Source organism: Girardinichthys multiradiatus, chromosome 2, assembly GCF_021462225.1.
Source record: "Girardinichthys multiradiatus isolate DD_20200921_A chromosome 2, DD_fGirMul_XY1, whole genome shotgun sequence".
Lineage (NCBI taxonomy): Eukaryota > Metazoa > Chordata > Actinopteri > Cyprinodontiformes > Goodeidae > Girardinichthys > Girardinichthys multiradiatus.
Genome location: NC_061795.1, coordinates 14,673,257 through 15,249,972, shown reverse-complemented (window position 1 = coordinate 15,249,972; position 576,716 = coordinate 14,673,257). Strand labels below are relative to the sequence as shown.

General features: G+C 39.5%; 1 protein-coding gene and 1 long non-coding RNA gene across 5 annotated transcripts; both read right to left on the bottom strand.

Annotated features, from left to right (window-relative positions):
• Nucleotides 1-48,056: 48,056 nt before the first annotated feature.
• Nucleotides 48,057-48,352, bottom strand: LOC124882876. Its single transcript, XR_007042026.1, has 2 exons — nucleotides 48,218-48,352; nucleotides 48,057-48,122 (listed from the first exon to the last, which is right to left on the bottom strand). It is a non-coding gene; the product is annotated as an uncharacterized LOC124882876 (long non-coding RNA).
• Nucleotides 48,353-293,489: 245,137 nt separating this feature from the next.
• On the bottom strand, nucleotides 293,490-563,991 carry lingo1a (leucine rich repeat and Ig domain containing 1a). Of its 4 annotated transcripts, none has more exons than XM_047347224.1 (2): nucleotides 563,663-563,991; nucleotides 293,490-296,171 (listed from the first exon to the last, which is right to left on the bottom strand). In XM_047347224.1, exon 2 carries the CDS (start codon nucleotides 296,157-296,159, stop codon nucleotides 294,312-294,314), a length of 1,848 nt encoding a protein of 615 aa, XP_047203180.1. In that variant the 5' UTR covers nucleotides 296,160-296,171; nucleotides 563,663-563,991; the 3' UTR covers nucleotides 293,490-294,311. The 4 variants fall into 4 exon arrangements, with proteins under 4 accessions (XP_047203180.1, XP_047203166.1, XP_047203157.1 ...); XM_047347210.1 differs by lacking the exon at nucleotides 563,663-563,991 and adding an exon at nucleotides 402,143-402,248; XM_047347201.1 differs by lacking the exon at nucleotides 563,663-563,991 and adding an exon at nucleotides 327,826-328,438.
• Nucleotides 563,992-576,716: the final 12,725 nt, after the last annotated feature.

The window sequence follows — 576,716 nt, the reverse complement described above, 5'->3', positions numbered from 1 at the left end:
CTCTGAGAAGCTCCAAAACCAGTTCTCGGCCAACGACTCTGCGTCTGTCTGGAAAGGGCTCAGGCAGATCACCAACGACAAGACGAAAACCCCCCACTCCATCAACGACCGACGCCTCGCCAACGACCTGAACGAGTTCTACTGTGGCTTTGAAAGACAAGGGGACAGTCCTGCAACCATCCCCCACGACACCCCCCAACAGCTGCAGCCACAATCCACCACCCCCACCTCAAGAGGGGCCTTGGCACCTCCAACCCCCACTCTGAAGTTCCCCCCACCAGCCCCCTACCCACGCCGGGGATGGCACTTTCCATCCAGGAGACGGACGTCAACAAACTCTTCAGGAGACAGAACCCCTGGAAAGCTGCTGGACCGGATTTTGTCTCACCAGCCAGCCTGAAGCACTGTGCTGATCAGCTGTCTCCAGTCTTCACAGACATGTTTAACACCTCACTGGAGACATGCCATGTGCCAGCCTGCTTCAAGTCCTCCACCATCATCCCTGTTCCCAAGAAGCCAAGGACCACAGGGCTTAATGACTTCAGACCCGTCGCCCTGACCTCTGTGGTGATGAAGTCCTTTGAGCGCCTTGTGCTCTCACACCTAAAATACATCACCGAACCCCTCCTGGGGCCCCCTGTAGTTTGCCTACAGAGCCAACAGGTCTGTAGACGATGCAGTCAACATAGCCCTTGTTGGAGTTATCCCTAAACTCCTGCATGCTCGTTTGTTTGGTAAAGCTAAGACCTCCTATACTGTTATTAATAAAAAATAAAGTAATAAAAGAAACACGGAGACTGCAGTCTTTAAATGCCTGTACAGGAAGAAGATCGTCCGAATCCTTCTGAAACTTCCGAAACTTCTGATTACTTCCCCAAGAATAGCAGTCTTTATTCAAAAGTCAGGCGTATACTTGTACATGAAAAAACATACATTTTAATCGACTGTCTGATTTCATATCTGGAGCTGTCTGACACCCATTCAGCTGACTTTTTGACACTTCCTGTTTTTCTACTTTTGACCTTTATTTACATATGTAGAAATATAAAAATATCTGTTGTCACTGGGCAGAAGTCTTGCATATAAAAATATCTTGTTGTCATTGGGCAAAAGTAAGTCTTACATACAGAAATATCTTATCACTGGGCAGAAGTTATCTAAGTCAAACACATACAGGAGCCGGTTAGCAGACCTCCTCTAAATTACACAATACATTTTATTTCACACATTATTAAACATACTTAAGCGTAGCCATACCAATCCTATAAGCATAGCATGAATATTTTCCAACACCCTTCACTTCATCCTCCAGCACCTGGACTCCACAGGAACCTACGCCAGGATCCTGTTTGTGGATTTCAGCTCCGCCTTCAACACCATCGTCCCAGCTCTGCTCCAGGAGAAGCTCTCCCAGCTGAGTGTGCCCGACTCCACCTGCAGGTGGATCACTGACTTCCTGTCTGACAGGAAGCAGCGCGTGATGCTGGGGAAGCATATCTCTGACTCCCTGACCATCAGCACCGGTTCCCCCCAAGGCTGTGTTCTCTCTCCTCTGCTCTTCTCCCTGTACACCAACAGCTGCACCTCCAGTCACCAGTCTGTCAAGCTTCTGAAGTTTGCGGACGACACCACTCTGATCGGACTCATCTCTGATGTTGACGAGTCCGCGTACAGATGGGAGGTGGACCATTTGTTGGACTGGTGCAGCCAGAACAACCTTGAGCTCAACGCTCTAAAGACTGTGGAGATGGTTGTGGACTTCAGGCAGAACCCAGCCCCACGTGCCCCCATCACCCTGTGTGACTCCACAATTTACACTGTGGAATCTTTCCACTTCCTGGGAACTATCATCTCCCAGGATCTCAAGTGGGAGCCAAACATCAGCTCCCTCATCAAGAAAGCCCAGCAGAGGATGTTCTTCCTGCAGCAGCTGAAGAAATTCCACCTGCCAAAGATTATGATGGTGCACTTCTACACAGCCATCATTGAGTCCATCCTCACCTCCTCCATCACCATCTGGTACGCTGCTGCTACAGCCAAGGATAAGGGCAGGCTGCAGCGTGTCATTTGGTCTGCTGAGAAGGTGATTGGCTTCAGTCAACTGTCGCTCCAGGAACTGCACACCTCCAGGACCCTGAAGCGGGCAGTGAAGATTCTGGCTGACCCTCCCACCGCGGTCACATACTCTTTGAGACTCTCCCCTCTGGCAGGAGGCTGCGGTCCATCCGGACCAAAACCTCACGCCACAAGAACAGTTTTTCCCATCTGCCACCAGCCTTGTTAACAAAGCCCGGAAACCACCCTGACACTCTCCCTTTCCCCCACACCCCCCCCTTTTTTGCTGACAGGACACCTGTTACCTGTAACTCTATGCGTTACATTAACGCTCAGCTTGGACTCCTGCTTTCCTTGCACTGCCATACTTGCACAATGATCACCTGCACTGTTGTCCCTCTCTGGCATCTTATAGTGCTCTACATTTACTCTCAGTCACTTAAAACTGTGCACTTTTATTTATATTATATTGTAGATATGTTTATGCTGTTTAATTTGTATTGTATTGCACCGACTACGCCAGAACAAATTCCTTGTATGTCAAAAACATACATGGCAATAAAGCTTTTCTGATTCTGATTACATTCCCTTTAAGTAGCAGCCAGAATAAATGGTAAGGATGTCTATGTAGAAAGTTGAACTTTCTCTTAAGTAGCTTCTTACACCTTTTCGCTTCCACTGATTTTCAGTTTTTAAACATCTCACTAGCAAATATTCAGTCTTCTTGCAATCACAACTTCCACACCGAAGACCATAATTGTTAGTGCAGCTTGGTAGCTCCCAGAGGTGGTGCATTTTCTAATCAGACAGTGATCTGACCTTTGAGTTGTTTTACCAGCTAATCAGTTTGGTCACCAGACAATTTCTCAATGGATCTCTATAAAATATAAATGCATAAGTAATCAGTCCAACACCACAGTTATTTTTGGAGACATAACCTTCTCTTGAAATTACAGAGGATTGCTAGAGTGCTTCAACCAGAGAAGAAAATGTAGGAAACCTTTGACTGGACAAGCTTGTGAAACATATTGTGGTAAATATATCAAGCAGTATGAGTCAGAACAAAAGCTGCTTCTAGGCTTGTCTTGATGAAGCAAAAGAAAAAACAGTTCTGACACATGCTGACCTAATAACAACATGGGTGCTTAAAGAGTAACTGTTGTGACAGGACACACCACTTGTACAACTCATTTACTTAAAATGACAAGTCGCATGGAATGAGTTTTAATAAACTTGTTATATTAGATCTTCTATGTTTTTTTTGTCAAGCTTAAACTGGATACCTTTTTCCTGTAAAACAAGGTCCATGCTTAAGGTTTAAGCTGAGAACGAGGTGTTCAATTTTCTGAGTCCAATTTTTCTTCTTGCTACATTTAAGAGTCCCACACAAATAATCCCAAAAAATGTTTAGTTAAACTTTTCAGGCTTTTGGTTCTCTTAATGGTGTCTGGGCACAAATGCACAAATCTGTTCTGTTTTAATGTAAAATTACGGCTAAAGAAAGTCTCTTTACTGATTACTATACTTCTTGATCAATACCTTTGCCACCATCGAAACCTTCTGGTCTTTTTTTTGAATGGCTGTTGCGCAGCAAGTCCGTCATTGTCTTTTTTGGGGTAATCAGGTTCAATGGATAAAAAGTCCATGCAGCAGTCCATCACAATGTTGATAAACTGAGAGATCAAGGCTCTTAGGAAGAGTTTTTCTTTTTAATACATCCCAACGCTTAAAGCACAAGATTTGAAGTTATTGCAATTGACATAAATCACAGCCAGAAGAAACTATCTTTCATCAAACCATAAGTCAGAACTCAGACAGCCAGAGTCGTCATGTGCTAATTTCAAAACCATGTGCCTGCATGTTTCAGGTTTTGACAAATTAAGGCTTACCACGCAGACTCCTTGAGGAATCTTAAGAAGCTGAGAGCATGATGGATGGTTTATCTTGTCAAGAAGAATAACATCACAATATCTGAGATCGAAATGTAAATCATTAAAGCTTTTCTGGTTACTGATAAACATCAGTGTGTTATGAACTTATGCCAATTTATGAGCCACTGTTTCACAAAAACATGTAAAGTAGCGTAGCTTTACTGGAACCTGTTTGTACACACATGGCATGTTTCCTTCTGTTACCTCACCTCTTGGTATAAGACAACATTAAACATGAACAATGACACAATTCTACTGGGAAAAAAATCTATTCAATGATGATTTAAGCAACCTAAAATATACCTTTTCACAGGATTTTAGTTTTGTCCCCACAAACTTTCAATAAATAAAATAATTAAGGAATTGGTCAGCCTAAATAACTGGTATTGTCCAGGTTGATACACTGCAATGAAAAATTTGTAATAAAACAAGACTTAGTTATGAAATTCTCAGAAAACAAGGGACAGTTTAGTGACGGTTTAGACCGTTTGTGACATTTCAGCAGAATATCCTCATTACATAAAAACTGTTTAGTACACATTCATCCGGATTTTCGCTATGGTACCTACAATGATAAATCAAACAAAGCATTGCTGTTTCATAAGGAGGCTTTTTCACTCGAACTGCAGCAATTGATTGGATTTATCAAAGATAAATTTAATAATTTATCACTTAAAACATTGAGATGCAATATAAAATTTTGCTCTACGAAAAACCATTGCTTTATTAAAGACAAATCTTTAGGAAATACTAAAACTAGTGCTTAACTTTAATGATGTAGCTTAAGTCTCTTCTAATGCCCCCAAAAAGAGTCATACCCAGCAGTAGATTAAAGTATTAGGTGCACTGCCTCTAATATTAAATTCCCTTTGAACCTTTACACATTTAGTCAGATGACAACCATAAACCTCACTGCATTTTTGTGATTTTAGGGGACAAACACATCACAAGGTACTGTAAATCCTCAGATTAATCAAAAATCAGTAACTGTGTTTAAAATATGTTTACCCATTAAAACTTAATGTAACCCCTGATTTAAAATTATCTTTAAGCTGAGAGAATACCTCCACCTTTAGACCAGAGGAGTACTTGGAACTGATGGACCTTGACTTAGTCTGTGTCCAGTGATCCACACAGACTCATTTTAACTCAAGTAGAATTACTGGTTAGACGTCAGACTACATAGAAGTACCTTTGGAAAAGTTTCCCCTTGAGAATTCCTCAGTAGTTTAATCTAAAGTTATCATTTATATACAGGATTTGTGTTTGTAGACTTTGAGAGCCATAGAACAATGTGACTATAATCCGACAGGTCTGATTTTGTTTGACGTCTCAGTATCAGGTAGGTGAGCAGTAACATAACATGTATTAAATTGTGTATTTATTTCTTTATGCATTATGGGCACTCATCCAACATATTTAATTGAACCAACTACATATGTAAATATAAAAATCATAATACTCATCATCACAAGGTCATTGGCTGGAAATCTTTAATGCAAATAATACAGCTATATTTACTTCCAAACATTACTGTGTATGTCTATACATGCAAAAGAATAGGACTCCGTTATGTAAAAATATTATGTAAATCCGATTAAATTGCAAACACAAAAAAACATTCTACTATACTAAACTGAAGCATCAAATGAAATAATCTATATGGACATCTCCCAAAATGAAAAACCATTTGCTACTACAGTGTTAGTAATTTGCCTCTGTTGACAAATGAGTACCCTAACTCCTAATTAAAGCAAAAAACATGTTTACACTTACATTATTTATCAGTTAGTTATCCAATGAGGCTGAAGTCAAGCCAAACTGAGACATTTTGAAGCTCTGTGTAATTTACAAATGTATTCAATTGACACTGTTTTTATTGCATGAGCTGATATTAGTTATTAATACACTACACAGCAATTAACATCACAGTTAAAATCTGAGCCTCCACAGCAGCTCCTCTGCTACCAGACAATTAGCTGGAAAGGGATGGTAGAAACTGAACACAGGGAAGGGCGTGGGAGGGTGGATGGGGGGGAATTAAGTTTCAGAATATAAATATCCCGAAATATGTATTTGGTCATTTAAATTCTTTTATATGTGAAATCAATTAAACACTGTCTATTATGTGGAAGATGACTTTAGGGCAAAGCACTGTTAAAATAGTAAATTAATAAATAACATTAATTGAGAAAATAGTAGAATTTGTTATAAAGAAATGTAATGATCTTGTTGTGGAAAATACATTTTACTCTACTTTGTTGTCAAGGATGTTCATACAACAAACATAGACCAACATTTATTCAACAATTAATCAAGAGAAATGTTCATTTTAAAATTGTTTATGTAGGATTTGTCATGATGCCAGCCCTTCAGCTCTACCTTTACTGTGCTGATTACTCGTTGCCTTCACCTGCACTGGACTGCTCCTATTTAAACAGATGCTCGTCACCAGCTCAGTGCGAGATCGTCTGTTGCCTCAGTCACAGCTTTCAAGCCTTGATTCATGTTCTAAGAGGGTTTTTCTGGTTTTCTGATCCTGCCTGTTTTTGACCACAGATTTTTGCCAAGTCCTTCTGCTGTTTGGAAGAGTTCTGACCTCCCGTTGCTGAAACCTGCCTGCCTCTGACACTGTCTTCGGATTACTGGACTACCTTTGCCTGAAACCCTCCAGTGTTTTACCCCGGATTGTCTCACGACTTTGCATCTGGTTGGTGGAAATTGTCCCTGTCCCCTGTTTGTTCCCAGAACCCCCAAGATCTCCCGTTCTCCACTATCCCTTCCCCCCGGCTGGATTCCGGTCCCCTGTGGAACCTCCATTCCTGTTGTCCCAGGCTGACCACTTACTGTGGAACCCCATTAACCCGATTATTTTAATAACAAATCTTTTGGTGAACCGTTCTCTTGTCTGGCTGCGTTTTGGGTTCTGGCTGATTTGCTTCATCATTACAGGATTGCTTAAATAATGTTAGCAGTTGCACAGTTTATAGAGGAGACCAACAAAAGACCAGCTAAAACTACTTACATACAAGTTAGAACCGCAGAGCAGCTTTCTCTCACAGGGGCTTAGAAAAGCACCAAGTGATAACTCCTAAGAACCATTGCTTCAAAGTAAGAGACTGCGTGTTTTTTGTTTTTGACCAGCTCTCAGAATTAATTTTGACTGTAGTTAGGTGCTGACAGCCAACACCTTTCCACCCAGTCGAAAAAGGGGTGCTTCTGCTCTAAAACTTATATCCGTATGCCGCGGTGAACATCAGAGCAAACAGAAAGATATTGCTGAGCAATTAGTCACAGTGATTTCTTTGGCTTCTCTACTGCTTGAGGGTCAAGAGATGTGACTAGTGCTGGCTGATCCCTCCTAACTGCTGTTAGATCACCTACACGTGAAAGAAAACACAACTTTAATATTTTTCATACAAGAAAAACTGAATAGTCTTTTATTACATATCTCACTACATATGAAAGGACAAATTAAGTTCATGATTTCAGCCATGTTACCAAACATTTAGCAAGATAATTATTGTAGTGAATACTCTCTTAAGTTTTAATACTTGCGTTGCCGAGATCCTGAGCGACCATAATGAAAGTTTCTATGGTAATGAGTCATATGAAGCTTGTTTAAAGATAGAAAGTTTTACTTGACAGGCATTCTGAGAGTGTATGTTGCAAGTACTTACTATAAATCATGGAACAGTAAAGTAAAGTATCTACCTGCTCTTCTAGCTAGACTGCTAAATCCAAAAATGCTATTCACTTGCGTTTTTTGTCAATCTGAACATGTTCACCTTTACCCAAACACTACTATTAAAATACCTTAACCAACTGATAAATAGCATTCCTGTCTCAGTTGACTCATACTTTTAGTTTTCTTCTTTATTGGTAGATTTTTTATTTTACTTGTATTTACATAAGTTGCAGTCTATAGTTATTTAAACCAAGCGTCCCCCTCCTAAATCATGCACGGTAATGGTGGCTTAGTATGCACTCCATATTTATTGGCACCTCTGTTTATGATTTGTAAGACACCTGTGGTGATGTATTCAATGGTCCTCCGTAGTGGGATGCACTTGTGAACATGCACTGTAAGTTAGAGGCACATGTGAATAAACAGAGGGTTCTCCAAAGCAGCCAAGTCGTAGTGGTCGCCTTTTCCCAACGGAATATTATTTTTCATGACATGGTGTCAGAAGTGGCTGACAGGATGCCTACTAAGTGACATATGGCAAAGTTCGTACCACCTGAACAGTTTGACTTCACCCACCTGGCAGAATGGCAGATGTGACGCCGCCGTTTCAACCGCTTCAAAGTGGCTTCAAAGTTGGACAGAGAGAGCAGGGAAACTGCACCGACCCATCCTGAGCTAGACTACATGATAGTAATGGCGAAAACTAGCGACCACTTTGTGCCTAAAAGGAACATTGTCCATGACAGAGCTTGCTTTCACAAGAGGCTGCAGAAAGCTGGAGAATCGGTCAAAGCTTTTGTAAGAAGCCTATACGAGCTGGCACAGTATTGTGAGTTCGGAGGGACCAAAGACAAACAAATCAGAGATGTTTCTCAAAGGTTACAGCTCGAGCCGTATCTTACACTTGAAAGAGCTATTCAAATAGCACGCCAGAGTGAGCAAATCAAGCTGCAGAGCACAAGTCTGCTTGTGGAACATGCTGTGGATGGCTTGAGTCAAGGGAGATGGCAATTTCAGACTTCTGCTGATAAAAAGAGAATCAATGGACAATGGCAGAGAAAACATCAGCACGGTGAGTTCAAACAACCCATTCCATGCTCTCGCTGTAATAGGCGACATGGTGAAACACAGCCCTGCCCAGCCAAAAACAAAAAGTGCAGAAAGTGCAATAAAATGGGACATTTAAAAGTAGTCTGTAAAACTTGCTGAAAGAAGTGACATGGATGCTGACAAATTAGCAGATGGTGAAGAAATGTTTTTCCTTGGAGCAGTAACTGATACAAAGCCAGCTACTGTATTATCGAACAGTCAGATTCAGAAAATGAGTGGCTTGCTGAGTTGCCTATAAATTATGTCATGGTATCAATGCCAAAATTAAGACTATTGCGCACCCAGCAGTGGCTACTTCCTTGTTGCACGAGGCTATATCCATTCCGAAGCCAGCTACTGATCTGATTAATGATAGTCTTAATTTTGGCACTGATACTGCACCATAATAAATGGATGTAATGTTAAGTTTAAAGTCGTGCTGACATTACAGTGATGTCACAGACTATCTTTAGTAGGCTGCCAAAAAGCATGAGATAAGTCATGACGAATAAAATGCCACTTGTTACCAGCCCAGGGGGAGAAGTACAATGTGTGGGCAAATTTCTGGCTACCAGTCAGTTTAAAGGACAGAAATACTGGCTCTGGGTCACTGTTATAAAGGGACCTTATGCTCTCGACCTGCTGGGGGGGGAGTGTTGCTTTTCATTTGCCAGCACCGGCCGCTCAGTTACCGGTGCCTAAAGTTGGTTTGGTGCTGTATTATATGTCCAGAGTTCAGTAGTCTGACAGCTTGTGGATAATAACTGTCTTTAAATCTTTTTTTTGTGTGCTAGCAGGCACCTGTGCCACCTGCCAGGAGGTAGCAGATCGAAAAGTCCTTTTGCTGGGTGAATGTGGTTTTTGATGATGCTGTGTGCTTTACACAGACACTGGTTGCAGTAAATGTCCTGGATGGGAGACTGTTGCGAGTGATAACCTCTGCTGTTCGCACTACCCTCTGTAGTGCTGTGCATCTCTGACGGGTGCAGTTCCAGTACCACACTGTGATACAGCCCATCAGCAGGCTCTCAATAGTGCACCTGTAGAAGTTTGTGAGGATGCTGGTGTTCATCCAGAACTTCCTCAGCCTTCTCAGTAAGTGGAGTCTCCGTCAAGCTTTCTTGACCACAGCGTCTGCATGAACTTGAAGCTGTTGACTTGCTTCACCTCAGTGTTATTAAAATAGAAATGGGAATGCTGGCCTCCACGCTGCCTCCTAAAGTCCACATTCATCTCCTATCAGGTTCAGTGTAGCGGAGGACCCCGGAATGCAGATGAGCAGGAAGCATAGGTGGTGAGTAAACTGATTTAATAAATGAAACTCAGTTAAGCAAGTGGTGGCAGAAACAGGCATGAACAGGCAGGCAAGACAGGCTTGCCATGAATAGGACAGGCTTGGCATGAGCAGAGTGACACCAGAGTGAAGTGATCTATAATGTTTCCGCAAGGAATGAACAGAATGAGGGTGTATATGTATGGCGAGACACAGGTGAAAAACAGAAGCTGACTGCTTAACAGAGACAGAGAGTGAAAACAAAACAGGGCAGGAACTAAATACTACCCGGACATAATCAAACCTAAGAAACATAGCAATGACAGAATATAATCCAGAAAGCAATATGAACAGAATACAACAATCAGAAGAAACCAAAACATAGCAGCACCCCTAAAGCAATAAACAAATGCAGGTTCCAAAACTCAACTGTGAGAAACATAAGAGGAAAAACCAACCCCCCCCAAATCATAACATCTCCTTAGTTTTGCTAACATTCAGAGAGAGGTTATTTTCCTGACACCAACTGGTCACTGATTTCACCTTATTCTTGTAGCCACTCTCATCGTTGTCTGTAATGAGGCCCAAGATGGTTGTGTCATCAGCAAACTTGAGGATAATGTTTGAGCTGTGCCTGGTAGTACAGTCATACGTGAATATCCCACAGCAGATGGACTTTTTCAGTCCCAGAGCGGTGAGCTTGGTAACCAGCTTGGAGGGGATTATGGTGTTGAATGCTGAGCTGTAGTCAATAAAGAGGATTCTCACATAGGTGTAGGTATGGAAAAGACTCCCTGCCACTCTAACCGTGAGCCTCCCTTCCTTTCCTACCTCCAGCCCTGCAACTCTGAGATCACCTCAGGGAAACATCAAACCATTGCACACCTGCCTGTCCACCCTCCAACAGCGCATGCTCAACTGAAGCTCTACTGTTTTAGGATCACAAAGAGAGAATGTCAGCACTGTGATTCTCCATGCTACTCCTCCTGCCAAACTCCACCGCCAACGAGCCATCATCCACCAATAACAGTAAGCTACCTTTACCTTATCCTGCACTACTCGCCATAACTTCCTCAAACAACAATAACTTCTCTCCAGTCCTTCTCAGTGCCAGTCCAGATCCTTTCAGCAGCTCCAGTCCATATTCTACCTTGTTTCGTACATATTCCAAATAAACTGTTAAACTGCTGTTCAGTCTCTGTAATTGTGTCCACACTCAGAGTCGGTAAAGCCAACATTATGACAAACATTGTTTGTAACACTGGGAACATTCTGAAAGTGCAATCTCTATAATAGGTCTTTCAATAGGATAGTGATCCACAGAAAACTTCTGGAGTGAACAGAAGAGAACAGAGCAGGAAAGAGGGGTATTTAGAAGAATTCTACAAAGATCCCTGTATGTTCCGAACTTCAAGAAATGTAATTAAATACTAAGCGCTGCCTTACTGACAAAAAGGGGTTCTACAAAGTATCGTCAGCTGGATTCCAATAACTCTGCCACCAGTTATTACTGAAACATAGAGCCCCACGCCCCCACCCCATCTCACTGAATTAATCTACTGAAATTAAAGGCTGGATTTTCCTCAACATTTCCAAATGAGATTCTGCTGCTGCAATAAAAGATACATGTAGTTTAGTATTTTCACAAATCTTTACCAGGGTTCAGTGTATGTATGTACGTCTAGAGGCATCTCTCTGATTTGGGGACTTAAAATTTTTACCTATGCTGTAAACTTCATAGTTAATGTGCCAGAAGGCCAACCTGTTTTAAAAAAACATTCCACCTCCCACATATTCATCCCCATAAAGAAAATTTGTTTAGGAAAAATTTATGGAAATGACTCACAAACTTAGCACACCAATGACAAAACATTTATTTTTAGCAGAAAAAATAATTAACATGCAGATTCAACAATGCAATAATATAATAAATATTTTCTATATAAGGTTTTATTTACTGCCTCTCTGTAAATAATTTGGGCGGTCCTAAATATTTTATGGTAAAAAGGTGCCCCTTTTTATATCGAGCCAGCCCAATGAAAATATCCTGAAAAAATAAAAGTTAAACTTTCAATGTGATCTGCCATTATCAAACAGCTGTCATCAGTTTTATTTTTCAAGCCGGTTTGTGAAAGGTTACATCACTGAGGCGCTCAGTTACACTGCAAAACCGAGAGCCTTGACAGGGTCCACAGGTCTGGCTGCAACAAGTTTAATCAGAAGCTCATTATTTCTCTCACAGAGAAGCCACTCAATCACATCTATTGATTAATTAAGTGCCAAGGGCATCTGGGGACCCAGGTGACAAAATGTGCCCAGGGAAGGTCCGACAGCAGTAGTCATTATACAAATTGAACTGTGGGGTCCGTGAAATAGTCAAATGTTGGAAGCAGTGCATCTGCATAATTAAAAAAGCAAATGGTTTCCCCTGATGAATAATGCTAGTTCACCTCAAGGACACGATCCTTTGGTTTCAGGTAATATTAAATTCAGCATCATAAACCATGCAATGGAATTTCTTTATTCACTATCTGTCAGGTTCAAACAACCTAAAATACAGGTCCTTCTCAAAATATTAGCATATTGTGATAAAGTTCATTATTTTCCATAATGTAATGATGAAAATTTAACATTCATATATTTTAGATTCATTGCACACTAATTGAAATATTTCAAGTCTTTTATTGTCTTAATACGGATGATTTTGGCATACAGCTCATGAAAACCCAAAATTCCTATCTCACAAAATTAGCATATCATTAAAAGGGTCTCTAAACGAGCTATGAACCAAATCATCTGAATCAACGAGTTAACTCTAAACACCTGCAAAAGATTCCTGAGGCCTTTAAAACTCCCAGCCTGGTTCATCACTCAAAACCCCAATCATGGGTAAGACTGCCGACCTGACTGCTGTCCAGAAGGCCACTATTGACACCCTCAAGCAAGAGGGTAAGACACAGAAAGAAATTTCTGAACGAATAGGCTGTTCCCAGAGTGCTGTATCAAGGCACCTCAGTGGGAAGTCTGTGGGAAGGAAAAAGTGTGGCAGAAAACGCTGCACAACGAGAAGAGGTGACCGGACCCTGAGGAAGATTTTGGAGAAGGGCCGATTCTAGACCTTGGGAGACCTGTGGAAGCAGTGGACTGAGTCTGGAGTAGAAACATCCAGAGCCACCGTGCACAGGTGTGTGCAGGAAATGGGCTACAGGTGCCACATTCCCCAGGTCAAGCCACTTTTAAACCAGAAACAGCGGCAGAAGCGCCTGACCTTGGCTACAGAGAAGCAGCACTGGACTGTTGCTCAGTGGTCCAAAGTACTTTTTTCGGATGAAAACAAATTCTGCATGTCATTCGGAAATCAAGGTGCCAGAGTCTGGAGGAAGACTGGGGAGAAGGAAATGCCAAAATGCCAGAAGTCCAGTGTCAAGTACCCACAGTCAGTGATGGTCTGGGGTGCCGTGTCAGCTGCTGGTGTTGGTCCACTGTGTTTTATCAAGGGCAGGGTCAATGCAGCTAGCTATCAGGAGATTTTGGAGCACTTCATGCTTCCATCTGCTGAAAAGCTTTATGGAGATGAAGATTTCATTTTTCAGCACGACCTGGCACCTGCTCACAGTGCCAAAACCACTGGTAAATGGTTTACTGACCATGGTATCACTGTGCTCAATTGGCCTGCCAACTCTCCTGACCTGAACTCCATAGAGAATCTGTGGGATATTGTGAAGAGAACGTTGAGAGACTCAAGACCCAACACTCTGGATGAGCTAAAGGCCGCTATCGAAGCATCCTGGGCCTCCATAAGACCTCAGCAGTGCCACAGGCTGATTGCCTCCATGTCACGCCGCATTGAAGCAGTCATTTCTGCCAAAGGATTCCCGACCAAGTATTGAGTGCATAACCATACATGATTATTTGAAGGTTGACGTTTTTGTATTAAAAACACTTTTCTTTTATTGGTCGGATGAAATATGCTAATTGTGTGAGATAGGAATTTTGGGTTTTCATGAGCTGTATGCCACAATCATCCGTATTAAGACAATAAAAGACCTGAAATATTTCAGTTAGTGTGCAATGAATCTAAAATATATGAATGTTAATTTTTCATCATGACATTATGGAAAGTAATGAACTTTATCACAATATGCTAATATTTTGAGAAGGACCTGTACTTATAACATCACAAAAAGAAGAGAAAGACAAAGAATTAGTTTCTCTCTGCGAGGAGAACGGACAGAGATGTGCTTTCAGATACAAATCTCCTACCGCTCTCAAAACCATCTGTCCACACCTCTCTTTTTATTATCTTTGGGGGTTCCCTAGTTACAACAAAAGTTGCTGCTCTGAAGGATGGGAAAAATAGCTGCAACGTAACCAGGTCATATACATCATTATCTTGTAACAGCACACTTCCACAGTCTCCCCCATCTTAAGGTCAGTGTGTCCTTTGTTCAGCACAAACAGCCACCATCTTTATGACATCCTCAACTGTGACTGCTTCCTTTCCAGCTCCACCTTTGATTCTTGCCTGCAAACAACTCAACACATCCTTACTCACCCATACAGCATGAAAGGTTATAAAGATCAAATAGTAAAGTTAAAGAAAAGGAAAAATATAAGATGAAAGGTAAAATATAAGATAAAACTATAAACAATTATTCCAACACTATCTTATCTATTATCTTAAATAGACAATCTTGAACCAGATTCTTTGGGTTCATGCTGCTTTACAACCGAAGACGCAAATGGCACGCTTTTTGTTGCCAATGTACAAATATGGACCTTTCAATTTTAAGATTTTACAGAAATTAGCCAAGAAGACATCTCATAGTTACCTTTGTGAGTGATGAGGAAGAAATAGATTTTTAAAAGCAGAATAAATTTAAATTATACTACAAATCTTTGAGTCAGCTGTGCACTGCCCAATAAATTGGGACATTTGTATTCCCACATATTTTGCCTCAACTGTGTTAGGGCACAGCTTTATCTAGTGTGATTTCTCTTTGTTAGTGTGGTCCAGTAATTTCACAGCAATGCCATGCAGTGCAGTAATCTTCACTATGCAATTTCACAGGAAGCTTTTTGAATATGAATAATTTCTTTTTAAATATTATAAATGAATGGAATTTAGTATGTGTATTTTAAACACCACCTGAAACAGATGTTTGTGTGTTGGAAACATGTTTACGTTGTTGATGCTGCTAACTGAAAACATTGACTGGTAATACAACAACTGAACAAGTGACAATCACACCTGTGATAAAATAATTGTCATGATATTTGTTCTTTTTTATCCCCAGTTTTCATATTTCTGTTCAGTTCTCCTCGCTCTAAAGCAAAGAATATAAAGTGTGCTATGTTTGAAGCATGTGTCATAATAGAACCGATCTTCCAGACCCACAAGCAGAATCACTCTAGGACACAGGTAAGTTTCAAAAGTTTAATTATCTCAAGAGGAAAAACTGTCCTTTTAATTCTCCCAAAGGATGCGTTCTCTGGTCGTCTAGTCCAGACTCTCAGGCTTGTGATCTCCAGGTAGATGATCTAAAGGGGGGGTTCTTGGGGCACAATCTGTAGGCAGCGATCCGGAGGGTCAGAAGGTGTGCTTCCAGTAAAGTTGGAGAGCGGGCCGGCTGGAGGATAGTTGGAGCTTGCAGAGGCAGCTGGTAGCTGGGTTCCAGGGTTTTTCTGTCTGAAGGTGAAGGAAGTGAATCCGGAGTTGTGATCCACACGACCTGAGAGCAGCAAAAAACTCGAGCTTAGCTTACTGCAATGTTTGCACAAAGACTTACAAAGTTTCAACCATGAACTTGGAAACTGGTATCTCGGAGGCATGAGTTACCAGTCAACGTGGGGCATCAGGCGAAGAATGCTTGTCCTGCTACTCCTTAAAAATGCTCCAGCCAAAATTGGATTCTGGTGTTCAGATGCAGTAGTGGTGTGCAGACGCCCACCAACAAGGCCTCTGCAGGAAGACACACACACGCACACACACACACACACACACACACACACACACACAGTAGCACAACACAGATTGTGACAGCATGTGCTAATGGAAATATCAACTTTAATGTTATCTGTGTATTTTAAAAAAAAACTCATAGGAGATTGAAAGATTCAACCAATTAAAGACATGTCCAAGACATGTTTTTAAGCTTTATGATGCCACAAATTCAAATTATGAACCACAACAATATCTATGTTGATGAAATATTGATTTATATTTATGTATCACCACTTGACCATAGTCCACTACATGGACTAAGTCAGTTTATTCAAAATTGGCCAGAATTTCCTTGAACCTGAACTGAGTGAGCAAAGAACCTGGAGGTAATCATGAACTCATACCTGAATTTTAAAAATAAATAAGGTTTACTAATAAATTAGCATACTTTAAAACAGTGTCAGAATAAAGGGTTTTCAGGGCACAGACAAACCAGTGCATGCTGTTTTTCTGTAGATTACTGCGGTGATTATACAGGTCTTTGTAGAAAAAATTAAAAAGGTAGCTTGAGCTCATGTAAAATGTATTAATATTTAACTATTTCATTTATTTATAAAGTGCATTACAAACCAAAAGACAACCAAAGTGCTGTCCAGGTGAATAAGAAATAAAATAACTAAATAACCAGGTTGACAATATAAGCAAAAAAATCTGCAATAAAAGGTATAGAAGAAACGAGGTCTGGCCTAACTGTCATGCTCTCTGGAATCAAAAGCCAGTTTAAACAGATGAGTTTTTAAAAGAGATTTGAAATAATTTAAAGTTCCAGCAGACATCGCAGAAAGAGAGAGACTGTTCCAGATCCTAACAGCTGTGGCTGAAAAAACTACCCTGGTCAATAACCAAGTCCTAGGAATACCTAGGAGCTTTTGGTCTTCAGATCTTAGTGTTTCATTGGGCATGTGTGGAAAAGCTTGTTAAGGTAAAGAAGGTGCCAGACCACTTAGACAATTAAAAACTAGAAGTGAAATAAATAAAAAAAACACAAAATTGGCAGCCAGAGGAGGGAATACAAAGTCAGGGTCATATCTTCATGTCGTCTTGTCCTCGTTATCAGAGGGGTTGCTGAATTTTGAACCAGCTGAAGATGAAGGAGAGACTGGTCAATCCCACTATAAAAGGAGTTGCAGTAGTCCGGTCTAATAAAAGCATGAATAGAATTTTAAATTCTATTCTGAATTTAACAGGGAGCCAATGAAGGGAAGCTAAAGTAGGAGAAATATGATCTCTCTTTTTCATTTTCATCAGAACTCTTGCTGCAGCATTTTGAATAAGTTGAAGGCTTTTAACTGCATTTTGTGGACATCCTGATTGTAAAGAATTACAATAGTACAGCCTTGAAGCAACAAATGCATGGACTAGTTTTTCAGCGTCACTCCTGGACAGGATATTTCTAATTTTGGCAATGTTCTGGAAGTGAAAGAAGGAAATCCTAGAAACCTGTTTAATATGGGATTTAAATGACATGTCCTGGTCAAAAATAACACCAAGCTTTTTTTACTTTATTACCAGAGGTCAATTTAATGCCATCCAGGTTAAGTGACTGACTAAGCAGTTTCTTTTTTAAAGACTGTGGTCCAAAGACGACAACTTCTGTCTTGTCTGAATTTAGAAGTAGAAATGTTTAATTCATCCAGGTTTGTATGTCTTCAAGACATGCTTGTAATCTATCTAACTGGTTGGGCTCATCAGGATTTATGGATAAGTAAAGCTGAGTATCATCAGCGTAACAGTGAACATTTGTCCTATGCTGCCTGATAATTTGACCTATTGGAAGCATATATATAGTAAAGAGAATTGGCCCTAGTACTGAACTCTGTGGTACTCCACGATTAACCCTGGAGTTTAAAGATGATTTATCATTTACATGAACAAACTGGAATCTGTCAGACAGATAAGATTTAAACCAGCCTATCGGTGTTCCCCTGATCCCTACAGCATATTCCAGCCTTTCTAAGAGAATATTATGATTGACTGTATCAAATGCAGCACTGAGATCTAAGAGGACAAGTACAGACACAAGTCCATTATCTGAGGCCATAAGAATATCATTAGTGACTTTCAGCAGAGCTGTTTCTGTGCTATGATGAGCTTTGAAGCCTGACTGAAACTCTTCAAACAGGTCATTGCTGTGTAAATGCTCACACATTTGATTAGCAACTATTTTCTGAAAACTTTTAGATAAGAAAGGAAGATTGGATATAGGTCTGTAATTTTTCAAGTCATCTCGATCAAGCGAAGGTTTCTTAAGTAAAGGTTTAATTACAGCTACCTTAAAAGCCTGTGGTACATATCCATTTACAAAGGATAGGTTAATCATACCTAAAATGTTGCTGGTAATCAGAGGGAACAATTCCTTAAATAATTTGGTTGGGATTGGATCTAACATACAATTTGAAGGTTTAGATGACGCTAATATTTCTGATAACTCAGGAAGCTCCACACGATCAAAACAGTCCAAACACAAATCAGGTTCTGCAGTTATTTCCAATGTTGTCTCACTTGCTGGGGATGATGTAATCATCTTCAGGAGTATGTCAAGGATTTTATTTTTAATAGAATCAGTTTTATTGAAGAAGAATCCCATAAAGTCATGACTGCCGAGAGCTAAGGGAATGGATGGCTCAACAGAACTATGACTGTGCAAGTTTAGCAGCTGTACTAAAGAGAAATCTAGGTAAGGTAAGGTAAGGTAAGGTAAGGTAAGTTCATGTATATAGCGCTTTTCAGTAACGAGACACTCAAAGCACTGTACATACAATTACAATACAATCACAAAGAACACAGAAAAACAAACCAAATGCTAGGAAATCTAAAAATGTAAGAATCCTTCTGAGAAATCTAAAAATCTCTGGTGAATATTACAATGATACAGATAAGATTAATATTCCTTTGGGTTTTACTGGTAAGAGCTGGTTCTAAACCAATCTTTCTAAAGAGGTAATTATATCATTAAGTCCTCTATGTAGGGGAAAGAAAGAAGTCTCATCATGCCACTGAATTCTAACCAGTGAAGCTGAGTCACTGGTACAAAACAGCATTTTCAGGTGCTAATAATATATTGCTTTTACTGGTGCTGAAGTTGAACTAAGTAATCTAATTAAGAAAGCTGGGTCATTGGTGTAAGAGCAGCTAAAGTACAAGTTACTAATTATGTTTGGTTTTCGCTGGTAAAATCTATGAAAAGTAGTGAAATCACACATTTAGGTAAAGTAAGATAGGAGGGAAAAAGAAATTATATTTCCGACTCTATTCTGCTAAGAATAGAGTCTGAAACAGTACAAAAAAACCTCAGCAGGGGTAAGCAACACACACAAAAGTAAAGATTTAGCAAGAGTACGTTGGAATCTTGAGGGTGCGAATGTAAGTCTGAGTATGTTTGCAAGAATTAGACTGTCAACACTGATAGAAGGGCCATTGTCCTTGAGAAGAGAGGTGGAAGTTTTATCAATCAGCCGCATAGTCCTATCAGCACACAGCTGGTAGGGGAGTGCTGGGGAAGAGTGTCGTGTTTATAACATCCAGGAGATATTTTTTCGATAGCCAGTTAGCAGAAGTTGCCAAGGCCACATTGGGGAGCCAGATTTAGAAAAACAATAAATGTTGTGGTTCAGGCAGTTGTGAATTTCCAACCATCTTAAGAGTTTTACTGGTATGTCTCAATTGAAAATCCAAATAGCCAAATTTCTGGTATTTTCCACAGATCTGGAGCATACAACTTCTCCAAGATTATATCCTTTAACCTCTGAGTCCAACCGCTGCCAGGCTGTGTCCAGCTTGCGATTCTGCTCTCTTAACATTTCAGTCTGAGTGTTGATCGCTCTACAGATTCCATCTAACATCGCAGGCAGCTTTGAAACGCTTTGAACAGCCACCCACATTTTGCGAATCACTCGATAAGCCAGGTAACCACCAACTCCAAAAAGCAGAAATCCTGTTATCAAGGTCCAAATATGGTCACATTTTCTACGTCCACGACCGACATTGTAGTCAGGCACACAATCTTCCACTGCTGCCAAGAATCCACTGTGTTTCCAGAGAAGAACGTCCCGCCTGGACAAGAGGGTCTCCTTTACCATCTTCCCGTAGGAAAACTTTTTTTTGACCAATTACGTTGAGAGTCCAGCTGACCAAATCCATAATTTACAAGTTTGGAGGATATGCAAAGCGAGGGTCTGAGAAAAATACAGACAAAAAGCAGAAGCAGGGATCAGCAGGGAGGGAGGGAGAAAAAATGTGTGTCTTCCACCGAGAGCAAAAGGGACCTCTTCCATTAATGATGAGAAAGAAGCTGTTGTGGCTTTTTATACAGCAGTAGGCTATTAAGTAGGAATGCTGTAGGTGTGTAGAGCACCATTTTCTCTCCAATTTTCTAACATTATGCTTTAAAGTACGCAGCTCTGAATTAAACCAGGGAGCCTGCCTCCTATGACTAATTAGCTTCTTTTTCAAGGGGGCTGCATTGTCTAATGCACCACGCAATGATGAAGTAACGCTATGAACAAGAGAATCAATTTGTGAAGGGTTAGGAAACAAAATTATTGCCCTCCACTGTGTTTTTCTGTGATAATGAAGAAATTAAAAGTGGAACAGATTCTTTAAAGGTTGTTACAGCATTTTCTGATAATGATCTACTATAATGAAATTTTCTTTCAGGTGTGGAGTACTCGGTTAAATTAAACTCTAATAAGCCTAAACTGGACAACTGCACTAACCTGTTTATTCAATTTGAAATCTGAATCAATGATCATTCCAAGATTCCAGTGACCCAACAGCATCCTGTCAGCAGGTCAGATTTACCCAATTAGATTTCCTCTGTCTTTATAGCATTTAAATAGATACAATTCAACTACATCCATGCTCTTACATCTTCCAAAACCTTAAGCAGCCTCTCCTCTGGTTGGGTTCTGCTGGAAGATACACCTGAATGTCATCCACAAAAAAATGGAATTGAAAACTGTCCCAACTGGCCGGAGAAATTTCTATTAGATAAATAAGGCTTAAACCATCCTATGGCTGTGCCTTTTATACCAACAGTCTGCTCCAACCTTGATATTATAATGTCATCTTCTACTGTGTCAAAAGTAGCAGTAAAATTAAGAAACATTAAAATAGCTGAACTGCTAGAACCAGCAGTTAAAGGTAGTTCATTGCACACCCTGAGAAGTGCAGTTGCAGTGCTGTGACAATACGTAAAGCTGGACTGAAACTTCTTATGAATATTATGAAGCTGCAGGTGCTCTTGTTCTTTTCTTCTTTAAAAAGAAAGGGGAATTTGGAAATTGGCCTAAGGTTTGAGAGGTTGGACCACAGAATGATTAGAATCAAGGGACCTACAGCACTAAAAACTGCTTCCTGACAATCTCTGAAATCTGAGAAATGAACAAAGGTTCAAAATGACCTAAAAGAGCTGAGGATACAGGAGGTATATTCATCGAGCCATGGCTCAAAAGGATGCTTTGGAGCATTTAGACATAAAAGGAGCGATCCAAAATACCCGCACTGACAAAGGTAAAATAATCCTGAGCTGATTAACATCTCAATCCTTGTGACACTTCAAAAAGAGAAGCTCAGAGTCTGTAAAAGCAGCTGAAAACTGCAAATGTTTTCTGTGTGTTGACAAGGTGGCAGTGTGTTGGTCATACGCAGATGTTAAAAGATTAAATTCACATAAAGCAAGTAGACAATCAGAGATGTCAGAGTCACATATCTCTTTAACATCTCTTTGTAAACCATTAATAAAAATCAAGTCAAAGATGTGTTCTTTATTAGATTTCGGACCACCCATTACCTGAGTCAAGTTAAAAGAACTGATCAAGTTTAAAGATTCTCGTTAGCTGCACACGCTGGCACCATCTTGTCAACTGAAAAGATGGTGTCAGAACATTGAAGCTCCCAGAATCCTGACTAACACCAGGTAAATGGGTCCTATCACACCAATACCAGTGGCTGCATATTTGTTAAAGAATATAATTTACAAAACCCTGCTGATTGTATATAAAGCACTAAATGGTCTTGAGCCTAAACACATTTCAAAGTTCCTTCTCAGCTATGAACATCAAGACCGCTCAGGTCATCAGTGACCTGCTTACTCAGTGCTCCAAAGATCAGACCTAAACTAGGTGGGGCAGAATTTAGTTTCCATGCTCCTCAGCTCTGCATCAAAACTTGATTTGTGCAGAAACTGCTGGCTCCTTTAGGTGTAGACAAAAAACATTATTATTTACTGAACCTAACTCATAAATGCCATCATTACTATAATGTCTCAGCTTTTAGTGTGTGTAAATTCAGTCATAACTGTATCCACAGACAACCTGTTGGTAATGTTTATTTCTTTTATGTGATCGTGTCTCACGTTTTGATGCTTTTATGTGATGTTTCATGTGGTATAAAGCACTTTATACCCTGCACAGGAATGTTAATATACAAATAAATTTGCCTTGCCTTGCCTTATAATCAATGTGACTCTTACTCAAACGTGATCACACATGATAAATGTGCTGATGTGTTCAATGATAAGATATTTAGAACAGTTTCTTAAAGCAGCAGCTTGGAGACTTAAGAAATCAGAACCCTACCCAGGGATTTAAAAGCATTTTTTTCAGGTGGGCTCAGTGTGCCACAGCTGCAAATAACTGCTTGTGACCAAAAATATGTTTTGAAAATTGAAATTTGGCAGCATTTAGGTCGATGTTAAATATGCTCCACGTCCGACCAGAACTAGCCACTGAATGAAAGCAGCAGAAAATCTCATTTTTCTATGAACAATCAGTAAGTGGTTTACTTGTCATGGTTTCACACCACTAAAGTAATGTTGCTGTCAAACCCTTATTCCCAGGGCACAATGTTTCACACCAGTCAGGCTTAGATTCGTTATCTACAACTAGTTTTCTTACAGGTTTTTTTGATGCTAAAAGTAACTTTTTAGCAATTCTTTCAGCTGCTGACTTCGTTTATGCATTCTGTTCTGGCTGATGTAGGAACTGTCAGTATGCCTTGTCTCTTAGACTTGAGCCATTCCTCATTTTTTAATGACAATACTCACTCACTGTGTTGCCACTAAACAGATACATATTCTTTTGGTTGTTTTTTGACTACAGCAGCCTTTTTTGTAAACAAAAAAATCTGGTTTCGGATTTTCCCCTGTTGAATTCATTCACTCTCTGGTGCTCCCCAATTCGTCCATAATCACTCCCTGGTAATGGTTTCAGGTAATCTAATCAATTTAGTAACTGTGTCTGTTTGACTCTCGGTGTGTCAGAAAAGTGGGTCTGAAAATAATTGATCTGCCTTGAGAAGAGTGAAAATGACAGCTGTTTATTTGTTCATGTTAGTACAAGATTGTTATAATACAAAATTATTTCCTGATTTAAAAAAAATGGCTGGATATGTACATTGACTGAATTAACTCCAGATTTGTTCCCATATTATGCAACAATATATTTGGTTTGGTTATGAATAAGTATTAATAAGTGCCAAAAGCAATTGTTAACAAAGTTAGTAATTTTAATCGGAATGAACAAGTCAGGGCTCTCTCTACCTGATTATCAGGAATTAATAGCCAAACGGCTCTCAGTGTCTGTCACTTATTGTTTTATAAATACCTGCCTGTTGAGGTGTGGTATTAAGGAATAATAGTTAAAGGACCTAATTTGCGCACTGGCATTCTTAAACAGCAAGCCAGAATAGACACAAACAACTTCTCTCCATAATACAAGAATTCATTAGCAAAGTACTTCAAATTCAAGTTAAAATACTTTGGACAACAATCATTTTAACTAGGCTAGTAGAATTCAACTAAACTAGTAATTTTTTTAATAGAATCAGGAAATCTCATAAACTATGGCAAAAAAGAAACAAAAGCATAAGCTTAATCAATAACCAATCAATCATTGCAGTGGTATCACAGTCCTTTTTGTACCTCACCTGGCTGCATCCCACCTGCAAGGGCTCCACTGTATCCACAGATAACCTGTTGGTTTTGTTAAAAATAGCCACCTCCTAACATTAGTCTCCAGAAATTTCACCACAAAACATTGGGTTTGGACTACATATCAAGGAACATATATGATCTGACTACTGTCACATTACAGCCATTTGAGAATGTTAACTCTGGTAATTAACTTAGAATAAGAAGTTCATATCTATACAATACTCACATGTCCTCACATATGAAGCAGACACATCTTTTAACAGAAGCCTAGAAGAAACAAACCAAACACTCCATTTTAATATAAATGTACTTAGTTTCCCATATGCTATGATTATGAAGCAGATGCAATTCACTTGATCGTAATGAAGACTGCAACAAACTTACAAAAGCTGAAAAACTAGAATAGTAAAATTGTTCATGTTAATCCATCTATAGGATTGATGAAATAATTACTGATTTAATTTAAATTGTCCTTTTCTTTTACATTTTTACTAAATGTCAGTAACATTTTCCTTAGAACTAAAAAGCCATTTAATAGGCATTACATTGCCTCAATTATTCTTGAATTAACCTTTTAAAATAGTCTTAAAACAATTATTGCTCTTATAATTGGGCTGTTTGGTCAATTGGCTTAAACTATTTCCCTCAGAAATATGAGCAAATCTAAAATGGCATGTCTTTAAGATAACGACTTAGCATAGACAAGATCAATCTTTTCCTGGTGTTTAAACGCTGCCCCAGGGAAATCTGTTGACAGACAGTTCAGGTGCATTGATACTTACTTTTGCCCATAAAGCCTGAGCCCACTGTAGGTTTATTATGGATAGATTCAATTTAAAATTTAATATCTAAACTCATAATATTTCTACGCCTGTCTTCCTCAGCTGACAGGTCAGCTACATATCCATTCCCTAGTAGTGAACACCTTGGTGTGACCTTTTTTATTTAACAAACCTTTTAAAAGAACATTTAATCAATAAGTCCCAGAGTGCAGAGTTCAGTTGCAGTATAAGGCACAGTTCTGCCAGTCTTCTTACAGCTTTATTTACCAGACTCTCCCCAATACCCTCAACTTTTGAACACCGAAAGAAAGAAAGAAAGAAAGAAAGAATAGAATAGAATAGAATAGAATAGAATAGAATAGAATAGAATAGATAGATAGATAGATAGATAGATAGATAGATAGATAGATAGATAGATAGATAGATAGATAGATAGATAGATAGATAGATAGATAGATAGATAGATAGATAGATAGATAGATAGATAGATAGATAGATAGATAGATAGATAGATAGATAGATAGATAGATAGATAGATAGATAGATAGATAGATAGATAGATAGATAGATAGATAGATAGATAGATAGATAGATAGATAGATGCAACCAAACCTTGCGCCATTCACACCTCTTAAAGCCTGTCTGAAAAGACACTTTGGCTTAAAGCCAGATTAGCATGACCCAATAGTTTTTTTGTGTTCAGCTTCATCCAGGTACTTACTCTAAGATGTGTGGGTGTTAAAATGCAGCCTCATTCTCTATATAAGCACAGCGGGACAATCTGTTTGCTACTTTTAATGTCATTAAGACAAGACTTTAATGACCTGAGGAAGGTGCACTCTGTGAGATCTGAGAGAAAAAGCTTGGGTCACTTCCACAGCACAGATTTAAACTGTTATAAAGTGGCCATCAATTCATTCTCTCTCTAGTTTTTTGTAATATTTCAAAACAGAATTTGGATCGTCAGGTTAGAATTATTTATTAGTAAGAGGCACAGGTTTTTTAAACCCAATCATCCTTTAATACAGTTAACAGAGCAGCTAAGAAATAAGTAGAGCAAAATATTTGTAAAAAACTAATTATTCAAGTGAGATTCTATAAAACTAATGCTGTATTAACTTCGGGTTATGTTTGATTTACTCTAAAAACAGCTTTGACAACTATCGAATGATCCTGGATTCAGCCTTGATATTTTCCCACCAATTTCAGACAGCTACCAGAAGGCCAGCTGTTGGACACAAATTAGTTTATATACTGACAGACTGCAATAAAAAAAAAAAAAGCACCTATCAAAATGAATAATTTTTAAGGAAATAACCAAATATGGATTATTTTCAGATATGCTCAAATATTGGTTGCTGGAATAACACCATAATATGTTGTTTGACAAAGATGTGTGCTTTGTTGTTCGTTTATCTGCTGTCCAATGTTTCTTATCTTGCAATGTGCGGGGGTAGCTAAAAATAACATTTTACTTTAAAATGAAGCCCATTTTATGAAACATCTAGCCAAAGTGACATATATGAGAAATGTATATTGTTAATTGCTCTGGTGTTATATATAGTAGTTTGATTGTATCAGTGTTGGTTCTAGCCTGTATTAGTTCTAGCCCCCCTGCCGTCCCCCAACCAATTAAAATGAAAAAATGAGATTCCAGGGCAGGATAACATGTTGTGCATGTAGGTAGGGGACATCATCTCAGCACATGGGGAAGCCAACTTCCCCTTCACTGCACATGCATAAAAGCAATTATAAACTTATTTGGGGGACAACTGACATATAAATATTCTTTTTATCTAGTGCTCATGTGTCCACCATTCTAATAGCATCTTGGCCACTGCCTATATGCCCAGTTCAAAAATGTTGGATTTTGCATTGCCATTGTTTTGCATTGCATTGTCTGAATGTTGTAAAACTTACAGTGTGCTACTGGGTCAGGATGGTGGTAGTCCTTATTTAAGGATCACCTCAACATCTCTGATATTTTATTGCTTTCTACACAATCTATGTGTTCCCAAGTGTTACAATTAATTATTAACCACATTAATCAGAAAATAAGTAAGGCTGCTATCAATTGGAGCCACTTCAAGCATTCAGCATGCAGAGGAGAGGGAATCTTCATAAGCGCAGGGAGTCTGCAAAATGTAGCATTATTTAACGTTATCATAGGGTCATTGCTACAAACTTTGCTTAGGATTTACGTACATTTACAAGCAGGGAAATCTATGAATATATGTTGCGATGTTTTGAAATCTCCAAAAATTGATGGCAGACTGGCTTAGCTGAAACACAAGTCAGATATGCAGTTAAGACCTTTCACACCTATGATCCCAATACAAATGCACTAAACAAATGGGGGCACATCATAAGCATAACTCCTATAAATGACAGGACTTTCACAAAACATGCTTCATTTCTTAATTTTTAGAACCAATGCATTTTTAGATAAACCTACATAAACAGCAAGATAAGAAACAGTGACAGATTTAAGGCCTTCGGTACGTAACTATCCTTTTTTTCTTTTGAATGAATGTGAATTTCTTATAGTATCTTCATGTAGATGTCAGAGAGCTCTGCTGCATGAATCTTTTTTCATATTAGTTTTAAATTGGTTTAGGTTTGCTCGATGGAAAATGTTTTGATTATGCTGCAGTTGGGTTTCTCTGAAGTTAAATGTTTTCCATTTTACGCCTTGTCAGAAAAAAAAAAAAACAGATAAAGCCTTAATTTTCCTCCCCAGATCCTGTATATGTTGGTCCCCTTTCTTTCCCTAAACAGCCTGGGAACTGGTAAAGCCTAAAAGGAAGCATCTCCGTGGTGATTCAATCTTATCAGAAGTAAACATTATTATTTTCTGAGCTGTGTGTGAAGTGATATGTGTTTTTGAATCAATAAGAATAAAATAACATTCCACCATGGCTGACAGAGTGGTTATAGTTCTGTGAATTCTTTAATAGCTTACGTGTCATACATAATATGGATTTAATGTGGAGGCTTTATTACTGCGGAGCACAACATAATAAATTCCAGTGCATCCACAGGCCAAGATTAATTCACGCACTCATTCACATTTTGCATCCTTGAATAGCACTGACCTGCAGGGTCTGTAGCCATCTGTGGCCCTTCTCCACCCCCTTCACGGAAGCAGAAAAAACCCAGCTGGTCTTTTGGCTGTGGCACTACTCACCAGGAGGAGTATTTAAAAATTTCTAATCGATCACTCTGCTCAGCCAGGCTCATCTCCGCTGACTGGCTCGAAAACCCACAACAAGAGGGATGTCGTCACTTCTTATTTAATGTATTGCACAAAGAGCCAGCAGTTTCACACAGTGAGCAGATGAAGGCAAAGGCTCTAAGATCATCCATCATGACTTGGAAATTTACCAACATTATATGTAAAGAAGCCCTTTAGCTTCAGAAGGAGAAAGAAGATGCAGCCCCACCCCCTGGATTGCCCATGCCTTCATGATGGTTATTTTTATTTCATTACATCAGATTACTGCGGAGTAATTGGATCAGTTGCATCCTGTGCTGTAAACTGTATACTAGCTTGACATGGCACAATAGGCCTGGGAGGTAATCGGACATCCTGCAGTGATAAAAGAATTTACAATAACTGAAATGTCCATGGTGAATGTGGTATTACTGGCATATCAGTGACAGAGCAGCTTATACAAAAACAGGCTTTATTTAATCAGCCATTAGAGACGAATAGCTAAAAGAGTGTTTTCATGCTGGGGCATCATAGGAATATACTTTATGCATTTTTATTACTATAAACCGACCATTGCTTGACAGCAATATAACAAAATCACACATCTCACTCAGGTTCATTAATGCAACATTCCCAATTGTGCTTTAAAGCACTGTGGTAGTTACTCAAGGGCAACAAGTTAATCGGTAGTATATTTGTGTGCTTGGACACAATCTACATTTTCTCCTTGGATTTGGGCTTAACAGAGGCAGCTTTTGGTATGCGGCTTTTGATTCCCCAGTGAGGTAAGCTCAGCAGCGGCAGGTAGATGATTTTCACCTATCTAACATATTTCTGAGATATTTCTTTCTTAAGATTGATTGTAATTCTCAGCCATGTTTCAGAAAAATCAATGAGATCCCTTAGAGGAAGGATAGGGGTTAAGGGCACACATTCTGAATATCAGCAGTCATTCTCTTTCAACCACTATGATGCAAAATTCAGAACATATGAAGGAACTGACAATTTTCTCTGGATGTTTTCCCTGAAGTATATCCACCATATAGGAGCAAGATGTGCTGAGTTTTCGCAAGAGTGGTGCGTAAATATACAACATAGTGGCACACAAACTATCCAGCTCAGGTAAAATCAAGCCAAATATCAAATGCAATGTAATATATTAATTATTATATTTTTTTCCTCATTAATGACAACCTGGACAAGTCTTTTCATCATCAAAATGTGAAAACCACAGAAGCCAGGACACGGTCTGAACCGTGTCAGTACCGCCACCTCATCAGATAAGAGGTGCACAGATGTTTGAGATTCTATCGACTAGGAGCTTGCCAGCCTCTATGCCAGACCGGCCCTGGTAGAAGTTCTGGACAAGGAATCCCAGCCCCTGTTGGAGTCGCTAGAGTACAGCCAGAAGCAGGTAGTGACGCCAGCCACAGGAAAAAAGACGCTGAGGGAAAGTGTATAAAGAGTCACTGAAAGGATGACGCAGCTCTCCAGCAACAACAGGAAAAAAAGGAGACCATACTGGACATCCAAGTGAAGAGCATGCAGGACAACCTTGATTTCTCCAGCATTCCTTTATTTATTTTTTTATGTGTCCTGTCACAGCCTTCCAGGCATAGTATATAGAAAACCTGGTAACCTACATATACCAGGGCAGTTTTGCTCTACAAAAAGGATATCTCAACATGGAATCCTTATATGCATGATTGACTTTTTTTTATCTCAAGACTGGATCTAGCATCAACAAAGGAAGGCTACACTCATGTAATAGTAAACTGTGTTTGTATGACCTTGAACCATTTTGATTACCTGTGTGTTGGTGTGTGGGTCTGTTTGTGTGTGTGTGGGTGGCTGGATGTCTGAGTAGAAATACATGTGTTTCTGTTGAGTGGATGTATGTAAGCAAGTTTGTCACCCGGTAATCAACAGTTAGACTAGAATGGTAGAATGCCTGCAACACACGGTCAAGCGAACAACCGAACCAGCACAGGCGCTGGGGTGGGAGTAAAAGAAGAGCATGCCGTGCATTAAGATAGGAGGTGGTGTGTGAGACCCCACTGCTTGCTGACAGCACAGTCTCCCCAGCCCCAACCCCAAAGTTCTAAGTGTATTAATATTGAGTTATGGGTTGGGCTCCCCCCCAACATGCTTTCAAGGTTCATTGTCCCACACATCAAGCTCTTTACAGCATTCCTGAGCACAAGGAAGACCCAAAGGCCACAAAGCGATAGTTCTTCTAGTGGTGGCTGAAATTCCTGAATGACACTGCACAGACCATGCATTCCACTATGTGTATTATCTGAGAGTTAAGCTGCCTGACAACCGCTGGCTGAGACCCATTGTATCAAAATTTGAACATTTCAAACAGAAAGAACAACTTAAAAGCTGTGGGAGGGAACTGCGTATTACGAACTGCAGTGTGAACAATCGGTTTCCGAAGGAGATCCTTGACCGTTGATGCACTCTTTTTCCTGTACGGAAGAAGCTCCTTGCTGAGGGAACACGTGCAGTGGTGATGGTTGGTAAGCCTTATGTAAAGGGGTCAGCTCTTCAGTGACACACACACACACACACAGGAAGAGACTCACAATGCAAACTTAGTTTAAACCTCATACACAATTAGTGATATCAATTGAATACAGTTTGTCACAGGGAATTTACACTGAATTGGAAATAATATTAAATAGCAAAATCAACTAGATAAATCTAACCCAGACATTGTCTTGCTTCAGGAAACCTATATGTCCAAGTCCAGACCAAATGTGGTAACTAAACTAGAATTTCCTCATTTTTATTTAGCTAACTTTAATTCAAACTACTTAATAGAGGGATACAGTTTACATGCAAGTGTAGCATATTTGATCCAGAAAGCAGATATGTAACTATTAACATAAACAACAAAGCCTGGGATTTTGCTAATGAATATGGTCTAAATGTGGATAACACCAACTTTTTTCACAGTCTCTATTTACCCTTTCAACACAGTACTTATGGTGGGAGGAGATTTTAACCTCTCTCTGAACACAGAGTTAGACAAGCTCAGCAGATCATCTGCACTTACTTGCAGTCAGCTAACACTAAAGCAGTACATGACAGATGTTGGTCTGTGTGATGCCTGGTGCTCATGTCACCAATCAGATAATTTCACCTTTTTCTCACTGGCCCACCACTTTTTCTGTGGTAAAGACTTTTTCTCTAACCACCAACTCTATTTTGAAGAAGCGCTATTTTCTTATGTGAGCATGGACCAGTAACTATGATAATGATGACAAATACATAACACCACATGTAATACTTTGGATGTTTAACATATCATTACTCAAAAACGAAGATTTTACCAAGTACTTAGAGAAGGGGTGGATTGATTTTTTTTTAAATAAATGATCGGCCTACTATCTCTTTCTGTGTCCCCTGGGATCAGCAAAAGTTGGTATGGACTGGTAAAATTAGTTTCTTATTCATCATATAGGAAAAAAAAAAAAGAAATAAGCAACTAATTTTTAATTAGATCAAAAAATAAAAGACTTAATTGGAAACAACTCATGCTACAGCCCAAGAAAACAACCTGTTAAAATAGGAAATAAGAAAACTAAAACTAGAACTACCAGAGGCGAGAATACAATTAAAAAAACATAGGTTGTGGTTGGAGATCTTTGATCAAAGTAATAAATCTAGCAAACATCTTGCAAATCAATTGAAAAAGAAAAAAGGTAACAATTTCTTCAATAACGAACATTATATAAACTAATGATCCTGAAGAAATTTCTACAATTTTAAGATATAATTTTGCAAAAATCTATGATAAAATAATATGCATTCCTCCAATTCATAGAAGCTTTAAATGACTTAATCTTCCTAAATTAAATAACGAACAGAGAAAGGTTCTGAAGTCACCAGCAAGTGATCTCCATGAAGTAAAAGTATGTCTAATGGCAAAAGCTCCAGGGCCCGATTCCCTGCAGAATTCTTCAGAGAATTCTGCCCATTGCTGGCCCCCAGGGCCCAGCTAAACAAAAAGTTTGCTTCGCTAATCCATGTTCCGCTAACTGAAATAATAGTTGTGCTACTGCTAAACAGCTGAACAGTTAAAGAAATTAGTTGAAGGTAAGGCTAGCTGCTGAGATGGCTGTCAGTCACACATTTTCAGACAAATGATGGTGTACACACACACACACACACACACAGCGCACATGACATATCTGTGCAGTGCTGCATGCTTCAGGGGACAGTTGTTTTATTTCAGGATAAATGACAAAAAATTTAACATTTACACAACAGTGGAAGCGTTTGAGAAAAAAAACAAAAAAAAACTCAAAAACTATATCTGTATTAACTTCATCTAGTTTACCATCAACTTTAACGAGCTTCCCCGATCCTGCTTAAGAAAAGCATTTCTACAGCATGATGCTGCCACCACCATGTTTCACAGTTTAACTGAGAGGATGGTGTGTTTTGGGAGCTCTGATTAATGCACTCTTTGCACAGGCTGTCAATTTAGGTGGACAACCAGGTCTTTGTAGGTGTGCAATTTTTCTCTGCTCTTCATTCTTAATGATTGATTGATTGATTGATTAATTAATTAATGGATTGATTCATTGATTGATCAGTGCTTAATTACATGGTTAAAGCTTGGGATATTGTTTTATGACATAATCCACATTTTCAATAAAATATATACATATCAAACATCTATACATTTTATTTTATAAATCTATGTGATAAAATGTGTAGATGTTTAATATGTGGCAAATATGTGAAATACATTTTCAATGCACAGTATCTTCATTGTTTTACCACGTCAATAAATCTTTTTGGTTTTTCAGTCAGAACTTCTCATTAGGCACCTGTTTGAAAAACTGGTTGAATTCAGTATCAGATAGGTAGAAGCTCCTGTGAAGAAAAATGAATTACCTCATCATGAATACATTATGAAAACTGAGAGGGCTTGACGGGGGTTTTAGAATTGCTATCTTTGTAATTAGGCCAACTCCAAACTAAGCTGAGACACACAGCAGGGCATATTCACCCTCATAATGGTCTTCATATTTATTTCCTTTTCCCTTTTATATAAAAGATTTGGATCAAGGTGCAAAAGTTTGATTACATAAACACAGTTTGTGGGCTACAAATGGAAATCTATAGCTTGGTAGTGTTGTGACTATGAACCTGAAAATACTATTTAATATTTAATATTAATACTTTAATATTTTATCAAATAATATTTCGGTCTGTGAAGGGTTGTCCTGTGAATACCAGCCTAGTAAGGCATTGGTAATAGGACAAATTCAAAAAGGTGAGCCAAGCTCTGACATTTTGGAACAGCAAAACTCTGCACACACATGGAATGAATACACACAATTTCTTAAAATACAAGAATTTAACAAAAATAAGTAAACTCAAAGTCAAACATATTTCAATCAACAAACTCTACTATGCTAAAACAATCCAACTAAACTACCAAGCAGAATTAAAGAATAACGAAGACTAATGGACTATGTACAATATAAACAAGTTGATTAAAGTTGATTGAAAATCATGACCTAAAGAGTGATGCAACATTACCATGCAATGTTTATGTTTGAGAACCAAGGATTATCTTGAAGAATCTGGAATTGAAGTTAAGTTAGTCATGGAACCAACTTAGGCAATAATCGTTTAGACAACCATTCACAGTGCAAGATCAGATAAAATATTTTAATAAAATGTTTTAAAGAATGATCTGCTGAATAAAACCAACCTTCTGGAAGAACATTTCTCAATGGTGTCTAATTAGCTGCCTTTATTTAAAAAATAATATTTAAAGAAATATTAAGGAAATGGTCAAATATTTAAGGAAGTATTCTGGAAAAGAGCCAAATCTTTCTGGAGAAATGGGCTTAATGGTGTTTACTTAGTTATCAAATTTAGAAAAATAATGTTAGGGAAATATTTGTTACTGGATTGAAAATGAACAACCTTTCTGGGTAGATATTCTTTAGCAACAAGCACGTGTCCTTACCTGTTAGCAGTTAAAGCTAAAAATGCATCAAGATGGCACAGACGATGGCAGCCTCGGAACTTCGCTCTCTCTTTTTGAACTGAACCCTCTCAAGACTGTGGAAACGGTGGTGGACCTTCGGAGAACACCACCCCCATACACCCCCCTCACCATCCTTAACAACACTGTATCAGCCGTGGACCATTTCAGGTTCTTAGGAACCACCATCTCTGAGGACTTGAGATGGTCTTCGCACATAGACACTGTTCGAAAGAAGGCCCAGCAGAGACTGTACTTCCTGAGTGTTGGAATAATTGAATATAGATTTATCTTATATTTTCTCCTATTCTTTAACTTGACTATTTGATCTCATAACCTTTCATGATGTATGTGTGAGTAAAGGATGTGTGAGTTTGTCTGCAGGCAAAGATCATAAATAGGAGCTGAACTAGCAGAGAAGGAAGCAGTCCAGTTGAGGAGGTCATAAAGATGAAGGCTGATTACACTCAACAAAAGGCACAACTGACCCTACAAGTTGGAGGAGACTGTGGGAAATGTGTTGTTAATGTATAAAGCTGTTCATGACCTGTTTACGATGCAGTTGTTGTTTTCCCCCATCCTTTAGAGAACAATGTTTTTGTAAACTAGGGACCCCCTAAAGACAATAAAAAGAGGAGGCGGACAGATGCTGTTCAGAGCGGTGCGAGATCTGTAACTGAGCAAATCTTGACCGTTTCTCCTCGCAAAGCGAGTAAAAGAAACTAATACTTTGTCTCTCTTTTCTTTTTGTGTTGTTATAATATTGTTAAGTTGGTTAAACCTGACACTGAGGCAACTCAAGAAGTTCAACCTTCCACGGGAGCTGTTGGTCATCTTCTACCCTGCCATCATTCAGTCTGTCCTGTCTTCATCCATCTCAGTGTGGTTTGGCTCATCCACAAAACAGGACAAGTCCAGACTGCAACGAATAATCAGGAATGCAGAGAGAATAATCAGAGCTGACCTTCCCTCCATCCAGGACTTATACAGGTCTAGGGTCAAGAAAAGAGCTGCCAAAATCTTTGCAGACCCCACACACCCTGCACATAAACTGTTTAGAGTTTTACCTTCAGGCCACCGCTACAGAGCACTGTTTACTAAAACCAGCTGCCACAAAGACAGTTTCTTCCCCCAGGCTGTTTCTCTGATGAACATTCAATAGAGTACAGAACAACAGCATACAGATGTTGCAAATGCACCTTTTCTATTAGATATGTGTATATTTTACATTGTAAATTGTAAATTTGTATATTCTGTAATGCAAAAACAGAACAAAAGAGCAAAGTATACCGGAGTCAAATTCCTTCTTTGTATGTACGAAAGCTGATTCTGATAAGCTGATAGCTTAGCACCAGAATCAAACACACACCTTTAAAAAGAGATCGGACCATTAGGAAGGTCGGGATTGGGAAGGCCGTGGCATCATGGGAAGTCTGCTGTTACCACCCTTCCCCTTCTGAAGTTGTGCTGGAAGTCGGTTAAATGTAATTTATTTAGAAAGTTCCAGAAAAGTCTGTACCAGAGTTTTCATGTTGCAATCCATGGCTGTGGGTTCCAACAGTTGTAATCATTCTTAACTTTAAAAAAGGGGGAGGGAAATAAAAAAGCATCTGGAAAACAAATGGATGGTTATGTATGGCAAGAGCATTTTTATGAGCTCTGTATTTAAATATAAACGAAACTAAGAGCAAATAGTTATTTTGATACTGAGATCGGCTTACTGAGTTATGATGGTCAGGTCGCCAGGGGGAATGAGATTCAGGATCCAGGTCTTAAGCAGGTATATCCGTAGAGAGTTCACTTGGTGCTGTTCTGTGGAGCTCAGGTTACAGTAAACAAGTTCAATGTGCAGTGGCTTACTTTGGAGGGTGGACAGGGTACGCTTGTGGCTTGGCTCAGGAGACGAAGAGGACAGGAAGCTGCCAGCTTGATGTGAATCCAAACGAAGGTAGATCACAGGATAGGAATCCTCAGAACAAAGACAGGCTTGATCATCCAGAGTAACTTTCAGAAACGTAGTCGAGAAAAAAAAGTGACATAGATCCAAAGCTTCAGCTTTCAAAATCACTGTGGCAAAACACTCTCACATTGAAGTGCTGGCAGCCTCCTGCTTAAGTAGTCCTCCTGGCAATCAGTGGAATAAGTCGCACCTGTCACCCAGCACACCTGAGAGCTCCAGCACTACCTGAGAATGAGCACACGTAGCAAGCACAAAAAAACAAACACAAACCCAGATCCTGACACACACAGACTCACAAACACACAATCGTGACATTAAGTAGTTATTGAAGATGTAATGTTAGATGGTTTATGATGAAGATGAAGAAGAAGGCAGAACTCTTATTGTTAATCAAATGGTGGAGTTTCCAGGGAGGAGGTGAGTGTACCCACAGAGGCTGAGAGTGAAGGTTCTGCTGAGTGGTGCAGGTTGGTGATGTTTTCTTGTTCTTTCCTTCAGGAGAAGGTGAAGATGATGGTGGAGCATTGGAAGAGGGACAGGCAGGTGAGTTTTTGGTGGAGGATGTGGAGGAGTCCAGGAAACAAATCCAGAGGAGGAACCAGAGGAGTGGTGAGGAGATTCACAGAGCAGATCCTGAGTTGAGTTCTCCAACAAACTCTGAGAATGAGAAGGAAGATGATTGAAATCTAGGAACGGACTGTGGACTGAAAACAGGTTTTCCTGAAAGGAGATCAACAAGCAGAAAGCTACGTACATCAAAGAATCTAAGAACAAACTAGTGGAGGATGGATAACCACTGATTGAGCAAGAACAATCTGGCATCTGCCTCAGGGAATTTGCTCCTTTATAAGATCATCCTGATTGGACTTTGACAGGCTCCAGGTGTGAAGACGCACCTGCCAGTCACACCATGCAATTAGAAGAGGTACGACATACACACACACACACACACATATACACACACACACACACACACACACACATGCAAACCCTGTAGATATGACAAATATAGCATTTCACAAAAACTGGTTTGCCAGTTAGATGTAATAATAGATTTTAATGCTTTATAGTTAAACATTTATAAATGGACTTACTTTATGATGAAATAAACTTAACATTTGTAAAGAGATCTTAAGCTAAAAAAAACTGTCTTTTGTGTTTTACTTTGAAACAGCAGCAGTAACAGCTTCTGTACAGCAGCACCCTTTCAGCAAGCGTTCAGACTACATAGCAGAAGATGCAATCATAGTGGCAGATGCATTAAGCTCTTTGTAAACCGCTTTTTTTTTATCACCACTGTTGCAAGAACAAGCACTGCTGGTCATTCCTGTCTACTTTAAAATCCTTACATATTGATCTTTTAGAATCATAACTTGTCTATTCATGTTATTAGATTCTTTTTACCTCTGATGTATACAGAAATTATGAAATTTATGTGAGGATTAGTGGGGATTGTTCCATTCAACTTTAGTTTATTTTTGTTTTCCGTTCAATAAAGCACTTAAGCTTCTTCTGACACAATATTCACTGCAGCTGACAAACATTTGTTATGTTCCTGTGTACTATTTGTGAAACAGTACAGAGCTGTGCCGAGTAGATAAAATGAAATTGTGCAACTAACCAATTCCATTTCTTGTTTGAGAAATTGAGTTATCCCACTCTGATCAATAGGCCACCAGTGTTTCATGTCTAGGTCTTTGGCAGGTACTGCTGCAGAGTCAACATGAATAATGTAGGTACAGAAATAGCTTTGGAACAATATTCAGTACTGGACAAAAGGGTCAAAAGCAAAGTCTCAATTTAAACAGGCAGTTTATATTGCACTAGGGGTATGCTGATGCTTTTTCTAACATCACATCCAGTGACAGAGTGCACCTGACACACTGTTGTACAGGATTTCCGAATGTGTGAACTATTAAAGTACATCAGTTCATTATACAAACTGAAATAGGCTAATTGTTGGTATTTATGGCAAACTTCGGAGGTACAAGCTAAACCCACCTTACGTTGTTTCTATTTTAAAATCCTGCCATTGCAATTTTAGAACCAACATTATGATATGAGTTGGTTCTTTATTTCCCACTACTTTAATGGCTTTTTTGCTTGTTAAAATATTTATAGCGATTTTTAAGTCAGCATGGGCTGACTATGAGTTAGCATCAGGTACAGAGAATCACCCTGTAATGTGACATTTCTTTTAACCATTGTAATCGTGAAATTAATATTAAATTGTGATGCCGTTCTTCATAAATGGGATGCTTCCTGACATTTTCTGCATTAAATCATTTTACAACAGTCCTCTTATGAGAAGTGTTACAGGTATTTATATATAATTTCTATATAATTATAATATATTATATTATTATATATTATATTATTATAACATATATTATAATATTATTATAGATTATACATAATTTATGTTATATATTATATATAATTTGAATTGGTTTGTTTCATGGCACAAATCAAGTATTAAAACATAAGCCATACAATTTCAACAGGGTTGAGGTCGAGGTTATTTTAGTAGCTTACTGTTATTTTGCTTTATCAATCCCAAAACTGGTTCAGATGTGTGTTGGGGGTCATTTGGCCTGTTGGAACACCCAATTGTGTCTAAGTTTATTAACTTTAAATGCCTAGCCAGTGACTGCAGTTCCTTTTCACTCTATACACCTCAGACTTCCAGTACATGACAGACTCCTCTCATCTGCAGAAATATTCAGATGATTATGGGTTTACTCAAGCCAACAACAGATGTGCTGCTAATCTCAGGCAAAAGTTATTTGAAGCGCCTGTTATTCTGTGTATGTGTGCAATGCAATGATCAGAAGAAACTAGTCACAGCTTGGTTTGAGGACAACATAAAAGTAAGCAACGTAATAAAAATAATGTTTTTCTGGCTGGGATAAACACATCAGTGCTTGCCCATTCTGACTGAGCACAATTGCTGCTCTTAGTTTACAATAAATTATGCTGCAAAAGTGAGAATTTCAAGAAGGCAATTAAAGAGATAGCAACAAAATTTAGTTCTCTCTATATAAGATGGGTCATAGTTATTTTTAGTTTAAACAATTTTGTAACTCATCTTGAAGATGATTTATTTGGCTCAACTTATACCTACCCATCCTATAGTCAATACAGATGTTTGAATTTACATACAGTTGTGTTCAAAATAATAGTGCCTTATCTTCACAAACCAAGACCAGAAAAGAAAAACAAGAAACTACAATTTAAATGCATCAAAGAATAGCTAAAATGGCAAAGACTGCCAATAATCAGTTGTAGGGTGATCAAAGATGGTCTATAGTTATCCATGAGCAATGTAAAAATGAAAGGATGCCTATAAATTAAAGCAGATGAATGTAGATTTTAAGAGAAATGAGAACAAGTCAAACACTATTTCTATCATGGGAAAAGAAGAGGAGGTGGTGGAGCAGCATCAAAACCTCAGTGTGCATGTGGACAACAGACTGGCATGGAGATGCAACTGTGAAGCCGCCTTAAAGAAGGTACAGAGCAGACTGTACTTCTTGAGGAAGCTTAGGTCCTTCAGTGTTTGCAGCAAGATGCTCCATATCTTCAATAAGTCTGTTGTGGAGAGTGTGATTTCTTCTGCCGTCATCTGCTGGGATAACAGCATCATGGCCAGGGACTTAAAAAAGCTCAACAAGCTGATAAAGAAGGCTGACTCTGTTCTGGGGACTCCTCTGTAACCTCTGGAGATCATTGTGCAAAGAAGGATTCTTGCTAAAATGAAGAAAATTATGGAGAACCCTGAGCATCCTCTTCATCAGACTGCCGTCAGCATGTACAACGGCTCTTTGTGATATGAGCTGATTGAAGGTGGAGTTGAAATATTAGTTAGCAAACATCTCTCTTAATCATTCTACCCACCTTGTGCAATGTTTTAGCAATATGGAGAGCAAAACAGACCCTCAGAATAACTTCACTATCACCATGCTTGATAGTTGGTACATGTGGTCAGCTACAAATTTAACACATGGTTAAAGGGCTTGGTTTTTGAGCAGCACTGTTATGATCAGCACCCTCTCGCTCAATGTTAAAGTTAAACTAACTTGTTTGTGTTCACTGACACTTGCATTTCAGCATTTCCTTAGTGGTTCTTGGGTTGTTCATAAATAACATAACACATTATTGTTCATTTGAAAGTAACAGTTTGAATCAGATAGTTGAACCTCCGATATAGTTGGGTGTTCCAACTGGAGAAAGATCCCAAGTACACATTCAAAACTAGTTTTGGAAGGCTTTCTGAATGGCCAGAGACCTCATCCCTATTGAAAATTTATGCTTTAAATGTCGGGTCCTTGCTGGGATACCAGTCAATTTAACTGAACCATTTTCTTTGTTTTTATTTTGTGGCACTAGTGGCCTTTCTTTCATACTACACAGACAGAAAATGGACAGAGAGAGAAGGACGAAAGGCATGCAGCAAATGTCCTATGGGTTCGGAAATCAAACTGTTTTGAGGACTCAGAGCCTATGGATGTATGTATTTATTTGAGCATATCTGTAAACAGCCATATTCAGTAAATCACAATATATATTACGATGGAGATTGTTTGTCTAACTAAAAGTACCTTCGGAAAATAACCAACCATAATATTAATCAAACATACTTTTCATTTAGCCCACATTTCTGTATTAAAAATGTTTTTTTAGGTATTAATTAGTCAACTCAGAGGAAAGAAGTATGACACAGGGTCTCTGTTCTTCTTGCACAAGAGGTAGCTCACACTTTGCAGCGCAAATCTACAAAGTGTTGGCACCCCTCTTTCTTTATTTATACATGCTGGTTCACACACAGTTCAACAAACATTCAGGGAGTGTGTGTGTGTATGTGTGTATGTGCGTGGGGTAAGAAAGTTTAGGGTTCATGTGTCTTGATTATAAAGAGAGAGGGAGTGGGGACTTGGTACGAGCAGCCCCTAGATGTTGCTGATAAAAGCATAACTCACTCCTTTCCCTCATCTCCCTTTCCGTGGCAAGTGGGACGGAAAAGCACTTAGAGCACACATGAGTGATAAACAATACAAACGTTTTCAAACCCTAACAGTCCCTCCTTTTTTATCACAAATAAAGTCATGATTAGATACATGTAAAAGAAAACACTGTGTGAGCGAAAACCCACGGGCGGTAAGCAGATTATATTGTGGGAAAAATTCTCACACGCCCCTCCGCCCAAGGCGACCATCAACCATGGTAGAGTACAATAATAATATAATAAATCAAAGAAAACAAAATGTATTAAAAGTAAAATAATTCAAACAAGCCTTGTTCATGTCATCATTGTACTTTTTCTCATTTCACTTAAATAGAAACTTCTTTCGATTTTCTGCTATAAAGTCATTTTATGAAGTACAATTATGAGTGCACTCAGGCATCAAAGATATTTTCATTTACAACAGGTCATCATAGTCATCTGTCTTTGGGTTCAGTGTGGTGTCAACATTTACACACAGTATTTAAAGAGTATGTGGGTGTTATAGCTTAAAAGAGTTTGTGCTTTATGGCCCCAGACCCTCCTCGGGTCAGGGGTAACAAAGTTATCCATGAACAGGCCATCTGCTTTTCCTGAGACATCACCCAAAAGGAATGGGTTTTAACCATTAAATGTCTGATACTGGTTTTTACAGCTTCCTCCTCTAATACAGTTGTTCTGAAGAAAGAGAGATAACTTAAAGGTCATACACTTTGGAACACCTTAGAGCACTTAATACAAGAATTTCCATTACAACTCCTTTCTTCTGATTACAAGGTAATCACAATTAAAAGGAAAATTCTTCAAAACCATCACCCCTCTCAGCTAACAAATAATCCAAAGCCATTCTACTTTGCAAATTCATGTTCTAAGAGCTTGCTGCTCCTTGGTCAGAACAGTGAACCCTTCCTCTCTAATAATGGGCTGATTGAATTATAAGTTGTGACTGTAGGTAGTAAATGAGCTAGATAACATACTCTAGACCAATTAGCAGGCAGATAAAGATATGATCTATTTCCACACATCCAAACCATGTTCTTAGGACATGAGTACCCATCTGTACTAGGAAAAGTAACAAAAACCCTGGTTAATTTACCTGCCTGGCCATACAACTTACTTCCATTTGGTAAGGCTGTAAGATTAAGAGTTAACACAAAGGGATCTGGGACCAAAGATCCTGAAATGGTAGAAGCAGCAGTTCTGATAGGACATGACTCAAATTTATGTCTGTTGATTAAAGCACATGAAACAGATATGATAGTTTTGCAACCTTCCGTCTTTCCAAGGAAATAAGGTGTGTTTTCCTCCTGTGCAATACAAATATCTGGATCTCTTATTGATTCCTATCACCCCAAAATCTATAAAGAATTCCTGTAGTAGCACATATTAAATTAGTCTCACTAGAAAATCTACAAACATTTCTGCTTTGACTTACAATATAATTCCTCACCCAAGGAAAAATAACCTCCACCAGCTGTTTATGTTGCCTATCTGGAAAGAAAGTAGTATCAATAGGAACAGGTACTAAAAATGGTTGATCATTAATAGCACGTGAAATCAAACAACAAACATAGCAACTGTCATTTCTTATCTTCCTCACAGTTTGATGCATCAGTTGCCACCAGACATTATCAGCATGATCATGGTAGTCAGAAAAGTGATGAATCTCTTTTCGAATCAGCTGATGAGTACTATTGGCGTAATTACTCAGATTAGCCACACATTGTCTTTGCTGTACCTTTCCCCAAATGAACACAAGAGTAATAAAATACTTGCAATACCAATCATTAGCATCAGAACAGACCATCTTCCATATAGCTGCATCGTGACATTGAAGTGGAATGTCCTTTTTTCTGGTACTGAAATCAAACAGTTTTTTTTTTTTTTAAAGAAAAAAAATTATAAGCAAAACTCAAAAATCCTGCTGCCTCTCCTGAGTGGCTTCTGCGCTTCAAGCTGCCCTGTTACCAGTCTGGTACAGGTGGGCGGTCGTAGGAAGCTCCTCTAGAAAAATGTTTAGAAACAGGAACTCTATCTAACCTGCTGGAAGTTAGGCTTCCATAGCCCAACTAAACAACGGTGGAAATGAACACATTTCAAATTTGTACCATAATGATAGATATCAAGCAATAAACATGAAAGTTAGATAAAAGCATCCGAGATTTCCTCCTCAGAGTCAGTTTCACTGTCAAAGTGGGAGAAAAGAATTTGGCTGACCCTTGCTGACCAGGCAAAGGAGCGCCTAGCAGCCACCAAATGTTAAGAAATTAAGGAGAATAAGCATCATGGCGCATGTTTGACTGTCTCTCTGTTGCAGACATCGCCAGTCCATCATCCAGAGAAAGGTTATGTGCAATGTGTAGAGGTCTTCCTTGTATGTTTTCTATGTGTCTCTCACTGTGGTGTGTGTGCAGTGAGGCAAATGAAATGACCTTATGATTTCTAACTTTCAGGCAATGCAATGGCCTTAAATAGATTCGGAAATAACGTTACACTGCTCAAGGGATTATGCCCTTGTAAGAACAGTGTTCTTCAACCACCTCTTCAATCACTCGCCAGTGATCGGCTTACAGTTCTTTGTCTTGTGGTGGTCCGCTGTCCTCAGGCCGTGGATGATCCAGTTGGAAGATGACCTGTGTCCTGGAAGCCAGATGAAGCTGGAGGAGTTAGAGCTTTCCTGCAGCTTTCCTGGGTGACTAGTAGGATCTGATATGGGCCATTCCAGCGCCTGGACTTCCAGTGTTTTCTCCTAGATTCTCTGACCAGAATCCAGTCACCAGGAATAAAGGGTGTATGCATCAGAATTACATTAGATTTCCATTAATCTAATACTTATTGTCGGGTTCTGGGAGCCTGTCTGTTTTCTGCTTGCTGCTAACCTTATTCGTCCAGCAGAGGGTGTCGAGCTACAGGAGGAATGTGGACAGGTGTTTCCCATCTTCTGATCGCCGTGTACGCTACTTAAGCCGTGGCTGACTGCTACTAGGCGCCTGAGTGTTGAGCCTATGTGGTAACCATCTCGAGCCAGTTTTTGGGTTTTGATCTGCTCTGTTCCTTTCTGACATTTGTGTTTTTGCCTTAGGTATCAGTAACCTCGATGTGCATCGATCCTCTAACTATTCCTTGAGCGCTTGGAGCCTTTTGGATTACCTGTCTGGAATTCTACGTACACTCCTGGACTGAGCAATCTTCACCTTTTACTGGATCTGTGCTACATTACGACAAGCGTACTTGCAGACCTGTCCACCTTCCTACGTAACTTCTGCTTCACCTTCCGCTCGCTCTCCACAGAAAGCACGTTTCGCTGTGAGCTCTACTTCAGTTCTCCTAAACCCCGTCTCCCCTGGCGGATTCCGTTCACTCTCTAGTAAGAGCATTTATCATTATTCATGATATTTATATTTATATATTTATATATACATTGCCGTCCTGTTTTCTTATCAGTTCTTTTTTCTCGCACAGTTGGAGAGACCAGATCCCTGTCATCCCCGTGTAGAATTTAGAAATAATAAACTTCTTTTCACCGTTTGATGCTTTCTACTTGTGTTCTTTCTGCATGTGGGTCAGATCAGTGTCAAAAATGATGTCAGACACAAAGCACTGGTGAACACTGGCTTTACCTGAGAAACATGAAAAGTGGGGTGTATGCGAAGACTAGGAGGCAACCGAAGACGAACTGCAGTGGAACCGACTAAAGAGTCAATCACATAGGGTCCAATAAAACGAGGAGAAAGTTTCTTAGAAATAGATTTTAGAGGAATGTCACGGGTGGATAACCAGACTTGTTGGCCTGGGCGGTAAACAGGAGCTGGTCAACGTCTTCTGTCAGCAAAACGTTTGTTGAGTTCAGCAGTCCGCTGAAGGGCCCGGACAGTGGAGTTCCAAACAGCCCTGTAACGGCGAATATGGTGTTGAACAGAGGAGACGGAAACCTCACCCTGGTCGGCAGGAAAAACGGGAGGTTGATAGCCAACTGAAACCTCAAAAGGAGAAAAACCAGTAGCAGAGGACTTGTGAGCATTAATTGCATACTCAACCCAAGGTAGGTGTTTACACCAGTCAGCAGGATTAGAAAATGAAAGGCAACGGAGAGTGGATCCGAGTTGTTGGTTCATTCGTTCCACCTGGCCATTGGACTGGGGATGAAATCCAGAAGTCAAGGAGACTTTAGCTCAAAGGGCTAAAGCAAACTGTTTCCAAACTCATGAAGTTAACCGAGGACCATAGGACAGAATGTCCTGAGGAATACCATGGAGCCAGAAGACATGTTTGATCAACAGCTGGGTGGTCTGAAAAGCAGTAGGCAACTTCTTCAGTGGGATCAGATGGCAGGCCTTAGAGAAGCGGTCCACAATAGTTAGAATGGTAGTCATTCCTTGAGAGGTAGGAAGGCCAGTAACAAAGTCTAAAGCAATATGTGACCAAGGACGACCAGGAATGCGTGAAGGCTGTAAAAGGCCTGCAGGCGGTTGGTTACAATGTTTATTTCGAGCACAGATAATACAGGCGTGAACGTACTCCTTCACGTCCTTGTGGACAGTAGGCCACCAGAACCTTCTCAAAATAAGGGCCACGGTTCTACTAGTACCAGGATGAGCAGAAAACGTAGCAGAGTGGTGCCAATGGATGACACGAGAACAGGCAATGGTGGGAACAAAAATCTTGTCTTGTGGACCAGTGCCTGGATCAGGTTCCTCCCGCTGAGCGCGGGTAACAAAGTCCTCAATCTCCCACCTAAGAGAACCCACCGTCCAGCTAGAAGGCAGAATGGAGACCGGTTTAAGTTCAACCTCATCAACAGAAAACTGACGGGACAGAGCATCAGGTTTAGTATTCTTAGACCCTGGGCGATAGGAAATAGCCAGATTAAAGCGGGAGAAAAATAAGGACCAGCGAGACTGACAGGGATTGAGTCGCTTAGCAGCTTGTAAGTAGGCTAGGTTCTTATGATCAGTACACACAATGACAGGTAAACAGGCTCCCTCAAGCCAATGACGCCACTCCTCCAGAGCCAATTTAATGGCTAACAGTTCCTTGTCACCGACATCATAATTGCGCTCTGCATCACTTAGTCTGTTGGAAAAAAAAGCACAAGGATGTAATTTACCATCAGAAGCAGCAGACTGGGACAGAACAGCTCCAACCCCTAAGTCAGAAGCATCAACCTCCATGGTAAACTGTCTGGTAGTGTCAGGGTGGATAAGGATTGGTGCATGGGAAAACTTCATTTTTAGAGCTTGAAAAGCAGTATCTGCCTCCGAAGTCCAGGTGTAATGCAACTTAGTGGAGGTCGGAGCTGTCAGAGGTGCTGCGGTCTGGCTGTAGTTCTGTATAAACCTCCTGTAAAAATTAGCAAATCCCAGGAAGCGTTGAATTTGTTTTCTTGTCTCAGGAATTGGCCACTCCAGGACTGCCTTGATCTTATCAGGATCAGAACGAACCTGTCCACCCTCTAAGATGAGACCCAGGAATGTAACAGAGGACTGATGAAACTCACATTTCTCAGCCTTAATAAATAATCGGTTCTCCAGCAGCCGCTGAAGGACTAGTCGAACATGATGATGGTGTTCTTCAAGGTCTCTGGAGTAGATCAGAATATCGTCGAGGTACACAAAAACAAAGATGTTCAAAAAATCTCTTAACACATCATTAATCAGCGACTGGAAGACTGCTGGGGCGTTGCAAAGTCCAAAAGGCATGACTAAATACTCAAAATGACCCAAAGGAGTCTGAAAAGATGTCTTCCACTCGTCCCCCTTGCGGATTCTAACTAAATGATAAGCACTCCTAAGGTCAAGCTTAGCAAAAACAGTAGAACCCTGAACTGGTTCGAACGCAGAGGAAAGTAAAGGAAGTGGGTACCTATTCTTAACTGTAATCTGGTTCAAGCCCCGATAATCAATACAGGGACGAAGGGAACCATCCTTCTTTCCAACAAAAAAAAAACCCTGCACCCACTGGGGAGGAAGAGGGATGAATAATACCAGCAGCTAGAGAGTCATTAATGTAATCCTCCAAGACCTGTCGTTCAGGTCCAGAGATAGGATACAACCTACTGGTGGGTAGAGGAGCCCCAGGAAGAAGGTCAATGGCACAGTCATAGGGCCTATGGGGGGGTAGAGAGAGAGCGTTACTCTTGCTGAAGGCTAGTCCTAAATCATGGTATACTGTAGGAACCCCAGAAAGGTCGGGACAGTCATCACTAAGAGGACTAGGCACAATGGAGTTCCTAACAGGTAAGGCCGACTGAAGACAATTGGAATGACAATAATTCTAACTATTGTGGACCGCTTCTCTAAGGCCTGCCATCTGATCCCACTGAAGAAGTTGCCTACTGCTTTTCAGACCACCCAGCTGTTGATCAAACATGTCTTCCGGCTCCATGGTATTCCTCAGGACATTCTGTCCAATCGTGGTCCTCAGTTCACTTCACGAGTTTGGAAACAGTTTGCTTTAGCCCTTTGAGCTAAAGTCTCCTTGACTTCTGGATTTCATCCCCGGTCCAATGGCCAGGTGGAACGAATGAACCAACAACTCGGATCCACTCTCCGTTGCCTTTCATTCTCTAATCCTGCTGACTGGTGTAAACACCTACCTTGGGTTGAGTATGCAATTAATGCTCACAAGTCCTCTGCTACTGGTTTTTCTCCTTTTGAGGTTTCAGTTGGCTATCAACCTCCCGTTTTTTCTGCCGACCAGGGTGAGGTTTCCGTCTCCTCTGTTCAACACCTTATTCGCCGTTACAGGGCTGTTTGGAACTCCACTGTCCGGGCCCTTCAGCGGACTGCTGAACTCAACAAACGTTTTGCTGACAGAAGACGTCGACCAGCTCCTGTTTACCGCCCAGGGCAACAAGTCTGGTTATCCACCCGTGACATTCCTCTAAAATCTATTTCTAAGAAACTTTCTCCTCGTTTTATTGGACCCTATGTGATTGACTCTTTAGTCGGTTCCACTGCAGTTCGTCTTCGGTTGCCTCCTAGTCTTCGCATACACCCCACTTTTCATGTTTCTCAGGTAAAGCCAGTGTTCACCAGTGCTTTGTGTCTGACATCATTTTTGACACTGATCTGACCCACATGCAGAAAGAACACAAGTAGAAAGCATCAAACGGTGAAAAGAAGTTTATTATTTCTAAATTCTACACGGGGATGACAGGGATCTGGTCTCTCCAACTGTGCGAGAAAAAAGAACTGATAAGAAAACAGGACGGCAATGTATATATAAATATATAAATATAAATATCATGAATAGTGATAAATGCTCTTACTAGAGAGTGAACGGAATCCGCCAGGGGAGACGGGGTTTAGGAGAACTGAAGTAGAGCTCACAGCGAAACGTGCTTTCTGTGGAAAGCGAGCGGAAGGTGAAGCAGGAGTTACGTAGGAGGGTGGACAGGTCTGCAAGTACGCTTGTTGTAATGTAGCACAGATCCAGTAAAAGGTGAAGATTGCTCAGTCCAGGAGAGTACGTAGAATTCCAGACAGGTAATCCAAAAGGCTCCAAGCGCTCGAGGAATAGTTAGAGGATCGATGCACATCGAGGTTACTGATACCTAAGGTGAAAACACAAATGTCAGAAAGGAACAGAGCAGATCAAAACCCAAAAACTGGCTCGAGATGGTTACCACATAGGCTCAACACTCAGGCGACGAGTAGCAGGCAGCCACGGCTTAAGTAGCGTACACGGCGATCAGAAGATGGGAAACACCTGTCCACATTCCTCCTGTAGCTCGACACCCTCTGCTGGACGAATAAGGTTTGCAGCAAGCAGAAAACAGACAGGCTCCCAGAACCCGACAATAAGTATTAGATTAATGGAAATCTAATGTAATTCTGATGCATACACTCTACAAATTTAACCTAATAAATAATTCCCACCAAATATGAAGTCATGACTCAGATTCTTTATCAAAAATATATTCCTTACTTTTGGCATATCTTGAATTGTCAGTTAGCTTAATGGCACCAGGAAAACTTTCAATCTAATAAATCACCAATGATTCTGCATGCAAAACTAATTCTTCAAACTAGTTTAAACTATTTCATTAACCTTTTAATAGTAAAACACATAAATCTAAATGTCATGCTACATCCTTATTTATTATACAAAAAACATGTTTTTAAGGCAACAATCACTACAAGCATTTTGATTATAATGTCTCTTAAACAGTGTGAAAACTCAGGAAGGGAGGTGCTGAGCATTTCCATGAAAGTGAAGGCATGAACCAACTTGATAGGTGGGCGGAGTCAGGCAGAACTAACCTCTGATTGGCAGCCTATGGGCGGAACCCACGGTTTCTTCATTCCAACCCATCTTAGTGAACCTTAAACTGAAAAACTGTTAACATGCACCTACCTCAGAAACAAGCTGCTTCTTAATTCTCCTGAAAACTCAAAGTTTTAATCAATCTGGGATTTAGAAACATTATTCTAAACATGGATTATTTTGTCATGCAACATACAAACAAACATTCATTCCAACAAACAAAGACAAAACATCAAAGACAAACAAATGGCCAAATTTGAAGCCTCAAGTATTCAAAGAAATTTTTAACAATCTCTTTTCAGAATATGTTTTCTCAGCCATATCTTTTAATGCTGTAATTGATCAATCTTGTTATGACAATCCTTTTTAAGATGAGTGCACATAATCCAAAGAGATCTCAAACTATTTAGAAGCACAGCAACAGTTTTCTCTTAAATGAATACAAATTAACTGATGCTGAAACCTTTTGCTAATTCTTTGTACTGTAATTCTGTAATAATAATAACTACAACCCTGAGGGTTATTGTTATAGTTCTCTTTTTGTTTTGCTCAATTTGATCGCAGCTGCCTTCAAGAATTTCTCTGCTCAGGTTAAATGTAAAGAAGTATTTTAAGCCGGCGTTGACATTTTTATGGTATACCCAAACAAAACAAAAATTGCAGTGTTTGACTTAATCAGAAATTAAGATAAGAAGCTTGACTCCAAACTGGACTTTGTTCCACATAGTGTTTCAAAGGGAGAAAATTATTACTAGAACCCCTCTTTAATAATCCAAATGCTGATAAATGTTCCAATATTTTATGATATAGTAATCCAAAATTACCCTGTGTACCTTTCTACTCCTATGTATTCCTTTCATCTTTAAACCCTAAGAAATCAAACAAGGAGACTGGAGTTTGAGCCGACCATCCTCTTTAGTATTGAGAGAGCCTTTATTTCTTTTCTTTTCCTAAAATGAAGGATTTTACTTGTCTTTATTCCGTTATAAAAATTCTAACCTTGGTTCCAAAACAAAACTCTTCAACCCCAATCTGTGTTCCCCAGAGTAGAAATTTTGAGTATTATTGCATTTCAAAGCCACCAAAACTGGAACCCATCATTGGCTTAGATCTATTTTAATTTGTTTTTTTTGTGTCGTACCACTGTCCAATCAGATTCTTTCTTACCTTCAAAAATAACCCAATTTTTCCCATTCTCATTTTAAAGGTTTGTTTTACCAAGGAAAATGTGTTCAACAAAACCAATTACTCTCAAACATTTAAAATGTTTTAGCTGGTGATTTCTTAGAAAACAACAAGTGTTTTAATATTCCTATGCAGCACAGAACTGATTAGGTTTCTCTTTCCTTCTCCAAAGGGAGAAAAAAGAAACTGCAGAACCAAGCCTTTCATAGTTTTTGTCAAGACCTGATATAAGGTACAGTGTAAATCAACATGCTGCATGAATCAGAAGAGGGAAGAAAAAACCTAATATAACCTCTTCCCAGCAGCTGCTGTGAAAAACAATGAATTTGTACCTTCCGTAAGTGTAACTTAGCACTTGCGAACAAAAACTGCACCAAACTGTAAGTACTGTGTCAGAGACTGTATGAACACCATCTGCAGTAAAACTAAGCTTATTTTAATAAAGTCTCTCCCCATTAGATTTACGGGATACAAACTCTGACAACAGAAAACAATGCCTGAAGGAGAAGCCCATCAGGTGTTACGCATGCGCTGGGTTTTGAAAATGCTCCTTCATGAAATTTGTCCTGAGAATAACATAGAGACACATGGTTACTGCTGAGTTTTGGAAATGTTGTAACTTCCTCTGCTTTTTAATAACTTTTAATAACTAGAATAATTGACCCTGAATATTCCACGATGAAAGAGAACTTGCTTCTCTAAAAGAATTAACTGGAAAGTATCAGATGAGCTAAGTTATCACCCTTTTGAAGATACTTGTCTAACCCTAAAATAATATTTTAACCCGCTATATCTGTCAACGTCAAGCAAGCGTGTCACATGAGCAGCGGTTAATAAGCGTTCTTCGATGCAGTTTCTTAATTGCTCCAGAGTCAGACTGTCATAGAGTCCTCTATCAGTCCAAAAAAACAACACAGGTCCTTCCCCGGTCTGTTGGTGGGACATTCACTCCTTCCTCGTCCACTTTAACTTCTCCAGGAGAGAGAAAGAACTTTGCTCCGGCCTGTTTCTCTTCTGCCCGCATAAGATGTGCTTTCAATATAAATCCAGTTTATCGCTCTTCTGGCTCTGGCAAACAGCATGGATCGTTGTCCATCTCAGTGGGTTTGGGCCAGACTTCTTCTGAGTTTCGTTCTGGTGGAAACTCACACTGTGATTTGCAGCAGGTAGGCAGGCAGGCAGGCTCCCTCTCTTTCAGGCCATGCTGAAGAAGCATATTTAAGACAAACGAAACTTCCTGCAGGAACGTTTTAACTCTTTAACACCTTAATTGATGCACTCTGTGCATTTTAACCTTTTTCTTATGTTTTTTATTTTTCTCATCTCCATCCATCAACTATTTTACTTGAAACTATTTACACTATTTAACTTATTTAGACTCAAACTTACACTCTGTGAAAAACCAAACTTATCTTCCCAAATTAAAGCACATTTAACACAATCATCCCCATCTTTTCCTTTCATTTTTTAGGAGATGATGGTTAATGTGTAATAAAAAATATATATATATATACATTATATCATACAGAGCAACTTCTTACCCAGATATATTTGTAGACAAATAGTTCGGATCCAATCGGCCAGAAGCCGCAAGCAGGCAATAGGACTCCCCTCCGTAAAATGGAGTTGGACTGAGGACAACGTCTCAGGCTGGCCAGGCGTCCGTGTCCCCTCCTGCGGTTTCCTTTGGCACATTAGATCTTGTTCGTGACGCTAAAATTGTAATGGAAGCTTCTTATCAAAGTGGGGTAGAAATAACTCATTAAAAGAGCACCGGGCTTTGTCTTTATAAGTTTTATTCAAAGGCATTCAGCGTTTGAAGACCCTGTCACTGAGCTTAGTCAGTGAAACAGAGCCCCGATCGACAATTAATTTCATTCCCTTCCGGCGGAATGCTACCAACCAAATTATCCAGTTCCCTTACGGCGGAACTACCTAGTCGTTTCTGATCTCCTTGCAACGAAATCCTACCTAATTTTATCGCTATTTCCTTTCGGCGAAATAATACCTATCCAATTGCTGTCTCCTTACGGCGAGACACTACCAACGACTTCCAACTTTCTTTAATATTAAACAAAACGTCTCACCTCTGAGCTGACATCTAGGTGACTCTCCGGACCCCCAGAGTCACCCGGCGTCGAGCGAAGTATGACACAGGGTCTCTGTTCTTCTTGCGCAAGAGGTAGCTCACACTTTGCAGCACAAATCTACAAAGTGTTGGCACCCCTCTCTCTTTATTTATACATGCTGGTTTACACACAGTTCAACAAACATTCAGGGAGTGTGTGTGTGTGTGTGTGTATGTGCATGGGGTCAGAAAGGTTAGGGTTCATGTGTCTTGATTTTAAACAAAGAGGGAGTGGGGACTTGGTTGAGCAGCCCTTAGATGCTGCTGATAAAAGCATAACTCACTCCTGTCCCCATCTCCCTTCCTGTGGCATGTGGGAGGGAAAAGCACTTAGAGCAGACATGAGTGATAAACAATACAAAAGTTTTAAAAACACTAACAGTTTTTTATTGATCTGATGTAATATTCTAATGTACAGTCATTCCATTTTGACAGAAGAAAGTTTTAAATGCATCATTATAAGCCCCAAATTAATATTCAAATAATAAGTAAACTTCTGACTCTATCTAGCTTCACCATTTCCCTGTTATTATTTTGCAAAGAAGGACTAATTTTTGCAAACTTATGACTAAATAGGACAGATGCGAACATGATTGGCAGGTGGTGGGTTTAGGGTGAGTCCATATCACAGTACATCTAATTACCCTTTCAAATTTATAGCATTAATATTTGATTACTATGAAAGCTGGGCTGCCAACATCGGGAATGGTGAATGAAAGGTGGGATTTTTTTTCAGTCTGGCATCATTACACTGTCACATTGGTGTGTCACTGGCAGCAAAAACCAGAAAAAGGATGATCATAATGACAATGTTTTATGCAAATGCATTCTGATTTCAACAGCCTGAGTTTTACTTTTGCAACAGTGTTCTAGGAGCAGGTGTGTGGTTTTACTGTCAGTATTCTTATTCATGGATTATTTTTATGTGCGTGGTAAGCTACAAACATCAGTACACTAGATCCTTTAAAAACAGATTTGATTATCATGGGAGAACATAGTATAAGAAATAAAGAAAAGTAAACCAAATCTACATTTTAGTCAAAGATGAAGAAAGTTCTAAAATGGCTTGTCAAAATCTGTCTCACTGTCTGGTTTTACTTACGGCTAAGGCCTTGTAAGCCTATCAGATGGTCACTTGGCTGCGATGTCCAAAGCCCATGTTTCAGAGCAAATAATTTGCAGTTACACTGCTTCAAAACAAAGTAAACAATCAAACTTAAGCCTTTGTAATAAAGCTAAAACCTGCTCTCATTTTACAATCACATTGTCAAATCTGATATGATGTCCAAATGGTTAATGCATGTCATTTTATAATCAACTCCTGAAAGCAGAATAACCCATTCATGTCTCTCTAGCTCTGTGGCTTTTACTATCCCATGTGTCTTCTTCATTTCCACAACACTGGGGACACTAGGATTAAAAAGGAAAACAGGTGCACCAGCTTGTCAGCCATGAACAGTTTAGCTTTTCAAATCAAGATCAATCTATTTCCTCCTTGAAAAGACAACCTAAGATTCAATTGTTCTCCAAACCTTTTATTTAACCAGGAAAGGTCCACTGGGTAGGCATTCCTCTGCAACAGCTGCTTTCATATTCATAACACTAAACCTTGAGCATAGTTTCTTAACTAGAGAGAATTTAGGCCTTTCCTCTGGAGTAGAGGGTGACACGGGAGTGGATTTTCTCTCCTGTCCCATCCCGCTCCCACAGAAAAATGTCTTGTCCCATCCCAATCCCAGGCCAGCATAACGAAAAAAATCCTGTCCCGTCCCACTCCTGGTAAATTGACTCCCACTCCCGTCCCGCTCCCATTCAGAACGACTCCCACTCCTGTGCCACTCCCATTTTTGTTTTCTTCATTTAGTCTTTTGGCAATTTCTTTCTTTGAAGGACCAGTTAGGTCCCTGTTTTTAGCTGTAGTAAAGGCCAGTTAAAGTAAAAAGAATAATAATGAAGAAATAATAAAATATCAAACAAGGAAACAGACCATGCCTATCTTAGTTGAATAAACAAAATGTACATAGTTGTATTTTACTTATTTATTAAGTGACTGTTTCCTTTGAACAATGACATTACTTTTATGTTTCAAGTTGCTGAAACGAAAGAAAAATGCACCTAGTAAGAGAACTGTAATTGTTGAACAAAAGGGCAAAAAGGCATTACCTTCATAATTTAGAAACTGTACCTCAATGGTTCACAGCCCTGGTCCTCAGGGACCCCTTCCCTGCAAGTTTTAGATGTGTGTCTGCTCCAGAACACCTGATTCAAATTCTGACATGACCTCCTATACAGGCATCAAGAATGGAGGGTCAAACTGGACAAAATTAATACAATAAAATCATCATTAAATAAATAAATGTTGTGAATGTCCCATAAGTGAAGTAAATGTAACATGAAAGAAATGTAACATTAAATGTGCCATTAAATTAAAGGTACCATTTATTTATTTAATACATCATTAGAAACAATAAATGTACCATTATATCATGAAATGGACTATAATGCAATTAAATATGCCACTGAATAATTAAGTATAATTTTAAAGATGACATGACGTAATTAGTGGTACACTTAATATTTAATGATGTATTAAATAAATTGTACATTTAATGGTACATTCATTTTTTTTTCTATTTCACAACATATTTATTTAATATCTTCCCTTGATGAAGCCTTTCTACAAGGTCCGCGAGGGGACAAGGGGGAATTTTTTCTCTTTTGTGTCCCCACGCAATAGTCTTTGCGTTATTTTGCAATACTTTGTGGGATAGTTTCCAAACCCGATAACTGCAAAATTGAAACAAACACTACACCCGTTTTGAGATTTATTGAGTTTTATTTTGAAATCAGCATTAAATAAAATTATCTTCAATCAGACTAAAAGACAGTTTTTATCCACAAGCTGTCAAACAAACTACTGAACTCTGGACCATAAAACTGCACGAAACCACATCTGTGACACTTTATTTGCTCATTACTGCTGCATGATGTGTACTTTTTTTTGTACGCCATTAGTGTTTTTGTTTTTATCGTGATTTGAATGGTTCTTCTTATCCTAAGCATTTTATCGCATTGTTTACTGCGTGTTAACCTGCATGTGACAAATAAACCATATCAATGACATATCAGTGTTTGTTTTATGAGCAGTTTATCATCTGTGCTGTTGCTCAAAAATGCCGAACGCAAAAGTATTGCGTGGGGACGCAAAAGAAATACATTTCCCCATGTCCCCTCACGGGCTTCCGTACCTTACCTCTTAAATCTTTAGTGCACATGCAGCAATTCTGTTGGTCAGATGAGATTTGACACATGTTGGTACTTTTGGTTTGATGAATGAAGAGATGCAGGGCTGATTTAATCTAGAATCTGTCTTACAAGTGTCCCTTAATCACTGGTGAACTTGATTACAACTAAACACCTTTTACAAGCAGCAGACTGCGTGTTAAAATCGCTACATTCAACTCTCCTGAAGTTCGGTAATATTTGCGACTTTCCTGTCAGCTCTATAAGTTTAATAGATAAGTCCTTACTTCTGACTTTACGTTGCAAATCCAATTTTACCACGTCCAGTTCTCCACCCGCGTTTGTTCCCTCCATCCTGAACGCAGGTGGAAAACACCGAGCAGAAGCACTGTTGGCTTGTGGGTCGTGTAGTTCGTTTGACTCACATTATAGTATAGGCTTCTTGGAAAAAAACTACACAATGGCGGCGTCGATCCAAGTTTTTTTTTCTTATAGTTTATAACAATGTCTCAGTTTTACATTTCCAAAGACAATTGATCCTAGTTTATTTCCCTCCTATTAGTTAGCTCCTGCTCCCGTCTGCTCCCATTCATTTTTTATCCTGTACCGTCCCAATCACGGGATCTTTACTGATGCTGTCTCCCGTCCCGCGGGTTTCCCGTGGGAATCCCGTGACCCGTGGACTCCCGAAAAAATGTCAGCCTCTACTCTGGAGTACAATGATAGAAGTGGCTAAGAGAAAGGAAAATTGTTAACTTTGTGCTGCATTGCAATCCCCGAGATAAGATTGTACTTTTTTTTTTTACTACAAAGAGGAAATCTCTTCAGCCATAGACACTATGTTATAGGCACAAGAGCATGTCTAAATAAAACCTTATGGTCTTCAGTATTTAACATTTTTTTTAAAACCTTTTTAGAATTTTGTTAAACATTTAATCTGTGACCAAATAGTTGGAAAATACTTAAAATCACTTGCATTCGATTTGTTGACATAACCCAGGATTTTGAAAGCCCAAGGTCTTTCAGATTACCTTGGTCTTGTGGAGGTGCAGGGTTTTATGCTCAGCAACGATGATTGGTGGACCCTTTCTTGCAGTGTCCTGACTTCCGCTCATCCGCCATATTTAAGATGTAAGTTGTTGCTGTTTTTTACTTTATAAGACATTCATATTTAAGCATAGGTTTTGTTGTTGTGAATGGACCAAAGGAAAAGGACATATGATAGGTTGACGGACCTTGACGTCCAGGCTCTTTAGAACAGTTTTTGCTGATGAAGACTTTCAGCGGGTCTTTAAGTAAATGCAATTTATAAACATTATAATATTTTTTATAATATTATTTTAATATTATTACCTCCAACTCCATGGCTTCGAACATCATCTTTCTTTTATGGCTGGTCCACTCTCCAACACTCTCCATGGTAACAGCCACCAGCACACGCAATTCTCTCCTTTAAAGACGGAGCTCTTTTACACCTGTTATCCATTGCACACCCAATCTTTGTTGATTGTGCACAACACGGCGACTAATTGCATGTGCAATTTTTTTTTTCTCTCAAGCAATTTAGTGCTCTTTATTTGGAATCTTTAAAGATCAGGCCCTAGGTCTTTTAAAGCAAGGAGATATTATTGTTTTAAAGTTCTAGTTTTCTAACTTCCTGTAGAGTCTAGCTGTGCCTCAATGGCATTTCTATCCAGAAATGAGTAAAAATAAAGTCACAGTTGTTTTATCGGTTCTTTTCTGCTGTTTGAACAAAATTACTGTTGACTTACTGTAGAGGCCTTCATCAATGTGTGCCTCCCCCTTTGTCCCATGCTTTTCTATCCTACTTCCATTTTGTACCTGTAAAATAATTTCTAACTTAACCATTGCATATCAGTGGACCCTAGCCGTGGACCATTTCTCGGGATGAGAAATTCCCAGCCTGTTAGCTGGCTGAAGGTGATATTAAGCTTAAAGCAGCTTCAAGGACAGTTTAACAAAGCAGCCAGCTTTATTTTCTGTTAGTTGGAAGTGATTTACTTTGAAATTGTTGTTTTAGTTTTTAGTCTAGGAAAGAATACTTGCATTAATAGAATCAAACACTCAATATCCACCTTTTAGAAAAAATAAATTTTGCAGCCCTACATATGTATCACCACGGTAAACAACTCAGACCACTGAACACATCAGTATGAAGTACACAGTTGCATAAGCTGCACAAAATTAATAGTTTAGTCAGATATCAAAATGTAGGCATATGTGGGTATGTGTAGATACAGATACTACTGTTCTTCCCTTCATTGTTTGGTGAAGGTGTTAGAAAGTTGTCTTCAATAAAATTGCCTCCTGGTCATCTCAAACAGAGTGCATTAGACCTTGCTTGTTGCTATGGCTACAGCCAGGACAGATTCTTGATAGGAGTTCACTGGACTCGTCAGCAAACAGACTGGCAGGCTGAACTCTAATTTCCCTTAGTATGTTCGGTGGGCCTGAATGCGAAAATAACACCGACCCTTGCAGTCCATATGGAGGACTCCTGGAGGACCAGCTGCTTGGGGCTTTTAAGGCCATAATCTTTATTTCACTCCCTCAGTGAGCCATTTTCATTTCTGATGCAGTACAGGTTGCGTTGAAGCACTCAGTAGAAAGAGGGAAGCAACCTGCATGTATTCACAATTAGTCTGTATCCACAAACATGTACCTAGAAGTGTGTCTCATATTTTATTCCTTTTTTTCATTCTGTCATTAAGATCTATATGCACATAACAAAGTCCTTACTATAGCCACACAATGTTGTCTCTGTCTCTGGCGTTGTTACCAAGCTATGTCTTGTTAGAATAAGAAACCAATTTTGTGCATACCAAAGCCATCTCTAGGCTGAATTAGTATTGTAACAAGAGTCTGGTAATTAAATTTTGCCAATGCAAATTGGAAAATTTCAGTCAGTGATCCAGGCAGCAGAATAATTTAGAAGGAAGCCTTGGCAGAATCACACCTAACCATTGCATAAAAAAAAACTCTAAACATTCTGTTAGTGAGTGATGTTAGTGTTAGCTGTCACTGTTTATATTACTCAAGTAAATTATATGCTTTGAATACATGCCAGCTACATTGTGAACCATTGAAAATAATTTCAATATGCAACTAAATATCCCCAGACGGTCACCACTGACTGCTAAATTCCAGAGTTGATTTGACTTTGTTTTGTAATTAAAAACGATCTCGGAACAAACTGTAAGGTTAAGTACTGTAATTATGCATTATTTAACTTCCCTTTAGGTTTAGAGCCATATTTAGTTAAAGCTATAGAAACATCATGCAAAAGGTTTTGTATTTAGAATAATACATTTGGTGTTTTATGTATTGATGTTTCATTACCAACAGCTGAAACAGATTAAGGTCTGGGCTAATGGCTGGGTGAAGGAGACGGGGGATTATCCACTTAACAATGGATGAAGAATAGATATGACATCCAAATGGCATCACATGCGTGATGCAATTACTTACTTTTCACAATGGCAGTATGTTCATAGGTTGCCCATTTGAGTGGCAGATAAACCCCCTACAGTTCAATAAGGGGCAGTTCAAAGCAGACTGTGGAAGATGCGGTAGATTACGATATATCGCTGGAGCAAATGGAGAACTGGGTCGGGCTTTCTGGTACTTGACTAGTTTGAGTCTTACTTGAAGTACAGGGACTAAAGGCAACAAAATTGTGTATGAACACAAATGGAAATATATAGAAAACAAAAAGTGTGAAATAACTTTAAAAAAATTTATAAATATTTTAGATCCTTCAATATAGCCACCCTTTGCTTTGATTACTGCTTTGCTCTCTTGGTTTTCTCTCCACGAGCTTCATGAGATGGTCACCTGAAATGGTTTTCCAAAGAGTCTTGAATGAACTTCCCAAAGGTCTATTGAAAGATGGCCAAAGTTTAATATTTCAGTCATCACAGCAAAGGGTAGCTACTTTAAGGAATCTTAAAATCTATTTGCTACACAAATCCACATGTGTTCATTCACTGTAAATGCCTTCAGTGAAAATTGAAGTACAATATAAATACTCATAAACATGAAAAAAACCATTAAATGAGAAAGTGTGTCTAAAACATTTGACCAGTAGTGTAAGTTACCATAACTACAGTAATTACACACAGCTTTACAATACAATGTCAACAGGTGACTATGAATCTATTCCAGCATTAGGCAGATGGATCAACAAATCAATGTGTCATAATTTTCTTCAGTTGAATAAAAACAAGACTAAAGTAATTATTTTTGGACCAAAGGATGAGTGGTCAAGAGTAAGCTCACAGCTTCAGTTTCAACAGATAAAAAACCAAGATCAGGTCCAAAACCTCGGATTAGTGATGGGCTAAGACTTAAATCTTCAGAGGCACATAAAGACAATAACTAAGTTGGCCTTCTATTACCTGAAGAACCTGATGTCCCAGCAGGATCTCAGAAAACCCATCCATAAGGTATTCTTTTGTTGAATTGATTATTGCATCAGTGTCTTTGCAGGTCTGCCTTAAAAAAACAAGGACAGAGGAACCAGTTCAATCATTGCAACCCATAAAGAAAAGAAGAATTCAGAATTAGGTACACTGTACGTATTACATACCATTGCCTCTATTCTGTTTTAAAGTTCTATGTAACTATAATAGGATAGACTTTTTTAAATTACATATGGTCAGAGTAACAGTTATATGTTTTAAAATTATTTTCTATGTCTTATGGATGACGGCAAGATGCTGGCTTGATTACAACATATATTCTGCAATAAAGAAAACCAAAAGGCTTTTCATGGTTGCCTGTCCTTTGAAACATTATTCACATAATACGGGCCCTTAAACTCTTAAAGAAGACTTACAGACTAAACAACTATGGGTTTGTGGACATTTGTGAAGCCAAATGAGGACCTTAAATGTAACAACACCTAATGAGCTATTTGATCAATGAAGAACTGTGGTTTTATTAGTTTATATAATATAAAAAATAGCTTTGGACTTTGGACTGCACGGTGGCACAGTTGGTAGCACTGTTGCCTTGCAGCAAGAAGGTCCTGGGTTCGATTCCCAGCCTGTGGTCTTTCTGCATGGAGTTTGCATGTTCTCCCTGTGCATGCGTGGGTTTTCACCGGGTACTCCGGCTTCCTCCCACAGTCCAAAGACATGCCTGTTAGGTTAATTGGTAACTCTAAATTTCCCTTAGGTGTATGAATGAGTGTGTGCGTGGTTGTTTGTGTGTTGCCCTGTGATGGACTGGCGACCTGTCCAGGGTGTACCCCACCTCTTGCCCATAGACTGCTGGAGATAGGCACCAGCTCCCCCGCGACCCACTATGGAATAAGCAGTAGAAAATGACTGACTGACTGAGCTTTGGACTTCAAATATTATTTCTACATTTGTGACTTAATGGAGACTTGATTTCATCTTAAAAACCATCACATAAGTGCTGCTGCTATTGCTAACAAAAACTTACTTTAGATAATTGCTTTCTGTAATTGCCATCAAGATTTTAAACTGCAACAGGTGGTTATTATCTAGTTGCAGTAGCAAAATAGAAAACGAGTTTGACACTTTACCTTCATATCCATCACTACATACCCTATGAAACATCATGAAGTAGCAGGGATCTGTGATTGTGTGGGTGTTTGGTTTGAGTGTGACAGAACAGTGAGAACAAAGACAACAGCATATCTGATGAAGGTAACATGGAGTTTGAACGGAAATTCAACATGGAAGACTCACCACCCCGTCTTCTCACTGGCTGCTCCAGTCAAAGGCAGGTCCACACTCCTCCTCGGCCAATCATCTCCCATGGAATCACTTTTAAAGACCATCTGCATGGAAGACACCGCTCTTCTGCTGAACTTCGACCCTCCTCCACTCCTTCTCCACCATAGGCTCCCAACTCCTTTCATACCAAGGTCTACACCACCACCAGGATCGGATCCCAGGGGGGAAGACGTACCTAATAATAATCATAAGATGTTTATTCAAACTCATTTCATTCTCAGCGTTCTTCCTAAGGGGTCCGAGCACCAAAGAAATACAGGTCCTTCTCAAAATATTAGCATATTGTGATAAAGTTAATTATTTTCCATAATGTCATGATGAAAATTTAACATTCATATATTTTAGATTCATTGCACACTTACTGAAATATTTCAGGTCTTTTATTGTCTTAATAGGGATGATTTTGGCATACAGCTCATGAAAACCCAAAATTCCTATCTCACAAAATTAGCATATCATTAAAAGGGTCTCTAAACGAGCTATGAACCTAATCATCTGAATCAATGAGTTAACTCTAAACACCTGCAAAAGATTCCTGAGGCCTTTAAAACTCCCAGCCTGGTTCATCACTCAAAACCCCAATCATGGGTAAGACTGCCGACCTGACTGCTGTCCAGAAGGCCACTATTGACACCCTCAAGCAAGAGGGTAAGACACAGAAAGAAATTTCTCAACGAATAGGCTGTTCCCAGAGTGCTGTATCAAGGCACCTCAGTGGGAAGTCTGTGGGAAGGAAAAAGTGTGGCAGAAAACGCTGCACAACGAGAAGAGGTGACCGGACCCTGAGGAAGATTGTGGAGAAGGGCCAATTCCAGACCTTGGGGGACCTGCGGAAGCAGTGGATTGAGTCTGGAGTAGAAACATCCAGAGCCACCGTGCACAGGCGCGTGCAGGAAATGGGCTACAGGTGCCGCATTCCCCAGGTCAAGCCACTTTTGAACCAGAAACAGCGGCAGAAGTGCCTGACCTGGGCTACAGAGAAGCAGCACTGGACTGTTGTTCAGTGGTCCAAAGTACTTTTTTCGGATGAAAGCAAATTCTGCATGTCATTCAGAAATCAAGGTGCCAGAGTCTGGAGGAAGACTGGGGAGAAGGAAATGCCAAAATGCCAGAAGTCCAGTGTCAAGTACCCACAGTCAGTGATGGTCTGGGGTGCCGTGTCAGCTGCTGGTGTTGGTCCACTGTGTTTTATCAAGGGCAGGGTCAATGCAGCTAGCTATCAGGAGATTTTGGAGCACTTCATGCTTCCATCTGCTGAAAAGCTTTATGGAGATGAAGATTTCATTTTTCAGCACGACCTGGCACCTGCTCACAGTGCCAAAACCACTGGTAAATGGTTTACTGACCATGGTATCACTGTGCTCAATTGGCCTGCCAACTCTCCTGACCTGAACCCCATAGAGAATCTGTGAGATATTGTGAAGAGAACGTTGAGAGACTCAAGACCCAACACTCTGGATGAGCTAAAGGCCGCTATCGAAGCATCCTGGGCCTCCATAAACCTCAGCAGTGCCACAGGCTGATTGCCTCCATGCCACGCCGCATTGAAGCAGTCATTTCTGCCAAAGGATTCCCGACCAAGTATTGAGTGCATAACTGTACATGATTATTTGAAGGTTGATGTTTTTTGTATTAAAAACACTTTTCTTTTATTGGTCGGATGAAATATGCTAATTTTGTGAGATAGGAATTTTGGGTTTTCATGAGCTGTATGCCAAAATCATCTGTATTAAGACAATAAAAGACCTGAAATATTTCAGTTAGTGTGCAATGAATCTAAAATATATGAATGTTAAATTTTCATCATGACATTATGGAAAATAATGAACTTTATCACAATATGCTAATATTTTGAGAAGGACCTGTAATCTTTCATTAATAAACTCTTTAACCGTCTCCTTGTTGTTTCCCATTATGTGAGCCTTTCCAGGTTGAAATATGGCATCAACAGGTGATCTCAGTTTTCAAAAAGCAAACGTATTCTGTCTAACTTAAAATGTATGGGGTGGTTTGCAAAAACTGGATCCAGGTGACAACTGCATCGAGGGCCAAAGCCAATCTATAAATGGGCCGCGCGCTCTACAGCTGCACCAGCGTCACACCTTTATTTATCCTCCTTTACACTAATACCCCAAAATAAAATCTAGTGAATCTAGTCATTTACCTTTAAAATGCGTAATTAAGTACATTTAAGTTTGTCGATGTAAGAAGACAAACTCCACGAGTATCAATACTGTTATGCCCTGTATTTTACTATCAACTTATTGAAGCTGATTAATGACAAGATAGTTATTTATTTATTCTGTGTTCAATTAACAGTTTAGCTTAATATGCTAAGTGAGTAGTATGACTGTTGAACACACATGTGGTTACTTGTAGTTCCTTTAATGTTTTCCAAAAAGCAAGGTTTGTGTGACATTTATCAGTAATGCAGTAAAATTACAAAAATATAGCAGATTATTTTAATTAGAGAGACTATTTTTAATTTTCAAAGGAGTTTGCAGATACTTCCATGAAGAAGCAGCAGTGCCAAGTGGGAAGTTTAATTTCAAAACCCTTTTTATTAAAAATTCTGTTTGCATCTTGAAATGAGCACCAGCGCTCATTTCCACTTTAGAAACTGGGACTCTTGTCTTTTGTAAATGCCACAGTCTATTGTTTTTTAATGATTATTTTTTGTTAGTTTTGCTGTCACTTGCCTTTTAGGCAATAGGTTTGACTCCCAGTATTACTCCATGAAGAGATGAATAGTAAAACTAGTAGAACATTCTGTCTATTAGGTATGTTTATTTCAAAACAGCTACTAAAATTAGCAAGTATCATAATCAATATAGTACACTATGTTTGCAGTATAGAGATTTTGCATAATCTTTTTTGTTTTAATTAGAACAAGAACTCATGTTATACCATTTTATTTCCCTATGTTGTGTTTATACGATGATACTGTCAAAATAGGTACTTGTAATCAAGGTTACTATACCATAAAAATTAAATACCAGCCTATGCTGGTATTTGGATAGAACTTCATGTAGCAGTAGCACATATATTGCCAAAAGCATTTGCTCACTAAACAAAAAAAGATGCCGGTGAGTGTGGCTTTGTGCTGTCCTGCTGCAGTATTCCACAGCACATATGTGAATTTTGAGTGTGTCTATACGTGCTGTGTGTGCATGTTAGTTGGAACGGTGTGGGGTCTCTGGGATTGTGTAATGTTGTAAAATACCTTTTTATGGTTTATGGAGCTGTACTTTTATGTTATCTTTTTCTTCTTACCTGGGCACCATGTGTAGAGTGCACCTGAATCTCATTGTGTATGCTCTGTGTATGCAATGACACAAAAGGAATCTTACCATTTTTTATTTGATTACCCTCCAGAATTCAAGTGTTCCAGTCGTGTCCATGGAGATTTTACTCACAAGTGTATAAAATCTAGCAACTAGGCATGCTGACTCATACAAATATTTGTGAAATGATGGGTTGCTCTCAGGAGCTCAGTGAATTTCAGCATGGTACCAGGATAGAATCCCACCTGCGCAATGAATTCAGATCGGAAATTTTGTTGGTGTTAAATATTACACAGTCAAGCTTTGTATTAAAACAATGTGGACGTGATTGGGACCGACATCAAGTCAACAGCAAAGTGGTAAGCCACGTAAAATCACAGTGTGTCCGTAAAGAGAAGGATGAGTTAGTTTGGTGTGAAATAACTTGACTGGTCTGCAGTATCACCTTTGTAACACCTTTGTGATGAAATAGAGAGGAGCACAAGCTGGACCTTTATGGCAAACATCAGTGTCTGACCTCACAAATGTGCTAGAAGAATGGTCATAAATTCCAATAAACCCATTCGTAAACTTGTGGAAAGCCTTCCTAGATAGGTTGAAGCTGTTATTGTTGCAAAAATTAGTCTGATACCATAGTAAACATTGTAGAGTAGCAAGGGGGTGTCACTCAAGTCTGTACGTGTGTAAAGAAAGTACTTTTTATACCACACGTAGAGTGCATGTGCTGACTACAGGGGTTGGACAATGAAACTGAAACACCTGGCTTTAGACCACAATAATTTATTAGTATGGTGTAGGGCCTCCTTTTGCAGCCAATATAGCGTCAGTTCGTCTTGGGAATGACATATACAAGTCCTGCACAGTGGTCAGAGGGATTTTAAGCCATTCTTCTTGCAGGATAGTGGCCAGGTCACTAAATGATACTGGTGGAGGAAAACGTTTCCTGACTCGCTCCTCCAAAACACCCCAAAGTGGCTCAATAATATTTAGATCTGGTGACTGTGCAGGCCATGGGAGATTTTCAACTTCACTTTCATGTTCATCAAACCAATCTTTCACCAGTCTTGCTGTGTGTATTGGTGCGTTGTCATCCTGATACACGGCTCCGTCTTCAGGATACAATGTTTGAACAATTGGATGCACATGGTCCTCAAGAATGGTTCGGTAGTCCTTGGCAGTGATGAGCCCATCTAGCACAAGTATTGGGCCAAGGGAATGCCATGATATGGCAGCCCAAACAATCACTGATCCACCCCCATGCTTCACTCTGGGCATGCAACAGTCTGGGTGGTACGCTTCTTTGGGACTTCTCCACACCGTAAATATCCCGGATGTGGGAAAAACAGTAAAGGTGGACTCATCAGAGAACAATACATGTTTCACATTGTCCACAGCCCAAGATTTGCGCTCCTTGCACCATTGAAACCAATGTTTGGCATTGGCATGAGTGACCAAAGGTTTGGCTATAGCAGCCCGGCCGTGTATATTGACCCCGTGGAACTCCCGACGGACAGTTCTGGTGGAAACAGGAGAGTTGAGGTGCACATTTAATTCTGCCGTGATTTGGGCAGCCGTGGTTTTATGTTTTTTGGATACAATCTGGGTTAGCACCCGAACATCCCTTTCAGACAACTTCCTCTTGCGTCCATAGTTAATCCTGTTGGATGTGGTTCGTCCTTGGTGATATGCTGACATTACCCTGGATACCATGGCTCTTGATACATCACAAAGACTTGCTGTCTTGGTCACAGATGCGCCAACAAGACGTGCACCAACAATTTGTCCTCTTTTGAACTCTGGTATGTCACCCATAATGTTGTGTGCATTTCAATATTTTGAGCAAAACTCTGCTCTTACCCTTCTAATTGAACCTTCACACTCTGCTCTTACTGGTGCAATGTGCAATCAATGAAGACTGGCTACCAGACTGTTCCAATTTAGCCATGAAACCTCCCACACTAAAATGACAGGTGTTTCAGTTTCATTGTCCAACCCCTGTAAATGACTTATCTGACTCACGACAGTCATGCCGTGGAATTTGTGGAAAATGTGTGTGCTTCAACATCAAATGGATAGGAAGGAGGTGCTGAACCAAAGCCAACATTTTTAAATAAGGCAATGCATCTTCTTTTGCCAATGAAATATAAAGCAGATATGCAATAGTCTGATGTGGGTATTAGTATACAGCGTAAGGGTGTTGTTCTGTATTCTGTCTTCTTCCCTCCCTGTTGGTTGGAGTAAGGGGGAGTCAGGTTTAGCCTTAACCGGCTCAGTTATGGTTGAGGTGCAAACACACCCTCCATTTCTGCTACCTGTATGACCCCTTCTCTTTTCCAATGGTTATAATCAGTCTGACAGAGGGAGGTATCCCAATCATTGTGGTTTTTAGTATAACAATGACTATCAGTGGGACCCTTTATGAGGTGCCTTGAGACGACATTGTTGTAAATAAGCGCCGTTTAACTAAATAATCTGAACTCAAACTATATGTGTAGTTATGATGCTATAGGCTTAGGCTGCTGGAGGACATAACGACCACTTTCACCCTCTTCGCTACATTCTCACACTACTCTCCAATTTTGCATTGTTTGCTGTTATTTCAGCTTTTAACCTTGTTCTCTCTTTTCTCTTCCTAGAAGCTACACCTGGACTGGCTCGGTGTCTGCCTGTGACACCTTTCTGAAGAGGGGAATCGTCCGAGCTTCTGCTGGCAACAACTTAATGCTCACCCTCTACCGATGATCCACATAGCCCTGTCTTTTAGTGTTTAACCCTTTCTCTCTCCTAGACATGGAAATTGACTGAGCTTTTACTGTAACTAATTATATGTGCTCTCTTTCAGACTCTAACCTTGAAAACTGGCTCAGAGTTTATCTGTTCTTTCTTTCTAGGTGAAACGACTAAAGGAGCTACATCCATTAACATTTACTTTTCCTTCCCATAGAAAGTGCTTCTGGATCAGTGCTTCTATGTTCTTTTTGTGTCTCTGCTCTGTTCTCTCAAACCCCCAGTTGGTCGTGGCAGATGGCCGCTCACACTGAGGCTGGTTCTGCTGGAGGTTTCTTCCTGTTAAAAGGGAGTTTTTCCTCTCCGCTGTCGCTACATGCATGCTCAGTATGAGGGATTGCTGCAAAGTCAACGCCAGTGACTGTCCACTGTCTCTATATGCTCGTCCGGGAGGAGGGAATGCTGCAAGTCACTGACTGGATGCAATCTGCTGGGTTTCCTTAGACAGAAAAACTTTTTATCCAATTTGAATAAAAAGCTAACTCCGACTGCACTGTTCAATTGTTAGGATTAATTGGAATGTATGTACCTGACTGTTGTGAAGTGCCTTAAGACGTGTTATGAATTGGTGCTATATAAATAAAACTGAATTGAATTGAATAACTATTCCCTTGAATCACTCTGTGCACAGCAGAAGTCATCCATTAGGTGCTGCTTTGAAAAAAAGTCAGTTTTTTTTCAATTGGCATTGACCAACACATGTTTCTTTATATGTATTACTCTTTAGTAGTAACGTATAAATGACCCTGCCGGGTATCGATGGCATTGCAGCTTGTGGTTCAAATTTTGACATCTCATATTGAAAATGTCATATGCATTTGTCTGGATGTAATTACATGCTGAAAATATGAATATATGAATATGTGAAATTATGAATTTGTGTTTTGTTGATTGCCTGTAATTTAGGATAGATAGATAGAGAGAGAGAAAGAGAGAGAGAGATAGAAAGGTAGATCTTGTATTCCGCCTCCCCTCAGACTAATGTTGTGTCATAAGAAAACACACAAAGAGCCGATCACATCTTTTAGTAGTGGCAGGTTTTTGCTCCCTGGAGGGAAATGTTGTTTTGCTGTTAAGCCCATCTCTCTTGCCTGAGCTTATTTTTGCAGAGACAGCTCCCAATTAAACACAGTAGCCAATGACACATATCAAAATAATGCGTGCCAGGAATTGGCTGAAATGGAGAAACTTGCAGCTAAATCCTTAATTTCATCCTGTGATGTGGACAAATTGATGCAAGGTCCACAGCAACAGATGTGCATCCTTTTCTATAGATACTGTACATTGCAGGATTTAGTTTGTATTGCAAAGAAAGATTGGACTTAAAGTATTACAAAGCTGGAGCATATATGTAGTACAGATTAGCCACACATCACCTTATCACAAAAATTAGAGTAATTCAAGCTGCAGCGCCTCATCAGAAGCCTGTCAATGAGGCTCAACCATTCTTCAGATTTCCTTTTCATCCCCTGTTTCATGAGTAAATAAATTCTTAATGCCTAAATGTAGCACTGCAGTGCAGCTTTGAAACACAGCAAACAGAACTGAGCTGGCTTTGAACAGTTTGTACCAGGGAACATGAGAAACAAATGAAATGAAGCAAAAAAAAGCGGCAACAGAAAAAAAATTGTAAAACTTCCTAATATGATATTTAATCTATTTTGTTTAATGAAGAACTGATTCTTAATTCAGGAGATCTAATTGGAACCAAGATTGTTTAGTGTGGTTGCTAAGGCAGAGAAAAAAAAACATTTATTATGTAGGACAAACTTCTAGGCATAGAGCCATAGTCTAATATCGAAGTAAATTAAAAAAGGCACAACTGTTTGAATACTCACATGTAGTGAGAGTAGTATAAGTGAACAGGAAGCTAACAAGCATTTACCCTAAATATACCATGACCTTTAAATGCTTGACCTGTTCATTAACCTCTTCAGTTAAAAAAAAAAAAAAAATCCACCATGGATACAACACACAGAGCCTTGAAGGACTTTCAGCCCTACAACTCCAAAGGTAGTATTCAAATTCTGTACTCAAACTGAGCTCACCTTTTTTGTGGTAGTTTAATTCAAAGTTTATGCAAAGTCATAATACTGCTAAATTACCTCGGCAAAGCTAAGGTGCTTAAGTTGGGTACAATAGCCTGCCCATCAGGAAAGTGGAAGGAGAATCGAAATAAATCAAAAATGTTAACTTTGCACTTCTTGCCTTGATTACATTCTGAACCTTCTTGCAGGAAAAACATATTACCCTCTTGCTCTGCATGAATAATGAGAAGCTGTGAAAATAATTCAGCTTTTATTTGAATAATGTATTTCATAATCAGAAGTGGAACAAGAACACTGGAGCGACATATTATATACATCATTACAACCAATGAAATTTGGCAACTGGGGTGAACAATTGAAGATGTATTACTTGATGACCTGGACTACCAAGCAGCTTGAGCATATAACAGCAATATTGCAATTTTTACTTATGCACAATTAAAGTTTAAGTGCAATATATCACTACCTGTTGGATTATAGCATTTCATTTTTTCTCAGTTGCTAGACAATATTTATGATTTCTATGTCTTGTTGGTATAAAGCCATTCTGCAACTATGCAATCTGTATGTAAAAACATCAAACCTTATACATGCATAGTAGTTTGTCATTCATAATTATTGTCATTTTATTTGCTTCTTTGTTTTATTTGCAGACTTTTGTATATTTTCTCATGATTTGGCTTGCAGAAGGACTCAAATGCAGAGATAGGCAGAGGTGGAAGTGAATACTTTTAAAAATAAAAGCAAACTTACAAGATGGTGTTGTACTCAGGAGAATGGACATGGGAAACAGATTAGTAGTGGAGCAGGAAATCAGAGCAGCGGGAAACGTGCAAGCAGCAGATGGCAGAAATGTAGGTAAATAGACGATCCAGCAGTGAGCAAACAAAACCAGTCAGTTTAAATAGAGAGACAAGGAGAGGAATGACCAATGAATCAGAGGAGCTAATCAGACGAAATGTTGAGCAGCTGTGGCAGAGGCAGTAGAGAACAGAAGGAGACCTCAGGATAGGGCTCTGACTCAGAGTGATTAAAATATTCCTAGCGCATTATCAGGTGAAGCCACTGGCTCAAGACAATGACTCGGTGATGCCCGAAGCCAGAGCTGCCGAGGCAGTGGAGGAGCAATTCCAACTCCTTACTCTCTACAGTGGTGTTTGTCTGAGTGACATGGTTTTATCCCCGAATTCGGGGACTGAGATGTTGGCATGTACCAAGCTGTACCATTTGAACCAAAAGGAAAATTCAACTGCAGTAACCACCATTCAACCCTAATAGGTGCAGCACTAAGATGGTTTTAGGACAAATATTGGAGAATTAAACACGTTTACATGAAATTTAAAAAAATAGCACAGTAACATAAAGATAGCACACTTAAGGCCCAGTTTATACAGTTTACCTGCAAAAAAGTTGATTTGGGTCTAGTTCCTCTCTAAGTTGGAACTATGCAATGTGTTGACCCAATACAACCAGCAGAGGGTGGTGTAAGCTATTAAAAGGGACTTTGGAGATGGCAAAGAAGACCATTTGATATGGTAATATGCCAAAATGGACATTAAAACCTGGCTTAACAAAAACAAGAGCAAAGCTAGTGTAACCCAGTGAATTTTGGTATACAGTGATGTTCTGCTTGGTGTTGTAATAAGCCCCACCCCCTTTTGCTCTGCACCGTGCAAGTGCTCCAAAGCACTGGGGAGACGCAAAGATGAATGCATGGGAGACAGCTGATAACCCTCATCAGGTGAAAAAAAAGAAAACCAGACAAATTGAGAAGGTGTCTGCTCCAAAGATCTGCGTGTGCCTGGAGGAACGGATAGACTTCTTTGTGAATATTCAGCCTTGGAACAATCACGATCTGCATGGGTGCAGGTGAAGCAGAACAAGTCTCTCTCTGTGCTGAACACTTGAAGCGTTCTGACTATTTCTTTTTTTTTTTTTTGCGGGATCATTAGATAGACCTTGATTCTTTCTGCCAATGAAGATGGCGAGCCTTCCCTTTCAAACATACTGGCCGTGGAGAGCTAATTGTTCTTCACATGAACATTATACATGGGACTGAAACAAATGTGCAATCAATGAAGACTGGCTACCAGACTGGTCCAATTTAGCCATGAAACCTCCCACACTAAAATGACAGGTGTTTCAGTTTCATTGTCCAACCCCTGTAAATGACTTATCTGACTCACGACAGTCATGCCGTGGAATTTGTGGAAAATGTGTGTACTTCAACATCAAATGGATAGGAAGGAGGTGCTGAACCAAAGCCAACATTTTTAAATAAGGCAATGCATCTTCTTTTGCCAATGAAATATAAAGCAGATATGCAATAGTCTGATGTGGGTATTAGTATACAGCGTAAGGGTGTTGTTCTGTATTCTGTCTTCTTCCCTCCCTGTTGGTTGGAGTAAGGGGGAGTCAGGTTTAGCCTCAACCGGCTCAGTTATGGTTGAGGTGCAAACACACCCTCCATTTCTGCTACCTGTATGACCCCTTCTCTTTTCCAATGGTTATAATCAGTTTGACAGAGGGAGGTATCCCAATCATTGTGGTTTTTAGTATAACAATGACTATCAGTGGGACCCTTTGTGAGGTGCCTTGAGACGACATTGTTGTAAATAAGCGCCGTTTAACTAAATAATCTGAACTCAAACTATCTGTGTAGTTATGCTGCTATAGGCTTAGGCTGCTGGAGGACATAACGACCACTTTCACCCTCTTCGCTACATTCTCACACTACTCTCCAATTTTGCATTGTTTGCTGTTATTTCAGCTTTTAACCTTGTTCTCTCTTTTCTCTTCCTAGAAGCTACACCTGGACTGGCTCGGTGTCTGCCTGTGACACCTTTCTGAAGAGGGGAATCGTCCGAGCTTCTGCTGGCAACAACTTAATGCTCACCCTCTACCGATGATCCACATAGCCCTGTCTTTTAGTGTTTAACCCTTTCTCTCTCCTAGACATGGAAATTGACTGAGCTTTTACTGTAACTAATTATATATGCTCTCTTTCAGACTCTAACCTTGAAAACTGGCTCAGAGTTTATCGGTTCTTTCTTTCTAGGTGAAACGACTAAAGGACAGCATTGTTATTTCATTTTAAAGGCTACATAAATGTTTATATATTTATATTAAATAAAATATTGTTTATTCCCCCTTCCCAGCAAAATTCCTGTCTCCTCACTGGTGGGTAAGGAGGCCCTTTTGTCAACGTGTTCATAACTTTCATGGACAGGATTTCTAGTTGGAGCCAAGGGCCAGAGGGGGTCTGGTTTGGTAATCAGCAGATTTTGTTTTCCTTTTTGGCAGACGACGTGGTTCTGCTGGCTCCCTCAAGCCAAGACCTACAGCATGCACACAGCACAATGCCACAGATGTTGCAGAAGTTTTGAGGGAGCATGCAATTGGCATGCTGACTGCAGGGATATCGACCAGAGGTGTTGCCCGTGAATTGATCCCTCTTCATTCATATTCATCCCTCTATCATAAGCCGTCTCCAAAGGCATTTCAGAGAATTTGGCAGTACATCCAACCGGCCTCATAATTACAGACCACGTGTAACCACACCAGCCCAGGACCTCCACATCCAACATGTTGACCTCTATGATCGTCTGAGACCAGCCACCTGGGCAGCTACTGAAACAATCAGTTTGCACAACCAAAGAATTTCTGCCCAAACCATCAGAAACCGTCTCAGGGAAGCTCCTCCGCATGCTCATCGTCCTCAACGAGGTCTCAACCCGACTGCTGTTTGTCATTGTAACTGACTTGAGTGGGCAAATGCTAACATTCAATGGCATCTGACACAGTGGAGAGGTGTGCTCTTCACGAATGAATCCCGTTTTTCACTGTTCAGGGCAGATGGCAGACAGCATACGTGACTTGGGGTTGGTAAATGGTTTGCTGATGTCAACGTTGGAGATTGAGTGGCCAATGGTGGCGGCGGGGTTATGGTGTGGACAGGCATATGTCATGGACATCGAACACAGGTGCATTTTATCAATGGCATTTTGAATGAACAGAGATACAGTAACGAGAGCCAGAGGCCCATTGTTGTGTCATTCAAACATGACCATCACCTCTTGTTGCAGCATGATAATGCATGGCCCCATGTTGCAAGGATCTGTACCACAATTCCTGGAAGCTGAAAACATCACAGTTCTTGCATGGCCAGCATGCTCGCTGGACATGTCACCCATTTAGCTTTTTTTTGTCTGCTCTGGATCGGAGCATACAAAAGCTTGTTTCAGTTCCTGCCAATATCCATCAACTTCGAACAGCCTTTAAAGAGGAGTGGGCCAACATTCCACAGGCCACAATCAACAACCTGATCAACTCTGTACGAAGGAGATGTGCTGCATTGTGTGAGGCAAATAGTGGTCACACCAGATACTGACTGGTTTTCAGACCCCCCCTATGAACCAAAACAGCACATTTAAGAGTGGTCTTTTATTGTGGCCAGCCATAAGGCACATCTGCGCAATATTCATGTTGTCTAATCAGCATCTTGATATGCCACACCTGCGAAGTGGGATGGATTATCTATGCAAAGGAGAAGTGCTCACTGTCATAGATTTAGACAGATTTGTGAACAATATTTGACAGAAATTAATATTTTGTGTATATAGACAATGTTTTAGAATTTTGAGTTCAGCTGATGAAAACTGGGAGCAAAAACAAAAGTGTTGCGTTTATATTTTTGTTCAGTGTATGTACAGAAATGACTTTAGAAAAGAATATAATGTGAGATCAGTCCAAGTATGCATGGTGTTGTTCTGGACCATCAAGTGTTCATCAGAGAAACAACCTGGAGGAATAAACTGTCTCTGTGGCAGCTGGTTTTAGCAGACAGCACTCTGAAGCGCCTGAATGTAAAAGCCTAAACAGTTGTGTGCAGGGTCTGTGGGGTCTGCAGAGATTTTAGTTGTCCTTTTCCTGACCCTAGACCTGTATAAGTCCTGGACAGAGGGAAGGTCTGCCCTGATGATTCTTTATGCAGCCCTGATTGTTTGTTGCTGTCTGTCCTGTTTTGTGGATGAGCCAAACCACACTGAGATGGACGAAGACATGACAGACTGAATTATGGAAGCTCCTGTTAGATGCTGTACTTCTTGAGTTGTCTCAGGAAGTACAGTCTCTGCTGGGCCTTCTTCCAAACATCGTCTATGTGTGAGAACCATCTCAGGTTTTGAGAAATGGTGGCTCCTAGGAACCGGAAGTTGTCCACAGTAGATACAGAGTTGTTGAGGATGGTGAAGGGGTTGTGTGGGGGTAATGTTCTCTAAACATCCACCATCATGTCCACAGTCTTGAGTGGGTTAAGTTCCAAGTGGTTCTGACTACCAGTTGTGGTGAAGAAAGAGCTGAGCCAAAAAGCAAAGCTTTCAATTTACCAGTCTGTCTATGTTCAGATCCTTATGGTCATGAGATATGGATCATTACTGAAAGCCCAAGATCCTGGATACAAGTGACTGAAATGAGCTTCATCTGGAAGATGCCTGTACTCAGAAATAGGGTGAGGAGCTCTGTCATCTAGGGGAAGCTCAAAGTAGAGCCAGTGCTTCTACGCACCAAAAGGAGTCGACTGAGGTGGTTCTGACATCCCTCTGGGCGCCTCCCTTTGGAGGTTTTCCTGGCCCACTGGGAAGACAGCTTGTCTCCTGCGTGTGTATGTCGCGTGCGTGATGTCATTACTGAGCGGCAGCAGTTGGTTCTGGTTCGTAAAGGACAAGATAACGAGGCATATCATTGGAAAATGTCTTAAGTTGGCAAGGAGACCTAAATATACTCTGTGGGGTTTGTTAACAATGCTGTGATAAGCCTTACACTTAAAGATTTATGGTTGATTTACTCAGTAGAAACGGAGATTGCTGTAGATTGACCCCTTACGGTCAGGAAGGAGTTCCTCCTATTGAAACGTGAAGGGCTACGTGATGGCGTGGGAGTTTAACAAAGATTATATGGAAACTTTACTAAAGGTTGAGCGGTTACTATTTTGTTCTGTTTACCTACTTTTGTGCAATTGATTTGTTCAGAGGGGAGATAGACTGTCCAGGGTTCCTTGTGTAGAAATGTAGAAAACAATGTATAAACGGAATGTACTGTGGTTTTGCACAAATGTAAGTTGAATGATTGTCAGGTTTAAACAACCTACAATACTTATAACATCACAAAAAGAAGAGAAAGACAAAGAATTAGTTATTTACTCGCTGCGAGGAGAACAGACAACGATGTGTTTTTCAGTTACAAATCTCCACCGCTCTGAAAACCATCTGTCCGACCCTCTCTTTTTATTATCTTTTCAGGGGTCCCTAATTACAAAGAGCGTTACTCTCTTAGAATGGGAAAAACAGCTGCATCGTATACAGGTCATAAACACCATTATCTTTTAACAACACACTTCCACAGTCTCCTCCTATCTTAGGATCAGTGCGTCTTCATTCAGCGCAATCAGCCTTCATCCTTATGACCTCCTCAACTGTGGACTGCTTCCTCCTCAGCTTCACTTTATGACCTTTGCCTGCAGACAAACTCATCACATCCTTTACTCACACAAACATCATGAAAGGTTATAAAAATCAAATAGTCAAGTTAAAGAATAGGAGAAAATATAAGATAAATCTATATTAAATTATTCCAACAATGACTATTATTTGGTGCTTTTTTTGTTTTATTATAGTACCACTATTAGGCCACTACAGTTGTCTTTGGTAGATTTGTTTTGTCTCTTATCTGGGTTTTTATTTTTTATTTCCAAAAAAGCCTTGAATAGGTCCGTGAAGCGGTGTTAAACATGAATTTTCTGATCCTGACGAAAGAGAAACTGTAGTTTTTTATTCAAGATGAACGCACTACTTGAATGTTTTTTTTTTTTTAAATAGTTTGCAAAATGCCAAATCAAACCAAATTTAATGCTGTCCCCATTCTGAGGATGGTCGCGAAATAAAACCCACATTATATTTTGGCAGCTGTTGGTATCTGTTCCATCTTGACATAGCTAAAGATTGTCTTTCAAAACATCTGAGTAGGGAAAGTGTTTCTGATTTGGACCTCTCTGTGCACTTCAATTAGCTTCTAAAGAACCTCTCCATTTGAGTTGGAAATGCTTGATGTCCATCTCCTTGAAGAACACTTGAAACAGGCTTAAATGCATGGGTCGGGCCTGATAGTTTTAACAGAGGTGTTCAACATATATTTTAACTGTTCTGGCATCTTCTTCAGTAGATGTCACATGAGTCTATTACATTTTAGATACAACCTCACAAATTTGAACAATCATAACCTGCCTGAGCCCTAGCGTCTGCATACACTCAAACGCACTTTTTGCAGTCAAACCCATGCTCTAGGACATATTAAAAAAGATTGGATGCAGAAGTTCGATTTTTTTAAGCTCACTGGGTTTTCTCAAGAAAAAAATGCCTGTTTTGTTGTAAGGTGCCATTTAAGATGGGATGGGTTCATAGATTGCTTGCTGAGGACGTCACCACATACTGTGGTCTTGGCTCTTTCTCCATCCCACAACTAAATCCAAATTTTTGATAATTCGGATCAGATTTCCTCATGGCTTTGCACCCCTTGTTGAAAACGGTCCAAGTAAGAAGTCTGTGTTTAAGCACCTGCTGGCACTGTCGTCCATTTCAATTTTCCCTAGAGTTCTCAAACTAATATCCATTGCAGTTGTCTTTTCTGTAGTTTTCATTGCAAACAGGACAAGATGTTTAATCCACTCCTCTGTTTGCCTATTCGTGCATGTAGCTTGTCATCATGCTCATGCCTGAACAGAATAGAATGTGAAAACATAACATGCCAAACTTGTTACCAGATTTCATCTGTAGCCCTGACTTAGTATGCTTAGGGTTGTTGGTAATCTCCGCCCCAGTCTTTTGCAGGCCCTTGCAGGTATGCTCTTCCAGCACTGCCCTTTATTTGGCTATGTTCATCTATTTTTACTAGTGTTGCAATCTCTGCTGAGCATTCAGACAGCATGATGTTACCACCACTGTTTTACTGTGGAAATGGTGTGTCCAGGGTAATATGAACTGTTGGTTTTCTGTTTTTTGCCACAAATAGCATTTGTGCATGTAGGTCAATAAATTCAGCCTTGCCCTCATCTTACCTTCTTCCATAGGATTCCTGTGTCCCCTACATGTATTGGTACAGCACTGTTGGGAGGCACAGCCATAGATACATCATAAAAACTCCGGTATGGACTTTTCTGGAACTTTCAAAATAAATTGCATTTACCTACTTCCAGCACATTTGGGAAAAAAGGAGGGGGGACAGCGGACTTCCCATGATGCCACTGGCCGTATAAAACCTCCACCTTTTCAATGGTCCGATCTCTTCTACGCGGGTCACACAGGGGCCTGGACAGAGAGACCCAGCGTGCTAATGCCTCTTTGCAGGCAAACAGAAATAACTCTTCAACTGGATCCGAGAGTGTCATAAGATCACGCGATCATATCCACAAGTTAAGTACGAATTAATCACTGTTTGTGTACCCGGTATTCATTCATAAAAAGGGGTAATTAAGGTATAAGCATTGCTTGAATTTCTCTCTGAGGCCTGCAGAAGCAAACTGTGTTCCAGAGAGCTCCCTGCAGAGACGCTGTCTCTACGAAGCTGAGTGGAGCAGTTTCCCAGTCTGAAAAGAGGACAACAGGAGCTGCAACACCGTGGTTATGGTAATGTGCAGTTTGGTGGCCCGACAGAACGAGCCACTCCCCACAGCTAAGGAGGTTAGCTATAGCTAACCGTTTGTTGACTGTGGACGTTTCTTCAAACTTCGCCGCCCTGAACAGCTTTTCCTCAGCAAGGGTCAGAGGTTAGGGGTTTGGGCAGGGAAAGATTTAGAATGAAATGGTCTAAATGTTTTTCATTTTATGAATTTTGGTTTTGTTTGTGTGAAACTCAGCTATCTTAGTGCTAGCAGGCTATCTGTAGCACACGTGCTCAGTTTTGTGTTCTGTGTTTGTGTGTTTTTAAAGTTAAGACAAACTTTACTTGAAGGGTGATTTTAAACAGAAGATTGATCATAACGCGCCGTCCGCACTTATGCATTTTAACCCTTTTATTGATGGTATTTTTAAAGGTGTGTGTTTGATTCTGGTGCTAAGCTATCAGCTTCTTTTGTTAGCTTTAACTGCTAATGTAGAGGCATAAAGAGGCGTGGTTGAATAGATTAAAAGTGTAAGGAATATATGATTATTGATAAATTAATATTCATCAAGAATCATAATTTAAAATAATAGTCAGTCAGTCAGTCAGTCATTTTCTACCGCTTATTCCATAGTGGGTCACGGGGGAGCTGGTGCCTATCTCCAGCAGTCTATTTAAAATAATAATTTGAAAAATATTAATTTCTTAACCAAAAATCATCACTTACGAATAGAAATCAGAGATATCCTCTGGTGTTGTGACTATGGGCTCAAAGCTCTTTAATAATTACAAATTATTAACCAAAACCACATACTGTCACTGATTATTCAATCGCTTCACCGAAGGTGGGGGAACTTCGACCTTGTTTTGACGGATAAATCACTCTTGCACGAAATAAACACAAACGCTTCTCTTAATTATATATATGAAGATTTATTGAAGCCAAATAATCCTGATATACCATTATTCTGGTCCAAAAACCATCACCTAACTAACAAGCACCGTTCTACACAAAGGATTTAACAATGACTACCTAACAATAATAATAAAATAAATATATATATATATATATATGCATTTAGTGTCTATGAAGATCAAACCAGCAGTTTATGGACAAAATGTGTAATTTGGGTTAAATGGGAAGAAGTCCTCCTGTCGTGTTGATGTCTCGATCGCAGCAATCAGCTGATAAAACGGTGGGCCACGCCCCTTTAGCCACTATCAATTGATCGCTCCAAATCTTGACAAAGGGTCATAAACTCTTGAGGCGGGAACCCAGTGGAAAATTTCCAGCAATAAAACTGGAACAAAGAGTGGTTGGGCGAGGCCCAGACCGCAGCTGCCTTGAATGAAAAACTTTTAAAAGTCCAACTTCTAACTCCTGGCTGATTTGGGATCAGCCGGACAAACATTAACCACGCACGATTCTGCAGCAAATCAAAACACAGCTCAGCATAACATAATTCAATCAGTATTGCATGCAACAAGTTAATACCTGAGATTAACTACTGGTGATCCTACATCACCTTAACTGCCTCATCCTGCCCAGACCTCTAAATGCACCTATCCGGTTTACTATGAAAAGAACAAAATTACTTTGAAGTTGATTTCTTCTGTCCACAGGTTGAGGATGGGAGATCAGGTCTGAAGAAAAAAAAAGGGGGGGGGGGGGGGGGGGGGGGGGGGGGGGGGGGGGTTGTGCGTCCGTGATCGAATTAAGAAAAAAACGGTAACTTCTCATCCGTCCAGGACGGGAAAAGATGAAGAACCTTTAGTCGACTGCATACACAAGGAGGAAACTCATCTCCTTGGACCTTGGACATAGAACCTCTGTAGGTTTTTTACCTGCGCCGGTTGTGGCGGGGTCTTCGATCGGCAAATAAATCCTCTGATCTTCTCGTATCAGACAGATTTACAGCTTTCAAGCTCTTCCGGGAATGGCCTTGTGGAGCAAAAGTTCGCCTGCGAGCTCTTGTCTCTCCAGAAATGGGCCTCCTATATGCTGTCCTGCGACAGGCGGTAATGTCCCCAAAACTCTGCATCTCTGCCGGTTTATACTTCCAGTGATGTCAGAGCTGCGACGTCTGTTGAGCTGCACATGTCAAAATGTGTGACCAAAATGGATGGCCCCAACAAAAGTGTTATTATTGTGTTTACCATTATAAGATGAATTCTGTAAATTCTTTCTTCTGTGCATAAGGAAACAGGCCTGTCTGGAAACAGATTACATTAGGGAAAAGTTATTGGCGAGAGGTAAAGACTGATGAGTTTGTTATTGCAGAAGATCTTGTGATATTATGACTCTGCCAGGCCAGTGTGACATGGAATAATAAGAGCTTGCATTGTGTTTCAGTTGGGAAAGTTTTGATATCCCTAAAGTCCTGCCAGGTCAATTTGACCTGAGAGCTTGCAATCCAGATAAAGTCATGAGTGTTATTATAAAATGTCACATACGCCAATCTGATGTCTTCCAGATATTGGCTGAATGTGTATTCAGGGAAAAATAGAGAAAGTAATGTTGTGGATGCCAGATGTATTACGTAAATGAATATGATGTATTTCAATTGGTCAAGAGAATCCAAATACACACCAATGCTTTGTATCTGTATAAAAACTGCCCCGTAAAGACTAGAGGCAGGGTGACTTCTGGAATTTTTGATGAATATGATACTGTGCGCTTTTTGAAGAATAAAGTCCCCTCTCGTGAGGTTGTTTGAAGGGAGAATATTTCTGAGTACTGTTTTAATTATTTTGGCTCAGGGATCCGACCGCATCGCTCCCAAACTAACAGCTAAGAACATGTGCTTGCCTGCTAAGGAATATTTACTCAGAAAAGTTGTTAGTTTTTCAATCCAGTAAATAATATTTCCCTAACATTATTTTACTAAATTTGATAACTAAGTAAACACCATTAAGCCCCATTTCTCCAGAAAGATTTGGCTCTTTTCCAAAATATTTCCTTAAATATTTGACCATTTCCTTAATAATATTTCTTTAAATATTATTTTAATGAACAAAGGCAGCTAATGAGACACCGTTGAGAATTAGTCATCCAGAAGGTTGGTTTTATTCAGCAAATCATTCTTTAAAATATTATTTTATTAAAATAATATTTTATCTGATCTTGCATTATGAATGGTTGTGTAAAGGTACTCCAATCATTGCCTAAATTAGTTCGAAAACTAACTTGACTTCACTTCCAGATTCTTCAAGATAATCCTTGGTTCTCAAAAATAAACATTGCATGGTAGCATCACTCTTTCGGTCATGATTTTCAATCATCTTTAACCAACTTGTTTATATTATACATAGTCCATTAGTCTTCGTTATTCTTTAATTCTGCTTGGTAGTTTAGTTGGATTGTTTTAGCATAGTAAAGAGTTTGTTGATTGAAATATGTTTGAGTTGACTTTGAGTTCACTTATTTTTGTTAATAAATTCTTGTATTTTAAGAAATTGTGCAAATTCATTCCATGTGTGTGCAGAGTTGTGCTGTTCAATAATGTCAGAGCTTGGCTCACTCTTTTGATTTTGCCCTATTACCACCGCCTTACTAGGCTGGTATTCACAGGGCAACCCTTAACAGACGAAAATATTATTTGATAAAATATTAAGGTATTAATATTAAATATTAAATAATATTTTCAGATTCATAGTCACAACAGTACCATGGTATTGTTCTTCTTGAACAATGACTTCCGTCTTTGGCAGTTTTTGTATAATGGCCAGCTTTAACATAAGCCTTTTTACTGTTTGTCTGAATGAATGCCTTCATTGTCCAGCCGGTCTTTAGGTAGGTGGCCATGTATTTGTAGGTGATAGGTATTATTTTATAACCAAATCCTACATTAAACTTTAACTCCACTACTTTATTCCTGACCTGTCTGTTGTGTTTTTTGGTCTTCATGATGCTGTTTGTTTACTAATGTTATCTAACAAATCACTGAGAACCGCTGGATTTACACTGAGATTAAATTACAGACACGTGGACTCGATTTACTAATTACGTAATTTTCAAAGGCCAAAATTTATTTTATGTATATCAAGCTCATCTGTGAAAAATGTGCTTGTGATTAATTGTAATAAATGTTTTCACTAATCAGCTGAAACTACAGGAATTGTCATCAAAGTTCAGCATGTGACCGTACTCTGCCATAAATATTAAATTTAGCCTGTTGATCATTATACTGTTTTGATCTAATTAAAATAGTTAATACCACCATGTAGCCACAACTCAATATGCTCCCTTTTACCTACATATTTATTTTATGAATCACGTTTTGTCATATTCAGTTAAAATAACACACATGTCCACAATTTGTCTTTCCGTGTAAAGATGAACAGGTCACACAAGCTTTATCACCACTCACAGTGAATTATACAAAATAAATAAAAAAATCTCAAAATTTGCAGCATATTTTTATGACGGCTGCAGTCTTTTAACTGCAACAGGATAGAGATACAGTATATCTTTATCTAGTCAACAAATCCCATGAAAAATAAATAAATACATCTTTTTATTTTATTTCTTATACATTTATATTTAAAATGTTTTCCAGCTATGGATCCTGAAAGATGAGTATTTCGGTTCTATCTGTCTAAAAAAAGTTTCTTTATATTATATATTATAAAGTTGTGTGAGCTACTACAGCTGTTAGCACTGTTGCCTGGTGGCAAAAAGGTCCTAGATTTAAATCCCGGCAGGCAACCTTTCTGTGTGGTGTTTGCATTGCATGATCTGCTTGTGCATGTGTGGGTTCTCTCCAGGTAGTCCAGCATCCTTTCTCAAAATTAAAATATTAACAATTTGTTTTCTAGAGAACAGTTACAAATCCATTGTCAGAGACTGAAAGACTTTCTTGACTTTTCTCACTTTCAGCCATGAGATGTTAGAGAATTTAAGTGCACCCTTTCATCAAACATTTTGACAGGTGGGCGGGACTTCCGGTGAGGGCGGGACTTCCGGTGGGGGCCATGTGGGCGCCATGTGGTTGCCATGTGGGCAGGGGGGTGTGTCCAAGGGGCGTAACAGTGGATGTTGATACGTTGTCGTCATTAGGGGCGATACCTTAAATGAGTCAATTAAAAAACACACAGGGGTGTGTTTAAGGGTGTTATTAATAATCTGTATGTTTTTTCAGGCGTTAATACATCTAAAAAACAAAAAAAAAAAAAAAGACATGCATCGTTTTATATTTTTAAAGGTATAATCAACTTAATGTTGACCTATCACATGAAATCCTAATAAAGGAACTGTGTAACCTGACAGAATTGTAAGTTAATTTTGCTTTACCGCAGGACCTATTTGTTGAATATATGAGCCAGTCTAAATCCGTTCAAAATAGAAAAGACCTAAAAAAAGTAAATAAATAAAAAAAATTGTGCTTCACTACATCGATGGAACGAGAAAAACCTTCAGCTTCTGCGTCAACATACTGGAAAAGCAGCTGAAATAGGTAAGACGAATATGAGATTAACAGAAAAAAAAAAAAGAACTTCAGTATACTGTTTCCAAGTTACAAATTGACTCTAGCAATGATGTGTTTGTTTTTGAATAATGAGAGACTCCATTTTAGGAAAAAAAAAAGGAATGATAATTTTAGTTACCTGTAGCTTTTCTAAAAAACATTTTACTTTTTCATCTTAGAGTTACAGGGTTACAACTGTTAGGGGCGATGTCAGGAAGGGGCAGTTACGTCTGTTTCTTAGATAACATATCACCTTTGAACTCAAGAAGGGTTTTGGTCTTAAAAACATAGTCTTTGCAGTTGAGATAACACTGTCATGTTCTGGTATAAATACTGTGTGTAAATGTTGGGGCTCTGTTTCATTGGTTAACCTCAGTGTCAGGGTCTTCAAATGCTGAATGTCTTTGAACCATAACACTTGTTACATTGAAAAATACCAGTACTGACAAGAAAAAATGTCGGTAAATATTTCAGGAAACCCGGAAATTGTGGCTTCTTCTTCTGATAATTCACAAAAGCACAATGACATCTTAAAACGTAAGTAAGTAAGTAAGTATCATTAAATGCATGTGAATGTTCTCAAATTTTGTTTATATATATTGTTTATATATATATATATATATATATATATATATATATATATATATTTGTTTCTTTGTCATAGAACCCACCGCTGATGACCTTGATGATTTCATCTTGACACAATCAGATTATGGTAAGTAAATGTTAAATGCAATAAAATATATATATATATATATATATATATATATATATATATATTATAGTTAACCCTTGACAATGTTTCAATTTATAGATTTGATGAGAGAGGTAAACCCGAATGATCAAGTTGGAGGGTTCAGCGGCTGGAATCGACAGTCAAAATTGAGAAGGCGAATTATTTCCAAACAAGAAAAACTCGCAACAACTGAACTTTCTTTTAACACAGAAATTACGACAGATTCTTTGAATACCCCCCCGTCAATTATCATCATTTCCCCTGAAGACACACCGGATAAGTTACCGGCACCACCAGAAAGTAAGTAAGTCCTAAGAACTATCTATTTTTTCTTTGAGAGTGAATGTATTTTAAACCTCAGATAAAAAACTGTTTACAGATTCGACTGAGAGCTCTGTGGAAGACATAGTTGTCGAGCAGGAGCAAGGTAAGGAAATAAAAATTAAATAAAAACAATATATATATATATATATATATATATATATATATGTGTGTATTTTAAGCATAGTTTAATAAAATGTCATATAAACCTGTTTACAGATACATCCAAAGATGCCACATTGAATCCGCCCACCAGAAGGTCGCTTTTCAAAGATCAAGACAGCTTTCAGCAGAACGGCACAGTTTCAGTCCAACAAGAAGTGAAATCTGGAGGTTTTACCGCAAAGAATCGGAGTAAGATAAAAAAAAAAACTTGTGTATTTTAAAAACTATTTTCGTTTTATTTATGAACGCTGTGCTGTGCAGCGTAAGATAACTTTTATTGTCTTCTGTTTTTACAGAATATTTAACCCCGGCCAAAAGACAGCGACTCTTTGCGCTACAAAGCAGAGCAACGCTAGTGAGTGGTTTAATGAACGGTACGTTTTAATTCATACATACATACTGAATTAATTTGAATTCCCCTTTTTTTTTTTTTTTTTTTTTTTTTTTTTTTCAGCTTTAATGTGATTATTTCATTATTATATATTTTTATTTATTTATATTTTGTTCATTCTCCATACAGAGGTAACGTTGATGGTAGGACAGATTGGATACAGAAACGGACAACACAGGAAGACAGTCTCTACAGCCTCACGGAATCTTCGTAATAAGGCCTCATCGTTAACGCTTCTGGCAGCATGTCAGATTCTGTTAAAGAAGCATTTTGGTGACATCAAGGTGATTTTAAACTGAACTGATCACTGTGTTTTTTTTTTTTGTTTTTTTTGTTTTTTTTTTCTGTAGGTTAGTTTTATTTTTATTTTGTTTCTTATGTTCATAGAAAATGGATAACCGAATCAGACTTGCCCTGGATGAAATAAGAAATTTAGTTAATGAACTTAACGAAATTCCCATTAATGCAGAAGAAAATAGCACACCGTCTCCACACAGCATTGAGCAAAATTATCATAATCCTTCTACGTCACACTCCGCAGATCGGCACGGGGGTCATTTTAATACGGACGTAGCAGTTAGTTCTGATCAAGTAATCAGACTTGCCCTGGATGAAATAAGAAATTTAGTTAATGAACTTAACGAAATCCCCGTTAATGCAGAAGTAGCAGATAACATCGTTTTAAAGGCATCTCCTGCTAACAGTGAAAATGTAATAAATGAACATCAGCACGGTGACGTTTTAAACGTAATCAATCAGGCTCTTTCCGATTTGAACAGCGCACCGTCTCCACACAGCAGCATTGAGGAAAATGATCAGAATCTTTCTACGTCACACGCCGCAGATCGGCACGGTGACGTTTTAAACGTAATCAATCAGGCTCTTTCCGATTTGAACAGCGAACCGTCTCCACACAGCAGCATTGAGGAAAATGATTCACCTGACAGTCATCAGAATCTTTCTACGTCACACGCCGCAGATCGTCACGGGGGTCATTTTAATACGGATGTAGCAGTTAGTTCTGATCAAGTAATCAGACTTGCCCTGGATGAAATAAGAAATTTAGTTAATGAACTTAACGAAATCCCCGTTAATGCATCTCCTGCTAACAGTGAAAATTTAATAAATGAACATCAGCACGGTGACGTTTTAAACGTAATCAATCAGGCTCTTTCCGATTTGAACAGCCAACCGTCTCCACACAGCAGCATTGAGGAAAATGATCAGAATCTTTCTACGTCACACGCCGCAGATCGGCACGGTGACGTTTTAAACGTAATCAATCAGGCTCTTTCCGATTTGAACAGCGAACCGTCTCCACACAGCAGCATTGAGGAAAATGATCAGAATCTTTCTACGTCACACGCCGCAGATCGGCACGGTGACGTTTTAAACGTAATCAATCAGGCTCTTTCCGATTTGAACAGCGAACCGTCTCCACACAGCAGCATTGAGGAAAATGATTCACCTGACAGTCATCAGAATCTTTCTACGTCACACGCCGCAGATCAGCACGGGGGTCATTTCAATACGGACGTAGCAGTTAGTTCTGATCAAATAGAGCGAGATCCTCCAGCTGTGGTTGAACGTGAACATTTTAATAACCATGAAATAAGGAGACCTTTTACCATACCGCCGCCCTGTCCAAGTAACGTTCCAGATTTAGCAGCATTCTATACAGACATGCGTATTATAATTGAATTAGCCGACGCTGCGAGATCGTTAACCAGACGTAACGACGTTGTGCAGCTGGAATTAGTGGGTGAAAATCTCAATCGTCACATCACATTTACTGTTACAGATGATGGAAATATGATCCTGCCTGCTTTCGAAAACTTCCTCGACGATTTAGTACAATCGAATGCAAATATACCTGTAGATAATAACATGGAATTTGTTCTTCAGGTTGTTAATGACCCAGCAGGAGGTTCTAAGCGTAAAGCTGCAGGAACGTTAGACTGTGAACTGTTTAATAAGAAAATGCGTCATTTGTATATTATAAACAATACCGGTAATCAGTTATGTTTTGCAATCAGCCTCGCACACGTCTCTGATCCTGAGCTCACGGATCACCGTGCTGTAGAACTGGGGAGGAGATGGCAGCATCAGGCAGGCCTCGACGAGCAAACAGCAGTTACTTTTAGTGATATTGGTAAATTTGAAACCATTCTGAAGAGAAAAATTGTAGTGTTTCACAGAACCACGGGCTCTACTGCTCTGTGTAAATTTGAGACCAGTTTCCCCGATCGTTCAAACCCTCTGTTTTTGCTGTTATTTCAAGGTCATTACTATGGGATAAAAAATCTCAAAGGTTTTATGGGGTGCAGATATATTTGTAATTACTGTTACGCCAGCTATCAGAATGCCAATACACACCATTGTGAAGGTTATTGTCCAGTGTGTCGAACATATAAATGTATGCAAGAGATTAGCAATCCTGTAAGCTGTGCAGGCTGTCAAAGAATCTGTCGTAATTCTTCATGTTTCAGCAGACACAGGGAACCGCGCATCAGAAATAGTGCTGAAAGGCCTATGAGTGACTGTGAGTTGGTAAAACTGTGTAAAGTATGCAAACGGATATACGTTATTCCAATCAGTAAACCGAATAAACCACACGTGTGTAATGTAAAATGCAGTATTTGCGGTGAAAATGTACCCCCCAGCCTAGACATTACATGCGATGATCATAAGTGTTACATTCTGCCTTGCAGTGCAATTAATCAGCTTGATGATAAACTGATTTTTTATGATTTCGAATGCCTCGTCAATGAGAGCGGCGTGCATACCCCCTTTCTGGTCTGTGCTAAAACGTTGAAAGGTGATGAATGGTACGCTTATGGACTGAATTGCACCCAAAAATTTCTCCTGCATTTCAGGAGGCCAATGTACAAAGGTTACACCTTAATAGCGCACAATGCGCGGGGGTACGATGGTTACCTGATTCTCACAGCAATGCTGCAGTTAGGCATTAAACCTAATATCGTCATGGTAGGAAGTAAACTTCTCTGTTTAACCGACCCTGATTACAGGTTAAAATACATTGATAGCCTGTCCTTCATGTGCATGAAGCTTAGTGCCATGCCGAAAGCGTTAGGCTTTACCGATCAAAGCAAGGGTTTTTTTCCCCACCTATTTTCCTCTGAACAACATCTCCAGTATGTGGGGGCTTTTCCTCCTCCATCCTGCTACGCTGTAGAACGCATGAGTCTTCAAGAACAACAGGTGTTTAGCAGCTGGTACAGAGAAGCGAGCAAAGAGGTCTTTGACTTTAAGAAAGAAGCTATTCGTTATTGTAAAAATGACGTTGACATTCTTTTTCAAGGATGCTTAAAATTCAGAGACGAGTTCTTTAAGGAGACAAGTGTGGATCCGTTTAAAAGTATCACAATAGCATCAGCCTGCATGAAGGTTTTTGTAACCAATTTCCTTCCTCCTCAAACCTTAGCCATTCCATCACCTCTGGACTACAGACGTAGCAGTAAAACGTTCTCCAGCGCGTCCATTCAATGGCTCGGCTGGATTGCAGACAGCAGAGCCATATTTATCGAGCATGCATTAAATAGGGGTGAAAAGAAAATCGGGCCATATTCAGTGGATGGGTATGCAGAGATTAACGGTGTCAAAGTTGCGTTTGAATTTTATGGCTGTTTTTTCCACGGCTGTAAAAAGTGTTACATGCCTCATGACAAGTGTCCGTTGAGAGGGGTCGCATTTGAACAGTTTTACGCAGCCACTGTTGATAGAAGCAAGGTGTTACAAACTGTGTACGGCCTTCGTCTCGAAGTCATATGGGAGCATGAGTGGATTGAAATGAAAAAATCAGACCCAGGGGTGATCAGCTTTCTTGAGAAAGTTAATGCACCCGAACCGCTATCCCCCCGGGATGCGCTGTATGGTGGACGCACCTGTCCTATGAAGTTGAGGTACACAGCGGAACCGGATGAAACTGTACACTATGTGGATTACACATCTCTGTACCCTTATGTAAACGCCAACTGCGTTTTCCCCCTCGGACACCCCACCATCATTTACAAAGATTTTGATGACCCCAGCAGCTACTTCGGTATAATCAAAGCTGTGGTCTACCCACCACGTAACTTGTTGTTCCCTGTTTTACCTTACAGAACATCCCAAGGTAAACTTGTGTTCACTCTCTGCCGCACATGCGCTGAATTAAATAACCAGTCAGGTCCTTGCATGCATAATGATCAAGAAAGAGCTTTGATGGGAGTGTGGGTGAGTGCAGAACTCTGTAAAGCTTTGGAGTGTAGTTATCGTCTTGCTAAAATCACAGAGGTGTGGCATTTTGAAAAGAGAAGTGATACAATCTTTAAAGGTTACATTCATTGCTTTTTAAAGGGTAAGCAGGAGGCTTCAGGCTATCCGTCTGAAGCAGTGGATCAGGAGAGTAAGTCAAAGTATATAAGCGAGTACAAACTGCATCAGGGCATCCAATTAGACCCTGAGAAAATCGAGATGAATCCTGCCAAAAGGCAGGTTGCAAAATTGTGTTTAAACAGTTTTTGGGGGAAATTTGCGCAAAGAAGTGATCTGTCTCAGACCACAGTCATCACTAACCCTGAAGACTTTTTCAGCTTCATGTTCTCGAGTAAATACAGGGTTAACTATTTTCATTTTTTCAACCCTGAAATGTGTGTAGTGCAGTGGAACTACAGCAAACGTGTCATATATCCACCAAGTAAGACAAATAATGTGTTTATAGCAGCATTCACCACCGCTTATGCACGTTTAAAACTTCTCAGCAGCATGGAGAAGTTACAGGACAGATTGATTTATATTGACACGGACAGTTTGATTTATGTGACAAAAAGTGGTGAAACTCCTCTGGAATCGGGGAATTATCTGGGTGATCTTACTGACGAGTTAGATGGTGACAGCATTTCGGAGTTTGAATCGACAGGACCCAAGAGTTATGCATACCAGACCAAAAACCGTAAAAATGTAATGATACGTGCTAAAGGCATCACTCAGACGCATGAATGCAGCGAGAGGGTCAATTTTGACAGCATCAAAGGGCTGGTTGAGGGCTACTTACAGGGGTCAAGTGAGGGTGTCATTGAAATCCCCCAGCACACGATCAGGAGGGATAAAAAGAGATTCCGTTTGACAAACGCGACATTTCTTAAAAAGTTTCGACTGGTGTATGATAAGAGACGTCTTTTTTCTGACGGGACAACTCTGCCTTTCGGTTATTAGAGTTGAAGAAGAAATAAAATAAAAAGTCACATGGATTTACAGGAGATTGATTTTGATCCTAGATTTAGAGCCCCTTTCTCATGTATGATAGTTGGACCCAGCGGCTGCGGGAAAACTTTCTTTGTAAAAAGTATTTTACAAAACTGTAATCATGTCATGGATATTGTTCCAGAAAATATTGTATGGATTTACACATCTTTTCAACCCATGTATGCTGAATTGCAGAAGATGAATAAAAATATTACCTTTGTGGAAGGATTGCCTCATTCTTTTGAAGATGAAAACCTGTTTCTTCCTGATCAGAATCATCTGATTATTCTAGACGATGTTATTGCTCAAGCCTCAGATGATGAAAACGTGATGAAGGTCTTTACCCAGTTTCGTCACCATCGTAATATGAGTGTTATGATGTTGACTCAGAATGTTTTTCATCAGGGGAAGTTCAGTCGCACTATTAGTTTGAACTGTAATTATATGGTGTTGTTTAAGAACCCGAGAGATAAGCTGCAGCTGAATATACTGGCCCGCCAAATGTTTCCATCTCAAAAGGGTCTCTTCTTGGAGAGTTTTGAAGACGCAACGAGAGAAGCTCATGGATATTTAATCATCGATTTTACGCCTACCTGCCCAGAACATTTCAGACAGAGAACGGGGATACTTCCTCAGCAGTGGCCTGCTGTGTACGTACCCAGAACAAAGTAAGTCATCATGTCAGCGCGTATAAAAAGGAATTTACCATTATTCAGAGCTTTGTACCAGGCCTGTCCACAGAAACGTAAAGATATTCTCGCACACTGCTCTCCCGACTTTATTCAGGCTCTGTGCGAGATTGCACTGAATATCCTAAAAGGTAACATTAAACTATCACCCTCTCAACACCGACAATTGAAGAAACAAAGAAATATCATCATATTGTTGGGTGATAAAAGAACCGGGATAAAAACTAAACAGTTGGCTCTCAAAAAGCAACGAGGTGGTTTTATTCTGCCCATCTTAACGGCTCTTGCACCCTTGATCGGTGATCTAGTGGGTGGAATCATCAGGAGATAATGTCTCTCAGAACATCGCAGAAGATGTTTCTCATTTCCCCTCATCAATTCAAGCGTCTGACCCAGTCAGACACGTCCATCAGACAGACGGCGGAGGAGAATTTGGATGCTGAAATGAGAGCGATATTAAACGAGCCGGGTTTGACTTCTTATGAAAAAATCAAGAGATACGATGCTCTTCTCCAGAGGTATCTGACTTTACTTAAGCAAGGTGTCAAAGAAGAAAAACAGCGGGTCAGTTTAACGCTGCAGCGTGACACAGAGGTTCCTGAACATGAGCGGTCCCAAGAAAAACAAGGCCCAGGGCAGGACGAGGCCCCTAAGGATCAGGTTCTTACGGAAGTACTGAAAAGCCTTCCTAAACGCAATCGTAAAAATGCCGAGTACATTTTGAAGAAATTATCCGAAAGAAGTGAGAGTTGGACTTCGTGAGGTGAATTTGTATTTAACGGAAATATTATAAAGGGGCCCCACATGATTGATTTGTTGAAAAATCTCATGCTTCCGTTTAAAAAATCTGGAGCATCACAAACCCGAGGATGGTCTGATTTTCTACACTCCATGTCAGAAGTAAACATACCTATATCTTCAGTCATTAACCCTTATGCTCGTGAAGAATATAGACGTTTCAAAACAGAGGGTACATCGATTGAAAATGGGGGTACACCCCCCAGCGTTAAGCAGAGAAGAAAAAGAAGAAGAAGGCAGATAACTCATTCTCCCTACTGGTCGAGATCTGAGCTGGAAGATCCAAAAAATGCTGATGGGAGATCAAAAAGGTCTCTTCGTAAGACGACACTACCACCCCGATGGATTACATTTTCACCATAAACCGTTATAAGAAAAATGAAACATGTAGTCTATTTCTTTTATTCAATAAAATATTTATTGATTATATTTTTCAAGTCTAACTTCGTTCTCTACTTCACACACTAACATATGATATCATTACACAAATATTAAATCATAAGAAGAAAAAAAAAAAAAACAATGAAAAAAAAAATAAGACATTTTAAATTCCATAACAATCCAGAAACATCTCCAAAGAGCATGTTCCGTGAGTATAAAATGTACAACTTTGATTAATGACACATTTCTGATATTTTTTCACAAAGTTAGATACCATTAAATCATTCTTAATCACATCTCCGGTGTATTTCGACAACACTTGCTGCATTGATAATCCGCACGCTCTATGACATAGATAAAAAATGCAATGGTGACCGCACACAGTGGACAGAGTGTTTTGAAGCTGATTATTATGATACAATATTTTTGAGGATCTGTCTTCTAAAAATGTTACGATGCTTGACGGGTAGAACTCGAAATCCGGAGAGAATCCATAAGAGTCAAAAAAGCTGGATTGACCATTCTCATCCAATGTCAGAGCTAGCCAGTGTTCCCCCGGCATGTGTGAAGGATGTGTATTCACGATAAAGTAGGCCGGCCCTGGGAATTTGTCAGCTAGCAGCGGCAGCTGGTCGCACGGCCACATACCGCAAAACAAATCTCCCAGCAGATGACGCATCAGGCTCTCAATTTCATGATTATTCATGCCTGATTAGATTAATAATAATCCACCAGCACACGCCTCTTTGAATCAATCTCTAAAATAGAATCATAACAAGCGTAGATAATCAGCGTGGTGGTATATGGCAACGGGTTTCTGAAACGCATTTCCAATCTTAAATTCCCACTGGAAACTGGAGATAGAGCATCTGTGTCCTCACCCGGGTTAAGATTAAATGTGAATAGAGAGTATTCTTGATTAAATTCCTGACGTGATATACTCAGTGGAAGATCTTTTAGATGTCGTCCTGTAGCCGTAAACAAGTTGTAATACTCTCTCACTGAATGACCTTGGTTAAAATTTGGCTGGAAGGCTTTAGCAGGAATTTGTCTGCCATCCTTACACAAAGCTAAATATTCCATATCAAAATGATTAAAGTCAAACGGATTGAGATTGCGTGTTCCTGTAAAAGCGTCATGATCCAGTAACGCAATCACCACATACTTGGGAAAGATGCCTAAGAAAAGATTCTCTTGGTTGCATACCCTTGAATTTTCAGGGATGGAATATGTTTTTACATTCACACGTGAAAGTGGATACAGAGCATTTGCTTTCATTAAAGCTGAAGCGTGCCCCAGTCGTACAGCTGGAGAGACAGTAACTTTTTTGATAAAAAGAGATGCTCCTAATATCCTGAGTTTGTAAGTGGAGTCTCTTGCGGCCATGAGACAAAAGGCATCGTTGGCTCTTGTAAGTTTAATTTTAAGGTCAACAGAGTTTAAAAGAAGTCTCTCGCAGAAAAATATGTCTGCATGCAGGGGGCCTAGGAGATGTACCTCCCTGGAATTTGCCGTAAAGCCTGCTCTGCTGTTAAGACCTTGGATAGGGCCGTTAGTTGTAACAATAGAGTTCAGAGCACCTGCAGTGTCTTTATAAAAAAGACCGGAGCTAAACTGGGTTTTTAAAGAATCCTCAGAAAAGTTTAACAATGTCTCAATCATGGCTCTATATGGATGTGTAGCGCTGGATTGTGAAATCATTCGATCTCCGAGAGTGACGTCACACTGACTGAAGATGGTGTTTAACGGGTAGTTGATGAGCCCTACAGGTGCATCATCTGGCAGGTTTGTTCCATTCTCGTTAGTAATTTTCACTCTGAGATGCAACAGCGTATCGTTGAGATCCAGATACTTTTCTCCGTCTCCCGGAATGAAAAACTCGATCGGCCCTCCATCAGTGATTGCTGATAAAGGCTGGATCTCGGTGTAAATTTTATCTTCGATCGATAGCTGCGTCATCGGGGCAGAAAATAAGTCCAACTCTGCCAGCGTGCACTCTGATGATTTGTTATGTAAAAGAGCCATTATTTAAATATATCAAAACTTGCGGATGACTTCCTTCCTCTTCGTTTGTCAGCTGCGACTGATCTCCTTTTTCGCGTTTGTCGTTGTTTTTTAACCGTCCTTAAACGATCACCAGGGGGTCTTGTTCTGGGTCTTTTGGATAAAACCATAATTCCTGAACCTTCTTGACCGTCGATGTGTGTAGAACCACTCATTTTACTCACGGCTCTACCGATGACATCCGAAGTGATATTTGATGCAGCCGTTTTAAGATGGGGTTTTGCAATTGCAAATCCTTTTTTAACCAGAGGGGATACGAAGCGGAATAATTTTGAAAATAATGATCCAATTCCGCGTCCGTACATGACCGGGGCCCCATAAAACCCTGGCAGATTACCGCCTGATTGACTTACATAGTAATTTACAAAGCGATTTGGATCACGTCTCAGACTTAGATGTGCCATGTTCTCTCTTGCCTGCTTGATGCAGTGTTGAATGACCAGCGTAATATGAATGATAACCAATCAATCTTAGAGGTTATATACATATCTCTGGAATAGTTTATACAAATAAAATTTATCTCAGGCTACGTTGTGATATCACCGGTCTGAAGTGTAGTCTTATGACGGTCTTTCCATAGACGAAATTTACAGGAACGTTTTGGTCCGATTTAATTTCTATATTGATATTTTCAATATGTCTTCTGGAGACTGGAAGGTAGTGGGCGGGGTTAAACGTCTGAGTAATCATATCACTGAATGTGCCTTGTACTTTGACGGTCCGCAGTAAAGGTGCAAAAGTGTCGCCTACTATTTGTGGGCTGACCACGTCGCTGTAACAGTATAGGTGATAGAAACCAGCCTTTATATCCGCCGGAAAAGGAGCCAGTTTTGGTTCAGAAACATGAATCCATTCCCCTGGTTTCACGCCCATCATATAAGCTAGAGTGCTGAAGAAGCGTATTTCATACGGACTATTTGCTTGAAATGCAAATCTCTTTTGAACTTTGCTGAATTTAATGCGTAAACCCGATTTCAATTTTTTGAAAAACATTTCCATCTCTGTCGCGAGTTGAACAACGCTGTTATAGTAGCCACTTCTGATCCTTTGCGTATTGATCTCCACATCACCAACCTTCCTCCATTCAAAGTAGGCATCATAATCCGGTAAATTATGCCATGTATGAGGGTATGAAATCTCGGCTAATGCAACCATCCATTGGCCTTCTAAATCAATATGTTGAGCTAAATTTACACGGAAACTTGAACTGGTATTATTTTTAAACACTTCCATGCTAGCATTAGATGGAAGAGTAACGTAAAAGCCATCATCCTCTACCTGACGGTTCATGATGCTGTGTCAACTGTGAGGTTTAGTGCAAACCTTTTTTATACGTTTCGAAGTTCATCAAACTTGATCCAACTGTTGAATTTCTCAGGCCAGTTTTTCCAGCTTACAAAAACCTGTTTGACTCCCTTGACCGTACGTCGTTTTAATATTTTTTCCACTTGATACATCTTGTTGTTAAATATTTTTACTTTTTGAAGTTCCTCAGCGTAAAAGGAACCCTCGATAGGTTCTCCATCCAAATCTTTGAGTTTGTATACAGGAGGAGAACGGGGTATCCGGTCATAGACTGTAAACACTTCATCCGTAAAACTCTGTTCGTATTTTTTGTCAAACACTCCACGGACCTTGGATGTTCTGACAAGATCCCCTTGTTTAAACGTTGTCACTGAGTCCTTGCAATATCTGTTGGACTTGACATCATACAGATTCTGAAACACTTGAAAGGCATTTTCTGGGGTCACTTCCATAGGGCTCATTTTAATGCTGGAGTGGTAGGAATGGTTGTAGCTTCTAGCTAGGTTTTGCAGTACATCGACGTACCGCCGGGTATTGTTAGCTGTAAAATATCTCCACATCCTTGTTTTTAATGTGCGGTTAAATCTCTCGACCACTGAAGCTTTTGCTTCACTCGCTGTGGCAAAATGTTCAATACCGTGTTTCTCCATTAAAACTTTAAATTTCTTGTTAAAAAATTATTTACCGGCATCAGTCTGAAGTTTTTTGGGGATCTGACTTTCTGTAAAAACTGATTCAAATGCCTTTACCACCTCAGCGGCTGTTTTCCTCTTCAAAACTCGTACATATGCCCTTTTTGAAAAGATGTCAATGACTGTTAATAAATAATTATAACCATCATTTTCCATGGCCAGAGCTTGCATGTCACAGAGATCAGCCTGGAACTGCCTCAATGGTCTGGTGACAAAAACTCTGTTTCTCGGGAACTTTATTCTTGCAGGTTTATGTAGAGTATAGGGATCTTCTCCTGATAAAAAATCTTTAACTTTTTCAACCGCAACCTTCTTTCCCGTTTCATCTTGCATAACCCTCCTCAGCCTATCTACACCCCCAAAACTTCCCGGATTTGAAGGGCTATAATATACTTTCTTCATCAGCCGTCTTCCTGCCATCTCTGCCTTATGCTCACTCTGCCGATTACTTGTTAAATAATGAGAAAAAACACACAGGAGGGTAGATTTATCCTTATTTTTTATTTTATTTTTTATTTTTTATTTAATATAAACAAAAAAACAACCAGAAAACAAAATCAGATAAAATGCAGATGAATTCAAACACTAATAGCTTTTTAAACAACACTTTTGGGAAAGGTTACTATGTTCCTACTTTAATTGTATTTAATAGTAAAAAGAAAAAAAGAAGAAAAATCATATAATGCAGATTAACTAAAGTACTGAAATACTAAAAAAAAAAAAATGATACAACAACAAGTCATCAAACATGTGAGATCAGTTTGTCAGTCCATAGCACTCTGAAACAGAGTTAAGTTGTTTGAGATGTTTCTCATCGACCATGCGATCATAAACGTGCGCTATTGCACTGTGGATGCCTTGTACCGATTTCAGTTCATATGAAACCGTCTTGGCAATTGTCTTCACTCTGAAGTCATCCGCTTGTATGCTTCGAAGTACCAGAAGATTCTGAATAGCAGAAATGAGTTTGGGGGTTACGAGTCGTCGTACGATGCGTTGAAAGTTGACTTGGTAATAATCCTCCCCCAGTACCTCCAGGCAATGGTGTTGAAGCTGGCTTGGGTGGTTCGTTATACATCCATAGCAGGTTTCTCTGAGATAGTTCAAAGAGGTTATGTTGAATAAATGAAGTATCGCTGTTTTCACCGTATTGATGAGGGTGGTTGAGAACCAACCGTCAATTTCGTCCTCCTGGTTACTCTCATCCTCTGCTGAAGGCTGAGGGTCCTCCATTGGTTCCAGGGTTTGTGTAGGGGCTTCGGTAGAGGGTGAGTAGCCGGTGGCTACCTCCTCCTCCACGACCACCTTCATGTCTTCAGGCAGGACATTCGCGTCTACAGACTCAGCCATGAATAGCGGTGATGGTGAGCAGAGGTCTGGAGAAAGCGGTAGATATTTCATGTTGTATCCTGTAGGTGATGCAGGACTGTAGTGGTTCTCTGAGAATGAGGATGTTGAGGTGGATGGTGAGAAGAGGTCAGGGGAAGGCGGATGATATGGTCCAATGTTGAAGCTTTCATCGTGCTCAGGAGAGAAGTGGATCTCTGCTCGGTGGTTGTAGAGATCCCTGTATGGTGTCGGTCCACTCATTCTCATGATACGATTCTCAGTGTCTGTGAGCTTGCAGTTATCCCCCCCCCCCGTATATATATCATAGGAAGGGGCGTGTCCTCAGAAGAGGGTTCATTCTAAACGTAAAACAGGAAACGTCAGCGTTTTTTTCACTGACATGACATCGATCCAACTTCGTGACTTTTGGAAAAGGTCGGAAAGACGATGTCCAATTTCACTCATCTTCTCTGCCCAAGCTTCAAACGGCAGAGCCAGCATTGTCTTGAATACGCCGCAGTCTTGATTGAAAGCCTCCAACACAAACAGATCTGAGGGACTCGTCCGGTTGTTCCTGCGTCTGCTTGCCCGAAAAGACCAGCGGCCATTTGCTGTGGTTTTTGACCCCCACACTGCGCTAAAGAGAGGTTCTCTCTCAGCTATTTCAACATCGGATGGTATATGAAACATTCTCGCCCGTTTTACAGGTCGAGGAGACAGTTCATTTTCTTCTTCTTCTTCTTCCTCCCTCTCCTGCCTTGAGACTGTTTCAGGGCTATCATTAAGGTGCGGGATTGCAAGCTTTAACACAGCCCAGTCGCTGTGGGTGAGTGTACACAGAGCCAGTGATCCATTAAATACCTCATCTTGATCCAATTGATACAGGCAAAGCTCTCCTATTTCATACATGAAAATATAACCCCAGCTGCCAACCAGGCCATATGGCTCCAAAGACCATTCTTCCTGCAGAGTCTTGAACGGGGGTCTTTGTACCCTGCAGATGTAGTATGTTGATTTCTTAGGAGCATTCAATTCACGGGATGAATACTGGTAGACGGTCACTGGGGTTTCGCACAGAACTGACATACCTCTTGGCCGAACCGAGGTCTGATTTTCAACCATGGTTGTTGAAGTTGATTTTGGATCCTCATCATCGGTAGAGTATGTCACGACGGGAATTCCGATAGGTATCTCCGTTGAGGAAGTATATGATGCAGTTGCTTGTTCATCATCATCATCTTGGCACGCGTTGCGTTTCTCCTCCGCTTGACGATAAACTCTCTTAACTCTAGCCATTGTTGAACGGGTGTTCTTCTTTTCCAACGAATGCTGCATGTAAAGTGCAGAGTTTTATCTCTGTATTTAAAGTAAACACTGAGGCACGCCCTATTGTTTTCATTGGGTTATTCAAGGTTTAACGATGCTTACAAACACACCCCCTCTATTTTTAATTGGTGCTGATGCCAAACAGTTTCCGATAATACCATATTTGTCTTGTTCTATTTATAACAAACACACCCCTGTGTTTTAATTGACTCATTTAAGGTATTGCCCCTAATGACGACAACCAATCAGCATCCACTGTTACGCCCCCTTGGACACACCACCTGCTTGACCACGTGACCTCCTGCCCACATGGCGCCCATATGGCCCCCACCGGAAGTCCCGCCCTCACCGGAAGTCCCACCCACCTGTCAAAAAGTTTGATGAAAGGGTGTACTTAAATTCTCTGATGTTTGAGGCTTTTGTATATATAGCATGTTTTAACTCACCCCACTAGGAGAGACTGTTGTAGATTCTATGACAACATTTTAGGGCTTTTTAGGGTCTTCGTTTAGCATCTTGCAGCCCTGCCTTTGGGGTGAACTTCCTAGAGCAGCCAGATCTGGGCACAATGACCACTGTTTTAACGCTTACATACTGTTCCCACACTTTCTGATAAGGGCCAGGCTCAGGTTGTTGCACTGTCCTACCCAGAGCAGCTGAAGTTTCTGTGTTAGCAAGACACTGTTGCTTTTCCATGCAAATAGAACCTCCTTCAGATGGAGAGACTGAACTGACACAAGGTTGCAGGTCCACACAGTGTCAGCTCTAGAGTCCTGAAGGCCTGTATGCAGCAGCTCTGCGGGTTTCTGCATAACCTCTTTAGTCTTAGCCTGACCCAGGAGAAGGTGGTGGAAGATGCCCTGCCTTGTTCCGGTACCAAAGAAAACTCACCCATCAGTCCCCAATGACTATGGACCTGTTGCCCTGACATCACACATAATGAAAATTAGAGACTACTGTTGGCCCACCTGAGAAGGCAGCACATATTAGGACCCTCTGCAGTTTGCTTACAACAGTGGAGTTGAAGAGAACCCACAGATGCACGGGGAGAATGTGAAAACTCCATGCAGAAAGACCCCCGGCCAGGATTCAAACCCAGGACCTTCTTGCTGCAAGGCAACAGTGCTACCAAGCTACCAACTGCACCACTGTGCAGCCCTGTGTTTAATACATTTCATCCCAATTTACTTTGTTAGAAACTCTCGAAGACTCAGGTGGAGGCCTCAACAATCTCCTAAATCAAAGACTACCTGACAAACAGACCACAGTTTGTTAGATCAAAGGGTTTTGTGTCTAACCAGGTAGTCAGCAGCACAAGAGCACCACAGGGGACTGTACTTTCACCATTCCTTTTCACTCTGTACCCCTCACACATCCTGTACAAGATAAAGTCCTGTCATCTACATTACTTTTTCAGTTGTCGGGTGTATCAGAGATGAACAAGCAGAGAGCTCATCTTGAATGTAAACAAAACAAAAGAAATGATTGTAGATTTCAAGAGAACAGGAATAGGTCAAACACTATTTCCATCATAGGAGAAGAAGTGGAGGGGCTGAAGAAGAATGAATACCTGGACAACAGACTGGAGTGGAGATGCAACAGTGAAGTTGTCTAAAAGAAGGGACAAAGCAGACTCTACTTCTTGAAGTATCAGTACTTCAGCGTTTTCAGCAAGCTGCTGCAAATCTTCTATAAGTCTATTGTGGAGACTGTGATCTCTTCCGCCAATATCTGTTAGGGTTGCAGCTTCAGATGCAGTGACTTAAAAAAATTCTCTTCATCAGAGTGTCATACAACAGCAGAGTATTTTCTGTCAAAGGCTTTGGATCTGCTGCAGGACAGATCGCTACAGAAGATCCTTCCTGCGCACAGCCATCACCATCTACAACAACTCATTGAAGAACCTGGGATAATATGAGTTAAAAAACATTTAATTTCCCTTTGGAAATAATAAAATTATTATTATTATAGCATAATGCATGTGGATTTGAATCTGTGTAAATATAATATCCACATTTATATCGTATCATATTTTCAAATAGCATTAAATGAGGCTGAAAACAGTTATGCTTTTGTTTTCTTTGCCTTTTAGAAACAGTTTTTTTTTTTTACCTTTATAAAAAAATAACTACTGCACCTGCATACAAATATCTAAAGAGAAGAATATGACATGGACAAATTCCCTATAGTGACACAACTCACATAGATAGTTTAAAACGTGGCCTGGGCTCTTGCATGGAGTTTGCACAATCTCCCCATGCATGCATCAGTTCTCTCTGGGTACACCAGCTTTCTGCCACAGCCCTAAAACATAAATGTTAGGTTAATTGTCCTTAGGTAGTGTGTGTGCATGTTTTTGTCCTTTTTGTTTCTGTGTTACCGTGTGATGAACTGGTGACATGTGCAGGGTGTACCTTACCACTTGTTTAATCACCGCTGGAGATGGGCACTATCCCCTTCGCGACCAACCCTGCAGGGATAAGGATGGATGGATATTTAAGCAATGAGCATTGAACTGTGAGCCTAAGATTATCAGCAGTTATCTAAGAATAGCAAAAAAACAACCAACAACTAAAAAGTACTTGCTTTGTCCTCATACACAATCTGAAATGTTCATTCTTCATTCCAATAAACATCATGCATGTAATGGGGGTGCATCTTAAATGCTACACATAGGTCATATACATGAGGGACCTTTATGTTTCACAGAATGTGCTTTTTCTTTATATTTGGATCCTTATGAAAAACATATAGATAAACCACCATTTGTAGTGGGATAAAAAAGTATAAAAACAGTTTTAAAGAAAAAAGAAGAGTCAAAACAAATATGAACCTTTTGGAAAATATTTTATCTTAGTTGACAATGAAATTGAAGCGATGCATCTTGCAGCAGGTGATGGATGGTGGTATAAATAGCAGCAGATGCTGATAGAAAGCTCCAATCCTCATCGGAGAAGGGCAAGGCCTTTTCAAAGCCCGCTTGCTTGTTTGTTCCCAGTCCCTTAATTAAGAGACCCTCTGTCGCCACAAGTGTGACTCTACATGAAGTTATACTGCACAACAGAGCAGAATGGTGGTCAAATTGCTTTTGGGCCCTTATTCACTAACTGGTTTTCTTCTTCCAGTATTTTCCAGTTTTTTTCCAGAGATGTTCATTTGTAAGATTTTTGCTGACAATACTGTTTGCCATCTGAGGTCAGTTTTTCATATGGTCTTTCATGGCATTTTTCTTGTTTTTAATTATGTTCAATAGTTTCTTTAAACTATTCTCCATATCTGCCTGGTCATATGTTGTGCATTTGTATCTTTATTTCAAGATTACCATAACAGAATAACAATTAAAAAATGCTAGTGTAGTATTAAACATTAGAAATTCTGTTTAATATAAAATATTAAATTTTCATATTACAGATTTTAAACTATACACATGGTTATTAGTGAATATTTTTATTCAAATTTGTAAAACATTATGACGTTTGTCTTTAATATGTTACTAAGACCCACTATGGAATAAGCGGTAGAAAATGACTGACATTTAAATACTTTGGCTTTTGAGACCTGGAATGTCACCTCACAGGTGGGTAAGGAGCCAAAGCTGCTTTGTGAGGTTTAGTTGTACCAGATAGAAATAGGTGGACTCTCCTCTATTGATAGCTTGGGTTCTGGATTCCAACTCCTGGAGAGGGGCTGGACTCTCTCTTACTAGCTACCAAGAGACAATGGTGCTGGGTGAGTGCAGGGATGCGGGGATGCTCATAAGCTCCCGGCTGAGTGCCTCGATTTTGGAGTCCTCCCCAGTGAGAGAGAGGGTTGCCTCTTTGCGCCTTCAGGTTCCAATATTGAGGTTTCTAACTACTGTCTATGCTTATGTACTGAACATTATTTTTGAATACTGTGTCTTCTTAAAGTCTCTTTGATTGTGTCCTGAAATGCGCGTTCCCGTTGATGGGTTCAAGTGCGTAGTGTGTCCCAATTCTCCAGAGTGGTCCTTAGCCCCACATCTAAGCGGACTTCGCCGAAGTATATTACCCACATTTCACTGCTGCAGATGACGTTCTGAGCAAAAACCAATCACAACCATCAACGTAATCAACCATCAAATCAGAACAATAAGAACTGCGTAAATTTTAGACAGCAAGCCAACAAATATTGTTTTACTGGTTTTCCAGGCTCAACATTGTAAGATACCACTGGGTTCAGAGTGAGTCTGGGCAGTCATTAGGCCATAACACTGAAGTTACCTTTCAAACAAACACTGGCGCGGCGAGAGTGTGGTGTATAAGCCTCCTTCGCTTCCTGCACTTTCTTCTCCTCAAAACAATTGCTTGTTGCAGTTTTAAATGGTTTTTTTTAGCAGCAAGACTGTGGAAACAGCGCTGGTTCCCGCCCTTTTTGATGTTGCAGTTACGGTGTAGAGGTGCAAGTCGATGACGTAACCCTACTGTCCCAATTCTACAATTTTGCACGCTTGTAACCTGCGCACTTCAACCCCTACATGCACTTGTAAAAAGTACACACTTCATAGAGGGCCGTAGGGTGTAGTGTGGGAATTGGGACAGGGCCCAGGTGAAACAAGAAGACAGATTAACTAGGTGCAGGTGAACCAGATAAAGTTAATGAACAGACAGAACAAAACGTGGCTGGAGCAAAAACAGGGAGTCTTGAAAACAAACAAACAAAAACTAAAGCATGACCAGAACCAAAAACCAAACTTGACAAAACATGAACAAGACTAAAACATGACCAGAAAAATAAACAAAAACATGATACAAAACTTTAACTGTGAAAAACTTAAAGAAAAAACCCAAAACCAATAAACCAAGCAAACCCAAATCATAACACTGTTTTGATGAAAGTTTGAAAAAAAAAAAAGAAAAAAACTAACGCTGATGAGATAGAGAGATAGATAGATAGATAGATAGATAGATAGATAGATAGATAGATAGATAGATAGATAGATAGATAGATAGATAGATAGATAGATAGATAGATAGATAGATAGATAGATAGATAGATAGATAGATAGATAGACTTGTAAATGATGTACAAGGAGGTATTTTATTTTATTTTAGTAGGAAAGAGAGAGAAAACCAATTATTCTCTAAACTGAGTTTAGGGACAGACAGATGTATCAGCTATTTCAGGTATCTTCTATTACAGCAACCACCTGCATCTCACTTGGCCGATGAGTTCCACCCTGCTGTTTTACTTTGCTGCCCCCCTCAATATGGTTAAGAAAAAATGCTTGAATGTAAACTCTTAATATTTTATGATACAACTCTACTTGGAACAAAATATAAAACCTGAAAATGTATACAAAGAGCACATAATGGTATGAAATGAATTTACAGTAAATTTATTTAAAATGGCCATCCTCTTTCTTTTACCTTGTATATTCTGTAAATTTTTTCTTAGGGTGAGAGAAAGGTTATCATAGAGCACATAAGATAAAACTAAAAAATACATATTTTATTCAACTGAAAAGTTCTCTTAGAAATGAAGAATAAAAGAGATCTACTCTGACCTATCTCATTAAAATATGTTCATGTTCCAACAGTCATTTTTTAAAAATTAGATCCAGATTGAAAAACGGTGCTGTCTCAAATAACAAAAACAAAGAAAAAAATAATAAGTGTTTCGTTTTAGAGATTTTATCTTTAATTTGCACGTCTGTAATAAGCATAACCAGCGGGCTGTAACTAAGACTGGTGAGGAAGCTTCATAGCGACACAGATGATCCTTCATAGCGACACACCTGCTTCGGCTTGCATGTTGCCAGAAGTATGAATCTATGGTTCTATTTGTTTGCTGCTACAGGATGGAGAGCACATCTACTATATCCAAGCTAGTATGGGTGTTCCATTAAAATGCAGGTCATAGGCTACACTAGTGTAATTTCTAATATTAAGGGTTTGCAAAGGATGTTGCTGAAAATAGAGAAAAAAAGTTTATTGACAACTACCGGTCTGAGTAAATTATGACATTGTCAAACATACACAAGTCTTTTCAAACAATGTATCTTTCTCACAACCAAAAGCATCAATGTATTATATTGGGATTAGATGTGATACATAAAAACAGCACATAGGTTGGAAGATGGTTTTCACATCACATTTTATTATTCAGAAGAGTGCGGTGTGTGAATAGTGTTAAGCTCCCTTTGATTCGATGCCCCTAAATAAAATCCAGGTAAAACATTTGCCATCACAAGTCCCCTAATTAGTAAATAGTTCATTAAAAATTTAATTTACTGTGTGTTTGTCTAGCAAATAAAGTGAGGTCAAAGGTTATGATTGCATTTGGGAGGGGTGGAAAGCCTCATATGATTTTGCATATGTGCTTTGGCATTTATCGCTTCTTCTTTCTTTTTTAACGGTTTAAAATATTTACTTTTTTCTTTAAAATACATGCAGTAAAAGTTTTGACGAATGTGGTTTACCACCAAACGTATAATCTTGATAAGTCACAGAAATTACACATTTAAAGGTATCACTGACTTCTAAGCCTAAAGATGCAAATCAATATAAAAGTTTAAACAAATCATCAAATTCCTGACCTAAACTATTTAAGTCGTTAAGTCATTTAATCCTTTTGACATGTGTTTTGCAAAAAAGTCTGTTTTGAAATCTGCTCCTTGCACACTTATATTCATAAATTTTTCAAAGCTTTTCTGGGATTTTGCAAATGTCAGTTGTGACAGACAGTTCAGTAAACCCAGAAGGATGTATCAACAATACAGCCCACTAATGTGTGGTTAGTGTCAGTCACTCTGCAGCTCACTCAATGCCTTTCAAAACTGCTAGGTTGAATAAAATCTGAGCATAAGTATCCATCAAAGTGACAACCCTCCTGCTTATTTTGTTTGTTTTTTTTCATTATGACCTCAGCTTCTCTATTGTTTTTGATACATTAAATGTGATATAACTAAAGCTGCTGTAAGTGTGCAGCAAACAGTTTCTTTCTTAGTTTTATTTAAATATTTTTTTTAAAGCACAAAATAGCAACACAGGAAGAATGTCTACTAGGTTGAACTAAACTGTTTAGGTGATAAAATAACTGACCAAACATTTAATAAGAGGATAATGAACATTTTTATTTAGCTCTAAACAATCAACATGAGGAGCATTGAGGTGAAATTACAGCCTAACACAATATTGGTGCAGTAGACTTTTTTCCCTATAGTAAATAATTAGAACAAAACATCCCCTATCTTTATTATTTTACTTGATTGCTTTTCTCAACTAGCATTGTTCATGTTCGTCTACCCCCAGAGAACAAAAGTGTAATCAATGCTCACAAAGGAAGTGTTTAAAAACCTGTCAAATGTTTTTTTTAATAATATTGCAAGAGAAGCTCATAAAATTAAGACTCGATAATAATTCTAGGCAGATCATTTAATGTTTAAATGAGCTCTGTATCTTAATACGGTTTTCTTCACTCTCCCATCTCATTTTTACATCCCAGTCATTCCGCAGATGCACATCTTCAGTGCCATGACTGTAAAAGCTGATTAAGTCTTAGCTCCTGGATTTTCTGTTTTACAAGCATCAAACTAAACAAGATGTAGTTATAATGGGTTTACCTTGCTGCTGTGAGCTGAAAGTAATGTAGGATGTAAAACCAATTAAAATATTATAAATTGTGGGTATACCAAAAATCATACACTAAAATTTTTTTATTGAGCTGTCATGAAACTAATAATTTTTAAGTAAATTGGAAGCTGCTGCACAGAAATGGAAATCTTAGAAGTTAAAAGGCATATTTTCAGTTGTGTCCTGGCTTGTAGATCTGAAGAGCTCCATTAATTTCTATGTCCAAAGTTCAAAAATGTTAAAAAGGTGTTTAAGAAAAAAACCAAGCAGAGCAAGCAGCCGAAGGTTTCTGAAGACTGATGATGCTACTGTAATCCTGAACTTGGGCATCAATGCATAGCACATTGGTGACCCAAGAGGAAAGCATTGATACCAAAGTGATCTAATACGATTAACTCAAATTGTGCAACAAAGAGGAGGAAGTTGGAAAAGACATTGACTTGCAGACATTGACTTGCAGACATAATAGACTGTGTTGAACCACATGTTGTGCTGAATATTGGACCATTTGCACGTTGCTGGGCACTACCAGGCCTTTTGGCGTCATCAGCCGTTTTGTATCCCAGGATAGTCCGCTACTACGAATCCCAGTGGACACTGCGGCTGATATGACAGGATGTCCCTAGTCTGACGTCACAATACACTATATAGGAAGATGGCCTCTTTAAGGAGGAGCTTTTCACACTGGAAACCGGACCATCAACTGAAGCGCATCATTCTGGAGGAGAGGTCCCATGTGGATTTCAGTCATTCTCTTCGTTGGCCAACAAAAAAGAAAAATTCATGAAAGAGGTTCCTGGAATAAGAAGGCCAGAAATTTTACTTTGCCGATCGAAGACATGAGTTTAAAACATAACAGAAAAAAAAACCCTCACAGAGGTTTCAAGGAGACGGATCGCTGCCTTGTTTTGTTCCAGTCGACTGCTGACGGTCAGATCATATTTTCTCCTTTTGCTAAAGGAGGCCAGAGGACGGAGATTGACCACTCTTCGTGGAGTTTAACTGCGGACGTGCAGTAACTCCCTCGCAGTAACTCCCTCCCCCTTTTCCTCACTCGCTGCCCCAGAAGGAAGACTCCACCAAGTAACTCCGTTCTGTTTATTATTTTATTTTTAGTAAAGTAGTCTGGGCAGGGTAGAGAAAGGATTTTAGTGCGATTAGAGTTTCCACTTATAGTCTGATGTGTTCTGAATTCTATGTGCATGCCATTGTTTTGAAACATGCTGGGACTCTGAAGCCGCCGCGCTTCTCAACTTGTGTTTTTACCGTGCGAACACCTGAGCGTAGGTGCGCCATAAGACTGACTGCTATAATAACCTCAGGATGAAATTTACCATTTTCTTTGTCTCCAACTTCAGGTTTTATGAGTTGCCGGCAAAAGTTTTATAACCCTTTGTGTTCTGTAACATCCCCAGCGGTGGGGGAAGTTTTATGACTCACCGTAACTAAGCTACACGTTGGGGGAGCTACGCTCCCAAAACTCGGTTCAACACCATCTTCCTTTGTCAGATTATCACTTTCCGATAACTGCTGGTTGATTCCATACACACCCACTGGTGTTTTGTTTTATTTTGTTTGGTTAGATATTTTACCCTTCTGTGTAGAACTTTGCATGTTTGATTAAGTGAAGATTATTGAATCGAAATAGCGAGGTGGATCAGGCTGTTGATTTAATAAATATTCACGTAGATAAAGAGAAGGCGATTTGTGTTTATTTTGTGCAAGAGTGATTTGTCAGTCAAAATAAGGTTAAAGTTCCCCACGTTTCGGCAGAAACGGTTGATTCAACAGTGACATCTAGCAATAGTTATTATTTATTACTGAGTATTTAACGGTTGTAATTATCAAAGGCGTTGAGCCACAATTACAACACCAGAAGACATTTCTGGTTTCGATTCATAAATGAGGATTTTTGGTTAAGAATTTGATTTTCTCAAATTATGATTTTTAAGTATAATTCTTGATGAATATTAATTAATCAATAATCATAATCCTAACAACTGGTACATTAACCAGAAATTTATAAATGTTCTGTGCTAAACCATAATGAAAGAAAAACTGGAACTTCCAAAACAAAGATTTCTTGCAACGTTTTGACTGATGTTGTAATTCCTGTTCCAGTTATTAGTAGTACTGTGACCCTAACGCACACAGATGTTAGCACCTCTCCCTTTTCTCTGAACAACTGAGTCGCAGTAATATTTTATATTAGGGACCAATGTAGTGGTTGTGTAAATCATAGCAGTGAATAGAAGCTGTTGATAGTCTCACTTTTTCTATGCAAAATCCACATGTTACTTGTGAGGGCCTAACTGAAACATAACAGTCTACAGTTTCCACAAAGCATGTTGTTTGGCTCTAGAATGTTATTTTGTTGGGGGTGGGAAGGAAGTTAAAATACTGATATACAATCATTAAGATGTTGCAGTCAAACTGTTATTCATTTGGTTTAGGACCTGAGAAAATATTAGTCATCGGTGCAGCAAGAAATTGTGGATAAAATGCAGGAAGGGGACCTCATGAGACATTTTGTATAGACAGAGTTCACATTAAAAGTAAAAACCTCAGTAAAATAATGTATTTTAATAGCTGAAAATACTTTGCAAACGTTTTTATGTAATGTTGGTTCTGTAAGAGTTGTCACTCCATCCTGTCATGTGTTGCAAATAGTAGCTACAGATCTGTTTAGCATATCTTCATTAGAAAGGTATTTTCTGCTGTTTCTTAAAAACAAAACAAAAAAATAATCAGTTTCTATTTGAAACCATTGGTAATTACACTCTGTGATCTCAAATAAAACATTTGTATGTGGTAATGCAGATTCCATTCTCTGAAGGGCTAGACAATTACTCTTCTGTCTTTGAAAACCACAGGCCAAGTGTGACTTACATTTAGTACTTTTAAGGTTTCAAGATTTCCTGAATTTTTTCATTAGTGAAACATATTTGATGTGCCACAGATGCACAGATTTCATTTTCAACACAATTGCACCCCTTCAGTTCCTCCTTCATCAGTTCAAGGTGCAGTCCCACCGTGTAAGTCTAGCCACAGGATAGTCAGCTGTTAGCCTGTTTCATTTATTTATTTTTGTTCTGTTAATGGCCTACTTTCCAACAAGGATGAAGATTTAGGGGACCTGGGGAAAAATGGCCCATAACAGCTCAGTGCCTTGAAGTCATAATTTGTACTTTGGTGCTGCAGATGTTTTACTGTGCATGTATTTCACATGTAACGATGGTCTGAAATCCGTTGGAGAGGAGCCAGGTGGGTTTACTCAAGCCAACAACAGATGTGCTGCTGATCTCATGCAAATGTTATTTGAGGTGCCTGTTATTCTGCGTATGTGTGTAAATGGATTTAAATGCAGAGATCAGAAGAAGCTAGTTACAGCTTGGTTTGTGGATAATATAAAAGAAAGCAACATAATAAAAATAATGCTTTTCTGGCTGGGATAAACACATCAGTGCTTGCCCATTCTAACTGAGCACAATTGCTGCTGTTTGTTTACAATAAATTATGCTGCAAAAGTGTGAATTTCAAGAAGACAATTTAAGAGATAGCAATAGTATTTAGTTCTCTCTATATAAGACGGTTAATAATTACTTTTAGTTTAAACAATTTTGTAACTCATCCTGAAAATGATTTATTTACCTCAACTTAAACCTACCTATCTTATAGTAACTACAAATCTTTGACTTTACATATAGTTGTGTTCAAAATAATAGTGGCTTATCTTCACAAACCAAGACCAGAAAAGAAAAACAAGAAACTACAATTTGAATGGATCAAATAATAGCTAAAATGGCAAAGACTGCCAATAATCAGTTCTAGGGTGATCAAAGATGGTCTATAGATATCTACGTGCAATGTAAAAATTAAAGGATGCCTATAAATTAAAGCATATGACTGCAGATTTTTAAGAGAAATGGGAACAAGTCAAACACTATTTCTATCATGGGAAAAGAAGTGGAGGTGGTGGAGCAGCATCAAAACCTCAGTGTGCATGTGGACAACAGACTGGCATGGAGATGCAACTGTGAAGCTGTCTACAAGAAGGGACAGAGCAGACTGTATTTCTTGAGGAAGCTTAGGTCCTTTGGTGTTTGCAGCAAGATGCTCCATATCTTCTATAAGTCTGTTGTGGAGAGTGTACTCTCTTCTGCCATCATCTGCTGGGGTAGCAGCATCAGAGCCAGGGACTTGAAAAAGCTCAACAAGCTGATAAAGAAGGCTGACTCTGTTCTAGGGACTCCTCTGGAACCTCTGGAGATCATTGTGCAAAAAAGGATTCTTCATAAAATGTAGAACATTATGGAGAACCCTGAGCAGCCTCTTCATGAGACTGTTGTACAACAAAAGAGTGTCTTCAGTCAGAGGCTTCTTCAGATTCTCTTTTAGACAGAGCGCTACAGGAGATCCTTGCTGTCCACAGCAATCAGCATCTACAACAGCTCTTTGAAGAAACCTGCACAATATGAGCTACAACAGCATTTAATTTCCCTATGAGATTGTAAGGTATTTTGAATTGAATTGAATTGAATTGATAATGAAGCCAAGCTGTCAGTTAGATACCTTCACAACATTTTATTATTGAAAAGTAATTACATGTGCTGAAGGGGTTACAGTTTAACTGACCTAAAGAAAACTGGTGTAACATTTCATGGACAAATGAAAGTAAGATGGTTCTTTTTCAGTTTAGGGGCTGCAATAGTTAGTCAGACAACTCCTAAACTCTTAATTCAGGCTAAAATACAATGTGACGCATGGTGGCCCAGGTATCATGATATGAGAATGTGTCTCCTTGATTTTTTATGTTGTGGTTGTGAATAGACAGTGATGTCTTCCTAATGGATTTGTGTATATGGCAAAAAAAAAAAAAAACATACGAGTTTTGATCTTTACTCACTTTTTAAAGTGTTATTTTGAATACAGATGTGACTTTTCACCTTTTTATTCTTGCTCTAGGAGAATATGCTGAACAGTTTTGAGAATGCTGAACAACACTATTCCTAAACTTTAAACTGTAGATAGAAAAACCAAGTTCCTTTTACGACTAACAGATTATTTGTTAAACTACATGATTACACAGTAACAGACTTGGACATTAAATTTAAATTATTAATGTTGTGTATAGATTTACTGCCAGTCTTACCTTGCCATGCATGTTAGTAGTTAAAAAACAAAAGCTTTTTACAAGAGCTTACATGTGAAACAAATAAGCCTCTTCAAGAATCCAACATGCTGACATGAGTGAATATTCAAGAAAAATCAAGAAATCAGGTAAGATGTTAGAAAGAAAATGGTGGATTGGTAACAAAGGCTCATTAATTACTATGAAATAAGTCCTGTACAGACAATGGTCTGAAATGCCACTTAGAAAGAAAAAAGCCATTATTTGAAAAGCCATATTACAAAGCACACAGTGTCGTATTTGTTAACTGTTAGACGCTAGCACTGGCAACAATTGGCACTGAGGAGGAGAGGTAAGTGGTTCTTTTCTGAGATTGGAAATTATGAATAATGTTGTATAATGGATGGAGAGAGGTTCTTACTGTTGGAGGTGGTGATTGAGTTTTAGGGAAGGTGAGTCGTATCTACAGAGTTTGAGGTTTACAAGTGGTGGTGAATGGTGACTGGATTATTGTTTATTTTGTTGTTTCTTTTCCAGAGTAGGATATTGTGGAACGGAGGAACACTTGAGGGTGAATAGGCAGTTGAAGGAGCGAAAGTGTCAAAGGAATCCACAGCTTGCAACAGGAGGGCAACCAGAGGAGCAATGAGGAGATGTGCGGGGAGAGTCTTGAGTGGATTTCTCCAATAGTCACAAGGATCAAGGAAGTAGAGTAGAGGAAGCCAGTAACTGAAAATGAACAATGGAACTGGTTCCTACAAGGCAAAAGCAGTAAAGGTAAGAGCCAGAACTTCAAGGAGAGCATTAATACAGTGAAGGTAGACCTGAGCCCAATGGACTAATGAAATGAAAATTGAATCAGTAGGCCATAATGGCAATCGTTACATTTGGAGGAAAGTGAGGTAAGCTTGCAAGCCTCAGGACACCATCCCAACTGTGAAGCACAGGGGTGGCAGCATCATGTTTTGTGGGTGTTTATACAGTTTGAAAACAATTCTACCAAAAACCTAGATAATACATGTAAATGTTATATATAAACATTAATAAACAATAAATGAAGTAAATAAATCTCCCTAAAAACAATAGCTCTCATCATTTTGACAATAGCAAATAGAAAGATTTTGGGAATCCTAGCTAACATTAAACAAGTAAAGATTAGTCAAATTCAATGCCAGACCACGAGGAAAATATATTGTGGCTTTTAATAAACCATATGTCAATATCTGAAATCATAACCAAATAAGATACAGGTCCTTCTCAAAATATTAGCATATTGTGATAAAGTTCATTATTTTCCATAATGTCATGATGAAAATTTAACATTCATATATTTTAGATTCATTGCACACTAACTGAAATATTTCAGGTCTTTTATTGTCTTAATACGGATGATTTTGGCATACAGCTCAGGAAAACACAAAATTCCTATCTCACAAAATTAGCATATCATTAAAAGGGTCTCTAAACGAGCTATGAACCTAATCATCTGAATCAACGAGTTAACAATAAACACCTGCAAAAGATTCCTGAGGCCTTTAAAACTCCCAGCCTGGTTCATCACTCAAAACCCCAATCATGGGTAAGACTGCCGACCTGACTGCTGTCCAGAAGGCCACTATTGACACCCTCAAGCAAGAGGGTAAGACACAGAAAGAAATTTCTGAATGAATAGGCTGTTCCCAGAGTGCTGTATCAAGGCACCTCAGTGGGAAGTCTGTGGGAAGGAAAAAGTGTGGCAGAAAACGCTGCACAACGAGAAGAGGTGACCGGACCCTGAGGAAGATTGTGGAGAAGGGCCGATTCCAGACCTTGGAGGACCTGCGGAAGCAGTGGACTGAGTCTGGAGTAGAAACATCCAGAGCCACCGTGCACAGGCGTGTGCAGGAAATGGGCTACAGGTGCCGCATTTCCCAGGTCAAGCCACTTTTGAACCAGAAACAGCGGTGGAAGCGCCTGACCTGGGCTACAGAGAAGCAGCACTGGACTGTTGCTCAGTGGTCCAAAGTACTTTTTTCGGATAAAAGCAAATTCTGCATGTCATTCGGAAATCAAGGTGCCAGAGTCTGGAGGAAGACTGGGGAGAAGGAAATGCCAAAATGCCAGAAGTCCAGTGTCAAGTACCCACAGTCAGTGATGGTCTGGGGTGCCGTGTCAGCTGCTGGTGTTGGTCCACTGTGTTTTATCAAGGGCAGGGTCAATGCAGCTAGCTATCAGGAGATTTTGGAGCACTTCATGCTTCCATCTGCTGAAAAGCTTTATGGAGATGAAGATTTCATTTTTCATCACGACCTGGCACCTGCTCACAGTGCCAAAACCACTGGTAAATGGTTTACTGACCATGGTATCACTGTGCTCAATTGGCCTGCCAACTCTCCTGACCTGAACCCCATAGAGAATCTGTGGGATATTGTGAAGAGAACGTTGAGAGACTCAAGACCCAACACTCTGGATGAGCTAAAGGCCGCTATCGAAGTATCCTGGGCCTCCATAAGACCTCAGCAGTGCCACAGGCTGATTGCCTCCATGCCACGCCGCATTGAAGCAGTCATTTCTGCCAAAGGATTCCCGACCAAGTATTGAGTGCATAACTGTACATGATTATTTGAAGGTTGACGTTTTTGTATTAAAAACACTTTTCTTTTATTGGTCGGATGAAATATGCTAATTTTGTGAGATAGGAATTTTGTGTTTTCATGAGCTGTATGCCACAATCATCCGTATTAAGACAATACAAGACCTGAAATATTTCAGTTAGTGTGCAATGAATCTAAAATATATGAATGTTAAATTTTCATCATGACATTATGGAAAATAATGAACTTTATCACAATATGCTAATATTTTGAGAAGGACCTGTATTTACCACAACCCACCCTTTATTCATCATTAATTAAGATATCAGGAAAATGCTAAAATGTTTATGGGAGTGTTGATAGTCTTTTTTTCAACCAGTTTTACGTTTAAAATGCTAAGTGGGTAGCACTAAAAAATCTGGCATGTGCTAAAACATATGTGATTGCATTTCCTAGATTTAGGGATTCCTAAAAGGTTACTTAAATGCCGACAATATTGGTGGCACAAGCAGTCTGGAATGCTTCAGTCAGTTCTCTGACTGATAATTGTATGATAAAAAACTAATCAAAAGATGCTTTAAACCCCCCTACTTCTGTTGTTTGTTTTTCCCTTTTCATTCATGTAGCAGCTTAATTCCAATGCACATCATTTACAGCAGTTATTAATATATTGTTTTGTCCTTGCATGAATTTAATCTGCCATTGTAATCAACACTGAGTCCTTATTTGGAGTTTGAAATGTTTGAGCAGAGGTAAATGAGAAACTGCACTCACCCTGGAGTAATGTCTTGGTGAATCTGTTCACTTTCATTGTCTTGCTCTCACTTTAGTTCATGGTACTGCTCTTGATAAACCTACGTCAAATGAAAGAGAGCAGGGTCTGGTTGGCTTCTATCACAGAAGCAAATGAATGAATATATTTATTGAGCTGTAGGGGTGAGAAATTTAATGAGTTTAAAAAAAATGTCAGGAGATTTAATTGAACGCCTTCGACTTTTTTGCAAAGTACATACTTGGTGTCACTTGCTGGCAGAAATGCTGTCAAAAATAAAATGAGAATTATTTGAACAAATTCTTCTTATGAATTTCCTTAACAAGGCAACTTTTTTTGCTTTATTGTGGCATCGCATACAGTAATATTGAACAAAGTACTCCAATGCCTCCAGTAGTAAAAGCATCGGGATTTGGTCTGTGGTTAACGAGTTTACAGAAATAGTGTACAGCTGATATATTAAGCTGAACACTGGAAGGTCCCTGCTAAAAGACCTGGGCCCATTTTAACAAAGATTATCAGAGTCCTTCCAGAGAGCTCTTATCTTAGCCTAAAAATTATTGGCAAGGACTCCTAGCTTAAGAGTGATTCAATTCTCAGCTGAGAGCGACTCTGAGTGAGGACGACAGAAATTCCTATCTCAGTAAGGAGGTGTAGTTGACCCCATCACTAGGGTTGATGCTGTTTTCTAAGGGCTGTGATTGGTTGTTAAAAGAAACAACAAAAAACAAATGCACTTCTAGTAATCACTGGAGAGAAATAAACTGATGTTTGAATTTAGACTGGATTCTGAAATGTGTAAATCATAACGATAAAACTTAATTGTCACACAGCATCAACATGTTGGAACGTAGCTTATTCACATGCTCGTCATTGTTTTGAGTTCCTTATTATTATGTTTACTCGCCATGCAAGTCATTTTCATACTGCATCTGTGTTATATTAATTATTTTAATATTTATATTAAAATTCAACATTTTACTGTGCTTGCCTTCTTGTATATTGAGGTTTGATTTGGTACAATGACCAAAACAATACGGAGAAAAAAAGGTGGAGAAAACTGAACTGAACAGAGGAGCAGAGGCTGCTGGTGGAGGAGAGGCGAGGAGTGTTGAAAGGTAGTTTGGTCCTGGGATCATGGTGCAAACAAACAGCCATTCCCACGCAGATCAATGCATTGTTCCCTCTGCTTTCAGCTTCAGCCTGGAATGTGAGCAGTTCTGGTACCTGCTTTATTCAGACACTACAGAGGAGATTGCATCACACCACAGAACTTCTCCACAGACGGGGAGCAATGGAGATGACCATTTAGGCTTCGGCTACATCATCATGTGCAATACAGCAAATACCGATAAAATAATAATTATTCACCTCATTTACATCTTCCTTCTATGCGTACAGTGCTTAGATTATTGTTCTGTAGCTCGTCTAGAGTTTGTATTAAGGTTTTTATATATATATATATATATATATATATATATATATATATATATATAAATAAATTTTGTTTAATGATTTTACAGTCTGTAAATATTTTAATAATTCTGTACTGTATTGTTTATAATTTTGTAAACATTTTATTCATGGTTATGTAGAATATAAACTATCTATGTGTGTAACATGTGTGCAGATAGAGGAAAGGGGAGTGAAAACAGGGAGTGAGAAGCATAGAGAGTGCAAAGTCATAAATTGGTGAATGACAAGGGAGTAAGGCATAGAGAGAGGGCTAGGTCATAAATGGATGGAGGACAGGGAAGGCAGGAGACAGGGGAGGATGAGTTTGCTAGAAGAGAATAACCAGAAGCACTCCTTATTTGGGCCTAAGGAAATGTTATGCTATATGCATGAGTGACATGATATATGTATATGTTGAACACACCCTTAAAACTGAATAAAACAAGCTGGAAACAGAGGGTAGTAGAGTTGGGCTCGCAGGTTTTGACTGGAGCATCTTTCTCTCACTCTGCAGAGGCGAACATAAGCTGATTGTACTTGTGTTTATTTCACTCTTTTGAGACCTGTACCCAAATCAAGGGACCCGGGGAAGCAGAGACGGCTTCGACAGTTATTTGTTATTGTTTGTATTATTTATTCATCAGAATCAGAATCAGAATCAGAATCAGAAAAGCTTTATTGCCAAGTACGTTTTTGGACATACAAGGAATTTGTTTTGGCGTAGTCGGTGCAATACAATACAAATTAAACAGTATAAACATATCTACAATATAATATAAATATATGTGCACAGTTTTAAGTGAGTGAGAGTAAATATAGAGCAGTATAAGATGCAAGAGCAATACAACAGTGCAGGTGATCATTGTGCAAGTAAAGCAGTGCAAGTAAGCAGGAGTCCAAGCTGAGCGTTAATGTAACGCATAGAGTTACAGGTTACAGGTGTCCTGTCAGCAAAAAAAGGGGGGGTGTGGGGGAAAGGGAGAGTGTCAGTGTGGTTTCCGGGCTTTGTTAACCAGGCTGGTGGCAGATGGGAAAAAACTGTTCTTGTGGCGTGAGGTTTTGGTCCGGATGGACCGCAGCCTCCTGCCAGAGGGGAGAGTCTCAAAGAGTCTGTGACCGGGGTGGGAGGGATCAGCCAGAATCTTCCCTGCCCGCTTCAGGGTCCTGGAGGTGTACAGTTCCTGGAGCGACAGTAGACTGCAGCCAATCACCTTCTCAGCAGACCGAATGACACGCTGCAGCCTGCCCTTATCCTTGGCTGTAGCAGCGGCGTACCAGATGGTGATGGAGGAGGTGAGGATGGACTCAATGATGGCTGTGTAGAAGTGCACCATCATAGTCTTTGGCAGGTTGAATTTCTTCAGCTGCCGCAGGAAGAACATCCTCTGCTGGGCTTTCTTGATGAGGGAGCTGATGTTTGGCTCCCACTTGAGATCCTGGGAGATGATGGTTCCCAGGAAGCGGAAAGATTCCACAGTGTCAATTGTGGAGTCACAGAGGGTGATGGGGGCAGGTGGGGCTGGGTTCTGCCTGAAGTTCACAACCATCTCCACTGTCTTTAGAGCGTTGAGCTCAAGGCTGTTCTGGCTGCACCAGTCCAACAGATGGTCCACCTCCCATCTGTATGCGGACTCGTCACCATCAGAGATGAGTCCGATCAGGGTGGTGTCGTCCGCAAACTTCAGAAGCTTGACAGACTGGTGACTGGAGGTGCAGCTGTTGGTGTACAGGGAGAAGAGCAGAGGAGAGAGAACACAGCCTTTGGGGGGAACCGGTGCTGATGGTCAGGGAGTCAGAGACGTGCTTCCCCAGCCTCACGCGCTGCTTCCTGTCAGACAGGAAGTCAGTGATCCACCTGCAGGTGGAGTCGGGCACACTCAGCTGGGAGAGCTTCTGCTGAGAAGGTGATTGGCTGCAGTCTACTGTCGCTCCAGGAACTGTACACCTCCAGGACCCTGAAGCGGGCAGGGAAGATTCTAGCTGATCCCTCCCACCCCGGTCACAGACTCTTTGAGACTCTCCCCTCTGGCAGGAGGCTGCGGTCCATCCGGACCAAAACCTCACGCCACAAGAACAGTTTTTTCCCATCTGCCACCAGCCTGGTTAACAAAGCCCGGAAACCACCCTGACATTCTCCCTTTCCCCCACACCCCCCCTTTTTTTGCTGACAGGACACCTGTAACCTGTAACTCTATGAGTTACATTAACGCTCAGCTTGGACTCCTGCTTTACTTGCACTGCTTTACTTGCACAATGATCACCTGCACTGTTGTATTGCTCTTGCATCTTATACTGCTCTATATTTACTCTCACTCACTTAAAACTGTGCACTTATATTTATATTATATTGTAGATATGTTTATACTGTTTCATTTGTATTGTATTGCACCGACTACGCCAAAACAAATTCCTTGTATGTCCAAAAACGTACTTGGCAATAAAGCTTTTCTGATTCTGATTCTGATTCTGTAGCAGAACTGGGACGATGGTGTTGAAGGCAGAGCTGAAATCCACAAACAGGATCCTGGCGTAGGTTCCTGTGGAGTCCAGGTGACGGAGGATGAAGTGGGCTAGGTTGACTGCATCATCTACAGACCTGTTGGCTCTGTAGGCAAACTGCAGGGGGTCAAGGAGGGGGTCGGGGTCATCTTTCCCAATATAACCTTACTAGCTTAAAGTGCTTAAACTATTTAATTTCCCTCCAGGGAGATGATAAAGTTAATCTTATCTCTATATTAATAATTGTATGATTGTTATAGAAGGTTATGTTCTCATTTGTTCGAATTGTTTAGGGGGTTGATCACTGTTCGGAGAAAATATCTCCTTTCTCTCTGTCTTTCCGCCATCTTCTCTGCTTATGACGCTCTTAGCCTCATCTAAAGTCCTCCTCACTACTCTTAACATTTCCTCACGTTGGGAGCTCTCTTAAGGTCTATGGTGCTTTGTGCATAATGTTTATCTTAACAAGAGAAAATTCTAAGAAAAATCTCAGAATTCAAGATCAGATTTTTCTTAAAATGACGGCACTACTTTTAGTCTTAGGATTCTTTGTGAATACTGGCCTCAGAATAATCTTACAGCTAAATTCTACATGTAATTTTAAGACCTATTTTTTACTTTTTGTTAAATGTTGTAAGTTTTCAAAAGTAAATGTTTTTTTCAACTAATGTACAAATGATTACTCTGCTCTGTCACACAAAAAAATGTAAACCATTATTTATTTTTTGTAGCGCAAATTCTGTACATTCTCATGCTTTAGACCAATGTACTGTATGTGTTACACTTTTAAAAATTAAATTATACTATTTGATGGAGTTGTTCCCAGAAACTCCTGCGTGCTCGTTTGTTTTGGAAAAACTAAGTCATATGCTATACTGTTTTAGTAAAACTAAATAATAAAAGGAAGCACAGAGTCTGCACAGTTTCTTCTGCCCGGCCGGGGAGAGATGTTCCAGCTGAGTCACCAGAAACACTTCTCTGCTTCTCTCCCCAGACAGGGATTTTATTCAAAAGCAAGGCATGTACAATTACAAAGAAAAAACACATATTTTTAGCTGAGTGTCAGTTGAACTCTTACACCTGGCATTCAGCTGTCTGTTTGACCTTCACAACATTCCTGTTATTCTACTTTTGGCTGTTATTTTCAGACATGTACAGAAATATCTTCACTGGTGCTGGGCAGACCACAGCCAAGTCAGACACACACATACACAGCTGTTTTGAGCAAGCCACTATGTTACACAATACATTTTATTTCACACATTATTAAACCTAACTTGAGCAGAGCATTGCAGACCCTATTAAGTATTTTAAATATTTTCCAACATTTCCCCCTTTTGAAGTCTCAATTAAGACTTCACCCTAAAATGCCCGCAGATTATATTGTAAACAACTTTAAATCTTCAGCATGCCTTCCTGCTCTTCATCATCACCGTCTACCTCTAACAGTGGCATCATGGTGGGATGCTGAGAAGCCTTCCCTTCAATAGTGGAGGTGATAAATCTTACAACCAGAGATCGGACACATGGCACGCAGCAACACCCACACGTCACCATAATAGCTACAAACACAGCAATAGAAATGAACAAAGACATTATCAAACCCTTCCAGTGTCCAAACATGCCCGTCATCCAATCTTCAAAGGGATTATCAATTCCAGAATGTTCATGCATGGTTGCGGAGAAGGTCTTAAGTGCCTCTAAAGCCTTTGACACTGAACCATCCGGTGCAGTGTTGTTAGGAATAAAAGTGCAACACATATCTAGCAGATGTTAGATTAGGTCCTATCAGGACCAGTGGTGCCTGTAGCCTAACCATGGCACACAATCCTACCATCTTTTGTGGGATATTAGTGAGCAGTCTATGGTCTCCGCAATCATAGTAGAGTCCTGACCTTGCCCAACGTCCAATGCCCCCGCCTGAAGCGGTCCTATTACACCAATCTAAGGGGATCTGTCCCACATTGATTTTAGGGTTTTGAGCAGTAAAATTCAAACAAGTATAAGTGCCATTCTTTCTTTGAGGGGTAAATGGTCCTGTTTTGGTGTTATTGGGGATGGGAGGAAAAATGTTGGCTAGTGTGGTGCAGTTAGCTGGTGTGGCCTCCTTAGTTAGTTGTATCATACAATTGTAACCCCACGTATCCTCTGGTTACAGAGGGGCGGGATCGGTGGTAAGATGTGGTCGGGCCGAGGCACAGGCCACACACTCAGCTTTGCTTTGTTCTTTTGCTGTTTGTGTTATCCACTGAAGCCAAAGATTATCTTCGGTATACCCTGTGGCCATTCGGATTACCTCTATAGGTTTCAATGTGGAATAATCAAGTTCCATCACCTGGGGTTTATTTTTTGGCCTAACTGTCGGTGGGACGGTAATTGTGTTGTCCTGGTGCACAGACGGTGTTTGAAAATTAACTTTTATTGGTCCCCATGTGTCTGTTCCTGACTGCCATACTGCAAGAGTAAAATACTCTACAGAGGGTTGAGTGCAGTCAACGTGCATGGAGAACATAAGGGGGTTACGTCCGTTGGTAATGGCTCCACCTAGCGTGCTGCGCTGGATGCTGATACTTGTCAAATTATCGGGTACTGCCTTTTTATCAGGAGTCCATCCAGAGGCCGTCCAACTAGTCACCCCACTCCAAGAGCCACATGGTAGGGGCCTGGGCATGGAGTACCTCCGTTGTTTACAGTACTTAGACCATTTTTCGTCCATGCATAAATAAATGACATAACCTTCCCACCCGGCTCCGCCATTCCCGCAATTCACTACCAGACAGAGGTCAAAAGAAAAGGTGGTGGTGGCCCCACAAACATACTTGAGCTCTATCCCCTCGTTTTTAGCCATACACCAGTCCGCTTTTCCCTTATTGGTTGCGCGTTTGAACATTTGCTCAGTTTGGCGGCTGTCAGAGCATGTCTGGAATGGAAGTTCACAAAACAAACCCAAAATCACTGTAATAATGCAGAAAGATATGACACACAAACATCCCATGACCCAACCCTTAGAAGGTTTTGGTCCTACCCTTTGGCTCCCCATGATTATTCCTGGTAATACTTGTGAGTAATATAATCTTTGATACCTGTAAAAAAAGAAATTAATTGAGATACAAATGTTTTAGTTCAGTTTTTTTTATTTTTTATTCAGTATTTTACAAGTGGGAGGGAAAACTCTACCACTTTCAGTGAGAAGGAAACTCAATCACTGCTGCCTCTTCTCCTGATGTTCTTTCTCCTCTTCAGCTCCCAGGTGTAGACTGACCTGGAGCCTTGCGTTCTCACCCCTGGGGATTATTCTGCCCCTTCAGTGGGGTGAGAAATCTGATCTTCTTTCCCTGTGTTTCCTCTTAAGTTTTCCTGGACCTCAGCGAGGGATCTCTGCGGAGCGTCTGTCGCTGTACACTGACTCCAGTGGTACAATGGTGTTGCCTTTACCCTTGAGTCTCACCGCATGTGAGGTTCTTTCTGTGACCTGGAATGGACCGGTCCACCTGGGTTCTGACCACTTCCCTTTGATCACCTTCAGCAGGACCCACTGAGCTTCCGAGGTGGTGGTGCCGTTTCTGGTCTCTGGTTCTGCTGGGACCTGTTTAGAGAACGCTGCAACAAGACTGTGGAGAGATCTGTAATAATCACGGTGAGACATAGACTGTTCACATTCATTTAGAAAAGGTAGCCTGGTTTGGGGACCTGGAAAGGGTCTCCCTGTCTGCAGTTCACGTGGAGTCAGTGTCAGGTTTAATCAACCTAACAATATTTATAACAACACAAAAAGAAAAGAGAGACAAAGTATTAGTTCCTTTTACTCGCTTTGCGAGGAGAAACGGTCAAGATTTGCTCAGTTACAGATCCCGCACCGCTCTGAAGCCTATCCGACCGCTTCCTCTTTTTATTGTCTTTCGGGGGTCCCTAGTTTACAAAAACATTGTTCTCTAAAGGATGGGGGAAAACAACAGCTGCATCGTAAACAGGTCATAAACAGCTTTATACATTAACAACACATTTCCCACAATCTCCTCCAACTGGTAGGGTCAGCTGTGACTTTTTGTCGAGTGTAATCAGCCTTCATCTTTATGACCTCCTTCATCTTTATGACCTCCTCAACTGGACTGCTTCCTTCTCTGCTAGTTCAGCTCCATTTATGATCTTTGCCTGCAGACAAACTCACACATCCTTTCTCACACATACATCATGAAAGGTTATATAATCAAATAGTTAAGTTAAAGAATAGGAGAAAATATAAGATAAATCTATATTCAATTATTCCAACATTTCCCCCCTGTATATCTTATATCTGCTCATATTCTCATATCACTTAACAGCCACTTCTGTCAAATTTTGTAACTGTAAGTTTATCTTCATGAGTACAAAGACAAGAGGTACTTACTGACATTTAAATCACAGAATCATATAGAGATGGATCTGGGTACAGGTCAGAAAAGTGGTCAGTCACATCCTCATCATCTTCATCATCCTGATGTTTAAATAACAGATAGAGTTGTGTAACTCTGCTTTCCATAGGAGAAATAGCTGTGGTGATGAGACGGTTAACAGAGTACAAAGCAGGGCATTCAACAATATCCACACAATGTCAAAATTGAAGCAAACACTGCAAAGGAAATTATTACTCATGATACTAAAATTTTATACTTCCCAAACATATCCAGCCAGGAGTCCCACATCGAGGCGTCTACTCCATAATGCTCTTTCATTTTGCCATTTAGAGATCTCAAACCTTCTATGGCTTTCATTTGGCTGCCATCAGCCAGCAGCAGTGTTGTTAGGTATGAATGTGCAACATTTTTCTCCAAAAATAGCACAAACTTCTCCTTTTTCAGCTAACAACATGTGCAAAGCAATTATATTCTGGAATGCCATCAGGGAAGTTGAAGCCAATTGATCATGGACAGTTTCAAACCTGCTTTGTGTCCAATTTCCTAGTTTTTGTACATTGTAGTGAATATAGATAGTTGATCCTGTCTACGTTTTTGTTCAACGTACATCACCAACAGATACTTGATTCAAATCCTGCAGCTACTTGATCAGTTAATTTATCTTCATCTATAGCATCTAGACCCCTGGGGTCTTTCTGCATGGAGTTTGCATGTTCTCCCCGTGCATGCGTGGGTTCTCACATGGTACTCCGGCTTCCTCCCACAGTCCAAAGACATGCCAGTTAGGTTAATTGGTCTCTCTAAATTGCCCTTAGGTGTATGAATGAGTGTGTGCTTGGTTGTTTGTGTGTTGCCCTGCGATGGACTGGCGACCTGTCCAGGGTGTACTCTGCCTCTCGCCCATAGACTGCTGGAGATAGGCACCAGCTCCCCCGTGACCCACTATGGAATAAGCGGTAGAAAATGACTGACTGACTATAGCATCTATGTATGTAGAGTCTCCCTCAATCTGCCAAGCTGCTTCTCTGCACTTTCTGTCACACCAATCATGTGGATTTAACACTAAATAGTCCATCTGTTACTTCATCTACTAACATAGGATATAACCATAAAGTAATTAAGCACAGAGTCCTGTTACTTTTGAAGGTAATCAATCAAACAACCACCACCAAATATCTCCTCTAGAGACTAGTTTAAAACACTTATTTACTTTTAGAATTGTAATACACCATACTGCAATGAGATTTCCCAATTTATTACCTCTCTCTGTCATATTTATACAGGTATAGTGTCCAGTGGTGATTCGCTTATGGAAAACTGATTTATCCTTCTCTGCTCTAATTACAGGAAAAACAGAATCCTTGTGCTGACACATTTCATTAGGATTAGTTTGATTCATTACTTCCATCACACAGAGTTGTGGTATCACAGCTGGAATTATTTGTAATAAAAACCTGGGACCCATACATACAACACAATCTCTTTTAGTCATGTTAGCCGCTTGTTCTACCATCAATAACCAGTTATTATTTGTTCCTGATACTCCTGTAATAACCTGGAACTTAGTCATCTATGGTTAACTTTCCTAACATAATTTTCACTCTCTTCGCTTTGTAACCTGGATTACATTATCAGCTTTATGGAACTTAAACAACTTCTTTTAATAACTAGCATAAGCAGTGGTGCACCACTCTGGTGTCCAATTATTTCCTTCATCAGCTACCATCATGGACCATGAGGTGTCTCTTCTATCATTAGTTAAGTACCATTTATAACTTCTATAATCCTGCCCTTTCCTTCCTCATTTGGTCAAGCTAATGAGTGGGATCAGCACCACAGCTATGGTTTTAGATTTCACGCACACTTGAATACCATAAGTATAAGAAGTTTGTTTAGTACACATAGTTAGGTTATCTTGCCTTCCTTGATTTAGCGCTACTTGTTTCATATAACTCATAACAGATGTTGTTACATTCTAATTCATCTTGACTGGTTTCCAGAAGTACCAGAAAAATAAAAATCAATATAAGAAAAAATATATATATATAACCACCCAGCATCGGAAAGCATTGTTCATTCATCTAAAAGTCATTTTGGCTGAGATTTTCACTCCTCTAAATGGTTCCAGTGTCTTAATTGTCTTCACTGACTTTCGGGTCTCTCCAGCCTCTAAATGTCTGGGTCCACCCTATTATCAGTCTATAAATCACTTCCCCTGACGGAGCTTTCAACCGAAATGATCTTTTACAATGTGTAAGGTGAATCCAGGTTCATCTCTCAGTTATTTTACTGCCCTGGCAGTGGTTAATAATACCTAATATGGATCCTCCCACTTAGGTGAATAACAATGCTTCTTCTTTATACTCCTTATTAACACCCAGTCTCCTGGTTTCACTAGTTAGTTTTCCTGCTGGGAAATAGAACATTCCTCATTAGTTTAAATTTATTTCTGTTGCTTTCTAACATACTCCTCATATAATCAACTAGGTTAGCTTCTTCATCTAACTCCCAATTATTTTTTAACTGTGGTAATCTGTATGGTCTTCCACATAATATTTCATAGGGTGTTAACCCTGAGGTAGTTGTAATGTTTAGTTGGAAATAGTTCTATCCGTTTAGAAAATGCATCTTTAATGACTAAACAAAACTTTTTCCCTTCACTATGGTTTAACTCAATAAAATCCATATGAATTGTTCGAAAAGGGTATCTTAGTTTTGCAAATTGTCCCCTTTGTTGTCTTCAATTCCCTTGTGGATAATTTTTTACACATGCTAAACATGTTTTACAAAAAAAATTTTTTTTATAAGAATTTTAGAATTTAATCAATATGTTATATAATATTAATATATCTGTCCTACTATTCCCCCCTGTTGAGACATTATGAAAACACGATGGCTCAAATATTGCTTCCATTTATAGGTTCTTTGGTAGGACAGGTTTATTATCTGGTCATATATAGTTTTTATCTTTTAATTCAGCTCCATGTTTTTTCCACATTTCTATCTCCTGTAGTGAGCTTTGTAGTTGCATCTTTTCTAACACTATATCCATTGTCACCAATGTATATCCTGTTTGTGTCTTCTCCCTCTCATCTTTTTAGAGAAATCATTCACATAAACTATTTCGTGATCCTGCAAATCACTTCTAATTTTTTTTCTTCTTTTTTTTTTTTCCTAATTCTGCAGTATTAATGCTGAAACTGCATGGGAAACTCTTAAGGTTAAAAGGTGAAACAACACTATTGCAGCACTGCAACTGTCATTTTAGGCTGCAATTACAGCTCTCACATAATATGGTTGCACACACGCAACACTATCTAGTTTTGAAAAGAAATAGGCTATTGTTTTCATTTTATCTCCATGTTGTTGAACCAGAACTGAAGTCATAAAATGTCCCTTGCAATCTACCATCTGAACAAACGGTTTACTATAATCTGGTAATGCTAAAGCAGTACTGGAAACTAGAACTTGTTTTATGTTGGTAAATGCGTCTTCAGCTTCTACACTCCATTTCAGTTCAGACGTCATTTTGAGCTCTTCCTCATACATTAATTTGTTTAATGGAGTTACTATTTCTGCATAATTTGGCACCCAGTTTCTACAATAATTAGTTAGTCCAAGGAAGGACATCATTTGCTTTTTTGTTACTGGTTTTGAAGCTTGTAATATTGCAGTCTTTCTTTCTTCTACAATTGTGCGTCCCCCTGCGCTAAGATTATGACCTAAGTATTTAACCTCAGTTTTACACAATTGAAGTTTCTTTTTACTAACTTTGTCCTTCTTCTGCTAAATGTTTTAATAATGCTATTGTATCATTTTTACAAGTCTCCTCATCAGGAGAGGCTAGTAGCACATCATCAACATATAATCAACCCTGACTACCTCCTGGAGGGTCAAACTTGGCCATACTTGCACTCATTTCCTGAAAGTATATACAGGTCCTTTTCAAAATATTAGCATATTGTGATAAAGTTCATTATTTTCCATAATGTCATGATGAAAATTTAACATTCATATATTTTAGATTCATTGCACACTAACTGAAATATTTCAGGTCTTTTATTGTCTTAATACGGATGATTTTGGCATACAGCTCATGAAAACCCAAAATTCCTATCTCACAAAATTAGCATATCATTAAAAGGGTCTCTAAACGAGCTATGAACCTAATCATCTGAATCAACGAGTTAACTCTAAACACCAGCAAAAGATTCCTGAGGCCTTTAAAACTCCCAGCCTGGTTCATCACTCAAAACCCCAATCATGGGTAAGACTGCCGACCTGACTGCTGTCCAGAAGGCCACTATTGACACCCTCAAGCAAGAGGGTAAGACACAGAAAGAAATTTCTGAACGAATAGGCTGTTCCCAGAGTGCTGTATCAAAGCACCTCAGTGGGAAGTCTGTGGGAAGGAAAAAGTGTGGCAGAAAACGCTGCACAACGACAAGAGGTGACCGGACCCTGAGGAAGATTGTGGAGAAGGGCCGATTCCAGACCTTGGGGGACCTGCGGAAGCAGTGGACTGAGTCTGGAGTAGAAACATCCAGAGCCACCGTGCACAGGCGTGTGCAGGAAATAGGTTACAGGTGCCGCATTCCCCAGGTCAAGCCACTTTTGAACCAGAAACAGCGGCCGAAGCGCCTGACCTGGGCTACAGAGAAGCAGCACTGGACTGTTGCTCAGTGGTCCAAAGTACTTTTTTCGGATGAAAGCAAATTCTGCATGTCATTCAGAAATCAAGGTGCCAGAGTCTGGAGGAAGACTGGGGAGAAGGAAATGCCAAAATGCCAGAAGTCCAGTGTCAAGTACCCACAGTCAGTGATGGTCTGGGGTGCCGTGTCAGCTTCTGGTGTTGGTCCACTGTGTTTTATCAAGGGCAGGGTCAATGCAGCTAGCTATCAGGAGATTTTGGAGCACTTCATGCTTCCATCTGCTGAAAAGCTTTATGGAGATTAAGATTTCATTTTTCAGCACGACCTGCTCACAGTGCCAAAACCATTGGTAAATGGTTTACTGACCATGGTATCACTGTGCTCAATTGGCCTGCCAACTCTCCTGACCTGAACCCCATAGAGAATCTGTGGGATATTGTGAAGAGAACGTTGAGAGACTCAAGACCCAACACTCTGGATGAGCTAAAGGCCGCTATCGAAGCATCCTGGGCCTCCATAAGACCTCAGCAGTGCCACAGGCTGATTGCCTCCATGCCACGCCGCATTGAAGCAGTCATTTCTGCCAAAGGATTCCCGACCAAGTATTGAGTGCATAACTGTACATGATTATTTGAAGGTTGAAGTTTTTTGTATTAAAAACACTTTTCTTTTATTGGTCGGATGAAATATGCTAATTTTGTGAGATAGGAATTTTGGGTTTTCATGAGCTGTATGCCAAAATCATCCGTATTAAGACAATAAAAGACCTGAAATATTTCAGTTAGTGTGCAATGAATCTAAAATATATGAACGTTACATTTTCATCATGACATTATGGAAAATAATGAACTTTATCACAATATGCTAATATTTTGAGAAGGACCTGTAGTTGGACTTTCACAGTAACCTTGAGGTAGTCTGGTATAAGTATATCTTTGTCCCTCAAAGGTAAATGCAAACCAGAACTGACTATCTTTCCTGTTGATGGAGCTTGTTTTTTAACTGGAAAAATGGGGGTGTTACATGGTGAATCCTCACATTTTATTATCACCCCTGCAGTTATTAAATCCTTTATTACTGGTTTTATTCCTTCACGAGCATCATATTTCAAAGGGTATTATTTATTCTGGGCCTGTATTCTGTTTTTGCTCTAATTTGAACAGGTAATGCTCCTTTACTAAAACCCACATCAGTAGGGTCTGTTGACCATAATTTATCAGGGACTTCATTCAAAAACTGTTCCTCCTGTTCAGTAAGGAATAGTTCTCATTGTTGTTTTGTATGCAAATGTATCCCTTCCTGCACTGTCACTGTCCATAATAATAATTTTCTAATTAATCCTGTGGATTCACTAGGTTCTGTATTCATTATTGTTACAAACCAGTCTGTGACATCTTTTCCCCTCTGCACTATTCTCCCCATATCATGCTACTTGAGTTCTTTATCCTTGAATAAAGATATTTGTGGAGGTGACCACATGTTGCAGAGCTTCCTAGTGTCTTCCTCTAACACTACTTCAGCAACTGACGTACTCTTCCTATCTGTATAAACATAAGTTACCATGACTTTTATAGGGGTTACTTTATTTAATACTTCTTCATAAATTTTATCTTGTCCAGGAGTATTTTTATACCACATGGTAATATGTAGATCATCTGGTGTCATCTGATCTTATAGTTGAGTAATAACATTTCTTCCTTCTGTTAGTAAAGCTGTTCCTACGTCTAGGGGTGGCTTATACAGAACATCCAGTTAATAGTGGTAATAAGGTGGTCCTACTCCTTTTTTAACATCAACACCCTGATGTGTATTGTCTGTAATCTCCTCTGCTCACTCCTCTCTGACCCCTGCAGTTTTTTTGTCCTCTGCCTCTAAATTTTTTCTCTACCTCTGTTTTAATAAATCTGCTCTTCTTCTTCTTGCTGAAAAAAATTTTTTTGCCTATTTATTTATTTATGTATTTATTTATTTTTCCTTCATAACTTTTTCTGCATGGAGGGCATGATTTACATAGTTTTCTAGATTTGCTGTGGGGAACCCTATAAAATATCTCCTTACCCAGGTATTAATTGCATCCCTGGAACCAGCATGTAGTGCATTTTTTAACTGCTGTCAATAAGCTCCTTGCTTATTGTAGACCACTATGTATTTTAAACACTTTTGTCAGTCTAATCCTATATTCTTCAAAAGGTTATTCCTCATTTTGTTTCACTCTGGCTATTAAAAAGATTAAAATATTTTCTAAGGTTACACAGAAAAAACCCATGTCATGCCATGAACCTCCGTGACACGCTGTATCAACAGCCTTCAGCATCTCAAAACAATAATAATAAAAAATAAACACAAATAAAACATACATGAGGTACAGCCATGGTGGGGATGGATTTATTCACCAAAGGGACTCATTTTAGCCCATCTTATCCTGTCAAACCTCATCAGATCTTTGGCACAAAACAAAAACTTTCCACCTGCTCTTTACTCCCTTTCTTCTGTCCTGCTATTCCACTGTGCAAGTCTATCAAAAAATTACTTCTTAGCCCTCTGACCTTTTCTGCTTTCCACAAAAACGTCCATTCTTATCTCCTGCATCACATCTCTCTCTTTTTAGTTATTTTTAAGCAATAATCTACATCCTCATAACCTTCTTTTCCATTTTTCTTGGGTCATGCTTTGTTTTTTCAATTATTGCATCCTGTAGATTGACTAATTTTTTAGAGTTTAAATGACCATCTTAATGATATGTGGTTATCCATTTATCTAAATATTTTAATTTACTCGGATCTTGTGCTTCTATGAACTTCCAATCTTTGCATTGTAGTTCGTTTTTCAATTTATTTTTACTAGCCCCTTTTCCCATGTTTTGATTTAAATTTGGTCCAGCATATAAATACCTAGGGTATTCTAAATACTGGATTTTTCTCTTCAGTAGGGTGACAGAAAAATCTCCTTTTGTGGTAATTCTCACTTAAACTCTTTCGAGTGGAGAATTCTTGCCTTTGCTTCCACAAAAGTTAGTCACTAACAATCCTACTGTTTTTGGTATGAGGTAAAACCTAGTGGTTTAAATCCTCCATTTATTTCTCACATACACACATTTAAACGCGGTTTTTACTTAGTATTTTTTTGTTGTTTAAAATACTTAAACGCAGATTTTACTTAGTATTTTTTGTTGTTTAAAATACTTAAACGCAGACTCCGCCGTTCTGGAAACACGGAATTTTAGTATTACTTTCTTAATACTTAAGAGGACTCTGTCGTCCCCTATAACCTCGGAATTTTCAGTATTTTCACTAATACTTTAAGCAGAACTCCGGCGCACCGCTTTTAACCTCGGAATTTTCAGTATTTTCACTAATACTTTAAGCAGAACTCCGGCGCACTGCTGTTACCTGTCAGTGCCTAGGTTCACAGGGTTTGTTTACTTTACGCAATGACCCCCAGTCATTCGTCACACTTTTGTTTTAAATCCAGATTCAACTCACCACTTTGTCCTCTCTTCTCTCTCTCAGAGTTCCGTCAGCCGTCAGACTCCAGCGGGCGGGCCGAAATCCAGTCCCAGAAAGGGTCTGTGTGTCTTCCTGTTGAAAACAGCCGTGCGCACGGTCTTTTCCTGGAGTCTACCGACCCGCTGGAACCATCAGGCGTAGTTGGAATCCGGCTCTCGAAGGACCAAATTAATGTCAGGTTTAATCAACCTAACAATATTTATAACAACACAAAAAGAAAAGAGAGACAAAGTATTAGTTCCTTTTACTCGCTTTGCGAGGAGAAACGGTCAAGATCTGCTCAGTTACAGATCCCGCACCGCTCTGAAGCCTATCCGACCGCTTCCTCTTTTTATTGTCTTTCGGGGGTCCCTAGTTTACAAAAACATTGTTCTCTAAAGGATGGGGGAAAACAACAGCTGCATCGTAAACAGGTCATAAACAGCTTTATACATTAACAACGCATTTCCCACAGTCTCCTCCAACTGGTAGGGTCAGCTGTGACTTTTTGTCGAGTGTAATCAGCCTTCATCTTTATGACCTCCTTCATCTTTATGACCTCCTCAACTGGACTGCTTCCTTCTCTGCTAGTTCAGCTCCATTTATGATCTTTGCCTGCAGACAAACTCACACATCCTTTCTCACACATACACCATGAAAGGTTATATAATCAAATAGTTAAGTTAAAGAATAGGAGAAAATATAAGATACATCTATATTCAATTATTCCAACAGTCAGACCATGCCTCTGATTCACGGAGCTTCTTACAGACATCAAGGCTAACGGCAAGGCTGTGACCCAATTCATTTTGGTCTGTGCACAGATTTTAGCCAATTTGGTTTTGAGGGTCTGATTCATTCTTTCCACCTTTCCCTGGGACTGTGGATGGTACACTGTCCCAAAGGAATGTTTAAGTCCCACAAATTTATCCACTTCTCTGAGCTCCTCGTTTTTGAAGTGGGTGCCATTGTCTGATCTTATTTTGGCTGGAAAACCATGTCTGGGAATGTAATGATTTATTAAACACTTTACCACAGACTTGCTGTATTCTTTCTTTGTGGCCCAGGCTTCAGGCCAACCTGTAAAGCATCCACACACACACTAGCAGATATCTGAACCCATTCACTCTCTCAGTCCTATCTGTATAGTCAATGACGATTTATTTCCCTGCAATAGGATCCACTGGGAATTTCCCTGGCGCTGGCTTCAAGGTATGTTTGGTATGGAACTGTGCATATTTCACATGAGTTTATCCAATGCACTGCCATTGGTTTTAAATAAGGATGCCACCAGTGTTCGAGATTTTTTATCATTTGTGTGGTCCCTACATGCCCCATGCCATGGGCTTCCTCCAGGGCTGCTGTAGTGAGCCCTGGTGGTAGGATTGGACGTGCGTCTGGACTCCTCCAAAGTCCATTTTGGTCTTCACTGCCTCCTCTCGCCTTCCACATCGACTTTTCTTTCAGTGAGGCCCCCTTTTGTAGTTTCACTACTTCCTCCAGAGTGGGCTCTGATGTCCACCCTACCTCTGAACACAACAATATATTTTTTGGTTGATACCCAGCACACTGCTTCGCTCGCTGCTTGATCTGCCGCCTGATTTCCCAGTGTTACTCTGGTATTGCTGCTGTCATGTCCTTTGCACTTGATAACTGCCACCTCCTGTGGTAATAGCAATGCTTCAGCCAACCTTCTCATTTCCTGTTCATGCTTAATGGGTTTCTGTCCTGCTGTCCTAAACCCTGTTCTCAACCTTTGCGTTAGTTCAACATGCACTGCCCCTGTGGCATATGCTGAGTCTGTGTAAATGTTTATTTTTTGTCCTTCTCCTAATTCTGGGGCCGCTATCACTGCCAAAACGTCTGCTCTCTGTGCTGATTGTGTGTCTGTCAGCTTTTCCGCTTTCACTGTTACAAAGTCCGACCCTGAGTCCTCCACCACTGCATACGGTGCTTTAAGTCCTTGTGTGTCATGTCTGAAACAGCAACCAGCTGTATACAGATTTCTAGCATCTGTCAGAGATGTGCTTTGTAGGTCTGGTCTGATTTTTTCATTAAACTCCACTTTTTCTGCACAGACATGTGGTTCTCCTGACGTCATTCTGTCTGCCATATTTATGCCCTCATGTGTGTATGTGATGTTAGGAGCTTCCAGCACCCTGCTCAGTCTCTGTTGTCTCAATGGTGATAGTGTGAATGTCTTTGAGTTCACAAAAGCCACTATTCCATGTGATGTGAGAATGCGGAGGGAGTGTCCCATAACTACATGGGCTGTTTTCTGGATTATTTTAGCCATCCCTGCTGCATGTCTGGTGCATTCATGATGTCTTTGTTCCATGTTGTCCAACATAACACTTATGTACATAAGGACAGTTCTAGTACCCCCTTTTTTCTGGAAAAGCACCCCATTTGCTGTGTGTGCTGTTACAGAAACATCCAAATAGAATGGCAGCGTGTAGTCAGGGTGTGCCAAGTGCGCAGCTTGAGATAAGTTATTTTTGAGAGTGATAAAAGCTTCTTCAGCTTCTGTGGTCCATTCCAAGGGGGCAGTGAGATTTCTCATGCCCTGTTTTTTCACTAGGTCTCTAAGGGGAGCTGTGAGATCAGTGTAGCAGGGGACAAATGATCTAGTGTATCCTGTAAGGCCCAGAAATGACATGTCTTTCACAAAGAGTGGTTTTGGATGAGAATGCACTGCAGATTGATGCGCAGGGGACATACCGGTCCCTGGCTGGGAGATCACCCTGCCCAAGAAGTCCACCTGTCTTCTGCAGATTTGAAGTTTGGCCTTACTGACTTGTATTTTCCAACATATTAAAGTCTTTTTTTTCACCAGAACACAAATGTAAAATGCCAGGAACATTTTGTTTTGTCTAAGTATTTACCCAAAATTGTATTTTTGTTGGCTTGCTGGTTTATTTGTTTTTTTAAGCGAATATTCCAAAATGTTGTTGTGCTGCTCTTTGTGGAAGCAAGCCACTGCTTAAAAGAGGGTGTGAGTACATAAAAACCAACCAAGCATCTCCTGATGTTAAAGCAGCAGCTGATTTACTTCAGTGATGCTTTATAGGTCAATGTTGCCTCAGATACAGGTTAACATATTGAATGTAGATATAGTTTAAATATTTCTAATGGGGACACTGAAAATAAATTCAACTAGATGTTGGTGACAACCCAAAGAAATCTTGGCTCTTGGACAACTCTTTTGACTCCTTTGTCTATGTCATCTGTATGTGTTGCTAGCATACCTCCAGGTGTGACCAATCCAGAACGAACTTAAAGTAAGATGGGAGAAGTGATGAACTGATGTGGACACACATTGATAGGAAAATGTGTTGGGGTAGCTGTTCTGAGTTCTAAGCTAAACTTAATCTGCTTGGTTATCCAGTAGATTTTTTAAACTTTTTTCAGACTTTTTTGATCCAGCTAATAAACTAGTGCAACATTCAGTCTTAGCCAATTCCTATTAGATATGTAGTCATAATGGTTAGAGATTAGGCACATGCTATAAGTAACACTACTGTGAATTTCCTTTGTCAGCATCTACTATGATCATCTTGTCTTACATGGTAAACCAAATTACAATTGTTGGAAAAATGTATATAAGTTGGAAAAATGTATATAAGTTATCATTGTTTAGTTTAAACCACATTTATGTTTGAATTTCTACTCTAGCTAAGATGATTCTTATGATTTTTTAGCATGAAAAGGTGTTTGTGGAAGGTCAAGGAATGCAGTCTGGACTGGACTCACTCCCTGGACATGACAAGCTTATACCATATATGGGAACGACTACTCTTTTAGGTTGAAATCTCTGTAAGAATTGGCTGAACCAATTTCCGCTTTTTGCTTGTAGGAATGTGAGTTGTAAATAAAAGGCTGGTGCAAGGATTTTCCCTTGTGAAAAGGAAGTTGCTGTTCTGACAGAGGACTGTCTCACCCTTGCAAGTCAAACTTACTTGGTTCACTTGTGTCTTATTTTACACTTGTCTGTGTTTATCAGCTTTATAACTCTAACAACAACATACTAATCTTAGTTGCCCAAGGGATCTCTGTGCTTTGCATGTATCGGCATGCAAAGCAAAGAGACCCCTGCCTGTAATAATGTTATTTTCCTCACTCCCTGTCAAATATACCTTTTTGTGGTGTTCTAAATTACTGCCGCTGAAACACTCCTCTACGTTATCATTGTTCTGTTGTTTATGTCAAGCTAACCCCTCTCGGCAACTTTAGGCGAGTGTGTGGCTATTTCTGTCTGAGTTTCATGTTTATGTTCTTTATTTTAAAGCCAGGGCACTAACTGTTTGACAGTTGTCAGAGTCGTATACTATGGCCAAAAATACACAAGACAGTGAAAAGAGGTTCTCAGTGGTGAAATCAGTCCTTTAAGACTCAGGATCCCACTTAAGATAACTTCTGCTAAAGTGCAAAACTATTATTGAGGTAAGATAAGAAAATCTAAGTTAAGGCAATTTTCCATCTTCATCTGATTGAATTAAACATTTTTGAGCATCTGTTTAAGGATAAATCATTGAAAGGTTTTAAAGAAAATTAAGTGCTTTGCATTTAGTGTTAACAATTATTTTATTCAATGCTGCTTTGATCGTGAGTTCAACTGCTGGATGTGGGCCAGCAGCATTAAAAGGGAAAGTTGTATTCTGTCTATGATATGCAAACCTAACATTGGAATTTCTTTTTTATTTATAGAATTTCAAGACAATTTTTTATCAATTTATTATTAGTTGCCTCCTCTTACTCTGTCAAGATAGAGTAGGAGGATACATTCTGTAGCAGATGTTATACTGGTATTCATACACAACACCTTGTAAACAGCAGCACACCATTGCAAGAGCTACTTCTATTTATTGAATATACAAGAACTACAAAGCTATTAAAACTTACCATTTGAGCAACAGTACAAGGCTAGCAGAGACAATTTTAATAATATAGTTACACAAACTAGTGAAACAACAAAAACTTCAAACCCCACCCCCTTTGTTTAAGATGCTGATTATTACTCCCAGTATTTGTTGGCATATCAAATTCAAGAGTGTTGCACTGTAGGCAATGTCGAGCTGTGATCTCCTCGCAGGGGAGCAGAGAGGTCATAAAATCCAACAGCGTGAAGCCATAGTTTTGCAACGTAGATGAGCCTGTCTTTTCTCCTTTTTAAAATTAATTGAGTGTACTCCAAGAAAAATGTGCAGGAGCCGAAACTTTATGTAACTTACTGTTAAAAAGAAAAGGGAAAAACTCAGTAGTTCCTTGATCGCAAAACTAATTAATCTGCCAAAGGAATCTCAGCATTCTGCATATTTATTGACATACGGTTGCATTTCTAAGCATGGCAGCACACTCCTGGATGATCCAATCTATCTTGTGTTAATACTTGATTTTTGGTGTTCATCATTAAAGAACCCATAGCAATAAACATCTCATTGTTAACAATATTTAACAGTTAACAATATTTCTCACAGTATTGTTTTTTCCCACAACCCTTCTGAGATTAGAGTCACATCTAATGTTGCCAAATTATGTACCATTTAAACAGTTTTGCAGAGTTGTACAAAAAAAACCTATGAGATTAATGTGTGATTGTTTTGGATCGATTCCAAGGTCCTTGCTAAAGAATTCACCCCTCTTGAAACTTTTCACATTTTGTAAAAACTGAACACAAGGTAGTGCATGATAGATAAATTTAAGGAAAATGAGACCTGGTTTTAAAAAGCAAAACAAAAAATCTGAAAGGTGTGGCATGAATTTGTTTACTGCCCCCATGACACAGTGCTTGCTACCAGCTTTGCACTTTGCACATCTTGAGCTTTATTAGGGTAAATGTTCTGTTGGAAGGTTAAACTCTTCCTAGATCTCAAGTGTTTTTTTGCAGCTTCTAACATCTTTACTTTCACCTTCACTTCAACTCTGACAAGTTTTCTCTTCTGAAGATAGGCATTCCCACAGGATTATGCTGCCACCATCGTGTGTCACCATGCAGTGTGTTCAGTTTGATTTACAGCGGGGGCTTCCATACATAGCGTTTTGCATATTTTAAAACATTTCATTTGTCCAAAATTTTTAATATCGGTCCCATCTGAGCAGACCACATGTCTGCTGTGTCCCCTACATAGCTTGTGGTAAACTGCAAATGGGACTTCTTATGGTATTCCATCAACAAAGGCTTTTTTACTGACATTCTTTCCTCCTAAGCTGTGAATCTTTGTTGTCCCTCTAGAGATACCATGCATACCTGATGCAGTGATAGAAGTAGCGGAAACCCTCACCCTTCCATTAATCAGCACAGCAGTTGGTTACCATGGAGACTGAGTAATAGTTGAAGAAGAGACATGACTGACCAAAGAATTGCACAGATTGACTAAGTTACTATTTTAGATTGCTTTCCAATAGATACAGTATATTTCCATGTTTTATTAAACTTATTAAATAATATTCAGTTTTATTCACAGTACAGACCAAACGTTTGGACACACCTTCTCATTTAAAAAGTTGTCTTTATTTTCATGACTATGAATATTGTAGCTTCACAATGAAGGCATCAAAAATATGAATTAACACATGTGGAATTATATACTGAGCAAAAAAGTGTGAAACAACTGAAAATATGTCTTATATTCTAGGTTCTTCAAAGTAGCCACCTTTTGCTTTGATTACTGCTCCGCACACTCTTGGCATTCTGTAGATGAGCTTCAGGAGGTAGTCACCTGAAATGGGTTTTCACTTCATAGGTGTGTCCTGTCAGGTTTAATAAGGTGGATTTCAAGCCGTATAAATGGGGTTGGGACCATCAGTTGTGTTGTGCAGGAGCTGGATACAGTACATAGCTGATAGTCCTACTGAATAGACTGTTAGAATTTGTATTATGGCAAGAAAAAAGCAGTGAAGTAAAGAAAAACGAGTGGCCATCATTACTTTAAGAAATGAAGGTCAATCAGTCCGAATAATTGGGAAAACTTTGAAAGTGTCCCCAAGTGCAGTTGCAAAAACCATCAAGCGCTATAAAGAAACTGGCTTACATGAGGCCCGCCCCAGGAAAGGAAGACCAAGAGTCACCTCTGCTGCGGACGATAAGTTCATCCGAGTCACCAGCCTCAGAATTTGCAGGTTAACAGCAGCTCAGATTAGAGAACAGGTCATTGCCACACAGGGTTCTAGCAGCAGACACATCTCTAGAACAACTGTTAAGAGGAGACTGTGTGAATCCGGCCTTCATGGTAAATCAGCTGCTAGGAAACCACTTCTGAGGACAGGCAACAAGCAAAAAAGACTTGTTTGGGCTAAAGAACACATGGAATGGACATTAGACCAGTGGAAATCTGTGTTTTGGTCTGATGAGTCCCAGTTTGAAATATTTGGTTCCAACCACCGTGTCTTTGTGCGGCGCAGAAGATGTGAACGGATGGACTCTTCTTTTGGATTCAAAACTGAAGGCATACTGAACCAGCATGGCTACCACAGCATCTTGCAGCAGCATGCTATTCCATCCGGTTTGCGTTTAGTTGGACCATCATTTATTTTTCAACAGGACAATGACCCCAAACACACCTCCAGGCTGTGTAAGGGCTATTTGACCAAGAAGGAGAGTGATGGGGTGCTGCGCCAGATGACCTGGCCTCCACAGTCACCGGACCTGAACCCAATCCAGATGGTATGGGGTGAGCAGGACTGCAGAGTGAAGGCAAAAGGGCCAACAAAGTGCTAAGCATCTCTGGGAACTCCTTCAAGACTGTTGGAAAACCATTTCAGGTGACTACCTCTTGAAGCTCATCAACAGAATGCCAAGAGCGTGCGGAGCAGTAATCAAAGCAAAAGGTGGCTACTTTGAAGAACCTAGAATATAAGACGTATTTTCAGTTGTTTCACACTTTTTTGTTCAGTATATAATTCCACATGTGTTAATTCATAGTTTTGATGCCTTCAGTGTGAAGCTACAATATTCATAGTCATGGAAATAAAGAAAACTTTGAATGAGAAGGTGTGTCCAAACGTTTGGTCTGTACTGTATAAAGCGCCAATTCACAACACATGTCATCTCAAGGGACTTCACAAAGGGTTTGGAATGGTATAGGGCTGTTGAGGAGGTTAGATTCAACTACTGAGTGTTAGAGTTTGGCCATTTTAGAATGTGTAGGCTATGTGTAGGGGTACTAAGTAAAATAATAAACTGATAAAGTGTGTCCATATAGAGCCCACTGCTGGCCATTGTTATACTAAAAACCACAAGGATTGGGGGTATCTCTCTCTGTCAGACTGATTATAACCACTGGAAAAGAGAAGGGGTCACACAGGTAGCAGAAATGGAGGGTGTGTTTGCACCTCAGCCATAACTGAGCAAGCTTAGGCTAAACCTGACCCCCCCCCCCCTTACTCCATCCAACAGGGAGGGAGGAAGGCAGAGGTAAGAATAATTGGAGAGTGTCGTCTCCTGTTGCATTGTGTGAAAGGTGGGTAACTTTAAAATGGGCTAGTCAATTCAATCGAATCATATAGATTTCAAGTCAGGCACATGCATTCCAATTAATAAGTAACCATTGAACAGTACAGTCAGATTCATTTATTTATTCAAATTGGATAAAACGTTTTTCTATCTAAGGAAACCCAGCAGATTGCATCCAGTCGGTGACTTGTAGCAGTCACTCCTCCTAGATGAGAATGTAACAACAGTGGACAGTCACTGGCGTTGAATATGCAGCAATCCCTTATACTGAGCATGCATGTGGCGACAGTGGAGAGGAAAATCTTCCTTTTAACAGGAAGAAACCTCCAGCAGAACCAGGCTCAGTGTGAGTGGCCATCTGCCACGAACGACTGGGGGTTTAAAAGAACAGAGCAAAGAAGGAAAAAGAACACAGAAGCAGAACATAGAAGCACTGATCCAGGAGTACTTTCTATGGGAAGGAAAAGTAAATGTTAATGGATGTAGCTCCTTTAGTCATTTCATCTAGGAAGAAAGAACAGATAAACTCTGCGCCAGTTTTCAAGGCTAGAGTACAGTTAGTACAGTTAGTCACAGTAAAAGCCCAGTCAGTAGGAGAGAGACAGGGTTAAACACTGAAAGACAGGGCCAAGTGTATCATCAGTAGAAAGTGAGCATTAAGTTGTTGCCATCAGAAGCTTGGACGACGCCCCCCTCTATGAAGGTGTCACAGGTAGACACAGAGTCAGGCCAGGGGTAGCTTCTAGGAAGAGAAAAGAGAGAGAACATAAAGTTAAAAGCTGAAATAACAGCAAATAATGCAAAATTGGAGAGTAGTATGAGAATGTAGCGAAGAGAGTGAAAGTGGTCATTATGTCCTCCAGCAGCCTAAGCCTATAGCAACATAACTACAGAGATAGCTCAAGATAACCTAAGGCACTCTAACTATAAGCTTTATCGAAAAGAAAGGTTTTAAGCCTTGCCTTAAAAGTAGACAGGGTGTCTGCCTCACGGACTAAAACTGGGAGCTGGATCCACAGGAGAGGAGCATGATAACTAAAGGATCTGCCTCCCATTCTACTTCTAAAGACTCTGGGAACCACCAGTAAACCTGCAGTCTGAGAACAAAGTGCTCTGTTAGGAACATATGGAACACTCAAATGTATGATGGAGCTAGATCATTAAGGGCTTTATACTGTGAGGAGGAGAATTTTAAATTCTATTCTGGATTTAACAGGGAGCCAATGAAGGGAAGCTAAAATAGGAGAAATATGATCTCTCTTTTTAATTTTCATCAGAACTCTTGCTGCAGCATTTTGAATCAGCTGAAAGCTTTTAACTGCATTTTGTGGACATCCTGATAGTAAAGAATTACAATAGCCCAGCCTTGAAGTAACAAATGCATGGACTAGTTTTTCAGCGTCACTCCTGGATAGGATATTTCTAATTTTGGCAATGTTAAGGAGGTGAAAGAAGCAAATCCTAGAAACCTGTTTAATATGGGATTTAAATGACATGTCCTGGTCAAAATAACACCAAGGTTTTTTAATCATTAATAATAATAATATCTCTCTGTTACATTGTTTCTGTCATGGCTCCAAAGCCAATATTGACAAAGAAGGTTTGATGAGTGTAGGAGCCATTTTTTTTTTTTGCTCCATTTGGAAACAACTTTAATTGTGAGGAACCATTTTTAATTTTCAAATACGTTCCTCTGTATTTAAATTTTTTACAATTCAGATGGTAACAGTCACATCTCTGGGATGATTGATCAGTTCTGGCATTTAATGCAGCCAAATTGGTTTCTCAAATATAGAACTTGGGAAAATGCCCTTGTTCCGTTTTTGTGGAGGTATGGTTTAGAAATGTTATATTCACTGCAGCAAAACAATAATAACTTAGAAATAAAGTGTTACTGTATTACAGTCCTTGAACATTTGTTGTTTTTCAATAATAAACTTTTTTTACCGGGATTGTATGTATCAGAAAAACACAAATTGTGTTTGTGGATAATTGTGAATATGGTGATATTAATTCACAACTAAGAACCTGAAAAGTGGGGCAAGCATTTTTATTCAACAACCTTTACTATGGTACTGAAAAAAAAGCGTTGAAGAATCATATAATTCACATATAATTCCCATAAAAGTAAACAGAGTCCATCTTTGTGTAATTTAATCTCATTATAAGTGCAGCTGTTCTGTGAATATAGGTTATAAAACAACATATGTTCAATCTATCTATCATTGTTCAATCCATCACTCAGAAATTTAAAGAGAATGGTATAACTGCACAACTATTTGAAGTGCAATTCACAAATTCAAATTGACCTTCATGAAAGAATGGTAAGAAGAAAGCTGTTGTTAAAAGACAACCATAAAATGAAATTTCAGTTGAATATAGATGCTCACTATATTTTCAAATCTTTATTTGTAAAAATACATTTTTTATTTGAAAACCATGCATTTTTTTCTTCTGCTCCAAAATGTGCTAATTTGTGCCTTTCTATTACATAGAGTTCCAATAAAATGCAATACTTTTTATATACTTTCGATACAAGCAACTGCAATAATAAACAGTGCATATCAGATAAACTTAATTTATATTCTCAATTATCAGTCATTTACATCTAGGTTTGCTCCAAATTGAAGCCTCAGAGATGAACAAAGACATTGATTCCAGTGAATAGCATGCATTGCTACTATTCTGTTGCCCTATTTTTGCATTGTTGTTTCTTGTGTGTAGTTTTCTCCTTTGAGTTTCACAAAAGCCCTCTTGATTTTCTCCCTGAATTTGAATTGAAAATGAATATTAATCAATTCCGCTGGCAAGCCTCAACCAAAGTGAGAACTGTATTAAGCTGCAAGATGTCTCACTGAAGAGCAACTCCCCTGCTGCTCTTCCATCTAACATGGTTTTCCACATTTTAAAGAAAGGGAAAGAGGTGCCAGGACCTTTTAAAGACAGGCCTAACCATTACGCTTGCCAAAGCAGGAATTATATTAAATGTACTTTTACTTTATAAGGAAGTCCTCAAAACGTTTTTGGGGCCAAGTTTGCCACATTCTCAGGTTTGTTCAATATCATGATGCAATCTTTTGCCTGGAATTTTAGGGAGCAGCAGGACGCCTGGCAGGGGGTAAATCTGCTAAGGTTTTGATCAAACTGCAGAAACATCATGAAATTGCACAGCAGTGAGGAGAAGCTGCATTTTATTCATGACTGTTTAAACAACAGCTAATTACAAACTTAGCATTTCTGTTAACAAGCTTTTAATTTTCGCTGCTAAGGTGGAAAAAATTGAAATGCGAGTAAGAGAGCTGCTGAGGGTTAGGTTAGTTTCCATATTGGCCATTTAATATGCAGGATTTAATAGAGGAGGTCTGCAGGGAATTGCATGGTGTGTGGAGAGGTGCTTGCCGAGAAATGGAGGCTGCTGAGATGTCTGAAAGCTTGGGAGACCATGCGTGTTGCTGCAACCTCCGGGAAGGTAATGACCAATGCACTGAGGCTACGCAGTAAGGATCTCGAACACAGCTCTTTCTGGTTGAGGAGATTTTCTCCAATAATTGAAACTGAGAATGGGTGCACAAACAATTTAGGGGAAATATAGCTGTGGTATGCTGCTGGATGATATCTACATACTACAACATATTTAGTGGGTCTGTTGGCCGTAATGTGATGCATCAAAACTCAAGCTACATATCAAAACATTTGAAATATAATAAAAAAAAGTCATTTATTTCAGTAATTCATTTCAAAAGGTAAACATTTTAGATTATATAGATTCATACACAGTAATGTATTTCATGTTTCATATCTGTTCATTTGGATAAGTATGTCCTATAGATAAGTAAGACAAAAATTCAGTTACTCCAAACACTACATAAGACCAACTAAGAATAAATATCTGAAATACAGAAATCTTATATTATGTCACCTTATGCCATGTAATATCCTACACAAACCTGGTGATGAACACTGACTTGACAGTCAATGGCAATGCTGAGCAAGGAGGTCCCCTCCTGCTTCAAATGATCCACCATCATCCCAGTGCCCAAGAAACTCACCATCCTAGAATTAAATGACTACAGGCCTGTAGTCCTGACGTCTGTGGTCATGAAATCTTTAGAGCGGCTGGTGTTGAAGCACCTGAAAGACATCACAGGCCCCCTGCTGGACCCCCTGCAGTTTGCTTACCAAGCAAACAGGTCAGCAGATGATGCTGTCAACTTAGGTCTACACTTCATCCTGCAACACCTCAACCGTCCAGGGGCATACGCCAGGATCTTGTTTGTAGACTTCAGCTCGGCCTTCAACACCATCATACCAGACATTCTCCACCAGAAGTTCACCCAGCTCAACATTCCAGCCTCCACTTGTCAGTGGATCAACAGCTTCCTGACAGACAGACAGCAGCAGGTGAGACTGGGGAGCATCTTCTCCCGCAGAAGATCAATAAGTACCGGTGCCCCCCAGGGGTGTGTTCTATCCCCACTCCTCTTCTCCCTCTATACAAATGACTGCACCTCAGCAGACTCATCTGTGAAACTCCTGAAGTTTGCAGATGACACCACTGTCATTGGCCTGATCCAGGAGGGTGATGAGTCTGCATGACAGGAGGTGGATCGGCTGGTACACTGGTGTTGTCAGAACTACCTTGAACTCAACCCACTCAAGACTGCGAAAATGGTGGTGGACTTTCGGAGCACACCACCCCCATACACCCCCCTCACCATCCTCAACAACACCGTGTCAGCTGTGGACCACTTCAGGTTCCTAGGAACCACCATCTCTGAGGACCTGAGATGGTCCTCACACATAGACACTGTTCGGAAGAAGGCCCAGCAGAGACTGTACTTCCTGAGGCAACTCAAGAAGTACACCCTTCCACAGGAGCTGCTGGTGATCTTCTACACTGCCATCATTGAGTCTGTCCTGTCTTCATCCATCTCAGCGTGGTTTGGCTCATCCACAAAACAGGACAGGTCCAGACTGCAACAAATAATCAGGACTGCAGAGAGAATAATCAGGGCTGACCTTCCCTCCATTCAGGACTTATACAGGTCTAGGGTCAGGAAAAGAGCTGCTAAAATCTCTGCTGACCCCACACACCGTGCACACAAACTGTTTAGAGTTTTACCTTCAGGCCGTTGCTACAGAGCACTGTTTACTAAAACCAGCTGTCACAGAGACAGTTTTTCCCCCAGGCTGTTTCTCTGATGAACATTTAATAGAGTACCAAACAACTGCATACTGAAGTTGCAAATGCACCTTTGTATATATATATATTTAAGGACATAAAGATATATGAATAAATATATTTTTACAGAGTAAAGTGTGCCGGGGTCAAATTCCTTGTTTGTATGTACAAACTTGGCAATAAAGCTGATTCTGATTCTGAAGTTGGCTGTTGCTACATGCAAATGTCTTTAAGTGGAACTAAACCCGATGTAAAAGAATAACTTCGCCCCCAGACAAATTTTGAAAAATGCCACCAAAGTGGGCACTGCTAAGTGTGGGGATGAGCGGAGGAGGTTAACACAAATATCTGAGTTTTGGGGTGATATGTTGGTTTTAGTTGAAGTCCTCTAAATAAGATGACCGAGAAATTACAATGGTTACCTGAGTTTTTTTACGTCTGTACAAAGCAAAGTAAAACCATGCAGCCCCTCCCCCACATGTTGATTTGCACTGCCAGTTAGCTGGCTGATAGATGGCCTTCGAAATCATTACCTGGCCTACATGGACACATTTAGCTGTTTGGAAATAGTCTTGGTTATGAAAAACATTGACAGTCAACCTGTGGAAACCAATGAGAACCTATCCGGAAATTTCACCTTATTATAATTGTGTAATATTATGCACAGTAAAAAACTTGAAAATGACCAAATTTATGAAGTCTGTGTATCAAACTAACAATAAATACATTTTAGAGATGCCACTGTAGTAACTTCAAGAAAGTTTTATTTTAGCAACAGTGGGAATAATTGTTACTTTACAAAATAAAAGTAGATAGATCATGTTATAGTCTTTTGTGTTAAATTGTCATGTAAATTGTTATGTAAATACTCATAAAAGATACTGTAGTATCTTTACTCAAGGTTATTATATTGAGAATGTCATACTGTCCCATGTTACAACCAACTTTGCAGCTTATCCTCAGACTGCAACATTTTAAACAGTTGGTGGTTAGGATAATGTCCAACCAGGTTTTGGACGTTAACCAACCATAGTTAATCAGACAGGAACCATAATCTTTACAAAACATGTGTTGTAGTTTGTTTACCACAGTTTCAACCCTGGTCCTCAAGGCACATTGCCCTGCATGTTTTGGTGGTTTCCCTGCTTTAACACACCTGATTGAGATAAGGGCAGTTCAGCAAAAGCCTGGTAATCAACCATCAACTGAAATCAGGTGTGCTGAAGCAGGGAAACATCTAAAACATGCAGGACAGTGTGCCTTGAGGACCAGGGTTAAAAAATAATGGTTTACCATATGTAACAAAAAACATCACAATCTGCTTTTCAATTTGTTTTGCTACTTTATTGTAAATCTTAATTTGACTGGGTTCAATTTTCCCTTACAACCAATCAACCTCCACATGCTTTGTGTGTAATTTGGAGAAAAAAAGTAAAGAACAGAATGGAATATTGAGAAGCATGGCTAATGTGCTCCAAATATGAATATTTGTGTCATGGTCCTGGTGTGTGTGTGTGTGTGTGTGTGTGTGTGTGTTTCCCTACAAAAGGAGGAGATCTTGGACGGGGCCGTGGTTTCTGGTGCCTGACAGCACACCTGCCTGCTATCCCCTCGTCAGGTTGTGGGAACTATAAGGGCCAGTAAGACAGTCCATCTTCCCCTGATGCCTAACCTATCTTGTTGCTGTTTCCCGGTAAGAAGCCTTGTGCCGACTCTGGAGTCCTCCTTGGCACAAACTCTCCAAGATAGTCTTCTTTTGGACCAGCACCCACAATTGCAAGGTGCCCCTTCATTCCTTCAACTGTCTGCCTGTCTGCTATCCAACAGTCTCCTCTTGGCACCCAAAGGATCCTTCTTTGCCTTGCTCCTGCCACAAACTCTGGAGGCCACGTACCACACCTCACTCCACTGCCAGGTTCAACCTCCTCCACAAACACTATCTTTCCATCCAACCACAGTAAGCTCTATACTGTTTATCAACAGTTTGGATTCAATCATGATATTGCTCCATTTCCTTGAACTATCTGTATTCTCCATCTCCAGATCTAGTCGAACCTCAATTGCTGAAGCCCTGCAACAAATTTACTGTCTTAATTATTTGAAGTGTCATTTTAGTTGTTGCCAATTTCACTCATGCAGAAAACACTCAGAAAGAAGAAGTTTAAAGCGTTTATTTTGCCACAGGATTGGAGAGGGTGTGAACCGGGACAGGAGCTTCTCTGCTGCATGGAGAGGCAAACAGGTAAGTAGTGGATTTCAGTAAGAAAGATTTGTTATGCTTGGTCATTGTACAGTTTGCAGTAGTGGATGGTCCATCGGGAGGAATAACGTTCCGGGTCTGGTAAGCCTTTAGTGAGCCTGGGTTACGTAGATTCTGCAGATCTTCCTTTCTGGAATCAGAGCTTCGATCTGGTGCTTCTTCTTTGGGACGGATTCCGGAGGTGCTACTCGCGGGAGGGTGGACAGGGGTTGCTCGGTGGAAGCTGGAGGTAAGGAGTTCAGTTGCTGCGAGCTGGAACTTGACTTGGGATCCAAATTTGAAGTCTTGGCGTGGAAGGCGTGGTCGGGTAAGTTCTCCAAAGGAGCCTGAGCTTGGTCTAAAAACTGAATCTGAAAATAAATGAGAACCAAAATCGTTTGAGTCTTGGTTCCTCATAAACATGGAGAAAACCAATAATTTGGCCGGTGGAATGTTACCGCGAAGGCAAAACACTCAGTGTTGGCAGCATGCCCCTTTTAACCCTCCCAGCTGATGATGGTGATTAGAAACACCTATCACCTCAACCTGCAGAGCTCAAGTGGCACCTAGGGGTGAAGTACCGTTAATAGCAGGCGAAAACAAAGTCAACAACTTCCAGACCCCGAAATTAAGAATAAAAACACCCCTTTACCTTTTATTCTGAGTCCCGTCTTGGATTCTGTATGTGGGTCAGAAAAATACTTGGTTCCATGTCAATTGGTGCTTTTCTTAATTTGTGTTTTTAATGAATTTATTCTATAGTGGTTTACTTGTATTGCAAACAGCTGCATAAACACACCTCAAGCATATATTGAGAACACTCAATGGGATTCTGGACAACTTGGAAACAAAGAACAAAAAGCGGAGGACAAGGCCAGAAGAACCAGATCTGGTTTTCAAAAACCAACTATATATCTTGCTGTGACCTGCAAAACAACTGCAACATCCAACATAACTACCAGAAAGAATTGGAAAGCAGATAGAGAGAAAATGGATCTCCTCGAACCAGCAAGCCCAACAATAGGTGCACATGAAACATGATCACCGATACGTTAAAAATTACATAAAGACCAAAATGCTTAGTTACTGAACAGATGAACATTAAAATGCAGTGCATAATTTAGTTATACATATGGCACAAAATTAAGTCCATCCCTTTGTTTATACATATAGTGTTTCATGTAGAACAATGTGGATTTGTATGTTGTCTGTATGACTGCTGTGCTGGCATTTCACACAAGGAATATGAACCAGGTTGGAAGATTATCATAATCACCAACTTTTTCGGCCTCTGCATCAACACCATGGCTCGTAGATCATTAGACTCTGAACTCCCAGCAGTTGGAAACCTCCCTCTGTTGGAGCTGTATTTGTCATGGAGAAAGTTCATCTGATGGTAATTCATAATCTTCTTTAGAATTTCTTAAAAGTCGCTCAGTCAGTGTAGTGTTAACTAAAACAAATCATCCAGGAACTTAAAATGTGTCATCTCTTACTGTTTACAACTATACCAGCAACCTTCTTGTGACTCCCTTTTTACATCAGTGACCCAGATGTTCACTAAAATGAAACACTAAGGGTATCTTATGCAAACGTTTTAAAAACTTTGGTTTTTGGTGAAATCCTGCTTTGGAAATTCATACTTTGTGTACACTGCTGGTACTGTTTACAATAATTGCCTGTGTTTTTTATTGCAGGGAAGAAAAACAAAACATTCCTTAAATAGAAGAGTGCTAAAAAGGTAACCATGGTTGCCTTTTTTTTTTGTGCTACATAAATTCAATTAAAGTTACTGGCCATGCAGCATGCTTATTTTTAACCCAACGTGCAGGATATAGTGGCTGTGCTCTGAAATCATTTATTAGCTGCACATCTCTGAAGTCTCGGACTCTGAAGTTGTCTGAAGGATTCTGGCTGGTTAATGTTTTCCATTGCTGTGTTTAACTTTATTCATATTATTATGAGTCGATTTTGAGTTAAAAAACAACACAGCGAGATGCAAATAATGGAATACTTTTGACCAGGTAAAACAGCTGGAAGTCCCTGTAATGAATGAAGCAGAAGCACAATAAGACAGGCAGCCACCATCTCGGTTTCTCCAGTAATCTGGTGCATGCAAGTATTTCATGACTCCAACACACAAAACTTTTTCCTTCGGTGCTAAGAAAAGCCAACAAAAGTCTTAACTGTTTTTCGTTTCAATTTAGACTTCAAAACATGCATCCATATGTCCAAATGACAAAGGAATGTGCAATGTGAGCAAAAAAAAAAAAAAAAATGCATCTATGAGTGATACTGTTAACAAAGGGGCAGTCATTTATGCCAATAGCAATTTAAACCACTCCATTAAATCACTTCCCTGGGTGACAGATCTTTGTGAGTGTAGATTTACTGACATGTGAATCCCGAAGGCTTAACGTGCAGAGCAGCTAATGAAGTTGGGAATTTAGTTGATAGGGGAAAAAAACTGTGACTGAATAAACCCTGATAAAGTTAGCGCATAAAAAGTTAAACTGAAATTACATGGTGTATAAAAAACAATGTTTGAATGAAAAAAAATTTGTATTGTACTCATGACTTGGTTGGGGCTCCTCTTGCATGAATCATAGCATCGATGTGGCATGTTATGGAGCTGACCAACCTTTGACTTTGCTGAGTTGTTAATGAAGCCCAGGTTGTTGCAAAAGTTACTAGCAGCTCATATGCATTGTTTGATCTAGTGTCCCTCATCTTCATCTTGACAATACGTGAGATAACTACAGGGTTTAGGTCAGGCTAGTTTGCTGGCCAATCTAGAACAGTGATGGTACAGTCATTATAGCAGATAATGGTATTGTGGTGCTCAAAGCTGGTTTGGTTTCAATTTCAAGGCCAAGTCTTTCAACACCTGGCTGCATTTGAATGGAAACATGAAAGATTTTTCTTTAAAAATGTCAACACTGCCACTTGTATCCCTAGGTACTATGGTTGATGAGAAAAGTGGGCGTACAAGAAGTAGTATTCTCAATATATGCATTTTTTTCTGTCTGTAAAATATGCCGAACAAAGAACGCTAAGTGAATTCAGTCCTCCACCTCCACCTGTCTCCTCCACTCACTCTACCTGCAGCTAATGTGAGGTCAGTTAATGTTTAGCTGGATATATGCACCCTTCAGAGTTTGCTGGTTTATCTGTTCAAATTGTAATTACCTTGTCAGATTTATTGGACAAGTAGTAAGCAGTTGAGGATTTACACACAGTTTGTTTACACACAAGTTTGGGTTTGACCAAATGTTGTGGCAGTGCACCAACAGTAACTGAAAGTTACACGCACTATATCAAATAAATAATCTGCAGCCCTCATAGGTTAATTTGCTAATTAGCTGCCACAGCATGATTTTCTTAAATGTTTGCAGCAACAACTACATTATTATGATTACAGCAATCATTCCAAAATGGTCTCAGTGCTTTGGTCTGGGACTTTGTCTCGCCTTCCTCAGAGTCTTGGCCTCATCTGATCTTAACTCAGTCTTGGGTTAGATGATCTTGACTACAATAGGCATTGGTACTGCTGGCTTTGTGCATTGTAGGTACCAAGTCCTGCTGAAAAATTAAATTAGCCTCTATAAACCTTGTCAGCACAGCATGAAGTGCTATAGGAATTCCTGGTACATGGCTGTACTGACTTAACAAAACCCATTGGACCAATACCAGGAGATGCTACGGCTCAACAAATAAACACTGATTGTTAAAAGTTCAAAGTAGACCAAAAGCTTGGGTTTTGTGCCACTCCATTCCTCCTCCAGATTCTGGGACCTTAATTTCTAAATGAAATGGAAAATATACTTTCATCTTGAAATGAGAACTTTGGTCCACCGAGTAAAATGGAAAAAGTCTGCCTGATAGAAATTCATAATCTTCTTTGGATTGTGTTGAAAGTCACTTGTCCAGCATAGTGTTAAAACTGGTAAGAAAATGTCATTATCCCTGATGAAATGAGCTTTATACCGACATGGTCTGAAGGACCACTCAGACAGGAGGAAACCACTACTCCAAAAGCAACATAAAAAAACAGATTACCATTTGAAAATGTACACTGGGACAAATATTTTCATTTTTGGAGTAATACCTTGTGGTTTGATAAACTTAAACTGCAGTGTTTGGCCATGTGACCATCGATAATTTGGTGGAAAAAAGAGGAAGCTTGTAAGCCTTAGTACATCATCCCAACTATAAAGTGTGGGGGTGGATGTTGTATAATTGTTTTGCTGCAAGAGGTATTGTTATATTTCTCAAAATAGATCGGATCATAGAGAAAGGCCATTATGTGGAAAATATTGAAGCCACATCTGAAGATATCCCTTAGATGTTAAATCTTGGCCAAAAATATTTATTCCTGATGGACAATAATCTTAAACATACTACCAAATTTTTTGCAAAATGCTTAAGCACAACAAAGTAGCTCTGATCATAATCACAAAGAAAACCTGTGGGCGGAGCTGAAAAGGTCTGTCAGGGACAAAATTCCAGAAAACCTTTTCGAGCCGACCATGAAAGGATGCTTAAATAGATTTGACTGAATCATAAAGGACCTGGAGCAGTTCAATTGACAGCAATTGAAGCCAATCTCTGACTGATTCCGCTCATAATCATTTGACTGTTTGGGGACCTTTAAAGGCTGTGTATAGGGTATTAATAGGGCATTGAACTTTATTTACAAAATGGCTCAGGTGTTTATTGATACGAATAATCATGAAATGTGATCAGAGCAAAAATAACATACAGCTTCATAACAGTACAGCAGTTTGATGTTTTAGTATTAGACCCAATTAGCCAAAGGCTGGTTATCACTATCAAGGTTTTCAAAAGATGCGTTCTCAAAACCACATTTTTTCATTGTTCAGTTTCAATGGTTTAAACTCCATTTTCACTGGTCTTTTGCTTTTGTTCAAGGGTTGATACACAACAAATTTGCATCAAAACACATTAATCTCTGGGAAACAGAATCTGTATACTTCCTGAACAGCATGATAGCTGGAAATTACCATGTTTAAAAAAAAAATCTGTATACAATTGCATTAACAAATAAATGTGCCACCTTTAGACACCTGGAAATTGTACCTGAAAATGAACCAAACTCTCCTCCTGATACCTTGGCTGATTTCTTTTTGTTTCTTGATGATGTTATGCAGGGAAACAGTGTGTTGCCATAAAATTTGTCTACGGATATGCCTCCATTTGACTCAAACATTGTGAATTAACCAATAAGAAGCTTACAAAGCCATACCATAATTATTTCAGGTTTTCTAAATAGTAATGTTAGACATATTACAGCTACAATATGCAAATGTATTAAAAAAAATTAAAAAGCAATACAAAGAAAACATTTTCTCTTTTTAATTCTGGATTTAGCAAACAGAAATACTACAGGTTCCTAACTGACCTAAAACAGTACAAATTTCTTCTGATGTCAGACACCAAAATTATGTTTCCTTTTATACCTGCCACATACCCAGAATTTCACCTGTTTAAAGGTCAGGAAGGTCCATCTATAGTGGACACCAGGACTTTACCCTGCATGGGTGAGTTTTCTCTGGGTACTCTGGATACTTGCTGTGTTGGGTTAATTGTGTACTCTAAATTGGCTTTAGATGGCATTGTGTGCATGTAAAGTTGTCTATTTATTGTGCCTATGTGGTGGCCCTTTGGTCGACTTGTAGCCTGTCCAAGGTGTAACCCTGTAATCACATCTGCTTGTTGGATGCTATAAAATTGACAATTCAATTCAATGCAAAAATACTTTATTAATCCCAAAGGGAAATTAAATGTTGTTGTAGCTCATTTTATGCAGCTTTCTTCAAAGAGCCATTGTAGATGCTGATAGTGGTCAGGAAGTGTTAGGGTTTTAAAACTTTTGATTGTTTATCACTCATGTCTGCTCTAAGTGCCTTTCCCTCCTTGCATGTCACAGGAAGGGAGACGGGGACAAGAGTGAGTTATGCTTTTATGCTTTTATTAGCAGCATCTGGGGGCTATTCGTACCAGGTCCCCACTTCCCACTTCCCCTGTTTTGTTTGTAATCAAGACAAATGAACCATAACCTTTCTGACAGTGACTACTTTCTGGTAGTGTGTCGCCGTAAGGACACTGCATTGGATAGGTTTTATTTCGCAGCAAAGAAATAGCGATAAATTTAGGTAGGATCTCGCCGCAAAGAGATTAGAAACGACTAGGTGGTTCCACCGAAAAGTAAACTGGATAATTTGGTTGGTAACATTTCGCCGAAATTAAATGTTGAATAATAAGGGAGCTCATAAACTAAGCTAGGTCGACCATACATATTGCTGAAGGGACATAAATATGTTAAAATACTAACTGTGTGACTGTGTTTTGTGTGTTTGGAAGACTAAGCATTTTGGAAGAATCTTAGTAGGATTCTGCTGGTCTTGTGTTTTCTTTTGTCCAGAATAGAAAGATGTATTGGTGATTTTTGGAGATAAAGGTCAGGTTTAATCCCAGAAAATAAACATCGCTGCGGATTAGTCGTAGTAGAAGGGCGTGTTAATGTCCTCTCCTTGAATGTCATGCCAGTGAACTTCTATCTGGGACATTTATAGTATTGTGAACTAAAATTAAATATCATGGGTAAGAAACAAAGTAAACTAATTAACTTAGAAGGGGATGTAAAGTTTATGGAGAACTATGCCGAAGGTGCAGGTATGATCTGTCATAGATGGAATAAAAAACATGGTTTCTTGGGTAAAGTAAATATTAACAATATCTTAAAATTAGAAGGGGATTTAAAATTAGAAATAATGAAAACCAAGAAACCAACTAAAAAGGAACAGAGAAAGGTCAAGTATAAATTCTCAGACAAATGGCTGGAACAAAGTAGTGAAATGGAGGAAGTTGACATACAAGCAGCACTGGAACTCATAGCACTAAGAAGGATGCAAGATTTGCCATATAAAAACATAATAATAAATGGCAAAGCATATAGCTGTTTGTGTGATACAGGGGCATGTAGAACTGTGCTAACTGAACCTCCACCCAGAGTAAAATATTCTAACACTGCATTGCATGTTAGATCAGCAGCTGGCACATCAGAGGTACATTACCTAAGTGCACCAGTAACAATAACAGAGCCTGAGACAAAACTTGCTTGTCAGGCCCCCGTTCTGATAAGTCAAAAATGCCCAGTAAACCTGTTGGGAAGAGATCTTATGCAATAGTTGCATATAAATATAGTATCAACAGAAACAGGTATGAATGCTGTAGTGGAAGAAGGGGCCCTAATCCTAAATGAACTCTCACCGCCACATTATTACTGGTCCCTTGATCTAGGCCCCACACCAACAGCTCAAGAACTACTGAGGAGAACCAGTGAAAAACAAAGCTCCCAAGAGGCACAGCACATGCCAGATACTGAGTTCCATGTGACCATGAGATATAAAAATACTGCAGGGCCAGATTATCAGTATGATACTGTTTTTCACAGAGGAAATAATCAGACTGTTACCATACAGCACCTGTATGTTGACCCCAAAACAGGGAAATCTTCCACCTCAATCATACTGTCAGGAAGAGAGCTTCAACAGTTTAAAGGCAGTACACCTCATCTGTCATTAACTAAACCCGTTGGGGGTGTGGAGATATATTATGTGTGTGCATCATTATTATTATGTTCATAACCAGTGTGGGAAATAAAATGTATAACCTGTGTTAGTATAAGACATTGTGGCCTGCAGAATTGTTATTGCACAAACTTGGCCTTGAGTGTGATGAAGCAGAAAATACTTAGAGCTGAAGGAGTGTGTGAATAGTAGAGACTGACTTACTCCGTGCTTATATCAGTAGATACGAGTGCAGGTGCTGGAACAATGACTGTCTAAATATGGTAAAGCCAGAAAAAGTGTATACGTGACTACATGTGAGAAAATATTGTAATCAAGGGCGCTGTCCATTTTCATGTGTGTTTTAATAAAAGCAATGTGCCCAGTGAGAAGCTCTGAAGTCGTCTCGGTGTGTGGCCTGATAACGAGAACTTCCCTGGGTCCAGGTACTTTTGAATAACTTTTCAATAAGCTGTCTCCGTGTGATTTATTATAATGTGTGTAAATTCCTCCAGGTTATGGTGAATAAACGAACGCGCAGAAGGCCTCTTTAAAGAGGAACTTCAACAGGGGTCAGTGGAAAGAATTAGAAAACTTTATACAGCGTGCTGAAAGAGGGAGATATGAGGCATTAACAAGCTCTGACTGGAAAGTAGATACTAACACAGGAATCTGGAAACTCACTCTAGGGTGGATAGTCAAAGTCCATCCAAAGACACATTTGGATGAGGCAAAGTGACAAATACAGGGCCTAGCTGAAAGCAAAGAAAGCAACAGGCACCCTGCCCTAGCTGCTGTCCCACCTGAACTGTGGTCCCAATCATCGACTGATGTAGGGCTTATAAAGGGGTTTCCACCATATAAGGTTAAATTAATATCTGAAGAACAGCCAGTAGTTCGCCAGTACCCCTTGAAGCCAGAAGCTGAAGAAGGTATTAAGCCAGTAATACAGGACATGCTGAAATCGGGAATATTAAGAGAAGCATCTGATGCTACATGCAACACACCTATCTTTCCAGTGCAGAAAGCCAGCACAGGAAAGTGGAAGATGGTCCAGGATCTTAGACCAATAAATAAAATTGTGAAACATATGGCTCCAAACGTCCCAAATCCACATACATTACTGCATTCATTAACTCCAGATAAAAAATATTTCTCAGTGGTAGATCTTAGCAATGCTTTCTTTACAGTACCACTGCATGAAGAGTCACAGCATTTATTTGGCTTTCAGTTTAAGGGGAAAAAATACACCTACACCAGACTATCAAAAGGCTTCAGCGAAAGCCCACATGTATATACACAAGCCTTAAGATACTCTATGAGCACCTGTGAGGTGCCTGAACATAGCCAAGTCCTGTTGTATGTAGATGATATTCTTATAGCTTCAGACACTCAACAACACTGTGAGGAAGCTACCATAACAGTTCTGAAACATCTCTACCAGACGGGTGTGATGGAAATTCTTGCAGTAAGCATTCCACAGTGTATGACCTTTTTTATCTCACTCCTCTGAACATCTGTGTTAGTGGAGGAAGCTGTAAAAGCCATTATCAGAAGTTTAATGGTTCAGACCCATCTTTTAGGATGATGTCAGGAAGGGCAGTTAGGTCTGTTCCTAGATAACCTTGTCACCTTTGAACTCAAGAAGGGTTTGGGTCATAAAACACAGACTCTTTGAAGTTGAGATAACACTGTCATGTTCTGGTATAAATACTGTGTGTAAATGTTGATCGGGGCTCTGCTCAACTGACTTGCTTGGTGATAGAGTCATTCAAACGCTGAATGCCTTTGAATAAAACTTATAAAGACAAAGTCTGGATTTTTCTCTTCTTGTGAGTCAACTTCTCTCCACTTTGATAAGAAAATTCCACAACAATTTTAGCGTCACGAACAGGATCTAACGTGCCAGAGGAGACCCAGGAGGGGGACACGGACGCCTGGCCAGCCTGGAGACGTTGTCCTCAGTCCACCTCCATATTACGGGAGGGGAGTCCGGGTGCCCGCCTGCGGCTTCTGGCCGATTGGATCCGAACTAATTGTCTACAAATATATCTGGGTGAGACGTTGCTCTGTATGATATAATGTATATTATTTTTTTTATTACACATTAACCATCATCTCCTAACTAATTAATTAGGTTCCGGAGTTGCGAGAGGGAGGACATCAGCTGAGGGCCAGGTCACCTTGTAGAGGTATACAGGGAGGTTGTTATTGGTAACAATAACATAAAGCAGAACACAGGGTTTTAGCAATTTTCTACACCTCATAAAGGAGAAAAGCCAGACAGCAGACGTGCCGCTGAACAGGTAAAAAGAAAAACATGGGTTCCGGAGCCTCAAAGGCATCAGGGGTGCGTCCTTCTCCAGACTCTGCGATTTATAAAATAATGAAAGAAAAAGGTGGGGATGATTGTGTTAAATGTGCTTTAATTTGGAAGGACAAGTTTGGTTTTCCACAAGGTGGAAGTTTGAGTGTAAATCAGTTGAATAAAATAAAACAGTTGATGGATGGTGATTGGGAGAAAATAAAAAATAAAAAAAGGATTAAAAAACAAGATTTAGATCAGAGAGAAAAATGGGTAAAATGTTGGAATGAATGGATTACGGAGGCTATGCGTATGGAAAGAAAATCCGAATTGAAACAGATGGCAGGGGGAAAAGATTTGTCCGGGGACGTGGGAAACAGGTATGACAACGCTGGTCGTGCCGTTGATGACCTCACGTTTCCACCTCCATATAGACCTAGTGATGCTTCACCCTCCTGTCTATATCCATCTTTACAGATGGATTTGCGGGCCCTCCAGATGGCAGACCTCGATGTAGACTCCCGTCCTCCTCCAGCAGCGGGCCAACCAGCAGCGGGCCAACCAGCAAATCTGCCCGCAAGTCAGCCAAGACAACTCGCCAGTCCGCTTCAGCATCAGCCCGTGAGTCAACTCACACATCCACCTGCAGTGCAGGCTGACCTCACCGAGCACAGCGGCCCCAGCGGAGCGGAAGGTGTGATTATGCACCAGCATACAGATGAGCAGCGACCGGGATCATCGAAGGACCAGAAAATACCTTTCCTCTCCTCTCCTGTTAGCTTTCATGAGTTTACATGGTTACGGAGTGGAAGACAACGAGGAGAAGATAAAAAAGAGGAAGGAGAGTATCAATGCCCTATGTTGGAAGTAGCTGGAACAAATGAGCCTCAGTTGGTGTTTCGACCGTGGACTGCAGCAGACATCCAAGCCAGCGCTGCGTTACTTCCGGATCCCGTAGAAGACGAAAGAAAGTTTGCTAAGCTTTATGCCATGAAATGAGACCTACCGGCACAGAAATTTGCCGGCTCCTTGCAGCAAAAATCAAACCTGGAGATTTAGTTGGTCTGAGATTGCCAAATCCTGCAGTGCGCCTTGGAGAGACAACTGGAGGTGAAAATGGTGATTTAAATCATTGTAATGGACCATGGTATAATGCCATAGAACATTTGTGCACTGACTTGATCACAAAATTTCCACAGAGGAGTGATTGTGCCGTGCTACAACAAGTCAAACAACGTCCTGATGAGACTGTCGCTGATTTTCTTTACCGGATGGAAGAAGCGTTCAATAAACATTCAGGTATGGAGCGCCCCGCTGACTTTACTGTTTTGGGCCCCTGGGAAAAGATGCTGTGGATATATTATGGAAGGACTTCTCCCTGAGATCGCAGCACAAACTAAGACTCTTTATGTTGGTTGGAGACATGGGGTGCGTTTTGAGGAGCTGAAAAGATATGTGAGGTTTCACAAACACACACACATTTGCATGAAAATACTGATTCACATAGGTTGCTTACAGAGGCCATATTACACTTAGAAGGTGCCTCCGTAGTTTTACCAGGCACGTATCTCCATAAACAGAACCCTGCTTTTAAAAGAATGTCTATGTTTTCTATGATGGTGATGGATGAAGACATTTCTTTTGTTGTAGATTCAGGAGCGACACACTCTGTTTTATCAGCTAAATGTATCAAAGAGCAGCCAAAACTGAGTGGTCGTTATGTTCATTCTGTCTCTGCTTCAAGTGAAACAGTTAGGGAAAGTTTTTCGGTTCCTCTAAAGTGTTCCACTCCACAGGGAGTGCAGTTAAAACACTCTTTTTTGGTGTCTCCTTTGTGTCCTTTAAATTTGATGGGTAGAGATTTGATGTGCAGATTAAATATTGCTATTATTTCAAACCCTGATGGACTGACAGTTCACACTCAGAAAGACTTTGACTATGACTACACTGCAGTACATTGGGCCCCAGATCAACCCTTATATGCATATCAGTGGAAGCTTCCAGTTGGTCCTGTACCTCAACATTTTGTCACATTGGCAGTAAATGCTGTGACACCTGATAGTGAGATAATGAGTGCAGATGATCTGCATTGTACTTCAAATGTATCTGAAGGACCTGATTTTGATTATGAGGACAGTTGGTACAAAATTACAAATGAGAGAGTGCACCTCTCTGACATTTACTGGAATGATGGCACGGCAGCTTTATCTGTGACTTTGACCTCTGAACAGCTGCATTTTTTTCAAGTTTCTGGTTCGGTGCCACATGTATTATTGGCCAAGTCTGAAAATATGGAATGGAAGGATGTGGGGTTTTTTGTTAGACGTTGTCTCCTTGCCACGGATTGGAGGGAGACAGATGTCCCATATGTGTTTGCATCTCCTTCTCAAAATGCTTTTAAAAGACATAGTCCCACTGTTGTTTCCTGTAATTGTACAGTGCAACCGCAGCTTTGAGGCCTTTCTCCTCAGATGAAACTTTTCTTTCTCTGACTGATCCGCAAGCTGTCACTGTTCCTGAAATGCGATCTTTTGCTACTTCACAGGAAAAAGAAAAATGGTGAAGAGCTGGGTGCATCTTTAACAGCAGTTCTGGCTGGCATGTTTCTGATGGTAGACCATGCCTGCCTAAACATTTTTTTCCCTGGTTTGCTAAATGGACGCATGGATTGGATCATGTGTCCAAAGGGGGAATACTGGATATGGTTAAAAAATATTGGTATACAAATGGGTTTTCAGTGGTAGCTGAAAATTATTGTAAAAGATGTTTGATCTGTGCTTCTCACAACCCCTCGAGGGTTCCTGCACAATCACAGGCAGCACATCCACCTCCACGGTTCCCATTTCAGCATTTGGTGATGGATTTCATTGAGTTGACACCTGCTGAAGGGAAGAAATATTGTTTGGTGGACGTGGACATGTTTTCTAAATATGTTGAAGCGTTTCCAACAAAACACGCAGACAGCAGTGCTGTAGCGAAGTCTTTGTTGACAGAGATTCTTCCCTGCTGGGGAATCCCAGAGGTGATTTCCAGTGATAACGGGACACAGTTTGTTAACAAAGCTTTGCAAGAAATTAGTAAGCTTCTAGGTTTCCAGTTGAAGACACATTGTGCTTACCACCCACAATCAGGTGGAGCAGTAGAACGAGAAAATGGAACAATAAAGAGTAAGTTGGCTAAATGCTGTGAAGAAACAGGCTTGTCCTGGCCAAAAGCTCTCCCTCTGGTTCTTATGTATATGCGGATGAGAAATAGATCCAGAGCTAATTTGAGTCCTTTTGAAATCCTTTTTGGGAGACCTGCAAATACAGGGGGAAGACCGAGTACTAATCTAAGTACACTAACAACTGCTCATTTTGAACATTCCATGTTGGAATATTGTAAGGTTCTGTCACGTTCTCTCTCTCTCTCCCATCAGACGGTGAAAGCTGCCTTACCCCCAGTAGCTGACAGACCCCTGCACCAGTTCCAGCCAGGACAGTGGGTGCTGATTAGAGATACCAGGATACGTCACTGGAGAGACAAGCGGTGGAGAGGTCCGTTTCAAATTCTGCTGGTGACTCACACTGCCATAAAGGTCCAGGAATGTGACACCTGGTCCATTTTACGCACTGCAAGGTGTTCACTGGAACACCACCCGAGCAGCATCCTGGTTCTGAACCTCCTACCTAGAGGAGCTTCCAACAACCGCCCACCTGTACCAGACTGGTAACAGGGCAGCTTGAAGCGCAGAAGCCACTCAGGAGAGGCAGCAGGATTTTAGTTTTTTTTTAAGTTGTTTAAAATTCAAACCGTGAGGAAGATAAGGAATGATAGTTGCTATGTTTGTTGTTTGATTCCACATGCTATTAATGATCAACCATTTTTGGTACCAGTTCCTATTGATACTGCTTATACTCTAGCTACTTTTTTTCCAGATAACCGGTTGGTGGAGGTCATTTTTCCTTGGGTGAGGAATTATACTGTACGGGAAAGCAGAAATGTTAGTAAATTTTCTAGTGAGACTAATTTAACGTGTGCGTCTACAGGAACTCTTTGTAGAATTCGGGGTAATAGAAATCCAATTAAAGATCCAGATATTTGTATTGCTCAGGAGGAAAGCACACCTTATTTCCTTGGAAAGACGGAGGGTTGTAAAACTATTATACCAGTTTCATGTGCCTTGACCCACAGTAATACATCTAGACCTTGTCCTGTCAGAACTGATCCTTATACTATTTCAGAACCTTTGGCTCCAGATCTTTTTGTGTTAACTCTTAATCTTACAGCCTTACCGAATGGAAGTCAATTGTATGGCATGGCAGGTAAATTAACCAGGGTTCTTGTTACTTTTCCTAGTAACGCCGCCCATAGGATTAATGAGTTGTCAGTTGAGTTAGAAAATCTTACTGCTTTATCTGAGGAAGGTTTCACTGTTCTAACTACGGAACAGCAGGCTATAAGAACTATGAGTTTGCAAAATAGAATGGCCTTGGATTATCTGTTAGCTGAAAGGGGTGGTGTTTGTCATTTAATTGGGGAACAATGTTGCACTTTTATTCCTGATGTGTCTAATAACATGACAAGTATCCATGATAAGTTTGAGGACTTGCTGACGACCCAACGGAAGGAGAACATGAGTTCCTCTTGGAATCCTTGGTCTTGGTTCTTTGCTGGTGGATGGACATCTTGGTTAGTAAAGATTGGAGTGATTTTTTTATGTTTCTTTTTGATTTTGATGTTTCTTTCATGTTGTATTATTCCAATGGTTAGGGGAATGGTAATGAGACTGATACATTTTCCCATGTTACATGTTGATAAGGATGTGAACTTAATTTCTGTTTGTCATGATTGTGATGATTCTGCATTTGAGTGATGGATGGTATGGATACCGATGGATTTTATGTTGCTTAAGATGCTTTAATGATGTGCTAACTCTAAATTGTTTGGGGAGTTATTACTGATGTTCAGCATTTTAGTGGCATACATGGAGTTTTGGTGTTTTTTTTGTTTGTTTTTTTGCGGTGTTGTTATTCTTGTTCTTTCAATTTTGTTTTCCTGGTGATTTGCGAACCTTAGCTCTTCGTGAGAGCCATGACTATACGGCGTTTGATTTATTATCTTTTTTGTTTTGTTTTTTTTATTTTATTTTGATTATTTTTCTGGGTGTTGGTTTGCTAGAATGTTTTGTATGATTGTCTTGTAATCACAAGGGGGGAGTGTGATGGAAATTCTTGCAGTAAGCATTTCACAGTGTATGACCTTTTTTATCTCACTCCTCTGAACATCTGTGTTAGTGGAGGAAGCTGTAAAAGCCATTATCAGAAGTTTAATGGTTCAGACCCATCTTTTAGGACGATGTCAGGAAGGGCAGTTAGGTCTGTTCCTAGATAACCTTGTCACCTTTGAACTCAAGAAGGGTTTGGGTCATAAAACACAGACTCTTTGAAGTTGAGATAACACTGTCATGTTCTGGTATAAATACTGTGTGTAAATGTTGATCTGGGCTCTACTCAACTGACTTGCTCGGTGACAGAGTCATTCAAATGCTGAATGCCTTTGAATAAAACTTATAAAGACAAAGCCCGGATTTTTCTCTTCTTGTGAGTCAACTTCTCTCCACTTTGATAAGAAAATTCCACAACACGGGGCACAAAGCCTGTAGGGATAAACTGCAGTTTTGCAAGGAGAAAGTGATTTATTTGGGACATATGTTATCACAGCATGGCTGTTCCCTCCTAAGCAGCAGAAAAACAGCCATACAGGAAGCCCCAAAACCATGAACTAAACAACAAATGATGTCCTTTCTGGGACTGTGTAACTTTTGCAGAGAATGGCTACCAGACTATGCAGCCATTGTACAACCCTTGCAATCTATGATGTATGGTAAAGACATGACATTAAAAGACAAAATCACATGGACTAAGGAAGGAGAAGCAGCATTCACAGAGCTAAAAAATCTGCTTCAAACAACAGTCACCTTAGCCCGGCCGGATTATAGCCAGCCTTTCACACTTTGTGTAGATGCATGTAAGGGATATATGAAAGCTGTATTAACCCAGCCATTTGGCTTCAAAAACAGACCTTTAGCATTTTATTCTAAAAAATTGGATTCCGTGGCATCCGGATATCCAATTTGATTGCAGAGCTGCACAGCAGCGGCAGAAGCTGTGAAGCAGACAGCCAATATGTATTCAGTTCTGTTCACCATTTTGCTAAAATATGGGAGAATAGAAAGTTCAAAACATCATCTGGAACAGAATTGACACATTTTAATCTGTTAAAACGACTGCTTTAGCTATCCAGCTAACTGCAAAGATAGCGCTTTGTAAATGTAAAGCGCATCAATCTGATGAAACCATGGAAACAAAGGGGAACACCTTTGCTGATATTTCTGCTAAAATAGCTTCGAGACTTCCCCTCACTTTAAAAATGTCAGATGTCCTATTTATAGATACAAATCTGCTGAAAGATTCACAACAATCTGCACCAGCTGCAGAAGTTAAATCTTGGCTGAATAGAGGGACCATAAAGAAAGATGACATTTATCTTTTGGAAAATAAGCCAACATTACCAAAGAATTTATACAAGACGGCGGCCCATGCGACACACGGAATTACGCATGTGTCGACAGGAGGGATGGTACACTTAGTAAATCTACATTTCCACACCATAAATTTTTCTGACTATGCAAAAAACTTTTGTAGATCATGTATTATCTGCTGCAAACATAATCCACAGGAGAACATGAGACCCAAAAGAGGCCAGTTCCCAGCAGCAATTCATCCCTTTCACCCGATACACATGGATTTCATAGAGTTATCATGGTCAGGGGGAAAGAAATATTGTTTAGTGGTCATAGATGCATTTTCAAAGTGGGTTGAAATATACCCTGCAAAGCACTGTGATGCGCTCACAGTGGCAAAGAGTTGACTGACACATTTCTTCCCCACATATGGTATCCCACAAATCATAAGATCAGATAATGGGACTCATTTTGTAAATAATGTAATAGAACTGTGCTCTAAAGCATTAGGGTTTCAGTTAAAAAACCATTGTTCTTACCACCCGCAATCTGCTGGGCTGGTTGAACGAACAAATGGAACAATAAAAAATAGATTAAGGAAAACAATGGAAGAAACAGGGAGGCCATGGCCCAAATGCCTATTCCTGGTTACATTATGGATGAGAATAACTCCAAATCAAACTGGTCTCACTCCATTTGAAATAGTACATGGCAGACCTTTTCCATTGCCATCAGAAATGGATGACATAGGAAAAGCACAGCAGGAAACATGAATAGATTAATAAAATGTTACAAACAAAAGAAGTACAGTTGTCCAGTAGTCTGCCAGTAAATTCTGCTCCAATTTCACAGAACGACCTGAGGCCTGGAGACCTGGTCCTGATTAAGACATTCCACAGAAAGGATTGGAGCACCCCCTGCTGGAAAGGGCCATACCGTGTTCTCCTGACCACACCAACAGCTCTGAAAATCGCAGAAAGACCATCCTGGATCCACAAGAGCCACTGTAAGCTAATATCACAGTTACAGGAGCCAAACCAACTGACGGGGTAACAGGGGAAAGACCGGGTACAAAGGGGTTGGGAACCAATAGGGCCCAGCATCTCAAACCGGTGAAGAAAACAACTGACCTGTGCCCAACTTAGCATGGCTTTTTGTAACATGTGGACAGGACTGATAAGCCTGAGCCTAATGTTGGTAACAGGGCTCTTTCTCTGTTTAAGGCAGGATCCAGAGGATGCAACATCACACGAGAAGAGATGGACACTGGACCCAAAAGCAGATGACTATGATGACATGTTGTAAATGAATATATCTTCAATGACTGAGTGTATTCATAATTGTACTTCATAAAATGACCTTATAGCAGAAAATCGAAAGAAGTTGCTGTTTAAGTGAAATGAGAAAAAGTGCAATGATGATATGAAAAAGGCTTGCTTTAATTATTTTACGTTTATTACATTTTGTTTTCTTTGTTTTATTATATTGTTTCACTCTGCCATGATTGGTGGTTGCCTAGGGTGGAGGAACCGTGTGAGTGTTTCCCACAATATAATCTGCTTTCCGTCCGTGGGTTTGTGCTCACACAGAGTGTTTTCTTTTATTTGTATTTAATCATAATTTATTCGTGATCAAAAGAGGGGACTGTTAGGGTTTTAAAACTTTTGATTGTTTATCACTCATGTCTGCTCTAAGTGCCTTTCCCTCCTTGCATGTCACAGGAAGGGAGACGGGGACAAGAGTGAGTTATGCTTTTATGCTTTTATTAGCAGCATCTGGGGGCTATTCGTACCAGGTTCCCACTTCCCACTTCCCCTGTTTTGTTTGTAATCAAGACAAATGAACCATAACCTTTCTGACCCCCCCCCCCTCCACACACACACACACACACACCCTGAATGTTTGTTGAACTGTGTGTGAACCAGCATGTATAAATAAAGAGAGAGGGGTGCTAATACTTTGTAGTTTTGCACTGCAAAGTGTGAGCTACCCTTGCTGCAAGTACATCTGACTCTGTGTCGTTCCTTGCCTCTGAGTTGACTAATTAATACCTAACAGGAAGGATCTCCTGTAGCAGTCTAATTGCAGCAGATCTGAAGAAATCTCCGACTGAAGACACTATGTTATTGTACGACAGTTTCATAAAAAGGATGCAACAACCTCCACGACCTTTAACATGATAGAACGAGTATGTTACATTGGTACTGAAAAAGTCAATATCTTGGGTCAAATACCATCTGTCAAAACTCTGCTTTGTCAGGGTTTTGGTTTGTGTGTGTTTTTGTGTTTCCAACATTGTGTTCAGTTTCCCAGATGGTGCTGGAGGTCTCAAGTACACTGGTGGACAGGTGCGTCTTGTTCAGCTGATTGCTTGGAGGAGTATTTAAGCAGGAGGCTGCCAGCATTTCGATGCGAGAGTGTTTGCCTACAGTGGTAAAGATCTCAGCCACCTCTAGACTAAGCTTTGTTTGTTTGTGCTCCTTGTAACCTTGTTTATGCTCCTTCGCAGGCTGAGAACCTGACTCTTGGATTTACTGCCTCAGAAGACTCTGTGGCTAAAAACTACCTACAGACTTCGCTTCCTGAATTATTGTCTTCGACTGGATTTCTCTGTGGCTGGCAGCCATCCTGATTCCTTCGTTTCTCTGCATCTGGACATTAAGCGTATCCTGTCCACCCTCCTACGTAAGCCATTACAACTTGGATTACCTCACGGTTTTTTGCTCCACCTCAGAACAGCACCAGAAGAAAACAAGACGAACACTGCTTATATGGACCTAAACCCTGAATGCCTCAACCCCTGGCGACCTGACTATGTCAAACTAGTAAGCCATTCACTATCCCAGCTCAGAGTTTTTGTCACTAGTTTTTTGTCTTATTTCAGTCCCTTGTCTCACCAGTTCTCTTCCCTTTCTTTCCATACAGTTAGAGATTTACACATTCTTGTTCCTGATTAATTCAATTCAATTCAATTTATTTATATAGCGCCAATTCACAGCACATGTTGTCTCAAGGCACTTCACAACAGTCAGGTACATTCCAATTAATAATAACAATTGAACAGTGCAGTCGGAGTTAACTTTTTATTCAAATTGGATAAAAAGTTTTTCTATCTATGGAAACCCAGCAGATTGCATCCAGTCAGTGACTTGCAGCATTCCCTCCTCCCGGATGAGCATGTAGAGACAGTGGACAGTCACTGGCGTTGACTTTGCAGCAATCCCTCATACTGAGCATGCATGTAGCGACAGCGGAGAGGAAAAACTCCCTTTTAGCAGGAAGAAACCTCCAGTAGAACCAGGCTCAGTATGAGCGGCCATCTGCCACGACCGACAGGGGGTTTGAGAGAAGAGAACAGAGACACAAAAAGAACACAAAAGCACTGATCCAGGAGTCCTTTCTATGGGAAGGAAAAGTAAATGTTAATGGATGTAGCTCCTTTAATCATTTCACCTAGAAAGAAAGAACAGATAAACTCTGAGCCAATTTTCAAGGTTAGAGTCTGAAAGAGAGCACATAGAGATGTTACAGTTAAGCTCAGTCAATTGCCATGTCTAGGAGAGAGAAAGGGTTAAACACTAAAAGACAAGGCTATGTGGATCATCGGTAGAGGGTGAGCATTAAGTTGTTGCCAGCAGAAGCTCGGACGATTCCCCTCTCCAGAAAAGTGTCACAGGTAGACACAGAGCCGGGCCACGTGTAGCTTCTAGGAAGAGAATAGAGAGAACAAGGTTAAAAGCTGAAATAACAGCAAATAATGCAAAATTGGAGAGTAGTGTGAGAATGTAGCGAAGAGGGTGAAAGTGGTCGTTATGTCCTCCAGCAGCCTAAGCCTATAGCAGCATAACTATACAGATAGTTTCAGTTCAGATTATTTAGTTAAACGGCGCTTATTTACAACAATGTCGTCTCAAGGCACCCCACAAAGGGTCCCACTGATTGTCATTGTTATACTAAAATCCACAAGGATTGGGATACCTCTCTCTGTCAGACTGATCACAACCATCGGAAAAGAGAAGGGGTCACACAGGTAGCAGAAATGGAGGGTGTGTTTGCACCTCAACCATAACTGAGCCGGTTTAGGCTAAACCTGACTCCCCCTTACTCCAACCAACAGGGAGGGAGGAAGGCTCCCTCCCTGATAAACTAAGCCACTCTAACTATAAGCTTTATCAAAAAGGAAAGTTTTAAGCCTAGCCTTAAAAGTAGACAGTGTTTCTGACTCACGGACTAAAGCTGGGAGCTGGTTCCACAGGAGAAGAGCATGATAACTAAAGTATGTGCCTCCCATTCTACTTCTAGAGACTCTAGGAACCACCAGTAAACCTGCAGTCTGAGAACAAAGTGCCCTGTTAGGAACATATGGAACAATCAGATCTCTGATGTATGATGGAGTTAGATCATTAAGGGCTTTATATGTGAGGAGGATAATTTAAATTCTATTCTGGATTTAACAGGGAGCCAATGAAGGGAAGCTAAAATAGGATAAATATGATCTCTCTTTTTAATTTTCATTGGAACTCTTGCTGCAGCATTTTGAATCAGCTGAAGGCTTTTAACTGCATTTTGTGGACATCCTGATAGTAAAGAATTACAATAGTCCAGCCTTGAAGTAACAAATGCATGGACTAGTTTTTCAGCGTCACTCCTGGATAGGATATTTCTAATTTTGGCAATGTTCCGGAGGTGAAAGAAGGAAATCCTAGAAACCTGTTTAATATACACGTCCTTCTCAAAATATTAGCATATTGTGATAAAGTTCATTATTTTCCATAATGTCATGATGAAAATTTAACATTCATATATTTTAGATTCATTGCACACTAACTGAAATATTTCAGGTCTTTTATTGTCTTAATACAGATGATTTTGGCATACAGCTCATGAAAACCCAAAATTCCTATCTCACAAAATTAGCATATCATTAAAAGGGTCTCTAAACGAGCTATGAACCTAATCATCTGAATCAACGAGTTAACTCTAAACACCTGCAAAAGATTCCTGAGGCCTTTAAAACTCCCAGCCTGGTTCATCACTCAAAACCCCAATCATGGGTAAGACTGCCGACCTGACTGCTGTCCAGAAGGCCACTATTGACACCCTCAAGCAAGAGGGTAAGACACAGAAAGAAATTTCTGAACGCTGTTCCCAGAGTGCTGTATCAAGGCACCTCAGTGGGAAGTCTGTGGGAAGGAAAAAGTGTGGCAGAAAACGCTGCACAACGAGAAGAGGTGACCGGACCCTGAGGAAGATTGTGGAGAAGGGCCAATTCCAGACCTTGGGGGACCTGCGGAAGCAGTGGACTGAGTCTGGAGTAGAAACATCCAAAGCCACCGTACACAGGCTTGTGCAGGAAATGGGCTACAGGTGCCGCATTCCCCAGGTCAAGCCACTTTTGAACCAGAAACAGCGGCAGAAGCGCCTGACCTGGGCTACAGAGAAGCAGCACTGGACTGTTGCTCAGTGGTCCAAAGTACTTTTTTCAGATGAAAGCAAATTCTGCATGTCATTCGGAAATCAAGGTGCCAGAGTCTGGAGGAAGACTGGGGAGAAGGAAATGCCAAAATGCCAGAAGTCCAGTGTCAAGTACCCACAGTCAGTGATGGTCTGGGGTGCCGTGTCAGCTGCTGGTGTTGGTCCACTGTGTTTTATCAAGGGCAGGGTCAATGCAGCTAGCTATCAGGAGATTTTGGAGCACTTCATGCTTCCATCTGCTGAAAAGCTTTATGGAGATGAAGATTTCATTTTTCAGCACGACCTGGCACCTGCTCACAGTGCCAAAACCACTGGTAAATGGTTTACTGACCATGGTATCACTGTGCTCAATTGGCCTGCCAACTCTCCTGACCTGAACCCCATAGAGAATCTGTGGGATATTGTGAAGAGAACGTTGAGAGACTCAGGACCCAACACTCTGGATGAGCTAAAGGCCGCTATTGAAGCATCCTGGGCCTCCATAAGGCCTCAGCAGTGCCACAGGCTGATTGCCTCCATGCCACGCCGCATTTAAGCAGTCATTTCTGCAAAAGGATTCCCGACCAAGTATTGAGTGCATAACTGTATATGATTATTTGAAGGTTGACGTTTTTTGTATTAAAAACACTTTTCTTTTAATGGTCGGATGAAATATGCTAATTTTGTGAGATAGTAATTTTGGGTTTTCATGAGCTGTATGCCAAAATCATCCGTATTAAGACAATAAAAGACCTGAAATATTTCAGTTAGTGTGCAATGAATCTAAAATATATGAATGTTAAATTTTCATCATGACATTATGGAAAATAATGAACTTTATCACAATATGCTAATATTTTGAGAAGGACCTGTAGGATTTAAATGACATGTCCTGGTCAAAAATAACACCAAGGTTTTTTACTTTATTACTGGAGGTCAATTTAATGCCATCCAGGTTAAGTGATTGACTAAGCAGTTTCTTTTTTAAAGACTCCGGTCCACAGACGACAACTTCTGTCTTGTCTGAATTTAGAAGCAAAAAATTCATCCAAGTTTTTATATCTTCAAGATATGTTTGTAGTCTATCTAACTGGTTGGGCTCATCAGGATTTATGGATAAGTAAAGCTGAGTATCATCAGCGTAACAGTGAAAATGTATCCCATGCTGCCTGATAATTTGACCTATTGGAAGCATATATATAGTAAAGAGAATTGGCCCAAGTACTGAACCCTGTGGTACTCCACAATTAACCCTGGAGTTTAAAGATGATTTATCATTTATATGAACAAACTGGAATCTGTCAGACAGATAAGATTTAAACCAGCCTAGCGCTGTTCCCCTGATCCCTACAGCATATTCCAGCCTTTTTAAGAGAATATTATTGTCGACTGTATCAAATGCAGCACTGAGATCTAACAGAACCAGAACAGACACAAGTCCATTATCTGAGGCCATAAGAATATAATTAGTGACTTTCAGCAGAGCTGTTTCAGTGCTATGATGGGCTCTGATTATTAGTCACTCAATAATCATTTTACTGATTTTCGTTCACTGGAGTGTCCTTCTGCATGTGGGTCAGAGCTGTTTCGAGCACAATGACAGAACACTCTCGCCAACCAGACCCAGCAGAGGCACTCCGCAGAACACTTTCTGAACATGCTAATCAGATGCAATTTCTGTCCGTTCCCTTTCAGAGCAACAACGACAAACAAACCAACAGTTAGAACAGATAACCACCATGTTACAACAGACTTTAAATCCTAATTCCGCCATACAGGTAGATGGCGATGCCGCACCGCCAGAGTCTCGACAACTTCCGCATTCCCGTAACATTACCTCCCCTAACTCAGAAGTTTTCTGGTGATGTGGGTAATTGTAAAGGGTTCTTGCTACAGTGTAACCTAGTTTTCGACCGTTATCCCCATTCTTTTCCCCATGATGACGTAAAGATTTCGTATATTATTGGTTTAGTATCAGGAAAGGCTTTACAGTGGGCTGAAGCCCGTTTCTCTGATTGCAGAGATTTTGGTTGTTCTTTTGTGGATTTTGTTAAGGAGTTTAAACAGACTTTTAGAAGATAAATCAACTATTGGCCGACAGTTGAGAGCTTTAAAGCAACGTAATAGGCCACTCAATGAGTTTTCCATTGAATTGCGTACCCTATCTGTTGCCTCTGGTTGGAATAATGATGCATTAAAGACTTAGACGCCTTAGACGATGCCCTAAAGGATGAATTAGCCTTGGTGGATGAACCACCCACATTAGATGAAGTGATTACCTTGGCAACTAAAGTTGACAATAGACTAAGAGAAAGAAGAGCCAGAGCCGTGAGATCCAGACCTTTAGGGACAACAAATTTTTCACCCTGTGTTAAAACACCATCTCAGCAATCCATTTCTGATCCTGAGTCTATGTTGTTGGGATGAACCTGTCTTACGTTTGAGGAGAAACAGAGACATAAACTAACCAGACATTGTTTTTACTGTGGCTCACCAGATCATTATGTAGTTAACTGCCCCATGGTTCGCAGGTCGTCAAATGACAGGGTCCACCAACTGTAAAGGGGGGTTGGTGGACAATTCACAGATGGTTAAGGCCCCCAGATTCAGCTTACCAGCTACCATCATAGTAGATCAACATACTTTGCCCGTATCTGCTTTAATTGATTCTGGATGTGAGTAGAACTTGATAGAGCTACGAGCTCAGGCAGGGATTGAGGTAGAGTCCCTCACTTCACCATGTTCCGTCTTAGCTTTAGATGGGAGAGGACTGCAGAAAATAACTCATCGCACCAAGCCACTATAACTTCTGCTGTCAGGTAATCATAGGGAAATTATCTTTTTTTTGTACGTGTTTCCAGTATCTCAAATTGCCATTGTGCTAAGTTTTCCCTGGTTACAGGAACATAATCCTCATTAGGATTGGTCCAGTTGTCGTGTAGAGTCTTGGTCCACTAAGTGTCACTCATCTTGTCTCTAGTCAGTCTTCTCTCCGAGCTCTCCCTTGCAGGCTAATTTAGAGGATGAAGAGATTGATTTGTCTCATGTGCCATTCGAAAATCATGATCTGAAGAGAGTTTTCAGTAAGAACAGTGGCATTTCACTTCCACCTCACAGACCCTATGACTGCACGATCAATCTCCTTCCAGGTGCCCCTCTGCCTTCTAGCAGACTTTACAACATCTCCCATTCAGAACAAAAATCAATGGCTGATTACATTAATGACTCATTATCTGCAGATATTATTAGGCCTTCCTCCTCACCACTCGGGGCAGGGTTTTTTTTTGTTGGGAAGAAAGATTGTTCATTACATCCCTGTATTGGTTACAGGGGCTTAAATCAGATCACTTTAAATAATAAATACCCACTTCCACTCAATACATCTGCTTTCGAACCAGTTTATGATGCCACTAAAGCTGATAAAGAAGGCTGGCTGGCTCTGTTCTGGGGACTCCTCTGGAACCTCTGGAGATCATTGTGGAAAGACGGATTCTTCATAAAATGAAGAACATTATGGAGAACCCTGAGCATCCTCTTCATGAGACTGTCCTACAACAACAGAGTGTCTTCAGTCAGAGGCTTCTTCAGATGTGCTGTAAGACGGAGCACTACAGGAGATCCTTCCTGCCCACAGCCATCAGCATCTACAACGGCTCTTTGAAGAAACTAGGTAGAAGAGTACTTGGTCATGCCTTTTGGACTTTGTAATGCTCCTGCCGTTTTTCAGGCCTTAATCAATGACGTTCTCAGAGATCTTTTGAACTTTTTTTTCCTGGTATATTTGGATGACATTTTGATCTAGTCAAGGAATAGACAGCAGCATCAGACACACATTTGCCAAGTGCTTCAACGCCTTCTGGAAAACCGCCTGTTTGTGAAGGCCGAGAAATGCGAATTTCACCAACCGTCCATCACCTTTTTGGGATACATCCTTGAGGGTGGACAGTCAGACCCCGAGAAATCAAAGCAGTCTTGGAGTGGCCTGTGCCAGACTCTCGCAAATCTTTACAGCGCTTCTTGGGATTTGCAAACTTTTATAGACGATTTATCAAAAACTATAGCCTGACTGCCGCTCCACTCACTGCACTAACGTTTTCCAAGGTCACCTTTTCCTGGACAAGCAAAGCCGATGTGGCTTTTCAGGCTCTAAAGGAGAGGTTCTCTCAAGCCCCCATCTTAGTACACCCAGACTTTTCAAAACAGTTAATCTTGGAGGTCGATGCTTCTGACAGCGGTGTGGGTGCTGTCCTGTCCCAGAACTCTGAGGATGGGATACTACATCCGTGTGCTTTCTTTTCCCGCAGATTCAGCAGCGGCGAAATAAATTACGATGTGGGCGCAGCACTGATGGTGTAGGGGCGAAAGCACATAACCATATACAGAGGCTACAGTCCTCAAATGGCGGCTGTCCCGGGTTCGAGTCCCAGACCTGGCAACATTTACCGAATGTTTCGCCCTCTCTCTACCCCTCTATCCTGTCTACCTACTGTCAAAAAAAAAAGGAAAAATAAAGGCCACTAGTGCTGAAAAAATATCTTTAAAGAAAAAAAAAAAAAAAAGAAATTACAATGTGGGGGACTGAGAACTACTGGGCATAAAACTAGCTCTCGAGGCGTGGCGCCATTAGCTAGCTAGAGGGGGCTGAGCATCCTATCCAAGTCTGAACTGACCATAAGAACCTGGCTTACTTTCAATCTGTCAAAAGACTCAATCCACGTCAGTTACGATGGTCCTTATTCTTCTCTCATTTTGATTTATGTATTTCTTTCAGACCCAGATTGAAGAACGCTAAATCTGATGCCCTCTCTAGACAGTTTGCTGCTGATGACTCGGTGAAGGAGCCGGCTCCCATCCTGCCACCCAGCTGGACAATAGGGGCACTCAGGTGGGAGATGGAGGACACCATTCTTAGGGCTCAACAACAGGAGCCGGATCCTGGCACTGGACCCACCAACCGCATTTATGTTCCCTCCCACGTCCGTTTTAGGCTTATTGACTGGCTTCATACAGCCAGGTTTTCGGCTCATCCAGGAGTAACCAGAACAATTGCTTTTGTTCAGATGAGGTTTTTGTGGCCATACCTACATAAGGATGTAAGGGAATTTATTCAGGCGTGTACCACACGTGCTAGAAACAAGTCTAGTAACCAACCACCTGCAGGTCTTCTCCAACCCCTCAATATTCCTAGTCGGCCTTGGTCCCACATTGCACTGGAGTTTGTTACCGGACTACCACTCTCATCAGGTATGACAACCATTCTTACGACTGTAGACCAGTTTTCTAAGTCTTGTCATCTCATCCTACTCAGGAAACTCCCGTCAGCTCTGCAAACTGCCAAATTACTCACCAAGCAGGTCTTCCGTTTACATGGTATACTCCCAAGACATTTTGTCCGATCGAGGTCCACAGTTCATCTCCCAGGTTTGGAAACAGTTTTGTTCATCTCTTGGAGCAAAGGTTTCATTGACTTCTGATTACCACCCTCAGTCCAGCGGCCAAACCGAATTATTAAATCAACAACTGGAATCCACACTATGATGTCTCACATCTACAAATCCCACAGATTGGTGCTCCCATTTACCATGGGTGGAATAGGCACTCAACTCGCATGTATCTTCTGCTACGGGTCGGTCCCCATTTGAGGTTGCCTTTGTTTACCAGCCTCCCTCGTTTTCAGGTGACGAGAAGGACATCACTGTTTCCTTGGTCCATCAGCATGTCCGTCGCTGTAAATCTGTCTGGTCAACCATCCAAGCTCTAGAGCGTACTGCCGAGCAAAACAAGCGTTTCGCGGACCGGAAACGCCAACCTGCACCTGAGTACCCGCCTGGACAGAAAGTCTGGTTGTCGGCACGTGATGTTCCCCTGAAGTCCATGTCCCGACAGCTGTAGCCTCGTTTCATCAGACCCTATGAAATGGAGACTGTAGTCAGTCCCTCTGCAGTTCGCCTTCGTCCACCTGCTAGTCTTTGAGGGATTAGAAACAGCTGTTATAACTCCAGGAGTGCATGATTGTGAGCTTCTACCCATTGCTCCTAACATTATACACCACTTTATTTATTCTATTGAGAGAATAGTATTGGTCAAAGTGGTTAAGCAGTTCCTTGTGAAAATCAAAAACACCATCTGCTCATAAACTAATCATATTCTTATCATGCTTTCTAACCTGGTATCATAAAGCTCTGTTGTCTCAGACTCCTTTAGATTATGCATAATTCTGTAATGGCTGCACACCTTCTTCTGACTAGAATTTTAATGAGCTGAACGATATGAACTAGCCACCTTACATACCTCAGGCTGATTTATGATGGCACACATGGAAATCACCAACAACATAGCAAAAAAGCAGAACAAAACATCCATCCGTCCATTGTCTTCCACTTATCCGTGGTCGGGTCGCGGGGGCAGCAGCCTAAGCAGAGAGACCCAGACTTCCCTCCCCCCAGCCACATGGGCCAGCTCGTCAGGGAGAATCCCAAGGCATTCCCAGGCCACCCGAGAAACAAAGTCCCTCCAGCGTGTCCTGGGTTCTCCTCTGGGCCTCCTCCTGGCGGGAATTGCCCAGAACACCTCACCAGGGAGGAGTTCAGGAGGCATTCTAACCAGATGCCTGACCCACCTCAATTGGCTCCTCTCGATGTGGAGAAGCAGCAGCTGTACTCTGAGTCCTGGATGACTGAGCTTCTCACCCTATGCCTAAGGGAGAGCCCAGACACCCTGCGGAGGAAACTAATGTCGGCCACTTGTATCCGTGAACTCGTTCTTTTGGTCATGACCCAAAGCTCATGACCATAGATGAGGGTAGGAATGTAGATCGACCAGTAAATCAAGAGCTTTGATTTTTGACTCAGCTCTCTCTTCACCATGACAGACCGGTACAGCGCCTGGTGCTGACGCAGCACCAATCTGTCCATCGATCTCCCGCTCCATTTTTCCCTCATTCGTGAACAAGACAACAGGTTACTTGAACTCCTCCACATGAGGCAGGACTTCCCCCCGACCTGGAGAAGGCACTCTACCCTTGTCCGGCTCAAGACCATGGCCTCAGACTTGGAGGCCCTGATTCTCACCCCGGCTGCTTCACACTTGGCTGCAAACTGCTCTAGTGAGGGCTGTAGATCACGAGCTGATGAAGCCAATAGGACCACATCATCCGCAAAAAGGAGAGATGCAATCCTACCACCAAATCGGATCCCCTCAACACCTTGGCTGTGCCTAGAAATTCTGTCCATAGAAGTTATGAGCAGAATCGGTGACAAAGGGCAACCTTGGCGGAGTCCAACCCTAACTGCAATGCAGACCAAGCTCTGACATCATTTGTACAGGGACCTAACAGCCCGTTTCAAAGGGCCTGGTATCCGATACTCCCAGAGCACCGCCCACAATATTCCCAGAGGGACATGGTCGAACGCCTTCTCAAGTCCACAACACACATTCAGACTGGTTGAGCGAACTCCCATGAACCCTCCAGGAGCCTGCTGAGGGTGCAGAGCTGGTCCAGTTTTCCATGGCCAGGACAAAAACCACACTGCTCTTCCTGAATCCATGGTTTGACTATCCGACGGACCCTCCTCTCCAGAAACCCAGAATAGACCTTACCCAGGAGGCTTAAGAGTGTGACTCCCTTATAATTGGAACACACTCTACGGTCCCCCGTTTTTGTTTTAGAAGCAGTTTTTGTTGGATTTACACACCCTAACCTTTCCACAATTTGTTATTACAGCCACAAGCTTCAATATATTTAATTTGAAGTTTATGTAGTAGATCAGAAAAATAGTGCATAAGTGTGAGTGCAAGCACAAATCTAAAAGGTGTGCTGTGCATTTGAATTCAACCACCCAGAATTAATACACTAAAGAAACACCCCTGCAATTCCTTTGGGATATATTTTATGGTATGTCTCTACCTGTGTTGAGCATCTAAGGACAGAAATTCTTAACACATTCGTCTTTGCAAAAAAACTCAAGCTAAGCCAGTTTGCCTAAAAAAACACCTATTATTATCAAATTTCAAGTCATGAGATATATTCTCAATTGGAAATAGGTCTAAACCTTTACTGGGATATTCAAACACAGCAATGTCAGTCTAAATGAGAGTCCAGGGGCTTGTCTGTGGAAAATAATTTCCCCTTTGGGACAATACAATCTAAAGTCTCTTGCAACCTCTAAGAGGTTTTCTTCCAGGATTTCCCTGTCGTCCCCAAACAATAATTCTTCCACCACCACGTTTTGCCATTGGAATGGTGTTTTCATGGTAACGAGCATTGCTTTTTTGTTTTCCTCTTTGTTTCTTCCTGCATTTGTTTGTTGGTTTGCCTCTGTGGCTTTTAAAAAACTGTAATCAGGACTTCGTGTGGCTTTCGTTCAATAATCTTTTGCCTCTCTTCCAGAAAGACCAGATTTGTGGAGTGCATGGCTTATAGTTCTGTGAATTTAGTTGAATGAATTATCACTGACTCACTAGCTCAAAAACCTGGGAATTTTATTTGTTTTCCTTTTCATTATAAAATCCACGACATAAAGGGTAAAATTTTTTTATACCGGTTTTGAGGATGTTACCTCCTCTATCATGTCTTCTAACCTTGAGAAGGTCAGCTATAGGTAACAGCTTTTGAAGAGCAATATAAAGCTACTATCCCTCTTAGCTCTGTAAAAACAGTCATCTGATCCCTTCTTGTTATCCTGCTAAAGGTAAATAGGAATGGATAGAAACTCGCTGAAAACAAGGACTCAATTGTCTGTTTCTTTATCCTTTGGCATATAAACATCTCACGTCTGGCTTGCTGCTTTAGGCTGACCTCTATTCTGTGCTTTAACCACAGATAATAAGATGGGGGAGAGTGGTGCTGACTTATTAATGTTCAACCAATAAAGGGCAAATACACAGCATGTTCAATCATGTGCTAGTTGTTAAATAAATACAAACAGCGCCGGTCAAAGTAAGTTTCTGTAAAATGTTGCAATCTTGATGCAACCTCATGTTTTAGTGTAAGAAAATTGCTGTAGAAGGTTGCATGAATAAATGTGATGTATTAAGTAATGTGCAAACTGCACATTACTTAATGCAGTACATGGCAAACTGCAAACCAGACTTCTTATGGCCTTCCTTCAATAATGGCTTCCTTCTGTTATTTTCTATCCCTTTTGCACTTCATGTTGATCTATCAAATGAAAATTTAAATAAAATACACTGACACTGGTGGTTATAAGATGACAAAAAACAAACAAGTTGAATGGGTATAAGATCTTTTGGAAGGAACCTTTTATTGAGACACTAAGCTAAGTGACTGATAGAGAACATAAATTAATCAGGTTGTCAGAAAATAACCTTATGCTGTCTAAGAATGTTTTGTTCCTTGTATTTTCAAAATTTCTTAACTGAAATAGCAGGCAGTGATAATCTTTTAATTTTGCTACTCAGTTTGTTCAGGATTAAATCAAAAGCTTACAAGGTTTTTAAAAAGGAGAAGAAATGCTGCTAGTCTCAGAATTTCTCTAGGTTGATTTTGTTCTTATCAGTGTCTCAGCTGCTAATTTATTTGAATTTTGTGTCACCTCCCCACTGTTAATTTATTCTGCTATCTTGTCAATTTATCATTTGGAACATGAGAAGCTTATTAAAATATTGTTTAGTTTGTGCCAAATGTTTTGTATGGAAGTAAAGGCAACAAAACTTTTATCTTCATTTAAATTAGGAGCACAGAATCAATGATGCTAAACACAATTTCTCACAAACAGGGAAATAATGAGTGCAATTCATTGTTATTCTTAGAACAGAAAAAATGGTGATGGTAAATAAAAAAAGAGAAATCAGATTAACTTAGAAGGCTTAATTTTCTTCTGTAAAATAAGTATTTCTTTGCCTGTTCAGTCCTCAATATTCCTCAAAATCAGGATGGACATTTGTTGCACTGGATGCATGTGGGAGCTGTGATTCAGCAATCATCAGTGTGTCAAAACATCTTTGCTTATCATGTGGTCACCTTTTTAAGTATGCAAAGAAAACAGCCTTAAAGCCTGAGAAACTTACCAGCAGACAGTATCTGCCTTCTGTATTTGCATTTCGTACTCCCACCCTTATATCTGACCAATAACCAGTAAATGGACTGAACATCTCGCATAGTTTTTGTAATGACAGGCTTTGGTTCGCTTGGAAATTTCTGTGTGAAAAGAAAATGAATCACAAGTTAATAAACTTATCAACTGATTCAGACCAAATTAGATGAACTATAGGTGTGAAAATGCACTAAAAGCATTGGCAGCTACTGTTGTCATTGTCTTTAGGCTTGAGTAAATAAATTAGTCCATAGACTTTTTTTTCTTCCTGCCCGTTTCCAGACAAAATGTTTGGAAAATTGGCATTGTTATTGCAGTCGTGCTGTGTAGGACAGCAACTGTTTTTAACAATTTTCCTGTCATTAAACACACCTCTTTGTTGGGTTTGGAGGGGAGGACCGCTTCACCACCAATAGCTACATTGCTGTCATTACAGGGAAAACATAGAAAGGAGAAGCAGCACACATGTAACAGCAATATCTGAACCTTACAAGCCAAACAAAGCCAAAGGTTAGAGGCACACTGTGGGAAAATTATGCAAGGGCTACTCAGACATCATAGTGATGCACCATTAATAACATTACTTATTCTCATGCTATGATATGCAGATACTCTGTCTGTGACGATGAATATTCACTTTCCTTGGTATGCTGAAAGGATATAGTGGCTACAGAAGGGGGAAGCCAGTATATTTTCCAACTAATTGAGCTAATAATTTTTTGACCACTCATGGGCCGTATATGATGCAGTGATTATTTAGTTTTGAGAAAATAAAAAAGTAACAAGATGGTGTTGTCACAGCCTAACATCTTTATAGCTACAGGGGTTGGACAATGAAACTGAAACACCTGTCATTTTAGTGTGGGAGGTTTCATGACTAAATTGGACCAGCCTGGTAGTCAGTCTTCATTGATTGCACATTACACCAGTAAGAGCAGAGTGTGAATGTTCAATTAGCAGGGTAAGAGCACAGTTTTGCTCAAAATATTGAAATGAGCACAACATTATGGGTGACATACCAGAGTACAAATTGTTGGTGCACGTCTTGCTGGCGCATCTGTGACCAAGACAGCAAGTCTTTGTGATGTATCCAGAGTGAAGCATGGGGGTGGATCAGTGATGGTTTGGGCTGCCATATCATGGCATTCCCTTGGCCCAATACTTGTGCTAGATAGGCGCGTCACTGCTAAGGACTACCGAACCATTCTTGAGGACCATGTGCATCCAATGGTTCAAACATTGTATCCTGAAGGCGGTGCCGAGTATCAGGATGACAATGCACCAATACACACAGCAACACTGTTGAAAGATTGGTTTGATGAACATGAATGTGAAGTTGAACATCTCCCATGGCCTGCACAGTTACCAGATCTAAGCACAGTAAGTTCCAGCAGTGCCCCTTGCTTTGTATATGCTGATGGTATCACCATGTATGGGCGGAGTGAAGTGGACCTGGTGTGCTCTGGGAACTTAAGATGCCTTCCCAGATTAACTCAAGTCTTCCAGTTCCTTGTGGTTGTGAGTAGCCTCCAATGGAACATGACTGTTGTTGAGCCTTCTTCCCAGCCCTGATGAAGGTATGGTTGGGGGTTGTCTGGTTCTTACTGTTGTGATTTGCTGTGGTACTTGTGTCCACCAGGGCCCCGAGGACCTGGTTGTGGCACCATCAGTAACTGCTATACCCAAAAGCAACTGAGGATATTGTTGGAATAATTTAATATAGATTTATCTTATATTTTCTCCTATTCTTTAACTTGACTATTTGATTTTTATAACCTTTCATGATGTTTGTGTGAGTAAAGGATGTGATGAGTTTGTCTGCAGGCAAAGGTCATAAATGTAGCTGAGAAGGAAGCAGTCCGCAGTTGAGGAGGTCATAAAAGATGAAGGCTGATTGTGCTGAACGGACAACACACTGATCTTAAGATTGGAGGAGACTGTGGAAGTGTGTTGTTAAAAGATAATGGTGTTTATGACCTGTATACGATGCAGCTGTTTTTCCCATCCTAAGAGAGTAACGTTCTTTGTAATTAGGGACCCCCGAAATGATAATAAAAAGAGAGGGTTGGACAGATGTTTTTCAGAGCGGTAGAGAGATTGCAACTGAAAACATCTCGGTCCGTTCTCCTCGCAGCGAGTGAAAAAACAAATTCTTTGTCTTTCTCTTCTTTTTGTGATGTTATAAGTATTGTAGGTTGTTTAAACCTGACATTAATTTGGTCCTTCGGAGCCGGATTCCAAACACGCCTGATGATTCCAGCGGGTTGGTAGATACCAGTAAAGACCGTGCGCACGGCTGTCGTTATCAGAATCACACACCCTTTCCGGGACTGGATCTCGGCCCGCCCGCTGGGGTCTGACAGCTGATGGAACTCTGAGAGAGACGAGAAGACAAAGTGGTGAGTTGAATTTGGATTAAAAAGTGTGACGAATGACTGGGGGTCACTGCGTGAAATAATATCCTGTGAATCCTAGGCCCTAACAGGTAAAAGTAGGATGCCGGAGTCCTGGAAAAGTATTAAGAAGTAAATACTGGAAAATTCCGTGTGTGAAGGACGGCGGAGTCCTCGAAGTATTAAGAAGTAATACTGAAAATTCCGCGTTTAAAAATGGGGACGGCGGAGTCCTCGAAGTATTAATAATAATACTGAAAATTACATGTTTCCAGGACGGCGGAGTCCACGTTTAAGTATTTAAACAAAAATACGAAGAAAATTCCGCGTTTAAAATGTGTGCATGTGAGAAATGAATGGAGGATTTAAACCACTAGATTTTGCCTCATACCAAAGCAGTAGGATGGAAAGTGACTAACCTTTGTGGATGCAAAGGCAAGAATTCTCCACTCGAAAGAGTTGAAGTGAGAATTACCATAAATTGAGATTTTTCTGTCACTCTACTGAGCAGAATAATCCAGCATTTAGAATACCGTAGGTATTTATATGCTGGACCAAATAAAAATAAAAAAAATAAAAACTGGGAAAAGGGGCGAGTAAAAATAAACTAAAAATGAATAACAATGCAAAGATTGGAAATTTATAGAAGCACAGGATCAAATTAAAATATTAAAATTAAAATATTTAGATAAATGGATAACAACATATCATTATGATGGTCGTTTAAACTCTAAAAAATTAGGTGGAAAGTTTTTGTTTTGTACCAAAGATCTGATGAGGTTTGACACGATTGGATGGGCTAAAATGAGTCCCTTTGGTGAATAAATCCATCCCCACCATGGCTGTACCGCATGAATGTTTTATTTGTGTTTATTTTTTTATTATTGTTTTGAGACGCTGAAGGCAGTCGATACAGCTTGTCACGGAGGTTCATGGCATGAACCTGAGTAAACCTTAGAAAATATTTTACTCTCTTTGACAGCAGAACAAACAGAGTGAGGGGATTAATCGATAGGCTTACAGTCAAGTACAGACACTGAGCTGACTACGCAGAAATAGCCAGATGAAACAAAAAAAGGAAGAACCTTTTGAAGAATATAGGATTAGACTGACAAAAGTGTTTAAAATACATAGTGGTCTACAAGAAGATGAAAACGAGCAGGGAGCTTATCGACAGCAGTTAAAAAATGCACTATATGCTGGTTCCAGGGATGCAATTAATACCAGCAAATCTAGAAGACTATGTAAATCATGCCCTCCATGCAGGAAAAGTAATGAAGGATAAAAAACAAAAAAAAGATAGTCAACACCTTTTTTCAGCAAGAAGAAGAACAGATTTATTATCAAAACAGCAGAGGAAGAGGAGGATTTAGAGGCAGAGGACAAAACCGCAGGTGTCAGAGAGGAGGAGTGAGCAGAGGAAATTACAGACAATACACCTCAGGTTGTTGTTGTTGTGGGACAGGAGGACATCTGATCAGAGACTGTCCTGGGAGGAGAAATAATGATTCAGCATGACTAGGACAGAAAATAAGTGAAATTGTTCATAGTACTGAGAAAAAACAAACAAACAAACAAACAAACAAAAAAACACAGGGGCAGGATGTCCTCCTAAATTTCTAGGACTATCTCTCCCTAGATAGTATTAAACCTGAAGTTACCTTACTGTTGAATGGAAAATCAATTACTTTTTTTTTTGTGATACCGAAGCATGGAGGACCACCTGTAGAGAAACAATCCAAATTCCAGACTTAGTGATCAGCAAATAAAAGTAAGGTCAGCTAGTGGGAAATTGACACAAGTCTGTGAGTCTGAACCAGTTTGGATAAGAGATCCCAATGGACAGTCATGCCAGCTATCTATTCTAATGTTCCCTGAGTGTCCGGTAAATCTATTGAGACGAGATGGATTACTACATCTGGGGTTAGCATTAATTCCGACCTCAGAAGGACATATTGTAGTAAAGAGAAAAGCAGAACTCAGTGCGTCAGTTGCTGAAGTAGTGTTGGCGGAAGACACTAGGAAGCTCTGCAAAATGTGGACACCTCCACACATATCTTTATTCAAGGATAAAGAACTCAAGTGACATGATATGGGAAGAATAGTGCAGAGGGGAAAAGATGCCACAGACTGGTTTGCAACAACAATGAATACAGAAATTAGTGCATCCACAGGATTAACTAGAAAATTATTATTTTGGACAGTGACAGTGTAAAAAGAGATACATTTGCATACAAAGCAACAATGAGAAATATTCCTTACTGAACAGGAGGAACAGTTCTTGAGTGAAGTCCCTGATAAGGTATGGTCAAAAGACCCTACTGATGTGGGTTTAGTAAAAGGAGCAGTACCTGTCTAAATTAGAGCAAAAACAGAATACAGGCCCAGTGTAAAACAATACTCTTTGAAACATGATGCACATGAAGGAATAAAACCAGTAATGAAGCAAATAATGTCCTTCCTTGGACTAACTAATTATTGTAGAAACTGGGTGCCAAATTATGCAGAAATAGTAGCTCCATTAAAAAAACTAATATATGCGGAAGAGCTGAAAATTACGTCTGAACTGAAATGGAGTGTAGAAGCTGAAGATGGAAATTAACATGATTGTCAAGAATTAGCAGAAAAAAGAAGCAAAAAACTAGAAGTGATTTGCAGGATCACAAAATAGTTTATGTGAATGACTTCTCCAAAAAAGATGAGAGAGGGAAGATACAAACAGGATATGCATTGGTGACAAAAGATATAGTGTTAAAAGAAATGCAACAACAAAGCCCACTACAGGTGATAGAAATGTGGAAAAAACATGGAGCTGCATTAAAAGATGAAAACTATATTTGACCAGATAATAAACCTGTCCTACCACAGAACCTATATAAATGGGCGGCAATATTGAGCCATTGTGTTTCACAATGTCTCAACAGGGAGGAAGGGTAGGACAGATATATATTAATATTATATAACATATGGATTTAATTCTTAATTCTTATTTAAAAAAAAGTTTGTAAAACATGTTTAACATGTGCAAAACATAATCCACAAGGGAATTTAAGACCACAAAAGGAACAATTTTCAAAACCAAAATACCCCTTACAAACAATTCATATGGATTTTATTGAGTTAAATCACAGTGAAGGGAAAAAAGTTCTGTTTAGTCATTATAGATGCATTTTCTAAACGGATAGAACTATTTCCAACTAAACATTACAAGCACCTCAGGGCTAACACCCAGTGAAACGTTATTTAGAAGACCATACAGATTACCACAGTTAAAAAATAAGTGGGAGTTAGATGAAGAAGCTAACTTAGCTGATTATATGAGGAATGTTCTATTTCCCAGCTAGAAAACCAACTAGTGGAACCAGGAGACTGGGTGTTAATAAGGAGTGTAAAGAAGAAACATTGGTATTTCACCTAAGTGGGAGAATCCACATTAGGTATTATTAACCACTCCCACAGTAGTAAAAATAACTGAGAGATCAACCTGGATTCACCTTATACGTTGTAAAAAGGTCATTTCGGTTGAAAGCTCTGCCAGGGGAAGTGAATTACAGACTGATAACAGGGTGGACTCAGACATTTAGAGGCTGGAGAGACCCGAAAGTCAGTGAAGAAAATTTGGACATGTTGTTAGCTGAAAAAGGAGGAGTTTGTTTTTGGAGAAAAATGTTGCACATTTATACCTAACACTGCGGCTGATGGCAGCCTAACTAAAGCCATAGAAGGTTTGAGATCTCTAAATGGCAAAATGAAGGAGCATTCTGGAGTAGACACCTCAATGTGGGACTCCTGGCTGGATGTGTTTGGGAAGTATAAAATTTTAGTATCATCAGTAATAATTTCCTTTGCAGTGTTTGCTGCAATTTTGGCATTGTGTGGATATTGTTGTATTCCATGCCTTTGTTCTGTGCTTAACTATTTCATCACCACAGCTATTTCTCCTATGGAAGACAGAGTTATCCAACTCTATCCGTTACTTAAACAGCAGGATGATGAAGATGATGAGGATGTGACTGACCACTTTTCTGATTTGTACCCAGATCCATCTCTATGTGAATCTGTGATTTAAATGTCAGTAAGTACCTCTGAGTATAATTGTCTTTGTACTCATGAAAATAATCTTACAGTTAAAAAATCCAAAAGAAGTGGCTGTTAAGTGATATAAGAATATGAGCAAATATTTCTATAAACAGGGAGGAAATGTTGGAATAATTTAATATAGATTTATCTTATATTTTCTCCTATTCTTTAACTTGACTATTTGATTTTTATAACCTTTCATGATGTTTGTGTGAGTAAAGGATGTGATGAGTTTGTCTGCAGGCAAAGGTCATAAATGTAACTGAGAAGGAAGCAGTCCGCAGTTGAGGAGGTCATAAAGGATTAAGGCTGATTGTGCTGAACGGACAACACACTGATCTTAAGATTGGAGGAGACTGTGGAAGTGTGTTGTTAAAAGATAATGGTGTTTATGACCTGTATACGATGCAGCTGTTTTTCCCATCCTAAGAGAGTAATGTTCTTTGTAATTAGGGACCCCGAAAATAAAATAAAAAGAGAGGGTTGGACAGATGTTTTTCAGAGCGGTAGAGAGATTGTAACTGAAAACATTTCTGTCCGTTCTCCTCGCAGCGAGTGAAAAAACTAATTCTTTGTCTTTCTCTTCTTTTTGTGATGTTATAAGTATTGTAGGTTGTTTAAACCTGACAGATATGTTCCAGGGAACCTCTCTTTGGCACAGTTGACAGGCTGAAGTGTTGGCAAAAACCCACAGGTGCAAATTGGCTGGGCTTGGGAGAACATAAACGGACCTGATAAGAAACTTTCTGTGCTGTGGTTCAGTTCTCTAGAGCTCAGACCGAGGGACGCTTCCTTTTCTCTTGGCTTTGTCATAGTATGGTCTAAGGAAAGCTGCCCTGCCCAGTACTCCCAAATGTCAAATTGCCAACAACAATGTTGTGTTGCAGCCGTGCCTCTGCTCTTTCCACCACCTGTTGTGCATTCCACTTCCTTTCGGTCTTAACAAGGATTTCTACTGAGGTGACTTTAAAATCTGAGGAATTGAGGTACATCATCACCTCCCTGGCATGAGTCATCTAGATTTCCTCTAGGAAATCCTAGTCACCTCCTGGGGAACTGGCTGATGGTTCTTTCCTGTGCCTCTACAGTTGTCATGACAATATCCTAGACAAGTGGCCACAGAAGCCTTACCAGGACTCTCTGCTGGTACATCCAGGCTGTAAGGTATCCTAGGAGTCTCGACTTGTCGAATGCATTAAGCCAGGTTGTTGGGTCATTCTTAGTTTGGTGGAGTGCATTTGTGTCTCTCAATGAGCTTTTAAACATCTTCCCTAGACTCTTGACAGGTTTTCCTGTCACCGCTGAAATTTGTGTCTCTCCCAAGGCAAAGCGGAATCTATTGGTCACTGTGCCCTTCCACAGGACCAGCAACCTGGACTTGGAGGACTTGAAGCTCATCCTCGCCCAAGATTTCAATCGCTCCAACCTAGGCACGAAGGTTCTTGTCATGCTTAGTTCGTCCATAAACACGGGGATTTGCCAGGTTCCAGATCTGGTCATCGTCCCTCTACATTCCAACGCAGCTAATAATAATCATGTTCATTGCAAAGGAGAAGAGTGGTACTGGGAATGTACAGCCAGCAATTATTCCCTTCTGTAAGTGCTGCACGACAGATTTTGACAAACCTGATGGAACCCATAACTGGAAGTTGTTGTAGTAGTTCAGAATGATGTTTTCGGATTGCTTCTGACATGTGTTGGTACTTTTTCAATAATCCTGTGTGGGATTGATCCATCGGCCTTTACTTGGTCTAGCCAGACTGCTGCAAGGTCTCCTCTGCTTTCATTTGTTTCACAGATCAGCTGTGTTACCACACCTGTGTTCTCTAGGTACTCAGATACTCCCGGAACTATTCCTTTTGTAATGAGTTGTTGATGTATCAATTTTTCAGAAAGAACTCTGCTAGCTGTTGGGACACGATCCTTAGGAAGATCTTCCCTTTGACAATGAGCAGATAGATGATACGGAAATGCTTGATGGTACTAGAGTTCTCTTCTTTTGGTATCCAGGCCCCATCAGCATGCCTTCATTGTGCATCAACTTTTCATCTCTGCCAGATCCCTTTTAATATCTTTCAAAGTTGCACAAGTAGTCTTGGGCACTACTCATAGACCATCACTACTTCCTTGGCCTCCTTCAGGGTGAGCCCAGAGGTGTTAAACAGGACCATCGGCTCTGAAGGTTGACATGGACCGAGGACTTGCTCTCTTAAAGTGTTGCAGAACATAATGTTGAGATAGTGGTTGATCTACTCTGTAGAGCACTTTAGGTTGCCACTTTTCATCTGTCCCAGTAGTGTCCTGGTGAATCTAAATGGGTTGGAGATGAATGCCTTGAACTTTTGGGTGCTTTCCCACCCTCCCCTTCAGTGCAACTCAGCTTGCCTAAATCTGATGAGCCACCCTCTTAGGAATTCCCTAAAGTCTTTCAGGGCAGATCTGTCCTTCTCCCTTGCTGTTTTCAACTCAGACTTCAAAAACTTTAGTACTTGTCCCAATCAAGTAAATTTAAATCATTTTGGTCTGGTTAATCTTGAGACCCCTCAGGTTTTTGCACATGTTGCCACAGATACAGATTGTGGTCATTAATGTTTGTCCAGTTGCTTGGGTCATTGCCAGAAGGTTTGTCCTGTTGGGATTACTCATCCATCCCCCCTCTCAGGAATCACTAAGAGATGTGGTCCTTTACAGAATCTCCAGCCTGGGGTACTACCCTTGCTGCCTCAATTTCCGAGCTATGAACTGTCTCTCCACTTGTCTCCATTTGGTTCATTTATGTCATCTTTCCTGAATGCTGCTGGCTGCGGCAGATACAAAACGTTTAATACACTTTCTGGTGCTACTTGGAGACATCTTCAGTGATGAACATAACAGGAACCAATAAAAACAACAGGGAGATGAGAAATAAAGTTGTGGGGAAGTTTAAAGCATAGCTAGACTATCAAACAATATCCCAAGCTTTGAACACCTCACAGAGATCTATGGTCTAAAGATAGAGAATTACACAACTGCAAACCCCACAACACATGATAATCCACCTAAGCTACCAGGTCAGGCAAAGAGAGCATTAATTAGAGTGTAACTCTGTGGAGCTGCAGTGATCCACAATCTGGACAACTATTAAGGGTGCACTCCAAAAATACAGCTTTTATGAAATAACTCCTGTCTGCAGTGTGAGAAAGGCCATGTGTATCCCACACAGCAAACATGTGTAACAAGGGGTTTTGGTCAGCTGAGACCATAACTAAACATTTTGTCCTATATGCAAAACACATCATCCAGGACACACCATCTCAATTGTGAAACTTGGTGTTGGCAGGGTTATGCTATGGGAATGCTTTTCTTCTGCAAGGACATGGAATCTGGTCAATAAATAACAAGCCTCAAAGAAAAAAAAGTTGTTATAGACTGCAAAAGAGAGGTTCCACCGGGACAAAAACCTTCAACATACAGTTGCTCATGACAAACATACAGACAGAACTACAATGGAGTGGTTTAAGTCAAGGGGTATTAAAGTGTTAGCATGGCCCAGTCAAAGCTCTGACCTGAATCCAATGAAGAATTTGTGGCAAAGTTTAAAAATAGTTTTCTTTACAGACTCACTCTATCAAATCTGACTGTGCTTGAGCCATTCAGAGAAGAGGATAAAAATCTCAGTCTTCAGATGAAAAAAGACTTCTGGTTAAAGATGGTTGTACAAAGTATTGACTGATAGGATCTAAATACTGTCATGTCACGGAGCCGAGCACAGATTTGTGTGATGTGCTGGTGTGTTTTTCTCTCTCTCGCTCTTACTTTCCTCCTGCACTGTGCGGCAGGCAGGTGCAGCCTCACAGCTGCATATCATCAGGACTCATCAAGGCAGCCTTCTTTAGCAGATGGAACCCTGAAGGAGGCCTCAGATTGTTTACTCGCCCAGAGTGATAATCAGGCCAGCAGACATAGCTCTGTTGTCTGATTGTCTGTTGTCCCGGAGTAACTCAGTTGTAGCCTCGACCTTGTTACTCACCTGAGTTTTCTGTTCCTTGTTTTAAAGTGATTCAAACCCTGAAGACCCAGACCTGGATTTTGTCCTGTCTGATGTCTCATGCCCAAGTCTGCTGTTGGTTAAGGTACTTAACTGTGTTTTTTCTACTGAAAGCCTCCTACTGCAACCTGGAACCTGCTTGCCCAAAGAAGGTACTTACCACTTTCCCGGACCTCCTGCCTTTCGCCTCTCTGCCTGTCCACTCTCCAACATCTCACACCGCCACATGGAGAAAGGAACAACAGGGAGAAATGCACGCAACACCACCACCTCACCTGTCAACTTCAGTCTCCGTGCCATTACTTGCCTCCTCCGGACATACTCCTTCAACCCACAACAGTAAGGCATACTTAACATCAGTTCTGGCTTCTTGTTCTCCTCTGCAATCCATGCTCACCCATCTCTCTTCCTTAGTGAACCAACCCGAAAAAATCAAACCCCGAGCTACTCTGCTGTATTATCTTGTGTTTTAATAAACCTGTTAAACCATAACCCAGCCTCTGTAATTACTGCCTGGTCTGCTGCCTGGTTTTCCGTTATGGCAAATACTAGCTACACCTTTCAGCTTTTAAAACTATTTGAAAACCATATACCCTTTTAATATGTGCTGTGCAGAAATCAGTGAACAAAATTAACTGTTAGGGGGGCTACACCAAGCCTTGTTTAGGTAGGAAAGTCACGTGGATGTGAAAACAAGATCCCAAAAAATGTTGCAAACAGTTAAGATATTTATCAAATTTGTCATTTGGCTTTTTCTGTTTTTGAGGATAACATGGTGCAATGTCATTAATTATTTTTGCATCAATATATATTTTTTCAGTTTTACTTCAGTACAACTGGCTCAAATTTGTGTGTGTGTGAATTGAAGCTAAATAATACATTCCCCAGATGGTGAAATTGGTCACAGTCATACATAATAATAATTAAAAGGTGTTGACATAATGCCCTGAAATGTTTTAGCACTGCTGCAATAAAGGTCTGACCTGTTCCAGCTTATTGCCACCTAACTACCTTGCATACAGAGAAAGCCTCAGAGGCATTATAATGTCAGCACCATGGTTTAACTAGAATTGGAGAGGCGGCTGCTGAAAGTGTAGCATTTGTACCATTAAGCTCCATTCAAAGGGTGAGCTAGCAAAACTTTACTGCAAATCTGAACATCTGTAGCCAGGGACTGAGCTCCAAATCCAGTCTGATGAAATCAATAGTTGAAGAACTGATCATATTCTACCTGGTTACTTCATCTAAATTATTGACAAAGAACTGTGTTTCAGAGTAATGCAGTCAGAAACAATTTATTTAGGCAACGAGAAGGTAATTGCTTCAAGTCTCTACAGGAGCCTTACTGCAAAGAGGTTGCATGTTATCTGCATTGCTTATGGGGGGTTTGGAATTATGAAATGCATTGTTTTGCATATTTATCACTGTGTTGGTGCTGTGCTGGGCAGGTGACGAACATCTAAGGCTCTTAAACTATACTTTTTCATGCCATTCTTTTACTTCTCTCATATATTTCAAAATGTGTTTATCTCAATGCCATCTGGATAAAAATCAAAGCACATTACAAATTCAACAGGGCAATCATTTCGCTTGAACTATGCAGACAGTAGCTTCATCAAACAATTTTTTCCAGCCTACTTGTGTATGAGGGCCCATAGGTGGGATAACTTATTTGCTGAGAAAAAGTAACTTTTAGCTTCTTAAAAATATTTGAAAAATTTTAGAAGACACAAAACATAACAAACTTGAGAAGAAAAATCATGTTTAATATTCCTTTAACAAATGTTGTATTGTGCTTCATTACATTACATGACTTGCATATAAAGTGGGGAGAGGCAACAACTGTTGGCGCAATTAAAAGAAAATAGAAGAAGTTCAAGATGACGGTCAATCTCCCTCGGTCTGGGGCTCCATGCACATCTCACAGCGACATCCACGAAACCTGAAGGATCTGGAGAAGATCTGTATGGAGGAGCGGTCCAAAATCGCTACCTCTGATACGTCTGATATCTGTAAATGCAAACAAAGTTTACTGTACCAAATATTAAGTTTTGTTTTTCTGATGTACCAAATACCTATGGCATGCAATAAAATGCTAATGACTTAAAAATCACAATGTGATTTTCTGGATCTTTGTTTTATATTCCGTCACTCACATTTGAAGAGTACCTATGAAAGAAATTGAAGACCTCTACATGCTTTGCAAGTAAGAAAACCTGCAAAATCGGCAGTGTGTCAAATACTTGTTCTTCCCACTGTCATTACTAAAATGAATCAAAATAATTATTTGGTTAAGGCTAAACCCCTTCCTTGAATTGCCACCTTAACGTGGTGGAGGGGTTTGAGTGCTCAAATGATCCTAGAGGCTTTGTTGTCTGGGGCTTAAATGCCCCTGGTAGGGTCTCCCATGGCAAACAGGCTCCGGGTGACGGGTCAGACAAAGAGCGGTTTTTGGCACCTTCATGAAGACCACACAATTGAGGCACGTGACGTTGCCCGGTACACCGGAGCCAGGGTCCCACCCAGGAGCCATGTCTGAGGTCGGGACTCATCGGAGAGAGCCTGGTGGCTGGGTTGCTCCAAGTGGGACCCAGCTGGAACAAGCCCAAACGAGAGACACAAAACCATCCCCCAGTGGGCCCTCCTCCTGCAGGGAGAACCTGAGGGACCAGTGCAAAGAGGATTAGGCAGCAGACAAAGGTGGAGACCTGGGTGGCCCGATCTCCAGATGCTTGGGCTGGTTCTAGGGATGTGGAATGTCACCTCACTGGCGGGGAAGAAGCCTGAGCTTGTGCGGGAGGTAGAGAGATATTGGCTAGAAATAGTCGGGGTCACCTCCACAGCACAGCGTGGACTCTGGAATCCATCTCCTCGAGAGGGGCTGGACTCTCTTCTAATCTGAAGTGGCCCCCGGGGAGAGGCGGCGAGCTGGGATGAGTTTGCTTGTTGCCCCCCAGCTCAGCTCGTGTTGGGATTTACCCCAGTGGATGAGATTGTTGATTGATGATGCCCGTAGCTGTGGCCGTAATCCCTAAACCCGGTGGTGGACACCAGCAGTAAGGGATGCTGTCAAGCTGAAGAAGGAGTCCTATCGGCTGTAGTTGGCTTGTAGGACTCCTAAGGCTGCTAACGGGTACCGTGAGGCCAAGTGTGCTGCGGCCCGGGCTGTGGCAGAGGCAAAAACCCGGGCCTGGAAGGAGTTCGGTGAGGCCATGGAGAAGGACTACCAGTTGGCCTCGAAGGGATTCTGGCAAACCGTCCGGTGCCTCAGGAGGGGGAAGCATTGCTTCCCGGTCCTGCTGATCTCAATTGGGGACATTATCAGGCAGTGGAAGGAGTACTTCGAGGATCTCCGTAGTCCTGCCGTCACTCATTCCCTGGTGGAAGCAGAGTCTGGGAACTCGGGGTTGGACTCTTTCATCACCCAGGCTGAAGTCACCGAGGTGGTTAAAAAGCTCCCAAGTGGCAGGGCTTTGAGGGTGGATGAGATCAACCCTGAGTACCTCAAGTCTCTGGATGTTGTGGGGCTGTCATGGTTGACACGCCTTTTCAACATTGCTTGACGGTCGGGTACAGTGCCTCGGGACTGGCAGACCAGGGTGGTGGTCCCCTTTCATAAGAAGGGTGACCGGAGGGTGTGTTCCAACTATAGGGGGATCACACTCCTCAGCCTCCTGGTAAGGCTTATGCCAGGGTATTGGAGAGGAGAGTTCGGCGGATAGTCGAACCTCGGCTTCAGGAGGAGCAGTGTGGTTTCCGTCCCGGCTGTGGAACACTGGACCAGCTCTACGCCCTCTGCAGGTTACTCAAGGGTTCATGGGAGTTTGCACAACCAATCCACATTTGTTTTTTGGACCTGGAGAAGGCGTTCGATTCTGTCCCTCATGGTGCCATGTGGGGGGTGTGCCAGGAGAATGGAGTCGGGGACCTTTACTAGGAGCCATCCGGTCTCTGTACAAGCGGAGCAGAAGTTTGGTCTGCATTGCCGGCGCTAAGTCGGACCTGTTCCCAGTGCACGTTGGACTCCGGCAGGGCTGCCCTTTGTCACCGGTCCATAAACGTTATGAGCAGGATTTCTAGGAATAGCCAAGGGCCGGAGGGGATCTGGTTTGGGGACCAACGGGGTGTGAAGCAGCTGGGATGAAGATCAGCTCCTCCAAGACAGAGGCCATGGTTCTTGACTGGAAAAGGGTGACTTGTCCTCTTCAGGTTGGAGGGGAGTTTCTGCCTCAAGTGGAGGAGTTCAAGTATCTTGGGGTCTTGTTCATGAGTGAGGGGAGAATGGAGCAGGAGATTAGAGACGGATCAGTGCGGCTGCCGCAGTAATGTGGACACTGTGCCGGTCCATTGTGGTGAAAAGAGAGCTGAGCCGAAAAGCGACGCTCTCGATTTACCGGTCGGTCTGCATTCCTACCCTCACTTATGGCCATGAACTTTGGGTCATGACCGAAAGAACGAGATCCCGGATGCAAGCGCCTGAAATGAGCTTCCTCCATAGGGTGACTCAGGCATCTATACAGGACGCCTCCTGGACACCTTCCTCGGGAGGTGTTCCAAGTACGTCCCACCAGGAGGAGGCCCAGGGGGATGGCCCAGGAAACCCTGAAGGGACTATGTCTCTTGGCTGGCCTGGGAATGCCTTGTGCTCCCCCTGGAGGAGCTGGAGGAGGTGTCTGGGGAGAGAGACATCTGGGTGTCTCTACTGAGTCTGTTGTCCCCGCGGCCTGGTCCCGGATGAAGCGGAAGACGACGAGTAGGGGTTAAGGCTGAGCAATGTCAAATGCACTATTTAACAACATGATTATGTGCTTTAAATCCAAATCTAACATATTGCTCAGTAATGATTTACATACCATGTAGTTAAAAGGAAAAATAATAAAAGTTGTTCTTTTAGAGTTTTTGTTTAATAGTTTCTGTTAATTCATGAGGTGTATTGGGCTTTTGTTCAGTTTTATATCCCATTTTGACTCATGATTCTTAATTTATATAGGCATAAATTACAAGATGTCACTGTAATGACCACAGGGCTGTGTGCAGATTTGTGTGTGTGTGCTTCCCCTCATCAGATTGCAGGGTGGGTCCAGCAGGTGATTACTCTCAGCTCATCAAGTCCAATCAGAACAAGCTTAAAGAGGAGAAGGTTCCCTGTGGCAGATGCCAGATCGTGCTTACTAACTGAGTGGTAATCTGGCCTCCTATCATTTGTTGATCGTGCTTTTCTTATGTCTCTCAGATTACCTCCTTGTTGTCCTCCTTCCAGAAACCCTTGCTCCAGTCCTTGGTTTCTTCCTGGATCTCAGTCCGCTGCCTTGTCATCATCAGAGTTCATTGGATAACCTATTCCAAGATTCCCTATGTTAATCTCCTCACCTCTATCAACCAGCATCACTCAACACAACCTGCTAACCTCAGCTTCTGTAGATATACTTACCTTGCTCCTGGAACTCCACCATCTCTAAAAACAGTAAGAATCAATCTCATCTATGTCATCATTATCATTGATTGCCAAACACTACTTCGCCTAAGTACCACTTCCCTCTCTTCCTCAGTGCCATCCTGGACCCATCCATAAACCCAGCATAATAGTAAACTAGTAAATTTAAAGAATTTAAGGAAACACACCTTATCAGCCATATTGTAACCGTTATATGTATACGGGCAAAGCATTGGTGACAATGTTAATCAATCCAATTTGCATAATCTTAAAATGACTATTACAGCTCCATGAGCACAGTACTTTTGATGATCATCGATATTTCTTCATTCAAAATTAATCCATTATACCTTTGTCCTTTCATTACAACTTACCACACAGACTGGTCCTTCACTTTGCTGAGCTTTTGCTGTGGCAGCCACCACCCCATGCCACCTCTCTAGATCTGCCCACGGTTTGGTACATAAGGCGGAGTTGTGTGCCTCCAGATCTGTGCTGCCTTAGAAGGACCCTCTCAGCCTCAGCAGACATACTTTACATAAACAGCCAAGGTTTTAGTCCTGTGGAAACAACTGAAGGCCAAGTTAAAAAGAAAAGTTCTAGAATCTTCCATTCCGAAAAAAAACATTTTCGGGTTATGTGGTCATAATGCACCCAAAGACAAACTCTGTTTAGAAATATTTCCACTCACCAAAATCATGGACAGTCATGCCTTAAATCAATAACCACCCATTACTCTTATATAGATAACATACTATTAAAACTTAATCTGGCTGCATGAATGTTAAACAGACTTTATTGACTAATAAACCAGCTAATATCAGCTTGTAAAATATAAAAAAGTACATTCTGCAATTGAAAAGTTTGACAAAATGTTATGGCTGTTGATTCTATATTTATGCTGTGGCTAGTATTTTAGAATCAAAATAACACACACAAAAAAAAAAGCCTATGGATAACATTATTATAATTGAAATAATCTGTTATTCCAGAACCAGTAGGAATAAATGTTGCTTTTGTTTTAAGTTTTTGTTGAAATAAAGTGAAACTAGGGTATTTTCACTCAAGGGTAACACCAGCTCATTTGGACCACCCACCCAGATTAGACATCCAGATGGGCCTAATCAAGCACTGTTTGACTTTTAGTGAGATAACCCAGTCTATGGTGTTGATTTGTGTTGGTGTTTTTTTTTTTTTTTTTTGTAATTAAAGTAAAACCCTCTTGCATTTATTTCGTATCAAAACTAAATCATTTATTGAGTTTTCCCCAACACATCATTTCATAAAAATGAAAAATATGAAATCTAGGAAAATAATTTTCTTTCACAGTAATATACTGTTTGTGCAGTAACCTCTTTTTCTTTGTCTTTTAGAAAACCCATATGCAGGATTTCAATGTTATTGTTCATATTTTCAATGCTATTTATAGTATTAAATAAATGAGAATACTCAGCCCGTGATTTAACACAGAGATAAGCTCATCTAACAACACACATCCCAAAGAGGGTTTATAAATAATCCTAGACTCCAAAGTTGTATTTAGCTTTTAAATTCTTTCGAGGGTTTCACATTTTTACGTCACAAAGGCAACGCTCACATAAAAACATGCAAGATCAGATAGATGATTCTTATTTTAGCTCCTGAGCAGGGATGTTTTCCTGTAACTGTTGGCTCAGCTTTCGAGCTTTCCTTCATAGGAACCTAATGTTGATAAATGATGCTGCCTTGTCAGTGTAGTTTATTCATGGTTGGAGTGCAGTGCTACACCTTCACCATCTCTTACTCACTCTAACTATGCATGCCAAAAGCAACGCAAACTGCATTCAGCAACATGCCAGTGTTTTGTTTGGACCTTTGCTAAAGTAGGTACAGGAAGCATTTATTAACATTCTGCTTTCAATTTTGACTTGATTTCGCTCAAAGCATAATTAAGACAATTCATGCATCGCTACAATGAAAAGAAGTGAACTGTACATGGCAATAATTTATTTGTTGTCTCAAATTGCAGTAAGCTTTTTTCCCACCTTGAGCCCTTCCGTTACATTATTGCCTTAGTGTTTATTAAATCTTGAGGCACCAGAGTGCATTATTACATACAAGAAAAATTTAAATTCAGACCTTTCTCTCCAGTTTGGATTGTTCTCACACTCTTCTCCTCTAAAACTGATTTCACACTCAATGACTATCTGCTTGGGAAATAAAGTGCAGCATTATTAACTGGATGAAGGGGCGGGAAAAATCTCTGAGGAGGACAAGAAGCTCTGATTAAGAATATAAACCCTCGATACATGCTACCAGTCAAAATTCAAAGCCAAATTCAAAGTAGTTATTCAATCCAAATTAGCATTGTTCTGTTGAGGTTTTTCTTTTTTTCAGGGCTGAGGCATTCAGTGTTTTTTTCCCAGGCTGATTGTATACATTGGTTTTCTTCTGCTTGGTAGCCATATTGTACCAATGAGTCTGGCAGCAATATTATTTTGACAAAATAAAAAAGGTTCTTTCATGTTCTAAACATGTATTACTGCCTTTTGTTGACGTTTGTTTGGTAACTATCAAATATAGAGTGTAATAACTAGGCTATTTACATTAAAATGTGTTCATAAGTGCATAGAAAATTACACCTGATTGTAGTTATCAAAGCAAGATCGTGATTCATATTAGTAAAAAAAAAAAAAAACTAGAAAATGCATTTTCAAAGGAGCAAAGCTCAGGCGGAATTAGGCAAAGCAAGGCAAGTTTATTTGTATAGCACATTTCAGCAACAAGACAATTCGAAGTGCTTTACATGATGAAAAAAGTACATTGCAGTGGCATGATAAAGGAAAGTAAAGCAAAATTGGACAACAGACTGAAATTATTGAATGCACTCAATGCTTTTAGGCCCATATTTTCTGAACATTAAGTCAAACATTTCTCCCTGGGAAGGAGGCAACTCTTAAGAACTATTCTGACTCATTATGCGTCTCAAAAATGGGGGAATATTGCTTTTAAAACTTGTCCAAGTCAGTGAAAACTCTGGTTTGTGTGTTTTTCTTAATCATAAATACTTGCAGGCATTGAAGTCTAAACTGATACTGCTAATCTAGAGAGAATACTAGTTTTAATTATGGTTATTTGTATAAGAACTTCTGATCTTACCATACAGACGGCAGAAATTTCCATCCAGTCAAAAAATAAATAAAAATGAAGTTTGGCCTTTTAAAATAAAAACAGGTTGGAAAAAGGTAATTTTATTTTCGTTACCTCAACTATAATCTTTACCGAAACCCAATCATGTCATTCTGTTACTCTAAATAGCTGTCTGAATAGATGTCTGATTCTGTTGTCCTTACAACAACAGAAGTTCACTTACAACAGCAGGTCTGAAGTTGAAATAGGATGCCTCAATGTCCAGTAAGAAAAAAGTTAATTATTTTGCCACATGGTCTTGATCATTAAGTTCCTACTCACTTTAGGAAATATATGTATGTACATATGAAACAAAATTTGAAATCAAACAGATGCAACAGCTTTTAAATTCAACATCATAGAATAAAATAAAAAAAGCATTGAGCATTACTTTGTGCAAGTAATACTAACATTACCAAGGAATTGGTATTATCTACAGCCAGTCATTTTACACATTAAAATCCCATACCAATCTTACACAAGATTTAAGAGACTATTTATTAATTGATTTTCAGCAAATGTGGCAACCTCTAAAAAAGGAAATGCAGCTGTAGAAGCCTTTTAATCTAGGAAGGGTTATGAAGTCCGTCAGAGAGTCCAGAGAGTGAGAGTGAGTTATTCAGAAGTGGAAAACATTAAAGACAGTTGCTATTCTTCCCAGAAGTGGATGTCCCTGCAAATTCTCCCCTATGTTTCCCAGTGCAATTTAGAATACTTTCTAAATCACCCAAAAGCTACATCTCAGACTCTACAGCTCTAGCATGCTATAGTTCATTGTTTTTTAACCCTTGTCCTCAAGGCACATTGCCCTCACACTCACTATTGCATATTTTTGTGGAGAAACCTTGTATACAAAAGCGCGTCCACACCCATACTCACAGGTGTTAAGCTTCAGGTGTTGACAGATACACAGATGTTCTATATTGGGCTGCACATCTCACTAAAAAAAACACACAAAAAAAAAACAGCTGCAGTTGTATAAGCAAACAGGGTGTAATCTTGTATTCTCTTCATCCTTCTTTCTGTCCTCCACTCTTTCCTCCTTATCTCTCTCTTTTTTGAGCTTCTTTTTTCCTTTTCATTTCAGTCTCCGTGTCCGTAACAATTGAAATATTCCCAAAGAAGTTTATAATAAAGTTTCTTTTATAAATATCAAGCAGAGCTTTAAAGCATTAGCTGTGATGCTCCGCTTGTGAAAGTAAATCTGTTGGGCAATTTCTTGGCACTCAGACAACAATTCTGAGTGATAATCTGCCAGACAGGACACAGTAAAAAAAAAAAAAAAAAAAAAAAGAGGCTCTTCTGTATGTCTTGGTTGTAACGAGTGGTTATTTGAGTTACTGTTGCCTTTCTATTAGCTCGAACCAGTCTGGCTATTCTCCTCTGACCTCTGGCATCAACAAGGCATTTGCGCCCACAGAACAGCCGCTCACTGGATATTTTATCTTTTTCGGACCATTCTTTCTGTGATTGGCTGATTAGAAATTTGGGTTAACAAGCAATTGGGCAGGTGTACCTAATAAAGTGGCCAGTGAGTGTATGTATTTTTAAGGAATGTTTCGAACTAGCCAAGTACTGTAGAAATGATGGTTGAAATCCAGACACTTGAATAAGCACTCATATTGTTCCTTCTACAGTCATGGTCATCTGAGAATATTTGGGAAATTTTATGATGAAATATGGATTATGGCCATAAACAACGCTTTAAGATTTTGTTTGTTGAAAAACCATTACATCTATGGACATTCTAAACATTGCATATCATTGCCATTATTGACATGGTTAATTAGGAATATTTTGAGAATTATGAGGCATAGTGATTTTATGAAATTTGCATAAAATTCTCTGTTCACTCTCAAAGTAGGAATTAACATTTTTCTTTTGAAGACATATTTGGTCTAAGGACATAGGACTTTTATATTATACTTCTGTCATGAAATAAAGACTTTGCTTTCTCCATGATTTTTTTAAGTTTTTCTCCAGTGCTATAAATCAGCCACAATGCAATGTAATGATTAAGCATGTGAGGTCTGAGTGCTTCTGCAAGCAAGTTCTAACTTGACCCTATGGAAAATGTGGTCATGTTAAATGATGAAGTGTGGGGAGGGGCAGAGCTAGGGGGAAACTTGCTGTGAAGGGCTTGGAACCCATTCATAACTGCTTGCAGTTCTAGATTCCAGTTGTTTTTTCTGATTTCAGGATAAGCATGCACAACTTATTAATTCTTCTTTTGAGGCTGGACTGCTTTTTATTCAGTTCACATCTCTTAGTCTGTCCTGTCAAACATTGATTCACTGTTGGCTCTGACTCATTTTTCAAAACAGTGAACAGAAAATGCACAGAAACAGGGACAACATGACTCATAATTTGGATATGGTCAGCAAAATGAAAAAAAAAGAAGAAAAAACATAAAAATAAATATATAAATGGGAAATGACCACAAAACAATCAGGCTCACGATGACACAGAAAGCGCTTTTTAATCTAATAGAAAGCTTTTGAGCTGTGAACTAGAGTGTGTATTGAGTGAAGGTACTAATCCTCAGTCTGGCATAAGCTGATGCTCCAGTCCTCCTACACTGCTGCAGGGCAAGAGAGACAGTTCTCTGTATATTCTTCTCTAGTCTCTGCCATGCTGCCGATGTATGACAGTCTTTGTAAACACTACAAAGAAGACCCAGTGTCTCTGGTTAAATGTTGTATAATGTTTTCTGCACTACTTGCTACTCTTTCCTGCATTTGGCCATGTGCCACCCTCACTGTCTACATGAGACAGAAATAGTTCTCAATGCTCCATTTGCTCGTTCGTAGAATGTTTAGTGAGCTGACCTGGGAACAGCTTGGCATCTGGTGCCTTGCTCAAAGGCATTTATACATTGATGAATAATTTTGTGTACTGTCACCTATTCTGCATTCATTGACTCACATTCTGCTTGCAATACCACCACCACAGCATCATCATATCAATTTTTAAATTAGCATGCTGTCAGATGGAGTTTGCCTACTTTTCTAAATAAGGAAGTAGAATTCCATATATTGCTCTGTGCTTCTTTCACATTGTAATTTTTTAAGATGATTTCCATCACTGACAAATTCTCTCTGGCCCAGACATGTGGAAAAAAGGAAGTACTCAGGTCATAGAACTTTAAGAGGGAGGATCTGAGAGCTGTTTTAGATCACAATGAATTGGTCTCCAGGGACATCCACTGCTGACTTCAATCAGATATCTGTGTATAATTGTGGCAAAATGTTTTCAGACTGACTGAACATGTCAATCCAGAACGAGGCCATTTTGTGAGAAATGTGGTCCGAATCTTGGAATTCGACAAATAAATGTGGCCAGCTGCAGGATCTGAAAGCATCTACAAGACTCAGAAGTCATGTCCAACAAGAAAAATAAGGTGATATATAGAATTTAAATTTGGAGCATTTGCTGGCAGGATTGCTAACAAAGGTTTTTTGCCATTTTTGTTTTGGTGCCTGTCTCCAGAGATCATTGGTAGATGACGTGGTACACCCTGAACAGTCACAGACTGTTGCCATCCTCATGCATCATACATAGTTGGTCAAACTCCTTCATCAAAGCAATAAAATACCCTCTAGTTCTAGAAAATGTAAAATGACACACTATCTGACACCATTCACAGCTAATATCTCAACAGAGGTTAATTCTTGAAAATGATTAATTATTTATCTTCTATTTCATGTGAAGATAATGTATGCACACACACACACACACACACACACACACACACACACACACACACACACACACACACACACACACACACACACACATTACACTGCAAAAAAACTATTAAAACTAAATTTACCCAAAATGCAACTAGCTTGTTCAAACAGAAGTAAGCTCAGATATCGTGTGGCTTACAGATTGTGATATTACCACCTACAGACTTGTTTTGTTGTTGACTCATGCAGGAATAAGGATGTGCACTCCAGCTTCCTACATAACTAGACAAGGCCCTAATCCCCAAAAGCAGCAACAGTAGGTTGCCCATAAAGCAACTTATGCACTCATTATCACTCTTTACCATATTTCTTTTTCTTCCCCACAGCTACCACACTAAATGTACTTGTGTTGTAGCAACATCCATCCTTCTAAGCCCCTGCCAGTGTAAAAAAAAAACAGCACATTGATCTTCACAGGATGATGACAAGTGTTGTGTCAAAGATTTAATGCATTTTTTCGTACAAGAAAATTTCGGTTTTACAGGAATATTAAAATCATAGCAGAAAAGCATTTGCACCACAACATTAATTGACGCTGGAAAGTTCTATACAGATACATCTAATAAAATTTGAATATCATGAAAATGTTCAATAGTTTTTGTCACTCATTTCAGATGGTGAAACTCATATTATATAGATTTATTACACATGGAGAGAAATATTTCAAACCTTTATTTCTTGTCATTCTGATGATTATGGCTTACAGGTGTCTCCAAAAATTTTTAATTAAATTAGATTAATAAAAAATATTTTTTATTTTAAACAAAAATCCACTCTTCTTAAAAATTAGTTCATTTCTACGCACTTAATAATTGGTTGGATCTTCTTTTAAATAAATGTATGCCTCTATGTCGCATGGAATGGAGACTGTCATCCTCTATCACTGCTGAGGTTTAAAGGAGTCCCAGGTTGCTTTCATAGCGGCATACATGTCATGTAGGCAGGCCAAGTTTAATTGTAAGGCACTTTTCACTAACAGGAGTGCTTTACACAATAGAAAAGTTACATTGCTGTGGCATTATAAAGGAAAGTAAAGAAAAGTTGGACTACAGACTAAGATTAATGATGTTTTAGTTAATAATTTAAATAGAACAGTCAAAGGGAACTCTAAACAAATTAGATTAAAGTTCCTTTAAAGCAGGGGTCCCCAATTAAAATAACAGAAGGTCCGCTTCCTCCCTCATCCAAACACTTTGGGGTCTGAACATTTTAAATCAAGAGACAAAAATATTTTCTTTAATCTTTATTTAACATTTAATTAACACTAGAGTTTTTTAAACTACTGATCAATTATTCATATGACCATGAAATCATATGCTGAACAGAAAAGAGCAATCCAATTTAAGTACCAATATTAAGCACACTTTGAATGACAACAAGTCTGTAATGTATTTTGGTGCTAAGCCATTTAGTGATTTATAGACTAACAGAAGTATTTTAAAGTCTATTCTCTGAGCTACAGGGAGCCAGTGTAAGGACTTTAAAACCAGGGTGATATACTCCACTTTCTTAGTCCTAGTGAGGTCTGATCAAATTTTTAGGCAGACCTGTGAAGACACCGTTGCAGTAATCAATTCTTCTAAAGATGAACGCATGAATTCGTTTTTCAAGGACCTGCTGAGACATTAGTCCTTTAATCCTGGAAATGTTCTTTAGGTGATAGAAGGTCGACCTTGTTACTGTCTTTATGTGCCTCTGAAGGTTCAGTTCTGAGTCCATCACTACACCCAGATTTCAAGCGTGACTGGTGGTTTCTAGCTGTATTAACTGAAGCTGTGTGCTAACTTTTAAACACTCTTCCTTTGGTCCAAAGATTATTACTTCAGTTTTGTTTTGATTCAGCTGAAGAAAGTTTTGGCCCATCCAAGCATTGATTTCTTCTAAGCATTTACCCAGTGCCTGAATGGGTTCATAGTCACCTGGTGGCATCGTAACATATAGCTGTGTCATCTGCATAGTTATGATAACGTACGTTGTTGTTTATTAAAATCTGAGTTAGGGGGAGCATGTAGATATTGAATAGGAGGGGCCCTAAGATGGACCCTTGGGGAACGCCACATGTGATTTTTGTGGTCTCTCATGTGAAGTTACCTACTGACACAAAAAAGTCCCTGTCCTTCAAGTAGGATTTAAACAAATTGAGTGCTGTACCAGAAAGGCCGACCCAGTTCTCCAGGCGCTCTAATAAAATGGAGTGATCCAAAGTGTTGAATGCTGCATTAAGGTCCACTAATACCAGCACTGTGGTTCTTCCACTCTGGTTCTTCATTTATACGGATGTCATTGAACACCTTGACAAGAGCAGTCTCTGTACTGTGGTGAACAGGAAGCCTTACTGGAAGACATCGAAGTGGTTGGTCATTGTTTGGAAGTTGTTGTTGTGACTATGAATCTGAAAATATTATTTAATATTTAATATTAATAATCTATATTTTATCAAATAATATTTTGGTCTGTTAAGGGTTGTCCTTTGAATAGTGGTAATAGGACAAAATCAAATGGGTGAGCCAAGCTCTGACATTATTGAACAGCAAAAACTCTGCACACACATGGAATTCACACAATTTCTTAAAATACAAGAATTTATTAACAAAAATAAGTCAACTCAAAGTCAAACATATTTCAATCAAAAAACTCTTTACTATGCTAAAACAATCCAAATAAACTACCAAGCAGAATTAAAGAATAACGAAGACTAATATTCTATGTACAATATGAACAAGTTGATTAAAGATTATTGAAAATCATGACCGAAAGAGTGATACATTACCATGCAATGTTTATGTTTGAGAACTAAGAATTATCTTGAAGAATCTGGAAGTAAAGTTAAGTTAGTGTTGGAACTAACTTAGGCAATAATCAGCATACCTTTAGACAACCATTCACAATGCAAGATCAGATAAAATATTATTTTAATAAAATAATGTTTTAAAGAATGATCTGCTGAATAAAACCAACCTTCTGGATGACTAATTATCAACGGTGTCTCATTAGCTGCCTTTATTTATTGAGATAATATTTAAAGGAATATTATTAAGGGAATATTTTGGAAAAGAGCCAAATCTGTCTGGAGAAATGGGGCTTAATGGTGTTTCATTAGCTGTTAGCACTTAAAGGTAACAAACGAAGCTGATAGCTTAGCACCAGAATCAAACACACACCTTTATAAATACCATCAATAAAAGGCTTAAAATGCATAAGCGCAGACGGCACGTTATGATCAATCTTCTGTGTTTAAAATCACCCTTCAAGTAAAGTTTGTCTTAACTTCAAATACACACAAACACAGACCACAAACTGAGCACATGTACTGCAGATAGCCTGCTAGCACCAAGATAGCTGAGTTTCACACAAACAAAACCAAACTTCATAAAATGAAAAACGTTTAGATCATTTCAATCTAAATCTTTCTGTGCCCAAACCTAACCTCGTTTGAAACGTGTTGAGGAGGAGTGGTCCAGGTGACGACGACGTTTGAAGAAAGCTCTGTGAACAAAAGGGTTAGCTTCCAGCTAACCTCTGGAGCAGTGACTGGGCGGCCGCTCTGTCGGGCCGACCAAACTGTATGTTACCACGGTGATGCGGCTCCTGTTGTCCTCCTCTCAGACTGTGAAAACTGCTCTACTCGGCTTCGTAGAGACAGCGTCTCTACTGGGGACATCTCTGGAACACAGTTTGCTTCTGCAGGCCTCGGAGAGAAAGTAAAGCAATGCTTATACCTTAATTTCCCTTTTTTATGAATGAATACCGGATTCTTTCAACAGTACTTAACTTGTGCATATGATTGCGTGATCTTATGACACCCTTGGATCCAATTTGTAGTTCTGTAGTGATATTGTTGTGGAATTTTCTTATCAAAGTGGGTAGAAGTTGACTCATAACAAGAGAAAATCCAGACTTTGTCTTAATACGTTTTATTCAAAGGCATTCAGCGTTTGAAGACCCTGACACTGAGGTTAGTCAGTGAAACAGAGCCCCGATCAACATTTACACACAGTATTTATACCAGAACATGACAGTGTTATCTCAACTGCAAAGAGTCTGTGTTTTACGACCCTAGACCCTTCTCGGGTTCAAAGGTGACAAGGTTACCTAGGAACAACCATCTACTCTCCCAAAGGCATCACCCTAAAAAATGGCCTTAACCATTAAACTTCTGATGATGACTTTTACAGCTTTCTCCAATAACACAGAGGTTCAGGGGAGTGAGGTAACCCAAAGGTCATACATTGTGGAATGCCTACTGAAAGAATTTCCATCACAATATACAGGGGTTGGACAATGAAACTGAAACACCTGTCATTTTAGTGTGGGAGGTTTCATGGCTAAATTGGAACAGCCTGGTAGCCAGTCTTCAATGATTGCACATTGCACCAGTAAGAGCAGAGTGTGAAGGTTCAATTAACAGGGTAAGAGCACAGTTTTGCTCAAAATATTGAAATGCACACGACATTATGGGTGACATACCAGAGTTCAAAAGAGGACAAATTGTTGGTGCACGTCTTGCTGGCGCATCTGTGACCAAGTCAGCAAGTCTTTGTAATGTATCAAGAGCCACGGTATCCAGGGTAATGTCAGCATACCACCAAGAAGGACGAACCACATCCAACAGGATTAACTGTGGACGCAAGAGGAAGCTGTCTGAAAGAGATATTCGGGTGCTAACCCGGATTGTATCCAAAAAACAACTCTCCTGTTTCCACCAGAACTGTCTGTCGGGTGCTCCACAGGGTCAATATACACGGCAGCCAATATAGCCAATCCTTTGGTCACTCATGCCAATGCCAAACATCGGTTTCAATGGTGCAAGGAGCGCAAATCTTGGGCTGTGGACAATGTGAAACATGTATTGTTCTCTGATGAGTCCACCTTTACTGTTTTCCTCACATCCGGGAGAGTTACGGTGTGGAGAAGCCCCAAAGAAGCGTACCACCCAGACTGTTGCATGCCCAGAGTGAAGCATGGGGGTGGATCAGTGATGGTTTGGGCTGCCATATACACACAGCAAGACTAGTGAAAGATTGGTTTGATGAACATGAAAGTGAAGTTGAACATCTCCCATGGCCTGCACAGTCACCAGATCTAAATATTATTGAGCCACTTTGGGGTGTTTTGGAGGAGCGAGTCAGGAAACATTTTCCTCCACCAGTATCACGTAGTGACCTGGCCACTATCCTGCAAGAAGAATGGCTTAAAATCCCTCTGACCACTGTGCAGGACTTGTATATGTCATTCCCAAGACGAATTGACGCTGTATTGGCCACAAAAGGAGGCCCTACAGCATATTAATAAATTATTGTGGTCTAAAACCAGGTGTTTCAGTTTCATTGTCCAACCCCTGTATGTGTTTGTTGTAAGGGGACAGTTATGGAAGCTGTTAGTAATTGCTGGTAATTTGATGTTTCCTCACATGTTTTTGAACCACAAAACCAAAGTACTCCCAAAGACAAATCTGAAGATGAAAGGCAAGTACATTTTAGCTTTGTTCACAGAGTCAAACCTTTTTAATAAGAGGTCCTTTGTAATGGTCTATCGACCAATAGGAATCTTGCCTATATTTGTTTACATTCTTACATCACTATTGTAGGCCTGAAGAACAGTAATCATTGTGTTATTTTCATTGTGTTTTAGAGATGCACAGGGACATTCAGCAACAATTCAGCCTGAACATGTAACAGGGCACAATGTGGCAACCTGAGATTTCTTAGTATTGTAGTTTAGGTCATTTTAGTTTGATTTTCAGATTGAAATATATTTTGCTCATGATATGGATCTATCTGAAACAAATCCAGACAAGGGTTGCTACAGGTAAAAAAACATTAATAGGGAAGAAATTTGTGTTTGTGTTTTAACATGAAAATTGTTGTTTCCCAACAGTAAATACACAGATCTGTATGAACCACGTGTTGAGGAAGAGGATGAGGAGCTGGTTGCATTCAATGCGAAGAATTTCCAACACACAGTGTAAAGTTAGCTTATTTGTGGCATTCCAGTTTATTCTTTGTGCAATATAGCTGGTATTTAAATAATTGTTGTAAAACTGTGCACTGTTTGGGATATTCTTTAATTGAATCACTTTTTGTCTTTACAGGACGGAGATGCACAGTACACTACCTGACATTGTAGCAAACCTGGCTTCCGTAAATGATTGTGCTCCATGGCAAAGTCCAAGTATTCCTGCATGTTTGGGTCCCCACATGGAACTCTTGTCAGGTGAGCCTCAGGAAAGGCATCCACTGGTAAGTAGTACCGCTCATTGGACACTCCTCCTGGACATGATGCTGTTCTGGAGGGGCGTATCCTGTGATTGTTCCACAGTCTCACACACTCATCCAAGTCCCTCTGAATAACATCAGCAAAGCAATATCTCAGCAGACACTGATGCTTGTGACTCCCATTGAAGTATCCGGCATCTCTAAGATCTGCAAGTAGCTCCGTCCAGAACTGACACCTATAGCAAAATCGATAAAATAGTTATAATTTTAAGCATATCCATGTTTGAATGAAGGTTATTTGTAATTGAATTACTTTATGAAGATAACGTACCTTCCCTTTCTGAATATGGACCACCAGGACTCAATCCTCTGGTTGTTTGTGGATGAGCCATACATGTACAAAAGACTGTAATTGACTTGTTTTCAGCCCTCTAGTTCAGTGTTTTCTATTAACGTTTATTTTCATGTAGTTCTTATTTCTACCACTAGATGGATATCAGACCACATTAATGCATGCACTGTAGTTCTGTGCATTACGTTGTTCTGAGACGGATCAGCATGAAACGGATATTATTTAATCCAGTCTCTTAACTGTGTGCGTCCATTAAAAGTGAGTAATACTATTTATGCTCTACCCTTGTCTCTTAAAAGCCTTAAAGCTGTATTTGAGATAGTTTGAGATAGTTTTCTGTGTAGTTTGGGGAGCTAACTGCTAGCCGCTTAGCATTGGTAATTAAGCTCTGTTTAGTTCCATCTGATTCTGTTGGTGTTGTTGCTATCATTTTACATTTAAATGACTTATTTGTGCTGTAAGTCTTTACCTATCATTAGACTATTATTGGCAGCTGTTATTATTCATGTGCATTAATGTTGTACATTTTCATAGTTAGTTATTAGTTAATTCTTAATCTTATGAGAGACTTTAGTCACATGTTTATTCCCCCGTGTGGACAATTTTAGTTATCTTTGTTAAAGGAGTACTTACAGACTAGTACTAAGAATTGCTTATTGGTTTATTTCTCCTTGCAGAAACCACACATACACACTTACAAACTGCTGATACCTGTATGGAACAATGTTGATGCCTTATTAAAGACAACTCGAAGATTGGACCCGGATATTGTGTTATGTCATCTCAACTCGCCTGAACATATAAATTGCTGTCCTGACCCGACACCCTGAAGTGATTGCTAAACCTCCTACTAATAAGTTACAGTCCTCTTTACAATTTTGGTCCTTCGAGCCGGATCAGCAACCACTACAGTCAATATGGCCAGGCGACATGAAAGAGATGCCAGAGATGTTGATCGGCCACAAAGGTTGAGGTATCTACCATCATATCTCCAGGATTATGAGGTCAGATACACCTCAAGGCGTCACCCTCATGAGGAGGAGCAGACATCTTCATCTGAAGTACTCAGTTATCTTTGAAATATGAAAAAGGGAAATGACCAACTACGTAGAGAGGTCCAGCGTCTTACAGACATAATCCATCTCCTGGACAGACCTCACAGTCTACGTCAAAGTCCAAGCTCAGAGACGAGGACAAATCTACTACACCAGCACCTACAAGCAAGCCGACGCCATCTAGTGGTCACATAGGCCCACGTCAGACAGTAAGTGCCCCATGGGTGATCAATGATGCTCCTCCATCTCCACAAAGCTGCCGACGTGACTCCATTGAGGATCTTGATCGCTGTTTGAAGGAAGTAGGATTAATCAGCAAAGATCACATTTCTCCAGAAACATCTCGAAGCTCATCTCCATGCTCCCAAGCCAAACCTCTGGATTTTAATATTGACGATTGTCCAGAGCCAGAGTTGTCACATCACAGAAACAGTAAAGCTCATGATAAATCAAGTGACAACAAACTGCCACATTTTAAAGCAGCTTTAAGTTCTGATGCCAAGTATTATCCCAAATATGAGGATGACTACGATTGCTATGATGAGCCCTATCACCATGATAGTAGATATCCTAGAAATAGCCTCTCGTCATCTAAGTTGAGAGACTCATACCATTGTGATGGATATGGTTCGATGAAGCCACCGACCAAGTAGTCCAAAATCTCGCCATGACAGTCACTACTATGGACATGATAGGGAGCCATCTCCTGATTACAGAGGTCACCATGATGACTATTATGCACCGCACTATGGATGTGATAAAATAAGATATAAAAGAGGCAGATACCCAACTGACCGCCAATATCCTCCACGTTGTGATGTTTCTAATAGCAAATCCCTAGTTCTAGATTCTTACTGTGGTCCCAAACCTACTATCCCTTACTTTAAGTCCGAGGACCCACGTGAGTTCGCTAGACTGAAACTAGCCCTGGACAACTTACTTCCATATGATGCTCCAGAGCACTTTAAGTTTCAGATACTCACAGATCATCTCAAGTTCGAAGAGGCGCTACTTATAGCCGACTCCTACAGCAATAGTCCGCTTCCATTTACAGACACTATAAGAGCACTCACTGAGATGTATGGTCAACCACAGCAGTTAGCGCTGAAGAGGATTTCTGATCTGATGGACGGACCTAATATCCGAAATGGGGACATTAAAGCATTTAAGTCATTTGCCTTTCAAGTGCGTGCCTTAGTGGGAATGTTGCAGCAACTTGGGAGCCAAGGCTGGACAGAACCGAGATGTGCATCACACGTCTCTCGCCTTTTAGTCAAGTTGCCATACGACCTAAGAGCACATTTTCATAGATTCGTGAATCCCATTTACACTCCAGTTCCAACCCTGCTTGATCTGGCTGATTGGCTTGAGTACGAGGTACGTGTTCAAGTTAGTAATGATCAGCAGAGCGGTACCTCTACCAGAGAGAGACAAGCTACACACCAAGGTCGACGTCCAGACTACAAGTCACAAAAATCTACGGCTATTCTACTCGGCAGTCAGTCCACTCAATCAAAGGTGAAATCAGATAAGGCTCCAGCTGTGAAAGAGATCACAAAAGACAAGACAAATAAATAGTGTCCTTTCTGCAATACTGAGCAGCATTATTTTAACCAGTGCAGCAACTTCAATCTCCTGTCTGGAGAGCAGAAGACAGAGTGGATTAAAGCAAACAATCGATGCTGGCGCTGCGGTTGTGAACATCAGGCCGCTAGGTGCAACCTCAAAGCTAAGTGGAAAAAATGTGAGAGGAAGCACAAATACAGCTTTAAGCTGTATTTGAGATACTTTGAGATAGCTTTCTGTGTAGTTTGGGGAGCTAACTGCTAGCCGCTTAGCATTGGTAATTAAGCTCTGTTTAGTTCCATCTGATTCTGTTGGTGTTGTTGCTATCATTTTACATTTAAATGACTTATTTGTGCTGTAAGTCCTTACCTATCATTAGACTATTATTGGCAGCTGTTATTATTCATGTGCATTAATGTTGTACATTTTCATAGTTAGTTATTAGTCAATTCTTAATCTTATGAGAGACTTTAGTCACATGTTTATTCCCCCGTGTGGACAATTTTAGTTATCTTTGTTAAAGGAGTACTTACAGACTAGTACTAAGAATTGCTTATTGGTTTATTTCTCCTTGTAGAAACCACACATTCACACTTACAAACTGCTGATACCTGTATGGAACAATGTTGATGCCTTGTTAAAGACAACTCGAAGATTGGACCCGGATATTGTGTTATGTCATCTCAACTCGCCTGAACATATAAATTGCTGTCCTGACCCAACACCCTGAAGTGATTGCTAAACCTCCTACTAATAAGTTACAGTCCTCTTTACAATACATGTGGCTGGACGCTCCAGAGTAGTAGTCATTGTGGTGGTGGCGTAGGTGCAGTGAATTGCGTTGTCACTTCCGGGTCAGCCTCGGAGTTGGTACATTCCCTCTCCAATTGATTTTGTCAAATGTAAACTTGTTTCAGTACTTGTAAAAGTGTTTTGCATCTTGTTAAATATTTTTCTGAAATTTTAATTTGTCTTTAGGTTTGTACAAGTGTTTTAGCTTTTGTAATGTTGGTGTGCCCCCCCCCCCCCCCCCCCCCCCTCCGGCCACCATACCTTCGGCCTTAAGACTTTAAGCTCCTGCTGATGAGCTCTGATGGAATGTTGCTGCACTGCATGTTGCTGCTCAAAAACCTGCAGTTTCAGAAAAACAGGAAAAAACCCAACGTAGAACCACAGAGCAGATCTCTGACAGCTCCAGTAATATGCCATGATAGACGGTGTCAAATGAGGTCTAAAAGACCATCAATGTTGTTCTTCCACTATCTGCATTTATGCTAATGTCATTAAACACCTCGACAAGGGCAATCTCATTACCGTTACCGTGGTCAGCTCAGAAACCTGACTGGAAGATCTCACTGAAGAAAGGGAGATTTGAAATGGGTCTGTAATTTTGCGATAGCATCTTGTTCAAATTATTCTTTCTCAACAGTTCTTTAATAATAGCTGTTTTTAAGGCCTGGGGGGAAAACGCCTTACAAAAGAGGGGAGTTTATTATTTGAATCAAATCAATCTGCATTGTTGAGTCATGTTGGACTCAGCCATGCAAGGAACAAGGACTGAACTACAAACAAAAAACAAAGGCGACTGGTAAATAACTGAATTCCAGAATGCACAGCATTAAGCCATTTTCATGACAGCTCTCAGGAAGCAGGAGATCCCAGTGACATCATAGAGCTACAAATCTTAGTGTGCGGCAGTGTTCTTCCTCTTTGCCCGCAGCTCTCCACAGGCTCCATTGGGGGAGGGTATGGCCTTGAATGTCTTCTCACTAGGCAGACTGCATCTTTAAAAAAATCTTGGATCCAAAGTAAAGTGAGCTTCTGCAGAAAAGAATCTGAGCCAAAAGTTCTCCAAGAAGAAACAAGTTGTCTCTTATAATGAAGCACTTTTCCTTTCCACTGCCCTGAAGAAGATGACATTTGAAAGAGCAGCTCTGCGTGCCTCATCCTTGCATCAGTCTGAGTGAGTGCTCACCGGAGTTAAATGTGGATTGATTACCAATGTGGATTGGTTACCAAATGAAATGCAAATTTTACTTTTATGTGAAAAGAGGAGTTTGGACCATTGGGCAACAGTCCAGTCTCTGGTTCAGCAGTGTCTTGACACATGGAGTGCAGCATTTGTACGCCTATCTGGGCATTGTGGCTCTTGATGGGCTGACTCTTGTCTCACTCTACTTCTTGTGAAGGTCCTCCAAATTCTTGAATGCATTTTGCTTGATAATCCTCTCAAGGCTACGGTTATTTTCTTCCCAGCTGAAATTGTCCTTTGCGCATTTGAATTGGTGTTATTGATTGTGGTGCGGCTGCTGCTTGCACTAAAAAACTGCTTTAACAGGGTCAATGGTGACCATGCCTTAAATAAATTGTAAGTAGTAATCTTTGTGATTTTTCCAAAATGTAGTGAAATTTCAGGAAATATCCCCTTGCTAAAGATCTTATTTGATGTCATGTTTAAATTGGTTTTACATCTGCAGTTGTTGGAATCCTTGGTGATGATTTTCTTTTAATGCAGCAGCATTACTTCATACAAAAAATACGTCTAAATTCAGTGTAGGAAAATCATGTTAAGAAATAATTGTTTTTAACAAAATCACGTATGCCACACTCATTGACACCTCTAACAGTCACTAAATATAAGTATAACTGAAGCGTTTCTGTAATTCCCACTTGACTTTTTAAGTTGATAAAAGTAAAGAAAAACACACACACACACAACGCTGGATTACAAAATCCTCTTTTCCATTCAGTTTTTATGGTTTTCCATTAGAAACTGGTACTTGTTACCAGCTGCTTTTTTTAGTATTTATTCAGCAATGGTTCCAGGTGGGCTGAGTTGGGATGAAAATTAGATGTCAAAAGACTGTCGGTCTCTGATTCCCTAGGGGTTGATGTCACTGGTTGAGTCACAAGTGACTCCATTATAAGAATCAATCCCACCATTTTTTAAAACTTGCAACAGCAACTTAGAATATTCCAAGATAAAAGGAAAATGGCAACACTTGAATCTGTTATGATTCTGGTCCGTCTGCCTGCTCTGTCATCATGCAATCATCTCATCTGCTTCACCTGTTTGCTGCTGCGCTGGGGTGCAATCACAGTCATGCCACGCACCTGCTTCACTGCTGTTATATACAGCCCTCAGGCAGGCAGATGGTGCCAGATTTTCGAAAACATTTGTGAGTAGTTATCCAGCGTTCCTTCCTGACTGATCTCGTTCCATGACCTTGCCTTACGGATTATTCCCTCTGGCCTGCTTCTTGTCTGACGGATTGGATTTTGGATTTTGATTCTGTTTTCTGCCTCTGGTTTCATGCCTCTGTCTGGTCCTTGTCTGACGTCTCTAGCCCTGGATCTCGACCCGGTTTCCGTCCACGGATTTACGCCCCAGCCAAGCCCCTGGTTTATTCAACCTGAGCCGGTCCGGCTTTCAAGCCTGCCTGGATTCATTGTCAAGAGGACAATCTCAGCTCTCTGTGTTCCAGCCACAGCTTCAGCTGATTCCCCTGAGGTTCTTGATAACATCTTCTGGGTTCTGCTCCTCTTTCCTAGCCTGAGAAGGTTAGTGGCTTTACTTAACTCTGTTCTAGTCCTGAGTTTTATTCAGCCACTAACTCGTCTCTCTGTCCTCAGTGATTTGTGGAAGCTGACTGCTGGTCTCCTGTTCTCTGATTCCTGTTTTGCTGAGTAAACCTTAACTTTTTTTACATTGTGTTTGGCTGAATTTTGGGTCCTCAAGTTACTGGTCGTAATAAAATCAACACCATGCTACAATTACAAAATGCAGACATTTTTGTCCTTGATGGCTAATGAGAAAATACATAGGGAACTAGATGGAGTGAGCTGAAACAAGCAAATGTCCTCCATTATGTTGTGTTTGTCAAATACAAATTAAGTTTATGATAACCTCACCAACTTTGAGGTGGTACTCAGTTGTAATGGAAAATGACTCAAACCATGTAGAGTCAGGTATAGACCAGTCAAGTTGAACTGAGCAAGTAATAATGGAAATGAGCGAAGTCTCCTTAACAACAACCAGTAGGTATGATTTACATTCTGACCAGTTATTTGAAAGGCATTCCAAGAAAATCATTTTCTTCATCACAAATGTAAACATGTGGAGTTTGTTGAATATAATTGGCACTTTAGTTCAAACTGTGTGCTTCGGTCAGAGAAACAACACCAGGGATATACTGGGAGAAACAAAGAATGACTGTGCAGAAAACCCACTGCTAAGTATAATAGACAATCTGTGATCTTGGGTTTATATTTCTCTTCCAAAGGCCTTGTGAATTTGGTTAGAGTGCATGGCATCATATACAGGTCCTTCTCAAAATATTAGCATATTGTGATAAAGTTCATTATTTTCCATAATGTCATGATGAAAATTTAACATTCATATATTTTAGATTCATTGCACACTAACTGAAATATTTCAGGTCTTTTATTGTCTTAATATGGATTATTTTGGCATACAGCTCATGAAAACCCAAAATTCCTATCTCACAAAATTAGCATATCATTAAAAGGGTCTCTAAACGAGCTATGAACCTAATCATCTGAATCAACGAGTTAACTCTAGACACCTGCAAAAGATTCCTGAGGCCTTTAAAACTCCCAGCCTGGTTCATCACTCAAAACCCCAATCATGGGTAAGACTGCCGACCTGACTGCTGTCCAGAAGGCCACTATTGACACCCTCAAGCAAGAGGGTAAGACACAGAAAGAAATTTCTGAACGAATAGGCTGTTCCCAGAGTGCTGTATCAAGGCACCTCAGTGAGAAGTCTGTGGGATGGAAAAAGTGTGGCAGAAAACGCTGCACAACGAGAAGAGGTGACCGGACCCTGAGGAAGATTGCGGAGAAGGGCACATTCCAGACCTTGGGGACCTGCGGAAGCAGTGGACTGAGTCTGGAGTAGAAACATCCAGAGCCACCGTGCACAGGCGTGTGCAGGAAATGGGCTACAGGTGCCGCATTCCCCAGGTCAAGCCACTTTTGAACCAGAAACAGCGGCAGAAGCGCCTGACCTGGGCTACAGAGAAGCAGCACTGGACTGTTGCTCAGTGGTCCAAAGTACTTTTTTCGGATGAAAGCAAATTCTGCATGTCATTCGGAAATCAAGGTGCCAGAGTCTGGAGGAAGACTGGGGAGAAGGAAATTCCAAATTGCCAGAAGTCCAGTGTCAAGTACCCACAGTCAGTGATGGTCTGGGGTGCCGTGTCAGCTGCTGGTGTTGGTCCACTGTGTTTTATCAAGGGCAGGGTCAATGCAGCTAGCTATCAGGAGATTTTGGAGCACTTCATGCTTCCATCTGCTGAAAAGCTTTATGGAGATGAAGATTTCATTTTTCAGCACAACCTGGCACCTGCTCACAGTGCCAAAACCACTGGTAAATGGTTTACTGACCATGGTATCACTGTGCTCAATTGGCCTGCCAACTCTCCTGACCTGAACCCCATAGAGAATCTGTGGGATATTGTGAAGAGAACGTTGAGAGACTCAAGACCCAACACTCTGGATGCTATCGAAGCATCCTGGGCCTCCATAAGACCTCAGCAGTGCCACAGGCTGATTGCCTCCATGCCACACCGCATTGAAGCAGTCATTTCTGCAAAAGGATTCCCGACCACGTATTGAGTGCATAACTGTACATGATTATTTGAAGGTTGACGTTTTTTGTATTAAAAACACTTTTCTTTTATTGGTCGGATGAAATATGCTAATTTTGTGAGATAGGAATTTTGGGTTTTCATGAGCTGTATGCCACAATCATCCGTATTAAGACAATAAAATACCTGAAATATTTCAGTTAGTGTGCAATGAATCTAAAATATATGAATGTTAAATTTTCATCATTACATTATGGAAAATAATTAACTTTATCACAATATGCTAATATTTTGAGAAGGACCTGTACTATGAAATAATATTTTCCATTTTAAATTGAAACCTGGTAACAACTGCCAGAAAACTGAATATTGGTCACCACTGGATGTTTCAGAAAGATATTGGGCTAAAACATACAGCCAAATCAACACAAATATTTCAAACAAAAAAGATCTACCTTCTTCCATCATCATATCAGTCCAAGAACTAAACCTTATAGATAACCTCAGGAATGACCTAAAGAGTACTCAGAGTTACAGTAGCTAGTGTGTCAAAACAAAAGCATGCATTAGAGTTGATACAAATGTAAGTTATTGGTAAAAGATGACAAATAGGAATTTGGCAGAATATTTTTATGAACAGCTGAGGCTCACAAACATTGTTAATGACTCACTTGAATTAAAAATGAGAACATCCAAGATTCTCAGTTTTGACCATTTTTTTTTTGACCATCCAGTATCTGAATAAAATTAAGATCCAGACAGTTGCAAATCTTTAACTGTCTATATCAGATATGTAAGATCATCTTTTTTGACAGGTATATATGTGAATCATTAGCATAATGTCAGTAACAGACACTACAAAATCTTTTGTTTAAGGAACGCTAAAAGGAGCAAATGTAAAGAAAACAATACTGATTTAAATGCAGATCCCTGAGGCGTCCCCTGACCTCTGAAGTACCAAGGAACACTTTGTTTCGCCACTCATCACATAAACCTTAATCAGACGAGTAAGTCATTAACAACTGAAGAGAAACACCAGAGATAGAAATGTTATCAGACACCTCAGACAAAAATGGTAAGTTTTGTTCTGTACAGAACGTTTTGTTCTGTCATTTCTTTCCTGTACCATCTGAAATATTGCATTTTAAGTCTGTGTGAATGAGAAGAAATTAAGGGGATTCGTGGAACATAAAGGCTTGACAAATTTTTGTAGTATTTTGTCAGTTTTGATATATCCCTGTTATGTATAGGGTAAATGTATCAGGATGGATGGCATGACAGTCACAATGTTGTACCTTTGTCAGATATGGTGACATGCATTTGAGTTCATCTTCTTCAGGGCAGACTGTGTCAGAGCCTGGCTTAGCTGGTAATTAAATTTTGTATACAATCATCTCTAATGCAAAGGATTGTGACACTATGCTATTTTCTATGTCTTCCTAAGCTATTAAAACACAAAGCTGATATGCCATATTGTGATAGAAGTGTAGATAATACAAAAGTAGGTCTAGAAGAAGTTTAATGGAGGTTACCTCAAACAATTTCCACACAACACTAGTATTAAGTGTCTGATTTATTATGGACAGCAAGCTTGGACCAATTTGAACCAGGATGACCTGTTTAAAAATTATTTGCGAGACAATGTAAACAAACCCTTTTAAGAAAATATAATTTTTTTCCTTTAACTGTGCCCAGCTCCATTTTTGGAAAGCTTACAAATTCATTCTGAGCAGATTGCTAAGAGACCTGCACAATGAAGTAATTGCTTTATATAAAATATGTCTGACAACATGAAGTAGGCTAAATTATATTCAAAAGCCACACATTATGCTTTAATCTAATAAAATTCAAGAACAAATGAGAAAAAAAGTCATTAACATCTATCAGTCTGGAAAGGGTTACAAAGCCATTATTTATACTAAGGGACTCAAGTGAACCAGAATGACTGTCATGGTCCGCACCTGTTTGTATTCTGTTGATGCACTGACCTGTTTTTTTTTTTTTTTTGTACCCTGTTACATCTCAGTTGTATTTAAGTTCCTGTTTTCTGTCCCTTCGTTGTTGGGTTCTCCATTGCTGTCTCCCTGGTTCCTGTGTTTCCTTCTTTCCCGTGAGTTTATCATTCCGTTCCATTAAAATATATCCATCCACTATGCACCTGCCGATGTCCTGTTGGGAAAAATGAAGAAACTTCCCATTTCTAATAATTATAAATTTGATTTATCATGTACTTCTCATTAGTTTAGCGATCTGCAAGTGCTATAATTAAGAGTGTAAAAACACCCATAAAACACAGAAGGATTAAAAAGGAAGGAAGGATGAAATAATTAAAATCAGTTAGAAATTACTCCAAGATTAACCGGCCAGGATTCTTTCTGCATGGAGTTTGGATGTTCTCCCCATGTATGCATGGGTTCTCAACAGTTACTCCAGCTTCCTGCCACAGTCCAAAAACATGACTGTTAGGTAAACTGATCTCTCTAAATTGCCCGTAGGTGTGAATGAGAGTCTGCATGGTTGTTTCCTGTATGTCTCTGTTGCCCTGCGATGGATTGGCGAGTAGTTGAAGCACATACTAGGTACTATGGAAGCACACTTCACCATCTGGGCACCACAGATTCAAAAGCCAATCACCCATAGTTTTGAGTTTGGTCTGTGGAACTGCCAGTAAACCCTGATCAGCTGACTTCTGTGATGTACATATTTTTATGATTATGTTATTTGATATTTAATTAAATAACCATTCAGTCTGTTAAGTGTTTTCCTGTGAATACCAGCCCAATATGATGGTGGACAATAGAGAAAAGGTGAATCGAGCTCTGACATTACTGAATAGCAAAACGCTGGACACACCCAAATTTGCACAATTTCTTAAAATACAAGAATTTTATAAACAAAAATAATTAAACTCAAAGTCAAACATATTTTAATTAACAAACTCTTTACTGTAATAGAACAATTCAACTAAAACTACAGAGTAAAATGAAAGAATAAAGAAAACCAATTAACTATACAAATGAAGGAACAAGTGAATCAATTAAAAATGGTAAAAAACCCTTGATCTCATTTTCCTTTGGGTTCAGCTCAACATTTTTTCTAGAAAGTTTTAACGTGCACTCTCCTCTTGGCTCATTGCAAGTTGTAACCCTAACTGTTGACAAATCCAGAGATCCATAAGCAAAGGATAATGATGCTACACATTATTTACAGTGCGTCACAGCTACAATTCATAGAACTGAATAGAAAAAAGGTTATAAAAAATTTAAAACACCAGGTGGCATTGCAGCAGTGTAAAAGAAGCAAGAAAGACTGACAGTGGCAAGCAAACCACTGTTCTATTATGCTTTTGAGGATCTGAGAATAAGCATGCAACTGGCAGATCTGCTCCTGGTTACTGTTTTGTTTGAAGAATTTTCAATGCAATGGATATGTCAAAAAGACAAATTTCTTGGAGTTCATTAAAAGTTAATTCGTTGCTCATGCTGACACTTGCATTGCTGCACTGTAGCAACATTAATATCATGTAGCAAATGATATAAATGCACTTTGTCAGCCATAGTCAGCACATACCTCTCTCCATAAGACATGTTTGGACGCTAGATTGCTTTTCCTGTGGTTCTCTTGAAGTAGCAATATTTTGTACAAGGTTGCTGTTTGCAGGTCTCAACATTACACACATAACGCTTTGGTAAGTGTTAGACACAAATCCCAAAGTAACTCTCATACTGAACTATGGGGAGAATACTTTCTGTCACCACTTATTCAACATTTTATCCCTGATTTTACAGACATTAGTGACAGATAAGGTGCCTAAGATCACTTAGGTAGGTGAGAAACGCTCACACTCTTTTGGCACATTTAAAAGGTTTACCTGAGGCATGAATCCTTGGTGTGAAAAACACAGCAGAACATTGGAGGGCCATGAACTGTAAAATACCTTGGACACACATGGAGCATCGCAGTCCTCTGTGCACAAGCTTGTCACTGCTTTGCCCTAGGTTGAAAACATAAGCAGTGTGGAAAATTTGTAAAACAAATTAAAAAATGTGCCAAGTGTGCTGATAGTGCCCTGTTGGAAAAGCTTAAATAAATCCTATTGCAAGTGGTGCTTATTTATTTCAACCATGAGAAACTAAAAAAAAAGGTAAAAGCAAAATATTAATATATATATATATATATATATATATATATGTATATGTATATATATATATATATATGTATATATATATGTGTATATGTATATATATATGTGTATATGTATATATATATGTGTATATGTATATATATACATATGTATATGTGTATATATATGTATATGTATATATATACATATGTATATGTGTATATATATGTATATGTGTATATGTATATATATATGTATATATGTATATGTATATATATATATATATATGTATATGTATATATATATGTATATATATATGTATATATATATATATATTTGTATATGTATATATATATTCATATATGTATATATATATATATATATGTGTATATATACCGTATTTTCCGCACTATAAGGCGCACCGGATTATAAGGCGCACCTTCAATGAATGGCCTATTTTAGAACTTTTTTCATATATAGGGCGCATCGGAATATAAGGCGCATAGAATAGAAGCTACTGCAGTCAAACGTTTGACTGGGATTGCGTTATGCATCCACTAGATGGAGCTGTGCTAAAGAGAATGTCAACAAAACAGTCAGATAAGTCAGTCAGTTAAACTTTATTAATACACTACAAACCAGCGTTCTGATAACTCCATTCACTCTCATGGTAAGGTCTCCTCTACATAGAATTCTATTGAATAGAGCCAACCGCACGTTAGGAATGCATTGGAGTCTATGAAGTTGAAGTTGAAATCAAACGTTAGTTAAAACGTGAAAGGGAACTTTTCCCTGATTCAGTAAACACGTAAAAGAAACAGTTTGATGCACTAAATCAAACGTTAGTACTGTTAACCTTTCCTGTTTCTGTCCCCTGACCGTAGTCTGATGACACAGGGGAGACGCTTTCTCCAGGGCCGAAGTTTCTAGTTTCCTCGGTGTTAACTCCCTCACTCATATGTTGCTGAGTTGAGCATGAAGAAACAGCATCAAAACACTGAGTTGTTGACGAGATTCGGGGTTCTTTTTAATGACTTTGCAGCACGTAAAAACACAGGGCTTACAGACTCATACACCGCTGCTCCGGTCGCCGTCTCTACCCACCCCACACACACAATAATACCGACGTCACTCCTTCACTCTTGATTCTCAGCTACGGCAGCACACAGCGCCACCTCTGTCCGGAGGAGTAATGTCAACATCTTCCATAAACACACACGAAACATACACCCCACACACTGAGCTTCTAATCACATATAATTCAGGCAATTCCTGCAACAGTACATTCAAACGTTATACACACACAAGTGGTGTTGGACTAGGAGTAAGCACAGTACAGGTGTTTACCGCTATTACTTCGGCGACACCCCTGACTACGGTAGCCGTAATGCTGCAAGCGGTGCGGCTTTGTAGTTTACCGGTCGTACTGAAACATTTTGACAGAGCGCCGTGTACAACCAGTATGGATAAACCAATTAACCAATTGATCCATATATAAGGCGCTCCGGATTACAAGGCGCACTGTCATTTTTTGAGAAAATTAAAGGTTTTTAAGTGCGCCTTATAGTGCGGAAAATACGGTATGTGTATATATATATATGTTTTCCCCACATGTGGGAGAGTTACGGTGTGGAGAAGTCCCAAAGAAGCGTACCACCCAGACTGTTGCATGCCCAGAGTGAAGCATGGGGGTGGATCACTGATGGTTTGGGCTGCCATATCATGGCATTCCCATGGCCCAATACTTGTGCTAGATGGGCGCGTCACTGCCAAGAACTACCGAACCATTCTTGAGGACCATGTGCATCCAATGGTTCAAACATTGTATCCTGAAGGCAGTGCCGTGTATCAGGATGACAATGCACCAATACACACAGCAAGACTGGTGCCCTATATATGAAAAAAGTTCTAAAATGGGCCATTCATTGAAGGTGCGCCTTATAATCCGGTGTGCCTTTTAGTGCGGAAAATACGGTATATATACACATATATACACATATACAGGTCCTTCTCAAAATATTAGCATATTGTGATAAAGTTCATTATTTTCCATAATCTCATGATGAAAATTTAACATTCATATATTTTAGATTCATTGCACACTAACTGAAATATTTCAGGTATTTTATTGTCTTAATACGGATGATTTTGGCATACAGCTCATGAAAACCCAAAATTCCTATCTCACAAAATTAGCATATTTCATCCGACCAATAAAAGAAAGGTGTTTTTAATACAAAAAACGTCAACCTTCAAATAATCATGTACAGTTATGCACTCAATACTTGGTCGGGAATCCTTTTGCAGAAATGACTGCTTCAATGCGGCGTGGCATGGAGGCAATCAGCCTGTGGCACTGCTTAGGTCTTATAGAGGCCCAGGATGCTTCGATAGTGGCCTTTAGCTCATCCAGAGTGTTGGGTCTTGAGTCTCTCAACGTTCTCTTCACAATATCCCACAGATTCTCTATGGGGTTCAGGTCAGGAGAGTTGGCAGGCCAATTGAGCACAGTGATATCATGGTTAGTAAACCATTTACCAGTGGTTTTGGCACTGTGAGCAGGTGCCAGGTCGTGCTGAACAATGAAATCTTCACCTCCAAAAAGTTTTTCAGCAGATGGAAGCATGAAGTGCTCCAAAATCTCCTGATAGCTAGCTGCATTGACCCTGCCCTTGATAAAACACAGTGGACCAACACCAGCAGCTGACACGGCACCCCGGACCATCACTGACTGTAGGTACTTGACACTGGACTTCTGGCATTTTGGCATTTCCTTCTCCCCAGTCTTCCTCCAGACTCTGGCACCTTGATTTCCGAATGACATGCAGAATTTGTTTTCATCCGAAAAAAGTACTTTGGACCACTGAGCAACAGTCCAGTGCTGCTTCTCTGTAGCCCATGTTTGGGGAATGCGCTACCTGTAGCCCATTTCCTGCACACGCCTGTGCACGGTGGCTCTGGATGTTTCTACTCCAGACTTAGTCCACTGCTTCCGCAGGTCCCCCAAGAGTCTGGAATCGGCCCTTCTCCACAATCTTCCTCAGGGTCCGGTCACCTCTTCTCGTTGTGCAGCGTTTTCTGCCACACTTTTTCCTTCCCACAGACTTCCCACTGAGGTGCCTTGATACAGCACTCTGGGAACAGCCTATTCGTTCAGAAATTTCTTTCTGTGTCTTACCTTCTTGCTTGAGGGTGTCAATAGTGGCCTTCTGGACAGCAGTCAGGTCGGCAGTCTTACCCATGATTGAGGTTTTGAGTGATGAACCAGGCTGGGAGTTTTAAAGGCCTCAGGAATCTTTTGCAGGTGTTTAGAGTTAACTCGTTGATTCAGATGATTAGGTTCATAGCTCGTTTAGAGACCCTTTTAATGATATGCTAATTTTTGTGAGATAGGAATTTTGGGTTTTCATGAGCTGTATGCCAAAATCATCCGTATTAAGACAATAAAAGACCTGAAATATTTCAGTTAGTGTGCAATGAATCTAAAATATATGAATATTAAATTTTCATCATGACATTATGGAAAATAATGAACTTTATCACAATATGCTAATATTTTGAGAAGGACCTGTATATGTATATATATATATATATATATATATATATAATTAATCAGTTTTACCAAAAACTGAACACCCAGGGTGAAAGATAAATAACATGCTCTTAGGGATACTTTATTGCAGAAGTCTTATGCTTACATGTGTTCATTGCACATATATGGTATAAATAAAGATATGACAAATATTACTGCTTTACGTGGAAAACATTCAAAGTGATTATTTCAACAAGACTATGCTTACAATGAAAAAATAGGCCAGTTAAGAGAAATTTATACTTCCATCACAGTATTGCATGCTGGCCTCTCCTTTCACTTCCACATTAACAAATGTTGTGATGACATTGAAAATTAGCAGTCCCTGTGCATTTGGCACTGTAGCACTTACCGTCACCAGCTAAGTCAGGCTACGAAAGTTTGTTGTACATGCTGAAACATTTCACAGCATGAGAGCTGTGTGCACCACTGCTACAGTACTGACACAACTGCATCTCCAATGACACACACAGTCATAACATTACTTAATATCATGCAAATATGAAGACATGTTTTTTGTGATGATGAAGATTCGCTCATCTTGGCATGCAGGCTTAAAGCTGAAAGTGAAAGTGATGGCTTGCTGTACTCTGATTAATTTGGCTAGTCTGGGGGACATTGAAATGTCCCTCCCAAACAGCCTGTTGATCTTTAAATATGAAACAAAGATAGTGACGTCAATTCACCGGTGATGTACTATGTTCTGAAGCAGCATATTATACACATTTTTCAATACACCAGCATACATGGCAAAGTAGGAAATATCATCTTTACAAATTACATTGTTAAGGAAATACCAGTGCCACCAGGGGAGATAGGGTAAGTAATGCCTACCCTAGCCTATTTGCAAAAAGTAATTTTCATCATGTTTACTTATTTTATTCAGATCCATTGCAAAAAATTTATGACTTTAAGGCGGCACTGGAATTCTTGAGTTGAATATAAGTATAGAATCAACTCAAAACACATCTGGCTGCATAAGTGACTTAACATAGTGCTTTCACAAGAATCACAGCATAGGCAGGCACAGCTTTGTGTGTGCCTGCCACATTATTCATGGTTTGTTTGATGCTCAAAAAATCCTTAGGATAATTTACTGCATAGAGTTTAAAATGTATGCAGTAAGGCAGGTTGTTATAATGTCCTTTACTCTGACTTAGACCCTTCCATTGTTTATGTATTGGTCTGCTTTATAGTTCAGCTATGAAGCAGGCTCCCTAGTATGAGACATAGTGGGGCTCAAGTTTTTATCTCAACTTTCATTTGAAGAAAAGCAAGAGGACAGATGCATGATCTTCATTTTCAAACAACTTAATGAAATCTATACTTTTATCAAACTATTTCTTACTGAAGTATATGATTACTTTATGTTTTTTAATAGTCTGTTTGTTTTTGTATGCTGATAGCAATAGTAAAATGTCTGGATGGCTGCAGGTTGCTCTGTGTACTGTTTTCTGCTCATTATAACTGTTATCAAGAATAAAAATCTAGATGGAATCAATTAAAAGAAAAAGGTGTTGATTATGTAAATGGAGCCCTGTGGACATGGATTGACTTGGAAATGTCTTTTTCAACCCTGTGTCTTCATTTTCTCCTTTTCATGGCCACTATAGAAATACTATATTGGCTGCTGTGGCTCCCTATCTCTTTGTGTCATGGGAACCAATTAATGCAAAATACTACTAATGTTTAGATTCTTTATAGTTCGCTGTTAGAAATGGTTGGTAGATCCACAAGCTGCAGTTTACTTCAACACTATGAAGCCATGTCAGATGGGGTTTAGGAAATCACTAATTTCCTGCAGACCAGGACCATCTGAAAATTCTATACCTTTTTTAATCTGATGAATTTTTGTCAAAATGTTCATTTAGTATTTTGAAGCACTCTCTAAAATCAGCTTACATATCATTACAATCAAATATGCATTTTACATATTGAAAAGGAAGAAATATTGGTATCATTTGTTGTAATAACTGAATGAAAGCATAACAACAGTACTTATTTAGTACTTTAATACAGTTTTAGAATCACATTCTTTACATCAGAGATGACAACAGGGTAGCTACCGAACAGAATCCCAACATCTTCAGCAAAGAATAATGAAGGGGCATCTGCTGAAGCCATGGTGACACAAACATCTCCTGAAATTCTGAAGGGCCTTATTCTTTTTTTTACCAGTTTGCTGCCCAGGGAAATTACAAGTTATTGAAATCCTCCATAACTCCCTCCCTCTTCTTGGCTTATAAAACAGATTTCCACCATACCATTTAGTTCTATATTACATCCACTGTCCAGTTTCATGAAGTAGCACACACAAATCACTATAATTGTCAGGATCTGTGTCTTGTCTGTTTGTTTGGTGTTTATACTGTGCTTAGCCCCTAGATGGCGTGGAACCTGGAGGAGAGTAGAGGCTGTCATTTTTTCGGGAGTCCCACGGGTCACGGGATTCCCGCGGGACGGGAGACAGCATCAGTAAAGATCACGTGATTGGGACGGTACAGGATAAAAAATGAACGGGAGCAGACGAGAGCGGGAGCTAACCAATAGAAGGGAAAATAAACTAGGATAAATTGTCCTTGGAAATGTAAAACTGAGACTTTGTTATAAACTTTAAGAAAAAAAACTTGGATCGACGCCGCCATTGTGTAGTTTTTTTTCCAAGAAGCATATACTATAATGCGAGTCAAACGAACTACACGACCCACAAGCCAACAGTGCTTCTGCTCGATGTTTTCCACTTGCGTTCAGAATGGAGGGAGCAAACGCAGGTGGAGAACTGGACGTGGTAAAATTGGATTTGCAACGTAAAGTCAGAAGTAAGGACTTATCTATTAAACTCATAGAGCTGACAGGAAAGTCGCAAATATTACCGAACTTCAGGAGAGTTGAATGTAGCGGTGTTAACATGCAGTCTGCTGCTTGTAAAACGTGTTAAGTCGTAATCAAGTTCACCAGTGATTAAGGGACACTTGTAAGACAGATTCTGGATTAAATCAGCCCTGCATCTCTTCATTCGTCAAACCAAAAGTACCAACATGTGTCAAGTCTCATCTGACCAACAAAATTGCTGCATGTGCACTAAGGATTTAAGAGGTAAAGGTACGGAAGCCCGTGAGGGGACTTGGGGAAATTTATTTATTTTGAGTCCCCACGCAATGCTTTTGCGTTCGGCATTTTGGAGCAACAGCACAGATGACAAACTGCTCATAAAACAAAAAGCACTGATATGTCATTGATATGGTTTATTTGTCATATGCAGGTTAACACGCAGTAAACAATGCGATTAAATGCTTAAGATAAGAAGAACCGTTCAAATCACGATAAAAACAAAAACACTAATGGCGTGCAAAAAAAAGTACACATCATGCAGCAGTAATAAGGAAATAAAGTGTCACAGATGTGGTTTCGTGCAGCATTATTGTCCAGAGTTCAGTAGTTTGTTTGACAGCTTGTGGATAAAAACTGTCTTTTAGTCTGATTTGAAGATAATTTTATTTAAGGCTGATTTCAAAATAAAACTCAATAAATCTCAAAACGGGTGTAGTGTTTGTTTCACTTTTGCAGTTATCTGGTTTGGAAAGTATCCCACAAAGTATTGCGAAATAATGCAAAGACTATTGCGTGGGGACACAAAAGAGAAATAATTCCCCCATGTCCTCTCGCGGACCCTGTAGAAAGGCTTCATCAAGGGAAGATATTAAATAAATATGTTGTGAAATAGAAAAAAATTGAATGTACCATTAAATGTACAATTTATTTAATACGTCATGTCGTCTTTAAAATTATATTTAATTATTCTGCGGCACATTTAATTGCATAATAGTCCATTTCATGATATAATGGTACATTTATTGTTTCTAATGATGTATTAACTAAATAAATAAATGGTACCTTGAATTTAATGGCACATTTAATGTTACACTTCTTTCCTGTTACATTTACTTCACTTATGTCCATTCACTACATTTATTTATTTTATGATGATTTTATTGTATTAATTGTGTCCAGTTTGACCCTCCATTCTTGATGCCTGTATAGGAGGTCATGTCAGAATTTAAATCAAGTGTTCTGGAGCAGACAAACATCTAAAACTTGCAGGGAAGGTGTCCCTGAGGACCAGGGCTGAGAACCATTGAGGTACAGTTTCTAAATTATGAAGGTAATGCCTTTTTGGCCTTTTGTTCAACAAGTACAGTTCTCTTGCTAGGTGCATTTTTCTTTCTTTTCAGCAACTTGAAACATAAAAGTAATGTCATTGTTCAAAGGAAACAATCACTTAATAAATAAGTAAAATACAACTATGTACATTTTGTTTATTCAACTAAGATAGGCATGGTCTGTTTCCTTGTTTGATATTTTATTATTTCTTCATTTTATTCTTTTTACTTTAACTGGCCTTTACTACAGCTAAAAACAGGGACCTAACTGGTCCTTCAAAGAAAGAAATTGCCAAAAGACTAAATGAAGAAAACAAAAATGGGAGTAGCACAGGAATGGGAGTCGTTCTGAATGGGAGCGGGATGGGAGTGGGAGTCAATTTACCAGGAGTGGGACGGGACAGGATTTTTTTTCGTAATGCTGACCTGGGATTGGGATGGGACAAGACATTTTTCTGTGGGAGCGGGATGGGACAGGAGAGAAAATCCACTCCCGTGTCACCCTCTAGAGGAGAGGTGACAGGGGTTCTCTATTCCCTTGATTACCTGCTGAGGAGTATATAAGGAGGAGGCTGCCAGCAACTCACTGCCAGAGTGTTCCCCTTAGTGGTACAGCTCAAGCCACATTACCTTGTCTTGTCCTCGCCTTGAACTTTTAGTAATCTGAATCTGTTACCTTGGAGGATTACCTGAACCTGACCTTGCCTTCTGCGTGGAACTCTGCCTGGATTAACCACTTCTGGAAAGAAGCGATCCAGCTCCATGAACAAAGACTCAAGCCTCTCGTTACCTCGTTGGACCACACAGGTTGGCAGCCTCCTGAATTCTTCGCTCCTTGGATCTCCATTCAAGAACCCTGTCCACCCTCCTCCTTCCACTGCACCTACATCTGAAACCCCTGGTCCAACTTATCATCCTGGCACACCATTATCCACCATCATCTGTCTCACGGGTAAACAACCATTTGGTCTCTCCGCTCTCCACCCTCTGGCGGATCATTCCATCAACCCAGTAAGGCAGAATTATTGTTCATTAGTTTTGACCGTGAGTTTTCCCTGCTTACCATCCTGTTTATTTTTACAGTTGGTATCCCGGTTCCAGTTTCCCTGTTCATTACACTGCTCTGTAAATAAACACTTCACTGTAAAACTCTGTCTCCTGAATTGCTTTCTGCATGTGGGTCAACTCCGTTAAAAACATTATGACAATAATTGCCCATTTTGGTTAGGGGTTGATGCCTCCAGCTAACTGCAGACAAATTTTAGATTGAAGCTCTAGTAAGAACAGAATCAATCCAGACCCCTCACATCACTGCCCTCTCTCTACACTGCTGTGGAACTTGCCGTGTTAGAGCTTATTTGCTGCTTTTCAAGATTCAAGATAATTTATGGTATGGAAGCAAATTTGTCCCAATATTCAAATTAAAATGTATCAATAAAATGCTTTTGTCATTTTGACTCATAAATAAAATTTTAAATAAATAATTCAAATTGCATTTTCATTTTCTTCAAGACTGCTCAATTTGTAAATTAATTAAAATGATAAATAAAATTATTTAACATTTCTTTTTCAAAAGATGTCTCAGCAAAAAGTGACCAAAATTCATTTTGAAATGTCAAATTTGAAAATTAAAATGGGAAATCATGTCCAAATCTGTACCAGAGCTGCTAAGGGAAGGGCCCTGGAAGGGCAAGAAAATCTAACAGTATGTCTCTGTAGACCGGAAACCGCAGTTTCAGTCTGCACGTTCAAACATGCAGTTCTAGACCGCTTGTTTTCCTGACTGAAATAAAAATTTCCCTTTTTTTGTCACACAAATATAAAGAATTTCCCTTTGGGTATCATTAGGCTACTTTTGCAACAGCTATTAAAGCTAATTAAAGCACTGATTGGTATCGGGGTGCACTAAATCGCTAAACTATTACAAACAGTTTGAAAGTTTATTACATTAAACTACTAAATAGTAATAAATGCTTTATGCTTACAGAGAAATATGTAATAATGTATACATAAAAACATTCACATACTTCAGCTGATAGCAGGAAAGTCAAGTCCTGAGAAATTCAGCAAACGATTTTAATAATACATGTATACACATCTAATCTTGGAGAAAGTTGTTTGCTCGGATCTGGCACAAGGGACCTGAAATTTGGCTGTTTAGAGTCGCCATTGAGAAGCACCAGTGAGACTTTCAAGGCAGACGAAAAACTAAAAGTCGGCCTGACCCAAAACAATTGTTATCTGAATCTGGCTCCCCTGTATGGCTTTGGATGACCGGCTATCTTCAACTTCTCCTGGGTGTTATGTAAACAAGATGATCTGCTCCCTCCCTTCCCTGAGGATATCTGTGGATCTGCTCAGAACTGTGTGGCTGGTTGATGAAGATTCCATCGTACCATCAAGGACAATGGCCTCTGTCACAGACTTACTTGCACACACTCACATGCACCCACCCACGGGCTCAAGATAAATATATGCACCCCTTCACACCGCCTTCACCGGATCCCCCTGCATGTTGTTTCATATATATGTTGTGTCTTTGTGCTGAGGTTTTTTGCAATCTCAAATTGTATCCTGCTAAGGATAAAATGTGAATTATGTTTTTTTCCCCTCTTCTTACCTAATGTGGTCTCTTTTCTCATCTAGAAAGGTTAGCCCCTATGAGTGGGCAGCAAAGCCTCGGTGACCCATCCCCCCCATGTCTTGTGTCATGTTGTCTGTCTGGATAGGTTGTATTGGAATTCTAATTTCCCCTCGGGGATCAATAAAGTATTTTTGAATTGAACAAATGTATATATATATGTATGTCACGGTGTGACATTTTGGACTTTGTGGTTCTGTGTTTTTGTTTTGCTAGATGTTTTTGTTTGTGGTTTTGTATTCATGTTTATTGTTTTCTGTTTTCTTTTAGTTCTTGGTTATTTTAGATTTATTATGCTTCTTTGGTTATTTTATCTTGGTCTCTAGTTTGGCTTGGGTCTGTGTCTTTCTTTTGTTAATTAATCCCTTCGCCCATGTTTAGTCTATACATTAGTTTCACCTGTTCCTTCAGCCTCCCTGCCTCCTTGTCACACCTGTTCCCTATTCCTTTGATTACCTGCCTTTGTTATCCCACAGTATATTAGTTGGTTTGGTGTCTTTGTTCTTGGCTGGTTCCTTGTGTGTTTGTCACTACCCCGTTCCGTACCATGTCTATGCTTTGTCTATGTTTCATTTTGAAACTATGCTACGTTTTTGCCTTGAGTAACCTGCAGAGTTCTTGTAAGTTTGGACTGTACTCTTGCTTCGTACCTGCAGTGTGTTTTGCTACGTTTTTGCTCTCACCTAGCAACCTCTAAATAAAACGAGGATAAATTCAGATGCGCCTCCCAAGTTCTTGTCTGCACTTTGGTCCGACCCTAAACCCCATCATGACAGTAGGAACCAGCCAAAATGACCAGGCAGACAAAACGTCTGAGTTTAAAAAATGGATCAAGCAGCAAGAGGAGACGCTGCGGGCTTTATATGGGGGGGAAGTGGAACTTTCTCCCTTGCCTTTGTTGCAGGAGGAGATGGAGGAGTGCTTTAGTGATTCCGACATGGCTGCTTTGGATTATGTGCTGGATCGGAACCGTACTTCGCCAGCTCGTTCCTCCTCCAGACAACGTCGCCCCAGCTGCAGCATCTCCGGCCGAGTCCAACCTGCCCACAGCGGCTCCGCTGGAGCCACCCACGCCTATAGTGGCTCATGCTGAGCCATTCCCATTGCCTCCAACCGCAGCAGAGTTTCCGGCTGGGTTTTCCTCCTGTCCTGGACGATGTTGTCGTCAGAGGACAGTCGCCTCCATGAAGGGACGGGTGGGCGCCTCCTATTAATCCATGCAGGGTCCATCCGCCATGGCTTCTTCGCGGCTGTCTTCCCCAGAGTTTGTGGGCAATTACCCACCGCCCTCTGCTGGTCTTCGGTCGTTGGTGCGGCCTCCTACTCTGGCATGGGTTCAGGCCGGGTTGGAGCAATTGAAGAAAGGACTTATGAAGTGATGTTGCTGCAAGTTTGTGCTTCATCTTATGGACCATCCTGTAGATTTGGATTGTGTGCACTCATTGCTACAGGCCAACTTTCTTGCAGAGGGATTGCTAGACGCTCCCACTCCTGTCTCCGCTGGAGGTCCCTTCGACCTTCTTCTCGTGGCCGTTAAAGCAGCCAAGCTTCAGGACCCACAGCCGGCCGCCGCCGGGTCTACAAAGCCTCAGCTGGCCGCAGCCGGGTCTTCTGGGCCTTCTGAACCTCATCAAGTTCAGGAGGAGCCCGAGGGCGGGATGCCTCCACTTCCTCGCCTGATTCCGGAGGAGCCCGAGGGCGGGCTGCATCCATTTCCAGGTCCTGAGCACCTTCTCAGTTTTTGCCGGGAGGTGTTCACGGAACTCAAGCCTGACTCTGAACCTGACTTCAGACCACCGGACGCTACGACTGACACACACCCTAACGCACTACATGACACACACCCTGATGCACTACATGTCACACAGCCAGTCTCCAGGCCACACACACCTCAGTCAGTCTCCAGGCCAGACACACCACAGCCAGACACACCACAGCCTGATTCAGGGCCAGACACACCACAGCCTGATTCAGGGCCAGACACACCACAGCCTGATTCAGGGCCAGACACACCACAGCCTGATACAGGGCCAGACACACTACAGCCTGATTCCGGGCCTGACGCTTTGCCTGACACATTACTGATTTTCTGACTGACTTTACATCTGACTTTTCTTTTGACTATGTATCTGGCACGACTGTGATTCTAGCGGGACTGACTTTTTGCCTGTGGTGCCAGACCCGCAGCCTGACTTTGTGGTGCCTGACTATGCGCCTAACTATATGACTGATTCTGCGCCTGACTACGCGCCCGATGATACTATGGAGATAACCTGCCTTCTCAATTTTGACTTTCTGGGGGAAAGTCTATTCCAGCCGCTGAACCCTCCAACGTGATCATTCGGGTATACGCCTCATTAAATCTATAAGTAGATTTGTTCAATGTCAGCTGATTTTTTCGTTAACTATAAAATGTTGTTGCACTTAACTTTAATTACTGTATTTGGACGGTGTTAATAATTTTCTTTCTTTTCTGGTAGATAAAATCAGTAATATAAGATCTAACATCTCCCCGTCTGGTTCTTCACTGACCGTACCTGCTCCAGCTTGGCCTGATGTTATAGACAGTTTTTCTCCTATTTCTTTAATTGAGCTGGAAAAATTAGTGGACTCAACGAAAGCATCTTCTTGCTCTCTTGATATTCTACCTGCCTCTCTGTTCAAAAATGTTTTCCGCCATATCAGTCCCTGTGTGCTTTCGATAATTAACACTTCACTGGCCTGATAGATTTATACCCAAGATAATGGAAGCTCTTGGTCCTCTTGGCAAATTTGCTAAATCTTCCATCAGGAACCTTGGTGTAACCTTTGACTCTGCTTTCTCCTTAGATACCCACATCAAATCTCTGGTTCACTCTTGTTTTTATCATTTACGTAACCTTGCTAAGTTAAGTCCCATTGTGTCACGTTCTGAACTTGAGATTGCTATCCATGCATTAATTTCCTCACGTTTGGATTACTGTAATGCTTTATTTACCTGTCTTAGCAAAAACTCCCTGGAACGTCTCCAGGTTGTTCAGAATGCTGATGCTAGACTTCTGACAAAATCTTCTAAGTATTCCCACTCCACACCGTTTCTCATCCAGCTGCACTGGCTCCCCATTAAATTCAGAGCTCAGTTTAAGATTCTGGTCCTGACTTATAGAGGTCTTCATGGTCAAGCCCCAACTTATATCAGTGAACTCTTATATCCGTACAATCCCCCCAGGTCTCTGAGGTCATGCGATAAAGTCCTACTGGCTGTACATCACACAAGGCTGAAAACTAAGGGTGATAGAGCTTTTGCAACAGTAGCTCCCCGACTCTGGAACTCTATCCCCTTGTGTATAAGGACTGCGGATTTGGTGGTGTCTTTTAAAAAACAGCTAAAAACTAATCTTTTTAGGCTTGCGTTTGGTTAGTTTATTTTTGATTTTATCTTATCTTCTTCTATTTTACATATATAAATATATTATTCCAATTGTACTTTGTATTAGTGTTGTGAAGCACTTTGTGATCTGTGTCTTGAGAGGTGCTATATAAATAAAATTTTACTTACTTACTTACTTAATATGAAATCCTCTAGATCATCAGTTGTGGGTTCTAAGAAAAAGAAACAATATATATATATATATATATATATATATATATAAATTAAACAATTTTAGAGAACATTCACATGCAATTAATGATTTCTTAAAGATGAATACTTACTTCTAAAAATGGCATTGTACTTCTGAGAATCATTTGAAGCAGGTTGAAGAAGTCCAGAAACTTCCTTTCCTGAAATATGTACTGACATTTTTTTTTTCTTTCTGTACTGGTATTTTCAATGTAACAAGTTTAAACTAGAGTTCTAATAGTATTTTCAGTGTAACAAGTTTAAACCTTTTAGCGGTACCAGACACTGATGTTTCTGCTCTGGGAGTACTGTGAAAGTAACGTGTTTTTATCACCTGCACCCTGAAATGCTGAAGAGGTCCAATTACCGAATTACATATTCATTTTAACTTGTTCATGTGGACTGTCCAAGATACCTGAAGGATTTTACTGAATCTGTACATAAATCACTTAGCTCTGACATGGGAAGCTGTTTGTATAAACACTCCCTATATCCAAAACAACAATTTCATTTTAGAAGCATGTATTACCAGTAAGAAACCAGTGACCTTTGACATGCACCTGGACACTTTGACATACACCAGACCCTCACCTGTTCATGCCCCTCTGTCTTGACACTTTGGAGGGGTAAGGAGAGCTTAAATCACTTTATTGCCCATGGCACACACACACACACACACACACACACAGTATGGTGGCTGAATCAGAAGGATGAGGTTGAAGCTTGAGGTTGACACGGAGTTCAGTTGGAGAATAACAGTTTTTTCTCTAAAACCCTTGATAACTTTTGCTCTAAGTTGAAAAAAAAATGTTTTAGGAAAGTTAAAGGTAACTAAAATTATCATTTCCCCAAATGGAGTCTCTCATGATTCCAAATAAACACATCTTGATTAGAGTCAGTTTATAACTTGAAAACAGTATACTGAGGGTTTTTAAAGTTTCTGTTAATTTCATATCTGTCTTACCTCTTTCTCCTGCTTTTTCCCCAGCTCTTTACAAGTGGTTGATGCAGATTGTCTCTTGCTCAAACATTTTAGCAGAGGGCCTCGGATTGTGTTCTTTACAATGTTGATGCAGAAGTGGAAGGTTTGCTCATTCTATTGTGGTAGGGAAGCACAATCTTTTATTTACTTTATTTACTTTTAGGTCTTTCTATTTTGAACTGATTTAAACTGGCTCATATATTCAGCAAATAGGTCCTGCTGTAAAGCAAAATGAACTTACAATTCTGTCAGGTTACATGGTTTATTTTATTAGGATTTCATGTGACAGGCCAACAATAAGTTGAGTATACCTTTAAAGTATAAAGGCCGCATGTATTTTTTATATGTATTAACACCTTTAATTGGTCTTGTTCTATTTATATCATACACACGCTTGTGTTTTAATTGGTTCATTTAAGGTATCGCCCCTAATGACGACATCCAATCAGCATGCACGGTTACGCCTCTTGGCCACACCCCATTGACCCCATGACCACCTCGCCCCCATGACCCCCCGTAAGTTCACAAGTTCACCTGTCAAAAGTTTGATAAAAGGGTGTAGTGTTATCTCTCAGGACACATTTCTTCTCCCACAACGTTGTTTTAGGGTTAGCAAAGAGTTAGGAAACAACTGCATAGGTTCAACTGGCTATTCAAAATTACAGTGGCCATTATAAAATTATTGAATAGCAAAATACATGTCTGCAGCAGACATGTGTATGTGGAATTCGTTATAAATGTTTAATAAAACTTGCTGCTTAAAAAGTAAATCCAGCTTAATATATTTCACTTTTTAAAGCACTCAATGTTAGAGTACCAGATATGGACAAAAATAACAATATTTCCACTCTACTAGATTGTTCTACATTAATAGCAGAATCGTTTCGGATTTCTGAAACCTTTGTTTGATTTGTAAAAATTCCATAATTGCTTGGAAGAAAGAAAGGCGGAAAGAGAATTGGAAGACATGCAGTAAATGGTTCGCGAATTGAAGCCAGGACTGCTACATCAAGGAATAGAACTTTCCTGCTCTACTACTGAGTCACTCATTGCTTCATAACTCTGCTTTGTATTATTACCCCTGCATAATTGTCAGATTGTTCTTGTCTTTTTTTGGTTGATTTAGGTTAATCCCGGTGTCTTCTCCACTGTAAATAACTGCGCATGGTATTTATTTTTCTCTCTTTACATATTCCTGATGGCTTATAATAATTTCTTTAAATGTAATTGTTTACTATATTTTCATTTTATTCTCAGCTATTTAAAATGTTCAAAATAATGTTTGTGTTTATAGGTATAAAAATGTAACACTGTACATAAAAACACTGGCAAATACCATTTGTTGGATTTGTTTTTTTAAACAAATTAACCACTAACATATGAATTTTCTGAACAAAGTTTAAATTTTTTTTTTTGTAGCGAAAAATAATAAAAAATAAACCCAACATTAACATTACATATCATTTGACTGAATTATATCTGTGTTTAATTTCCACCCATTGGGGAACCCCAGCGGCTGTTTAAAACGATGCGCCGTAACCACCCGGTCAGCTGCAAGGTGAGCAGGCTGTTGGGACATCGGGAGCGGCCATGTCCAAACACATTGGAGCACCTTTACAATGAATCCCCATCTTGATAAGCGGATCATATTCTTCAGATTTACACAGCTACATTCTCACCTAAAAACATTGTAAAAGTTTATTTTGTTTTACAGAAAGCCCATTATATACAACTTTATTCACAGCTTTTCTGTCTCCTCCGCCATTGCTACTTCCATTTGAACAATCCGCTTCGACCCGCAATGAATCATGTCATCGGCCTACAACCCGAGTCTCCTTAGCCCTCAACATGGCGGTGCTTGTATTTCTAGTTGGCGCATACCTACTGAGTCTGGAGCAGGCAGCGCCCTCTGGTGTACGGGCATAAGAAATACCCGCAAGTTTGTTTTGCTCCACTATCAGCGCTAGGTTTGGGGCAAAAGTGAAAGCGCGCCAAGTTGTAACTTGTAAAGCAGCATTTCTGACAAACAGCAGCAGATTTGTGTAGTTGTATTCACTGATTTGTGTTTGTGTTAAAGCAAAGAAATTTGAAAAAAAAACTGTTTGTGAGAAGAAGTTAATACAGGTGTGTGAATTTATTTTGCACAATTTGTTTCAGAACAATTGGAGCAAAATTTTGAATGGAAGAGGTTTTTGATGTGTAACTCAAACAATGCAATCTGTGCACTTGTACTTAGGAAGCTGAAGAAGTGTAACTGCTGTTTTGTATTTGTGAAAGACTGAAAAAAATTCTACAGATTTAAAACTCCCCAAAATTAACTTCATAGTGGGAGATGTATGGATACTGGCACTAATCATGACATTTTACAATGTTTACAGCAAAGTGCTACATTTATTAAGCAGCAGACCAACTTCTTCTGCAAGTTTTGTCCTTACTTAATTAACTTGAAACACCATCAACTTTCTAAACCATATTGACCAGTGATAGAGCAGCCTATTAAGGTTCCGGTTGGGCAAACATATATTTGCTGTCATAACAAACAGAAAGGAGAGGCTGCAAAAGTGTAATACTTCTAAAATGTTATGTATTATGATATTCTACTTTAAAACTACAGAGGTTACAAGCATATACGTGTATATAGCATTAATTTAACTTTAATGATGTATTGTCCAGGGAATCATTGAGGACAAATAGTGATCGCGTTTTAGATGTTTCTCAGATTCAACATAGCTGACTGAAATGAACAATGATTAATTATGAATTTGATGAACTTGATAATTATCTTTACTGCTTTTATCAGAAAGACCAAAATAGAAATTCTAAATAATGAAATCTGGGTTTACAGTTTACTTAAAATATCAGACTGTTAGGATTATTAATCTGAGAATATTATTTAATATTAATATTAATATTTTAATATTTTATCAAATAATATTTCAGTCTGTTAAGGGTTGTCCTGTGAATACCAGCCCAGTAAGGCGATGGTATTAGGACAAAATAGAAAGGTGTGAGATGAGCTCTGACATTATTGAACAGCATAAAATCTGCACAGACATGGAATTAATTCACACAATTTCTTAAAATACAAGAATTTATTAACAAAAATAAGTGAACTCAAAGTCAAACATATTTCAATCAACAAACTCTTTACTATGCTAAAACAATCCAACTAACTACCAAGCAGAATTAAAGAATAGGTTAGATTAATGGGCTATGTACAATATAAACAATTTGATGAGAGATGATTGAAAATCATGACCATAAAAAGTGATGCAACATTATCATGCAATGTTTATGTTTGGGAACCAAGGATTATCTTGAAGAATCTGGAAGTGATATGAAGTTAGTCTTGGAACTAACATAGACAACTATTCACAATGAAAGATCAGATGAAATATTATTTTGATAAATTAATGTTTTAAATAATCTGCTGGATAAAACCAACCTTCTGGATGACTAATTCTCAACGGGGTTTCATTGGCTGCCTTCATTTATTAAAATAATATTTAAAGAAATATTATTAAGGGAAATGGTAAAATATTTAACAAAATATTTTGGAAAAGAGCCAAATCTGTCTGGAGAAATGGGGCTTAATGGTGTTTACTTGTTTACTAGTTGTCAAATTTAGTAAAATTACGTTAGGGACACATTATTTACTGGATTGAAAACTAAACCTTTCTGGGTAAATATTATTTGGTAGCAAGTGCTGTCCTTACCGGTTAGCAGTTGAAGCTAACAAAATGGGCTGATAGCTTAGCACCAGAATCAAACACACACCTTTAAAAATACCGTCAATAAAAGGGTTAAAATGCATGAGTGCGGGCAGCGCGTTATGGCCGATCTTCTGTGTTTAAAATCACCCTTTAAATAAAGTTTGTCTTAACTTTAAAAACACACAGACAAAGAACACAAAACTGATCATGTGTGCTGCAGATATTCTGCTAGCACCAAGATAGCTGAGTTCAACACAAACAAAACCAAACTTCATAAAATGAAAAACGTTTAGATCAATCTAAATCCTTCTATTTCTCTGCCCAAACACTTAACCTCATGAACTGTGGTGAGGAACATTGTCCAAGGCGGCGAAGTTTGAAGAAACGTCCACAGTCTTTAAACGGTTAGCTACAGCTAACCTCCGTAGCTGTGGGGAGTGGCGGCTGTTCTGTCCGCCGGCCAACCTGCACGTTACCGTAACCACGGTCATGTGGCTCCTGTTGTCCTTCTCTCAGGCAGGAAAAACCACTTCACTCAGCTTGTAGAGACAGCTTCTCTACTAGGGACTTCTCTGGGACAGTTTGCTTCTGCAGGCCTCAGAGAAAAAGTGAGCAATGCTTATACCTTAATTTACCCCTTTTTAATGAATGAATACCGGATTCTTTCAACAGTAATTCATCAGTACATCAGTACTTAACATGCATATGATCGTATGACACCCTTGGATCCAGTTGAAGAGTTTATATTTGTTTGCCAGCAAAGAGACATTAGCGGGCTGTCTCCTCCTACCCCAATGATCACCGGCATGGAAGAGAAAGACTTGTGGGAAGGTGGGGGGTTTTATGTGGGCAGTGGCATCATGGGAAGTCCACTGTTACCCCCAATTCCTAAGTTGTGCCGGAAGTAGGTTAATGCAATTTATTTTGAAAGTTCCAAAAAAGTTTGTACCGGAGATTTAATGTTGAAATCCACAGCTGTGGATCCCAACGAGACAATACCCATTTAGTCAAGGTACATCCTTCTTGGGAGTCTATACCCAAAGACTACTCTACTATTTTATAGATAAGTTATCTTTAATCCATAAACATGCCACTGCTATGTTGGTTTAAATGCAAATTTGAAACATGATAAATATTACTGACTAAACTAGAAGACAACAACAAAACTGAGAATATTATAGGTTCATACCTAGCTTTTTCTGTATGTCTGTTTTCATCTGTAAAATTAAAACTAATTTTAAAGACTTTATTAGGGGCCCTTTAATGTCTGGATGCATTAAAAAAAGGAGTCATTAAAACAGAAGTTTTACAATTTTGTAGAGATCCCTGACAGAAATCACTTGTCCATTCACTCACCCATCGCACAATGCAATCTGAAAGGTTCATCCATCCTGTGTGCAAGCAATCACCTACACACAGTCAGCCATTTCTTCATCAAGTCTGTGGATTTCTAACAATTTAAATTCTACACTGTTATTAGTGCAAGCAGCAATGCATATTTGTGAGCATAACAAGGTTAATTGCGGGTGAACTTTCTGCAAGGATTATTGATAAGTGTAGAAGCTGTAATCGTGAATGTGGGCGTGATGAGTTGTATCACAAAACCGCCAGAGTAAGCAGGCATGTCTAAAGGTTCAGCCAAGATTAACCTATCCTGTCAATCTTCAGTATGATTTATGTAACTTTATGCTTGCTATTCCTGTATATGTTCTGATAACCATGGCTGGTTTAAATCCTATTTTCTTAATTGTTTATTGTGACTTCTAATTGGCAAACAGGTAGTCTCAAGAAATGACTTAAATAGAACCGCAGAATCTGTTTGACAACATGAAGTAACCTAAAATATTTTGCAAAACATCATACCTTAATCTTAAGAAATTCAAAAACAGATGACGAATGAAGTTTGACATGTGTGGTGGTTTTTGTCTACCATGTGTTAAATTCAAGCAACTAATGTCAGCAGGACAATAATCTGAAGCACAAAAGTAAGTCAACTCGAATTGCTCAAAAAGCAGAACGAAGGTTTTGGAGTAGCTTAATCAAAGTCTGCACTTAAATCCAAGTGAGATGCTGTGTCATAACCTTCAACAGGCTGTGCTAGAAAACTTACTAAAGTGGTTGAATCAAAGTTTTTTTTCCAAAGAAGTGTAGAGCAAAATTCATGATGCAAAAGAGATTACACATTATAACAACATCTTGATGGCATTTACTGCTGCCAAGTGTGGCACAACCAGTTATTGGGTTTAGGAGCTCATTACTTTTTTTAAAATACAGCTAGGTTTATTTGGATAGTTCTTTTTTCCTTAATTAAATGAAATCAATTTGAAAATTGCTTTTTCCTTGCTTTGTTTTGTTTTAGCTTCATAAAATGATTAGATTGGGAGGGGATATAATGAGATATACTTCTAATAGTTGAACGCAATATTAAAAAGTAACGATGATACTCATCAAAATGAAATTTGTCTTATAGAGTGCTATCTAATTAGCTGTTATTGTGGTGAATGGATTAAGCTTGACACCATGCTGCCTGGTTTCTTTCTGCTCTCGGTGGAGGAGGACGTTTTTTCTCTGTCTCCCGCACCCCCTCCCATATCTGCCCTGCTTCAGCTCTGTGTCTTGTCTTCTTTTTGGAGCCTCTTCTTGCATATCTTCCAAATTGTTAGTTATGGATTTGGTCAGCTGGTCTCTCAATGCAATTGATAAAATTTTCTCGAGGAGAAGACAGGGTGAAGGAGAGCCCATCTTGTCCGGACGGGACGTTTTTCTCTGGATACACAATGGACTCCAGGCAGAAGTGGAGGATTGTGTGTTTGTCGATAATGTCAGTCGAGGATGTGGAAGATATGTATATAATTGGATGTTTGATATCAGGATTTCTGCTTTTTGGAGTCAGCGGTTACCTGGCATATCGAGAAATTCGGAGAATGTCAGCAGCAATTGTGAGGCTGCTTGGCATGTATGATGGGATCTTCAGGATGATCAGCACTCAGACTGAGATGTTACGTGAGCTGAATCGCAGACTGGATGTGATCCTTACACAGGATCGCAGGCAGGTTGCGGTTCCTGGACTCATGGGTGAAATGGGATAAATCTTGGAGAAAGTTGTTCGCTTGGATCTGGCGAAAGACCAGGAATTTGGCTGTTTGGATTCACCTTTGAGAAGCACCAGCGAGACTCTCAAGGCTGACGGCAAATTAAGAGTCAACCTAACCCAAATAATTATTGTTTTTCTGAATCTGGCTCCCCTGCACGGCCTTGATGGCTGGCTATCTTCAGCCTCTCCTGGAATTTATGTAAACATGACGCTCTGCTCTCTCTGCCCCCTCCCTTCCCTGCGGACATCTGTGGACCTGCTCAGAACTTTGTGGCCAGTTGATGAACATTCCAACGTACCATCAAGGACAATGGCCTCTGTGACAGTGCTTCATGGACTTACTTGCACACACTCACTTGCACACACACACATGCTCAAGATAAACATATGCACCCCCTCACACCACCTTCACCGTTCCCGGCATGATGTTGTTTTGTAAACTTGTTGCTTCTTTGTGCTGAGGTTTTTTGCAATCTCAAACTGTACCCTGCTAAGGATAAAGTGTGAAATATAATTTTTTCCCTCTACTTACCTAATGTGGCCTCTTTTCTCATCTAGCAAGGGCAGCGCCTGTGAGTGGGCAGCAAAGCCTCGGTGACCCGTCCCCCCTTTGTCTTGTGTCATGACGCATGTTTGGATGGGTTGTACTGGAATTCTAATTTCCCCTCGGGGATCAATAAAGTATCTTTGAATTGAATTTGAATTGAATGTATTAGACCTTTGAGGTGAGAAAGGAAAAATAGGTACAACTGAGAACTCTACCAGGAACAATAAAGATGAATATGAACGTAATATCTAATACTGTACCCAGAGTAACAGAAAAAAATTGAAAAATGGCTCAAGAAAGAGGGCTACAATTGCCTCTCTTCTTATACCAGCACAACCTGAAGGAACTGATCAAGTATAGGGATCTAGTTCACAAGGTCCCCACAAATGACACTTTTCAAAATGCATGTCTGACCTTGCATGTTTTTTTCCATAAATCAAAGTTAAGATGAAATTAAGTTACTCTAAATTGGTGCCTTTCACAATGGATAATGCAAAAAATGACAAACAGTTCATTTCTGTCATCTACTGTCCTAATGAACATAAGCCCACTTATTTGAGAGTACATATTGAGCTGCTGATCATAGAGAGAGAAATCACAAAGAGTGTTTTCTTTGTTCATCTTGGTCATATCTTGGCATTTCAGGCATACCATATAGAGATGCTGGTGGCTTAGATTTGCCAGGGCAATTTTGCTTTTCAAATTGCATATCTCAAGATGGAATCCTATTTACGTGATTGACCTTTTTAAATCAAGACTGGATCCAGCATCAAAGTAGGCAGATCACATTGCTATTATAGCATAGCATATGATCTTAAACCACTTGGATTAATTGTGTCAGTGCATGGGTGCATGAATGTGTGTGTATATGTGGTTGAGTAAATGTATGTGCAGAGGTAAGTATGTTTATATTGAATGGGTGTATGTGAGTGAGTTTGCCACCTAGAGGTACACCATTGATAGAGTGGTGAGAATGGTAGAACGCCTGCTACACTTAGCACCCAACAGTAGCACAGGTCAGGTGTCCCTGGAAGGTCCCAGCCACCGCAGGCAGACAGGCACAAGGCACCACCCTAGAGCAGCCATATGCCCCACATAGTTAGGTCATTAGACCTAAAGGTGAGACACAGGGCATAGAATCTCCCCAATTTAGCCGCCGTGCAGGCCAAGTCATGTGAAGTCCTGTCCGGTGCCCACAGCAAGACCACCGCCATAGATTCCAACACGCTGGGCAGGCACCAGCCCACCTTGGTAGCCAGGACTCAGTGGGACTGAGTAGGACAAGGAAGGTAGCGCACATTATCATCCCACCTGGTGAGCTAGCCTCAGGAAGGTCAGGAATGTCCTCCAGAGCTCAGCTTAGCCCCGAAGCCCCATGCCCAGAAGCCATAGACCGCCCATCCCCCCATGATGCCACCAGAGAAAAGTAGACCATCCCCACCATTCCAGTTCCCAGCAAACTCAAATTTAGTTCAACCTTTAAAGTTGTATGACTTTGTGATGGTTTTAGATCTACAATTAACCAGACAAACCAATTAAACTGGCTTTATTATCAGATAGAACAAGTGCCAGTCAGATGCACCATGCCCTCTTTTGTGTTCATTTAGATGTTCTAAAAAAAGATTTAAGATTTATTGAAACACATCTGAAAACATTTATTCCTCATCATGTTCATAATTATTATCCAGGTTGATTACAATTACTTTTGTTTGTCACAGTGGTAATTTTATTTGTAGCCTAATGAAAACAAAATACTGCACCAAACTTCATTATCTGCTTTTCAATAAATGACACAAGACTTGCCTTGAGCACAGACTCTTACCCAGGTCCAGCATTCTAATGAATTTATGAGGACATTATTTCTTACCAAATATGCAAGGGCTGGCTTTGGTATATAAAGATAATTAAACCTGCTCAAAGAAATGAGTTGTGGGGGGGCTGCTGGGGAAGGTCTGATTGCTTAGACTTCTTGTTATAAAACTTGAAAACTAATCCATTCAAAATAAAAATGCTGCATTTTGTTAGTATCCATACTCGTCCACAAATAAGGATCTACAGTAATACTGTGGCTAATCTAAAAGCAATGGGAGTGTAATACAAATACTTAATGTTGGGAATAGGATATCTGTATCCATTACTGTTACCACTTTCCTGTTTTATTTAATTACTTATATTTTTTAACTGATTAACTGAGTATTTTTCCAGTATTAAGACCATTTCTGAGTAGGAAAGTAGGAAGTTCAAAGAGGGAAAATGGTAAAAGGTGAGAACTCAGAACTCACTTCAAAGGATTGACCTACTATAGTTTCAGAAACAAAAGGTTTGGTTATGTTAAAGGAAGTTCAAAGGTTTGCCAAGCTAAATAAATCAAGCAATTAGTTAAGCTTACAATAGTTCTCAAGCTTTTTGTAGCAAGTAGTACTGCTGTAAATCCTTTTCTATGTACCATCAGACTGACATTTTTTACAGTATCATATAAGTACCTGGACTTCATTTTGGTTATAAAATCAAAGAAAATAATAAAAACAAACAAATATTCTTAACCATTGGCACTACATGACTGCTTGAAAAATGAATTATATGATGTGTTATATCTTTACTCAGAAATTATATTTTTAAGTCGAAACAATTAATAGATAGAGTCCCTTGAAGTCAGACCAAATCGGAAATCAGAACCAACCCTGACTTCAAAAACAATGATGGATCCTTGCACAAAACATGGTGACAGACGGAGTAAAACATAGGTCATTTTCCACAAAGGAACTGGCAGGTAACTGGTTTTGATTCATCAGGTCACATTGCCATGCTGCTGCTGGTTTTCCCTAAGCTGAATACTGATTGAGGATGATGGCTCTATGCAAAAGAGGAAACAACTCTTTAGAAATTACCTCTGTTAGATTTTCCTGAACACATGTGCATGACTAACACATCACTTTGTGAGGGCACTGGTACAGAAAGATCACAACTGGATGATCAGTAGATATTTACAGTACAGGGAGATGGACAAAGCTTTCTTCCTGCTGCTGTTCTTGATGAGCTCAGAAATGTTTCTTTGCTGCTGCTGACTGTTCGGAAACAGCTGCATTCATTACTTATTTTGGCAGTTAGTTTGAACCACAGGGAGAGTTTTTTAGCTGGTACTTAGGAGTAGTTATTTATCTATTTATTTTGAGATGAAAAAAAAAAACGGATTTTAATCTGAAAAAAAATAAATAAATTTGAAACAGAAACAAACCAAACAAATGTTTACAAACATAATGTTTAATAAAAATCTAACTGAAATCTATTCAAACTGAATGAATCTTCAGTTTCACTACTTTTTAGTTTAGATAGATTTTCTTTAAATTTTTCAGATCTCAAGATCAGAATTTGACATTCGGTTTCAACATTTATTTTTTCAGTTTCAACTAGTTTTTCATTCATAATTTTGACCCTTTTCTGACCCCATAAATCATGTGGTTATCAGGAAAACTGTATTTGGCACTTTTATTACACACAAACAAAAAATGGGTCTGTTTGAGAGAAATGTCATGGCTTTTTTTTTAGTGATAAGAACTTGATTATTCACTTGATGTGATATCAGCCAAATATAAATATCATTGTTGGAAAGAAAATTAAGCTCATATGCAAACCAAGGTGCCTGTAGCATTCAACCAGCTCCTGAATACCACAGGAGTCTTTATAGCCACATTCTATATTGTGTTGAGAGGAAGCCGTCCTTGAAAGGTGTTTCCCTGCCAGGTGGCATATTGCGTTTTAACTTGTCCACTGGATTGTCTACAGTGAAACAACTCCAAAATTATTTGAACAGATTTTATAATCTGTTTTAAAGTGGCGACAGTCTTATTGAAGATGTCCTAATTTTCTAGACCATTTTCTGGTGTCTTATTGTTGTCAATAATTGACAAAATGTGAACAAAACTCTAGTCAGTTCTATATCACCCATAATTTAAATGCTAGAAAATTTAATTGCCCTAAAATTATATTTTGTTTGATTTAATATACATTTTCACATTTTTCTCTTAATTCTAAACATACTGGATGGGTATGTGCTAAACCGTAATATTTGTACCATTACACCCCAATTAAAAATACATCCATGCTGCCAAGATGAAGTTCTTACCTTCTTCTCTAGCTCATAATATTAGCTCAGACTGATACAATATCTAGATAGAACTTTGCATATCAGTCTTCTTTTTGCAAGAAATATTGTGACATTTAATTATCGCAACATCTCTTGTCAAAAATCCCTATTTTGGCTTTTTTTTTTAATAAACAAATTATTTATTTTCAAAATTTCATGTATCTCTATTACATACTGAAGGCACGCAGGAAAACTTAGGCACTCTTTAATGAAATGTCAGGGTAACTACACATTTGCCTTTACCTGCATTCTGTTTTTTTCAGATTCTCTTTTTCTGCAGCAGCAAGATTCATAGGAGGGCCTGTCACAACCAACACTAATTTTCTCCACACAAATTCTGCCAAGTTAGCACTTTTTCCTCACATAGTCTTTCTGTTCCTATACATATATATATTGCATCTTTTGAAATTGCCGCTACACTACTCTAAAAGTATTTGATTTGTTTGTTTTTTTTTGTTGATGTACAGTGTAGCCTGGGTCTAAGTCTGCCCATTGAAGAACACACAGGTAGTGCTTGTGAGTTATCAGGGTTCTGCCTGTTGAAGTTAGGTAGACAAAGCATTTTCCTCAGTCATTCGCAATGCCCAAACAGAATGAATTTCAACACTGCGATAATATGAAAAGGCTATTTTGTACCAGTAGATTTTGATTAATAAAAACATCCTTAGCTAATACCTTGAGACACAGCGATGGATTGGGAATTGGACCATTTTTTGCTCAGATGTGAAACCGGGGACTGCTAATAAAAGGTCTGGATTTGTTTTGCCTCATCACTTGTTTCAACCCTTTGAATTAGATTTGTTCCCTTAATTTGGCGAAGAAATTCCTGAGTCTACATGAAGAATGGCACAGAGACTAACATTTTTCACACTTTATGATATCATATCATATCATATCATATGAGTGGATTACATACCACTACTTTCAAATGCGTTGTTTAGAAGAATGTTCCCATTTCACATTTCTATTTGATCAAGCTTCTAAAACTGTTAAAATATCTTCACAAGGTAGAAAATGTTGTCGGTACAATTAACACAAGCTCAGGCATGTGCCACTCCCCTTAAGGATACACGAACATGTCAGTATTGTAAGTTAATGGGCACCCTTATGCTTCTATAACATTTAGCAGTGCAATTCTTACTAGAGTGGAGCAGCAAAACATATATGTACTTGCTATGGCATACTGTTGCAGTCACAATAATGTGACATTTGGCAGATTGTATCATTACATGATTAACAGTGCTGTCCAAATGTTCTAGCTCTGTTTTTCTTGTGATGATAAGTTGCAGGCCCATGTATTTAAGCAAAACTGTGAGACAGTTTGATTTTGTAGCACCATTAGTAAAGCCACCAGTACCACTACTTTGAAACAACACATTGGGCTTATTTGGTTTATTTGAATTTGATAACACAAGAACAGTAAGGGATTATATTTTTAAAGGCAGTAACATCAGTGCTTTCAGACTTGTCCTCCTATGCACAAGAAGCAAAGATATTGCTGTTTCTTCACAAGCACTCAAACAGTTATCTAGATCATTTTGGTGACAGTATTATATATTAGGAAAATATCTGTGTTACACCTCAGCTCATCTCATGGGCATTATGCATCTTTTTCTCACATTCAAGGGCATGTTTCAATGAAGCTGGGAGGAATATTGACGTTAGTTTGACTTTTGTCTGAAAAACTCAATGTCATTGCTTTAAAACATTTACCCAAGCCATTGATATTGTGTCATCTGTGAGGGCTACAGTACAGAAAGAGAGGTTTGTGAACTGTAAAGAAGGCTTTTTCAATCTACACATTACTGTTGTTTCTCGTATGTGTGGACATAAAAATAGGTAATACACTGCTAAAACCTGATATTAACATACACGCTCTCACTCTGACATTAAATCAAATTAAACATACAGTTTTTAAGAGCAGTTAGGATTACCAAAAGTATTTCAGTTTTGTAAATGATAAATTAATGAAAGAGAGGGTGGTTTTTAGATTATCTTCTAACTTTCTTCAAATTCAGAAGTTTACATACATTCCTAGTTATTTGTTTTGCATTTGTTTTACTTGGGTCAAATGATTTGGGAAAACCTCCACAAGCTTCTAACAATAGATTGCTGGAATTTTGGCCCATTTCTCCTGACTATTGTAACTGAGATATCTTTGTAGGCCGCCTTGCTTACACACGCCTTTTCAGCTTTTCTTACATATTATCATATTAGATCAAGGCTTTGTGATCACCACTCCAAGACATTGACTTTATTGAATATTAACTAATTCAGGTCTCTATCCATTTGGAAGACCCATTTGTGCCCAAGGTTTAACTTCTTGGGAGATGCCTGGAGATCACAACCACAACCAAGTATATCTTTTTTAAGTCTCGGACAAGCAAAAGAAATATGGTAAAAAACATTTAAGTGTAAATATCTTGTAAATATTTCCACATAATATTCTTTCCTGATGATGCCATCTACTTTGTGGAGTTCACCAGACTAGAGGCTGACATTTTTTCGGGAGTCCCACGGGTCACGGGATTCCCACGGGAAACCCACGGGACGGTAGACAGCATCAGTAAAGATCACGTGATTGGGACGGTACAGGATAAAAAATTAACGGGAGAAGACGGGAGCCGGAGCTAACCAATAGGAGGGAAAATAAACTAGGATCAATTGTCTTTGGAAATGTAAAACTGAGACTTTGTTATAAACTTTAAGAAAAGAAACTTGGATCGACGCCGCCATTGTGTAGTTTTTTTCCAAGAAGCCTATACTATAATGTGAGTCAAACGAACTACACGACCCACAAGCCAACAGTGCTTCTGCTCGGTGTTTTCCACCTGCGTTCAGAATGGAGGGAGCAAACGCAGGTGGAGAACTGGACGTGGTAAAATTGGATTTGTAACGTAAAGTCAGAAATAAGGACTTATCTATTATCTCTATTAACTCATAGAGCTGACAGGAAAGTCGCAAATATTACCGAACTTCAGGAGAGTTGAATACAGCGGTGTTAACACGCAGTCTGCTGCTAGTAAAACGTGTTTAGTTGTAATCAAGTTCACCAGTGATTAAGGGACACTTGTAAGACAGATTCTGGATTAAATCAGTCCTGCATCTCTTCATTCATCAAACCAAAAGTACCATCATGTGTCAAGTCTCATCTGACCACCAAATTGCTGCATGTGCATTAAAGATTTAAGAGGTAAGGTACGGAAGCCCGTGAGGGGACATGGGGAAATTTATTTATTTTGCGTCCCCACGCAATACTTTTGCGTTCGGCATTTTGGAGCAACAGCACAGATGACAAACTGCTCATAAAACAAACACTGATATGTCATTGATATGGTTTATTTGTCATATGCAGGTTAACACGCAGCAAACAATGCGATAAAATGCTTAGGATAAGAAGAACCGTTCAAATCACGATAAAAACAAAAACAATAATGGAGTGCAAAAAAAAGTACACATCATGCAGCAGTAATAAGGAAATAAAGTGTCACAGATGTGGTTTCGTGCAGTTTTATGGTCCAGAGTTCAGTAGTTTCTTTGACAGCTTGTGGATAAAAACTGTCTTTTAGTCTGATTGAAGATAATTTTATTTAAGGCCGATTTCAAAATAAAACTCAATAAATCTCAAAACGGGTATAGTGTTTGTTTCATTTTTGCAGTTATCTGGTTTGGAAACTATCCCACAAAGTATTGCGAAATAACGCAAAGACTATTGCGTGGGAACGCCAAAGAGAAAAAATCCCCCCTTGTCCCCTCGCGGACTCCGTATAGAAATGCTTAATCAAGGGAAATATTAAATAAATATGTTTTGAAATAGAAAAAAATTGAATGTACCATTAAATGTACAATTTATTTAATACATCATAAAATATTAAGTGTACCACTAATTACGTCATGTCGTCTTTAAAATTATACTTAATTATTCAGTGGCACATTTAATTGCATAATAGTCCATTTTATGATATAATGGTACATTTATTGTTTCTAATGATGTATTAAATAAATAAATGGTACCTTTAATTTAATGTCACATTTAATGTTACATTTCTTTCATGTTACATTTACTTCACTTATGGGACATTCACAACATTTATTTATTTAATGATGATTTTATTGTATTAATTTTGTCCAGTTTGACCCTCCATTCTTGATGCCTGTATAGGAGGTCATGTCAGAATTTAAATCAAGTGTTCTGGAGAAGACAAACATCTAAAACTAGCAGGGAAGGGGTCCCTGAGGACCAGGGCTGAGAACCATTGAGGTACAGTTTCTAAATTGTGAAGGTAATGCCTTTTTGCCCTTTTGTTCAACAATTACAGTTCTCTTACTAGGTGCATTTTTCTTTCGTTTCAGCAACTTGAAACATAAAAGTAATGTCATTGTTCAAAGGAAACAGTCACTTAATAAATAAGTAAAATACAACTATGTACAATTTGTTTATTCAACTAAGATAGGCATGGTCTGTTTCCTTGTTTAATATTTTATTATTTCTTCATTATTATTCTTTTTACTTTAACTGGCCTTTACTACAGCTAAAAACAGGGACCTAACTGGTCCTTCAAAGAAAGAAATTGCCAAAAGACTAAATGAAGAAAACAAAAATGGGAGTGGCACAGGAATGGGAGTCGTTCTGAATGGGAGCGGGATGGGAGTGGGAGTCAATTTACCAGGAGTGGGATGGGACAGGATTTTTTTTGTTATGCTGGCCTGGGATTGGGATGGGACAAGACATTTTTCTGTGGGAGCGGGATGGGACAGGAGAGAAAATCCACTCCCGTGTCACCCTCTACACCAGACCCTCCTGCAGCAAAATACTCCCACAACATTATGCTCCCACCACAGTACTCCACAGCTGGGCCTATTTTTTCTTACGCTTGCAAGTTTTTTTGCTCCAAATGTATGGATGATCATGTTGGAATTATGATTATTGATTAATTAATATTTCTCAATAATCATAATTAAAAATCATAATTTGACAAAATTAATTTCTTAACCAAAAATCCTCATTTATGAATCGAGACCAGATATGTCTTCTGGTGTTGTAATTGTGGCTCAACACCTTTGATAATTACAACCGTTATTACTCAGTAATAATTAATAACTATTACCAGAGATGTCACTGTTTAATTCACCGTTTCTGGCGAAACATGTGGAACTTTAACCTTATTTTGACTGATGAATCACTCTTGCACAAAATAAACACCCACGACTTCTCTTTATCTATGTGAACATTTATTAAATCGATCAGCCTGATACACTCGCTCTTCCGATTCAATGATCTTCACCTACTCAAACACGCAAAGTTCTACACAAAAAGGGGTAAAATATCTAACTAAACAAAATAAAGCAAAACAGCAGTGGGTGTGTATGGGATCAAACCAGCAGTTATGGCAAAAATTATAATATGACAAAGGGATGTGGTGGTGAGCAGAGGTTGGGAGCATAGCCCAAACTGTAACTCGGTTATACTCAGTCATAAAACATCCCCCAACTCTGGGCGGGGGTGAGCATACAAAGAGTTATAAAAGTTTTGGCGGCAAGCTAGTAAGCAGTAAAGTTGAAGACAAAGAAAATGGTGAATTTCCCCATGAGGTTATTATAACAGTCCAGTTCCACAGCGCACCTGCGCTTGCTCTCAGGTGTTAAAGAACCCTGTTAAAGCACACCCAAAGATGGGTAGCACAGCGGCTTCCAGACATCCAACACAGCACATCAAATTTCAATAAAAGGTTGCATGCACATATAATTCAGACCACATTAGATTAAATGGCAAATCTAATCGCACTAAAAATTCTACTTTACCCTGCCCATGCTGTTCCTAATAAAGAAATAAAAATAAATAAATAAAAGGGTGAGTTTTACTTTGTTGAAGTCTTCCTTCTGAGCAGCGAGTGAAGAAAAAAAAAGGGTTGAAGAGCACCTGCGCATCCACAGTTAGACTCCAAGAAATTGGTCAATCTCTGCCCTTTGGCCTCCTTGGCGAAAATGAAAAATATGATCGTCAGCAGTTGACTAGAACCAAGCAAGGAGGGAAGGTTGCGTCTCCTTGAAACTCCGTGGTTGTGGTTACATGTTAAACTCACGTCTTCGATCGTCAAAGTGAAATTTCTGGCATTCTCATTCCAGAAACCTCTTTCATGAATTTTTTGTTGGCCAACGAAGGAGAAATTAATGAAGAATCCACGTGGGACCTCTTCATGGCTTTCTTCTTGCCACTCTTCCATAAATGTCAGATTTGTGCAGTGTACGACTGATTGTTGTCCTATGGACAGACTCTCCCACCTCAGCTGTAGATCTCTGCAGTTCCTCCAGAGTGATCATGGGCCTCTTGGCCGCATCTCTGATCAGTCCTCTCCTTGTTCGAGATGAAAGTTTAGAGGGACGGCTGGGTCTTGGTAGATTTGCAGTGGTCTGATACTCCTTCCATTTCAATATGATTGCTTGCACAGTGCTCCTTGGGATTTTTAAAGCTTGGGAAATCTTTTTTGTATCCAAATCCGGCTTTAAACTTCTCCACAACAGTATCTCGGACCTGCCTGTTGTGTTCCTTGGTCTTCATGATGCTCTCTGGGCTTTGAAGAGAACCCTCCAGAGAGAGATACTTCAGATGTTGGTCCGGTATCCAACGTGAAAGCAAATGGTGGGTCGCCTCATTCTCTGTTATATAGTTGACGGTGGCCTGAGTGTCAACGTCCTGTCTTATCAGCCGCAGTGTCCGATGGGATTTGTAGTAACAGACTGTCCTGGATACAAAATGGCCGATGACGTTGGAAGGGCATAGTGGCGTCCAGCAATGTGCAAATGGTCCAACATTCAGCAAACAAGTGGTCCAACAATCATTATGACAAAACATTCCAATCTCACCTTTATCATAACACAGGAGATGCCCTTACAAATAAAGGTCTGTGTTACTGAGGGCATTTGCAAGCTGTAATCTGGCTTTTTGTGTTGCTTTTGGAGGAATGAGTTCCTGCTCTCCAAGCAGCCATCCAGTCATGTCATTATCCACATCATACTGTTAATAATGACACCCTCTTTCTAGCTTCAGCCAGCATCTTCACACATTTTTCCCCTTTTTTGTGGTTTCTGTTTTTCTACAGTTTATTTGCACGTCACAAAAAAACGTATTCGTCTTTCGGACACAGAACCTATCTCTTTCTTGATGGTACAATGACTGAACATTACCTTGACATGTATATTGCATACAATTGTTTGAACAGATGAATGTTGCATCTTAAGTCATCTGGTAACTATACCCAAGGATTAATTAGATTGTTGAGTTCCACATTCCTCTTCCTGGTATCTTGGCTGATGTGTTTTGATTTTCCCAAGATGTCAGATAAGGAAGCTGTAAATTGAGATGTTACCTTAAAATACATACACAGGTGTTCCTCCATTTAACTCATATGTTGTAAATTAATCTCTCAAAACTTTAAAAAGCTTTGACATTTTCACCTAGGCAAATTGTTTGAAGGCATCGTGATCTTAGTATATGCTAGCTGCTGAATTTGAAGAAAACACTAAAAGCATTTTCTAAAAACTTTACTCTCATTATTTTTTTTTTTTTACATTTGTGATGCACCATGAGTAAAGTAGGAACAAGTTGGCAGAGCCCAAATGGAGAAAAAGAGAAAAAAACATCAATTTGTGAGAAAAGAATGATTTTTGTTTAATTGGTAAATGTGCAAGTTTAAGTTATACAGTAACCACTCAGTGATCTCAGTTTCAGAAGTTTTAAAACAGTAAATTGTGTGTTTAAACTCGGCCTGTTTTCAGCGTAAAACCCAGCCAGCCCACATCTGCATATCGGGGAGGGACCCCATGACCCCGGATGACGACATTGAGCACTTCCTCACTACCTTTGAGAGAATAGCCCAGTTGTGTCGATGGCCATTGGGGGAGTGGGCTGTTTGTTTGGTCCCTCTGCTTACTGGCAAAGCCTGCTTACGTTCAAATGGACATGGGAGATTCTGAAGACTATGAAAAAGTCAAAGAAGCCATCTTAAGCAGGTATGAGATCACGGAGGAAACTTACCGTCGTCAATTCAGATCCCTGAGGATTGAGCCAGATGCATGGCCACGGGAGCTGTGTGTTGGTCTGAAAGACCTCCTCATTAAATGGATCCAGCCTGGGGTATCTATGGTGAAGGTAATCTGTGATAAGCAGATCCTGGAACAGTTCCTGCAGATGGAGCTGGAGATCTGGATCCAAGAGCACAACCCCAATTCCACTGAAGAAGCAGCTCGCCTTGCAGAGGTCTTCACATCGGCTCGGAGGAGTACAAGAACCAACTACTTCGGCCAGGAACCTTTGCAAAGCCCTTCCAAGTAAGTCCTTTGGGGGTCAAAAGGGGTGTGGTCCAGGTCAGGGTAACGGCAGTAATAGGCCATCTCCATTTCATCACCAGTCTCAACAGCTAAAAAGCCCCCTAGAACCCCGGTACAAGGGATCAGGTATAACTCAATACAAGGTGTACCCTAGAATTTGTCAGTTGGTAGAGTGTATGCTCTAGGTTTTTGAATAACCTAAGAAAGAACAAACAAACTCTCCTCACTCGCTCAATTTTCACTCTAATGGCACAAATTAGGTATCAAAATGTAGGATGCTCTTTTGCGATTCAGAAAATGTCACCCTCAGTAATGTGGGACTAACAGATTTCATGCACGATGCCCGGGAGCAACGCAAAGTCAACGCAACCTGAATGGAAAACCTATATGAATTTCAGAAAAAATCTGAGCAAAAAATCCTTAAACCCACATGTTTTCGAATCGCCGCCGCTCCTAAACTGTTCAAGTTAGAGACATTAGCTTTGCACCAATTAATCTTCAGACCTTGCTGGCACTCACAGTGAAGGAATTATTTTGATACATTTATCATTTTGTCATAAAAATGGTTTGTTTAGGAGTACCAAAACTGTCCTTCCCAAAATCGCATGAAATTTCAAAATTATCCACTTTTCTACACTGTCACATCTCCTACACTGATTTATGTAGACACATGAAAATATCCAGGATTGTTCACCCGTCCCTGCTGATACCTACGGTCCAAACATTATTTGGATACCTTTTATCGTTTTCTCGTGAAGTAGGTTTGTTTGAGAGAGAAACATTCACCTTCACTCGGGTTAAAAATGGTCAAAATTATCCACTTTTTCACAGGGTCACACCTCCCAGCCAGATTTTTGTAGAAAATTGAGAAGCTCCATGATTGTTCACCAGGGCCTGCTGATTAATACAGTGCATGAATCACATTGATAGCCCTTATAGTTTCCGAGGTATTAGACGTTGTTCGAGAGCATGTTCAGGCATTTTTGTGTTTTTCTCAATTTTTCCCTTTTTTTTCACCTAGTGTTGTGCCTTTATTATTATATTTTCAACAAAAATGTGTTAATATTCTTGTTCCCCTCCAAGGAAAGACATTCTCTTTGAGAGGAGTCATCACTTTCAAGGGAAGCTTGACTAAAGATGGTCTGGGACATTACATTGCATACTGCCGAAGAGCTCCATGTGTGTGGGAGCTTTATGATGACCTGGCAAATATAGTGAAGACTGTGTCTGAAAAGAAGACAATACAACCACATGCAGAGTTATACACAGCAGACTGAATGCTGTGAATCAACACATTTTGGGGGAACATTTCTGAGAAGCCCAGATCAAAAGGCAAATACATTTTGCCATGGTTTGATATTCCTGACCAGAAATAGGTTCTATTTTAATGTTCTTTGTTACAAGTTCTTAGATGGTTAAGTATGCCATATTTTGCCTGTGGTGATTTATAACATAAAGTTAATTTTCCAAATCAGAAGTGTTTATTCTTCTTTGAAAGTATAATGTAGATTACATTTTCAAACAGTAACTTGGTTATGCGTGATCTCAGAAGTCATGGTTACCTCTCTCAATTAATTAGAATAGAAAACCTTTATTGTTCCACAATAGGAACATTTGAGTGTGTCAGCACCAAACCATAAGGCAATGAAAGTACACAGGTTCATATTTATCTAAAAAAGTAGAAAACTTACCCAAACTAAAAGCTATAAGAAACAAAGTGCAAATAACAATCACAAAAAGGCTGAAAGGGATTTACAATAAAAGAGAGGAAAAATACAATACTGTGCAGTTATCAGTAAGGTATAGGTTATATATATTAAATTAGGCATGCAGCACAATCAGGTGACAGTGGTGACAGCATTTATGTAAACACTTGATCAGATAAAAACCTGATCAGATAAAAACTTCAATATTGGCATGAAAGTGGAAAACCTATTGTTTGTTGGAAGCAGTGATGGTTAGCCTATAAAGTCTAACAGCAGCTCTGATCTGCAAAAAAGTACTTTTGTCCACTTAAGGTAAAGCTTCACTTAGGCTAAAGTACCTCTCCATGTCTTTACTAGCTTCATGCATGGGATGGGAAATACTGTCCAACTATGAATATATTGGTCATGTGCCCACCTCATGCCCTGAATAAAGTGCAAAACAATATAACAAGGCATACATTTTACAACATCGGATAAAAACACAATTTAACTTGCATGATGAAAGAAAAACATGAAATTAATAACTGCTTGCTTGGTGGTGATGATGTTCAGCGCAGGCCATAGACGTCATTGATTTAAGTCGTCAGTGATCGCCTGAAAGAAAATTATATAGCTTGTACATAAAAGCGGCACAAACAGCATTAAAAGGTAGACCACTCCGGTTCAATTCGGAGTAAAATGGGGGGATGGTGACGTCATCGGCCGAAATTAAACCTTATAATATCTCAGAAATTAAAACAGCACAAACGAAAATTTTAACGGCACAAACCTGCACAAACGAAGCACTAAAAAATGAGCCCACTCCGGTTCAATTCGGAGTAAAATGGGGGGATGGTGACGTCATCGGCCGAAATTAAACCTTATAATATCTCAGAAATTAAAACAGCACAAACGAAAATTTTAACGGCACAAACCTGCACAAACGAAGCACTAAAAAATGAGCCCACTCCGGTTCAATTCGGAGTAAAATGGGGGGATGGTGACCTCTGGATGACCTAAAAAATAATCTTTAATATCTCAGAAACCAAAACAGCACAAACAAAAATTTCAACGGCACAAACCTGCACAAACGAAGCACTAACCATTCTGTCTATTTGCTGGAATTTTTCAAGTGGGTGGGGTGTCAGCTTCACGCAGCTCAGAAGCTTCCATAAGTGATCACAAGAAGTCAGTCATAGCTGACAACCACAATAGATTTTCAAAATAAGACCTACACATAGTTTACAAAATAAAAGCCTTTTTTTACACTGAACATCAACCTTCCATATTTACAAATTATTTTTTAAAGCTGATAATAGCATACACAATGATTTCAGCCGAGCAAGTAGGTTGTATATGACTGATGGAAATAACCCAGACTTGAAAGTACAACCCTGCTGGACTTTCAAAACAACACCTAGACATACCCTACAAAATAAACGTCTTCATATTTAACACAGCGATAATTGCAGCATTGGTCTTAACACTATTGCTGGGACTCTGTGATGGAAATGGATCTACTTTATCCTTTCAAAATAAACTCACTGATATTTCCAAAATAAAAGTCTCAACATTCCTTAGTTTGGGGCCTGCCATAGTAATGAAGAGAGAACAGTGAGTGGCCTGACTCCCATGCCATTGCCTGGTGGCACCTATTACTACACATCTCTAAACTGGACTCTTTATTTATAGGCGACTGCCAAAGCAATGCAGAGAATAATTTTAAACGGCAATTTCATAGACTTTTGAATATATGCTGTAGTAAGCATTAGCATTTTAGCTCATTTTAGCTTATACATTGCGTTTTGCATGGTAGGTGGTTTAAATTAATATCAGCCTCCATGCTAGTAATAGCCAATATGCCAATGTTATCATTTTAGCTTCTCTTTCTCCTCTCTTGTCTCTTAGCTGAAGAACACTTGTGTTTTTTAGGCAATTTCTTGTTTGTTTTTGTGTTTCTTCAGAGTATTTGTTGTTAGATCCTTTTTTTCAGAAATTCATTTTATGTTTTTATGTTTTTTACCACTGACTTCAACTTCTTAGGCTATATTTTTGCTTCAGTCTACGCTTTTTCAGCTCATCTATGGCAGCTCTTTCCTGCTTTTTTAAAGTTTTTGTCAGTTCTTGCATTTCAACAACTCTTTCAACAAGTAGTTTTGAGGTAACTTTACATTGTTAAGCTGTTTTATAGCTAATAGTCTTCCTGTTCAAAGAGATCAGATGACAGTTTGTCTTTGCTGTTTCTGCTATTTCTACTAATTTATCAGATTTCAGCAGATTTTCTGCAGTCAATTTCAGCTTGTTTCTGCCAGCTTTCAGCTAAAAAAAATTCAGCTTACAGCATTCACACTGCATTTTCGCGGGAAATGCAAATTTTTCTAGTTAAAAATTGTGTTCTTTATCAATTTAAAAATAAAAATGAAGCCCTGGCCTTTCCAGAGACATTTGGAGGGCAGGTTATGGAGCTTAGTCACTCTATTCTCTGGGCAGGCCACATGGCATTTCAAAAAACATTGAGAAGGATTGCCAGCCATTTTGTTTGGCGGGGAATGTACTCTCAGGTCTCCAAATTTTTTAGTTCCTGTAAAACATACCAGCTAATTTCAGGGAACGGTATAGCGCCGGCCCGATTGCAGCCTTTTCCAATTATTGGCATCCCCTTTGAGAAAATCGGTATGGACATTGTTGGCCCCCTAGAGAGAAGCTCAACAGGCAACCACTATCTCTTTGTAGTTTGCCACTATGCTACACGCTATCGTGAAGCCTTTCCACTTTGGTCCATAAAGGCTAAGCTAGGTTTATGGGTGTTGGGGCCATCCATTTTGGTCGCACATTTTGACACACGCAGCTCAACAGACGTCGCAGCTCTGATGTCACTGCGAGTATAAACCGGCTGAGATGGAGAGTTTCGTTGCCATTTACCCCTTGTCTCAAAGGACAGCGCAACGGAGGCGCATATCTGGAGAGACAAGAGCTCGCAGGCGAACCTTTTCTCCACAAAGCCATTCCCAGAAGAGCTTGAAAGCTGGAAATCTGTCTGATACGAGAAGATCAGAAGATTTATTTACCGATCGAAGACCACGCCGACACCGGGCACAGTTGGAAACCCACAGAGGTTCTATGTCCAAGGAGATAAGTTTTCCTCCTTGTGTATGCAGTCGACTAACAGTTAATCTTTTCCCCTCTTGGACGGATGAGAAATTACCGTTTTTTGTTCTTGATTTGATCACGGACGCGTGGTCCCCCTCCCCTCATTTTTCTTCAGACCTGATCCTCAACCGGTGGAGAGCAGAAATCGACTTGAAATAATTTTGTTCTTTTCATATTAAACCGTATAGGTGCATTTAGAAGTCTGGGCAGGATGAGGCATAATGAATCACCAGTAGTTAATCTAAGGTATTAACTTGTTGCATGCAATACTGATTGAATTATGTTATGCTGAGCTGTGTTTTGATTTGGTGTGCAAGCGCTGCTAAATTGTGTGTGGTTGATGTTTTCTCAAATCAGCCAGGAGTTAGAAGTTGGACTTTTACAAGTTTTCATTCAAAGCAACTGCAGTCTGGGCCTTGCCCGACCATTCTTTGGTCCAGTTTTATTGCTGAAGATTTTCCACTGAGTTCCAACCTCAGAGTTTTATGACTCTTTGTTAAGATTTGGAGCAATCAGCTGGTTGAGCTAAAGGGGCGTGGCCCCACCGTTTTATCAGCTGATCGCTGCGATCGAGACATCAGCACGACAGGAGGATTTCTTTCCATTTAACCCAAATTACACATTTTGTCCATAAAACTACTGGTTTGATCTTCATAGACACTAAATGGGCATATTTAATATATTTTTATTTTCTTATCATTGTTAGGTAGTCATTTTTATCCCCTTTGTGTAGAATAGTGCTTGTTAGTTAGGTGAAGGTTTTTGGACCAGAATAATGGTATATCAGGATTATTTGGCTTCAATAAATCTTCATATATATAATTAAGAGAAGCGTTTGTGTTTATTTTGTGCAAGAGTGATTTATCTGTCAAAACAAGGTCGAAGTTCCCCCACCTTCGGTGAAGCGGTTGAGTAAACAGTGACAGTTTGTGGTTTGGTTAATAATTTGTAACTATTAAAGAGCTTTGAGTCCATAATCACAACACCAGAAGATATCTCTGATTTCTATTCGTAAGTAATGATTTTTGGTTAAGAAATAATTTTTTTCAAATTCTGATTTTAAATGATAATTCTTGATGAATATTAATTAATCAATAATCATAATCCTTACATGGGGTTAGTATTTGTCTTTGGTGTTGGTTTAAGGGTTTACGTATATAGCTTGTTTTTTTTATATGGTTTATGGTTGTGGTTATAGTTTATAGAGGATTCTAGTCAAGTCAAGTTTATTTATATAGCGCTTTTCAGCAACAAGGCACTCAAAGCGCTGTTCTACTTGGTTTTATGTACTTATATTGACATGCACATCCTTGGGAGAGTTTTAGTGGTTTTAGCCAGTTAGTAAAACAGTATTTAAGGCACCTGTTTCCATCACTTGTTTTGCTGCTACTGGAGAAGATGCTGCCCCTTTGCCCTCCAGTTGCGCTTGCACTTTGGCATGTGCAATTGTTTTGTAAATTGGGATTATTGCCAGATATTAAAGATTGTGGACCACGCCACTTCCTGCCTCTCTCCACCCACTGAAGGCCAGCCAACTATAGAGTGTGTGTGTGTGTGTTTTTTTTTTTTTTCCTGGAGCTGTCTCTCTTCTTGCTTTCTCTAGGCCCTCTTCCCTTACCTGCTCCTGTTCCTCCAGCCAGCCATTGTTTTTGCTTTTGTTAAATAAACTTATTCTTAAGTTATCCCATGCATTACTTCCCTTTATTTTTTGTGGTTGGAGCCAGACCATAACAAACTGGTGTGTGACAACATTTGAAGAAGACAGAGAGATCGAAATGGGGATATATAACTTTGGCTATAAATGCTACGGGAGAAGAAAGGAGAATTCCTCACTTGTGACAGTCCTCTACCTGCAAACTTTCTGCAGAGCTCATATACAACATGGAATTTTTTTTTTTTTTTAAGTTATTTTTTTCAGCACTTGTGGCCCTTATTTTTATTTATTTTTTTTGACAGCAGGCAGACAGGAAAGAGGGGCAGAGAGAGGGGGAGACAATGTTGCCGGGTCCAGGACTCGAACCCGGGACGGCTGCTTCGAGGACTGTAGCCTCTGAATATGGTCGTGCACTTAACCCCGACACCATCAGCGCCACACCCCAACATGGATTTTTTAGCAGCAGAAAGGGAGTGGCAGTACATGAGAATCATCAGACATCTTGAAACAAACCAGCGTAAAGTAGAAACCTCATCAATGACGACATCCACCAAGAAGACACCAACGAAAAGAAAACACATGCCAGGACAACGTATTTGATCAGAGGCATCGAAGTCTGCAGGAATACCTTTCAGTTTCTCATGGGCTGAGTTTGACAACTTTAAAAAACTATTATGATGCATCATATTGAAAATGAATCATGTATATTCAGCGAAGTGGACAAGTTCACTTTAACCTGACCAGTCAAATATTAAAAGCTGAGAGAAATATTTCCTTTGTTTTCCCTGTTCAGAATTTGCAAAGCCACATTGACTGACATTATCAAATACTTTGAGGAGAACGGTGCAAGACCCCGCTTGAGGAAAAAGAGCCAATGGCCACAGGATCCCCGTTTTATCAGCCGTGTAAAGCTCCACAGAGTTCCTGGGCATAAGGAATGGCATGTTAAGTTACTGCCAACACGTGTCCAATGCCTAAGTGCGGCATCTCCATATGAAGTCTTCTAAGGAGCTTGGTATGTATAAAAATATATTTTTATAGAACAGTGAAACCCTTCTAATGACCAGTAATGTAAAACATCTTTAAAAATGAATAACCCTGTGATATTCTTCTTTTCAGGTAAGCGTGCAATTTGCAAATCAAGCTTCAAGGCGCACTGGACCCAGCTACTCAACACATAAGAAGCTGTAGGCCCCTCACAGATCTCTCCTGGTAGTGCCAACAGAATAATGACCAGCTTAGAAGAAGTGCAAACCATCCAGAGAAGAGGAAGAGTGCAACAATCAAGAAGCAACAGGACCATCTTCAGCTTGTTCAAAAAGAGAGGGCTGTCTACAAAGAGATGACTGCTGCCTGCATAAAGACCTGCGACGACCATCAATTCTCCATTGGTGCCTCCTCACCTTCAAATAAGAAGATCAGGATGCACTACAGCTTTGACCTTGCACAGTAGGCATTTGACCCTCATTGCACTTTTTTTCCTTATAAACTATACACATAAGACTGCTTTAACGATACACAGCTTTTGTTTAATCTAATCCTTGTTTTTTTCGTCTGTCTTCATCAGATGCACTTCCCCTCGAACCCACTGCAGCCTGGGCCAGTGTAGTTCCTGACACTGGAATGTCCTGAAATGTGGACTTTTTGGTGTCTCTTGTGAAGGCCTGCAGAAACAGGTGAATTTCCTGATTGATGAAGGAATGTCATCTGGGAAGGGGAGGGATGAAGTCATTAGCTACATGCACCACTTATTCACTCATTTTGGAGTTGGAGAAGCTAATGTGGATCTTCATTGTGACAACGGCACTGGGCAAAACAAAAACAAATTTTGCTGTGGTATGGCGCCTGGCAGGTTGGACACAAGTTTCTCTCCACACTAAACATACACTTCCTGATTCCTGGCCACACCAAATTTGCTGCGTCCTGTGGTTTTGGGCTTATCAAACAAGCATACAAGAGGAGCAGGGTCAACACATTGCAGATATCACCAAGGTAAGTCCAGGGGTGAAAGTGAGCCAGTACGGTCAGGTACTGCGTACCACTAAATGATTCTGCGCCGGTACGCAGTACCCGCAAGAGGGAAGAACGGCTGCCTGCTATGAAGCCGTCATCCAGAACATGTTACGGCTGCAAAAATTCACGAGCACACAAAGATGTCAGATCCGCTACCAATAGGCAGTCTAAAACACGACTTAATCTGTTTATAAACATAGCTTTTTTCCCCTCATTCCACAGTGTTTCTGAAGTCTTCGTGCTATGCTGGAGCCTCAATGCTCTTGCTTTGCTTCTCTCCCCTCAGAGCTCGTGGCTTTTGTGAACGGCCAACCTTTAAAACGAGTACCGTTAGGTTTAATGTCTGTCTACTCGCTGCTAAATACCCCAGTTAAAAGCAAAGGGAGAGTAACTAGTTGTGTTTCATGTTACTTTGCTGAATTACAACAACACAGTACAGCTCGAGAACCCCGCTTACGACCAGAGATTTCACATACACTACACGAGAATGCATGCGCGCTTACCTCCAAAACAGAGCGGTTGCCATGGAGATTGATGTGTTCAACTTAATGGACTGGTTGATTTTACACAGGTGCTGCATTGTGACAGGAGGAACAATAAATCACTTACCATCTACAGACCTTTAAATAAAAACCGCGAGTACAACCGAACTGTCAAATTTTTTATTTAAATGAATTCAAAACTTGACCAAAATGCAGAGAACAATAACTTCTTTGTTCAAAAGAAAAGATGGAAACTGAAGATGAAAAGTTATGCATCAGAAAATGGTTTATCATTGTTTCATACATGGCAGTTCTTTAACAATTGAAATATATTTATATATATATATTCTACAGTGTCAAGTGATTCTAATTTCTGCCTTATACAGACAGCCTACACTAAAGTAAAATATTGATACATCTTAATTAGTTTTGAGTCGGACTTTGCTGATAGAGGGAGAGATTTTGAGCGGGCCACAGATGAGAGTAACAATTAACACACACACACATTATATATATATACAGTACAGACCAAAGGTTTGGACACACCTTCTCATTCAAAGAGTTTTCTTTATTTTCATGACTATGAATATTGTAGCTTCACACTGAAGGCATCATAACTATGAATTAACACATGTGGAATTATATATTGAACAAAAAAGTGTGAAACAACTGAAAATATGTCTTATATTCTAGGTTCATCAAAGTAGCCCCCTTTTGCTTTGATTACTGCTCCTCACACTCTTGGCATTCTGTTGATGAGCTTCAAGAGGTAGTCACCTGAAATGGTTTTCCAACAGTCTTGAAGGAGTTCCCAGAGATGCTTAGCACTTGTTGGCCCTTTTGCCTTCACTCTGCAGTCCATCTCACCCCAAACCATCTCGATTGGGTTCAGGTCCGGTGACTGTGGAGGACAGGTCATCTGGCGCAGCACCCGGTCACTCTCCTTCTTGGTCAAATAGCCCTTACACAGCCTGGAGGTGTGTTTGGGGTCATTGTCCTGTTGAAAAATAAATGATGATCCAACTAAACGCAAACCGGATGGAATAGCATGCCGCTGCAAGATGCTATGGTAGCCATGCTGGTTCAGTATGCCTTCAATTTTGAATAAATCCCCAACAGTGTCACCAGCAAAGCACCCCCACACCATCACACCTCCTCCTCCATGCTTCACCGTGGGAACCTGGCATGTAGAGTCCATCCGTTCACCTCTTCTACGCTGCACAAAGACACGGTGGTTGGAACCAAAGATCACAAACTTGGACTCAGCAGACCAAAGCACAGATTTCCACTGGTCTAATGTCCATTCCTTGTGTTCTTTAGCCCAAACAAGTCTCTTCTGCCTGTTGCCTGTCCTCAGCAGTGGTTTCCTTGCAGCTATTTTACCATGAAGGCCTGATCCACACAGTCTCCTCTTAACAGTTGTTCTAGAGATGTGTCTGCTGCTAGAACTCTGTGTGGCATTGACCTGTTCTCTAATCTGAGCTGCTGTTAACCTGCGATTTCTGAGGCTGGTGACTCGGATGAACTTATCGTCTGCAGCAGAGGTGACTCTTGGTCTTCCTTTCCTGGGGCGCTCCTCATGTGAGCCAGTTTCTTTGTAGCGCTTGATGGTTTTTGCGACTGTACTTGGGGACACTTTCAAAGTTTTCCCAATTGTTTGGACTGACTGACCTTCATTTCTTAAAGTAATAATTGCCACTCGTTTTTCTTTACTTAGCTGCTTTTTTCTTGCCATAATACAAATTCTAACAATCTATTCAGTAGGACTATCAGCTGTGTACTTTATCCACCTCCTGCACAACACAACTGATGGTCCCAACCCTATTTATAAGGCTTGAAATCCCACTTATTAAACCTGACAGGGCACACCTGTGAAGTGAAAACCATTTCAGGTGACTACCTCTTGAAGCTTATCAACAGAATGCCAAGAGTGTGCGGAGCAGTAATCAAAGGAAAAGGTGGCTACTTTAAAGAACCTAGAATATAAGACATATTTTCAGTTGTTTCACACTTTTTTGTTCAGTATATAATTCCACATGTTAATTCATAGTTTTGATTCCTTCAGTGTGAAGCTACAATATTCATAGTCATGAAAATAAAGAAAACTCTTAGTGAGAAGGTGTGTCCAAACTTTTGGTCTGTACTGTATATATATATAAATAGCGCTGCCCCTAAGTACCGGCAAGAATTCAAGAATTTAAAACTACTTTCACCACTGGGCAAGTCTATTCCATCTGACAGGAAATTGAAGAAGACAGTCAATCCGATGCATAAAACCTAATATGAGAAAAAAAATGTCATGTATCTTTTTATACACTGCATGCATACATCTAGTTTCAACTGTAAGTCTGAATTCTGAGTACAGAAAGTTTGAGTTATGGACTCTGTTCTGCATAGATTTACATAAGATAAAAATTTCAGTTCATTTCTTTAACCCCCCTATAGACACATTTTTAGTAATTCATCTCATGCCACAACAGAGCCCAGGTGTATGATGGCCGGGAGGTGCAAACCAACATTACAAACAAACCCTATCCCTAACCCTGAGACAAATTTACATTTGAGAAAGCAAATTTATTTTGTCTGATCATTTGTGACCTCTTAGCACTTGAAAAATGTTTTAAGGATGATAATATGCATCTGCCACACTTATTGCAGTCCAGTATCTAAACAACTGAAGGAGTAGTTCTGAAAACAGGGCATTCAATTGCTGTCCATCTTGGATCACCATGAACGCTCCTGTTACCACTTCCGGGTGAGCATCTAAATTGGTACATTCCCTATCTGTAAGATTTTGTCATTTGTAAATGTGTTTCTGGCTTGTAAATGTGTTTTCTGAAATGTCAATTTGTTTCCTGAAATGTAAATTTGTGTTCTGAATTGTTAATTTGTTTTCTGAAATTTAAATGTGTCTTCTGAAATGTAGAAGTGTTTTCTGAAATGTAAATTTGTTTTTTGAAAGTGAAATGTGTTTTCTCAAATGTATTTTTTTTTCTCAAATGTAAATTTGTTTTCTGAAATTTAAATGTGTTTTCTCAAATGTGAATTTGTTTCGGGACTTGTAAAAGTGTTTCAGATATTGTAATGTTAGTTTTTTACCTCCCAGCCACCATACAGGTGGCATATGTATACCAAAAAAGCCTATTGATTTATATTCAACACATACCAAGGATCATTTTGGAAGTGATCTACTGTCATCAAGTGATCTGTTATTCCAAATTATCCATAATATAAGTAATTTGTACAATTGTTTTTACATGAGCTATATTCAAATTAACAATCTCAATTTAAATTAGAGTCAATTTGAAGGCAAAAGCAAGTATTTTTTTTCTAAATTTGGTTATAAAGAAATTCAGGCATTAAGGGGTTAACTGTTAAATTCTGTCTATCTACTTCAGCACCCCACTTACTCCACCCACTGAAGGCCAGCCAACTTTACAGTGTGTGTGTGTCTGTGTGTTTTTATTTTTTTTTATTTGATATGTCATGTCATGTTTAGGCATTAAAAATGTTTGGCGCTACTCAAGAAAATACAAGTTTGTGTGAGTTACAGATTTTAAGATTCAAATGTAAGCCTACTAATTTTTGATTGCTTCACAGTACAAAAGACAGATCCATCCGTTGTCTATACCCGCTTGTCCTTGCAGTGTCGTGGGGGAGCTGGTGCCTATCTCCAGTGGTTATCAGAAGAGAGGTGGGGTGCACCCTGGAGAGGTTGCCAGTCCATCACAGGGCAACACAGCAACACACCACAGCACAAACAACCATGCACACTCACACTCATTCCTACAGGGAATTTAGAGAGACCAGTTGACCTAAGTGTCCTGTTTTTGGATTGTGGGAAGAAGCTAGAGTACCCAGAGAGAACCCTATCATGCACAGGGAGAACTTGCACACTCCATGCAAAAAGACCCCAGACCGGGATTCCAACCAAGGACCTCCTTTGTGCAAGGTAACAGCGCTAACATCTATGCCATGGTTTAACACAAGCCAAACCCAGGCCTCATTGTATTTGACCTGCAGATTTAATAAATAATTTAAATAGAACCTCTCTGATGCATGCAAGATCTCAAAAAGCAACACATCAACAAAAAAATATCTATCAGGATGGAAAGGGTTACAAATTAGACTGAAAAAGAAAACACTGAAGCAGCTCTCCCAGCTCTCCCAACTCTCCCAGTGTGTAATCACATTTCACATAAAGCTGTTATTACTGGTGTACTCTGTGTTTGTATATTGGATGTAATGGATTTGGATGGAATGGTTTGTTATCTGCTGCCCCAGTGTTTCTTTACTTCAGAGTGAACCCTTTTGCATAATTGTTTGTAGTGACTATCTGTATCTGCAGCTCACTCACTCTAACTTGCGCTTACTGTATTAAGGCATTATCACTTAGTTTTGTCTAACTCCTGATCTTAGCTGTGTGGCTGAGCTCCTGTTATAGCATTGCCAAGCTGCCCTATTGCACAATGACTTTAACTATTCCTTAAAGAGTCCCAAGCTCTCTGCTTATACACTGCTAGTATCCTTGCTCCAGAGATCATAGAATTCAAGTAGCTTGAATTGCTCTTTAGGTAGGTAGGTAGGTAAGTTTATTTATATAGCGCTTTTAAGTAACGAGACACTCAAAGCGCTGTACGTACAATTACAATACAATCACAAAGAAAATAAACACAGATACCGACACAGAAAAACACATCAAATGATGCTACAATCCTTCTAAGAAATCTAAAAATCTATGGATCCTTCTGAGAAATCTAAAAATCTCTGGCCAACATTACAATGATACAGATAACCTTAATAACCCTTTGGGTTTTACAGAACTGGTTATAAACCAATCTTTCTAAAGAGTTAATTATATCATTAAGTCCATATGTAGGGGAAAACAAGAGAGAATAATCCTTGGGTTTGCTGATATAATGCAGTTGAAGTCATTTGCATCCATTGAAATTTAACTAAGCAATCACTGAGTTCTGACTAAGGAAGCTGAGTCACTGGTGTAAAAACAGCTTTTGTTCAAATTTTTAAGAAACTAGTATTATTTTCCTTTCACTGGTAAATCTAAAAATCTATGAAAAGGAGAAGAAATGAAGAAATGAAATCCACATTTAGGTAAAAAATAAGAAGCATGGGAAAGCAACACACATAAGCAAAGATATCAGGCACCATATCGGGGCGCCTGAATTAGACAAACAATAAATGTTTTGGTTCAGGCCGGCTGTGATTATCCACCTGCCTTCAAAGTCTAACTGGCATTCTCAATTTCAAATCCAAATAGCCAAATTTCTGGTACTTTCAGTAGATCCTGAGCAAACAACTTTCTCCAAGATTAAATCATATCACCTTTGAGTCCGGGAAACGCAGCCAGCCTGCGATTCTGTTCAAGGATCGTGTCCAGCTTGCGATTCTGCTCTCTTAACATATCAGTCTGAGTGCTGAGAGCTCTAAAGATCCCTTCAAACATCCCAGGTAGCTTTGGAGTGCTTTGAACAGCTGCCGATGTTTTACAAATCTTTCGATAAGAGAGGTAACCGCCAACTCCAAAAAGCAGAAATCCTGTTATCAGAAATCCAATTATGTACAAATCTTCCACGTCCTCGACTGACTTTGTTGTCAGGCACACAATCTTCCACTGCTGCCAGGAAACCATTGCGTATCCGGAGAAGAGCGTCCTGTCTGGACAAGAGGGTTCCCCTTTACCCTGTCTTCCCGTCGAGAAAATTTGATCAATTGCATTGAGAGACCAGTTGACCAAATCCATAATGAACAAATTAGGAGGATATGCAAACAGAGGCTCTAAGAAAAACAGACAAAAAGCTGAAGCAGGGCAAAAAATGAGGGAGGATCAAGGAGAGAGTAGAAAAGGGAAGATGTGTCAAGACAGAAGTCATCATGTAAATTCACCCCAAGAGCTCTTGGTTTCAGCAGTCAGATGTGTAACAGATCTTGTCAGAACAAGGAACATGGGATAGGAACAGCTTCTTCTTGCCTGACTTCCTCTATTGTTCTGGAATGTCTAAATCCCTGCATGTCCTTGCCACTGTAGAACAGTGCTAGAAATGAAGAGAGCAAGGACAAAAACCAAACGTACATCAATAGAAATAAAGCAGCAGATAAGATTAATGATTGTGGTTTAATGTGACAAAGAAAAATAAAAGCAAAATGTATCAATATTAAAATTGGCAAAACAAAAGAAAAATTTGTTGTATCCTGAAATCTGTTTGAATTGTGGCTATCCCATAATTTCCAGGACAAATAATAGAAATAATAGAAAGATACAAGCATACTTAGATGACAGGATTCCTAGCCCAAACATTTTTGGTCTTAGAAACATATTGCTGTGATATAAGTTATTACATCCATGCAACATAAAATGTCTTGCAATAAACTTACAAAGTTCACAAAATCATAGTTGAAAGGCACATTAAGACAACTACCAAGTAAAAGGCTGAAGATGAATACCTCAGACTTTTAAGCCTGCTAACATAGTTAATAAATTAAAAGTTCTGTGCTTTGATGTTTAGCATCAGTAATCGCCTTAAGCTTTTTCAGAATATTTTGCCTCTTACAGTTTATTTTGCATATGTGCTAACACTCACTTATTAACACTTAACTGAGCAGATTCAGTTGAATAGCTGAGCCTAATGAAGTCTAAAGGAGGCTCAGCAGGAATTTAGATGTCTTAGTAGTATGAAGTAATTTGGAACAGCATGTAAACTGAGGAAAAAACAGTTTTCTACATTAGAGGAATCCATAATTTGTTAATTCACAAGTACAAACAATTATTGTTAAAGTATAGTTGAATCAATTGTAAATGCATGTATTTCTTACAGATGGCTGTCAACTCCAATTCCTTAAATTTTGATTGAATTGAACCAAAATTAATTTAATCTTTACATTTTACAGCTAGAAAACCTTAAAACTGTGAGAAATAAATCAATAACAATTGGGCTTACCACTGTTTTTCAAATAAGGTTTTGAAAAGATGCTATGGAGGCACCCAGCACCACACAGGTTTTTGTTGAATAGATCTACAACAGATTATGTTGCCTTTCATCTAAACAATGTGAAAGTGTGGTTGAAAAGTGAAAGGTGAAAAAACATCCATGTCTCTTAATACAGGTGAAAGGTAAGTGGGGTTGATGAAAAGGACTAACCAAGCATGACTTGTAAGATTTTTGTTTAGGCTAGATTTGAATGGGACCTATGGGCTAAAAAAGTCAAACATTGTTCATATTTTTTAAAGCTAAAGAAACCTATAGTTGTGCCTAAACTTATTAAACCCCTACTGCAATATCGGTATTTGGCAAATTCTGAGTTGTCTGGGTGTTTGAACAATGAACAGTTCAAATAATTGAATGCACCAAATTACTTATTAAGTATTAAAAAAATTAAGTAAATTAAGTATTTAAAAAAAAACACACAAAATCAGGCTTTCAATAATATAATGCTCCCAAACGTTTTGTGTTTTGAAGTATAATTTTTGTCACAAAGCAGTCATCTTTGACTGTGACTTACATGTAGGCCAGCAAGGCCAAAGCATGCTTTTAAATCATTGGTGAGGCTGCTGGTTATTTGAGTTATTTGAGCTAACCCCTCCCTCCTACTTCCTTTCCCTGAGAGGATTGCTCAATCCAGCTTTTTATCCAACAGGTCCGAACTTCCCTAAACCTGAAAGGTCTTATTTAGCAGGTTTACTGAAAGATCTGTTTAAGATGGTGTCGGGAAATGACACGCCTAACCTCTAACAGCCTACATCATCCAGATGTCTCACCCTTCTTCAACTGGTGGTTTGGACAACCAAGTAGCCCACAGCACTCACCCAACCCTCGACAGTCACTTCTGTCAACGGCTGCTCATTGCCTAATTTTACAACTTACACTTGGTATATGGGTTAGGTTATTTTTAGTTACTCGGCATGAGCACAAAGGTTTAACAAGTTTGGCTGAGAGAAAAAAAGTCCTAAAATCTTTTTCAGTACCAGGCAGCAAGTCTTTTAACACCAACGAAAAAACAAAAATTAAGGTGACTTAATTTTTCCTCCTCTAATTGGACAGGCACTGATGCTCAGGTCAAACAGGAACTTTGTTGTCATATCTCTCAAAAGACAGTAGCACCCAGAGGCTAAGGAGTTGAACGAAACCCTAGAGGTATAACTGAGGTTGGTTCAGGACCTCCAGAAGCCTGAAACTTAGAACAATCGGTTGTTTACCGACCAGGTTTACTTCAGCTGTCTGGGTAAAAAGGCAATAAATGAAATCAGATTCTCAATTTCGAGCCACAGTCCTTTCAGGGAACATGGGTTGATCCTCCTTTAATGCAGAATTATCAGTAGGGCTGTGTCTCTGGTCCTCTGATTCCTTCTGCGAGGAAACAACTGCAGTTCCCTTTTTTTGGCACCACTTTTATAGTGCAGATAGCCTCACTGGCCATCCCCTGTTGTCAGGCTTTTCCATTATTGCCCAATACTTCACTATTGCCCAACATTTAGTCTCGTGGTCACAGTGACTTTTCTGTGCTGTTTGTCAGCCTTCAAGATACCTGCCGTCAGCACACAGTTGGCTCTCGTCTCTTCCTCCCTTCCTTGTGTTGTTTGTTGGTCTTCAAAAGACTCGCAGTCAGCACGCAGCTGACTCTCATCACTCCTAATCAGCATAACGTTTTCTCCCTTATCTGCTCAACCTTAAACTTTACACAGTATTACACATTCCACTCTCAGCTTTTTGCTTTTACTTTAGTTACAGTTATAAAACCATCACTTCACAACTGATTAAAATTATATCTTTTTCATAAATAGATGATAAAGAATTTCTAAACCTCAATGTTTTATTTTAATAATCAGTTCACAATCATATTTTATTCATATTACTATTTATATGTGTTCTAACTTGATAATCAAAGATCACTCATTTCATTTATAGCATGTAGAAAATAGAAAATCATCATACATCATGTCTTTGGTTACACTTGTAGTTTATACTTCTGTAAAAGATAAGACAGTTAATAATGACTCCATACAAGTCTCTTCAGTCTTCTAGTCCCAGAATGTAGAAATATACTCATTTTACTTTTCATTGATTGAATCATGTGTATTTCATAATTGTTGCATGGATTACATGGAAAGATCCCACCTCATTTTTACAGTCTCCAAGCAACATTGTGTTTGACTGTTTCTTCCTTTGCACAAGTCTCAAAAAAATATTTGCCCCATGAACTCTCATTCCAGCTAAATTAAAGAGCTGTTTACTGTTTACTCTCTGTCTTCGGTGAGTTTTTCTTGTTTGACATGGAACACCATCTTTTCTTACTGTCCAAAGCATTGAAAATGTGAGACAGAAAACACTGTTACTTTTCCTTGAACTGTACAGAGTCAACAGAGTGAGATGCTTCTATTGTGTTTGTGCAGCTTGCAGAAAACAACCTGCTAAAGCTGCTTTTGTGCTTCTCTTGAAATCTCAGCAGTGGTTTTATTCTTTCTTGTGTAAATGCTCTTGTTGAGTACAAGAGATTTATTTAGATAGCACTTCATGTACCTTAGAAGTAAAAGAAGCCAGTAGCAAGCAAAGAGCAAGTACTATATTTTACAAGGTAAAGGTCTGAGTTATTGTTTGTGTGGTTGAGTTGTGGGCATTGTCATCACGACCTCCCTCTTAAGTAGCTGATATTATTTAACCAAATCCTCACACAACTTACTGTACTGAATTTAAATACACTAATCAGAATCAGAATCAGCTTTGGTGGCCAGTTTTGTTCACACAAACAAGAAATTTGACTTTGGTTCCTATTTGCTCTCAGTGATAAGATTTTAAATATTAAGATATAGAAAAAAGTTTAAAAAAAAATATTTATTTTGTAAATATGTATATATAAAGTGTTTTTACAAAAGAAGAAGAGAAGAATGAATTAGTACAAATATACATAGTATTAATCTGGACCCTCTGACAAGTGTTCATCTAAGCTCTAGGTAATTTTGGCCACACCAGTGGACCAGCTGATCCATCTCCCGTCTGTATGCAGACTTTTCACCGTCCTGGATCAGACCAATAACAGCAGTATCATCTGCAAACTTTACAAGTTTCACAGACAGGTCAGCTGAGGTGCAGTCATTTGTGTACAGAGAGAAGTGGAGTGGGGATAGAACACACCCATAGGGGGCACCGGGTTGGTGGTGTTAAAGGCCGAGCTGAAGTCCACAAACAGGATCCTGGCATATGTCATTGGGGGCCAGGATGATGGTGGAATGCTTGAAGCCGGAGGGAACCTCACACAGCTCCAGAGACTTGTAGAAGATCTAAATAAAAATGGGGATCAGATGGTCAGCGCAGACTCTCAGGCACAAGGAGGAGACACCATCAGGTCCTGGAGCTTTCCTGATCCTCTGACAATAAAATAGCATATTTAAAACTTCCAGGCAGGAGGTCTGTGGAAAGTACAGTGGTTGGTGCACAGGGAGCTTTTGTGTCAGAGTTAGGTGTGGATGAGATGGTGGGAGGTGCTTCTACTGCTTTTTAAACCTGCAATGCAAGCTGTTAATGTCGTCTGCCAGATGGGGATTCTGCTCAGGGTGGGATGAAGGGTTCCAGTACTTAGTAATGTTTTTTAACCCATTACAAATTGATGTCATGCCATATTTTGAGAAGCTGTTTTTGAGCTTCTTGCTGTAGTTTCTCTTAGAGGCCCTGATCTCCTTGGTCAGTTTGTTCTTTGGCCTGCTTATACAGGGCACAGTCCCCAATCCTGTAAGCCTCTTCCTTGTTCCTGTGCAGCTTCCCCTGATATCAGTTAAACCATGGTATATTGTTGTTATATGTGTGAAAGGTTTTGGTCTGCACACAAGTCCTCACAAAAACTGATGTGACAGTTTCAGCAATCTCATTTAGGTCCGTGGCTAAAGCTCCAAAACAACTCCAATCTATGCAGTCATAGCAGGCCTGTAACATCGGCTTTGACCGCTTTGTCCACGTCCTAGCAGTCCGAACCACAGGCTTAGTTTTTCATTTCTGTCCATATGTTGTGATGAGAAGCAGACAGTGATGAGAAAGTTCCAAAGCGACTCTGCTGACAGCGCGATATGCATCTTTTAAAACTGTCTAACAGAGGTCCAGTGTGTTTCTATCCCTGGTGGGACGATTATTATTTCTGTCTTATACAAGTTCATTTGGAGAGGATTTTGCTGTTATTCCCAAGAACAATGATATGAGAGTCTGGAAGTTTTTTTCATGTCTGTTAGCGAGCAGTTTCTCAGCCTCTGATGTGCAGACTTGTAGTGGGATGTAAACACCAGGCGAAATAAATTAGAACGCCCTCTGTGAATACAACAGTTTACAGTCTATAAAAAAAGACTACAGGTGAGAACTACATGTCTTCTATAATACTGTGACATCAGTAAAACAACCTCCGTTTATATAAAAGCAGAGTTCACCTCCTCTCTTTTTCCCCAAAAGCTCATTGCTACTGTCCGCTTGAAACAGCTAGAAGCCTGGCATTTGTAGTGTGCTGTTTGGGGTGTGCTCACCAAGCCTCGTTTTGGTGAAATAGAAGTTGACAGATCCAGGGAAGTCCGAGTTTTTTGGGGTGAGAAGCAGCAGTTTATGCATTTTGTTAGCCAGGGACCAGACATTAGCCAAGTGGATTCAGGGTAAGGGTGTGCAAAATCCCCATTGCAGAAGCTTCATGATCATGTCTGCCAATTTACCTCATCTGCATCTCAGGTAAATCCACTTGAGTGCCATTGTGCTGCCAACTAATATCTCAATGAAGTTGGGGTCACTGAAAAATGTAGAAAATATCCCTAGAAAGGATTGTCTGGTGTTTAGGGGTTTCGCTCTAGAGAACGCACAAGAGAGCAAATACATAGACTGCCATCTGCGGGACCTTCTTGGATGTTAGTGACCTGAACTGACTGCTTTATCAAATCATATTTCTCAGTGGCTTACAGTTTCTATATCACCTTCTTCGCAAATTCATTCCTTGTGCTCCTTATATGTGTGTTATAAAATGGACTAATGTTTCTGCCATAAGTAATTTTAAAAGGTTTAAATAGTATGAGCTTTAGCTAAGATCTATTACCTAAATGCTAAATATGGATTTAGTTGGCCACAATTCAAAGGAGGGATGGACAGAGACTGATAAAGGGGCAGGTAGTAAAAATTAAACAGGTGCAATATAAAGTTGCATCTCAGCAATTCAGAAAACATAAAAAATTATTTTATTTTTTGTTCAGAAAGCAAAACTCATGATATACATTTATAACACAAAGTGAAATCTCAAGCATTTATTGCTGTTAATTTTGACGATTATGGCTTAAAGCTAAACAAAATCCTTAATTCAGATTCAGTCTCATTACATGAGACCAATTCACAGTATTTCTAACAATACAAATGTTATATTATGACTGTATTATGGCCATTAGATGCTCAACCATGTGATCTTATGTAATATTCCAGTTTTTTGAGAAACTGAATTTTGAGTTTCATTAGCTGTAAGCCATAATCATAAAAATAAAATACATATAAATAAAATAAAAAGTGATAAAAAATAAATTGAAATAAAAACTTAAAATGTATTACTTTTTGGTTAACGAATATGTTTCACTTTTCAAATTGAGCAACAACTAAAGTACTCGCAGTAGTATTTCCTCAGATGTACCTGTATATGATAAAGCTATTTGCTGTTCGCATACAAAATTCATATGTGTTGTAAAGGCAAATGAGCTTTTCTTTTTGAAACATAGCGTGTAAGTTAAGTGAGATGCTTTTTCGATTTGATTTTAAAACAAAGAAGAATCTAGAAATCCTATGCAAAAAGTAAAAGTCTAAAAGAAGAAAAAAGGATTTTATAACACTTTGTATTTTATAAAACAGCTGAGGCATATCCACTGCTTTTCTCTACAGTGTAATGTGGGAGAAGCTGGATTTTCTCACTTTTTGCTTGTGACTCCTTTTTTAATATTTGAACACTGACTAAAGCTGGGAAATTCTGTCTCACTGAATGAGAGAAGAATCATCTTAGGGGTCCCGCAGTGAGACTATTGAAAAAGTCAAAACAGTTTAGATTCGTAATATCTCTGCAGCTATGTGGTGCCTCACCATTGTTGCATTGTTCATCCTTAAAGCTCTACGAAAAGAAAGTCATTTCTGAGGCATTCAGCTGGTTTTTCTGACATCTACTCTTTTTTACTTCACAGGATTAGTGGCTTGGAGAACAGCTGGATGGATCACAGGCCTTTTTTTCTTGTTAAGTCTTCCTTAACATTTTTCTCTTAGAACTTTAGAATTAAAATAACTATTTTAAGTTACCCCACTGCACAGTTCTTCACGTCTGCCTCAGGAAACTCCTCTTCATAATTATTTTAGATGCTTGCAAGTGAAAATGTTGAGTGCACTGCTGATCGGAATGATTACAATGACAGAGCACATGTGTTTTAGAAATAGTTTATGAATAGAACTCATCAGTGACTGAAGCACTTTAACTTCAGTCAGTCATTTTCTACTGTTTATTCCATAGTGGGTCGCAGGGGAGCTGGTGCCTATCTCCAGCAGTCTATGGGCAAGAGGCAGGATACACCCTGGACAAGTCACCAGTCCATTGCAGGGCAACACACAAACAACCATGCACACACTCATTCATACACCTAAGGGCAATTTAGAGTGACCAATTAACCTAACAGGCATGTCTTTGGACTGTGGGAGGAAGCCAGAGTACCCGGTGTGAACCCATGCATACATGGGGAGAACATGCAAACTCCATGCAGAAAGACCCCCAGTTGGGAATTGAACCCAGGACCTTCTTGCTGCAAGGCAACAGTGCTACCAACTGCGCCACCATGCAGCCCGCACTTTAACTTTTCAAAGATTAAATTAACTAAGCTAAAATTATCATTTTTAAAAGGAGGTAAGAAAATTCAATCAATCTCACCTCAGCTGAGTGGAGATGTAACATGACCTAAGGGCCGTTGCAGTTTTACCGATACTCCTAATTTTAAAAGAGGCACTTAAGAAAAGTTACACCTAGGTTAAAAGAATAAAAAATAAAGACTTTAGACTTGACTAATACTCATTCTCTAATGACTCAAGGCTATACTTGGATATTCAGGAACTTTTTTAATCTCACGTAATCAGAGGTGAAAGTACTTCACTAATGTTGTCTCCTGTGTTATCATACTGTATACAAATAACAGGTTGTCATGATTTACCCACAGTATTTATGGGTTCTCTGTAATATTTGAGAGCACATTCGTAGATAGCAGCCTTAAAGCAACTTCCAAGTTAGCCACAGACTTCAGCTCTAAATGAGATCTGCATATTTTCCTGTAAAATGGTCACAATTAAATTGTCTTATTATCTATTTGATTTCGAAGTGGACCAGCAAACATTCAAATAAAGCTTATAGAACTGCAGGGGACAAGGTAAAGTACGAATCCATGGATACCGCACAGTTTTTACTACACATCCTCACCAACCTGGCCTTCAAGCACCTCAAGTGCTCTTTGATGAAGATGTGTAAGACAGCGAATGAATGCCAACTTACTGATGTGTACCTCCAAAGTATTGAAAGAGTTTGGTACCGAGAAAAAAATAATGTAGTAATTAAGATTATTATGCCAAGCATCCTGCTCACACAAATGGCAACCAAATGGTGACTAAGACCAGCTATTTTGGAGTAGGGTGTCCAACTTTGTCTTCTATTTTTTTTATATCATTGAAATTGCCTAAAGGAATTCTACATCTCAGATCTCTGTTTTCTTTAAATGTACATTCATAATAAAGCACTCAGAATACAAAGGCTCAATCCTCTGCATGAGTATGAATGGCTTAATGACTCATAGCACACGTTTCAATATTGCTGATTGTACTCCTACAAAATGCTATCTGTTGTCATTGTGTTTGGGTGACATTACGACAAGACTTCACTATCACAGAGATAAAATGAAGGAAGGCCTCCATGCAAAAAATACCCAGGCAGACAAAAAAGCACAATATCAGAAGCTAGATGGAAAAAATAATGAAAAATGAAACTCATACTCACCTGCAGATATCTTGGAACAATGCTGACAAATGGCAGCAGTAGCCTGGCTGTGCTGTTTTCATCAGATCACATCGTCTATCTCACAGCAGCACCTGTCTCAGCTACCCCATCAAATTTCAGCAGCCCACTGTCCTTGAGGCAAGCAGACAGCAGCCAAATTATTTTCAGACTGGTTACTTCAAGGTGAAACAGCAACTGAGGTCTCAATTATTTCTCGGTGGCATATTCAGGACTCAAGCAGGAGAATTGGAAATGGAACAGCATTATGGAACAGAATGGCCCCTTACCTCCTCGCCTATTTAACTTGACAATAATTGCCCAGATCACCTTGGTAATACATCTGCCTAGAAACAATATGCTGTCCTATATTGTGAGCACAAATGATCTGTTCAGGATAGACATCTGCCAGCAGGGAGTTCATTTTAGCAGGTGGTTAAAAAAGATGGCTTTATTGGCTGACAGTTGTCTTGGCTCTGAGATTTAATTTTTTGGTTTTGAATTGGGAGCTCATGACTCTTTCATGGGGTCTTTAAATAAATAAAAAGGCTAGATTGAGTCACCTGCTAAGCTTTGCTGGTTGTGACATATGGCCAAGGCCAAAATTGGCCTCGACAGATCGCCTTCTTGGACACTGTCCTGGTCCATGCTAATAGCCAGGAATCGAGCCAAAACAATAAAACAATAGCGAAGCAGTCAATATGATGTGAGTAAAAGAAGTGGATGGGGGATCAGGTGGCAATTTCTTGTAAGCAGCAGGGCTTGGGGAGGTGTTTATGTAGTATGCAGAATTCTCCACTTCAAAGCAATAACCAAAGCCCCTTAGCTGCATCAGACATAAACTCTGAACCCAGCAATGTCACAGATACACTTATAAAAATTAAAATGTATTCTGAAAAATGCAGCAAATATACTCTAACTGCACAATACAAATCATATAATTATTTTGAGGTATTCTCTTCGAATAATTTTTTCACATTTTTTAGGTGACAACCACAAACTACAGCCGTTTTTTTGACATTGTATGTAAAAAACTAAGCCTAATTGTGAAGTGGAAAGAAAAGGATATTTTGTTTTCATCATTTTTTAGGAAATACAATTCTTCAAAGTGTGGCATGTAGTTGTTTTTAGCACACTAAAAACCACTTTTCAATGCAATTCAAACTGTCAAGTCTTTTGTATTTCTCCAGCAGGTTTCCATCTTTAGCTCAACAAGACTGGATGGAAAGATTCTGCAAACAGCAATTTATTTTTGGCATTACTTATGGTTGTTTGTAGTTGTGTTTCTCTTTCTCCAATCAGACTCTGGCAAGGTACAAAGTAAGAGCATGAATCTGTCTAGCGGGGCTACATGGAGTAGTGAAGAGGTGTAGGTGCACAACGTTTGAACACCAATGCAGCAACAGAAACCCCATATGAGACGAACTTTCTTCTTCGTGCTGTTTCTCTTCTCAGTCTGTTGCAACTGCATGACTTTGTTTGGTCCTGCCTAAAAAAATCTCTGTGTGAAAGCAATCCTATCCATGAACCGGACCAGCAGTGTGAAGGCGGCCTTAATGAAGGAGTCTGTAGATTATCATTTAGATTTACAGGTACTTCTCAAAATATTAGCATATTGTGATAAAGTTAATTATTTTCCATAATGTAATGATGAAAATTTAACATTCATATATTTTAGATTCATTGCACACTAACTAAAATATTTCAGGTCTTTTATTGTCTTAATACGGATGATTGTGGCATACAGCTCATGAAAACCCAAAATTCATATCTCACAAAATTAGCATATTTCATCCCACCTATAAAAGAAAAGTGTTTTTAATACAAAAAACGTCAACCTTCAAATAATCAAGTACAGTTATGCACTCAATACGTGGTCTGGAATCCTTTGGCAGAAATGACTGCTTCCATGCGGCGTGGCATGGAGGCAATCAGTCTGTGGCACTGCTGAGGTCTTATGGAGGCCCAGGATGCTTCGATAGCGGCCTTTAGCTCATCCAGAGTGTTGGGTCTTGAGTCTCTCAACGTTCTCTTCACAATATCCCACAGATTCTCTATGGGGTTCAGGTCAGGAGAGTTGGCAGGCCAATTGAGCACAGTGATACCATGGTCAGTAAACCATTTACCAGTGGTTTTGGCACTGTGAGCAGGTGCCAGGTCGTGCTGAAAAATGAAATCTTCATCTCCATAAAGCTTTTCAGCAGATGGAAGCATGAAGTGCTCCAAAATCTCCTGATAGCTAGCTGCATTGACCCTGCCCTTGATAAATCACAGTGGACCAACACCAGCAGCTGACACGGCACCCCAGACCATCACTGACTGTGGGTACTTGACACTGGACTTCTGGCATTTTGGCATTTCCTTCTCCCCAGTCTTCCTCCAGACTCTGGCACCTTGATTTCCGAATGACATGCAGAATTTGCTTTCATTCGAAAAAAGTACTTTGGACCACTGAGCAACAGTCCAGTGCTGCTTCTCTGTAGCCCAGGTCAGGCGCTTCTGCCACTGTTTCTGGTTCAAAATTGGCTTGACCTGGGGAATGCGGCACCTGTAGCCCATTTCCTGCACACGCCTGTGCACGTTGGCTCTGGATGTTTCTACTCCAGACTCAGTCCACTGCTTCCGCAGGTCCCCCAAGGTCTGGAATCGGCCCTTCTCCACAATCTTCCTCAGGGTCCGGTCACCTCTTCTCGTTGTGCAGCGTTTTCTGCCATACTTTTTCCTTCCCACAGACTTCCCACTGAGGTGCCTTGATACAGCACTCTGGGAACAGCCTACTCATTCAGAAATTTCTTTCTGTGTCTTACCCTCTTGCTTGAGGGTGTCAATAGTGGCCTTCTGGACAGCAGTCAGGTCGGCAGTCTTACCCATGATTGGGGTTTTGAGTGATGAACCAGGCTGGGAGTTTTAAAGGCCTCAGGAATCTTTTGCAGGTGTTTAGAGTTAACTCGTTGATTCAGATGATTAGGTTCATAGCTCGTTTAGAGACCCTTTTAATGATATGCTAATTTTGTGAGATAGGAATTTTGGGTTTTCATGAGCTGTATGCCAAAATCATCCGTATTAAGACAATAAAAGACCTGAAATATTTCAGTTAGTGTGCAATGAATCTAAAATATATGAATGTTAAATTTGCATCATGACATTATGGAAAATAATGAACTTCATCACAATATGCTAATATTTTGAGAAGGACCTGTAGGTCTGGACTTTGACCAGGCCATTCAAATACACAAATATGCTTTGATCTGAACCCTTCCAGTGTAGGTGTTTTTGTGTGCTCGAGTTTATTGTATTTCTGGAAAGTTAACCTCCACTCTAGTCTTTTGCAGCATCTTTATTCAACTACAAGCATCTTCCCATGAAACCTTACCTTTCAACTCAGTACTGAAGAAAAGCATTCCCAGTTTGAAACTGCCACCACCATGGGTGCAACAAGGAAGAAGGTACTATGTTCAGGGTGATGTGGAGTGTTAGTTTTCTGCTACACAGTGTTTTTCACGTAAGCCAAAATGTAACATTTCGGCCTCACTGACCCTAGCACCTTATCACATATGTTTGGTGTGTCCCTTACATGGTTTGTGGAAAACTGCAAATCAAAGATTTTATGCCTTTCTTCTTGCCACTTCTGGTCAGTTTTGTGGATAGTATGACTAATATGTTTTCCTGTAAATGAACCCACCTGAGCTGTGGATCTCTGCAGCACTTCCGGAGTCACCATGGGCCTTTTGACTGCTTCTCAGATCATTGTTCTTCCTGCTGGACTTGACAGTTTAGGTGGACAGCCATGTCTTAATTGGTTTGTGGTTGTGCCATACTCTTTCCATTTGCAGATGATGAGTTGATCAATGTTTTATGAGATGTTCAAAGTTTGGGATCTTATTTTATAACCCAACCCTTCTCCACAACTTTGTCCCTGACCTATCTTCTGTGTTTCTTCGTCTGAAGAATTTTGTTTGATCACTAATGTTTTCTAACAAACCTCTAAGGCCTTCACAGAACAGCTGGATTTAAACTAAGATTAGGGTACACACAGGAAGACTCTATTAACTAATCAGGCAACTTCTATATGAAATTGGTTGCACTGGATTTTATAGTCCAGGTATTAAAGGGGCTTAATACAAATGTGCAAAAGGCTTATTTTTGTGTTTAGAAAGAAATCTTTAAAAACCTTTTATCATTCTCCTTCCATATCACATATGTGCGTGTTTTCTGTTGGTCACCCAGGAATAACATGTTTTGGCTGCAAAACAATGTGGAAAGCTGGTACAGACATGCCCCAAAAGACCCACAGCTTCTGCTGCAGCACAAGGTTGTTCTGCAACCTGTGCTACTGTGAAACCTGTTGGAACCAGAAGTCTTTTTAACTCAGGCATTTTTTTCTTATTGAAGATGTTTGTAACACGAGTCTCTATTATTCAAGCCTTGTCACATCAGCTGTGTTATAAACCAAGCCTGCTGAGCTCAGCCTCACACGGTGGCCCCTTTAACGTTTTTATTCAGTTAGTGGGAGTCGGCTGCAATATAAACTGCCATGTCCAGTGAGTGAAACAATCCTTGAAAAAGAAATCCATTCAATAGCCCCTCAGAAACCAAAAACACTGCTGCTCACTCCTGAACAGTGTTAGGATATTTATGCTTTGATTCTGACTTTCACTGAAACATGTCAGGTTTTCATTTGTTGGAGCCTTAACTGTGGGAAGAAACTTGTGCCATCAGAAACTGAATTGGAATTGCTCAGACTGAATTTGTATTTGTGCAATTTGAAATGAAATGCATTGGGTTGAAAATGAATTTCACTAAACTAAAACTGAATTTAATTGTTTGAAACTGAATTTGTTTGGTTTTAAAATGTATTTAATTGAAATTAAAAATTCTGTTTGACTACTTTCACTTTCAGGACTGAAATACAATTTCAATTACAACATTCAGATTTTTGGGTCACACATCCAGTTTCCTGAGGATTAATCAAACACAGATTCATCGATTTACGTTTCACGTCAGGTTAAACGTCCATTACGGCATTTTGAGCTGGAGCAGTGCAGCGTACATGAGCTTGGCGGATGTCAATCACCGGGTCAAATGTCCATCTATAAGCAGCGTCATGTAAACAAATGATGGTCAGTAACAGTAACACTTATGCTACCTGTAGCTATTAGCTAAACATGCCATATTAGCATAGTGTGCTGCTGGTGTTACCTCCCCTGCCCCAACCTCAGCGTCCCCGCCAGGGAACATGGGGGAATTTTTTTCTTTTGCGTCCCCAATTTGTAGAGCATACTAATAATAATAATAATTATTATAATAAATAAACCAAAACATTAATATTAGATATCTGAGTGAATTATATCTGTTTAACGTCCACTCATTTGGGACAGCCCAGCGGGAGTTTGAAAACAATGTGCCGGGAGTCAGCTGTTCTCTCGGGGTTTAGCGCACCTCAACCGCCTGGTCAGCTGGCAGCTGGCGAAGCGAGCTGGCTGCTAGAACAGCGGTAGCGGACGTCGCCAAACACGTCAGCGCACATGTACAATTAAGCGTCTTGATAAACCGATCAGATATTTCAGGTTTACACAACTACCGCAGCATATCTGGTCTTTGCTTCTTCGGCCGCATTTGAAGGAGCCTTCGAAGTTGGATAGCCTTCGTCGCCTCACCATGACGTAATCGGCCTGCAAATGCGACCTTCAAAGGATGCAGCCCCTTAATTGGGACACAGCAATAATGAATGACATCCGTGAATCTGTAAATCCATGTGTTTGATTAATCTGTGGCTTCAATGACCCGGATGTGTGACACAAAAAAACAACTAAAATTGAAATATAGAAATGAAAGTGAAAGTTATCAAACTGAATGTTCAATACAAAGCAAAGCAATTTTCAAAGCAAACAAATTCAGTTTCAAACTGTTCAATTCAGTTTCAGTTTTGTGAAATTCATTTTCAAACCAATGGATTGAATTTCTAATTACACAAATACAGATTCAGTCTGAGAAATTCAAATTCAGTTTCTGATGGCACAAATTATTTGCCATAGTTAACATAGAGTTACATAGAATCTAGAAATCAGATTTTTACCTAAAAATCCCTAGGAGGAGTTCATTGAAATACAACATGTGTAAATGACATCTTTCATACAGACAGGTGGAGGGGCTGTGTTGCTAAAACTTCACAGTGATTTGAAGTGCTATTTTTCGCCAAACTGTAATTTAAATCATCAAAAGTTCCCATTATTTATTTCAAGGAAAGGTTATAGAGTACCTTTACAGAGAAGTCTGAACACCCAGTGTAATTAGAGCCCCCTGAAGGTCAATCTGAGTACATCTGACATGTATCAATGTAGTAATTTAATACTTGGCTTCTTCCTGTTTTTTGCATGATGGCACAAAATGAAGATTTGACTAAAGAAACAAAACATGTGATGTGAATGGAAATATGTAGCTGCCTCTTACATAATGAATATATTGTAACTAAAAAGATTACAATAAACATTAATTTAGCAGGAAATAATACTGTACGCCTTCAGCAACAAAAAGTGAAATGATAACTTTAAAAAGACAAAAAATGAACATCCCTGACCTTCTGGGAAAGTCCACTAATAATAAAAGAGTCATAAGTTTTATATGTTTCGATATCCCAATTTGCCATATTGGTGTGTAAAACAAGCAAACAAAAAAAACCAAAAAAAACACCATCTACAGTAGTAACGTTCTGCAAACTCTGCAGCAACTTACTACTTCAGCAGTTCAATTTATTTGTGGAAGGTTTTAGACCTCTTAACAGAATACATCCTGCGATAAATTTATATTTTTTTATGGACAGTAAATTTTAATTATAAATGAATAATCCATAATAAATCTTTTGTCCTGACACTTGTGATTGGAGTCCCAGACTAAACACAACTTGGCTCAAACTGATGCGGTGGTGCGTTGCATAAACAAATCTGAGATTTTTCACCATTTCTGAATAGGTTTACTGTGAAACATAGACAGCTCTAGGCATTTGAGAGAAAGCTGAAACACTAACAAAAAGTCTTATAACCTTCAGTGCTAAAGTTTTAAGTTATAAAGAAGGGGAATTAACTTTTCTGTGAGGTTTGTCAGCACGACTAACTAAAACCACCCTGAGATATGTTCAGAGTTAAATTATCAATGAGTCATGTTAAATCGCTAGGTGCTCTAACATTAAAGCACTGCTTCATATAACTGTTTAACATGAAAACATCATCAACCAGAACAAGACCTGTATGTGTCCATTCAGACAGAGGGAGACACATTGTCAGAACTTTATAGCAGCTTTCTAACTTTCTAGTTAATACTAATGTTGAAACAGGATGTTGAGGCTGACACTCCAATTAGAACAAAATATCTGCCACCGTGAAGGAAAATGGAGACTGCAGCATCATGAGCAGAATTAGTAAGTGTAATACTGATCAAATGTGGGGGTTTCTCTTATTGAAATTCGAAGCTACTGAGTATCCAAGCATATCAGTGGGATTATTTGCACAATTAATTTTATTGAAGGACTGGGACTAAGCATCTGCATATGCCTAACTGCAAATTTTTTGAATCTATATAGAGGACCAAAAAATCTATCAACATTGTTACTGTTTTTAATAGATTTTTGAATTTTTCTTTTCCAACAGAAGATTAATTTTATTTGGACAGTTATCATGACTTAATACCTTAATTAGAACCAGGTGATAAGGAATTAAGCTGTATATGGGCACAATAAGAACTGATTGCTCTGCACATCACCCTGATGCCATAACATATTAAATATTTACACAGTTTTTGTGTTTTTACATGGTTTTAGCACACAGACTGCAATGTATGTGTATACTGGCTAATTACAGGAAGGAAGGAAGAAAGGAAGGAAGGAAAGAAGGAAGGAAGGAAAAAAAACACATGGCAGGAAGGACAGAGGGAAGAAAGGAAGGACATAAAATATGAAGGATTGGAGGAAGATCTAATAACTCAAGAAAGAATTGTTTGATGTCTCCATTACTGAGTGACAATTTGATGCCTGAACCAATGCTTCTCTTTTTTCTGCTTGTTTGTTTTCTAGTCACAAGATACATGAGCACAGTCGGGAACAGCATGAGAGAAAGAAGAATAACAGTGTCAAATGTTCGCATGGAGTTCTAACAAAGTTGGTAAGAAGTGAAACAAATGGTGAAACCCAAGTCAGCAGAGAAATGTTTCATGAAGCTGGCCTATCCAGGAACAATTTGCTATAATATACCATATTTTTTAAAGAATAGCCTAATTTCCTCATGTTTAGCCAAGACATATGTTGGAGTACAAATTCTTATTTAATGCAAAAATGCAATTTTCTCTCATTTTGCTAATTAAATTGTTAATATTCCCTAAGCATATTCTAAAGACAGTGATCCATTTCTAATGGTGGGTAATAACTGTAATGAGCCAAAGCAATTAAACTGCAATTTTTCCTGAAAACAAGTAATTTAGAGCTAAAACATATTATGTTAAATTACCTTTTCTATCTGCATTTAATGTGGTATTCAATCACAGAAATCAAACATCAGTGGACATTGTTAATTTCGTCAATGATTCTCAAAACCTGAACCTGATTGTTGAATTAGGCTTTAGCTTGTGCTAGATTATCAAATACAATGGGAGAGTTATAGGTTTTAAAAAACCTATAACTCTAGGATATGATAAAAATTAACAGTGTCATACAATACATGCAAATTCTCTCTATGAGCTTTGGTACCTTTATTCCATTTGTAAGAATTTAATAAAAAAAGCAGCTTTAGTGCCTTGTTAAAAATTTTATCCAGACGCCATTTAAGAACCACAGCTCTGTTTCAACCGTTTTCAACCTGAAGGTTTCTGGAGTCCATTAAAGTAATGGTATGACTCTTGTCACTTTTGACTGCATAGCCAAATAGTGTGCCAAAAGCCAAAATGCAGATGAGGAAAATGTTTAAAATCAAGGTGTGATGTAGTAAATCAGTTGTAAAGTATTAAAAAAAAAAAAAAAAAAAAATTAAAACTAGTGTATTTATTACACATTCCAATATTTTGTCATTCAGAAAAACAAAGGAACATTTATACTTAATTTTCATATACCCATATTTATCCAGACCTGAAAAATCAAAGATCAAATTCCATATTTTTGTAGATTTTTTAGGACTGTTTAGGAACAGCAAATATACTTCTAAATAAAATCCTGTGCACCCGATTTTAATCAGAGTTGTAAATAGAATCCACAGGTGTGCACAGACAGGTCGGGGATAACGCTTTGGAGAAGATTAAAGCAGTACACTATAAAACAATTAAACTGAACACATCACTCCCATTATAAAATTTTGCGATGGCAGCACCGTGTTGTGGAGACGCATTTCTTCAGTAGCGATGGCCAAGCTGGTCAGAGTCAATGTAAAGCCAGATGGAGTTAAATACATGACAATCCTTAAAGAAAATGTGTTATAGACATAGAACCTGATCTTCAAAAGGTTTGTGTGTACAAAACCACATGTAAACCTGTTTGCATCCGCAAAGCTGGTCTACAAACAAGGTGCTAATCAGATTGCGTGTGTAAAATCAGCTTAACAGCAGGTGCAAAATTTTTAGCGTGCTTGCCACCTTTTGCAAATGTAATCCTTTACCAACCGCAACTTGATTTATGAAACCAGAAATGGATTATGGGTGCAGTTTTTGTTTCTAGATTTAGCCCGTTTGAAATGCAGGTACTAACTGGCACGCAAAAATGTCTGCTGTCACTTTGGACAGAAGGAGGCATAGGTAGAATGACAGATGATGGAGAGAGAGAATCTTCTCTACATGTGATGACAGATTTGGATTGTAAAAAATGTAAATAATAAAAATAGATGAGAATACAGGATTCTATGTAGGATTATCTAAGTGATTTAAAGTCAATCACAAACAGAAGCCATGACATATCTCCTATGATAAAACTTCTTTCTTCTTGTGTCTGGCTCATTCCAGCGCACCATTGCTGTCAGTGAGATCATCTACTGTTGAAGCAGAAACCTGATCATGGCGAAGCGCACACATAACTGATCAAGTGCACAGCCAGTGTAACAGTAATTCCACATCATGCAAAGAACCCACTGTGCTGTGATGATATAATTAGTAGGAAATAAATAAAGTCATTATAAAGCAGATTAAATCCATTGCAAACTGGAAACTAAAATCACTCTTAGCAGGTTTAAAATCACCATTTTAAGGTGTCCTACTCCATGTGATGAGGACATTGTAGGCTTTAACCTTGTCACTAAACAAAACAAAATGCATTATTGACATTTAGTCATTGCAGAGCAATCGGACCTGGATCAGTTTGAATACGATGTTTAAATGTGAATATATACCAGTGGTTGGTTTATATAGTGAAAAATGATTTCGTGTCACCAAAAACAATTGAAACAAACATGTATATAATTAAAATATTGGCAAAACAAACAAAATTAATTCAGTACAATCATTGAAATTGTATTTTAATTTACATAAATATTTGATTTCAATTCTTTGCAGGACAGTTTTTGTGACGTTACGTTTTAAAATTAGTAATGCTATAATATACAGATTGCCATGTAGTACAACAAACTATATTTATGTTTCTAATATTACATTCAGGTTTAAATATTGTGGCTGTTTATGATCAACTCTGAACTCTTCAAACATATACTCTAAAAATAAAGAGAACAGGGTGAGTCTCGGAAAATAATAAAAAAGTTTTGAACACTGCTCTGCCCTCCTGGGTAATAGCCTATAATCCAATATTTTTATTAAAGGCGAAGCAGAATGTAGTCTTTGCCTCAGTGGGTTCGTGCAGACCCCAAACATAAAGCATCTGCTTTACAGAACAACTTCATACTCAGCCTTATGCATGCGCAATTACGCACTCAGAAGCGCCCGGCGGAAATGAAAAAATAACCTTGTCAGGGCGGAGGCTGCAGTGACATACCTGCTGCTGTGAATAGCAACAACAAAAGTTAACTAACTGTAACATTTCAGAAAAGCAGGAGCAGAACAGAACAGAAGGAAAAAATCTGCAACTGGATCATTTATGACGCAGCTCAACAACTCCTGCATGTTTCATACAACACGGCTTTTGTTTGCTTTGTCAGTAGTTCCACTGGGGGCAGTGGCAGCCAACCAGTAGCACACACGATTTCCTCATTTAAATAGCATGGTCTCCACCTCTTTGCACCTGTTATTGCACAGGCAATCTTTGAAAATCGCACACAACTTGCCCACTTACTGAACGTGCAGTTCTTTTTTTTACAAGCAATTTAACACGCCCTATTTGGGATCTTTGAAGATGTGCAAAGGTGATAAAAGACATTCGAAAAAAGACTTCAGCTCTTATTGCTGTGAAAGATGGTCCTACAAGTATTGACTCGGGGGGGAAATTCATACAAATGAAGTTAACCTTTTCAGATTCTTGCTGGTAAAAAACTGATAACCGTTTCATCTACTTTTAAGTTATACACTACTTTATGTAGATCCATCATGTGCAGTATATAAAATACAGTGAGGTTTGTAGTTGTAATGTGACAAAACGTGAAAAAGTTCAAGAGGAATGAAAACTTTAGCAAGACACTACCATCACGTTATCCTGCTATTTTTAAAAATGATTTTAATGTAGTAACCACAAAGTGGCATATTGTGAAATAATGATGCTATTCAACAAGGATCTTCACCTAAATATAAAAAAAAATCAAAACAAGAACCATATTTTTAAAAAGGTCCATAGATTGTTTAATACAACATACCATTATCTCAACAATTCAACATCAACAAAATTTTGTTAATTGAAAAAAAAAAAAAAATCTGCATAATACCTTTATTGCACAGAACAACTTGAATGTATTTTCCATAGACTTCTTTTTCTTTTGTAGAAAGTTGGCTGGGACTATACATGGTGAATATAGTCCAGGGTCAAAATGAAAGAATGACAAAAAGAAAAAACAGATATCCCAGATCAAGTGGGTCTAAAAAATGGCTAGATACAGTAGCCACAGTTTGAACAAAGGGCATTCATATTCAGCAAGAGGGAGAACCATGAGCCACATCCAGTGTTTATTTTTTTCCTTTATGTTAAGCAGATTTCGCCAAAGCTGCTTCAGATTGCTCCATGGGTGAAACCATCTGTGTCAGTCCACCCATCTTCATATCCCATCCTTAATATCATCCACCATAGATACCTTTATCCCAACACACATTTGCAAAACCCAGATGTCCATAGCATGTACTTAAAAAGCTAAGGCTTTAACCCTTACATATAATATGCCGTATTGACTGGGGAGCACAATGTGCTTAAGTTCTTCCCCTCCCTCATGAAGCGGCACACCCATTCCTGGGGAGAAGCAAACCTGTAAGTGATCCAAGACGGTAACGTTTACATGGCTTTAATGGGAAAAAGGGGGGCATTTTCATGAATAATCATCAATTCCTTAAAAATCAAACAAACAAACAAATAATTATATTAAAAAAAAAAAAATCCAGAGAAGTAACCAACAATGACAGAAATATTCTACAGCTTTAGGAGCACATTGTGTTTCAAAACAGGAGCACCACAACAAGTAGTTCCTATTTCTTGGAATCATGTAGTGTTTTACATCCTGGTCCTCAAGGCACACTGTCTTGTGTTATTTGGATGTTTCCCTGGTTCAGGACACATCATTTCAATCGATGGCTGATTAACAGGCTTTTGCTGAACTTCAGTCATCTGAATCAGGTGTTGAAGCAGAGAAACATCTAACACATGTAGGGCAGTGTGCCTTGAGGACCATGGTTAATAAACACTGATGTAGAGCACAAAAGAATACTATTATGCACAATTCAAAAAGGTATGACCACAGAAGTGTTGGCGATTTCAGAATTATTTAATTTACCCACCTGACCTGTCATGAGGACAACCTGGATTAGAAACACAAAAAAAGTAACAAATGGATTTCTTAAATGTTTTAGCTGTCATCACCTAGATCTTCGATATTTGAAGTTTTATTTAGTCTGTAAATGCCTGACCAGATTCAATACCTAGGACCAACAGTTATCAGGCAACCCAGAGTGCCATATGGCCAAACAAGGTTATTCTCTTTGACCGCAGAATAGTTGTTACATCCATTGTTAAATGATTTATAAACAAAAAGTTTAATTTGATTTTGTACAGTCTTGTTTGGGTCCTTTCTTATTGGGTAAAAATGACTGTGGAGAACTATCAGAGTTAGCCATCTTTGAATACAATTCAGCATTGAAACAGAAAATTAACAGCCTGCTTTTATTCTCCTTTCCATCTGCAAACAATGCACTTCTAAAACGCAACTACTAACTTTATTTTGGAGCACTAAAAAGTAGTACTAAACTTACACTGTTATAAACAAAGGTGTTCATATTCAAAATCCCACCTTTGATTGTGATTTCATGGGTTTGAAATAACAATTGTGACATTTATCTTTTTAATTTTTATTACAGTTTGTGTTATCAAGAATTTCATGGTTTTGTATATTTGCAACAAATCATTCTCCAGCAGTGTGACACAAATACAGAAGGAAGGTGAAAAAGACCATAGGAAATTGTGTTAACATCTTAAACAAACATGTACGGGAATGTAGTCTGCTTGCATCTATGTATGTAATGTGTGTGTGTGTGTGTGTGTGTGTGTGTGTATGTATGTGTGTGTATCTGTGTGTGTATGTATGCTTTTATAATCTGTTTATATGTATATGCTCATTAAATTAACACTTAATCAATAGAAAACAAGAAATGTAATGAAATAAAAAAAGCACAAAAAATATCAGTGATCTAACTATGATCTGGCCCCATATTCTGGCTGTTTGGAGTGCTTTTTCTTCTTTTATGGTTTATTTGTTCCCAATTAATATCCAGAGCAATAGGATCTTTGTTTGACAAATCTGACTTTCAAATAATTCCCCCACAGGCGTTGTAAAAACCACCGTATCACTGGGTGTGGTTACATTCCCTCTCGTTTTTTTGTTTTTTTTTTGAGTCAGGAACTGGCCTCCTGTCAAGTCCACCAGTTAGAAAAAAAGCATTAATCTATGTTAACAGACCACTGGTTTGCAAAGGGAGAAAAGAAAATGTCTTCTTTTCTAATTTGTCTTTTGCTGAAGTCCAAAATTGATAAATGCCACATCTTTTTAAATCATTTTCATGTTGAACTTGCGAGGAGCATCTACTGTTGTGCTGCTCATGCCAGCGTCTGATTTTCGTGGCACATACTCAATCTCAATGTTGTGCTTTGTGTTGCCTTTACCTCTGCTCCAGAGGAACAGTAGTACCAGGCAAAACAGGACAACACCAAGAAAAGAGATGAAACCCATTGTGGTTGCAATAATTAATGTCTTTATATCAAATGGGAAAGGGACATTGGCTTTTGTATCGTTAGCACCAGTCTCAGTGGGTTGGTTAGATATGAAAGCAAACGTCTTGTTGGGTTGGTGTGGCCAGTCCGGTGAGTAACTATGAATATGTAGGTGAGCAAGAGAGGTGTCATTTCCGCCCGCATTGCTGGCTATACACAGATAGGTACCATTATCTTGAATCTGGGCATAGCGCACCTCAAGGGTGCCATCTGGCAACACAGAGAGCCTTCCAATTGTCTTGGAGGTGATAAACTTTTTCTGAGGAGAAAGCCACATAATTACTGGAGCAGGATCTCCATCTGCTTGGCAAGCAAAATGAACAATGGCTCCCTCGTCAACAAATTTCTGCTGGGCTTTACGATCCCTAACCCTGGACTTGCGACATGTAAAGTAGTTTGGCTGCAGAACATCCGGGAAGTCTTTGAACTCTTTCCCTTGGACAAACTCGGGAGATGCGCAGGTGGGCTGCTGCTTGTTAAAGTTCAGTCTCCATCGCCTTCGGAAAATCCATAAGAGGCGGCAGTCACAAGCCAGGGGATTATTGTACAAGGCCAGGGTTTCCAGATTTCCAACTGAATGGAAAGCAGACTCCTCCAACGTTGTAAGAGTGTTCCCAGACACATTAAGTATTTTCAGGTAGTTTAGACCTCGGAAAGAATATGGCTCAATCATTGCTAATCTTCCTCCAACCAGGTGAAACTCCTGTAGACGCAGAAGGTCATGCAGCTTATTTCCCTCTATGGTATGGATAGGATTATATGAAAGGTTAAGAAATCGCAAATAAACCAAGTGCTGCAGGGCTACATAAGGGATTGTGGTCAGGTTGGTGTTGGCAATGGTTAGAGAGGTGAGATTTAATCCATACAAACAGTTTGTGGTCATGGTATCCAAGTATGGCCAATTAGCTATTTCCAGCACTTTCAGCCGATAGAGCCGTTTAAAAGAGTAATCCCGTATGGAATTGATGTTGAGGTGACGCAGCCTGAGCGTAATCAAACTGTGGAGGTGGGTGAAAGCTTCTGTTGGCACAGAAGACAAGTTGCACTTCTCAAGACTCAGGTGTTCAAGGCTGTTAAGGCCATGAAAAGCACGATGAGCGATGAAAACCAGATCATTATCACCCACCTCTAAAGACCGAAGGTTGTACAAATCTTGGAACATATAGTCTAACAGGATGACAATTTTGTTTTCACTTATGTCCAGCTCTGTGAGATTGCTCAGGCCAGTAAATACACCCAGCTGGATTAGTTTAAGCTTGTTGCTACGCAATCCCAATGTTCGCAAGCCATACAGGTTATTGAATGCTCCAGGTTCAATTGTGGAGATAGTGTTCTCACTGAGCTCCAGATGTTCCAGGTTAGGAAAGTTGACAAACTCGTCTGGATTAATCGTTCTGATGCGATTCTTGCTAAGGTCCAGCAGTTTTGTTTCTGCAGGAATGCCCTCAGGGACTGTCATGAGCTTCTTACGATGGCACATCACTGAGCGCTCTGGAACATTACACTCACAGCGTGATGGACATCCTGTGGTGGAACCTGAAAGCACGGTGCCCAGCATTAGGATCAGAATAGGCTGCCAGCAAGCCACCAGGTAGCTGTGCCCAGTCGCTTCCCTGGCCACCATCTTATCGGTTACCTGGGTAGACACAGAGACATGGCAAATAGTTTGTTAGAAAATTAAACATTAATAATCTTGACTTATTCCTTTATTAGTTCATTTTAATAAAGGAATACAAACATAGGGGTTTATGTGATTTGAATTCATAGTGGTTTTAACCTTTTTAGGTTTGATCCATTGGGACTGACATTTTTAAGCATTAAGTTTGTGCAACAATCATAGGAGATAAGAGGATGCCCTTCTCATAGGACTCCAGTGCATAGAACAGGACAGATAGTATGACATCTATTACAATGGGCAGGCGTAAGATGAATACATGTTACAGGTTACAGTGAATTGACAGTTTAGAATTCTGTACGTTGCACTAGACTCAAAAGGTCTTTTAAATGCACATGGGTGATGTTAAATGCAAAGCCCTACATAGGAGTCACAGTGACATAAAAGAGGAAGTCATGATTATGGCGCCAGATTTAAAGGTGTAATCATTCGGGGAATCTACATTCGCCTTGCTGTTTCACCCCCATTGAGTCTACAGTGGACCGCAGAGCATTATTTCCACAGATCACCTTTCAGAAACTCAATCAGTATATGCTATCCCTTAGACAAGAAGTAATAAGACACAGTTTCAGATGGAATTAACTGCATTTTTTAGTAATCCACATCATGCTGTGTCACAAAACCCTCTTGGGATAAAATAAAGACAATGCAAAACTAGGGAACTGGATAGACAAAGATAAGGTTCAAGAGCAAAACAAAAAGTCATACTTGATTTTAATATTAGTGGTTTCAGTGTTCCTATGAGTTAAATCCATGATTATTGGACACTTTGTAGACAAATTTAAATAACAGGGTTAGGATCAGATTCTTTGTATAAGGGGTTTGGCATTAATATTTGTTTACTATATGTTTCAGGATTTGTACAAACAGGACAAAGGTATTTCCTGCTAATTCAGCAAAGGATGCTGCACACTTTTGTGCTTTGAGAGACAGTGGACCATAATAAAAAAACAACAATTACATATATACTTGTATATATATATATAATTGTATATATATATATATATATATACAGGTCCTTCTCAAAATATTAGCATATTGTGATAAAGTTCATTATTTTCCACAATGTAATGATGAAAATTGAACATTCATATATTTTAGATTCATTGCACACTAACTGAAATATTTCAGGTCTTTTATTGTCTTAATACGGATGATTGTGGCATACAGCTCATGAAAACCCAAAATTCCTATCTCACAAAATTAGCATATTTCATCCGACCAATAAAAGAAAAGTGTTTTTAATACAAAAAACATCAACCTTCAAATAATCATGTACAGTTATGCACTCAATACTTGGTTGGGAATCCTTTGGCAGAAATGACTGCTTCAATGCGGCGTGGCATGGAGGCAATCAGCCTGTGGCACTGCTGAGGTCTTATGGAGGCCCAGGATGCTTCGATAGCGGCCTTTAGCTCATCTAGAGTGTTGGGTCTTGAGTCTCTCAACGTTCTCTTCACAATATCTCACAGATTCTCTATGGGGTTCAGGTCAGGAGAGTTGGCAGGCCAATTGAGCACAGTGATACCATGGTCACTAAACCATTTACCAGTGGTTTTGACACTGTGAGCAGGTGCCTGGTCGTGCTGAAAAATGAAATCTTCATCTCCATAAAGCTTTTCAGCAGATGGAAGCATAATGTGCTCCAAAATCTCCTGATATCTAGCTGCATTGACCCTGCCCTTGATAAAACACAGTGGACCAACACTAGCAGCTGACATAGCAACCAGACCATCACTGACTGTGGGTACTTGACACTGGACTTCTGGCATTTTGGCATTTCCTTCTCCCCAGTCTTCCTCCAGACTCTGGCACCTTGATTTCCGAATGACATGCAGAATTTGCTTTCATTCGAAAAAAGTACTTTGGACCACTGAGCAACAGTCCAGTGCTGCTTCTCTGTAGCCCAGGTCAGGCACTTCTGCCGCTGTTTCTGGTTCAAAAGTGGCTTGACCTGGGGAATGCGGCACCTGTAGCCCATTTCCTGCAAACGCCTGTGCACGGTGGCTCTGGATGTTTCTACTCCAGACTCAGTCCACTGCTTCTGCAGGTCCCCCAAGGTCTGGAATCGGCCCTTCTCCACAATCTTCCTCAGGGTCCGGTCACCTCTTCTCGTTGTTCAGCGTTTTCTGCCACACTTTTTCCTTCCCACAGACTTCCCACTGAGGTGCCTTGATACAGCACTCTGGGAACAGCCTATTCGTTCAGAAATTTCTTTCTGTGTCTTACCTTCTTGCTTGAAGGTGTCAACAGTGGCCTTCTGGACAGCAGTCAGGTCGGCAGTCTTACCCATGATTGGGGTTTTGAGTGATGAACCAGGCTGGGAGTTTTAAAGGCCTCAGGAATCTTTTGCAGGTGTTTAGAGTTAACTCGTTGATTCAGATGATTAGGTTCATAGCTCGTTTAGAGACCCTTTTAATGATATGCTAATTTTGTGAGATAGGAATTTTGGGTTTTCATGAGCTGTATGCCACAATCATCCGTATTAAGACAATAAAAGACCTGAAATATTTCAGTTAGTGTGCAATGAATCTAAAATATATGAATGTTAAATTTTCATCATTACATTATGGAAAATAATTAACTTTATCACAATATGCTAATATTTTGAGAAGGACCTGTAATTATAGCGAGGAGAAATATCACTTGTGGTGTGACGTTATTGCCAGGCGGGCGATCACTAATAACTTTTCCCCTCAGTGCATCAGTGGACAGCTGGACTGCAGAATAACAACAAAAAGTGGGTGGAATGTGGCGGGTGTTGTGGATTGCACAGCTTAATTTCATTTAATTTTGCCTGAGGTCAAAGTTCAGATTGGGGATTTGATGATACCATCTGTAATCAAGTAATGTCAAAACACACCGCGGGGTTTGTTTGAGATCAAAGACCTGTGACAAAGCCTGCTGGGCTTTATTCAGCCCCAAGCCATATGTGATTAGTCTTATTCCTTAACTACATCGATTGAGTCAGTGCTGAGTGCAGGGACCACAGATATAGAGGGGTGCCAGTGCATTGGGTGGCATGCTAAGATACCTAAGAAGCAGTGACCCTGGGCTTGGCCCTATCTGTCGATCTTTATCATGTGACATTTACATAGTGGGTATCAGGAAAAGAGAAGATATAACTTCCACTTCTGTTACCCAGGATTATAATCTCTTGTTGTTGAAGTTTTACGTTGCAAATTCAGCAGATTATTTGCCACTGTCTGGCATTTTAACGAATCCACAGTAGTCTGATAATAAAAAATTCAAAAAATGAAACAAGAGAACAAAGATAGACTAAACAGGACTGATGCAGATAAATGACAGCTAATGTCAATTCTGATTTGAATTGATGAGGATTGACAGAAAATGAAGAACCACCAGTCAAGAATAAATAACTTAATACGAGACCGGTGTGATAATAAGCAAATTAGGTCGAGATGTATGGGCAGAGCGGAAAAAGACAAACACAGACAGTTCAAGAAACAGGAAATACCCTATTAAAACCACAGCAACAAACAGGACCTAGATAAAGCCAAAAATAGAATCACAACTTCAAATTCATGCAAAATAAGAACATGAAAAGCATACACGCTATGACAGAATCTGGCTACTTCTTTAGGGATTTCAACAGTAAGCAGTGTAAATAGTATTTCTTATCTCTAGGCAAGGCCAGGTGAAAATAATTTTGCTCATAGCCACAGCAGCAAAATTTAGGAAAATACAGACAGACACATTAAGATGAAAAATAACCTCCACTGGTAAACATTAACAGAACTGTATGGTTAATGATCTTGCATTATCGTTCCCTCACAGGCCTCCAGCCTGAATGCAGCTCTTCATTGCAATCAGCGAGTTCCCAGAGAATTACATTATTGCATTATTGAGGCGGAGTAAGGGGGGTTGGGGGTTGGGGGGGGGGGAGAATAAGCCTACTGAGCTCAATAAACAAGGACCCATTGGTCCAAGACCAATAACTAGATAAATGAAAGGAAGGAGCAGTGCTTTTGCGCCAACATCTATGGGGATCTTAAGGACATTGCTTCACACATGAGGCAAATGGCACCCTATGCTGTTCTTACAATGGAGTGGCATTAATGCAATCATAATGTTACAGTTACTACTCAAGCTAGTAATATATATTTATTTTAGGGTCTTGATGAGAAGCTAAAGAATTTATTTAAAATATAAGTTTTTTCTGACCACATGGATCAGAGTAATGCAGAGCTGCCACTCTCACACCAGTTGCTGCACACTGCGGTTCAGCTGGCTGAAAGAAGGGAAATACAATTTTCTTTTATATACAGAACAGAAAAATCCAACAGTGTGTTAGAATGCTCAGTGCAATAAGCCCTTGGAAACTTTCATTACAATTTTGTCAGTCATATAATTTTCAGCTTAAATTAATGTGCTAAAATAATAATAAAATAATAAAAAAACATTGTTACTACTAATTAATTATTTTTTAAACTGAAACAATAATTGTTTATTTTATGCTTTTAATAAAATAAATAAACCATGTGGTACATTTTGTCTTAAATGCCTCAGTTCATACCATGATGTAATAATATTTTTACATAAGGTAGAAGCTTTAGTTCATGCTGAGCGAAAACTAATAAGGTCATTAAAAAAGTATAATTAATGTCTCAAAATATATATATATATATATTTTACCAATTTAAAGTTTTGGAACATATTAAATAAACCTAAAAAAACTTTATAAGACCTTAAGTCACAAACCATATGGCAGCCGTAGGTACTAAAACCTACAAAATCAAATATATAAAAAACAGTATTTTAAGAAAAGAGATTCAACTGCAAAAAAATGCATGTTTTCTAAAACATTCTTGTTTCTGCAATTTTGTTTCGTGAATGTGGTTCATTGTTGTGTTTGGATTGCCATAGAGATATATTGCTTTAATATACCCTTCAGCATGACAGTTTTTGCTGTCTACATAATATCTAAGGTCCTGGAAATATCTAAGACCAGTTTCATTGTCCCACACACTAAACAGGCTTAATGTCTACACCTATTGTACATTGCTGATTTGTTCTCTGTTTATCTGTCTGCCCCTATTAAATTGATCAAAATAGGCACAATCAAACACAAACAGGGAGAAGACACATCCATATCCCAAAGCTTTAGTTTACCTGTCACAAGACATCACTCCAGAGCCCTTTTAAATACCATTGTTAAATACCTGTAAGCTGCTGGGAAATCCATGAGATGATGCTGACGTTATCTGCAGCACAAAGTGTTAAAAGCCTTTAAAGCCTCTTCCTTGGCAAACTGCTTAGTCAGCTGCCAGGCTAATCCTCAATGGCCAAATGCTGGAGTGGATTTTTATTTATTTGACTATATTATGCGGCTTTGAAGGTTTTTTCTAGAACATTTAGTTGTAAATGTGCAACCTCATTCTCGTACGCTCTTAAGATGGATAAAAAATATTGCCGGCCATCAGTTTTCATTATTTAAAAATGAGCCAGTCTAGATGATGATGACATGAAGCTAGATGCAGATAGTAAAAGCATTAATTAAATATTGATCAAACCAGTTTGATTCATAAAGTAGTAGCCTCCAGTTATAGAAACTAAGTACACAGTAGCAGCCACAATTTAGCCCAATTCATTTTATTCATTAGTCTTTGACCTTTAGCTTCCTAAATAAGATAACTTTCACATACTCAGGTGTTGGCTAGCTGAATTTTCAGGAGCGAGGATACCCTTCTGTCATTGAAAGAGCTAAGCTGCCTACTGGGATTGCCAGCTAGATGTGGACCTATGAAATGGCAGGGCTTAAAGGTAAACCGACTACCGACAGATGGACAGTATAGCCCTAATCCAGGCAAAGAAGCTGGTTGATGCAACAAGGTGAAGAATTCCAACAGTGCACAGCTGTTGTTCTGACAAAACTCTGCCCTGAAGCCTGTTGACATCCCCCCTAAATTTCACCTCACACTAGGGTCATTTATCAGTTCTGTGCAGGTGATCTGGTCACTGATGTCTCATTTTACCTGGAGATGGTTATATCCACAAGAAGTGTCTGCTTAGCATGAAAAAGATATCTAAAACCAGAATGACAGGTCAAGCTGAAAACTTAAGTGTAAATATATTGCATTTGGAGTCCCTGATACCTTCAGATTTAAAGTAGGAAGTGAGTGTTGAAGTCACTCATGAACACATTTATTTTGTGCTTCAGTACAAGTAGAGTTACTGTGAGCAACGGAAGAGGCTGTACCTCATTTGATGTTGCATCCATTTGGGACTGATTAGAGTCACCTTTCCGGCAGAGCTGCACAGAGAAGTCGGTTGGTGAGCAGAATCTGAATGCACCATACATAACCGTCACCAGGTCACTCTTCAGTTTACGAAGTGAGGAAAACTCTAAGTTATCCACTTACAGGTCCTTCTCAAAATATTAGCATATTGTGATGAAGTTCATTATTTTCAATAATGTAATGATGAAAATTTAACATTCATATATTTTAGATTCATTGCACACTAACTGAAATATTTCAGGTCTTTTATTGTCTTAAGACGGATGATTTTGGCATACAGCTCATGAAAACCCAAAATTCCTATCTCACAAAATTAGCATATCATTAAAAGGGTCTCTAAACGAGCTATGAACCTAATCATCTGAATCAACGAGTTAACTCTAAACACCTGCAAAAGATTCCTGAGGCCTTTAAAACTCCCAGCCTGGTTCATCACTCAAAACCCCAATCATGGGTAAGACTGCCGACCTGACTGCTGTCCAGAAGGCCACTATTGACGCCCTCAAGCAAGAGGGTAAGACACAGAAAGAAATTTCTGAACGAATAGGCTGTTCCCAGAGTGCTGTATCAAGGCACCTCAGTGGGAAGTCTGTGGGAAGGAAAAAGTGTGGCAGAAAACGCTGCACAACGAGAAGAGGTGACCGGACCCTGAGGAAGATTGTGGAGAAGGGCCAATTCCAGACCTTGGGGGACCTGCGGAAGCAGTGGACTGAGTCTGGAGTAGAAACATCCAGAGCCACCGTGCACAGGCGTGTGCAGGAAATGGGCTACAGGTGCCGCATTCCCCAGGTCAAGCCACTTTTGAACCAGAAACAGCGGCAGAAGTGCCTGACCTGGGCTACAGAGAAGCAGCACTGGACTGTTGCTCAGTGGTCCAAAGTACTTTTTCGGATGAAAGCAAATTCTGCATGTCATTCGGAAATCAAGGTGTCAGAGTCTGGAGGAAGACTGGGGAGAAGGAAATGCCAAAATGCCAGAAGTCCAGTGTCAAGTACCCACAGTCAGTGATGGTCTGGGGTGCCGTGTCAGCTGCTGGTGTTGGTCCACTGTGTTTTATCAAGGGCAGGGTCAATGCAGCTAGCTATCAGGAGATTTTGGAGCACTTCATGCTTCCATCTGCTGAAAAGCTTTATGGAGATGAAGATTTCATTTTTCAGCACGACCAGGCACCTGCTCACAGTGCCAAAACCACTGGTAAATGGTTTACTGACCATGGTATCACTGTGCTCAATTGGCCTGCCAACTCTCCTGACCTGAACCCCATAGAGAATCTGTGAGATATTGTGAAGAGAACGTTGAGAGACTCAAGACCCAACACTCTGGATGAGCTAAAGGCCACTATCGAAGCATCCTGGGCCTCCATAAGACCTCAGCAGTGCCACAGGCTGATTGCCTCCATGCCACGCCGCATTGAAGCAGTCATTTCTGCCAAAGGATTCCCGACCAAGTATTGAGTGCATAACTGTACATGATTATTTGAAGGTTGACGTTTTTTGTATTAAAAACACTTTTCTTTTATTGGTCGGATGAAATATGCTAATTTTGTGAGATAGGAATTTTGGGTTTTCATGAGCTGTATGCCACAATCATCCGTATTAAGACAATAAAATACCTGAAATATTTCAGTTAGTGTGCAATGAATCTAAAATATATGAATGTTAAATTTTCATCATTACATTATTGAAAATAATGAACTTTATCACAATATGCTAATATTTTGAGAAGGACCTGTACTGTATCAGTGAGGTGTTTATAAATTTGGTAAAGGAAACTGCAAAAACTGTCAGAAGCTATTTTAAAAAAAGAAAGTATGTGTTTTTCTCTCATTTCTACCATTTCAGAATTTTGCATTCTTAGGCATTTAGGATCCACCTTTTTAGATACAAAGAGAAGTCATCTGTGACATGATATTAAATTCCCTTTATAAAATTATGTCAAATTGCCTAAGAAGTAAACTGACCAGGGCATGACTTCAGCAAATAGACCATAAATAGACGTAAACGTATTACAGAAAGCTGTTATGTTTTGTTATGTTGTGCTCATTTTCCAACAGAAAATGCTGGATTTCAAAATGTTGGCAGCCTTATACACAGAGACTGAGGTGAACATGTAAACTTATTAATTGCTTATATTTGAAACAAATGTTAACGCTAAGTTTTGTACTAAATTAGTGAATGACTGTTTTAGACTGACTACTTTCTCTCTCTCACACATGCTATCTTTAAATAAATAATGATAACCTAAGGCATGAAGGTTAGGAAGAAATATTATGCATGATGTTAATCATTAGTCTTCTACTTAAATTTGTCTCAGCAAGTCAAACAGCCCCTTAAGTAAGAACATTTCCTTCTCAATGCTGTATTGAATTAGAAGTAATATTTCACTTTAAAAAATTTTCTGTGTTATCCATCTTAATTATTTGACAAGATTATTTTGAATAATAGAGTCACTGAATAAATGTGGTGCGTATTGTCTACTTCATAACAATATAATCATTGTATTATTGTTTTTAAAACAATTCTAAATTATAATTAAAAATATGTAACTAATAGGTTACAGTAAGGGAGAATATAACCAAAAAGTAGGAATACCTTTACAGGTTTTGTGTGTCTATAAATGTTCTGAAGCTGCAGCACTAAAGATGTAGCTCTGTTCAGCTTAATTTAGGCACATCATTTAATTTAATAATTAAGCCTTCAACAAATTTAGATTAATGACCTAACAAATCTGGAAACTAAAATGTTGTAGGATCATAATTTTATAGAATGTACACAGAGAAGTTACTAGCTGTTGAAGCAAATTTCTAAAACTAAACTAGAATTTGTAATGTTCATATATGTTCAAAATTGTATTAGAAGAAGCCAAGGAAAAAAACAAACAAACATTGCAATCTTGTACTGACTGAAAGTGTTGACATGTGATTTAACAGATGCAATGCTTGTGCATGAGGTTCCCTGTAGTGAGGTGTTCCTTTTCACACAGAGGCTAATAGAAAGATGCATTACAGGCCAGTCACTGACACACATACACACACACGTGCGTAAAATGTCTGCTTGGTATGTACTATGATGTCTTGCACCCCCACTATGAGCTCTGATCTTCAGGATTGGGGACAAGCAGCTGACTGAGCCTCACAGGGCTGAGGTAGTTAAACATGGACTTTGCACAGAACGCCGCAGGAAATGCCAGTGCTCAGAGTTCCAAAAGCCATGAACAAAAAGCTGCAACAAATCTTCGCCAATAAATGCAGGAAACAATAACTGCTGATGGTCAAAGGGCTTGAGTGTTTTGGTTGTGTGGGCTTTGTGTAGATCAAAAGATTGCCAAAAAATCTTTCTTTATTTTTAGTCAGCATCTCTGGTCATGTTGGCTAATAACATTTTCAGATCACAAACGTTGTTTTGCTGAGTATATAAATGGCAGCAAAAGGATACAAAGCCTTAATTGTCACCCAAATGACACATTATCAGTAAAACAGAGGAAACAAGTTTAATGCAGAAGATCTTTATAATTGTGGGGATATGCTACCAAAAGGATCCTTAGGGTGATTATATCATATTCCTACTTGTCGTCTTCCGCTTCATCCGGGACCGGGTCGCGGGGTGATTATATGATATTGACAAATCAGTGACACCAAATTTGGTGTTAAAATAACATGAAGCTTATAGAGGATCAAATTATAACAAAGAAAACAATTCTAACAAATAAATTATAGTTTTATACAGGTAGATTTGACATATGCTCTGATTTTACCACAGAATGTTCCACACATAATGATGTGCTAGTTTTTTTCTGATATAACAAAGCACACCTAGGTCACGCAAAGCACACCTCTCTTATGTCTGGTTCACACAGCAGGATTTTTATACAAACGAGCACACAGGCTGTTGAACGTGACATGTAGCTAATCAGAAGGCGAGGTGACAGAAACACGGAAGGGAATTGCTCTGCACTCACAACTGATTTTGGGAGGTTTTGCGAGATTTCCCGTCTGACATCTTAATGTTTGTGAGTGAAATCTGTTTATGTGTGGTGTGTTGTGTTTGCTATGTGACTGGACACCACACACAGTAGGAACTGTTATATTTATACATTTTTATTGTTACGTGTGGAGTCTCTCAGGTTTTGAAAATTAACCGAACAATTTGAAAATCCTCCTGTGTGAACCAGGCATTAAGTGAGGAAGTAGAACTCAACGATTCCTCTTTATTTTACTAGTTTGTTGTCCAAAAAAGATATAAGAAGCTATTTAAAAGAAAAAAACTATTTTCTACTCAGGCATGTTGGCTGTTCGTTCAGACTGCTAAAACAGACAGCTAGATTTTGGTGGATGGTAAACTTTTTTTTTGCAGTTTTGGTTATTTTGTCCCAAACCTTTCAGGTACAAAAATATACCATCTACCTTCGCATGTCAGTGAATTGACCCAGAGGCGACATCAGGAAATACCAGGAATACTGGACGTTTTAGGCCAAAGTTTCATGTTTTTTGAGCTTTCAGCCTATGAATATGCAGGATTTAGAGATGTTAGAAGCCTTTTGGGAATATTTGAGTTAATATTAGCAAAGGCATACTCTAGGTTGTACACACAGAGACAGCTTGTTTACAGTTAGCAGTGCTAACTGTGCTAATTACTAGCAAAAGATGTTTAAAATATCAAATCAATTTGTCTTTTTGTTGTATATGTCAAATCCTGTTCTACAACAACTTCTCTCTCTCACACCTGGTGGGACGTTGCCTCGACAACTAATATGAATAATTATTGATCACTCATGACGGAAAACAAAAAAAAAAAAAAAATACTTTCAATGTCCTAAAAAGAAATTGCAAATTGTAGAATTGGAAGTACAAAAAAAAAGTACCTTTTTTTCTGATTTTCCTAAATTAAATAGGCAATTTCAATTCTCTCTTGAGGTTGAGGTGTTACAAATGATAAACTACATTTTTGCATCGTGCAGGCTCTTATCTTTCTCTATTGAGGCAATTGTTCATCTCGACTTTAGTAACCGCCTATGGGGTGAAGAATTGGCCAGGTTCTAAAACCTAGTATAATATAAAACATAAGTACCAACGTTATGACCGTCAAATATAAATAAAAAAAAAAGAATTTTTTTTTTCCCTGTGTTTGGTCTTTTAGGAGTTTAAGCGAAGACCAAGTAGATTCAAAGGTAAATCATTTTAATAGGTACTTACACTTATCTGGTAACTAACCATGGGTGTGATGAGTGGTGAACAACCACTCTTGATTTATGTATTGCAAAAGTGCACATTCCTTAGATTTGTAAGCATCATGAGTAAAATGGTTTAATGAACGAAAAATACAAAAGCTTATAGGCAGGCATGAGGTGAACAAAACCTGGTGCATGGAAACAATATCAAACAAGACAAGACATCCCAAAGAAAACATCAAACAGAGAACAACAGAAAAATGACCTAAAAGTACAAATTACACTAGATGAAGCAACACAAAAAAATAATTAACTAATAGGAAAAACACCTAATAATGAAAAATGAAAAGGGAAATGAACTGAAGAGGGACCAATATAAATAACAGGAAAATGACCAAAACACACACAAAAGAAAATCAAAACCCAAACATCTCTAGATGGTGACAGAACCTGCCAAATGTACACCAATTAAATAATGACATGCTGAAAGACATGCAGAATTTCAAAATAAAATTCCTTGACAAATCTTGCAAAACCATCACAACATATAACTGTTTTTCACTTAGAATAATACTTTATTAATAACTGTTATACAAATTAATAAAATGTATACCAAAATGTATATTTACATTTACTTTAAGACAATCACTTATGTAAATAAAAGTTCTCAACATAAAATTTCCAGTGAATGCATGAATTGGGAGTACACAGATCTTTCTCTCTTTCCCCAGATTTATAATGAATAATTAAAGCTATATCTTATTGGATGCTTGGACGTGTGATGGGCACAGTGTGAAAAGGCTCAGGGCCATACTGCCTTTAATTGTGAGTGGCATTTAAAGGCTTTCCTCCCAGTGTGTCGGAAAAAATGTCCACTTTGCTTAGCTGAGGCTCAGGCTCACAGCAAGGCCTTTTTAGAGGGAAATGAGCTGTAATTAGTTGATAAAGAGTCAACCCTGATGCAGAAAATACCATACCAGTGTACTGGGATCAGTGACCGGAGGATACTGCTGTTAACATACCATAGTGAAAAATAGATTAGGGACAAAACACAGAGGCCAAGGGAGATCTGACAATGCAGGGGTAGCTTGCAACTTTTATTATTGCAAGTGTTTATTTATGGTAAGCATAAAAGGTTTCAATTTACTTACACGATTAAGGTGAAATGAAAAAGATGCATTGGAACTATTTCACAGTTTGCTCAGTGTCTTTTTAGAACAGAGATTTATTTAAACTTCAAAACAAGAGAGAGAATACTATCTATAATCAGTCTGATGGATATTCATCTTAGAATAAATATATTTAAATATGCGAGTTCTAGCTAAAAATTAACTGCTACACTAATTTTTTAATATTGGTAATCAAGAGTAATGATAAATAAAAAAATATCTTAGGAAGATTTTTTTTCAGGATTTCAGAAGGTTGTTAGATGTAATTTCTTTAGACTTTGTCAGATTTTTAACTTTAACTTAAAGGAATGTCTTTTGTTTGGCCACTAATCCCTGTGAGTTTTTCAAGCTTCTAAACTCAGGGGTTGAACCTGAGAACTACACATAAAATAACTACTTAATTTAAAAGGATCTTAAAGCCTTTTGTTCTCCACTTGTCAGTCTTTCTCATTGTTTCTCATTGTTTCTCGTAATCGTAGGTAAAAAACAAAACGATAGCAACAATCGTAGGAAAAAAATTAAATCCAATCAGTAAACACACTCTGCCTAAGTTGCATTCAACCCTTTTCCGTGTGGAAGATGTTACTGAGAGAAGAAAACTCAAAGTTAGCTGTCTGCGGTATCATTGAGGTCTTAAAAAGGTGAAATCAGTAGAACCACTAATTCTAAGGAAACTGTATATTGAGGTATGTTTGAGGTTCATTTGCCATTTCACACATTTGGATTTTTTTGTCATTTCTTTTTAAAGTCAGTTTACAGAGTGAATTCTGTAATCATTTTCTTTTTGCTTTAAACTATTAGTAAAACCCTGTGGTACATCTTCAGCTCTCTCACTCACAGTGTAACAATACCTCTGCTTCTAATATAAATAATTAATAATCACTAATGGGAGGATGGGTAGAAATAAACATTTCGAACAATACTAAGGCCTATACATACTCCTCAAGAAGAGAAACGTGTTCTCTGTATCGCCTAACCTACAAGAGCAAAAATAACATTATATTGTTCTTGCAGATATTATTTGGAAATTCTTGTAGTTTGTTTAGGACACATATTCAGGGCAGAATTTCTTTATTGAATAGTGTCCAACAGGTCAGAAATTTGATGTGGTGTGGTTACTATGCTAATAAATGCTGCATTTGGAAGGACTCATAAGGACTTCCCATGAGTTTTGCACTTGAGTTTTCATAAGGTATAAAATATCCTTGCTTGAAAAAAAAGGCTTTGTTTTCTTTTTTGTTCTTAACACCTTCAGCAAAAGAAAAATGTTGTAGTAAGAATGTACAGGCCTTTAGTTTAAGTATTTTTTAGGAAAAATTAAAGAAGCTAAATCCAGAATTGTCAGGTCAAAGCTTTGGAAAAAACAGATTGGTCACAAATTTATGATCATTGCATGTATAAAATTAATTAAATAATTTATATCATTTCTTAATCTCTAGTCATGTTCAAAGTTATGTCATTCGACTAAGAATTTGCCTGATCTGTTGGGCTCAAATGGAATACACAACTTTCATAAGTGCTTTATACAAAAGCAAAGCTTCAATATCCACATGTACAGCTACATAAGATAATTGACCTTAATATTTTTATTTTTATTTTACACAGTGTTAGAAAAGGTCAAATCTACAGCTGTCCTGAGGGTTATCACGGAGTCACTCTCTTTTCCTATGGGCAGGGCTATTGGCTCTTGTGTCAGTGAGTGCTGACCCAGACTTTCATCTGTTGGCTTTTAGAGCTAATGAGAGTGGACCCAGAACATTTGAAATTCATAAAGCTCAAGACTCGGGATCCTTGTTCCCACTTAAACAAATCAGCTGATTGTTTATGCAAAGAACACGAAACCTGTTGAGTCAACTAGGCACAGTACACAACCAGAGACTAGAGTTTGCTTGGCCATTAATAGGATTGGCCACTAATGAAAAAGGCTTGAGACATAGTGATGCAAAAAAAGACCAGCATTAACATGCTAGCAAGTTTCGAGATGTAGGTTGATTGTGCGACTGTGCAATTAAACATACAATTTTTGGTAAATCTGTGATGCAGCATATTGTATTAATAAACCCTGTGAGTCTTATAAATACATGTCAAGATCGAGAACTTTTCTTTTAATTTTTACACCTCCACAATCTCCAGAGTGTTTAGTATGACTGGCTGATCCCACTGTTAATCTAGTGTAGAGATAGAAGCATTTAATCCATGTCCATTGAGAGATTGCCCAGAAAGATGAAGCCTAAATTAGCGAGATAAACCCCCACATAATGACATGTAGACACAGCCTAGGACATGAGGTCAAAGTAGAAACAAAAGAGAGGAAAACCAACAAAATGTCACGGTTTGTGTAGCGGAGGACCCCGGAATGCAGACGAGCAGGCAGCATGACGGTAAGTGAAATTATTTAATTAACAAAACTTACTACAGAACGTGATGGCAAAAACAGACGGGCAGGCAAGACAGGCTTGGCACGATCAAAGGGACAAGACATGAGCAGAGGTGGTGATCCAAAATGTTTCCACGAGGAATGAACAGAACAGAGGTGTACAGGGGTTGGACAATGAAACACCTGTCATTTTAGTGTGGGAGGTTTCATGGCTAAATTGGACCAGCCTGGTAGCCAGTCTTCATTGATTGCACATTGCACCAGTAAGAGCAGTGTGAAGGTTCAATTAGCAGGGTAAGAGCACAGTTTTGCTCAAAATATTGAAATGCACACAACATTATGGGTGACATACCAGAGTTCAAAAGAAGACAAATTGTTGGTGCACGTCTTGCTGGCGCATCTGTGACCAAGACAGCAAGTCTTTGTGATGTATCAAGAGCCACGGTATCAAGGGTAATGTCAGCATACCACCAAGGAGGACGAACCACATCCAACAGGATTAACTGTGGACGCAAGAGGAAGCTGTCTGAAAGGGATGTCTGGGTGCTAACCCGGATTGTATCCAAAAAACATAAAGCCACGGCTGTCCAAATCACGGCAGAATTAAATGTGCACCTCAACTCTCCTGTTTCCACCAGAACTGTCCATCGGGAGCTCCACATGGTCAATATACACAGCGGGGCTGCTATAGCCAAACCTTTGGTCACTTATGCCAATGTCAAATGTCGGTTTCAATGGTGTAAGGAGCGCAAATCTTGGGCTGTGGACACTGTGAAACATGTATTGTTCTCTGATGAGTCTACCTTTACTGTTTTCCCCACATCTGGGAGAGTTACGGTGTGGAGAAGCCCCAAAGAAGCGTACCACCCAGACTGTTGCATGCCCAGAGTGAAGCATGGGGGTGGATCAGTGATGGTTTGGGCTGCCATATCATGGCATTCCCTTGGCCCAATACCTGTGCTAGATGGGTTGCCAAGGACTACCGAACCATTCTTGAGGACCATGTGCGTCCAATGGTTCAAACATTGTATCCTGAAGGCAGTGCCGTGTATCAGGATGACAATGCACCAATACACACAGCAAGACTGGTGAAAGATTGGTTTAATGAACATGAAAGTGAAGTTGAATCTCCCATGGCCTGCACAGTCACCAGATTTAAATATTATTTAGCCACTTTGGGGTGTTTTGGAGGAGCAAGTCAGGAAATGTTTTCCTCCACCAGTATCACGTAGTGACCTGGCCACTATCCTGCAAGAAGTATGGCTTAAAATCCCTCTGACCACTGTGCAGGACTTGTATATGACATTCCCAAGACGAATTGACGCTGTATTGGTCACAAAAGGAGGCCCTACACCATACTCATAAATTATTGTGGTCTAAAACCAGGTGTTTCAGTTTCATTGTCCAACCCCTGTATATATGGAGCAAGAACCAGGTGAAACGAGGAGACTGAATGGTGCAGATGAACCGAATAAAGTTAATTGACAGACAGGAGAGAACAACATGTGGCTCAAGCAAAAGAGATTCTTGAATACAAACTCAAACACAACTACTAAACCATGAAACTAAAGCATAACCAGATCCAAAAAAGCTAACTTGACAAAACATGAACTAGAAGACAAAAACTAAAGCATGACTAGGAAAATAATAAACAGAAGCATGATTCAAAACCTTAACTGTGAGAAACATAAGAGAAAAAACCCGCAACCAAAAACCAAACAACCCCAAATCATAACACAAAAAGCTCTCATTTATACAATGGGCAAGATTGTCTTGGAAGACTCTAGAAGTGAAGTACGTTGAGTGGACGGGGAAAGGAGGCGTTTCACTACTACAGCTCTGGCAGGGAAGCAATGTCTCGCTATCTCAGCAATCCACCTGCTCCAAATTATCTCATAAGAAGCTTTAGGAAAAATGCTGACCTTCATGTAATCAAAGATTATGCATGGGAAAACAACAACAGTTTTGGAGTGCTTAAGCAACAGAACTCAAGGGAGATCCAAGCAATTAAAGGCAAAATTACTTGTCTAAGCTGTCCCTCCATTTCCTCTGTTTGATTGCCTGCTATAGAAGTGGGGGTCATGAATATAGTAAGAAGAAGAGATTTTCAGCTGTCTAGCTCAAATGTTCAGAGTGGTGCTAAAGGACAGACAACATGCTTTTTGAAAGACAATGAAAAAATGTCACATGCTAGGTGAATAATTGAATTGTACTTTATAGAAATACCAGGTGGCTTTAAGGAATCATTGTGGTTTTATAAAGTTTTACAAGTAATTGTAATTTTGCTTAGAGCACTCTGAAAGAAACAATTCTTAGCAGACTTAGCTAATGACCACTCAAAAAGATAAAAAAGCTAATTTTCACTACATAAACAACCTAACACTGTACTGCAATTTCAGGATATGATGAATAATTTTCACAGCTTCTCTCTTTTGAATCATTCAGTTATAGTAGATACATCTATAGTATAACTGGAACACAAAAAATACTTTTATTTCTTTTCCGGAAAACTAAAAATGTCTCATCATCGGGTCTTTCAGCAGGATGACGATCCACATCATATGGCCTAATCAACACAGAAATGATGCAGCCAGACACTAATTGCACTTTGCTCTCAACCTTACAATGTCATTATTGCTATGCTAACAGCACCTCTCTCTCCCTAAAGCCTTTATTTCTCAAGATGTCATAATGCAGTTTCCATTGAGGTTGCTTCGTAAGTTTCTGTGCTTCATCTGCCCTTGTTTGTAACACATCACTGATACTGAAAATAGCTTACTTTTAGTCTCTTTTACTCTGTAACTGCATCCACACTGAAGGGAGTTGTCACCACAATCTAGTTAGTCTGATGGGTTCACAGATTGGAAAAAGATTGGGGATTTGAGTTTCTGACTGGTTGGTCAAGCTAATCAGGGCTGATCAAGCTGATTATGGTCACCAAGATTTCAAATGATGATTTCATTTGAAATAATTTTCAAATGAAATGAATTTTCATTTTTCAGAGACAAACAGTTATCCAGCCTGGCCCTATGTGAACATTTAAACAGCTTTCCCTTGTTAAATTATATATTAACTGTGGTTAACCATATTTGTACTCAATTTCACTAGCCACAACCAGGTCTGACTACTGTCAAACCTGTGGAATCAAAAATCTCTTAAATACGTCCAGTCTAAACAACAAGAAGTAGGTTAAATATATCAAATATATATCCAACACAACATTCCAAAATCTAAAGAAATTCAAGAACAAATGAGAAACAAAGTCATTCACATTTACTCTACAATGGTAACTAAGCCATTTTTTAGGCTTTGTGATTCCAGTGAACCACAGTGGGAGCCATTATTCAGAAATGGAGGAAACTGGGCCATAAAGAACACAAAGGCCCATTTCACAAAAGAACAAAGTACATCCAACTCTGGATGCCTAAAAAAGTGGAGTGGCCTAGTCAGCCCGGACTTAAATTAAATTAAGATATTTGAAAACCTGGCAATATGGCTGAATTAAAACAATTCTTTACACAAGAGTGGGCTAAATTCTACCACAGTGATGTAAAAGACTGCCACCTGAATCAGTGCAGTGACTTTGTTTTACCATTTCTCAGAAAAGAACTGTTCTTTTGTTGAAACTTGAAGCAGATTATGCTCGTCAAAACAAATGTTACAACTCCATCCTTGCTGTTGTATCTGGTTATCATTCATGCCTAACGTGGAGATACAGTATGAAGCAACAACGTGAAAATGCTAATGAGTGTGATGAAAATTATCTAACGGACTCCTATTTTTAGAGCTGGCCTTGGGATGAAGTAGCAGGAACAGTGAATCAACAAACAAACTCTCTCTTACCTATGATCACTGAAACACAATTTGAATTAGTGACTTAATGAGTTAATTGTCACACGTATTTAAAAATCGAACATATACCTATCATGGATGCTGTTGCGGTACTACATTCATTTGCCTGTTTAGTTTCCAATTTATATATCTGATGATGTAATGTTTTTAAGGCTACTCTATAAGATATGAAACTTATAGTCTTATAGACTGATTAATAGATAAATGCAGACTCATTCACAACTAAATGTGCATTTCTTGCTGCACTGTTCTTTCTCTACACACATGAAAATCAGGAAAAGTGATGATGACACACAGTGTCAAAATGCTGTTGTTATTATCCATCCACTAAGCCTGGTCTGAGGCTAATGGACCATCCATGGAAAATGAAATAAACACTACATATTTTTCTTATCACATTCTTTCTCACATTGCCAAAATGGCAGAAATAAGCACAAGCAAATACAAAACAGATGAATTATTTATCTGTCATTTGAGTTTCTGTCACAAGTTCAGGACCTGATTGAGGAGGGTTTGTTAAATGGAGAGATATTACTCTTGTGTTTCCTACAGGCTTTAAAAACAGTTTCACCAATTCAGAGACCTTTCCCTAATGTCATAAATAAGAAGTAATGCAAGAGAGTTCCCATGTAGGACATTTTTGGTTCGGAAAGGAATAGTTTTTTTTGGTTTTTTTTCTTGACTGACTCATTTATCCCCTTTAGAACTTTTGCCCAGCCCCACACTTTTCAGTCCCCTGCTGAATCTGTTCTAAAGGGTTAAATTACCTGACCCATCCTCTCACCCCTCACTGGCCTTCCACAGACACGATCTCTTAGCCCTCCCAATTCCCAAAGGTTCACAAACTGCTTTGCAGTTCAGTGGCGGAGCGTCACATGTCAGCACTCTACAAGGTCAAATGCCATTTCATTTTTCTCATCTTTGATGGCTGCCCAGCTCTTTCATCAACCTCACCCTCAGAGTCACCCACATCCTTCATCACTTGCCAGATAAACTGCCCTCACCAGTCCTCTCATATTTAGAAGACGTGACAGAGTATCGCTGTGGGTAAATATGTCTGTACACAACTAACACCAGATATCAGCTTATACCATTTCAACATGATAGCCCAAAATATGCAAACCAGAAAAATAAGACTTTAGACCCGGTAATCATTTTTTTCTTTGACTGGAGTTTTTCTTTCCCCAAATAACACTGGGATTGACCATATTACCCTTCTCCATAGTCAAGCCAGTGGACATGCCCTAATAGGAGATTCTTAAAAATACAGTGATTCATGTCATATATACAAAAAAATATACTAAAATGCAAATCAGTTGGCTAGATATCAGAATTGCCTAGTCTCCCTTGGTCAGCTTTGATTCATAATCAGCTAAAAATAAAAAAGTTTTTTTTTGTTTTTTCCCCAATTCATTAAATGCATCAAAACTCAGAACTCCCACCATTTTCAGTCTATCAACACAACAAGTTGTACTTTGATTTATTTATTATTTCAGTTTAATAGAAATAGGGGAATTCGGTGCAAAAATTGGAATTTCCTTATGAATCCATTTTCTATCAGATTCAAAACGACTACCTCTGTCAAAGGCCCTACTGCACATTTCTTTTTATGTGTTAAAATTCTTTGAAACACATATTTGTCTAAATTGGAATCGGCAGATCAAACCAAAGAAAAGAAAAACCTGAATTGGTATCAGCCTGGAAAAGTCTGATTAGTGCATCTTCTAAATCTAACATATTGCTTATTACAGTTATAATCGCAGTACTAAGACATCCCGTGTCGCTGTGTTTAGTGACATCCACATAAATGCAGACTGTGGAAGAGCCACAATGGTGGTGTCATTGGACCTCAGACCAGCATTCAACACTATGGTATATTACTGGAGTGACTGGAGAACTGGGACAGTCCTTCAGGTACAGCACCTGAATGGTTTGAGTCTTACTTGAAGCACAGGGACTTTTTTGTATCAGTAGGTACCTTTACAGCAGTGATGACAAAAATCACATGTGGGGTTCCCCAAGATTCCATCTTGGGGCCCCTCCTATTCAATATCTACATGCTTTCCTTGCTTAGATTATAACAAACAACTGGATAAGTTACCATAATCACACATATTACACACATATCTACATTAAAATGTCACCAGGTGACTATGAACCCATTCAAGTGTTAGCTAGAGGCATAAAACAGATCAATTATTGATGAGCCATAATTTTCTTCAGTTGAATAAAAACAAAACTGGAGTAAATATTTTTGAACCAAAGGAAGAGCGATCAAGAGTGGACAAAAAGCTCTATTTACTCCAGCAAGAAACCACTGATTGGGCCTGAAATCTGGGTATAGTTGTGAATTCAGACTTGAGCCTCAGAGGCACATAAAGACAATCACTGAGGCAGCCTTCTATTACTTGAAGAACATTTCCAGGATTAAAGGACTAACATCCCAGCAGGATCTTGAAATCCTCATCCATGCATTTATCTTTAGTCAACTTGATAACTGCAATGGTGTCTTCACAGATCTGCCTAAAAAGTCATTCAAACAGCTGCAGCTGATCCATAAAGCTACTTTCCACGTCTTCACTAAAACTAAGAAAGTCAAGCATATAACCCAAGTTTAAGTCCTTACACTAACTCCCTGTATATCAGAGTATATACTTTAAAATACGTCTGTTATTTTATAAATCACTGAATGGCTTAGATGGCCTAAATAAATACATTAAACATTTGCTGTCATTGTATCAACCTTCCAGACCACTGGTTCAAGCCTACTCTGCATCCCTACAATCAGAACCAGGCTTTATTTTCTTTTATTATGCCAATGCTATGTACTTTGTACTCTTTTCTTAGTTTTATCATCTAAAGCACTTTGCATTGTCTTGTTGCCGGGATATGCTATGCAAATAAACTTGCCATCCCTAAAGTTATCCATACATTTATTGTGATTTCTAATTTTGAATAAATGAATGCATAAAAGATAATAATTGGTGGTGCTTCTTTATTTTCTTTAGTTGAAGTAAGAATGCATTGATTAGTGTCAATGTTTAATACATAGTAAAAATCTGGCAAGACACATCATATGGTATTAACATAATAAGGCACTTTGAATTTTGTTAAGCAATTAAATCGACTATGAAATGATTACTAATGTGGGAGTAAAAAGGCTATGTTTCTACAAATTTCAATATAGGTCTAATTAATGTCAAACTTTTGATAGAAATATTGCAGCTTTTTGAAGTCTAGCAAATGAACACCTCGTTATGCCACCCAGTCCAGTTGATAACCTGTAATCTGACCTCTTGTTTCCTCCTGGCACTTTCGTTCTCTTCCATCAACAGTATTAGCTGTTCTTTGTTACAGTGTTCTGTTTTTCCTTTCTCTCTCTTCCTCCCTCTCTCTCTCTTACTGTGTGTTGACAGTGAGTGGGTGACAGAAAGGCTGGGGGAGGAAAGAAAAAGAAAAATACAGGCTAGACAGGCGGACAGAAGGAGTGAGATTTTAGGAAAGTTAAACCAAGAAGGAGGGGGAGAGAGAGGGATGAAGGGAGAGCACTAACAAAATGGAGAAAGATAGCTTTTAGGAAACTAAAAGCTTCTCCCCTTTTTACCTCAATGCAAGAATCATGTTGTCTTGATGAAAAGCAACTTCTCTGATCTAACTAAAATGGAAGGGATAATGGGCTTGAAGCATGTTAAAATGTTTGAATTATGTGAGAACACTTTAATCCAAGTGTCATGGTGGATAGCCCTTCTATTGTTTTGGCAGCTTTTAAAAAGGGTTGTCCATGTTCTTACTAAATTCTAATTGGATTAGTGCCTTTTAATAGAACATTTGAAGGGCCATGAAACAGCAACAGCAACAACATTAAATCACAAACATGTTCAGACCTCTACTCAAAATCAATTAACACAATTAATGTAGAAGATGGGCTGCAATTTAGATTAACCAAGAACTAAAAGATAGCAATATTTTTCTTATAAGCGTTGTCTGTTTTATAAATGGTTATAAATGGTAATAATGCTAATGTTGGCATCTGCACGGTGGCTTCCTGTTGCTGCTAAACACAGTGGCTATTTTCACTTTTTTTAATGACTGCACATGATCATCTCATATTCAATGTTAAATACTTGCACTAATAAATCAGGAGGTGGATATTTATGGATAAACATTTTTTTTCTAATCACAATTTGAGATGTATTAAAACTTTTATCCTATTTGTGAAATGACAAGAGGGGCATATTTTCACAGCTTTTTCACATTAGGACCATATAACACCATCATATGGAATAGTCAGTTCTGGGCTAACTTATAAAAACTCAAAACATGGCTACACATCCAAATGAGCCCAATTCCTGCCTAATCATGTCCAATCTAACTCAGAAATTGCTGTGATATTGGACAAGTGCACAACTATTTGCAGTATTAGCTATTTGCTAGCATTTTATGTATTTAGTTACTTAATGAACATTCTTACTATTAATTTCTATGAAAAAAATTAACAAGATAAAAGCAATCAGTAGCACAAATAAACAGATAATAACCACAGCTACTGCTGTTTTAAACTATTTTTAAGGTTTGGATTAGTGAGAAACTCATATCTTTCTTATGTAGAATTTCAACTTTAGGGGACTCCCTATCTGATGTTCTGATTAAAAACGGTATGCACAATCAAACAACATACTTCAGCCAAAAGGGCTGTATTTTTTCTTCTTCACAACAAGGTCAAAATTCAAAGTCCTGTGTTACTATTTCAAAATGTCTGTCAGTATGATGTTACTTGGAAAATGTTAGTACCTGCTGCAGTATGTGGAATAAAAAGTTTGACATCCACTACTTTACTCTCGTTTTGAAAGAAAAAATGTCAGTCTTAGTTTTCCCCAAAATACTGCTAAAATCTCATCTCGTTTTCATGAACCCAACATCATGCATCATCTCATGCTGAATGTATTGTCATGCCCATATAATTTATATATGAGCCAAGAACTTATTAATTATTAATGCTTTTAGTAACTGAAACTCACCTGCAGCAGATGTGCCATAAAATACAGCTTCACCACTATGTAGAGTCCCTGGTTAGCTTACTAGACAGAGGAAAGGAAGCTGAGAGAACTTCCACTGCACCTAAACACTGAGCTTTGTGAATTCTGAATCTCAGTAAGTTATTTTAACCACCATTACAACAGCAGGGTGGTACTCAAACTGAATTCTTGCTCCCACTTGTGGAAAATATCATAAGCTCCATTTGAGTGGGGATGTGTAAGTGGAGCTACTCCTGTCCCACAATTGTGTTTACCATCACTACTGAATAGAGCTGTTTGACATGATGAGTTCAGCAGAAAAGATCTAGCGTGTTATGATTTTTGCCACACAACAATTCTGTTACTGCAGAGGAATTTATATAGTCTCTTCTAAAAAAAAAATCAAATGAAGCAATATTGGCCTTTGTCTAAACATAGCGAAACAGAAAGGGCACTCTAAGTAACCTAAAACATCTTTAGTAATGCCCACATACTGTACCGTATGTGTACCATATGGCTACAAGTTGTAAAAGGCTGAAAGTACAGAATGTTTAGCCTGGCAAAGCTAACTTGGGTGACGTCCACTGAAGCGCTGCGGATCCAGTCACCCTTTCAAAGCTGCCAGTCAAATGTCTTCAGCTGCCTCAGTCGATATGATTTGCAGCCCCCCTAGCAGATTAGCAGGGTGACATTAACTCAGTCGTTTAAATGATGGATGAGTGAGTCTTCCTGGCAACAGAAATGCCAGAATACACACTTGTTAGTCCCCATGTAGTGAATACAACATTTTTGTCCAGGACGTAGCGAAAACCCTCTGTCAGCACAAAAACATCTTGCCAACCCCTGTCCCACTGGCTTGTCCCATAACCTTTTTTAAATGATGTACCCTCTCTGAAGATCTACAAATGGTTAAAGTAAAATTGTTCCTTCCAGTCCATCCAGCTGAAAACAGGAGCTACATGAATACTTGCAAATGATTTCAGTGAAAAAAACATTGGGGAGGTAATAAGGAGTTCAGTATCTTGACTACAGACGACGCTTTGGCATGTGAACCCGGTAACTTGTGGATCAAAGAAACAGCCTTCCAGCTGAAGGACGCCCACTCCATTTACTGAGCTATAGCCATTCAGCACCGCATATCTGGAGTGATAAACATGTCTCTGCAGAAGAATTAGTTGATGTCCAAGGGTGTAAGCAAGTCGCTGCTGCAATGCTGACAGGAAGAGTCTGTTTCTGTCTTATTTTACTAATCAACACTTTCCAGAGATGCTGTAGTGATTGAATTCATATGTTCTGTGTGTTTTCTTCACATAATATTTTGTCTAATCCTCTTCTCATTGTAACTTATTGCCAGATGTAATGCAGAAAGCACAATGTTTCCCACACAAAGACTCTAAATGTCAGAGGGGCTTGACTGATGAAAAGACAGCTGTTGTTACATTGTATGAGCTTTGTTTTTATGTCTACCAGGGTGCATGCATTTACTGACTCAACCAAAACAGAACTTACACTTGTTTTAGGCAGATATTTTGTCCTTCATTCATTTACAAATCACACTGTGGGATTTCATTAATGACATTAAACTTCAAAATAAGAAAATTCTAAGCATGGCTGAAGCTGTCCTAGGTTAGAGATTTATGCAAAACAATTGCGGCCACTTATTATCTTTGACAGGTAGAAGACTGACTGATAGTCAGACAACACTAATCCACCTCCCACTACCCCCTGCACATAAAAAACTATATAACTCCACCTCATCTTTTACGACTTGTCAGTCTGCTGAGAGTAAACTTGTAAATTAACCAAAAGTGGAGCAAGCTTCTCGCTTTTGCAACTGGTCGCCATCTCTCTAACAGCACCAAAGATGGCATGTTCTTGTGCTTTTTTAGGCCTTGTAGTTGTTTGGAAATTGTCCAGGAGACAGATTCACACATAGGCTCAACATTATTTTGCATAGTAACTCAGACATGGTTCAGCTGAGAAAACAGTGACAAACTTAAGGTTTTTTGAAAGTGGAGCATTGCATCCCATGGGGTGAGACATCTTAAGTTTGATTTGTTGTGATTTCCTAAAATAAGCTTAAACACGATTCACCGTCATACTAGTTGATAACATTTCACCAATGTGTTTCTTCATTCTTCTAGAAACTCACTGCCTTATGACATTTTCATCTTTGCTTATAGAACTTTTATTTCCACTAATACAAAGTTATGTTACACAGATGTAAACAGTTTGAGTTAAAATGGGAGTCCGTCTGACGAGTTGTTAGCCTTGCACCTTCATGGCGATTTCTTATGTTTTCCAAAAACTGCAATATCACATTTTCACTACAGTTAAGGTAACAATTAATGATAATAACTTTACAGAGACTCACTTAAAAAAAATTCAAATTAACCATTTAAGTATTGGATCTGTACATATCTAAAACTGAACGACCACATACCACGTGTAGGTACACTATGTCTTAGCTCTAGCTAAAAGTCCATCTTCTTTTTGTCTCAAGCATTTTTTTGTGGTTTAGTATAAATGTTGCAACCACAGTTTAAATTGGTATGAATCACTGACAGCAGGGGTGTCCAACTCCAGTCTGAGTATCTATGTCCTGCGGGTTTTAGATGTGTCCTTGTTCCATCACAGCTGATTTAAATGGCTAATTTACCAATTAAATTATCAGGGGTCTGGAGGAGACCCCTGAAAATGAACAAATCATTTGATTCAGGTGTGTTGATCCAGGGTGATATATGAAACATGTAGGGGTTCCACCCCGACTCGCAAGCACATGCAACACGTGTGCTCACAAAGGTAGACACACCTTCCCGCCAGTAGAAACAGACCGCTGCGGAAAAGATATCGCAACCACCTGCAAACAAGCTAAAATATCTGCATTTTTTAAATACCTCCAGACTTGTGGGGATAGAAGCACTTACTCTCCTGCGGGTAGCAGTCATAACTCTCCTACTTCATACCCAACTACGGTACACAAAATAGCCAAGCCCTGTACAAGTAGCAAAAATCGACAACCACCAGGTTGACCACTTTTGACCCGTTTTGGCTGTCAGAGAGGAGATACTCCCCCTGGCTGTAGAACATTGAACTTGGTAAGTAAGTATGTAAATACATATATAACAGATAAAGATAGATTGAGATAAACATAGATAAAGATTAATGTAGAGATGAAAGAAACAAATAATGCTTGAAATATGGAAAGAAACAGACAGAAAGATGGACAGAAGCTGGTAGACGAGAAAGATGTTGACAAAAAGATAGATATAAATACATATATACAGACTCATACAGAATGAGGAAGGGATTATTAATACTAATATTTTTTAAAGGAATGTTCTGTCGAACATGTAGAATTTAATTAAAGCAATCAAATGTCAAATTGCTGTTGTTAAAAGTAAACACAAAGAAATCAACATTCGTAGAGGAAACACTGACTTATGGTAATGTGTTTGACATTAAAGGATTAAGGGAAATTAAATTTTAATTACACAATTGATTTCTGATGATACATTGACAGCCACTATGATTGTACCAAAGGCTGAGTGAAGGGCAAACCGCCAGCAGGGCTGCCTTCTACCACAGCACTGCAGTTTTGATTAGGATCTTTTGGCATGGACTTCTGGCTAATGACACTGTAGTGCGAGTAGTGTTTTGGTGAACTCCTGCAGAGCTGGCTTTTTATTTATTTATTATTGGGCACTCTTCCTCTTTTTAACATAGCACTCTTGTTGTTTAAGTCACTAAAATGCCATCAAAGCCGGTTAAGGGAGAAAATTCGATCCAGGCTCACCTGAGGCCTGCTTCCGTGCCCTCAACCTATGCTGGACCCTCCTGTCCTGTAATGGGAACGGTTGCCCAGTCTGCCCCAATTAAAGATGTTAGCGCTCTCAAGTCAGAGCTCGTGAGGACTTTGCTGTCACAATTTAAACGGAAATTCATGCTGTTCTTGGTGAAAGTCTGCCCTCCATTAAATCCAAGCTGCTATCCTTCAAAAATGAGTTATCCTCTAGCCTCTCTGCAGTGCAGCAGAGTTTCACTGGGCTAAAAGTACCTAGTTGAGGTAGAGTGATCCCTGTCCACCTGTACTGATTACATCGTTGGCCTCCAGAGAAAGGTGGACCACCTAACTGAAGCTGTGGCAAATCTGGAGGATAAATGTGACGATTTGGAGTCCCGGTCCCGATGTCAAAACATCCACATTGTTGTGTTCCAGAAGATGACCCATTGTTGACATCCAAAGCTGCCGTCTCTTCGCTGCTAAAGGAAGCCTTCAACCTAGCGGAGGAGACACTGCTGGATCGCGCTCATTGCATTCTGGCTTCCAAACCTAAGGCAGGTGAGCGACCTTGTGCCATTGTAGCGAAGCTACATTACCACCCTGACTGTTTTAGAGTCCTGTCGTGGGCAAGGAAGCTTCAGCGGATCAAGGTAAACGGTATGACTGTATCCGTTTCTCCAATTATACTGATGAGATTGCGCGAGCATGTGCAGCCTTTATGGACTACTGTCGCTAGCTTCAAGGCATCAAAGGGGTCCTGTTTGGTCTGCTTTATCCAGCCCGACGCATCCTTCAGGATGGAAATACACAAGACTTTACCTCCCCAGAGAAGGCCAAAGTTTACATTAGGTCCATAACCAAGTAAGAGAAACATATCTGGAAGAATTATTGTTGATTCTGGTCTGTATTTCATGTTTTGAAGATTGTATTATTTTATTATTATTATTATTATTCTCTCTCTCTGATCATAATCAGAATCAGAATCAGAAAAGCTTTATTGCCAAGTACGTTTTTGGATATACAAGGAATTTGTTTTGGCGTAGTAAACAGATAAACAGATAATCCCAAGAAAAATATGACTTCTGTTTAGTTTTAAACTGGAAGTTCTGGATGTTTGTTCACTCACTTGGCTTTACCATTATGCTATAACAGTAATACCATATTTTCAAATTCAATGAATAACTTTTTTGCAAAAAATAATTCTGCAAAATCTGAAATATAATTATATTTTCTGTGTTTATGATATAAATATATTACTACCAATCAGGGTATCATACTAAGCCACTTGCTTGATGACAAGAAACAATAACAGGCCATTTCAGGTTACATTAGGTTAAGAAGAAATAAGAGAAATAAATATAGCTGTTGCTATGCTTTCTGGGACTTGTTTGCGCCTCTAAAAGGAAAAGCACTGCTGAAACTGCAAAAAGACCTAAAATTGCAGATCTCTTTTTTTAAATAACAATCACAACCATTCTTCCTCCTATAATTAAACTGACATCCACCAAGGACAAGGGCAATCATCTTTCTTCTTCCTTCTATCAAACAGCCACTGTGATCCGATTGCAAGGCCTTTCATGCAGATGCCATCCAGCCTTGGGCATTGCCGAACCAAGAAACTGGCATCAAGAGGAATGGTATCTAACTTATGTTAAAAACAATATAATTGGTGTCCCATGTGAGAACTCACAGCTCTGTGTCACCCTAACATCATGTAGGTAGAGTGGCCTCACAACTGGGAGCTAATAAACACCTTGTCGCTGGAGTAGGTGTCAGCTTTGCACCCCAGATGAGAGCGTCTCCCGGAGACATGAGAACACGTCATAAGCCGGCATTAGCCCACTGGTTACTAACCCCTGCTGGTCATTTTGTTTGGCAGCAAGAAAATGAGAGCCTGTGATCAGTCACCGCGCTCTAACGTTACCGTCCACATTGCTGCCACCCACTCTGTCTCGCCTGCTCCAGTCTGCTGTCAAATCTACGCTCAAGCTGATTTCTTCCATGAATTATTAATACAGCGCGCACTCTGAGGCTGCTCTCATTGTTTTCCTTCTCCGTCCTGTCTGTATATGATTGGATTACTAATACACTAATATCTAAGCATACCTCCCTGAAAAGCGTTATGAGGGTCATGGTTTTTCTGTGATATCTGATGCTCTCCATTAAGCTGGCCACTGTAGAGGTTTGGGTTATTGTGAGCATTGATCAACCGGCCGTAATTCGATACGGGATGTCGACAGCATGGTAATGCTATAGGATAGGATGGGCCTTTGCAATATGCCACCACCTACTGGAGGGCAAAAAGGTGAATCCTATTGATGGCACTAGATAGCCAAGGTCAGCTGCTGCACATTAATTTAATGAAGGAACCCAGAGGGCCGATCACATCACACACTCCAGTAGCCTCTCAGCTGTTGCAAAGCATCCACAATTAACCAAGGCAGAGTCCCCGGTTATTGGAGAAATCCAGGGGAAATCTTAAAACCAGGTGACATGAACCCGCCAAAAGCAGATTAAAGACAGCAATCAGTTTGATGGGGTCACTTGAAAGTCGCTACCGGTCCTGTAAATGCAAACACAGCACAAAACAGTCACTTTTATGGGCATCACTGGGGGAAAAACAGAGGAGTGTGCCACACCCTTGCCCCTGTCTCCATGTGACACCTCAAAGTGTATCATCTATCTATTATATTAGATTGTGGGTTTTGAAAAAGCTAGAGAGGCTGCTGCTGCTCCTCTATCTGTCCACTCCCTCCAGTTATTTATAACATATAAAGCTACAGCACTTTATGAATAACCGCAGGCACAGCCTCACACAGCCCTTTAATACGGAGTTGCACAGGGTTTTGTGTGCATTGTACACTTTTTTTTTCTTTAACGCATAATATGCACTCAGAAAAGGCAGACTGAAAAATAAGAAATTCAGGAGCCACTGGTATATTCTTTGTCCTGCCAACGCTGCCTTGAATAACAAACAACAGACAGACGGAGTGTGTGCACCATAAACGCACAAGTTTTCTTCCTGTGTCCCATATTGTCGCAGCCAACGCTATATATAGACCCCTGCTGACTGTCATCTTGTTCAAAACAAAGAGTCCCAAGTTAATTCTGAAAAAAGAGGCAAAAAGAAAAACCCTGCATATGTGCAGAATCCTTCTTGCATTTCTCTTTCTCTCTCAGCTGCCCATTTAACAGATAGCCATCTTTTGCAGATGCATAAAATGGCATTCATGGATTGATCACGACTTGCACACAAAGAGGAATGGTAACTCAGCAGAGCCAAAAGCTCTGGCAAAGAAGGGCTAGATTAAGGTAAGATTTTGTAATTGTAACTCTCCAGCTATTTCACACATACGCACACACACACACACACAAACAGGCAGGGTCTACATTATGTTTCTCACGCTCACACCTAGTCTCCGTCTCCGTCGCGGGACAATTAAATTTGATGAACGCTTTGAGCCTTCACCTTACAGACTATCAGTACGGTGGAACGAGAAACACACATACAATGTAAAATATGTATTGATCATACATCTATAAATGGATAGAAATCAGTGTGGATTAATGTTTACACCTGCAGAGGACGCGCCTAAGCACGCTCAAGTCCTTTCTGCTGTTCTATTTTTCTCTGTCCTGTTCACAGTAGACCATTGCAGGTATAGCCTTTATATACACACACATATATATATATATTAATATACATACATATATATACATACATATATATATATATATATATATATATACATATATATATATATATATATATATATATATATATACATATATATATATTTTTTTTTTTTTTTTTGGCTGCATTATGTATATCCATGTCTTGCCATACCTATGTCTTGGCCGCGCGCCACATTAGACCGCATTGACAGAAACGCAAACACACAAACGCTCACCAACGGAAACACTATTATAAATACAAATAAGGTGACTTTAAAATCCTACCATTTATTTTTATTTTCTTTACAGATACTCACCTGCGATAGCACTCACAGCTTCCAAGCATGCTTTCGCATCTCTTCGCGACGGCAACTCCCAGCCACCAGCACTCAAATTAAGACGCACTATCTCAAGTCCATCCCCCGCCTTTAAAAGACAGCTTTCATAAAACAAACTGAGAGAAGCTCAGACCGCCTTTCCAGCAAATTTCTCCACAGCGTCCGGAGCTCTAATGTATGTTTCAGTTGAAAAAATCCCCCCCAAACACAAGGCGATCCACCCTCGGTGTTGGTTGTGGCGGCGATGGTGATGGGACTCCCCCCTTGAGCGACCCAAACTCGTCCGACAGGATGCTCGGAATAAAAAGGCAGAAATGCAGATGGCAGGAAGAGACGGTTATCGACTCCTACGCGCGGCTCCTCTAAGCAGGCGGGCGCACGGCTCCTTGATGCGGTCTCTCCCCATTCACTCCGCTCTGAGCAGCGCTGTGTGTGTGAGTGTGTGTGTGACTGGCTGTCGTCAGAGGCAGAAGCAATCCGTCTTGTTGGAAAGGAGGGTTGGACATGATCAGCGGAACGCACTCCTTGCCCGGGATCCAACTAAAAGTGTGTGTGCCTCCATGTGCGTCTGTGAGTGTATGTGTGTGGTTTAAACTGATGGATCGTGTGGGTGTGTTGAAGTCTAAGGTTTGCTGCTATATTTTTTTCAGTGCGTTGATTTATTTGTCAAGCTGCGCAGATTTGTTCAAGCTGATTCCTACAGTTTTAAGCAAAAACGTGTAGAGCAACAAAACAGAACGTTTTATCTTTGTAAAATTCTGATAAGCAGGTTTAAGCACGGTATTAAAATCAAATTTCTAACTGAGTCTATATTAGAGTGATAGATGAGTCTTTGAGACATTCGTAGTACCTGGTTTGAGGGCCTGATGGCGCTGTGGGCTTCGGATACACCGACCATATCCCCTTTCTAAGAGGCGGGCCCTGCAGAGAGTTGTCTAACATATCTGATCCTTTATCTATGCCCCTGCTAGTTTAAAAAATGGGGTCTCAGGCACCGTCGGGCCAAAGATTGCAGAGGGGTGTTTAGGCAAAGAGAGTAAATATTGCACACAGTTAAACTCCTATTGCTTTCACCCTTCTGTAATGTGCTCTGAAGGGAGAGGCGAGCACTTTATTGCTCTACAAGTGTCATAATAGGGGACATTCAATGTCACCGGATGGCTCTAAATGCGCAGGATGTGAATTTAAATAGATTTTAACATTATCGTGTGGGAAATGAATGACGGAGTTTCGGAGTTTCCTTTGTTATCACTGCCCAGGGTGCTTATCTATTAAAACATGTAAGAACAGAGAAAAATAATGGATTCATTGTACCAGTCTGTTAACACAAGATGCTGCTTAATAGTCAGTAATTTTCTACCGCTTATTCCATAGTGGGTTACAGGGAAGCTGGTGCCTATCTCCAGCAGTCTATGGGCGAGAGACGGGGTACACCCTGGACAGGTCGCCAGTCCATCGCAGGGCAACACACAAACAACCATGCTCACACTCATTCATACACCTAAGGGCAATTTAGAGTTACCAATTAACCTAACAGGCATGTCTTTGGACTGTGGGAGGAAGCCAGAGTACCCAGTGAGAACCCACGCATGCACGGGGAGAACATGCAAACTCCATGCAGAAAGACCCCAGGCTGGGAATCGAACCCTGGACCTTCTTACTGCAAGGCAACAGTGCTACCAACTGTGCCAGTTTCAAATTCTGAATCATAGGGCTGCTACCGCTGATAGAGTAGAAGTAGTAGTAGTAGTTCTGCTCTTCATCCAGACAATGAACATTAAGTATGATTCTGTGAATGAATAGCATGACAAAATGAGCAAAACAATTTATATGAATAAATATGATTAGAGATGCACTGATTATTGTTTTGTAGCCAATTTCTGATGTCTGATTTTAGTAAAGCTCTGTCCTGCAGATACCGACTTTAGCTAATTAAGATTTGGGTTTTCATGAAAACCAAGCATTACACTACCGGTCACAGGTTTTAGAACGCCTTTCTCATTGAATGTTTTTTTTATTTTTTATTTTCATGACTGTTTACATTGTACAAAGATTATCACTGAAGGCATCAAAACAGTGAATGAACACATATAGAATTATGTAGCTAACAAAAAATTGTAAAAGAACTTTAAATATGTTTTATATTTTATATTCCTTAAAGCAGACACTCTTTCCTGTGATGACTGAAATATTAACCTTTGGCCATCTCTCATTGAACCTCTGGGAAGTTCTTTTAAAAACCATTTCAGGTGACCACCTCATGAAGGTCATGGAGAGAATGCCAAGAGATTAAAGCAGTAATCAAAGCAAATGGTGGCTATTTCGAAGAATCTAAATTATACAAATGTTTAGAGGTATTTCACACTTTTTGTTAACTATATAATTTCATGTAGTTTTGTTGCCTTTGGTGAGAATCGAAAATTTAAATAGACATGAAAATAAAGAGACCCATTAAGTGAGAAAGTGTATCTAAAACGTTTGTATTTTTCAGAAAAATTAAAACTCCCTATTTTTTAATGTTCAACAATACAAACAGCATTTCAAAGAATCTGTAATCAATGAAGATTAATAGTCCAAATTTGAGGTAGTACATTTACTATGGTATTTACATTTGTTAAATTCTAAGGCTGTCCTTGTCATGTTGTGTGGTTGTGGAGTTGGACCCAGACACAGACAGCAGTGTTGAATATAAAGATGCTTAATAAATGAAAAGAGAGAACTTACAAGGGGCACAAGGAAAACAGGACGAGGAACACGGGGAGAGTCACGGGAAATATGTGCATGAGAATCCAGTGTAGGACAATGTGAGTAAAATAGCTTATAAACTAAAGGAGATGTGGAGATAGACATTTGATGCAGGTGTGAGGCAATCGGGAGATAAGTGAAGCAGCTGAGACAGAGTGAAAACAGAGAACTGAGGGAGACTAATTAACACAACTGAGCAGAGATGCACAGAGACACAGGAAATCTAACAGAGATAACAGAACAATTAACTGATAAGGAAATACAATAATAAGCATAAGGAAATGGACTAAAGAAAATTAGACCTTAAGAACAAAATAAACAGCAAAGAAAAACCCAACACCTTAGGATCGTGGCAGTCCTAATGTGAATACAACACTGAAGTTACCCCTTTTATGTTTTCACAAATACAGACAAACAAACAAGCACGTATTTACATTCACCGTCTTTTCATACACTTAATGTTTTTTATGTTTCAAAGTAAACCTTAAATATAGATACGGGGTGTCAAGCTGGAAGCACTCACCATCACAATTTGAGCTGATAACACTAGCCAACATTTAACTCATCAGACAAAGTTACATCATGAAAGTAATTGTATGGTGCTTCACGTGACAGACTCAACTCGGATGGTGTTTTAATATCATGAGGTCTTGTACCTCAAGATCTTTTTACACCCCTAATTATGTATTTTAGAAGCAGCATACTAAAACATCCTACTATATTTGATAGAGCAGTATCTCCTAAACTGCACAAATATAAAAAATAAAGCCGCAAAATGACCAGCATTCACCAAAACTCGTGCTGCTACACATAGCCAGTCTGCTTAAATGCACTCAACAGTTGTTTCTGGTCTTAATATTAAAACTACTGCCTTGTTTTAACCAAAACCTATAACTTTACCTGTTCTGTTCTTTTGTTGGCATTTTTATGAAAGATCTGGACTTTTGACATTCCATGCAAATTATGATAGCGGATGTCATTACAAATTCTGAAATATCATCCATACCAACAGTAAAACATGTCATACCTGTCACTACAAAGTTACTTCCATAAGCTGTTTGTCATCATTTGTAAATCAGTTGCTAATGATGAGGGGCCTTTTCGATCTCTTTCTCATCTAAAAAAAATTTTTTAATTATGTGTGAGCTGCAATATTACATCATTGTGGGAATACACCAAGGAATACACCATGGTCCATGGTGAAGAATACAAAACAAAGGTTGCAGTGCAGCCTCTACCAGTCCTTAGATCTATCTGTAGAGTACACACAAAACATATTTAAGACATTTGTGACCGTGAAAAATGACAATAAAAGAATTCAAAGTAAAAACAAAAAAAGTTCATTGGTGGTTTTATCAGTGTAGATTCTGATTGTTAGGCCCACATTTTTTAAACCTTGTACCTTTTTTATTGTTTCACAAATAAAATATTGAAAAGTGTGGTGTTCATATGTATTCAACCCCTTTTAATCGGATACTGCTAAGTAACAACCAGTGTATAAACTTACTTTCAGAAATCATTTGTTTGGTACATATGGTCCACTGGTGTGTAATTTAATCTCCGTATCAATACAGCTGTTCTGTGAAGGCCTGAGACGTTTGTTAGAGAAAATTAGTGAGCAAACAGGATCATGAAGACCAAGCAACCCAGCAGAGAGGTCAGAGAGAAAGTTGTAGAGACATTTAAAGCAGGTTTAGGTTACAAAACATCACATGCTTTTGAATATTTCTGTTTAGTCCATCATCTAAAATTGTAGAGCACAATTGCAAACCTACCAAGGCGTGGCCGTCCACCTAAGCTGACTGGCTGGGCAAGGAGAGCACTAATCATAGAAGGAGCCGAGAGGCACGGTAACTCTGAAGGAGCTGCAGAGATTTACAGGTCAGGTGGGAGAGTCTGTTGAAATAACAACTATTGGCTGTGCTCTTTACAAACCAGGCCTCTACGGAAAGGGGCAAATAGAAACACGTTGCCTGCCTACATGCTATACACTATGTGTGCCTGAAACCTAACACAGCACATCACCCTGAAAAAATGGGAACCTATGGTAGTGGCACCACCATAGTGTCAGAAAGTGTCAGAAAGTTTTTCTTTCGCAGGATCAGTGAAGCTGGTCAACATTGATGGGAAGATGTATGGAGCTCAAAACAAGGCACTGTTGAAAGATGGAGGTTCAGCTTCCAGCAGGACAACACCAAATACATAATCTCACAAAAGTGAGTACACTCTCACATTTTTGTAAATATTTTATATATTTTCATTGGACAACACTGAAAATCTGACACTTTGATACAAGGTAAAGTAGCCAGTGTACAACTTGTACACAAAACCATTAAACTGCTGGGAACAAAATTGAGTACACCCTTAAGTGAAAATGTCTAAATTGTGTTGTGCTCAAAGTGTCCATATTTTGTGTGGCCACCATAATTTTCCAGTACTGCCTTAACTCTCTTGGACTTGGACTTCACTACAGCTTCACATGTTGCTATTGGAATCTTCTTTCACTCCTCCATGACAAAATCACAGAGGTGGTGGATGTTAAAGACCATGCACTTCTTCATCTTCAGTATAAAGATGCCACACATATGCTTAAAAGGGTTTAGGTCTGAAGACAAGCTCGGGCAGTCCAGCATCTTCACCCTTTACATCCGTATACAGGTTGTAAACTGACTACATTAAATGAAATGCACACCACATGCTTGTTAATACCTTTGTAGGGCACTGTATAAACAATGTAATTTCTAACACAGGCCTTACATGCATATTTCATCTACATGCCCCTAATACCTCTCAGCAAATAAGGAAAGGCCACTGAAATATTTGACCACAACTGTTAAAATGTGTTCCTGTCCTTCCTGTATCCTAAAACCTTTCTGCAAAGACCATCAGGACATCTATAGTCATTCAGGCATCACAGCTACATGTGAATTTCATCAACATCAGTTTACGCATGGCCAAGGTAACCTTGCACCCTCGCAGTCCCAGCAGTGAAGCCACTCCTTAGGGGAGGTAAGACGTGATAACAGAGTTGGCCATTTATCTTTCCAAATCACGTCACTAAAACTAACCAGGTAAAAACTTAGCTGCAACAAAATACTCCCAACAGTATCTTCAGGCATCAACCCAAATGCCACATTCTGCTTGTGGGTGCAACATTGAAAGAAAAAAAGATTAAAATAACCCTTTGAATTATTGTTTGGCAACATGTTTCATCTGAGCATGCATGCAACCCAGCAGCTGCTCCCTAATCCCTTTTCATCATCAGTATATTTGCAGTGTTGGTAAAAATTTGCTTAAAGTGGTGGTAGATGAGAGCACCATTCAGAGGAGTAAGATTATAGAAGAAAAAATTAGTTTCGGCAGGATGCATTTCATGGGAGGCAGGAGAGATGCTAGGTTCAAAGTCCTTATCCCTGTCTGCCTCTTTGCCATTCACTTCACCCTGTTAAAAGCGCCAAACATCAGAGGTAACAATGGATACTTGTGACGCCACAGGCTTTGCAAGCATCCCATCAACAATTAAATGTATTTGTTCCTTGACTGTGACCAAACATGCTTGCCCATAATATTTTTGCTGTATTGGGAGTGTAGGGGGTTCCATCACATTCATGACTCTGTGAGACAAAATATATTTGATTAGGGAGTAAAATTCCAGATCTCTTCCTAGGATCTAAAAAGAAATCTCTCTGTTTTATGTTGCATTTCTTCCACAAAAAAGCTTAATTGTACTGACCAAACTGGACAAATGGAAGCTCAACCTCTTATAAAACTTATATGAAATCTAGATTTACAAGTGGCATCCAACCATATTGTATGTGATCGTTACTTTCATAAAACCACAGATTTAGAGGATGAAAAATCTGTGCACAGGCCCCCATTTAATCTATGCTACTGACACAAAGATGAACAACTATTATACAATCATGCCAGCACTTAATTGTTAATTAAATGTGCCATCAAATAATTGCATAAATGTCACACTACATGATTTAAACTTAAAATAAATGCATGCATTATTGATATTTATTAAAAACAGGCTAAATGATTAAGACTGTTATTTAAAATATCTGATCCTTCTACCTAAAGTATATCTAGTGTTATCACTACTCAAATACTTTTGCCATGGCCCTGAGCCATAGTGTATCAGAAATGTATTTATCTGTCAGCTTTGATCATGAAGGTTCATTAGCGGCAGCTAATGCTAATCCTAAAATGTAAATGTATATCAAACCAAAAGTTAAATAAATGAACTGCATGTGCGTGTGTATTGGGGTAAAAGAGTATAAAATTACAGTTTGCCGCTGCTTCAGGGAAAACAAATACACTTTTGCTGTGGCTTCAAAATCTATATCTTTTCATTATTTATGATCTTCTAACTCTTTTAGGCTAAACGTTTAAAGCTTTATACCCGTTTTGCCAGTGCCCTCAGTTGGGGACATAATTATTAGCTGATCAATCTAAAAACAACACCAGGTCTTCTGTCATGCCAGTCCATTGAGTAATCCAGCATGCTGAAAAGAAACAATCAGTGTTGACAGAAACTCTGCATAATGTACCGTAACAATAAGTTATAATATTTTTGAATTGGAAGGCTCTCGCTGCAGTCTGCTGCAGCTTTTAGCTGCAGTATCAGATGTAGAAAGGCTTCATACGTCATATGGTGAAGTCAGTGTAAGCGATTACCATGAGCTATGGAAGCAAAGGTGAGTGTTTTAAGCTTTGCACTATGCTTTCTTTATGTTTGAGAATTATAATTGTCCCCATGGCTGACAACACTAGGTTTTAAAAACTATGAGTAAGCATTTTTAAGTTATTTGTGTGTGTGGATGCAGTTTGTGTACCTGGTTGAAAAAAGAAATACTGAAAGGAAAAGGTATATTAACAGACAAGAAGCAAGTTATTCTCAAGCAATGTCACAATACAGGAGCTGGCTTTCTGTTGAAGATGCATCCTACTATCATCAAACTAAAGAGACATTTCACAGATTTAGTCATGACTGGCTTCTAAACTTCTTTTTTGTTCAAAATCTAAAATACCTTATTCCTAAACTGGATAAATCACAATGAACAAAGAGTCTTTAAAACATAGTTCACGAAATATTGTTAAACTCTCACACCGTCTCTTTCTTGTAAACTGAATATATTACATTCCTAATCCTTTGTGAAAGAAGAATCAGTATTACTCAAGTATTGCACAAAAACACTAACAATAGATGTTCTGGTTGAAAATAGTATTTCAGATTTACAAACGCTAAACTTATGAAATCTGGTGGAAAGATTTGAATGACCTAAATTTATTGTCATCCTCTTTAATTCCAAGGTGAAAAATCAGCAGTAGGCTACTTTCTATTCTGTTAATCTCAATAGACAAATATAGGCTGAGGCAGATTTATGGGTTTGCAACAGGGGAACTAGATCCAGCCTTGTTGCTAGGCTATCTTTGTTGCCTGTGAAAGTATTGGAAAGCAGAATTTTTGTGTGGCTGAAAAAAGGCTTTTTTTGTACTTAGACTACACTATTTTAAGGAAAATCAAACAAGGTGAGTGATGCCTCTTTCTGTTGTGAACCTCTGCTCAATAAATGTGTTTTATTTAAGATTGTTGTAAGAGAGAGAGAGAGATTCAGGAGAAAGTCTGCTTTTATATCCTTTGGGAGACATGACACAATAGCCTAGAAATATTTTTTACATGCTGAGTAAGCAAGAATTGTGGTTTAGTACAGTATTTATATTCTTGCAATATAGCCAACGTCTGCAGTCACAGAAATAATATAGGCTGTCATTACAAAAAATTATGTAACCCTAAAGCAAAATAATCTGCTCATCATTTTTCAGTACTTTAGTCATTTTGGTGAGGAGCAGTTGACAACGTATCATCCTACAGAAACTGTTCTGACAGCAGGTATGCCCAGTCATCCCACTCTTGTGTAAAAGTTGGGTTATTCTAAACCTAGTCTGCTCTGTCATGTCAATAATATGTCAGTTTTCCAGGAAATGGAGGGTTCAAAAATATCCATGCCTAGGAAATATCAAAGACAACTCACCCTGGCAGAGAAGAATACATTATACATTGTTGTGCAACAATAGGTTTGGTTTGATTATTAGCAACTATTATTAATTATAATTAATGATTAATAACAAATCTTAAATAACTTGAAGTATTTATTTTAGTCAGACTAACAGATAGGCAAACCCCCTGTTCATCAGGAGTTAATAACCAAACAGCTCTCAATGTCTGTCAGTTATTGTTTTATGAATACCTGCCTGGTGAGGTGTGGTATTGTAGAACAATACATGGAGTGAATTTGCGAATTGGTGTTCTCAAAGAACAAGATCTGCACACATTTATAGAATAAACAACTTCTCTCCAAAATACAAGAATTTATTAACAAAATAATTAAACTTCAAGTTAAAATAATTCAGTTAAACTCTTTAACCAGTCTAGTAACGCGAGGCCATCCCCTGATGGGCCTGCCATCTGCAGGGGGAACCATGAGGGACCGGTGGAAAGAGGAAGGGGCAGCAGATGAAGGTGGAGACCTCGATGACCCAATCTTCGGATGCTTAAGCTGGCTCTAAAAATGTGGAATGTCACCTAGCTGGGGGGGAAGGAGCCTTAGCTCATGCGGGAGGTCGAGAGATATCGGCTAGAAATACTCAGGCTCACTTCCAAGCACAGCTTCTGAAACCCAGCCCCTTGAGAGAGGTTGGACTCTCTTCTACTCTGAAGTGGCCTGTGGGGAGAGGCGGTGGGCTGGGGTGGTTTGCTCCCAGCTCAGCCGTCTCTTGTTGGGGTTTACCCCCGTGGATGAGAGGGTGGCATCCGTGCTCCTCCAGGTTGGGGACAGGTCTCTGATTGTTGTTTTGGCCAACGGGCCAAGCGGTGGTGCAGAGGACCCGGCCTTCTTCACTGTTGGGGGTGCTAGATAATGCTCCTTTCAGGGACTCCGTCATTCTGCTGGGGGACTTCAACGCCTACGTAGGAAACGACAGTGACACCTGGAGGGGTGTAACTGGAACGAATGGCCTCCCCGATATGAACCCAAGTGGTGTTTCACTATTAGACTTCTGTGCCATTCACGGATTGTTCATAATTAACACCATGTTCAAGCATAAGAGTTTTCATCAGTGCAGTTGGCACTAGGACACCCTAGGCAGGAGGCTGATGATCGACTTTGTAGTGTCTTCGGACCTTCGGCCGCAAGTCTTGCACATTTTGATGAAGAGAGGGGCTGTGCTGTCCACCGATCACCATCTGGTGGTGACTTGGCAGCCCCAAGAGTATAGTAAGGGTCTGATGGGAATGTCTGGAGGAGCCCTCGGCCACAGATTTATTCAACTCCCACCTCCGGGAGAGCTTTGACCAGATTCCAGGGGTGGTTGGAGACATAGAGTCTCAGTGGACTATGTTCTCCGCCTCTATTGTCGATGCTGCCACCCGTAGCTGTGGCAGTAAGGTCTGGGGTGCCTGACGCGGCAGCAATCACCAAACCTGGTGGTGGACACCAACAGTAAGAGATGCTGTCAAGCTGAAGAAGGAGTCCTATCGGCTGTGGTTGGCTTGTGGGACTCCTGAGGTGGCTGATGGGTACCGTGAGGCCAAGCGTGCCATGGCCTGGGCTGTGGCAGAGGCAAAACCTTGTGCCTAGGAGGAGTTCGGTGAGGTCATGGAGAAGGACTACCGGTTTGCCTCAAATCGATTCTGGCAAACTGTCCGGTGCCTCAGGAGAGGGAAGCAGTGCTTCACCAGCACTGTTTACAGTGAGGTTGGGGACCTGCTGACCTCGAATGGGAACATTATCAAGTGGTGGAAGGAGTTCTTCAAGGATCTCCTCAATCCTGCCATCACGCCTTCCCTGGTGGAAGCAGAGACTGGGACTCGGAGTTGGACTACTGCATCACCCAGGTTGAAGTCACAGAGGTGGTTAAAAAGCTTCACTGTGACAAGGCTTCGGGGCTGGATGAGATCTGCCCTGAGTGCCTCAAGTCTCTGGATATGGTGGGGCTGTTGTGACTGACACACCTCTTCAACATTGTGTGGCAGTCCGGGACAGTGCCTCTGGACTGGCAGTCCAGCAGCACTGTTATATTCTTGCAGTTGGACATGGCCAGGACAAAAACCACAATGGGGTTTTTGTCCCGGCCATGGAACAGTGGATTAGCTCCACACCCACTACAGGTTGCTTGAAGGTTCATGGGAGTTGGCCCAACCAGTCCACATGTGTTTTGTGGAACTGGAGAAGGCATTCGACTGTGTCCCTCGTGGTGGCTTGTGGGGGTCTGCCAGGCGTACGGAGTTGGGGGCCCTCTATTAGGGGCTGTCTGGTCTCTGTACAAGCGGAGCAGAAATTTGGTCTGTATTGCTGGCACTGTGGGACCTGTTCCCGGTGCATGTTGGACTCCAGTAGGGCTGCCAGTCACCGGTCCTGTTCATAATTTTCATAGACAGGATTTCTAGGTGCAGCCAAAGAGCCGGAGGGGTCTGGTTTGGGACCAGTGGATTTCGTCTCGTTTTGCAGATGAAGTGGTCCTGCTGGCCCCTCTAGCCAAAATCTACAGCATGCACTGGAGCAGTTCATAGCCGAGTTTGAAGCGGCTGGGATGAGAATCAGCTCCTCCAAGTAGTTTAGCACCACAAGCAAAACACTGTGAAATAACAATATTTAAATTGTTTTATCCTAAACCCAATTTCTCTGCCCAAACACAACCTCTTACATGAACCATTCTGATGAAAAGGAGGACAGGAGGTCCAAGGGGTTATGAGTTGCTTGACGCGCAGTGAAGGAGTGAGGAGACATGGCAGCAGCTCTCAACCTAGCCGACTGGGGCTAGCATTGGCTTGGATTGGCACACATGGGCAGCATGCAGTATTGCAATGAGCATCTGCTCGGATTGTATGCTTCAGGCATGCAATGCTGAGGTTTAGATGCCATCTTCTACAGGCAGTGGGGAAAACCTGATTTGTCTGGGACACATCTCTTCTTGGGGAAGCTTTGGTTCAGATTCTTTTCAGCAAAAATTCAGACAGAAAGGTAAAGGTAGTCTTATTTTTGGCCTGGATACCATCACTGTGTACACAAACAGCAGACTGTACTTTACTTTGGATCCAAGATGTAGACTTTTCCTTGACCAGTGAGGTCCAGGTATCCACCCGCGCATCTCCTTGATGTGGTCAGTTAATCACCATGGGTAAAAGAGAAAGCAATACTGCCACGCATAAAGTTTTGTAGATCTATGACGTCACTGGTATTTCAGCTGTTACTTCTCTATTCCTGCAGGAGGATGGGTTAAAACTGTGCATTCTGGGTTTTTATCTGTCTTTTGTTCTCTGTGTGTGTGATCCAGTAGTTGTTCCCTCCTATGGCTGGCCTAAAAACAGTCAGTCTGTAATTTATGGCATCGATGAGTGGCTGTTGACTAAATTGCTCAGTTTTGCAATGTGTTTATGTCACATGACCATTGCCGTTAGGTCATCCTATGTCCTCCTAACAGAGATCAAGACAAATGGAAATTACAAGTGCCACATTAAGGTCAGCTTTAAATTTATTTCTAGGTTAGATTAGCACAGAGTTGGTAAATGCAACCCCTGTTCTGGCACAGCAAGACCAATCAGTCTTTCTTAGCTCTGCCCTTTGGGACCATCTTAGCATTCGCTACCTAAAAGCCAGTACTATTTTATTGCTTTAATGCAGCATGCCTATCTTTCTGACCTTTAAACTGACTATACTTCACAGGGAAAGGTACTCATTATCTGTCTGAAATCTTCAACATACTTGGGGTTTACTTTTACACACAGCATTTGTATGGACATCAGCATACAAGCACACTTGTATGTCAAGTGTGATAGAGTGTGTGTGTGTGTGTGTGTGTGTGTGTGTGTGTGTGTGTGTTAAATTTAAATCCAAAGAAAATTAAATCCAAAGAAGAGTTGCAGCTTAGAGAAATGTTACACAACAGTTGCGTTAAACATTTTGTGCTTTTATAGTTATTGTGCAACTTTACCAAAGGCCTGTTGTTTGTAGAAATTTATACTTATACTATGTTTAATTAAGTTTAGTAAAGGCTTTAAAGCAGAAGCTAAACAAATTTAAATATAGTATCATGTGAAGCAAATAGACATTTGTTTTAAAGTAAGTTGAGTTTTTACAGGACGCTGTGCTTTGCAAGGCAGTATTCTGGGGACAATATAAAACAAATTCACTCAATGGGTTTACCGACCTTGTACTTAAAGGTTTAATGGGGATTCTTCTTTAAGTGAAGAGGAGTTTGACTACAGCCTTCAAATTTGTATTTATAAAAAAGTTAGAAAATCTATACTTCCACTACACAACTGTGCACTGTTTGTTTTGGTCTACTACAAAATATCCTGATAAAACACATTTCAGCTCATGAATGTAATGTGACAAAATGTGAAAAAAATTTCATGGGATGTGAATACTTTTGCCAGGCATTGTGTGGGACATTTTACCCAATTGTTCTGTGTTCTATATTCTATATTTCCTGGGACTGAGAGGTCGATTGCAAAATCATTCTCTTATGACTTTTAAATTAGTTTTATTTAAAAGCGGGCTGGTTTATTATCTAAAAACTAAAATGTTTTTTTTTTATCTTAGTTTATTTAAAGATAGTAGGATGTCTTCTTCTTAATTGCTCTGGCTAAGATTTATTGTATATCATCCTTTCTTTTAAACCCTGTTGCTAAACAAGACTAATGCATTAATGATCCAAGCACAATCTGAAAGCTGGGGAGGCAGAAAAGGCTTCCAGTAAAGGTCTTATCTGTGCAGGTGTTTATGCAGAATAGAACCCTTCCCCACCACTTCAGTCAGTTTCATTTTTCCTCACTAAGCTGGAACTCAACCATAAATATCACCTGAATCTGGGTTAGAATGATAAAAATATCTGTCACTTTATCTTTTTTTGGAAGTTCACATCTCTAATGCTTATAATTTGAAAACATGTTTGACCAGGAATGAACCAACTTTTTTAAGCCACTTATTATGAGTGATAACAACAATAGTTACCATATTTTTGCCACTTTGGAAAAGCAGACACTTTCAAATGTCATATCTTGGATCTTAGTCATCAAGAAACCTGATGTGACACTGGTATCAAAATATTATCCTTTGCATCACATTTCTTATAACACTTAGAATAAAGAAAACACCAGTGGTTGTAGAAACAACAAATTGGCTTCAGTAGTTAAAGTTCCCAAAAACCGTTTGCTATGCAGTTCTCTCTCTATTCCATTTGACCTCAGCTCAGTACGAGAAAGACTGCAAAGAAAAAAGATGATCCCATGCCACTAGCACACTCTGCTTTGGGCAGACTATCATTCCCATTAAACTAATAAGAGTTAGCTTCTTATCTCACAATGTCTTGGCAAAGTCACTTCCACCCTTGAAAAAAACACAATGTCTTTTAATACTGGAGCTTAATCTATCACCTAGACCCAAATGAGACTGAATAATCCTCTCCAATTTGCCTTCTTGTATTCTACATTATCCTTGATTTCCTGTACATTTTCTTTCTCTTTGAGAACGATGTTGTCCTTCAGTTTCCAAATCAAGCAGAATGAAAAGGTTATATGATTTGTCAAATAATACTGCTTAAAGTGCTACAAACAGCTACCAAAACATTTCTTATCTTACTCCCACCTGTCGTGCCCTATATTTAGCTTTATCCATCTTCCTATCAACTCTGTCCAGCTTTCATGTCCCAATTGAAGAACTGGCTAACCACAGTATAATTGTGCCACCTCCATGTTTTACAGTGTGGATGGTGGGTCCATGGCGTAGAATTAAACCACAAAAAACATACCTAGCTTTGCCTGTATGTTAGAAAGTTAAATTTTGCTCCCCTCAAACCAGAGCAACCTTTTCCACATGAATATTGAGTCCCTTGTAGGACCCTTACAGCTCATGGTAAGCTGTAAAGGGGATGTCTTGTGGCTTTTTTTCCAACGTCTCAGTTCTTGCCAGTTTATTGTTTCTCCCATCTGAGCAGTGTAACTCTGCAGCTCCTCCAGATGTACCATGGGCTTCTAGGCATCTCCTTTGAAGAAAGCTCTCCTTGCCTTGCTTGTCAGTTTAGGTGGAAGGCCACCTTTTGTAGGTTTCTAAATAGGTCATAGTCATTCCATTTTTGGATAATGAATTGAACTGTGCTCTGTGAGATGTTCAAAGCTTGTGACATTGTTTTAACACCAAGCCCTGCTTTAACCTTGCTTAATGTCAACTTTTATTGAAACAGTATATAAAAAATAAATTGTGTTTTGCTAGCATACCTGCCTTGCAGCAAGGTCCTGGGTTCAAATCCCAACCTGGGATCAGCCTACATGGAGTTACCATGTTCTCCACCTGCTTGAATGGGTTCCCATTTGGCTAATGCAGCTTCCTTCCACAGTCCAAAAATATGCTCTGTAATTTAATTGGTCTGTCTGAATTGCCTTTAGTAGTGAGTGTATGTGTGTGGTTGTTTGTCCTGTGTGTTGCTGTGTTGCCCTATGTTGGACTGACAATCTGTCCAGTGAGCACGCCACCTCTTGCCTGATGACTGCTGTAGACATGCACCAGCCCATGACCCTATCCAAATAATGGATGTTGATTTAAATATAGCACAAACAATACATTCAAATGTGAGTATCTAGTGTGAAAATGTAGGTAATTAGTAAGCAAATGAGCTAAATTCTACTGAAGGCAGTTGTTTGCACTTGATTTTATTTAGGGGTATCAGAAGAAAAGAGAAATGAATAAAATAAGTCTGTGGTTGTGTATTTAGTGTCACCTTTAAATAAATTACAAAAGTCTATTTCATATAAATGTGCCTTATACTTAATGATTCAAAAAAACTAAAATGTTCTATGTTGATGCCTTTCTTGGAGAATATCTAAAACACACACATACATGTTGTTATTATCCACTGCAGAGGCTCCTTTATTCTGTTAAAAGAGCCATTTGGGATTTTATTTAGCCAAGAAGACAAATGTTTTTCCCTGTAGACAGGTTATTATGAGCAGAGCTTTGGCCTCACACTCCTGCAGATATTCTCCTTGAGGCCTCTGTACAATGGTCCCATTCTTATTTATTTTTTTCAAGTAAGGGGCACCATCCATTGCCAGCGCGTCTCGCCTGTCATCGTGGTGCACAGACAATGGTTTCCTGACAACAGAGCTTCCTGTAAAAGATGTCGCCACCACTCTGGCACTGTGCAGCACACAAGTACACGGGGACGTCCCAACAAACGTTCAGACCCCATGAACGCAGAAATACACACGCACACAAATCTCATCTGAACCTGAATCAAATCCCATCCCTTTGTTTTTCAGACCACAGTGGAGGGAAATAGTATTGGGAGTAGTGTACACTGGTAATCATTTCTTCACTGCAACTTTTGGGTTACTCCCTCCCCTCCCACTCCTCATTGGCATCACACTATCCAAAAGAGAGAAAGATTTCAATCACTTTATAGCTGCCACCATGGCTTTGGCAAATTGTTGACAGCTAAATCCATGTTGATCCTTTGAGTGATTGCACACCGCAAAAAGCCTAATCTCATTTTCTCTTCAGCTCCTGAGTGCCTGCAGATGAACAGACATTGAAGCTAACCGTTTGTTCACAGACCGGCCGACAGAACAACCACCACTCCCACAGCTAAGGAGGTTACCCTTTGTTCACAGAGCTCTCTTCAAACTTCCTCGTTGCTTGGACAACGTTCCTCACCACAGTTCATGAGGTTAAGTGTTTGGGCAGAAAAACATAGAAGTGATTTAGGTTGAAATGTTCTAAATGTTTTTCATTTTATGAAGTTTGGTTTTGTTTGTGTTGAACTCAGCTATCTTGGTGCTAGCAGACTATCTGCAGCACACGTGCTCCGGTTGTGTTCTTTGTGTGTTTTTAAAGTTAAGACAAACTTTATTAAAGGGTGATTTTAAACAGAAGACTTATCATAATGCGCTTATGCATTTTAACCCTTTTATTAACGGTATTTTTAAAGGTGTGTGTTTGAATCTGGTGCTAAGCTAGCAGCTTCTTTGTTAGCTTAACTGTTAACAGCTAAGGATATGTGCTTGCTGCTAAATAATATTTACCCAGAAAGGTTTAGTTTTCAATCCAGTAAATAATGTGTCCCTAACATCATTTTACTAAATTTGATAACTAAGTAAACACCATTAAGCAAAATTTCTCCAGAAAGATTTTCCAAATTATACCCTTAATAATATTCCTTCAAATATTATTTTAATAAATAAAGGCAGTTAATGAGACATCGTTGAGAAATGGTCATCCACAAGGTTGGTTTTGTTCAGCAGATCATTATTTAAAACATTATTTTATTAAAATAATATTTTATCTGATCTTGCATTGTGAATGGTTGTCTAAACGTTTGCTGATTATTTCCTAAGTTGGTTCCAAGACTAACTTAACTTAATTTCCAGATTCTTCAAGATAATCCTTGGTTCTCAAACATAAACATTGCATGGTAATGTTGCATCACTCTGTTGGTCATGATTTCCAATCATCTTTAATCAACTTGTTTATATTGTACATAGCCCATTTATCTTCGTTATTCTGTAATTCTGCTTGGTAGTTTAGTTGGATTGTTTTAGCATAGTAAAGAGTTTGTTGATTGAAATATGTTTGACTTTGAGTTGACTTATTTTTGTTAATGAATTCTTGTATTTTAAGAAATTGTGTGAATTCACTCCATATATGTGCAGAGTTTTGCTGTTCAATAATGTCAGAGCTCGTCTCACACCTTTCTATTTTGTCCTAATACCATCGCCTTACTGGGCTGGTATTCACAGACCGAAATATTATTTGATAAAATATTAAAATATTAATATTAAATAATATTCTCAGATTGATAATCCCAACAACCTCCTCCTGGTGAATTCATTAGAACAGTGTTGGTCATTGTAGAAACTCATTAAGAATGCTTAGATGACACAATTGGAGTCAGGAATGGTCAGCTGATGTTCTAACAACCCAGATCTGACTCTGATCTAACGATAAAAAGAAAGTGCAACCTCTGTTAATTCGAAGGATTTAACATTTAAATGGTCTAGAATATTTTTAGAATATTTTAAATCTCACCTCAAACGTAGAAAACCAACCACAGTAGATTCCACTGTTACAGCTTTCGTTAAAGTGAAAACGTAAAAGTTTGTGAAACTTTAAATGCTCTACCAATACTCAAGATACATACAAAACTAGAATGTCATGGGGGTGGACTTTCTTTTTCCCATGACTGTAACTGTGGAAACTTCAGACACATTCACCATTTTACAGTACACAAGGCTCACAGAACATAACGTTTAGGTTATAAACCTCTAAGCTCCATCTAGTGTTACAGTACAATAAAATCACTTCAAATTGCTGATTTCAAACAAATGGAAATTCTTAGAGAAACCCAGTGCCTCAGGCCTGTTTTTTTCCAGTGCTTGCCTTAATGCTGTTCATGCATTTAATGGTGTCACCAAAATACTTGAGTCATGAAAAAGGATATGAGCTGACGCATATAAGCTGCAAAGCTTAAACACACACATAAAAAGTTTTATTTTTTACAAAAAGACCAAGCTGCAAAACGACATTTTTCTAAATATTTTATGATATTATGCACCACAATAACATTTGTTTCAAACAACCCCTGTTTGATGTGTCATTTAAACAGTAACAAAGCTAAAACAGCCCTGTCAAAAACATCAGAGATATCTTACTACTGACTATTTTGAATTGTTTTTGAATAAATAAAAGAGATTATACCTTATATTCTACTATAGCTGCAAAAAACATCAACAGCCTGTTTAGCTAGATTTTATTAGTAGCCTACTCCTGTGTGACTCCCTGTAGTGTGTTACACACATTTCCTAAAGCCATTCATTCACTATTTATCAGTTGAATGTATTATCTCACTATCTAGTATGCTGTAAAAAGATTCTGGATGTACTGATGTATAAATATTAGAGTTTCGTTTCACATTACTGTTTAACTGGAACACAAGGGCCTGTCATATTTAGCATTGTACCAAATAAAGGCTTCGCAGCTCACCCTGTGGTGACAAACTACCTTCAACGATTAAAATTTTCCATCGGCTGTACATTACATCTCCACCGAGGTCATTACATTTTAAAACATCATCTGTTTTCTTGGCTCAATGTTTTCACACTAAATAAATGAGAAAACCCCCTGCATGCATTTTAAAGCCCAAATACCCACGCTTGCTCAAAGCTAATTTCTCATCTTTGCTGTCTCATCTAAACAAGGTGAGCTAATATGTACGCATTCCAGAACAGAACTATTAACCCTAATGTATTAATTTTACATCACAAGCTCCATCCATATGCCACCATTCAATGAAAGAAAAAATAAGATCCTAAATTAATAGGTAAATATCATTACATTGAAGAGCCATAAAATCTAAAAGTATTGCAAAATTAAAACATAAGTAAATCATAATTGGCCTCTTATCTGATTCAAAGCAGATAAGTAATTTTAAAAGCAGTCTTTGACAACAAAAAACATTTGTAGCCATGGCTCTCTTAAAAACAGGATGTGAGCATTATGAATGCAAATGACGTAATGTGTATACACTTGTATGATGTACTACAGTTGTGTATGAGACTCGCGTTGCTTTTGTGTTTTTTTTTTAAATAAAACACAATAATAAAAAAAGCACATTGTAACTGTTATACAGGGAGAGCTGAAAGATCACCTACACAGGAAATGTGGGCGAGCTCCACAGAGGTAAAAAGGACCTCTTCTGACCCAAGAGAAGAGCTCCTGTACTTCTTCTCAGATAAGACACCTGGCCCTGCGACCTGGTCCTGTATAAGCGGCAGACAATATGACGATGAGGATTATACATTTTGTCATAAATTGAATTATTGGAAGACTGGGGTCAAAACAGAACGTATTAAAATTCCTCACTAGAGTGCCGGTTTGGGATGTCTCTAAGTTACTGCTTTCAGGCAACAGATCTCCTGACTTCTTTTATGTGTTAACGTTTTTCCTGTTTTTCTAATCATCATAAGACCCAACATCATATAAATATTCACTTTATGATCTCATGTTAGAGCAGAAGACCTTGCAAACACTACTTTTGTCTTTGGTGATCATTGTTTTATGCATTTGCATCAGTTTTACTTATCATCCTTCTTTGCCAACTTTTGGCTGCTTTCCTGGATGGCTTGTGCATGCTTTTTCATTCATGCTCTTTTATATGTTTCTTGATTTCAGACATGTAAATTATGCAATTATCAGGTGATAAAAGCATGAACACAATGAAAAGGAGGAAGGAGGCAATGTCCAAGCTTCTGCTGGCAACAACTTAATGCTCAAACTCTACCGATGATCCACATGGCCCTGTCTTTCAGTGTTTAAACCTTTCTCTCTCCTAGACATAGCTACTGACTGAGCTTCTACTGTGACTAACTATGTGCTTTCTTTCAGACTAACCTTGAAAACTGGCTCAGAGTTTATCTGTTTTTTCTTTTTAGATGAAATGACTAAAGGAGCTAAATCCATTAACATTTACTTTTCCTTCCCATAGAAAGTACTCCTAGATCAGTGCTTCTGTGTTCTTTTTGTGTCTCTGCTCTGTTCTCTCAAACCCCCAGTTGGTCGTGGCAGATGGCCGCTCACACTGAGCCTGGTTCTGCTGGAGGTTTCTTCCTGTTAAAAGGGAGTTTTTTCTCTCTGCTGTCGCTACATGCATGCTCAGTATGAGGGATTGCTGCAAAGTCAACGCCAGTGAATGTCCACTGTCTCTACATGTTAATCCAGAAGGAGTGAATGCTACAAGTCAGTGACTCGATACAATCTGCTCGGTTTACTTAGATAGAAAAACTTTTTATCCAATTTGAATAAATAACTGGAATGTATGTACCTGACTTGAAATCTACAGGGGTTGGACAATGAAACTGAAACACCTGGTTTTAGACCACAATAATTTATTAGTATGGTGTAGGCCCTCCTTTTGCTGCCAATACAGCGTCAATTCGTCTTGGGAATGACATACAAGTCCTGCACAGTGTTCAGAGGGATTTTAAGCCATTCTTCTTGCAGGATAGTGGCCAGGTCACTACGTGATACTGGTGGAGGAAAACATTTCCTGACTCGCTCCTCCCAAACACCCCAAGGTGGCTCAATAATATTTAGATCTGGTGACTGTGCAGGCTATGGGAGATGTTCAACTTCACTTTCATGTTCATCAAACCAATCTTTCACCAGTCTTGCTGTATGTGCACCATTGAAACCGACGTTTGGCATTGGCATGAGTGACCAAAGGTTTGGCTATAGCAGCCTGGCCGTGTATATTGACCCTGTGGAGCTCCCGACGGACAGTTCTGGTGGAAACAGGAGAGTTGAGGTGCACATTTAATTCTGCCGTGATTTGGGCAGCCGTGGTTTTGTGTTTTTTGGATACAATCCGGGTTAGCACCCGAATATCCCTTTCAGACAGCTTCCCATTGCGTCCACAGTTAATCCTGTTGGATGTGGTTCGTCCTTCTTGGTGGTGTGCTGACATTACCCTGGATACCATGGCTCTTGATACATCACAAAGACTTGCTGTCTTGGTCACAGATGCGCCAGCAAGACGTGCACCAACAATTTGTCCTCTTTTGAACTCTGGTATGTCACCCATAATGTTGTGTGCATTTCAATATTTTGAGCAAAACTGTGCTCTTACTCCCTGACCATCAGCACCAGTTCCCCCCAAGGCTGTGTTCTCTCTCCTCTGCTCTTCTCCCTGTACACCAACAGCTGCACCTCCAGTCACCAGTCTGTCAAGCTTCTGAAGTTTGCGGACGACACCACCCTGATCGGACTCATCTCTGATGGTGACGAGTCTGCGTACAGATGGGAGGTGGACCATCTGTTGGACTGGTGCAGCCAGAACAACCTTGAGCTCAACGCTCTAAAGACAGTGGAGATGGTTGTGGACTTCAGGCAGAACCCAGCCCCACCTGCCCCCATCACCCTCTGTGACTCCACAATTGACACTGTGGAATCTTTCCGCTTCCTGGGAACCATCATCTCCCAGGATCTCAAGTGGGAGCCAAACATCAGCTCCCTCATCAAGAAAGCCCAGCAGAGGATGTTCTTCCTGCGGCAGCTGAAGAAATTCAACCTGCCAAAGACTATGATGGTGCACTTCTACACAGCCATCATTGAGTCCATCCTCACCTCCTCCATCACCATCTGGTACGCCGCTGCTACAGCCAAGGATAAGGGCAGGCTGCAGCGTGTCATTCGGTCTGCTGAGAAGGTGATTGGCTGCAGTCTACTGTCGCTCCAGGAACTGTACACCTCCAGGACCCTGAAGCGGGCAGGGAAGATTCTGGCTGATCCCTCCCACCCCGGTCACAGACTCTTTGAGACTCTCCCCTCTGGCAGGAGGCTGCGGTCCATCCGGACCAAAACCTCACGCCACAAGAACAGTTTTTTCCCATCTGCCACCAGCCTGGTTAACAAAGCCCGGAAACCACCCTGACACTCTCCCTTTCACCCACACACCCCCTTTTTTGCTGACAGGACACCTGTAACCTGTAACTCTATGCGTTACATTAACGTTCAGCATGGACTTCTGCTTTACTTGCACTGCCATACTTGCACAATGATCACCTGCACTGTTGTATTGCTCTTGCATCTTATACTGCTCTATATTTACTCTCACTCACTTAAAACTGTGCACATATATTTATATTATATTGTAGATATGTTTATACTGTTTAATTTGTACTGTATTGCACCGACTACGCCAAAACAAATTCCTTGTATGTCCAAAAACGTACTTGGCAATAAAGCTTTTCTGATTCTGATTCTGATTCTGATTACCCTGCTAATTGAACCTTCACACTCTGCTCTTACTGGTGCAATGTGCAATCAATGAAGACTGGCTACCAGGCTGGTCCAATTTAGCCATGAAACATCCCACACTAAAATGACAGGTGTTTCAGTTTCATTGTCCAACCCCTGTATATGATTTGATTGTATTGACTTAGCCCATTTTAAAGTTACCCACCTTTCACACAATGCGACAGGAAACAACACTCTCCAATTATTTTTACCTCTGCCTTCCTTCCTCCCTTTTGGATGGAGTAAGGGGGAGTCAGGTTTAACCTAAACCAGCTTAGTTATGGTTGAGGTGCAAACACACCCTCCATTTCTACTACCTGTATGACCCCTTCTCTTTTCCAATGGTTATAATCAGTCTGACAGAAAGGGGTACCCTCAATCCTTGTGGTTTTTTGTATAACAATGGCCACCAGTGGGCTCTAGATGGACTAACCTTGTCAGTTTATTATTTTACTTAGTACCCCTACACATAGCCCATTCTAAAATGGCCAAACTAACACTCAGTAGTTTATTTTCATACCTGCCCAACAACCCTATACCATTCCAGACCCTCTGTGAAGTGCCTTGAGACGACATGTGTTGTGAATTGGCGCTATATAAATAAACTGAATTGAATTGAAAAAGAAAACATAGAAATAATGACTTTAATTTCTTTAATTAGGCATGAGTTATAATATCTGGGCTGTGTTTTCATCACCATTTGCTGGGAAGTTGTTCAAAAGCTAGAATGTTTTTATCTGACCTTGCTAGACTCGCACCAGCTGCTATCTGAGTTTAACTCTGCTTCACATGGCGTGTGGCTTTTTAATCACAAAGTTTTAAATGAAAAACAAAATCCACAGCTCTGTCTTGTTTGATTTACAACAATGCTCGTTCCAGCACCAGCAACCTACTGCGATCCAAAGCCTGTCAGAGAAGCACACAAACAAAGCTGCTTCTGTCAACATTTGCTGGAAATGTTTCAGATGCAAGCCGGATTGAATTTTTACCATTTGGAGAAAAAGGGTTGTTTTATTGATTGCCCTCAGGGAATTATTTGTTTACTCTTTTATTGGTTTGAATAACTTGATGTCTTCAAAGGCTCACTGACTGGAGTTTGGAATCCAACCACCTATAGACAAATTTGTCTGCACCCCTGGTTGGATGTGTAAAATGCCTTAAAATAAATTAATCTTTGACTTCAGTAGCATCATCTTGCACTGAAAAATATAGAGAAGTCCAACCTTTGGTCTTAGTAGATTGGTCAGGTGGGGAACAAATTCCTTTATTAGTAAAAAATGTTTTTAACAAAATTAGCCAATACTTTGTACAACCCTCTCTTCAGTAGGACAGAATTTTTAGAGGTTTCTAAAAACTAACTACTGATAAAACATTTTTACATACTTCACTGATTGATTAAATGGTTTATTTCTGTAACTGTAATAAAATATTATTTGTCCTCTCTAAGGCTTTTTAAACATCTTTACAAGGGTTACCAACGCATTTGTTCTCATCCACATGTTCTTCTGGATACATATCCAAATGAACAAATTGTCACCAGTGGACCTGCTGCAGTTCGAATACTGTCTGATTTTGTCCCTCTCTCGATGAAAACTGCTCACATCAAATGCTTCTTTCTGACTTCACCATTTTATACAGATTTATTCTTGGGCTACTGCTGCTAGTCCACGTAATTTCAATTCAATTCAGTTTATTTATATAGCGCCAATTCACAACACATGTTTGTCTCAAGGCAATTCACAAACGTCAGGCACATACATTCCAATTAATCCTAACCATTGAACAGTGCAGTCAGATTCAGTTATTTATTCAAATTGGATCAAACGTTTTTTTATCTAAGGAAACCCAGCAAATTACATCGAGTCAGTGACTTGTAGCATTCACTCCTCCTGGATGAGCATGTAGAGACAGTGGACTGTCACTGGCGTTGACTTTGCAGCAATCCCTCACACTGAGCATGCATGTAGCGACAGTGGAGAGGAAAAACTCCCTTTTAACAGGAAGAAACCTCCAGCAGAACCAGGCTCAGTGTGAGCGGCCATCTGCCACAACCAACTGGGGGTTTGAGAGAACAGAGCAGAGACACAAAAATAACACAGAAGCACTGATCCAGGAGTACTTTCTATGGGAAGGAAAATTAAATGTTAATGGATGTAGCTCCTTTAGTCGTTTCATCTAAAAAGAAAGAACCGATAAACTCTAAGACAGTTTTCAAGGCTAGAGTCTGAAAGAAAGCACATAGAGTTAGTCACAGTAGAAGCTCAGTCAGTAGCTATGTCTAGGAGAGAGAAAGAGTTAAACATTGAAAGACAGGGCCATGTGGGTCATCAGTAGAGGGCGAGCATTGTGTTGTTGCCAGCAGAAGCTTGGACGATGCCCTCCTCCAGGAAGGTGTCACAGGTAGACACAGAGTCAGGCCAGATGTAGCTTCTAGGAAGAGAAAAGAGAGAGAACATAAAGTTAGAAGCTGAAATAACAGCAAATAATGCAAAATTGGAGAATAGTGTGAGAATGTAACGAAGAGGGTGAAAGCTGTAATTATGTCCTTCAGCAGCCTAAGCCTATAGCAGCATAACTACAGAGATAGCTCAGGATAACCTAAGCCACTCTAACTATAAGCTTTATCAAAAAGCAAAGTTTAAGCCTAGCCTTAAAAGTGACTAATGACATCTACAATAATAATCTGTCAATGCCACAATTTTGGTTGACACCTAATCTTTGTGAATGTATCCTTTGAATTTTCTTAAAGGGTTAGATTACGTTATTATCAATAACAGTTTTCTTACCTGTAGTAGAAAAAGGTTATATAACCAAGATAAAAACACCACGTTAAAAGTAATTAAATCCTCAGAATGGTTGAAACTAAGAAGCTGTATTCTTAGCAGAGCAAGAGTAGACTTAAGAGTCGCAGAGGATCTAGCAGATTGATACAGCTGGTACACTGAAAAAGCTTTACACACTTTACACACGTTGTTCAGCTTAACAAAATGACAAGTCTCTTGTGAAATTAAAGACGGCTCATGTCCTCTAATGTAACATTATACCCCACTGATTTGAATATATGAGTTATTTTAAGTCCGTAAAGTCAGCTTAAACAGAGAGTGTACTTTTTACCAGCTGTTAGCTTCCACCAAGGTGTTTTTTATTTTAGTTTATTTTCAACAATCCCGTGGTGACATAACTTTCTACAACAGATAAGAGAACTAGCAATAGAAATAACCTCACAAAACTCCTAAAAAGGAGTCCCCTGTCTGCAGCACTACTTGTGTTTCTGTGTGAGTGTACTGCATACGACAGCCGTGTTTAACTCCGGTCATTGGTGGGCTACCTCTGACCCACAGTTTCAAAACAATATTTCAATTCAGTTTAGTTCACTTTATTTATATTGCTCCAACATACGATATATGCCATTTTAATGCATTTTATAAAACAAACATGGAATCAAGTCATTCAAATCATATAGAGGGATTCAAATTCAATTACATATAGACAGGTTTGAACCAAGTTATATTATAATGGGAGGCAAATTTAGTTTATAATGCCAACTGCTATAAAGCTTTCTATCTAAAGAAGCCCAACCAATCGCATCAAGTCATAATTTTGCAGTAGTCCCTTCTCCTGAGCAAGAATATGGTGACAGTAGAAAGAATGACTTCCTTCCAACGTCCCCATAGGCTTCACTGTTAAATGAGATGGCTTTTAAAATTTTTCAAAGTTACCTAAGGCAAAATTTGTCTAAAGTATGGAAGTTAGCTTGGAGGATCAGTAAGGTTTTGTTCCACACTAAACCAACACAGTCGTCATGCATGATCAGCAGCTGAGGAGACAACACCTGGGAGACTTTGTGGGAATACAGCTCATTATATGAATTTTATTTTGTTCCAGTTTAATCCCATTTAACTGTGTAGATAATGTCTAAGCACAACAAAGTTATACCAGGCAAACTAATAAATAATAAATATTGTTAATGAACACAAGACAGCTATAAGTTAAATATAAATGCATTACGACATTTTAAGAGAGTGATGACAGATTTTATTTCTCTTTGGACTTGCACTCATGACTAAACAGTGGCCTATTTTTTTATTATGTTCAGTCTCATAATATTTGACATTCTGAATATTCAACCTTTTTTTTTCTTAATAGATAAATAATAAGGGTTTCATTTTATTTATTTTTGTCATGCTGGAGGTGCCACATGTTACTCTGGGGTATTTATTATAACACACACACATATATATATATATATATATATATATATATATATATATATATATATATATATATATGATATATATATATATATATGATCTAATAAGTACTAAGCAGTAATAAAATCTAATAAGTAATGAGCAGTAATAAAAAATGGCTAAGAAAAGGGACAAACAGGTGTCACAATTGCTACCTTTTGTCACGGAGTGACATTTTTGGTTTTGTATCATGTTTTTCTTTTCTCCCTCTTCTGCCTCCTAGTGTTTACTACTTAAGTTCTTTTATGGTTATTTTCTTATTACTTTGTATGGTTTATTATTATTATTGTAATTATTATAGTTCTTGGTCTTCCCTGGATTCTCTAGTTTTATTTCTCTTTAGTATCTTTGCACTTAATTGTGTTTTAGTATTTGTTCCTTTGCACTCTTCTTGTTTACTAGTTTATTTTCTGTTTCCTTTCCAGTTAATTCAGTCAGTGTGGTTAGGTTTATTTACTTTTGTATTCAGGTTTTCTTTATGGGTTCTTTGTTTGTTCTCAGGTTGTTATTGTTGTTCCTATGTTCCCTCTAGTTTCTCTGTTTACTTTAGTCATGATTATTCTAGTTTTCTTATTCCCCATTTGATTATTTATCTTTGTCTACAGGTTTGCTTGGTCTGTGTTTCTGTTTATTGTTTATTAGTTACTTTGCCCATCCTCAGCCTTTGTATTTGTTTTCACCTGTTCCTTCTGCTTCCCTGCCTCCTTGTCACACCTGTTCCCTGTTCCGTTGATTATCTGCCTTTGTTATCTCACAGTATATAAGTTGGTTTTGTGTCTTTGTTCAGTGCTGGTTCCTTGTGTTTGTCACACCTCGTTCTCGTCCATGATTATGTTTTGTTTTTTACCACGTCTTGCCTTGGGAAACCTGCAGTGATTTTGCTACATTTTTTGACTTTGTAAAAAAATTGTTGAATTACAAAGATGATCCTGCCGAGCCCTTGTCTGCACTTTGGTCCGATCCAAAACCACAACGTGACACCTTTTTGTTCAGGCGGTCTCTCAGAGCAAAGACACAGCCATAATACAAAGGCAATTTCACAGAAGCATGGAGATCAGCAAAGCAAACAGGAAACAGTCAATAGCAAATAAATAAATGTAACCTCTCTGACCTGTCTGCCCTGTAGAGGCAAGTTCCAATGCATACATGTTTGGATGTATACACAAAGCTAAGCAAGCAAGTTGTGAAGAGGATGAATGCAATATGTGTTACATTCAGGCTGCAGCATTGTACCAGTGGAACCACATTATGTCCATCCTGCATCTGAGGCATTTATTATGTGGAAAACGCTCACTTTCAATTGAGTGCCATTATTTGTTCTATGGTTATGGTCATTCCTTAGTGTGTGGCTCGGGGTAACATCCCCTTCCTTTTGTACTGCTTGTTCAGTGTTTAGAGTACTTGTGTGCACAAGTGAATTGGGGTGGTTGAATATACTGGGTTTATTATTGGCATTTATTTGCGACAAAAAGCCAATAATGAAATTACTGCCATGTCTTTAAGTAACAGCAGGGTCGAAATGACAGATAGAATCCACCTTTTCCTTTACCTGCTAATTAAGTAGAAATAAACTAACTATGCAGGAACTTGATTAGCCAGAAGCAATAAAGGAAACTTCGCAATGACCCCCATTCTTGCTGTTAGGAGGGCCACACTCGGTTCAATATCAGAGAAGACAACAATTATACCTGGTGGTGCACACTAGTGGGGATGAGAGTATCACTAACCACTTAATTATGTGAGCTGGGAAAACAGATTTCTAGTGAGTAAACCCTATCTTAAGTTAGTCAACACAGTAAGTAGCCGGTAATTAAAATGCATCAGCATTAAGAGAAATAAGAGAACACTCTGCTGGGCTTACTTACTATTTTACACCTGGTTTCATCTCTGATTGATCTGATTTGCATCTGATACACACAGAAAAAAATTAAAGTCGGATTTGTAGAGAGTGAATGTGTAATTTCTAAAGTGTAAGTAGGAGTCACAGGGTTTTCCAAGACATTGTCCAGTTCTTAGTCTGTTCCTCTTTTCCTTCATGTGGATGGATGGATGGATATATTTAATATATTCCAATATTATGCATTTAAATAAGGCTAAATTAAGAAATTGCTGAATTTATAGTGGCGTGGAAAAGTACCCTGAAACTCCACTTTCACATTTTGTCACATTTCAACCACAAGCCTCAGCGTATTTTTTGGGGTCTAATATCAGTGACCAAACTTAAAGTATTACATAATTGTGAAGTAGAAGGAAAAGTGTATGTTGTTTTCATTTTTTTTTTACAAACTATAATCTGAAAAATGTGGAATGGATTTGAACCCAGCCCCCTTAACTCATATCCCTTGCATAAAATCCACTGTAACCTTTTCTTTCAAAAGTCACATATTTAGTGCCCATCTGTGTGCACAGAACAGCTAGTACTTGAGCACTACAAAACTCTGGCCTTTATGGAAGACTGGCAAAGAAGAAAGACATTAGAAGCACCATTTGCAGTTTGCCACTAGCCATGTGGGGATCAGAGCAAACATGTTTAAGAAGGTGCTCTGATCTACATATTAGCTTATATGCTAAATGTTATGTGTGGTGGAAAACTAACAACACATTAACCTTAACATTACATTCCCATGGCGAAACATGGTGGTGGCAATGTCATGCTTTCTCTCTTTAGCAGAGAAAGTGAAGTTGGGTAGCCTTGATAGAAAGATAAATAGAGCTTATGTTAAAAAAGTCCTGGAAGAAAACCCATCAGAGGTTACAAATACTTGAGGCTGGGGTGGAGGTTTACAGCCAAAGGTACAATGGAATGGCTTAGATCCAAGGATATTCATGCTATAGACATGTTCACTCCAGACTTAAATTAATTTGAGAATCATTAGAAAGGCTTAAAATCTGATGTCCATAGACATTTTCCATTAAGTCTGATGTACCCCAAAAAACTTGTAGCTTTAGTTACCAGATATTTAACCATCACTGTAAGATGAGCAACCACCATAGGCAATCATGGAAACAACTCAAATATGGCAAATGTTTGAAATTTTTGGGGGTTAAAATATTCTAAAGTATTAACTTGGCTGCACAAGCAGTCAAACATGAAAGGCTTTCACCATGGGAGCACCTTCCCCATTTTAGCCATTGCTTGCCTCAGATGAGCTCTAATTAAAGTAGCGGGTGTCTTCTCCTGGATGGGAACATCCCTGTGGTGCCACATTTCCTTTATAAAATTATGACTGACAGTCAGAAATGAGATGATGACAGAGGATTAATTAATGGGGAGAAAAAATTAGTCATGTCACCATAGAACAATTTCTGTTTCAACAACTGGGCCTGTGATATCAGGAATAAATCTGAATTGTTCCTCTGTGTTCTTATACATACACTGGCAAGCTTTTCTTACTCTGCTACATATTAAAATAGAAAAAAATGGATGGATGACTCAGTTGGATACGAAAAGCAGGGTTTCAGTGCCACAAAAAAATCTCCTGCTTTAATGCTGACCCACTTCTCAAAAGACAGTGTGGCTCACATGTTGAGCTCTTATGTCTTCTGACATGCATTCAGACTGTCAATGCATGACTACAGTATGTGTACTGTGCAATGCAAAGTCAAGATGTCTAACAAAGTATTACACTATCATCTCATTTTATTTTTAATAGTGTCATCAAAACACAGGAATGCTGACTTCTTTCTGTAATGCACTTCTTCATTCCTCTAAAAGGTAGGAAACGTTTCCCTTTTGTCTTACTAAAAGTCTGTAAGGGTCTGTATTTTGGATCCCAAATATGTTAAAAAGACATATAGAAATTATTTCAGAGATAAAATCTTTAAGTGTTCCTGTTTACCAAACACATCCAACAGTAAAGTTGACCATTTGTGTTTCTCATGTTAGACCAATGGTTCAACCGAAGAAGGAACTTGTTACAACACTGACAAGAAACTCAACATTAACAGGAGGACAGGCCACTATGATTATCCTACTGATACCAAAGTCAATAAACACTTGCTGCTCCCAGCTGGAGACAAGCCATTGCCACAGGGAAGTTGCGAGATTAAAAGGTTTCCTGAACGATTGATAGGGAAAAGGTAGATTCAGCATGGTGTGCAATTGCACACACCATGCACACACTGTGTAACTCTGTTTAGCAGAGGTGTACAATATTTCTTTCAGCAGTTTCTTTTTTATTTCTGCGTGAATCTATTTAATCTTAAAGATTGAGGGGAAAACTTTAAGACCATTATGTGAGTGAAATCCAGACTTTCTTGTACCTTTAAAGAAGCAGAGCTGGATTATTAATGATGGTTTTAGTCAATACGTTATTTGGTTTATAATATAGGAATTTAAGTGTTATCTTTAGGATTTTGGTTAAGAAATAGAAACAAATAAATTTTTTCACCTTGGGGAAATCATACATCTGTACTAGTCTCATAACTCTCATAACTCTGTTACCTGTGCTTTACTTAATCTTAGGCTAGAAACAGAAGATTCCGAAAGGTATACTCTAGGACCGGAGTAAGAGACTGAACACCAGCAATTCATTTTTTTTTTTGTTGGTACCATATATTGTGCAGGAAAACAAACATAACAGAGACACACAAGAAATCAAGACAAATGGCCATTCAAATCTTAAATCACAGTTCTTCAGTTCAAATTCTAATAAGAATTATACATATTCTTTCAAGTCAAAAGTTCAAGAGAAATCAAAGTCCAGGCAGCAGTATGTACCACATGCAACATCCAGTTCAACGGCCCAACAGGCAAATGTTCAAGAGGTTCAACAACAGAGGGATAGATCTTCAGAGTTTATGTAGAAAAGCCGTGAACAATGAGTTGCAAAGGGACAATTACTTAAAATGGTGGCTGTGACGCCTTCTACCGGGCCAATCAGAGCAGGTGATGTTCAACAGATGAATTCTGGGCTGAGTAGAGCTTCAGGCTTTCTTGCCTTAGCTGTAAGTTCCTAGCTCACCATCAGTACCTAGCCTGTATAAAAACAGGACCAGTATAAATCTATGTGCACATAATCCATCATAACCATCACAAATAAATAATACAAAATTGATACAATGAATTAATACAAAAAAATCAAATATTGTACAACATACCAGTTCAAAAAATAACCTTCCTTATAAATAATGTCTGGTTCACATTCATTATTAATCAATAGTGTCAAACATTTATTTCCAATAAAGAGTAATGCATGCTATTCACACAAATACATTTTGGGTGCATAGCATTGATACATAAATCCAAAATAGGCAAATAGCATTCAAAACTAAGTTTTTAAATACCTCAAAATGTGTATCAATGTTCTAAACATTGGGCAGTAATATAGACTACTTTACATAAAAAATATTTGGAGAAACTGGTTTTAATATCCAAGGCTAATCGGTCCATACAATATAGATGGAATCGGCTAGGCTAAGCCACCCCATAGAAATTAATGAGCTACTAGGCCAATGGTAGCACACTTACCAACTCCGTGGTTTCTACAAAAAAACCCTGTCTACTTTTTGAACAATCTGGTCCCGGTAGGTGGTTCCTATTACCCAATAACACATGTATTTAGGACAGAACTATATTTTGCAAAATAAGAGAATAATCAACTAAAACATACCTCCAGCAAACTTTTCCCAGCGTCTCCCTAGCATCTCCCGGCAGTCACTACTTCCTGTCTATATAGCCTATTTATTGGCGTTCCACTGTCACATGATGATGTGATGTCAGAGCAGGGCAGTATTATATGCAAGGGTGTTTTTTCCTTAATAGGAGAAAAGCTAAAGTTTTTTCTTTAAACTTTACACCTGGATTTCAGATCGAGAACACTGAACCATTTTGAACCAGACAGAGCCGAAAGGGACTCCTCCAAATTTGGCAAGGGATATGCATCCTTAACCGTCTGAAGGTTCAGCTTTCTATAATCAATACACAAACGTATATCACCATTCTTTTTGCGAACCACGACAATGGGTGAAGAAAATGGTGATTCTGACTCACAAATAACACCAGCTTCCAAAAGGTCCCTTAAGTGTTGTTGGACCGCCTCAATGTCTTGAGGGTGAATCGGTCTGGCTCTGTGTTTAAATGGAATTTCATCATGCAACTTTATATGATGTTTTACCATGTCCGTATATCCAAAATCTATGTCGCTAAATGAAAAGACTTCTGGGATCTGCCTGAGCTTATCCGTAATTCTTGCCTTCCACTCTAGAGGGATAGGCGACTCTCCAAAATCCAGCATCAAGGTGTTAGTGGGATCTCCTGTTTGTAAATTATTTGGTGACACACTTTGTGAATGAATCTGGGGAGACACAGCAAATGCTGCAATAGCAGAAAGGGGTGGAATAGTCACATCAGACTCATACTAAGGATGATCGGGATCGTCACATGGGGTTGGGTTGGGAGCATAATCAGATAATTCTTTACACACAACCCACCGGGTAATGGTGAGGCTGGATGCTCCACAAGCGCCCACTGACCAGGTGTCAGCATGCTAGTATAAATGCAGCCATCAACAACAGTGGTATGCCTACCAGGTATGAGGACTGGAGACTTACTGACTAACCTCACAACCCCATCACTGCCTCGCCGTTGTTGCTGATGAAGTGTCTGCAGTATTTGGAGTACTGCTTTGTAGCCATTTGCAGTTGGCTGGAAGTTACAGTACTCACTCCCCATATACTTATCATGAATTGCTTAGATAGTCGAAGTAGAACAAAACCAGAGGATGAAACAGACTCAGCACACAGGATAAGACGGTAAATGAGGTTTATTTCTACTGTAGATTTTGTTTAAGGAATCTTGAGCTGGAGTTGTCCAGAAGCCAGTGGAGGAGGAGGTAAACCCAGGAATCCAAGGAGAGAGAGAGATAGTACTGGTGATGAGAATATTTACCGTGCAGTCCTTAGGAGGGAGTATTACCAGATGTTGGCAGGCAGGTAGGCAGATAGGCAGGTCGACAGGCAGACAGGCAGGCAGACGGATAGGCAGACAGACAGGAGTCCACATAACTGAGGTTATGTTCCAGCAAAGGTCTGTATCAGCAGCTGCCTTAAGAAGCCCATGAGCTCATTAGGAGAATGCGTTGCAGCTGCAGACAATGAGCTGCCAGAACCAACCAGAAGGGGAGGAGCAGAGATCCTACAATACTGGCTACATAGTGGCTCCAATGTATTCATGCCGATCAACACGGAAGACTGTTGAGTTCTGACATGTGGAAAAACAAGTGCCAGAGTGGTAACATCAAACTCAGATCCCAAAAATTCACTGGGAAAAGTCATCACCACCTTTACATATCCTAGATAAGGAACAGCTTGTCCTGCAGTTCCCTCAACTTGCAGCAAATCGCATAACGGTTTAACTGGCCGGTCCAAAAAAAACTGAATGTAAAATGAGACTGGGATTGTAGTTACCTGCGATCCTGTATCCAAGAGACAAGTAAACTCTTCATCAGCTACTTTAAAATTGGCAGTGCAATGAGGTCCAACCAACCAACTTTCGGTAACATATATGATGGTCTGGATTACTTCTTGACATTTAACAGTCTTATTTTTGGGACATTGTTGGCCCTCAACAGTTCTGACTTGCCCCACAATGGGAACTGAATCTAGTTTAAAACATGTCTGGAAGGAGTGTTGGAGTTCTGCCATCTCTGTTGCTTTTCAGTGAACAGCTTTTTTTCCCCTTGCAACAAGTGCAGAGTGTGGGGGGTTATCACAGTCAGTCTTGATATGACCATCTTCACCACACCGATAGCAGTATCCAAGCTTGGGAACAGAAGCCGAGTTTTTTGATGGCTTGCTCACCCTCTGCCCCTCACCTAACTTAGAGCCAGGTGTAGACTTGAAAGAAACAGACTGACTGGAACTTGACTGTGCAGCAGTGAGAGCTACAAGCTGCCTTTGTATATCAGCCAGCTGTTTGGCAAGCTGCTGTGTGACATTAGTGAATGCAGCAATCTCCCCCTTTTCAGCAATGTCAAAATAAGCATATTGACATGAGTTGCTGCTCTAGCTCGTAATGAGCCGAGATGTTGCTTCATGTGGATTTAGTAGCATCACGATCCTCTTCCGTTCGTGACAGAAGCAAAAATTCAGCGAATGATGGAGGGGTTATTTTTCCATTGGTTTAGCTGAAGCTCTGTAATGAGGGAGTTATCCCACCAGCCACGGCAGAATTGAGTCAATAGATGTCGATCAAAATCTTGACTTGAAACTCCGCCTCGTTTTACAGCATGATTTAGCAGCACCTGTAAACGTTGACATATAAACATATCTGTAACATATCCATAAACATATCTGGCTTCAGGTGCTTCACCATATCAGCAGCAGGTGGTAACAAGCTGTCAAAGATCTTGCCTGAGCGCTGCAGATCTGACACAGTAGGATCTTTTAATAGAAGCCCCACTCCAGAACGCCAGGTGACATGATCAGACTCTGTTTGCAGTCTGGGTCATCTCCCATGAAAAAGTTCTAAGCCGTTGTGTTGACAGGTTCATGGCACTTTCATCACTCTTGACAATATGTTCAACCACATAACGTTGAACTTCAGGTGGGTTAAGCTCACTATGCAATATAGCTGGCAAAGATTTTCTTAAAGTGGGTCGGACTGTGGGATCCTTCTGAACTGAAGACGGTAGCTCATTCTGCTCAACTGAAGCAACAGGTTTAACTGGATGACCAGAGATGGTAGAGGTTGCTGAGTTGCTGATATGGTCATCTAAAGGAGTCTTTATTTCAGCAGAAATGGGGTAAAGCTTGGTAACAGTCTGGCCAAGTGACATCACCCCATTCAAAATAAGAGAAACATCTCGCCCAGTCTGTTTTGCAACTTTCTGCAGTTCAGACAGATACTTCTCAGTGTGTAACTTCCCTACGTTGTCTGCACAGACTGCAGATCGATCCAAAATTTCATAACTATAGTTATGAGTAACTATCCTCAGAACTATATTCTACAACCATAGAATTATGAAACCCTGATTCTGGTTCAACAACAAGTTTACACTTTGAAATAGAACCATACTGCTTTAAGAAATCGATTACCTCTTCATCTGTTTCTGTCTGTGTCACACCCTGTATTAACACTGCAATGGGGATCTTCATGCCAAGTTTCTCAAATATATCCATTTTTCCCACAACAATAATACAATTATATAACTACCAAAAGATAAATAAACAAATAATATTTTAGCTCTTCTCTCCGCTAACCCTAACCCTAACCCCTAACCCTAACGTCGCATAAGCACACCTTTTATTATTTCTACTTTTTGACATGAAATTTAAATTATAATAAAAAAAAAATTTTGTAGTTTTTTTTAGTTTAGTTTAAAAAAAAATTGCATTTATTTTCTTTCAAGTAAAAATAGGAATCTCATTATTTACATTTATTTCATAGTTTACATTTAAACATATAACTATCACCCTAATGGATGACTTTATGGATGAGGACGGGTGGACTACGGTTCGCTACGGAAGACGCCAGCATCGTCCAAGTCAAGCCTGGAACCAAGGGCCTAGGGTGCCCCAGGGGATGGACCGTGCACTGACCTTCTCCTTCGGAAAAAGGAATCAGTCCCCTTCCCGTTTTGTTGGTACCATATATTGTGCAGGAAAACAAACATAACAGAGACACACAAAATATCAAGACAAATGGCCATTCAAATTCTTAAATCACAGTTCATCAGTTCAAATTCTAACAAGAATTATGCATATTCTTTCAAGTCATAAGTTCAAGAGAAATCCAAGTCCAAGTATGTGCCACATGCAACATCCAGTTCAACAGCCCAGCAGGCAAAAGTCCAAGAGGTTCAACAACAGAGGAATAGATCTTCAGATTTTATGTAGAAAGAAGGCCGTGAGCAATGAGTGGCAAAGGGACAATGACTTAAAATGGTGGCCTTCTACTGGCCCAATCAGAGCAGGTTATGTTCAACAGATGAATTCTGGGCTGAGTAGAGCTCCAGGCTTTCTGGGCTGAGTAGAGCTTCAGGCTTTCTTGCCTTAGCTGTAGGTTCCTAGCTCGCCATCAATACCTGGCCTATATAAAAACAAATAAACAATACAAAATAGATACAATGACTGCATCAAAAAGAATCAAATATTTTACAACATACCAGTTCAAAAAATAACCCTCCTTATAAATAATGTCTGGTTCACATTCATTATTAATCAATAGTATCAAACATTTATTTCCAATAAAGAGTAATGCATGCTATTCACACAAATACATTTTGGGTGCATAGCATTGATACATAAATCCAAAATAGGCAAATAGCATTCAAAATTAAGTGTTTAAATACCTCAAAATGTGTATCAATGTTCTAAACATTGGGCAGTATTATAGACTTCTTTACATAAAAAAATATTTGGAGAAACTGGCTTTAATATCCAAGACTAACCAGTTGTTGGGTTGATATGTCTGATAAAGTGTGCTGTACAAAGCTTCTATGTTTATCACTCAAATGTCTGGTCTCGCAACACCTAAAAGCAGAATCTCTGTTCCTGTTTCTACTCCTCAACTGAACTTCCTGTCTCCACTTCTCAACTTAACTTATAGATGTCATACACACCCATTATGTAACCTGATCTGTTGTTAATCATGCTGTATAAATAAAGCCTGTCGAGGGACTGCACCTTGTAGCTCACACTGCAAACTGGTGTAGTTACCCTCGCAGCGAGTATACTCAAGTCTCTGTCTCACACTCTGTTGTACAATCGTTGGTCAGCGCTGATCACTCTTTCCAACCTAACACCGGTCCATACAATATAGATGGAATCGACTAGGCTAAGCTACCCCATAGAAATGAATGAGCTACTAGGCTAATGGTAGCACACTTACCAACTCCGTGGTTTCTACAAAAAACCCGGCTACTTTTTGCATAATCTGGTCCCGATAGGTGGCTCCTATAACCCGCTAACACATGTATTTAGGATGGAACTTGATTTTGCAAAATAAGCGAATAATCAACTAAAACATACCTCCAGCAAACCTTTCCAAATGCCTCCCTAGCATCTCCATGCAGTCACTACTTCCTGTCTATATAGCCTATTTATTGGCCTTCCACTGTCACATGAAGATGTGGTCTCAGAGCAGGGCAGTATTATATACAGGGGTGTTTTTTCCTTAATAGGTGGAAAGCTAAAGTTTATTCTTTAAATTTTACACCTGGATTACAGGTAGCTAGATGTTGCCTGGAGTAGTCTGACTGGGCAAATGATGAATGTAAATACTGGATACATTATTTTATAGCTTATTTATATAACACAGAAAGACCTACAGTTGTGTTTGCAGCAAAATGAGAGAATTCGAGCATAAAGAGCTGAATATAAATACAGACACTTTTTCAGATTTTTTGTACAAAAAAAATATGAAAAACATGTATTCTCTTCTTTCTGTTTCACCTTGCTTTAATTTTTGTTGATCTATCACATAACACAAGAATAAACATTAATACTTGTGGTCATATTGTGCCAAATTGTGAAAAAATTCAAGCCCTTTGAAAACTTTTTACCATACACAATGTGTGTATCATTATTATTAACAGGAGTGCTTGTTTGCAACTCTGCATGGATTTGCTGCTGGTACAGGAATTTGGCCAGTATAAAATCACAATTGGACATTCCAACAGATGCTGTTTCTGATTTAAAACTACACACTAAATTTCCCCAGATAGCAAATTTGTTTTCTCAGCACATGGTACATGTATTCTTGTGAAAAACTAAAAAGTTCTACCAAAAGCTTTTCAGGGTAAAATTGTTGAAAAGGACTGCTTCACCATGTAGCCTACAAAAGAAGACCCCAACTCATTATTTAGTATTACAATAGCTATAGCTCACCAGTGATTTGCTTATAGTGTTGTGACCAAACATCATTCAATCAGGGGTTTTGGGGGAAAGGCAGTGAACATTTTCATTTTGAAGTAGTTTGTTTGTGCAGTATACACTATGCTCACAGCGGGATGAAACATGGCCTGCTTATTAAAAGAATAGGTGGGTGGAAGTATTCATAATTACAATGGTATGTGTGATCTTGATAGGCAGACACAAAGAGTTGTTGAACTGATTGAAGAAAACTCTCTGCTGTGCATGCCAGTGTAATTAGAGTTGAAACTGGAGATTTTTAAAAGCCTGAACATGTAATTTATCCTGATGCTCACCTATTGTGTAATACTCTGTTTACTCTAGACGTCCATGGCCCCATACCGTTCCACCACAGAAGCCTATGTAATCTATGCCAATCTTAAAAGTCACCCTAATTAGTCTCAACTTACCAGACGGACTAAACTAGCCTTTGCATCACAGGAACGTCTACATGCGACCTTGTAGCGGCAGTTTGCACAGCCCCTAGGGTCCTACTTAGCGCTTCCTCATTTAAGGTTATTGACACAATGCTTTGGTGTTAGAAAGTCTTGAGACAAACAGACTGCATAATTGGCTTTGCAAGGAACCATTTTTGAAGTCCCATGGGTTCTAACATAATTCCCATGATAGGGCTATTATCTATCATTGCGTTCACCTTCTTACTGCGTTATGCTCAAAGCTGCAAATAATCATGGTCAGAGGGGGAGAAATTAGGAGATGTGCGCAGAGCGTTTGGTATATGATCCCTTTGATGGTTGATCTTTAGCAAATTATTCAATGCCCTTATTCTCTTCAAAGATTCTCCAACCAGATATAAAGCTTGGGTGGGGGTAAAAAATGCATCATTTGCCACCGCACTTCTACCCCCAGTGCCCTGGGTTTCCAGTATCGAATAACCATCCTTCAAGTTGTAGGAAAACAACACCAAACAAATTGGTTCTTAGTAGAGAGACTCTGTTACAATCAATGTTATTTTTCTCACGTGCTACACATTAGTTACTGCCACAAACAGCTGGTTTGTGCTTTTAACAAGCCTGCATTTCAAGATCACTTTGTCGTACACAAACACATACACGTAGTGTCTTGCTATCCTTACAGGGACCTTCCATTGACTTCTATTTATTGCTATAGCCTAACCCTGACCCTTACCTTAAGCCTTACCCTTACCCTAGACCTAACCTAAACTCAACTCATACCTCAGTCCTAAACCATTAACCCACATAACCCAATTTCCCTTGTGTGGACCGGGCAAAATGTCCAGACAATGTTGGTGTCTCATCAGGGATTGGTACACATATTCACATAATGTTATATATACATGCTCACCCCCCCCCACACACACACATTAACAACTCATTTCATCATTAAGAGCACCTTCAAAATGTGCAGTAAATAACTCAAATTACGTGTTACTCGTATATATATATAAAATATAAAAATATAATATATATATATATATATCTATATATAGACAGAGAGAGAGAGAGAGATACATACATATATATCTATATATAGATATATATATGTAACCCATGAACTTTTTCAGTTTTTGTAAGTGAAGTGGAGAAATAAACAGTTAGTAATAAGTTTGAAAAGTGTGGTATTCATATGTGTTTAACTCCCTTTACTCTGATTCCCCTAATTGAAATGTAGTGCTACTTAAAACTGTTTGCCCATTTTTCTTTGTAAAACAGCTAAGAATAAATGAAGAGCATCAGTTTTCAAGTCTCAATTCTCAATTATATTTAGGCTTGGACTATGACAGGGTCATTCCATTGTAGCTCTGGCTGTATGTTTAGGGTTGCTAGAATGAGAACCCATGCCTCAGTTTAAAGTATTTTGCAAACTCTAATAGGTTTATTTGCTGGCTTCTCGTGAATTTCCCAACAACTGCCATTGCTTTTCCTGCTGAAGAAAAGCATCCAAAAAGCATGATGCCATCATCTGCATGTTTCAGTGTGGGGGTGGTTAATTCCAGGTGATGTGAAAGATTAGCTCTCTGCCATACAAAGTGTTTTGCATGTATGCAAGAAAAATCATCAGTGTCCCCAACAGGACTGCAAACAGAGCGTTTCCTGGCCTTCTTATTGCCACTGTTCCAAAAAGACTAGATTTGTAAAGTGAATGGCTAATATGTGTACTGTCCACAAATTTTCCCACCTCGGCTGTGGATCTCTGCAGCTCCTCCAGACTTACCATGGGTATGTTACAGGGGTCCCTAAAGCTCGACCCAAATCTGGACCCAGAGAGCATTATGTCTGGGTTGCCAGAAAACAACAAATAAGTAGAAGCTATGTGGAGTCCTTGAACGTGGGTTCAGTGGTGCCAAGTCCGCTTAATTTCTTTCATTTTCATTTAACATTTAACAGTAGGGTTTTTGTTTTTAAACTATTGATCAATTATTCCTATGCCGCTGACTTTGGGCTTGTTTTTTTCTAAAGTCATTTGCAAATCTTGTGAGTCGAGGGTTGCGTTTTTTTGGACTTGTTTTTGAATGTAAAGTTGCTTATTTGGGCTTGGCTTTTTTTCTGAGTGAAACCCCTTGATTATCTCCCAGATCCCCACAATAAAGTAAAACACGAGCCGTAGGTAGTTTGTCCTTTCCACGCCCCTGTTTCCTGGTTATCGCGCCGCCCACCCGGGTTGACTTTGCACACCCCAAACATGCCAGAGCCCAGAGTGACAGTGTCAGAATGAGTTACATAAGTGGGGAAAATAGAATTGCTGTATTGTAGTCCAGGTAAATGCTAATTTTTACATATGTGATTTCTGACAAGGAAAGAAGATGTTTTTACACTGAGCCTGTTTGGATTGGCTCATGTGTGGCTTTTCTTTTAAACAGAGCTAAAAGAAAGTGTTTTTATTAACTGTGTTTAATATAATTTTTCTGTTATGTATGCAAATTCAAAGAATTTAAATTTTTCAAAATGTTTATGATTAAAGTGTTAGCGTAATTTTGCTATTGCTTATGTATAATGCCATAATAATTGTATACATTTATACCATTTAAAAATGGCCTCTCTTTTACACAGTGTGGTGAGCTGCCTGTTGGGTTTCTTTTCTTAGAGCTGGTTGCTTGTTGTTGGTTGCTTAAGCCCCTTTTCCATTGGATCATTTTAGGTGGCGCAGCTCTGCTCCACTCAGTTTCTCTCTACTCGGTATGGTACCAGCTGTGTTTCCACTGACCCAGTGACGGCTGGAGCTATGGCGGCTGAAGCATCTCCTCCAGCCATCAGTGTAGGGCGCTGTGCTGCTATTATCATTTTAGGAAAACACAAAAAGCCTTTCACTGACCAGGAAATGATCAAAGAGTGCATGGAAGCTGTGGCAGATAAACCTTTGGATGGGAAAGAAGGACAACAATTTAAGGAAAATTAAATTGCGATGCCTGCCAAAAGCACAACAAGGAGAGGAGACTCGTTATACCAAGACGCACAGTGCGATTCAAAGTGCGTTTAATATTGGTACTTACAGTGGATTGCATTTTTCTGTTCAGCAGATGATTTCATGGGCATAGGAATAATTGATCAGTAGTTTAAAAACAAAAACCCTACTGTTAAATGTTAAATGAAAATTAAAGAAAATATTTTTGTCGGCTATGTAAAATGTTTGGACCCCAAAGTGTTTAGTTGATGGAGTTAGTGGACCTCCTGCTATGTTAGTTGGGAACCCTTATGTTAGCCGCTTCTCTGATTAATGCTCTACTTGCCCAGCCTGAGGGTTTAGGTGGACAGTCATGCCTTTGTAGGTCTACAGTTGTACTATACTCACTTTTTTTCAGGTGATTGATATTCCGTCAAAGTTTGCATTTGTAACACTACAAAACCTTTGCAAGGCACTGTAGAGAATTTACAAAGTTCACCATGGAGGTACTTTATCTGTGAGAACAGAATCACTGGAAGATTTCACTCACATTCCCGACTTGCAAGGCCCTCTCTGTGGCTTTAATGGGATATTATTTCATCTGTGTCTTGTATCATTTCAAGCAAGGGCTGCTTTCTCTTCATCAAACTCCCTAGAACTGCGGTGCTAGGACACCTTTTCTAATTAAACCAATGTGGTGCTCACTGTACATTGCCACGCTTTGTTGCTGGCAGAATAATTGACGGTATCAATTAGAGTCTAGTCATTGTATGCTGTCACACTGGCACACTTCACCACTCTCCGGGACTGTAGGAACAAAGGATGTGTAGCTTTACCTGAGTAAAAGCTTCAGGCAGTAATTTTCGTACAAATTAAGCTCCTCATTAACAGACACTCAAGTTGTTAAACATCAGCAACTTTGATTTTGTTGTTAAAGTTCTTCAGACACTCAGAGCTTTTGCTTGATATTTAATTAAAGTTGGCATAAATAAGTAGTTATTCTTATTTTTATTTTTATTCTGGTGTGTAATCCTTTTGATTGTCATTTTTAGTAGCAAAATAATGTAAGAAATAAATGTTACAGATTTTAGTTTTTTAAAAATATTTGCTGCTAAGGATGAAAAAGCAATTTCTTGATTTCTTTGTTTCTCTCCTACAGAGTTACTCTTGACCTTGAGGAGGAATATTGCTGTGATCATTGTCTCCTTTATTTCCGCTCGTCTAGCATTCTGTGAGAAAATGGGCTGCTGCTCCAAGAGGCAATAAGCAAAGCTTGCTGGGCTGAATATTAGCCGTTAGTTGTTTGAACCTGTCTGAGTGTGTAAGTGAGTGAGACACACTGAGAAAAGTGGTTTTATTTTACACTGTTCATCACATAAAGAATATTTCTGTCTTAGGTTTTTGTTGGATGGGTGCAAAAACTTGTTATCACTCATGTAAAAACCTTGGGTTGCAAGGCACCTGCACTATGCCTTCCTCCCTGTGTGTGTGAGATCATTGTTATCTCTGTGTGAACCAGCCTCCTTTCTGTCTCACACACATACACCCTGTCTGAACTGTCTGTTGAACTGTGCATATAAATAAAGAGATAGGGTGTCGAAAACTTTGTAGTTTCACTGCAAAGTGGGCTACCCTTGTCACAAGTAACTCTGACTGTATCGTTCTTACCTCTGAGTTGACTAAATAATACCTAACATTTATTGGTCCTTCGAAGCCGGATTAATTCAATAACCTTATTTCTCTTTGCTTTAACAGTGACTCTGGGATCCGTGGGGGAAGCCTGACGTCGAGCGAAGCACCGCTGCACAGCCTCCACTAGCCGGAGTGGCTGAAAGTCCCGGTGTGTGTGAATTCACACCTGGCCAGTGGGTTATTGCCTTCCTCTGCGCGGGGTGACTCTCACAGGGTCCAAAGAGTCACCAAGAAGTCAACTCCGAGGTGAGACAGTTTTAAAATACAGTTCATAGGAAAAGTACTTAACAGTCGTTGGTAGTGCGTCGCCGGTAAGGACGCTGCATTCGAATGGTTTTATTCCACCGTGAAAGGGATAGTGACAAATTTGGTACAATCCCGCCGTGAAGGGGATTAAAGAAAACGACTGAGGATTATTCCCCTGCGAGGGAATAGAGTAAGCGCTATATAAATAAAAGAAGAAAAGTACTTAAAAGTCGTTGGTAGTGCGTCGCCGGTAAGGACGCTGCATTGGGATGGTTTTATTCCACCGTGAAAGGAATAGTGACAAATTAAGGTAGGGCCCCGCCAAGAAGGGGGCCAAATAAAACGACTAAGGGTTATTCCCCTGCGAGGGAATAGAATAAGCGCTATACAAGTAAAAAGAACGGAGTAAATTGAGCTCATAAAATAACACCAAGTTAACTTAGAAAAATTACAAGGTACCTGAAACTAACTGTGTGACTGTGTTGTGTGTGTATGGAGGACTAAGCATTTTAATAGAATCAGCAGGATTCTGCTAGTCCTGTGTTTTCTTTTGCCCAGATTAAAACTACGTACTGGTGACTTTGGAGATTCAGGTCGGATTTCATTCCAGAAAATTAACACCGCTGCGAATTAGTCGCAGTAGAAGGCCGTGTTAATGTCCTCTCCTTAAAGTCTCATGCCAGTGACCTTTTATCTGGGACATTTATACTATAATTAAACTAACATAAAACATAATGGGGAAGAAACAAAGTAAACTAATTGACTTAGAAGGGGAGGTAAAGTTTATGGAGAACTATGTAAAAGGAGCAGGTATGATCTGTCATAGATGGAATAAAAAATAAAAAACATGGGTTTTTGGGCAAATTAGATACAAAGGATGTCTTAAAATTACAAGGGGATCTAAAATTAGCAATAATGAAAACTAAAAAGAGAAAAATAACAAAGAACAATGGGGGAAGAACAGAGAAAAAGCTCTGATTTAACAGAAATATGTGCACGATGGCATAAAAATACGGATTTTCAGGTAACTTAATTATCACTGAAATCCTAAAACTACACGGGGATCTTAAACTGGAGATTATGCATTCAAAAGATTCAAGAGACAATAAAAAACCTTGCCAGATTATAATTTCAAAGGGGACTTTTCAGTCCCTGAGTGCTCACAGTTGATAAACAGATTAAAACAAAAAGTTTAATTAAAAGAACAACAATAAGAGCAGCTTTTAACTGACATAGCCATAATATTGAGGCCTTAAGAAAAGCACAGGAAAAAACTTTCAGCTTAACTGAAAACAAATAAAGGGGGGCGGACTGCCACCCATCCCAGTTTAGAATACCAAGGTAGCCCCAAATTATAAAGACTAAGAGGTGGTTTTAGAGGACGTGGTAAAAGAAGTTAAAAGAGGAGGTGACAATGTGGACAACATGGAAACTGTCCAACTGGACAACCCAGTGAACAATGACTAGAGAAGAGAGAACAGAATGTTGTTAAAGAAGTAATCTGAGAGTAAAAGATTTTGTAGGCAAGCATTAGTGAGAAACAGGTGCTTTAAAAATCATTCTATGGTGTTATACTACCAACAATATCATGATAAAATGCAAAAGATTCATTTTACAGGGAAATAATTCCATATTTGGCTCAGATTGTTTGCATTCTTGATTTTTCCTCTTTGAGAGAAGTTAAATTTCAGCTCTGTGAAACGACCTTGATAAAGAGATGCAGCTGCCTGAAAACAAAGATAAAACTTCTGCAAACAGCAGACGCCTGTCTCTGCTGAAAGGTCTGAAAAAATTGTAACTCTACCCTGCATGTGTCAAACTCAAGGTCCGCGGGCCAAAACCGGACCCCAAAAGTTTAGTGATTCTCTAGAAGTAGAGCCTTTTAATATGGTGATTGTGTGCTTGAATGTTATTTTGTCAATCAATAAGCAGTTTTGTCTACATTCTGCCACAATCTGCCTTTTGAAAATGTTTTGAATCTTGCTCTTTATGTATAAAAAAAAAAAGAAAGAAAAGAAAAATTGGCTAAAGTCTGCAGACACAAAATGAACCTGGATTGAAGCTCTAACTATGTTTATTTAATCTGAGATCCTCTCCAAATGCAACAGTATATGTCAGTCTACATGAGATACTAACAACTTCACCTACTGGTATAATATAAAGATGTGATTGAATATGTGAAACAAACAATGATGAAAGTTTTTCAACAGGTGATGCTCATCCAGGAGGAAGACAGTGTTCCTAGGAAATGCAGCTCATTCATTAACAATCATTTTTTCTCCTATAGGTGGAAGTTTTGCTGACTAATCATAGGCTGGATCTATGAAATATTATGTGCACAGAACAAATGACCAAGGTTCTGACTGACTTATGAACCTCACTGACCTGACAATGATAACATGACACCCAACAGATAACACCTTTAAGGTGGACCCACTAAGACCACCTTATTGATTCTTGGTGAATAAAAAAAAAAGAATTGAAGCGTTCAAAACAGACCTAGTGGAAACAAAAGGGGTTATGAGGAAACAATGTGCATTTTAAGAATAATAGAAGTCAAATTATGTTCAAATTTTTGCAAATAAAAATTACTCTGACAGAAAAATAAGTAAGTAGTGTGTGAATGTGTGTGAATGGGAATGACTGATTTCATTGTAATGCATCTTTGAGGGACCTTAAAAGCGCTAATAAAGGTCTGATGTTCTGATTATCTTTGCCAAACTTATATCTTAATAAGGTTTCCAGAATCTTTTTTGAAAAATCATATAAAGATGGCAAAGGTTCTACCTGTATTAAAAATACTGATAACCATAGGAAAGTTCATAGATCTGTCTTCAATTTTTCCTAATTCTTTTACAAACAGGTTATTTAAACTTTCATGTGGCCAAATGTCTGTGTTTGACTTTCTGTTTTTGTGAAATAAATGTCTGTTTCATGTTATGTAAAAATTAGAGTTCTCAACATACCATAATAATATTAGGTCAGTTCTCTATGGTAAAACAAAAAGATTTTAACAGATGTTTAGACTTTTTCCAGTCAGGTTCAAAATGATTGAATTAGACTCAAACTTAACATAAGATGAAATTAACCTTAACAGAATTACTGAACTGGACTGAAATAGATAAAACTTTAGTTAATTGAAACAAACTTTAGTTACTTGAACTAAATACAAAGCTGACTGAAACTATATGTTGTATCTATAAAACTGGGTAAGATAAACTAAGATTATAAGATATAATATGCCCTTCATTTTTTTGTGTTCATCAGTGAGTGAGTTTTTATTTTTTATTTTTAATAAGAACTAAACCAAGCATTATTTATAATAATAGCAACTACCAAAAATATTGATCTCATTTTTAAATGTAATAAGGACTTACTTTATAAAATATAATAAAAAAGAATAATAAGAATTTGGAAAAACAGAGGCTTTAAACCTCTGCAGGAACAGCACTGACACTGTCAAAGGTAGATCCTAATACAGGAATCTGGAAGCTCATTCTGGCGTGGATAGTCAAAGTCCATCCAAGGATACATTTAGATGAGGCAGAGGGACAAATACAGGGCTTAGCTGAGAGCAAAGAGAGCAACATGCATCCTGCCCTTAGCTGCTGTCCCACCTGAACTATGGTCCCAATCATCAACTGATGTAGGGCTTATAAAGGGGTTCCCACCATACAAGGTTAAACTAATATCTGAAAAAAGGCCATTAGTCCGTCAATACCCCTTAAAGCCAGAAGCTGAAGAAGGTACTAAGCCAGTAATACAAGATATGTTGAAGTCAGGAATATTAAGAGAAGCACCTGACGCTACATGCAAGACATATCACACTGACATCACTATTATTATCACAGCCAAACATAACTCTAAAAAGATGTGCCCTTTAAATCCAAGTACTCTAATACCTACTGCAGAAGATGGAAAACCACATTCTTATAAAGCAAAAGTTGAAGAAGACACCAAACCCAGACAAGACATTTCTCAAACCCTTATACCAGATTCATGTGTTGTGTTTGTAGATGGCTCATCATCTAAAGATGAATATGGAAAGAATAGAGTTGGTTATGCAATAACAACCATCGATAGGATAATAGAAGCTAAATTTCTACCCAATACATGCTCAGCCCAAACAGCAGAATTATATGCTGTAGTAAGAGCATGTGAATTACATGAGGGACAAATACTTACTATATACACAGACAGCCAATACGTTTTCGGATCAGTACATCACCATGCTAAGATTTGGCAAAATAGAGGTTTTAAAACATCATCAGGGACAGAACTAACTCATTTCAACCTATTAAAGAGAAAATGTCAGATCTGCTATTTATAGACACAGACGTGCTGAAAGACGCCCAACAGTCAGCAACCAAGACAGAAATAAAGGCCTGGCTAAAGAGAGGAGCACAGAAAAAAGATGACATCAATCAGATAGAAGATAAACCAATCCTCCCAAAATATTTATACAACACAGCAGCTACAGTGACACATTGGGAAGACCCACGTGTCAAGGGGGGAATATGTCACATCTGGTAAAGCATTAATGCTACACTATAAATATTTCTGACTATGCAAATCATTTTTGCAGATCATGCATAAGTTGTTGCAAACACGGGGGAAGAAATATTGCCTAGTTGTAATAGATGAACCTAGTGACACATTTCTTCCCCACATATGGTATCCCACAGATTATAAGGTCAGATAATGGAACTCATTTTGTAAATAAATTAATAGAACTAAGTTCTAATGCATTAGGGTTTCAGTTAAAGATTAAGGAAAACAATGGAAGAAACAGGGAGGCCATGGCCCGAATGCCTATCCCTGGTTAATTATGGATGAGAATAACTCCAAATCAAACTGGTCTTACTCCATTTGCCACCTACTGTACATCATTGTATGGCTCCACCCACTGTGTTCTGAGTCTGAGATCACGTGACACCAAGTTGCTGATGTGAATTTGTATTCTCAAAGAAATAGTACATGGCAGACCGTTTTCTCTGCCCTCTGACATGAATGAAATAGAGAAAGCACAACAGGAACCTTCATTAGCTGAGTGGATGAATAAAATGTTGCAGACAAAAGAAGAACAAATGTCCAGTGGTCTGCCGATAATCTCTGCTCCTATCCCACAGAATGAGGCCTGGAGACCTGGTCCTGATTAAGACACTCCACCGGAAGGATTGGAGCACTCCTTGGTGGAAAGGGCCGTTTCAAATACTCCTGACAACGCCCACAGTTCTGAAAATAGCAGAGAGGCCTTCCTGGATCCATAAAAGCCACTGTAAGCCAGTTTTGCCGTTACAGGAGCCAAACCAACCGACGGGGTAGCAGAGGAAGTCCGGGTTCAAAGATGGCCCAGCGTCTCAAACCGGTGAAGAAAACAGCTGATCTGCGCCCAATTATAAAATGGCTCTCTGTAACATGTGGACAGGACTGATAAGCCTGAGCTTAATTCTGGTAGCAGGACTCTTTCTCTATCTAAAGCAGGATCCACAGGAGGTGATACCGAACCAGAAGAGATGGACATCAGACGGGACCCATCTCAGAACACTAACGGAAGAACATGACGCACATCCATTCCTACAGAATTTCTGGTATTGTTCACGGTGGCATATGCAACACTGAACCAGGTAGAAATGCACGAAAATGAAGGGGACGATTATGATGACATGTTGTAAATAAATCACATCAAAAGCCTGAGTGAACTCATACATTGTATTTCATAAAATGACCTTACAGCAGAAAATCGAAAGAAGGTGTTGCTTAAGTGAAATGAGAAAAAGTACAATGATGACATAAACAGGGCAGATTTTTAAATTCCTTTATTATGTTTCACTGTTTTCATTAAGTATTATTCTTTTATTTTTATGATTTCAAGTATTATTCTTTTATTTTTATGATTTCAAGTATTATTCTTTTATTTTTATGATTTCAAGTATTATTCTTTATTTTTATGATCTCAAGTATTATTCTTTTATTTTTATGATTTCAAGTATTATTCTTTTATTTTTATGATCTCAAGTATTATTCTTTTATTTTTATGATTTCAAGTATTATTCTTTTATTTTTATGATTTCAAGTATCATTCTTTTATTTTTATGATTTCAAGTATCATTATTTTATTTTTATGATTTCAAGTATCATTATTTTATTTTTATGATTTCAAGTATTAATCAACATTTAACTTTTAATGGTCGCCGAGGGCGGCGGGGCCGTATGAGTATTTCCCACAAAATATAATCTGTTTACCGTCCGTGGGTTTTCGCTCATACAAAGTATTTTTCTTACTCGTTTTTATATTAAATGTTTTTACTTGTGATAAAAGGAGGGACTGTTGGATGGGTGCAAAAACTTGTTATCACTCATGTAAAAACCTTGGGTTGCAAGGCACCTGCACTATGCCTTCCTCCCTGTGTGTGTGAGATCATTGTTATCTCTGTGTGAACCAGCCTCCTTTCTGTCTCACACACATACACCCTGTCTGAACTGTCTGTTGAACTGTGCATATAAATAAAGAGATAGGGTGTCGAAAACTTTGTAGTTTCACTGCAAAGTGGGCTACCCTTGTCACAAGTAACTCTGACTGTATCGTTCTTACCTCTGAGTTGACTAAATAATACCTAACAGTTTTGAACATTGCAAAAATGCAAAAGTATTTATCTTGAAAATAAACTTTATTCCCTATTGACCATTATCTGTCTATTTCCTTCCTTCCTTCCTTCCTCCCTAATTTTACAGTGAATGTAAAGGATTGGAAAACTGAATTCTGAAGTTGCAAAGAAAAGATTTTAACAAATCCAATCACTGTAAAATTAATCATTTTCAGTAATTATATTCTCGGCAGTTTTTTATGGCTTCAGTGTAATTACTTTTCCTTACTGTAAAAACAATAAAACCACAAAGGTAATTCTTGGATCTTTAGCTAGCAGAACTCCCAGAGCAGACACATGCGACAATATAAAACGTGCCAAAAATGGAGAATTATTCAAGGTTTTTTTGAAGACATGCAATGTTGAGATGAATTCATTAATCTTAAACAGAATAACAGTAAGATCTGGTTACCTAAACGTAGGTTCTGTAATCCTTCCAGATCTGCAGCTTCCAAACTGTGTAATAAATTCATGGTTAGGTTTATATACTACAAAAAATATATACACTCACTGGCCACTTTAATAGGTACACCTTGCTAGTACCGGGTTGGACCCCCTTTTGCCTTCAGAACTGCCTTAATCCTTCGTGGCATAGATTCAACAAGGTACTGGAAACATTCCTCAGAAAGTTTGGCCCATAATGACATGATAGCATCACACAGATGCTGCAGATTGGTCGGCTGCACATCCATGATGCGAATCTCCTGTTACACCACATCCCAAAGGTGCTCTATTGGATTGAGATCTGGTAACTGTGGAGGCCATTTGAGTCCAGTGAACTCATTGTCATGTTCAACAAACCAGTCTGAGATGATTCATGTTTTATGACATGGGGCGTTATCCTGTTGGAAGTAACCATCAGAAGATGGGTACAATGTGGTCATAAAAGGATGGACATGGTCAGCAACAATACTCAGGTAGGCTGTGGCGTTGAAACGATGCTCAATTGGTACTAAGGGGCCCAAAGTGTGTCAAGAAAATATCCCCCACACCATTACACCTCCACCACCAGCCTGAACCGTTGAAACAAGGCTGGATGGATCCATGCTTTCATGTTGTCGACACCAAATTCTGACCCTACCATCCGAATGTCGCAGCAGAAATTGAGACTCATCAGACCAAGCAACGTTTTTTTCAATCTTCTATTGTCCAATTTTGGTGAGCCTGTGTACCCTCAGTTTCCTGTTCTTAGCTGACAGGAGTGACACCCGGTGTGGTCTTCTGCTGCTGTAGCCCATCCGCCTCAAGGTTCGATGTGTTGTGCATTCAGAGATGCTCGTCTGCATGCCTTTGTTGTAACAAGTGGTTATTTGAGTTACTGTTGCCTTTTTATCAACTCAAACTAGTCTGGCCATTCTCCTCTCACCTCTGGCATCAACAAGGCATTTGCGCCCACAGAACTGCGGCTCACTGGATATTTTCTCTTTTTTGGGCATTCACAGTAAACCCTAGAGATGGTAGTGCGTGAAAATCCCAGTAGATCAGCAGTTCCTGAAATACTCAGACTAGCCCGTCTGGCACCAACAACCATGCCACGTTCAAAGTCACTTAAATCACCTTTCATCCCCATTCTGATGCTCGGTTTGAACTGCAGCAGATTGTCTTGACCATGTCTACATGCCTAAATGCATTGAGTTGCTGCCACGTGATTGGCTGATTAGAAATTTGTGTTAATGAGCAGTTGGACAGGTGTATAAAGAGGCTGGTGAGTGTATATAATACACAAAAAGAATTCCTCCCATGTATCTACTGTTTTCCACTTGAGTTCAGGTTGCTGGAGTGAGAAGTCCAAGAGGAAAAACAGACATCCATTATTATCGACACTTCCTAGGTCAGTACTGTGTGTACCTAGGTGTTCACAGGACAGATTTAAAGTAAAGTGAAAAAGGTTTTTGCCCCCTACATATTTATTCTGCTTTTGCTTTTCATTAAATGTTCCTGATCATTGTCAAATGTTAAGATTATATAATGATAACCCAAATAATATAAAAAAAAGAACTGTTGTCAAATGATAATGTCACTTATTAAAGAAAACAAGTTATTCAAACCCCATGTCAAAAAGTAGTTTCCCCTTGTTAAATCATGAATTAACCATATTTTATAAAAAATGAATTTCACAAGCAAAACCCAGGCAGTATTACCGTCAGACCTGTGGAAGTGACAAACATATTAAATAGAAGCTGTTTGTATCTTCTGTCTCTTAAATATGATGCATGAGTACTTGCTTCTATACATAATTTATTCATTTAGATTTTTTTAAAACAGGAAAAGATTAAAATAATCAGGCCTGACTCAATACAGATACTGTTTTTCAGCATGTCCGTGTTCTGCAGAACATGAAAACACAGACTTACATTACCATCACACACAACCTGTAAGGGATGAATTTTAGCAGCAAAAAGTAGCTATATTGTTGTTTCATGCAAATTAGCTCCTAGCCGTGCTCTCCTAATAGTTCAAAGCCTCATCTCAAAGCACACCACATTTTGTGTATCTACTCAGCTCAGTCAGCTCGCTTAGCTTCTCCTCCATACCAACCCATATTTTGTCTTTCACACATCAATTAATAGTATAAATATCTTCATCAAAAAACCCTGAAAAAAACTACTTTGTAGCATGCGTAGCCAAAATTACATTCACTAAACATAATAGATTAATTAACTTTAAGATTTGGCGTTTACCTTTTTTTGTATATTGTAGACACAGCTATAACCTCATAAACAGCCCTTTATTTCCACTTCTGAGCCTTAAACATTGTACATCCTATTCTGATTGCTATTATACCGGAATATGAGCCTGTCTAGACACTTTATAGTCGATTGTATAGAAACTAATGTAATCACATCTGTAAGCATGCACCCCACTTCTGGTAACATTACTCAGACATGTTCAAAAAAGTAAAAAAGAATAACTGTTCCAATTCAGTTTAATATATAGAACCAACTGCCAACAAAAGTCATTTCAGGACACATTCAAAAAAATGGCACAGAGATCAAGTAAATGCAACCCATGTTATTCCAGTCAAACCACTTACTTCAATACCGAGTATGGTAACATAAAAATATTTGTTTGATATATGATTTTTTTATAATATAATATATTCCTGATTAAGATCACAATCCCATTTTTGAATAGTGTTCAATATACCAGTACCATGGGTGCATATTAATAAATGAATTCTGACTTTCAGGTTCATAAGAAATGTCTCCAGATCATCATACACACCTGTTTCTGTAAATTGTGAAATTTTAGATATAACAAAATGATGAACCTGGAGAAAGCCTGCTTTTTATTAGAGTGATTACCTATGAGACTGGCATTAGAGACCTATTCTTACCCTGTTTGTGGGCAGCTGTAAAATCCTAATTCTTAGTCTATGTTTCTTACTATCCCAAATGAATTTTGAAAAAGCTATTTCTACATCATGATAGACTGTCTGGGTATAATATTGTAGGGAATATAATAGGTGAGGGAGGATGTTTTCATTTTAATTAGGCTTCCATGCTCCATAAGAGATAAAGTCACAGTGGGTTATCTATCTAAATCTATTTTTGTTTCTGTTAGAAGTCTTAAAGATTTTGTAAAGTTTTAAGCGCAAAATATGTGAAATTGCTGGAGGACCATTTAAAAGAATTCTTGTACTTGTAGGGTTAACTGGGTCACTGAGAGGCAGAACCCCTGATTTTCCTAAATTAATTATGTAGCCTAAAAAATTACTAAACTCACAGATGAGGGACATAATAGCTGATATTGATTATAAGGTTTATAAGAAAAATAACAGAATATCATCAGCATATTGTGCTATTTTATAAATGCTCACAAGGGCCTTGGCTAGAGGATCCAGTGCTAATGCAAAGAGGTGAGGAGACAGAGGACAACCGTGCCTCGTACCTCTTTGCAGTGAGAAAGCTGATGACTGTACAACGTTTATTATATCACGAGCCTCTGGAGAGTTGTAGATTGCTTTGATCCATCCAATAAACCCCGACCCTATGTCAAATCTTTCTAATACAATAGATATGTTCACTCTCTTATATTAAATGCCTTTTCCCCATCTAAAGATATGACAAAATCTTTGTGATTTGTTTGGTTTGAATATTGTATGATATTTAAAAATTGTCTAACGTTAGTAAATGAAAGTCAATTTTGAATTAAACCTGTTTGATCAAGGTTTCTAAAAAAATGGGAAAGGGCCCTCCAGTCTCATCTAACAACTCAGAGAGCACATTAGCATCGACACTGATGAGACTGATTGGCCCGTATTATCCGCACATATCTGATAGTTTGTCTAACATTTAAATGAATAAAATATTGGCCTGTTAAAGTGTTTAGGGCAAATGTCAATTCTTAAAGAAATCTAAAAACATACCAATCAGTAGTCCGACAAGGAGGTGACTCAGCTTTTATAGTTTCAGTTTTCATCTTACCCCGCCTAGTTTGGAAGTCCAACAGAATGGACAAGCAACTCTCGAAGAGTCTCAGAGAATCTGGACCTTCTGTGTATTCTTTTAAATTTAGGATGACAAGGTTGTCTCTGCAGCTCAGACCAACCAAATCCAAACTTTTCTTTGTTTGCTCTTGTATTTTAGTCTCTATAAAAGCAAGTGTGGTTTTCAAACCTGCCATGGAGTTTTCTGCATTTGACAGACAATTTTTAATCTCTGAAATACGTTTTCAGTTTGTTTCCAGCTGTGCTATGTTCTTAAGTGATATTAAGAGCTCATAACATTTTTGTCCATCATAGCTGATATTTTGTCAATAAAGTTCTACGATATCTCCACAATGAGGGCATTGGCATCCACAGATGTAATTTTAATGGTGGCTATGCTCAATAGAATGCACACCTTCGCTTTTGACTTCTCAGGAGATTTGCAGCTCTTGTGAGACTCATTTTAACAAAATGTTATAAGAGAGTATCTTGTTGGGTTGCAATGAAAAAGTAGCGATAAATAAGCATAAAATGTTCAATAGCAGCGGGAGCTCAGGAAAGACTGTCTGCTCAGTCTGACAGCATCACATGAGAAAATCTGCATTACAGATCAGCAGTAGCTATGGTAAGTAAATAAGCTCGGTAATGCTATTGTCAACAACACAAGTGTCAGCATCAAAAAAATCTAAGTGCACAATTACAGCAAACTACTGTTGATTAAACATGAGCAGGCAATGATAGCCATATTCTGTTTCAGGCAGAAATGTTCTCTGCAAGCTGTGGGCAGACCTTACCACACTCGCCCACACAAAAACAAACCACGCTCAATTACATGAAGCACAATGTCACACATATATATACAGCTTGTGACCCATTTAATGCCTTACCACTTACTTTATGAAAGCAAAATGGAGTGGTGCTTGATTCATTCCATTTTTTAGTTTTGTCTATAAAATATCAGATTTATACAGTAGCTTTACAGCAAGGGAGCAATTCAAGCAGATTATTTTCTTTGCGTGATGAAGGCTGTATGTATATTCATTCCCAAACCATGGAAAGAGTAAAACAGGTTCTTGGGATAAATTTGGAAATGTAAGAAATTGTCAGAAAGATGCAAAAGAGCTGAAGGTACTCTGTTTAAAGGTAGGTCTGTGCGGTGAATCTCTGAAAACAGTATATTTTATTCCATAGACAGAGTCAAATCTACCTCACAAATGAAGCCACACTGGCATAGAAACATAGCTGACAAAAATGAGTCAGAAAAACAAACACAGCCATAACAACTTAAAATGAAATTGTGCAAACTAATAGATAAAGTTATTAGGACTCAAACAATTGCTCAAGTGGCTTGATTATGGCAAAGAAAACCTTTCAATGCTTTGTTAATGTCGACTGACTGCATACCTTTGAGTTCTCCTGATCTATTCACCACTTCACCAACTTCCATACCTTTGTTGTATCTCCCAATGTCACCCATTCCTCTTTCCATTTTGTACCAATAAGACTATTTCCTACCCACGCATTAAAACAACTGCATATCTGTTTATTTTGCTCTTTGGTTGAAGTATTTTGATGAGAATTTTAAAAATGCCTAAATGTCACATGCAATATTATTTATTTGTGTCTTATTTTCTATTTAAGTTTGTATTACACATTTATTTGGGTTCTGAACCTCATTTAGAGCACCTAAGTCTTATGAAATATAAGTGATCACATCCCCAGGTTAAACCAAAATAAGAGACCTCCTGCTAATAGACATTGTTTATCGAAATATTCTGCTGTTGCTGATAGCTGAAAGGACAAAAAAGAGCGTCTTTGTTACACCACAGGTATATGCAAATACTTGAATAATCAATGATCTATTCAAGTACTCACAAACTAAAATGCAAGATCAGTCAGTCACTTTCTACTGCTTATTCCACAGTGGGTGGCGGGGAAGCTCGTGCCTATCTCCAGCAGTCTACGGGCGAGAGGCAGGGTACACCCTGGAAAGGTTGCCAGTCCATCGCAGGGCAACACACAAACAACCATGCACACCTTCATTTATACACCTAAGGGCAATTTAGAGTGACCAATTAACCTAACCGGCATGTCTTTGGACTGTGGGAGGTAGCCGGAGTTCCCAGTGAGAACCCATGCATGCACAGGGAGAACATGCAAACTCCATGCAGAAAGACCCCAGGCCAGGAATTGATCCCAGGACCTTCTTACGGCAAGGCAACAGTGGTACCAACTGCGCCACTGTGCAGCCCATGCTGCAAGATATGTCACTAAATTAATTACTTAAGTCAAAGTGTGTAAACAAGGTAGCAGTATTAGGTACCATGGGTTTAAACAGCAATATACTTCCCTATTTGAAGTTTGTGGGCTGATGAGGAGAACCTGCTTAATCCCACCTGTTTAATAAAGAGTTCCCACCGAATTTCAGAACATCCATCCATCCATCCATCCATCCATCCAACCAACCAACCTCTTACAGTGCCTTGCGAAAGTATTCGGCCCTCTTGAACAAGTGGGACACAATCGTGAAGTGGAATAAAATTTATTGGATGTGTTAAACTTTTTTAACAAATAAAAAACTGAAAAGTGGGGCGTGCAATATTATTCGGCCCCCTTGCATTAATACTTTGTAGCGCCACCCTTTGCTGCAATTACACCTGTAAGTCGCTTGGGGTGTGTCTCTATCAGTTTTGCACATCCAGCGACTGAAATTCTTGCCCATTCTTCCTTGCAAAACAGCTCGAGCTCAGTGAGGTTGGATGGAGAGCATTTGTGAACAGGAGTCTTCAGCTCTTTCCACAGATTCTCGATTGGATTCAGGTCTGGACTTTGACTTGGCCATTCCAACACCTGGATGCGTTTATTTGTGAACCACTCCATTGTAGATTTGGCTTCATGTTTTGGATCATTGTCTTGTTGGAAGATAAATCTCCGTCCCAGTGTCAGGTCTCTTGCAGACTCCAACAGGTTTTCTTCCAGAATGGTCCTGTATTTGGCCCCATCCATCTTCCCATCAATTTTGACCATCTTCCCTGTCCCTGCTGACGAAAAGCAGGCCCAAACCATGATGCTGCCACCTCCATGTTTGATAGTGGGGATGGTGCGTTCAGGGTCATGAGCTGTGTTGCTTTTACGCCAAACATATCGTTTTGCATTGTGGCCAAACAGTTCGATTTTGGTTTCATCTGACCAGAGCACCTTCTTCCACATGTTTGGTGTGTCTCCCAGGTGGCTTGTGGCAAACATTAAACGAGATTTTTATGGATATCTTTGAGAAATGGCTTTCTTCTTGCCACTCTTCCATAAAGGCCAGATTTGTGCAGTGTACGACTGATTGCTCTCCTATGGACAGACTCTCCCACCTCAGCTTTAGATCTCTGCAGTTCATCCAGAGTGATAATGGGTCTCTTGGCTGCATCTCTGATCAGTCTTCTCCTTGTTCGAGATGAAAGTTTAGAGGGACGGCTGGGTCTTGGTAGATTTGCAGTGGTCTGATACTCCTTCCATTTCAATATGATTGCTTGCACAGTGCTCCTTGGGATGTTTAAAGCTTGGGAAATCTTTTTGTATCCAAATCCAGCTTTAAACTTCTCCACAACAGTATCTCGGACCTGCCTGGTGTGTTCCTTGGTCTTCATGATGCTCTCTGCGCTTTGAACAGAACCCTGAGACTATCACAGAGCACATGCATTTATACGGAGACTTTATTACACACAGGTGGATTCTATTTATCATCATCAGTGATTTGGGACAACATTGGATCATTCAGAGATCCTCACTGAACTTCTGGAGTGAGTTTTCTGCACTGAAAGTCAAGGGGCCGAATAATATTGCACATCCCACTTTTCAGTTTTTTATTTGTTAAAAACGTTTGACACATCCAATAAATTTCATTCCACTTCACGATTGTGTCCCACTTGTTGATACTTCACAAAAAAAATTTATTTTATATCTTTATGTTTGAAGCTTGAAATGTGGCAAAAGGTTGAAAAGTCCAAGGGGGCCGAATACTTTCGCAAGGCACTGTATCTAAGATTGGGTTGAAGAGGTAGCCTCTGACCGTCATGGCATGAATATGCAAACAGTGCTATGAATCAGAAAAAGGTGGACCCAAGATTCAGCCACACACAGTACTGAAAGTTTAAAAGGTTTATTCAGCCACAGGAAAACGTCACACAGGTAACACTCCTCACATCTTCCAGGAATCACTGAGGTAGAAAGAGGGATTAGTGACTTGTAGTCCCTCCAGATTTTGCAGGGATCAGAAAAGTCACTAACCTGCTTTTTTCTTGAGTGGAACTTGAAACCCAGAGGGGAAACCTCAGTGGGCGGCAGGCGGTGATCTCCACAGCACAAGTAAGAAGTGACTCCAGGCTGAATAATCAGAGGGCTAGGCTGGCTCAATAATCCAAGGACAGAAACAGGGTCAACGATCGGAACAAGAGGCGTCAGGCAAGGGGCAGGAAGAGGCATAAACCAGATGCAGGAAACAAGGTTGACAACCAAAATCCAAATAGTCCGACAGGGAGCAGGCAGAGGCATAAATCCAAAAGGCAAGGCAAGATCAAGAACAATGATCAGGACCTGAGAATGCGCCGGACCGAGAACACTGGACCACCATCAATGACCCGGGTGGGTGGAGGGGGCCCAGAGGTGGGCCCAAGTCGGGGCTCCACGAAGGGCTTGATCTGAGAAACGTGGAACGTGGGGTGAATCCTCATGGAGTTGGGTAATCTCAGTCGTACAGCGACAGGGTTGATGATCTTGGAGATTGGGAAAAGTCTAACATATCAGGGTGCCAATTTCCGGGATTCTACCCTTAATGGGAGGTCCTTGGTGGAGAGCCAAACTTTCTGCCCCACCTGGTACTTAGGGGCAGGAATCTGTCTCCGGTTGGCCGTTCTTGACTGAACCAGTGACATTCTGATCATCGACCTCCTGGCCTTTCTCCATATTCTTTGGCACCTTAGGGCAGCCGCTTGGGTGGATGGAACATTAGCTTCTCTCTCCTGAACTGAAAACATGGGTGGCTGGAAACCAAACACAACATGAAAAGGGGACAAACCAGTGGCACTTGATTGCATAGAGTTCATGGCATATTCAACCCAGGGCAAATTTTGTGACCACTTGGTCGGGTCAGACTCACATAAGATACGAAGTTTGGTTTCAGCGTCCTGGTTGGCTCTCTCGGTTTGGCCATCAGACTGAGGATGAAACCCTGAGGAAAGACTAACAGAAATTCCCAACAACGAACAAAATTCCTTCCAGAAACGTGACACAAATTGGGGTCCTCTATCAGAAACAATGTCATTTGGGATTCCATGGGGCCTGAAAACTTCTCGGGTCAATATCTCACCCATCTCCTTAGCAGATGGAAGCTTCTCCAAGGGCACCAGATGAACAATGACAAGACTCCAGTACCTTAGGCACAAGGCGTTCAGGGACAAAACAGCAGTCAGGCGGACATGATGGTGGGTTACGCAGATCCCTAATGGCTTCCTGGACCTCCCTTTCCACCTCCACTCGGGACACAGACAACCTAACGGTTTCAGGAAGGATAAACTCCTCTTCACCCGCAGACTGAGATTCTTCAGGCTCTTGAATCTGGGATAGGGCGTCAGGTTTGCCATTTTTACTCCCTGGCCTGTAAGACAGGGAGAAATTAAAACGACCGAAAAACAGAGCCCACCTAGCCTGTCTGGGGTTTAGCCGTTTTGCTGATTTCAGGTACTCCAAGTTCTTATGGTCAGTCCACACCATAAACGGCTCCTTAGTCCCCTCCAGCCAATGTCTCCACTCTGTCAATGCCATCTTGACAGCCAATAACTCTCTGTCTCCCATGTCGTAATTCCGCTCAGCCTGTGACAGAGTCCTTGAAAAGAAGGCACATGGGTGAACACGATCATCCTCACCTCTTTGGCTTAATACAGCTCCGACCCCAGTGCTTGAGGCATCCACCTCCACAATAAACTGTCTCTCTGGGTCAGGAGACCGTAACACTGGAGCTCACGTGAAGAGTTCCTTTAACCTATTGAAGGCCTTCTCTGCATCCTTATTCCACACAAATTTCACCTTGGAAGAGGTAAGAGCAACCAGGCTGTAATTTCTAATAAACCTCCTATAGAAGTTTGCGAAGCCCAGAAATCTTTGAAGCTGCTTGCGATCAGTTGGAACAGGCCATTCCAATATGGCCTTAACTTTGGAGGGGTCGACAAGCACTTGATCTGGGGAAATGATGAAGCCCAAAAAGGAAGTGGTAGTTATGTGGAACTCACATTTCTCTATCTTGACAAACAACTGGTTTTGGAGAAGATGCGGGAGAACAGCTCTGACATGTTTTCTGTGGGTTTCCAGATCTTGAGAATAAATCAGTATGTCATCAAGATAAACAAATACGAATTGACCCACCATGTCCCTTAGAACGTCATTGACCAATGACTGAAAAACTGCAGGAGCATTAGTAAGTCCAAATGGCATGACCTTGTATTCATAATGGCCCGTAGGCGTGTTGAAAGCCATTTTTCACTCATCTCCTTCTCTGATTCGGACAAGATGAGGTGCATTCCTTAGATCCAGCTTAGAAAATATCTTGGCTCCCTGGATCTGATCAAAAGCTGTGTTCATGAGTGGTACGGGATATCCATTTTTAACTGTTATCTCATTAAGGCTTCTATAATCAATGCATGGTCTCAAAGAACCATCCTTCTTCCCAACAAAAAAGAAACCAGCACCTGCAGGAGAGGAAGAGGGTTGAATGTGCCCTGCCTTTAATGCCTCATCAAAATAACTCTTCATGGCCCTGTGCTCTGGACCAGACAATGAATAGGGTCTGCCTTTAGGGGGTGATGTGCCAGGAAGCAAATCAATAGCACAATCATAAGGTCTATGGGGTGGCAGAGCTGTGGCCTTGATTTTATTAAAAACCTCCTTTAAATCATGGTATTCTTGTGGTACCTTGGATAAATCCAGATAGGTCTCCTCAACCTCATTCTCCACACTGACCTCCGTAGCAGCAGACAAAAGACAGTCAGCAGAACATGACTCAGACCAACCCAGAACTTCTTTTTTCTTCCAGACGATGTGAGGGTTGTGTTTCTGCAACCAGGAGGCCCCTAGGACTACAGGAAGTTCAGGTGAATTAATGATCATGAAAGTTACTTTTTCTTGATGATTACCTCCAACTGTTAAGGTAATCTCCTCCATCCTGAGATGTGAATTGTTCATGCTGTGACCATCCAAAGCTAGCATGTTTCTTGTGTCAGCTGACAGAATACGTTTTATGCCGTTCTTATTTGCAAAATGTTTCGTCCATGATTTCAGTATCTGCTCCTGAATCAATAAACACGGCCCCCTGGAGAAACAAAGAAGAGGTTTGAAAATGGGCAGGAAACAAGAAGGAGGAGGCAGATAGTTGACTTCGGCTCAGTAGAGACCTCCCTTCCTCTGCTGAGCCTGTCCTTTTAGTGGACACCTGAGTGCTAAATGTCCCTTCTCTCCACAATAAAAACAGAGCTTGAATCTTCTCTGACGATCTTTCTCCTCAGGGGTAATTTGGTTCTGCCCAATTGCATCGGTTCACAATTATCATTTTCCTCAGTGAGAGATGACTGACTCCTTCTCTCATACCGGTGTGCAGAAACCTGAATTAATGATGAGCAACCCTTCTCATGGCGCTTCTCCTTCCTTCTCTCTGCCAGCCGAATATCAATGCGAGCAGCCAAATCCTCGAGTTGTTTCAGGGAAGAAGGATAGTCACGGGTCGCTAGCTCATCCTTGATGTCTTCGTTTAATCCTTTCATGAATGCATCCATTTGTGCTGCCTCATTCCAATGGCTCTGTGCAGCCAACAAATGAAAGTCAATTATATAGGTCGAGACAGGCTGATCACCCTGTTTGAGGGACAATAATCCTCTTGCGGCCTCACGACTTGGAATGACCGGGTCAAAAACTCGAATGAGTTCCTTGGAAAAAGTTTCATAAAGATTACAAGATGCAGACCTGTTATGCCATTCAGCAGTTCCCCACTGTTTTTGCCTTTCCTGCCAGCAGAGATATAACAAACGCCACCTTGGAACGTTCAGTGGGAAAGGATGACGGCTGAAGCTCAAAATGAATTTCACACTGAGATAGAAAAGATCGACATTGGTCTGAGTCTCCCCTGAACATCTCAGGTGGAGAGAGGCGTGGCTCCCTTACCTCTGCTGTTGTCCGTGTTACTTGGGCGTGGTTTCTTTGTGACGGTGGCGGCTCGGAGACAAGATTGCCAGAACGTAATGTGAAAATTATTTCCTCCATGCCGGAACCCAACCAGGAAAGGATCTCATCAACGTGGGTACGCCACTGTTGTGCTGGCGATGGGTCCATTTTTGGCCAGATTTTTCTGCTATGAATCAGAAAAAGACGGACCCAAGATTCAGCCAGACACAGTACTGAAAGTTTAAAAGGTTTATTCAGCCACAGGAAAACGTCACACAGGTAACACTCCTCACAGCTTCCAGGAATCACTGAGGCAGAAAGAGGGATTAGTGACTTGTAGTCTCTACAGATTTTGCAGGGATCAGAAAAGTCACTAACCTGCTTTTGTCTTGAGTGGAACTTGAAACCCAGAGGGGAAGCCTCAGTGGGCGGCAGGCGGTGATCTCCACAGCACAGGTAAGAAGTGACTCCAGGCTGAATAATCCGAGGGCTAGGTTGGCTCAATAATCCAAGGACAGAAACAGGGTCAACGATCGGAACAAGAGGCGTCAGGCAAGGGGCAGGAAGAGGCATAAACCAGATGCAGGAAACAAGGTTGACAACCAAAATCCAAATAGTCCGACAGGGAGCAGGCAGAGGCATAAATCCAAAAGGCAAGGCAGGGTCAAGAACAATGATCAGGACCTGAGAATGCGCCGGACCGAGAACACTGGACCACCATCAATGACCCGGGTGGGTGGAGGGGGCCCAGAGGTCAAGGCAAGGTCAAGAACAATGATCAGACAGGAAGGAACGCTGGATATCTACTCACACGAATGGCTTTCAAAAATCTGGCACCGTCTGCTTGTCAGAGTCGGTATATATCAGGGAAGACACAGGTGTATGGCATGCCACAGATTGCACTGCACAGCAGCAGCCACCAGGTACATCTAATCTGCTGATTGCAGCCGGGGAGACAGGGTAGAGCAGACGTGCCAGAATCACAACAAACAGAGCCGTAGCATGTGCAAAAACAAAGATATCATTCAAAGCGTATCAAACATGCATATTAGCACAACTATTGGTTGACTTCTAAGGAGGCAGTATAGTCTGTAAAAGCAACACCAGAGCCACAAAAAAAAAAAACGAGGAATCGACGTTCCAATACCTGCTTAAGAATTTGGAGGATAAAGATCTGTTTCATGCCTCCACCACTTGTACCAAGGCCCCACTGCTTCATCCAAATCCAAGTCACAACTGGATTGGAGTATTCTTAAAAAAATCCCAGCGGACTTTCCTTCATAGACTTAGCAACTTATTTCTCTGATAGAAACACCAAATGCTCCACTCCAACATTTCAATAACTTAGACCACAATCTCAACCAGCCACTCAACCAGATGTTCTGTCAACCACTACAGCCCAGCAATCTTAAGGTAACTCCCAAGAGTGACGGATATGACCTCCATTGTCAATATGGTGGCTAGAATTAGGAGGTGCATCTAGCATGCTACGATTTGTCTTGCTACCATTCAACAATATCCTCAATCTGGGCCTGCAGTTTTGTGATGGGACCGCTTTTACATGAGGGGCCTTCAGAAAATATAACTTTCCTTATAACCCTTATCCATTTAAGAGGTTTACTGGCTGCACATTTATGAATGTTATTTTGACCTATAAATACAGAGATAGGGACCAATAGACAAAGGTAATAAGCTTGATCAAACTGACAACAGAACATGTGTCCCTTAATTTCTACTCACAGTGCAATTATCATACACCTTGAACAAGGTGTTACAATCCAGCACTCTTTGCTCTTGAATTAAGCCTGATAAACACACTGTACTGATGCCCAAAACAAAATGAATTCAATAAAAAAAAACATTTTTCAGTAAGGGCTTACAAACAAAGCTTAATGAAAATGACACTTTTAAAGACTATTGAAGGAAAATACATAAGAAATTCAATTTATTAAGTAGAAATGGCAGAAAGTTTTTTTTTTACACAATGTTCCCCTAAATGTGCTGTTTTACCCAATTATTTTCTTCACTGCAATATCATACAAAAATAATTTTTACATATGATGCGCTTCAGGTTCTTTTCAGTAGCTTTATAGCTCATTTATGGAGACAGACACACTTTCTGTATCGTGTTCCATCCACCTATTTCTAATCCCTTTAAACCATCAATGCTTGATATGGAATCAGCTCAAATACCATTATAGCCAACCTTGGATCCTAGTCATATAGTTTTTAGAAAATGTAGCTCACCAAGTACTGCGGGGAGAGATGACCTTCACATACTAATCCCTTGCACTCAGTGTAAAAGCAGAGTCTCACCGCAACAGCATACAAAATATAGGACTAAAACCCCTATGGCAGGAAAATTGTGGCCACCATTGAAAATAAAAATAAAAATCTCTTTTGGCAACTCTACTTGTAAAATTCAATAAACACCAAGAAATAGAGATAGACCAAAAAATAGCAAAGCTATCGGAATCAGCAGATTTGCAACTTGATTGGTTGGCCCTGACCATTAACTGGTCAGTCAGAAATTCAAAAATACCTGATCAGTGAACACATATACTAAGCACTGTACGGTTGTACTGCCCACCAATCTCTTGAGTTTGGAAGTTGTTACTGAGTGAAGAAGACCCAAAATTCGTTTTTTAAAGTATTATAAGCTATTACATGTTTAAAATGAAGTCAGGGTAAAAACAGAGACTTTTTAAACCGAAACTTTGTTTTCCAAGACATGTCAAGACCTGTTTGCTGTTCATTCAGGCTGCGAGAGACAGCAACACTTTCAAGAGGTAATAGAAATGTTATGATTTGGGGTTGTTTGGTTTTTGGTTTCTGGATTTTTGTTGGTCTTATTCACAGTTCAAGTTTTGAATCATGTTTCTATTTATTTTCCTGGTCATGCTTTAGTTTTGTCATCTTGTTCATGGTTTGTCTACTTTGGTTTTCAGATCTGGTTATGCTTTTGCTTCATGTTTTTCTAGTTTGTGTTCAAGAGTCTCTGTTTTGCTCCAGCCATGTTTTGTTCTGTTAATTAAGTTTATTCGGTTCACCTGCTCCAAGTTAATCTGTCTCCTTACTCCACCTGGTTTTCACTCCATATATACACACCTGTTCAGTTAGTCATCGCGTAAACATTTTTCTCTGATCATGTCTTGTTCACAGATCATGTCTTGTTTTTTGATCATGCCATGCCTGTCTCGTCTGCCCGTTTGTTGTTTTGTTCCTGCCTCCGGCTGTGAGTGAGTTTTTTGGTATTAAACCTTCGCACTTACCATCACGCTGCCTGCTCGTCTGCATTCTGGGGTCCTATATCTCGTAAACCCTAACAAGAAAGGCTGAACATATTACAGCAAGATATAAGATTCTAGTCTCAAATGGGAACTCCATAATTATTGTCTTCGTTTTAAAGAAGTAAAAGTCTGTTTTACAGAGCTTGCTCATACGTGTCTTGTGACATTGACTTTGCTCCTGATATTAATGATGAATAACAAAATATGTTAAATGCTGTTATTCTGTCTTCCAAATTAATATTAAAATCATCTGAAATTGGTAACGGCAGGTACAACCTGCAAAAACTGGCGATAATCAATAGCAACAAAATTATGAGTGCATCTCTTGCAAAACTTTATAGTGTTTTTTTCCTTTAAACCAAGTTGCAGATTTCTGGACCATCAAAAATGAGCTGCAATGATCATAACAAAGCAAATTCTGAATAAATGCACCAATGAGTAAAAAATGAAAATGTCTTCCCATTAATTGAGAAAAACACATCAATTTTCTGTTGTCGGTTCTGTGAAATGAGGTCCATGTAGAAACAATTACAACAGCCATTCTATATTTAAGATTAATGGCAATTGATTTTCTTTTTATGGGACCATTAATGCCTACATCACAAGCATTAGAGATAAATTCCATCAGGAAGCCTTCATATCACCCCAATAATGCAGCATATACATGCACACATACAAAAAAAAAGTTGTTTGAAAATAAAATATTTGCAGATGATTGCCACTGTGTGCTCAGACAGCAGCTATGCTCATGTTACAGAAGAGCTTCTTTGTATTTTCATATGCATGCATCCATCAAAACAGTACATAAGTGCATGACCTGTTTCCATGGCAACTACACTTGAAAAAAACATGGGTAAATAAAATGTTTAGACAAACACATTAAAAGAAGGGACTCAGATATAAAGCCTGCTTGCTTCAGTATTTTAAGTGTGGTGTTGCATGTCTAGAATATTTTAGTGGGACACAGCTATAACCCCTGTCAATAACCCAAATTTAAAGAAAAAAGAAGATTGGTACCCTTCAGCAGTCTTCCCTGCTTCAGAAGCTCTGTCTTGTGTTTTCTGTTCAAAAGCTGAGGATGATGGCATGTCTCCCCCATTCTCTCCTTCTGGGCAACGGATGGCAACCCTCAACATTGGTACAGCTTAATGTCCTTGGATGGTAGAAAATTAGCCACTCGTTGCTCCTTGTCCAGGTCTGCTGACTCTCCCTTGTTGTCACCTCTAACAGCTGGAGCATAAGAGCGCAGCTTAATGATCACCCAATGACGATCATGTTGTTGATCCTTGTATACTCTCCATTTTAGCCACCTGGGTTGCAAGGAAAGCCAGTCACTTGTGTTTTTCAGCATTTTGGACCCTGGGGTCATTCGCCTCCTCCATGAGCTGTAGGATTGTTTTTTGAAGGTCTCTTGCTACAGCCGAACAGCTGACACATCTATCACGAGAAAATCCAACAACTGCTTTACATCTTCAATCTGCTCGGCTGGTTGCTGCTTTTTCGGCCTTATGTCTTTAATGTCCACTGTTCACACCTCAGCTTTTTCGGAACGTATGTGACCAAGTGTTGGTTGTCAACACAGCAGGGCAGCAGCTCAGGAACTGGTTATTTTTATACAGGGTATGAAGATTTAAGCACTTTACACTTTCATATGTCAACAACTAGATAGCGTTTTACATGAATGGCATCAGTTTGACATGTCGTGTCATGGCGTTTTAATATATAGAGATCGTATGCCATGAGTCCTAATCATAAAAAAATTAAAACCTGCAGTATTTCTTATCTACATTCAAAGCTAAGGGTGAAAGATGTCTGTGGTGAAAAAAATGAAATAAAATATAAATTAAATTTGTCTAATGGGACAAAAAATGACAGAATGCCTAAGGAACGAAAAGAAGAAAATCATGAATTTCCTAACAGAAAAATATAGAATCACGATTTCTAATCAAGAATATCTACAGGTTTTGCAGCTAAATTTGACAGGGCCACCTGTTAAAAATGCAACCACTGTGAACATCTGTGAAAACAATAACAGTCTCATTTTTTACAAACATGCTATTAAGAGAAATGATGTGGGCATCTTCCTGCAAACTGGGTGACAGTGATTTCATCACACGATCTTATGTAAAAGCCAGCCAGTATTACATCTGCAGTTTGAAACAGTAAAATGCAATAACAACGACTTACATACATCAACCAAATAGAATGCTAGTGTATCCCGGGGCGTCTTACTTCATATTCCTGCTGTGTCCTTTTGACGTGGATGCAGTTTCCCTGTGCAGCCGAGGGTATTCATAATTCAAAGGTCAAGTTGTGGGGGCATTTGTATGCATGATGGGGTGCAAGATCGAACAGGAAGATTTCTCATTAGAGCTTGTGGAGAAGTGTCCTTTCATTGTTCCTATGCAAATGAGGAAGCACTTTTATGCAGTACATAGCAGTTAGTCTGTGCAGCAGAATGGGATTTCCTTCTATACGTGAATGCCCAACAGGTTGTGATGTGTCGTTTTCTCATGTGGCTAAAACTGAAGTTGACATCAAATGTACTTCACTGCTATCTGTACTTGTTTTAATGAGAGGATGAGATTGCTGTAATGTAAATTTAACTGTTAATACTTTCCAAATTTGTGATTTTATTACTCTTGAATGTGTTAATGGTAATTGTAAGTGAATATTTAGTTTACTTTACAGGGATTAGTCAAATGTAACACAGTTACACAAATTATGGTCTTTTAATTGCCAAATTTCTTCAAACATTTGCACAAATTTCATTAAAATCAAGTGATTTAATGACCTTTTGTTTTACTTCACTGTATTCTAAATGTGGAGAAACATAGTCTAGGAAAACAAACAGTACAATATGGTGTTTTGCATGAGAGCCTAGTTTAAATGGTAGATGCCTTGACAGTGTACAGTGCCAGCCAAATTAATTTTCATGTCCTGAAGATGTGTAACACCCTTACAACAATTTGAACTTTTATTGCAGCAGCATAGTTTCACATTGAAAAGCACAGGGAATTCCTAACTTTATTGGCACAATTATTGATGTACCTGTTGATGCTTTGTACAATATCCTTTTGCCAATACAACTTACTCTTCACCAGTTAAATTTACTAGGTTGGTATATACAGAGAGAGGGGTATCAGCCATTTCTGCTTGTACAATATCTATGAATCATCCAGACTACTGAGTCCTATTCTATGTTTGCTTCTCACTGGCAACTCAGGATTTAGACTCTGGGGACTGAGACTGCCATGGAAGAAGGTTGATTTTGTGTCTTGTGACCAATTCTGTCTTGATCTGGTCATATGGTTGGATCATTATCCTGCTGTAAGACCCAGTGATGACCCAGTTTTTTAGTTTGCTGGTAGACCACCAGCCACAACTCCTGTTTTTCAAAGAATTTACAATGCCAAGCACTCTGGCAAGGTTCCCAGGGCCTTTGGAAAAGAACCTTCCCCATACATATCAGTAAGCATAAAATGCCATTCCATCTGTTCACAACTTGTTTCGTACCAAATTAACCTGGAGTGTTTGTTGTTGAAAAGTTAAATCATAGTCTCATCTGACCAAAGCACAGAGTTTCAGTAGACCTTAGACAGCTCCATTTATTTATGTTTATGACGGGTGGATTAAAGGCTCTTTCCTAACATCTCTCCCACACAACTGGTTGGTATACAGTTGACATCTATATGCCCTAAAGATTTCACTCTGTAAAGCAATTGATTAACTTTAAGCTTTGGGAACCTGTTTGACCTATTTTACCATTCCTGTGACTGTACTTGTTAGTGAGATAAATATGGATCCCTGTCCAGCTTAGTGGCCAACAGTAATTAGCCTTTAGTTACATCATACTTATACCGTAGGGAAACAAGAGGTCATGGATTACCAATTAGAATTTCCTAGAGGGTCTGGTCAACTTAGAAAAGTGAAGAAGAAATCAAATAAATAGTTCAGTTACATTAATTAATTAATTAACTTATCTATTGATTTATTGATTTTTTCATTTACCCCCCTTATTGAATGTCAGTCAGCCAGTCAGTCATTTTCTACCGCTTATTTCATAGTGGGTCGCGGGGAAGCTGGTGCCTATCTCCAGCAGTCTATGGGCGAGAGGCAGGGTACACCCTGGACAGGTCGCCAGACCATCGCAGGGCAACACACAAACCTTATTTAATGTATTCAAATTAAAAGATTAAAAGATTAGCTTATTCAAAGGCTTTTTAAACATCCGTAGCAGGAGTGTCAGAAAATGTCTGTTAAGAACACATTGAACAAAGCCACACTGTAATGTTGAGGTACTATTTCTTTTAAAATCTCACAAAAAAATCAAAACGCATTACATGACTTCAAGATCATTACTGGAATTTTCATCTAAGGCAATCAGATATTGTACAAATTACAATCTCATTCTATTTAAACTGAGAGGTACTGCACTATTCTTGCAATAATTCCACATTAAACCACACTATGGTTTCCAATGACTGCAAATATCTGCAAACACATAAAAAAAAAAAAAAAAAGCAGAAACATTGGCCTAATCCAGCTAAACTCTGAATCAGTGAATACACAGTGCTTTATTTAGTAGTGAGAAAGGTAAGCAATGCTATTTTTCCTCCTGGCACCTTATGACAACACTGACAATACAATAAAAAAGGAGCCTCAGTGCCTTGCCTGCTTGTCTCATACATCTTCAGTCATGCAGAAGGCCGTCCATCAGTTTTACTGCACATTGGCTTCCTATAAACGCAGCATTGATGACGGATGACCCTAAGTGCAACTAAATAACTACAGTAGGGGATGATAAAAATGTGGGAACACACATCCTAGACAGGAAATTGGCCATTTTTGAGCAATTGGCACAGAGGAGCTGAGTTGATGGCACTTCTTTTAGTGCTCGCTCCCTTGAAAAGCTGTAGAGGTCTGGTTGTCCACAGGGAGATAGTTACAGTCCACTGAACATATTACCAATGTACACAAACCCTGAAGATCTCAATTCCTTTCTTCTTAGCCTATACAGTTACTTGTGGCTGTGACAGGGGTAAACAAATGAGGGGATAAGGCTATCAGGAAACATACCTCAGTCAATATCAGAGGCTAAAACGAAGAAACAAACAAGAGAGCTGAGCTAATATGCTGTAAAGACATCACAACTAGGTGCATTAAAACCATGGCCTGGTGAAAGTAGGGTAATGAGGAAAAGTGGCTGTCTATAATAAGGGATCACTCAAGATTAATGTGGAGTAGAACATCAAAAGCGACAGACAGGTGTATGAAATTAAGAGGTGACTCACCTGTATTTCACAGTCTGCTGAATTGCTAAGTGGCAGTTTTATAGCATTTAATATCTCTTCTGTTTTTCATCAAATCTTTTTTTTCCCTTCAATGATTCGCAATGGATGATGATGACAATCTGGAAAACTGTTGCACTCAATAAATGACTTAGCCCCGAGTTTCACGACTACATGTGTGGCTGACCAGATATCAAAATGACAGATAACAGAAAAAAAGGTGTCTAAATGATCATAAAAAAAACCAAAAAGCTAATTGCTAATCTGACTGTATGGATGGTTTTGAGTTCAAATTTTAGCATGGTGTTTCATACTGATGTTGACTTGTAATTTAAGATGCAATGTCTTGTAAATACTTTTGCAAGGGACATTTACATGGGACTCAGCTGTAATTTCAGCTAATGGTAACTCTAGAAAACATTGTCTTGAGGGTGCTGAATTGTCACAGATTTCAGATATTTTATTTTTTGTAAAAAACTAAGTTTGAAAACTATATATTATTTTCCTTTTACTTCACAATTATACACAACTTGTAGTGGTCTATTACGCAAATGTGAAAAGGTTCAAGGGGAACTTAACATTGGCTTTAATGGCTCTTCCACTGTTGTCAAAGTTAAATCTTGAATGGGTGGGGAAATACATGTCTCCAATGGTGAAATAAACCTCCGTCAGCCACTGCTGAGTGCAAAACCCCATTTAGAGCTGATTAAAAACTCATATATAGGTTATCAGTAAGTCTTATTAGTCTAATCTTTATCAAACTACATCTCATCTGAAACCAAAAGATGGTATTTCTTTGGTAATATTGCCTCATGATATTTCTTTGAAACTAAAAAGTAAAAACACAGAAAATATAAAACACTGTGATTACCACAACTTTAATACTAATGTACTGATAAAATGAGTATTAGTATTTGGAGATAGACAGTGAACATAATACCAAAAAAACAAAGAAAGTTGTGTTTTATAGTACAACATCCACCATTAGTTTAGTATGTCAGCGTTTTGAATACCAGTCTGAATAAAGGTTGGAAAAAAGACCATGCAATGGTTTGAGAGAAGCAGATGGATTACATATTCTACAGCAAATCTACATTTTACTGATTTTAACCAAAGTGAACAGCCTTGCCATATTAATGTCCGACTATCTCTGCCAACTATCTCTGCATGAAAGTCCGAGTACCCTTGCTCAAATAAAAGTAGGCCTAAAAGTAACACTTGCAAGGTCAAACGTTGGAATTGGTTGTCGTTTAGGAATTGCCTTCCTCTATAGATGTTTTTTTTGCTACCAGCTGAATACAAGCAGATTTAATCTCCAGTGACTTCCACTGTTTAAAAGCAACTCAGTTTAAGGTATAAAAGTGAAAGGACAGTTCCTCATGACTAAATTGTCTGGATACATCTGGTACAGAAACATACACCCAAGGCATTTAGCCACGCTAAACATTCAGCATGCTGAGGTGGTTGAACCTTTATCTGCACAGAGTCTTCATTGCACACCATGAGATTAGGTAATGTTATTATTGCGTCATTGCTGCCATATTTGCTTTGCATATAAATACATTTGCAGCCGTTACGTCTATGTGTGGTAGATTTCGCGTCCAAAAATTGGGATTTTTTATAGTCCAAAAAATCCATGGCCTTCTAACTAAGCTCTGAAATGCATTTCTAGACCTTTTTGCATAAGACTATGCACCATTGTGCACCATCAATGTACAATGCAGGCATCCATTACTGTCATCTAATATTACAAACATCAGCTTTAATGCGTGTTAGCAAAACATTATGCTATTATTTTTGCTACAAATAAATTAATGAAATAAAGTACATCAATCTGACCTTCAATTCTGCACCTCTATCTCTACCGCTAGAAAATATGCAAGCCCATATTTTCCCTGTTTTAATCCAATCCTGTGGCTCACATGTCCCTTGAAGACATTTCTGGTGGTGAACACAGTCAGTATGAGCATCCCTTGGTTACCAAGCTAACAAATTACCAAAATCCATTGTAAGCTTCTGATATCAGAGGTAAATGAAACATCTGGGAGGTTTAAAAATGTTCTCCACTGGACTTCTATTTTGAGAAATTTGAGATGTCCTTGAATAACTCATCTTTGATGCTTTCGGTTTGTAGATCATCCTCACAGATAGTTCAGTCGTTTGTACCTTGCAAATTCATTAATACCATATTTTCTTTTCAGTACCACTAAAGGCAGCTGAAGTAGCACCAATGGTTATTCTATAGTTAAAGTTCTGGGGCATAAGACATCACAGTTTGTGGCTTTACTGAGTCTTCTTTAAATATTGTTAACATTCCATTTCATCTGTTAGTGGTCATAATCCTTTGACCAGTACTGTACTACACCAACAAAAGTGGTGCATTTTAGGTAATTATGGAGATAATTTCAGCGTGCTTCCTAGAACACAGGCTTGTAGGTTACCTTAAGAATACTCCCAGGAAGTAAGTAGTGGCCTGCTGGTTCCAGAGATGTGCTGGATCTGCTTACTGTGTGAGAAGTGGGAGGCAGAAGATGTGAGCTGGGTACTTTCTCCACCTAATCCACATATCCTCGCAGCATTCCCTCTTTAGATGGCCAGCCACCTTAAAGAACCAACAGGGAAAACTTTACTTCCATGTTTTACTACATGAAATCAACATTTACTTGATGTTATTATTACCTTTTGCATCGGTTAGATTGCAGTATTAGATATTGCATGCCGTTTTTATATTCTGTTGCTCATACATCCCTATAATTAGGCAAATGTTAACCAATATGGATTGATTGTGTCTTGTAACTAAAACCCTTTGGTTAGCTTTAGGCAATACATGATTCAGTGGAGCAAAACTGTAGCTTTTCTACTTTCTTTGAAATAATCTTTAGTCTCATAGGCTTTAAACACATGTCCCATGTTACACGACTGTGAGTGGATCAGTGTATTAAACCATTCCCTCCTACCTCTGTAATGCTAGAAAATCATGGGCAATAGACAAGCTTTGTAAACAGTTTATTTCAGAATACATATTCCAGAAGGTGATGTGTTATAATAACCTATACAGACAAAATTAAATACTTTCTCTAGACACTGCATGTGTTGCAGCTGTTAATGACTGTTAAAAATGGGTTAAAGATTTCCGAGTTTTTGATAGCTATTTTCTGTTCTTCCCCGCCTTCTGCAGGAATCATTCAATTACTACTACTTTTTCACCACATCAACTTTTTATGTCCTGGTTTGAGATTTGGAATATTTGTGAGATGGCTCTTTGTTAAAACCAATTCATGCAGAAAATTCCTGTTCAGTCCTAAACAAACCACAAAAACCTCTTTAGAAAATTCCTTAAGATATTTTATTGGTTCTCACCGCTTGGTCTATGGTACTGTTTATTTTCATCCACATATATTGATATAGAAATATATTTTTAAACCGTTTATTGTTGTTGCTAACGCCTATTCTTCCACATTGGTCTATGTACATTAGATTTCTAATTTGCTTTGTATGTTTGTTTTTTTTTGTCTGCCATTACTGATTTTACTGTTAGACTTTATTTTAATTATATTTGTAATATATTTGCAAACAATTTCTTATTGTGATTTTGTGTATAGTTTGTGCTAATTAAATTAAGCCAAACCAAACCCATCATGCATTCCTTATTGCTGATCTAGGCACGACATCAGGAATCTAGATCCATTATTTGTAGATGAAGACACTTTGTGTTACTGTGTCATTACACTGAATGAAAGAGTAACACGTTTATTTTTAAAAACATTTTTAAGTCCACTGTTTCCAAAAACAACCATTATGAACAATGACAAGTTGAACGCTGAGGTGCACGTCTAAGCTGCCAGCATAGTATTACATTCATACACTGCAAAGTGTTATAAACAATGAGATGGATGAGACAATAACAACATATTTGAGAATGAAAAGAAGATCTATACATCAGCGCAAAAGGCAGGATAAAATATTGTAAAAGACAAGATGATTTATGCTACTTAGTTCATGAGAATGAGAGGAGAAAAGATTTTAGGAATATATTTGGCAAGATTAACAAACTTGTTTTTTTTTGTTTTTGTTTTTGCTTTTTTGTTTTTCACAAATAAAGTTGTCCCAAACTGTGTTTTAAGTAATATGTAACTAGTGTAGAATAACTCCCACCAGACAAAGTCACATGCAAACAAAATCTTTACCAGACTTCTGTTTGACAAGCAATGCTGTGGTGCTTTAATATTATGAGACTGCTTGCCATGAGATCTCACAACTGTCATGATCTTGAAGTGTTAGGTTTTGGTTTTCATTTGTGTTCATGTTTTTCAGCAGTTTCCTTGTTCTTTATTATGTTCTATAGGTCTTGTCATATTCTGTTTTTATTCTTGCTTTTGTTTGTGTTTTGCTATTCTTTTTAGGTGTATTCCTTTACTTCATTCCTTTGTGTTTCTTATGTGATCCTTTTTCAGTAAATTTGTTTTCCTGATAGATCTGTATGACATTTTGCCTAGGGTTTCTTGTTCAGCTCCACTCATGTTTATTTGTCATTTCTCCCCTTTAATGCTCTGCTCTTTTCTTCTGTTTCAACTGCCCAACGTATCCTCTGATTGTTTTGCATTCTCTCTGCCCCAGCTGCTCCACATTTCATCTGAGTTGCTCTTCTAGTTCATTGGTCAATTCTATACCCTGCCTGTGTATTGAAACTCACTTGTTTTTATTGCTCACTGTTGAATTATACCATTTGCCTGTCTGTTCATGCCTGTCTTCTCGCCTGGTCTTCTGCCTATGTTCTTATGCCGTTCTCTCCTTGTGTTTTACCTGTAAGTTTTGTTGTTCACTTAGCATTAAATCGCTCTAATCACTATGCTGCTAAGTTCCTGCTTGCATTTTGTTCCAGCTAACAATCCACAATTCATGACAATAACACAGCTAAATAAAATAGTGTTTCAATTAGTTTGAAAGCTCCACAGCTCCTGATTTATGTTAGACAACATCAGAAACCAGAAAAATATTCCACCACAACATTGCTATTTCCTAGCTTAGTACAAATCACCAGTGTCAGTCAAATGCAAAACTACTTGTGGTATTATAGAGTAAATAAGATTAAAGGCTCCCACATTGTTCGGTGTACTGTGCAGTAGTGGTAGCCGCACAGCCACTGTGCGCACTGTCCAAGGACGTTTGAGGTTCCATAATCAAGCATGCCAATTTTCTACATTTTAAATGACAAATTCATACATTCCCCACACTTTCTGCCAGTAGGGCAAAGAAGGGGAAGGGATAGTAGGAAGTTTGATGAGAAAGTTGGGCACCTGGCACAGCCACTTTCTTCTCCAGAAAGAGAAGAAAGTGGCTGTGACGGTGCTCTTCCTCAGGACTGCCTGCTTGGATCAGCTCAGTATATCAGCACGGTGTCACATATAGAACAGTTGGATGTGAAGACTTCTTTCCACCGAGCAGTTTACATTGTGACACTACTTACGCGGCCATAAAAAAGGGAGCTTTCCACAGATGTGTCCGGCAGAGTCAAGTATGCCAGAGTATGTTGTAGCTGTAGGATAGTTATTGAATCTCAGTTGTTGAATTACATCTGCACTTCCTGCTGCGTGCATAGTTAGAGACCAAAAACATCCAGGCCCACATTTCCTTGATCCCCTTTCCTAATGAAGAAGCTAAAGGTCTATTTGATTGCAGAACAGCATAATGACAAACTGGTTTTGCCTGTCTTCCTGCCCTAAACAGTTAATGCTGCTAGTAAAACTCATAGGCCTACAACCATATCAGTCTCACACTATAACCATAGACAAGAACTTTTTAACCCTAACTCTTGTATATAAAACTCCAAAAATATATTTTACTCTTCACCAGTCCTGCTTTGCAGGAAGTTGCTGTGCTGTTCTTTTAGGAGATGTCTGCTGACAAAACAAGACTTGAGCTGCAAAGATTAGTCAAACGGTTAATGCTAGAATTTTGGGTCACAAAACTGACAGAAATAAAGATGTCAAAATGCTCCATTGTGATGAATACTGCAGAGTTAGGGAGGATTTTCTTTAGATCTTCTGAATGAAAAACCCTCCTTGCAATAGATTACAACAATATTCCAGACTTCTGGAAGCTACATCCTTGCTTGCTGCCTGTAATAACCACAGACTTCATTTCTTTCTCTGTTGGGGAGGGTAAATCAGCCTTCAAAATTGTAAAATAACTCTCTGGAGGCTGGGGATGCTGAAGTTAATTTGTTCCTTCATTACATGAGATAAATCCCTAAATAGATGCTGGTGATATTATTAATATTCACATTTCCAATAGCTTTTGTTTTGCTGCAATATTTTACATTTCACATTCATGGGAATACCTGGCGAAACAGTTGGTTCATAATTATTGATGCAGTACATCAAAAATGTAAAATTTATTGCATAAAATTATCATGAAATCTAAGCTGTGATTATCAGCAAAGAGTCCAACAAAGCAAAGCTAGGCACAGCTAAATGAGTTGGCAAATTTTTGATCTTGTACATTCTGACAGACACATGGAGCCAGATTAAACTTTTAATCAGAGGAGACGCAACTTCCCTTTGATTTCTTGGCTGGGAAAAGTCAGACCTTGGATCCAAGGCAAAGTCTTTGAGTGTCTGTGCTGTTGTAATTCACCTGCAATGTTATTGGCTGTGACAGCGATACCTTGGTTTTTCTCAGGGTGATGGTCTATGATATGACATGGCGTCACGGTTGCTTTCAAAGTACAACACGGCTATAAAGTCACTGAACATAGTGCATTGCAAAAGTATTTTTACCTCTTTAATTACTTCACATTTATGACAGGTTAAAACCACAAACTTCATTTTATTTTTTTCAGATTTTATGTAATAGACCAACACCAAGTAGCGTATAATTATTAACTCAAGAAATTCTGATAAAAATTGTTCATCACTGACTGTAATGGAGGAAATCCATTATTGAGATTTAATAACCCTAACATATTGCCAGGGGTACTGATTTTCCAATATAAGCAGAAAATTTAATAATTTTTACAAGTGCTACTTTTAAAGTCCTAGCGAAATTTGCAGGGTTGTTCCAAACTTCACGATGAGCAAGAAGGTGCAACTGTTAAAATAAAACACAAAAACAATTTTAAGATCCATACTTTAGTTGGCAGAAACCTTTTTATGTCTCTCATTAATGTCTTAATGTGCGATTGAGCAGGACCAAAGTAGCAACAGGACATTAGCAGAAGCATAGTGAGGATGGATGTTTTAAAGAAACCAATGATAAACTCAGAACATGTGGAAACACAGTGACTAGTAGATGGCAACGGACAATCTGACAACTCGTGGGCAGAAAACACGGACCTAAATACAACTGAGATGAAAAGAACTACATGGAAAACAAGTGGGTGCAATTAATAGAAATTCAAACAGGTGTGGATCATGAAAATAAAAGTCAGAGGTCGACTGAGATGTTCACACTTAAATCTCTCCACCCTCTCTACCTCCTCTCCATTGATGCAAAGGGCAGATTGCTTTGTGTGTTTGGATCTCCTGAAATCCAGAATGAGATCCTTGGTCTTACATATGTTTGGTTCCAAGTTATTGTCATGACACTATTCCGCAAGGTGTTGGACCTCCTCCTTGTTGGCTAATTCAATGTTGTCATTTATGAGCCCTACAATGGTGGTGTCATCAGTGATACCACCATTATAGTTCTTGGGACCCACAGCCGTGGTTACAACGTGAAAGGCCAGTACAGACCTTCCTGGAACTTTCAAAATAAATTGCATTAACCTATTCCGGCACAGCCAGGAAACGGGGTAACTGCAAACTTCCTGTGACATCACTGTCCAAATAATAGCACCACTCTTGCTACATCCTGCCTGTTCTACGCGGGTCACACAGGGACCTGGACAGAGAGACCCAGCGTGCAAATGTCTCTTTGCTGGCAAAAAGACATAAACTCTTCAAACTGGATCCAAGGGTGTCATAAGATCACGTGATCAAATGCACAAATTAAATACTGATGAATTACTGTTGAAAGAATCTGGTATTCATTCATAAAAAGGGGTAATTAAGGTTTAAGCCTGGCTTGACTTTCTCTCTGAGGCCTGCAGAAGCAAACTGTGTTCCAGAGAAGTCCCCAGTAGAGACGCTGTCTCTACAAAGAGTGGAGCGGTTTTCCCCGGTCTGAAAGGACGACAACAGGATCCACATCCCGTGGTAACGTGCAGTGTGGTTAGTGGACAGAACGGGCTGCCCAGCCAATGCTCCGGAGGTTAGGTGGAAGCTAACCCTTTGTTCACTGAGCTTTCTTCAAACTTCGTCGTTGCCTGGACAGCTTTTCCTCAGCATGGTTCAGAGGTTAGGTTTAGACACAGTAACAGAGAGTTATTTAGGATGAAATTATCTAAACATTTTTCATTTTAAGAAGTTTGGTTTTGTTTGTGTTGAACTCAGCTATCTTGGTGCTTGCAGGCTATCTGCAGCACACATGCTCAGCTTTGTGTTCTGTGTTTGTGTGTTGTTAAAGTTTTAAAATAAAGACACTTTATTTAAAGGGTGATTTTAAACACAGAAGATTGATCATAACGTGCCATCCGTGCTTATGTATTTTAACCCTTTTATTGACGGTGTTTTAAAGGTGTGTTTGATTCTGGTGCTAAGCTATCAGGTTCTTTTGTTAGCTTTAACTTCTAACAGCTAAGAACACGTGCTTGCCTGCTAAAGAATATTTACCCAGAGAGGTTGTTAGTTTTCAATCCAGTAAATAATGTGTCCCTCAACATTATTTTACTAAACTTGATAACTAAGTAAACACCATTAAGTCCCATTTCACCAGAAAGATTTGGCTCTTTTCCAAAATATGTCCTTAAATATTTTACCATTTTCTTAATAATATTTTTTTAAATATTATTTTAATAAATGAAGGGAGCTAGTGAGAAACCGTTGACAATTAGTTATCCAGAAGGTTGGTTTTATTATGCAGATAATTCTTTAAAACATTATTTTATTAAAATAATATTTTATCTGATCTTGCATTGTGAATGGTTGTCTAAAGGTCTGCTGATTATTGCCTAAGTTGGTTCCAAGACTAACTTAACTTCACTTCCAGATTCTTCAAGATAATCCTTGGTTGCAAAACATAAACATTGCATGGTAATGTTGCATCACTCCTTCGGTCATGATTTCCAATCATCTTTAATCATAATTTGTTTATATTGTACATAACCCATTAGTTTTCTTCATTCTTTCATTCTGCTTGGTAGTTTAGTTGGATTGTTTTAGCATAGTAAAGAGTTTGTTGATTGAAATGTTTGACTTTGAGTTGACTTATTTTTGTTAATAAATTCTTGTATTTTCAGAAATTATGTGAATTCATTCCATGTGTGTGCAGAGTTGTGCTGTTCAATAATGTCAGAGCTTGGCTCACACCTTTCTATTTTGTCCTAATACCATCGCCTTACTGGACTGGTATTCACAGGATAACCCTTAACAGACCAAAATATTATTAGATAAAATATTAAAATATTAATATTAAATAATATTTTCAGATTCATAATCACAACATAGTTTATGAGATCGAGTAATGCTATTAGGAAATTGCTGTGGCATTTGAGTAGCACTTGTGTAAATTACAAAGCAGTAGTACATACTGTATGTGTTGCATGCATTCAGTGGCCACTTCACTAGGTCCGTCTTGCAGTACTGGGTTGGACTTTGTTTGATTTTAAAATTGCTTTAATTTACTGGAGGCAAAGATTCAACAAGGTGTCTGAAAAATTCTTTAGAGATACAAACTGACATAGCATCACACTACTATTGCGGCTGCAAATTTTACAGCTGCATGTCCAGGATGCAATTCTCCCATTCCACCTGAAAGATGCTTTACTGGACTGGGGTCTACTGGCTGTGAAGGTCATTGAAGTACAGTGTACTTCCTTTTTCCTTTGAGATGATTTGAGCCTTGTGACATGAGGCACTATCCTGTGCCAACTAGTCATCAGAAGGTGGCTATACTATGGTCATAAAGGGATGGACATGGTCAGCAACAATGCTCAGATAGGCAGTTGTATTTAAACACACCCTATTGACACAAAGCAGCCCAAAGCGTGTCAAGAAAATATGGCCCACACTACAGCACCACAACCAGTTTCACAGTTTGTTGTAAGCAGTTGTTTAACCTAAAAAGTAGCTGCTGAGTTTATCACTTTTCTTTTTTATAAACTGAGTGTCAGTTTCAGTCTGGCTTAGCTTGTGATCAAACTGACTATGCTACATTTTCTCATGTGTAAAATTGCTTTACAGGCATTTGCCTAAAGCAGTTTATCTTCCTACAACAGTAATAGGCAAGGCAGATTTGCAATTGTGTGATGGGGATATAAGCAATTTCTTAAAGGTCTTTACCTTGATATTATTTGCTGTGTTGTGGTTTCCTTTGCAGAATGCACATTAAGGTCTTGAAGTGAAACCCAGCCCAATCTGTCACATTCAGACCTGCCTCTGGCTTGGCCCATTGTTTCCTCTTTTTGAAACCCTTCAAAGTGAGCTTCACAAAAATTATTCCCACCACTTTGTCACATATATGGGACCTCTGGGAATATCGCACTTAACACCACTGCTTTCCACTGCAGCATGTAGAAGTAGGCACCACATGTTGTCTGTGAAGTATAGCTGAGACTCAAAAGGCATCAAGGACATTCGAGTGAGATAACTGTGAAGTCAGGGGGGAGACAGCAGGTATTTCAATGTAACTCAAAATCAGCAAGCTCTCCTTGTACAACCTTCAGATAATCACAGCTTAAAGCAGAGGCCAATTCTTCATGCTTTGCAGGGAAACTAATCCCAGAAAACAGGCTACAGGGGAGATATAAGAGTCATTGATAAACAGAATCTGTAAATTGTAAACAAAAGAGGTGAAACTAGCATGTTATAGAGGATGGGTTGCTTATGTAAGGCTCCAACTACTAGGCTTGACAGGAATGTTTTAGGGGTGAAGATGTGACATAATAAAGGAGATCTAGTTTAGCAAATGTATGCATAGGTGAATTATGTATCAACAGCAGAAAAAGCTTTTGTGAAAGAAAACAAATTGCAAATTTCAGTGGTGTGTCAGCTTGATTTTACAAATCATCTCCTTGAGCAGAAGTATTTGCTACTGATAGGTGGAGACTTTCATTTTTACCCCGTGTTTGTGACAAGATTAGGATATCTCTCCCCACGCACATGGATGACTGACTCCTTGGGGCTGCATGCATCGCTCTTGTACTCCCTCCCTCCATCCTAAGGCAGGATACATTTCTATTTTCAATGCGATTAGCTTTTGCCACAAGCCATCTGACAGGCAAAAGCATCACCCACATGGCACATCCCCCCAGGCATCTAGCAGCAACATATCCTAGCATGGTGACTAACAGGGATCCCAGAGAGTGTGCCTTACAGTGGCATTCACAGCAGGGTACACAGTTTTAGCCTTTATGTTATTGTTCAGTCATCTTTATTTAAACAATGTTCCACAAAGATGCCAATGAGATGCCAACAAGATGCCAATGAGGTTTCCTCGTTTATAATAATTGGCTCACATTTTCCATCACATGGCTGCACTTCTTCCGCAGAAAAACATCTCGCTGAGCTGATTACAGACGTGGAAAAAAAATACCCTGACTCTTTCATCATAATACTGGGAGATTTTAACAGAGCACATCTCTCCAATGAACTCCCCAAATACAGACAGCATATTAAGTGTCCGACCAGAGAAAAAAAACACACTGGACCATTGTTACACAACTTTAAAGGACTCATATCATGCTGTTACCAGGGCTGCTCTGGGTTTTTCGTATCATTGTCTTATCCACCTCATCCCAGCCTACAGGCAGAAACTAAGAGTTTCCAAACCCATGGTTCACACTGTTACGATGTGGACTGAGGAATCAAAGCAGACGCTACAGGCCTGCTTTTCCTGCTCTCGGTGGAGGTGGACGCTTTTTCTCTGTCTCCTGCACCCCTCCCATATCTGCCCTGCTTCAGCTCTGTGTCTTGTCTTTTTTTTGGAGCCTCTTTTTGCACATCTTCCAAATTCTTCAAAAATATGGATTTGGTCAGCTGGTCTCTCAATGCAATTGATCAAATTTTCTCAACGAGAAGACAGGGGTCGGGAGAGCCCACTTGCCCGGACGGGACATTTTTCTCCGGATACACAATGGACTCCTGGCAGAAGTGGAGGATTGTGTGTCTGTCGATAATGTCAGTTGAGGATGTGGAAGATGTGTATATAATTGGATGTTTGATATCAGGATTTCTGCTTTTTGGAGTCAGCGGCTACCTGGCATATCGAGAAATTCAGAGAATGTCAGCAGCTGTTCTGTAAGGCTGCCTGGCATGTGTGATGGGATCTTCAGAGCGATCAACACTCAGACTGAGATGTTACGTGAGCTGAATTGCAGACTGGATGTGATTCTTACACAGGATCGCAGGCAGGTTGCGGTTCCTGGACTCAGGGGTGAAATGGGATAAATCTTGGAGAAAGTTGTTCGCTCGGATCTGGCAGAAAGACCAGGAATTTGGCTGTTTGGATTCGCCTTTGAGAAGCACCAGCGAGACTCTCAAGGCTGACGGAAAATTAAGAGTCGGCCTAACCCAAATAATTATTGTTTTTCTGAATCTGGCTCCCCTGCACGGCCTTGATGGCTGGCTATCTTCAACTTCTCCTGGAAGTTATGTAAACATGACGCTCTGCTCCCTCTGCCCCCTCCCTTCGCTGAGGACATCTGTGGACCTGCTCAGAACTTGGCCGGTTGATGTACATTCCAACGAACCATCAAGGACAATGGCCTCTGTGACAGTGCTTCATGAACTTACTTGCACACACTCACGTGCACACACACACATGCTCAAGATAAACATATGCGCCCCTCACACCACCTTAACCGTTCCCGGCATGATGTTGTTTTGTCAACTGGTTGCTTCTTTCTGCTGAGGTTTTTTGCAATCTCAAACTGTATCCTGCTAAGGATGAAGTGTGAAATATGATTTTTTTTCCCTCTACTTACCTAATGTGGCCTCTTTTCTCATCTAGCAAGGGCAGCGCCTGTGAGTGGGCAGCAAAGCCTCGGTGACCCGTCCCCCCCTTATCTTGTGTCATGATGTATGTTTGGATGGGTTGTACTGGAATTCTAATTTCCCCTCAGGGTTCAATAAAGTATCTTTGAATTGAATTGAACTGAATTGAATGCACAGACTAGATCTGTAGCCCTGACGTCTGTGGTCATGAAATCCTTTGAGCAGCTGGTTTTGAAGCACCTGAAAGACATCACAGGCCCCCTGCTGGACCCCCTGCAGTTTGCTTACCGAGCAAACAGGTCGGCAGATGATACTGTCAACTTAGGTCTACACTTCGTCCTGCAACACCTCAACCATCCAGGGACATACGCCAGGATCCTGTTTGTAGATTTCAGCTCGGCCTTCAACTCCATCATACCAGACATCCTCCACCAGAAGCTCTTCCAGCTCAACGTTCTGGCCTCCACTTGTCAGTAGATCAACAGCTTCCTGACGGACAGACAGCAGCAGGTGAGACTGGGGAGCATCTTCTCCCGCAGCAGATCACTAAGTACTGGTGCCCCCCAGGGGTGTGTTCTATCCCCACTCCTCTTCTCCCTCTATACAAATGACTGCACCTCATCAGACCCGTCCGTGAAACTCCTGAAGTTTGCAGATGACACCACTGTCATTGGTCTGATCCAGGATGGGGATGAGTCTGCATACAGACAGGAGGTGGATCAGCTGGTAGACTGGTGTTGTCAGAACTACCTTGAACTCAACCCACTCAAGACTGTGGAAATGGTGGTGAACCTTCGGAGAACACCACCCCCATACACCCCCCTCTCCATCCTCAACAACACCGTGTCAACTGTGGACCACTTCAGGTTCCTAGGAACCTCCATCCTTGAGGACCTGAGATGGTCTTCACACATAGACACTGTTCAGAAGAAGGCCCAGCAGAGACTGTACTTCCTGAGGCAACTCAAGACGTTCAACCTTCCACAGGAGCTGCTGGTGATCTTCTACACTGCCATCATTCAGTCTATCCTGTCTTCATCCATCTCAGTGTGGTTTGGTTCATCCACCAAACAAGACAGACTGCAACGACTAATCAGGACTGCAGAGAGAATAATCAGGGCTGACCTTCCTTCCATCCAGGACTTATACAGGTCAAAGGTCAGGAAAAGAGCTGGAAAAATATCTGCAGACCCCACACACCCTGCACATAAACTGTTTAGAGTACTACCCTCAGGCCGTCGTTACAGAGCACTGTTTACAAAAACCAGCTGCCACGGAGACAGTTTCTTCCCCCAGGCTGTTTCTCTGAACATTTAATAGAGTACCAAACAACCTCATACTGAAGTTGCAAATCCACCTTTGTATATGTGTATATTGTATATATGTATTTATGGACATAAGGATATATGCAGAATGTATCTTATAATACAAAAAAACAAAAAAGAAACCCAGAGAGCAAAGTGTACCGGAGTCAAATTCCTTGTTTGTTGTATGTATGAACTTGGCAATAAAGCTGATTCTGATTCTGAATTTGACCTCATTTTCTGAAGCTCTTTGGGTTGGAACAGAAATCTGCAGCTGATGCAACTAACAACTAATTTGACGGTTAATCAACTACTAATGTCTACCAATATACTGTAATTGTTTTTTGCAAAAAACCTCCCTGCCTCTGTATTTATGCTTTCTGATTTTTGTTGCTCACCACTGGATCCTCCTGTTAACTACCTGCTCCATGTCTCTGTTGTCATGCCAATGACAACAGAGAATGAAAACATGTCATTCTGCCCATGTCCCGTGTCATGGTCCCCCTGTAAGTTCCTTTTATTATTAAAACATTTCATTACTCCAACTAAGCTCTGCATTTTGGTCCTTCCCTTACCATAGTATGACAGTAACCGCATTTGGATATGTTAATGATCCCAGCATATTTTATGTAGACTGCGCCCTCTGTTCCTTTGTGAGGGAAAGGATTTTATGCCATAAAGAAGTTGAAGTGGTATGCCTCTGGATTTGGAGATCTGCATTTAGTTCTCATCTCTCAAATTGTAATCAGCAGTAAGATATCTGGTTAGACCACTCCCTCTGGCAAATGTTCTGCTGCTCTGTTTTTCAAAAAAAGACCAACAAATTAAAATATTCTGAAATGTTCTAAGTATCTGTTAACATGATTGATGACTTGATAATCAATCGTACTGGTAAAAACATGCAACCTTGATAAAATAAAAAAACAAAAAATGAAAGAGTAGCTTATCTTATCATGCACTTTTGTACTGAACTGTAGGAGATGACATTTCATACAGGGTCAGCATCGTTTTTTGATAAAAAGCCGGCAGGAAACAAGCTGTCATCTATGTGAATCCTTTTTAAAATCTATTTTCAGTGCGTTTTTCTGTCTCAGCTTACTGGTAATCCAGTCTAACTGATAACACACTACTCTGTATTATTTCTTACATTGATCTGAAGTTGCTGTAGAAACCAAACACAAAATTTAAAGAAACAGTATCACAGTTTAGACAAGTGCTTTCTTGCAAACTGGCATGCAAGGGGTAAATCGGGAAATAATGTTTGGAAAAAACGCTTCTTATTCAGAAAGAATGTCCATCAATTGAGACTAGATGAAGTCTTCTCTGCAGACACAAAGTGATTCAGCCAATGAATGGGAGCTATAATTATTGTCTCTCTTCTCACATTACATTCGTCCATTGTTGTGACTAAACTGCCAGTAAACAATGGCTGTATACTGATGAAATGTGGATATCTGGACAAAACACCGAGTGTGTTTCCCCAGTCCCTCAGTTAGAAATACACAGGCCAGTTCCAAAACAGAGTTACTCAAGTTCTTCTATCTCTGTGTGTTTTATATAAAACTTGAGGAGGCAACGGGGGGTTGATGATGAACCACAGCCATGTCACAGAACCATATTGCAAAATGGCCTAATTCAAAGAGTTCAATAGTAAAATCAATAGAATTAGTTTACTAAGCATTTTTCAAAGCAAAACATGTCAAATTTGTTATCTGAAACACAATGGAGCAGATAATTTCTAGGACTTCACCTGGTATCTTGGTTGAATCAGTTTAGAAAATCAATGCTTTGTTGTGGGATCTTACAGATCCAGGTTGTCATCCTCCCTTTTTTATTCATGGCTCAAAGTGTTCATGTTAAATTGTTTCAATCTAACCAAATCACTCCATAGTTTTAATCTCTTAGCCTTGCCTAACCACCCATTTCTTGTTGCCTTACATGACTGACTGTAAATTCATGGTCAATTGTCGACATACAAACAGTGTTTTTCACATGTGAATAGTTTTTTTCTCTTGGTTTATGGAATATTGTAGAATCAAAACAGAGTGAACAAACCTCTTGAATCATTTTGAGCACGACTTCAGTGAATTATTTAAACATATGGTACTCAGACTGTGGTGCAAGTTCTACTGGTAGTGCTTCCTTAAGTGGCACTCTAAAGAAATGTTTTGTATCATTTATTTCCAAAGATAAATGCTAATGAATTAACGGTGAAGTAGAGCCACTAAGCACCAACAGCCAACAATGGTGAGTTGTTCAAGCATCTTGGCCTCTGAGAAACGTCTCAAAGAGAAGTGGATGGTGAAAGGTTTTGAGAGGACCTATAACTGGAGCAAACAATGGTGAACAGAGAGCAAGTGCTGGTGGCTATTTTACGTCTGACATTGGAACTTGGGCTTGGAAAGGACATCAAACCATTTTAATTATATTCCAGTTCCAGGCTTGAAAATAATTGTGATTTGCTTACTGATATGCTTGTTGGCCAGTTTAATTTAGTTAAGCAACACCAGCCAATACGTTTTTGTCTGCAATGTGTACTTTGTACTTTCATACATGTAGCAACATGTGCACTTAGTGAGATGAACATAATAAAAAGTAGAGATAAAGTGTTTTATTGTTGTTGTTTACTACAGGTGTTACCAAGTCTTATATTAAATGCAGCCAAATTGGACTTTGGAGATTTGAGTTGGTGAGAAACCGACATTTCCACTTGACATACTGTGTCTGGGGAGGTTTTCTGGTCATTTCACCAACTGAAAACCTAAACATTTTACCTTAAAATGGAACAACAAATTATGCAGGGGATAAGGTTTTTGTTCTTTTCTTTGATTTTATGGCAAAAACAAAGACGTCAAGGTCCTATTTTACTACTCCAAAATGTCTGTCCGTATAGCACTTGACAAAATTATGTAGTACAAACACAAACTCACCGGCCACTTTATTAGGTACACTTTGCTAGTACTGGGTTGGACCCCCTTTTGCCTTGAGAACTGCCTTAATCCTTCATGGCCTAGATTCAACAAGGTACTGGAAACATTCCTCAGAGAGCTTGGCCCATAATGACATGATAGCATCAAACAGATGCTGCAGAATTGTTGGCTGCACCTCCATGATGCGAATCTCCCGTTCCACCACATCCCAAAGGTGCTCTATTGGATTGAGATCTGGTAACAGTGGAGGCCATTTGAGTGGAGTGAACTCATTGTCATGTTCAAGAAACCAGTCTGAGATGATTCGTGCTTTATGACATGGGGTGTTATCCTGCTGGCAGTAACCATCAGAAGATGGGTACACTGTGGTCATAAAAGGATGGACATGGTCAGCAACAATACTCAGGTAGGCTGTGGCGTTGACACGATGCTCAATTGGTACTAAGGGGCCCAAAGTGTGTCAAGAAAATATCCCCCACATCATTACACCATCACCACCAGCCTGAACCGTTGATAAAAGTCAGGATGTATCTATGCTTTCATGTTGTTGAGGCCAAATTCTGACCCTACCATCCAAATGTCACAGCAGAAATCGAGACTAGTCAGACCAGGAAACGTTTTTCCAATCTTCTGTTGTCCAATTTTGGTGAGCCTGTGCGAATTGTAGCCTCAGTTTCCTTTTCTTGGCTGACAGGAGTGGCACCCGGTGTGGTCTTTTGCTGCTGTAGCCCATCTGCCTCAAGGTTTGATGTGTTGTGCGTTCAGAGATGCTCTTCTGCATGCCTTGGTTGTAACAAGTGGTTATTTGAGTTACTGTTGCCTTTTTATCAACTCAAACCAGTCTGGCCATTCTCCTCTGACCTCTGGCATCAACAAGGCATTTGCGCCACAGAACTGCGGCTTACTGGATATTTTCTCTTTTTTGGGCATTCACAGTAAACCCTAGAGATGGTAGTGCGTTAAATCCCAGTAGATCAGCAGTTTCTGAAATACTTAGACCAGCGTGTCTGGCACCAACAACCATGCCACGTTTAAAGTCACTTAAATCACCTTTCTTCCCCATTCTGAATCTCGGTTTGAACTGCAGCAGATCGTCTTGACCATGTCTACATGCCTAAATGCATTGAGTTGCTGCCATGGGATTGGCTGATTGGACATTTGTATTAACGAGCAGTTGAACAGGTGTACCAATAAAGTGGCGAGTGAGTACATTTACTACACAAGTCCTTGCTGCAAAATGTTTGAGAGCCACTGATTTAAAACTCTTCTCTAGCATTCCTTTTGTCTTGACACCTTAAAAAAAAGGTAGTACAGGAAAGCTGCCACTATTCCTCTCTAGCTAATAACATTTGTTACCCCTGTAACAAACAAAAGCAGCATTGCCACATGTCATGGCATGTTTACACCAAGCTAACATTGAATAGGTTGACTTGTCATTGTTATGGTATATTTTCAGTAAATCAGCTACTACTGTATATTCATTATTGTTCTTTGTTCACATAATACTGACTCACATTGAGGGTATATCATACCCGCTTTGAGAGGTTGTGTCTGAAAAGAACTTTAGATAGATGTTAACTTTGCTTTACCATTGTGCTAAAAATACATTTTAAATAAAAGAGACATGTAGACTGAAGGACAACAATCTTGCTTTGAATGGGTACTGTAAAAAACATTTAGGTAAAGTCAGTCTTTTGTAAGCAATACATTTATGAAAGTGTTTTTAAAGGATCTGTTCAAAAGACAACCCCTTGACATGTGTCATCTCATTTTCCAAAGAGGGTCCCACACATTGTGAATAACAATGCACTTATAAACAAGATTACATAACAATAAAAACAAATTAAAAAATGCAGAGCATGGATAGATGTCCACCCACACTTCAATACGATAGATTACTTGCATCATCTAATTTACCAAAACATAATATTATTTAGGTTTAAGACAAGAAACAAATTGTATAACAACAAAAAAGTAGGAGTTTGTAGTAGTTGTAGGAGTTTTAAATTAAATTTAGAATCATAAAAAAATACAATGTGTTTTACAGGAGAGAAAATAAGTATCTAACCTATCAATGTTTTTTTTCAGTCCCAGTCCTCTTATAAACATAATGAGATCATGATGACATTACAGGAGGTCAACACTAGGGTGACCAGATCAACATGCTTTTTCTTTAGCAGTAGTTTTCTGTGAAGTGATTGGGCAGAAGGGCAACTGCAGCTGACCGCCTTACTATAAAACTATATCTGCAAATACCAGGTCTCTCAAGCTCTCTGAGCCCTTGGCTCTTGGACAACTCTTCTGCCGAAAATCTTGTCAGGAGCACCTAGGCATGGTTGGGGTATGGCAAAATTTTGTTCTATGCACTTCTAGATGTTGGTCCCAACAGTACTAACTAAAACATTGAGAAGTTAAGAATTATAACGTCATCAGTAAATTTTGCAACGGTAAGGTTGCTTCTTGTGCAATACCTTCATAGTTGTTTTTGTATTTGTATGGGCCATTAATTAGAATGGAACAATCTGATTTTTCTTTGCACAGTAAGGTAGCAGAATTCTTTTCTAAATACTGAACTAATTCCCACTGTTTTATTTGCTTTTCTATAGCTTGTTGCTGCAAAGGTGCTTAAATTCCACTGTGTTACACATAACTTAATTTATGAAAAAGGCTGTTTGGATTTATTTGTATGTGTAACTTGGATTGTTATTGACATCTGGTTCATATTTGATGTCAATTTCCCATCAGATGCTGTATCAACTATATCAGATGCTCATCACATTGTTCTCTGTCACTTCTTATATTCTCAATTGCGTTTATTTCTATTTTGGCAGAATATATCTGGTTTTACCAGTCATTTTATCACATCTTCAAATTAAAGACTTGTCCACCCTGATTGCAATACACTTGCATATAAACAGTATGATATTGCTTACACACCTAATTTCTAATTTACACACACATTATACTATTATATTTGCTCTACTGATTAGCATAGTTATAAAGCAGCTATTAAATTTCTCTGGACGTCATGTTGTTGTTGACTGATGGCAAGTTTTGGTTTTGCACTCTACATTTATAGGAGCAACTAGCCTGATTCTCCCTGCTTCCATAACATTTAATAGAGGAAGTAGCAGAATGCACTTGATTAATTGATCATCAGCATATTTAAGCATTGTTCACTGAGAGTGGGCATAGAGTAGGCACCCCAGAAAAACTCACCCTTAGGTCAGATCGTGATATGCTCAGAGGAATCACAAAAAAGAGCTGCAAATCACTCTCTCCATGCTTCTCTCTTTGCATGGTAAATGTTTAGGTTCATGACAGTATGATAAAAATGCAGCATGTTTGGAGGGTGTGTCAGAAAAAGCCTCTGGTCTACAAGAAAAAGGCAGCACAATTTTATGTTACAGAGTTGCATCTGAGAGTACCAGAAACTTTTTGGGACACAATTTTTGACCAGATATGTCCAAAGTGGATATATTTTGCTGTGTCACACAGCAGAATTGCATGACAAAAATTGAGTAACAGTATCAGTATGGTGGTGCAGGAGTGATGATTTGGGCTTGTTTTGAAGTCACAAGAGTTGACCATGAATCCCTCAGTATGTCAAAGTATTCTAGAGTCAAATGTGAAGCCATTTGTCCAACACCTAAAGCTTGATGGAAATTTGGTCTTCATGGGCATCGCTGAAAAATAAAAATTCTGTGACTGCAAACCTAAATAAACTGAAGTAACCCTGACAAGAACAAGGGACCAAAAGTACTCAGCAGCAATGTGCGAGGTTAATAAAGGCATACAGAAACCAACTACTTGAAGTTGTTCAGGCTAAATGTATTTTTTCTCAACACTATAATAACATGAAATACATTTAGTTTCTCTCATGACTGAAAGTCAAGTCAAGGCAACTTTATTTGCATAGCATATTTCAGTAACAAGACAATTCAAAATGCTTTACATGATAAAACATAAGAAAAGAAAACGAAAAGTACATTGCAGTGGCAAAATAAAGGCAAGTAAAGAAAGGTTGGACTACAGGATAAAATGAATGATGTTTCAGGTAATAGTTTAAATAGAACAGTTGAACCTAGATTTTGGGCTTGATTAATGGTTTCTAGATGTAGTTACTGAAGCGGTGTGCTGACTCTTGATCCCTTCTCCTTAAGTCCAAAAAATTACTCTAGTTTTCTTTTTATTCAGATGAAGACAATTATGGCTAGTCCATATTGATTGGTTCTATCCATATACCTAACACTGGATTAGGTTACCTGGTGATGTTGTAAAGTAGAACTGTGTGTAATCTGTGTGGTTATGGTAACTTGTTGTTTGTTATAATCTGAGCTAGTGGGAACATGTTGAAATTTAATAAGAGGGGTCCCAAGATGGACCCTTGGGGAACCCTGTGTGTGATTTTTGTCTATTATAATGTAAAGTTACCTGTTGACACAAAAAACGTTCCTGTCCTTCAGGTACAACTCAAAACAGTGATGTAATGTACCAGAAAGTCCTACTTAGTTCTCCAGTCATGCCAGTAATATGCCATGAACAGCAGGTTAAATAATAGTGCCATTGGTCGATATTGTTGATATATAATGACAACAGTGTTGCTGGGGTCCAATAATTAAACATATTGACAAGGGCAGTCTCGGTACTGTGATGAGCATGGGAACCCTCAGCTGTTTATAGTCAACAAGGTATTTACCTGCTGGAACACAGCTTTTTCAATAACCTTACTGATGAATAGAAGATTTGAAATGGGTCACTGTCATTTTGTAATAGCAACTGGTCCAATCTCTTCTTTTTCAATAGGGGTTTAAAAGTTTGTGGTTTATAAGACCTCGGGGAAACACCCTACAAAAGGATTAAGTTGATTTTTTGAATCAAATCAGACAGAATGACAGAAGACAGCAAGACAGCTTTGTTGATGTATAATTTCTTGTAAGTTGATTGCAGTTGATTTGGTATTGGGTCGTTTTGTTCAGTTTTGTTCTGATTAGATATTGGTACTGGACTTGATATTGATGTACAAACTAGCCTTTTAATTATCTGAATTTTCTCAGTAAAGAAGTAAGCAAATTGATTACAGGCCTTGTTAGAATGGAGTTCAGATGCTACAGACACAGGAAGGTTCGTTAACCTAAGCCACGGCCCCCCCTGAATAACATTGGCCTCCCCAGTGGCCTTTGGACCAATTAGTTAGGCTAAAAATAAAGTTTGTGGCTGTAATATTTTATGTAATCTACTCATATGGGAAGTTGTGATTATAATGGGTTATTGTTGGAAAAAATGTATATAAGTTATCATCTGTTTAGTTTAATCCACGTTTATGTTTGAAGTTCTACTCTAGCCAAGATTCCTATGATTGCTTTTTTAGTGTGAAAAAGGGTTTGTGGAAGGTTAAGGAATGCGGTCTGGAGTGGCTCACTCCTTGGACATGACAAGCTTATACCATATATGGGAATGACTACACTTTTAGGTTGAAATCTCTGTAAGAATTGGCTGAACCAATTCCCACTTTTTGCTTGTTGGAATATGAGTTGTATATAAAAGGCTGGTGCATGGATTTTCCCTTTGTGAGAAGGAAGTCGCTGTTCTGGCAGAGGACTGTCTCACCCTTGCAAGTCAAACTTACTTGGTTCACTTGTGTCTTATTTTACACTTGTCTGTGTTTATCAGCTTTATAACTCTAACATTTCTACACAAATGTTTTATTTGTGAATTCTGTTTTGTAGAACCACAAACACCCGTACTTGGTACCTGAATCTGCTTATTAAAGAAACCGTAAAGCATCATCTGGCCTGATCATTGACTTGGAGGTCAAACAGGCATTTAACCAGTGTACACTCTACAATCACCACCATTGTAAACTGGTCATTTATCTTAGAGATAACACTTAATGCATTCAGTTACTTTTAGAACCTTGTGTATTAAACACTGTATGAGCCTACATTTAGTTTTTGTTTTTTATACGTTTTTTCAATGTGCTGGAAAGTGTTCTGGAGATGCAAGAATTATTTTGGATGCTCTGAAAAGGAGAAATTAATATCTGCACCTGTCAGAGACTCTCTTCTGGGATTTTTTGATGTCAAGGGCTTCTACATGTAGGCTGTGAAACTTTAAATGCTAGAAAGTGTTCTGGAGAACTTTAAATACCCTTTTCTAGTCAGTCCAAAAAACTAAACACAAATGATCTGTGATAGTTTTATTATTATTTTTTTTTGTAGTTCCTATTAACATTATGTTATCCCAGCATTTTTCAAAGTCAATGGCCCCATGTGCCCCCCCTGTGAAAGATTTCTGGGGGCACCACTGGTTAACCTATTAACTTTGGCAAACAAGGCACAAGTATTTTTAATGTTTCTGTTGATGATATCAGAAAATAAATATTACTTGGCATATTTCAGTTGTAAGTTATATCTGTAAAGTATGTTTTTATAGATGTCATGGTAGACCTGGAGTCCAGTCTTTTGCTACCTCCATTTGGCTTTTCGACACTCCCTTTTTCAGTTCTTACTGGTAGAGCATTTCTCCACGGTGATTTCTTCTTACCAGAGACAAGCTTCACCTTAGTGGGAGCAATGATGTATGAAACTCTAGAATGGAAGTTATCTACCAGCTCCTTTACTGAGTTACGGGACAAAGAGGAAGTGGAAGAGTAAACTTGGTTAAATATATCTCTTTCACTAATTGAGTCTATGGAAATTATACTTTCAAGTAAAAGTGGTCAGATAGGATGACATCAGTTACAAAGACCATGGAAATGTTTAGACCCTTACTTACGATCCAGTCCAAAATATGCCCCTGTTTGTGTGTTGGCTGTCTAACATATTAAGTCAAACAAAATTTTAAAGGTTATCACTTATCTTTTGCCCCTCTGTCTTGAGGGTTGTCAACATGAATGTTGAAGTCTCCCACATTGATTAAACAGTCGTAATCAACACGTATCACAGATGAAAGGTCATTGAAATCATATAAAAAGTTTGTTTCGGAGGCCTGTACCGATCTTCATGAAAACTATCCTTTTACAATTATTCTTTGTGCAACCTTTAAACAGGTGGACTATCTTTAGGGCTGTGGTCAATGCAGAAATACAGTTTGTATTGCAAGCCTGATAAGTGAAGAACACTTGCAAGTCATTCAGTTAAGCTATTGAAAACAATGTTTCACAACACATTAACTATCACATTCTGTGTGAATAAACTATTATTAGCTTTATGTTCACAATTTATGTTTAGATTTCACTCCCACTTGTACTCCAGTTCCTGTGAACCATATGCATATATCTCTCTATAGTTGCAGTGTGTGTCCTAGTTTTGTCACATTGATTTTGCCATGCAACAGTAAAGGTTTATTGCCACTAACCATCAATACATTTCTGACATAAACAATGAAATTTCTCTAGTTGATGTACACAAAGGTTTTTATGTGCAAAGAAATGAGAGAGGTTTAAACTGAATTGCTGCCCTATATAACATTTTAAAGGCTGTAATACACAATGTTGTTTTCCTGTCATTAAAGGAGGGCTGCCAATTGGCCATTGGCAAAATGATTGTGCATTGGTGTTGAATCACAATAAGTGCATGCCTAGTTTACTCCATTAAGAGCTTTGATAACATAACAAAATTTAACACCTTATTCAAATTAAATATTCATCATCTTCATCATCAACTTCCTGGAACCCATTATAATTACTTGTGGGGCTTTTAATAACACTTGTGCATTAAGAGTGAAAAGACAGTTCAAATAGACTAACCAAAGTTAACCTCCCATGAGACGACTTAAAAAAACATTTGACCTGCAAAAGTAATTATGTTCCCCAAGAGCCCTTGTTTTCATGGTTCGCAACTCCTGCCCCTTACTAGCCTTCAGAAGAACTCTGAACTCATTTTCGCAACTTAATTTGAAAGTACAATACAATCAGGGTAATTAGGGGAACATATAAAAGTTAGAGTGGCAGTGAGATTTAAAGAGTCATCGAGGAGAAAAATGCTAAAAACACTAGATGACCTGTTTGTGTCTTTAATAGAAATGCACCGCTGTTACTGGAGTTAGTGAAAAAGGCCTGGCAGGACAACTTTAATTAATGAAAAATAATCAGTTATTAAATTACTCATGTGTAGCACAATTAAACAAATATTTGACCTCTTCTTCAATTTTATTTTCCTTAAATTGGGAGGTGTATCCATATATGATTGTAGTGTCCGAATAAAATCAGTGGTGATTAAATGTTATGCCATCAGATTTAAGCAGTTTAGTTTTTATACTGTTTCAAGATACCATCTTTGGCATCATTTATGGGTAATCCATCAGATAATTAGCTGCAAACAAGCAAATTAAGCTTCAGTGATTCCATGCATAATTCCATTTCAGATGACAAACGCAACTCTTCGCTAATGAAAAGTTCAGTTACAGATGTTTCGGTACAAGACTCAGTACAGAAGTTAAGGTTTTTTGTTCTAACTAAATAGTATTCCAGTCATAGTGAGCATGATCTATTTTCTATTGTATAAGAATCAGTAAAACATATATGGCAATTGTTTGCAGCATGGCTTGTTATACTTTCTATTTTTAAATGGAAAGAAAAACCCTTGATTGTTTACTGACTTCATCTACAACTAGGTGAATGGGTAATACCTAAATGTGTTCTGTGTCTTAGTAAAAAAACTGTCTGAATAAATTACCTATTTATGACACAGGACCTGAGATTTGCCTCTACTCCTAAAATAAATAATTTATGACATTCACAAAAAACACAATATTTGTTGCATCATATTTGTCATCTTCTAAGTGTTATAAAGTGAGATCAGCCATGCCTCTTCTCCTTTTAAGGTTCCAGCACCGCACAGCTCCACTCTGCTCTACCTCGCCCTACTTGATACGAAACCTGTTTTGGTTCCTTTGACGGCTGGAGGTGGGGCTTTAAGCCACCACAACTTTCAGTTTGACCTGCTTCAGCCATTGTGGTCCATAAATATTTTTATAGTCTCTCGGGTTTTTGTGGATTTTCCCGCCACCGCTGTGTGCGATAAAATTCCTGGCTTTTCATTCTCTTCACTATCTCGGCGGACACTTTCTCACACTTGCCGCTGACATACGTCTGACCACGCTCTTGGCCAATCAGTGAATGGCAGTCTGCTTACACCACATTTCAGCCCTACTCAGCCCTGATTGGACTAGCTGACAAGCAAGGACTAAGGAAGCCAGTACTGGACCAGAAAAAGCCTGTAAAGGAAATGGTGGAAAGTGAAGCTGGACAAAGTAAGGCCCATGGAAAAACATATATGTATGGTATTTTTATGGGAAGATGAAATCTGTCATTTTAGTGTGGGAGGTTTCATGGCTAAATTGGACCAGCCTGGTAGCCAGTCTTCATTGATTGCACATTGCACCAGTAAGAGCAGAGTGTGAAGGTTCAATTAGCAGGATAAGAGCACAGTTTTGCTCAAAATATTGAATTGCACACAACATTATGGGTGACATACCAGAGTTCAAAAGAGGACAAAGTGTTGGTGCAAGTCTTGCTGGCGCATCTGTGACCAAGACAGCAAGTCTTTGTGATGTATCAAGAGCCACAATATCCAGGGTAATATCCGCATACCACCAAGAAGGACGAACCACATCCAAAAGGATTAACTGTGGACGCAAGAGGAACTTGTCTGAAAGGGATGTTCGGGTGCTAACCCGGATTGTATCCAAAGAACATAAAACCACGGCTGCCCAAATAACGGCAGAATTAAATGTGCACTTCAACTCTCCTGTTTCCACCAGAACTGTCTGTCGGGAGCTCCACAGGGTCAATATACACAGCCGGGCTGCTATAGCCATACCTTTGGTCACTCATGCCAATGCCAAACGTCGGTTTCAATGGTGCAAGGAGCGCAAATCTTGGGCTGTGGACAATGTGAAACATGTATTGTTCTCTGATGAGTCCACCTTTACTGTTTTCCCCACATCCGGGAGAGTTACGGTGTGGAGAAGCCCCAAAGAAGTGTACCACCCAGACTGTTGCATGCCCAGAGTGAAGCATGGGGGTGGATCAGTGATGGTTTGGGCTGCCATATCATGGCATTCCCTTGGCCCAATACTTGTGCTAGATGGGCGCATCACTGCCAAGGACTACCAAACCATTGTTGAGGACCATGTGCATCCAATGGTTCAAACATTGTATCCTGAAGGCAGTGCCGTGTATCAGGATGACAATGCACCAATACACACAGCAAGACTGGTGAAAGATTGGTTTGATGAACATGAAAGTGAAGTTGAACATCTCCCATGGCCTGCACAGTCACAAGATATAAATATTATTGAGCCACTTTGGAGTGTTTTGGAGGAGCAAGTCAGGAAATGTTTTCCTCCACCAGTATCACGTAGTGACCTGGCCACTATCCTGCAAGAAGAATGGCTTAAAATCCCTCTGACCACTGTGCAGGACTTGTATATGGCATTCCCAATACAAATTGACGCTGTATTGGCCACAAAAGGAGGCCCTACACCATACTAATAAATTATTGTGGTCTAAAACCAGGTGTTTCAGTTTCATTGTCCAACCCCTGTAAATGTGAATGCTTTAAGCTTGATGCCGGTATCTATGTTTGAGATTTTCATTTTAAAGTATAAACAGAAGTAGTTATTGACTTGCCCTGTTGTGTTGCCAGGTTCCTCCAATACAGACTTCGTATGGGGCTGGTTGATAAAATTCAGTTAAATGAACATTGAAAAAGCAGTCAGTCAGTCAGTCATTTTCTACCGCTTATTCCATAGTGGGTCGCGGGGGAGCTGGTGCCTATCTCCAGCAGTCTATGGGCGAGAGGCGGGGTACACCCTGGACAGGTCGCCAGTCCATCGCAGGGCAACACACAAACAACCAAGCACACACATTGAAAAAGCAATCCATTGTAATTGCAATTTTGCATCATTACCACTGTGATGACTGCAATATAATATATTATGCAACACTAATACATAAATACTGGTACACAATATTTATTAACAAAACAATGAAATAATTATATTATCACCAATTTTTGTGAGTAGGATTATGCAGACTTATTATGGGACTTTAAGAGTGTGTCATGAAATGTTGGAGAATGGAGCTGGGCAATATGGACAAAAAGATGTCACAATATGTGTTTTAGTATTGAACAATTTTGATTATTCACGATGCAGTTTTAAATCAACATTACAGTTTCTAAGATAGCATACATTTTAATACAAACTGAAAGAGCAAAGACATTATTAACTAATGACATTTATTCTCAAAATTGCCATTACTAAAAACACAATTACTTTAAGCCTTATAGACATTATGGGTTACAAGTAAAGAGGTAAAACAAATTGCACTTTCTTAAGTAGGAATATATAAGTTTATAAAAAAGTGTTTGCAGTACTGTTTAAGAGTGCAACAATGTTTGAGAACAAGCATAAAATAATTTACATTACTGGTTCTCCATCTTGTAAAATGCCTAAATATTGGCTGCCCTTAAACTGCCTTATAGCCCACATGTATTATCTGTCTTAAATTTTAAACCTTTATCATCACTATTAATTTCTATTCCTCTATAAACTTTTTAAATTTTTTAATTGCCCTGGACTAATTGAGAACCACTGCATTAGATACAAGTATAACACAGCAGAGCTCATCTTTGTAAATTCCTTTGGGGTGAATCAATCAACAAGAGTTCTGTGGAAAAGTAGAAAAAGAGCCCTTGGAGAGTTAACATTTGGGATAAACTTTATACATCTTTTAATTCATTTTAGCTCATTAATGCCTAATCCAGAGATGCATGTGCCCAAAGTGTTTTGGTCTGATGGGTGACTTGATAGGAAAACTATGCCCAGCTCTTGCTGACCTGTGAACCCACAGCTCAGTAATGAATATGCATATACCATGCTGGGAGACCAAGGAGACTCTTTATTGTTGGGATAAAATAAGCATAAATGATAAGCATACCATGAACTTGGCTAATCTTTTATGTAGAAAAGTAAAGAAAAAATACAGAACAGAACAAAGACTAAAGAGTTTTCAAAAACTATTTATTTGGTTTATTGGTAGTTTTTTTCAAATGTGGGAAATCTCCAAATGAAACTCCAAAGGAAAGTTGATATCTGAAACATTAAAATATACAGGTCCTTCTCAAAATATTAGCATATTGTGATAAAGTTCATTATTTTCTATAATGTAATGATGAAAATTTAACATTCATATATTTTAGATTCATTGCACACTAACTGACATATTTCAGGTCTTTTATTGTCTTAATACGGATGATTTTAGCATACAGCTCATGAAAACCCAAAATTCCTATCTCACAAAATTAGCATATTTCATCTGACCAATAAAAGAAAAGTGTTTTTAATACAAAAAACGTCAACCTTCAAATAATCATGTACAGTTATGCACTCAATACTTGGTCGGGAATCCTTTGGCAGAAATGACTGCTTCAATGCGGCGTGGCATGGAGGCAATCAGCCTGTGGCACTGCTGAGGTCTTATGGAGGCCCAGGATGCTTCGATAGCGGCCTTTAGCTCATCCAGAGTGTTGGGTGTTGAGTCTCTCAACGTTCTCTTCACAATATCCCACAGATTCTCTATGGGGTTCAGGTCAGGAGAGTTGGCAGGCCAATTGAGCACAGTGATACCATGGTCAGTAAACCATTTACCAGTGGTTTTGGCACTGTGAGCAGGTGCCAGGTCGTGCTGAAAAATGAAATCTTCATCTCCATAAAGCTTTTCAGCAGATGGAAGCATGAAGTGCTCCAAAATCTCCTGATAGCTAGCTGCATTGACCCTGCCCTTGATAAAACACAGTGGACCAACACCAGCAGCTGACACGGCACCCCAGACCATCACTGACTGTGGGTACTTGACACTGGACTTCTGGCATTTTGGCATTTCCTTCTCCCCAGTCTTCCTCCAGACTCTGGCACCTTGATTTCCGAAAGACATGCAGAATTTGCTTTCATCTGAAAAAAGTACTTTGCACCACTGAGCAACAGTCCAGTGCTGCTTCTCTGTAGCCCAGGTCAGGCGCTTCTGCCGCTGTTTCTGGTTCAAAAGTGACTTGACCTGGGGAATGCGGCACCTGTAGCCCATTTCCTGCACACGCCTGTGCACGGTGGCTCTGGATGTTTGTACTCCAGACTCAGTCCACTGCTTCCGCAGGTCCCCCAAGGTCTGGAATTGGCCCTTCTCCACAATCTTCCTCAGGGTCCGGTCACCTCTTCTCGTTGTGCAGCGTTTTCTGCCACACTTTTTCCTTCCCACAGACTTCCCACTGAGGTGCCTTGATACAGCACTCTGGGAACAGCCTATTCATTCAGAAATGTCTTTCTTTGTCTTACCCTCTTGCTTGAGGGTGTCAATAGTGGCCTTCTGGACAGCAGTCAGGTCGGCAGTCTTACCCATGATTGGGGTTTTGAGTGATGAACCAGGCTGGGAGTTTTAAAGGCCTCAGGAATCTTTTGCAGGTGTTTAGAGTTAACTCGTTGATTCAGATGATTATGTTCATAGCTCGTTTAGAGACCCTTTTAATGATATGCTAATTTTGTGAGATAGGAATTTTGGGTATTCATGAGCTGTATGCCAAAATCATCCGTATTAAGACAATAAAAGACCTGAAATATTTCAGTTAGTGTGCAATGAATCTAAAATATATGAATGTTAAATTTTCATCATGACATTATGGAAAATAATGAACTTCATCACAATATGCTAATATTTTGAGAAGGACCTGTATATAGGGGATTCATGGCGTTTGGTTTGAGGGGCATGTGTTCGATATCTGTGTCCTGGTTAGGAGAGGCCCTGTTGGAAAATTCATGTCGGGTTCATGGGGGTGTGGGGCTCATGGGGTTGAAATCAGAATTCCTTGGGGGGTTATGTCTGTTTCATCCTGTAGCGGCTCTGGTTGTCGGGCTAGTTTGGACCAGGTAGACTCCTCTTTTGTACATGGCCCCCTCTCCGTGTGAGGATTGGGGTTGTTGGGGGTTGGGGTCCAGGCCGGGGTCTCTTGGGTTCAGGTGGTGGTCTGGGTTGGTGTTAGGGCGGTCTGCCTAACTCCACCCCCGGAGGGAAGGGGACCACCTCCTTGCCCCATTGGGGAATCGGCACCTGGACCTGGGAGTATAAAGTATGTATGGGGAGTGTGAGTGAGTGTACGACGTCCGTTGTTGTTTGTCTTTAGGTTGGGTGTGTGGTGTGAGTGTTTTTATGTGTACGCATGAGGGTGGGAATGTGTGATCGTGACTCTGTGTGCCTGTTTTTTGCTTCAGGCCGGGTCTTGGACTGCTCCCTTTCCTGGATCAGTTTAGGCTCCCCATAAAATGTGGGACCTATTTCCTCCCTGCAACACTACTTGCTGGTGGTTGGTGTCTCTGCCTGCTGGTGTACTTGTGGTTCTCTGCGTCCAGGGCTGGGTGCTTTGGTGTGTGCCGGCTCACTCCTGGTTGCTGCTTGCCGGGACCTGGACCCTGGGCTCTGTCAGGCCTCTGCTTAGGGAGTGATATGTCTCCAGGTCCATGTCGGAATCTGCACGGATGTAGACGGCTGCCGGCAGGGCGGGTGGGCTCATTGCTGCAGCTCCCTGGGGCTTCTGCATTGTGGTTGCTGGGTGGTTCCCCTGGAACTCTCCCCTGCTCTTCTCTGTAGGGGTTGCGGTCCCAGGGATGGTTCTCATGGGATTCCTGTGCTCTGGGGGGCCTTTGGATGTCTATGGCTCGGATCTCCTCCATATCTGTCCCAGGTCCAGGGGGGCAGGTCTGTGGCTCTTCATACTCGCTATTGCATATTTTTATGGAGAAACCTTGTATACACAACCTACACTTACAGGTGTTTAGATTCAGGTGTTAACAGATACACAAATGTTCTATATTGAACTGCATTCACCACTAATTACATCTTGCATTCATAAGTACTGTGCACTTTACGGTAAAAAAAGCGGTTATTGTGTATGTGTCTGCAGGTGTAGAAGCAAGCAGAGTGTTATCTTGTAGTCTCTTCATTCTTCCCTCTCTCCTCCATTCATTTCACCTTCTCTCCCTTTTTCCATTTTTCCCCACATCTCTCTTTCCTGCTTCTTATTTTTTCCTTTTCGTTTTTGTCTCCGTGTTCATAACAGTTTAAATAATCGCAAAGCAGTCTCTAATAAAGTTTCTTTTCAAGCAGAGCATTATAGCGTTAGCTGTAATGCTCCGCTTGTGAAAGTAAATCTGTTGCTTCGTCTTGGCACTCTGGCACAACAATTCTGAGCGCTACTCTGCTGGACAGGACACGGTTAAAAAAATAAAATAAATTTAAACTCATATATCATATAGATGAGACAGAGTGATATATTCCAAGTATTTCTTTCAGTTAATTTTGATGACTGATGTACTGCTGCTTAAATTTAAAAAATCAGAATCTCAGAACATTAGAAAATTACAAAATACCAATAAGAAAACGATTTGGAAAACAGAAATGTCATGTTAAGGAGGGCATTTTACAACAAGGCATTAATAAAGAAGCTGATGGTTCACAGCAATTAAATATTACTAGAATCCTAGGATACTGACAGAAACTTAGGTGGAAGGAAAAAGTGTTGAAGAAAAAGGTGCACAAACAGCAGAAATTACCACAGCTTTGAGAAGACTGTGAAGCAAGGCTCATTTATGAGTTTAACGGAGATTCACAAGATGTGGACTGCAGTTAGTTAGTGCCACGGGAGCCATCACACAATGCCATGCCCCTGATACGGGCTACAGCTGTTAATTTCCTTTAAACCCCTTGATGGGCCACCATTACCAGAAAGATGGCTGAACAGACTACATCTCCCAGCAATCATTGCAGTTCTGAGATTCTGCTGAAGACACAGATGAAGGTTACATAACAAGGCCTTGCACGCACCTAATCACTCTTGCTGCAGGCCTGGCCAACCGCTCATGAGCTTTTCACCATCGGTGGATTTATTAACCTGCTGGCAAGTGAACTTTTACCCTCTAAACCTTCGAAGAAGAAGCTTAACAAAGCTTTAAGATTTAGCTGTCTGCATATCTGGCAAGATCTTACATTAATTATTCTAACCACAGAACTCGATTTAGCAGTTTGCACTTCCACTTACTCTGGACCAACAAGACTGATGCATTTTGTTGCCAGAGCTTCCATTCCAGAGTGGACAACAATGATCCTGCTCATAAGCTTTACTTATGTAACCTAGTTGGGTGCTACTAGTGAAAGACCCACACACACATATTTCTATTAATGCTCATTGTTGCTTCTCATATTCTCATTTGATCCAAAACTCTATAAATATTTACCCATTCATCTATAAATTTCGGGTATTGACAGGCATAATAATTTCATTCTAAAGTGTTATTTCTGAATTTGATGTTCATCATGGTTCCTAACATTGTCATCTGATTCAAAGCTTTGATTTTTCCTCATTTTCCAGTTGTTTATTACTCATCAATTGTTGGATGTTGGATTAATAAATTAATAATTATGATTGTTAAATTCAAAAAAAAATTTTAATATTTATAATTAAATATTCATACTTGCACAACACTCTTTAGAACCAAAGTCTCTTTCCCCAGTTAAGAAAAAAATAAATAAATAAAAAACTATATTGTTCAGTGGTTTAAGTCCAAAATGCTTCTTAATATTGCACTTTATCAGGAGTGGAAAGGCACAAAATCCAAGTTGCTTGTGAACTTCCCACAGTCAGTGATGACTACGATGTTTTAGATAGTCCAAAGGCAGCACAGCCATCTGCCATGACATTTCAAGATTCTCTTCTTTGACGAGCCTATGGAGATGCTGATTTTAGTTGTTCGCTAATGACGTTATTTTTTTTTGTTTTTTTTTCTCATAATTTTAATGCAAATTTAAACAAAAAATTAAAATATTTAAATTGTTACCCAAATATTATTTAATCAAAATTTTGTTTTATAATGAAGGTTATTTTGTAACGCTAATGAGACAATTGTCACTCTAAGACCCTTTTTTTTTGGGTTAAAAACCTAACTCAGTATACTGAGTCAAATCTATAATCCAACTCAGTTGTGATGAATCAACTGATGGCTGAATCGATCTAAATTTAGCCAAGAACTGGGTAAGCAAAATTGAGCCTTTTTTAACCCAAAGGTTTTTAAGGTGTAATAAAACAGAGACACGGCCAACCAGCCCCTCCTCTTAGGCCCTGTTTTCCCGTTGTTTTTTGGTGAAAACGGAAAATTTCAGCAGCAATTCTGCGAAGTGTAATGGTTTGAAAACATCCCTGTCTCCATAGTTGTGTAGATGGGAAAAACTTAATCTTTCTTATGGGACAGTCGTGGTGCATGCGCAGTATGAATGAAATAAGTAGGAATTGCACACACGCACAACCTGTGGGTCTTTGTCTTCTGTGGGTTTTAAACTGAGCAGTTTAAAACCCACAGAAGACAAAGACACCAACAATAACAATGGCTGATTGCAGAGTATTTACTTCTGCTGTTGAATCTTTAGAATCTAAACTAAAGCTAAGAGGAGACAGAGCTTTTAGTGTTGCCGCTCCCAAATTATCGAATGTTTTGCCTGTTACATATTAGAAGTGCCCCTTAATTGTCTACTTTTAAAACTCATCTTAAGACTCAGTTGTATTCTTTGGCTTTTAACAAATGTTGAGACTTTTGCTCTTAGTTCTGTTTTGGTGGTTTACTGTTTTTGTTGTCTTTTTCATATTTTGCATGTTTATTTTGATTTTCCTCTGTACAGCACTTTGTCACAGCTACTGTTGTTTTAAAGTGCTTTATAAGTAAAGTGGTAGTAGTAGTAGTAAAATCTAAGGATCATTCTCCAACAAATGCTCATTTCCTGCCGTCTTTTGTAAACAGGAAATGTCTGTGCATGTTGTTGAGTTTTAAAGAGCATACTGCCAACTAGTGGCATGTCAGGGGAATAACACCATTTTCAAATTTGTACTGTTGTCCTTTGAATGGAGATTGTAATGACACAGGGCCTTAAATAGGATGTTTAAGTCAGCAACATATATCAGGTTATATTTGCATATTGTTCTGCCCCTTTAATAAATTATAATAGCTCATAGTCTGCACCTGAGGCAAAAATGATAATTTTCTGTGCAGAATCTTAATGAATTAATGATTACAGGAGTTGTCAAAGGACAGGAAAAAAAGAGCAACAGAAATAAGAACAGCAGATGCATTGAAAAGACTTAAGACTTTGTGAAAATGCTGCCAAAGGAAGTTGAGCTTTTTGTGTTTGAAATAATGAGATAAAGAAAAATGTAGTGACATTTACGGTCTTAGGATTAATGGCAAGTGCAAAATGTGGTTCTTAAGGCATCGAGCCTGCCTAGCTGGCTAAGACTGAGAAGTATAAACTATATAATTTAGAATAGAAAAGACAATATGGTGCTGACACATTTCCATTTGGTTTCTTTCAAAAGTTGAGCAAATATTTTTTTGGACTGGTTTTCAGTTTGATACAGCTGGAGAAAACCCTATATGTTATTAAAATATTGCCTCATGCTTGAACACACTTCAGATTCAGAGTATCCCTTATTGTAGTTGTCACAAAGACAACAAATCTCAAAAAAACCTATCTGGTCTGTTCATGAGCAACAAATAATGTAAAATAGTGTACACACATTCATACTGATTGCAACTTCCCATTATTGCGTCTCCCATACATTATGGCTGTATTGAGTTCAGCTATTGCCGTTGGATATAAACTGTTGTTGAATCTACTTATCCTTGTTTTAATGATCTGTAGCTTCTGCCTTACGGTAACAGTTGAAACAGGGACTGACCTGAGTGAGAAGTGTCCTCTATGATGTTATGAGCTTTTTGGAGACAGTGGGAACTGTGAAGTTCTTCAAGTGTGGGGAGAGGGCAGCCAACAATATTTTGGGACATCTTAATGACCCTCTGGAGTGCTTTTCTCTGAGCCATTGTACAGCTGGTGTACCACACACAGATGCAATAGGTCATAATGGTCTCAACACAGCACAGATGAAAAGACACCAGCAGTTTCTGTGTAATGTTATTTTTCCTAAGAACACTCAAGAAGAAGCAGCTCAGAAGTGTTCAAACTCCAGGTCAGGTCCTCCTCAATGAGGACCCCCCAGGAAGCGGAAGTCAGCCACCCTCTCCACACAGTCACCACTGATGATCAGTGGTGAAATGTCCACCCTCCTTTCCTATAGTCCACTATTATGTCCTTGGTCTTTATTAGGGTAGACCTGGTGCATTTTTCCATAGTAACTGTGTCTATGCAGGTCTTGAAGTAACATAGAACATTGTCTGTGAACACATCCCAGTCTGGGTCTTCAACAAACTCCAACCTGGTCCTGTATCTGTTGGGAGGCATCATCAGTTTTAACAGTTTTTGTGATGATAAATACAGATTTCCTGAGGGGGCATAAGCAGGCATTACACACACGGACAAGTGGTCAGACTGACTCAGGTGTGGAAGTGGCCTAGCCTTGAGGTGGTTGCAGACATTTTTCAGTGTGTTAGCTCCTCTTGTAGCACACTTTACATGCTGAGGTAGTTTGGGGAACACTGCCTTTAAGTCCGGATGCCTAAAGTCCCCCACTATAATGTGCACAAGGTGCTTGCTCTGCTGGTCGCTAATGCTGCTATGTAGAAGTTCGACAGCTAAGCTAGAATTACCATCTGGTGGGAGGTAAACAGCAGTTATTAAGGCAGCGGTGAACTCCTGGAAGATAAATGGGCCTGCATTTAACAGTCATCTAGAGTCACTTTGTTAGAACAACAGCTGTTATTAATGTACACACACATTTAAAGTACACACACAGAGCCCCTCCTCCCCTGCTCTTGCCGGAGTCCCGTCTCTTGCCCTGGCGCTGCTCTGGCTAGCTCGATAGCGCAATCCAGGCTTGATAAGTGTAACCAGGTCTCTGTGACCAACAGAATTCAATTGTTTCTTCTCATGTTGTCTGTACCTGCATCCTCAATTCATCCATCTTGTTGGCAAGGCATCTGGCGCTGGTAAGAAAAAGGCTGGTAAGCGGTGGTCCCTGTGGATGTCTCCTTAGCCTAGCTAGCATGTCGGCTCTACAGCCTTGTTTCTGCTTCCACTCACAGAGCTGCCTTTATCTCCTTCCCCATGGGGATATAAATCCTGGACTCCTAAGGATGCCTGCTGGGATCTTATGTGTGTTAAGAAATTTGGTTTTAGTAGTAATAGTAGTTTTCTGCCCTTCACAGAAAACTACTATTTCAAGAAGATCACACCAAGTGTAGATGTTAGATGCTCCACAGAATGAGTGTTGAATGAGAAGCAATGCGCATATATATAATCATTTAAAGCACTGACCGGGAAAGCCTAGAGCCACTGCAACTGTATGCACTGCCATGTGTCTAATAAAGCAAGTGATACCTACGGCTTTTAGGCACTGATGTCCTAGCGTGGAGTTGGTGACAGATACAGTTTATTATGTTCAAAAAAGGCTTCTGCTTTGAAAGAGCATGTTCAGATACTCCTATACCTTTAGTTGCTTATAATTTTAGTTTCTACTGTAATGTTTGATATGTGGATAACCTAAAAGAGTTAGAAATTATTGTTTTGGACATTTGATGTTGACTATAAAATTTACTGACTAAAACATTGTTTTGCTGTTTTATTTTTCCGAAGATTTATAACTGATTATGCAAGAGAGGGACCCTACAATAAAATAATTTCCAAACACACCCAAAGGATACTTAAAGGATTTAAAAAAGATAGAATCCATGGTGACTAATTTGTTTAATGATCAGTGTTTCACAATTGAGCCTTATGAATGTTCTTTAAACAAAAGCCTTGCATTCATAGTGAATATGGCAATTCACTGAGTATGGTTAAGTAAGACAGCTAAAACATTTACCATTATAAAATATTTTGACTGACAAAATCTACCTAAAACTGCGTTGTACTTCTATGTTATTTGTTCCACTTGATCTACTATAATTTGAAGAAAAAAAGTTCAGGCCATGAAATTGTAAAATGAAAGCATTGGTATATCTAATATCCTGTATAAATATTAGGGTTGCAGTGATGCATCCAGCTCACAAGTTGAGACAAGACTTAGGTAATATTTGGAAAAGCAAATATTCCAGTGTTAGTATTGATTTCACAAATCCCACCAATAATTTTAAGATTCTGTAATCAAAATATATCTTAACATGCGTGTCTAAATCAATGGTGTGACAGGTTCTGCGAATTAGCTATGGCTATATGCACTATGATAAAGGCAACAGATTATTTTGCATAATGATTTATGTTTATTGTATCTGTCCCTACCAAATAAAATTTCAAAAAAACAAAAAAAACAAATGGCAGTTCTAATAGCAAAAAAGCATAAAAAAGTAACTACTTTTTTGTCTGTTTCACATACACAATGAATGTTTTATCAACGCAAAACTGTTTTACAGAATATCGGTCCAAAGTTGTTTTTTTTGTTGTAAAAAAATAGAAAGGTTTGAAGTACTACAGGGGTTGGACAATGAAACATCTGGGTGGTACGCTTCTTTGGGGCTTCTCCACACCGTAACTGTGGGGAAACTGTGGACATGTTTCACATTGTCCACAGCCCAAGATTTGCGCTCCTTGCACCATTGAAACCGATGTCATGGTATTCTGTCTGACAATAAGTTTTTACTAATCATCTCAACAATACAATGCAACATCTTAAGAACTTCTCCCTCCTTTATTTCAAAATAAAAATTTAAACATCGATATAAACAGAAGCTTAGAGCACTCAATGCAATGTGTACATAGTAATAGCTTACACTAGTGAAGCAACTGTATAGAGCTTGCAAGCTGGACTTCGCTTTAAAAAGAAATACACTGGCATTTTGAAATTGGGAGAACTCATAGTAAGAGATCTTGTTACAACCCTAATAAAAATAGTGTTAGAGGGGAACAACCGTCTTGTTTTTTTTTTTTTTTTTTATTCCAGCACAGAAATCAGGCACCATACAAACTTAGAAATAAGAAAATGTCCAAATGGTCAGGTAAAACTGAAAACTATATACAAATTTTTAACAAACCAACCATTTGGTCACTAAATAAAAGTGGTCTATTTTCCCTTGACCTGCTAAATCGCAACATTTCTCAATGAGCTTGGACACATTATTTCAGTATTTCCTTGTTTAAAATGTTATAATTGAAGAATCAAAATATTTCTTATAGACATTTTTATGGCTAATGAAACATTAAATCATCTTCAAGGTTATGTGACCTCAAAGAACATCTGCAATCGGTACTCGTACTCGTACTCGTCGTCTTCCGCTTATCCGGGACCGGGTCGCGGGGGCAGCAGACTCAGCAGAGATGCCCGACGTCCCTCTCTCCAGACACCTCCTACAGCTCCTCCAGGGGGAGCCCAAGGCGTTACCAGGCCAGCCGAGAGACATAGTCCCTCCAGCGTTTCCTGGGCCATCCCCTGGGCCTCCTTCCGGTGGGACGTGCCTGGAACACCTCCCGAGGAAGGCGTCCAGGAGGCATCTGGTATAGATACCTGAGCCACCTCAACTGGCTCCTCTCGATGTGGAGGAGCAGCGGCTCTACTCCTAGCCCCTCCCGGAGGGGCGAGCTCCTCACCCTATTTCTAAGGGAGTGCCCGGCCACCCTACGGAGGAAGCTCATTTCAGCCGCTTGTATCCGGGATCTCGTTTTTTCGGTCATGACCCAAAGTTCATGGCCATAGGTGAGGGTAGGAACGTAGACCAACCAGTAAATTGAGAGCTTTGCTTTTCGGCTCAGCTCTCTCTTCACCACAACGGACCGGCACCGATCCGTCTGTCGATCTCCTGCTCTATTCTTCCCTCACTCGTGAACAAGACCCCGAGATACTTAAACTCCTCCACTTGAGGCAGGAACTCCCCTCCAACCTGAAGAGGACAAGCCACCCTTTTCCGGTCGAGTACCATGGCCTCGGACTTGGAGGAGCTGATCCTCATCCCAGCCGCTTCACACTCGGCTGCGAACCGCCACAGCGTATGCTGTAGGTCTTGGCTAGAGGGGGCCAGCAGGACCACGTCATCCGCAAAAAGAAGAGACGAAATCCACTGGTTCCCAAACCAGACCCTCTCCGGCCCTTGGCTGCGTCTAGAAATCCTGTCCATAAAAGTTATGAACAGGACCGGTGACAAAGAGCAGCCCTGCTGGAGTCCAACATGCACCGGGAACAGGTCCGACTTAGTGCCGGCAATGCGGACCAAACTCCTGCTCCGCTCGTACAGGGACCGGATGGCCTTTAATAAAGGGCCCCCGATTCCATACTCCTGGTGCACCCCCCACAGGGCATCACGAGGGACACAGTCGAATGCCTTCTCCAGGTCCACCAAACACATGTGAACCGGTTGGGCAAACTCCCATGAACCCTCGAGCACCCTGTAGAGGGTATAGAGCTGGTCCAGTGTTCCACGGCCGGGACGAAAACCACACTGCTCCTCTTGAAGCCGAGGTTCGACTATCGGTCGGACTCTCCTCTCCAATACCCTGGCGTAGGCCTTACCAGGGAGGCTGAGGAGTGTGATCCCCCTGTAGTTGGAACACACCCTCCGGTCCCCCTTCTTATGCGTGGCGTTCTTATGAAGGGGGACCACCACCCCAGTCTGCCAGTCCAGAGGCACTGTCCCTGAACGCCACGCAATGTTGAAGAGGCGTGTCAACCATGACAGCCCTACAACATCCAGAGACTTGAGGTACTCAGGGCGGATCTCATCCACCCCCGAAGCCTTGCCACCGCGGAGCTTTTTAACCACCTCGGTGACTTCAGCCTGGGTGATGAAAGAGTCCAACCCCGAGTCCCCAGCCTCTGTTTCCACCACAGAATGCGTGATGGCAGGATTGAGGAGATCCTCGAAGTACTCCTTCCACCGCCCGATAATGTCCTCAGACGAGGTCAGCGGTCTCCCACCCCCACTATAAACAGTGTTGGCGAAGCACTGCTTCCCCCTCCTGAGACACCGGACGGTTTGCCAGAATCGCTTCGAGGCCAACCGGTAGTCCTTCTCCATGGCCTCACTGAACTCCTCCCAGGCCCGAGTTTTTGCCTCTGCCACAGCCCGGGCGGCAGCACGCTTGGCCTCACGATACCCTCAGGCTCCTTCCCCCCCAGCGAGGTGACATTCCACGTCCCTAGAGCCAGCCTAAGCATCCGGGGATCGGGCCGCTGAGGTCTCCACCTTTGTCCGCCACCCAATCCTCTTTGCACCGGTCCCTCACGGTTCCCCCTGCAGGTGGTGGGCCCACTGGGGGTTGGCCTCGCGTCTCTCGTTCGGGCTTGGCCCGGCCGGGTCCCGCGAGGAGCAACCCGGCCACCAGGCGCTCTCCGACGAGTCCTGACCCCAGGTCTGGCTCCAGGGTTGGACCCCGGCTCCGCCGTACCGGGCGACGTCACGTGCCTCGATATTTTGGTCCTCATGAGGGATTCTTGAACCACTCTTTGTCTGACCCATCACCTAGAGCCTGTTTGCCATGGGAGACCCTACCAGGGGCATTTAGGCCCCAGACAACATAGCCTCTAGGATCATTTGAGCACTCAAACCCCTCCAGCACGTTAAGGTGGCGGTTCAAGGAATCGGTGTTGGACAGTAAAAGCCTGATCTCTGGAACAGATATTCATGCATTGTTGCAACAGAAAAATAAGAGGGTAAGAAGAACGATATGTGATATAATTAGATCTGTAAACCATGGTTGATGTAGATATTCAGAAAGGACAGTAATTATGCATTCTAAACAGCTTGTTCACCAGTTGGTTAGATGGAATTAAAGGTACCTGCCAATACTGTACACAGACTTGTTGCTCTTCCATTCTTTAGATGTCTTTTAATTTTTGAAATCAATTTTACAGGTGGTACCATAAATTAAATAGCAATTGTAATATCTGATCAAAATTTTAATTAAAACTATTATTTCAACAGATCAATATTAGAGTAAGCAACTTCAATTCAGATTATCATGTGTAAACATAACTTCTCATGTTTTGGATTTTTTTTGGCCTTTGAAATGTTCATACAGTAAAATATGTCGTCTGTGAAACTTCCTTGACCTTTTCTACTGGCCGAACTAGAAAAATCTGGCTGAAATAAGTAAATGTAATCTTATTACATCTCAGGTGAGGTGTACACAAAGGTCTCAAGCTCTAAGCACAGTTGTCTACACATGCAGCTGCCCCTCTGAGATCCCCCCCAGCTCTCCATCTCAATAGCCTTATCTGTGATGTGCAACTGATGAACTCCTTGAAGACTGCAAGTTTTGCCTGTGTGGATGAACTGTCAGAAGGACAGGGGACTTGGTCCATTTCTCTCACACTGGTAGATAAGCACTGTCTGTCAGCTTGATTGATGTTTCAAAGAAGGACAGCCTCTGCCATTGTAAATATATATATATATATATATATATACTATACTATACTTTCCAGGGACACTTTCTCAAGACAGGTTTCAAATGCAAACCAACCACACTGACCACTCAGAAGAAAACGGCTGCTCCGTTTGCTAAAAATTTCTACTAAAAAGGATTGAAATATTAACACAATTAAGCTTTAAACATGAAAAGCAGAAGAAAGGACACAATCACAATTCACAATAGATAATTCAGGGTTCAAGAAACATGCCTTGAATTAGTGGCAGTTGTGAAGGCATATTTAAAATGGCCAAAGTTATTTAAATTCGTTGCATTTAATTTCTCCTTACTTTCATTGTGTGCCCCAAAAAAGTCACAAAATGTTTGTTCTTTGTAGTTTAGTAATTATGATAAATCCCAGAAATAAACATTTATGAAAATGCTGAACTTTTATGTAAAGCTTGATTGCGTAGTTATATGACGTTCTTGTGAAACATCCTGTTTTTATCAATTGTGGTTCTTATTCTCCAGTTGACCCTTATAAAAGCTGATACAGAACATCCCTCTAACAGGTATAAGGGGGTGCATGAATGCTGATAAATGGTAATACTTTAATAGTTATCTTACCTGTCCTGATTCCAGAGTGGGCATTGAGCAGCCTATTAGAAGACAGCACCCAGTTGAATCCTCAATAATAGAACTTGACATTCTGATGACGATTTGGTAATAGGCATAGAATATTCTGATAGTATGATAATCTTGAGTAAAAATATGACGGTATCATGGTACTTGGTACATGGTACTCAAAAAATATAAAGAAGAGATGCAGAAAATAATTGCTTTTAATAAAAACAGAGCAACTCCAAGACAGTTAATCTTGACACAGACCCACCATGAACACATACAAGTATATTTAGCTGTAGTTTCAAGTGCTTATCATGCAAAACATTTCACCTTTTTACCATTCTATTCCTGCTAAAACAGTAACATAAGTCTAGCAGCAGATATTAGATGGATAGGTAGGGCTATCTGCTTAGGTAAACTATGTTGGAGAAACTTCATTCAGGCATTTTTTCTGGCACCTCGTTACATTGACTTCAAACTGTGAAAGGGGTTTGATGGAAACCTTTGTATACCTTAATACTGTTAATTGACCCATGCTTGCCTGGTCCATAAAATCAAGGTTAGTGGAAAATAAGCTGGTGCCACCCTATCAAGAAAAATTATAAAACACCATATGAGTCAAAAACCATGATTCAGCAAAGTTTTAATTCAAAAGAATTACTAAATGTAATATAATAAGACAAAGAAAATAAAAGATGCTGTGGAATTGAATAAGAGTAATTGTTTACTGATTTTGGTAAATAAAAAGTCTTCCACAAATAGACATTGAATCATACTTCCGGCAGACTTTTAAAACACCTGGCGTGCGAGTAATGAACCCATGTGGGAATCAGCTACAGTGCAATATTAAAAATCTGCCATGCAGCAGATGTGCTTATCACTCTTCCAATAAGGCAGAAACATTGAGCAGCAAAATGTATTTTCTATTTGACAAAAAATACAAAAATAAGTCATCCTTTCACAGAGGGGGTTTGCATTACCTTAAACATGGGAAAAAAAAAAGTAAACTGACACTGACACGCTGCAATAAACAAAAACTAGCTACGTGTTATAATAACAATTGGGACAATAAAATAGCTTAAAATCTGATAACAGAAAAAAACTAAAATAATCGAAGGTAAATCTGGAATGCATTGTGGCAAATCAGAATGGAGTATACAGGTCCTTCTCAAAATATTAGCATATTGTGATAAAGTTCATTATTTTCCATAATGTCATGATGAAAATTTAACATTCATATATTTTAGATTCATTGCACACTAACTGAAATATTTCAGGTCTTTTATTGTCTTAATACGGATGATTGTGGCATACAGCTCATGAAGACCCAAAATTCCTATCTCACATAATTAGCATATTTCATCCGACCAATAAAAGAAAAGTGTTTTTAATACAAAAAACGTCAACCTTCAAATAATCATGTACAGTTATGCACTCAATACTTGGTCGGGAATCCTTTGGCAGAAATGACTGCTTCAATGCGGTGTGGCATGGAGGCAATCAGCCTGTGGCACTGCTGAGGTCTTATGGAGGCCCAGGATGCTTCGATAGCGGCCTTTAGCTCATCCAGAATGTTGGGTCTTGAGTCTCTCAACGTTCTCTTCACAATATCCCACAGATTCTCTATGGGGTTCAGGTCAGGAGAGTTGGCAGGCCAATTGAGCACAGTGATACCATGGTCAGTAAACCATTTACCAGTGGTTTTGGTACTGTGAGCAGGTGCCAGGTTGTGCTGAAAAATGAAATCTTCATCTCCATAAAGCTTTTCAGCAGATGGAAGCATGAAGTGCTCCAAAATCTCCTGATAGCTAGCTGCATTGACCCTGCCCTTGATAAAACACAGTGGACCAACACCAGCAGCTGACACGGCACCCCAGACCATCACTGACTGTGGGTACTTGACACTGGACTTCTGGCATTTTGGCATTTCCTTCTCCCCAGTCTTCCTCCAGACTCTGGCACCTTGATTTCCGAATGACATGCAGAATTTGCTTTCATCCGAAAAAAGTACTTTGGACCACTGAGCAACAGTCCAGTGCTGCTTCTCTGTAGCCCAGGTCAGGCGCTTCTGCTGCTGTTTCTGGTTCTAAAGTGGCTTGACCTGGGGAATGCGGCACCTGTAGCCCATTTCCTGCACACGCCTGTGCACGGTGGCTCTGGATGTTTCTACTCCAGACTCAGTCCACTGCTTCCGCAGGTCCTCCAAGGTCTGGAATTGGCCCTTCTCCACAATCTTCCTCAGGGTCCGATCACCTCTTCTCGTTGTGCAGCGTTTTCTGCTACACTTTTTCCTTCCCACAGACTTCCCACTGAGGTGCCTTGATACAGCACTCTGGGAACAGCCTATTCGTTCAGAAATTTCTTTCTGTGTCTTACCCTCTTGCTTGAGGGTGTCAATAGTGGCCTTCTGGACAGCAGTCAGGTCGGCAGTCTTACCCATGATTGGGGTTTTGAGTAATGAACCAGGCTGGGAGTTTTAAAGGCCTCAGGAATCTTTTGCAGGTGTTTAGAGTTAACTCGTTGATTCAGATGATTAGGTTCCTAGCTCGTTTAGAGACCCTTTTAATGATATGCTAATTTTGTGAGATAGGATTTTTGGGTTTTCATGAGCTGTATGCCAAAATCATCCGTATTAAGACAATAAAAGACCTGAAATATTTCAGTTAGTGTGCAATGAATCTAAAATATATGAATGTTAAATTTTCATCATTACATTATGGAAAATAATGAACTTCATCACAATATGCTAATATTTTGAGAAGGACCTGTATACTCCATTCTGATTTACTCAAGACCCAACACTCTGGATGAGCTAAAGGCCGCTATCGAAGCATCCTGGGCCTCCATAAGACCTCAGAAGTGCCACAGGCTGATTGCCTCCATGCCACGCCGCATTGAAGCAGTCATTTCTGCCAAAGGATTCCCGACCAAGTATTGAGTGCATAACTGTACATGATTATTTGAAGGTTGACGTTTTTTGTATTAAAAACACTTTTATTTTATTGGTCGGATGAAATATGCTAATTTTATGAGATAGGAATTTTGGGTTTTCATGAGCTGTATGCCACAATCATCCGTATTAAGACAATAAAAGACCTGAAATATTTCAGTTAGTGTGCAATGAATCTAAAATATATGAATGTTAAATTTTCATCATTACATTATGGAAAATAATGAACTTTATCACAATATGCTAATATTTTGAGAAGGACCTGTATACATTTCACATTGGTCAAGTTAGCAAATTATTTAGCCCAAGTCTTATATTAAGATTTTTCTCTGAGAATACTAGTTGGTCAACGCAGTGAAGGTGAGGCAAACTGTGCTAAGCGGTAGAGGTTCTAAACACACTTTCCTTGTTTTTAACTCACTGCAGTTCTCCTCTGACACAGTAAGCATTGTAAATGAAAAATTAATACAACTTTACAGCAGGAGTGGCGGCAGAAAAAAAGTCAAACAGGAGTTAATGACCTCATACACAGATGTAACTACACACATTTCACTTAACGTTTGAGTGAAGCTCCCTAGAACCTGTCCATTAATGCAATGCTCAAAAAATTATCAAATCGATCAGATTTTATCTGTGTAAACATTTAAATACTGATACATTTAGATTGATTCTAAAATTTTATCACACCGGCTCCACTGACGCACTCAGGTTGTACACATGCGTTTCTGTGCCTCAGAGAAGAGGTGGCAGAATAGAGGCCAGAGTCACCGTTTCACATGACATCAAAAGGAGCCTATGACAGACATCTGTGGCATGAGGATTGTGGTTTAGAGATGTGCCATGATTAGATGAACATTTGTTGTTTATATGTTTTAAAATAAAAAGTTTTCATTTATTTATTTTATTGTGAAGGCCAAAACATGTTAGGAGACAGCGATAGGCTTGCCTGTGATGGCCCAGGATTTAGTTGAAAGCTCTGGGACAGTTTTGGAGGAATCAACCTGATATTGTTTGGACTTTGTACAAGGCATCTGATTTTATTAGCTGATCTAACTGCTCCTTGTTTTACTTGTTTTAATCATTTTGTTTGCACATTTTGTCATCTTATCTGCATTTGTTTACCCAGGGACTTATTAATTTCAAATCTGCCCATTTACCGTTGGTTTTTGCAGCGTTGGTCATTTGGTCCCAGTTTGTTCAGGGATAGAAGATAACTGTCTTCTACAGGGCATTTTGTACCAGTTTCTTAAGAATCAGTTAAAATAGGGATCGAACTACATCAATAGAAACAGGATGTGGTATAAAGTATTCAGAAAGTAATATATATTTAAAATAAACCTTTGCATGAGTATTGAACGTTCTTATGAATAATTATCTCTATAATTCATAGAAGTACTCTGGTAATAACATTGTACACAACTGTTGCAGTATATGGGTATTAACTTAAAGTAGGAAGCGGTAAAGTGTCAACATGTGGGTATTAATTGTCAAAGCTGTAAAAATGCAAACATGGGTAAAAGAAAGTACACCCCCTGTCAAGTCTAGGGTTACAACCTGCAAATGAGTTCATCTAAGATAATTAAAAAATATCCTTAAGTTTTCAAAACTGTATTCCACTTATTGGACCATATTGGTAGTAATTAAGCAAAGATTAAGATGTCCTCAATGCTTTCAAAAACTTCCCTAGTGGCAGTGAAGCTGGAGTTGATGAGACTTGCCCCAAGATGCTGAACGCTCAGGACATTGTGGAGCTGTGGTTGACACAGCTCTGCAGTCTTGCATGGAAGACATCATCTGTAGATTGGCACCCTAGGATGGTGGTCAGAGGTTTTAAGCAAGGGGTCCAGAGAGGGTATTTAAAATATTTATGGATTAAACCTCTTATCTTACATGCCCAAGTTTATTCTTAGATGTTAGAAAGGAGCCTCAGACTGACTCTCGAACATCTGAGTCAGGAGGCGCAGTGAGAATTTTGCCATGGTTGCGAAACAGTGGACAAGCTCTATACTCCTCCTGAGTTGATGAGGGACTCATGGGATCTTATGTTGTTGAGTCTACTTGTGTTTTCTGGATATGGAGAAGGCAGTTGTTTTAATGGCTGTCTGGTCCTTGTATAACTAAACCAAGAGCTGTGTCTGCATTCTCTGCACAAAGTTAAGCTTGTGCCCAGTGCGAGTCAGACTCTATCAGGGCTGCTCATTTTCAGTGATAATGTTGATCATGAACAGGATGTCAATGTGTATGGAGAAGAGATTGTCTGATTTAGGATCCTCAGTGTCTCATCTTTGCTTTTTTTGCATAATGTGGTTCTGTTAGCATGTTCAAGCCATGACCTTCAGCATGCGCTGGAGTTTTTCAAAACCGAATGTAAAGTGGATTAGGTGAGACTCAGTTCTTCTAAAGAGGAACAAATTGGGATTGCAGCAGGTCACCCCATTAATTAATCTGCATAAGGCATTGCCTTTGGTGTCTGACAGTGCCATTGTGTGTTTATATTTACTCTGAACCCAGAGATCTAAACAGAAAAAAAGGTATATTGCTCTGTCCAGGTTGGGGGTCAGTTCAAGTAGTATAGTCTGCAGGACTCAGTTGGATTGAGGCAGAGACATTTCACACCTTCATTTGGTGTGGTTCATGTTCACACTGCACTTTTAATAGCTGTGTAGCTAAATTGGGGACATAAAGTTTGTTCAAAAGAAGAAAAAAAAATGAACCTCAAAAATAAAAGTTTGTTCAAAAGAAAAAAACTTTAACCTGAAAAATAAAGGTTTCTTCTAAAGAAAAAAAAAATGAGCCTGAAAAATTATTTTGAACCTCCCCCCAAAAAACAGGAAAAACGTTTTTCAACTGAAGAAAAAGATGTGAAACAGGAAAAAAAAGTTCAAAACTACTTTTCAGATTTGTTTTTTCTTCTCACTTGCAGATTTTATTTTTTCAGCTTCAAAGTTCTGGCCCTGTTTTGGCGTGGGAGGTAGGGCCTCAAATCACGGGGGTGTGGAATCATGACTGACAGCTCAACAACGTTCCCAGCTGTTGCATTCAGGGACCATGGGAATTGAAATTATCTGTAACACATCATCGATTTTCTATATGCATGTGATTGGTTTTGAAAGATAACATGCTTCACCGATAGAAGCAGCTTACGTGAATACACAACGTGAATCTCAGAGGAGAAAATATGATCTTAAAATATGATTTTATATCTATGTTGGAGATTTCCCATGCTCTCAACGTAAAGCAGAATAAGACTAAGCGGTGGGAGTATTCGACCGGAGCTCTAGCATGGCCTCGTCACGTTTAAATTGAACTTCATGTTTTAGATGGTCCGACGCCCATTAAAATATTTACAGATGCATTTGAACCAAGTAATTGCTGATTTCATGAATACCAAATGGGGTCATAGTTGTTTAAGAGAATGATATGTCATGACATGACATTTTGGCGTTTGAAGCTACACCAGAGGGCTCTTACACAAAACCAGGATAGTGGATTAAGCCGGTATTTTCCGAAAATCCTTGCCTGGACTTCTTTTCACATGGACTGGGTTCGGGTTTTGGTTTCTGGTGCATTTTTGGTTAAAACATGTTTGTTCTTCATTTAGTGAAGTGACTTAAAGCCGAAAAAAGTTACTCAAGTAAAAGTAATTAGCTCCAAGACACTTCTAATTTGACTCATGTGAATTTAATATACAACTGGCTTTTTTGTATGTAATTTTTGTGTAATAAAACTACTTATAGATTGATTGACAGATCTACGTATATATATCTACATAGATAGATAGATCTATATATAATATAATATAATATAATATAGTCAGTCAGTCATTTTCTACCGCTTATTCCATAGTGGGTCGCGGGGGAGCTGGTGCCTATCTCCAGCAGTGTATGGGCGAGAGGCAGGGTACACCCTGGACAGGTCGCCAGTCCATCGCCGGGCAACACACAAACAATAATGCACACACTCATTCATACACCTAAGGGCAATTTAGAGTTACCAATTAACCTAACAGGCATGTCTTTGGACTGTGGGAGGAAGCCGGAGTACCCAGTGAGAACCCACGCATGCATGGGGAGAACATGCAAACTCCATGCAGAAAGACCCCAGGACCTTCTTGCTGCAAGGCAACAGTGCTCCCAACTGCGCCACCGTGCAGCCCATAATATAATATAATATAATATAATATAATATAATATAATATAATGAGAGCATGAGAATTGAGTCCAACACGGACTTAAAAAGCTGTGCTAATCTGTCAAGATCATATTTTCTCCTTTCAGATTTGCGTCGAGTATTTACGTAAGCTGCTTCTATCGGTGAAGCATGTTATCTTTCAAAACCAATCACATACATATAGAATATTGATGATGTGTTTCAGATAATTCCAAAGCTGTCACTCATGATTCCGCACCCCGTGATCTGAGGCCCCGCACCCAACGCAAAAACAGGGCCAGAAGTTGGAAGCCGAAAAAAAAAAATCTGCAAGTGCGAAAAAAAAAAAAAAATCTGAAAGTAGTTTTGAATTTTTTTTTTAAGTTTCACATCTTTTTTTTTCAGTTGCATAACTTTTTTTTCCAGTTTTCAAAGTTTTTTTGGGGAGGTTCAAAATAATTTTTCATGTTCAATTTTTATTCTTTTTAACAAACTTTATGGCCCCAACTTAGCTCCATAATAGCAGACCAAACTGCCTAGGTTATGTCAAATGGTTACAACAGCTGGTTGTTCTATGTTCCAAATATGAACAGCAGGCAAGGTAGTGAACTGTCCAGCATGTTGCTCTGTGCACATGGTGCAAATGCAGCAATACCTTAAAAGACAGCAGAGAGCGAGGGATGAAGAAATGCTGCTTTTGTTACGCAGATTCTGAGCAAGCAGTTACATTTAAGATCACTAATATATCTCTATATCATATGTCCCGTCTCCCTTTGGTTCACTTTCTGTCTGTGCGTACAGTGGGTATGCAACTGGACTGTCCAACAAACCAAACTGCACCAGAGTTCCTTCCTAGAATAGAGTGGACTAGACTAGACTAGACTAGACTAGACTAGAATAGAATAGAATAGAATATCCTTTATTGTCACAAGTACAACACAATTGAAATAAAGCTATCTGGTCAGTGCATAAAAAAAATTATAATTTATATAAAATTACAAAAAAAATAAAAACATATTTTAAGGGGACCACAGTACAAATGAGCTTTTACCTGCTGCCAAAACGAAGCAGAGTATCTGAGAAAATAAGCTCTGGGCCGTTTAGAGTGGAGTAAAAAGCTTTGGAGTGAAGCCCCAAGTATCTTGGTGTCTTGTGAGTGGTGGTAGGAAAGAGCAGGAGATGAATAGACATATTATGGCCTCAACAGCAATAATGTAGGAGTTGCTTTGGTCAGAAGAGATGAAGAAAGAGCTGAGCCAAAAGCAAAACTCTACCAGTCCATCTTTGTTCCAACCCCCACTTATCATCACGAGACATGATTTCACGATCAAAAGTATAAGATACCAGATAAAAGAGCTTTCTCCATTATCTGGCTGAACTGTTACTTAATTTACTAAGCATTTCTTTCTGATTCATTTAAAATATTTCACAAAACTTTAAAAAAAAGAAAAAGATAATTAATTTTAAAAATACCTAAAAAATTCCATCATCTCTTTCATTCACATACCAATATCTTAAGAGCAGAGAAGGACCTCTGGCATTGTAGATAAGTTTTGTACAGGTAAAGGTAAGATTTGTACAGGTTGGAAGTAAGGAAAAACATAGAACTGGACATAATTGGCAATGCAATAATTGTTTGGTGAATTAATTAACTACCCTGCTCCAAATTATGATACTATCATCCTTCAGGAAATGACTAATGGCCATCATTAATGTAATCAAAATTGGATCTTTATGTAATTCCCTTAAGCAGTGATCAACTTTAAAAAGCAGCCCCCACTCACTGAACAGCTCTCAAAAATAATTTAAAAAAGCACCACTTTTGGAATCAATGTCTTTTGTTTGTTTTTAACTCTGCTTCCCACATGCTTTAAATGTGCTTATGAGTGTGAAAGACAAAAGGCTGAATATTGTTTTAGGTTTATTTGCCAGTGAGAAGTGATGACCTCAATTTTTTTCCACTCTTACTTCCCATGTGAAGTTTAAATCTATTTCCTGATTACTAATAAGCCAGATGCCATCAGTGAGACGATATGAAAGATTCACAAAATCCTGTCAAAGGAGGGAAACAATGTTCAAGTATAAAAGACAAAGCCATTTTAGAATCTCAAGATCTTGAAGGTAAAAGGGGAAAAGCTAGAAATGCTTTGCATCATAAGCTTAAAACCGACCTACACATTTTAAAAGTACTTGCAGCTGTTCAAACCTTTTCACATTTTATCATGTTATACGTTAGTTTTCTTGCACATATAGTAACTTACATGTAAGCCAGTTAGATTTTGGTCTTATCTGACCAGAGTATCTACATCCATATGTTTCTGTTTTCCTCAACATGGGTCAAGGGGAACTGCAAACAGGACTTTTTATAGCCATCTTTCAACAATTGCTTTCTTTTTGCCACATTCCATAAGGGCCAAATCTATGGAGTCCACAAGTAAAAGCTGTCCTGTCAATAGATTCTCCCACCTGAGCAAAATATATCTGCAACTTCTCCTGAGTTAGCCTGTTGGCTGGATCTCTGATTATTGATTCTTTTGCAAGGCACTATACAGGTGTCAGTTATATGGCTGGGCTACTTACTGCCACTGATTTCAATATTTTTGTTAAGCTAACACAAACACTGTTTTTTGTCTTTTCCATCGTAAAATATAGAAAGAGCAGTTGCTGATTGACCTCAGAAACATATTTAAAATAAGAAATGGTTGCACTTTTCTGTGTTCTGGAATATAATTTTATACATTTAACATTTCCGTCTGTTTCCATCTGATGTTATTTTAGATTGGCTGTGTATGTTTACAGTTGTCAGTTTCTCTGTGGTATAGTGTAGAGTAAATTACAGTCTGCCACAAAGTATTTGGTACTTTGTTTCGTAGCTATAGTGTAGCATGGCTATTTCCACAGCATGGCATTGTCATCCTATAACAGACCAAACATATCCATAAGTGAACAAAAATCTTTTTTGGCAAAAGGACCTTTCTTTATGGGAAATGTTATTTCCTCCAAAATATTTCTTGCACAGCTTTTGCCCACTAAGTGGCTGTGTAGAGAGTAGTTAAGTGATAACAAAAAAATAACAAGGTTTAACAAAGCCTTGTGTAACGAACAGTTACATTAACACTGGAATTATAGTTACTCTAAACAGAGGACCAACATATGGTTGCACTTTTTCTTCAGCATTAAGTTGATCTCCTGAAGAAGCCAATAGAATACACCTGTCTTCTGGGTTTCTGGCTGCCCAACAATGCTTGACAGCAACATATGCTATCAAATTTACATTTACATGAATACAACAATTTTACACCATCTACTAAAGCTTTCTGTTTTGAGATGTAAACAGCTCTTCTCAGGAGCTTAGAAGCAGTAAAATAGTATTTACGTATTTACTTTTTTATAAAAAAACAAGCAAAACAGTTTCAATTCAATTCAATTCAATTCAAATTCAATTCAAAGATACTTTATTGATCCCCGAGGGGAAATTAGAATTCCAGTACAACCCATCCAAACATACATCATGACACAAGACAAGGGGGGACGGGTCACCGAGGCTTTGCTGCCCACTCACAGGCGCTGCCCTTGCTAGATGAGAAAAGAGGCCACATTAGGTAAGTAGAGGAAAAAAATCATATTTCACACTTCATCCTTAGCAGGATACAGTTTGAGATTTCAAAAAACCTCAGCACAAAGAAGCAACAAGTTTACAAAACAACATCATGCCAGGAACGGTGAAGGTGGTGTGAGGGGGTGCATATGTTTATCATGAGCATGTGTGTGTGTGTGCAAGTGAGTGTGTGCAAGTAAGTCCATGAAGCACTGTCACAGAGACCATTGTCCTTGATGGTTTGTTGGAATGTACATCAACCGGCCACAAAGTTCTGAGCAGGTCCACAGATGTCCTCAGGGAAGGGAGGGAGCAGAGGGAGCAGAGCATCATGTATACATAACTTCCAGGAGAAGTTGAAGATAGCCGGCCATCAAGGCCGTGCAGGGGAGCCAGATTCAGAAAAACAACAATTATTTGGGTTAGGCAGACTCTTAATTTTCCGTCAACCTTGAGAGTCTCGCTGGTGCTTCTCAAAGGCGAATCCAAACAGCAAAATTCCTGGTCTTTCGCCAGATCTGAGCGAACAACTTTCTCCAAGATTTATCACATTTCACCCCTGAGTCCAGGAACCGCAACCTGCCTGCGATCCTGTGTAAGGATCACATCCAGTCTGTGATTCAGCTTACATAACATCTCAGTCTGAGTGTTGATCACTCTGAAGATCCCATCACACATGCCAGGCAGCCTCACAATTGCCAGAACAGCTGCTGACATTGTCTAGATTTCTCGATATGCCAGGTAACCGCTGACTCCAAAAAGCAGAAATCCTGATATCAAACATCCAATTATATACATATCTTCAACATCCTCGACTGACATTATCGACAAACACACAATCTTCCACTTCTGCCAGGAGTCCATTGTGTATCCAGAGAAAAAAGTCCAGCCCGGACAAGTTGGGCTCTCCTTCACCCTGTCTTCTCGTCGAGAAAATTTGATCAATTGCATTGAGAGATGTGGAGATATATTATGTGTGTGCATCATTATTATTATTACTATGTTCATAACCAGTGTGGGAAATAAAATGTGTAACATATGTTAGTATAAGACATTGTGTATTGTGTGGTCTGCAAAAGTATTTCTCACAGGAGAGGTGAACTGGAAAATTACTGAAGAGCTGCAGGAATGTGTGAAAAGTAGAGATAGTTCAACTGACTGACTTACTCCCTTCTCATATCAGGGCGCTGCCCATTTTCATGTGTGTTTAATAAAAGCAATGAGCCCAGTGAGAAGCTCCGAAGTCCTCTCGGTGTGTGTCCTGATCACATGAGAGCTTCCCCTGGGTCCAGGTACTTTGAATGACATACAGCTGTCTCCGTGTGATTTATTCTAATGTGTTGTGAATTCCTCCAGGTTACGGTGAATAAACGAACGCGCAGAAGGCCCCTTTAAAGGGGTACTTCAACAATTTGGTGACCCTGACGTGGACAAAAAGAGAGTGTGACAGACTGAATCTTCTGATACCGGGCGCCCATTAATCTTCTAAAAAGGTGAGGTAGGGCCTATTTTATTAAACTCTCCAATTGAATTTATATATAGGCTAAATTAACCAGGTGTCAGTTGGTTCTGAATGTCATTTTACTCTGCTAAACTGTAAAAGAGTGTGCGTTAACTGGACGTGTTAAAATACAGTCAGATAAGATTTGCTGACAGGGTTGGCAAAATAAGGCAGCTTGAAAGTTCATTTAAAGCTGAAAAAAAGGTGATATTGCTGGGAGTAGCGTCCCAAATTATTGATTGACGAATCAATAACATAAAGCTGGGTTTAAGTCCCGTGTTTTTGGCAAAACACAAAAGATTGACACAAGTTAAAGTCCTGAAAGAACTTCATCTGAATCTTTTAAACAGGTGACTGATTCATTCAGAAATTTTATGAAGGGTTACAGGCCCATCTAGCGGACACACGGAGGAATTACACAAGCGACTGGTAGTGCGGTCCATATTAAATCATTGAACACACATTCTGAATTAAAAATGCGGTTGGATTTTTGATTATTTGAGGGAAAATAAAATGCATTTATTGAATATATGGTGAAGTGGCTTGTAGTGGATTGTTTCTGCAGATTTGGGCATATTTCCTGTGTGCAGTCTGTCACAGACAGTAGAGTTGAATTGAGGAAGGACGAGCTGGAATGTGTATGTGTGCGACTGAGCTGGATGATTATTTGGGGTAAAATAAAAGACAAAGTACTAAATATAAGTATCTGTGGTGTGGATTATAGAAGAAATGTGAATGTTAAGTGTTTTTGCTGATATTAAACGGGAGTGACTGTGACAAGCGCTGACCGTGTGTGTGACCAGGTGAAGCAGCAGAGCGCTGTCTCACCATGGCTGTTTATTAAATGTACTGTATTGTCCGGTAACCTGGCGGTGTTGACAAGGACAAGACAATGATAGGCGGATTTTGAATGCATATTGTGAAGCGTTGATTGCAAGTTAATTTCACAGGGTTTTAAACAACATGGAAGGAGAATTTCCGGAAGCCACAGTATGGGTAGATTTAGAAACACAACTGAATAACTTGCAAGCACTGCTTCTCCAAACGAGAAGTAAGGAGGACATGGAAAAAATTAAAAAGAAGATCGAAAAACAGGTAAGAGAACCAATGAAGGCGGATGGAATTAATTTGACGGACAACTGGAATTTAGGTGATTGGTTTATAAAGAAAATGCACGCAGCGAATAAAAACAGACAGGACGCACAGGGTAAGTTGAATGAAGCTACTGTTTGGTCCAAAGGTAGGTACAAGACCAACATACATAAATATGAAAAAGAGGAACGCTTCTGGGGAGACATGATTTTGATTTACCAAGGAGGACTTCATACAATGCAGTGGAAAAAACCCAGGGAAGGAGACAAGAAGGAGGGGTCAAAATAAGCTCAGGGGACGTGTCCAGACAGACTGCCCCCATATAGACCCTCCTCCCCATGCAGCTCCCTCACTGGTGTACCCACACCGCCCCCTGGTGGATTGTACCCCATATTGGAAGTAGAAAATGGAACACTTGTACTGCATGGCTTAGAGATTCCAGAAGGGGGGAATGAATCTGTCAGTGGAACTTCCGGATTATCTATGTCAGCATCTGCTGGATCATTTCTGGATACAGAAAGAGCATCCTTTCAGGACTGAGAGGTAAGAGAAAGAAAACAACAACAACAACAACAAAGAAGCCTGAGCAAAACAAATCCCTTTCGCTCACCCCCACAACAATCCTCTCAACCTGCTTCTCTAATTTCAGAGGCTGGGCCACGGGGGCCACCCGGGACACCCGGCCCAGGCTCTGGCTTACAAGTAGCAGGGACTGATCCGGTGGGATCAGTGGGTTTACTGCTAAGTGGATCCTGGAGGCCAGATAGGGTTTTGTGTCCCAATCCTTTTCTCACACCCACACCTTGTTACACCTCTACCCCAGCTGTAGAGCTGCAGAAGAACAGGCATAGCATACCACAGGAAGATGGAGAAGACAGAGCTGATCCGCAGCAAAACCATCCTGAGGACGGATCCCCAATACACAGTCAGATAGTTGGACAGTTAAGGGAACATTTAACCCGCACAGCTGCAGCTAATCCAGAAGGCTTCAGTTATGCCCCAAAAACCAATTATCCCCTTTTACAGCAACAAGGCTCTGGAGCCCCCCCTAGGTATAAACCTTTCTCTCTGGGCGACATTACGGCTCTCTGTGACAAGTTGCCCCCCATAACTGAAGGAGCAGCAGTGTGGCTCCAGACTTTAGACACCCTGACGGCAGGCACCACACTAGGATTGGGAAATTATAGAGCAGTGGCAGCACGTTGCATGCCACACCAACACATGTAGAGAGATTGAGACTGCTGCTTACACCGGATTCTGACCTCTTCACCCAGCATGTCCACTGGCTAGGTGATGCATTGAGAACAGCATACCCTGTAACCAGCGGACGCACCATCCCTAAGTTTGAATGGGACCCTAAAATTAACCCCAGGGAATACCTGGACCAGTGTAAATCCATGTGGCAAACTCAGACAGGAACTAACCCAGCTAATGAGGGGGCACAGCGAGACGTGTTCAGAGATGCTGTCCTTAAAGCACTACCCCAACAGGTGAAGGCCAGTATGGACGACAATCCTGACATGGCTGGAGTGGACACTGGAACCTGGGATCGCCATCTGATTCACCACCTGTCCAAAATAAGAGAGGACCATAAGAAAGATGAGGAGGAACTTAAGACCCTGCAGACCCAATTGCTAAAAATGCAGTTAGCCGAAGCAAAGCAGAAAGCAGGAGAAAAGAAGAAAGACAACAAAACTCCCAAAATAATGTATGAAGGTAGGGTGTCTCAGGTCCCCCAGACTCCTCCCTTTCCTGGCCATCAGGACACGATTGCACCGAGGTCTGCAACCTCTGGTCCTTATCATGCCCAACCAGGCCGGTTCAGGGGCAGGGGCGGGCCAAGGGGCCATGGATTCTGTGGAGGACCACCAAGGCGATGGGGGGGTGCTGACGTTTGCTCCTACTGTTAGGAGCAGGGTCATTGGAGCCGAGAATGTCCGTACAACCTTGAGGCATATGGGCGTGGATATGGACCCAGAGGAGGCCCAGGGCAATGCCCGTATCGAGGACGGGGTGGTCCACCACATGGAGGTCAACAGCAGCAACCTTCACTTCAGTTGCCAGCCTGGGATGAACCCAGCTTTGGGCTAGACCACTACTGAGGGCCCCCACAGAACCCCCTGGACAGAGGGACGGAGGACCCCTTACTGTCCGTGACAGTGTATGGACAAACTCTTCCTTTTTTAGTGGACACTGGGGCCACATGCTCAACTATTCAACGAGCCCCTCCTACCACCCTCTCCACAAGGACTACCACTGTCATGGGGTTTTCTGGGGCTAAACAGGTCCTACCTTACACCACACCCCTAAAAACCGAGATAGGGGGACAGACTTTGAACCACAGCTATTTGGTGTCAGCGGACACCCCTGTCAACTTATTGGGCAGAGACATGTTGATTAAAATGGGTGCCACCATTTTATGTGGACCTGATGGACTGTCTGTGCATCTGCCCAATGGAACTCAACTAGCCTGTGGCAATAATTCCCGCCTCTCTCACGGACAGTATCTCATACAACCCCTGGCTTACCCTATGGCTGACATATATTGGGCCCTCCTGCATCCAGAAACCACAGTGGGCGGAGGCATCCTCTCGTCCTTCCTTCGGTGGAAATCCTGGATCTCGACCCTGGTGCCCTACGTCTCTCCCCCTGACCCGCCACATGTCACCCTCTTCTATGACAGGAATAACTGTGAGTGTTATCAGGAAAGCTTTGCTGAGGAGCTGGAGGGGACTTCCTGGGAGATCGCCACCGCAGACAGTTATGTAGCCCCTGAAGGTGTCGTAGCCTCCATGCAGCTGTCTACAGGACAGGAGAACTGGTTTAAAATGTGGTCTGATGGTGTACCCCATGTTTCACTGGCGCTCTACCCTGCTCACGAAGCCAGCGAGCTGGGAGGAGTGTTAAAACGCTCCCTAGCTCTCACTGACTGGCATTCTTTATCCACACCCAATCTATCTTATTCCCCCTCATGTAACACCTACGGCATTACTAACATGTCCACAGACGTTGGCACCTTGGAACATGTGCAACTTGAAAGACATCATGGGAGAGAAAAAACAGATCATCCAATGGCTGCAGCTGTAGTTCAGAGCATGCCATCTTCACTGTGGGCTGAGGGCCCCACGGACGTGGGACTCATTCAGTGCTCTCCCATCATTTCCAGCTTAACACTGACCGACCCATTTGGAAATCCCAGTACCCTCACAAACCAGCAGCCGAAAGTGGAATTTCTGACACCATAGAAGGGCTGTGGAACGCTGGGGTGCTGGAACCAGCTGACGGCTCTTCTTGGAACACACCCATCTTACCAGTAGAAAAGAAGGGCACTGGGAAATGGAGAATGGCCCACAACTTGAGAGCTGTAAATGCAGCACTTTCCACTCCTACAGTTCCAGTGCCCAATCCTTATGTTGCTCTTACCAATCTAAACCCCAAACATGCATGGTTCACCTGCATCGATCTGGCCAACGCTTTCTTCTGCCTGCCTGTGTAGAGACATTTTTGCATTCACATATAAGTCAAACAGGTACCGCTACACTCGTTTGCCGCAGGGTTTTGCTCTGTCATCTGGGATATTTAATCAGGTCCTTAAGGAATCCCTCCAAGACTGTCCCCTTCCACCGAACACCACATTGATTCAACATGTGGATGACATTCTTTTGGCGACACCAACTGTTTCTGAATGCTTGGAGGCCACGGCTGTGGTGCTCTCACACCTAGCTAAAGCTGGGTACAAGGTCAGCAAAGCCAAACTACAAATTTGCCGGAAACAGGTGGCTTTCTTGGGCAGGGTAATCTCTCAGCCCGGGACAGGAATGTCCCCTTCACATCAATCTGCTGTCCTTACTCATCCAAAACCGGTGCGGGTGAAGGACATGCTTTCCTTCTTGGGACTCACCAGATACAGCAGGTCATTTATAAAGCGCCGTTTAACTAAATAATCTGAACTGAAACTATCTGTGTAGTTATGCTGCTATTGGCTTAGGCTGCTGGAGGACATAATGACCACTTTCACCCTCTTCGCTACATTCTCACGCTACTCTCCAATTCTGCATTATTTGCTGTTATTTCAGCTTCTAACCTTGTTCTCTCTTTTCTCTTCCTAGAAGCTACACCTGGACTGGCCTGTGACACCTTTCTGGAGAGGGGAATCGTCCGAGCTTCTGCTGGCAACAACTTAATGCTAACCCTCTACCGATGATCCATATAGTCCTGTCTTTTAGTGTTTAACCCTTTCTCTCTCCTAGACATGGAAATTGACTGAGCTTTTACTGTAACTAATTATATGTGATTTCTTTCAGACTCTAACCTTGAAAACTGGCTCAGAGTTTATCTGTTCTTTCTTTCTAGGTGAAACGACTAAAAGAGCTACATCCATTAACATTTACTTTTCCTTCCCATAGAAAGTACTTCTGGATCAGTGCTTCTGTGTTCTTTTTGTGTCTCTGCTCTGTTCTCTCAAACCCCCAGTCGGTCGTGGCAGATGGCCGCTCACACTGAGCCTGATTTTGCTGGAGGTTTCTTCCTGTTAAAAGGGAGTTTTTCCTCTCCGCTGTCGCTACATGCATGCTCAGTATGAGGGATTGCTGCAAAGTCAACGCCAGTGACTGTCCACTGTCTCCACATGCTCATCCGGGAGGAGGGAATGCTGCAAGTCACTGACTGGATGCAATCTGCTGGGTTTCCTTAGATACAAAAACTTTTTATCCAAGTTGAATAAAAAGCTAACTCCGACTGCACTGTTCAATTGTTAGGATTACTTGGAGTGTATGTACCTGACTGTTGTGAAGTGCCTTGAGACAACATGTGTTGTGAATTGGCGCTATATAAATAAAACTGAATTGAATTGAATTATTCCAGGATACAATGACCTAACTGCCCCACTCCACGACTTAGTGAAGAAACAGGGCATGCGCCATTTGACAGCGCCTCTAGAATGGACAACAGAAGCAGAGGAAGCATTTATTGCTCTTAAAACCAGCCTTTCCCAAGCTGCTCACTTGGCACATCCAGACTACACATTGCCCTTTCAGCACCCACCGCAAACGGAGTGCTGTTCCAGAAAAAAGGGGGAGTAAGAACAGTGCTAATGTATATTAGCGTGATGCTTGACAACATGGAACAAAGACACCATGAATGTACCAGACATGCAGCAGGGTTGGCAAAAATATTTCAAAAAACAGCACATGTGGTGATGGGACATCCACTACACATTTTAACATCACATGGGGTAGTGGCATTTGTCAATTCCAAAACTTTCACACTCTCACCATTGAGACAACAGAGATTGAGTAAGGTGCTGGAGGCGCCAAATATCATCTACAGCCATGAAGGGATCAACATGGTAGACAGAATGACAGAAGGAGAGCCCCATGTATGCGCCGAAAAAGTTGAGGTAAGTGAGAAAATCAGACCAGACCTACAAGGAGAACCACTGACAGAAGCAAGAAACCTGTACACAGATGGCTGTTGTTTTAGACATGACACAGAGGGTCTGAAAGCAGCCTATGCGGTGGTGGAAGACACAGGAACGAACTTTGTGACTCTTAAGGCAGAAGGTCTGACAGACACCCAATCAGCACAGACAGCAGAGGTGCTAGCAGTAATAGCAGCCCTAGAACTAGGGGAAGGACAAAAAGTGAACATCTACACAGACTCAGCTTATGTCACGGGAACAGTGCACGTGGAACTAAAGCAATGGATGAGAACAGGGTTTAGAACAGCAGGACAAAAACCCATTAAACATGAGCAAGAAATGAGAAGATTAGCTGAGGCCCTACTACTTCCCCAAGAAGTAGCGGTCATAAAATGCAAAGGACATAATAACAGCTACACTAGGGTGGCTCAAGGAAATCAAGCTGCAGACCAAGCAGCCAAAACCAAAGCTGGATATCTGCCCATACACATCTTGATGAACTCTGAAGTTGAATGGACACCACAACCGACTCTGGAGGAGGTGAGTAGACTGCAAAAGGGGGCCTCACCGGAAGAGAAATCAGTCTGGAAGGCAAGAGGGGGAAGGAAAGACCAGGATGAACTATGGAGAAGTCCAGACGGACGTCCCATCCTACCCCCAGGGTTGACCACAGCAGCGCTGGAAGAAACACATGGACCGGGACATGCAGGAACTGCACAAATGATGAAGAGTCTTGAGCACTGGTGGCATCCATACCTGAAACAGACGGTAGGTCATTGGATAAGCTCGTGTAGCACCTGCCAACAATTCAATGTGAGACCCACTCTGAAGCCTGCACCAGGTAAGTTCCCTGTGGACCCGGTAGCAGGTAAGGAAATCATCATAGACTACACAGACATGACTGAGAGAGGGAATGGGTTCAGATATCTTTTGGTGTGTGTGGATGCGTTGACCGGTTGGCCAGAGGCCTGGCCAGCAAAAAAGGAAGACAGCAAAACAGTGGTGAAGTGTCTGATTAATCACTACATCCCCAGGCACGGTTTTCCTGCGAAAATCAGGTCAGATAACGGCACACACTTCAAAAATGAAGAACTTAGAGAGGTTGAAAAGTTCCTGGGACTGAGACATTCCTTTGGAACAGTGTACCACCCCCAATCCCAAGGGAAGGTGGAAAGGATGAACCAGACAATCAAAACCAAATTGGCTAAAATGTGTGCACACACCAAAATGAATTGGGTGACAGCATTACCTTTAGCTTTGATGTCAATAAGGAGCTCAGTGAGCCAAAGACATGGGTTGACGCCCCATGAACTGCAGACTGGAAGACCTTTTCCAGGCCCAAAAACCAGGTTACCTTTTCTGACTGAATGTGAACGATCTATGTCTCACCGTGATTAATACAGATCTCTCCACAGCTTGGTTGCAGCATTCTCAAAACAGGTGGCCGCCCAACCATCCGAGGCTCAAGCCACCACTTCAGACGCGGAGTGGATCCTTCTGAAAGTCATCAAACGGAAGTGGTCAGAGCCCAGGTGGACGGGTCCATTCCAGGTCACAGAGAGAACCTCACATGCGGTGAGGGTCAAGGGCAAAGGAGACACATGGTATCATTGGAGCCAGTGTGCAGCAGCAGAGGCACCACAGAGATTGCTGTCAGAGGTCCAGCAGAACCTGAGGGACAACACCAGCACACCAGAAGACCCTTCTCACCCAATTCAAGGGGCAGAATAATCCCCTAGGGTGAGATAGCGTTCATTTACACCTAAAGGTTAGTCTACACCTTAGGTGCACCGTCAGATCAGTGGTCCCACCAAAAGGGGCAGAATAATCCCCTGGTGAGACCACTTAGCTCCAGGTCAGTCTACACCTGTGAGTGAAGACCAGGACATCACACAGAAGAGGCGGATGTGATTGAGCTTTCCTCTCTTTCACTGGTGGTCGTAGCTGCTCTCCCACCGAAGAACTGAACTGAAAACTCTGAACTTTAAAAAAAAAAAAAAAAAGAGGTCTTTTGTGTTTCACCATATTGTTAATCCTTATCTTCCTTTGCAGGTACCTTTTAAAAGAAGGGGAGGTAAAAATCTAGGACCCAGGCCCATTAAGGGTTGGGTCACGGGAGGTATAGGTGTTTAATCATTTTTCATTGTCACATTGATTCTAGGTTTGTATTGTGAACTGCCTTTCCAAACATGTACCAGTCATCATCAAAATAAAATATCCAGGCGGAGCGTGTCCCCTCCTCCCACAGACAAGTGCCTTGGAGATTTTGACGGAATTTAGTTAAATCACACCCTAGGATCGACTACCACCTTCCAAATTGACCTCTGCAACGTCATAAATTGTGGCAATGAGTTCACTCATTTCACAAAAGTAGACTTTTACTTATGCGCCAACAAACAAACCTCAGTTTATTGCGCGGATAACACCACCAATAGGATAACAAAGTCTGGTAATCCTCCTCTATGCGGAGGGACGTGGGGAGCAGTTATAACATGGAGCGGACGCACGTGGATCCCCACCAAATCTTCCTTGAACACACAACAAAAAGCTCACCCTGAAAATGTATTTCTGACCCGTGGAGTGCTCCCAGGGAAAGGCGAAGGCGTTAAGATCCCCTTATTACTGACCATAAAGGGTCTACAACGGGGTTTGTTGGAAGAATCCCATCAATGGAACGAAGTAGTATATCTGGCTCTAGGTATTCACTTCAACACAGGATGGTATATGGGGTATGACCCTCAGGGACTGATTAAAATTAATTTCAATAAAAACACCACCACTGACCACGGTCAAACCATCAAAATAGATTATTTCACCCTACAACCTTTAGACATTATTCAGATGGCTACGGGATATTCAGATGATAACTTATGGCTTAAATGGATCGCTCAAACATCAAAAGAACAAAGCAAAGCTGATTGTGTGGCCTGTGCCTCAGCCCGACCACATCTTACCACAGATCCTGCCCCTCTGTATCCAGAGGACACGTGGGGTTACAATTGTATGATACAACTAACTAAGGAGGCCACACCAGCTAGCTGCACCACACTAGCCACCATTTTTCCTCCCATCCCCAATAACACTCAAACAGAACCATTTACCCCTTTTACGAAGAAATTGCGCATACACTTGCTTTAACTTCACTTCCACAACACCACAGGCAAATGTAGGACAAATTCCTCGCGATTGGTGTAATATCACGGTGCCAGGCTCAGTGATAGGTCCCTGAGCAAGATCAGGACTCTACTATTATTGCGGGGACCATAGACTGCTCACTAATATCCCACAAGAGACTGTAGGATTGTGTGCCATGGTTAGGCTACAGGCACCCCTGCTCCTGATAGGACCTAATATAACATCTGCCACGACCACTCATGATAAGACCAGGGCGTTAACACGTAGAAGAAGAAGGCACGTCATGAAAAGGACCTTTGACCTGAGTCAAGGCTCCCCCACTTACATTGATGCCATAGGGGTACCTCGGGGAGTGCCAAATGAATATAAAATCGCGGATCAAATCTCAGCAGGTTTTGAAAATATCCCAATAATTGCAGCCTTTTTTCCGGTGAACCCAAATAAAAACGTAGACTGCATCAACTACATCCATTACAATGTTTTACGTCTAGCTAACCTAACAAGGGATGCAGTAGAAGGCCTGTCTGAACAATTGGCACCAACCTCCCTAATGGCTGTGCTAAACCGAATGGCATTAGATATGTTGTTAGCAGAAAAAGGGGGCGTCTGTTCAATGTTTGGGAATATGTGTTGCACTTTTATTCCCAACAACACTGCACCTGATGGTTCCATCTCAAAAGCTTTAGAAGGGTTAAAAACACTTTCCGCAACCATGCATGAGCACTCAGGAATAGAGAATCTGTTAGAAGACTCGATGACGGCCATGTTTGGACACTGGAAATGGTTGATTATGTCATTCATTGTTTATATCCATTGCTGTTTTTGTAGCTATTATGGTTACCTGTGGATGTCGCTGTGTACCACGTATAAGATCTTTGATTGTTCGCTTTATTACTACAACCATTGAAGGGAAAACCGCACCTCCTCCTTCCCATATGATGCCTTTGCTTGCGGTGGATGCTAACGAGGAGGAGGACGAAGATTAATCCGTAAGACTAATTGACAGGGGGGCTGCACGGTGGCGCAGTTGGTAGCACTGTTGTCTTGCAGCAAGAAGGTCCTGGGTTTGATTCCCAGCCTGGGGTCTTTCTGCATGGAGTTTGCATGTTCTCCCCGTGCATGCGTGGGTTCTCACCGGGTACTCCGGCTTCCTCCCACAGTCCAAAGACATGCTTGTTAGGTTAATTGGTCTCTCTAAATTGACCTTAGGTGTATGAATGAGTGTGTGCGTGGTTGTTTGTGTGTTGCCCTGCGATGGACTGGCGATCTGTCCAGGGTGTACCCTGCCTCTCACCCATAGACTGCTGGAGATAGGCACCAGCTCCCCCGCGACCCACTATGGAATAAGCGGTAGAAAATGACTGACTGACTGACTGACTAATTGACAGGGCATCTGATATGTATTACTGTCTAGGGAACAGAAGGATGGTAGAATATTATATTGGCATATTTGGACAGACTATGGAATAAAGCACGGATAGACACCCTCCAGTTAGAGGGGTCAATACTCCCTGTCAAGATTTAGAAGGTTGTAAGCATCCTTGGGACTACAAAGGCCGGACAGGCAATAGTCCCTGGGCACATGGCATGGCATTGGAGGCAGGGTCAAAAAGCATGATGACGAACATTTCCTTCTGCTCCACAGGTTGTAATGATTGTTCAAATCTTTTATGAAGCATCTTCAAGTAGTGGTGAAGTCTTAGGAGACTTCAAAAGGGGGAAATTGTGGAGATATATTATGTGTGTGCATCATTATTATTACTATGTTCATAACCAGTGTGGGAAATAAAATGTGTAACATATGTTAGTATAAGACATTGTGTATTGTGTGGTCTGCAAAAGTATTTCTCACAGTAGAGGTGAAGTGGAAAATTACTGAAGAGCTGCAGGAATGTGTGAAACGTAGAGATAGTACAACTGACTAACTTACTCCCTTCTCATATCAGTAGAAAACAGGGTGCAGGTGCAAGACAATGCCTGTCTAAATATGGTCTGCCGGAACAATGTGTACGTGACTACATGTGAGAAAAAACTGTAAACAGGGCGCTGCCCATTTTCATGTGTGTTTTAATAAAAGCAATGAGCCCAGTGAGAAGCTCCGAAGTCATCTCGGTGTATGTCCTGATCACATGAGAGCTTCCCCTGGGTCCAGGTACTTTGAATGACATACAGCTGTCTCCGTGTGATTTATTCTAATGTGTTGTGAATTCCTCCAGGTTACGGTGAATAAACGAACGCGCAGAAGGCCCTTTTAAAGGGGTACTTCAACAGAGACCAGCTGACCAAATCCATAACTCAGAATTAGGAAGATATTCAAAAAGAGACTCCAAAAAGAAGACAAGACAGAGCTGAAGCAGGGCAGATATGGGAGGGGTGCGGGAGACAGAGAAAAAGCGTCCTCCTCCACCGAGAGCAGAAAGAAAAAAAAAAAAAACAGTATTTTAAACACAATGTTGTCATAGTGGACAGAAATGCAATCAAACAAGTGGAAAATGCTGCTGTGGTCTTAGCTTTCTATGCTTCCCGTTCAGTTTCAAATCTATTGTAAAAATCTCATATTTGTTTTTAAGTCTCTTAATGATCTTGACCCTTCTTATATGTCTGAGCTGCTTCACCCTTACATGCCATCACATTCACTCAGAAAATAATGTGTAAAGTGATCCATAATTAAAACAAATAAATCTATTTGTTTTTATGTCGATGAACTACAATAGTAGAAATCTGTGATGTTACATGAATGATCTCAGAGCATTTAAATAACACATTTAATCTTTTATACCCCTGTATAAAAGGGAACTATCTTATGAAGTTGATTTTATTAAATGTGATTACAGTGCTGCTATCTGCTTGCTTGAATGTACTGACTTTGTTTTGATTCAGGGTCTGAGCATTTGATTTGAATAACCGAAATGTTAAAATGTAACTCTTCTTTTGCAAGGTTAGCTGACTGCACTGCCAACCATCTGATTTAAAGCTAATTTGTCATTTGTTTTTGGGATAATAAAGATAAAGAACATAGTGGGGATATTGAAAAGGATATGTTTTTTGTTGTGTCTTTTTAAGAACAAAATTTTCAATTATCACTTTAGCAAAAACATCAAGGGGTGCTCTTTATCTTAGAGCATTTTAGAATGAGTCTATCCCTCAACACAATGCCCACACATTTTTGGCAGATCTTGCACCCTGTACTAAATGTTGATACAAAAGCTGACAGCACTCATATCACTGTCTCTAGGCTTGCAATTAACAATCGGTCTTTAGACACTTGCTTTTATCTGCATTTGAAATGTTAGTAAGCGTGCCTTGCCATTATTATACAGAGTGATACTGCATAGTAGCCTTTAATTTGTTTGGGTGATGCTGCTGACAGTTTTTTTTTTCTTGCAACTTAGCACACACCTATCAAGTTTGTAAAATAATGGACTGTGGAGCAGGCAACAATTACAAACACAGATAAGTTGTTTAACAGGTTCATTAAAAAAGGGTGGAGACCAGCTCCAATGTCTGGATTCCCAGTGGGGGTCTGTCTGAGCTCTGAGAAGAAGAGGTAGGTGGTTATTGTTGAAACAGCTAATAAAGAAAGAATTGCAGAAGGAAGCCTGCGCTTCTACTTTAGCAGAAGCATGAAGGACACCTGGAAGGAGTGAGCCAAGGGGGGGTGGGTGGGAACTGACAACAGGACTCACACAGAGGATGTCCCTTTGGATCCAAAGCATGCCAAGATCAACGAATGCTTGACCTTGGTATGCTGACCCCAAATGACCCTCCTAGACTCCCAGAGGTTGGAGGACTAGCAGTGTCTTCGAAATCAGAAATAAGAGATTGGTCCAACATAAAGGAGCTTGGAGCCCATGGTTTTCTGGATCGTAACCTTCCCAGTCCACAAGGCACTGGAACCCTCAACCTCAGTGCCTAGAATTCATAATGTGCCACACAGTAAAGACAGGGTGGCCGTCAATGACCTGGGTGGGTGGAGGTAATTTTGCTGGAAGGCACAAGGATCTAGAAAGGACTGGTTTAATCAGCGACACATGAATTGTAAGATAAATATTGAAGGTAAGAGGACAGGTTAACATGGACTGGAAGAGCTGATGATGGATTTGATTTTAAATGGAACGACGAATCTAGGTGCGAGCTTTTTTGAAAATCCTTGAGAGGAAAATCTCTAAAGGAAAACCAACCCTCTTGACCAGGGGAGTGGGGGGGGCTGATCCTTCTGTCGGCAATTTTTTTGTTTTGGACCGAAGTGCATTGGAGAGCAGTGCGAGTTTGGTTCCACACCTGTGACAACGAAGATGATGGGTTTTGAGTGAAGAAAGGACAGGGAAGGAAGGATCCTTGTCAGGGAAGTATGAAGGAAGTAATGAAAGTTAGTACCCAAGAGATACCTCAAAAGGTGATAAACCAGAGGCTGCAGAAAGACCCATTTAAGATTGTGAATCTTAAATGGGGTTATTCATGCAGAGGCAGCAGAGGGTATTTTCGAGTTATTGATTGACTGTTCACTTTCACCATTAGTTTACAGATAGAAACTGGAAGAGAGTTGTGATTTGGCACTGAGAGCAGAACAGAAGTATTTCCAAACTTCGGAGATGAATTGAGGGCCTTTATCTGAGATTATTTCTGTGGGTATGCCATGGAGTCAAGGACATGGTCAATAAGCAATTTGGCTGTTTTAGCAGCTGAAGGAAGTTTGGTGAGAGCAATGAGATGGCAGCCTTTGGAGAAGCAGTTGATAGTACTGAGAATTACTGTAATATTTCTGGAGGGTGGTAAACCAGAGACAAACTGTAAAACAATGTAAAACCATGGTCATCTGGGAGGAGGGAGTGGCTGAAGGAGGCCTGAGGAAGATCTATAGGAGCTCTTGTTTCTGGCGCAGATGGGACAAGCTGACAAATACTCTAGGATGTCTTTGTTTTGCGAAGGCCACCAGAAATATTGACGAAGCAGAACCACTGTCTGACCTGAGAATTTGGATAGGTGCGACCAGTGAATAACTTGGGAATGGATGGATGAAGGTATGTAAAGTTGATTGTGTAGACCCCCTCCTGGGTCTGGTTGCTTTAGCTTGGCTCTCCAGTTCCCATGAGAGGGCACAAAGGATGCAGGACTGAGGACTGGTTCAGAGGCACCAAGCAGACTGGATTGTTGCGTGAGATGCACGGCTACAATGTAACACACTCTCTGTTTGGTTTAAATATTTTCAAGTCAAATGCCTTAAGTACAAGTTAATTCATGATAAATTAGTGTGAGCAAGTCAGTACTCAAGACTAGACGTGTTAAAGAGGCTCAGTAAATGTTCAGGCCTAAATCCAATTCAGAATCTGTTGCAGGAGCCAAAAGTTGATGTTTAGAGAGTCTCTCCATCCGGTGTGACTGAGTTTGAGCTATTTGTTAAAGAAAAATGGGCAACAATTTTAGACTTGCAACATGACATAATGTGTGAAAATTTAAAGGGTATGATTACCTTTGCAAGGCAACTGAATGTTGCGGACCATTATTTTCATCTCTGCTGTGTGCTGAGCCAGCCAAAAGGCTGCTGATGCTGGAAGACTGATTATGCTTATTTGGAAAGCAGAGCCTTTGATGGTGGAGTTGCCTGTGTGGAAGATGTCACAGAAACTATTCGGTGATATGAACAAAAGCAATCACCCCTTGTGTGTCACACTGAAGACAGAATCAGAGTACCCTTAAGCCACAGATTGAGATGAATAGAATTGATGTCAGAACTAATCAACATTGGTTGGTGCAACACCTCCTGCATTAACAGTAGAGGAAGCTTCAGATATAAAATAACATTTGCCTTATTACTGTTTCAATCACTTCAGTATCCATTTTCGACATAATATGCAGAATGGGGTATCTGTTTTTACTAAACAAAAATTAAGAACTAGAAACTATTTATAACCCCCACAAAATCTAATATTAGGAGCCATTTCATCTCCCTGATAAGCTGCAGAATTTGTTGGGCAAAAATAATCAAAGCTGCCATTGCAAACAGACTTTCAGCAGATTATCAGGGCTCCACTCTGTTATCACAATAGGCAGTCAGCCCTTATTTGGGTATTTTATGAGCACTGTTTTAAGAAGCTGACGCAATTCCTCCTCTGCTGTGATGTCACTGATGCTAACAATCTGGTTTTCATCTGTTTCAGCTTCACTGCCTGAACAGTTACAGCTGGATGGCAGCTTCATTCATTCCTCTCTCTCTAATCCTGCCTAATTCCGTTCGGCGAGGCAATGTGGAGATTTTTGCATATCCTCCAGGGCCTGTATAAAAGAAACCTAATTTGACGAAACAATGTCAAATTCTCCAGTGACGTGTACCAACCATGAACCTGCTAGATCTGATCAATTATGAAACAAGTAACATCAGTCATTGACTCTCCATACCCGCTTGTCCAAGCAAATTTTCCCAGCTGTCTGTCTAAGCCCTTCCAAATCAAAGCCCTCTTCTATAAGCCCTGACAAAATCCGTCTTTGCCTCACAAAGGAAAACAGTCTTCTTGTTTTTTTTTTTAATAGATGCACCAGTTTCTCTAGAATCTAATGATTCTTTTATTTACATCTCACGTAACATTAAGGCCATCGTATCCTAAACGTTTGGATCAATTATACAAATGTGTCTAATTCGTACAGCAGTTGACAAGTTAAAAAAATGCTGGTGTAGTTGCAAACATGTCAGAAATGTGACATGTATAAACATTTGGTGCTTCTTATATTTTCAGTTAGCTAATATATATGGCATTAGACTTGGGTTGCATATTACAAGTAAGATCAGGTTGTTTGTCAGAATTTCTCACTACATGGGAGAGAAGATCCTTTCCTTCTTACTTCTCCAAACACATACAATTAACAGGAACAACATTATGACCACCTGGCAAACAGAATATAATTGAACAGAATAACCCCTCACTTTTCTGTCAGTTGGGAACTTCAAACGTACCATTAGCAAAGTGACAGACAAAAGGAAACCCCACAGACACACATACAAGTAAGCAATTTAAAAACTGAGTCTGTATAGTAATTTCAATATAAGACATATGGCAACAAAAGAGTAATATTTATTTGTGCAAAAAAAGATAATTAACAAGAATATGGAAACCTGTGTAAAAAAAGAAGAAATGTAAGCAGCCTATTGAGTTTGTTGGAAGCAGTGATGGTTATAAGGTCTAACACCTGTTGGGAGAAAAGACCTACTATGTGTTGTTCCCCCTTTTGCTGACAAAACAGCCCTGGCCTGTTGAGCAATGGATTTCAACAGACCACCAAGGGTGTGATGAGGTATCTGGCACCAAGATCTGTTTGCCAACAAATCTATTGACTTATTCTGGTGTTACTGGAAATTCTTGGGGACCTTAACCTGAAACATATATCATTTTCACTCTTTTCAACAAGCAGTAGGTGCTCCCTGCCTTCAATTATTAATTTTTGTAGATTGTATACAAATGTTATACCTTGAGTTGTATGTCACTAAGTGGAACAAGAGATTAAAATCCATACCAGATGTAAAAAAAAAAAACCAAAAAACTAAATTTAAAAAACAAAACAAAAGAACAGGTCATTACAATAGTGTCTCTCTCATACCAGTTCTGCCAGTCCCTGGCCCTAAAAATAGGAGCAGGGTTAGAATTGTTAATTTAAACATGTACTCAGTGGACCTAAACTTTGTGTATTTCTAAATAATGGATGTTTTTCTTTCACTTTTTGTCTCATCCACAATAATTTCACTCTCCTCTACAGCATCCATTACAATCACATGCTGCTTGAGAATTAGGCAAATTAGGTGATGATGTTATCTGTCAGTCTGATAGCCAGTGGCTACTTTACTTACTGATAGACAACAGTGATCAATATTTTATCAGAAAATCTTGTAATTCATGAGATGGGGCCTCCATGAATCTAACTTGCTTGTCCAATGCTTTTCACAGGTGCCCAATTTAATTTTGTTGTGGAGAAATTTAAAACTTGTTGAGCTCCTTAAGCCATTCCGGAACCATTTGACCTACAGTAGTTTAGCTGATAAAGCAGACCACACAGGCCAGCATTTGCTCACTTGGCCACCCATTCTTCTTTTGCTAATTCATTGTTTTTTCTTGGACCACATGCTAGTCTCTGACCACTGCAGACTGGGAAAACACACACAAAAAAAACACTAAAGCCAGTGTTTCTCCACGTTTAAACGGGCTTTAAAAATTGTCAAATGTTTCAACCTAGGCACAGTTGATAGCACTGTTGGCTTGCAGCAAGAAGGTTCTGGGTTCGATTTGCTCCCCGGGGTTTGTCTGCATGGACTTTGCGTGTTCTCCCTGGGTGTGCGTGGGTTCTTTCTGGGTACTCCGACTTCCTCCCACAGTCCAAAAATATATCAGTTAGGTTAATTGGTCTCAATAAATTGCCCTTAGGTATGAATCTGTGTATGCCTGGTTGTTTGTTCTGTAATATACTGGCAACCTGTCCAGGGTGTAACCCGCCCTTTTGGGAACCCAGCCATGGGTTACAACACGAAGGCCAGTACTAACTTCTCTGGAACTTTTTTCAATGTCCGAATAAAAACCTCGCTTTTTTAACAAACTGACCTCTTCCACGCAGGTCCCCAGAGGAACTGAACAGACGGACACAGCGTGCTATTGTCTCTTTGCTGGCAAACAGACATAACTCTTCAAACACGTGATCATTTGCATTAAGTTAAGAAGGAATTAATTGCTGTTTGTGTATCTGGTATTCATTTAGAAATTGGGGTTATTAAGGTACAAGCGTGGCTTGACTTTCTCTCTGAGGTATACAGAAGCAAACTGTGTTCCAGAAAGTTCCCAGCAGAGACCCTGTCTCTACGACGCTGAGTGGAAGGTGATCCCTGTCTGAAGGAAGAACAACGGGACCGTATCAACGTGGTTACAGCTGTAACCTGCAGTTCGACCGGCCGGCAGAACGAGCCGCCCGACCCCACAACTACAGGGGTTAGCTGCAGTTAACCCTTTGTTCACTGTGGATGCTTCCTTCAACTTCGTTGCCCGGACAACTTTTCCTTAGCACGGTTCACATAAGAAGTTGTGTTTTGGACAGAGCGAAGTAGTTCAGAATGAAATAATCTAAACATTTTTCGTTTTATGACATTTGGTTTTGTTTGTGTTGAAAACAGCCATCTTAGTGCTAGCAGATTATCTGCTCAGCACATGTACTCAGTTTGTTTGTTCTCTGTGTTTTTTTTTTTTTTAAAGTTAAGACAAACTTTATTTAAAGGGTGATTTTAAACACAGATCGGCCATAACGCACCGTCAACGCTTATGCATTCTAACCCTTTTATTAATGGTATTTTAAAGTTATGTGTTTGATTCTGATGATAAGCTATACGCTTCTTTTGTTAGCTTTAACCGCTAACAGCTGAGAACATGCGCTTGCCTGCTAAAGATCATTTACCCAAAAAGGTTGTTAGTTTTCAATCTAGTAAAATAATATTTGTCTGAATATTTTTACTAAACTTGATAACTAAGTAACACAATTAAGCCCATTTCTCAAAGATTTGGTTCTTATTCAAAATAATATTTCTTTCAATATTATTTTAATAAATAAAGGCAGCTAATTAAACACTGTTGAGAATTAGTCATCCAGAAGGTTGGTTTTATTCAGCAAATCATTCTTTAAAATATTATGTTATTATAAGAATATTTTATCTGATCTTGCATTGTGAATGGTTGTCTAAAGGTATGGCAATTATTGCCTAAGTTAGTTCCAAGACTAACTTAACTTCACTTCCAGATTCTTCAAGATAATCCTTGGTTCTCAAACATAAATAACATTGCATGGTAATGTTGCATCACTCTTTCGGTCATGGTTTTCAACCATCTTTATCAACTTGTTTATATTGTACATAGCCCACTAGTCTTCCTTATTCTTTCATACTGCTTGGTAGTTTAGTTGGATTGTTTTAGCATAGTAAAGAGTTTGAGTTGACTTATTTTTGTCAATAAATTCTTGTATTTTAAGAAATTGTGTGAATTCATTCCATGTGTGTGCATAGTTTTGCTGTTCAATAATGTCAGAGCTTGGCTCATCCCTTTCAATTTTGTTCTAATACCACCGCCTTGTTGGGCTGTTATTCACAGGACAACCCTTAACAGACCGAAATCTTATTAAATAAAATATTAAAGTATTAATATTAAATATTAAATAATATATTAATATTCATAATCACAACACCTGTAGACTGCTGGAGATAGGCAGCAGCTCCCACGTGACCCTGTATGGAAGAAGCGGGTATAGAAAATGTATAGATGGATGGATGGATGGATGGATGGATGGATGGATGGATGGATGGATGGATGGATGGATGGATGGATGGAATGGATGGATGGATGGATGGTTTGATGGATGGATGGATGGATGGATGGATGGAAATGTTTGCACTGTCCTAATGTACAAAGGCAGTTTCTTTTATAATCTAGGAGCAGTTACCTCAAACAACCTGGGAACAACACAAAGCAGTTCCTCAGCAGACATTATCCATCTACTAGGAATATGTGAAGCAACATAAGATCAATGCAGTAGTGAAACCAGCCAATAAAAATAAAAATAAAAAACATTTTAAAAGCATTCTAAAATACACAGGCAGCCAATGTAAAGAAACCAGCATGGAAGTACTGTTATTCTGTGTTGCTTGCAACTCTCTGTTAAAAACTGTGACATTCAGAACCAGCAGAAGACAAATTTGCAACATTAAACTGCCAACATAAGGACAATTGCAATAGTCAAGGTGGGTCTTTTGTCTGTTTTAATTTTAAAACAAAATAGCCTTAATGACAGCATTTACCTGTTTGTTGAAGTTTAAAATGTCCAGAATTACTCTAGTATGTTAAAAGCCCTTATGTATCTCATTAAAAGGTAAAGTCTTGGAGATAGGAAGTTTTAAAATACAAGCATTCTGATATGTCTTTATTTAATTTTGGAACATTTAGTGCCCTCTATGCCTTAACCTCTTCTAAACACTAAAATCGGCCTTCAAAGCAGTCCTGGCATCACAGTTTGTTGGTGTTGGAATAATTTAATATAGATTTATCTTATATTTTCTCCTATTCTTTAACTTGACTATTTGATTTTTATAACCTTTCATGATGTTTGTGTGAGTAAAGGATGTGATGAGTTTGTCTGCAGGCAAAGGTCATAAATGGAGCTGAGAAGGAAGTAGTCCGCAGTTGAGAAGGTCATAAAAGATGAAGGCTGATTGTGCTGAACGGACAACACACTGATCTTAAGATTGGAGGAGACTGTGGAAGTGTGTTGTTAAAAGATAATGGTGTTTATGACCTGTATACGATGCAGCTGTTTTTCCCATCCTTGGAGAGCAACGTTCTTTGTAACTAGGGACCCCCGAAAAGATAATAAAAAGAGAAGTACGGACAGATGTTGTTCAGAGCGGCGCGAGATTTGAAACTGAAAACATCTTTGTCCGTTCTCCTCGCTGTGAGTGAAAAAGCTAATTATTTGTCTTTCTCTTCTTTTTGTGATGTTATAAGTATTGTAGGTTGTTTAAACCTGACATTAATTTGGTCCTTCGAGCCGGATTCCAAATACGCCTGATGATTCCAGCGGGTTGGTGGATACCAGTAAGACCATGCACACGGCAGTCGTTGCCAGACCCTTTCCGGGACTGGATCTCAGCCCGCCCGCTGGGGTCTGACGGCTGACGGAACTCTGAGAGAGGAGAAGACAAAGTGGTGAGTTGAATTTGGGTTAAAAAGTGTGACGAATGACTGGGGGTCATTGCGTGAAATAAAACACTGTGAATCCTAGGCCCTAACAGGTAAAAGTAGGACGGCGGAGTCCTGGAAAAGTATTAAGAAGTAATACTAAAAATTCCGTGTGTAAAGGACGGCAGAGTCCTCTTGAGTATTAATAAGTGATACTGAAAATTCCGTGTTTCAAGGACGGCGGAGTCCGCGTTTATCATGAATTGCTTAGATAGTCGAATTAGAACAAAACCAGAGGATGAAACAGACTCAGCGCACAGGATAAGACGGTAAATGAGGTTTATTTCTACTGTAGACTTTGTTTAAGGAATCTTGAGTTGGAGTTGTCCAGAAGCCAGAGGAGGAGGAGGTAAACCCAGGAATCCAAGGAGAGTTGATATAAGCAATACATTTTTCTCTGTACCTATAGATAAACATAGTTAGTTCTGCCTCCAGGAGGTAGTCAGGTTTTACTATATATTGATGATGTGCTATTAGCCTCTCCAGATGAGGAGACCTGTAAAAATGACACAATAGCATTATTAAAACATTTAGCAGACGAAGGACACAAAGTCAGTGAAAGAAACTTCAGTTGTGTAAAAATTAGGTTAAATACCTAGGCCACAATCTTAGCGCAGGGGGACACACAATTGTAGAAGAAAGAAAGACTGCAATATTACAAGTTCCAAAACCAGTAACAAAAAAGCAATTTATGTCCTTCCTTGGACTAACTAATTATTGTAGAAACTGGGTGCCAAATTATGCAGAAATAGTAGCTCCTTTAAAAAAACTAATATATGAGGAAGAGCTGAAAATGACGTCTGAACTGAAATGGAGTGTAGAAGCTGAAGATGGAAATTAACATGATTGTCAAGAATTAGCAGAAAAAAGAAGCAAAAAACTAGAAGTGATCTGCAGGATCACGAAATAGTTTATGTGAATGACTTGAGAGAGGGAAGATACAAACAGGATATGCATTGGTGACAAAAGATATAGCGTTAAAAGAAATGCAACAACAAAGCCCACTACAAGAGATAGAAATGTGGAAAAAACATGGAGCTGCATTAAAAGATGAAAACTATATTTGACCAGATAATAAACCTGTCCTACCACAGAACCTATAAATGGGTGGCAATATTGAGCCATTGTGTTTCACAATGTCTCAACAGGGAGGAATGGTAGGACAGATATATATTAATATTATATAGCATATGGATTTAATTCTTAATTCTTATTTAAAAAAAAGTTCGTAAAACATGTTTAACATGTGCAAAACATAATCCACAAGGGAATTTAAGACCACGAAGGGAACAATTCTCAAAACCAAAATACCCCTTACAAACAATTCATATGGATTTTATTGAGTTAAATCACAGTGAAGGGAAAATATTTTCTGTTTAGTCATTATAGATGCATTTTCTAAACGGATAGAACTATTTCCAACTAAACATTATAAGCTCCTCAGGGCTAACACCCTATGAAACGTTATTTAGAAGACCATACAGATTACCACAGTTAAAAAATAAGTGGGAGTTAGATGAAGAAGCTAACTTAGCTGATTATATGAGTATGTTAGAAAAGCAACAGAAACAAAATCAAACTAATGAGGAATGTTCTATTTCCCAGCTAGAAAACCAACTAGTGGAACCAGGAGATTGGGTGTAAATAAGGAGCGTAAAGAAGAAACATTGGTATTTCACCTAAGTGGGAGGACCCATATTAGGTATTATTAACCACTCCTATAGTAGTAAAAATAGCTGAGAGATCAACCTGGATTCCCCTTACACTTTGTAAAAAGGTCATTTCGGTTGAAAGCTCCGCCAGGGGAAGTGATTTACAGACTGATAATAGGGTGGACACAGACATTTAGAGGCTGGAGAGACCTGAAAGTCAGTGAAGAAAATTAAGACACTGGAACCACTTAGAGGAGTCAAAATTTCAGCCAAAATGACTTTTAGATGGATTATCAATGCATTCCGATGCTGGGCATTTATATTTTGTCTCATAGTGATTTTTTTATTTTTCTGGTACTTCTGGGAACCAGTCAAGATAAATCAGAATGTAATAACACTTGCTATGAGTCATATGAAATAAGTAGCGCTAAATCAAGGAAGGCAAGATAACCTAACTATGTGCACTAAACAAACTTCTTATACTTATGGCATTCAAGTGTGCATGAAATCTAAAACCATAGCTGTGGTGCTGATCACACTCATCAGCTTGACCAAATGAGGAAGGAAAGGACAGGATTATAGGAGTTATAAATGGTACTTAACTAATGACAGAAGAGACACCTCATGGTCCATGATGGTAGCTGATGAAGGAAACAATTGGAGACCAGAGTGAGGCACTACTGCTTATGCTAGTTATCAAAAGAAGTTGTTTAAGTTCCATAAAGCTGATAATGCAATCCAGGTAAAAAAGCGAAGAAAAATAATGTTAGGAAATTTAACTACAGATGACTAGTTCCAGGTTATTACAGGAGTATCAGGAACAAATAATAACTGGTTATTGATGGTAGAGCAAGTGGCTAACATGACTAAAAGAAATTGTGTTGTGTGTATGGGTCCCAGGCTTTTGTTACAAATAATTCCAGCTGTAATACCACAACTCTGTATGATGGAAGTAATGAATCAAACTAATCCTAATGAAATGTGTCAACACTAGGATTCTGTTTTTCCTGTAACCACAGCAGATAAGAACAAACCAGTATTCCATAAACGGGTCACCACTGGAAACTACACATGCATAAATATGACAGAGAGGCAATAAATTGGGGAATCTCATTGCAGTATGGTGTACTGCAATTGTAAAAGTAAATAAGTATTTTAAACCAGTCTTTAGAGGAGACATTTGGTGGTGGTGTGACGACGACAGGTTGTTTGATCGATTACCTTCAAAAAGTAACGGGACTCTATGCTCTAATTACTTTATTGTTACCAGTTTCAGTATATCCTATGTAGATGAAGTAACAGATGGACTATCTAGTGTAAACCCACATGATTTGCATGATAGAAAGTGCAGAGCAGTAGCTTGGCATACTGCAGGAGACTCTACATACAAAGATGCTATAGATAAAGATAAATTAACTGATCAAGTAGCTGCCAGATTTGAATCAAGTATCAGTAAGTGGTGTACGGTGAACAAAAACGTGGACAGGATCAATTATATTCACTACAATGTGCAAAAACTAGGAAATTGGACACAAAGCGGGTTTGAAACTGTCCATGACTAATTGGCTTCAACTTCCCTGATGGCATTCCAGAATAGAATTGCTTTGGACATGTTGTTAGCTGAAAAAGGAGGAGTTTGTGCCATTTTTGGAGAAAAATGTTGCACATTTATACCTAACAACACTGGGGCTGATTGTAGCCTCACTAAAGCCATAGAAGGTTTGATATCTCTAAATGGCAAAATGAAGGAGCATTCTGGAGTAGACACCTCAATGTGGGACTCCTGGCTGGATGTGTTTGGGAAGTATAAAATTTTAGTATCATCAGTAATAATTTCCTTTGCAGTGTTTGCTGCATTGTGTGGATGTTGTTGTATTCCCTGCCTTCGTTCTCTGCTATTAAGGTGAGTAAAGTAACACATTTTGACATACTGAATAATAAAATTAGCTAACGCTAAATAACTACTACAAATAACCGAGCATAGCTAGCTTATGTAGCTTAGCATTCCTGGCGATATGTCAGGGCATGTGCTCCTGGTACAGTTCACTTGACTGCAATTAGGATTCAGGTAACTTTTAAGATATTGTTCGTTGTCTTTGCTGAACATAACGCCACAGCTAATGTTTTGTGTAATGCACATATTTCCTATTGGAAAAAGGTGCCAAGTTGGTGCTGTTTGTAATGGCGTTTGTACAAAAACAATGATTAAATAAACACAGACCGTGCATGGTTCAAGCACATGTGGTGTATACATTTTGTGAAACTAAAGGGCTAGACAGGGCGCGATTTGCGCTGCGCTTGCCGCTGTGTTCAGCGCAAAGTTGAACTATCTTGAACTTTGACCGCAGCTTGCGCGGGACTTCGCAACGCGGTGCGCTTTGCTTCGTGCTTGTGCTTTGCCCATTGCAGCGCGAAACTGCCCTTAAGGTGCCATTAAAAATAATAGGTAACAACGTAACGGCCATGTTGTCATTGTGCCCATGTGGAGGGCAGTGCATAATGAAAGTACGTTTTGTGAGCAAACTCATTACGGTGAACTATTTACAAGCCTTTATCTTGTCTTGCTTCATAAGTCTGTGTATTTGTACTACTACATGCTATGCGCTAATGGGTTTAGTTAATTAATTAGTCATTGTAACCATTTGGCCAGAGCAATAGGTACGGACCTTCTCGAACAATTCTGCTGTATTTTCTCTTTACTGCACCATAGTCCCACCTGTCTCCGTGGTTAATGGGTGAGGGTATATTAATCCATGTTTGTCAGTAGGACCTATTTTTTGTCAATCTGTAACTTTGTGTAGTGGCGTCACACGCGCATAAAGTAGACTTTTATTCAGTTGAATTTTTCAAATTGCTTGAATTACACCGTGTATATTTTGTTTCATTGCAAGTGGGTGCGTTATAGTAATTCATGAGCAATGTGTGAAACTGCCCTTATGCCCTTATATTGAGAGAGCTTTGTATTGCATATGCCTAAAGCTAAAAATATGTAAAAATATTACATTCTATTGGATCACATGGTAATACAATAGACAATGTATTAGAATTACGAAGAAATATTAAAATTGTCTTTTTATTTTAGCTTCTTGTGACAGGTCTTTCTGGAACAGTGAAGCTGGACAGGTATGTTTGTTTTTTTATCATTGTCACACGTTTTTGGTCGGATGTAAATTGGAAGCTGAGGGTTAGACCTCTCTTATAGATAATATAGATACTTGCACTGTCCCAAACAAATAATATTGTCAATGTTGTAATGTATTCATAAACACACAATTTAGTCATATTTCAGTAAACACACACATAGAAAGGTACAAATGTGGCTTGATGAAGAGCCATTTATCTCCACTACAAAATAATATTTGCCATGTTAATGTTGGTTAAAACAATGACACTATCAGTGAAGCACACTGTAATTCTTTTACATCTTTGATTATTTCCTTAATTTCTACGCAGTTACAGCTGCCATTATGCAATGAATAACAGTGAAATGAAGAAAAGAAAAATTGACTGGAAGCTAGTTGACAAAATGATGGACAATACTTACTCTTTGTGGAGGAAGGAGATCGTAAAAGATGAGCCACTGGTCGCACAAGTTCAAGAAAGGTGGCGTGCCTTGTTCTTCGTACCTCAGGTGTATTGAATGGATTGCACAGTATTGTTGAAAGTATTGTTTAAAATTGCGCTTTGATGGAGTTTTCTTTTTTGTGTCTTGACCCCCATCCTTTTATGCAGATTGAATCAGAATTTGCTCACCTCACATCGGTAAACCTGAAAGAAGTCTTCTTCTCTGGGCTTGACCAGTACCTGGACAGGTTCCTTGAGCTTTTCAAAGCCAAGAGTGGATTGCCAGAACTAACCAAGCTTACAAGAGCTCTTGATGCAAGTACACCCTAAGATGAAGATTTTTCTGACAGGGGGAAATTATAATTTTATTAACGTGAGAAATGTTTGTACTTTTTGTTTTGTTTTTTAGAACTCTACTCACACAAAAAGAACCATTCTTCTGTTAGGCCTTTCTCATTTCCTCAGAGATGATGCCTTGGCCAAGACTGTGGAGGTAGGTAAATCACTACTATCTGGCATTTTCATATTATACACACATACAATCATGGAAAAGTCATAAGACCACCCTTGTTTTTTTCAGTTTCTTGTTCATTTTAATGCCGGTACACCTAAAGGTATATCACGTGAAGATTACAATTCCTGGGGTAATGTATACCCTCCCATATACAATTAGGCTTAAACATGTCAAATAGGAAAGTAGTATGGAATCAGCTGCATCTTTTGTGGTGTTTATTATATTCTTCAAGTGATAAATCTTTAGTGGTACCAGCATTAAAATGAACAAGAACAAAAAGCAAGGGTGGTCTAATCATTTTCTCAAATAGGAGTTGCCTGCTATCGCCTTGTCACGGGTGACGGCTTTGGTTGGGGTTGTTAATGTGTAATTCCAGTGTAATCAGTGGTTCCCAGAGCTCTAATAAAGATTATATTTCCAGGGTGTCTGCAGGGTCTTAAAAAGTACTACAAGTTAATAAACTGATTTCAGGACAATTAAGACCATAAAGTATGAATGTGTTCAGTTTTGCGCTACCGTATTTTACCGTATAAGTCGCAACAGTAATAAAAATGTGTCATGAAGAGGGAAAAAACATATAAGTCGCATTTTGACATTTTGTTTTCACAAAGTCCAAGAACAAACCATCTGGAAAGTCAAGTTAATCAACTACCCAATAGAACACAACAACAGACTGAGTAGGTGTCCGCTATGTTAACGTGTTTTAATGTCAAACATTAAGTTATTAAACTACACAGTAGAATAAAGAGCATACCTGGGAGGCAGAATAGGCTAAATTAACATAGCAAGACAGCGAGTCCAGCTAGCTACATGTAAGCAAGTTTGCCAAGCTCCCGATTGCATTCCACATCACTGAATCCATTCAATTCTTCATCCTCGGTGTCGCTTCTGAACAACTCCGCCAACTCCAGAGGAATCGCCTTCTCCTCTTCTGCAGAATATTATTTTCTTTTTGGGGGCATTTTGTTCAGTCTCTCTCTCAGTTGTCTTTAAATTAATGTTTCGGTTAATTTTTCAGTGGTACAGGAGCAGCATATACCATAAGTTGTCACCCACTTATGCCTCTGTTCCACTGGATGCGGAAGCGTTCGCAGAATCGCTTCACTCTGTTCACTCTTACTGCTCATTGTGACACCTTTGTGTTTATCTAACGCTGTACACAGCAGTTCCTCATGACACTGACTCCACCCCTTTGGTGCCCCGCTCATTTTCCCCCAGGGTCCTCCAAGCAACATTGATACTGGCTCCAATTTTCAAACTGCAAATGTGGCCGAAGTTGGGGGGTATAATTGTACAGTAAAAAATAAATAAATCTGTTAGTAACATTTGTTTATTAAAATATGTATTTCAAACATTTTTCTTGTAATCCATATACATTTTATTGGTGTAAAAATGTAAACGTGCTTGTCCTTGATGTCATAAATTCAATTTACAACTAGTGACCAACAATACTTTATTTGACAACTCGTTATTTTTGCAGGCTACTGAAGATGAAGGGGTTTTCTGCAAAGGGATGAAAGTTGGTCTGGTGATGGTGAAAGATGGAGAAGAGATCGTTGACGTGTCTGTGGTCTTGGAGGAAGCGGTGGTCCTGACTGATCTTAAGGACATCCCATGTGCTGTTGCCATGCTCATGGGTCTGCTCTACTGTCTGAACATGGACTACCCTAAAAATCAGAAATACGCCTTTGAGGTGATTCAGAAGGTGTTCATGAACATTGGCGGAGGGTAGTGTTCATCCCTTGTTCATGGCCTGAGAAACAGACTTTTGCGGAAGACAATGTAAAACCTCAGTTGAGTTCGGATCTTTATTGTGGACTGTGGCTGATTCAGTTTTTCTAGTTTTTCAGCATTGAATTAGATTAAGATTGTTAAATGGCTCGTTACAAATATTCAAATACAAGGATAGTGATAGTGGTATACAATATGTTGTAGTGTTACTTTAGATTTAGATTTTTTTAAAAACATTGCTTATAAATATTTGAGCCATTTTGATAGGCTTGGTTGAACTTGACCTGTAGGCTGCTATGGCGTGTTTGAGGTCCTTCTTTCTGAAGAATGTTTTTTTACTTCAGACTAAATTGTCGTAAGCTTCAAAGTGGTTTATTCCATGCATGGCAAATAATTAATAAAAGTTGCTCATTTAAAAAAATCATTTTTGAGCAAGTTTCATTGATTTTTATCATGGGGTAATGGGGGTAGATGCTGTTTTCATGTCAATGTCTATATCTCAATTGACTTAATTGACAAATGTTTAAGATGAATCAGATTTAAGAGTTATAACAACTAATTGAAGTAGTTACATCAAGTAATGAATTTATATTGATTTAATTCACAGAAATATTGAAGATGAAATATATATCAGTGTTTAAACAACTAGTTTAACTAGCTAAATCAACTACAAAGGTTTAATTAGTTCAATTAAGACAAATAGTTAAGAGAAAATGCATTTTCTAGCACAAATGACTACATCAAGCATTTATGTTAAAGTATTAATGCAGATTAGCTCAACTCAAAGAAGAGTTTAAATTGATTGAAATTGGCATGTTCTGTTAACAATCTTTGACAGTTTAGTAAACTAACAACATTGAGTCAACTATACTGTACACTGGACTTAATCTAAAATTTTGAGGCAGCCCTTGGAATTGTTTTTTTGTGTTAAAACAACATGTTACATTTTACATTGTAGGGACCCCCGAAAAGATAATAAAAAGAGAGGGTCGGACAGATGTTTTTCAGAGCGGTAGAGAGATTGTAACTGAAAACATCTTTGTCTGTTCTCCTCGCTGCAAGTGAAAAAACTAATTATTTTTTTCTCTTCTTTTTATGATGTTAAAAGTATTGTAGGTTGTTTAAACCTGACAGTTGGTATGTAAATATGTGTGTCATTTGTAATCCAGGTTTAAATAGCCTACTCTAAATAGAAACCTTTTCATAACAATAGCTATAAAATGGGTAAATAGGAAATAAATAAATAGGAGAATAGAGAATAAGTCTAAAAAAGTTAAAAATAATGATATAAAAAGTAATAATTACAAACATTAAAAATACTGTATTTCAGGTTATGATATTTTATTTGGTTGAAAAAACAATCTGTATAAAACAGAGTTGTATTTTGTCAGCAGCTAGAACAGTCAAGTGTGAGAAAAAATCTCTTATTCAGAAGGATCACATTGATTTGTAGCCATGTGACTAATTCCAGCCAACTGGGATGCTACGTTCTCTGGCGCTAGAAGACGAAGCAGAGGGAACGAAGAAGCTAAAAGAGTTGTGCTGAGAAAGAGAGAAAGATAAAAGAAAATCGATGATTACTAGTCCACCTGCTGTCTGGAAATTTTTTCCATTTTCTGGACGAGGAGCTTTCAGTATTTTTTTTCTTCTGACTGCGTTTGGTGTGTTATATGTTACAGAACTGGACTTGGTGAGTTAAAAAGTGTATTTTATTTACTATGAAGGATGTTATTTGTAAGATAGTTTTATTTAATTGAAACGGAAAGCTAAAGTAGCACATTTATGTTGTTTATGTTATTAAAAAAAACTGTGGAAGTAACGGATGAGCTGGTGTGGGTGAAGCACACACACCACACACACACAATGTTCAGCCGCCAAATTGGCAAGTATATTATATTATTCAGTACAAAGTAAAGTTAAAAGAGCTTTTTTTATGCTTTGTTGGTTATTAAACCAGGCCTTTAAGGTTCTGCTGGAAATTGGACCGAAAAATTCCGAGTGGATTGCGGAGTTAGATTCCGCTAGTGAGAAACAAGATGGCGAGCCGTAACCCAGGAACCCTGTAACCGCCGTCTAGCAGGAGCTACACATCTGCTAGACATTGCGAATCATCCAAACTGGTTTGACCTGCCCATGCTTTCCTAAAAAAAGAGCAGTGGATTCAGAGAAATGGGATTAACCCCTCAGGAGCATCAGAGAGGAAAGACATTGATTTGAAGCACAAGTTATTCGTTTTTTTCTTCTGGATTGTTTCTGTTGTGTTGTATTGTTTTTTCCTCTTCTCAAACCACATCCAATATCAATTGTTAGTATGTGGAATGTAAAATTGTCTATTTAAGCTATAATAGAGACAGGAAATGGTTAAAAAAGGAAATTAAAAAACCTTAACTTCTTAAAAAGAACACTAAACTAAAATAGATTTGAACAGATTAAAAATACACAAACTGTAAATTAAATAGATTAAGAGTATCAACTTGAACTTAAATAGAGCTATAACCTAGGTTTAAATGAATAGTATCCTTTTAATACCTGACATTAGGTTTAAATTTCAACAGGGATTAAATAAAATATTCCGAAAGAAATAGGAAAAGTATTTTGGGCTGAATTTTGTGTCATTGTACGTCCACTGTTGTAATATTGTTGTTAATTTTTTTCTCAACAAATAAGAAGCTGGCAGTTTAAACTTATTTTTTTGGGTCTGCGGTCATTAATACACTTACGCATTTCTCTACTCCCGTAGCCGAGCCTAGCACTGGTCCTATTGTCTGTTCTATTAACTGTAAACACATTGTGAGTGTTACACATCCACATAGCAATGTAATAGAATGCAATAATAAAAATAAAAAATACCCAAAAGGAGTACACAGAGCAAAAAGATCAGGTCTGAGAATTAATCCCTGAAGATACCACAAGGGAGATAAGCAGTTCTATACGAGTGTAAAAATTATGTTGCTTAAATAAGATTTAAACCATTTCAGTGTACTTCAGTGGACACACCAGCTCTGAAAAACAGCCGGAATTCCATCTCCTTTTGCTGAACAGAGTTCTCATTGAATAAGCAAGAGCAGATGAATTTTTTTGGCATCTAAATTGAAACTTCACTCTGAACGAAACTGAACATACTGATCACACCAGGACTTATGGCGTTGGTCAGAGGTTTATACCCACTCATCATTGGCACCAACATCATACTAGTAAGAAATAAAAGAAATTATATTTGAACCGTTTTTATTTAGAGTGAAATTACTATAAAAACAAAAAAACGGTTTTCCTACATATTGTGTATGTAGGAACCCTAGAAAAAAACAAAACTAAAAGCTTTTACAAACTGAATTTGGCTCATAATTTCGAATTTATGGTGTATTTTCTGTAATCCACAGAGAGTCAAAATTATACATACAGGTTCAATGTATGAATAATCCCCACTGATATTTACATTAATGCCCCTCAGAAAATTGCAGAGAAATATCACAGGTCCTGGCTTCATATTTGACCACTCTCCTTTCAAAATTTGAAGAGCTCAATTGGTTGTTGTTTTTTTTTTTTTTTGCCCAAACATGGTTTTTACGTAGCCCATATATTTTCAGGCATGAGAAGATTGGCGCCATTTTAGAAGCTTAATGTTAGCCTGCTTTAACTTTTCCAGAAACAGTTGTGATGTGTGTTTGGGATTGTTGTCCTGTAGGAACACATTTATATCCAAGTTGCAACCATCTAGCTATTGATTTAAAGTGAAGTAGATACATTTTGAAGCAGTGGCCGCTTCCTTTGGGTTGGCACTCGTTTTATCCAAGTTGCTGTCACTGAAGACTAAAGCCTAATCAGCTTCCAGTTTATGAAAGGGTTGCATAGCAGTTACCAGACTGTTCCTGATAATTCTATGTGATTTCCTTTCCTCTCTAGAAGACAGTTTAGGTCAGATGGTTGTAACCTGGCACTGTAAACATTTAAGAAGCAAAAAATATATTGCAATATTCTCTGCCATCAACTTAAGTTTAACTTTACATAAAACTAAATATGTAAATTTGAGTACACCAAACATGTATCATCATATTCCAGCAAATGTTCATCTTAGTCATAAATTGGTACAAAAAATCCCCACAACCAAAAAAAGGTAAATTAATGTTTAGGTAAAGAAGGAAGGCTAGGCTGTGCAAAGCACACTATTCTAGTCTGTACAAAACCCCTATTTTACCATAACCAAATTGCCCCCAGACCATCACACTTCTCACTTCTTGCCTGACTGATGGTATTAAGCAGTATTCTTGCATCTTTCCATCTGTTCTACACCTCACAAATGTACTTCAATTTGATCCAAAGACTTGGAATTGGAAACTTTTATCCAAGTGTTTGATGGCAGTGATCTTTTTCTAATTTCAGTCTGATGTTTTGTTGGATAATCTAAAATACATGTTTTTCTTGACAAGTCTTCCAAGCCTGAAGCTGCCTCTTAAAGGTTGACACAGACAGTGGTGTTTTAATGCAGCTGCCAATTAAGAATTTGTGAAGTGTCTTTGTCTCAAATTTAACACGCTCAGATATTTGTCACCTTGTGGTGGTATTTATCAGTGCATCTCACTGCTTTCTAAGTACTTGTTAGGTTCAGTTTGTGTTGGTTTTTGAATGGTTTAACAGAACAAGAGAGTTTAGGTTTCCTTGAAATTTCTATCTTAAGTTTTCTTTCAAAGGATAACAATAGACTCATGGGCCTTCATAGAAAGATGTTTCTTTTTGGCCAGTTTGGACCTTTAAACAATCAATATTTTATGCTTCAGATACTACAGGAACCTTAAGAATGCCAGCTTTTCAGCTGTGCAACACAATTGCACATTTTGTTTCTGATATTTGCAAGTGGTCCCATTTGCAAGTGTAAACAGAGTTCCAAACCGATGTGGTATTTCTTGTGTACTGCTCAGTGTATTTGAGAAAATCATTTAAATAGCCAAGTCTTGTTCATCCTTTGATAGACACCAAGTATGTGCACCTTTGTTGATTACATTTTAATTAGCTCTAAACCCTCTTTACTTGAACACTTGCTGACAGAGGGTTCATTATATTCCTATTAGAACGCTCTAATTCAGTGTCTGGGTTGAGTTGTTGATGTCTATGATTCACAGTGACACAGCATGCAACACACACTTCAAAATCAAAACTGAATTCATACAAGCAGCATATAATTATTTGCAACATAAACTAGCTTTTGATGGTCTTTTGCAATTTGTGTTATGGTTTGTTTATTTCATCCTCTATCCTTTTTGCAGAAAGCTTTATTGACGATATTTATTAATTTACCTGTTTCATGATTACTGACTTTTGCTTTTATGTAATGTGCCATTCTTTTACAGTTAAATCCAAACATATTCATACCCTTAACTTTTATTTTACCAACATGTTTTTTTTTTCTGATTGGAAGTAATCTAAACATTTTGAAGTGGCCCAGCCAAAAAATTGAATATGCCAGAGAATCTGCGGAGGGAGCTAAAGATTAGGACGATGGCAAGAAGGCCTTCCAACCTCAAAGATCATCAAAATTCATCATAAAACATAGGGTAAGCATGCAAAAAGCTGCTTAGCATTATAAGAAGGCTGGGACCCCCCCGGGACCCCCCCCCCCCCCCCCCCCCCAGCCATGGATTTCAACATTTAAAGGCCAGTTTGATTTTTCTGGAATTTTCCAAATAAATCACAGTGACCTACCTCCAGCACAGCCAGGAACTGGAACAAGAGGGGTAACAACTGACTGCCCGTGACATCACTGTTTGAATAAAAACTCCACGTTCCAACAAACAGACCTCTTCCACACAAGTCCACAGCGGAACTGGATGGAGAGACAAAGAAGTACATCTCTTGCTAGCAAGCAGACATAACGCTTTGACTTGGATCCAGAGTAACTACAATCACGTGCAACAAAGTTAAGTAATGATTTGCTGTTCAGGTATCCGGCATTCATTTATATAAAGGGTGTAATAAGAAAAGCATGACTTGGGTTTTATTCTGAGGCCTCCAGAAGCAACCCTAATTGAAGCAGATTTCCCCCACGGCCTGGAAAAGAAGGCTGGGACCACATTTTAAAGGTATATGTTTGATTCTGATGACAAGCTATAAGTTTCTTTTGATAGCTCCAACAGCTAACGGCTAAGAACACGTGCTCGCCCACATTATGAGTCAGCTGAAGATCATTTACCCACAAAGGTTGTTAGTTTCCAATCTGGGAAATGTTATTTCCCAGATTGGACATTTTTCCAGTGTGTTTGAGTTATGTTTATAATATACAATATAATTTATAATTCCTGAAACCTTCACTTCTATTCACTGATCTTTAACATCGTAATAAAAAAACATATTTCACTAAAGGGGCAAAAAATCTTTCAGTCCTACAGTCCTTTTCCTTTAAGGTTTTGCTGTTCAACTTTGCAAACCTGGGACTAGCAGCTACATCATACAATTATTTGTTTTGTCTGGCATGATATTAATGTTTTATTGACTTCCATTTAAATCGTAGTGTCTTCCCCAAAAGAAGTGTGATGGTTTGTTTGAAGGAAACAATGGAAAGTTCAATCCATCTGTTCTGCAGGAAAGCTTTACAGCTGTTTTAAAAGAAGTGCAAAAATTTGATTTATTATTTGGCTTTAGTGGCAAGATGATGCCAGCTCCATGACTGTAGCCAGTACCATGTATATACCAAACAAAGCCTTAAAACATCCACAATAATGCAATAACCTGTTGTTGCCGTGTCTGTAAACTTGTTTTCCCACAGACATAATTCCAACGTCAGCATGGAATTTCAAGGTTAGCCTTCACTACTCTGTGTAAATCCATAGCAATTTAAATCAAATATAACAATCAAGAACAAATATTCATGGCATTCCTTGGAAAGTATTGGACTTTGGACACCTGACAGTTTCAATCATAACAGGTTGTGTCCGTTTTCTAAAATTCTCCTTGTCTATTATTAAAGGTTAAAATCTAAACTAATATATACAACTAACTAACTCCAGAATTTATAAGATATAACATGAATGCCCCATCATTGCTAGGAATCATTAGCTACTGTTCTCTGAAGGAGAAATGCCACACTTTTTAGTGGTACCTTTGAAAGTGGTCTTTTATGGGGTTTTCTTTCTTCTTTTTTGGCCACATTATATTTCAAGGGTTTAGCTTTTCAGGTGTTGTGGCTCTTTATACATTCAAGCTTATCTTAGATGTGTTTTCATCAGTAGTTCCTATGCTATTACCGAAGCCTCTAAAAAGCCACAGTGGGTATAATTTAGGTGTCCTTAAGCCCTAAAAGAGAGATTTACAGCATAACAAAGGTCCTTAAAAGTCAGGAAGCCTGATTCACGGAAATTCCACCAGAGATTAATAGAGGTTTAAAGTACCTATATGAAAGAATAATTTACAAGGTGAAACTCATGATTGTATGAAATTAACAGAAAAAAAAGTGGTATGAAAGAAGAAACATGCAAGCGTTCAAAGCTGGCTTTGTGTAAAGGTAGGCACAGGATGAAAGCCCTTTTGAGAAGAAGGAAAGTGTGACAAAGGATGGAAAAAGAGAAGCAGGAGGAGCTTCCTGTAAAGTGCATGAAGGAGGGAAAGGAGGAAAATAAATGGAAGGGTAATGAAAATTATGGAACAGAATCTAAAACAAGATGCAATTCTCTCTGTGCTTCTTTTCCTACTGCTCCCTCTCATTATCATTTTTTTCTCACTATTTTCTCCTTTACAGTATGTATCAAGCTTGAGACAGGATGTAGCTGTTGTCAAAATTATTTATGTATATAAGGAATGATGAAAGGATTTTAGGTATCATCACTTTTAGGTATCATCACTTGTGTTGGATACATGTGTATTACAAACAAACCATTTGTTAGAAAAGGTAGAAAGCATCTTGTGGAAAAACTAGTTCAGTTAGTCCATGTGACCATATTATGTCTGATTTATCTGAATTGTTCTAATAAAAATAGGCACAACTTATTTAAGGTTGTGTTAAGTGGTGATGGCATGGGTCATTATGAGATCCTCACATTATGACAACCTTGAGTTCCAATACCACAGTATCCCTGTATTTATGCAAAAAAAATAAAAAACCCAAATATATATTTGTTTATTTGTTTTTTTATGATCAACGTGGTCTAACTGAATGATAAAAAAACATATTACTACTACTACAAAAAAAACATACAATTATTACAGTTTTATTGTTACATACATAAATAACTTGCTACTTTAGTCTTTATACCGTAACTATCAATATTTTTTCTGACCGTAAACAATTCCAGACTTCTAAATTTGACTTTGTTTTTAGCAATTCTTGAAGTGCAGCAGTCTTTTCTCTGCAAGCTGACTGACAGTGTGCAGCAACATGTGAGGGAGGAGGATTGCACCCTACTCAATACCTCATTAAATGGACAATCAGAACACTTTTGTGTTTTTGAAACTTTAACTTTTTTAAATCTTCATATGCCTTGATACTGGTACAGACTCATGCCTAGTGAAAACAAAGAATCATGTCGGAAAAGTGTAGGTTAGTCATTTTGTTGTTGACATGGAATATCTCATTTAGGTTTGGTTTGTGTATCAAATGGAGGCAGCACTGTTTTAAATCTGTACACAAAGCAAAAGTCTATATACAGAAAAAAAATACTGAACTCCACAATCTGCCATGCAACCTTTAAAAAGCAGCACATAAACCAATATCACAACAGAAGAGCATGGAGAACACAGGCAATCCCAAGCTTGAGGAGTCATCTAACACTAACAGTGATAATGCAGTAAAAAATCAATTTAACAAAAGCTTTATGTCAGCATAAAAAAAAAAAAAAACATGAAGCCATACAGCTGGCTATTTGCTGAACTTAGTTACTCACTGGAATCAGCAATACTCACATGTGAACATAACTAATACAAAAGGAAAAAAAAATTAATAAGTTCAAACTTAGCTGCCTGTTTCATGTGATTGAATCAAACAAAAACCTTTTTAGCCGGGCGCAGCGCTGATGGTGTAGGGCTTAAGCGCGTGACCATGTACGGAGGCTACAGTCCTCGAAGCGGCCGTCCCGGGTTCGAGTCCTGGACCCAGTGACATTTGCCAAATGTCTCCCCCTCTCTCGATCCCTCTTTCCTGTCTGCCTACTGTAAAAAAAACCCTAAGAAATAAAAGCCACTAGTGCCAAAAAAAAATCTTTAAAAATGTTTTTATCCAACATTACAACCATAGTACAATCAAATAACTTCATTCATAAGTGCTTATTGTAAACTAATAATAATACCAAAATCTAGCATTTAATAATCAAAACAGCATTTAAAATAATGCATTCTAAAATTTGCAGGGATCAAAAACTGATCAAAATGGAAAACTAAGGTTCTAGTCAGGAAAACTGTAATTTTAGCATATAGTTCTTCAAACACATTGAACTAACAGACTACTAGGTTGTTTTTTTTTAAATCCTGTGTTAAGTCATTAAGTATTTCACAGATTAAAATTAAAGTTACATTATAGGAGCATGCAAACTGCAAACAACTTTAGCCTCAAAACCATCATAGCAGTTCATATGATTGCCATTTTATAAACTTTTAGACCACCATCACATTTGCATAAGACAATTATTTGCATCTAAGTCTATAGGAATTTACAATCACGACTATGTTGTTCCTTGGTCAGTAACAATGGCCCCTTCATAAGAAAGAATATGTCAAAATAGAACCTGCTAAGGGGTTCTGTTCACAAAAGCAAATCAGTGTAAAATCCAACAAAATAGCTTAAAGAGTCTAAGATTTTTAAAATGCATGCTGATTTCATGTATTTTGTGCAACCAGAATGAGAGAAACTCCATCACTTTTAATTAGGAGAGCAGTATTGTGTATGAGGCCATATGGGGATAGTGCATCTGTTTACTTAGCCTACTGCATACAACATGAGAGCATAATTTCAGACGACATCTCTAATCTCACACAAGCTTACGAGTGCAAAATAATAGTTATCAGATTTGAGGAATTTGTTCATGTCGGGTTGTGGTGTACAGGAGGACTCCAGAACGTAGACGGACGGGCGGAATGGTGGTGAATAAAAGGCTTTATTAACAAAAATTCACAAGTGGCAGCAGGGGCAGGGATGAACATGAACATGCGAGGACATGGACAGGCTTGGCAGACAGGCTTGGCATAACAACAATGCCAACAGATAATGTTTATGTAAAGAATGAACAGAATTACAGTATATACAGCATAGCAAAGGAGAATCAGGGAGACTGACTGGCATGCTGCAGGTGAAGCTGATTACAGGCAGTGGCAGGAGTGAGCACAAAACATGGCTGGAACTGAACAAGGACAGAAAACATAGCTATAACAGAACAAACTTAAATGTACTCAAAACAGAATAGAAAAATCATGAGAAACTAAATCTAAGGAAAGAACTTAAAGCAACTCCTGGAAAATGATCAAAAATAGGATCCAAAAACATAATTTGAGAACATAATCAGAAAAAATGTAGAACAAAAACTCAACACACACTTAAATCATAACAGAACCCTTTCCTCAGGTGTGGACACCAGACGCCCCAAAGAGTCCAAAAACAACCTGTACAGGGTGGGCCTCAGGGGCCTCAGAAGGAGGGCCAGAACCAAAAGAAGGCAAACTGAACAGGGTGGGTGGAGAGGGGCCTCGAAAGGAGAGCTAGAAACAAAACAAAGTTCAGGCGGGAGGTCCGGAAGTTGCCCCGAGAGGGTAAAGAGTTCAGGTGAGGGGCCCGGATGTCGCCCCCAGTGGGAATAGAGTTCAGGCAGATGGCCTGGTGGTCATCCTGTGCGAGCAAAGATTTCAGGCACATGGCCCGAAGGTCATCCTGTGCGGGCATAGAGTTCAGGCGGGCAACCCGGAGGTCGGCCCCAATGGGCCTAAAGTTCATTCCAGGAACATTAACTCATAGACCTTGGGTGCTGATGACGGCAGCATAGACAAGGACCTGGAGGCCGGCAGAGGCGTGGAGACCCTGGTGGCCGGCAACGGTGGTGTAGACGAGGACCCGGAGGCCAGCAGAGGCGTGAAGACCTCAGTGGCTGGTGACTGTGGGGCGAAGACAAGCTGATTGGGTGCAGAGAGGAGGCAAGAAGATGGAGGTCAGCTACGGGAATGCAGGAACCTTGGAGACCAGCATTGCAGTCTTGGAGGGCAGCTAGGCAGCCAAGAGCACCCACGATGAACCCTGTCAGGAGGCTGACCATTAGTCTTTGGCCCAGAGTGGAGTTTGACTTCTGGCCAGGGCTTGGGAGTCTTGACCTCTGGCTCAAGAAGGTGTAGCGGTTCATCCTCAAACCCCTCGTCACTGAGCTCAGGAACCAGGTTGAGAACAGTTATCCCCTTAAACCCCTTGTCCCTGGGCTCAGGAATCAGGACGACAAATGGCTCCTCCTCAAACCCCGTCATAGAGTTCAGGAACCAGGATGAGAACAGGTTTTTCCTCTAACTCCTCTTCGCTGGGCTGAGGAATAAAGATGACAGATGGCTCCTCCTCGAATCCCTTGTTGTAGAGCTCAGGAACCAGGACAAGAACAGGTTCCTTCCCGAGCTCCTGTGGAGCCTTGGGACCTGGAGGTTGGTCGTTCTCGATCCTCTCAGGAGTGTCGGGCAACCACTCAGATGCAGGAGCAGATGTGTCACGCTGACCCTCAGTGGCAGGGACAGGAGCAATGGTATCTGGCTAAACCTAAGCGGTGAGAACAGGAGCTGAAGCATCGCACTGACCCTCAGTGGCTAGAACAGGAGCTGAAGCATCGCGCTGACCCACAGCAGCCAGGAGATGAATCGTAGCACTGACCCTCAGTGGCAAGAACAGGAGATGAGGCATTGGCCAGACCCCCGATGACTTGAGATGAGGCGTCGGCCTTAAGTAGGTGTGTGCGCCGTGCAAAGGAGGTAGAGGTGGGCCCATCAACCGCGCTCAGCAGACATGAAGCAGGCTGAGCTGCAGTGCTCTGGAGACATGAAGCGAGTGGAGCAGGTGAAGAAAGCCAAAGCAGAGGAAGAAGAAGGGGACAGCCCTCTCAGCTTCCATGGCACTGGACTGCCTTGCAGTCTATTTGCTCCAGCAGCAGTGGAAAAGACAACCTTCAGATCATCGGGGAGGTGCCTTCTAGCCTCCTGCTGGACCCAGCGATCTATGGCACCTTCCTTTCTTTCGTCCGCAAGGTCCTTGTATGGTGGAACCATTCTGTCAGGAGGTGGTGTAAAGGTGGACCCCAGAATGCAAACGGATGGGCAGAGTGGTGGTGAGTAAAAGGCTTTATTAAAAAAAACTCACTCACAGATGACAACAGAGGCAGGAATGAAAATGAACATGAACAGGGGAGGACATGGACAGGCTTGGCAGACAGGTTTGGTATAACAACAGTGTCAACAGAGAAGGTTTCCGCAAAAAAAATGAACAGAATAACGGTGTATATATGAGCATGGCAGAGGAGATGCATGGAGACTGATTGGCATGCTGCAGCTGGATCGAATTAAGTTGATTACAGGCTGTAGCAGAAGTGAACACAAAACATGGCTGGAACTGTACAAGGACACAATTAAACCTAAGAAACATAGCTATAACAGAACAAACTTAAATGCACACAAAACAGAATACAAGGATCAAGAGAAACTAAACCTAAGGAAAGAACTTAAGCACCACCTGGAAAATAATCAAAAACAGGATCCAAAAACACAATTTTTAGAACACCCTCAAATCATGACAGTTCAACATATCAAAATGGATTAAATAATATTTCAGTACTACATGATTTATTATTTAGGTAAACAAAACTAAAAGTTTATGTTGAGCTGGTTTGACTTCCTTCTCTTTACAAAAATGCTGTTTAAAAGTAGAAATCTCAGTCTAGTGATTTCTTTATATTCTTTCGTCATTTTCCATTTAACGTGGTATTTTAGGTTCATAATCCTGAGAAGTAATCCTATATGTAACCCCAAGGGTGATGGAAGAAAGACCACCCATCCAGACATTGCAAAACGTCAACGTATTAGATGCACATTTTCTAAATATATCTTTCAATGAGTCAAATAATTAAATGATCAGGAAAGATTTCAAATTCAAAGTCATGCAACTGTGGTCCTCAAACCTTTTTATCAACCACCACATGATTAAATGCATTTAAATACAATACCTCTGACAGTTTGTATTTCATTAAATCTTTACACATACAAATACATGTAAATAAATGCTAATAACTAATAAGTCTGGTCATTCAGAAAAACAATACGCAAATACAACAGATGTTTAATTATCCCACATGCTACTAGAACATGGTGAAGTTGGATTTGAGAGATCAAGATCAAACTTCAGACAGAAAATGGAATGGAGCATTCAGTTCAATTCCCAGAATATTCTTCACTGCACTTTTCTTTAAGTAGTATTATTTTACTCTAAAATAAGTGTACTTGAATTGCTCATGCTTTTGTTTTTTTGGACTTATTCACTCTATATCACAGCTAATTTTCTTACACCGTAAATAGCTAATTTTAAGAAAACTGCTAAAATATCACCAGTGTTGCTTGTACTACAGTGAAAAAAAAAAAAACAACAAAAAAAAACATTTGCCTGGAAATTTCTAAATGATAGGGAAGGGAGTCTCCTTTCTCAGTAAATGTCACTGACACTGGAGGGAGGTTCAGGAAATAGCAAATAGTTGTAGTCATAATACAGAATTCTTCATATAAAACAAATTCCAGTTGCCTGGATATTGCATCCAAGAATGAACAAGACATTTGGGCGGTTTGTAGCTCTTCTCCCAATACTGGCCTAATTTTATTTTCCCATGATGTCACACAAGGACATGGTGTGTTTGTGGTTTTGCCTTAACACATATCTAAAAGTGTGCCTTCATTTAACTCAAAATTTAAATCAGACATTTGCACAGCCATAACCTAAATATCTTGCTTTCTCAAATTGTTCTAACACAGTAATTTTAGAGTAAAATTCAGAATTTGATGAAATTAAAAAATAATTGTCTGTAAAATTATCTCTCTCTAATATAATTATTTTTGGTTATTTTAACTGACCTAAATGAAAAATACAGTCAGATTTAGTGCCTGGAGGCTAGAAAACAAGTTTTGTGTCTCTTTAAATAGTATATGTACATATTTGGTTTCAGCTTTTGGTAAATGACTCACAAATCTCTGGTGTCATGCTGAAATCATTAGGGATTAATTTCCACAAAAATAAGTTGTTTCAAAAGAAAAGCAAATTATACTAACATTTTAATTTTCAGATGCATAGATAGTATCATATTTCTGAAGAAGACAATTCATATAATTAAAGTCAACAACTGATTACATCACATTGATTTAATACATTTGCAGCATGGAGTAATTCCAAATATCGGGTATTATTACATACATCATAACTCTTGTCAAAGACAGTGAATCCATAGGTAATTATACAGCTAATTCATTGACAAATATATGTGAAAAGATTTTTTTTTTCTCAAAATAACTATAAGCTTCAATCAAGTCCTCTAAGAGTCTCTTCATTCTGGTTGATAGTGACGAAAATGAAAGAAACTATTAAAACTCATTTGAGAGTCTGCTTCAAATGCAAGTTTACATCTCACCCCCTTTTTTCTCAGTGATGGCAGAGTACAATTTGATTAGCAATTAATTTGTTTTGAAATTAGAAAATAGCTTTTAAGATGCTTCACTGAAAATTCAAAGGAAGTGACTTCCTCATTCAATACCAGATTTTATTATTTAAAGAGAGCACCTATCTTAATTACCCAATCATTCCTGAGCCCCCTCATTCAATTTATTGACAAACCCCTGTGATGGCTGAATTTTCAAGATTTCATTATTGCATTTATTTTGTTATGTGTTCTCTTACTTATTGAAATGTCATATTAACATATAATTAGAAGCCACAGTCCCAGCCTGTATGTATCATCTCTATAATATAACCTGCCTAAATATCTAAGTGTTTTATATTTTGGATATATAAACTGCAAAAGAGCTTTTGAGTACAAAATCATTAGTAAGGTTCCATTGTTGCACACAGCTCAGCGTCTTTGTAAACTTTACACTGGGCTGAAACCATCTCATGAGCCCAATTATCTTTCTTCATAGCACAAAATTGCCATACTAAACCTTGCATGCCCTTTAGCTATGGGGGCTGCTGTGTGTCAACAGAATTATGTATAAGGATGGCACCCAACCTGCTCCCTCATAAGGCTGCTGATTGCTGGCTTTTGACTTCATATTGATTTCATGGCATGTAGCATGTAGCATTCATGGGACTCCAAGTGCTGGATCCTATCCGACTCAATAGGACTTGGTGGTGTCCTTGGATCTGGTTAATAACATTAACTGAAATTTACAGCTGTCATTATCCCTGGCTGTTGACAAAAAATGTCAATCATAGATATATAGAAGACATATGAACAACTGGGACGAGTATTAGTTACATATTTTCTATTGATTACAGATGCTTTCGCAGATTTTTATCATGCAGAAAGGTCAAAGGTCTGTCTAAATGCTTCTTTCAAACCATCTTAATGTGAAGTGATTATATTTTCAAGCCAAGACACTAAGGTGTTTCTAGCACTTGCCATAACACGTTTTTCGACACATTTACACTTCTGGAAGTCATGCTATTATTGATGCAAACATTTTTTGCTAGGAAAGAACACCTGCTTTATAGATTTTGTTTTATATGAGCCATATTTTGAAATTTAGGCATAAGACGTTTGAGTTAAATATGTTAATAGTGCAGGGGTAACAAGGCATCGTGTTGATTTACTAAAACGGTACAAAATTTCTCTTTAAACTGTAATATGTTTCTCTTATGCTAGAAGCATTGTGTTTTTCTGTTTATTCATCTTGTTGTACACAAATGGAGCTTTGTACACAAAGTTTGCTTTTATTTTTTTTTTCTCTGCATTTGTGTTCAGGGATGGCATGAGCGGCCAACCAGAGTTCAGCATTTAGCTCTCAGTACCTCCGCTTTGCTGCCTCCCACCGAGCGACCTCAAATTTTCTCCCATGAACTGAGGAGAAAAAGATACCAGACTCGCGTTGCAGGAGAAGGTACAGACCTATAATCCTGTCTATCATCATGAGAAATGTGAGATCCCTTCCCAACAAAGTGGATGAAATGGCAGTGCTAACCTGACTTCAGAGAGGCTACAGGGATAGCAGCTTAATCATGCTGACTGTGACGAGGCTAACTGCGCTAACTCCAGACACACTCGTAAACATGGAAAATATTCATTTAATTCAGGCCGACAGAACCAAGGAGAGTGGCAAGAAGAGAGGAGCAGGTCTGGCAGTGTTTGTGAATGATAGATGCTGCAACTCTGGGCATTTAACTATCAAAGAGACGCTTTGCAGTAGGGACATTGAGCTGCTAGCTGTTGGCATAAGGCCGTATTATTTGCCACAGAAGCAATAACGGTGCCTGTTGCCCCCTCTGCTTATGCAGCAGTTGCTTGTGACGTCATCCACGCTGTTACCAGCAAAATCGAAACACAGCATCCCCAGGCTATTTTCCGGATATCCCGGGATTTTAATCATGACTTCCTGGCTTCCACTCTTCACACCCTTACTCAGTATACTACCTGCTGCACCAGAGACAATGAAACACTGGACTTGCTGTATGACAACATCAAGGAAGCATACATCTCATCATCTCTTCCTCAGATCACAACCTGTTTTATTTCCAGCCATTGTTGACAGCATCACAGATGGCATCACGGACTATTAACGTATGTGTGGACAACCCTGTGCCCCTCATGAAGATAGAATGTTTCCCCAATAACAAGGCCTGGATCAACCCTGAAAAAAGGCACTCCTCAAGGAGAGGAAGATAGTCTTTTGATCACAAATCAAAGCTGAGCTGAGAGCTGTGTTGAAGGAACTGAGAAGGAAGATCAGGGTTGGAAAAAATACCTACAGAAAAGATGGAGGACAAGCTGCAGAAGAACATCAGTGGGGTTTAGAAGAGCCTGAAAACAATTTCAGGTCACAAACCAAATTCCCAGGTTATATGAGATTTAGGGTGGGTGAATTATCTGAATCGTTACTTCCACAGGTTTGATCAGACACTCACCCCTCCCCCAGTCCGGTCTCTCCTGCTTCAACCACCCTTATCTTTCAGAATCAGAATCAGCTTTATTGCCAAGTTCGTGCATACAAACAAGGAATTTGACTCCGGTACACTTTGCTCTTTTGTTCTGTTTTTGCATTACAGAATATACAAATTTACAATTTACAATGTACAATATACACATATCTAATAAAAAAGGTGCATTTGCAACATCTGTATGCTGTTGTTCTGTACTCTATTGAATGTTCATCAGAGAAACAGCCTGGGGGAAGAAACTGTCTCTGTGGTGGCTGGTTTTAGTAAACAGTGCTCTGTAGCTCTGTTATCTTTGATGCCTGCCTACCTTTCTTCCCAGAACTTCACAACTCTCAGCTCTGACCCATCACCTCCCCACTCTGCTTCAGAGAACGTCAACCTACTGACCCCCACACCCACCATAACCATTTCCCTTGCAACACTTCAGGTGAGAAACAAGCTGTGAAAGATTGAGATGCAAAATACAGGTCTGGATAGCATCAGCTCCAGGCTCCTGAGCTGCTCTGCAGATCAACTGTGTAGCATCATGGGGCCAATGTTCAACATGAGCCAGAAGCTGGAGAAAGTACCACAGCTGTGGAAGATCTCCAGTGTGTTACCAGTGCCTAAGATGACCCAACCAAAGGGCCTCAACAGCCACAGGCCAGTAGCACTGACCTCGCATCTGATGAAGACACTGGAGAGGTTGGTCCTCAACCATCTTCACCTCCTGGTGAGGTCTTCATTGGATCCACTGCAGTTCGTTGAACAACCTGGCATCTGGGTGGATGATACCATCATCTACCTCCTACAACGTGATCTGACCCGCCTGCAGAAGCCTGAAAGCACTGTGTGGATCATGTCCTTTGATTTCTCCAGTGCTTTTAGTACCATCTAGCCTAGCTTTCTGAGGGACAAGCTGGAGTCAGGGCTGTGTCTGACAGGTTTTAGGAGATGATTTCTCATGGGATATGAGTGTGGATGAGCTGAAGGCATTTTTAGCACTAGTTTATGTCCGCAAAGTGAAAGGGGGTCGTAACATGGAGCTGCCCAGGTTTTGGTCAGATTAGTAAAGCTTTTTTTTTTTAAATGTACCCACTACTCTGTATTATTTTTCAGTACTATTTATAAATAATAATAAAGCATAATATGTTTTGATCAAATACTATTAGCAATTCTTGTCAAAGCCATAATTTTATAGCATGCAAGAAAACCTGACCATTGCAATGCGATGATGTCATCACCGCCCTGACATCTAGAATGCTCGGCATCAAATTGACGGGCTTGGGAGATCTAGTAGTGTTAGTATTCTGGGAGTCCTAGTGTTAAACACATATATAATTCAGTTAGAATATATCTGATGTTAATGTTTGGTTTATTTGTTATCATGCTCTACAAATACATTGATTTAAACTTTATTCAGAAAGTTATGTTTAAGTGGTTTTATGTTTTTCCAATAAATTAAATGATACTTGTCATTATTATACTTTATTCAGTATTATTATTATTTTTTATTGAGCAAGAATAAAAGTAAAACATTAAAAACCTACAATATTTTGAAGAAAACAAGCTTATAAGCCATCAGGAATATATAAAGGGGTAAACAAAAACCATTTGCAGTTATATACAGTGGAGACAGCGGGATAAACCTTCGGACTCCATTTTTACGGCTTCACAACTCTGTGCGGGTTGCCAGGCGACAGACTGGGTAAGTCTGAGGTAAGTGCAGGAACAGCTAGACCATCCAAAATTCACAGCCAATCACTTCCAGCCACCCGGCCTAAGTAGACCAGTCCTTCGAAGGATTCAGCCCCTAAATTTCGAGACAGCACTAAGGCACTCCACCAATAGATGGAATTTAAGGTTTGTCCAAAAAAGAATAAGATTGGAAATGTTTAAAATGTTTAGTAGCCTGTTCTTTCAAAAACATTTCCAAGTCTCTCCAGGAGAAGTTCTTGTACAGTTGCCTTCATGTTTCTGGAGTTAATGTGTTTATACACAATGATATATAATATAATGCAGTGCTGATTAGTTTCTAAGATTTCTGTAGCGCATGAGCAAAAGTTTTAGAAAAACCTGAGAATAATTACTCAACACTTTCTGATGACTGATGAACACTTACATGTCATTGTTTCAGTCATTATTCTTTATTTTGTATTAATAAACAACATGGTTATTTCATTTAAATGGCTACGTAAATGCTTATTTGCATATTTATATTTAATAAAAATACTTTTTACTAGGCCCCCCAAAATTAGCCACAGCCCCCCCAAAAACATTCCTCTGAAGCCAGGTCTGACTGTAACCATCACTGCTGCCAAAAAACTCAAAAGTATCTATATCCCTGCTGCTATTTGGACGGTTTGTTTTTGATTTTTTTCTAAATATTCTGTTTTTTTATGCACAATCATACGTGGGCATTTCAAAACCTCACTCAGTTGCACATTTCCTTTAATCTATGTTATTTTTGATAACTGTACAGTATTTTTTCTTACATTGTAAATGTTTCCCTTACTGTACAGTCAATCCATATTGTGTTATAGTTTTTACCTTCGTGTGAACCTGTATGGTTTCATTTGCCTTTTACTTTGCTGCTGATACACCTGAATTTCACCACTGTGGAACAATAAAGGATTCTATTCCATTTTAGTTGCTAGTATGTCTGTATAAGCTGTCACTACAAGCCCCAGTTTATTTGTTTGACACAATGTATTTATTTTTGAGTCTCTCATTTTTTAATTTAAAAATGCAGACAGTTTAACTGCACTGGTTGTTGAGTTGTTGCCCTTTCATAAGAACAGAGTGAATGTGTTAAGATGGCCCGTTGGGCTGGACTTTGTATTAAATTATTTTACTTTTCGGTGGTCCTTAGGTAGGTGTTTGAATATGTCATAAAATTATAGTGCAAACCCCCCTTGAACCCAAATGGTCACATAGGAACATCAGCAGTTTTAACTATTAATTTTGTCCTGACAAACATTGGCATATGTGCCACATCGCTGGGTTAGAAAGATAGGATAGACTAGTATTGTGTAAATGATTCTCTTCTTTTTGTTTGGCAGATTTTTGCTGTCTTGACTACTTGCTGATTTAATAAACCCACATCTGTCTCAGCAGCCTGCAGCCTCGACCAGAATTGGGCAAGGCTTTACTAAAGTTTCTCCTGTATTTTATCTGATTTACAGTGAGGGAAAGAGCTGCAGCACTGTTAAAAACATGACTCAGATTCAGTTCCTTTACTCTTCCTTTACTCCATGGCTGTATACTGACTGAACGGAACTACATTGGATGATGCAGCTTTGGTTTCCAAATCAGACTGTGGCGTGCAGGGTGAGTTGGATCCAACCAGCTCACTGGTGAAGGAGTGTGAGACTAAAATTTAGCATTATTTTTCTAAATGTAGTGTGTTTATTTAATTTAATTTAGTTTAAAACATAGAACGAGAATTAGCAGATATTTTGTTGCTCCATTTGCTTCATTGTTTAGGCGTCTATGGTCCTGTACATAACTGTCCTGCCATCCATAGTGAAACACTCAAAAGCACTCCATCTGTTAGATTTTATACATTTCCAATGACTGTTAGAGTGTGTTTAGACTCACTCTCATACTGGTAAATTTCTTTCCTGAGACACCTCTGATAAATGTGAGCTAAGGATTTGTTCAGCTTTTATACCAACAAGTATTCATGGTCCATCTATAAATGTCTTCTTTTTTGCATCTTTAAACTTATGCAGCACTTTAGAAGCGCACTCTCATTTTTCACAGTCATCATTACTGTTCTCAGTAAGTTAAAGCCAAATAAAGTCAGTTCATAAGAAAATAATTTTCTTTGATGTAAAAAAAACCACAAAAATAAAGTGACCTTGACTATCTTATCTCGATAGTTTTCATCAAGATTTATAGCAGGATTTTTCTCCTCACCATTTTGAGGTCAACTGTTTTTTTGGACACTGTATGTTGACAGTTATGAGAGTCAGTATTCACAAATAACCGTTTTGTCAACTAAGACAAACTTTATTGTTTTTGTGCAAAAATACCAAATGATGAATAGCGTTGTCCTTCAAGCTGCTTTTATTTACTACAACTGCTGCACCTGTAATCCAAATTACCTTAACTGCCATACTTAAATGCATGCTTGTATGAAGACAATGTACTTAGGTCCTATAATTTTATTTGTTAAACCACTGAAAAATGTGATGTTCTTTAACAGTCTTGATCATATAATAGTCTCTAAGTAGAAAAAGAAATAGTCTGTCTAGTACTTTTTATCACAAACTCCAATGTATTTTATTGGTATTTTATGTGCTTTGGTGTATGTATCAGCATTGCAAATATAGAGACTATAAATTATGCAGATTCTTTTCTACAAAGTAGCTTAAGCTCAGTCAAATTCGATGGAGGACACACAATTTTGACTGGGCCATTCTAACACATGAGTATGCTTAGATCTAAATCAACCCAATATAGCTATGGCTGCATGTTTGTTAGTCATGATCCAGCAAGAAGATGAACCAATTATTTTGTTCCTGCTGGAGAAAAACCATTCCCACATCATGATGCTGCTGCCGCCATGTGTTACTAATTAGGATGGTTTATTCAGGGTTATGTGCGAAATATATTTTCTGCTACACATAGGGCCTGATCTTCAAAAGACTTGCATGTACAAAACCGCATGCAAACCTGTTTGCGTCAGCAAAGCTGATCTACAAATGAGGTGGTAATCGGATTGCATGTGCAAACTTTGTAGCGTGTCTGCCGTCATGAATATGCAAAACATATTAAAATGATCCTTCATTTGCAAACTAGATGCTAAGGAAAAAATCAGCAACTGGATCATTTATAATGATGCAGCATAACAATAGCTGCATATTTCTTGCAACACAGCAGAGAATCTGTTTGCTTTTCCTCTTGTTCCAGCCAGTAGTACACACAATTTCCTCATTTAAATAGGGCGGTATGCCCCTGCTTTGCAACTGTTATCCATTGCACACGCAATCTTTGAAAATCACACGCCCACTTATTGCACGTGCAATTTATTTATAGTACAAGCAAATTATCACCTGCTATTTGGGTTGTTCGAAGGTCAGGCCCATAGAGTTTGCATGCCAGCCAAAAGGTCCGTTTTAACCTCTTAAGCCTGAGGGTCCCCTTACAAGGGGACCTGGCCTCTTTAGCTTGTAGCTGACTAACTCTGAGACTGAAACATCTGAGACTCCTCTACAAAAGTATCTACTTCATTCTTATATCCAGCTGTGGTTTTATGACCAAATATATAATAGCAATCCACATTTTCAATTTCAAGAATAAATTCAAAATTTCAATAATTGTGCCAAAGTTTGCCAAAATGGCACAGTAGGGGTCTGCCTGGATTACCAGACTGGCTACAGATGTCACTCAGATGTTGTAGTTACAATTTATTGTGTTTATTTCCTTCTTTACAGCAGGAGTAAGAGGTTTTGTAAGTAAACATATGGGGTTTTTTTTACGCAGAAATTTGTTTTTGGGCTTTTAAACCTCATTTACTCAGGTCCAGAATAATTTATTCTTAAATTTTCACATCCACATCATCCTCCATGACCTTTCTGTTAGTTGATACCAAGATTAGCAGTTCAGGCATTGTACAAGTTGAGAAATGCCTAAAGTATGAGTATGCAATTTTGGGAAAATAGACCCTAGGGCTTAAGCGGTTAATCTCATTAGATCAAAGCACCTTTTTCCATATGTTTGCTCTTTCTTCTAAGTGGCTTTCTTTCAACAATGGCCTTTATCTAGCCATTCTTGCATGAAGGACAGTGTATGTGTCCCCAAACTGTGGATCTCTGTAGCTCCTCCAGAGTCAATATGGACCTATTGGCTGCTTTGCTGTGTAATGCTGTATTTAAACCACTCCACAAACCCATCTGGTATGTTCCTTGGTCTTCAAGATGATGTTTGCTCACTAATATCCTAAAACAAACCTCTGGTGTGTTCACAGAACAGCTGCATTTCAGTTGAGTTTAGATTGCACATACTCTAAATACTCATTTGGGGACTTCTGAAGGCAATTGGTTGCACTGCATATTATCTAAGGGAAGAAAGTAAAATAGGCTTAATAGAAATGCACGTCACACTTCCCAGATTTGTGTCTGTGTAAATGAAAACCATGTATCCTTTATTTTCCACTTTAAAATGATGTGCTATTTTGTGCTTTTGGTATTACACAAAATACATTTCAATGTATGGCAATTTAAAAAAAAAACTTTAAAACTTGAATTCCTAATGCTTGAATACTTTCAAGAACTCTATGACTTTGTTGCAACTATCACAGATGCATTATCCCTTTCAGACAGATGATACCGAGGAGGCTATATCTATCCAATTTTTAATTATAAAATGAAACAATTACATCTTAAATCTGCAAAAAATAATTCAACAATTTAAAAGTCTGCTGTGCCAAGAAATTTACAACGAGAAGGGTTGAGTACTTCCTGGGATGTTTTCATTAGAGCCAGCAGCCTGTCCTTCATTCCCTGTCATGTTGCCATGGAAACATGATGAGAACAAAGGAAATAAATTGTTATTTTCATGCACTGCAATGACTTGTCAAGTTCTCAGACTGATTGTCATAATTTACAGAAAAAAGGAAAGAACAACCCACACATAAAGCACATGAAGTAATCAAGGAAATTGACATCAAGAAGTTCCTGTTTGTATAGGTCAGAACTGACCAGAGATTTAATCTATTTGAGTGTCAATGTATTTCAAGGAAGAATGTCAAGAAAGCAAATATTTATATAAGTTTTGCTCAAGTAGATTAATTCAAAATCTCAATAAGTGTCTATCTTGAGTCTGTATGACCTGGGAAGTGGGCCTATAGGACACTTTAATGATAGGGATATATTAGTGCTTAATCACAATTCTATGGGTTTCATATACTGATAGGAATTGGATAGATAACTATCCTCAGTTGGGATTTCTGATGGTATATAAAGAGTAGCAATAAAGATTTTAAAGAATAAGATACCATCTGAGATAAATCCTTAAAAGCTCAGTACTTACAGGGTCCTGTGAGGTTCCAAACCCGGAGGTTACTTGTTCTGATGTATAGTAATAAAGGATTGATCACAACAGCACCCTTGGGTGGCATGTTTTAGCAAAAGGCAGCAGTTGCTATAAGGTTTTTCATAGTTTGGTGTAACTCAAGTTCAAATTTACATTGTGTGAGCTTGTTTGTCTTGTGTCTGATGCAAACGTGCAAATTATGTCAGCATAATATTGGAAAGCACAAAAAATGGAAAAGATCAATGTCAAGTTTTTTCTCTGTCCCCCATTGTTATTACTTAGAAGGTTCTTAACGTTTTGAACCTGAATTAGTAAAACGAAATCGGGTTCTAAATAACACAAGGCTTTATTTGAGTTGCCGAGCAGTATGCTAAAGTGTGGAATTTCACTGAAGGTTTAGCAGGTGCTAAATGTAGGGAGACCTGCATTTGCATGTTCTTATTCTGAAACTAGAGACAAAGGTTGAAAATAACTTTACCAAGCAGTCTCTGCATGCGCTGACACAGTTTGTCTACATTACAATTAGGTATTATGTGTTGGAATAATTGAATGTAGATTTATCTTATATTTTCTCCTATTCTTTAACTTGACTATTTGATATTATAACCTTTCATGATGTATGTGTGAGTAAAGGATGTGATGAGTTGCCTGCAGGCAAAGGTCATAAATGGAGCTGAGAAGGAAGCAGCCACAGTTGAGGAGGTCATAAAGATGAAGGCTGATTGCACTGATCTTAAAATGATGGAGACTGTGGAAGTGTGTTGTTAAATGATAATGGTGTTTATGACCTGTTTACGATGCAGCTGTTGTTTCCCATCCTTTAGAGAGCAACGTTCTTTGTAACTAGGGACCCCCGAATGATAATAAAAAGAGAGGTACGGACAGATGTTGTTCAGAGCGGTGCGAGATTTGTAACTGAACACATCTTGACCGTTCTCCTCGCTGCGAGTATAAAACTAATTATTTGTCTTTCTCTTCTTTTTGTGATGTCATAAGTATTGTAGGTTGTTTAAACCTGACAATATGCATGCATTTGACGGACCCATGTTAATCTATATTTATGGAACTTCCAGCTAAAGGAAATAACCTGAAATTCTCCAAGACCAGAGCTATTTGTGTTCCACTGTTTGAGAAAAATACCATCTGATGAAAACTGGTGTTAATTTTGATGTGAGTGAAGACAAAAAAAAAAGGAATCTTATTTCATTGCTGGATTTACAAACAAAAGTTGGTCAGAAATATCATAGAGGGTAGAATTATCTTCCAGTGAGGGCAGCCTGATATTTTTGGAAAGTAATGTTTATAATCCAAGAAAGTTATTCAATAGTTTTCTTGCTTTATTAAGTTCAGAATGCACACCTTATGAATGGTGAATATTTCAACTAATAGTGCTTCACATGCAGTGGTTTATAAATAGATCAACAGATAATAGTAATGAATTAACAGTGAATTAACTCTGCAAATATTGTGTTGAATTACAAGTGAGTACAGATGTCTTGTGTAGACTGCATGCAATGAGTTTATAATTTGACATTTTTCTTTGTTGAATCAGTTAAAATGATGCGTCATTCCACTGACTTTAACAATCTTCAGCATCACTGATTTAGAAATTCTCCACTTAGATATTGTTCTTAAGGTTTTAAAGAACATCTTCAAGGGTTAGAAGGTAGATATCACAGTTAATTAAAATAATAATTACCACTATGATTACTGCATTGGTTGTGAATATTGTGAAAGAGTGAAAAAATACTTACAATGTAAAAGAAAACAGATTTATTTCATGAACTGAATATTTCCACAGCATGCACAAAGATGGATGATATTTTTCAAACCACAGCTTGCTGGGGTTGTGGCTGATATAAAATCATAAACAGTACACCTGTAACAAGTATTGGCAATTACTTGTAGTCAGTAACTCTGATTTAAAATAATGACGGTAACCACATCGGGACTTCTGTGGTTTATAAGATGCGTAATTGTGATCTCATTTAGAGACACCCTTCTAATAAATGTGAACTATATTTGTCCATCTGCTGTCAATGTCCTACACAAACTGACAGTGACCTTTGTATTTCTAACCAAGCTAGGGATCTGTCTTGTACGTGACTTCGTGCTGTCTTGCTGAGCATCATTTAACCACATTTGCTTTGCCCGTTGTTAGGCAACGATGAAAAACAACAACCTTTCTGCTGCTTTGAGAGAATTATCATTCACTTGGTTGTATTTGCATAAGTATCCCTACCTGAATATAATTAGTCAAATAACCTTGAGTCAACCGGATGAATGAGGTGTGACTAATTATCTCCCTTTTGTGTGGAGATCTGTAGACTAAGCCAGCAGAATGCTAAGAACACAGAAATAGATCTTTAGATTTTAGAGTCATGAAATACCTAATTTGGTGCTTCAGACAGTTAGTTTATGAAATGTTATGACAACACATTCAATGCCAAAGCCTATGGTGAAGTCCCCATAGGCTTTAGAATCTGTGTTTTGGTAAAAATGGAAAAAAAAGTTAGTTCTCACCATTACTCCAAATAGACTTTGGTCATCTTTTATGGTTACTGAAACTGTGCCTACCATGCATAAATGGTTCTAGTGAGAAATGTTAATGGTTGAGCATGCAAATAATCCTTTTTTACTCCTAAAGAGGCATGTCAACCCTTTCCGTCAGGAAAGAACAAACATACAACACAAGTTTGACTTTGTGATATTTTCCACTGTGTGGGTTAGACAAAAATTAGACATACCAGCTCCAATATGTACATTCACCTCCATTAATTGTTGGGTACAAAATTTAATGGAGTCTGGATCAATGTTTTGCCACTTTTTACATGATGAACATAGTATTTCATCGAATAAACCACATAGTAATTATGGCCACAGCAGCAGTAAAATCCAGAAGAGAATGAAAAGGACTGAGGGAATTAAAAACTGTGGAGATGTGATAAGGTACATGGAAACCAGGGTTAGGGTTAGTGATGGAGTAAGTGATGGAGGACAATGCCCAGCAGCTGGGGGAGAATTTAAGCTTAACAGAATCAGTTGGGGTTATTAATATTGTTTGATGTCCTGGCATTGACCCATCTTTTAAGCATAAACCATCAGTTCAGCAGTTTTGATAGTCCTGTAGTTGTAGTCTCCTTTGTCCATTCCAAAACCTTCAATTATCCATCTTTGAGTAAGATGTATATGTGAAAAAAATTAAGCTGAAGCTGAACTGGACCCTGCAACATGACAATGATGCAAAACATACCAGCTAATTTAACAGGGACTGACTGAGAATTTAGAAAATGGATGTCCTGGGCAGAGCCAAAGCCCAGTACTTGATTTTTGAGATATACTGTGGGGTAGCTAGAAAGTGAGTACAGTGGCAAAATATCATCAGACCAAGATCAGAGACTGGTAGATGCTTGCAAGAAGTACCTCAGTCAATCTATTTTAACCTATGTGAATATTAGCTATCGACATTTTTCTCAAATACAGTAGAACACAGTTTTGTTGATATATATTTTTTAATTTATCTTCAATGAATAAAACAATTTTCATTGTTTGAAAGCTACACTGTCTGAAGCTTCAGTTCATGGTAGGGTCTCCCATGGCAAATTGGGGAGGGGTCAGCCTAAGAGCAATTCATGGATCCTGATGATATGGCTGACCACAGAAAAAGACAAACTTTGCCCGGATTAAGGAGACAGAGGCACGCTCCTGGAGCCAGGGCTCAGGGGGGTGCTTGACCACTAGCGAGCGCCTAGTGGTCAAGCCTTGGCTGTTGGGGCTTTGCCGAACTCAGCCCGAAGAAGCTCTATGTGGGCCCACCACGTTCAGAGAGGAACAACCCGGACCGGTTACCATGCAAGTTGGGTGCCAGGCGTAGGCAGGAACATTGGCGTTATAATTCGTGTGGGCATAATATTGCCTAAGGGACATGGAATGTTCCCTCACTGGTGGGTAAGGAGCCAGAGCTGTTGTGTGAGATTGAGTCTTACCAGCTAGAATTAGTAGGGCTTACCTCTATGTACAGCTTGGGCTCTGGAGGGCGGGACTCTCTCCCACTCAGGAGTTGTAGAGATTGCAGAGGGAGAGAGGTGCTGGGCAGGCTTGGGGATATTTACAAGCGCTCGGCTGAGTGCCTTGATTACCCCGCCTTCTTGAAGTCTCTAGATGGTGTCCTGGAAGGGGTGTCATCTGGGGATTCAGTGTAATTGGGATGAATGACCTCCTCAATCTAAACCAGAGTGGTGTTTTGTTGTTGGATGTCTGGAATGTTCATAACGAACACCATGTTTGAGCACAAGGTTGTTCCTAAGTGTACCTGGTACCAGGCCACCTTGGGCCAAAGGTCAATGATTGATTTTGTAATCGTATCATCACACTTGCGACGTTACGTCTCAGACACTCAGGTGAAGAGAGGGGCAGAGCTGTCGACCTATCACCACCTGTTTGTGAGGTGGATCCGGTGGTGGGGGTGGCTGAAGGTTATTGGTGCCCCTCGTGGTGGCAACCAGAGGACTCGCTTGTGTACACCAGTTGTAATGGAAGCTGTCAGGCTGAAGAAGGAGCCCTTTAGGCTTGGTTGTCCTTGGGGACACAAAGAGTAGTTGAACTCACCTTTAGAGAATAGGGTGTGTGCCGGCTCACTCCCGGTGGCTGCTTGCTGGGGCCTCGGCCCCCTGGCTCTGTTGGGCCTCTACTTGGGAAGTAATGTTCCTTGGGATCTTGGGTCTCCGGTTCCATGACTGGATCTGCTCTGGCATAGACGGCTGCCGGCGGGGCCTGTGGGCTTGTTGCTGCAGTTCCCTGGGGATTCTGCATTGGGCTGCTGGGTGGTTGTCCTCCCGGGGTCCCAGTGCTCTGGGGTGCCTTTGGATATCTGTGGGTCAGATCTAGTTTGTGCCTGTCTCGGGTCCAGGGGGGCAGGTCTGTGGCTTCTCACACTCGCTATTGCATCCTACAAGGAGTCTTTTAGGATGTTATCTTGTATTCTCTGCACCCATCTTTCTCCTCTGTTTTTTTCTCCTTCTCTTACTTTTTTTTGCCCCACCTCTCTCTTTCTTGCTTCTGTTTTTTCTATTTCTTTCCTTTGTCCATTGCAATTGAAATAATGCCAAAGCAGTTTAAAATTAAGTTCCTTTAATAAATATCAAGCAGAACATTATAGCGTTAGCCGTAAAGCTCCACTTGTGAAAATAAATCTGTGGGGCTCCTTCTTGGACTCAGTAAACAGAGTGCTACTCTGCCAGACAGGACAAGTAAAAAAAAAAGAAAAAAGATTGGGTGAGGAGTTCCGTCATCCACGGGGAGTTCAAAGTAGTGCAAACTGAGATGGTTTGGGCTCATAATTAGAATGCCCCATGGGCTCCTCCCTTTGGAGCCCAAGGTAAGACCCAAAACTCGCTGGAGGGAGTAGGTATCTTGCCTGGCCTGGGAATTCCTTTGGATCCCCCAGAATGACCTGGAGGCTGTCGCTGGGGAGAGGAATGTCTGGGTTTTCCTCCTGGACCTGCTGTACCCGTGACCCAATCTTGAATAAGCCTAAGACAATGGATGGATGGAGCAATTTAAATTTTTGTGTAAGTGTAATGAAATCACATCTTTTACGGATAAAAATTCCATTAGACATCAATATGTGAACATTTTTTTAACAAAGAACTGGAAATTGATTTGATATATATATTTCACTTGATTATGTATAACTTTCTCAAAGATATTGTAATACAGTATACTCCATAAGCGTCAAGTCATCCCAAACCTCAGATAACACAAACATCAATTTTAACAACCAAAAACAAAAATAAAACTATTTTAGCTTTCACATAAACTGATGCAAGTAAAAGAATAAATAAAAATCTAAAGTCTTCTAATATTAAGATGTTTTTTACAAGTGTAATGCTTCAGATGATGAATAATGTCTAGGTGCATTGCAGGAACCATAATTTCCAAATTTTGTGTCTTGATTGAAATAAAGGTAAGCTGGAGCATGAGATTGTTCTGGAAAGAGATCACTGCAATTAGTCTGGCTTAAACAAGTACTTTTGACAAACTGTTTGCTAAAGGACACCAATTAAACTCCAGTCCAAGTGACAACGAAATGGCAAATTTGTGAAAATTAACCAAGGAAATGTGTGGACATTATACTTATCTTACATTTTCAACTTGTAGTCTCCTCAAGCATTCATGTGATTACGTTTCTAAGTTTTGAAGTCTCACATGAATAAATAACCAGAGTTCACTATAAAGCCAACCGCGGGTCCAGGCTGAGTGAAACCGAAGCGGGCGAAGACTGACTGTTTTTATTGCAGTGGTCACAGTGGCATACATCATCTCATTCTCTCTCTCTTTCTCTCTCTCTCGCTCACACACACACACACACACACACTCTTGTTGCACACACACCCACACACACACACACACACACACACACACACAGGAGTAGTGGCAAGTGATGGTGTTTTCCACTCAATAAAGTCTGCATCCCATTAGTCCAACTCTCCATTCCTGCTTTGTATTACCTATTTAATTGATAACACCCAATCAAGACATCGACAAAACAATTATTCATTTTGAACAGAAGTAGAATTTACAGCTTGTGGGTCTTTTCTAACTTAAAAAAAAGTTTTTTTTTTCTCCAGAATATTCAATGTTTTTCACTACATTACAATTCTAATTGCACATCAGATCAATCCTATAATTATACATTGCGTTAAAATTACTTTAATCTTTCACTATGCTCTCGTATGTTTACGCTGTAATAGAGAAAAATAAATTTTAGATTTCTTTGATGTACAGCAATGCTTTTAAAATAAATCCTAACGTCACATAAAAAACATGTGTCAGTCATTATTTCTGAATATCTTGACAGTATATTTCTACTTTTCATCTTTAGGTCCTCGACCAAAGTACAAAACAGTACCTTCCATTTATTATGTGTTTAGAAGCTATAACCAAACACATACTTTGATACCAGCAACAAAGTCTGAATAATATAGGACAAATAATGATAATGTTATAGAAGAAATAAGTAACACCATTCTTAAAAACACACTTAAAACAAAATGCCTATCACTTTGTTGCAGGTACATCTGAACATTCATGTTCCCATGGAAGTTAACCTTTCATGCTTAAGGTCTTTCTGTATAGAGTTTTAATGTTCTTCTCATGCACAGATTTTCTCCATATACTCAGGCTTCCTCCCACAGTCAAAATCATGCATGTTAGGTTAATTAGCTACTCTAACTTGCCCTCAGGTGTGAGCGTGTGTGTCCATGGTTGTTGTTCTCTGTCATGGACTGGTGATCTGTCCAAGGTGTACCCTACCTCTCGCTCAATTGTTGCTGGAGATAGGGACCTGTGACCCTGCAGGAAAGGAAACCTTGTTGTGGGGCAAAACCAGTAACCAATACAAATAGGTGAAAATCTGCACCATTTTAGCAATACAACTGCTGCACTGCATTTGCTGTTTTTGGGCAAATACCTTTCTAAATCCGTAGCTTTACCATAGGACTATCATCCAACATATAGATTTTTTTTTAAATGTAGCCTTTTCCATGAAGAAATTCAGCTTCAGTAGTGTGTGAGTTTTCCATTCTTTCAACTCGTTTATTGACTATAAAATGACCCAGTTTTACATAGTGACTCGAATGCACCTGTGCCATGGCCATAAAAAACAGCTTTGTAAGGGTTTTAAGCAGCTGTTAACATCTACTGCAAAACTAGGACAGCAGGTATATTGATATCATAAACCATTTCCAGATCAAAAACAGATTGGGTTGCAGGGAGCTAGTGATGCCGCATTAGGTGACACAGTATGATCTGCATGTTCCTGAAGATGTTCATCCTTTCTTTGTTGTTGAACTTGAAGGAATAATACAGAGGTTATCTTTTATACTGAAAGTATATTTTAAGGCAATCTTGTTAGAGAGATAAAGCTACAAATGTGTCAAAAATCTCAGTGGTCCTCAGATTCTGAAATCAGCAAATACAATCTCACATAGAAATAAAGGCTTTCAGAGCAGCCCTGTGTAGCACTTTCAAGAAATAACACCTCAGACTCATTGGAAGTTCAGTCTGCGCCCAAAGCTATTTTTGGTCCATCATGTGTTCCAGGTAGCAGATTGTTTCAAGCCACTTCAAGCTGTGAGTAATGCCAGCAGCAGCAGGAACTGCCACTACTGTGTTGCGCTCCAGCCATAATAATAACAAAAATGCATATAAAAATATAGAAAAACATAACAACAATGCTATTAGAGAACATCTTGAACTGAACATTTCAGGGTACAAAAATAAGCTTTATTACTTCTATTATCAGTTAGGATGCTGCAGTTGACGCAAATCAAATTTAAATGTCAAGCATTAAAAAGTTTTGAAGAGCACATTTTGACAAATGTCACATAAATGTGACATTGCTGTAAATGCCAATGTGGTGAAAGCGGAGGTACAAATAACAAGCTGATAACTAAATCTGTGTTAATAACTTGATTATTGAAGTGTAGTGTGGTACTCACTAAGACTTTTATTTCATTTTGTTTCAGGTACAATCAAAACCCCGCTTGTGGTCTACACACTGATGCGAGTGTTAATGATTTATTTCTGTTATGCTTCAAGACCATTTTTATACACCTGTTGGTGAAGGTTTCTATTCAGGGTTCAGGACATGAAAATTATGGAATTCTTCATTTCAGATTCCACAAATTCAGGAGGAAAATTAAAGGTCGCTACTAATGAAAGAATGCCATTGAACAGAATAAGGTATGTACAGCACCTTGCATAAGAAATCATACCCCTTAAACTTTTGTCACATTTAAAAAACAACAAGTGTAAGGAAAAGGATATGTTATTAAAAATCTTTGTACCTTCTGTGAGCATTGATTTTTAAATTTTGCCACAGATTCTCAATTGGACTTGAGCCTGTACTTTGGAGTCTTTTAACACATAAACTTTCACTTCATCCTTCCTCACTGGCCTTTAAAGAAGAGCTTGACAAAGCTTGAGATCTACTGGGCGGAACCAGGAGATTCACTATTCCGATCGAAGACCTGAACGCTGCAGTTTGCTGCCCAGGTGTGCAAAAATTCAACAGAGCTTACCTCCTCTTTTGTTTTTTTTTTGTTCCAGTTGGCTGTGCTGCCAACAGTTCATCATATATTTCCCCTTTTTGCCAGAGGAGGAGAAGCTAACCGTTTCCGAGTTGTTCATGAATGCATGAGTGCTCACAACCTATGTATCTTTCCGGGAGAAGATGTCACTCAACTAAACTTGTTTCTTTTGTGACTTTTCTAATAGTCTGGTCAGGATAAAGTAGGTTAGATGTAAGGCATTCGAGGATCATCACTGTTTTAATTCAATGTATTTTAACTGTATGCATTATGCAAGGTTTTATTGAATGTTGGTGCCTTTACTGTGTTTGAGTTCTGACTCAATGTCTTTTAAACTGAGTGCTCCTATGCAAAGTTTCATTGGATGTTGTTTTTTTTAGTGTGTTTTAAAAGTTAATCTGTGTTTTCAACTGCCCGTTTGAAAATCAGCCGCAAGTTTAAAGTGGATTATTGAAGTTATTTGAAGTAAGTCAGTGATCCAAGCTCAGGGTCAGAGCAATCCATTTTTCTCATCCCTGTCCCCCCTGTTGGTTTCCACGTAGATTTTATGGCCCTTTGTTTGAATCAGTTAGCCATTAGCTGCTAGTTTATGAATTAGGCTGCTTTCACTGAACAATTACTGAGCGGCCTAGTTTTCCATTTTGTTAACTGACGGCTACTGATTTGAACACTCATTGCTGTTCATTGTTGTTCTATAGTCCAAGTCAACCCAAATCTTTCATTATTCTTACCTTTGTCCAGAAATTGCTGGTTTGATCTCCATTAATACTCAGTGTGAATTATTTCTAAATTGATCAATTTTTACATTTTAATCTTATTAGTTTAGCCTTTTAGTAGTTTAGTGACCATTCTAGTTAGGTGAAAGTTTGTTAGGCTGAGTAGTTTTGTTGCAAGCGATTTATTTTCTTTAATGAATTTTCACATAGATAAAGAGAAAGTGTTTGTGCTTATTTTGTATAAAAGTGATTTTTTTTTTTGTCAATTAAGGTTAGTGCTCGTTTCAGCTTCATTTTTGGTTAAATGATTTGATAATACAGTCACATTTAGTGTGATTTTGGTTGTTAATGATTGATTATTAATCACAATTATTCATTGTAATTATTAAGTGCAGGTAGCCCCATAATCACAACCCCATAATGTACCTCTAATTTCTGTTTGTTGGGAATGATTTTGGTTAGAAATGATTAAATATGAATTGAGATTTTTAATTAGAATTTCTATAAAATATTTATAATCAAATAATCAAAATCTGTCTGACATTTAATTTAACAAAATTACTCTACTGTGCCATACTTTACACAGGATTGTATTTAAGGCTATCACTATGAAGGGGGCTAAATACATATGCAGGCCACCATTTTTTAAAGATCTGTTGTGTAAATAATGTTGTAATGCTGCAATTCAATCAATTTCTCGGCACGTTTGCAATGTAATGCAATGCAGACGTGCACAGTGCCCCCTACCGAACAAGATGGGTAGCTCGGTCAGCAGGGAGCTGAGGAAGAGTGGCTGCTGACGTCACTCTGCTGCACCCGCCGCTCTGAATGCTTTTTAGTTTTTGAGTTCTGGGCAGTACTTTGCGGGCAGACCGTGAAAACGAAAAGCAATGTCTGCTTTGTTTTCTTTTTGGTTATGGCATAAAATATGCAGTCGTGAAGAAGAAAATGAAAATGCAAATAGGATGATTGATTACTAATTTTATTTATGGGTCAAATAATGCAGCCACATTCTTAAAATGAAAAAGCATTTTTGGAAATGCTTTTTCATTTTCAAATTCTATATTTCAAATTGCTGGGGTACATTTTGAAAAATAAATCTCAAATGTCTTTTTAATTTTAATTAAGTGAGAGAATGAGCAGTCTAGAAGAAGAAAATTAAAATGCAAATAGGATTATTGATTACTAATTTCATTTATGAGTCAAACTGTAACGATGATGCAACTCAACCAGAACCCAAAACGCAGCCAGACAAGAGAATGGTTAACCAAAAGTTTTAATATAAAAATAATAATAATAATAATTGGGTAGAAGAGGTTCCACTGAAGCGGTCAGACAGGAAGGACAGGAATGGAGGTTTATCAGGGAATTGAAATCCAGCTGGGGAGGAAGGGGAAGTGGACAACAGGAGGTCTTGGGGGTTCCAGGAACAAATAGGAGACAGATAATATTTCCACCAACCAGATGCAGAAGCGGGAAACAATCCAAGGTAAAGCACTGGAGGGTTTCAGGCAGGGATAGTCCAGTAATCCAGAGACAGAGTCAGAGACAGGCAGGTTTCAGCAACGTGACGTCAGGACTTTTCCGAACAGCAGAAGGACAAGGCAGAAATCTGTGGTCAAAAAACAGGCAGGATCAGATAACCAGAAAAAACTCTCTCGAAACATGAATCAAGGCTTGAAAGCTGTGACAGAGGCAACAGACGATCTCGCACTGAGCTGGTGACGAGCAGCTGATTAAATAGGAGCAGCCCGGTGCAGGTGAAGGCAATGAGTAATCAGCATAGTCAAGGTGAGCTGAAGGGCTGGAATCATGACATCACCCCCTCCTCAAGGGGCGGCCCTTGACGCCCCTCTGGGCTGGTCCGGATGTTGGCGGTGAAAATCGCGGATAAGGCCCTTATCCAGGAAAAGGTGAGAAGGTATCCAAGACCTCTCCTCAGGACCATAGCCCTTCCAGTCCACCAGGTATTGGATGCCACGGCCCCAACGTCGGGAACGTAGCAAGCGTTTTACAGTGAAGACAGGGGCTCCATCTATGAGTCCGGGGGGTGGAGGGGGTCTGGAAGGAGGGCAAAACCTGGATGACCTTACAAGTTTGACCTTGGAGACATGGAAAGTGGGGTGCACACGTAATGAAGAAGGTAGACTGAGATGCACAGCTAGTGGGTTAATGACCTTGGCAATAGGAAAAGGACCCACAAAACGGGGTGCCAACTTGCGATTCTCTACCTTGATGGGTAAATCGTTAGTGGATAACCAGACCTTCTGACCCACCAGGTATCTTGGAGCTTGGGATCTGTGACGGTTGGCATCACGGGCATAGACAGCTGAGGTCTTGCAGAGAGATGCTCTGGCCTTTCTCCAGACTCTGAGACAACGACGTGCTGTCAAATGGGCAGCAGGAACCTGGGTAACCCCTTCCTGAACAGAGAGAATAGGCGGTTGATAGCCATAAACAACATGAAATGGTGACAGACTTGTGGCAGTTGATGGTAATCCATTGATGGCGTACTCCACCCATGGTAAATTCTGTGACCAGCGACTGGGAGCATCCATGCATAGGATGCGTAATTTGGTCTCAACTTTCTGATTCATCCTTTCTGTCTGGCCGTCCGTCTGAGGATGGAAACCTGAAGAAAGGCTGACGTCAATGCCAAGAAGGATGCAAAACTCACCCCAGAAACGGGAAATGAACTGAGGTCCTCTATCTAAAACGATGTTACGGGGAATGCCATAAAGTCTAAACACCTCTCGGGTTATTACATCAGCGAGTACAGGAGCTGAGGGTAACTTGCGGAGAGGAATGAGGTGGGTCATCTTGGAAAATCTGTCAACCACAGTGAGGAGTACAGTGTTACCATGAGAAGGAGGTAGGCCGGTGACAAAATCCATAGAGATGTGGGACCATGGTCGGTGTGGAATAAGAAGAGGCCTTAGTAGACCGGCTGGAGGGCGTCTTGAGGGCTTAACTCTGGAGCAGGTGGTACATGCTGACACAAACTCTCGCGTGTCCTTTCTGAGTGTGGGCCACCAGAAACCTGACTGGACCACTGCCAGGGTCCTAGTAATACCTGGGTGACAGAAAAGTTTAGAGCCATGACAGAACTGAAGGACTTTAGATACCATTTCCTCAGGAACATACAGAAGTCCCTTAGGACACTGAACAGGAGGTGGTTCTCTCTGATGACGCCTCTTGAGCAGGCTTTCGATACTGGTAAGAGCTAGCCTGGTCTTGGGGGAAAGGATGTAGTCGTGATCAACAGAATCAGAAGGACAGACAGAAAACTGATGAAGTCTAGAAAGTGCATCAGGCTTGATGTTCTTGCTGCCAGGTCGATAGGCTAGGGTGAAGTTAAATCTACTAAAAAATAGTCACCATCTAGCCTGGCGTGGGTTAAGTCTCTTGGCAGATTTGAGATATTCCAGGTTCTTATGGTCTGTCCACAGAGTAAAAGGATGTGTGGATCCCTCAAGCCAGTGCCTCCATTCCTCTAACGCTAGTTTGATAGCCAATAGTTCTCTGTTCCCAACATCATAGTTTCTCTCGGAGGTCGAAAGCCGGCGAGAAAAAAAAAAGCACAAGGATGTAACCTAGCATCGTCTGAAAACCTTTGCGACAGGACAGCGCCAACCCCAGTCTCCGAGGCATCAACCTCCACAACAAAAGGGTTCGATGAATCTGGAAAACGCAGAATAGGAGCTGAGGTAAAGAGACGTTTTAGTTTGTCAAAGGCCTGTTTGGCTTCTGAGGACCATTTGAACTGAGTCTTTATAGAAGTGAGTTGATAAAGAGGGGCGGCCACAGAACTATAACCCTTGATAAAACGGCGGTAAAAATTGGCAAACCCAAGAAAACGTTGAAGTTCCTTCAAACTGGATGGGTCAGGCCACTCCAGGACTGCAGCCACCTTTGAGGGGTCCATGTGAATTCTGCCAGGAGCTATGACAAAGCCCAGAAAGGATACAGATGATTGATGGAATGAACATTTCTCGGCCTTAACAAATAGTTTATTTTGGAGAAGCCTGAGAAGAACCTCACGAACATGTTTGATATGGGTAGAAAGGTCCTTTGAAAAAATTAAGATGTCATCAAGGTATACAAAAACAAATCTGTTTAGCATATCCCTTAAAACATAATTAATTAATGCCTGGAAGACGGCTGGGGCATTGGTGAGCCCGAAAGGCATGACCAAGTATTCATAATGACCTGAAGGGGTGTTAAAAGCTGTCTTCCATTCGTCTCCTTCTCTTATGCGGACCAGATGGTAGGCATTATGCAGATCCAGTTTGGTGAAGACAGTACTACCTTGAAGGAGCTCAAAAGCAGAAGTCATGAGAGGTAGAGGGTATCTGTTCTTAACTGTAATTTCGTTTAGACCTCGATAATCGATGCATGGTCTAAGTGAACCATCCTTCTTGCCAACAAAGAAGAATCCTGCACTTGCAGGAGAAGAAGACTTTCTGATAAGTCCTGCCTTGAGGGCGTCAGAAATGTATTCCTCCATTGCCTCTCTCTCAGGACCTGTAATGGAATAGATTCTGCCTCAAGGAGGGGTAGTACCAGGGAGAAGGTCAATGGCACAGTCGTACTCTCTATGGGGTGGTAGAGAAGTGGCCTTAGATTTGTTAAATACCTCACACAAATCATGATAAATCTTAGGGACCTTAGACAAGTCTGGATAAACAAGGTTGATCTCACGAGGAGATGTCATGATAGGGGCTTCCCTCAAACAATTAGTAGAGCATGATGGTCCCCAAGACTGAACCTCACCAGTGAGCCAGTTGATGACTGGACTGTGTTTGATGAGCCAGGGGCGTCCCAGAATCACAGGAATCTCTGGAGACCTGGTTAGCAGAAACATGATCCTGTCGTGGTGGTTTCCTGAAATGAGTACAGAAACAGGCTTAGTGCAGCGAGTTACTTGATCAATGAGATGCCCATCAATAGCAAAAATCTCACGTGGTCTTTCTAGAAGTTCCAACTCCAGTGCAAGCTTATGAGCTAGGCTGACATCAATAAAGTTAGCATCAGCCCCAGAGTCAATGAAAACAGGTACCTCCTTATTTTCAGGAGAGTCGGGAAATCTGATGGTGCACCGATTATGGGGAGGGTTCTGAGACCTGAGGATAGGGCTCAGCAAAGACCTCCCGAACTTTACTGAGCCTGCCCTTTTAACGGACAGTTAAAGGCCCGATGATTCCTCTCTCCACAATAAAAACATAGTTGATTCCTGAATCTCCTATCCCTCTCTTCAGTGGAGAGTCTGGTCCTGCCCAGTTGCATGGGCTCCTCAGTGTTAACAGGAGGAGGAGTGAAGACTTGGGGCATAGTGCTTGAACTGACCTGGACGGTTGAGACTCGTCTTTGATAGTTAGATGATGACCTCTCCCTCTTATGTTCACGAAGGCGTTGGTCAATCCGTGGGGCCAGCCTTTCTAAGGCCTCGAGGGTCTTGGGAGGGTCACGAGTAGCAATTTCATCCTTGATATCATCTGACAGACCCTGGTAAAAAACGTCAAACAGGGCTTCATTATTCCAAAAACAACTAGACTTCAAGGCATGGAAATTGATAATGTAGTCAGTAACAGGTCGAGAGCCCTGTCTGAGAGAGAACAGTCTCCTGGCAGCCTCTCTCTCAGGTCGAATAGGATCAAAAACCCTCTTCATCTCATCAGAAAACTCTATAAATGAGTCACAGCAGTCAGCATCATTCTCCCACTCAGAAGTTCCCCAAAGCTTAGCTTTACGAGACAGTAGAGAGATTGTATAGGCCACCTTGGCCCGTTCCGAAGGAAAGGCAGTGGGCTGGAGTTCAAATAGCAGGGAACACTGGGTCAAAAAATTAAACGCTCAGGGGGGGGGGGAAGCTTAGGCTCGTTGTTTGCGTTAGCCGTCGGAGTAACAGTAGAGGGGAGTGGTTGAGCAACTGAGGAACTAGCTTGGACCTGGGTGATTTTAAGAGAAGAAAGTCCCCGTAAAAGCTCCTGGACATTTATTTCTAGGCCAGTAATAGCCCCCTCTACTTTAGAACACCAATCGGGATTCGGCTGTGGGTTCATACTGGCGAGATCGTACTGTAACGATGATGCAACTCAACCAGAACCCAAAACGCAGCCAGACAAGAGAATGGTTAACCAAAAGTTTTAATATAAAAATAATAATAATAATTGGGTAGAAAAGGTTCCACTGAAGCGGTCAGACAGGAAGGACAGGAATGGAGGTTTATCAGGGAATTGAAATCCAGCCGGGGAGGAAGGGGAAGTGGACAACAGGAGGTCTTGGGGGTTCCAGGAACAAATAGGAGACAGAGAATATTTCCACCAACCAGATGCAGAAGCAGGAAACAATCCAAGGTAAAGCACTGGAGGGTTTCAGGCAGGGATAGTCCAGTAATCCAGAGACAGAGTCAGAGACAGGCAGGTTTCAGCAATGTGAGGTCAGGACCTTTCCGAACAGCAGAAGGATAAGGCAGAAATCTGTGGTCAAAAAACAGGCAGGATCAGATAACCAGAAAAAACTCTCTTGAAACATGAATCAAGGCTTGAAAGCTGTGACAGAGGCAACAGACGATCTCGCACTGAGCTGGTGACGAGCAGCTGATTAAATAGGAGCAGCCCAGTGCAGGTGAAGGCAATGAGTAATCAGCACAGTCAAGGTGAGCTGAAGGGCTGGAATCATGACACAAACAATGCAGCCACATTCTTAAAATGAAAAAGCATTTCTAAAAATGCTTTTTCATTTGAAATATGGTAACGATTTGCTTCCATAAAAAAGAAGCTCCTACATGCAGTTTAATCATGAACGGAACTTCATCTGAAATCTTTCAACTTGACACAAGAGCTAATACATTTGAGTTTCTGATCGGTTTCTTTACTGGCTGGTGATAGAGGTCAATGCAGTTAGGCCAATCTTCCCATATATCACAGCAAGACTTAAGTAAAAGACTTGACTTAGGTCTTACGATACAAATTTTTGACAAAACATCTTTAAATGGTTCACTGTACATCTGTACCTCTGTCATTTTATGAGCTGAGACAAGTTTTTAATCAGTAATGGGATAAAGAGTAAATCAGAGCTCTTTTCAAATCACATTCTGTTGCAAAACATTATACTACAACTTTGTTTTCATCTCTTGGTGCCTTTGAAAATACACTTAAGGGGTAGTCATGACTTTATGTTATTTTAAATAATAAACAAAGACAAAAAAGCTAATAATAACAAGAAAACAGTAGCATCTTTCAGAGTTTACAGCGCAGCTGTTAAATTACATTACATAAAAGAAAATAATATATATATACTTCAGATTCGAATAGAAACACGACAGGAGCCATAGGCAACTGAAGTACAGTAATTCATCATAACTGAAGTGACATGGAGTATGAAAAGGTCAGATGTCTTTTTAAGCACCTTGTAAAAGCTTGTAAGAACCCAGGCTTGGTGACATTACATGGGTGTGAAAGGAAAAACTGAGCTGTGTCAGCAGAATGAAGAAAGTTTGTGCTCAAACATGATATCGTGAATATTTTACTCATAGCTGCAAAAGACATTTCAAGAAACCCCAGTAATAATTGAATTAAGATTAAGATTAAGATCTTGTTCTAAAATAAAGGTGACTGAACAAGCCAAAGTTTTCTCTATCTGTGTCACATTGCAGATGGATTTTCTTTAACATCTGATGTCAGTGCATGAGATAAAGGTAATGAAAAATGCTTTTGTATCATCAACATGTCAGGGAAACACAGCCAATCTGTTCAGTAATATATTGCCCTCTTGCTTTAACCAAGTAGATTTCTGCCTCAACCAAATAAACAAAGTTTTATGTGAAAGAAACATCCTATTGCAATACATAATTTGAAATAAGCAAGTGTTTACCTAGTCAACGTCTAACACTTTAAATAGGAGGCCATTTCATAGATAATCAGAAGAAAATTACAGTAGCTGCCATCTCCTAGCATTGACGCCAAAGGACAGCTTCTGCGAAGAAACGGTCTCATATGCTTGACAAAACATATGCACCCTGTGAAACTGCAATACTTGAAATGTAAAAGAGTTACCTATTGTATTGCACTCAGGTCTGAACATTTTTCAGCTTTGAACAATTAACATCATAAACCAAACCGCCATTTATAAATAAAATATGTAACTAGAAAAACATTGCACTTAATTAAAATTAAATACACCAATAACTAAACATGTGTATGAAATATGAAATTGTGTTTAACCACACAAGTAACAAAACTGAATGTAAACTGCCAAAACTATAAATACTTCAAAATACAGGTAAATTTAAATGCAAATGGATACAATAAACAGGGAACAGTAGAATTGCCTATATATTGCACTGGTTTATAGTTTAAGTAAAACCACCAACTATATCTAAATAAAAAAGAAATGTAAAACACAAGTTTAGTTTGTATTAAACATAAATTAAAGCAGCCTGAACTGAAAACACACACACACACACACACACACACACACACACACACACACACACACAAACAAATTGCTGGCCTAGTGTCCATATAGACATTCTTACGAAGGACCATGGAGAGCGCCACAGCTTCAGCAGCAGGAGGGACAGCTCTTAATCCTGTTAAGTTAATAAAAAGACATAATTGTAATAAAAACTGCTAAAAATCAGTGTAGACAACTTTAAGTAGATAAGATATAAACATTACACAAGCAAGTAGCTATAAATTAGGTTTAACAGATCCATAGATAATCTCAATTTCTACTTAAAACCTACAACAAAACAGTGGAGTCTTACCTTATCAGAAATGCTTTGTCTTGACTTTCTGCTTTTTTCTTGACTTTCTGTCTTTGATGGTGTCTTTAAAATCCAGCCCCCAAAGAATGTCGTGCTCTATAGATATCATCGAAAGATGGCTTAGTCTGTAATTGTGCAGGTCAGAATTTAACAATAGCAAAAAAGCGCTTTGTTGCTTCCTGGTCTAAACTTCACAAATTTCTGTCTCTAGAGATGAGGCCTCTTCTTCCTCTCCTTCCCTGAGTCCCCCCTCCTCCTCTCCTCCACCACCACAATGGGTTCCACTTTGTGCACGGCCACCAGCATCACCGCTAGCGCCAGGGGAAACACCTTCCTCTTCGCTCTGGGCAATGACCATGGCACTTATAGGTTTAAATTACCCTGTTAACTTGGGGATCTGTTTTATTAGCGCTTTGTCATGGGCCCTCTTTTCTTTTTGGGCCTTTCTTTTCTGCCCAACACTCTCAGGGGCGTGTCTAAAAATGTTTTATTAGGGGGTGCAACATAGGGGCACATATTGTAGAAGGGTGGCACCCTAAAACTGTAGTCTAAAATCTAAAGTATAAGCTATTATATTGTCGCCCTGTTTTTTTTCTGTTATGGTTCACCTTTTTAATAAAGGTTTAACAAAATTTGACCATCCTAAAGCTGCCAAAGTTATATGTCTGATTAAAAAGCTTCAACCCTACAGCACCAACTTAATTTTGACTAAGTAGCCGTTTTTGTTTATTGCACTAAATTATTATTATTTTTTTGTATACTGTATAAGATTTATGTTACGCCTTTGTTCCTAAAATACTTTAAAAAAAAAGTTATACCATCATCAGAATGAACAAAAATTCAGCACACAGACAACTCATTGCCAGTTGTGACTGAGAACCACTCGCAGTGGTGTTGTAAACGTTTCACAGGTGTGGGGGATGTTGTTTGTCTGTGGGGGGCATTGGCTATGAATTGAGATTCTTAATTGCTGTGTCGTTTATGTTTGTATTTTAACATAAGTTCTTCTGCCTCTCTGTCATCATTGTTCCTGGCCACAGCTTAAAATACATCCTAAAATGTTTAAAACGTTTAAAATATGCTAGCACGTCCAGAGAAACAATATATTAGCAATAATCAACTTCTTTGTCATGACATACCAGTGTTTCCTCTGAACGAACTGGATGTAAGCCAAACACAAAACAGGCGGAACTTAAGGCAGGAAAGCCAATCAGCAGCAGTTCAGGTTTGAACAGGAGAGGGGATGGGGAGAGAAACAGGATGGAAGGGGCAATACAGCAAGCGCAGTATGGAGGAAAGAGACTGGACTAGCTGTGTGAAACATGAGGGTGTTCAACCATCTCACAAAGAAAAGTGTGGGGGTTAAAACACCCACATCCCCCATGGTTGCGACACTCGGCATCCTGTTGTATAATGCTGCGCATGTAAACATATTCAGCTCATTGTGACGACTTTCTTCCACAGAAAGTGGAAGTGCTGTTAGTTTACCAAAAAATTGCTAGATTTGGAGGCTAGGTGCTATTTGGAATAAAATTTGATTATAGGCTTTAAACATTGACATTGTTGATGTTTTGCAGAGTTTGATTGACATCTGAAATTCACACATGAACGCTCTCCAGGCTGTTGCCTGGCAGCTCAATGGGTGTGCTTTTCTTTTTCGTCACGGGCTCAACCAAACACCACAACTTAAAGTTGACTGACAATTTTATCAACAAATTCTATATTAATTGCAATTTCAAATTCAGAGTAGGCCCTTGCGTTTCAACCCAGCCTAGTCCCTGTGTTAACGCAGCTCTGCCAGCCCCAGTATATAAAAACAAAAAACAAATGCTATGTAGATGTAGGACAGTATTATGGTACATCAAGGTTTTAAATAGAAAAAACAATGTCACACCATTTAAGGCTACAGTATATGGACCACAAAGTAACATAGCATTGCTATAGTCCCAAAAGTTTTGCCTTTACACATACACTACATGAACTTTGACATCTTTTTCTTTATACAATGACTTTTAAAGGGTATTTGTCTACTGTTTGCAAGTATAGTAGTTTCAGCTCCTACAGCAAGGCTGTACACATGGTTTAGGAGTGCTTTTATGTTAATTTTTCACCATTATAGGGCAGCATTTGTGAGGCCAGGCACTGATGTTGGTGATGTTGGCAAAGAAGGCTTGTCTTGCAGTCTTCACTCTATCCCAAAGAGGTTCGTTCAGGTTGAGGTCAGGACTCTGTGCCGGCCAATCAAGTTCCTCCACAGCAAAGTCGCTTCTCCGTCTCTTTATAGACCTTGCAATGAGCACTAGTGCACAGTCATGTTGGAACTGAAAGAGCCAACTCCAAACTGCTCCAACTGAGTTGAGATCATACAATTGTCTAAAATGTCTTTGTGTGCCACAACATTAAAAGTTCCTTTTACTGAGGGCATACTTTGACTATTCTGTAAACATCTTCCGCAAGGTTTAGGAATGTGTTCATAGTTAGATGATAAAACCAGAATTGTTGCCTCCGCTCTAATTCATCCCAAAGGTGTTCAAGAAGGTTGAGGTCAGGACTCTGCGCAGTCCAGTCAAGTTTCTCCACCACCAAACTTTATACACCTGCAGCCATGAAAGTGATTGGAATATAGGAATTCATTGATATGGTGGTGTGACCCAATACGTTTGAAAATATAGAGTGTATATATCCATAAAATATTCAAATGTTATATCATTATGTGCCTACTTTAAATCTGTAAGTAAAAAACAGTAAAGTAAAAAAAAGAAAGATTTAATTAAAAATCAATGGTAAATTATTATTACACAAGTTACATTTGATGACACACCCAGCTTGATTTTTGGCTTTGTTTGATTAACAGTGAATAACTACATGCAGAAAAATCTAAATCTATTTTCATTCTAGTCCATCCGGTTGATAATTATATTAATTAAATCTATGTTTCTCCTGCCACATAAAAGCCATATGTAGCAGGGACAGTAAGAGCATTTGATTTATCTACAACCATTTTGATTTTTTTATGATCTGTTTTGTCTTGACTAAATATAGAAATCCAACAGTTCAGATCCTGATGAAATAACCATAAGACAGAAAAGGCCTGATGGTAGAATTCAGCAACAGAAACAAATGTACACAGAAATGGGAAAATACTGGCAGTGTGAAACTAGCTCCCCATGGTAGAAGACAGTCCATCTGTTTGCGGCACCAGTGAGATGAAATAAAACTTTGATGACTTTTTCCAGGAAATTGGGCCACTGCAGAAAGTCGCTGTAGAAGCAAATCTAGTGTCAATAAAACAGCACTAAGGTAGGCCGGGTAATGCTTATAACACACCTTCTTTAATATTAAAACTAGTGGCATTGTTCATAGGACATTTATCACAAAAAGTATTTAGGTGACATGAAAAATTATATGTGAATTGTATCTATGAAATTGCAAAAACTGTTTAACAGGACACATTTACACTAAGCTGCAAATACAAAGAAAAAAAAACAACTTATGTATGTGTGTGTGTGCGTGTGTGTGTGTGTGTGCGTGTGTGTGTATGTGCGTGTGTCTGTGCATGTGTTTGTGTCGCTAACACTCCCTCTTATCAGAAAACCCCAGATGGAAGAACAAACTGTTCTTGAAGATGACAGTATGTACAGCATGCCTGCAGATTATTGTCTGTCATCGACACTCCAGTGATGTTCAGAATGTAGTTATCAACGTAGGTTGGTATTATACACACAGATCAAAAGATTTTAAGGGTATATGTCTGTTTTATATACAGCCCAACATGATAAATCTGTTCCTTTGTCCTGCTTTTGTCCAGCTTTGCATTAACATCAAATGCCTTATAAATGTTTTCATACCCCTAGAACTTTTTGCATTTTGTCATACTGTGACCAAAATCTTTAATGTGTGTTTGGGGGATTTTTAGCAGTGTTTCTATTGTGAAATGAAGGAAAAACATATCCTGTTAATATAGTTTTTTTAAATGAAAATTTCTAACAGTGTGTTGTGCATTTTAATTCAGTCCCCCTTACTGTAATCCCATACTTAAAATCAAGTAGAAGCATCTGTCTTCAGAAGACACCTCACCCTTCCCTTTCCTGTCTGAAACTCGATAAAGATGAAAAACATCTTTCAAAAAATTACGTCACCTACTTCGTGAATCATATCCATGTGTGAAATTTTATCTTAGTTCAAATGGATAATGTTGTAAAGAAAAAAAGGGTTATGTTATAAAACAATATCCCAAGCTTTGAACATATCACAGTGCTGTTCAACCCATTATCCTAAAATGGACAGATTATGGGACCACTGCAAGCCTACCATAACATCGACACCCACCCTAACATGCCAATGAGCATGGGGATCCTTGACACACCGAAGAGGAACATGGTATATCTAGATGAGCTGCACCTCTTGTAGGAGAATCCGTTGGCTGGAACCTATTAGTTGTAGACCCTGAAAATCATGCATTTATGGAAGAGAAGTCCCATTTAAAATTTCCCCAGAAGCTGTGTAAGGGATACAGAAAACATGTGGAAGAACGCAACCTGGTCAGATTACACCAAAATAAGATTTTCAGGATTAAATACAAAAGCTATGGTTGGCAAAAATCTTAAACCAAACATTGTCCAGAACAAACCATCCAAACGACAAAACATGGTGTTTGCTGCTTCATGTTGTTGGATGTTTTTCTTCTGCATTGACCGGCATGTTGGCACTTCATTGAACTGAATTATAAATCTATCAAAGGTGTTTGAGTTTGAGGTATTTAAAAAAATGGAATGGCCAAAGATTTAGTCTCTAGATGTGCAGAGCTAGTAGAGACACACCCCAAAACACGTGCAGCTGTAATTGCAGCAAATGGTTGCTCTATAAAGTATTGACTGTGGATGGCTGAATGCAAATGCATCCCACTCTGATTTTTAGCTATGAAGAGCTTAAAAACTATATAACCACAATGAAACAAGGATTCAGCAAACATAAATCCATCTTAACAGACTGTTAAATGTCTAAAAATGGGGAGATTTTAGCAGGAATACTGTATAATATGAGATAACAAGCTCTATAGCAAACTGTGTGATGTATGTAGACTATAATTGAATGATGGCACTATATATATTGTCTTGTACTGGTTTTAAGCAACATTTTCCTGCATCTGTAAGCTTTAGATGTTTCTTCAGCTTGAGTAATGTCAGTTTAAGTAGCTAGGTAGTGTAAAGAATAAGAAAAGGTGTAAGACCCAAGTTTGAAGAATCTATACCTGTGAAATAGAAGGTTTATTGCCATGTATTCTACTCTAGTTATAGACATTGCACCTGACTCTGCTAAGACATCTAATTTCCAGTGGAAGGAGTCTGCTGACATATTTCCCGTTATGATCTTTGTTGAGCTCTTGCTTATTGATCATCTGTCCACCCTTTTCTGTTGTGCAGGCCAGGTGCTTTGCAGCCTGGTGTAAAGCTTTCAGTTAATCCAATTTTTCAGAAATCAGGTTTTCCAGCTGGCCCTACTGTCTTGTTTTGCCAGAACTTCGGTCATCTGTGCCGGCATCCTGCCTAACCCCTGGGGGCCTGTTTCACCTGTCCCCTGCCCAGCTCCTGGAGAGGTGCCTGTTCACTTGCATCTTCTGCCTGCAGTCCAGCTCCCAAAGGGAGCACTCCCACCCCTTTGTTGGACATAATTCATCCTCATAGCTGGCCTTGTCAGTTTTGGCTTGACTTCATGACCAACTTCCAGAACTGTCACATCTGCATGTCCAGCCCTAACACAGATCTCATATGTAGTTCCCATTCCTATCCAGTGTCGGTTTGTCCTGCTATCTCACCAATCCCTCAGGTTTTACCCTGCTCCACTTTTCCATCCTTCAATTAATATTTTCGCAAACTCCCAAGGGGCTATAAAGTGATAAGTGATGCAAACTGTGAGCCAAGGATGAACATTTGTGCCAGACTTGAGAATCCATAAGCCAAATAGGAGACTTTTGTGCCTCAACTACTGGAAGGAGCCTTGTTTCTTCTTTTCTTCCAACGCTGTTTGTGTGATTACATTGTGAGAATTTAATCTCTTTTTCCTCTGCAACATTATTCTTTTTTAGCTTAAGAGAGTTCAAAATGCCAAGACAAGGCACCATGTGAATGTGGCCTCAGGCTGGCTTTAAAGGTCAGATTAGGAGCAAATTTAGGCCCCTTTGATTACAGCAGTAAAATGACCTGCTTCACATCAAGTTCACCTCTTTAAGGTTATAAATTAAGTGTCAGCTTTGGTTTTGAGTAGTAAAAAGGTTGTCTCAAAGAAACAGGAATATGCAGTGGCCATTGTTTATGTAAACGTTGCAACCCTAAAGGGCAGTTTTGTGGAAGTGAGTGTGCAGAAGTTGTTTCTGTTTTACAAACTGTAACATGATGGTCTATCAGTCTTCCATTAACAGTATTTAATCCTTACTAGGTAGTTTCAAACCAATGTCATTGTGAAGTAGACTGTAGTTGTTATAATTGAAGAATACGTTCTATTTTTAACCATTAGGGGTGCCACAAAACCATGAAACATGAAATGCTTTGATATTTCTTCTCATATGTCTCTCAAAACGCTATATGATCACTCCTACGTACAACTGATGCAAAATCCAAAGGTTCACTCCATTCTTTTCAGAGCTAGACAGCTCTGATGAGTCACAGTTGATCAGGCAGACTGATACCGCTGGCAGGGTAATTTGACTGACAAACTAGTAGTTACTAACCATGCTAAAGTTAGCTTCTGCTGCACTTGATCATCTCTAGTTTATAATTTAAAATACTAAGTCCTTAAACATAAACTAAACAATTCTACACAGAGCAGAGCAATATACAATTTGATATTAGACAATGATGTCATGAGTACACAAGATGTAATTCATGAATTACATTAATATTTTTGATAAAAAGGCCATCTTGGACTTGCAAGGTGAATGGAAAAATGGTGTACTGGAGGGAGGGTTCTTATTGCTATAAGGTAACAGAAGCCTTGGGAAAAAAAACGGTTTTATTACCAAAAACTCACACATTGTACAAAGGAGCTGGGGTGTCGGGGGATGAATACATGGAGACATTAACATCCAGAACATGAAACAACAACCTACAGTATGTCGAAATAGAACAGAACCGGCATTTGGGGACCTCTGCTTTAAACCAATTTGTGATGTGTAAAACCATCTATTTCTGACATGAAAATGGGGTATTCATAGTTTTCCTAAATATATTGCTGATATATCATCTTGTTCCTGAGGACCAAATGTGGCATTTGGTCTCATCCAACAGATGCATAATTACACCCTCATTACCTATAGTAAAAACAAGCCTGAACTTGTGAACAGACACTGAATCACTCTTCCTTTTGTGTATTAATTTCAAGAGTTTCTATTGAAGCTACCGGATGATTCTGTGCCTAATCTGTAAGATGATCAAAATATTACCTTTCCTAAACCCTTCAGAGAGATGCCTCTACCAGCTCACCAGTACTAATGGCTTAACTATAGAACCTTACCTAAGCCTAGCCTAGCCTAGCCCAGCCCAACTCAGGTCATAAAAGCTGTCTTTACTCCTTGCTGAACCAGTTAAGGAGTGGGAGTATAGCAATAACATCATGCCATGAAGATTGCTTGTCCCAGGTGGTGATGACACTCATTAACAAACATGTGAATCCACCATGTGCCATGAGAAGCCACATGCTTGCACATGCTTTGAAACTGACAGAGCCAGACACAAAAGCTATATCTTGCATTTTACAAAGCTGTGTAAACTGTTTATGACATATGTACAGAACACATATATGTGCAGATTCTAGGTGAGATCTCTGCTCATAAAATAGGCTACTTCTAGCTCCTGTTCGGCAACTGCACACCGCATACATATACACCCTATTTTCAGTCAGCAGAGTACCAGCTACAAACTGCATAAACTGTCAAGCAAATCTCTCTAGTGTTCTCCAAAGGAAATAAATTCCACGGTGAAATTATTGTTAAAGTGAATGCTACAATCTCATGTAGATTTTCTAAAAATCTCTCTTGGATATGTGGTATGACAATATTATCGAAGAAGAAAGCTAGATCTGTTCTTTACTGCTCAGTGGCCACAGAGGTAAATAAAATTAAGACACAGATACACAGCCAAAATAGTTGAAGAAGATGAAAAAAGGATTCCTGCTTTTTAGAAGTCTTGACTGAGTCCAATTCATTCAGCTTCATTGTTGTGGAAGTAGGACACGGATGTTATTTTGTAACGGATACTTCTAAGAAGATATGTATAGTAGTATTATCATTAAAGGTGTTACAAATTAATATGAATTTGTTTTAGCTTGCACACAACACACAGCAGCATAATGGACAGATACATATTGTATTATGCCAACATTATAACATTAAACAATGTTTAGCTGTATGCACTGTATGTTTATGGTTCTATATATTCAGGGGGTGTGAAAATTGATTTGCACCCTTACTCATTTCCTCAGTTTTGCTATTTTCATACTTCAATAACCATCATCAACTATAATGTCAAACAAAGATAATCTGAGTAAATACAAATGCATGATCAAATAGTGTATTTTGGTAAAAAAGCTATCCAAACCAAAGAAGCCCCTAAGCGAATATTTAATTGTCCCCCATGTTAAATCATTAATTAACTGTGATTTACCAGTTTTTGGTTTAGTTTCGCTAATGCCTCAGTCTGACTGCTGCCAGACCAGTATAATATGAGTCTGACATTGATTTTACTGTTTAGTCTGATTTTATTGTGCTATCTTAGTTTTGTTAGGAGGAGTTTTTTGTCTCTGCCTTGTGTTTTACTTGTTGTGCAGCACTTTGGTCAACCATGAGTGACACAAAATTGTATTTAATTAAAACAGGGCAGTCAAATTTATCAAAACATGAACATGTAGCTGCATTGAAAGCTCTCACAAGCTTTCGCAAAAGTGTAGCAGATATTGACAGCTAACAGAAAGAGGGAAGCAGTAGAACCAATAACCAAAAGAGTAAATATTAGGTAATCTCTAACAAGACAAGAGTATGTAATGTGACCGATCCTGGCCAAGCATAGAAAGAAACAGCAGCATTACCAGCAGACAAAGAGCTGTACACATGAACGCCTGTTCATAATGCCCCTGTCCCACTATAGCATATCTGCCTTGAGTTTCAGTGGTATATGGAAATATGCTGCCTTCAGTTGTTAACGCTTCAGCACAACCTTTCTACAGATCTAGGACAGTAGCATATGTCTTTGATTCTATGATGGCAAGTTTGCAAGGTCCTGCTGTAGCAAACAATCCTCAAACCATGACAGTTTCACCTGCATGCTTCACAGTATCAGGTTCTGTTCATGGAACGCTGTTTGTTCTCTGTTCTGTTATTAAGATAAATGACCTTTATACACATATATCCAAAGAGCAATATTCCAGTCTGCATTCTCTCTGGCAAAATTTATTTTGGCCTTCATGTTTTTCTTATTTTTAAAAGCCTCAAACAGCTCTTGCAATCTCACCATGGGGTTAACTCTCACGTTTCACTTTGAATTGTGTGCACCTGATGTGATATACCTTGATGTAATTGTAGCCAATTTAAGTAGAATAAAATATGGGCATGTCCCATTTTATTCCTCACTATGAATTGTTTTTTAAATTATATTTAATTCAAAGTTTTAATAGGGTTTTCATTCTGTTTAAACTGTTTTCTTTTACTTAAAACTTTTAGGCAAGGTAAGGTAGGTAAGGTAAGTTTATTTATATAGCGCTTTTCAGTAACAAGACACTCAAAGCGCTGTAAACACAATTACAATACAATCACAAAGAAAATAAACACAGACACAGACACAGAGAAAATAAACACAGATACAGACACAGAAAAACAAATCAAATGATACTACAATCCTTCTGAGAAATCTAAAAATCTCTGGCCAACATTACAATGTGTCAGGTTCTGTGCCTTGTCTGTTTGTTTGGTGCTTTTACTGTGCTTAGCCCCTAGATGGCGTGGATCCTGGAGGAGAGGTGACAGGTGTTCTCTATTCCCTTGATTACCTGCTGAGGAGTATTTGAGGAGGAGGCTGCCAGCAACTCATTACCTTGTCTTGTCCTTGTCTTGAACTTTTAGTAATCTGAATCTGTTATATGGCAGAATTACCTGAACCTGACCTTGCCTTCCACGTGGAACTCTGCCTGGATTACCCACTTCTGGAAAGAAGCAATTCAGCTCCATGAACAAAGACTCAAGCCTCTCGTTACTTCGTTGGACCACACAGGTTGGCAGCCTCCTGAATTCTTTGTTCTTTGATCCCCATTCAAGAACCCTGTCCACCCTCCTCCTTCCACTGCACCTACTTCTGAAACCCCTGGACCAACTTATCATCCTGGCACACCATTATCCACCATCACCTGTCTCACGGGTAAACAACCACTTGGTCTCTCTGTTCCCCCGCCCTTCTGGCGGATCATTCCATCTACCCAGTAAGACAGAATTATTATTCATTTGTTTTGAACCTGAGTTTTCCTTGTTTACCATCCTGTTTATTTTTACAGTTGGTATCCCGGTTCCAGTTTCCCTGCTGACTTCATTGCTCTGTAAATAAACTCTGTCTCCTGGATTGCTTTCTGCATGTGGGTCAAATCCATTAAAAACAATATGACAGAACACTCTGGCCAACCTGACCCAGAAGAAGCATTCAGGAGAACTCTATCTGAACAACACCACCAAATTTTAACACATGACTCTTCCCTCCGTTCACTTTTTGAACAATAGAAACAGTCCAATCAGCAGATCGAGCAACTAGCCTCCTTGTTCCAGCACACCTTGAGTAATTTCACTGCCCCGGCAGTAGAGGGAGCTTCAGCTTCTCCAGTTTCTCAGCAACTTCCGTCCTCCCATGTGGTCACTTCCCCGAATCCTGAAAAATTATCCGGTGAGAAAGAAGATTGTAAGGGCTTCCTTCTCCAATGCACTCTAGTTTTCAATCGCTCCCCACAATCCTTTCCACAAGATTCAGTTAAGATTTATTTTGTACTTGGGTTATTAACTGGAAAAGCCTTGAGATGGGCAGAGGCCCAATTTTCAAATTTTTGGACTTTGGTTGCACATTTTCCGAGTTTGGGGAGAAGTTTCGACAGGTTTACTCCATTGAAAGAGACTTAACTGCCAATGCTCAAAGTTTATGGTCTCTTAAACAGAGAAACCAGTCAGTTGCTGAGTTCTCCATAGATTTTCGCACCATTGCTGTAGCTTCAGGATGGAATGACTGCGCTCTTAGAGCCGCTTTCTTCCAGTCCTTAAATGAACCATTAAAGGATGAGTTAGCATTAGTCGACGAGCCTAAGACCCTGAATGGGTTAATCAAGTTAGCCGTCAGATTAGAAAACCGAATGAGGGAAAGAAAAAGATCCCGATTAGAACAGAGTGCAGTTAAGACCCATCTCTCCAGTCCTACTTCCGAAACTATTCGCCCCACTTCTGCTTCACATAATTCAGGAATAGAACCCATGCAGATCGGGTGAACTCAGCTTTCCCCGGAAGAAAGACTGAGACGCCGTCAATCCAATCAGTGTTTTTACTGTGGCTCATCTGAACACTTTCTTGTAAACTGCCCTATTCGTCCGTCGGGACTAAAAGGCCAGGTACGTCAGTAAGTGAGGGGAGACTGACGGACCATTTACTTACCCCTAGACTTAGTTTGCCTGCCACATTAATTTCACACCGTCCTTTTCAGAATCTTTCTGCTCTTATTGACTCGGGTAGTGACCAGAACCTTATCGATCAGAAGTTAGTTAGTGAAGCTCAGATTGAGACTGAGCCACTCCCCACTCCTCAATCAGTTTCTTCGTTGGATGGGAAAAGATTACCTCGAATCACACACAGAACCAAACCGTTGACTTTAATTTATTTTTTTGTGTTTCCCATCGCAAAATTAAAAAAAATTTAATTAAATCGTTTTGGGTTTTCCTTGGCTCAAGAAACATAACCCTCACATTAACTAGGCAGAAAGCCAAATAGAATCCTGGTCCACTAACTGTCTTTCTTCTTGTCTACAGTCAGCAGTAGCATCACTCCCCACTGAGTCAGGGCCAGCAGAAAATGGGATTTCCGATCTTTCAAACGTCCCTCCAGAGTACCATGATCTCAAGTTAGTTTTTAGTAAATCCAAGGCTTTGTCATTACCCCCGCACAGATCCTATGACTGTGCAATAGATCTGCTTCCCGGTGCCCCCCTGCCTTCCAGTAGGCTCTATAACATCTCTGGTCCAGAGAGAAAGGTTATGGAGGACTATATTAATGAGTCTCTTGTGACTGGGTTAATTCGCCCCTCTTCATCTCCACTCGGAACTGGGTTTTTCTTTGTGGAAAAGAAAGATGGTTCACTCCGCCCTTGTATCGACTTTAGGGGGTTAAACCAAATCACAGTAAAGAATAAATACCCTCTCCCTCTCCTTTCCTCAGCATTTGAACAAGTTCACGGTTCAACAATTTTTTCTAAGTTAGATCTCCGTAACGCCTACCATCTAGTTAGGATCCGTCAGGGGGATGAGTGGAAGACCGTCTTTAAAACCCCGTTAAGCAATTTTGAATACCTGGTTATGCCTTTTGGACTAAGTAATGCACCTGCAGTGTTTCAGTCTCTCATCAATGACGTACTTAGGGATTTTTTGAACATTTTTGTTTTTGTCTACCTTGATGACATCCTGATCTACTCCAAGGACATTAAAGAACACACCCGTCACGTCCGTCTAGTTCTGCAAAGACTTTTGGAGAACAGACTGTTTGTAAAGGCAGAGAAATGTGAATTCCACAAAACATCAATCACATTTTTGGGATACATCCTGGAGGGTGGACAGGTTCACTCGGACCCTGAGAAGATCAAGGCAGTACTGGAGTGGCCTGTCCCAGACTCCCGCAAGCAGCTACAACGGTTCCTTGGATTTGCACATTTTTATCGACGATTCATCAAGAACTATAGTTTAATCACTGCACCACTCACCGCCTGGACCTCCACAAACACAGTGTTTTCCTGGAAAACAGAAGCTGACAAAGTTTTTCAGGCATTAAAAGAGAGGTTTTCTCAGACACCCATACTAGTTCATCCAGACAGTTTATTTTGGAGGTAGACGCTTCTGATACAGGGTTGGTGCCGTGCTTTCTCAGCAGTCTGCCACAGATGGAAAACTCCACCCATGTGCTTTTTTTTTCTCATCGTCTCACTAGCACAGAACGGAATTATGACTTGGGAGATAGGGAGCTGCTAGCAATTAAGTTAGCTCTCGAAGAGTGGAGACATTGGCTGGAGTGTGGTAAGCACTCCATTTTAGTATGGACTGATCACAGAAATCTGGCCTACTTGCAATCAGCAAAAAGACTGAACCCATGCCAATCACGTTGGTCACTGTTTTTCTCTCGTTTTTGACCTCTCCTTCACTCACCGGACTCCACCGAGAAAGAGGCTGAACCCATTGTGCCGTCCCATTGGACCTTTGGAACCCTAGTTTGGGAGGTGGAAGACCTTATTGACAATGCCCTACGAAATGAACCGGACCCTGGTACAGGTCCTCCCAAAAGGAAGTATGTTCCTACGTCTGTTAGATTTAGACTCATCCGCTGGTTTCATACAGCCAAATTCTCAGGTCACCCAGGGTTAGCAGAACCATCTCACTCATTTTTAGGCGATTTTGGTGGCCATCCTTTCACAAGGATGTTACTGAGTATGTGCAGGCTTGTTCGGTCTGTGCCAGAAACAAATCGAGCAATCAGTCCCCCTATGGGTTACTTCAGCCTCTCAGTACGCCCAAACGCCCTTAGTCACACATCGCTCTTGATTTTGTAACTGGTTTACCCATGTCTAAAGAGAATACAGTCATCCTCACCATAGTTGACCATTTTTCTAAGTCCTGCCATCTTGTTCCACTAAAAAACTTCCATCTGCCTTTCGAACTTCCCAGCTGTTGGTTCAGCATGTTTTTCGCCTTCACGGCATACCTCAGGACATTTTGTCAGATTGTGGCCCCCAATTTATCTCTCGTGTTTGGAAACAGTTTTGTTTGGTGCTTGGAGCCAAGGCCTCCCTGACTTCTGGTTATCATCCCCAATCTAATGGACAGACAGAACGCATGAACCAACAGATGGAGTCCATTCTCAGATGCATGACTGCTACCGAACTTCTTGACTGGAGTGCTTATCTCCCCTGGGTAGAATATGCAATCAATTCACAAATCTCATCTGCAACTGGCCTCTCTCACTTTGAGATTTCCCTTGGTTATCAACCTCCTTTATTCTCCGCTGATGAGAAAGACATAGGCGTAGCATCCGTTCGGCACCACATACCGCGTTGTAAACGGATCTGGGAAAATGCTGCCATAGCTCTCCTTCGTACAGCAGAGCAGAACAAGAAGTACGCTGACCGCCAACGACGGCCTGCTCCGACGTACCATCCTGGCCAAAAGGTTTGGTTGTCCTCCCGAGACATCCCGTTGAAGGCTATGTCCAAAAATCTGTCTCCTCGTTTCATTGGCCCCTACACTATCGACTCAGTCATCAGTCCCTCTGCTCTTCTTCTGCGCCTGCCTTCCAGCCTTTGTATCCAACCTGTGTTTCATGTCTCTCAAGTCAAACCTTTCGTTTCCAGTACTTCTTCCACTGCACCTACTTCTGAAACCCCTGGACCAACTTATCATCCTGGCACACCATTATCCACCATCACCTGTCTCACGGGTAAACAACCACTTGGTCTCTCCGCCCCCCGCGGCGGATCATTCCATCTACCCAGTAAGACAGAATTATTATTCATTAGTTTTGACCCTGAGTTTTCCCTGCTTACCATCCTGTTTATTTTTACAGTTGGTATCCCGGTTCCCGTTTCCCTGCTCACTTCACTGCTCTGTAAATAAACACTTTACCATAAAATTCTGTCTTCTGGATTGCTTTCTGCATGTGGGTCAAATCCGCTAAAAACAATATGACACAATGATACAGATAGCATTAATAATCCTTTGGGTTTTACTGGTAAGAGCTGGTTCTAAACCAATCTCTCTAAAGAGGTAATTATATCATTAAGTCATCTATGTAGGGCAAAGCATCTTGTGCTAAGAGAGAATGATCCTTGGGTTCGCTGGTATAATGCAGTTGTAGTCCAATAATAACAGTCATTTGCATCCATTGAAATTTAACTAAGCAACCACTGAGTTCTAGCTAAGGAAGCTGAGTCACTGGTGTAAAAACAACTTTTGTTCAAATTTTTAAGAAATTAATATTATTTTTCTTTCACTGGTAAATCTAAAAATCTATGAAAAGGAGAAGAAATGAAGAAATGAAATCCACATTTAGGTAAAAATAAGAAGCATGGGAAAGCAACACACATAAGCAAAGATTTTGCAGGGGCATGGTGGACTCGTGAGGGGCCAATATTTAACTATGATCATGTGTGCAAAGAATTAGACTGTCAAAACTGACGAAGGTGCCATTGTCCTTGAAAAAGAGATGGAGGTTTTATCAAACGGCCACACAGTTCAGTTCGCAGATGAGGGGGGTTGCTGGGGCAGAGCATTGCATTTACAGAACATCCAGGAGAAACGTTTTTATAAAAAGCCTGTGAAGGGGCGCCTGAATTAGACAAACAATAGTATTTTAGTATTACTAGTATTTTTAAAGTTATATGAAATACCTCTAAATGTGCAAAACTATTAGATAAACACACAGGTTTTAATAGCTGTTGTTTTTTTTCAGATGAATGAAGTTGCACTTGTTGGACATTTTGTCACAAATGCAACTAAATTGGTCACAGTTTGGAGGTCTGAGTAAGACCGTCTACCACTGTATAAGCCTAATGGTGGCAAAGAGTATATGGCCCCCATCCCTAATCTAGACACTGAACAGGATTGAAAACTTTAGGTCACATCGACAGATGTAGGGAAAAGGTTTATTGGTTTTCATCCAATGTAATACCTCAATGTCATCATCCCTTTCTAATCTAAATGTGTTTTACAAGCTACAGTTGTAAAACTGTGGTAAACATGGCAGTCCATGTTGGGATGTGATGCAGAAGGCATGCTACAGGAGCCCAGATAAAGGAATAACATACAGGTTCTTATGGTCTTTCTCAGGAGGGTAAGTCCAGAAAGTTGATCGAAATAAAACGTTGCTCTCTCCTTGATATTTAATAGTAGTTTAAAAAAGAATGTATCACATTTATTTTACATGCCTTTTCCAAGGACTTTGAGGTTAAGCTTTCTCCTGACGTGCTGATCCAAAAATAGACCTCCGGTTGTATCATCTGTAAGAATTAGAGATACTCGCAGCTTGCTTGGGCCTGTGTTTTCACTCATCTCTGACGTTACTAATAGTGGAGACTTCAGCACAGTCAGGACTGGGAAAGGATCCAGGAGTGACGCACGTGGAGAAAGACACCTCTTTTCCCAGCTGTGCTAACCCACTAATCTAGCTTCTTTGAGCCTGAAATTGATCGAAAACAAATAAATACAGTTTCAATGGCTCAATCACATGTTTTCTGGTATGTTTCCAAGCAAGCTGTAAGTGTTGCTGATTCTGAGCTATTAGTCATGGAGCATCAAAATCACACACATTGTTAGGGATGATGTAGACTTCATTAGAATTTTTTTTGTTACCTCCAACTATCAGTCCCTGTGGATGTAAAAGCAGAAATTTTACCAAATCACTAGTCAATGAAAATACTCTGTGAGTAGAGGTGTTTTTTTTTTGGCCCTTTAAAAAAAAGGGGGGTTATGAGTATGAAAGACTGTGCTGATCCGGCCCTGGCAGACCTGTCAGCGTGCGTGGGCCATATATGTATGGCCAATTGCACCTCATTTACCAGATAAAAAAACACAAATTATTTGTCAGTTGTGCCCTGAACAGGTTTTCTGTTGCTTTTATCCATGTGTATTCAGAAGGGAGTGGTTGCCCTGATGTGTGGAGTAGGTATCTCCTGTGTGTTGCTGATAATAAGGAGACTAGGTTTCATGCTTTCAGCAGGTCTGCACTGCAGTTTGTCTAGCCCTAGAATCTTAGATAACGTTCTGTATTTTAATTGGTTGGGGGATGGGAGCAAGAGGGGCTTGCACAAGACACCGTTCATGCAAGAACCGCCACTGTATTTGAGCCACCAACATGCTGATGTTTAATTGCTGTTTTTTAGCAAAAGGTAAATCTGAGTATCAAATCATGAAAAGATTTGAGGTTTATCACTTTTAATGCACATGTATCCTCCCTTAAGTACCCTTCTCTGTAGGGGGGGACCTAACTCTGCTGTGGTCTTACCATCAAAAACTGCGTGACATAAAAGCAAAAAAGCTTAAGCTTTTATCCCCCAATATGACTACTGAACAAGCAGTATTAGCTTGTGTGCCTCCATTTTCTAGGTGTATATAAAACACATTCAAGTGCATCAGAGCACCTTTTCAAGAGAGAGTCACCACATTATAATCAACAAATGCAGCAGAGTGTTGTGTTCCAGTAATTACTGTGTACAGGGTGTTTTTTTTAAATGGAGGCAAAACGTCATTAACAAGAACAAATTACATTATCCATAACAGCATTAAAGCTGATCATCATGTCATAGTTGCAAATATGTTTGTCCGTGTCGTCCATGAGTTATGCCTTGGAGTGGTGATGAGCTTTTTGCAGTGGCTTTGGCTTAAACGGGTACGGGTAGGGGTTTTGTGAATTATGTGCAGTCAGTCAGAAATCTATAGAAGGCAGACATCAGAATGTTCTGAGGTTTGAGGAAGCAGGAAGAATTTCTAGAAATGCAACCAAGCTAATAGCTACTATAACTACAGCAAATTTTAGATCATTTTAAACAAGCCCAAAGGGATATTTTCCCTACAGAAACGTTTTCTGGGACCCAGGAGTATTTCACAGGCAATTTTTTAACCGCTTCATTTCAACTGCATCTACCATGGCAAAAACTGGTTATCCCAATTGTTAATTTATCCACAAAAACAGCCTTTTAGAATGATTGTATCTTTGGTCTCACCCTAAACCTTGATAATTGAGCTTTTGGATAGGAAGGTCCTGGGCATTTTGGATTTCTTAATTATTTAGCATTATGTTTTGTCTTAATGCTAAAATGAAAGCTTGTCTGCCCTTGCAAAATTAAAAAGTTTTCATTTAAATAAATAAATGTTTTTAAATTATGATTTGGTTCAGTAAAAATGGACATCTAATATCCAGAAATGAGAGTTTTGTTCTTCTTTTTTTTAGGTTACAAACTGTGTCAGACATTAAAATTTAACTGTTTTTAAAATATATTATTATATAATATATTTTATAATATATTATGAAATAATTTTCAGTAAAGTCTATTGTGTAATCAGGCAAACTAAAATGATAAATACTACCTTCAATTTAAAAATGGTTGTTCAACCAGAATGCATCCCCTAAGTAAGACCGAAGACACTCTTTATTAAATGTTGAAACACAATCCATTCAAATGTATACCCTCGTCTGAAGAGGAGATATGTAGAAGAAATGTTGGTATTTTATTTTAGGTAACTATTTCCTTTAAAAGTAAAGCCTATGATCTATTGAATCTCCCAGATGTGTTGGTAGTTTCAGAATTTTCAGATCAAGCATATGCCCATGGCTAAACCTTGGAGTATTTTCTGTTTGTCCTTGTTAACATTCAACATTCTATTTCAAAATTGTAACCCATTATTTGCACTTGGTGTTTCTTGGATACCTTTGAAGGTTTTTCTGTCATAGTGCCAGATACTTTGGCTTACAAACTCATCCTTGCTGTTTTTTTCCCCAAAAAATATCTGTGCTCTGTGGTAGACATAATATATATCAAATGTCTGATTTGTCTCCCCAGCATCCAATCAAGTTCTAAAGAGTCCAGCTAATGACCCAATCATTTGATCCAGGTGTGTTAAAATCAGAGATAACTCTTAAAAGTTGCAAGACACCAGTCCTTGAGGACTGGAGTTTGACACCTGTGCTTTAATCTGTTATGTGACATCAGAGATATTACACAAACCACATTGATGACTAAACAAACATCATAGCAATATGGCTGGTGTTTAAATAGATGAGTTACTTCAGATTTACAGTTCTCTGCTTATTTCAATAACAAGAACAAAATTGCCTTTGTGACAAATGAAATGTCGCTGAGGCAAAGTGTCCCACATTAAATCTAAGCAACTAAAGAAGCATATTCATGTAATTCTGCCAAACAACAAAGGGTCACAGAAGGGTTGTTCTTTTCCTGAGAATGCAACTCGTAATTCACTACAATACTGCCTAGTAGTGCATCCAAATATAGAAGATAAAAGCAGTTCCTATATTATTTATAAAGAAAAAATGAATTTATAGCATTTAAATTTACTCAGCCAGCCAGGAGAAACAAAAAAAGACAAGGCAAGGGAACAAATATAGCTATCTCATCTTTCACAACTGGAAGTTTAATGTCTCTAACCTTGTTCCAGCTGACCACATCTGTAAGTCCCACATGTATTTGCAGATGTACAAACATTTGGTGAGGATTACTAGGGCTTTACCCAAAACAATTTTAGAAATATGTTTTTTTTAGAGTATCATTGTGATTACTAATTAACTAGGTGATAAAATTATTAAACAGAAAAAACAAAACAAGTTAAGTCCTGTATCTGTTAGGTGCAAGTGACAGAGAGCCTGCAAATGTGCTCAGGAAACAGCCAGAAGGATGTACTACCAAGTGGGATTAACGGCTTAGCCAGCTCTATTGGTGAAAGAGAAGGTTTTCAGTGGCCTGAAGTTGGCTCCATTTAAATCTGGTAACATGCACTAAACTCATCACCTGCACCAGAGCAGTATATGTCCTAAGTATTACATTACATAAAACATTAATTCAGCAATTCTTTGAATCCCAGATATAAACATCTAATGGCATTTATTATTTTGTCCAACAGAACTTATTTTCATTGATTTTTTTTTCTTCTTTTTTTTTGCATTTTAACCACGTTTATCCACTAACATACAGGTCCTTCTCAAAATATTAGCATATTGTGATAAAGTTCATTATTTTCCATAATGTCATGATGAAAATTTAACATTCATATATTTTAGATTCATTGCACACTAACTGAAATATTTCAGTTCTTTTATTGTCTTAATACGGATGATTGTGGCATACAGCTCATGAAAACCCAAAATTCCTATCTCACAAAATTAGCATATTTCATCCGACCAATAAAAGAAAAGTGTTTTTAATACAAAAAACTTCAACCTTCAAATAATCATGTACAGTTATGCACTCAATACTTGATCGGGAATCCTTTTGCAGAAATGACTGCTTCAATGCGGCGTGGCATGGAGGCAATCAGCCTGTGGCACTGCTGAGGTCTTATGGAGGCCCAGGATGCTTCAATAGCGGCCTTTAGCTCATCCAGAGTGTTGGGTCTTGAGTCTCTCAACGTTCTCTTCACAATATCCCACAGATTCTCTATGGGGTTCAGGTCAAGAGAGTTGGCAGGCCAATTGAGCACAGTGATACCATGGTCAGTAAACCATTTACCAGTGGTTTTGGCACTGTGAGCAGGTGCCAGGTCGTGCTGAAAAATGAAATCTTCATCTCCATAAAGCTTTTCAGCAGATGGAAGCATGAAGTGCTCCAAAATCTCCTGATAGCTAGCTGCATTGACCCTGCCCTTGATAAAACACAGTGGACCAACACCAGCAGCTGACACGGCACCCCAGACCATCACTGACTGTGGGTACTTGACACTGGACTTCTGGCATTTTGGCATTTCCTTCTCCCCAGTCTTCCTCCAGACTCTGGCACCTTGATTTCCGAATGACATGCAGAATTTGCTTTCATCCGAAAAAAGTACTTTGGACCACTGAGCAACAGTCCAGTGCTACTTCTCTGTAGCCCAGGTCAGGCGCTTCTGCCGCTGTTTCTGGTTCAAAAGTGGCTTGACCTGGGGAATGCGGCACCTGTAGCCCATTTCCTGCACACGCCTGTGCACGGTGGCTCTGGATGTTTCTACTCCAGACTCAGTGCACTGCTTCTGTAGGTCCCCCAAGGTCTGGAATCGGCCCTTCTCCACAATCTTCCTCAGGGTCCGGTCACCTCTTCTCGTTGTGCAGCGTTTTCTGCAACACTTTTTCCTTCCCACAGACTTCCCACTGAGGTGCCTTGATACAGCACTCTGGGAACAGCCTATTCGTTGAGAAATTTCTTTCTGTGTCTTACCCTCTTGCTTGAGGGTGTCAATAGTGGCCTTCTGGACAGCAGTCAGGTTGGCAGTCTTACCCATGATTGGGGTTTTGAGTGATGAACCAGGCTGGGAGTTTTAAAGGCCTCAGGAATCTTTTGCAGGTGTTTAGAGTTAACTCGTTGATTCAGATCATTAGGTTCATAGCTCGTTTAGAGACCCTTTTAATGATATGCTAATTTTGTGAGATAGGAATTTTGGGTTTTCATGAGCTGTATGCCAAAATCATCCGTATTAAGACTATAAAAGACCTGAAATATTTCAGTTAGTGTGCAATGAATCTAAAATATATGAATGTTAAATTTTAATCATTACATTATGGAAAATAATGAGCTTTATCACAATATGCTAATATTTTGAGAAGGACCTGTAATATAAATTAAGACTTTTTCAGTCTATGAAGTAGTTGATCCAAAGTGAATAACAAACCTAACTTAAGAACTGGGTTTCATAGTCTTGAGTAAGTTTGAATAAGACAGGAAAAATTAACCTCTCTGCTTTTTAAGTTAAAAAAGTATCTCTCTGTCTCTCTCTCTCTCTGTGTGTGTGTGTATAAAAGAATGTCATCAGCTGGTGGCTATAAGGTATGTTTGGCACATGTCCAAAATAACCTCATTCCCACAGTGAAACAGGGTGGGAGTGGCATCCTAATCTAGGGTTGCTTAGAGTTGAATCTGTTTTTTTTTGTTTGTTGTTGTTGTTGAAGTGGATAAATATGAACTGTTCCAAAACCCTAAGGTTATATCTACAAAAGAAATAAATGATAGGGACAATAGGCAAGACTCAAAGACTACAAAAAACAAAATAACACACTAAAATAACTGAATGAGTAATTTCCAATCCCCAAGACATTTGGATTCTATTGTATTCTGCTGTGACTTATTCTGGTGCTGTGTGATGGATATTTGATTGAAATCCTGATGCAATAATAAAAATAGTGCACACCACCACCCCCCATTGGCCAGTGCAATTAGTTACCATGGATATTAAAAGTCAACCAATGGCGAGACATTTTGTTACATATTAAGTCTGACCATAATAGCTTAGACTGAAGTGGTGTGCAGAAGAATTTTGTCTTATGAGTGCTACTTTTATGTTATGAACTCACTCAACATCTCAACAGCTGCTGTAGATAGATTTTAACAACTTTTTTTGTTTTTGCTGTTTTTAAATCTTTTGAAGAAATCAAATGTCTTCATTTTTTAAACTGATTATAAAGAAACAGCTGCTTTGACAGTTCTGAACTACAAATGTGTGATTTAATACAAATATTATTTCTGTTTTGAGAGTTAGTGTGGAGTTGTCCTTAGTGCCATTTTGCCATTATTGTCACTCGCTGTTTTTTGTCTTTTTTGTTTAAAGATTGCAAAAATAGACAAATGAAGACAAAAACAACTACCAAACAGATGTTTTCAAGATGAGGTAAAACATAGTTGGAGAAAGCGGAAAACACCAACCCATTCAATTTTAGTGCTGATCAGTTTTGCTTTGGTTCAATGTTTGAAATATGGTATTGACCTATGTGGTGGATGCTTTGAGTGCTTCTACCTCCAAAACTTGTCACATTCTTATTTTTCTTTTTTGCTCTCTTAACTTATCTCTCTCCATTATAGTCTAGAAAGTCTTGGTCTGGGCCTTAAACCCATGTCTTGTTCATCAAATAAACAGTTAAGCTATGAAATATGTTTTTATCTACAGTGCCTTGCAAAAGTAAACCCTTGAACTTGTTAAGGGTTTTTTTCCTATTACAACAAAAAAAAAAAAGGTAATGTATTTCACTGGAACTGGGAACCTCAAGTCCTGGCAAGTCTTTAGCATATGTATGTCCTATTCTGATGTCTGCATATGCGTAAAGCATAGTGAGATCAATCGTTTGGCATTTAAAGGTGTCAACTCCATCAGTATGTTACTGTTGCTCTGATGTCACATTCTAAAATATTAAAACGTATAGTAAAGGATCAGAAGGCAACCTATAAATGAAAAATCAATGCCCCGTGTGTTCCCCCAAGTTGTCAGATAATTATGCCAGGTTAGTCAGAAAATTAATTATACCCTACGTTTTACTTTCTGCTATAAGTGTTCTACATGCTGAGGTGAGTGAAGCATCTGCATAGCGTAGTAAGAAATTAAGCAATGTTATTATTGGGTCATTGCTGTTAAATTTGAGTCAAAGTTGTGTTGATTCTTTTTGCAGTGCTGCACATGTGTGATATACATGGCTTGTAAGAGGTGTAGTGCTAACATGATGGATTCATTTTGACATGTGCAAAAAAAAAAAAAAAGGGACTGCTTGGCCTAACTGGTGATCAAATTTTGCTACAGTGTTGAATGCATAAGAAGGTGATGCTAGAGCATTATTTTGAAATGGCACCATACTTATCAATGTAATTGAAATGAGAGGCTGAGTAATGTGTGATGGGAGTAATAGAAATTTGCATGTTGCCCAAACATTTTACTAACCTCAAGCCTTGTGGCAAACTGGTCTTCTAATGACGCATTTCTTCTTGCCACTCTTTCATAAATTTCAGATTGCAGATTTGTAAAGATCATGGAAAAACATTGTGGTGTACAAAGATTATCCCACCTGAGCTGTGGATGTCCAGCTTCTCCAGAGTTACCAGGGTCTCTTGGTCGCTTCGTGGAATAATGCTCTCCTCGCCTGGTTGCTTTTTTAAGGGGTTCCAAGATAATTATGCCTGAATACAAATGCACTCAAGACTTGTTTTAGATTTTGTACTACTAGTGGCATTCATTGACAGTAGTCAGAGAGGAAAGTGCCCGAGACAGAAGAGTGAAGACATGCAGCAATAATCTCCAGGTCAGGAATCAAACTCTAAATGTCTGCGGTACGTATGAGGCAACCGCTCCACCACACATTGCCTTTTTTACGTTTTCTATTTGTAAAACATTTTATCAAAAATCATATATCCTTTAAAATTTTATTTATCTGGTCGAACGAGACAATGTATATCATGACTGCATTCTCACCATGAGTATTTCAGCTCATCATGTGAATGTGTCAGATTTAGCTTTAGGGGCTTATTTTTGCATCTGTAGTCTGTTGCAGATGGATAGTATGAAACGAGATTAAAACATAAATCACATGATTGTAATTTTACACAATGAGCATAAGAGAAAACATGGTCAATATGAAATAGTCTCTAATCTACATATGGTCAAAGATTGGACTAGCTATCAACCAGAGTTTTAGGAATTTTAAGAGCTGCCATAAAGATGCAGAAAAGCTGGCTGCCCAAAGAAACATTCCTTCTTGGGTTTATACAGTCTCCTCTGATTACAGCTATTGTGGACATTTATTAAATTTGTTTACTTGAATTGTTCAACAGAGGAGGAGCCAGACAATACAAAATTTTATGAACGACTATAATATTTAATCCGGTTTTACCAAGATAAAAAAATATGCTAAGTTAAAATTTTGCATTGATTGTTTGAGTGAGACTTTTTTTTCTAGTATTTTCAAAACTTTGTAATAATGCACTACCTTGTGTTGTTTTGAACAAAACAATCCCAATAAAATACATTAAAGTCTGGTATTAGTGTTTTTGTGTGTATGCAAATAAGCATATTTTTACTATCACAACCAGCCTTATTTTTTATTATCTTATTTGTAATTGAAAAAATATATATATTTGGGTGTACACACACACACACACACACTCACACACACACACATACATATTGCTACTTTTATTTTTTACTGTATTTGCTTTAATTTTATATACTTATGCTTAATGTCTGTGAGTGCATGAAGACGAGTGTGTGCACACAATCTTGGCCAATAAAGCTGATTCTATTACTAATCTGAATACTTCTGCAAGGTTCTGTATGTTAGGTTCTGCTAGAATAGAAAGACCAAGATTTAAATACTCTTAACTCTATATTGTTAGAGCTCATTATATCCTATAGTACATTATCAGCAAAGTTAATTATTTGTTAATCAATCCACAGAGTGGAAGATAATAGAATAACTAATTACTGTTTACTCAAAATAGCTGAGCGACGAAAAGGAGGATATTAGAGACAGTATAAACTTATCTTTAGCGCATGAGTCTTAAACGTTTTTTGATATCTTGTTTGACATTGTAAATTGTATTATTAATTGGGCATCATAAAATCACCCTGCTTCTTTGCTGTTTGCTCACAAAAAGACTTGCACATAAATGCTCTGAAAACAAGCATTGAGTGAAGCTCTATTGTTTAGAATCCCTGTGCGTCCAATTGTGTCCAACCAAAATACATTTGGATGAGAGGCTCAAATCCCCAGAACCTTTCAACACTCACACACCACCACGGACACCATTAGCTGCCAATTGCTGTAACTAATTTGCCAACTTCATTTCATGCATCATGCTGAATTATGAAGCCACATCGGTAATAACCATTATTTGCTGTGATGACCATGAGAATAGCTGCTGTGGAAGTTGAGGGGAAAAAAAAGTGTTGTTAATTTCTCATTTGGAGAATGCTTCTTCACTGTAGGAGGAGAGGCATCCATGGACGGTGTGACTCACTCTTGGATGCACGTCACCTACTGCATGGCCTGTCATGGAGTGACATTTTGGACTTTGTGGGTTCTTTGATGGTTTATTTTGTAATTTAGATTTTCCTTATGGCTCTTTGTTTATTTCTTATGTTATTGTTTCTATGTTCCCCTCTAGTTTCTCTGTTTACTTTAGTTTATAGTTATTCTAGTTCTTTATTTCCTCCTCTGATTTATTCTCTTGCTTAGTTTGTGTTTTCTGTCCTTTCATTCTTCCTCAGCCTTTGTATTTGTTTCACCTGTTCCTACTGCTTCCCTGCCTCCTTATCGCACCTGTTCTCAGTTCCCTTGATTACCTGCCTTTGTCTTTCCCCAGTATATTAGTTGGTTTGGTGTCTCTGTTTGTTGCTGGTTCCTTGTGTTCGTCACTACCCCTTTCCCATGACTATGCTTTGTTTATGCTTCGCTTGGAGATTTATGCTACGTTTTGCCATGAGTACCTGCAGTGTTTTTGTAAGCTTTGGATTTTGTCTCTGATTCATACCTGCAGTGTTTTGTTACGTTTTTGACCCCTTTGAGAATAAACTAAGATGCGGCTGCCAAGCTCTTGTCTGCACTTTGGTCCGACCCAAAATCCCTTTTCGACATGGCCAGCCTTTTACCGCACCTGAGGAGGAGAGAAATGACTACTGCTATGGCCAGATGGTTTGTGTGAATACGTTTGTGAATGAGGAAGAGGGATTCACTTAAAAAAGTAAGATGCTAAGCCGTAGCAAGGGGGTCTAGCCCCCTTGAACTTTTCAACCTTTTGCCACATTTCAGGCTTCAAACATAAAGATATAAATTAAATTTTTTTGTGAAGAATCAACAAGTGGGACACAATCGTGAAGTGGAATGAAATGTATTGGATGTGTCAAACTTTTTTAACAAATAAAAAACTGTAAAGTGGGTCGTGCGATATTATTCGGCCCCTTTACTTTCAGTGCAGCAAACTCACTCCAGAATTTCAGTGAGGATCTCTGAATGATCCAATGTTGTCCCAAATGACTGATGATGATAAATAGAATCCACCTGTGTGTAATCAAGTCTCTGTATAAATGCACCTATCTGTGATAGTCTCAGGGTTCTGTTCAAAGCGCAGAGAGCATCATGAAGACCAAGGAACACACCAGGCAGGTCCGAGATAGTGTTGTGGAGACGTTTAAAGCTGGATTTGGATACAAAAAGCTTTCCCAAGCTTTAAATATCCCAAGGAGGACTGTGCAAGCAATCATATTGAAATGTAGGAATATCAGACCACTGCAAATCTACCAAGACCCAGCCGTCCCTCTAAACTTTCATGTCGAACAAGGAGAAGACTGAACAGAGATGCTGCCAATAGGCCCATGATCACTCTGGATGAACTGCAGAGATCTACAGCTGAGGTGGGAGAGTCTGTCCATAGGACAACAATCAGTCATACACTGCACAAATCTGGCCTTTGTGGAAGAGTGGCAAGAAGAAAGCCATTTCTCAAAGATATCCATAAAAAGTCTTGTTTAAGGTTTGCCACAAGCCACCTGGGAGACACACCAAACTTGTGGAAGAAGGTGCTCTGGTCAGATGAAACCAAAATCGAACTGTTTGACCACAATGCAAAACGATATGTTTGGAGTAAAAGCAACACAGCTCATCACCCTGAACACACCATCCCCACTGTCAAACATGGTGGTGGCAGCATCATGGTTTGGTCCTGCTTTTCGTCAGCAGGGACAGGGAAGGTGGTCAAAATTGATGGGAAGATGGATGGGGCCACATACAGGACCATTCTGGAAGAAAACCTGTTGGAGTCTGCAAGAGACCTGAGACTGGGACGGAGATTTATCTTCCAACAAGACAATGATCCAAAACATAAGACCAAATCTACAATGGAATGGTTCACAAATAAACGTATCCAGGTGTTGGAATGACCAAGTCTAAGTCCAGACCTGAATCCAATTGAGAATCTGTGGAAAGAGCTGAAGACACAAACGCTCTCCATCCAACCTCACTGAGCTCGAGCTGTTTTGCAAGGAAGAATGGCCAAGAATTTCAGTCTCTCTATGTGTAAACTGATAGAGACATACCCCAAGCGACTTGCAGATGTAATTGCAGCAAATAGTGGCGCTACAAAGTATTAACGCAAGGGTGCCGAATAATATTGCACGCCCCACTTTTCAGTTTTTTGTTAAAAAATTTTGACACATCTAATAAATTTAATTCCACTTCACGATTGTGTCCCACTTTGTTGTTGATTCTTCACAAAATATTTTTATTTTATATCTTTATGTTTGAAGCCTGAAATGAGGCAAGAGGTTGACCAGTTCAAGGGGGCTGAGTACTGTTAGGGTTTTTAATACTTTTATATTGTTTATCACTTGTGTCTGCTCTAATTGCTTCCTTCCCCCACATGCCATAGACAAAGAGATAAGAGAGAAGGGTGAGTTATGCTATTATCAGCAACATCTAGGGACTGGCACCAATCCTCACTCCTTTCTCTCTGCTTAAAATCAAGACACATGAACCCTAACCTTTCACACACACACACACACACACACACACCCTGAATGTTTGTTGAACTATGTGTGAACCAGCATGTTATAAATAAAGAGAGAGGGGTGCTAATGCTTTGTAGATTTGCACTGCAAAGTGTGAGCTACCCTTGCTGCAAGTACATCTGACTCTGTGTCGTTCCTTACCTCTGAGTTGACTAAATAATACCTAACATTAATTTGGTCCTTCGAGCCGGAGATCATAAGAACTAAACTGATCTTATTTTTCTTGCAGTGACTGGCGGATCTCCGGAGACAGCCTGACGTCGAGTTAAGCGCTGTCGCACAGCCGCTCATAGGCCTGGTGGCTGAAAGTCCCGGTGTGGGACGTTCGCATCTGGCCGTTGGGTTATTGTCTTGCTCGATGCCGGGCGGCTCCAGGAGATCCGACAGTCACCTGAAAGTCAACTCAGAGGTGAGACGGTTTTAAAATACAGTACATAAGATAAGAGTAAGCGCTATAGAAATAAAAGAAGAAAAGTACTTAAAAGTCGTTGGTAGTGTGTCGCCGTAAGGACACTGCATTGAGAAGGTTTTATTTCGCCGCAAAGAAATAGTGATAAATTTAGGTAGGATCTCGCCGCAAGGAGATTAAAAACGACTAGGTGGTTCCGCCGTAAAGTGAACTGGATAATTTGGTTGGTAACATTTCGCCGGAAGGAAATGAAATTAAATGTTGAACAATAAGGGAGCTCATAAACTAAGCTAGGTCGACCATACATATTGCTGAAGGGACATAAATATGTTAACATACTAACTGTGTGAATGCTGTTGTGTGTTTGGAGGACTAAACATTTTTGGAAGAATCTTAGCAAGATTCTATTGGTCCTGTTTTCTTTTGCCCAGATTAAAATACCTTTTTTCTGGGACATTCATACTCTACAAATATATCTGGGTGAGAAGTTGCTCTGTATTATTATTATTTTTTATTTTGTTTTTTATTACACGTTAACCTTCATCTCCTAAAAAATGAAAGGAAAAGGTGGGGATGATTGTGTTAAATGTGCTTTAACTTGGGAAGATAAGTTTGATTTTTCACAGAGTGGACGTTTGAGTGTAAATAAGTTAAATAGTTTAAATAGTTTCAAGTAAAACAGTTGATGGATGGAGATGAGAAAAATAAAAAAACATAAGAAAAAGATTAAAAAGCACAGAGTGCATCAATTAAGGTGTTAAAGAGTTAAACTTTCCTGCAGGAAGTTTCGTTTGTCTTAAATATTGCGATCAGTCGGAAAAGAAAGGAGTATAGTGCATGTTATGGTGGACAACTGACTGACTGACTGATAATATTTCTGTGTGCCAAATCTGAACCTATACTAAACTTTGTCTTCTGCCTCTCACACATACACACATATATGGGATTTGAGTGCAACATCTGCGTTTTTGAGTCTGGACTTTAGAAAGCTGCCGTTCTCATGGCTACTCCGCCAGAGACGCTTCTCCAGCACGGCCTGAAAGAGAGGGAGCCTGCCTGCCTGCCTGTCTGCCTGCTGCTGCAAATCACAGTGTGAGTTTCCACCAGAACGAAACTCAGAAGAAGTCTGGCCCAAACCCACTGAGATGGACAACGATCCATGCTGTTTGCCAGAGCCAGAAGAGCGATAAACTGGATTTATATTGAAAGCACATCTTATGCGGGCAGAAGAGAAACAGGCCGGAGCAAAGTTCTTTCTCCCTCCTGGAGAAGTTAAAGTGGACAAGGAAGGAGTGAATGTCCCACCAACAGACCCGGGAAGGGCCTCGGTTGTTTTTGTTTTGGACTGATAAAGGATTGTGTGCCATGACAGTCTGACTCTGGAGCGATTAAGAAACAGATGGGGGTAACGTACAAACACGCACACATTTGCATACATTTTTTCCTATTTTCTGCAATGAAGAACGCTTATTAACCGCTGCTCATGTGACGCTTGCTTGACGTGGACAGATATAGCGGGTTAAAATATTATTTTAGGGTTAAAAAAGTATCTTCAAAAGGGTGATAACTTAGCTCATTTGATACTTTCCAGTTAATTCTTTTAGAGAAGCAAGTTCTCTTTCGTCGTGGAATATTCAGGGTCAATTATTCTAGTTATTAAAAGTTATTAAAAAGCAGAGGAAGTTACAACATCTCCAAAACTCAGCAGTAACCGTGTGTTTCTATGTCATTCTCAGGACAGATCTCATGAAAGAGCATTTTTAAAACCCATTGCATGTGTAACACCTGATGGGCTTCTCCTTCAGGCATTGTTTTCTGTTGTCAGAGTTTGTATTCCATAAATCTAATGGGTAGAGACCTCATTAAAACAGGCTTAGTTATACTGTAAATGGTCTTCATACAGTCTCTGACACAGTACTTACAGTGGGGTGCAGTTTTGTCCGTAAGTGCTAACTGACGCTTATGGAAAGTACAAATTCATTGTTTTTCACAGCAGCTGCTGGGAAGAGGTTATATTAGGTTTTTTCTTCCCTCTTCTGATTCATGCAGCATGTTGATTTACACTGTACCTTATATCAGGTCTTGACAAAAAACTATGAAAGGCTTGGCTCTGCAGTTTCTTTTTTCTCCCTTTGGGGAAGGAAAGGAAACCTAATCAGTTCTGTGTTGCATAGAACTATTAAACACTTGTTGTTTTCTAAGATATCACCAGCTAAAACTCTTAAGACTTTTGAGAGTAATTGGTTTTGTTAAATACATTTTCCTCGGTAAAACGAACCTTTAAAATGAGAATGGGAAAGATTGGGTTATTTTTGAAGGTAAGAAATAATCTGATTGGACAGTGGTACCACACAAAAATTAAACTAATCTCATGTTCCCTAAAAGACTCTGCATAGAAAACGTCTTCAGAACCATGGAGTTATTTTCCACCACAGTACCAAGTTTTTAAGCATGCTTTTTCTTTATTTTAAAACAGATCTATGTTTTTGTTTTGTTCTTGATTTTTTAGCATAATGTTTGTCTGAAGCTTCTTATGAACTGGGTTAGGAGCAAATATGACCTAAGGTAAATTAGGAGCTGTGAACTAATAATTTTGATTCTGATTATTGTCCAAGCAGAAATAATACACTAACAAGTCTGGGGATATTTAGCCAATCCTCCAAGAGAGCCAACATCATTGTTCAATGCAGCAGTACTCAACCTGTGGTTCCTGGACTCCTGAAGCCCACAAGCCATAGATTTTGGGTCCATAAAATTATAATACTTAATTAAAGGTAGACCGATTACCTATTAAAATAGATCTAAGCCTATGAGGGGTTCCAGTCATTTGGTGGTTTTGAAATGCAATAATACTTAATATTTATATTCTGGGGAACACAGATTGGGGTTGAAGAGTTTTGTTTTGGAACCAAGGTTAGGATTTTTATAATAAAGATAAGAAAATCCTTCATTTTAGGAAAATAAAATAAATAAAGGCTCTCTCAATACTAAAGAGGATGGTCGGCTTAAACTCCAGTCTCCTTGTTTGATTTCTTAGGGTTTAAAGATTGAAAGAATAACTAGGAGTAGAAAGGTACACAAGGTAATTTCAGATTACTAAATTATAAAATATTGGAACATTTATCAGCATTTACATTATTAAAGAGGGGTTCTAGTAATAATTTTTTCCCCAACTCTCAAAATTTAAATAGCCAAATTAAGGAAAATTATGTGTGTCTTCCCTTTGAAACGCTATGTGGAACAAAGTCCAGTTTGGAGTCAAGCTTCTTATCTTAATTTCTGATTAAGTCAAACACTGCAGTTTTTGTTTTGTTTGGGTATACCATAAAAATGTCAATGCTGGCTTAAAATACTTTTTGCATTTAACCTGAGCAGAGAAATTCTTGAATGCAGCTGCGATCAAAATTGAGCAAAACAAAAACATATAACAATAACTCTCAGGATTGTAGTTATTATTATTACAGAGTTACAGCACAAAGAATTGGCAAAAGGTTTCAGCATCAGTGAATTTGGATTCATTTAAAAGAAAACTGTTGCTGTGCTTCTAAATAGTTTGAGATCTCTTTGGACTATGTGCACTCATCTTAAAAAGGATCCTGAAGATTGTCATAACAAAATGGATCAATTATAGCATTAAAAGATATGGCTGAGAAAACATGTTCTGAAAAGAGATTGTTAAGAATTTCTTTGAATTCTTGAAGCTTCAAATTTGGCCATTTGTCTGTCTTTGATGTTTTGTCTTTGTTTTGTTGGAATTAATGTTTGTTTATATGTTGCATGACAAAATAATCCATGTTTAGAATAATGTTTCTAAATCCCAGATTGATTAAACTTTGAGTTTTCAGGAGAATTAAGAAGCAGCTTGTTTCTGAGGTAGGTGCATGTTAACAGTTTTGCAGTTTAATGTTCACTAAGATGGGTTGGAATGAAGAAACTGTGGGTCCGCCCATAGGCTGCCAATCAGAGGTTAGTTCTGCCTGACTCTGCCCACCTACCAGGTTGGTTCATGCCTATGCTGTCATGGTAATGCTCAGCACCTCCCTTCCTGAGTTTTAACACTATTTAAGAGACATTATAATCAAAAGGCTTGTAGTGATTGTTGCCTTAAAAACATGTTTTTTGTATAATAATTAAGGATGTAGCATGACTTTTAGATTTATGTGTTTTACTATTAAAAGGTTAATGAAATAGTTCAAACTAGTTTGAAGAATTAGTTTTACATACAAGATCATTGGTGATTTATTAGATTGAAAGTTTTCCCTGGTGTCATTAAGCTAGCTGACAGTTCAAGATATGCCAAAAGTAAGGAATATATTTTTGATAAAGAATCAGAGTTATGATTTCATATTTGACAGGAATTATTTATTCGATTAAATTTGTAGAATGTATGCATCAAAATTACATTAGATGTCCATTAATCTAATACTTATCTTCATACAAGACAAATCAGGATGATATGTGAATCATTTCTAAGTGAAATATTGATGAACTGAATAACTAAAATTTGTGTTTTGTTGTTAATGGAACTGAGTTACAGTTAAAAACATCTGGATTTTTTTAATGTTGCTTTCGTTAAATTCATAGACACATAATTATGTCAGAATTCATTTCTTTGGTTCTATGTAATGTGATCTTGGCTACTAGAACATTCTTGTTCAAACTTTTTGCTGGATTGTCGCATGAGTTGGACTCTGCGTCAGAAGGGGGGAATGTCAGAATAAAGTAACATGGGGATATTTCCAAGATCAATTTTTTTCCACATCTTTGTGTGAAGATAGGATGTTGTTTTACTGTCAAAACCTGTCCACTGTGTTTTCTCAAGTTTCACAGACGGTGAAGGCTGCATTACCAGAAACAGCCACTTCCACCCTCCAGTCCTTTATCCCTGACGACTGGATTCTGGTCAGAGAATCTAGGAGAAAACACTGGAAGTCCAGGGCTGGAATGGCCCATATCAGATCCTACTAGACACCCAGGAAAGCTGCAGGAAAGCTCCAGCTTCCCCAGCTTCATCTGGATCATCCACGGCCTGAAAGGTGTGAGGACAGCGGACCACCACAAGACAAAGAACTGTAAGCTGATCACTGGCGAGTGATTGAACAGGTGGTTGAAGAACACTGTTCTTACAAGGGCACAACAATCTCTTGGGCAGTGCAACGTTATTTTAGAATCTACTTAAGGCCATCACATTGCCTGAAAGTTAGAAATCATAAGGTCATTTGCCTCACTGCACACACATCACAGTGAGAGACACATAGGAAACATACAAGGAAGACCTCTACACATTTGCACATAACCTTTCTCTGGATGATGGACTGGCGACGTCTGCAACAGAGAGACGGTCAAACATGTGCCATGATGTTTATTCTCCTTAATTTCTTACCATTTGGTGGCTACTAGGCTCCTTTGCCAGGACAGCAGGGGTCAGCCAAATTCTTTTCTCCCAGCGAAACTGACTCTGAGGAGGAAATTTTGGATGCTTTTATCTAACTTTATGGTATTATTACAAAGATGCACAAAAATTATGCAGATCAGCTAGCTTCAGTAAATGCTTCAGAAGCACTTGGCTTCCTTTTCACTCTACTTGGTCCTCAAAAGCAGCCTTTTTATGTTTTATTGTTTCTAAAGAATTTGGAAATCCAGAGTGTTTTCACATATGGCTCAACCATTTTACTGGTCCACACTGATTAGAATGAATTTATATTGTGCTTTTCTGGTCATAGTGACCCTATAATGAGCTTTACACTAGAGCCACATTCACCCAGTCACACATTCACACACCATAACGGAGATCAGTAGGCAGCTTGGGATTAAGTATGTTGCTGAGCGGAATATCGGCAGGACAATTCCAGTTTCCAGGAGTTGAACCTGCAACTTTAAGATTGCAGGATTACTACTCTTCCAGCTGTGCAGCAGGTGCACCAGAACATAATAAATACCTTTAAAGGAGGAATTGAATTTAAAACATACAAATGGCCAGTGCATGGCATAACATAGCAGGTTCAACCATTATTGTTATTAGTCCTCATCGTAGCCCTCTGGGTTCGATTCCTGACCTTTGAAGTTTAATGCATGTCTTCCACCCTTCTCTCTCTGCTCATTTTCTATCTGATTACCCTGAATAAAGGACACAACTTAAAAATAACGACACAAAATCAAGAAAAACTTAAATGGGCATACATGCAAGAATTCTGATCACTTCCCTTATGCCTCATGTGATGTCACCAGAGTCATGTGCACATGGAGGCTTGTTTTAAGGAAGCATAGATTTTATTGTAGTTAAACAACAAAAGCAAATTAAACAGGAAAACTGAACATGCTATGTTGTTCTATAGCTGAAAGTAGTATTTAAAGTGTGGCTCTTAGCTTTAAGAAAGTGCTAGGTGGCGCACTTAGGTTAATGCAAAATGACAGTCTGTGTATTCACCACCAGCAACGTTTCCAAAAAACAAAATTCTGTTTTTTTTAAGCAAATGAAGAGTGGTAGTCTTACTTTGGCTACTTCTACTTCAACTAGATGGAGTAACCGGACCCCAGGCTGGGATCGAATCACAGTCTTGGGTCTTTCTGCTGCTTGTCTTCCGCATGCATGGGTTCTGTTCGGGTCATTCCGACTGCTGGACATAGGCACCAGCCTCCCTGCTAGCATTTGACTTGCCAATCAAAACAAACTTGGCAGAATTATTGTTTTTTTGTCTAATTAAAACCCAGATAAAAGGTTCACACAAAAAGGATCCATGTTCTTTACTTCAAAACCAATAAATCCTTATTATTTTTTCAACAAACATTTCTACACCAGTGACCCTATGAGATATGCTGATTAGAGACAAATGTGAAAAAAAGCCTGGTCTGCTGTTATACAGTATCTTCAAATTATCATTCCAAATGTAATTTAAGCTTCTCACTACAAACAGTGAGAACAAGGGTTTCTCTGCTGCACCTGCATGTTAATATGCAGTGGGATCAAGCCAAAATTGGCTAAGTGCTAGGAAGGAATCCTAAATGAAACAGCAGCAGAAGGTCCACCTGAGGTGGGGTAATTTAATTTATCTTTTATTATTTTCCCATCTCCTGGCGTCACTGTGGTTTTTGGTTTTGAAATGGAAAATGTGATAAATATTGATGTCTTATGCAGGAAATGCAGCCAGCTAGGTGCGAGATGCAGGTCTTGGGCAATCTATAGCACTTTCCTTCTCCTGAGAACCTGTATGTGCGCGTGTGTAAATTGACCTCCAACTGCCAAATGCCTAGGCATCAGAAGAGGTATTGCTGTCTTAAAACCTCTTTCTGGGGTGTATTATGACACACACATACCTGCACCCTTTTGTCTTCTCGCTCACTCACTTCCCTTCTCTTGCCTCCTATCAATCCGTAATTCCAAAATTCTTAATCTTTTTGTTCTGTTGTATCCACTCCTTGCAAACTAAGATGTCTCAGTTCTTTCCTTCTAAAAATCCCTTTCTCCCTTTAGAACTCACAGAGAAAAGAGAGAAAGATGAACAGAGACTAACAAAGACAGTTGCAAAGCTAAAAGCTGAGATCCAACCCAACATAGCTTCATCAACTTCGCTTAGCTAGCGAAGAAAAGAAGAGGGAAACAAATGTTCTGTATTAAAGAAAAAACGGTTTAAGTTGAAAAAGAAAATAAAAAATAAATAAAGGAAGCAGATGCTTAGTGTTGGATTTGTAAGTTGAAGCTGTTCTCAAGGGAATTGGTCATAGCTTGGATTTTGTTTTCCAACTCAAAATTGCCTCCAAAAATGGCTGCCAGAACAGAAAGTAAGCATCAAATAAAGATGTTTATGTCCATCTTGCATTAAACACATACAGTGTGCAGAACTCTCAACGGTTTCATACAGATGGAAATAGCACCCGCACCTTGGCACATTTAGTTCTGCATGCCCACCTATCTGAATCTATGTACTCATTATGACAAAGCAGGTCCCCCACCAGCACCCACACAGCCAAAACTGTTGCAAGTAGTGCAGGTAGAGCATTGCAAAGTTGTCTGGGATGGAAGCTGAAAATACCAGCAGATCAATATGCAAAGCAGGACCAACATTCCCAGTGTTGGAAAACAGTTATGTCTCCTTGCTCTTTTCTTGACTCTTCTCACTACCCAAAGGCAGCCCAATTCTCCCTTCTGTCCGTGTCCCACTTAAAATGGCCAGTTCAGCTCAGTTTGATGGTTTCCCTCTATATGAAGTGAGTGCTGCGTTCACCTGTTATGACAAGTGAATTGGGTAGGAGGTGCAAGATAAGAAGGCAGAAAAGCGATAGACTTACCCAAAGCTGTAACAACAGAAATCCAGAGATTGCTCATTCCATTCACAGTGGTTGCTCATTAAATCCAATATGCTGTAGGAAGAATTGAAGATCTCATCTAGATGCTGCCCCAAGGGAAGGAAAATGAGATTCTATGAGGCAATGATCTTGCAGTGGTGTTAAGAAAAGTGGTAAGTATTCATAACGGTGGGGATCTGATATCCAGTCCACAGTCGTTTCCCATCAGCGGTGAAGCCACATGTGTACACACTCCGACACATACGGTTCGTGCAGAGAACACGCAGGGAGGGTGTATCCAGGGTGGAAGATTGAGGGGGAGAAGGAAGGGAGGGATGGAGACCAGCAGGGAAAAAAGAGACACAGAGGAGAAGGCAGCTGATCCAGAGAAGAGCAAGGTGGAGGGAGGAGGAGCTGCAGCGTGTGATGAGAGATTGGGAGAAGGGAGGGAGAGTATCTCCTTTCCATCTAATTTTTCAGTCCATCTGAATGAAAGTGTGCAAAGCTAACAAAGGGAGCTGATTTAATTATTTTTGCCATAGATGGATGGATGGATGGATGGATGGATGGATATGGCTGAAACAAAATGCTATGGAAATTCAACCAACGGGACATGTTTAGTACCCTCAGACTACAAAGCTCCACCTTTAGTTAAGGGTCCATCCAAAAAAATCCTACTCCCCTAACAGGTTAACTTTCTCATTTGGCTCTGGTTCCTGCAGAGGGAAGGCAAAGGAAGGAAAAACTACCCCAGAAAACTACCCTAGTTCCTGAAAAGCTCCCTGTACTGGAAATGTAGGTGCTAACCTGTGCAGCAATTTTGCTGGTTGGAAACCCAGCAAAGGTAGAAAAAGTTAAGATCGGCTGGCCAGATAGTGTGGGTAAAATCTAAATACTTAAAATATAATTAAAAAAATATTGTGATCCAGATAAAACCCATTCAGTATTTCTTCAAGTCTGACACAAGTTTTCTAGTTTATTTTATCCCCAAATAAAAACGTAAAAAAATGTTAAAAATATTTTGTGCTTCACTCCAACAAAAATACATCTTCCAAGTTTTTCTAAACTACTACATATATTGCAAGTAATATCCACCAATACATGCTTTAAAAAGAGCTATGGGCAACCCTTGATGATTGTTGATTTGACTCACTCCATATAAATCCTACAATAATGATTCATGCTCCAAACCAGCATACAATTCAAGGCAGGGGTTAAAAGTATGGGTGGCATATGCGGTCAGGACATCCCACTGTGAAGAGCAAACATACAGGATTAAGAATTCTGTGGGAGTTGGATGCAAGGCTGGTGGGTAGAACTCTCAAGGTATCTTTCTACTCAGGGAAGCCATGCATGTCAGTCAAAGAGATTCAATGGTTGAGGCTTTTGGCTGACCTAAAAGGATGAATATAACTGTCCTTTTATGCCAAAACCTGTCAGAAATTAATACACCATGCAAAGATTCTATCAGCAATGGATATAGCCAAGGTTGAGGGATGTGATCATGGCAATTGGTCTGTCGTGACAAGCAGATTTTCTGAAAACATGGATAGAGTAGAACATACGAAGAAGGTTTTTCATGTGGCTGAGATAGACGTGGTTTATGTGGGTGTGATCCAATTAAAGTTGGACTCACTATTGCATCTACAAAGCTTATTCTGCAGTATATAGAAATCCTTAGATGGAGTACAGATTTTACAGATCTGCTGTGTTTAAAGGAGTTTTCATTCAGTGTAGGATAGTATGGTCCTGGTTTTACTAGTTTAAGACTCAAAGTCATCTGCAAGAACTGTGACGAGGACCAGAAAGCCAATCCACACAGATCACATTGATTTTAAATTCACTACATTGGCTACCTGTGTGTTTTAGAATTGGTTTTATTGGTCTTATAATATTTTTGGTTTTTGAAGGTATTAATGGTTTAAGTCTGTTAACCTTTTGAATAATTCTATTCTGTTCAATTCATTATAGTTCTTTACAACAAATGCCATCTCAATGTGCTTTATAAAACATACAGTTAAATTTTTTGTACACATGTAGTCAATTCAAACATACAGACAGGTTCAAAGTCAGTTCCATACACTCCAATTTGATCCTAGTTATGTAACAAACCAATCAAGTTTAGTTTTTTATACCAGCTGGTAAAAAAGGTATTTATGGATACCTATGCTATTGCATTAAGTCATTGGCTTTGCATCAATCCCTCATGCTGAGCATGCATGTGGTGACGCTCAAATAGACAACTCGTAATGAGCGCTTATCTGCCGTTAACAGAATAGGGATTTGAGAAGAGAGCAGACTCACAAAATACATGGAAGCACTGGTCTGTGAATATTTTCTATTTTAAAGAAAGATTAGAATAAAGAATAATCCTCCTAAAGACATATGGGCAACAGAGAGTGTTGCAGTTTTTTTAAGTAAATCAAAAACGTATTTATTAGCCCGGATTTTACTGTAACATCAATAATTCTCAAATGTTTCCATTTGATTTGCATTGTGAACTGGTTGTTGGAACATGTAAAAATTGCAGTTCTTAATTTATTTTAAACTATTTTGACCTCATTTCAAATTCCTCAAGACAAACCTTGGTTCTTAAACACATATTCACACTGAATTGTGGCATCACTGCATCATTTGTTTGGTCCTGGTTCATTTCTTTATTCCCTTTTTGTACTTATTAGTTTACTCATTCCTCTCATTTTTACTCTGCAGTGAAGTTGAGAGCTATTTATCTAGTAGAAGAGTTTGTTAACTGAAGTATTCAAACTAGAAGTGGAATTATTTTTTTATATATAAATTTTTATTTTGTAGAGAGGTTGTTGTGAGTTTATTCTGTATATGTGTCCAGAGCTTGCTGTTAAGGAATGCCAGTGCTTATATCTCCTCTTTCAGCTATTGTTCTATAGCACCATGTCAAATTGGGATGAGGTTCACAAGACAATACCTGACAGACTAAAAGTTGTTTGGCTAATAATTCCTGAACAGGTGGTGTCCTGATTTGTTAGTCTGACAAAATATTTTATATTCCAACTATATTAGTAATTCTGTTATAATTAATTGTTAATGGTAATTATTAATAGTTGATCATAGTTAAACCAATCACTGTTACCCAAAAGCAATGCTCTGATTTGTTAGTCTGAATGAACATTTAATATTTTCTATATATTTTTGTTAATAATTATTAATTTTAATTATTGATAGTTGCTAATAGTCAAACCAAACCTAATGTTGCACAATAGTTATTTGTTATATGTTTATAAATGCTCTTAGTACAGAAATGTATGCAAAGACAGTGTCATTTTACAGAACTTCACTCACTAGTTTTGTTCAGACTAAATAAGAATATACCAATGAAATTACAAAACTTCACAAGCAAGCAGGGAAGCCTTGGTTGAAAAAAAATCCAAAGCAAGATAAAACAGCATAATAGTTGTTTAATTTAGTGGTAGATAAGAATCTACAAATCAGATTGTAAATTTATATTTTTTTAACAGCAGCAGTATGGAGTTGTATAACACGTGGCCATACAATTCTAAGTGAGTAGACAGGTAAAAAAAACAAAAAACAATAGAGGCTTATTGAAACACAACTGAATGATAAATGTCTATTTGTCTTCCTGCAGCCCACTGTGAGAATGAGCCATATCCCCCGTATCAAAAACTGGTTACAATTGGTACCCATGGTGGCGCCATTCTCAGTATGTGGAAGTATGAGTTTTAGACAAGACAGAAACCAACCACCAATGTGTTGGTCTAAAACACAATCAGATATGCCGCATTACAAAGGCCTAGGATTTAGGAGGATTAAGTTGTCTAGTCTGCTCACATCAGCTTTGCTGTGATAATATTTGCAGACAACTCTCAACATTTGCTTTAAATATTATCTAAATATCTAAATATTATCTAAAAGTTTACAGAAACTAAATATTAAATGAAAGACTGTACATTCATTAGATACACTGCCTTTGAGGGAAACCACATACAAAGAAAAGACCCTAGTTGAATTATTGACCATAATGTCTGCTGCTTTAAATCCAAGCAAGTAAGTTAAGAGGCACTGTGATGCATTTCTAACTATTGCAAGTTACTTAACTTTTACATACATTATCCGATGGTATCTTAAAAACTTCTAAAAGCAAACCAAGAGTGCAACTCAAGTCAGAGAGATAGTTGAGAAACAGAACACTTTCAACTTAAATTCCGAGTTTTATTACTATACTCATACCTTTTCATTGCTATTTGCTTTTTTTGACTTTGAAGCTGAAGCCACTTTGTTTGTTTTGACTTTAAGAAAGTTAAGTACATATTTAATGGTACCTTTCTTTTTAGCAACAGGGCTAATCGTAGTCTCCTGAAGAACATATAGCACCACCTAGGGGCATAGGACCAAAGTTAAAGAAAAAAAAAAACTAAAAGTAAAATATCACTATCACTCTCTATAGCAGAATTTACATTACAGCAGATGTGTATTTAAAAGTGGAAAGAACAGTTTCCATTCATTTGTCCAAGAGTATAATGTCTACTCCAAACACTACAGTCCTGTCAAAAAGCATTTACCCCTTAGAGATTTCTTCTACTTTTACTTTTCTGTCACAATGCAGTTTTTCAGATCAGATAAAGACAAAGATAATATGATTAACAAAAAATGCAATTTTCAAATGACAATTTAAAGTATTCAGGGAAAAATCTCTATAAAACAACCTGGCTTAATGTCAAATAGTAATTCCCCCTTATTTAAATCATGAATTAACTGTGATTAAACACATTTTGTTGAAAAGCTGTGTTCAATTTTACTGACCATACTCAGGTCTGATTACTTCCAAACCTGCAGAACTAAGATATCACTTAAACAGAATTTGTTAAACAACATGAGGTAGGCTAAAATATTTCTAAAGGCAGCACATCATTTCCTGATCTTCAAAAAGGCATTGATGTCTATCATTCTGGACTGGGTTACAAAGCCAAGCCTAAGTCTTTAATGACTCCTGTGAACCACAGTGAGAGCAGAAATGGAGAAAACATTGGACTGTAACATGGAGCCTACTAAAAGTACTCCAAAAGTACTTAAACTACTCATCCAGGAAGTCACAAAAAACCGTAGACCAACATCTAAAGCACTGTAGGGCTCAATTGCCCTTTGTTTATGAACAATAATAAAAGACAATGAGCAATAACTGTATCAATTAGAGAGTTGCAAGACCCAAAACAGTGCTCACAAAAAAGAACACAAAAGCCATTCTTAAAAAATTCCCCAAAAAAGCATCTTGAATATCCTAAAAACCTTTGGGAAAATATTATATGGATGGACAAGACAAAGGCAAGAAGCTCTGCATCACTTTTTATCTGGCTTAAAATTAATGTAGCATTTAGAAAAAACAACATCTTAACGACAGTCAAACATGGTGGTTGTTAGATGCACTGAGGCTATGCTGCCACTTCATACAACCTGTCATATTTGAAGGAAACTCTTGTTCACCTGGGTTAAGCAACAGGACCATGGCCAAAAACCAGCAAGTCCACTTGGGTGGCTCAAAACAACAAAATAAAGGTTTTGAAGGGACCTAGTTAAAGTCCAAACTTAAAACCAATCGAGATGTTGTGGCATGAACCTTACATAGGACTTGCATGCGATAATCCTCCAATGTTGCTGAATTAAAACAATTCTGCAAATAAAAGGGACACATTTTCTTCACAGTGATGTAAAAGACAAAGGGCCTGATATTCGAAAGATTTGTGTACTAAGCTGCGCGCAAACCTGTTTGCGTCAGCAAAGCTGATCTACAAACGAGGTGGCAATTGGATTGTGAGTGCAAAATCAGTGGAACTGAGAGCGCAAGCTTTTTAATTCAATTCAATTCAGTTTCAATTCAGTTTATTTATATAGCACCAATTCACAACACATGTTGTCTCAAGGCACTTCAAAAAAGTCAGGTACATACATTCCAAGTAATCCTAACCATTGAACTGTGCAGACAGATTCAGTTATTTATTCATATTGGATACAAAGTTTTTCTATCTAAGGAAACCCAGCAGATTGCATTGAGTCAGAGTTTTGTAGTAGTCACTCCTCCTGGATGATCATGTAGCGAAAATGGACAGTCACTGGCGTTGACTTTGGAGCAATCCCTCATACTGAGCATGCATGTAGCGACAGTGGAGAGGAAAAACTCCCTTTTAACAGGAAGAAACCTCCAGTAGAACCAGGCTCAGTGTGAGCAGCCATCCCCCATGACCGACTGGGGGTTTGAGAGAACAGAGCAGAGACACACAAAGAATACAGAAGCACTGATCTAGGAGTACTTTCTTTGGGAAGGAAAAGTAAATGTTAGTGGATGTAACTCCTTTAGTCGTTTCATCTAGAAAGAAAGAACAGATAAACTTTGAGCCAGTTTTCAAGGATAGAGTCTGAAAGAGAGCACATATAATTAGTTAAAGTAAAAGCTCAGTCAATTGCTATATCTCGGAGAGAGAAAGGGTTAAACACTGAAAGACGGGGCCAAGTGGATCATCTGTAGAAGGTGAGCATTAAGTTGTTGCCAGCAGAAGCTTGGACAATGCCTCCCTCCAGAAAGGTGTCACAGGTAGACAACAGAGACAGGCCAGGTGTAGAGAGAACATAAAGTTAAAAACTGAAATAACAGCAAATAATGCAAAATTGGAGAGTAGTGTGAGAATGTAGCGAAGAGGGTGAATGTGGTCATTATCCCCTCCAGCAGCCTAAGCCTATAGCAGCATAACTACAGAGATAGTTTCAGTTTATTTCTTTATATAGCGCTTATTTAAAACAATGTCGTCTCAAGGCAACCAAAAAGGGTCCAAAACGGCGCGGGGCCGCTGGGGAGGCCAGACCAAACCACCAAGTGCCAGAGCCTGGCCACCCCAGAACAGGCCACATGTAGGAGTACTAAGTAAAATAATAAACTGATAAAGTTTGCCCATCTAGAGCCCACTGATGGCCATTCTTATACTAAAAACCACAAGGATTGGGATACCTCTCTCTGTCTGACTGATTATAACCATTGGAAAAGAGAAGAGGTCATACAGGTAGCAGAAATGGAGGGTGTGTTTGCACCTCAACCATAACTGAGCCAGTTTAGGCTAAACCTGACTCCCCCTTACTCCATCCAACAGGGAGGAAGAAAGGCGGAGGTAAAAATAAGGAAGATAGCCTAAGCCACTCTAACTATAAGCTTTATCAAAAGGGAAAGTTTTAAGCCTAGCCTTAAAAGTAGACAAGGTGTCTGCCTCACGGACCAAAACCGGGAGCTGGTTCCACAGGAGAGGAGCTCGATAACTAAAGGATCTGCCTCCCATTCTACTTCTAGAGACTAGGAACCACCAGTAAACCTGCAGTCTGAGAACAAAGTGCTCTGTTAGGAACATATGGAACAATTAGATCTCTGATGTATGATGGAGCTTGATCATTAAGGGCTCTATATGTGAGGAGGACAATTTTAAATTCTATTCTGGATTTAAAAGGAAGCCAGTGAAGTGAAGCTAAAATAGGAGAAATATTATCTCTCTCATCAGAACTCTTGCTGCAGCATTTTGAATCAGCTGAAGGCTTTTAACTACATTTTGTGGACATCCTGATAGTAAAGAATTACGATAGTCCAGCCTTGAAATAACAAATGCATGTACTAGTTTTTCAGCGTCACTCCTGGATAGGATATTTCTAATTTTGGCAATGTTCCGGAGGTGAAAGAAGGAAATCCTAGAAACCTGTTTAATATGGGATTTAAATGACATGTCCTAGTCAAAAATAACACCAAAGTTTTTTACTTTATTACCGGAGGTCAATGTAATGTCATCCAGGTTAAGTGATTGACTAAGCAGTTTCTTTTTTAAAGACTCCGGTCCAAAGACAACAACTTCTGTCTTGTCTGAATTTAGAAGCAGAAAATTTAAAGTCATCCAAGTGTTTATGTCTTCAAGACATGCTTGTAGTCTATCTAACTGGTTGGGCTCATCAGCATTTATGGATAAGTAAAGCTGAGTATCATCAGCGTAACAGTGAAAATTTATCCTATGCTGCCTGATAAATTGATCTATTGGAAGCACATATATATAGTAAAGAGAATTGGCTGAACACAAAGTACTGAACCCTGTGTTACTCCACAATTAACCTTGGAGTTTAAAGATGATTTATCATTTACATGAACAAACTGGAACCTGTCAGACAAATAAGATTTAAAGGAGCCTAGCGCCGTTCCCCTGATCCCTACAGCATATTACAGCCTTTCTAAGAGAATATTATGATCGACTGTATCAAATGCAGCACTGAGATCTAACAGGACAAATACAGACACAAGTCCATTATCTGAGGCCATAAGAATATCATTAGTGACTTTCAGCAGAGCTGTTTCAGTCCTATGATAAGCTCCGAAGCCTGACTGATACTCTACAAACAGGTCATTGCTGTGTAAATGCTCACACATTTGATTAGCAACTATTTTCTCAAGAATTTTAGATAAGAATGGAAGATTGGATATAGGTCTGTAATTTTTCAAGTCATCTCGATCAAGCAAAGGTTTCTTAAGTAAAGGTTTAATTACAGCTACCTTAAAAGCCTGTGGTACATATCCATTTACTAACGATAGATTAATCATAACTAAAATGGGGCTGTTAATCAGAGGGAACACTTCCTTAAATAATTTCGTTGGGATTGGGTCTAACATACAAGTTGAAGGTTTAGATGAAGCTAATATTTTTGATAACTCAGGAAACTTCACGGGATCAAAACAGTCCAAACACAAATCAGGTTCTGCAGTTATTTTCAATGTTGTCTCACTTGCTGAGGATGAAGTAATCATCTTCGGGAGTATGTGAAAGATTTTATTTTTAATAGAATCAATTATATTTAAGAAGAATCCCATAAAGTCATGACTGCTGAGAGCAAAGGGAATGGATGGCTCAACAGAGCTATGACTGTGTACGTTTAGCAACTGTACTAAAGAGAAACCAAGGATTATTCTTGTTCTCTTCTATTAATGATGAGGAATAAGCTGTTCTTGCTTGGCGAAGTGTCTTTTTATACAACAGTAAGCTATTTTTCCAGATTAAGTAGGAATCCTCTAGGTGCGTAGAGCGTCATTTTCTCTCCACTTTTCTAACATTGTGCTTTAAAGTACGTAGCTTTGAATTAAACCAGGGAGCCAGCCTCCTATAAACAATTATCTTCTTTTTCAAGGGGGCTGCATTGTCTAATGCACCACGCTATGATGAAGTAACACTATGAACAAGAGAATCAATTTGTGAAGAGTTAGGAAACAAAATTATTGCCCTCCACTGTGATTTTCTGTGATAATGAGGAAATTAAAAGTGGAACAGATTCTTTAAAGGTTCTTACAGCATTTTCTGATAATGATCTACTATAATGAAATTTTCTTTCAGGCGTGGGGTACTCGGTTAAATTAAACTCAAAGGTTATTAAGAAATGGTCAGACAGGACAGGGTTATGAGAAAATATTGTTATGTCTTTACACTCAATGCCATATGTCAGCACAAGGTCCAGAGAATGAAGACAAAGGTGGGTAGGGTTGTTAATGTTTTGTGCAAAGTCAATTGAGTCTAAGATAGCATTAAACACTATATTTAGGCTATCACTTTCAGTGTCAACATGAATGTTAAAATCCCCCACTATAATAACCTTATCTGTATTTAACACTAAATCACATAAAAGGTCTGAAAACTGATCTAAAAATTGTGAGTAAGGGCCTGGTGGACGGTACAAGACAACAAACAGAAGTGGTTTAAGTGCTTTGCAATTTGTATGAGGAAAACAAAGGATTAAATATTCAAAAGCGTTGTAGCTATTGATTGGTCTGGGACTAGTCAATAAATCGGACTGAAGCGTGTCTGTCTTCATGAATATGTAAAACATATCATAATGATCCAAATGCGCAAATTCGTGGGAGGAGGATATGCAAATGTCATCCCTTACCACCCACAATGTGATTTTCAAAGCCTGAAAAAGTTTGCAGGTGCTAACTGTCTGCTGTCACTTTGGCCAGAAAGATATATAGATGGAATGACAGATGACAAGGAGAGAGAACATGTGTCAACAGATTTGGGTTGTCAAAAGTAAAAATATAAAGAAATTATGACAATGAAGGATTCTATGTAGGATTATCTAAGATCTGATTTGGAGCCAATCACAAACCAATGCCATGATATTTCTCCTATCCTCTTGGGTTCGATCAGTTTGATTACATTGTTTGATATGAGAACATATGCCAGGGGAGAGCTTTGTTTATGCATTAAAAACATATTTGTGTCACCAAAAAACTATTTAAAGAATCAAACACGTTGTATATCATTAATATATTGGCAAAACAAAGAAAATTAATTTATTAAAATCATTGGAAAATAATTTATTTTTACATACATAAATGTTCGAATTAACTATTTTTCAGGACAGTTATGTGACGCTATGTTTTAAAATTAGCAAAGCTATAACATACAGATTGCCATCTTCTACAACAATCTATTTTTATGTAGCTAATATTACGTTCAGGCTTAAATATTGTGGCTGTTTACGATAAACTCCGAACTCTTCAAACACATACTCTCTAAAGAACAACAGAACCCGGTGAGTCTACAAGAAGACTTAAAAGACCAAGGGAGACAAATGAATTAACAGACATATTTGTATTTTATATTGTTAATATTGATTGGCCAATTTGTTATGAATTACGTCGAGCAAGATAAGAGAAATAATCTCGTCTGGGCAGATGACAAACCTGCTACGAGTAGCACATCAAAAATTAACTAACTGTAACAGTCCACAAAAGCAAGGGCCAAACGTAACAGAAGGAAAAAATCAGCAACTGGATCATTAAAATTATGTAGCGTAACAATCCCTGCATATTTCTAGCAACACAGAGATGATCTGTTTGTTTTTCCTATTGTTCCAGCCAGTAGCACACGCAATTTCCTAATTTAAATAGGGCAGTATGCACCTGCTTTGCTCCTGTTATCCATTGTACGCGCAATCTTTGAAAATTACAAAGAACACACAAGTTAGCACCTGCTGTTTGGGATCTTTCAAGATCAGGCCTTTACTGCCAGCTCCCATAAATGCTCGATGCCAGTTTTTGCTGTCAAGGCAGGCTTTACCAGTATTAGGTTTAGGGGCCAGCTTTTGTCTGTTAATAAATTATGTCATCATTTAAAAACTGCTTTTTGTGTTTACTCAGGTTTTGCTGTCTGATAAAATGTGTTGGATTATCTAAAACAATTAAGCATGACAAAGAAGTAAAATACATTAAATCTGTAAGGGCAATACTTTCTCAGATTTTTCTTTTTTTGGAAATGACATTATTCAAATCATTTTGAGTAATAAGCCCAGAAAAAATCTGGTTAGTTTACAGTACAAATGATAGTACGGACTGAAAGCCAACAGACATGTAGTCAATATTTACAGATTGTTCTAAGCTTGGATATTGAATTCATCTCTGGCTCAGTATACTTAATTCACTTTGATGGCAACATGCATTTATTTTTTTTTCTGTCTTTTGCCTTGACTAAAGTTTATGAAAATGTCAACACTGCAAAAATGTTGCACCGGAACTTTCTCAAATTGAGGTAAACACACTCTTCTGCAGAGTTATGGAAAAAAGTTGTTCCTTGTATCCAATCATACTGGGTCATGAATTAATAAACAGTACCTCTAGCAAAGCCTGGACTTTTTGCTCCATCCACCTGAGATAGACCTGGTTTTAATGCAATCCAGGCATTTGCTCTTGTCCTTGTTTAGCATTTGCAATGTTCTCCCCGGGGTAATGTGGGCACAAAATTGTATCTTGGTGTATGACAGTTTTTTCCTTTCCAGAAACCATTCTGACCCACCAGAAATGTTCTGTCACTGAATTCCCAGTAGATCACCAATACCGATAATTGTGGAACTAATGTGTGTGTCAGCCCAGCAAATGCTTCAATAGCACAACACAAAGTCAAAATGATCATAGTATCTCAGATGTTAACATTAAAAGTAATATTATTAGAAGCTAATATTAAGTAATACATTCATTCAACGTTACTATTTTTTAAAAATTAGCCTAGACTGGTCTTTGGGGGGTAGAAACCAAGAATGGAAGGACAAAAGGAGGGAAGACAGGAAAAAGGAAAAGCAAAAAGGAAAGACACAAATGCTCTGCATCCAATCTTAATGATCTTGAGATTTTTGTAGTAAAGTATTCGCAAAAACTTCAGTCTCTGGAGTTGCAAAGCTGACAGAGGAACACCTCAAAAGACGTACAGCTGCAATTGCAACAAAAGGAGGTTCTGGAATAAATATCTATGACTCACCTTTAGGATTTTTATTTGGTAAATATTTTATGAAAATCCTTACACTTCATGAATTAGGCACTAATTTGTGCTGCTCTGTCACATAAAATCTCAATATATATATAGTTTGTGGTTCAAATGTGACAAAATGTATATGTATTTGTATTTCAAACTTATTTTGGAAAAGAAATAGAACAAATGCCCTTTTATTGCATGCTCAAATGATGTAAGCATACATACATTTTTTGCTGCGTGACATGAAAACACGTCATGTTTCTGACATCTGGCTCACCTTGGTCTTGTGTCAGCGGACGTAGATCTCCCTGCAGCCCTGTCTCATTAGCCTGACCTCTCACCCTAAAGTTTTAATAATACACAATATTATTACCTCTTGTGACCCTTGCATATTTATAAAGCCCTCATTATGCCATCAGTCAAAGTAATCATTATCCTGGGGCCCATTAGAGGGTGGATTTTTGGCCCTTTTCATACAGGGTTGTTTTCTGACAGACACAGGCTGTATGAGCTTGGCAGGCATTGAGACTTTGGGGGATTGTAGGAATCATGGGTGGCATTCAGGACTGCCTGAATACATTCATAAACAAGCAACATAGTTTGTTAAATTATGCAGCCAAAAAGAGCACAACACATGAAACTCTGAAGCATCCTGTGATTACGCATAACAGAAGAAAGGGTTTTGGTGATAAAGCCATGGGACCCATGGGCAATTTTACCCATCTACCCAAGAAAGCAGTGTGTAAACTTGCTTG

What these genes read in the sequence shown, in the direction of transcription:
- lingo1a (XM_047347224.1), bottom strand. Translation starts at nt 296,159, where the DNA reads ATGGTGGCCAGGGAAGCGACTGGGCACAGCTACCTGGTGGCTTGCTGG.